The following is a 465,323-nucleotide window of genomic DNA, read 5'->3' on the forward strand; positions in this document are numbered from 1 at the left end:
AACAATTCTAAACTGATTCTTTAAAATTAAGTGAACTTCTTAGTGTTTTTGAACTTCAGGAAGTCTTATATTCTTGAATCAAAGCTACTCAAAATAAACATTTCGGAGCTGAAATTCCCCAACTTCTTTCTAAGAGTGTCATCTTCAAGGGTTCATGAATCTATAATTTGAACCTTGAATTCCATGAAAATAATTTGCTGCAATTGAAGGGTCGCCTGCAATTTTCTAGTGGTGACGTGAGGGCGAAGCATCCTTGACTTCTCCCATCCAAAGATACATTTGTAAAATTACTGATATTGGATACTTATTTCAAAATGGATCATTTAGGTGTTGATGGTGCCTTAACTCACTTGCGTGGACAATTCTGGATCATCAAAAGTAGACAATTTGTAAAAAAAGATACTCAGTGACTGTCTCATATGTAGACGTTTTAAGGCAAAGACTGGAGAGCAAGTGGTAGCTTCACTACCTCCTGTCAGAATTCTGGAACATTCACCATTTGATGTATCTGGTGTAGACTGGACCTATTTTTGTAAATGACTCTTATGATAAGTGTTATTTCATAATATTTACCTGTGCTGTAGTAAGAGCTGTTCATTTAAAAAGGTAAATTCTGAATTTAGTAAATGATGGAAATATATTAATAACCCTGAAGTTTAAAATGCATTTGCCTGCAAAGGTATTGTTTGGAGATGTATTGTTGAGAGGAGTTATTGGTGGTGAGGGTTTTTGGAGAGACAGATACGTACAATTGAAACTTTTTTAAAGAAAATTATTGGCAAATCAAGTCTTTGTTTTAAGGAATCAGAAACCATTTTTTTTTTAGAAATAGAAGCTATTATTAATTCTAGGCCCATCACGTATTTGTATAATGAACCTTCCGAACCTTCACCACTCAGTCCTTCTCATTTTCTAATTGGGAAAAGATTAGCATCTTTACCTGTAACACAATCTAAAATTGAGGAATTAAATGTAAATAGAAATTTTTTTAACAAAAATGATTAAATATAAACAATTTTGAATCATTTCTGGAATAGGTGGAGAAAGGAATACTTGCTTAATTTGAGATCAGCTTATATCTCTCCAGAGCCTGGTAAGATTTGTTCATTTAAGGTAGATGATGTCGTTTTAATCAATGATGGGCGTCATCCCAGGAATATGTGGATGATAGGAAGAATTTTGGAATTCTGTCCACGACGAGATGGACAAGTTCGTTCTCTTCTCATCGAAATTCCCAAGGGAAACATAAAACGATCTGTTCAACTTGTTTGCAATTTAGAGAAAAATCCTTAAATAAATATATTCAATTCGTTACGCGAGATGTTCTCTAAGTGAAGCTTGACAGAATATAAAAAGTGAATTAAAACCTCAGTATCTATTATTCGTTATTTTCTAAAAAAGAAATAACTAATAAAAAGAAACTAATAAAAAAAGGGGACAAAATATTTCGATTTTGAGTTATTTTATTAACAGTATCACACAATTATTTAAAATAGAAAATTGTTTCACAGTCGAGACAAAAAATGCACTTCTCTTTTCAAAATCTGATATATTCTATGATGGTTAAAAAGAAATTATTATTTTTGAATTGCAGAAAATTAAAATTCTTTTAATTTTTTGAAGAAATTGCAGTTACTACAGAATGGTATCAACTTTAAATCTTATACTGATTTTTATAATATAATACAAACATTTTCAAAAGGTTAATGAAATAAGTAACAATATCATAGAAAAAAATATAAAACAAGTAAAACATAAAAACGCTTTAATGAATTGAATTAATTTAAAATACTTTATAAAGATCATGAAAATAAAATTTGTAAAGGATCTTATATATTCGGATAAAAGTGGTCCTTTCCGAACTACTTCTGAAATCAGAGATTCCTAGCATTCCAGCTTTATTCAAGGCAATAGATCTTCTCCGAATGTTCTGCTTTTATTAAATGAATCGAGAGAAACAGATCGAACCTGTTGAGTTGAAGGATTTGGCAGGCGATTCATTGGAAACTCTTTCCATTCTAACCTAATGGAAACCGAGATTCCAACAAGTCACGGATTCTTGATTCCACAATGATGCACTTTGAGAAACTCGCACATTTCTCAGTGCTTAGAATTCCGTAACTTACGAAGGAATTTCTCTTGATATTTTATTATAAAACTATCTAGACTTCTGAAAAGACTTATATTCCTGTAATGCTACTTGTTATTATAAATAGTTATGACAGTTGCTTCCTTTATAGCTAATGAAATATATAGACGGTATGGAACAAAACACAGGGAAGTACATTTATAGAAAATATTGTTAGGGAATACAATGAAGTGAAATATATAAAGCTACAGCATACAGCAGTTTTACTAGTTATAGCTGAATGCTATAGTGTTATAAAGTAATTTCTGTTATAGTGTTATAAAATAAACTGTTATTAAAGATAAAAGAAGCAAAATAAAAAGAAAAGTAACAGCCTCAGGAGTTAATTCACTTTTGAAATTGTGAATCCAATACCATTTTATGGATTTTGCATTTATTAAAAATGATTTATATATACTTAACTCATGTCAAATGAGACGCACAATTTTTATTTCGGAATCCACCGCATATCTTCGAAAGGTCAGAATGGTGTGATGTCGAGATGTATTACAAGGATATATACAGTTAGACGTTAGATACCATTTTAGTTTGCTATATGACTGCGAGTTAAAGTGAAAGTATCCATTGAAGTATGCCAATATCACATGTATACATTAGTTTGCTAGTCAAGTTAAATCAATTTTAATTATCTGCACAAAAGGTACCTTTCAATAATTAATTTAATCTAACTGCAAATCTTCCTTTCAACAATCATTTGCAATTAGATGTTAAATGCATTTACATTTATTTTGTGATAATTATGAAAAAGAAACTCCGTCCATTAAAATTTTCCTAAACGTATAGTTTTCATCACAAAAATTGAATTAATTTCAATGCATAAGCTAATAATTTTGAATATTGCAATAATTTATTTGATCCAAGTGTGAAATTTTCTTTGATTCCAAACGAATATTTAAATCTTGATGAAATCAATTGTTCTTGACATTTAAAAATAACTTAATGAGAAACTTTATCATTCCTTTTCTCTATTTTTCAACTTAAAAATTCCTCGAAAAGTAATAATTTGGCATGAATAAAACGTATTTTAAATTCGGTAATGGCAAAGTTGAGGGAAATTGTTTTTGTCATAAAATTACTTTTCTTACATTAAAATGATTACTAGTATATTGTAGACACAAGCAATTACTTGGAAAGAAAGGATAATCGAAATTCAAGATGAAAATAGTATATGCGTTTTTTCTATAAAGGATTTATTGTATTTATGATAAACTCAATGTTTTCATTTAATGTAATGCATTTGTTAAAAAAAGAAATCGTTTATTTTAATGTCTTCAGAAAAAAAAATCTCGTGACAGTAAGCAATAATCGTCTGCCATGAGATCATTAAAATATGCTTTGGGAATTAAATTTTTTTATTAGCTAAAAATGGAATTTAACTTATTTTTATGAACGGATTATGATAAAAATAATTTCAAAAGTAAGATTATTTTATTTTAAGAAAAAGGAAAAAAGAAAAAGAAATAAAAACATAATACGAAAAAAAAAGAGTATTTGAGTATTTTTTAATAAACATTGGCAACCAAAATTGTTTTCAGTCTTCTAAGAATTCGTTTACGTCTCACATAAATGAAAAAATTCACCTTGACGAAATTAAAAAATAAGTAAATAAAGATCTTGATTTAAGTTTTAATAAGTCTATGATAAAAAATTTTTCTCATAAATTGTACTTTTTTTTTGACAAAGCTCAATTTATGAATCAATAATTTTTAGGCAACTGAATCGCAAGATCATTTGAATTTCTGGAAAAATACACAGTGATTAGATCTCAGTGCTCCAAAAATATATGGATCTATAATAAAATTAGCTAAAATATATGAATAGGCATTCAGCTTCAAATAAAAAAGATGCAGTTAACAGCAGATGCTTTAAGTTAAACATTTCTCATAGTAATTCTTACTTTTTTTCTCTTGTACACTGGGTCTCTTATATACTGGGTTAATATTCATTTCATATAATATTCTATGTTCAATTTTTACAGTTATTTTGCATACTTTTTATTCTATTTTGAACAGTTATACGTCGTTATTTTCAGCTTTTTGTTCTCAAATTTAATAATGATGAAGATAAAAGGAAATATTATTACATATTATAGACTATCATACGTATTTGACACCAATTCCGGAATTTCTTAAGAGCAGTGAATGTGCGAAACTTATATATAAATTTGAATAAGATTGTAAATAATTCACTCTATAGTTTAGTGGATTACAGCTTTATTTTGTACTAGTCACCTTTTTTTGTCAATCTTAATCTTGTTAACCTTGTGAAATGTTATGCGTTTATAAATTAATCATCATTTTTCAGCACTGTATCATGATTTCGAAAGAGTTATGTTTAGTAATTAAATAAATGACACTAATATAAATACCAACTATTTAAAATGATATTTTTATCTCACTTTTTTAAATACAGAATGAATGCATTATTATTAAGATAGTCTAAATATTAAGGAAAAAGTACCCTGATGAATCAATGTATATTTTTCATAAATTTTCCATTTTTATTATAGAAATCCTATAGATGTAAAAATGTAAATTGTTAACTTTCTTTGAAATACCATTATAATCAATTTTGCTTAGGCAGACCGAATTTTTAACCATTATATTGTCAAAATAATGAATTCTTTCCAAATTAGCAATTTTAATTCTTCTCTTCCTATAATATTCTAAGCATCTCATAAAACTTTATTATCTATTAGCCGCCTTTGGTGATCAGCCGGTTCGACAGTATTAATGCTCGCTAAAGAGTTCGATTAACATTTTATACAACTTTGTCTCATAATAGGTATTTCAGCAAAATACTTTTAAGTTGGAAATTTTGTTAATCATATAATTCCCTTATATTATTATGTGGCCCTTAAGCCGTTCTGTTCATTGTACTACGCATTCCCTCTAATTTTCAATCAGCTCCCGTAAAATTCAAGTTTTAATTTAAGTAGAAATTATGAAATTGTAATTAATATAAAGATATTTTTACTGAAACCAAGCATGTCTTTTAAAATAAATGAATAAATATGAGAGCTGAAAGCAGAGTCGTTCGGCATTCAAATCTTATGTGCACTACAAAATAAATTTCATAATTTACAATATCTCAAAGAATTATTCAACAAAAATTTAACGGATTAAATGATGTTAATAATAAGATTTTATTTTTTCCAAATATACTTCAAAATTTATGAATAAATTTTAGACAGTCCTTTAGTCTTAAGTAATCATCTTCTTCAAAATATTCTTAAAATTCAACTTTTAAATAAATAAACAAACGTTTCTATCTTCTACGATAAAATCTCGCCGATTTATTAATTTTGAACAATTAACAGTTTTATCTAGGTCAATCAATCTTGAGAAATTTTGGGGGATGATTGGCTTCTTTGAGACGGTCGATGAAGAAATTTAAAATTTCCGTTTTTATAAGATATTGATATTCAAATTTCCATAAATAGGTCAGCTTTAGTGATTGATTTAGTTGATTCGAGTGCAACTCTTTTTATTTACGATATTAGCATAACAAAAATATTTTATTAAATATGATTCACAGGGCAGATAATATATGTAAAATTTTAAAATTTTAAATTCATAAGCATTTATTGACTCAATTTACAAAAAAATATAATTACTTATTTTATTTAGACCATTTTGTTAACAAAGTATGCCAAAGATTTACCAATTAACTGTTAGGCTCCGATTAGATTGGATATCCTGTATAGATACACCATGTTGTAATAAATGAAACTATTTTATTGAATTAATAATATAGATATTGCAAAAGAATACAGAAGTAGTTACATTTTAGAAGCACCACATTTCATATTTATTTCATTTCATAAAGACAAGTGCTGAAAATTACACTTTTATATGTTTAATTTGCAATAATAGTTAACATATTTTTTAATTTAAGCTTTTGTCAATTTGTTTGTCAAATTGTTTGATTGAGCTTTTGGTAACGCGTTGATAAAAATTAATTTTTCTCATTAACGTGCAACGTGCTGGTGCAGCCTAAATTTTAATTTTATTTTGTGCGAAATAAATTGCTAAAAAATATAATTAAACTATTTTTAAAAAATTCATTAAGAATAAAAATTTAATTTGTGGGTTAAAACAGTAGTGTTATTGAAAAAAATAATTTTTTAACTTCAATATGATGTAAAAATAAAATTTGTGCTGTAATATTTTTGGAAGTTATAGCGAAAAAACGCCAAAATTTAAATTAATTTTTAATTGATTAAAATTTTAATTAGAAATTTTAAAAATCGCTCCGAGGTGCACATTTCCGACCCCTAAGGTATACATATGCCAAATTTGGTAGCTGTAAGTCAAACGATCTGGTCTGTAGAGCGCCAACACACACACACATTGAGTTTTATTATAAGTATAGATTTAACCATTGTACAAAACTGTGATTTTTTTTTAAATTTTTCAAAACAGTTTATATTTTTATTAAAATATTTTTCTTAAAATTAGTACAATGAAAGTTTAAAATATTCAGAAATTTTCATCTTATTCAGTCTGTTTAATATCAGGAATATTAATTACAAAAAAAATCTATGAAAAATTACAATAATAGTCTGCAGATGGAGTAAAATATCTTGTGTTGTGACTTATGGCGCTTTATAAGCTCGCTAACAGTTATGTAAAAAATATTTATTATAATAATTGCTATTATAACAATATCCGACATAAAACAATATTTGAAAGGTGTACTATCTATGAAAGATAAAAATGTATGAAAGATATATGTTTTCTTTTTTCTCAAATAAATCGGTCATTTATAAGTAAGGGCTTGAGATAAACTTTTATAATTATGGAATTTCTGTTATTTAATTTGATATTCTTGTTTCAGATGCGACTGAAATTTGGAACAGAAAAAAAGAAGCATTATTTTAAAATCAGAACAAAAGAAAGAATAGTTTACCATCAGTTGTAAGTAGCTCTAGTTATTTCTCATAACGAAAAGTGCATTTTATATTCTTGTTTAACTTTCAATGTAATATTTTATGAATTTATTTATGTTTAGTAGAAAATGCCATCGTTTATAATATTTTTTGTTAGTCCCTAACTCGGATATTTTTTCAATTCACAATGCATCGAAATCCTGAGATTTACTTTTATGAAATTCAGCCTTCCTCATCGTTTAAAACGTGCTGGAAAATTTGCGCGGGAAAAAAAGTTAAATGCCTTCATAAACGAACAGAAACATTTCGAGAAATTATGGTGTGATTATTGGAGGGTGGGGGTGGAAGATTAAAAATTGACTAACTAGCTATTACCCGCGACTTCGTTCGAGTGGAAATTTTGATGTAAATGTATGAGAACTGACGGCCTAATCAAAATGTAAAATGTTATCAAACCGTATCATTATGGTGCTGTTGAAAAAAGAGTCTGATATGGTATAATCAAGAAACTTGTGACTCATTAAGAAAGATCTACGGGAAAATTTCAAAATTTATTTTTATTCTAATACCATAATGTATAGAACATTAAATGACTTATTATTTTCCGACAGCATATGCAAGTTTTGGGCACTTGAAACACGTGAACAACCAACATATAATTGACCGTGTGAGAAATATAGTAACATGACCGTGTGAGCACAAATTAATGTGTGCCACTTTCAAGGTTTGGTCGTGGGATTTGTTGATCGTCACTGTAAAAGACAATTTTAAGGGAAATTGCAACCTCTTGAAACAAAATGGCAAGATGTTTGAAATAACAGATATGCGGGGAATTAAAATGCTGTCTCCTTTAGCAGCTCTTGCAATAATGGTAACTTTTATAATATTACTGCCAAGCTCTGTAATACGAAGCCTGATGCCATTGCACAGTCTGGGGGCATCAAGATTTCGCATCAGCAGAACTGGAACGCCAATTTTAAGCTCCAGCTTATGCGAAATTACACCTGTTCTGAGGAGTTGAAATCATCTGAGGAGAAATCATCTGAACAGGTTCCAAACTTGTTCTGAAATCATCTGAGGAGTTGAGAAAATCAAGGAAGTACTATCGTCATCAGCCATTACAATAGCAATGGATGTGTATAGTTTTGAATTTCCGACGATCATGTCAAAAAAAATTTTTTTTTTGTTTATTTTATTGACTCCTTCGTTCTTTAGCGACAGCACTGCCCTCTCACACAACCACTCTTCATTATTTGTATTAACCTCCAAATTGGGAAAAACTTGCATGAAAAGTTCATCTTCTGTAGCTACTGAATTGGAAAATTCTTCTGAAAATATAATTCTCTTCTGCATCCGTTCTAGACGACCCTCTCTAATTTGCAGAATCTTATTCGCAAAGACATATGATTCATGGTCGTACAGTTGCACGCGCATGTTGCACTTAAGTTGGAGCTTTTCAATCCTAGACCACAGAGACGAAGCCTTGAGACATGCGTTTATTTCATCTGTCGGTGTGGCCCTCTCAACAACTTGCAGTGTCTGTCTAATATCGCCTGCGAACGAAACGATAACGCCACCCATCATCGCCTAGTTGCCGCGGATGTTCTGCAGGCTGCTGTTTAACGCCTCTAATGCATGCTTGTGCGGCATTGTGCGCTCGTCCCATACTATTAACTTGCACTGCTGCAAAATGTCGCTATTTTTGGTGATATTGTATGTTGGGGTATCTTTGCTTGCAAGATTAAGCGGCAATTTGAAAATGGAATGTATAGTCCGTCCACTGTTAAGCAAAGTTGCAGCAATGTCCGAGGAAGCTACAGCTGTCCTTTCGGAGTTGGGAAGCAGAGATTCAGCACAAACGTCTTACCAATACCCCCTGGTGTGTCAAGAAAAAATAATGCCTCCTCTCCACTATTACTCGGTACAGTATCGTTTCATAGACTTGACGCTGCTTAGGAAGTAATCGTAGTGTCATTTCATTGACCTGCACTTCTAAGACCCCGGGTCGTATTTAAGCTCCTTCACAACTTCGCTTGATAATTCCCCTCTTTGCTGAGGTGTGGGTAGACCGAAATCAGCAAGACATTTTCCAGATATGGAAATAATTTTATCCTCAATCAATACCAAAGCTCCGTTAATGATTAGGTCATTGTGAATGCCATCCAGCCTATGCACGATGTCTTCTGATAAAGCGTCCTTATATTTATCTCACAGATGGAGGGGGTTTGATAGTCCGTAAGTGCTCACTAAAATTGCAAACAGGTCTTCAAGCTACTTTCATAGCCAGAGCTTTATTACTCCTCTTCGAGAGATTAGATTTGCGTTTTCTGGGCATTTCGAAAAACTGTCAAATAATAACAAATAAAAAAAATTCGAACTAACCTAAAAAACGATGTATTTAAAACTATAAGCATATACGAAAAATATATAGCTAACATAAATACAATTTAATTACAAAAGCACACAACTAACCTAAAAACAATTTAATTACAAAAGCACACAACTAACCTAAAAACAATTTAATTACAAAAGCACACAACTAACCTAAAAACAATTTATTTACATTGTGTACCTGAAATAAAACAAAACCGAAAACCAAGTCCGTATTTCTTTAAAATCAAGTCAAGTCTATTTTATTTATCGATCGAGATTAAGATAACTTAACAGTATAATACACATAATTTTTGAACTTTTAATTAAAATAAAAATACAGTTTCAAAAATCAGAATACACAGCACTTGCGTGAATTTTCAACGCCAGTTGGCGTAACGCAAATGAGTGAATTTTCTACGTCAGTTGGCGTAACGCAAATGCGTGAATTTTCTACGCCAGTTGGGGTAACGCAATGCAGATTAGTACCCCCTTTATTCTGATTTATTTTAATTTAAGAGTACTTCAGAACAAATAAGAAAGATCGATTAATTTACAATGTTTAATTTTAAATGCATCAAACTAAAAAAAATAAACAAAATCGTTTGAAATAATCGGTCGAAAACGTGTTAAGCCTCGCCCCATTAGCGTGGGCATAGAAAACAACTAGAGCCTTACTCATTTGGCAATGGGGAAATGAAGACTTTTGGCGAGAAAGTTAGTTTTTAATTAATAAAAAATTAACCACACAATTAACCGGAAGAAATAGTAGCCTATGTCCTATTCCAGACTATACTCTATCTCTCAGCTAAATTTCATCCAATTCTGTTCAGCCGTTCTGGCGTGATTGACTAACAAACATCCATCCAAACTTTCACATTTATAATAGTAGTATAGATGTTTCATATGATAAATTTTATGAAGAAAGATTGTAAAAGATACAAGGAATTATATGCAGAAATTCATTTTTGATTACATAATTTAGTTGGAAAACAATAATTGAGTTTTACATTCGAAGTAAATTTCTGAGAATATTATACATACTTTTATTTAATAAAATTTAAATGTTTCATGAAAAAATATTACTTGTTTCTTAGGTAATTCCATTAGTGTGCCGGAAACAAATTTATTGAAAATATTACCTAAAACTTAATTACCTTTCTCATAGCCTGGTAAATATACAGAATTATAAATATAAAGTAATATCAAAAATTGATTTACGCTGGATATTGTTTATAATGAATATTATTAATAAGAACAAACTACTATAAAATATTATTAAATAATCTTTACTTTGAAACATATGCTTCTTTTTTGTTTTCATTTTTTTTTATCTATATAAGTGGTTTTCTACTATTTGCACTTTCTTCCGGATTAAACGAACATTCGTGCCCCTTGAGAAGCTTAAATGAAGGATAATATTGTATTTGCTTTGAAAAGAATTATCTATTATTAGTAAAGGATTCTTGGTAATATTTAGAAAGACTTCAATCCTTTGTATCTATACTAGTGACATCATAATTTTGTATTCCGACAATGTGTGCCCTTCTAATAAGAAAATTCTTGTAATATTTTTGTGTTTAATATATAATTCTATATTTATTAAGGCTAGATATTATCCAGGAGTGACAATATGTGTAATACTTACCGAAACTCCGCGAAATTTGAGTCTCCGGTCCGTGATGCGCTAGGGATTCATCAGAGCAAATAACAAAGAATATTATTATTGTTCCATCTTCTTATGATTCGGAATCTGTGAATCGGAAAATTCCAGATTGCTCATTTCTGGAAGAAAAATAATCGAATATGAAAGAAAACGAAATAATAACAAGCTCCAATAATTCCTTTTCTGGATGCTTTGCATTGTTGTCAATACAGATATTGTTTATTATTCTAGTAAACATAATCGAAAATTGCGCATTAAACATTCAATAAAGTTTTGAACAAAAATAATGTCTAATATAAAAACCTAGATTCGTTTATTTTATTGCTGTTTATGGATTACAAAGAAAGGAAGAGGGAAATGTATTTATTGAGATAGTTATTGTAATTTCTTCCGGCATTGCTTAGTACTTTCTAAGAGCGACTTTTTGAATATTTATGTTTCTAATTTTAAATGGTGTGTAAGCTGATTTGTTAAATGGCAATGTTTAATAGCCCGTGTTTGCCACAGCCTAGACATAGATATATAAGCTTTTGCGCCATAAAGCAGAACGAAGCAAGTAAGGGAACTGATTAAATGATAGAAAATGTTTCTTTTGCTTTTAGAATATGGCGCTCGGACGGACGCGTTGCGAAATGTCAACCATTGCAATTTTGCTTTTCCTGCGGGGGAAAAAATAACTACCATTTTGATATTTGTGTCGTAAGTCTATTTTTCTGTCCATAGCCATAAATCATTTAGCTTTATCCAGCAAGATATAAGATCTGTATTTATTTATTTGTGTGTGTGTGTGTGTGTGTGTGTGTGTGTGTGTGTGTGTGTGTGTGTGTGTGTGTGTGTGTGTGTGTGTGTGTGTGTGTGTGTGTGTGTGTGTGTGTGTGTGCGTGCTGATCTTTAATACGCACATGGAAACATAATTTTTTTATGCTTTCGAAATTTAAAATTGGTTCAATATATATTTTTCAAAAAATTTTATACTTATTTATAAATAAACATATATTTAGCACCCATTCAAGGAAAATATTTTGCATATTTATAAATCTTAATGTTTATTTATATCCATTAGAAATTTAAAAATTTCTAAAGAAGATGAAAAAAAAGAGAAATCTAATTTTTTTTTTGGAAATCGAAAAATTAAAAAATTTGGAATTAAAAAATTTAGAATCTTTTTAGACTTAATCCCTTTAAACTCTCATTTTGAAGACCTATTTTGGAAAAACCATTATAACTTTAAACCGTAGTCAAATAACTGGAACAGCTCTTAGTCAACATTCGTTGTTAGATAACATAGGAATAACTGAGATTACTAAACTATTCAATTATTATTTACTTTCATAAAATATAAGAATGTATTTTAAAGTTCTCAGATATGGGCTAACCATGATAAGGAATTTAAACTCTGAGAATATTTTTCTACTGAGTGCCGTCTGTATATACGGACTACTCATGATTTATGCCTATATTAATTTGAAATCTCGATGTCCAATCAGAATTATAATTAGAGAAAGTTGGAAACAATCTCCGAATTTCCCTGCAGGTCATTTGACCCCTAGTATCTCCAAGCACATCTAAACAGCATTTGGAAAACATCTTGAAGAATAATTAACACGCATATATATAATTTTTTTTACCTTTTAGAGAAGATCTTAGCAGTGATAAATAATTACTGGTAAGATCGTTTCGGACACTTTTCAGATTTTTTAATTTTCAGACACTTTTGAAACTTTTTAATGAATTCAATGCAAGAAAATATAGCTGCATAATGCAATAAATTTTTATCGTACCTTTTATGTGAAAATATAAAAAAAGTCGAGAGAAGAAAATGACTTTTATTATAATTTTGCATTTAGTTAAACAAAAAGGAAGCTAATCTCCGAATTTATTAAAAAGCGTCTCGTGCCTTCTTTCGAATTCATTTGATGACAAATTAAAACATTTCCGAAATAATGCTAAACGGTTCCTTAAATGAAAATCTTAATGCTTCATGCCGAAATTATAAACTTTCTAATTTTACTTTTATTATATAAATAGCTCATTTTTCAAAAATCTTATCAGAATAGTGCATTATCTTATCTTTCTTAGAAATTGAATTGTTTTCAGTGCTTCTGAAACTCAGTTTTAATGAAAGTTGTTAGGATTAGAATTTTATTATGTACTAAACTAGAATTAGATTTTTCTAACAAGCTTTGAAATGTAGCCTTTTATTTAGTACTGTAAGGAAAGAAATTTACTTTCGAAATCTAATTTAAACTATAATATGAAGTTGAAATTAACTTTATCAGAATAAATAGATAATCATTCACTCAATCTCAGCAAGCTATAAAAGAAACAGGAATGTCCTTTTATTACAGAATTTCTCTCGATTTTCCTTTTTTTGAAAACATAGCATGTTAGTAGTTTTAAGAAGGGTATATGGATAGAAATATAGTGCAAGCTTTTAAAATATTCTAAATGCTTTGTATTCAGCTTTAATCTCAATTAAATAAATTTATGATTAACTCAATGGATTTTTTAATCATTATGACATTTTATAGCATTGGAATTAGGAAGTGGTTAACGATTCAAGAGCCTTATTTGGCTGTGCTCCGTCAAACACATCTAAATACATTTAAGCAACTAAATTATTATTGGGAAATGCAAGAGAAACCCTGTAAAAATATTAATGAAATACGATTTAATGGCTATCATTCATACAAATCAAAATATAATATTAAAAATTTTAAATTGAATTTTTAGATAAAAATTTTTAAAAATTAAAACTCAGGGAAAAACTATTGTTGAGCATGGCAATTTAGATTCTGTGATTCTGCAAGTAATTGCTAGTTGTTGTCAAGACTTTGAAATAGGAATTGCAAAACCCTCAAGTTTATCCACACGAAGGATTTTATTGCAAACCACTGAGAGTATAATTAACTTCCAAGATAGATAGGAGCAAGTCTGGAGGTTTGGAGGTAGTGTTCTGTTGCAAAAATCTGTTGGTATGATATTTCCCACAACTTCAGATACTAATAGCTGATAGAATCTTGTAATTTTTTTTGTTTATTTTATTATTTGATATCGTTATATCACTGAGAATTAATTCATTGTTTGATTCATGTGGTTAAATAAGTAGTTTTATTATAAGTAGTTCTTCCTAACCGAAAGAATTTCTAAAGATGTATATTTGTTTTTAGAACCATTTTTATTGTGCTTTTAATTTATTCTAATAAAACTGGAAACTCATCAAAAGTTTGTGCTTTTTCTTACTCGCTTTAATTAATATGTTTCTCATCAGATTTAATTGCAGAAGAATTTTCAGACGGTTTTCTAAAATAAATGATGAAAAATATGTTGTTCATGAATAGAATTGAATTATTAATTATTATCATTACCATTATTGTTATTATTATTATTAGTTTCGTAACAGTTATGAAGAAAAGATAATTACTTTTTTATATTTTTGAAAGAATCGGGAGAAATGTATGGCTTATTAATTATTATTTGAAATTAATATTGAGTACATATAGAGCTAATATAATAATATGTAGTTATTGGATGTTATGTTTAATGCAACTACTTTTTCAACTGACAGAGAAAATTACTAAAAATTTAACATGTATGAACATAAAAGATAAGTAATACTTAGGGAGAAGGTACGCATATACTTATAATAGTGGAGCTGAACAAATACTTCTGTTACAGAAAAATGATCAGCAATTTATATAGATGAATATTTGTGCTGTTACAATTTTTCTCAGTTTGTAATTTATATTGACTGCACAGAAACCGGCAAATTAATGCAGGGGCCAATTAAAGGGAATCACCACAAATGCGTCCACAGAAATTAATTTCTTAATGCTCGGTATATCTGTTAGTCATTTATTTAATAAATCCATCAGTTGTCTTTGAGAAAAAAAATTTTCATGCCTTGGAAAAACATTTTTGCCGACCATTCATTATTATAATAAATAAAGCTGGTTTTCCTTTGGTTTTTTTAAAGTTCCTGATAAATATTCATCGATAAATATTCATCCTGATAAATCATCGAGTCTGCTTTTAAAATTATACGATAGTTTCTTTCAAGTTAATTTCATTTTAAAGTAACTGAATCATCCTTTTTCCATTTAATTTCTGTGATAATTTTAATATCGATTAACTAGAAATAGCCTGACAGTAATGAAGTTTAAACATTCTGAATAATAAAATATTGATTAGGAGACAGTGTAAATGTTCACTTGCGAGATAATATGATGTAAGATAGCAACCCTAACAGGAATAATGTGTTGTCGCCGCTTAAATAAGTGTCAACAGACCAAGGTATGTATGATATTATTTTTTCGTATCCCCACACATATTTGACGTTGAAAATGACATAAATCTACTAATGTTTCATCATCATGATGCCTTCTAAGATCGCACCCAGAGCATGTATATCCCTATTGTCCACCCCCCCCCCCTTCCCACCTGCCCAGTCGCTATTCCACTGCTTGTATACAAAAGTTCCGAACTTCAGTGTTGAAGAGTATTTATCTCTACAAATAATATTTGAATTCAGTTATTTCAATTTTTAAAATTAAATATAATAGAAAGAGGCTGAATTTTTTTTCTGAGGACGACTTATCCTCTTTGTTTCCCTGATGTGTCGAGGCTTCGAAACAAATGAGAAATTATGATTAAAATGACAGTAAAAAGAATTTTAAAAACTAAACATAATGGTATTTAAAAGAAAACATTCACTCTTTCTGTTAACAATTGAAGTTCCTTTAGGTGGTGTTTGATATATTGTGACGAAAAGTAAGAACAAAGCTTTTTTTAATGCAGTGTTTTTATTTTTTATTTTTATATTGGATCCAAAATTATAGAGGTGTGTTAATGTTTGCTGAAAATTATTTTCATGGTTAGAATATGACTATGTGGAAATATTTTAAAGTTCGTAAATATACATTTTTCTTTCATTTTATTTTAGTCGTCATGTTCTACCTGGATTAGTTATTTTCTAAGTAAAGTGGACATTTTTGCACCAGGTTTAGCAAAATTTTGCTTAGAATAATCTGCTTTGAAAACTTACTTAATGCTGACATCCAGCTAAAATAAAAAAATTCTTATTATAAAATTAAATGCTTTGCTATATATATATATATATATATATATATATATATATATATAATATAAAAATTGCGATCAAATTTATAAAAAAAGATAAATTTAAATGATAAAAAAGAAAGTGGACTGAATTTTCTCTCCAATTCCATTACAGACAACTTTTTCGATTAAGTAGATAAAATCTAAATCAAGTCAGCATCTTTTGCAAATTTTCTTTATTCGAAACTTAATCAGAAATTTTCTTACCCAGCAACATTTCTTTCGATTACTGGTAGCACAGGATGGATCAAATTCTAGTGTTCCGCATGAAAACTTTGTCATAACTTTTTTTTTTTATCATTACCATTTTTTTCCTTACTTCCATTTCTTCCCGCTGTGTATAGCTCGCACTAAACGCGTTCACTGACTCTAACCCTATATCCAGTATCGGAGGGGATTACCGAAAAAAAGACGCAGTGTCGTTTTCTTCATTTGCCATATCAAAGAACAGTTCGGACAACGGCACTTTCGTGTTGTTGGAAGTGGGGGAAAAGAAAAAAAAAAGAAAGAAAAGAAACTCAATGAGAATAACGGGGGGAGAAGATGAAGAAAAAAGTTTTGTTTGCCGAAAAGGAATCTCGGCTCCTTGCGATATGACGTCAGGAGAGGGTGCGAGAGAGCGTGGGGGAGATGAGAGTGTGAGGCTGGCTAGCGGGAGAGCACTGTAGAGTCAGTCGAACACCAGCCAGCATCACGGCCGGGGTAATGGAGCTGAACCGCCTGATGGTGCACGTGCTGCCCTTGGTGGCCGCACTCTTGTTGGTGGAGCGGCACGTGACGGGAGAGGAGTCGGCGGCGGCCCCGGTGCCCAGCGGAGGGTGAGTGACCAGTCCGAATCTCAAAATACACCATAACCTAATTAACATCATGATTTATTGTTTCACATCAAGGGCCATGAGAATTGTCACATTTGTTCCTCAACAATATAATTTTAATGCAATATGTATCTTAATAATAATGTGATCACTCAGTGATCATCATTAATACTAAATTTTAATTAAAAGTCATGCTATAGATATATTGTAAAGAAATTAGCTTTTATAACCGACTATATAGTTCAAATGCCCCCTTTTCGCAGATTAGGTCAGCTTCAAAATTTTTAGAGACACTTTCCAAAAATTTCTAGGACAGATTCCAGTATTAATTATAAAAGCCACACAGTTTCCCATTATTTAACAATATTTGGAATAATTTAACTATATCGTACAGAAGTTATCAACTACTTTTAACTTAAGTAGCTGCATATTCTCTTTAAAAATTTAAATGATAACCGTTTTTGTGTTTTTATTATTTGTAGTGAAGGTTTTTCGATGTATGATAGGTCAACTTATATAGAAAATTTTTGCGGTACTTTCACAGTTCAGGCTTTCAGTAATGTTTATGAATGCTATTTTGAATAAAATCTGAAAGCAATATTAAGACGAAATTAAAGGGAATGAAAAATTCTTAACATTTTGATTGGCTGCATAGTTTCTCAAAATATTATGTAATAAATTGAGTGTGCTTTAATAAGGTTGAAAATTTTTTATGTTTAGCTGTTTCTAGCATATTTCTAGTTTAGCTGTTTATGTTAGCCTATCTGTTTTATAGTTTCCATTAAATTTTATAAATTTTAAATTTCGTGTGTTTTTATCGTTTATTATTATAAATCCATATTAATTTTCGTTATTAAATCAAATTTATAAATTACATTATGGGAGTTTTTTTTTTTTTTTTTTTTTTTTTTTTTTTAATTACATGCAACAACTGCGGATCGAGCCTGTTACGAATTATGTGCGACTGTTTGTTGAAAATGATTTGCGATACTTATTTCAAAAACTTTTTGTCGTGTTTTCCGAAAGTTTTATATTCTTCAAATGTAATTACTAGGAAAATTGGTGTTTTTAGACATTAAGTTAAAATTTGAATCTAAACTATGTATATGGCTCTATTTGCTTAAAAAATCATTTCCATGTTTTCTGAAATGCGAACATCCCAAAATATTAATCGAATATAATCACAAAACTTTATTTAATTAAATTTCATTTAATTATTAATGCTAAGTTAAAAAAAACCACACAATGTGGTTTTTATAGAGAAATTAAAAGTTAGATACATCTTTATTATATATATTTCGATTTTAGCATTTTTAAAATCCAACAGAAATGTGTTATTATATGGTATTAAACTTTTGCATATGTCTCTTGTTTAAAAAGTTTTCGTGAACTTTTGCAACTTTTTCTAGCACAATGGACTAGCTCTAACTCTCTTTTTCTCTGTAACTTCTCATATACTAAGTTATTGTGTGTTTTTGTTTTTTCTATAAACATATCTGTCCTGTCTGTTAGGAATGTTACTATTGTGTTTAACATTCCCCTAATATTGTTCTAAAGGGGGGGGGATATTACTATAAATTTAATTATGATATCAAATTTAGAAATTTCATTACAGCTTATAGAAAAAATTAATTTTAACAACTATATTTTCCTGTTTGAAGATTGCGAATCAACATGTTAATTTGATTTTTAAATTAATTTTATATCATTTATTATTCCATAAAAATTGTACTTCCGAAAAGAAATTAATCGTTTAGCTGCAATACTGTGTTTTTTCTATTATTCAAAGTCTAAAGCAAGAAACTTTTTAAGAATTTATAAGGATATTTTTCCTTATAAATCATTTACATTTTGAATATTTTCTTTTCCTTTTCCTGAATACCAAATGTGCCTCAAATGGAAGAAATTTCAGTGAATAGAGAAAAAAAGTTAACGAATCTATTAAATGTCATGAAGTAAAAAAAAATTAATTAAATGTTGTGTTATTAATTGAAAATTAAATTAACATATATTACACTTTTTATGATATTAATTTTTATTTCTTGAATCTCAACTATAATAATCTTATCCAATTCGAACTTTGCTATTGAAGTCACATAAACTCACATACCATTCCATTTATTTGAAAATAATGAATTTTTTTAATGTTGCTTATTATTTTCGAAAGCATGGTAATTAATTATTTTTGTAAACCGTTCTTCGCTTTCCGGTGTGTGTTATTTTTTAGTAATATATTTATAGAAAAAACAGAATACTTCCAATCGTGCTGAATTCAAATTATGCTGAAAGGCCAATTTTTGTCTGACCTTTTTTCCTTTAAAAAAATGTTTATTTTCGTGCAGATTATGGGATTTGATGATTCGTCATTTAAGCTTTGATGATGTTATCATGAAAGAAATCGCGCAGCCGACCTTCGAAATCAATGAGTTTATCTTTCGACTTCCGCTTCTGATTACTCTTTATAAATTTCAAAATTCTTTCTGTCACTGAAAATGAGAGGTTATTTGCGATAGCGTTATATGGAGATAAATATATAAAATCGTTGTATTTGTTTCAGTTGGAATATTAAGCATGTTGCGATTAATTTGGAACGATGCGAGTCTGTCGGTTGATCGATTTTTTTATGTGCATTTTACATTAAATTTAAAACATTTTTAATAACGCTAATCAAAATATCGATAGTACTTCATAATTTGTTCATAAAAATTATTTTACTTTTAATAATTTTAAAGGAATTTACTTTAAAATTTTATATTTAATGTTCTGGAAGTAAAATTTTCAAATGAGACAAACTCTATGGAAATATCACATTGAATTTCAAAATAGTTCTTCCTTTGAAATTGGACATAATTTTATGAGATTTTAAATTGGCTAATCATTATTAAATAATAATGTTCATTTTTATAATTTTATACAATGTTCTAATGAGGAAAGATTTTACAAATTATTTTTGTTTGCTTGTTTACAAATTACTTTTTGATAGGTCTTTAAAATAAATACATACATCATTTTGCTTTAATTGTTTATTATTAAAATATTTATTTATTTCTGTTGAAATTATGATATATTAAATAAATTAAGTATATACATAAAATTAAAATTAAATAAATCTATATAAATGAAAAATCTTTGGTTGCTACGCTAAGAATAGATTACTTTTCTGTGCTGTCTGTATTCGTTAATCGATGTATTTATTAATTGCCAGAAGCGATCAGCGGATTCACCAGGAATATTGGTTATATTTGTTTTCAGCAAAATCGTTTAGATAATACTTCATATCTAAGATTCAGCCAAATTGATTGAAATTAAAGTTGTGTTAGTCTTACTTTGTATATTGTGTGCATGAACTTTTTTAATTGATACAATCCCATAACATCATAATGCTGTTAAAAATATAAACATCCGATTCATCTGTTACTATATTTCACGATACTATTACTCCACTTTTTTAATACGTCACGTAAATTACATAGATATTAAACAGAATCCTTCTTATTTGAGTTTCAGTTTAGAAAAAAAAACGTGCGATCAGATAGCTGATGAAAAATGAAAACGATTTGAACTTTAGACAACAATGTAATCAATTGTTGAAAATTAGGCATATTTAAAAAAAAATTGCAAAAATTTTGCAGGTATTCGTACGATGATTAAACTGGTATAATTAAAAAGACAACTTTTAAAATTTTGAAACAGAATAAAATTCATTTTTATGCTATAACATTCTTAGAAGTTATCGTAAAATAATGCTGGCATTTCGCTTAATTTTTAATTAATTAAAATTCTAATAAATTAAAAACATTGCTCTGAGATGCACATTTCCAGCTTCCAAGGAATATATGTGCCAAATTTGACAGCTGTAGATTAAAAAAAAGGTTTGTCTTATGGAAGGTTAAAACGCATACGCACAAACGATTGTTCTTCTTCTAATTAAATATGACTATTAAATAATAATAATACAAGCTTTAAAATTGCGTTCAACATATATTGTCTGGCACTCATCCATCATATTAGTCGAATAGAAGATGAAAGGCCATCGAGCCTAGGAGCTTCTCAAAAACCCCACATCATAGGCATTGATCGTTCTTCTTTATTATCAGTACTGATTGATAATGTAGCTGCAAATGCATAGAATCAGTTTTTTTATAATTATTTAAGTCTTTGAAAATGTCTTTCATATGTACATTATATTATGTATAATTTCTTCTATTTATTTTTAGCTTCATTTTCACGTCAAATTAAAAAATTTCTATGAACTCTAAATTAGTTAGAAAATAAAAACGCATTTTTGTTTCTTTAAAAAAAGTAAAGACCAAACAAAAGAGGAAAAAATGTATGGTAGAAAAATATGGATTTAGTATAATTATTTACTTTTTGAAGAAATATATTACGTGTCAAACTACAGAAATCTTTGAGAAACGTAAGCGTGTTACTCTAATTAGTTTTCTAAGCTTGAGATATGCTGCAAAAATAACTAAGAAAGGATCAATTGGGAACAAACTTCGAAAAGTTTGCGTTCTAGTGCAATTTTCAGTTGATTATTTTAACAAAGAGCAAACTGGAAACAGTTATTTGGTAAATCAATATGAACTGAACAGAGAATACAACAAAACTAAATCTATAATACAAACTCTTGTCACGAAAAGGGTGTTTTGAATTATAAATACTTAATAACAGTTGTTTCTTGAGAGCCACGTTTGAGTCCTGATTATTAACTAAGAATAACTTTAATAACTTTCTATTCCGAACGAAAATTTCTATATTGTATTATTATTCCTGCACAATAGATTTGTTTTGAAAATAAAATCATTCTTTGTGAAGATAGGATTCACAAAATATTTTTGCATTTCGCAGCGTTCGTTCGATACATATGATATGTAATTCAATTTGCATTCATTAAATTTTAATATTTATTTATTCGGGACGAAACACATTTTAAGATTCCTTACACTTATCTAGAATAATTATTAGAAGCCATATGCTGTTTAGAATAACATGTGTTCCACTACTCCTTATTAGAATGCTAAGTATGAGGTAATTTTCTGAAAATGGGATTCTAATTCACTTTTGCTCTGAATTTGTTAAGAAGAATGCTTGCTTTTACTATAATTAATTTTTACTAAAACTGTTTTTCTAGTGTTTTTTTTCTTACAATGAATTAAGTTAAATTCAATTGTTTATCACATACTAGAAATTAAAATGCATATAAAGACATAAAATTACTGAACATAAAAGGTACTGAACTAAAGTTTAATTAATTTCTTGATCATTGAAAAATGCTAGCATTATTATTACACTGTCCATTTGCCTAATAATAATATCAGTATCTATAGTTGAAACATTTTACATATCAAGTACCTACAATTTAAAATTCTTAGCGTAATTTCAATTGTCGCTTAAATTGCGTGACCATTTTCAAAGTCCTCTCTTTATTGCTTAGAAAAAACGAGATTATCATTGCAATTATTTGTATTTATAGTAATTAAATATTTGTTTAGAAAATATACGAATTTTCATTACCACATCGAGTCTTAGTGTCAAATATATGTATTATTTCTTATTTTACCTAAATAAATTGGGCATTAGTCATAAATGGAGTAAAAGTTATATAAAGAATAGGTCTTCAGTTTTAACTTTTGGTTGATTTAAATAAATTTTGTGGGAGGATTTGCATATGTAGTTAGATAGAAAATCAGTAACAACATGGGAAGCATAAAGATACAACAGGCTATTCAACTTGCATTTGAAGTAAGAATTTTTTTTTCTTTTACTAATTTTGAAGGGTAGAGCAGCATTATTGCGTTGAAAGGATATCTATGTTTCCCCTTACTTTTAAGGAAAACAAAGTTAAATAAAATATCAAGATGTTCGAGTAAATCATTACTCTATTAAAACTTTTTTTGAAATCTTTGGGACATGCCACCTATAGTTTCAATATCGATATCCCTATGAATAGCAGAATGTTTCAATATGCTGTGGAGCACTGATAATAATCTAAGCACCCTATTTTGTATTTCATGTTTTTCATAGATGTATTTAGTTATATATCTGAAAAAGAGATTTCAAAATTAAATGCATATTAATAAAACTGCTGCATATTGTTCTCGTATTATTCGTAGAATATTTAATGCATATTTATTTAAAAAAAAAAAGTGCTTGAATTCCTTGAGATTGAAAATTTCAAATAATTGTTCTTCCTGGTTTTTGGAATTTATATTAAGAAATTGAGATAAAAAGTTAATATTTACATTTTGAATCTTGAAAACCTTAAAGATTGAATTAACTTTATACTATGATATATGGATAAGACATAGCATAAAGTATTTATCAACTTCATATTTCGTTATTTATTCTAATTACAGAAATTTGAACTCTTTGATGAATGTTTCCAATTAAAACTGAGAGAAACGTTGGATTTCCTTTTGGTTTTAATTGATTTTCTGAAATTATTCCACCAGACGTAGCCAGGATCAAATCCCAGACAGATGAAGCCCCATATTAAAACAGGCTGTTCATTTGCCTAATAATAATAATTTTCCATTATGTGTGTGAAAATGGCTTTCGGCATGGCAGTGCGGCTCTGGTAACGCAATAAACTCATTACTTCTCCCCACGATATCAAGCGCCCTTAGTAATACATATCTCCTTAAATGAGATGTGCCACTAGGCCAATATTGGATGTCAGCATGGCTTCAGGGTAAAATGTGGAATCGATTATACCAGTTTCGAACGATGAATATCTTCGCGCACAAAATTCAAATCTCTCATGAAATCGATACATGAACTTCTATTAGGATTTCTCCGAGTTGCCTGCAGCAATAGAAAGGACAACAACAGATGAGAGGTCCTAACTCCAGCTATCGGAATAAGCTTCTTGAGTGAAATGTCAATGCTGCATTGACAGAAGTATCGATTTCGACTGAAAAGTATTAGAAAAAACTTGTGATAAAAACATGCAATATTTTATTGGAGAAGAAGAAATGATCCTTCATGACAGTATGTTTTTCGAAAGAAAAACAAAATAACATCAAGTACTAATAGTAAGAAACAGTGTGTACAGAATTTGTTTTCTCTTTGTAAAAATTGATTTTTAAAATTCTCCATTTGACAAATGCTAGACAGGCAATGGAAGTTTGTCAGCTTTATGCTGAATAAAATTTGTTCCATTAGGTTTTATCCCTGCTTCTTTCTTCCTTTCTTTCTTTCTTTCTTTTTTTTTTTTGTTAATTTTTAACACTGTTTACTCTGCTCTTTCTTTTATTTCATTTTTTCTGTTTGATCTCTATTTACTTTCCTTTTTAATTTTTTGTTTTTTCCTTTTCGCTACTTTTGTTTGAAACTAACTATTCAATTTTACATGGTGATACTATTTTTATAAAAATTTCAAGGCTTGAAATAGAAGATGAAATTTTTTGATATTTCATATCGATAATCTATGGAGTACAACAAATATTTGCATTATAGAATGCTCATTTCATCAATAAGAAAATTTTGTTACAATTTGAAGTATCTCTGAATGTTACTAACATATCATTGCGTTCTTAGCATTAAAAAGTTTAATTCCAAAAATATTCGATCTGATTACTGAAATGCAAGCCCCACTTAATTTGAATCTTTTAATATCAGTTATTTTCAAAAGAATAATTGTAAGAAATGCCAAGAAATAAATTTACTCTATTGCAATAAATCACGTCTCAAAATTATTAAAGTTTTAAATTTTTAATGGAGAAAAATATAGTCTATTTTTGCAATCTTCTGATGTTGGAGCATGTAATATTATTTTTTCTTATTTAATTTCTAAAAATTCGTTATTTTAATATTTTTTTAGGAATTATTAAAATTAAAAATTTAAAAAAAAATATTTAAGAAATCAGTGTCATATTATTTATGAAATGCTCAATATTTATGAAAAAAATTTAAATTGTTCCTCTTAATACTTGTTTAATCTTTTCACTTCATCTGATAAAATGCAGGTGATAAATTATGTTATTATTTTTGTTTTTAGAAAGAAATTTTTGTTTAAATAGCGCTTCACTTAAACAAAGGCAAGATGGTCATAATATAACTTTCTCGGTTTGGGAACTCTGCAGATCAAACTAATGAATGGAATGAAATCAAATTTTATATACAGATTTTAGAACGCAAAAGAAAATAAATTTAAAAAAAAACTTTTTGAAATTGCTATTGCTAGTATCTTGTATCCAGAGAAAAAAAATTGTACGTAAACCAGGGAGCGCTAATGCTGATTATTAAAAGGTTGTTATTCTATTTTTTGTGAATTTCAAACTGTATGTCATTCATTTCTGCACGTTCATTTTTTTATCACTCGAATAGTGATAAAATTTTGCTTAATAGTCATCAATGTTTTCATTGTAAATCAGTGTGTTCATTGTGACTCATTTCCATTCTTACACTACAAAAATCTCTCCTAAATGTCTTTTTGTCAATGTTTTATCCTTTATTCATTTTTTTTTCCCGCTTTCCAAAATCTATGCATGAAATTCGGTTTAATTCCGTTCATTATTTTTTGCTGAAATGTCTCCATACAAACATTTGGAGGCACTGCAGCAAAAGAAATATATGGGCATTAATCAATCAAAACTTAATTGATTAATGACCATATATTTATTTCATTAATGTCTTTCTTTTCCCTTTTTGTTACGGAAATTCCTTTTCCAACTTATAGCTGTAAGTTTTTAATACAGTTTTTTCTTCTAGAAATATTTTCATGAGCTTTAGTCCATGAGAATACATCTGTTATTCTTTTTAAAATATATTTAAATTTTCTTAATTTTTTATATTCTAATTGATCGATTATTGAATTTTTTTTTCTTATCTTAGAAACTTGAAGCGCAGTTAGCAAAATAATATCGTACAGATTTTAAATTTAAATATTGCATGAAATCATCCAATAAAACCACTGGAAGCCAAATTTAGAAATCTTTACTCTAAAATCGTAAAATATAAAATATTCAAAGGGGCATTCAGAAATCCTACCAGTAAGGAAAGAAGGAATATTTTATTTCTGATTTCTTTTTTTAAAAATATAAGAACTTAAATATTTATGCATAACACTTTTCCCAATATAATCTCTCATTTGATAATTTTCTGCCCAGTTTTTTCATATAAAAATTAAATCCAATTTTTTTGCATCTAACTTGGAATTAAATAGTATTTGTTTAATATTTAGAGATGGAAAAATAAAATTTTTTTGGGTGTCTTTTCTTACCTAATTTAATATTTGGAAAAATAATAGTTTTAAAAGTAATATTTACTTATAAAATCGAAATTTGGAAATTTATTTATATTTTCATCGTTTATTAACATTCCCACCCGCATGAAATAAATGATTTTAAAAGTTAAACGGTGGAGCAAAAAGAAAAGAAACGAAACAATTGCAAACGTCTTGAATCCAACGTGCTTTAAGCTAAAATAACATGATTTCATTGGTCCACTGAAAGAGGACATTTTATTAACGAATTAAAAACAAACCATGTTGAAGAATACTCTTACATCGTAAGTGATTTTTTTCTTAAAAGCTATTACCTGTTTAAGTCACTTATTTTTTTACAACATATTCTCTTCTTCCTATATTTTGTATTTTCTTACACAGTTATTGACATTTTAAGTTCAATAATTTTTTTAAAAAAATATTTCTTTCTGTATATAATGTCAAGAATATTGTTATTTTGATTGATTGCAGCTGTCATCAATTTTTTTGTAGATTTTTCAGGGATTTTTTGGTAATATCATTTGAAACACTTTATTATCCCACTCAGTATAGATAGGATATAAAAAATATTACAGTATTGCAACTTTTTTCTAAATTTTTCAAGTAATTAAAGGAAGAATTGTATTAACAAGAGGCGAGAATGTAAATCTCGGGACCACTTGCATTGGTAGTATGCTCTGGACAACAAAAAGAGCGGTAAATACTGTTATAATACTGTTTAAAAATCCTAATACTCTCAGTAAATACTCTCTCGACTACGAAAAATATGCATAGAAATGTAACAAGAAATCTTGTTGTGAATGAGGAAAAGTTGGTTTAAATATGTCATACAAGAGATGCAAGAATTGAAATGTTTTGCAAAAGCCTATTAAAATTTAAATCCAATGGAAGTAATATGCAATGAACAAGGGTAATAGACTCACCTGCAAATAGGTACTTATAAATTTGGGAAAGTTGATAGCTTTATATATCTGAACTCTGAGATTAACATTAATAAAAAATATCACACCTGAAGTATATAGGAGAATTAAAGCTACCAATAGGTGCTTTCACGGATTAAAGAAATATTTAAAATCAAAATTAATTAAAAGAAGAACAAAGTTATTAGTTTATAAATGTCTAATCAGATCTATACTCACATACTCTTCAGAAACCTGGACAATGGCACAAAAAGATAACAATGCCCTTGGTAACTTTGAGCGGCAAATACTAAGAGCTATTTTTAGTGGAATACAAGTTGATGGCGTTTGGCACAGATGCTCAAATTTAGAACTTTATCGTGTCTACAAGGAATTCGACGTCGTGAAATACATAAAAATCCAAAAGATTAAATGGGCTCACCACATTATTAGAATGAATAGGGAGCGTACAACGCAGAAAATATTCCTGGTCAAGCCCACTGGAACAAGAACTAGGGGCCGACAAAACCTAATATGGGTTGATTGCCTGGAAGGGGACATCGCCACTTTAAGAGTGATTAACTGGAAGACCGTGGCCAATAAAAGATAGGCTTTGAAGAAAATTCTTGAGAAGACCAAGGGCTGTCGTGCCACTGAGGAAGGAAGTAATATATCCAGTTCCAACACGCGAATTTAAAAAAAAATTGTTAATTACAAAAAATGTAAGCTGCTTGTAATTTTAAATATAAAAATACACATGCATAGCGTACTAATCTAGCATGACCACTTTCTAGAGAAAAAAAATGGAAATAAGGCGTTTAGGAGTTCCCTGTTGTCATGATTTGTTTAGAAAAGGTAACTATTGTGTCAATTCAAAAAATCAATTATAATCTTGCGATTGCGGTGGAAATATTTTTTACATATTTAGTTAGGGGTTTTACAAGTTGAAAATTGTGAATTGTGCTGCAATACGGACAAAGAAATACCATCTACAAAATTTCAATTTGTCACAAATTTTGCTCAAAGAAACACATTATTAAGAAATATGCAATTTTTAAAGTATAATTGCTGGCATTAAATTCTAACGACGTATTGTTTATTTCTTTAGGCTTAAAATAGTAGATTTTTCTCTGTATAAAAATTCGTCGCGTGATTTGTTTTGCTAAGCTCGAAAAGAATTTTTATCGATTTCAAGTACGAAGATGTTTGTAAATGAACTTCTTAACCAAATGTGATATCCGATTCCATCCTTTATTGCATTTGGTGTATTAATCGATCTATTTGAACTATCCAAAACTTGAATCGATTAGCTTAATAACATTTTAATCTAATGTAGCTTGACCTACTTTAAAGGAACAGCTGTTAATGGAACTTATTTTCCCAAACAGAACAAAAACGAATTTAAAAAAAAAACGGATAAATTCCAGAATTTTTCTTTGGCTAGACAATTTAAAATTATTTATTGTCTTTCATTCTAATAATTTAAAATGAAAATATTTAATCATTTTTTTTCAATTTATATTTTGACCGATCATTTATTTATTTTTGTTATTCAGTTTTGGAACAACAGGAATTAATCTTTTTCTCTTTAAATCATTTATTTGAAACTCATTTCAAGTGTTAATTTTCTTTTCGCATGTTATTTATTTCTCTTTTAATGAATTATTAATGTGATTAGATTCATTTTTATATATTATATTAATTCAACAAATAAATTTTGAAATATTTAGAAATTAATCGCGAAGTACTGTTTCCTGTTTTCTGGTATTTTTTATTCATTTCTAAAATCAATGAAAGACTGAATAAATACTAGCTTATCCTAAACTTTCAAAATCACTAACTTATTTTATGCACATAGTGGTGGGACTTGGAATTTTATTCCCATACTTTTATCTATGTTAGAAAATGTTTTATTAAAGTTTTTAATCTTTCAAAATTATACTGCTATAGTTTGTCTTTAGAAGCATAGAAAACATTTCCATTAGAAACACAGCACCTTTAATGAATTCGTACAGTAAAATCAATGAATTAATGCGGGTTTCAAACAATTTTAATGCAACTGATTTTTTTTTTCTTTAGCATATATTATATGATGAAATATTTTTTTTAAAAAATTACTTTTTCAAATTAGAATTTGCTTCAGAAATCTTAATTGCGATAATTGGAAGTATTAAAATGCATTAGACTTGAAAATTAATATCATCTTAAGCATTAGTTTTTCTTTTTAAATTATTCAAAATGATGTCAGCCGACAGGGATCATAGTTTCTTATCAAACATCAGGAGTTTTTTTTATTCAATAGAAAGGCTTTATTTTCTATTCTAAGAATCTGCTTAACGAAAGGACTGATGCAGTGAACTTAATTACGCAGTTCGAAAATGATTTCATGAAATATTACAATATGAAAATGAATAATAGTGATGAATTTAATATGAATTTCCTTATAAAGTTCAAAAGTTTTTGAAATATTGAATTTATTTCATTAGTGATCTCATTTTGACAGAATTTTTTTGTTCTCTCAGTTTAATCCTACGCATCTCGTGATTTTATTTATTTATTTACTTATTTGGAACAAGACTTCAATCAGAGATTTTCCGAGCATGAGCTTCGAACTTCTCTATTAGAGAACAATATCAGTGTTAACAATTTGATACTCAAAAGAAAACATACGTTAGGGATTAAATTACACTATTATCAATTATTAAAACACATTGTCCTATTTTGTTAGTTGTTAAATCACATATTGCAAAAAAACGTTTATTTTTTATTGCTGCAAACTTTACTAACTTTGAGTTGATTTATTGCTATTATTTGAATTTAATATACATTATGAATATGAATTTATAGTACAGGAGATTGGTAATGTATTTACATTTTGTCGCTTTTCTTAACATTTTCCGTAATCTCTTTTTACCCCTCTCATTTGGGGGTGATTAAAATTTAAAAAAATATCCACTAATATCAATAACATGCTGACATATATAACACAAAAAATTAACATGTTAATATAAAAATAAGAACATACAATATAGCATTTAAAATGAAAATTCAACTGTCAGAACTGTAGTTGTTCTATGTAAACATCTAACAGTTAAATGAACAAGAATTAACGACAAAAATTTTCAATTCTAAGAGAAGAATTAAACAATGACTTCTATATCTGAAGGATCTCGATGTTCAGAGCCTGAAAACCATTACTTTTCACACCAAGTCATATATTTATCTGTTACATTAAAATTTTTAATATATGCTTTTTAGTAGAGAATTGGGATAGTTTATTCTCTGTTGAACACGTAAAACCAGTTTAGAGTTTTTTAAGAAAAATAAATATATTTTTCAAATATCTCGGTACCTTTGCTCTGTGCTGCGGAAACCGCCAGTGGGATTTCACGACCCATCATACTCCCTACTTTAATCGACAACTCTCACTCAGATAAGTTCCTTTTGAAGTTAAGAGTTCTATTTTTATTTTTTTCTATCCCTTGTGAGTATGTGCCTACATGATCTCCTCATTCAACACATAAAACGCGATAAGCGCGACCGGCGTACGAATTTTTCCGTTTTCAGTGTGCGTCAGCTACTGGGGTGGTTATTTTTCTGAGTTTTCGCAGGAACTTCAGAATGGCTTTTCATTTACATTGCGGTGGCACATTTCGACGTTCCGCTTCAGTATATTTTGTTTTTTTCTTTCTTCAGTCGATGCTCAATGAGATTAGAAGTAGAGGACATAAATAAAATGCGTAAACATATTTAGATTTTAAAAATTGCTGCGTTGAAAGAATGGAGCTCTAATGATGAATTCTTGGGAAAGTAATTTTTTCCTTAACGGGAGCTTCTGAATATTTCCGCTTTGCTTTGAACTGCGAATTGTTGTTTGAAGCTAGGTAATTAAGTGGAAAGGGAAAGCGCTCTTAAGGTGTCTTCCGTTAAGGTGTTGCAAAAGTGGGAATTGCTGTCTTCTTAAATGGGAGAATCAGCGAACCTTAAAGAAGCAAACAGCCGATTCATTTTAAAGAAAAGAAGAAAGTAAAAGTTACCTGATATTTTTAGGTTAAATAATTGCTTGAAATTCAAAAGTTGCAATTGTCACATGATTAAGGTACAAACGTATGTGATGTAAAAAAAAAAAAGTGCCTCTTGATTTTTTTTAAATACACGTGTTTACTGTTTGCAACATATTTATTCTGCCAATTGCATTAAAAATGCAAATCAATGGTAAAATGAATGTCTCAATTCTAAAACTAACTTTCGAATTTCTGATATCATCTTTGTTTATATTCTACAAACTAATGAAATTTGATTCAAAACTGATCTTAAGCAATTGCGAGTAACTGTATATAGAGAAGACTTCTTTTCTTTTATTAATTTGAATAAAATATGTTAAATTTTTATTTAACCTTGCAGTCTGTTACATTAGGAGAGTAAAGACAATATTTGTTCTGCAAAGTAAATTATATTATTTCATCACGATGCTAATACAGAAAATAAATACTTTTTTTTAACCAATGACGATGAGAAAGAAGTACGCTTGAATACGTGGCAGAATTAAAAGAATTAGCCGCGTAAATTCATTAAGTCATCAAAATTGTTTCTAGCGCTTGATTAGATTATTAAAGTGATCTGATTCATTTGCCCTTTTAACACCATTTGAGTTTTAAAAAATTAATAAAAACATCTCTGCTGTATTTGATATCACTTTCGTGTTCTTTACGATGAAGATAGCTATCTTATAAAGCGATATTTCGATTATAGTTTCACTTTTCGCCCTTTTCTATCCGTTTTCATCGTGTGGCAGATAAATTATACTGTTGCAACTTTACTTATTTATTGAATCTAGAAATTTGTATAAAATGCTTAAAATTATTATTTTAAAGTGTATTATATGAAAGGGTACATAATAGTAGCTATAATAATAAATAAATAAAAATGGTATGTAATAGTAGTGGAAATTAACATAATAAATTATTTTCTACTTTCATCATTTTCAGAAATATTTATTTCATTATTAAGTAGAGAATTCAGTAACAAATTTGAGTTTGAAACTAGTCTCTAGGAAGCTTTATTTTAATATGCATAGAATAATAAAATTATTATTAATAAGTTTCCTCGTGTCTTTTTAATTTAAATTTATAAATTCTGGATATAATTCCTTAAAAATGTAATCTTTAAAAATTTCTATTAATAGCTGAGTTTCTTGTGGAAGCCATTTTCAAAGTTCTGCTAAAAACCACATTTCTTTCACCGTATTTAGATCACTTAAAGAATTATGACGTCCAGTAGTGTTGTTTGTAATAAAAAATCATAACTATGTCTTTTATCTAAATAATGGTAATAGTTAAATTATATCTAACATTTTTGACAAAGACGCAACTAGTTTCAGTGCCTGTCTAAAACAATAATTATTTTTCGCTGCATTAAAAAACAAAAAAAATCATATTAGAAACAGAAGGCGCGTGAAGAATGGTTTGCAGCTTCAAGTTTTGTTTGGAATTCAAATTTATCTATTTAAATTCAATATGTACGCTACTCCTGCACTGTTTATAGACATAAAAATTGCATTTGTTTAAACTGAAAAGCCACAGTGTAAACGCAAATAAAAATGCTTACATAAACATATCACGAATTTTATCTAAACTAAAATTACGTAAATGTGAAATTTCCTCTCTGATGAGTTCAGGTATCGCAATTTAAAATAATTCGTACCGTTCTGAAAATTTTCCTAAATAGTTCAATTTCATTTTCTCCTTGAAATATAACAGTAATATAATCCATTCCTACAGGAAAAAGCATTTAAACACATTCTGATTTGCATCTATTATCATAAGCAAATAACAACTATACGGTCGAGTTAAATACCCTAAATATTTGTACGAGGTGCGGCAGAAAAATCTAACCGAAAGGAATTTAAAACCCTACTTTCTCGGCCGCTAAAGATATTTATTCGTGAGACATTTATAATGTAAATGTTTCTCATGTGAAAATATCTGCCAATTTAAAACTTTCAAGACCTTTTGAAATGGTAATGGCCCTTTAGATAGCCTGAGCGAATACCCCTTGTGACTACACATTTTAATGAGTTCTGGTATAGATAGTAATTATAGTCGAGGAAAACAGACACAGTTGTCTCTTCGTTCTAACTCGAGTAAAAAGAATGTTATTCTGTTCCCGAATCCGGGCCCCCAAACGGCGTCGGTTCGTCGGAGAAACTGTCAATTGCCACTTAATGCTGAATTCTTGTTCTTTTCACCCATTGATTCTAACAGCGGGAAAACGGCGAGATGGAGGGTGGTAGGGTGAGATGATTACTTTATACTATCTTAATGAATTAAATAACACAGAATACTAAGACTCTATTAAATAAGTAAGTTATATTTTTTATATCATTTGCTGAGATGCAGATGATATGTAAAAGTGCCACCATTCATGTAAAAGGTTTCACTCCCCTTTATGATTATTTTATAGAAATTCTGACTCTTTTAGCTGTCAGAAAAATTCATGAAATGTAGATTGAAAGAAATATTTTCCTGTAAAAAAATTTCCATACTAAAGACATCAATTTTTTCATTAGTATCACCGAAGAAAATAAGTTTCTCTTTATTTCTGATATTTATTCTTATTAATGTATTGTTTTATTTATTTTTATTATTATCATTCTGACCTAAAATATAATAATTTATAGTTGATGATGTCGTGTCCGCGTTACCACGGAAAGGGGGTGCAGTAGCTTCTGAGGGTAAAGACCCCTGAGCACCCAAGGGCCGAAGTCTGACTTCTAGCTCATACGAAGACGAAACTCACACATTCGCTTGCACAACCCCTTTTTACAGGGGGGCACATTCACACACCTCACAGATAGAGCACAGATGAAGAACAACCATGTCCGAACCGGGATTCGAACCCGGGACGCAAGGACGCCGGCAATAATTTATAGTAATAAGTTAAACAAATATATATAGTATTCCATTATAAAAAAAATATCAGGACCAAAGCATTACAATGGGATGCATAATTTTTTATATTTTGCAAAGTTATCGTAACAATTTTCCATTTGATAAGTGCTAATAAAATGAGATCTTATAACATGAAGAATGTAATGTATACTAGATTAGCAAAATGTAATTCTACTCATATTTCCTGTCCGGATTATTTAATAGACAATGTAGGCAGCTACCTGAAGGGCTTGCAACTCAAAGAAGAGCAAAGTCTAAATTTTTTTCTTGTGGCGTTTTCAATACGACTTAATTTTGTACTTTCATTTGATTTACGAGGTAAATGTACTCGAATGCATTCAAATTAGAATTCAGTATCATTTAAATTTCAGAATATTACTTTTAGGATACTTTTTCCAAGTCTTTAAAATACGCTTGACCATTTTTTTTTTAAATTGTCTGATTGATTTAGAAATGAATAGCACTTTGAGGTACGAAGTAATCTAAATATTGTTGAACAATATTATCAATACTGTTTTGAAAGTAATTGAGCATTTAGAATGTTATAAGATATTTTGTTTTTTAAAGATATTTACTGCAGTTTCATTTCAAATTAATTTTAATTATTTTTATACACAAGATACTGAAATAAACTCTCTTAAATTTAATCCGCAATTAAATGTTTATTTTAGTTTGGTGCAATATTTATTTCAGGCAAACTACTTATATTGATAATAAATTAAAATTTCTAAATATTCGATTTCAAGCACAAGTAACGAGACAAGGGAACTTCAAACTTATATTGAGCAGAAATTCCCTCAAAGTTCAATTTGACCTTATTCGCACCTTACTTTTGAAAGAAAAAAAAAACACTCTTAATAATTATGACACTCTTTCTGTGAGTTTTCGTTTAATAGAACATTTATTCTTAGATGTATTCATTTCTGAAACTTTGACCATGTAAATATTGTAGTCATCCGCTCATGGATGTTCTTAAAAATCATGGGAAAATGAAACACAAGTTTTCATGAAAAAATGAAATTATATGGCTTGAAATAAAGTAACTAGAGCAGAATTCCCGAAATAATTTAGCAAACTGGAAGATAACTAAAGATATCGAAAAATATTACTGAGACCTCATTCAGTGTTATTTTATATGCGATTTTTTTTAAAAATATATATAATGTTTGTATACATTCAACACAAAAGGTAAGTCAACCATCTAACTCTCCGACCCACCACGAAGGCACACGGATTTAAACCATGAAACTGAATGACCGGACCGCCGCAACAGCAACATTGGCGGGAACTGTGGTTGAGTCCTAAGGTCCGTCACCGGCCACGGTACAACCCTCCCCGAAGAAAGTACGTCCCGTCATCGACGGGGTGTGTCAGATCGCCCACCTATTAGTGTACCCTCCAGGGTGGCGAGATCCAACCACCATGCCGGAAGCATCTCATCCTCATTTCGAGGTACCCCCCGGGGGTCTCAACACAAATGGTAAAAGAATTGATGACCAAAAGCACGATGAATCAAGTACAAAAACAGTTCGTTTAAAAATTAAAAATAAAAATATTGATATACTCATTGCAAAAGTTGAAATAATTACCATGTTGATAGCTATAATATTATTTTTATTCTTTTATCACTTTATGATAAGCTATTTTGTTGTAAGAGCAGAGATGATTGCATATGTATTAGATTATCTGCGTAATTGGCAATTTACCCAACCGATTTTTTTTCTCTGAACTTATTTTTAAACAAATTATATGCTTTTGAAGTATCTCAATGTTTTTCATTTTTTTACTCTATAAATTTCTAATTCTAAAGGAGGGGCGAGTGAACCAGATTATGAGTATGATCTATACTACTATTATAAATGTGAAAATTTGGATGGATGTTTGTTAGTCAATCACGCCAGAACTGTTGAACAGAATTGGATGAAATTTAGCTGAGAGATAGATTATAGTCTGGAATAGGACATAGGCTACTATTTATTCCGTTTAATTGAGTGGTTAATTGTTTATTAATTACAAACTAACTTTCCAGCCAAAAATCTTCAAATGAGTAAAGCTGCAGGCTTTTTTTTTTCCCCATGCCAATGAGATTAGGCTTAACATGATCTTGACTACTATTTCAAACGATTCTGTTTATTTTTCTTAGTATTCGATACATTTAAAATTAAACATTGTTAATGAATCGACATTTCGGATTCATTCTGAAGTAATTTTGAATTAAAATAAAACAGAATAAAGGAAATTAAAAATTTATAATCTATATTGCGTTACCCCAACTGGCGTAGAAAATTCATACATTTGTGTTGTCCCAATTGGCGTTGAAAATTCCCGCATGCGCAGGAGTAACAAAAGATAAAGCCATTGAGGCTATCAATTAAAATCTATTTCCACGCGTACGAAGTCACAGGTAAAAGCTAGTAATTTTATAAATATGAAATCCTTACATGATATTATTACAAAATGTTTTAATTAGCAATGCATTTGAATTTTCAGTAGAAAAATTTTCCAATATTTATCATTTTCACAAAATGAAATCAACTCCTTTGAGTATACAGTGGCTTATCAATAAGATTATTTGTTGAATAAAATTCTACATACTGAAGTTTCCTGAAAGATCAATAGAAGTTGTGTTTTATTACTTTTTGAATGAAACTGAAATTTAGCTGAATTGCAATGGTTGTTATCTGAGTAAAGAATGAAGGCTGAATTAATTGCTTTTCAGCCATCAAAAATCCGCTGCATTTATCGATAAGACATTCAGAACTTTCTCTTTTAAAAAAAGGTGTGTGGGGGGGGGGGAGTGTAGAATCTCATTAGATTCTCCTTTTCAACTAAATTGTCAGCTCTCCATTACTCCTCCTTATAAATAAATGGGAAAACTCTTTGAAAGAAGTTCTGCTTCGTCTTTTACTACTAGCGACAAGATGTCTCGAATACCGGTGTCAAAGAAACTAAAAAACTCAAATTCCAGTGTATCTTAAAAATACTAGATATATATATATCTTTTTACGTGTTCGCGAAAGGAATAGAAAATATTGGATAATTCCGTCCTTCCAAATATGTGAGACGGAATCTCCTTTTCTTTCTGTTCGAGAATACCTACTTCATGACTGGGAATTCTCAACGGGCTACTTGATGGAGAAACAGTTCCCCTATGATAGCACGGTATGGCGGTTATGAACAATTTGAAAGATATTTCAACTGAATTCTCTAATTTATTTATGTTAAACAAAAACGTGTGGTTATATGGACGAAGGAAGTAGTTAAGCGATAGTTGAATCTCTCATTTTTTATTTTTATTTTGAAGCTGTTGAATGTTTTGTGTTTTGTAGTAAGCAACAGCTATAAATAATGTACCGTATTTTTTTATCATTATATTATTTTCTTTTAGCATAATAATGACTGTGCCACCATATTTTTAATAACAGACGTATTGTAGAGGAACAGAGAATGTTTTTTTTTTGAAATTACAAAAGAATTATTTTGTAATATACAGGACAATAAACTGCAGTGTTTGCGAACGTTCAGATATTAATAAAGTTCTTCCTTCGGGGCTATTGCACTGAGACAAAACTATATTAAAGTTTCTTATTTGTTTTAAATTCTGTTCGTCCTGTACTATTCTATTAACAGGCATCATTGAAAAACTTGGCAAATCAAATAGGATTAGCGTTTGGCAACAGCTTCTAAGTGAAATTCTATTTTCTTTCTCGATTCATGATACATTGCTTCGGCAAAAATCCTCACGGAGAAGTGAGGATTTTAAATGTACATTAAATGTACATTTCGATATTCATTTTTATGTGACCATCATTGCACTTTTTAAAAAAATATAATATTCAAAAATAAATGTTAATGAATTTGACAATTACTTAATGTTTATTACTGTTATTATTTACCTTTGCTTTCCTATTGTTCATTTTTTGAGACGATATTTCTATGATTAAGATATTTTCATACTCATGAAGCATTCGTAAATTGTAAATGGGAAAAAAAGAAATTTCTTTTCCAACCGTAGTGATATTTACATAGTATTCAAGGATTTCTTTATCCCTTAAAAAATTGTTCTGTAGATTTTACAATATACTTATACAAATATGTTTTAATATAACTTCTTAATACATATTTGACGCATTCCTAACATTATATTATATTATTTCAGCATTTTGTTGTTTGGATAAACGATTATTTAAAATCGGTAATTTTGTTTTAGATCTCTTTTTTTATGTTTTTATTGTTAAAAAACTGTCGTTTCATTGGTCATTGATGAAAAAATGATAAATTCTGTCTCTCATGATTAATTTTTTAATCATTACTTTCTTAACCTTAGGTCATTATAAGAAAAGCGGTAATAAGATAATTACATCTTCTCCACAATGAAAGCATTTTCAAAATTATTTGATTCTTAAAAAAATTTCACTGCTTGATTACATTAATTTTGCAACAAATTAACTTTTTAGTGATTTTAATTCGTACACTATTCAAATTTTTCAGAAACATTCTTAAAGCATTTCTTCTGTGATTTTTTAGTTTCAATGCAATGAGGAATAAAATTTAAATTATGTCATTTTTAACATTGTTAAAGTCGTAGAACAGTATAGTTTTCTCTCAAAAGTAAAATAAATCGCTAAGTTTTAATATACTGTTTTTAGATATGTTTAATTATTATTAATTTTTGATGTTTAGATAAACAATTGTCATTTAAAATCGGTAATTCTTTTAGATTTCTTTTTATTTTTTTGAATTAGCTACCAAATATTCAGTTAACAAATATTGAATTACATTTAGCCTGAGAGTTGAATCACAAAGTAAAGATTATTAAAAATTCTTTCAAATTTTTTATAGGATTAAAATGAATGATGAGAATTATTCATCCATTAAATATATTTTCAGTTTTTTTAAACTTGTAAGTTTAGAAATTGTGATATTATATATACTGTTCTCTAGAGTATCCTAAATTATTAAATTCGAATAAAATATTAACAAACGGTATAATGAGTCTTTAATAGATTGCTTATTAACATTTAATTTTTCGATTATTTAACAATAATTAATTTAAGCCTGAATTGAAAAGGCCAAACATATCACTGTTTATTTAAAAGTTACATTCTGTATGACCGCTTTCAGCCTTATGAATACTGTCAAGGCCTTTAGCTCAGATCCATCTTAATAACAGCTTACATGTTGCTGTTTTTATAAATAGCCTTACACATACGTAGCGTTTCTCTTCTGATTACAGTAATGTGATGCCGGACTGGTACGGATTAAAGCAAGCTAATTATATAATTGTTTTGCTTGTTTAACGTTCATTTAAGCTCTTTTCAGTTTTGATGCTTGTTTATTTCTTGTTATTTATGAAAAAAAAAACTTGACAAAACAGTAATTTGATACCGAAAGAATCTCTTTGATGACATCAGCATCGTAAAGATGTTTACTAATATTTAGGTCCTTGACTAGTATTCAAGTGTTCCACAAGGTTAGATTACTTGTTTAGCTAACGATGTTCTCTCGCGTCTCAAAAATAAAGCTGCTTTGTAAAAGCAGAAGATTCTCAGCTCCTTCTGAAACGTTTCGCTGCGAAATAATTGTTACTTTTTATTGTTATAAGTTCAATTAAATTAACTTTATAAGTTAAATTAAATTTTAAAAAAATAAAAATGATTAAAAATATCTTTTAAATTTATTACCCTGTTCTATAATAAAGAAATCAACAAACTATAATAACTAGAAGCATTCATTAACGGTAATACGAAGTAGTTAATAAAAATCTTGAACCGTGATTTTGCTTCCTTCAGTTTGCATCAAAAATATTGTAAACAATTTATTAATTAAATTGGATAGCCTCAATTTATTTCTTCGTCATTTAGTGCCTATCGATGTAGTATCTTTACGACAATTAATTACTCAATTGAAAAATTGTTTTGCCATTGCCATCAATATTTATACATCCAATAAAAGGCTTCATTTATACATCTCTGTTAACCAAAACCAACATAAAGAAAAATATTTTCCCAAGAAATCGCATTTATGAATTTTAATTATTTACCTTGTTTTTGTTTTTTGTCATTTCTTCGTTAATAAATTGTTTACAGTGCTTTATATTTACCAATTTACGATTCTTTATTAAATGCTTATTCAGATTTTGTTATAGAACGTCGGACAATTAAAAATTTCTTTTAGAGGCAGATTTATATATTTTGCGATCGTAGGCAATGCACATTGTGAATGTAATTATGTGTATTGCCTCTTTTAATAAGATGATCGATGCAATTTTACAATTCCGCACATTTTTAACATGTTTATAATTTAGTTTAGATTAATCTGTTTTATCTTATTAATTTTATGAAATATTTGTCTTTATCTGTTATGATTCCAGACTTCCCATCATCGATGTTTGTATACAGTACAGGGTGTTCATTAATTATTGTCGGGGTTTCCGTACCTCATAACCTTCGAATAAAAAATATTACGCAAAAACAGATTACGTATTCTTAAATTCCAACTCAAAGAATTTTATTAATGATATTAAAGTGTAAAGCTTGCACAATTTGCACTTTGTAAGCATTCAGCTGAAGGCGATTATGTATTCGTAAATTACAACTCAAATAATTTTATTAATGATATTAAAAAGATTAATGAATTTGCACATGGCTGCCCTTCGTGGCTCGTAACACATCGAGACGAAATTCGATTTCCCTCCAAGTGTTCTCAAGCATTTGTGGGGTAACATTTTGAATCGCAGTAACAATTCTGCGCTTCAGTTCATCAAGGGAGGACACAGGGGTCTTGTACACAATGTTCTTGACAAACCCCCATAGAAAGAAGTCCAGCGGTGTTATATCTTGTGATCTCGGAGGCCATGGGATTGGTCCACCTCTTCCCATTGTTGCCATGTAAAATTCTTTGAGTTGTAATTTACGAATACATAATCGCCTTCAGCTGAATGCCTACAAAGTGCAAATTGTGCAAGCTTTACACTTTAATATCATTAATAAAATTCTTTGAGTTGGAATTGAAGAATACGTAATCGGTTTTTGCGTAATATTTTTTATTCGAAAGTTATGAGGTACGGAAACCCCGACAATAATTAATGAACACTATATTATAGAAGCGGATTTCGATGTTTATGAATATTCTAATAATTAAATTAACACAATAAAACTTATAGTAACCTAATCAGTCATACTTGATTAAGTATTACTGTTGTCCTAACATTTTATCATTCTCAGATTTTGCATTTTTTAGAAATTGATTTATTTGGCAATTAGGAAAATAAAGCCCCCATTGAGCCTTGCACTTCTTGGCAAATATTTAGTCTGCTTGTTGGAAATCCACCAATTCTTTTAATATAATTTTCAAAACCACTAGTATTCTTTTTATTGCTTTGCATTTGCTAATATTTAAGCCATAGATATTTCCTTAATTTTTCTTGAAATATTTGAGCTGTTTTAGGCAAATGAAAAATACTTTGGAGAACAGAGCTGTACTAATGCATTTAATTCTTACAATTGCTTTTGTGAAGCTTATCCGTACACATTATCTTTGATGCATGACAACCTTGGGAAAAATTAAACATGCGATCATTTGGCCAATTTTAAGTATTAGCTTCATCTCAAGAGGTCTCTATATCTGTCTCCGTTGTCAAGATGAAATAAACCTAACAATCCCTTAAATTAACTAGCAGGGTTCTCTTAATGAAAGAAGCATTAAAATTTCGATGACATGATTACTTACACTTGTAAATTTTTAATAAACATAAAAAATGTAGTTATTTTTTTACAAAGACACGAATTAAAATGTTCATGAAAAGTTTTTTTAAATTTTTAACCGTAGTACTAAATATTTTGTGGTTGATATCAGAATTCGTTCACTTTCTATTACAATCAATTTATTCATATACAAACAGATGGGTTTTTTTTTCAAATGTATTTTTTTATTTTCTCTAAAATATATTTAAATCTAAATGATATTTGATAGAAACAATTCTACTTAAAAATCATCAAATTAAACTGAAATAATGAAACGAATGTAAACGTGGTAAGGTCATCGAGCAAGTAATTACTAAAGTTTTTTTAGTTATTCTGTAATTTCGAAAAAGATTTTAACACATTTAAAATTTTTATAATAAAAATGTAAATTTTGTATTATTAATTAAATAAATTGGGATTTTTTAATAATAGTATATATAATTTTTTATAATACGTTCCTAGATTTCAGATTATATGTAACTATATCCTTTCATTTTCATATAGTAAGAAAGCTATAATCGCCCCCAAATAGTTGATTGTAATTTTTTCCAATTATTCTTTAATTTATAGCTTTTTTGTTGTTATTGTTGTTTTTTGCTAAGAAAATTACAGGTTTAAAAAATTTATAGAAATATATTAATACAATTTCCATTTTTCTATTCAAATTTGTGAATAATAATTTCATCCAAATTTATTTCGTTGAATATCATACAATTGTAAACTTTCCTGTATGTAACAGTCACTCTACATTATAGAATCTCGCTGCTACAAGTATGATTAATTATGGCAGCTCTGATAAAAATAAAAATAAAAATAAAAAGATGAATTATATATATATAGTTTGATGCAAAATACTAAAAAAAAGATATGCTATTCACATTTATGAATAATATAAAAAAACTCACATATAATACTAACATATAAAAAAGAAAGAATCAATGTGCATTATTGAATAAATCTAGAATTTTTCTGTAAAGTAGAAACAAAGTTTACTGTCACAAAGCTCAAAACATATCCCTGAGCTTTTTGTATCTCCTCGTACATGAATGAATACATGAGTAGGTGTAAAAAAAATGGATAAAATGTGTTTCTCTTGTTGATAAGAAAATTGGATTTATAAATACTGGAGAACAAAAAAGAAAGGATGAAAAATAATATGTACGAAGCGCCTTAGGAAAGCTTTTTTCCCCCGAATTTCTTTATATTTATCCGCTCTTCTTTTAATTGTTGAAGAAACAATGTAGCTTTGATACCATGTGAAGAAAAAAAGAAGCAAAAAATTGTAGATATTGGTTATCTACTTAGAAATTTAATGTTATTAGGTTTGCTTATGCTTTCTACTAGTTTTTTCTTTCATTCTTTTGCGAGTTTTAAGAGTTTAATTATAAAAAAAATTGTTTATTTAAAAAAAGTGGTTAATATAAAAGTTCCATTTCTCCTCTTATATTAAAGGTTTCTCTCAGATAAAATTTCAAATATAAATAGAACCAAGCAATTATCTATAGGATGTAACATAATGCATCTTAGCTAAAAAACACAATTCTTTCTTATTACATTTTATTTAGAATTATGTTATTTTTTTTCAAGCATTTAATATAAATTCTTAAATTTCTTTATAATGAGTTAACGTTTTATTTTGTTTCTAATGCTTATGTATTGTCGCTTATTTAGTGTTTGATTTTGTTAATTTAATACATATTTTGCTACAGATTTAACCCAGGTATTTTTTAATAAAATAAATTATACCATTAAAATAATTAAATTTTAAAAAACTAAATTTGTAGGATAATTATTTTACTTATTGTGCAGAAAAAAAGGACAGTTAAACAAACATTAGGTTTTGCAGTATAAATTACAAAAGCAAAGTTATACGACACTGCATGCATTCTTTCAGTAGAATGCATACATAGAAATTGAACATTGTAAGACAGCTTGTTTTTCCTCCGGTTGATAAACGTTCAAAATACATGTTGTCATACACTTCTCAGTTATACTGAAAAGGAAATTTTGTGCTTAAAAATATTTATCTATTTTCTCTATGTAACAAATATAGGTTTGGTGATTTTTTATAAGTAACTTCATGCTACTGCAAAATTATATAATAGAAAATTATCCTAAATATCCTGTATTAACCGCTATTACATTCCTGTCTTTAACATTTTCCTCCGTTTATAATATTTTTTACTGTTCCATTCCAGTTCAGATTTAATGATATTTAATAAAAGAGATTTTATATGATTTACGTCCTGTTAAGTCATACTTTATTCCTCTGGTCCTTGAAAAGTGTAAAAGTAGAATAATAAATGTATACGATTTATTTATAATTAAAAATATATAAATTGTTATATAATTTTTATTTTATTTCTCAAGTTTTTGTTATAGTGAAGTACGAAAATGTGAGGAAATTGTCATATTAATTTAAATCTTACTAATTTAAATTCCAATAAGCATTAAACAGTTTATTGTCTTCCATTTTATATTATATGCTCATTGACATTGAAGAAAAATAGAGATTATGTTTTATTTAAGTGAAATAAATGAAATACTTCGTTTGAAATTCTGCTATTATCTCTATCAGTGTTATTAAATAATTCTATAAAAAAACCCACCATGAACAAGGTTGTAATAAGATTTAAAGGTTTTTTTTCTGTTGTTAGTTTAACAACTGATAAGTAGTTCTTCCTTGTTAGTTGAAAATAAATAGCTACCAGAAAGTCTTAGACAGTCTTATTTTAGATTGAATTTAAAAGAATGCTGAAATGTTAAGAAAGCATTCATTTAAACTAATTACATTAAAATAGAAAAGTATTGTGGAAGGACGCTGGCTTAAAATGAGTAAGATAATTCTTATATTATTATTTCAAATGTACATTAAAATTTAAAAAATTCGGAGGTTTTGAAAGAATGAAAAGAATGTCAGATAAATTTTATGTGTTCGTTGAATTATAGTTATGGTCGTTGGTTTTATTGGCTGGGTTTTTCCTTTTCTTGAAACAGAGAATATATATCTGGCTTTTACAATGAGCAATAAAAAAATTGTCTCATTCTTTAAAAAATAATGTTTTGTTATCATTCCTTTTTCTCGCTGTTTTTCTTCTTATTTTGCACATTCCCTTTCAAATAAATGAGTCACATTTATCAGATTGGAATTTTCGTCACATTTTTACTTTACCAGATATTAGGTGAAAGGATATATATGCATTTTTTTTTTCCTAAAGCGTCATTGCGACAAACTGCTCAACTTCAATAATTCAAAAAAAAAATTCTTTTATATCTTAAATAAAATAAGCTCCTAAATATATATAAAAGCAATTTTTTTCCTTACAATAAGCAAAACTTACTGTAATCTTTTCAGGAGCCATCATTTGTTGAGCGAATGAGTAATATAATTTTATTTGTTGTATTCCTCAAATCCAAGATATCATCGGAAATGCTGTTGTTGATATTTTATTCTGTATGATATTTTTATATTTAGTTTCTTTCAAATTTCTCTCTCGCCATTTCAGATTTCAAATTTGAGATATTCAGTATTAATCTGCCTTTTTTGCAAGTAAAGATAGGTTTTTTTTTCCATATATTTGCGTCCCTTCCAGAGAAGAAAAAAGGAAAGCAAAAGCTATTTAGCTATAAATTAACGTTACGTTTGGAAGCAATGGGAAGTTGTTTTGAGACAGATTTCGTAATTTTGAACCCTAATCAGATGACGAACATTTAACGAAATTCGCTACCACAACCTCACGCCTGATATTCCTATATTCGGACCATCTATCTAGTTAGATGGCCCCTTCTTTGCTATCTCTTAACTATAGTAGAAAAGGGGTCATCTAATAAGATATATGGTTTGGTGCAATTACATATTATCTGTAACACAATGGCAAGTAATGCGAAATCAAAGTTTTAAAATAGCACCACCACCCCTTCTCCAAACTTCCACCTCTACACCTAAGGGAAGACGTTTGGTCTACGACTTCAGATTGCACCGCATCGGGTTCAAATCAGGATTCCTCTAATAAATAAAATTAGTAACCATAAGACATGGTTAACTTATTATGTTGTCTACATATAAAGTCTAACAACTACTTAATTACATCTAAAGCTTCCCAAACTCATTTACATTAATTTACTTGCTATCTAAATTTGAAAAAAAAACTTATTTCGAGTTACTAAACTCATTTACCTTCCTATCAATAACTACAACTTTTCAAAAGTTGCAATCAATTTTTCAAACTTTCCAGGTTCTGAAGTAAACTTTTCACTAAACCTCTCAGATAACAATAAAATAAAAAAAAAAGATATCCTGTTACTCTCACAAAATCGATAAATAGCTCCAATCATTTCTTATGCACCACCCAATTGTATTTATTCAGTGCGGAAGCGAATCTAGTCAATTAAAGTGCGATAACACATCGTTTGCAACAGCCGAACAACGTATATGTAGGCGCTCGTTAACATTTTGGAGGGTCCCTTTGACGACCGCTCCAGAATCCATTCACTTTTCGTGTAACTACCTCGCCAAGTAGAGAAAAGAAGGTTTCGAGTATCAAGAAGTCAACCCTTCTTTTTCTTTCGAGAGCGACACTTTAGTTCCTTTCCACCCTGCCTCCACCCCCTTTCCAACGACAAGTCTCTTCGTGTTAATGTCACCGGCTGTTTGGCCGGACGTCTCCAAGGAACCCCAGATGAATGGGTATCGATCTAATGGCGACAGTGGATAAAAGATACCGCGATAGAAAAACAAATTGGGGTTCCTTTCAAAACTTCGACTCGAGTCTCGATCTTGTTGCAATTCAGGAACCACTCTTTTTGTTCCGGCAAAGCATGCTGGTGAAAGTGTCGGGTTTATTTTTGGGTAATGCGGTAAACATAAAATTTTCTTATTTGCTAGACCAAGTATTGTGATTTTCCCTTACAGCTTTTGTAAAATCTTGGAAGGAAGCAAAAGAATTTCTAAATTTCAGACAGTATTTGGAAATTTTATGATACTGAAGTCTTTGTGAAAGGGATGCAAATATATTGCTTTTATGCTACACACAGAGGGTCATACTCAATCAGTCAGAATCTGTCGCACCCAATAGGTATTTTCTTCTTATAGTTTTATTTCGAGACGAAAATAATTGCAGACAAAATTAAATAGAATGTTTTCCTTTTGTGATCTGCTATAATTACTTGTATAAAAGTAAAATATAAAAAAAATAGGAACTTCAAAGATATGAAACGAAGTTAAGGTAAAATATGAAATGAAACCCAGCGGAATTATTTTGCAATAGCACAGTCTAGTTAAGTTAACATGATTCAATTAATCTACCTATTAATAACAGCTGTAGATGTAAATAATGTTTTCGAAAAGTTTGATACTCCATCAGCATGAAGCCGTCTATTTACTACACTAAACCAGATTTTTCAAATTGTGAGTCATTACACAGTCAAAACAAAAAATATCGCTCCGTCTTTTAACAAATTTTTCAAAATCTGTAAGTAAAAATAATTGAGAAAATGACTTGGATATAAAATATTTTCTTAAAATTTTCTGTATAATTATTTAAGTAATATTTTTTTTTATTTTTACATTATATTATTTTTACATTTATTATTACAAATATTTTATCAGTAAGCTGAAAAAAATTTCAAAGATCTGGCAACTTCCTTTTTTAAAACATCCACATTTTATTCAGTTGAAAATATCCTTCTATCAATAGGCTTAAAGTAGAAAACATTTTAACACACCTATGTTAGTATAATGAGAAGTAGAATTCACTACATACGATTAAGAAATTTTTAAAAACATTTTAAAGATTTTTTTAAATGAAAAATATAGAAGTAAAAAAAAAAAATTAAGAAATATGCTGTAATAGAAATATTCGAAGTCAACTAAAATTTTAATCACATTTAGGATAATGTTTTTATTTGATATGAATATTTCCAAATTTTCTTTTTATACTATGAATTTTTACTCAATTTCTTTACAGTATTACTTTAAGCATCTCACCTTTTATGATTTCACTTTGAAATTCATATTCTTAATAAGAAAAAAAAATCTTTTCTGCTTTTTAGTACATAGTTAAAAGCGAAATTGAAAGAAGTTTTTTATATATTTTAATTTTTATATGTTTTGAAATTTATTATTATGCAATCTTGTATTCATTTCTTCTTTAACATCTAGGAGAACCTTTCGAGTGACATAAAAATATAATCAAAATTAATTGATTATCTGATAATTATACTGAAAATACTAAAATATTATTTATTATCGGAAAGACACAGCTGTACAAAATGACAGAGCACTGAATATCAGAAAATGAGTGAAAAATCGATAGAAAAATTCAATCATTACGCACATGAAACAAGGCAAGTTAAATGAAAGCGTGTAAAAAGTAAGAAATTGATTATTTTATGATATATTGCTGAAGGATAGAAACAATAATAATTATTTTTGTATGAAGAAATACTTTTTTTAGCATACTTACTTAATACTTAATATAACTCCAAATACTTAATATATAATTTAATACTTAATATAACTCCAAATGGAGGGACAGACTCATTTCATAAAGCAAGAAAGTTGGAGATTTTTCTTGGACATTTTAATATCGCCATTAGATAAGATGTACTATAATGATATATTGATATGATAATATTGTACCCAGATCATAATATTACTAAATAATTGTTGAAAAACTATTTAGCAATATTATTATTTTAAAAACTATATATTCTTTCAATAATATATAGATAACCAGATGTTTTTTCTTTCATGTTAATTATATTTAGTTGTTGTATTACCGTTGTTATTTATACACATTTGAATCATTAATGATTAGGGATTTTATTAAAATATATATTAATATTCTTTTTACTAATTAGTATTATTTTGCTCGTCAGTACTATGGTTTATGGGTATTTCATTTAAAATTTATCTTATTTTAATATAGAATTAAAATATGAAAATATAAAAAAATGTCTTTACTTTATGAGTGAAAATATGCTTCAGTAATTCAGACAAAAAAATGACAAGAAAACTATTCTATTGTTAAAAATATTTTTCTACTACTTCAATGAAAATAAATTCCTTTCTGAATCGTGAATATTTTCAACTTTCTTTTTATCTTTCACTAAAAATGCAGTTTCCCTCAAAATATCAAATCGTATATTGTATTAGACATAATGATAGTTATTGGAAGAATGAGAGATAGTTAAAGTATGAGCTATTTTTAAAGTTCACTTACAATTTATTTTTTTGTGATTTTTGTTGAACTGGAAATTCCGTGACAGAAGTGATTGTCAGAGTATAAACTAACCAAATGTCTTTTCAGATAAGATTTTGTAACAATTCCCGAAGAAAAAAATCCCAGTTTGGCATGTGAAACGAAAAAAAAAAACATTTCTGAATCACGTTATATTGCTTCTTTATTTCTGATTACTGTCTTTTGCTGTTTGAACAAATATTAGAAACTTGAATTCATAAATTCAAGATTTTAGAATAATTTTATTATAAATAAATGTGAAGTTTTTTTTTTTCTTACTATGTTTTTCTCCTAAGCTGAATCATGATTTTTTCTTTTTGTTCTTTGTGTCTCTCTTATGGCTTAGAATCTTTCCTTTCAAAATAGCTCTCTAATAAATAAAATTAAAATAATTCTAAGATTTGAAAATTTCGAATTTTTTTATATAATTAAGAAATGTTTAAGATTTGAAGATGTTGAATTTAATTTCTTTCATAATACACTTATTTTGATTTTGCTTTAAAATGAAATAACTGTACTTAAATTTGAAATGTCAAATTTGGTTTATTTTTTACTGGTTTTGTGATTTGTTAATCGGAAAACTATTAAGAGTATGCAAGCAATGCTTCCTGCAATTATTATATGCTGAAACTCTTCTTTGGCGTTTATTAATACATTTAATAAATGTTTACTTTAAGTTATTAGACATTATCATTTCATTTTTATTAAAATTTCAAAAATAAATTACTTTAAATAGTCATCAAGAAAAGGGATGCTATTTTTTTAAAGCATGGGAATCATTTTTTTTTTATAATAGCAAGTTACGATACATTTTAAAAAAATTTAAGATGACAATTTGAACAGTTTTTATTAAAAATGATAACAAATTGTAAAATAGACGGTCATAAATTAATACGTTATTCTTGATACTTTTAATGCTCCTGAAGTTTAAAAAAGAAGAATTAACTATAAAATATATTTATTAATATCCAATATGATCTCAACTGATTATATTAGAATCCATTTCTTTTGGAATCATTCTTTAATATGATTCAGATATAAATATTTATGAAAACGTTAATGATCGAAGAAATGCCAGAAGGCATCTCTTCCATTCAACAAAATGCAGGCAAACTATTCTTGTAGCTAATAAGATTCTGAGAGCTAGAATAATATAGTTTACGCCACACAGTATCCTTCCAATGATAAAGGGAACGGGACATTAGAAAATATTTTATAAAAAATATCCATTCTGTAATTAACAATACTGAGGTAATACAAAATATATAAAATGCAATAATACATACAAATATGCTCATACAATATATATATATATATAAAAGAAGAACTTCAATCTTACATAGTTTTAGAAGGAATGTGCAAAATTAAGCGTTTTCATCCGTGAGAAAAATAAAAACTCGTCCCATTTCAAAGTTAAAGTTACTGGGAAGACGGAGGTCAAGCATTTAGGAAATTGTTTTTAAAGCGTAGCCAATTTGAAATTGATATATATATTTGAATAATTGAAAATTATCTTTAATTTAGAAGTTAGCTCCTTAAAAAATTAACGGGGTTGCCATCACGCGCAACTCTAATGATTGTAGAAGTTTTAATTTCGGTTTGTGGTTTATGGAGAGGAGGCTCGAAATTTGAATTTCCCTTTTTTGAATCAAAATCTTCCGAAAAACTATGCTAAATAACAACATATTTATACAAACAACTTTTATAGCTGCTTCCAATCATAAGATGTGAAATTTTCATTAATTACTTTTAGCTGTAGCTAACTAAAATTCAATCAATTAAAAGAAATAATAAGTACCGTGTATTAATTGGTTTTTGCGCATATTTTATTAATTGATAGAAGAAAATAGTGTGATGAAATTTTACTTTACATTGTAACTGTGTTCCTTTTGAGATAAAAAAAAAGTAGTGCTCATATAGCCATCCAAAGCTTTACAAGAACATGTTTATCAAACTATAAAGTTTTGGGCATACTATTTGGATTTTAGAAATCTAATTTAACAGGAACTAGGGTTCCAATGTTTTCGTAATTCCAAAATTCATATTCATGAACTTTTGTGACAGTAAAGACGTTTAAATAAGAAGTTTAAATGGATACTAAACATCTGAATGAAATTAATTTGACCAGAACTATTAGATGTTTTGATATTGGTAAATAGTCATATGAATATTAATTTTTGAAATTGAATATTTATTCTCATTCTTGTGATATTTATGAATGCCAATATAGTGACTCCATAATAGTTTCCATATCACTTTTGATAACTCCATATTCCCTCTGATTTTTGAAACGAATTTGTTTTGTCTACATCCATTATTTGCGGCAGATTTGTAGTTTGCAGGTGTTGTAATGATTAAGCTAATTAAGCATTTATTCTAATGATGACATTTTTGTTTTATATTGAAAAATATGTGCTTGTTCTCATTTTCGTTTCAATAGCTGTCTTTCAGGCTCTTTGAATTTAATTTTAATCACAATGCTTAATAATCGTCTGTAGTAAAAGAATTTTGAGAGACACAATTGATTTTTATTAAAACTAAATAAAACACTAAAGTAAAATAAACATAACAAATAATATTTATTCGCGCTTTCGAGGTATAATTAACTTTTCTATTTTGATTGTTATTTCTGGTATACTTCGAAAGGCACTTCAAAATGCCGTCAGTAATTTTTTATGAAATTGTCTTATTAATTTCATGCATTCATTTTTCGAATTAATAAAACATTCAGCCGCTAATTTGGCGTTCTCTTTCTTCGATTTCGTGTTCACCGATGAGCCATGCCATACGTGCGCGACCTTCCTAAAATAACCATGAACTGTAACCACCTAAAATATTTCTTCTAAATATTAATAAAATCATTTATCTGTTTATCAACTTTTATCAATTTAAGAAAACTATTTGAAAACTATAACAAAAAACATTTTCAAATTTCGTGACAACTAATCTGTTGCAAATACATTTCTACACATTCTCAACATTACATATATTTCTATGTATGTGTAAGTATCACTCAGAACAATAAAAATGTTTTAAAGTGTTTCAATTGATTTCGTTGATTTTACTAACAATAAATTAATGATTACTGCCTTTTTACAGTACTTGCAAACATTCGCTGGCCATCATTTACTTACCTAGAATAAATAACATTTCCTCGACGGAATAATTTGTTTATCTATGCAATTAATTACTGTAATCTTCATTCAATACTCTGAGTAATATCAGCAATTGAGATTAGACCAATGGACTTTCCTGTCGGAAAACCTTTGAGCTTGCGCCAGGATCTCATCGACGGAATCAGTGAGACTCATTAACCGAAGTTGAAAACTCGGTGCTTATCGCACTCATTGCAGAATTCAAGCTTGACTGTCATCACTTATCGTTATTCAGTGCCAAACAGAAAAGAAAGAAGTAAAGAAGAAAAACGACAACTTCAGCGAATTATCTAAGCTTAAGAGGTCTAATCGCGAAAGCATCTCGTCCGAAAGTGATAGAATTTACGTCTGATTTTGAGCGATGACCGCTCGATAAGGAGTCAAATTAAAATAAAAATGGCTTCCGAGAAATGCCATCGTATTCAACGTTATTTCTCTTAAGAATTCTGTTAAGCTGATAAATATGAAACATTAGTTACCTACTGTGGAAATTTCAGACATATCGATTTGTTCTCATAAGCAGTTTGTGAAGAAATTTTAGGAGGTTTATTAAAAGTGATTTCTCAGCTATTTAGTTTAATGATAAATGATGTGCAGTGGTGTTTTCATTTTTATGGGATCGTTAACTTTTAATACAAAACTGATTGTTTAGATAAGTTACTTTTTCTTCTAAATTAGAAATTGTGTAACTTTTTCTTATATATTTTTTTCTCATTTTTGAATGCAACATTAGTTTTCTTTATTCTAATAAATAATTCTCCACACGTTGTATTATTTACAGTTGATATTAATTTTTACATCTGTTCCTTTTTCATCTTTAAACCATTTTTCAAAAATATGTCATTTATTTTCTTATCCTTCTTATGTTTGAAATTTTAGAAATTGCTCTACTTCTCTTATGGAAACGTCATTTGTAAATTTTGGATGTAAGCCTCTCTTTTTATTTGAAGCCGTCCTAAGCATAGAAATTGATTTTATAAAATAAAGTAGAATAACGTTTTATTAATTGTAATTATATAACAATAGGAAAAGAAAAGAAATAAAACAAATTTCTATAGTGGAAAATATTTGTTAAGGATTGCGACAAAAGTTATATTTTGTGGATAACAAGAATTATTGCTTGTAATTTTAAATAAATAATTTTTTTTCAACAATTAGAAAAGTACTTCGGATAAAACTGATTTGATATTGTTAACCAGTGGTCTTTAAAGTTGTAATGTAGGGCCAACAGTGTGCTTAAATACAAAATATATTTAATTATATAAATTAAGTATGCAATTTGATTTACGTTCGAAGGATTCTATGGTCGCATTTTTGCCAGCATTAATTTTGCTTTTGTGATTACAATTACTAATTAATTCTTAATCAACATGCAGTGTCAAAGATTTACTGTAAGATCATTTTATCAATTTTAGTTATTATTTTAGAATACCATCTGATTTTTCTTGAGAATTTAAACTTTCTTTGGCATTTCCAGACTAATAAAATATAATGCAAATGAAATATTTTTAAAGCTATTGAAAAAATTATGAATATAAATTTACTAATGGAAAGCTTATTTCGTAGAGAATTTAAAAAAAAAGAGCCAGAGAAATTTCGCTATATTTTTTTCACTAAAACTAAAATATCCAATGATAAATTATATTATCCTTTTTTTTTAGGAATATCTATTCAGATATGGTGAAATTTAGATTCATATGCTATATTAATAAAGGAATTTCTCTGAAAATATTTCATTTAATTGTTTTTCTCATAATAAAATACGTTTCTTCCTTCTGTAGTTAAATCTTTCCATCCTTTGCATTACTTAGTTTCCTGGCTTTCTACTTTCAGGCCGTTATTATATCCTTACTCAAGCACTCTTCATCATTATTCTAGATTTATGAATTCATAAACAGAATATCTTAATAAATATTCCGAAAATAAATGCTAAAGTTTTATCGTAGAAATACTTTTTATTAAGTTTTCTGGCTTATCTTGGTTTTTCCAATTACGGTTCATTTGCGCTAACTCGCTGGAAGGTAGAAATCAAGTAAAAAAATAAATAAAAGAGAGAAAGGAAAGAAACTACTCTCTTGTATAAGTAGATTTAGCATTCTAATTTCTATACCCATTCTTGGATAATATTATATTTTGTGGTTTCAGAATGGAACTAAACAGGAAAACTCATTAAAAATGTATACAACAGACTATTGAAAAGGCTCGTATTATTTACTTGTCGCTCGATAATGCATTCCAGGATTTTCATTACCTGAAGCACTTTGAAAACGCAGAAAAGGAGGATAATTTTTTCCCCAATTTTTTGCATCGACATAGTTTTATGAAAAATACAAGGAGAAAAGCAGACAAGAAGACATGAAAATGCTGTGTTTTTAAATCAATCCCAAGCCTTCACATTTATTCATTGATTCTCAATCTGTGTCTCACTGAAACACTCCGTTCCATTTTTTTAAACACACGGTAATTCCTGTTGAGAAATAGAATATATTATGTGTGTTTTCGAAAGATGAAGGAAGGGAAAAATTGATTTCCGGCCCAGGTCTTTGTCGTTCTTGAAGTCGAAAATTGGAATCTGAAGAATAAATGCTATTGCTTTATGTGTCAGAATTTCAGAAGTAAATAGGGAGAAAAGCAATCGAAAAGCAGATAAAGAATTTATTTACTCACTTCGGGAATATTTTTTAAATATTACATGATGTCCACCATTTGTGCTACAGTTGAATTTTTTAAAGTGTCTGCTTTGATTTTCACTATTATTTGAAAAGTGACTGATGATTTAGATACAAAAATTTTATTGAAATTGGTATATAAAATCGATAAATGGTTGAGATTTCTCTTTTCATGCAATCATGAAAAATAAATAATTCTTGAATTTTCAGAAATTCTTATGCCAGGGAATATTGCTGAGCTTCAGATCAGAATTGCATTGCTGTAAAAGTAAAATAAATTAGAAAAATTTCAATTTTGAATCATAAACTTTGAGTACTTAAAAATTCTTTTTATATTAGTATGAATGAATCGTGTTTCTTTTAAAGTATTCTTTGAAACTAAAAATACGAATTTACAGATATAATATATTATTTAAGTTTCCATTTATTTTGCTTATGAATAAGTATTTTGAAAGAGTGTACCCAACAAATATTATTTATTTATTTGAATTTGAAAAGAAATAGATAGAAACACAAAATATTTCTTGCTTGCTTTAAATCATTTACGTGTTTTAATTACTTATTTATAATATTCTCGTTTATAATAACACATTTAGCTTCAATAAACAGATTTGTAATTTAGCTGAAGGTAGGTGATCAATTTAAAAACTGCATTTTAAATTATAACTTACAAAAATCATTCATTCCTCCACTGTTAAAAGTAAACTAATTTTGAAGTTTGAGGGTAAATATATATCGAATGTCGATTTGAAGGATTGGTCACTGACTACATGAATTCGAAATCCTTAACCTCCAAACCTAACAATGTTAATCAAAATACCGAAAGATTGCAGTTGCATAGAAAAAAATGAGTTAATAAATACTAATTTTTTTATCATTTATATCGTAATTTGATTTGACCTCTGTCAATCAAATTTATATGAAAATTATTCTAGCGTATGACTTTAAAATACATAAAATGATATAAATTATAAGTAAAGTCTTGAAAAATAAGAAAGCATCATTAAAATGGGCTAAAAATATATTGGAAAATCTAAATCTATACTTATAATAAAGCTCAATGTGTGTGTGTGTTGGCGCTCTACAGGCCAGACCGTTTGATCTACAGCTACCAAATTTAGTACATGTATACCTTGGAAGTCGGGAATGAGCACTTGGGGTCCTTTTTGTTAGAATTTTAATTATTAACTAAAAACTAACTTTCCTGCAAAAAATCTTTATTTCCCCACCACCAAATGAGAAAGGCTGCAGCTTTCCCCCCCCCCCCCACATTAACGAGGATAGGCTTAACATGCTTTCGACCGATTATTTCAAACGATTCTGTTTATTTTCGTAATGTTGAATGCATTTAAAATTAAACATTATTAATTAATCAATTTTTCGTATTCATTCTGAAGTACTTTTGATTTAAAATAAAACAGAATAAAGGAAATTAAAAATTTCAATTCTGCGTAGCGTTATCCCAACTGGCGTAGAAAATTCAAGCAATTGCGATACCATAACTGGCGTTGAAAAATCAAGCATGCTCATTGTCTTCTGATTGTTGAACAACAGATTGAACAGCATATTTGATGTTTTGTTTTATTTCAGATACAAATTGTTGTAGGTTACTTGTGTGCTTTTGTAATTAAATTGTATTTATGTTAGTTATGTATTTTTCGTTTATGTTAATAGTTTTGAGTAGTTTTTTTTTTCACGCTAACGAAGCAAGTTGAACATGTTTTAGACTGATTATTTCAAACGATTCAGTTTATTTTCTTAATGTTGGGTGCATTTAAAATTAAACGTTGTTAATTAATCGATCGGTTCATGATGAATCTGAGAAAATTTTGTTGACAAATTCTTGAGGCATTACATAAATTAAGAAAGATATTTTTTAGTGCCCATAAGGTTTAAATGCTCATCGACTTTGCTTCCAGTGCTCATATTAAAAAAAAATGCTTTGTTTCTGTAAAAAATGTTATTATATTAATTGCAGTTTAATCATTTCCACTTTAATTTAAAGCATACATTCTACGGGAGCTAACAGAAAATTAGAGAGATACATATTACGTTATGGCTGAAGGCCTTTATAAGATTATGAGTGAATTCTATGGCTATCAAAATTTGAAGATTTAAAATATCTTGGTGAAGAATCTATTAAAATAGGAGTTACATAAAATATTTAATTATTAAAATTTTAACGAGTATTAAGATGGGCGAACCGGCTGGTCGCCAAAGGCGGCTAGTGTGAAATAAACCATTTTTCAGTATGACAATTACAGAAATTTGTATAAAATTACTATATGCAATAATTATAAATTAATCAAGGATCTATTAATAAAAATGTAATTTTTAACAAATTTTTAATGTCATAATTCATGCAAAAAATGCAACAGCAGGAATAAAAGCATTATCTCTGTTGAACACTTTAATTCGTTATAAAATTCCAAATTTGGATAGGATATTCCTTGATACTATCATTAATTTTTATAATATATTTTAATTTATTAAGTATTAAAATTTTGTATAAAAAGATTGATTAAATTATTTTCCGTTTCGGAAAATAATTTAATCAGTTTGCGTTCTGATCTTATCTACATATGATGCATTACAAAATTGAGAATGAGACATCTGTAAGCGACACCAGACAAATTTAACCAATATTTTGTCTTCGGTAACAAAGATTTTTTTATTAAGGAATGTGAAATATTTTGTTTTGTCTTGCTGCTATATTTTTAAAAAACGCCAGCCTGAGAATAAGCAATGGATGTTGTTCAGAGTATTAAATTGAGGAAGTTGAAATCTTGAGTTTGGAGGAAGTGTTTGTAAATTAAATGATAAAACAAAAAGACTGCAATTTATCTGCAAAGGTATACATATAATTGCATTATACATATTACAAAGATATACATATAAATTCCGTATAAATGCTTGATTTTTGTATCCCAAATATTATGCTATTTCTAAGATTAATTATAATTGAAACGACTTTTTCGATTACGATTAATTAGTTAAAAATATTTATACATTAAATTGAAAAATAAGCGATGTTGAATTATTTAATTAATACTTATTATTAATTAAAGTAAAGATTATATATATATATATATATATATATATATATATATATATATATATATATATATATATATATATATATATATATATATATATATATATATATAATTTGAATCTCTTCAGTGCCTTTTGTGTCTTCAGTGACTATTTGAAAATCAAACGAAACGTTTTTATAACTTTGAAACTGTGACAAAACCCTAATGATAAAGATCTGTATAATCAGTTAGACTTTGTCGTTGAAAGGTCTATGTTACTTTCTATGCAATTTATGTTATATGAAATTTAGCTAAGCAAAGACGGAATAAATTTCTGTTTATTGTATTTTTAAACGAGTATCCTAGCATGTTAAAGTAATACAAAATAACCTACTATAGTATATTTAATAATAGTATCTTTGGTTTGAATGGGTAAGTTAAAAAGCCGAAAGTAACTTATTTGTTTAACAAACAGCATCTGGAAATTGTTACAAGTCAAATATAATTAATAAAAATCTTCTTGAGGTCATGTGGTTTGTTGCATGCTTTTGAGCCAGAAACTCCATATTTCTTTTACAAAAAATTTTTAATACTGCATTTCTCTGATTTTTATTCTCCCTCTTTTTTCTTTTTTTTAAAGAAAAATGTGATTGATACTCATACGCATTGAAAATAGTGTTTCTTCTGATATTCATGTTTTAACACTTACGACAAGGCATGCAAAAACCGAATACAATAGTATTTTCAATAACTCAATGGATTTAGTTTAGTTATATTAGAGTCCCGTTTTAAATCAACATTAGTGCTATTTTGGGAAAGACCTCGTAATTTTGAACCGCGGTCATATGACGTGGACGACATCTGAGCTGGCACCCTCCCCCTCTCCAAACTTCCACACCACGTCAGTGGGAGGACATAACTCTGTGAGTAAAACAGATAAAGGAAATGAAAAAATAGCATAAATAATAGTGTTCATGAAATTATCTTTGAATTTCATATTTTTTGAAATATTTATCTTACAAGAAAGTTAGAAGAAGGAATTCCAAACTTATTCACAAAAAAAAGAGACAATACATTGCGAAGATTTCACAAACATTTAGAAATGATAAGTGCTATGCAAATGAAGCAATGTAATAGCAAAAACAATAAAAAATATGAACCTAGAAACAAATATAATCATAAAACATTATTTAAAAATTCACTTTTAAAAAGCCAACTGGCATTTGCTTTGTTATTCCTAAAGGTACAGATGATTTCAGTTTTTCGTCCGAAATTGGAATCTCAGAGATGTGTATTTACTACCTAAAAAGTAACTATCTATCTAATTTGTTATCTTTAGGCTCTCAATAATTTTTGTACAATTTTATGTACAAGCTTATAAGCATTATCATATTCAAAAATTTCAAAAGTCGTCATATTTATTGCTAATTTTGCGATACTTCTTCACTCTGTATTTTATTTGCATTCAGTTATTTTTTTAATATCGATGTTAAAATTTTTAATCGACGATAGAGATAGTAATGAAAATAAAGCATTCGATAATTAATTAAAAACAAAACAATTATGTAAGACAAAAGAAATACTTTGATTAAAAATCGATGATAATCTTGAGCAAAGACAAACATATTTATAATAAATTATTCGACAGTTAAGAATAAATATTCAAAACCTTCATAGGCCGAAATAAATCATACAATATAATGAACTATACAGACAATAAATCACGATTCGATTTTCAACTTGTTTTATGCTGTTTCATCAATATATATTCGTAGCAATACTGAATAAAAAAAATTTGCAGTATTATTAATAAATCTTCCCAAGCTTTTCATTCGATAACATTAAATATTTTCCACAAGATCGTCGTGATAAAAAAATGTCCGACACTGAGTAGCCGTTTAAATAGCAATGTACTCGGACATGTGTCGTGTCTGTCTATCCTTTTCTAAGAATTGAGTCGGCTTAATCTGTCCGGAGGCCGTAAATTTCCCCGGAGACCGAGGATTAGGCCCACGAGTTAATTCAATGATCACATGTCGTTTATCATTTTCGATGGCACGAGCGACGTGATTCATTTCGACAGAGGCCTGAAGTCCTTTTTCCTTCAAGGCTAAGAAGTCTTCGGAGGACGGCATCTGCAGTATTTTTCCCTGTTAATTGAGGACAGTGTTTCCTGCACTATATAAACTGCAAATAACAAAAAAATTATATGAGAACTTTTCAATATTTAGATTTAATGTAAATGTAATAATTAGCGTTTCTTTCTAATCTCATTTTTAATATATTTTCTCATCAAAATAATCGTGGAATTCTTAAAATTGAGTGATATGGTGAATATATCAGATATTTGTGTAATCCAATTTTCTATTCATGTTGAAAAGATTAATTAATGTCCTTAAATCAAAAATTAAGAGAGTTTGTACAAATTAAGCCAATAAAGCCAAGAACTTGCTTTATGCTAAAAAAGTAATGAAGAAAAAAACAAAACACACTTGATGAATGTATTTTAATCATAAAATAAACGAAATTATCCCTGAAGCAAAGAGACAATACGTGTTTTGTCTAGAAAATACGTGTTTTGTCGTGTTTTGTCTTTTTTCAATACTAGTGACAATACGTGTTTTGTCTTTTTTTAATACTAGTGACAATACATGTTTTGTCTTTTTTTAATACTAGTGACAATACATGTTTTGTCTTTTTTTTAATAATAGTGAATAAAGCGTATGTCTGCAATGTACTGGAAGACATTATTTCAATATTTCCATAATATTATTACAATATTTCCATAATACAAATCCTTATCAAGTACATTACGGAATCTGTAAAAGGGTTGACCCTCTCCCGGGCTATACTTTCTAATATATGTAAACGTAATAATTCACAAAAATAGACTTCAATAAATGAAACTGAATATGTGATCTTGTGATTATAATTGTAGTTGTATATCAGATTTTTAACAAGTTCAAATACAATCGAATATATCTAAAATATCTATACTCGATTTTCGTGTTCTAGTGTTTTAAACGCATGCCAGCGATTAATCGCCAATGGTCACATGGCTGATGCAATAAAAATGCTAGATTAACGCCAAAGATTTATATTTCATAATCATTGTTCTCCAGCGTTATGCAAGGAACTCATTGCTTTACCCATTGCCCACCATTTTAAACGGTGAAAGGAATTTATTTTCTTGAAGAAGTATTGAAACCATCAAAAAAATTGGCAAGCTATTATAAATATATTTAGTTTTTAATATATATTCAAAATATTCCACTGCATTTCTACAGTTCCTTTACTTTTTCAAACAACTTTAGGTCGATTAAATTTTGGAAATTTAAAAACACTTTTCAACATCTAAGCACATTAACAAGAAATGGATAAATTATTTCTCAGAACACGGAAATAAAATATTTTTAGTTTATTTTCACTTTCTCGTATGCAAAGAGAAAGTATTGTGATCATACAAAAATTCAAACTCCAGATTATGACAGATCTCCAGGTTTTAGACCTCTCTGAGTTCGAAAACACATTTTTGGCAGTATGTCTGTCTGTCTATGACAAAGATAATTTAGAAACGCTTTGAGCTAGATGAATGAAATTTAGTACATGTTTTTATACCAAATTTGTAAATTTCTATTAAATTTTGGGCAAAATCCATTCAGAAAAGTCTGTCTATCCGGCTGTTCGAATGTAAGTTACACTATAACCACAAAACTAAGAGAGCTAGGTGAATAAAATTACAATTCATAGATTTAATATCTATAATGTAGACACTATCAATTTTTCAACCAGATTCAATCGGGTGTTGACCATCTGTCAGTCTGTGTGTTCGGATGCATGTAAACATGATAATTCAAAAATGCAATGATTTCAATATATCAAATCTGCTATGTGATTTTGTAACTATATTCATAGTTCAAATTTTGATTCCAATCAATTTGGAAGAATAAATCGGAAATACAGATTTTTGCGAATACTATTAACCACATGCCAAGGATTAATCGCCAAAAAACTCGCCAAGTGTCACACGATAGATTCAATAAAAATGCTGGATTCACGCCTATTGTATTCCATAATTATTTTACACCAATTCCATAACGTGCCACTACCGCTGGTTTAGAGAGGATGTAAGAAAGTTTTTGAGAGACCACTTCCGATGGTTTTAATTTTATGAAAGAACCATTACTTCACCATATGAAAGCTGAATAGATGTTTTTTTTAATTATTTGATATAAAATTAAAATTAATTGAGTTGGTGTCAAAACTCTACATTGCCGCTCCTGGACTAAGTTTCAAATTATTGCATAATTTTGCAGCTGATATATGAATAATTTTGACAAAACTTTCTATACAAATTCGAATATTCATCGATTAAGAATATAATAATTAAAAAGTTGAAAGTTTGTGAATTCATAAAACTTGGCGGAAAACAATAAATTTTCATCCATTTTTAAAAAATTTTTAAAACATATGTGTGTGAATAGGTGTCGTAAATGAATTTTATATTTTTATTTCCCTTTATTTAATTCTTCACCAGTTTGTTATAAAATCTTTAAAAATATTTTTTTCATGCTTATTCTAATACATATTTTTCTCTGAAAAATATTGCATTTTAATAAATTACTACTTCATTTTTATAATTTTGATATGAAACAATAAATAAAAATGAAAAATGGGGAATATAAGGCAGATGTTCTATTCTATTGCAGATGTTGCAGATGTATTATATTCTATTGCAGATGTTGCAGATGTATTATATTCTATTGCAGATGTATTCTCTTCTATTTGTTTTTGTTTTTTTTCCGTACAGGAACCGATAGTTTTCATTTATATTTTTATATATAAAGATCTTATATAGATAGAATATTTTTAAAAAATGAAGACTCTCATACATCCTAATGTTTCTAGACAAAGTTTATCAATATATGATGGCAACAAAATAAACAAACATCACTTTAACACCATTCTTTATTCTGACACAGGTCTTTGATTTCAAGCTGTGTTTTTTTTTTCAATGTCAAACACATTTTTTTAATCAATTTTCAAATAACTGCGTTCACTGTTCTGCGTTTTCTATTTTCTTTAAACTTTCTAACTATCTCTGTAACTATCAGAAGCATGTTATTGGAAGAAAATGTTTAGAACTGAACAATTCATTCTTTCTTTCTTTAGGTATCCGTTGATGGATTGCGCCACATAATCGATTCGATTTCTATTGTTTTATTCATTTTAAACCAGATGGGACTTACCCATCAATAAACAAAATAACAATATATATTTTGAAACAACTATTACAATTTTGAAGTTTTCCATGCAGTTTACATTTATATTATTTAGAAAAGCTTCTCGAGATAGGTAAGAGTTAAAAATTTCGATTTCTTTATTGAAAATAAAACTAAATTTTAACTGAGTAATTGTAAAAAACTACTAAAAGGAAGTCATTTTTACTTTTCAATACATTGTAAATATTAATTTTGAGTAAAATTTATTTTTCAAAGCGTTTTAAAATTTATATTTTTTATAATTTAAAAATCAAGGGAAAGACAATTTTCAATATTGAACTATGTTATTTGATACCAATTTCTGTGCTTTATTAGACTCGATTTTTAAATTGTCTGAGTGAAGAACAAAATTCAACTCAAATTACAGCGGTTAATTCAAAGTACATAAAGCGAATTTCATGTCCTAATCCATTCGTCTGTCAGGTTGGTAATTTTCAAAGATTTGAAATGCATTTAATATTTTATGCGCTCTTTTATTTATGCCTAACATTGTTTAGATTGATGAAGTAGGGTGTATCAAATATTCATAAATAAATCTATTCACATTTTGAAAGAAAAAAAAACATTAAAAGCGTACATACATAAAAGAAACAAAACTTCTTTCCAACATAGAAGTAAATTATGGAATAAGAAACAAATTGCACAAAAAGTTCTTTCCATGTATGATTACATTTACATACTTCTATAGAATATTATTTATAAAATAAAAATAAGCACAATGCGTATAAAATGATATTTTGAAATTTAATGCGAGGGAGTTTACTTTTGAAAAATCGGAAATAGATGGACTTTCATCTTATAATCCAAGTTTGTTTGTTTTTAAATTATTGTCTCATATTTTCATGGGGGAAAAAACCTTTGTTTTAAAAGTAATATCAATAATGACTTTCAAAAGACAATTTTCAGAAACTCTGGAAAGAAAGGAATGATATTTAGGGGTTTTTTTTCCTTTTTAGGATAGTTTTTATTTGGCTATGGAATACCACGTTCCATTTTATTTTCTTTAAATATAAAAAGAATTCCATCGTATTGCAGATCTTCTAAAAAATAAGTAAATGGTGAAATGATGTTTGATGTTATATATTTTTTCTGTGGAACAATACGATAGAAAAAATCATTTGGATGTCTTCCCAAGATTCGTTGAAAGAAATTGTATAAGCTGAATAGGGTTTTCTTTTCTTTAATACTGGAAAAAAATACAAATAATTTTTCAATGCGGAACTCGGACAATTTTCAGAATGTATATGGATATACATAGGAAAAGAATAACATTTATTATAACATAAAATGTAGATGTCCACATTTTTATACGATTATAGTTTTCAAAAATTATGTTTTTAATGCATTTTGTTACATTTGTTGGATTAAAGAATGAATAAACACAGCAATCAAGAATTGAGAAATTCAGGTAATATGTAGTTTTAAATTTTATGTTTATTATTATATGATGTTATGGGATTTTATATCCATATAATTATAATTCATCAAAAAAAAAATCCTGCCTACGAAAGGGCGCTTACAATTATTCAGAATTAGATATCGCACTGCATGATTATTAAGGCTTCAGGACTAGAAGGTCGTGGATTTAAGGTTGTAAAAGAACCGCCGAGTGCAAAGCTTCACCCCCCCCCTTTGATGTGATGTGGATGATTGGAAAAGAGAAATTTCAAATTTCAAGAGAAATTTCATCAAATGAGTACGATTCAAATATGTGAGGTCGGTCACTGAAAGGATAAAGTGCTGTTTTAAAATGGAACAAAATTTAAATTAATAAAAAACTTTTTTTGCATTAGCTACATAATTGTTTTATACAAAACCTACCATTATTACTTTTCAGTCTGGTTTGCAATTTGTTTATTAACAAATAGCTCAAAGCCAAAAATTTTTTAGGTTCATTACATTATTTTTTTATTAAATAAATTATTAAACATATTTGATCTTCGCATTGCAACGAAGTTTGGACTCATAGATTGAACTACGGTGGCATTAGCAGAAATATTTATTGGAATGAATTCTTGAATGTTTCATCTCGCCTTTTGAGTAGCTATTAATTACAATTGTTCATCTGTTATAAATATTTTCAAGCATCATATCGCTTAGTAAACAGCTTCATTTATCAAAATTTTCCTAGTTTTACCTTAGGTAAAAGATGTTTAATTTTTTAACCCAATTATAAATATTTCTGACTTTTTTTTCAATATAATTACAGCATGAGATGACATATCCAAACCATATATAGAAAAAATAAATAATAAATTTACGTTGCAAAAAATTCAATCTCTTCTTTCTCATCCAAAAATTGAAAAATCGAGGTAGGTCGTGTTGCTTGCTCAGTGATGGTATGTAAAACAGTTGATGAAACTATAATATTCACATTTAAATCGAAATATAAAGAGGCAATTAAACTGTCAGATATTATAAAAAAACCCAGCGAGGAATGGTTTCCTCAAATCTTTTTTACATACTCTCCTTTAGAGGTATGTAAGAAAGATTTGCATAAAATCTTTCACCATTGCATAAAATTTTCACCAATCTCTCTAAAATTCTCTTCTCACCATTGCATAAAATTGTAGACCGGTTCCAAATTTGGTGCAAATCTATTTTATAAATGGTATGCATTTGTACCAAAGATTATCTCTGTAGCTGTTTATATTTGTAGTTAGTATGTACACGTGTACTTAGAAAATCGGACAGGCAAATTTCTGCTGCATGGATTTTGATCAAAATTTTGTTGCTCTTATATATTTGGCGTAAAGACCACATAATAAATTTCGCCTTTTCAGGCCAAAGAATTTTTGAGCTATTGTGTTCGCAAACAGAGAAACAGACATAATTCTAAATATGTGTTTTTCAGGTTCAGTGAAGTATGAGACATGGAAATTTGCCAAAATCTCGAGTTCAAGAGTTTTTGACGATGTTAATATTTTTACTCTTTGTATATTTTGTATATGAGGAAGTAAAAATTCATATTATATATTTAATTTTTAGCCCAACTGATCTACTGTGTAAATATGGGAATAAATAGCAATTTCTTTAGGAAATAAAACTTTGTTTAATAATAATTAGAAGAAGTTAATTTGAATTAAACACCAAAGTGATGGTCCCTAGCTTCCAAATAACTTTTTCAGCATTTAAATGCTGATTAAGATTAATCCACATTAATGATCCACATTAGATTAATCCACATTAATGCCAACTATATATTCTATATACATATATAATTCAGTTTTAAGCATACACATATATAATTCAGTTTTAAGCATACACATATATAATTCACTTTTAAGCATACACATATATAATTCAGTTTTAAGCATACACATATATAATTCAGTTTTAAGCATACACATATATAATTCACTTTTAAGCATACACATATATAATTCACTTTTAAGCATACACATATATAATTCAATTTTAAGCATACACATATATAATTCAGTTAAGCAATTCAGTTTTTTTGTTTATATTGCTAAGTTCATTTATTTATTCCATCGAATCGTAAATTAATTTTTTCTGCCAAATTTTAACTGTCAATATTAAAATTGCTTTAAATTCCAAAAAGAATTTCGGTTATATAAGAGTGTAATGCAAGACATTATACAAAGTAAAAAAAAATATAAGAAATCATAACATTTTGAATGAAATTCCTTAGCAAGAAATATAAAATATTTATCTTCGAATTATTTAATTCTATTCTGCAGTTTGTTGTTCCAACATCTTGTTCAGGATAACACATGATACAAAGTAAGGTATACCATAATATATATATAAGGAAAAAAAAGTAGCTTCAACGTTAATCTGTTAATCTCTGGAGAACACTATAAAAATGAGCTATGAATTATAGTGCTTAACAAAACTTTTACTTTTTCAAAAGGAGAATACATTTTATTCTTTCTCAAATATAAATTCTCACACATTTTTAACATCAGTTTTTCATTGTTTATGTACATATTATAATACAATTCATCATTCAAAAGTGATTACGTTGAGAAACAAGTTCCTCTAGATTGAAAAGCAATATGTACTTTAAAATGATTTTATTCTTATATTTGTTCTCAGATCATCTCCCATTTAATTTATGCACTTCTTCATCTCTGAATATTTTGCCTTTCCTCTCGCTCTTCCTTCCCATTTTCTTTCTCTACGTAACAGGTGTTTTCGTTGCGTCGCATATTAAGCGATGGAATTTCTCTCAGAAACTCCGAGGCAATTTCCTTGCCGGCGCATAAGAAAATCACATTGCATACATATTGCTGGATTATTAAAAGCTTATTTGTTGTACCATTCGATAAGGAAAGATTAATTTTTCCAGCCTAAAGGGATTAATTATGGAAAACGAAGTCTCTTCACTTCACTTATTTTTTTTATTCTTTTGAAATTAATTGGAATTTAAATTTTGCATTAAGTTATTTACAAACGAACAGTTTCGTCGAATTGACTGAGTTTTCAAAATATGATTAAATTCGTATTGGAACCTTGTTTTTTTAAACATATCAATACGAATTTCTTTACTCAAAAGACATAGAAAAAAACTGAAATAATCAAACTTAAATATAGGTTATTATGAATGATAAATAAAACGCAATTTTCTGAATCCATATCAGATAAGAAAATTCTTTCCTACAGAAATAAAATTTATTATAAATTTTATATATGGGCCTCATGTACTTAAAAAACATTTAAATTAGGTATCTTAAATACATTTCCAACAGATTATATACTTAATAACCATATATAATTATATTTCAAAAAGGAATATTGCTCAAGAATATTTTTTTTACTTTTAACGAAGTAGTGTGATTCCTTATTAGCATATTAATCTTTTATTCAAAGGCTTGATCAATAATTTTCTACCAATTAGCAGACTAAGAAATCAAATTAAAAACCAAATTCTAAATCAGCATTGAGTAACTTTCGCATAATTAGACTTTATTTAAGACGTGAAAAGCCTAATTAATAATCCAAAAATATGATTTCAGATTTTGTAATATTTTTCCTAAAGGTTATGAGGAATCAATATTGTAGGCGAGTTCTCTACCTTTTGATTTGAGAAAGTTCAAACAATGAATCTTGTTGGTAGGAATAACTGTATCTAAATAAGACTTTCACTATAAGTTTTCCAAAATTACAAATTAGTAAAAAAACCTAAGAATAATTTACGTCTCGGTGATACAATTCATTATTATCTGTATTATTATCAAAGGGAATATTACACATACTCTATATAAACTTTATTTATATTCTTTGTGTTATAAAAGAATTCCAATATTTTTCAGTTAGTTTATAGTTTAAACTTATAAGGGGAGGTCATTAACATAAACAAAATTTAAATTCTATCCATAGCCTTAGTTTTCAGAAAATGATCATTACACTTGCATATGACCTTCCAAAATTTATAATTTTGTCAAAGATCCTTCTTGGTTCTTTTCATTATAAATCGTCATGCGACATTGTATAATGAGATGTAAAAGTAATTCTAAGCTAACGCAGACTAATTGTGTAATAATACAGTGCTATTGTTATTGTATAAATGTTGCAAGAATTGAAACCATATTATCGAATTTTTTGTGTAGAGATGATGGATTGATTTGTTTCATGACGTCACATTTCAAATCTAAATGAGGATGATTAGAGACAGCCGGATTTTTGAATTTTATACTTTAGTCAAATGATAACGATAACACTTGTAATGGCTGTAATTTATGAAAGTGTTTGCTTAAATAAAGGAAAGAATATTATGCTGATTATCAAATGCAAATTTGGTATTTTTAGAAATTTACTGCCGCAGGTTTACTTGGCAATTTTCAATTTACGCCAAGATCTATTTTTCATATGCCAAAATTTTGATAAGATCATAGTTTTCTACATAATGCATTTCACTTGAAGCGATTGATTGCAACGATTTCAACTGGCGATATTTCCTATTTTTGGCGATTAATAGCGGAACTCCGTAAAAATAAACAAAAATCGAAAATTATTTTTTAACTTTATTAAATAACGAATGGATAATTATTTCATGCTATTTCTCTTTCATTAAATATAATTTATTCAATTTCTCTTCTTATATCAGTTTATTTTACAGTAAGGATAAAAAATAAATACGATCTTTCAAACCAATGAAAAATGGTGTCTCATTCAAATCAGTTTTTCTCCCGTTTTAAAATCATTCTCCATTGAAGTAATTGCAAACGGCTCTTTCCAGAAGGCAGATATTTTAGAATTTCTCGGTTCGAAATCTCCAAACACTTTCACAACAAGCTAAATAGATCAGCTACAACTTTCTGGTCTCTTTCTTCCCTTCTTTCTACGAGACAGCTGATAGCGACGGAAAATCACATTTGCAACCTTCTATCGAGAAAGGAGATTTCTCACAACCAGCAAATTCCTGACTGGGTCTAAATCTATGTGAATTTTTCAGTCAGTCCTCTCCGGTTGGTATTGGCGATTCATCACGTGATCGCCCGCCGCTCTGGACGTCTTGTTGAACACTCTCAGGTAATAGCGTCACGTTCTCTGTAATGCAGTTTTGGAGCCAAAGTCAGTGGTTGGTTTGAGAGGGGGGGGGTGTAGAGGGAAGAAGTGAAAAGACGCTCTGTTTCTGGAATAATGGATGGATGGCAACGGTTAGAGTCAGGAGATCGACCTCCCGCTGAACGAAGAGATGTCTGAAATTGGATTACTAAGAGGTGGAATGGCTTCATTTTTCACAGTTCTCTTCCAACTTTTGCGCTTCATAAAAAATGGATGCAAGCAATACGGGATGAGGAATCGCAACTGTCTCGCGATTCGAAGGAATAATTTATTTTTACTGCGAAATGAAATTGATATTATCAACATTTTGAAATCTTCCCCGTATCCCTTTGGAAATGAGGTTGCCGGTATAAGACTGATTAATGTCGCTGATTTAGATCAAGGTATGAGTTCTTCGTTCCTTTTTCCTCGTCTTGTTCTGTATCAAAAGCACTTTATATGAATTGTATGACGGTTATACATCAGTTTTTGTTTCTGTCTTTTAAATAAATTGTGACACTTTCCGTCTGGTTTTATGAAACACATTTTCATATTTCATTGTTCATTTTCATCTTCTGGAAATAGACAATGTACATTCCTTTATATATCTAAAGATTTTTATCGGCTTCTAGAATTCACGGAATCCATATAGAAACGAAATTCGTTATTTGTTAAAATAATCTCTACGGAATTTATTGCGGAAGCTATCTAAAAAAATCATAAAAAAATGGTACAAACAAATATGATTCAGAAGTATGGATATGTGTTAACAATTTTTATAAAATATATTTCGAATTAAAGTAGTTTTTCAATGTATATTCAAAATGTTCCGCTTTCCTTTAGTTTCTCAAACAACTTTAAGTCAACTAAATTTTGGAAATTTAAAAACACATTTCAACATTTAAAACATTTACAAAAAATGAATAAATTATTTCACATAGCACGAAAGTAAAATATTTTGAATATATTTTTACTTTTTCTTAAATAAAGACAAAATATTATAATTATATGCAAATTTGAACTAAAGATTTTGACGAATCTTTACGCTTCAGACCTCTCCAAGTTCGAAATATATATATATATATATATATATTTGGAATTATATCTGTCTGTCTGTAATCACGATAAAAACAATTTGATTTGGAGTAGAGCTGGAGCATATATGATCTTTGTAGATTTCTTTCAAATTTTGAACTCAGTCCGTCCAGAGAAAGTGTCATTAATCCAAATACAAGTGAAATCAATAACTGTAAAACGAAGAGATTTAAATGAATAAGATTTGACACACATTTTGGTCTCACATGTTATGATAGTTTTTTTTTACCAAAATTTATAACATGGGAATTCATATTTCAATCTAAACTTTTTCTCTGATTTATAGAAAAAAATATTTTCGGAAAAATATGTTCTGTAAAGGAATCTTTCATTCTAAATGGTCCTAATTATTTTTAATCTTTTCCAATTTTTATGGGTTTTTTTATATATATATTTTACTTCAAGACGTTTCTTATTTTTTCTGTAATTTTTTCGAAGCGTTTTTCAGTAATGATTCTTCTCTTACTTTTATCCTTCCAAAAAAAAAACCCTTTCTTTTGTTATATTAAACCTTTCTGAAAGGACTTCTGCTTCTTTTAGTTGCGCAAAGATTGCCCTTGTAGTTTTTTTTTTTTTTTTTTTTTTTTTGAAAATGCGCTGTAATGAAGTGTTTGCCGACAGTGCTTTAACAATTCCCTCGGGTTATTTCTACTTTCAAGGAGATAAGAACTAAGATACTTTTCCACCTTTACTGTCCGAATTTCACGACTTCTTATCAAGTAATCACAAAAAGGGGTCTGGCTATAAAATGCACGCCCTAACACTGCAAGAGAAAGAGTTCTAAATACGCATTAACGAACGAAAACAAATTTGCATAAAACTCAACTAGTTGAGTCTGAATTTTCCTTCCTGTTCCTGATTCAATTTTCCTACTATGAAATTCGTAATCCAGTTAAACTTATTTTATGTCTCTCGGAGAGAAGTTTTATTTTATGTGGCAAAAGGTTTTTAGAAGAACTTCGTGCTGAGGTTGTCAGATTTCCGTGTTAAAACAAAAATGTATAATCTATTTGAAATCTCCGATAAAAATTTGATTTTCAAATTATGCTGATAATTTATAGATAGCAGAGAATTTAACCGAAATCGTTTTCTGCACTAAAATCTTTCACTAAAAAGATTTTAGTGAAAATAAAATTTTGAAAATGCTTTTATCATTTCACTAAATTTACTTTTAGACAATCTTCAAACTCATGAGGTAACTAGATGAGTTGAAACAAATCACATTGAACCTAAATTGACGTTTATTTTATTTTGTAACTAAGAAATCATATAATATTTTCTTGTGTATGTGAGCTCACATATCTTTTTCTTCGTCTGATTGAGATACTAGAATGCTAGTTTGAGAACAAAAGTAAAAATGCTAAGATGGGTAATCACAAATTGACTATATAGATCCGGCCTAAAGCACACGGATAAAACTGAATGACTGGAACCCTGCGACAACAACATTGGTGGAGACTGTGGTTGAGCCCTAAGGGCCATCACTGATTCCCTTTCCTGTAGGAAGCACGTCCCGCCATCGATAACCAACCTCCACCTTTTTCTGTACTCACTAGGGAGTCGAGAACCAACCACCATATCCGAAGCTTCTCATCCTCATTTTTGAGGTCCCCCCCCCAGCAGAGCACTAAGATGGGTGTGCCTTTTTTTTTTCCTTCATTATACTATATAGTTCTGAAGACAATTTGTTATCTGCAGTCATGAACTTCCACTTTATGTAAATGCAAAAGAAAAAAAATTGTCGTCAGATGATAATCCTGTTTATTTTTAATTCAAAAAGTCTTTATTTATAAGGAAATACTCATCTGATAACAAATATTTAATTGGCACTTTTCACAGTTCAGTCATTTATGAAATAGGTCATCAATAGGGGAAAAAACATTTTGATCTAAAAATGTTTTTCATAATGAATGTATTACAAAAATAACCTAAAAATGCAGTTTTCCAAAATTAGTTATTGCATTATCAGCATGGTATTTTATGATAAATTGCAATGAATCAAGTTTTCAAGTAACACTGTCAAAGTTAGATAGAGATTGCAGCAAGAATTCGAAATCCATAAAATAATATTTGGCTTCTTAGTGCATAAATGCTTCCAGTTACTAGTGATATTACCTCGGATTCAAATTTATTAAAATGATCGCGCATTTGATATTTTAGAAATCTATATTCTCATTTTTTGGGTTTTAAATCCATCATCATACGATAGTTTGATGGTTTGACTCATTTGGGAAAATTGGTTATATTAAGTTTTATTAATAAAGTTCTGACAACGCAAAATTTAATGCTTTTGATAACTACGATTTTTTAAATTAGATGGCACATCTTATTTTGAGCAATTATTACTTCAATTAATATTAGAGAGTAAAAGATACCTGAGATATTCAAATTTGTCCAAATAAGGTTTGTCTTTTAAATAAAATGCTACTTTGAATTAGATTTAAAGACGTGGAGTTTTTTTATTCTGTGCATAAATTAAAAACACGTCATTATAAACAAATTATTAAGCAAAAGTTTTTCAATTTATAAAATCTAACACTTCAACTTTGATTAATTACCTGGTAATTTTCAGTTTATATTAGACTACTTCTGTCTAAATTCAGCTATGAATTTACCTTAAATAATGATGAGCTGGTGCATTGGGAAAACTCAATTTGAGGGATGCCTGCAAAAATAGAAATTTGTCCATCATTCGAAATTTTCATCAACTAATACAGACTTTAAAACCGTAGTACTAATCTAATAAAATTACAGAATAATTAATATCTCTAAGGAAAAATTATCATTGTTTCATCAATAAAACATTCTTTCTTTTTTTGCTGAAGCCAAACATATTGTTTATAGACTAGTATACAGAAAACTGAATTGTTCAGTCCTATGTGCACAACAGAATATTTTTTTTATATAATTTATCCCATATCTTAAAGAATTATGTAATAAAAATTTCTTTGATTCATTATAAAATTCAGTTTTTAGTTTTATTGAAAAGAATTCAAATAACGTTAATAATAATATAATAATAATTTGTGTCAGTAAAATAAATGTGCCTCTGAAAAAAATTACGGAATTAAGTTTTATGCAATCCTTTGGTCTTACGTAATCATATTCAGTAAAATATTTTTGATACTCAACTTTGAAACTTTAAAAAAGAAAAAAGAAATTTTTATTCAGTGATCAAGTTTGACCAAGTTATGGAGTTTTAAATATCGTTATTTCAAAACAATAAATTGTTTCACAAGTTTAAGCTACTCAACTTAAAGGAAACTTTGGGCACTGATTCATGTATCTTCTTTACACAGTAAATGGAATGCTGTAAAATGGCATATTTTGATAAGATAGCAATGTTCAAATTTTCATAACTTTTTCGATTTTAGCTTCTTTTCTTGATTTAAAATATTAGTGTTTCAAAAATATTTTACTAAATTTATCTCATAGGGTCGAGGGTCTGTGCAAAAATATAAAATTCACACTTTATCAAAATATTTATTAATTCAAACTGCATAAAATAATATTCTTTAATTTATTTAGACTATTTTTCCTATTCGATGCATATACTTAATATTGTTTAAAAATTAGGCGTGGTCCTTGATTAAAGTGGATATCCTATATATATCGCAGTATGTTTTCCTTAAAATGAATTGAATTATTGAGTTAATATTACAGGCATTTTAAAAAATCACAGAAAACTTTTCCTAACATTTATTTTTTCAGAAAATATATTTAATGTTTATTTCATTTCTTACAGGCATTTGTTAAAAATTATACTTTCCCAGGTTTAGTTTACAATAAAAATTGACCTCTCTTTTAATTTGAGCTTTTTCTAACATGATGGCAACGCTTTGATTAATGTTAATCTTTTTCATCAAGTTAAACTTTATTTTGTGTGAAGTAAATTATTTTAAAATATGGTTAAAATATTTTTACATAATTTAATAAAAAGAATTAAATTTATATGTTTAAAAATTTGCGTAATCGAAAGAATAAGTTTTAGAATTTTAAGACCATGCAAAAATCCTTTTTTACTCTTATTTTACTTTATGTTATCACGGGGAAACGACAAAAATTCGTTTAATTTTTAATTAATTAAAATTTCTAATCACTCGCTCCGAGGAGCACATTTCCACCCTCCAAAATACATTTGTAACAAATTTGATAGCTCTACATCAAACGGTCTAACCTGAGTAGCGCCAACACACATGCATTCGACTTTTTTTATTAGTAAAAAGGATAAATATATATTTTATTTATTTGCTTCCATCACAGATTTACTAAAAACTAAGTAATTTTTATGTACAAATGGTTTAGTAACAGATCTTCCTCGATTCCATCCCTTTTAAAATCTTCTTTCCTGAGAATCGGTCACGTTCCAGCCTCTTTAACAAATGGCACTGATGGATGATATCGAAACGAGCAGTTTGGTTTCTTTCATACACGAAATTCGGGAACTTCTAAGGGGATTTGCGGTTCTTGATGAGAAATTGAAAGTCTTACGAAGAGTTGATGAATGTCCAATATAAATCTCTTCGAAGTTTAAGCTTTTTTTACATCATTTTTTCAAGCACTTTTGGTTCTTCTTTTGGTGGAATGGGTGGGTGATAAACGCATCTAATACTTAAGTCCAAAACTACTTGAATGAATACAGGCCGAAATAATTTTTTTTTTAATTCACGGATGAATTTTTTTCCCATCTTTCGTCTTCGTTCTTGTAGGAAGTCTGGAAGGCTAAAGGAAATAAGCCCTTTCAAGTTTTTTTTGTTAAAAAACGAGATAGTTAAATAGTAATTTAACTATTTTTAATCATTATGTTCTAATGATGGTCAGTTAATTAAATTTGTCAGCTGAATGGAGGAATTTCTTCTAAATGCAGAAATGGTATTTTAAGCTTATTTTACACAGGGTTTTTTCTGTTTATTTCCCATAATATTGCACCCAAACAAATATTTCTAATACAAAGTTTCATTTAATAATGCGGGCAATTCTATGAACATATTTCAACTTCTGAGGAGGTTAATTATTAAAAATTTTTAAATATTAAATTTTTATACAGCCCCCGTAATTGAAAAGTGTCATTTATTAAAATATTTATTTTACATTCATATATTTTCGTACAAAATTTCAGGTTTCTGTCTACCAAATTTGAGTAGATTCTACGTATCTCCTAACGTATTTCTAAATTCAAAAGGACTTATCATAAATTTAGAAGTAAACATGTATTTTAGAAATGTAAATTTATTCAGTACATAAATGCTATCATTAAGAAAAATCTGTCATGTAATACAGCATTCAATCATACTGACTAGAATGAAAGTTGCGACACACGAATGATGTTGTTCGTTTTAACAAGTCGATAATTGATTTTACGAAGAAGGGAAAAGAAACTCGTGAAATTGATTTTTTGAGATATTTCAAAAATGCAGTGCAGTTCCGAAAAACAAATAAAAAAAATTTCTTTGCTCGCAATTATGTACGTGATAATAATATTTCCTAAAAAAATATTGTTTTTCAGTAACGAATAGTTCAGTAACAGTTCTGAAATTAGGATAATTTATGATGCAAGTATTCTTAATGTAGCTGTACGCATTTGTAAATTTTGTTAGAAGAATGCAGCTTTATATATATATATCGAAAGCATTCATTTTGAAAATACTTTTCTAAACACTTTAATTAATGAACTATTTTATAATTTTTCTAAAATTTAATAAGAGTAATAAATGCATTATCATTTTTGATTTAATCTTTTTTATAATATATTGTGATATGTGTTTTATACCTGAAAAATAAAACAGAAAACTCTTGCTTATCAGAGGTTTCAAAAAGTAGTCTAAGTAAATACATTTGCTTTTTAATACCTTTGCAAATTTCAAATAAAAGAGCTTGAAACTGTGTTTGAATAATTGAATATAGGGAAATTATTTTACTAATTTACAGTTTTTCACAACAGGGGAAGTATAAAAAATTAATTTTTAAAATTTTTTACGATTAATTTCCACAAAATGCATAGTATATTCATACGATTGCCTACCTTATTTAATAAAACATGCGGGTGTAGAAAGGATGAAAAAAATTAAATAAATAAATGTTCATTTTCATTTTTTGGGACACCCTGTATAATAAATTATTAATAATATTTACTTAAATAATGTATATTCCTGTCTTTACTCTTAGACGTTATTTTCAGAATCCTCATTTTGTGGCAGTGAAATTAAAATTTCATTCAATAACTGATTGCACTGTTGATTCGGAATATATATTGGCTTAATGCATTTTAAATCTGTCGTGGATGTTAAGTCGTCCATTGATATTTTATACAAATGTTTTGTTTTGAAAACTAACTAATACTAATATTTTTGAAGACTAACTCAGAACCTCGTTAGTACGTTAGGGAATTCTCAAATGAGAAATTTCATCTTAGGTTTTGTTCATAACTTTTAACAAACGTATAACACTTTAAATTTTCTCTTAATAGCTCTGAAACGGGGTTAATCTATCAAACAGCTTTAAAATGGTTAGAATCGATATTACATGATACGAAACATTTGCATTAATTTCCTGTTGGAGCACTAAATTTATCCTTATTGAAAATTTACAGATTTTTTTAAACGAATTTATCTCATATACAGATTTGTTTACTTTCTCACACAGCACATAATTCGCAAGTATTGTATTTGAAATTCACATCCATGCACGCGTCGGGCAACACCTCTTTCCCAACCCCCCATCCATTTTAATCTCTTCATTCCTCGAGAATTGATGTCCAGGATTCTCACGGAGCGACACTGATGGATGGCATCAGAATGAGCAGTTCGGTTTTCTTCCCGACGTGAAATTTGGAAACTGCTGAGCGGATTTGCGGTGCTTGACATGGAGTGCATCGATGAGAAATTGAAGGTCTTACGGACAGCTGATGAATGTCAGAGATGAATTCTTATCGCGAAAAAATGGATAGACGAAATTTTTTCCCTTCATTTTTCTTTCAAACTTTGCAATTTTTGTAGGTTTAAAACATGTCTGAAAATAAAGGCGGCTCCGCTTTAAAGGAACATTGAAGGTTCCGGGAAATAATGTTTGGTTATGAGAAGAACCTATTTTCCGAGCTCGTCGAATCTCCATGCAAAGAATTTGTTAAACGGAAAAGAATGAAAAATCGAGAAAAAAAAGATGGAATTTATTATATTTTTTATTTGAATATATTCTACTTATATTTACCGGATAAAATTCGGCACGAAATTGCATCTACCGTTTGATTTACGCGGTGAAATTGATTTTTGTTTGCAAATTTGCTTTATGTGTCGGGTTATGAGTATATCTTCTTAAATTAATTTAGCTCGTTTAAAATCCTATGTATAATTATACACGAAATCACTTCGAAATATTGTTAGAAACAATAATGTAATATGAATAAAATCTCTGCAAAAACAGATTATAAACAATGGGATACTAAAATATATGATGTAGGCTGAAATACACAATGAAATGATCTAAATAAAAAGGGTTAATAAGTGGATGGAAATGTCATATTAGGAATGTAGAAAACAATAACCAAGTGGGTACAGTTTAATGTTTTGATATATTTAAACCCATCGACCCTCATATTTTTCATCTTAACTTTCTTTTGTAAAAAACTTTGAATCATTCTGCAGTTTCTCTTACACACTCAAAATGGCAGTGATGTTTCCAAATACTTGACAGGCTGTGCTCATAATTTATATAATGTGAATCAGAGTATAATCATTTTCATTTCCACTTGTGTTATAAAAATTAAATCGATTTCACATTTTTTTTTTTTTTTTTGACGAATTGCAAAAAATATGCCGTGTCTAACTGTCAATATTGAAAAGATCTTTCTAAAATTTCTTGAGATACATAATTTATATCTAGACATCGTTCAATTTCTAATTTTTTTTCGTTTTATTCCTTTTTCTGATTTTAGTCAGCAGTGATTTTCTAGAAAAAAATAGCTGTAAACTCATTCAGAAGCAAATACAGAAATGAAATCGACTAACTAAGCATAAAACATATGCAGGAGATTTGAATCCAAACATAATTATTCATTTTCATCAGAGAATTAAGGTGTTCATTCATTTTCATCATGCCAGTATATAACATTTTTCATATTTATAAAGGATGTGTTGAGGTTGTTTGTTATTATAATTTCATATATAATGATTATTATATTTCTTATTTATATATATGTGTGTGGGTTTGAGTGTTAATCTCAGAACCAATAATGATGAGAATTTTATCGTTATTTAAATATTGTTTATTTAAAAATTAAAGGGACTGGCACAACATTTAGGACGAGCACAACACTTAAAATAAGGAAAAAGTAAGGCTGGCTGTTTTTTACACAAATTAAAACATCACAACATCATAAAGCGTTCGTTTTCCGTACTGCATAAGTTCTTCCAACTCTCCCTTTAGTGGGGAAAAGCGAGCACTATCACGTCACTCCCATGCGTGTTGCCATCGATTGGTGCTAAATCTATCCCATATATATATATATATAGGTCAACTGATAGGTTAACCAACAGAATCTGGTCCATATATTTTCGAAATAACAAACAGGATACATATATCTATTAACTTAAAATGATTAATTAGCTTTGGATACTGTCTAAAGGTAAATTGTTAATGATATAATTTGTATTAATGTATGACTATTTGTAATTTTTTATTTTTAACCTTGATGCATTTGTGTCATACTTCGTGATGAATCAATCAGCAAATTAACCAATTTATTATTTCAGTTGAAAATTTGCTGGGGACATATCCTTATTTTTTAAAAGAATTCTTGAAAACTGGGATAGAATTTCTTATTTACTTGCATTAACAGACTCAGGGCGATTTGACAAATGTTTAATGCTTTTCAAACCATCGAATGCTAACTTGAGACTACTTTTTTTCATTTGAGACAAGACTCTTTAACTTTTTATAATTTTTTCATCTTTTTCTTCAAAAATAGCTGCATTAGAATAATTATTTCTTATTTTTAATTCTGTTATCGTAACTAAAGACAACCTCTTCATTTTCTTCATGGAGGGACATTTGTTTTTCATTAAGAATTTTTACTCATTTAGCTGTCAGAGCCTTCTTGAGTAAATTATTCTTACTTGAAACTATAATTATTTTAGCAGTATTCAAACTACTTCGTTAAGCAAAGTTTATTAATCTCCCAAGTACTTTTTTACTTTATCGTAAACAAAGTACATCAAGAGAAAATATTGTAAGCATAAAAAAACTCATACTCGAGATTTGTAGAATCTATGGATGCAATAATTAAAAACTCTATTTAAAAATTATTCACATATTTATGAAGTTTATATTTATCATCTTCAATTTAAATATCACTGATTGTTTTAACTATTCCACTATTCACCCTGGAAATTCTGTATACCCAATTTTTATCTGCTGATTTCGTAGCAACTACCAAAAATCTTATGTTATGTTTTTTTCTGAATACAAAAATCTTCCACGTAAGAATTCATCATTTTATCAATTTTTTAAACGATCTATCACTGTAATTCTAGAAAGAAGAAGAAGACTATAAAGACCTATTTATCAAATCTTGCGTTGTGCCTTAAAATTATTTCCATCTCCCCATTTAGTCTTTAAATTATCTAATAATTCTGTAAAATAATCTGTTCCTATTTATTAGTGTTTTCAAATTTTTCTAAATGAATTGCATTTTAAACTCTTGTTTAGAAACATAAATATATAAAATAAAAAGTTTTATTTGCTTTCCAATTAAAAAAAAAATTTACGTTATGCAAAGAGACAATAAAAGCTATTTCTAATTCTAAATATAGCGCCATCAAATCAGTGTTATATTTTTAAAAGTTAAGTGAGGAGATTCTTATTTCCCTGAGCGGTCATTAACGTTGCGTTAAATCGGTCACTTCCTACCAAAGAAAGTGCAGTTTTACATCTTTAAATTTAGTTTTTTAAAATTACTCTTTCTACAAATTTAGAAGAACTGGGGGCCTAAATCTTGATTTTAAAATCGACATAGTATCGGTTTAAAGGATGTTTATACCAAAAATTAGGTATAAATGAGGAATTTATGATTGTTAAATCTGTCGTTATTTGAAAATTTCTACATTTTTATATAATGTAGAAGTGAGGAGAAATTATGGTGTAATCGGACGATTAGTTATGGATTCTACGAGGCTCAAATGTATTCATTAACTATATACAAATTATTTGTGCTTTAATTATCATTTTATTACAAGTTAAAAATTTGGAAATAAAGAATCAAAGTTAATTTCTTTGCAGTCATGTATTTGCATTTTTTTTTTAATAATATAATAAACATTTTCCCTAACAAATTATCCTCACTTCATATGGGATGCTAGTTCAAATGTCTTCCCCATGATCTAGCACTGATATATAATAAAAGGACTATTGATAGCAAATCATTTTTAGTTTCCATAACATACTATAATATTACAAATAAAATCGATACTTCCTTTAATAATCGATATTTCTTCGAAGTTCGATTTTCGAAAGGTTCCCATTTACAAGTGGTACGAAATTCTTCGTGGTTGCTACTTTCTTCTCAGAATAAGTACGTCGAAGTGATGGAAGTGCCAGAGTTCTGAAATTACCATAACCTACAAAGAGAGGTAAGGAACTCCGAGTTTCCCCAATTTACATCAGAAAGTGAGAGAGTGTTTCCGCTACTGACAAGATCAAAAACCAGTTCAAAGCGGCAGCCTGTCTCTCACGTTTCCCTGCAAACGGAGAGAAATTTTGTTGTATACTCCCAACGGGCTGCTAGTGAGTCCAAAATTATGAGGTTCCCGTTGGAAAATGAAATGCGCCAATGATTCTTTCGGGTGCAAATTTTAATTAGTGTTTGAAGCTTATTTACCGAGCTTCGGTAAACTTCTAACGCCACTTTTAATTAGGGCATTAAATATTTATAACGCCTGCAAAGCTCGTCAAATGGCCCAGAGGTTTGAAACTCTACATGTAGTAAAGAATCGCGTCATGATCATGTCAAAATATGAGAGGAATTATGAAATCTTTGGCTCGGAATGAAAACCATTTGGTTCTTAAAAAGACCAAAGGGTACTGAATCGGCGTGGAAGGCCTTGAGTTAGACTTACTTATTTTTTGGAATTTTGATAATTCATGGTAATAAATTTCTTTTGCTTCCTAATGGACCAAATACCATATAATAAATTAATATTTTCATGATAAAAATTTAAGGAGACGTCGATTTAATGTTTTAAAATATAAAATTTATCTGCCAGGAATAATATCTTCCTCTTTGCTCCCTTAGGTTTGTTTAGGCTTCTATAACAATTCTACAAATTTGTATATATATATATATATATATATAGTAAAAATAATTAAAGTCATAAATGAAAAAAAATTACAAAGGTTAACTGCTGATGCTTCATACTACAATTCGTTTTTAAAATAATAGCACAAAATTGTATAAAATTAAGAAGTTAATTTAATAAATATTGTAATGATTAAGGATTTGTTATAACAACAATTATCTTCTATCTAAATTTAATTATTTGCATTATAAGAAATATTATAATTCAATAGGTACAAATAGAAGATAAATTATTTACATGTATATGAAGTATTTTTTTTCTCTCCTTGTTTAAATATAGCTAAATTACCATAAGTTTTTAAACATTTAATTTACAGGTATTTTTGGTAAATGAATTAATATGATTATTAAATGATAAGATTTCAGTAGTATTCAACTAATAATAAATTGAAAAAGAAAATTAAATAGCAAGTTATATGATTACTATTAAGTTGGTTAGTTTTTGTATGTATTTTTCATTTAGAAAGTTAGACGAAATAAAATAAAGGAAATGTCTCACGGTATTGGCTGTTCACTCAGAAAGTAAGGCAAAATAAGTTAATAAATAAAAATGATAACATGTATAAAGAAATTTTAAAATTAATCAAAATTTGACCAAAAGTGCATTTTTATATTTTTGAAATATTTTTCTATATTGAAGAAATATAGAATTTTAATACTCTAGACAAATTCACTTCAAAATTTGACTGATATAGACTGAAAAGTTGACAGAATAATTATGCCATGCAGTTGCAAAAGTGCTCATCTTCAAAAAAGATAATTTTGGAGAAAAAATGAATTTTCTGTAAGATTTGACTAAAATGATATTTTTTCTAAAAAAACTGTATTCTAACCTAAAAAAAACCCTATATATTTGAAATATTTCGGCATGGTGCGTCGACATGCAATTTATGCTGGCGAAATATGAAGAGGTACAAATGAATTAAAATTCTTTAAGAAATGGAGATGGTCTCTTTTACAGTTCTACCACACAATTTTAAATCTATAAATAAAGGAAAAAGGAGAAAAAGTAAATTTCCTGTTTATATGAAATGAGTACGGCAAAGCAATGTGAAGTTAATGTTCCAAATAGAATAGAATTAGATTTCAATAAAATAACTACTAATAGTTCTGACTATTGCTCAGAATCAGTTCAATCTGAGAAATAATAATACAGAATGAAAATCTCAAATCTCTCTCTATATAAATTTTGTTCATTTGAACCTTTTAGAATACCACACGCCTTGACGGATCAAACAAAATTTGACCAGTATGTGCCTTAAAAAATGAGGAATTACCTGCGGAGTTAAAGAAATCCATTCCATTCACATCCATTTCACCTACCCTATAGAGAAATGAAATGGATGTGGAAGGATTTTTCGCTTTTTCGTCAAAACTTTGAAACATATTATTTATTGCAAAACATTATTATTAAATATCTTAAAATTTAAAACATTAGTTTTCCATTGACTTATATTACATTTCTGTACGACTATTTCTCAAATTTTAACCATTTTTTAAAAAATTAATTTGAACACAATGTGCAACAATTCTTTTTTGTTATCAGTTGAGATATGAAACTTAATTAATTGCTTAATTTATATATCATTTGCGTGTGTTTGTTAATGATAAAGTTAATTTTTCTTTTCTTTTTTTTTTCTTTTTTTTTTTTTTAATCTTTACATCTTTTTATTTTTTGGTATTTTTTAAATACATAAAGAAACAGTGTAAAATAAAATGAAATAATTCACTTGCATTTAAAATTATTATAATTTCTTTTATTGTTTATTTTCTCATACTGAGTAGTTTCAAATTTTTAGTTCCTCATTTGACATATCAAATGCCTTTTTATGATTGCCTTCTTAGTTTGAGCTCAATGAATAAGATTTTATTTCCCTAAATGAATTTATTAACTTATATTAGATTATTTTATTTTATCAAACTTACTTTAAAGTTTTTAAATCGTACTTTAATATACTTTTTCATAATTATTGTTTGCCAGCGGCATAAGGTTAATAATACAAAAATGCATTTATTAAAGGGTAGGTGAAAAAGTTACAGAGAGATAATTTCCTTTAGTTTTAAAAACATGCCAATGGATATTTTCTTCTAACTTTGATAAGGTAAAAAATTTTGGCGTCTTTTTAAAAATTGTATTATCTAGGTATTTTTTTCCTGTTGATTGTTACTTTCATATGATCAGGGCTCGAAATTTAAATATTAAACTGTGAATTTTTCATAAAACATTAAAGAATATTTGAATACATCACAATTCCTAAAGTAGTATAAGTATAAAACATTGTAGATTATAAATTCTGCCCAAAACCAAACATAATTCTATAATAAATAAATAAATATAAAGAAAAATGTTTTCAAAAATATATTTATTTTTATACGCGTTCACAGTCCGTTGAACGCATTTTGCATCTTACATTTGGAAAGTTATTTTTTTTAACATATTTGTATTTTGTAATTATTGGAATTCTGTTTTAACCCTTTAAAGGGCCAATTTTTTTTAGTCATATTATATTAAAATACTTTTAGGCTTGAAATTAGAATAAGAAAAGGGATTCATTTAGCTTATTAGATAAATTTAATTTGATTAATTAATTAATTTGGTTAATTAATAATTAAGTAACAAATCAAGAAGCATCATTTTGTCTGAGATAAAGAACTGAAGCATCTAAGTTTCTGACTTACTAAAAAAATTTGTCAGAACTTATGGCAACCTACATAATTTCATACAAAGATTGATAAATTTGGTGGGAGGCATACTTCCCACTGCCCTATAAAGGGTTAAATAGCAGTTAATATGAAGAAATTTACATGTATTATTGTATAAATAGTTAAATCAAACAAGTATTAAGTATTTAAGACCAAAGAACTTTTCTTGTTACCTTTTCTTCTCTCTTATAATGAGAATAATATTGTATATTTATGTATATTCTTTAGTATTAATTAATGACTATTCAAATTAGGACTAAGACTAATTATTTAAACAAGGGGTTGTATATAAGCATTCGAAATCTGTCTGACGCATTTGCATTTTGCTTTTATGCATTACATTGTTTATATACATTTTTCTTTTTCGCATATAGATAGAGATAACAAATAAACGAAGGCGGAGCTGCATGTAAAGCGGGTAGTAATTTTAATTAATCAAACCCTTACAATTCAATTATCTAGTCGTCTTAAGTTAAATTATTTCCTCCATGCTCGATTTTTGAAAAATTTCCATCCATATACAATGGTGCATTTTTCTCATTCAACAAAATACTTTCAAGTAACGAAACCTATTCAAAATAAGATTTTATCTTAACAAACAAAGATCGGCATGAGACTCTGAGTTTCCCTAATTTACATCCAAAAGAGAGCTTTCTAAAATCAAACAAAGAGTTCAAAGTGACATTTTACCAATACAAATACAAGAGAAATTTTGATGTAGATTTCCGACAGGCAGTGAGTGTATCCAAAATTATGATCTTTTCCGTTTGAAAATGAAATGCACTGATACTTCTTTTGGATGAAAATTTTAATTAGTGTTTGAGGTTTATTTACCCAGCTTAGGTAAACTTCCGACGCCATTTTCAATTAGGGCAATTTCAATTAAATATTTATAACGCATGCAGAGTTCATCAGATGGCCCAAAACTTGTCTTGTCTTCGAAAACTTGTCTTGTAATAAAAGAGTCACGATGAAGTAAGAGACAAATTATGAAATCTTTGGCTTGAAATGAAAATCAATTTCCTCCCACAACTCACAAACTAAATGAGAATCTCGATATTCTCGGTTCAGGAATCTTGATTATGTCGTGAATTCGGACCTGTTTCAATAATTAATGGATAAAAAATTCCGTTTTTCGTAATTCATAAGGTAGCACATGATATTGAATTTGTTAATTTTTTTCGTGATGTAAAAAGCCTAGTAGGTACAGAGTGAATTTTTACTATTCAAAACTATGCAGTATGTTGTTATAAGTCTGAACTAGCTTAATTTGTTACCAAATCAAAAGTTTTTCGATTTCTCTGCCATCGACAGAGAATTTAGGTTCTTTTGGAGATAACTTTAAAAAGTAACCCACCTTGCCAAAGCTCCCAAGTTTACGAGTGTCCGTCAAGTAAAAACTACTTCTACAAGATGAGCAGATTTTCAAATCACGTCTATGCATATTTAACAGAATAATGCCTAAGTGTACAACAACGGATTGTTTTAGTACTTCTTGTTCATTGAATCTTCAATCACTAAACGTTTTTAAAATCGGAAAAACCGGACCACTGAAGTATTCTCAGAATGAAATCACATTACAAAAACATAAAATATGTTAAGATATTTCTAAAAAAATTTGAATTATTGATAAATTTAATGAAGCCCATCATCCGTTCAGAACGTCCACTTGTTTCGATGCTTTTACATCAAACTTCAAAAATATTTGCAGTAAAACAAATAAAATTAAGCAGTAAAGAACTACATAAAAGAAAAAGTGATGTAAAAACATAATTAGCATGCCATAGACAGATTCAAGTGATGATCTTGAAAACATTTTTCAGTATTGATTTCATAATGCTTTTTACACTTATGCATGCTCTGGAATCATCTACATCTGGAAGGTCCAAGTAGCCAAGAATTTCAAAGATTCTTTGAAAGGATTTTCTCTGACATTCTTGAAAATGGATTACCGTAAATAATACTATTTAGAGTGCCTTGTTTAAGTAAGGCAATTCGCTTGCTTGCAAACTGGTTTGGGTGGTGAGAAAAATAATCTATATGAAGTGAATATCTGACTCATGGAGAAATCGCCAATGCAACTATTTATATACTGTTGCGGGAAATTTCAATAAACAAATCTTGTTCCGATCAATGCATTCCATCTGTTTTATTATTTATTTATCAGCCTCTTTTACGTGAATTTAACCCATGATCTAGGAATTGTCACCGTACCGTTAATGCCATCTTTCTTCGTTGTTTCCTCAATCAGAGAATCAACCAGATTATTTCCCTGCATAAGCCTTGATCCCGAGGATCCAAGTTCTATCATTTTAGTGATTCTGGAGACATAAGTCAGGACCTACAATCCAAAAAAACTGTTTGTTTTCATTCAGCTTTTGTATGTTCGATTGCTTTTAAGAGGGCGAAGACTTCCGTTTGATGCACGCTTCGATATTTAATCATACGTTTAAATATCGAAGTGAAATTAAAATTTCCCCAATATATCAGACCAACACCATAGCTAATCTTGTTATTAATTTTGAAAATCTCCTCAATATATCAGACCAAAACCATAGCTAATGTTGTTATTAATTTGGGAGTCATCCATAAAAAAAATGTTAAACCATCAAGTTGTTTAGAAATATTTTTTTTCTTCGCTAATTTTTCGAAGAAGTAGAAAGGTTTTTTTCGAGGAGAAACTTTCCTTTTAATAATTTGAATAAAATTCAAATAAGATGGAGTCTTTATTTTATCTACTTTCTAGTTGTTTTCTTTAACAAACAGATCAAATAATCAAACTTTGTTTTCATTTAACAAATCTATTTGAAAAAATATTTAATATCTTTCAGAGAACAGTAAAATAAGTTTTGGTTGTATGAACATGAAGATTCAAGCGATAATGCTCTTTCAATTCTTTGAATTTGAAAGAGCGTTTGTCGTAGTTCGACAACCTTTGAAAATCAAATTTCAACTCCAAATAAAATATTTTTTCCGTCGCTCTAAAATAAAATCTTAAGTTTTGCTTAAGATTGTTGTTTGTTGTTTTGTTTAAGATTTGTTGTTTTAAGTCTGACTATTATAATTTGTTAATTAGACTCTTTTTTTAATGATATAAGACTTCTAGATGTTAAGATGCTAATAGTTCTTCGAATACCAAACCAAGGTATTTTTATTCTTTGAAACATTTAAAATTTGCATGATTTAGTTTAGGGTGGAAAATATACGCAATATCATTTTTAAATAGTTCGATAATAAATTTGGACTTTTCTAAATTAATTTTTGGACGTGAGAATTTTTTGAGGTTTCAAAAGAAACTTGTTGCATGACTATATCACATCTCATGACAAATATCCCAGTTTTAGAGATTGTATTATCCGAAATTTCTGCAATAATGTGTTTAAATTAGCAAATTTGTATTAAAAAACGGAACAATCGAACAAAATGAATTAATACAAAATGGCAAACGTGTCTCTTACTTTATTACATATAAAAATATATATGTTTTTAAAAGAAATTTTAATGCGATCACTTAATAAAATTGGGCTATGTCCCATAATAAAGTGTATCAAGTTCCACAAGTATGAGCCAAACTTTTTCAGCAGTCTAACTGGGTATAGTTCCACGTGTTTTCATGTTAAGTAATTACTATATTTACTCATATCTAATATGTCTATTATAAGTTATAAAAGGAATATTACTTATATGTATTTTAATAAAATAAATCGCCTTAAAAAAAACTTACTCAAGGTATGAAAGTATCTTAATTTTCAAATAGCTGTTAGAAATACTGAGTGTGCCCAGAGAGAATGAGTTCTCTAATAGAAAACGAAAAAAAGTTCATGGCAACAACGAGTCACTGCGAAGCGATAGAAATTTCCGAAGTAAATTTCTGATAGGTTGCGAAAAGTTGTCCAGAATTATGAGTTTCCCGTTGTGTAAAATGAAATGCAACTATGCTACTTCTTGGTGAAATTTTAAATTAATGCTTGAAGTTTATTTACACAGTTTCGGTAAACTTCCTACGCTACTTTTAATTAGGACATTAAATATTTATAATACCTTCATCGCTCGTTAACGGCCCAGAAGCTCGGAAACATTTTTTGTAACAAACAAGTCGCTTCGTATGCACATTGAAGTTGATGAAGAATTATGATACCTTTGACCCGCAAGAAAAATAAATTTCCTGCCAAAACCTTCGAACTAGATTAGAATCTTAATGTTCTATTTTATAAGCTCAGTTAGTAATGTTTTAAGATTTATTTTAGCTTTTAGTGGGATATAAAACTAAATTGTTTCTTATGGTTTTAATTGTTTCTAAACAAAGATTTTTAGATATTTTTCATCAAAAAGCGTGGAATGGTGTTTTTCATATAATTTTCGATTTAATATGATTACTATTTAGTAAAAATTAGTTTTGATTAAAGTGTTAACCTTTAATTACATCACCAGAACTGTCAGCATACTTAATGTAACAGACTTGGATGAATTATAATCAGTTTTAAATAATCTCGTTGTAGGAATTATGAACCCATTTTATTCAGAAAAAGCATTAATTAAAAAGAAAATTTAACTGAGTACTTGTTTGCAATTTATTTGAGTCCTTAATTTTTCTTTTTATTCTTCATGCTATACGAATGTGAAGTAAGTTCTCTTAGAAAGACCTTCAAGATATATTTCTTGTAACTAAATATAAAATATTATATTAATGAAAATTATATATTCCTTGTTGATCTACATTCACTGATATGAAAGAAACATTATTTTAAAGCTAAAGTATTATAAATAGGAAGTAAGTATTAATTTGCATCTTAAAAAGTATGTTTATGAGATCAGTATCTTAGATTTCTTTTAGTACTTTATCTTCGAACGTCTTTTATTTAATTTTAACTTTCTTTAAAGCAAAGCTTTAAATTCGAAGAATTCGAAAATTCAAATTTATTTTGAAAGATAATTTTAATTTAGTTTTAAGAAGAGTGCAATATTTTGCTAGTATAATTTTCCATAAAAAGTCAATAATTTTCATCTGATAGTTGGATTGAAAAGAAATTATCACTTAATTTCATACTCCTTGAGAGAGTTGTGTCTGAACCTATCCCGGGGGGGGGGGAGGCGAGCTGCGCCTATTATATTTGCCTTATTAATGAGAATAATTTCAATGCATTGACTTCCCTTCCCTTTCCTTTCTTTTTGTGGCAACTTCTTACTGTCAAGTTTTAAAACTTCCATTACAAAATATAGTTACTCTGTCTTGTTTGCGAACTAATTGGCTGATTCTAATCACTAATGATATCAGTTTTCTTAAAAATACTGAAAGTTTTATGATAATTAACATTAAAAGTGCGATGCGCATAAAAATGTGCTTGAAGGGGTTTTAAAATTTAATTAATACCCTTGTATTTATTTTGATATTTTCATATTTATTATTGTGGATTTTATCCAAATATAAAAGTTTCAAATGATTTTAATATGTGATTTGCTATGCGGAAATAGTTTCTTAAATATTCCTTTCGAATAATTTAAATTTGAATTCTTTAGTTTCAAGGAATTTTAATTAAAAGGCACTTAAAAATACTTCGATATTTTATTCATTTTAATGAAAAGTGTTTTAAATACTTTTGTGACATTCCGATTTGTAATTAATAGTTTAGGTACAAAATTAAATTTAAATCCTTTACATTCTTCATTGTGCCATGTTTGTTACAAATATTTAGTGAAAAGACTGCCTTTACAGTTTTCAAGATTCCTCTTAATTATGTTCTTTATTTAATTCACACTAATTTTGAAGTGTTTCAATTATTATTCTTAGGAGAATGCCATAAAACGCTCTCGGCTCGCAAGACGTGTATTACATTGATGTTATCATTTATAGATGAAGTAAAAATGGCTTGGTTATCGGAATAACCTCATCCAATTTTATCGATCACAATAATATGTCACGTTTCCATGGCAGCACATATACATACTTCTATCCTGCTGTTACAGAAAGCTATTATTTTCTAGAAAATTAACTTCGTTTGTCTCACAAAATAAAAGAGATTGTCTCTTTTCTAAAGAACAGTTTGATTCACTTTCGATGTAGAAATAAATGCTGTAATACCCTCAGTATTAACGCTTTTTATTATATACCAGATATGACATTCAAGCAAAATTATAGTGCATCTATTAAATAATTTAATTTTAAATAATGATTTACGAACACGGACTTAATTATTTAAATTTGAATTGCATCTAGTGTAACTCGAGAATGATTAATAATGGTCAATATTGTTATTATACTTTAATTTATTGAGTAACATCACCTTTAATATAATGACAAATATTTGGGAGGCTACATTATCTTAGAGATTAATTAATTAATTAGATAATAGCCCTGTTTTAAAGCTGCACAAGGCTCATTGAGGTGGGACATCACAGTTTGAAACCACGGTCTGGTGACAAGGATGATACGCCAGACTGCACCTTAACAGCCTAATTTCTAAGCTAAGAGATTAGTGTGTTAAAGAGGTACCTAATATGCGAACATTTGACGAAGGATTTAATGAACACCAGATTAATATGAGCGACAAATCTTCCCAAGAATCGGACTTGATTATATATCCTCCAACCCGACACCAACATCTCAGAACGTAAAAAAAAAAAATCAAAAGGTTTTTGTTTTTTTAAGGAAAACTTTTTTTTGCAAAAGAATATCTGAAAAAAAAAGAAAAATTGTAAAACAATCTTTGATTTAAATTATAAAACACGCAAAGTAAAATTTATTGTAATGTAAATAATGTTATTTAAATAAAAAAAAATATTTTCACTGAATTCCTTGCCTTTTTCAAATCAGAAATATTAAAAATTCTATAAATCATACTCAACGCAGAGTGTGAATGTCGCAATGTTTCTTTCTCAATGTATTCAATAATAATTTCATCAATGCATTGCTTCTTTTTTTATATTCTGTTATCTTACGTGTGTATAGATATGTATCCTGTATTTAAATAGGTTTTGGATTAACTATAATCTGTTTTTCGCTTGTTTTCCAACTAAACCAATTTTTGTATAAATGAATACCTTTTTATGAATCCCGAGATTAGTTTCTGTTTTGAAATTATTCTGAAAAAAAAAAAAAACTTTTCAGACACATTTTTATGGTTCAGAGATATTCTATAATATTTCTTTCAAAAAAGGTAAACATTTCACTATTATATTTTAAAATATTTTACTTCACCTATATATAAATACATACAGGCAAGAAAATGTATAAAAGGTATCAGCAAATAGACAACATAAAAAGTTATCAATCGATAACGAATATTTTAATTTTCATTTTCTCAGTTTTCACGTACTATTTTAATTACATAAAGGTCCCGTTTTGATACAATTCGAAAAATATTTTGGAAAGGATCTGGAAATTGCAAACTGTTGCCAGATGATAAATAAATGCAACACCTAATCACAAGTACATATATCCTTGCGATACCAGCTATTGGCTATCTTCCTTTTGACTACTGACCACGACCTCCGTAAAAGAGGGTCGTGTACTGACTTATAGTGAGCCATGCCCATCCATTCTGTAGAATTTGATTGAAACAAGCATCCATCCTGCAAACCTCCTGCATCGCAAATCTTATAGCCAGGTCAGCGAGATCTATGAAATGGTTTTATACTAATAATACCTTTTTAATATTGTCTTTTTCATAGATTAAACTGGTGTTTTACTTATTATAAAATCTGTCAGAAATTACTCAACAAAAAGGAAGACTCAACATAAGAATGCCACAAATATATGAAACTTTCAATACGAATGTGTCAGATTCATTCCTGCATTAACTTGCGACCTCGCTCTTGCTTTGTTTTCTTTCAGATTACAAATATATATTGCTTTATATTTTTTAAGCAGGACCTTTTGATTATTTTTTTGTAATTAGCATAATAATAAGTTAAACAAATAACCAATCGGTTGTAATGTAGTATAGCCAACTGTTGTCATGTTACAGAATCTAAGTAGATATTCCTTTAGAACATTCTTTGCTTAAATTGAAGTTCAGCTGGTTACCAGCTTCAAATTCATGTTCATTTTTTGTTCATGCGAATCTGTAGGAAAAGGCTTATACAAACACGTTTCTTTAAATTGTATGAATTCGTTAATCATATACAAGAAAACTGCTGAATTCTTATAGAATTATTTGAGTAAGCATATATTTAAAACTAATAAAAGAATTATTTTTTAGAATTTTTAATCGAAATTCCTTTGCATCAGTTTTGATCAATATAAATTGTGATTGTTTTCATTCAGTTTGTATTTTTTTAAACTAGTAAAACAAATTCTTTCCACTTTACGTTTATTTTTTATCCTCAAAAAAAAAACTTTCTGACGTTTTTCTTATAGTTTTTGCCTCTATAAGATCAATTTATAGTTCTCCACAGATCAAGACTCTCTACAGACAATAAAGTTTTTCGAAGTTGCTTTATAAGCTATTCTCCCTGAAGTTTTCCTCGTCGTATTTTTCCAATTTTAGATTTGTTGCCTCTCTGGGTTCCAATTTACCTTACTTTGCCGAGTCATTTTTCCCAACTCTCTTAAATTATAATATTCAGTAGGAGATTTTAAAAAATACGAGTTTTCTTGGAATTGGATTTTTTTTCGCATTTTATTAAGTTTCTTAAATTTACACTACGGTAAGATAACTCACGTATCAGCTGCATTATGCAAATATTTGCGACTCTGAAAAACTATTTCGAAAATGCATATCTGCCAAAATAATTTACTACTGTGGAGTTATGAAAACGTCACGAAATATTATTATCCTTAAGACGTGCAAAAAATGAAGAATAAAAAAAAACGTCAATAAAAAAAGCAAAACTTTATTTTGCTCGAAGGAAAGAAGTATCGTCTTAGCTGTTCCAGTAAATTTGAAATATGTAAACAATCTCACTTAATGAAATAAAATTAGCACAAATAAATAAAAGCAGCACATACTTTTTATTTTGGAATTTTTTCAGAGTAAATAAGTACTTCGTTTTCATAAAAAAAAAGTTTTACAAAAGAATCTTTTTTTAGAATCATAAATGCATTCTCGTTTAACTTTCTTATAATAACATTCCTTTTTCTCTTTTACGTCAAAGATTAAATATTGACTATAATGGGGTTTTTTAATATGAAGTGGTTTTGTTTCTTCGATTGTTAAAGTCAGAAATAACTTAAAGAAACTCCAAAAAAATGATGATATAAATGCAAGCAATTTCGATATTGTTTCTGGAAAAAAAGTTATTGATGTGATATTTCCGGAAAAGCGAAATAATTAAAAGAATATGTTGGATAAAAATGGTAACATTCAACCTTTTATAAAATCTGGCAATTAAAATATCTAAATATGATATGAAATTGTGCTTCTTAATAAAGGTTATTAGAATGATTGTATGTTCATATTGTATTTTTTCTTGAATCCCAAAGCATTTATTAAATTATAATTTTGAAGTAAAATACTTTTTAAAAGTGAGAAAATATATAAACATAAATAGGAAATTATTTAAGTGTTTGATGGAAATGTAATAAATATTAAAGTTCTTAATTCATTTCGACAAAAAAAAAATAATAATAAAGATGCACTAACAGATAAAATAAAAAAAAAAATAATAAACATCATGCAATTGAACAGATTTTTGCACGAAACTTGACAATATCTCTATTTTCCCATAGCTCGCATTTTTGTAAAATGCAGAATTGTCAATTTTTGAGAAAAAAAAATTATTTAAATAAGAACATATTGAATATTTTATACGATTGGGAAAGGAAAATTTGTACAAGAATTTTAGTACGGTAAATGCAAATTTCATAAAATAAATCATTTGGTTGCGTTATCACCCCTAATTAAAATGCAAGCTTCACCTAGATTTCCCATTCTGGGTATCAGACAGTTCAAGAGTGCTAATGGTAATAAAGTGTTGTTGTGGTAAATCACATTGAAGTTCATAAATTGAAATCCATAGAAAATGTCCGTTGGATTTGCAATAATTCAAGTCGGTATCCTGATGCATTATACACATGTTCTATTAGATTTGGCTTCGAATAATATATGAGTCTCTCTATCCTCTGGATTCCTTCATCTTCAAGATACTCGTCTTTGGTTTAGCACTATGGGAAGATTATTGTCATAAATTATAAGAAACGTATTATTAAATTTATTCCAAACACCTTATTACAGGCATAAAGAACCTCATTTCTGCATACACTGAAGTGACAAAAGACATGGAATACCTTCTAATAAGGTATCGTACTTCTTTTTGCCGAGCTAAGTGTAGTAACATGCCGTGGCAACCAGTCATTGGAAATCCCATACAAAAGTACTGAACTCTATAGACGTCTATAAATGTGAAAGTATTGCCGGTGCAGGATTTTGTGTACGAATTGACATCTCGATTGTGTCCCATATATGTTCAATGATATTTATGTAAGGAGATCTAAGTGGCCAAATCATTCACTGGAATAGTCCAGAATATTCTTCAAACCAGTAACGAATAAATGTGGCTTTGTGACATGGCGCATTGCCATCCTTAAAACTCCAATCTCCAAGTAGTTCAACATAACTATTTCTAGCAATAATTGGTTCATTTGGATCAGAGGAGGCTGTCCATTCCATGTAAAAATGACCACAACATTATGGAGTTACCACCAGTTTCCACAGTGTGTTGTTCCCAACTTGGTAGATGGCTTCGTAGTATCTTCTCCACACTAAAACGCTACCATCAGCTCTTATCAACCGAAATCGTGAATAATTTTACCAAACCATGGTTTTACACTTGTCTATAATCCCACCAATATGGTCAAGAGACCAGGGGAGACGCTACCGGTGATGTCGTGTTTTTAGTAAAGGCACTAGCACAAGTCTTCTTCTCCCAAGCCCATTAAAGCCAAATTTCACAGAATTGTCCTAACAGATACATCCGTCGTACTTTTATGTAATGTTGTTTGTCTGTTAACTCTGACAATTTTTCGCACATGTCACTGGTCTCGCTCATTAAGTGAAGGCGGTCAATCACTGTGTTGCCTCTGGTAGGAAATTGTGCCTTAAATTAAGTATTCTCGGTACACTTTGAACACTGGGGATCTTGGAATGCTGAATCCTCTAACAATTATCGAAATGGAATTCCCCATGCGTCTAGTTCCAACTTCCATTTCGGTTCAATGTTAATTCCTTTGATGCTACCATAATCACATCATTTATATATTTTGTGCACAATATAATTGCTGTCTGTATATTTGCATATTGTTATCCCATGACTTTTATCACCTCCGTGTATTTCAATTTCAGAGTAGCATTGACAAAAACATGTAGATCACTGTGGCCATTCAAAATAATGCTAACCCAAATCTTCAACATGACTTTATGCAAAATGAAAATTTGGGCATATTACCCCTTCCAAATAATATCATCCTTTTTTGATCCGTTGCGTCCCCCACCCCAAACTGCAACGCATCTAAAGTAATACTTCAAACAAAAATTCATCAGTGTAAAGAATCCGATTCCAATTCGTGGTATTTCAATCAGAATGGTATCTAAACCATTTCAATTAGATTGGCCACCAGTCACATTTTGCCATCCGATTTTGTGGGAGACAAATAAAGTTGTCTGTCTTAAGAAGTTTGTGATTCATAGTATATTTAATTTTTCAAGTTTTTGTAGATGCAGCAAACTCTTACATTACGAGCTGATGTCAATTCTGTTTGTAGCCGTTGCCAAATAATAGTACCGAGAGTTTTCTGTGATGTGTTTTTGACTTTTATTCATGTCTGCATGCGTCATATACATTTTGTAGAGACGGTTTTATCTACTTTTAGGTTTTCATAGAATTATATTTGTGCGTTTTCTGCTTCCATTTTTACAAAACATGGAGATTCATCAAAATATCTAGATAAACTGTTTTTGATAGTTACAGGTTATATCTTTTTCCATATTTTCGTACTCAAGAAACAAAATAATACTTTAAAATTAGAAGATTTTGTGTTTAATTTATGCAATTTGGTAAGAATCTGTTAATGAATAACTGTTAGATTGTGAATTCATGATTCATTTGCATATTAATAAGATATTATATAATTTTTTCAATAAAATATACTCAAATGTATTTTTAATGAATTATTACGTCGTAATGACTTAAAATCCGTTATGCGTAATCCAATTCCATTATGCAATTTCTATCAACAAAATCTTAGATTCATACTTTAAAGATTCATTTTGAAATCATAATACTATTTTTCATAAAATATTTTTATTTCCTCTAAATTCTTTTTTAGAATAACTAATAAACTAATCTTATCATCTTATCCTATTTGAATTTTATTCACCATTATACAGCTGACTAAATAATAATCTTGCTTCATTGGAAATACGTTTCTTTCCTTTTCTCCAATAAAATGCTTAAGCGTCTCGGATTCAACTGCTCCAGATCAATTACTTTGAAATTCTAAATTCTTCCCTCGACTTGGAGGTTTGTGAAAATAATTTATTAAGGAAGCAGATTCATTTGTCTTTGGGGAGCGCTTATTTCAACTGTGGTTTTTGTCAACGAAAAAATATTTCCTTCCTTAAGCTCTTTTGAATTAGTTACTCAGGAGCATTTAGATATTATAACGTTCCCTTATTTAGTCCCCAACCTGATGCATTATTCATAAAAGAATCTCTCTCTTACGAATCCATTCGTATTTTTTTTCTTATGTTTGTTTCCGGAACTCGGATACAAACTTCCAAGCCTGGAACAAAGGATAAATTAAACGTTAAAGTAACATGCAAATGAAAGTGCAATTATACCGTAACAAAAATCAATGCTGCTTCTTAACTTTATATGACAATAAATGAAGTGAGCGTTCAAATTGCATTGTCTCGCAGGCATCTTAGTCGTTCATAGGAAAACCAATAACCTTTCCTGTTTAGTGCTTATTTTATTTCCGTTTCAGGAAGGAGATGAATTTAATTCATTCAGTTATTTCTAATAGCCAGTAAATGAGAATCAGAAGATAAAAGATTCGGTAAAATCTCCGATATGAATGATCACTTGTTTTAATTTTAGCATTTTCTTGATGATAAAACTTGCATCACTTTCCTTTTTTTATGCCATATATATTTTAGGATAAACAATTATAACATTATGTAATGTTTCTGACTCTTTATGTGGGTTTATCCATTATTTTTCTTCATAGAAAATTTGTTATTCTTTAACAAATGGTTGATTTCCGGCTAAGTAGCATAGATAGCTGCCTAAAGGAATTAAAATATAGGAGGGGCAGCAGGCAACTCATTTTTTTACAAAAAATGTTATTTCCCTATTTGCTAAAATAAATTAACAAATCTGTAAAAAATAGAAATTCAATAAATTGCAAAATATTAGGATAATTCTAACACTGTCATAATATGAGTATATCGGTATTATATCTGTGTTATTACTCTTATTTAATTAACAATGTATTATAAATAACAAGCGTCTGCCTACATGATACACATTCAAGTCACATTAAATATATGGATGCCAGTTAATTATAAATTATAATAAACAAAAAACATATATTTTCATAAAATTGTAAAAAAATAAGGTAAAATAAGTCATTAAAGATCCATTGAGTCAAAAATATATTAAAATATGTATTAAATTAACTAGTTTGTTAAACGAGGAATTCATAATGTGCCCTGCAAAATGTTTCAATGCACCATTATTTCAAATTAAAGCTATATTATGCTCACATAACATAGAAAACATATGAGAACAATTATGCTCTTGTGGTGTGTACCAGTTTAATTTTGATATCCATTGAGCCTTCCGGAAAGAGGAAAAAAAGGAAATAATCTCCCATCTCAATATGCACGATTAGAGGTTTGATAATCTACTCGGTTATGTTTAACATATGACTATAGTGAACGCTAAATGACTGCAATAACATTCATATGTCGTGAAATGAGTTCCTTTCCCCGTATAATTTATTTTCTTCATTTCATGGCTAATCTTTGAAAATCCAAAACGTGTGAAGAATATTACGCTTTAAAAGTATTTTGCGTATTTGAAATGGAATATATCACTGGGATAGTAATAATTGTTTTTAGTAATTGCAGTTATTAATTACTCTGAGAAACAATAAGTTAACTATTACACTATTTAGAAACAATAAGGTTTTTTTTCCAGTTGCCTTCATTGAACCCCTCAGCCGAAGCATATGATATATCATTTTTCTATGATATAAAAATATATATAATACAAAGAATGTATGTATATGCAAAACATGAAATCCTAAAGTGAGGGATAGGGGCTTGAGACACACTAAATCTGACATCGTGTACAAAAACATTCTTCAGCTAGAACGGTGCGGGGACTTGGAGGAAAGAACACCTCGAGTATCAACTAGTCATCTCTTCATGTCTCTAGTATTCAACATTACGAGGTCCATCCCAAAATAGAACTCTTTTGGTTTCAAAAACGGAATGTTATTGTAATTAAATTACTCTAAACTCTAGTAAATAAATATTTATATTTATTATTTTTCAGTTCCTTGCATTTGTTAACAGAAAATGATAAATAAATATTTTAAAATTTAAAAAGGTTTCCCCAACTCTCTTCTTTTTTTTATTCATGTAATTGATAAAAATGGTTGACATCATGGAGTTGCGAAATTCGTGTCCATATCAAAAATGATGCTGAATAATTTTCTTTATATATATATATATATATATATAACCAATCTAAAGTAAGAAAAAGTTTGAAAACGAAACTAAAATGAAAACGAAACAAAACAGTTTCGAAATCGCAACTAAAATTTATTATCTATTTAAACTAAAACCAAAAAGGAACTTCATAGTATTTAGAGAGCGCAATTGCAGCTACTTCTAAAACACAGATGAATTTATACAAAAGTATTAGAATCAAGTTAATAGGAAAAACAAAATCAAATAAAAATTAAACCAAAAAAATTATTAAAAAATATTAAAAAAGAATCCGGCCTGAAGATTTATTAACTTTTTGCATAGTTTAATTTATTTATTAAAATGAAAATATATCTCCTAAACGCCAAAAACAAGGAATTCTCGAAAAAGTAAAATCAGGAAAAATGATCTGAAAATTCTTAAATTTTTTAGGCAATACACCAAAAAACCTATTGAACCCCCCACCACCACCAAAAAAAAACTATTAAAAATATTTTATTTAAAAATTTTGCAAAAATCTTCAGGCCGGATTCTTTTTTAATATTTTTTAATAATTTTTTTGGTTTAATTTTTATTTGATTTTGTTTTTCCTATTAACTTGATTCTAATACTTTTGTATATATATATATATATATATATATATATATATATATATATATATATATATATATATATATATATATATATATATATATATATATATATATATATATATTACAGAAACTTTTTTATCAGCATAGGATAGGATGAAATAACAGATTTGAAATCTATTTTATATTTTTCGACAGAAATAGTAAAAAAAAAATAATTGCTTATCTTCTAATTCATCTAATAGTTTTCTTGTACTGATGATAAAATATTATGGTAATCTTTCTATGTACGAATTTTAAAAATTCGTAATTTTCTCAATAGTAATTGTTTTTCTTTTTTAGAAGTCTATCTTAGTTTTATTTAATAAATTCTATGATGCTTTACAATTATATAAAAAGTATAAAAATTCGATGTGGATGCTATGCCTCTAATTGAAAAGCATTGTTTCACTCTTCTAAAAAAATTTGTGAAAGAAAAGTAATTAACTGATTAAGCGATATGCTTTCAATTCTTGCATTCTCGAAAAAGTTACTGCGAAGAATTTACTTTTCTTCATATTTATATTTTTATATGTCCTCGAAAAACTTCTTTTTGGATCATTAAACATAACTATGCAATCATTAATAAAAGCCTAAATGTGTGATGTTAAAAAAGACTCGACTTTTTTTATTGTGGAAAAACTTTCAATTCCTTTATCTAATATTTGCTCTTGTTTCTGCTGAGAGTAACAAAATTCTCTAGTTTCAGCATATTTTACTTATCGTTTTTGTCGCTAAGTGCTTCATATTTCATTAACTGTAAAAAAATGTATCGAAAACCTACAAAAACATAGTTTGTACATTCACTGTATTTGTTACTATCTATCACTTGCTTAAGGCCATAAAAATTGAGTTTCAGATATACATTAATTCATGATTTAGTTGTAACAGCATTTCTTGTGTGATGATATGTTACGAGAAAAAAAACTTGTACAAAAATGTAGGATTTTTATAAAGACCTTTCTTTAAACTTATCTATTATATTATATGTGAAAACAAAAAGTATTATAATCGACTAATTAAATCTGACACCGTTTTTTATGAATCTGAACATTTTAGACCTTCTCGATTTTGGAAAAACTATTTATGAAATCATACATATCTATTGGTTGGCAGCTAATTTGATCCATAAACACTATAGCTTATTAGGTAACAATCTACACAGATGGAATTTGGTATGTAGTATTTACATGAGAATGATAAGCTGTTATCTAATTTTGAAATAAATTTGTCTACTAGAAGTCTGTATGTTCATTTTAAATGTCAACCTAAATCCTAATTAAACCTTAGTGTTAGTACAATCAATCAAAAACAGAACAAACAAGAAAAATTAAATTTAGTTCATGATCTTAGTGCCAAAATTCCAGATACATTTCAAATTTTAAATCCAATCGATCCATAAGAAGAGGTCCAAAGTGAATCCGATTATATTTACTATTTAATGAATATAAACACAAAAAGTGTCGTATTCCATAAGCATACGGATATGTCCAGGGGAGAAAGCTGTTGCCAGTTTATGAAAAACAAAATAAGAAAAAATGCGCTTAAGAACGAAAAGTCGCTCACTTAAATCAATTCTAACTCCTCGCAGTTATTCATTGATTCCCGATCTTTGTCTCACTGAAAGAATTCTTCTCTATTTTTTGAAAGTGCGATAATTTCTTTCTGGAAATAGTGTATATTGTATATATTTTTGAAGAGTGAAGGAAGAGAAAAATTGACTTCCAACGCAGCTGCGCTCGAAGTCGAAAATTGGAATCCAAAGAATGAATTCTATTGCTCTTTGTGTCAGAACTTCAAAAGTAAATAGAGAGAAATGTAATCGCAAAACGGATAAAGAATTTATTTTATTGACTGCAAGCATGTTTCTTAAATATTATATGAGTTCCCCCCCCCCATTGTTGTTTAAAATGAATCTTTTAAATACTTTCTTAAAGATTCACGGTTGTTGTTGTTTTCAAATATGTATGATAATTGAAGTATAAAAATAAGTAAGAAATAAAAATATTTATTTACATTTAATAAATATAGATAAACCCTTTTTAAAATGATTGTTGAGTTCCTAAAATAGATTTGCCAACGATATAGATTTGTTATACGATATACAAAGGATTTTTTTTTTCGAAGGTTAGGTCAAAAAAAAAATATTTATTTGGCAATTTCTCGAAATGCTTTACTTATCTTTACTTATAAATTTTTGTTTTGGTGTGTTCGCTCTGCAGGCTGGACCATTTGATTTAGAACTACCAAACTTGGCACATGTTTGATTTGGAGGATGAGAATTACACCAAGAAGCGTTTTTTTTATTTTAATTAGAATTTTAATGAAATTAAAAATTAAACAATATTTTTCCGTTTTTCAGCGTTAATTGCCGAGAATATTAGAACACAAAAATAATTTTTCCATCATCTCAAATTCAAAAAATAGAATTTAATTATTTTGACTTCCAACGCAGCTGCGCTCGAAGTCAAAAATTGAAATCCGAAGAATGAATTCTATTGCTCTTTGTGTCAGAACCTCAAAAGTAAAGAGAGAGTGCTTTTTAATCATACCTATTATTTTGCCAGATAAATTATTCTCAAAAATTAATCAAAATTAAAAAAAATATCTTTAGCACATTTTGTAGCAATTTATTGCATATAAAATCAAAATAAAACTTCAATGAATATGAGAACGGTGACGGAAAAAAAATTAGTTTTTAATAACATGTTTTCTATGCTAAAAGTTCTAATAAAAAAATTAAATTAACTCTCATAACAACGAAACGTAAAAAAAGTATGTTTCAAACATTATCATTAACATTATATCAAACATTACAACTAAACGTAAAAAAATATATATTTGATATATAAGAGTATCAAACGTTATCATGCTGTGCTATTTGGAATTGAGCTTATATATATTTTTCTTTTTTTAAAGAAAGTATTTATTTAACTTCTTTGTTTTCAATTGTTCTTTCGTTCACTTCGTTTTTTTATTTTAAACTATCTACATTTTTAGAGAAATTTATCATTCTTAGACCTTATCGGAGTAAAATTGTACTAACATTCCATGTTGTACCGAAATTACTGGCAGTATTAACATTAATCATTCTTTAGAATGTTAAACTGTTAATACAATGTAGTTTTCCAATCCCTTTTTGCTAATTTTTAAATATCATTAATTATAAAACATAGTCTTTTCCCCCCTTTAACCTATTTTCATAGTTATTAGACTTCACATTATTGTTGCGTTGAATTTTCTTGAAAGAGATATCATCCTCTTCAGCCCATCACGGCTGAAAATTAAGATAACTTTCTCAAAAATATTGAAATTGATTGTGCACACATGTATTTGTTTCAGTGCCTTGATGATGAAAGAAAAAAATGCATTGCGATCGGTGTGCAAATTCAATGATAACTACTATTGTAATTTATCATGTTAATGCATCATTTGACAAGATACAACCTTGAATTGAACCTTCAGCGTATTACTAATAAGACATCAAGCCGACACATCTTCCACGGATCAGCATGACGTTTGATCTCCAAAAGACAGGTTTAACTCATAGCGTAATCATACGCTCGATGGATTTTCGATAATATCGGACATCAAACCTTCATCCTCTCGTCTCAGAGATGAGAATCTCTCATGAGATCATCGCCATCCGCCGATTATTGAATTTTTAAATTTTTATAATATAAGCACCAGGTATTAATTTATAAAAGGATGATATATCCTTTGGTAATACGATAAAAAATATAAAGGACATTATTTTAGACGTTACTAATAAAAAACGAATTGAAAATAGTTGCCAAATAGTAATGTTATAGTGCTGATTAATGAAATATTTTTAAGAAAGAAAACCATATTTTGTGGCAGAAAATAAATATAAGGAAGGTGTTTTTTAAGAAATAGACTTCTATTGAGAACAAAAAAATCTTATTTAATTAATTATAAAATGTTATAAATAATATTTATTTTTGCATTTATACATAGTGGAAATGACTACTTTCTTTAACGGCAAAAATTGCTTATAAATTTGCATTTTCATTAAATATAAAGTATAAATTTAAAGTATATTTTCTTAAGTTCACAGTTCATAATTTAAATAGTAAACGTATAAAATTATTTCGTAATAATTTTTAAAAAATTATTTAAAAATTTCCAAATTTAAAATATTACAAATGATTATTTAAAAGTTATGTACATTCAACGCTTTCTGTTTTGCAATATAAATTACTGTACATTTTTAAAAATTTGTACGCATTATGTTTCTGAAATTAATTTTATCGTTTTAACTTAAAAGAATTTATAAAAATTATAAATGAAATACAGGTTAAAACTTTAGAATTTCATATAATAAAACATAATGTATCGATTATTGAATTTTCATGATAGACAAGAAATTTTTAACTTGAACAAAGTTTTATCGAAATCAATTGATATTTTTAAAGCATTCCTTAAGTTAAACGGCTGTTAAAATCATATTTTTCTCAGCACTCATCTAATGTATGCCCTACGAGCATGGCTCTGCTTTAGCCAGCATTCCAGTTCATTATAAAAATTGGGGAAATTTCAATGGCTTCTGACTTCCTTAGTATGGTTTTAGAAACATTTAAATAAAATCTCCTATTCCTTTGTTGCGTAGGAGATTACATATAATATTTTAGTTGTCCTGTTGGCAGCACCTGTTTAAAATTAGTTTGTTTTTTAGAAAAATTAGGAGATGTCGGTTGATACCTTCCGGTCTAACTTAATACTTATAAATTAACATTATAATTCGGGTTCGTATTCGAAGTTAATTAAGTTTAATTTGACTAAATTAAGTTTAATTAAGTTTAGTTTGACTTACCCGAGTATTTTTTGGCACCAAATGTTAATTTGCTGAACTGGTCTTATAAATTTTTCCATGAAATTCTTAGTTAAAATCTTCTTTGCCAATCTACCTTCTTCTTTTAATTTTTAAACTTTATTGTTTAATAAAAAGAAGGAACATTTTTAAATGTAAAGTTTCAATATGTATTTCAAAAATTACAGTACATATTTTCAAAAATTACATACATTTTGTATTAAATGTAATGTAAAAAGAAGATTTTGTTGAATTTACGAGGAGTGTTTTGGATGTCGCAATCTACGGAAACTTCTCCATTATTACAATTGATTCAAAGTTACTGAAACTACTTTGCCTTTTCTTTTCTTTTCTTTTTTCTCTTCTCTTTCAAAACACTGGCATATATTACAAAGACAATCATCCTACCAATCTTACAAATGGGCCAAAATATATTTTACAATTTAGAACGAGACTCGTCCCTTTTCCCGTTGTCCTCATGGTAAATTCAAAGAAATGGCCACCGGAGACCAGAGAAACATCTGAAGTCTCCAGCCGAGATTAATGTTCCAGATTGTTGACAGAAAACAAAGGTGGAAGGACTCGTCTCCGAAGAGCCTTTCTGCTCGGGACGGAATGTCCTCCTGATTGAACAAGGGCGGGGATCAGGAATCGATTGCAGACCCCTTTCGTGACGTGGATCAGAGGTATTTACTCCGGGGGATAATTGAAAAAAACGAATTTTTCTTCCTGCTTCGTCCCCAAGCATCCAATTTCCGTTCACCATAGGTACTTGCGGTGGAGGGTTCTCAGCATTTATATGAGACTTATTTTGCTTTTCGCGTGATGTTTTTTTTTACATCGAGATTTTTTTTATGCGGCTCTATTTTAAGTCCTTTATTATTTGATAATGCATATTATTTTTGATCATATATTAATGTCAGAATTGAACGGTGATATGCAGTTCTTTAAGTCAGAGGAAATGAAAAATAAGTCATTTTTCTTTAATCATTTTATTTCCTCTTTTTGAACGTCTCTTTCATTTAAATGATTTTATATTAAAAAATAATAATTCCATTTTCAATTTTTTTTTTTTCATTTTTTTTTTTTTTTTTTTTTTTACTTTATCTATTCAACTTTTTTTCAAAGAATACTGCAATTATTTGACTTTTCTGTTTCCTAAATTACATAGTATATCATTTAGCTTAATAGGATTTCTAATTAAAACAAAGTCTTTTAAATCTCTTACTTTTATATGTTTATTATATAGTTTATTATATATTTATTATATACTCTTATATGACAATATACCCAAAATTAATTAAACATTACCTTTTTATGTGCAGCATAGTCAGCCATCTAACTCTCCGACCCGCCACGAAGGCACACGGATTTAAACCATAAAAACTAAATGACCGGACCGCCGCAACAGCAACATTGGCGGGAACTGTGGTTGAGTCATAAGGGCCGTCACCGGCCACAGTACAACCCTCCCCGAAGGAAGTACGTCCCGTCATCGATGGGAGGAGTCAAATCCCCTACGTATTAGTGTACCCTCCAGGGTGGTGAGATCCAACCACCATGCCGGAAGCATCTCATCCTCCTTTCGAGGTACTCCCCCCCCGGGGGGGGGGTATGTGCAGCATAATAGATCATTCATTTTGGGAATTAATTCTCTAAAAAAATAATTGATATTCATTCTTTTTTTTCGGGGGGGGGACCTTTAACTGTTGCAATTTAGGATAGTTATATTACATTATTAGTTTAGGATAATTTAAAACTAATAGAACTTTTATTGTTCGTGGCTTTCATTAGAGAAATGAAAAGCAGATACAATTTTAACTCGTTTACGTATTGGGCATACGAGATTAGCCCCTTTCTGCTCGCAATGTGATTGCCAAATGTCTGTCTAGCGTGTACCCCCAAAATGCTCAAATTTCAGTGCTCAATGTCGCCAATTTTTTCAAAAGCCTTGCATTCCATTATCTTCTTTACTTGACAAAACACCTAATGTTAAACTTTTTGTATTTTTAAAATCCATTATTTAACGTTTTAGTACACCTTTTTACATTGATGATCTTATCTTTTCAGATTAATGCAATTTGAACTTTTGTTTAGAGCAGCATAATCAATTTGAACTTTTGTTTAGAGCAGCATAATCAATATCGTCACTCTTACACCTACAAAAAATCTAATCCAATCTTTTTTTATATAAATCTAAATGAAATAACTATGAAATATTTTTCATTTCAAGTACAAATGCAAAATTTTAATAATGCTTTAACGGGAAATGAATTTCAGGTTCAAACAAATAAAATTTTTAAAAATCATCTTTCTATACCAGATTATTCTTATGATGTGTACTTGCTCAAACATTTCCTCTAAGAATGAGAGCAAACTTCAGCTCACAAACTTTTGCTTCTCACTGTACAAAATTTATCCAGCATGCATCAGTACGAACTTTTTACTGTCATCGAATATATTAATCAGCCATCATAAAAACATTTTATAATAATTAATATTAGTTTTAGAATAATTAATGTTTAGATAATTATTTTTTTAAATATTAGTAGAAGCTTTTAAAGTGTCTAATTGTCGATTTTATTAAATTTAAATACATTTCATGAAACGACTTTTGCATTGTAATATTTAACGAGGGTCTGCAGTTTGAGTTAAGATACATATTCCTCGTGGTTTGTCTTTTTAAGTAAAAATCTTTCTTTTTTATTGTCACAAGAGAATTATTTAATTAGTTTTTATGGCAATGTAATTGCCGCTCTAATATATATTGTCACCATTTTAGACGAAGATTTAAGAGTTCTACCCCCTCTTGCATCCTCAAACTTAAAATATAAATGGTCATTTTATATTAAATTAATCAAGATTAGTATCGTTTTAATTCATATATGTTTTCTAAAATTTCCTTTGATTGTATCGTATTTTGCTTTATAATTATAGCCCCAAATGGATTCAAAATTAAATGAGTAGATCATAAATAATATTAGTCGAAAAGAACCATGGGAAATTTCGTTGTTTCATTAAATTTTCCAAATTTTAATTATTTTTAATGTAATTTATATTTGTCATTATTAAACTATCTTCGTTTATTATTTTTATTTTCATGCATATTTATAGACTCATTTGAGTATATAAAAACGTTTCTCATAGAAACATTTATCCTCAAATTTTATTTCAAAACCGAAAGTTTAAAAGTCTTTATTTTGCTTAACATAATTTCATTTCAGTTTCTTCATTGTTTTCGTGTTTTTTATACTTCATTTAATTAACAATTAATGATCATACTTCATTGATATTTGAGTTCTTTTCTCAAATCAATAACTTATCGTGGTGACTATGTTCAATTCAGTGAAGAACATTTTATACTTCTTTTAATCAACAATTACTGATCATACTTCATTGATATTTGAGTTCTTTTTTCAAATCAATAACTCATCGTGGTTACTATGTTCAATTCAGTGAAGAACATTTTATACTTCATTTAATCAACAATTAATGATCATACTTCATTGATATTTGAGTTCTTTTCTCAAATCAATAACTCAACGTGGTTACTATGTTCAATTCAGTGAAGAACATTTTATACTTCTTTTAATTAACAATTAATGATCATACTTCATTGATATTTGAGTTCTTCTCTCAAATCAATAACTCATCGTGGTGACTATGTTCAATTCAGTGAAGAACATTTTATACTTCATTTAATCAACAATTAATGATCATACTTCATTGATATTTGAGTTCTTCTCTCAAATCAATAACTCATCGTGGTGACTATGTTCAATTCAGTGAAGAACATTTTATACTTCTTTTAATTAACAATTAATGATCATACTTCATTGATATTTGGGTTCTTTTCTCAAATCAATAACTCACCGTGGTTACTATGTTCAATTCAGTGAAGAACATTTTATACTTCTTTTAATTAACAATTAATGATCATACTTCATTGATATTTGAGTTCTTCTCTCAAATCAATAACTCATCGTGGTGACTATGTTCAATTCAGTGAAGAACATTTTATACTTCATTTAATCAACAATTAATGATCATACTTCATTGATATTTGAGTTCTTCTCTCAAATCAATAACTCATCGTGGTGACTATGTTCAATTCAGTGAAGAACATTTTATACTTCTTTTAATTAACAATTAATGATCATACTTCATTGATATTTGAGTTCTTCTCTCAAATCAATAACTCAACGTGGTTACTATGTTCAATTCAGTGAAGAGCATTTTATACTTCTTTTAATTAACAATTAATGATCATACTTCATTGATATTTGAGTTCTTCTCTCAAATCAATAACTCATCGTGGTGACTATGTTCAATTCATTGAAGAACATTTTATTACGAAGCGCAAATTGTCTGAAATGAGGAATGATACCAGACTTTCAAGAATCATCCCATTCTGTATTTTTATTGTCCTAGGTCTCAGTTCCAGAGAGTTATTAGCCTCGATTTACCTTCATTTTCATTCTGGCCTCCGCTGACAGAACTAATCCACGAGCCTCAGAAAGCAGTTATATCAAATGAAGTATTTTAGTCGTCCCATTACGTTCAGCAATTAGTAACCAGATCTCGTTAACTGCCCCCGTGATGAAGCCTCTGACTCCTACTGGTGATTTTCTCCTCGATTACTCTTCCTTTTGTTTACCCTCTTTTATCTTCTGCTGACTCAGACTGATAGATGTAATTTTTCGGAGTATTTCAGGAGTATTTATTGCCCCGTTAGTCATGAAAACCGCCCCTGGAGAGGTTATCTATTCACTTTCCTAAGCTAACATTGATGCATTTCTGTAAGCATTAGATTTATCAATGAATCAAAATTATCTCTTCCCATAGATTAAGATTTACTCAGTGTTTATTTAAGAAAATACATTAATTTAACTCTTTCGCTCTTTAATGCTAATAGATAACTGCAGCAACTGTTGTCCATGATTAGAAGTGTTGGCATTAAGGACCCGAGTTCATTTTCCACGATGAGAAAAAGGTTTTATAGCAATTAATGATTAAATGAAATAGTTTTTGACAATCTCAAATGTGATTATTTATCAAATAATTCAAGGGAAATGAAACATACAGTGTTTTAAATATTTAATTGGAACTTTATCCTTTGTATGTCCTTTTTTAAAACATTAAAACCAAATACTAATAGATATTTTTATTGCTTTTTCCACTTCATAAACCTGCTATGATTAATCACTCTTAGTTTTGTTTCGAAAAATAAAGGGTGTCCTAAAATTAACGCAAGATTTGAATTTTCCTCCATTCGTACAGTAAAGTATCGGCGACCCTATTAAAAAATCCATTTGAAGCTGATAGCTTAGGATTAGTAAAAATAGAGCTTTACACAATAGAACAACGTGTTAACGCAAAATTTGAATTAAATAAAAAGCACATTTTTTTCTCTTTAAATTGTTATATTTTTATGGAATCGTAAAATACACAGGATAGGGTTATGTATGGAATAACACATAGGGAAAATGACCTCCACGACTTTGCTGGCACAAACGCACTGTTTTGTCGAAATTTTCCCATAACCATTTAGTATAAATGTGGCTGAATTTCGTTGATGCAGTTGAATTTCTTCCTTCAATGCACGCGTGCTCGTGGGCTTGTTGGCATAGACATTTGACTTCAAAATAACCTCATAAAAAGAAATCCAATGGTGTTAATTCACTCGACTTAGGGGGCCAATTCTCAAATTTTCGAACTCTGATCCCCTGATTGTCATTATTTTTGAAATATTGTTTAACAATGCAAATACGTTGCTCTATCGTGTAAGGCACAATTTATACTAACCCTAAACTGACAGCTGTCAAATGGTTTTTTTAATAGGGTTGCCAACACTTTCACTTTACTGCATGAATGGCGGCAAATTCAAATTTTGTGCTAATTTTGGGACACTCTTTATTATTCCTTTGTGGTATCATAACTTATCTTATTTTTCTTTTCCGATTATCCGTTTCATATATTTATTTTAATTTCGAGTCTATTCAGATATTTATCTGTGTGTAATCGTTGTTACTATTGACCCGTACATATTCATTGAGTAACACATCGTCATTTATTTTTGTGCAACTAATAGCTACTTAATTAAATACTAGTTACATTTTCATCTTGCAGCAAGAAACAATTTTAATAAAGAAATTTTATTCACATGACTTACAATTAACAATATATCTACATTGCTTATTTTCATTTATATGCAACAAATAACAGTTCTTTTGTTTAAAAAAATTCAAAGTTCATTTTAAATAATTGCTGTTGTAACTAACTGCATACAAAATTTAAAAGTTTGATCACTTGAAATCGTTCTTAAGAGGACAATTAAAGTTTCAGCAAATCAGAGGAAGAATATATATATTTTTTAATTCTTAGATCATTAGATGAAACTAAAATTATTTTTGTAGTAGAAACTGGACTCCCTAATTAGAAAAGAATAATATAATTCTAATATCGCATTTAAATTTTCTGCATTTTTTTGTGAAAAAAATGCTTTTAACAAAAAATTGAAATAATAAAAAAAAATGAATATTTTCTTTATTTTAAAATCAAAATAAACACAAATTAGTTGTAGAGATTTATTTTAATTATGGGCAAATATTTCGTAGTAAATCTTTTTTTTTTTTTTTTTTTTTTGCTCTTTTAAAAACGATCAACTTCACGATAATGAAAAAATAAACGCTGTTTTTTTGAATTATTTCTGTAATTACGGTGATTTTTTTCAAATACTGTCAAATTCAATTGGGGATTAACTTGAATGAATAAAAGGAACATCTCTAATTCCTCTTCTATCAAAAAGAATAGTTTTATCATGATAAAATTACTGAAAATAAAAAAGGAGAACCTCGGCTATGTTTAGTAATTTACGGTTGCCTTGAGCTTGATGAAGGAACATAGTCGTTTCATTAGACAGATCTCAAAGAAAACATGAATATCTGCTTTGAAATTAAAATGCAGAAAAATAATAAAGAAAGTGATTGTGTTTGTTTTCCTTGCCTCTTATTTCCATGAAAGCTGCTCCACTGAGTAATCACCTTAAGCTCTAATCGAAATGTCACTGTCGCAGAGATGTAATGCGACAAATGTAATTATCGATTTGCGTAACTCAAAAGAAGCTGAAGAAATATAAAAACAATTATATCATTAAAAGAGAAATGCAGTACGGAAAAAAATGTACTTATTTTAATCAAGGAGAAATGAATGCTTATGTTTCAATTATGTCATTCCATGTTTTTCTCGAAATGGGCAGATTAAGTTAAGTGCAGTTAATAACAGTTGTTAGATTCTTTCTTTAAAAGCTTTTAATGATGCTCCAAATGTTTCTAAGAATCATGGTGGAATGAAGTATTATTACATAGATGTTTCATTACGAAAATGATACTTAAAAGTTCGATAAATGAGTTCCTATCTACTAAAAAAAAATCGTCTTCCACTATGCAAATTTTTTCGTTGCTGGATATTAATTGCTTTTCATCAGAAATCGACTTTCGAAACTCGTATCTGTGAGATAAGTCGGGAAAATATATCTATTCGCGATTTTTTAAATGAAATCATTCTTTATATGAAAATGATGAAAGTATCAAAGTATTTAAAATGTAATCAGTATTCTTAACTGTTAGAGATTAGCTATTTATACAGGCCGAAATCAGTTAACCTTTTGAGCAGCAATTTATTTTCAGCCAGCAGAAAATTTAATTTTCTTATTTTTAAAAGAAGGGATTTACATAGAAATTTATAAGGGTGAGGGAATTCGTAAAAATTCTTTTTTTATAAAAAGCATCAGTGCTCATTAATTTCTGACGACAGCAGCTCGTCATTGTCATTTTGCCTCAAGAAAGTTCATGGCGAACTGGGCTCGTCATTTTAGTTCAAGAGGTTCATACTTCTTCATTGAGCTTTGCATGTCGGAATCTATTGTGCCTCCTATACATTTGGAAGAAGTAATAGTATCTCTTCACAGTATGAGATGACATCATAATGACATTAGAGGGCATTGATGATTAACTTGCCTATGACATTCATGCCTATGAGTGCCTATGACATTCATACCTATGAGTGCCTATGACATTCATGTATTGAATCAAATATTTTGAAAAATATTTTCAAAACTGATTTATTTCATTGCAGCTAAATTTCCAAATTGTTTGAGATTTAAAAAATTCAGATTTCTTGGCACAAACTGTTACTTTAACTTAAATCCTTTAATTGGAATTGTCAAATTAATCATTTTCCCAGCTAATTGAACCCCGGGGGGGGGCACTTCGAAATGAGGATGAGATGCTTCTGGCATGGTGGTTGGATCTCGCCACCCTGGAGGGTACACAAATAGGGGGGGGGGGAGATCTGACTCCTCCCATCGATGACGGGACGTACTTCCTTCGGGGAGGGTTGTACCGTGACCGGTGATGGCCTTTAGGACTGAACCACAGTTCCCGCCAGTGTTGTTGTTGCGGCGGTCCGATCATTCAGCCTTATGGTTTAAATCCGTGTGCCTTCATGGCGGATCGGAGAGTCAGTTGGTTGACTTCCCAGCTAATTGGCCATTACATCATTATTTCTTAATCTTCTTTCATTTTCAATCTATGTTTGTTCTACTTAAGTTATCAGTGCTTCTTTTTTCAATTTGATGTTTATTATTGTAATCACTTTTAAATATGGTGCCTTACTTTGCTGCACTTTATGATATTGTCTAAAAAAAGAATTATTCAGTTTAAAAATTTGATATATTTTGTTACATGAAAAAATAAAAATAAATATTGTTAATATAAAAATTATAATTTTTTCTTATAACTTTTTTTTAAGTCTTTAACAGTGCATAAACTTCTTTTACACTTGCTGATAAAATTAAATTTACGGCATCTGAAAATTTTGTCCGTGTGATAAAGTTTGGGAAAAAGTTCCGTCTTCCGAATTTCCTAAATATCTGTTTGAAAATGCAAATAAATATTATTCTGTAGTTTTATTCGTAAATTTTGTTTATTTACCCTCACTGGCTTCACGTAACTTTCCAAAATGTTGTATGTCGCATATTGATTTTATGTATTAGATTAAACTCGTCTTTCAAACATAGAATTTGTGACCAATAATTTTCGATAACTTTCAGATGATGAAGACAATACTTAAACTGATCCTGTGCTCGTTAAATTTTCGCCCCACTTTAATATGAAGCTACATTAATAATTTAATATATACTTTTTCTGTATCTAAGGTAAATTTCATTAGAACGAAGACTTGAATCACTCGCTTCAGAAATCTGTATTTTCTGCACTAACATCATAGCTTTAGAAATATATATGTATATCAATAGTATTTTTTTCCATGTCACAAAACTTTGAGTTTTCTTGACGTAATAATTCATTATTTTCAACAGTTTAAAGGTTATAATATGAACCAAATAACATTTAGAAAAGAATTGCGAACAATTAATTACATTAATGTTTGAAGTCACATGGTAGCTATTGAGAACAGACTTGACAATCTTAAAGTGATATCATAAGAAATGGTTTGCACTCTATTCACTCCCATGGAGGGCACTTCGTAATTGAAGATGAGAAGCTTCCAGCAGGGTGGTTGGTTCTCGTCACCCTTATGTGTACACAGAAAAGTGGAGGGAGCGGGCGTCTGGTCCTCCCATCGATGACGGGACGTACTTCTTTAGGGAAGGGTTATGCCTTGGCTGGTGATGGCCCTTAGGAGTCAACCACAGTTCCCACCAGTATTGCGGTCCGGTCATTCAGGTTTTCTGTGTGCCTTTCGACGAGTCTGAGAGTCTGTTTGTGGTTGTACTGTATTCATTTAATTCACTATTCTTACGTGAGTTACTTGATCCTGGAACATTTTAACTCTATCAAACCAGCAATCACCCCTATTCAAAAGAATGTGCCAACAACTTACTTCCGTCCTAGATAATGAACTAAAAACCCAGGTGAGAGCTAATTAAATTACGTTACATTTTCTTTTAAAAACTAACTTTATCTTGCGTCGTTAAATATTTTTTGAATGTCATCGACAGCACTAAGAATTGAAATATGATTATAAATCTAAGTAAATGTTAATTATCTTTTAATTAATCAAAAAAGTAATTAATAACTTTTAAATTTCATAGCCTTAATTCCTAACTCTTACATCTATCAATTTATCTTCTAATATAAGAAATTTCCGTTATCCTTCTTGTATTGTCTCCTTAATTAACATGAGATAAATGCTTCAGATCATAAAAGGTTGGTCACACAGCCATTGTTCACTGTTTCTGGCCACGTCAGTCTTCCACAGTAATTAACTGAAAAACGTAGACTTGGAAGATGGCGATGTCATTATTTGCTGAGTTTTCGAGACGAGAATAATCAGCACTGAAAAGAAGATTGTTTCGTTTTTCTTGTTCTTAATAAATGGCGATGACAATGTATCCTCATCCTTTTCATTGTCTGGGAGAAAATCGCTTCGCTGCTTATCCCAGATGTAAATCCAAGAATCCTGAATGGTAATGAAGTGTCGTATCTTCTGCTGGAATAGTATGCAACGCGCCTTGCTTACAGTTATCTCCAATTCTTCCGAATAAAATTGGTTTTTGTTTTTAAACAAGAGGGCTTTAATGAATGTCTCTTCTGTTTTGTTCTCGCTATCTATTTTTTCGTATCTTAAAGACACTTTGTTTTAGGGTAGCGTTTTCATTGGTTCAAAGCTTGTTTCGAAAGGGAAGGAAGAAATATTATTTACTTCCAGTTAATAAGATGATTAATAAAACAAATCTTAAATTTTAAAGCAGTGCATGTAATATTTGATGACGAAAGCTTTTATTTACTTTTATAAACTCAACATATTTATATAAATTTTTCATAAATATAATTCCAAACATTTTGGAATATCAATTTGTTAAATAATGACATCTTTTAGAAGATTTTTACCAATAACTGTTCTTATGCAGATCTTAATAGTTTCTACAATTATCTTAAAAGTTTCTATGATTTAAAGTCATCAAAAAATAAAATCATAATCACTCTGAATTGAAATTAATACTGAACATTTTGGTTTTTTTTTTGTTATAATTATGATATTTTTTAAATTAAACTGACTCAGATACGTTATGCGATTATAAAATGCTTGAATAAACAGTGACAAACATTTTCTCTGTAAATCATTCTCATTCTTTTCTTCTGTAAATGTTTAGAATAATGCGCGTTAATTTAAAAATAAAACCTTTGATCTCTCCTTATTTTTTAAAGAAAAATTTCGTTTTTTTTTTAAAATTATTGTAAAGATCGAAGTTAAATTTTCTTCTGATAAGAAGTTTTCATACAACTCTGAAATTTAGGAAGGAATTTTTAGTTAATTTAATTCATTTTTACACGAATGCTTCATAAAAAATAATCAGATATAATTTTCTTTTTATTTTGTTTTATTTCCGCTAAAAATCAATTATTTATTAAATGTTATATTTTTTATAAGGTTACAAATTTCTTTCATGCGTTTGCTTTACATTTTATAAAAATTTCCAAATCTTCATATTAATGAATAAACAACTCAAGATAACTTATTATTTTTTCCAAATGTGTAATTTTCTTCTTACTTTCTAATTATTTCCCAATTTTGTTCCTAAATAAGTGTCTATTTAGAGAACTTTTGAAATGTTATGCTTGACTGTTACAAAATAAAAATAAAAGAGTCCCGTGGGATTTCAATCGAAAAGGAAGAGAGTCAGCCTTATAGAAAATTAATAATGACACACTACATAATAACTTTATCCGCAAGCTTTAAATCTGTTCCCCTGATATTTAAGACAAAAATAAAGTGAGATCTTCAAGCATTAAAAATAACGACAAAAGATATGAAGATCTGTCACTGATGACTCTCGCATATTAAATTAAATGACCCTTATATTTTTAACTTGATCTGAAGGGAAAACATTCTTGTCCTACTTATAAATCATCATCTCTTTAATTGCTGCCCGAAATCCGTCACCGTTTCTTAAAGAAAACTTTAAAAAACTGCATTTAAAGGATTTGAGACAAATTGTTAAATGGCGTGCCTAAGTCACTATCCGGAGATATTATTTATTTTTCTCTCTTCTCTTTTTTTCACAGAAACAACTACTTACCTCAGAAGTCTAAATGATTCATATTTTTACCTTCATTTATATCCAGATGATCTGCTAATATAAAAAGAAATTATAAATAAATTAATAATGTACAATTTATAATTTTAATTCAAAATAAACGCTTCCATTAAATGAATTATGTTTTATCAAAAAAATAAAATTTAATGAAATATTATGACATTAAAAGATTGAGATTTAATTGCAAATGGCTATTTTATAAATGAAATCTTACTTTAAAGTAATATGAAAGTCCTTTTTCTTCGTTTCTACAATTTATTCAGATGTAAATTTTAGTTCCTAAAATTTAGTTTAAAATTAGCATTTAAATGAATTCCTGTTTCTAAAAATTATTTATAATAGTGCTAATGCCATCTGCTTAAAATTTATTTAAAATAAATAATCTTTATTTTGAACACCAAGATAGAAGGAATTAATATTTCTATAGATTTCATGCATTTCACTATTGCATTATGTTGAATAAAACTAGTAACTGGTAAATATGGAAGAAGGATTCTTTCGAAAAATATATTAAACAAACAAGATTTTCGAAACAATATGTTAAATGAAATTAGGTAGCAAATAGGATAATAAATTAAAGGAAATTGTTTTAACTCCTCTTGGGGAGAGTATTATTTTTGTCTCTCTTATATATCAATGTCTCTGTAATTAATTTCATTTATCTTCAAGTAAAACTTCATCTAAGCGGTCTAAACGGAATGTAAAATGTCAACTTCTGAAGGTAAATGGAGATATTAATTCATATGATTAGTAATCGTCGTTTCTTTTTAAAAATCGTGTTTAGAACAAAGGAAGCATATTAAATGATGAAAGTAATTTAATTTATTTCTATTACATAAGCAAACTTTGAGAGGATAAAATAAATATCTATGGGAAACAATTTAAATATCGTATTTTCTATAGCATGACCTTTCTATTTGAATTTTAGAAAACATCTTATAAATATACGGCTTTGGTTTATGAATTTAAAAAATATCAATTTGAATAGTGAAATTAATTTTTCTTTTAGAAAAATTATTTTTAAAAAAAATAAAATGTCAATTTGGAAAGTAAAAATTTAAATTTTTTAATTTTTAATTTTTAGTGTAAATGTAATAATTTATATAGATTTTAGTTTTTTTCCGTTAGAAAAATGAATAACTTATTAAAATTCATTATTTCTGACATAGCAAGTTTTTCAGCTCTTTTTCAAACTCTGTAACATATTTGTGTATTTTATTTTCATCCTTTCATTCTTTCTAATGAAATAAAATTTCCATCTAATTTTATTATGCAACTTAAATATTAATTTTTTATTTCATTTCTGATTATATTTTGTGAAATCGATCTGTTTTTAACTGTAAAACATCACATGAATTTGACCAATTTAAGAGTCTCAGTTAGATGGAAATACTTCAATTGATTACTCAAATCTTTAAAATGGATAAAATTAATTAAATATGAAATTACATAAAATTAATTAAATATGAAATTCCTTTTTACTTTGTCTTTGAATTTTATTCTCAAAAGATTTCGATTTTAGTAACTGGATTCTTTTGAATCAACATTTAAATGAATTTACATAAATTGAATCATTTCTATAATTGTTAGAGGCATTAAAGGAAATTTCGTTTAACGTAACTTATTTACAAGTGCATTCAAATTTTCTTCAAAACTCATCTATCCCTAATAACGCACGATGCTGAATATCATGAAGGCAAATATTAAAACTGCAATTTTCCTGGTGAAATTCTTCAAATTCTTCTAAATAAGAGCAACAAATGAATGCATTTTGAGAGGAAGATTATTTCGAAATCGATTTCAAAATAAGGGTTTATACGAAATCAAATAGGAAAAAGAATTGGAAAACCCCATTTCTGATAATAACTGCTTCAGAATGCAAATGATAAGAAAATGGGAAAACATGCAAAGTAATGACAGGCGAGAAAGATTCAACTTACTTGAATATTTACAGTTAATGTTTCAGAAATCAATTCATATCTTCATGAATGAAGTTTTCTTGTGAGTATATATGTGTTAATGCAGGTTTTATGTAGTGAAACTGAATCATAATGCAGTTATTTAAGGCGAAATGCATAATTTTCTTTTTCATTTTCTTCGGGGTTCAAATGCTTTTGAGTTATTTAAGGTATCGGATTTGAAAGCTGTACGAAATTGAAACGCTTAGGTTTAACTAATTTATCACGATTCGTATTTAATTAAAATTCTTAAACAGTTCTTAAAAAGCCTTGTTTGACGAATTCTTAATCTGTTATTTTTCAAATTAAGCAAAAATTATATTAAATCTGGAAACAGTTTTGATATATTAATATATTTCCGAAGCAAACATCTTGGAATTTTAAAAAGAGAATTGTCTAGATATTTTTTCGATTTGCTGTTGGAAAATGAAATATTTTTAGATTTGTTATTGTTTTTGAAAAAAAATTAATATGTAGAAAATTTCAGTTTTTGAAGGTTATTTGATTCTGAGTATGAAAACGAAAAGTTTCTTTTATTTATTTAGATGAATGATTAATGCAGTATTTTAACATTATATGTTGAAATCTTAACCTGATGTTCAAAATTTATAAAATAATTGGTTGTAATACTTTTCAACTGGATAAATGATATTTTAGCATTATTTTTTGTTAAGACACTTTTTTTTTATTTTATTCCATAATCATATCTCTATATTACTCTTAATCAAAATGTGACTTGACTCTCCTATTAAAAAATTTTCATAATATTTATACGCTATTCATAATATGAATTCTCAGTACCTTACTAAATATTTTATTTTATTATTCAATATTAGTAAGAAACTATTTATGATGTATATTAATTATCCCTTTTATTTTATACGAATACAAAAAATATGAAATGTTTTATGGTCTCTTTTGTTGTTTTAATATTCCCTTCTAAAATGAAGAATTTGCATAACATGATAAAACTTCTTTGTCTTATTCAAAATATTCAGTTGAAAGTATGTTTGACTGGTATGAACTCAAACATCATTGTAATATTTATTATCTAATTGTTCAGTAGCATACTTAATTTCACAAGAATGTATAATGCAGTAAAAAAATGACAGAAATGCAACTTTTATGAAGCTAAAATTCTTATATTCAATGACAAATTATACTTTTTTGGCATTTTAGTAGTCAAAATGGGCAGTGGATATTTAATCTAATAATAATAAAATTAAATGGTACTACATGTGTGTCTGCGCGAGTATTCTTCTGGTGCTTAAAATTTACTATTCCTATAAAAAGGTAGACATTTAATATTTAATTTCGTCTTTGAAGAAAATTACGAGCAAATTAAATAATATATCCGAAACTGAAAGTATTTTTTTCCTATGAGTATTAAAGCAGAATGATTTAAAAAATATTGCAAAAGAGAAATAGTTTACTTGGGAAAAGGGAAAATAAAAAAAGTAAAGAAGTAAGAAGAGTGTCAATATATAATATGCTAGCAGTGAAGAGGGTTGCTAAGCCCTTTGCCCCCCCCCCAAAAAAAATATCTAAACCCTCTTTTTTTTTACATTTTATTATTATTGGTGATGTTAAGCATAGCAGCGATCGCTATTTAGAGTTCCTCAGACTTTTAATTTCCCTTTCATATTTTCTCGAAAGATGTTAGTCTTTGACACTGAAACGCTAAAACATTGATTACTAAATGCTTTTCATCCTTAATTCAATAAGAGCAAGAATTCTCAGTAAGGGTAAGTCCTCAAATTTGGGGGTTTTTTTGTTTGTGTTTTTGCAGATATATATTCCTCTTCTCCTACGAAAGTCACCACAAAATCATGTATTAGGTAAATTTTCTCCATAAAAAAATTTAGAACAAAAAGGCTTTTGCTATTCTTTTTCTTATTAAGCATTAAATTCATATTCAGAATAAAAAGTTTAAAATTATGACAAAATGAAATTTTCTTTTTCTTACTCTTTAAAACTTTTTAACTCCCAATAGGTTTAACATTCTCATAACCAAATCATTGCATTAATGCGTCAATAAGAGGACTTAAATTGCAAATTTACATCTTAATATCATCTTCTCGATATGTATTTAACATAAAGACGCATTTCATTTTGAATTGACTGAATTTGCTGTAAGTGGTGAATAATTTTCTAATAATATTTTTCGTTGAAATATATTGTGTTCGATTTATTACAAAGCTAATGTTAACAAGAAATGATAATGTTATGTTCTCAAAAAGCGCATTTATCAAATCTTGAGGATTATTTTTATATTCCTTCATTTTCATACGTTCTGCAACTATTATTTGCCGCCATTTATTTTCCCCTAGTATTATTAAATTCGTATAAATTATTAAATTTATCACTTCAGTTCTCTTGTTGTTGTTTGGAGACTTCATAATTATCAAAATAAGTGAAAGCAATGCTTAACAATTAAAATGTATTTGTATAATTTTTTTAACTTTATTCATCTTTTCCTTTAAGGCTTGTTTTATGTTTGTAAAGGTAGAATTTGATAGTCGGTCTTTCATTTATCTTCTTATGCACTAAAAATCAAAAATTTTGTATTCTTCTGTATTACATGTTTAGAAAATGTAATGTTATTATAGGTATTTCATATTTTCAAAATGTTGTCATCAGTCGATTAATATAATTAAAATTTAATTGCATCTCCGTGGCGCCACCTATTAGTGAATTTGAGAAAAAATGATTTTATGAATTTCAAAAGACTAAGAAATATAAAATAGGGATCTAAAAAGTAAGGAATGATTCATTTTCTTAATCTGCTTTTAGTGAGAAAATAAAAGAGCACTTTTAAAAAAACATATTTAAATTATTTTAGAAACGATTTTATCATAATTTTAAAATACTGAGCTCTTTTTGGCTGGATAATTTTAAAATTCATTCTACTCTTTTGAACTCTTTTGTACGAAATAATAACACTAAAGGAATCGACATTTTCATTTAAGTAGTATTTATTCTATCATTTGCTTTGCATCTTTCTTTAAAATTCAGTTCTTATTTAATTTTAAAAAGTTTCCAATTTGTTTTCTCACTTCAAAGGACGATAAGCTCCTACCTAATCTCTGGTAAACGGAGTTGTCTGGAGAACACAGAGAAGTTAACGTTTGAATTTCAAAATAATCACATCAAAGACTTCCATTTTTATGAAAGAAAATTATTTAAAACTTTTCTAGTTAATTTCACGTTTTTAAACTTTTTTAAATTTTACTTTATTTTCCAGCATTCGCAAATTATCCTTTCAATTATCTTACCGAGTCGTTAGTTGTGATAAATTTGAGCATGAGACTAGTAAAGTTTCGAAAAATATTTATGTTCCAATCGAAGGCACGTCACCGCAGTGGTGTTTTTCTGTATTTCTTCAATGAAATAGATTCTATTTATAAATTATTTTTGTTGTGTTTTCGTTCATTTCGTATCTTAGTACTGAATATTTTGTTTTGAAACATAATTGCATCTAAAAGAATCAGTTGTTGTATTCGAAAAATGAATTATTCCCACGACCAATATTTTTAATGCGTCATTGGATAAATTCTGCTTTTTATGAAACATAAATACATATATATATATATACATATGTGTGTTGTAGAATTTTTCGTGTTTCCTCTTAGTTAAAAGTATGGGCCATTGCTATAATTTTGTGATTACTGGGTGCTTTTTTTGTTTTGAATTTAATTTCTGGGTGATTTTTGCTATCTGATGAGCCGGCAGTGAATTATTTGAATCCAAAATTTTAATATACTTAATGGCTATACCGGAGTAGAAATTTAAGCTTTAATTCTAGCCGGTTATTCTAACTCTAGAGAAGTAGAATGGAAATATACATTGGTAGATATACAATTTTCCATTGTTCTATATTAAATATTAGTTATTACTAATTTTGATTGTAACAATGGATTGTCTTCATTGTTTTACTAAGGTCCATAAGATAAAAAAAAAAAATTCCTCTCGGTAAGCTGGTAGGCAAAAGTAGATTCCTTTACATCTGAGTTACTATCTGGCAACATAAATTATTGATGTTAGAAACAGACAAAATTAGGCCTTGAAAATCACTTTTCCGCTCCTAACTTCTAAGATATTGTAGTCGTCGAAAAATTATACAAAATTATACAAAAATACAAAAGCTATTCTTCTTAATGAGGCGGTAATTTGGTTAGTTGGATTTATTTTTCTATCTTCAATATTAAGCAAGTCATAGCGAAATGAAAAGAACGCACCACCACCATTCACCACTACCATTTACACTCGCTTTGAGTTAGGTGGGCTATTTAAGAACTCGTCCGATATTTTTACATTCCTAACAACATATACCAAACCAGTTAAATCCAAACAAATATATATATATATATATAACACCTTTTGAACGAAGGGTGGTTTTTTCTTCTAGGGATCATGATTGATGAAAAAAGTAAAGAAATTTTCCCGAAGTTTTATCATGAGAAACATTGCAGTAGATAGTCTTCTTATAGGAATTAACCTAAAAATGGATGTTGTTTTAATTGCGATTAGAAAAACTTCAAATATAAACCTTCAAAAATTTTGTTTATTTATTTTAAACCTTGTTTTAACATTTATTATAAACCATTCTGATTTTTTGTGTTTTTTTAAAAATATACATATTTTTATACTGTTATGTCTTAATCATTCTAATTTTAAAAAAGAAATATTCAAATGGATTGGTTGTGATATTTTGTGACTTGAACACAGATTAATATTATCTGTGGGAAAACCAAAACACGATGAGGAGAATGCAGTTTAAAGATTTGGATGATTCCAAATACAAGATCTCTTTAGATAGGCATAAAATAAAGTTACATAAAAACTAACGATATAACGAAGAATTCTTGAGAACTTGCAATCACATATAAGCATTCTGTGCTTGAGATCTTATCCGAAAGAAGGATTTCAGTTCCTTAATGATATGAATAAACATAAAAACGTAAATGCCTCGCAAACTGCAACCATCGTCATTGCGTCTTCTAGGTCTGCTTGATAAGAATGTGATAAATTTTCTCTTATAACTAGTTGTAAAAAGAACATCCAATCGAAAAGATGTCTTTATTGCTCTATAAACTGATATTAAGTTAGATAAAGAAAACTGGTTGACTTCATGAGTACCATTGAGTTTTCAGTTACACTAAATCACATTTTTTAAGGTTGGATTGCTTGTAAACCTGACAATTTCATCAAAATTATTATATAGACTGAAGTGTTATCTATATATTTATCTATGAATGTTTCAAATGGATTCAAGGCTGACAATTCTCAACTAATCTAACTCAACGAATCTAAAATAGTTCAAGTGACTATATTTATTCTTTTTTTAAAAAGTAATATTATTAAATAAAAGAAGGAATATGCAAACTTGCAGTTTTAAAAAAAAAATATGAAGAAGCATAGGAAGTTGAGAAAGTAATATTATCATTAATTTATAATGCAACTCTATCGGTAACTTTTTATTGCAAAATTTTAACTTTCCCTTATAAGTAAATAGTACCAGGGAGATCGAGTAGTATGTTATCATTCTGTGGCAACTATGACAGTACCACAAAAATTTACGAGATAGCGCTATGTGACATTGCCAGCATACGAGCAGATAGAAAAAGGCTCTAATAATTAGTTATAAAAAAATTCTGTGTGTGTAAAATCCCGCTTTTTTTTTAGGAAAGACACCTATGTAGATAAATTTAAAAATCAAGACATTATCTAAACATAAAATTTGATCAAATTCATTAGAGCCGTTTCCGAGATACACGAAATATATTATATATATATACAAGAATTGCTCGTTTAAAGTGATTAGATTTGATATGTTATCGATCAGGTTGTATTTTTATAAATGTTGATTTCTGACACGACTTTTTTATTTATTTCCTCCTTCTTATCCTTCGTTTCATTGTCTTTACGCTCAAAAATTTCTCTAGAAAATAATTTTCAAACTTAGAAACTTAGAAAAAAATATCTAAGCAAGTTATCAGTTCACAATACTTCAATAGTTTATTTATCTTGATGATTAAGCAAACAAAATTCTTAAGCACGATAAACGATAAAACTAAGTTATCGGTTACGAAGTATTATTTTCTTTAACAAACGATTTCTATTCCCTTAAGAGATGCTTAACATCCACAAACGTCAAAAATAATTACTGACTACCCATTTTTAAAAGCTTTCCGGTTCATCTTCCATCTGCTTTCTCAAAAATGCCTTTAGTAATGTGTTCATCTGTGTACAACTTAGATTACACATCGTTCTAGGATTAACTGAAACAATGAAAATCTGTAGCATCGTTGCCACTCGAGATCTCGAAATACTACAAATGCCTGGAAGCCTCTTCCTCAGAGGAATACTCACTTGCTCATTCCACCAAAAGGACGTCTCCTTCCTCGCTCGCTTCGTCTTTCTCAACAATTTAACGAATTCTTCGTTTAGGAATGCATCTCTTTCGCTAATGGAAACTGCATTCTCTTGTCTTCTTGCATAAATAAATGTTTGCTTGAGATTTGAATGCGTGACTGATCTCCGAGTGATACAGATCCGGATCAATGAGGCGATTCGCTTGCCATATTTGTTACTTAGTTATCTCCTTCCTTTAACCTTGCTTCGATTCGCTAATAAATGAAAGGAACGCCTTGAAAAGACAGCAGGCAGATGCAAATGCCCAGGAGCTGGACAGGACGAGAGCTGAGCCTTTTTATTTATGTATGCCCTTACCTTTCCGATATGCGCCTTATCATCATTTCGTTAAGTTTCTCCTCGTGCGCCTGTTTATAATTTAAAGAGACTCTTCTGTTTGGTTGGGAGACGCATCCTACATTCCTTAATGTCTTTTGAGTGCGCGTGAGTGTGTGTGGAGTAATGTATGATTTTACCTTGCATTAATGATTTTACGCGAGGCGATTGCAGATTATTAAAGGGAACTATGAAAGTACTTAAGAGATAATGGATCAGTTGCAAAAGACACACACAATCTTCGCATTTTCAGTATTTATTGATGTTAGAGTGTTATGCGTTAGTCCAGCTTCGTCAGACATTTTGATTTGTAATTGAAGTGGGCACGTTACCTTTCATTACTGCCTGCTGAGAAATAATTATCTGGATATATTAGATTTTAAATTATATTCCAAAATCTCCATACTATGTTGTATTCGGAAATCTTATTAATGCATCAAATTTTTGATGCAAGTAATTCAAGCTGTTTGTTTAGTGGCATTCTGTGCTTTTCGATATTAATTTAAATCAGTGTGTTTAATTAGTTCCCCATTATTTTTTATGGATATTAAAATTTTTAATGTACAAGTCTTTCAATGGAAGTGGCATATGACTCAATGGAAATATCTGTATATGTGATATCAGTATGAGAATATCTAAACAACATATTAATGAAATAATCCAAACAAAATTATTGAATATAAGCGATAACAACATTCCTTTAAAAATATAAGAACATTTTTTGTAACCAATCAAAGCAGATTTACATTGAGTTGTTGTTGCACTTTTCATTTTAATTAATTATAATAGTTAAAGTATTTATTATACTTATGGTTAGATTTTTTAATATAAAATGGACTGTGTAAACTAATATGATAAGAATCAGCTTAAATGAAATAAGAAATGTTGCTGTCAATTTAGTTTTTAAGTACAACAAACTGGTGACTCAAAAGATGAATGAAAATAAGATTTAAACATATTTGCGTATTGTTATACATATTTTTATGAGAAAAATTAAAATTGGTAACGTGAAGCCATTAAAAATGTGAACACTTCTAGACGATAGAAGCATTGGTACTAAGATTTTTGTTAAAGCATTTTTATCTCAAAAAAGTTCAACCTATGTAAACATCTCAGGCAAAAATTTAAGGAATCGAGTTTTATTCAGAAAATAAATGAATAATACTTAATTGCATCAATTTGTGCTTAAACCATAGCTTGTATCATTTGGAAGCTGATACCAACTTAGTGATAGATAACATCGACATTGACCTCTCCAACACTATAATGGTGCACAGTAACACAGCAATGGTGCACCGCTCCAACGCATTTAATGAGTGCACAGCATTTCATTTGAGGATACAACTTGTGATATTATTATCGATGACGTTAAGGAAGGCGAATTTCTTGAGTAAATGAATTATGAGACGTTAAATACTTATTCTGAGGATAAGTATTTAAATACCTTTACAAGATACAAATAACCTTTGTAAAAAGAACGGAATAGTTGCCGTCTTAATAGACGGCGGTATCACACAACTTTAGCTTGAGTGTGAATTTGAGCAAGTGATCTGACACCAGGTCCCAAAATAATCCACAATTCAACTTTTATCACTGTGCTACACTGACCTTTGGACACAATCGAGTTGATAACAATTCTTCGCGGCACCTTAACACTGGATGTATAATATTTCTTAACTGTGCTCATTCGAGAAATCATCGACTGTACATTGCTAGTCATCCTAAATATTATGAAGGTATGCTTTAAATCAATGATGGCTTTTTTTTTATCTTGACCTACTGTAATCCGCAGTCTTGTCAGGATTTATGGATGAATAACTCCATAATCTTCGTCTTTCGCTCAAGGTGGACAAGGGAATAACGACGTAGTCAGGCATTAACCTGTGATATCAACTTTTTCTTGCTTTAGAAGGGTTTAGAGGTAATCATTTACCTCACATGTTGAAGATTCTTCATATTAGAATATTCCTTACCAAAGAGTATTATTTTAAGATTAGCATTGAAAATTATTTGTTCTGGATAAACGCCTTTGTTTATGTTTTGAACTTACTGAAGATGCTGTCACACGAAAGAGCATCACAAGCTTTGCGATCGTGATCAAGTGTCCTCCTTTAATGTCTAGTTTGCAAGTCATTTTGAAATTTACTGGTAATACATGTCAAAGGTTTTCAGGACACGTTTGATATTCCTCTTTGTATTTCACTTTTTTTCTGTTCTCATATGCAAAGTGCAAGGTAGATAAGTGCACTTACGATGAAGGCTTGCTATGAATATTAATTTTGTAATATTTTATCGGGGTTGATTAGCAAGGCCCTTCTATCTAATTCCATTAATGAGAGATGCTAACAGTCATGGACTACCATGCTTCACATTGAGTCCATGTAATGAATCTCCTGTCCTTCAAATTTTGCTTGCACACAGAACAAAGTAAAAAAGAAATATAATGTTAATTTCAAACGTTTTTCAAATGATTTATGTAATTCTTCTCTATTCTTCCGTTTCTCAAATACATTTATTTTTATTATAATTCAAGTAATTGCCTATTTAATAATCTTCTTTATTTAGAATAAATAAAATATTTCACCGATGAAAAGGTATAACTCGATTTTGTTACGCTTTCTTCAAAAACACGACTCGTTTAGTTATTTAAATATTCACGACATATTCATATGGTCTGTGACTTTACATACTTAAACATAATTTTCAGACCGTTTTTGGAGCAGAATATATGATGCTTTTCCCCCCGCTCTTCTACTGAATATCCTCTCGTTAAAATGATGTACATGCATTATTCACTTCTTAAATATGTATGGAAATTTTTGAAAATTGCATTTTTTATATTTGTGGAATTGCATTTTTATTTTTATTTCAAATTTACGGTAATGTTATATAAATTATATTTCAAAACACTGCAGATATAACTTTAACACTCGAGTACTCTGAAGCAAGAAATAAAATATTTTTCTGTGTTATTTTTACTGTGCTGTACTTCAAAATTCTAACATTCAACAAAATATTTTTCCTTGACTGCTTTACTTACAATTACGAAGCTATTTACACTCTCTTCTTCTGTTTCAAATAAAAACCAAGCCTTTTTTTTTTCGAAACAATTTAAGTTCTGTTGACAATACTTGTTGCATAAAGTATGTACTTGCAGGCAGAGATCTTTTATAAATCTTTATCAAATTTCCTTGAAGGGTTTCTTTCAGGGCTTGTTATGCCACGAAGAAGAAAAAAACTCTGAAAAGTTTATAGAATCTCATAACATTCATAAAATGTTAATTTTGAAGTAAACTATTAAATTTCAATCGTTTCATCTCATAAAAGAATTTCTCTTGGAAATGTAGGTATCTAAATTAATACAAAGGAAAATCTTCTGTATCAGATATCAGAAATATTGTAAAACTTTATTCATATTACAACGAAAATATACAACATTGTAAAGGACGTGTTAAATAAAATCATTTTACTATATTTATAAAAAAAAATTATTTTGTGTAATAAGATGTTTTTTTATAAACGCAATCTGTTTAATTGAGAAAAAAATTGAAATGATTTAGCTATTAACTAATTATATTCAAAATTTATGAAATCTCTTTAAAGTTTTCTCTGTATTTCTTCGCAGAATTGATCTTCTGTTAAATGTTTTATAGTTATTAAAATATAAATCTTTGTTCTTTACCATCTACATTTTTATGTTCTTTGCTGCGACTATCTGATAGTGAGAAAATTCTAGTCTTATTAGTACATGTGACTTAAAGGCCTCTAATGAATAAGGTGAAGGCTATAACTTAAATTTTAAATTCCCTAATAGTCTAGTATTAAATATTTATGATGTTCCTCTTTTGGATTAGTGATTATTCGTATTTATATTCATATTGTTGATTTATATCACTTAGATTTTTCATTATTGTTATTTTACAAATCAAATTTATCATTTAGAAAAAGGCTGAAAAGTTTCTTTATTATAAATATGGATAGTTTGCGTTTTTTTAGTAGTTACTAAAGAACATTTTCATATAAATCATAATTTTCGCACAGAAATAAATTTTGAAAAAATGATTCATGTGGGTGGTTTGGATCCTTTATAATTATTTTCAAACTTTTGCAAGTGCAAATTTTATTTTCGGAAACGACAGCAATCTCTGTACCTTTTTTACGTTTCAAAATTTTCTTCACTCATTAGGTATCTAAAAAGCGCGAATGCACCTAGAAGTTTTTTTTGTTATCCATTACAAAGATAGAAAAAAAATACAGTCAGACATTCTTTATTTATTTATATGTGAATTATTTCTTTAATTAAAATTAAAAGATCGATTAAATCCGAATTTGCATTTTAATAGATTCATGTTTTAAGTTAGGATAAATTTTGTTCCATATTTAGTATAATTTAATCTGGAACCAATTAAGGGAAGCTGGTATAGTACTTCTGTAGCACTCAATGCTAAAGTGTTCGATTTGGTTTATAAAAAAACAAGGCAAAATTCGAGCTTGTACTGTAATTCTTCTCCCCAATGCTTATGTTCTATAAATGGCATTCGATAATGCTACACCCTGCCTAATTTCTAATTTTCTAAAATCATTGTATAGTTTTAAATAATCATTGAAACCATGTTAAATGGAATGGGATTTTAATTCAAAATTAATTTCAAACAGTTACTCGTGCGGATAAAAAATATTCTTGCATTTAAAACAGTTTTAGTTGAAATTTCTTTTCTGAATTGAGCACATTTTATTTGACTTTTAAAAGAGTTTAATAAAGTTAATTTAATGAACCTTTAAAATTAATGAATATTAATGAAAATATTATGAATATTGCTACAAAGTTGTTAATCATTAAATTTCTATGAGTACTAAAGATAGCATAACGTTTTAGGCTTCACTGAGTGCATAAATTTGAATATTTCGCCAAAGCAGTCAGAAATTTAATTAACTTGTCAAATTTAATATGCTTAGTGAACTACCAAAATCATCTGTCGATTGTCTACAAAATAACTAAAGTAATGTTTCTTCTCTAAAATGGACTTTAATAGTGCATGAACAATGATTGCTTCATTTACGTGTAAATCAAGGGATTGGGAATGTTTATACATCAATAATAATTGATTTCATTTTCGCAAAAATGTCAAAAGAATGTTATTTTATTTCAAATATTTTTTCGCAAAAAAACTTTTGGATCCATTAAAATTTTGCTTATCTTTGAGAACATTTATATTCAATATTCCTTTAAACTCAACTGGAATTTGTAAGAATAATAATAATAATAATAAAAAAAACGTTTAGTAAATTTAGAAAAAAAAATGATTTTCGTAACGAAGAATAGATACATATGTAATAATACTACTCAAAGATATATTCATATTACTGCAAATCATTACTTCGCCTGATTGTTTAACTGAAGAACTGACAACGATGTTTTGATGAATCTGTTGAAAGAGGGAAACACGTATAATAAAAGAAAAAGAGGAAGATTATAGAGACTTTTACATGTTTTTTTAATACTTCCTACTTCTAATATTAGCCTGTAGTCAATAAATTCAATTTGAATAATAGTTTTCTTGTTCTTAAATTTACTAATATTTCTTATTCATACGCTGAAGAGCCCGAATAATAGTTCTTATTCGTAAATCAGTGTTGGGAAAAACGCACTTCATTTTACAGATACAAATATCATCACAAGATATTATCAGTCGATACGTATATTATAATGTGCTATTGTCAGAATTCAAGGGTCCGTACGCCAGTGAGACGTTGAAGTTTAATCTCTTGAGCTGCGAATTTATTTGAAATTCTAATTAATGCAATAATTTATTTTGGGCATGTACTGGTTTTTCATCTATGTAAAAATGAAAAGATATTCCAGATATTTAAGTGTGTTTAAGAAGTTTTTGTTTCTTTAATTAATTTCTCCTTTAAATTAAATAATTATTAAATATTCTGGAATTCATTAAATAAATCTTGTACATCATTTCAATGCGAAAGGGAGTGTTCCTGCTGTTATCACGTCTTTGTTATCCTTCCTCGATTCAGAATTACAAATTTCATCTCCCACTATTGGCATTCCTATTTCTTTGAAACTGAATATTAATCTGATAAAAACCAATGAAAGCAGTGCCGTTTGGTATAATGCGCTCTATAAACGCACTCTAAAATTGACCGTTTTGTTTGGATTTTATGAATGTTACTCCAAAACAATGTACTTTCGATGCATACGGAGTTACAAGGTATTCAAATGCATCAATTGCAGCTAAATATTTTAATATTTTTTATTGTGGTCAGTTTTATGACTTTTTACCTGATTTGTAGTAGCTCGCTTTTTCTTCCCTGCAATTTGGTATAAATTTTGTAATCCATTAAACCGCGCTGAGCTAGAGACTTTAAACTTTAGACGTAATGTAAAACTGTTGAAAATGCAGTATTTAACTTACTTTTTCATCTGCCTACTTGTTTGCCTGTTCGATACTAATTTTGCCATCGATTAAAAACTTTCATTACCGACAGATAACACCAAACGAAGTCATTAACTCATAGGGAGCTTAATTTAAAACCAGTCTTAAAATTTTGTACAAAAAAATTTTAAAAAGAGTAAATAATTATTTAAATGTAAGCAATTTTAATATACCACATTTCTAAAACAAGCTAAAAACATGAAATAATTACTCTTTTCTCTCTTATAATTGTGAAATTTTTAAAATTCGTACTTACAAATTTTCAGGATGAACTGTAATGGGAAAGGAGAAAATACTTTATTCTTTTATTCCATTTTTTTAAAGTTATATATTCAAAAACTTTTATTAAAATAATTATTTTTTTAACTTTTCTTCGTAGCTTTGCGTTTTTTTATTACTATATTAATGAGATCTTTCATTATTTTATGCCTCATAATTCTTACATGAGCTGCTGGATAAAGCACATTATTTGCTAGTACTTAAGCCCGACATAATTTCTTGCAATCTGATTATTTGCTACATTGGATAACTGGATTTTCAGAGGATAGACGCAGGATACGTAGGATTTCATATAATCCCATAATCGGATGATTCGAACAGGCACTGGTCAAATTGGGCTGGATTTATTGATAATCATATGTTTACTCATGTATAAAACAGAGAAATGTTACGCCATATTATTTTACGTTCATTATATATATATATTTTTAATTTATATACAAAAATGTTATTTTTTTCTCACTTCTCATGGAATCCGCAGTAGCCTCATGATAGAGTTTTAAGTTTTGAGGTGAGAGGTCCATGATTTGAAACTTAGATCCTTCGATCTATGTGAATTTATCCTATCGCGCATAAAACGATTTCACACTGGTATTGGATGAAAAGTTTGAAAATGGATTATCTATCCTTTTGTCGATATAACCATCATAAAATTTTGAAATTCGTTCCCAAAATTACATTCTGTAACTTCAAAATAGCAAATTAATCTAAAAAAATTAATCAGAAATCATATTACGGTACAGTTCCGTAGTAGAAATATCGTAGTTTCCATTTTTAAGTTCGAGATACATCCTTCAGAAGATACAGAGTATATGTCATATATCAAACAGCTTTAATTGACATTTGAAGAAATAGACCTACTTAGTATCATGTTCGTCGTGAATCTTGATTCAGTTGATACAAGAAGCTCTTCATCTGTATTTCACTTCAGCTTAAAAGTAAGACATATACGCAGTGTGTCCCAAAAAAGTGGGACAAGCATTCATGCTCTTGACTATTACAATTAGTCATTTAATATTGCAATTACAATTCTTTGATTCAGCTAGTAAAACTTCCATTTGCAGTTTCATGAAATAAGATGTATCACTGTATGAAAGTACATTGGCTTCTGTAGAGGAAAATAATTAAAAAAAAATTAACCTTTTATACGGCCTATAACAAAAAATTGTCAATGAATAAAATGATTTTTCTTGCTGTCATCTATAACGATACAACGTTCCATGCTTTTATCTGTAAAATTTACTATTGAAAGGCAAATTTATTGACTTAAACCATTTTTCCATACTTCTTATTGGTGTTTGACCGAGACTTTCGTTAAAAACTTCAAGTATAATATGCACATTACGAAAGGTTATAAAAGGACAGAATTAAATAATAATGACTTTATTTCTGACTATTAATTTTTTAATAGTCAGAAAACAGTAAAGTGCTTAAACACTTGTTCAAAATGAACTCCTTAGATGTTTTTAGGTATATTATTTTGACAATACTTAAGTATATGCGATCGAACTCATCATTAGTGACTTGATGATAGTATTTTTGAATTCTTCAGAAAATATTTATAAAGCGTATACTGCTAAAAGCTAATTCATTTCTTAATTTAGATATAATACCAATCAAAATTTATTAATATATATCGACCATCATTCAACATTCTATTGTTTAAAATGAAACTAGCCAACGTGATTTTAAATGTATCACACCACTCATCTTTTATTACAGAGAACACTTGATTATTTCTTAAACATAAAAACAAGCATATCTCTGCAAAATTTTTTGACAGAAATATGAAACTTTGTGAAGATGAGCATAAAAACAACATTTTACTTCCTGGCGTTTTTTAATTATTAGAGACTATACAAATTTAATTTTTTTGTCAATAACTTCCAAAGTGTTTCATATAATTGACCACCTTCTTTAAGGAAAATTTGTCATTTGAACTATACGTTTAATACAATATTTAGGAAAATGAAAGCTATTTTTCAATTTTTGGGGCATCCTGTATATGCCTATGATAGTATATAATTTTTATAAAATTCAGCTTTTCTAAATTCTTGTTAACAGCTTTAGCTTACATACGTATAAATAAAATTCTGAGTATATTAATTATCTTTTAATTAATTCTATTCCAATTATAGAATAATTAAATACCGTTTATGGTATAATGTACTAATTTCACCATTTTTTTACCTATTATTCAGATTTGAATGTCTAACTATTTACAGATCTCAACGAAAAAAGGTGTTGCATTCATAAATTTCATTTAGTAATGTTCAAGATTATTAAATGAAAGCTGGTTCTGCGCTGGTTCTTTATAAGCGGAGATTTTATTCCATGGTTCTTCACAACTAATCATATAAAGAATAAAATAAATAATTCATTCACACACTTTCATTTGATTACATGAACATATTTTCCATTAGCTAAATGGAAACAAAACTTTAGGAAAAAAACTCTTTGAACTTGTATCTATGATAAGCTTTAAAAACGTATTTGTCTAAATTAAAATCTATTCAGCCAGCATAATTAGTCCTTTGATACGCGAAGAATGTCAAAAAACCCTTCCAGCTAAGTTCAAATAACTTTTACGTAATTACAAAGTCTTTATTTCAAATCCGATCTTTATTTTTAGTTTTTTTCCCCCAACTTCTTAATTATAAGATTCGTTTCTTCAATTTTTGAATAAGTCATATTCATAGAAAATTAATTTGGAGATGCACAAATTATGTTCATAATGAATAGCATAAAAGTCCTATTCGAAATTAGTTGGCTATCTTTTGTAAGAGATTTGAAATAAATATACAAACTTTAAAAGAAAAATGTTTAGGTTTTCAAAGAAAACAATAATAAACTCAGTTAAATTTAGACTTGGTTAATGCTTCTTTTTCATGCTAGCATTTTCTGAAAGCATTTTTTTAAAACTTTTGTGCTCGAATAATCTGAATGGAAATTTCGAATTCCAGGCAATTTTATAGTCTCTAACTAGTTGGATTATTTATAATTTTGGAAATAAATAAAAAGCTTGTGTTTTCACATTCTGATAGGGACAATGCATTTGAATTTTTATACAGAAGAGAAGAGAATTTTAAGAGAATTCTTTTATTTATTTATTTTTGCTTTTGTTCGGTTATTTTTGTCGAAGATTTCTTTTCATATAACCTCCATTGTGATTCTGAAAACCACTTTTGCCGGGATAATCTCTTATCAAAACTTAACTTTGTTCTGCTGTTTTTTAGCAATTAATTAGAAAATGTTAAGTTCTTCATTCTTGTCATTGTCGGTTGTAGAACAAAGACAAAGAATCGAGAAATGGCTTTTCGATAGCTGCTTGAAACCGTGGCTTTTATTTTGTTTGTTTGTTCTCTAGAAAAATTTGTAAGTGCGTTTACTTCCGATATAATGATTAAAAACCTTGTTGATTTAAAAATATTTAGTATAATGATTACGAATACTCACGTATTTAATATTTATTGGTGGAATAGATTCTCTATATCAAACTGCATTGTGTGGCCAATGTATTTCAGACTTCCCTTTCTTTCTATCAAAGGAGAAAAATTTCAAAAGTTACAACTTGAACATCTCAACTTAATAATAATTAAATGTCTTAAAACAGTCAAAAGTCGCTATTTTAATTAACCTTATTACATAATTCCGAGTAAATGATCCATTATAATTTTTCTACAAAACACTTTGGTGATGTGCGTGCTACCCATATCATGTGACTATTAATAAAATGCCTCTTCATGTCAGGAAAAAAAGAAAATGTTTTAAAAGCAGATTTTTATAGTAATAAAATAAAAGTTTATTAAGAATATTGATTCTAAAATTAAAAAAAAAAATGTTATTATACAAGGAAATTTGACCTTAGAAATATATTTATTAAATTGCTATTGTTGGATTTTTAAAAGGAATACTAGATAAATTACTATTGGGAACCATTTTCAAATACTGCTTATAAACAACCAATATTAACAAACGAAAGCCATTTCGAGTACTGAGTTGAATCACTAATTAAACTCTCATTAATCTATAATTGTATCTTTACTGAACTATTCTCGGCTCACACCTGTAATAACTTCAGCTATAATCTGCCTTTTCCAATAATCGAATTCTCTTGAACTTAATTTGTAAATTCCGGATTACTGTTGTTCAGGATATATAAAAAACCCTATTCCACTTCATTGAATTTCACACTAACTTATTTACCAAAGAATAAAAGCTCGTTTGAGCTTCTATTGAGAAACTTCAGAGCTCGAATCTTTGCCTCGGCTAAGAAAGCGATTATATGTGTTCAATACCACTTAAATGTTTATGTCTCCAGAGGGGGTTAGATCGAGGTGATGAATCGGGCCGTCCATTATCCTGGGCTTTTAATGGAGCCATTACGGATTTCGATTTGTAATTCTGGAGGATAACTAGTATTTGAGGAACCTACAATTAATAGTACAGATTCGGAGCACCCCGCATGGCAGAAGCAGTTAATTACCATGTCCGATTGGAAGACGGGGTTTGCGAAATGAGAAGATTCTGCGTTGGCTTTCAAGTCGAACAAACACTTTGAAATGTTTCAAGAGGGACAGAGTCAATAAGTATGTTTATTACACTTTTCAGATCTGAATTGGCCATTAAAAAGAAAAACCGCGATGTAATGACACTTTTATACATTTTGTTTTTGATTCTTCTCTCCTTTTCTTTTTTAAATAGACTTCTTACTTCCTCTTCAAGAAATTATTGCAGCATAAAATTCAGGGAAATTAAATTAAAAAGTTATAGTCGTATTTCAGAGCGGGTGATATTGTGTAGAATGAAAAAAAAATCGTAACGATACCATGTGATTAAATGGCAAAGGTATGAAAACGACTGTAAGAAATGTACAGGCAATTACAATAGGTGAAAACGAAGCAATCTAAAATTTGAGGCAAATCGGAAAAGATATTAATAAAAGCCTTCTCTTTCCTTTATTCTTTTAATCATTTATTTCTTACTCTTTTATAGAAAAAATAAAGAATTTTGGCATTCTGCCAATCGAGACTCTTACACCCATTGATGAAATAAAATCAAGAGCTTTATTTCAGTAGTTTATTTCCATTCTTTGAATGCATAAGTATTTATGAATATACCGCGTTTATGTATAAACTAGCAGTACCCGCATAACGTTGCCCGTGGCATAACATACAAGAGGAAAAATTAGCTTTAAACCTTAGTCTAGTCTCCACCAGATATGACACGAGCATGCCATGCAACGTCAAACAGACATAAAAAGATATTTATAAATTCTCAAAAATAACTACAAAATAATTTTTGATAGCACACGTTCAGAAACATTTAGGGCTAAGCTTTGATATACAGTCATTTGGCGCCTTGCGAGGTTGGCAATTTTTCGGTGGCGCTTTGTTTGGGGTTACATTGCCGTCATTTTTTTTTATGTTACTTATTTCAATCTTTCCTCTTCATTTCCTTTGATTTTTTTTCCTGCTTCACATACTCTTTCTTCTTACTTTCATAATTTTAGATTAAATTTTTTTTCGTGCATTCCATTTTACTGCAGGATTTAGTTTAGGTATATTAACATCCCGTTTTAGAGCAACACTCAAGCTATTTTGGGATAGACCTCGTAATTTTGAACCGTGATCGGATGACGAGGACTACACCTGAGTTGGCACTTCCTCTCAAACTTCCACACCACACCTACGGGAGGACGTTTGGCCCCCTATGAATTTAATGTTCACCAGACCCACTTACACGACGGTTCTTCGATGGAATCGGGTCTCGAATCTGAAGCGTTCCGGTTCTGGTTCTTACCACCAGGCCACCGCGGCCGTAAGCATAGAGGAAGAAATACTTCAAACGATTTTGAACTATGGAGGGAAAATGATAGCCTATCCAAGTTTATCTTATTTATCTCTGTCCTCAACCATTGGTCCTTTCCATAATATTATCTTCACCATAATTAATTAATTTTTAATTTCTTCATCAATTATTCATTTGATATCTCACGACTTATCAATATCTATTGCTCCCACTGAGGGGAGGGACATCTCAGAAATGAGAATGAGAAACTTCCGGTATGGTGATTGGTTCTCTCCACCCTGTTGGGTAGATAAATGATGGAAGTTGGCTACTTCGCATCGATGACAGAACATGCTTCCCATGGGAAAGGTTGTACCGTGACCGGTGATGCCCCTTAGGACTTAACCATAGTTCTAGCCAAAGTCGCTATCTCAATCAGATTTAATCCGAATGTCTTTATTAGGCGGGGCTGAGTAACCAGTGCCGTTATTGGTATCTACAGCTTTTCACTTAAATAATCTAATATTTTCACGTTTGAATAGACATTTCTGAAGATATGTTTTTTTATTGACATAAGATTCATAATTTTCTAATAAATGTAATAAGTCATTAAGGTTTTCATTGAAAAGAATATGTGATATCAATTACTTAATACATTCATGATATATACATACATATCACATTATTTTTACACTCAATGAGCTAACAAATGTGAAAGTATTAGGTCCTAGAATAATTATTATTTCATTTTTCAATGTGAATTTGTGAACTGTAATATTTCTTATTTGAATTATTCATTATCATCTTCCCATAAATATGAATTAATAGCAGTGAAACATTTTACTGCTAAAGCTATGTACTGTATTATTTTCCCTCGTAACTTGAAAGAATTATTTGCAGATACTGAATTATTAATAAATTTTAAGCTTTTGTAATTTTAATCATCAGACTTTATGCATTATTGATGCTAATGCATTAAATTCAAGGAACATTAGTTCCAAATTAATATTTAAACTCTGGATGATTTCCTAAGAATCTAATTAATCATGTTAATCCATACAAAATTTCCTATTATGGTCTCAATTCTCAAACAGAATAAAATTCTTTTACATACATTTATTTATCTAAACCATTAGAAAACAATATGAAGAGCGTCGTCTTCACAATAATATCGATTAAAATGATGAATTTTTCTTAATATTTATCGATATTTGCAGTGAATGAAATAAACAGCAACGTAAAATTCAAATGTCGTTCTTTCTTTCTTTGGTTCTGCTGTAACTGCACTGCAGATACTATCTCCATCTCAGAGGTATCTACATAATAATATCTATATAATGTCATGTGGCCATTATAAATTATACAAATGTGCTTTATATTTGTTTGAATTAACTTTTCATTTAATCTTTCTTGAAAATAAATGACAGCAGATTCAATAAAAGCAAAACTGCTCTGTACATACTATCTCCATTTTAATCAGTATTATTTTAAGAGCTTTTGTTGGGAAAAAGAAAATATATTCTCTCTTTAAAATTCCTTTCATTGAAGTCACTACTTTTCACCCCTTTAGAACCCCCACAGCTAGCATGCTTAAAATTCCAACAGTGTATTGAAACGAGAATGAATAGCTGAGCATCGAGGCTAAAATGAAGATTCAATCGTCATCGTATGCAAAGATCGTTTCCTAAGATTTCAGACAATCAGTCTTACTGTTGCTCTAGTAATTTTATCTGGAAGAAGCATTTTCTTTTTCCGGTCATTTGAAAAGATTCTCTCTCCAGGAAGAATACTTATTTCTTAGAATAAATATTTTCTTGGACTGTTTGTAAAACCCGTTGCGGCACTCCCATGAAAAATGCCCAATCTTTCCCTTCTCCGTCTACCGGGGAGATCAAAAGACTTTTCTTGTGTTTTGGTCACGAAAGTGCCTCTAAGTTGTTCCAAGTTTGAGGCGTTTTGTTCCTTGAAACTTGACTTGATTTATGCCGATTGTTTTGCTCGAGGCATCCGTTGCTTCTTTATATAAAAAGTGCACGTAGATTCAATGTTTTTAGCGTTGCTGGCTTTTTGTTTTGGGGATAAGAAAATCGTTTCTAGCAGTTTGAATGCAAATAAAATTCGCATTATGTTAAATATCAGTATAAGGTTATTCAAAAAAGAAATATGTGATGATCTCCTTATGTTTATAATGGAAATAAGCATAAACTCATATATTTCCAACAAGATTTTCCCCTGATTGTTTTTCTATACTTTAATAACTACAAAATTTGCAATAGAAATAAATTTTTAAGTTTATAAGTTTTATAAGTTTTTAAATTAACAATTCCTTAATGCCTTTTCATCAATGAAATCGGCGGGAGTGATCTTTCCAAAACTTCCTCGCATATTATTTAATAAAATTGTTATACCAGAAACGACTTGCCTGGCATTGGCGTGCAATAGTAACGAAATATTAACCTTTAGCGGGAATTTTGAATCTTTGCTGAATCTGTCGTTTCACCCTTGGCGAGTTACTTGGCGATTAAGTTCTGGCATGCGGTTACTAACATCTGAAAATGGAATCAGATTCTCGGATGTTAGATTAGGAATCAGAATTCAGGAATTTTAGATTCGTTTTTCCCAATATATTGAAACAAAAATTTATTAAAAAGTTGCACTTGTTGTCATAAAATCCCATACCAAATTTAATATAAATCATTATGTTTTTGACTTATCGAGTTACATATTTCTAACTACAGAACCACAGATGGTCAATATTTTTTTGAATTTGACTCAAAATTTCATATATGTCTACTCTATAATTTTTAAATGTGTGTACCGAATTTTATCCATCTAGTTCCTTTCGTTTTGTAGTTATCACGTTACCTTATATTCGAACAGCTAGACTGACAGACTTTTTCTGGACGGATTTTGCTCAAAATTTGATTGAAATCTACAAATTTGGCTTAAAGACCATATACCAAATTTCATCCATCTAGCGCAAAGCGATTGTAAGTTATCTTTGTCACAGACAGACGGACATTTTCTAAAAATGTGTTTTTCGAACTCGTAATGGCGTAAAAAGTAGAGATTCGTCAAAATTTTGAGTTCAAATATTTTTACGATTGTTTTACTTTCTCTATACTTCATATACGAGAAAGTAAAAAGAAACTTTCTTTAAATAAAAGATTTCATTAAAGTGCTGAAAACTACAGAACAGCAGAATACAATTTAACATGAGACTGTCGCATTTTATTGAAAAAGTGAAAAGAATTAGATGAATCTACTATTTATATATTGGACCAAAGAATGTCTTGTAAAATGTTAATAAAGTGATAATAACCATCAAGCTTGAATTGACTGTGCTTAAATGCAAAATGGCGACGTCTGTAGAAATGCAAAGCATAGGACCTAATACATAAGAAATGTTTCTTACTTTTTTAATTTCTTATTGCACACCAAACAGAATACAAATTTAGAATTTCTTATGAAAGACGACAATTCTCAAAAACGATTAAGCGCAATTATCTTCTCATATTCTGAATTTGTTTAATGGCTTGGCGCCATTAAACAATATAATTAAAAATGACTACCACATTCACTAAGGGCAATATAAAGATAATTCAGTGGGATCTATACCGCGTAATTTGACACTGACAAACATTCGGTAGCAAGATATCGACTCGGATGCCTTTACTTGAAGCAACATATCATCAATTTCTCTTAGGATAGCGAGAAATTTTTTTTAATGAGTTTCATTTACAATTATAAGACTTGATGGTTGGCATAACTTATTTACACAAATCCCAATAAAATCAGAAATCAATATTGTCAATAAAGTATTATAGAAGATAGTGGTTGTTCCTTTATATAGTTAGAATTGTTCTTCTGACTAGACTGAGTTTTCTAATCTAGTTCTAATCGATTAACCCTTTCTAAGGCAGTGGGAAGTATGCTTCGCACCAAATTTATCAATCTTTGTATGAAATTATGTAGGTTGGCATAAGTTCTGACAAATTTTTTTAGAAAGACAGAAATTTAGATGCTTCAGTTCTTTATCTGACACAAAATGATGTGTCTTGGTTCGTCACTTAATTATTAATTAATCAAATTAAATTTATTTAATAAGCTAAATGAAACCCTTTTCTTATTCTAATTTCAAGCCTAAAAATATTTTAACATAATAAGACTAGAAAAAAATGGCCCTTTAAAGGGTTAAATAATTCATATAAATATCATTCAATCTATATTAATAAACCATTAATAAAATATTTGATATGTTTTTATAAAAATATCAATCTGTTTCCAATCCTTTTATAGATTAGGCTTATTCGAATGAAGATGAAATATTTTATAGCCATAATTCTCTTCGTTTCAGGGCCATATTATTCGGCACTCGTTTCAGGAGCGTTCTGTATAACTTCAACACATGAATTGGATTTTTAGGTCTTTTAACTTTAATCCTGTTGAGAGTATTTAGGTTATGATCGAAATAGTTATTCGTAAACTCTATCTGTCATCTCACACGACTGCAGAATGTTGATCGGTTATCAAGACAATATGATTAATTCATTTCTCTTGACTACTTTGACAGATTAATTGCCTCCATGCAATGCTGAACTGCTATTCGTCAATTAGGCTCGCATTATATTATCCTATTCATTATGATTGTATGGTTCAGATTAAAATTCAGCGCGAAACTAAAGAAAAAAAGTACATGTTTCAAGAAATGATTAACGAAAATTACTTTTGATTAACGAAATTTTACTGATTTCTTCATTAACGAAAATTTACTTTTATGTAAAAACTTAAAAAGATTGAATCAATCTTCTATTTTCTTGGGCTCATATTATTTCGAATTAAATCAAAAGAAATAAAAAAAGTGGTTCCAATATTTAGAATACATTTCCTATGATTTTACATTGCACTTCTTTCATATCAGTTTAACCCTTTAAAGGGCCATTTTTTTCTAGTCATATTATGTTAAAAATATTTTAGGCTTGAAATTAGAATAAGAAAAGGGATTCATTTAGCTTATTAGATAAATTTAATTTGATTAATTAATTAATTTGGTAAATTAATAATTAAGTAACAAATCAAGAAACATCATTTTGTGTGAGATAAAGAACTGAAGCATCTAAGTTTTTGACTTACTAAAAAAATTTGTCAGAACTTATGCCAACCTACATAATTTCATACAAAGATTGATAAATTTGGTGGGAAGCATACTTCCCAAGGCCCTAGAAAGGGTTAAAGGTCTTTGTAGAAGAATTTAATTTTCAAAATAATGTACGCCATCACTATTTATTAGATCTATAATATCAGCTTGATTCTCTGTAACATGTAGTCGAGTATAATCGACATGGAAAAAGTACAGTCTTTTGCGTTATGCCGAGTTTATTCGTCAGGAGTAATAAGTAGTGAGAATTTGCAGTTTGAATAACAATTTTAGTAAAATCTTAAACATATTTGTAAATTTCAAAAAATTTTGCGACCAAGTCGAAATAAAAGAACAAATAAAAGGTTATTAAGCTTTGTACTATGCTTTACTCTATACTATTTTCTAACAGAAAAATAAAATAGTAAATTAATTTTTTATATTTCTTTTCATTCATAAGCAAAAAATGTATGTTAGTTTAAGGAAATAAATAAATATGATTACTGAAATAAAAAAAACAGAAGACATTACAACATAATTTCATATTACACATACTCTGTGTTTGACGCGTATACTCGTCATCGCTACATTTTTGCGACACAGTTTATACGCATTTATCGAAGAGGTCGAAATGGTTAACTGATTAAAGAAGAAAGCCATCTGCTATTATTAAAAACGATTGAAAATGTTATTCAGAAATTGCTAATGCTATCGCTAGTTTAATGCTTCTTTATGAACTGAACTCGTTATTTTAACAATGTGGATAGTTGTCCACAAATTTGTCACTTGCACAGTTTTCAACTCGTGCAATTTTACTAGAATAATGGCACTTCAAGCTAATCTCTAGAGAAACAGTTGGGTTAAAATTGCTCAACCGCTATACAGAGTGGTCTCAGTACTCATCTAAATAATTTAGTAATGTAATTAAACATTTAATAATAGTTTTCTTACATTACTAAAACACATATTTTGTGGGAAAGCAAATTAATCACATTTATATTCAAATTTTGGCTGGTATCTTCGTTTTCCCAAACTTATTTAAATATTAAGAAATTAAAAAATGGATAGTTAGTATCGCATTGCCAATAAATCCTATGCATTGAAGAAGCATGAATTAGTTAATCTCATCAGTATATTAATAGACTAAGACATCGTATTGATACTCACATTATTCAAGAATATGTAAACATTTTCGACATAAAACATTTTTCTTCGTAAGTGAGAAATATTAGATACTAGCTTTTACCAGCGACTTCGTACGCGTGGAAATAGATTGGAATTTATAGCATCCATGGCTTTATCTTCTGTTACTCCTGCGCATGCGTGAATTTTTAACGCCAATTGGGGAGGCACAAATGTATGAATTTTCTACGTCAGTTGGAGTAACGCAATATAGATTATAAATTTTTAATTTCCTTTATTCTGTTTTTTTTAATTCAAAAGTACTTCAGAATGAATCCGAAAGATCGATTAATTAACAATGTTTAATTTTAAATGTATCGAACACTAAGAAAACAAACAGAATCGTTTGAAATAACAGTCAAAATCATGTTAAGCCTAATCTCATTGGCATGGGGAAAAAAATAAAACTTTATTCATTTGGCGATTTTTGGCGAGAAAGTTAGTTTTTAATTAATAAACAATTCACCACTCAATTAAACGGAATAAATAGTAGCCTATGTCCTATTCCAGACTATAATCTATCTCTCAGCTAAATATCATCCAATTCTGTTCAGCCGTTCTGACGTGATTGACTAACAAACATCCATCCATCCATCCAAACTTTCACATTTATAATAGTAGTATAGATGTTGATTGCGTGATCCAAAGAACCGAAGATAAAAAAAAATAACATTTTAATATTCTTCTAAATTGAATTCTAGTTTCTTTACTATAATTTTATTAGATACTATTTATTAAATATATAGCTAATACAGTACCTATATTTAACCTTTTTTATCTAAAAATGATATTTTAAGTGAAATTTATTTTACCATTCGCCTTTTCTAATAAAATCAAAAAAGAAGAGTTCGTCTTCAAAATGAGTGTGCATCTTTTAGTTTAAAAATACTTTTGATATTAATAAGCTCTATTAATTAACAAATAGTTTATTAACTTTTCTTGATAAAATTATATCGCTGCATCAAAAGCAGATCATTCTGAAACTAACCAAACACATCAACCTCGCATATAAAAGATCCTAAGACCAAGCTCCCTGTTCTTGAATTCACTTTCTCGTGCTATGTTTGTTTAGTTTATAATTCAGAAGTTTGTAGAACATTTTCTCATGGTTGCTGTAGATAGTAAAAGCTTCAAGAATATACGCCCACATGTGTAAATTCAATAACCTTCAAGCTCTGAAATATTCTGTTACTTGCCGAAGTGAGCGTTCTACCTGCATCGTGCAATGAAGTGAGTTGTTTGTTGTATATCTAGGTATTTCTCTTTTGACTTTATAATATACCGTTACGATAAGAATTTTTAGTTTTTCATATGCCAAGTATACAAAGAGAGAGTATTGCAATCGTATAAAAAATTCGAAATCAAGGTTTATAGAATTTCAAATTTGATAAACTGAATGAAATGAACTATCGAAAGAAATGTGAAAAATATATTTTTGGAATTCTGTATGTGCATGTTATAAATCAAAAACGCTTTGAGCTAGATGTATGAAATTTGGTCTCTACTTCAAACTCGTAAATTTCTATCATATAGTGAACGAAATTAATTCAGAGGAAGTCTGTCTCTATTATCTGATATAAGTTATCACGATAATTACAAAACGAAGAGAGCTAGATGAATTAGATTTGGTACACAACTTTAGCATCTAAAGTGAAGATATTTAGGAAATTTGGAATCAACAACTTCAAGGGGGGGGGGGTGATCGTCGGTTGATCTGTACTTTCATAAGCATGTGAATACAATACCTTAAAAACGCAGTGACTTAAATATATGAAATTTGGTAAGTGATTTTGTGTCTACAGTTGTATTTTTGAGTCAAATTTTGGTTGTAATCACTCTGAAAAAAAAATGAATAATTGGTTCCCGGATACTTATGCGTTAACTTCATCCCTTAAATTAAGTGCTACAAAAAAAAACCACCAGCGATCGCAACTCTTTCGTAATTATTGATCGTCGATAGCAATTGTTAATAACGCACGTACATTTGTTAGAGAGCGCGCGAGAAAGTTTCCTTCTGTTTTTCTGAAAGACCACTCCCGTTTGTGTTTACTGAAGAAAAGGTTCGCCAATAAAAAGGATTGGAACGCTGCTCGTTATCGCGAAATTAACTATCGCACAATTGAAACTAGAAAGGCTTATTGCGGTAGAAACATGTTTTCTATAAATATATAAAATAATTTTTCATGCAAAGAATCGTATTCAAATTTAGATTTACGAAAACTCAACAGCAACCTATGTTCAAATAATAGCAACCTATTGTGAATATATATTCAAACTGCCCTAATAAAATTCATTCGAACACATATTTTATAATTTTGCGTAAACAGTTGTTGAGTTATAACTATTAAAAATTAAAATTAAAATTATAACTATTGAAAATAAATTTAAAGGAGCGTTTTTATTTTATCAATATATTTCAAGATAAATGAATCCCCTAACAGAAATTTTTATTTTTAATTAAAATATTTGACAAAAAAAGCAATAACCATGCATTTTTATAAATATAGAAGCATAATTTATTAATTTATAATTTTTTTTTGCCTGAAATTGTTTGAAAAACTGAATTTATTTTGTTTGAAATTTTTAATGTCAAACAAAGGAATTAGACTAAAATATCACTACTCCAAATTTCATCTATTTCCATCATATATGTTTATAATATATATCAATAATCATAAGTATTCACAACAGCAGAATTTCCGCTTTTTTTAGGGGGGGGGGAGGAGGAGAGGGACCTAACTTTATTAAAGGATTCACTAGCTAGGAAAAAAGTCGTTAAAATGGAACAGAAAATAAAGAGAGTCTTCCAGTGTTACTTCAGATTTAGATTTTTTTTTTTTTTTAGATAAAAATCAATAAAAATATCGATACATGTTACATATTCCACTCCGCTTACATTTCAGCAGAAATTATGCTTGAATTTCTAAAAAGATAAACGTAAGATGTTAATAGGTATAGAAATTTATTATGAGACTTTCAATTAATGACAAAAAATACAGAAACAAAATTATGTATGAAGTCCAGATTTTCATAACGTTGAACAAAGCATTACTGTACGAAATTAAACAGAAGTTCTAGCATGTGGTTGATGCAATGTCACTAGATTTTGAGAATATTGTTTTTAAAATGTTAAAAAAAATCATTAGATTAAATATCGCTACCTAATACTCTTTCTAGTATAAAAATATTAAGTATTAATTTTTTTAATTACAAAATTCTTTAAAATTATTTAAAGTTTCATTTGATGGAAATTTGAACATGCTTTACGTTATTTTTATTTCATTTAAAAAGGAATATTTCTGAAAGCATATAACTTTTATTTTTAAATTTAAGATTGTTAAATTTTATATTAACTCCTGAGCTCATCTAAAAATTTCGATATTTTTATACTATTTATTTCGAGAATGTTATTTAACAATTATTATTTCGTAAATAAATATAAAAAAGCATATATAAGCATAAGATAAAGCATAGATAAAGCAGTTGCAGAGAATGTTATTTAACAATTATTATTTCGTAAATAAATATCAAAAAGCATAGATAAAAGAGCATAGATAAGCATAAGATAAAGCATAGATAAAGTAGTTGCAGAGAATGTTATTCAACAATTATTATTTCGTAAATAAATATTAAAAAAGCATATAAAAAGCATAGATAAAGTAGTTGCAGAGAATGTTATTTAACAATTATTATTTCGTAAATAAATATAAAAAAGGCATATATAAAAAAGCATAAGATAGAACATAGATAAAGCATAGATAAAGCATAAAGCATAGATAAAAGCATATATTTAGAATTCACTTTTACTTATGTTTTTATTATTCCTAACGATAAACCTTAAAAAGCAACGTGATCCGTTATTAAAATAAAATTGTTGTTAATATTCAAATAATCCCTAAAACTTTTTTCTTCTATATCTCTGGTTGTTTTGAGTAGAATTGACGACACTATTTTATCTGGATTATTGATGATGCAGAATGATTTGAAAAGATGAAAAATTGGCGGATGCATTTGGAAAATTTGAAAGCGATACCAATATAAATATGTAAAAGAAACCTCTTACTCAGATGCACTCTACATATTTTTAAAGAGAACATAATTCCTAGTTGAATATCAAATTTTCCATGAATTTATATTTTATAGGTTATAAGCAGCAAAAAAAAAAGGTCAGATACTTTTTTAGGAACTCTACTTAGCATTTTCAGTAGTCTGCCATAACTATTGATTCCGAAGGTCAAGAAACCCTTTAATTAGCAGACAATGCACTAGAGACTAATTAATGTGAAATCCGCTGATTTTTGAATGTTTAGAGGATGTTTTTGTATTTCTAATAAGGATAATTTTGCAATTTCTCAATTTTATTTTCTTGTGTAGTTGCAAAGATTTGCGGAATCAACTTGACATTTAATTTTCAAAAATTATTACATGCAGTTGTCAAAAATATGTATATACTTAATTAAGAAGACTTTTAATTTTACAAAAATAATGCAATGCTTCTTTTTGCAAATGCAATTTGAGCAATTTTTAATTGAAAATTTAAATATTTCATAATATTATCTTTATTAGTTTGAAACTGATAATTAGTCTCTCCGTGACTCCTCTTGTCAATAGTCCTTATTTACGATTTACTTTGACTCGAAAACAATCGTAAAAAAAGAATTCTTAAATGTCAGTAAGCGAAAAAGATAAAGATATTTTGAAAATAACAGTTCTGAATTTTAATGATTTCAATATCATCTAAGCAATAAAATTATTTTAAATGACGATGTTTAAAGCTCGTTTGCTTTCTTTTTTTACTTGCAAAAGATTGATTATTTAGAAAAGGAAATCTGTTCCAAGTTCCTCTTTTTATTGCTTTTCTTTTTTCAAAACATATGTCCCCCATTATCTTTTGAGTTTCGCTATTCAAAAAATATATTAAAGACTTTTTTTATGAACCATTAAAAATTCACTGCATTTCATTTTCAAGATGCGTCCACAGTACCTAGAGTCAAGCTTCAAAAAATATTAATTTAAAAACTCGATCGCATTTAAACAAATAACAAACAGGATATTATTAATATTTCTGTAAAAATTAATTAAAAACTACTCTTTAATGAAAACTATGTAATAATTAAAGGATCGCTCATTGCATAAGAGTACTATTAATACTACATTAAAGACGTAGAATTTAAAATCTGTAATTAAGAGGTAGATGCATCCATAATTAAATAGTTGTAACAATAACGTCACTTTAGGTGGATATCAAGATCTAAATCTTACGCTGTGATTTCGAAGTATTACAACCATGTGTCAAAGAAAATTTATTTCAAAATGAGGTCTGCAAACTCTCAAATCAGACACCCATGCTCATATTTCAGGTTTAGTGCCTCATTTAAATGGCTTAAAAGTTTAACAATCGTGTATGTGAATCTCGAAGGGCTATGTAGATGGAGTGGAAAGATTGGAGTGCAGTTTGTATATGGAGTGGAAAGATTGGGAGTGCAATTTGTAGATGGAGTGGAAAGATTTGGATTGGATGTATGTGTGAATCTATTGTCGGGGTGTTTGTTCTTAAGGAGTTGATTTTACAGCCAATCTTATTTAAAACCCATCACTCCCAAGAATTTAATTTTCAGATATTCGTGTATATATACTTACACTAGCAGTACCCGATCAACGTTTCCCGTGGCATAACATCTAAGAGAAAAAATTAGCTTTAGACTTAAGTCTAGCCTCCACCCGATATGACATGGAAATGCCATGCAGGATCAAAAAGATAATTAGAAATCATCAAAAATAACTACAAAATAATTTTTTATAGCACACATTCAAAAACATTTAGGGCTAAGCTATATATACAATTATTTGGCGCCTTGCGAGGTTGGCAATTTTTCGGCGTCACTTTTGCTACCGTTACCCAATTGCTGCCGTTCTCGCCACATTCGGTCATTTCGCTAAAATTTGGCGATAAATTATATTCTGGCGAAAATGACTGTATATCAAAGTTGTTCTTGAAGCTGAACAATATGGACAGACTATAGACATTGTTTCTATTAAAACCGAGGCATCATTTCTGTAATACACACATCTAACAATATCTAAGATTCTTTTTCCTTTATCGACACGTGTCAAAGAAATCAGTATCAAAATCTCATTGTAAAATCACTGAAGGGAAGAATTTCTGTCTCTTTTGTGCTTTTATCGCGATTTGAACGGACATCAGTTTTATCATCTCTTCTTGTACATAAAATGCCTCCCGTAGGGAAATACATTGAAGATGATATATTCGGAAAGTTTTTCTCTTCAGCTGCACATCTGCTAAAATATGTTTGCATTATATATATATATATATAAAATATGATATTTTAAAATTTAGTTAAACCCTAATTAATTTCCAAAGTTTTATCTTAGCCCATTTTAACTTCATTCTAAAATATTCTCTTTCTTCCCTTATTAAAATTTGTCGATCTAACACTTTCCTTTAAAAGATTCCTGTAATTCCTTTACCTAAATCGACACGTATAAAGAAATCTCTATCACAGTAATCATGGGGTTAAATTTTTTATTAGATATTCCTCTTTTCTCTCTTCTGTCGTTCTATGTTGATATGCCTAGTCGCTTCTGCTTGTACATAAATTATGCCTCTCAGGATGGAATAAAAGAGAAGTTTAAGTGTCTTCTCTCTCTTCGGCCTTTGCTTTAAAAAGTCGTGTGTGTGTGTGTGTGTGCGTGCGTGCGTGCGTGCGTGCGTGCGTGCGTGCGTGCGTGCGTGCGTGCGTGCGTGAGTGTTGTGTGTGCGTGTGTGTTTGAGTAAGTGAGTGAGTGAGTGATACTTTTAATCAATATGATTTTAAATTCAGTATCGTATCAATATTTTTAATGGTGTTTGCAAATTAATCTAAAGAGATGAAAAATAAATTAGTCATCTTTTGAGTAAAAATTTGAATGAAATTCCTTGAGAATTATTCAAAAATGTTATTGATATAAAAAGTATTTGCTATTTTTCATCAAATGTTAACTTCTGCAATGTAAGAGACCACATGAAGAATATATTAAGAAGTTTATGAAGAATAGTTTATCTTTTTAAGTTGTATCAAATTTTCTGTCCAAATCTTTTAAAAAATCTTGTTCACAAAATAAACAACTGGTTTAAAAAGGCTTTTCTTCTTACTTTATGTGAAAGGTTTTTTTTCCATAACTAGGATGCTTTTTGGATTATATCCAACAAAAGTTTCGCATTGTAGTGATATATATCTTTTATTTTGATATCATCATTTCGTTTCGTATATGTCTTGTTGGCTTTTTTCCCTTAAATAAGCTCTCATGGTTTAAAGCATTTCAACAAAATAGTTCCGAAACGTGTTCAGATAGCATATTTTCAAACCGGATGAACAGTTTAAAGCTTTGTGTGTTTTTCGATATATTTTTGTTGTTGTTTCGAAATATTTTTGTAGTTCTCAAAGAAACTTTCACAACTTCCATAAAAAAAAATAAAAAAAAAAATCTGCTTTATTCTCCAGTAGCTTATACTTATAGTTCAAATGTATCACAGAAGTTTAGAAAATGTCTCATATTACTGAAACGTTTTGTCTCTGAGGAGCTTCTCGCGTCACTACTTGAAATGGGGTAATGGTGGCCTTGCAAAGTGTTCGATGGTAAATTCTTTTATCACTGGATACTTTGCAAGATTTCGTCTATCTTCGCCTAAGAAGACAAGAGAAAAAAATTTAGAAAAAAAAATGTCTACTTAGGAATTTTTATAAAACTGTTTTTCCAATAAAAGTACTTTTCTGCATTATTAATGCACAAAATTTTTGTTTGTAATTGGTTTGGTTGCTATAATTCTGTCTGAAGTTTTTATTTGAAATTTCAAGTAACTTCTAAGCTAAATCCAATTGTGCGAAATGATACTTATGACATTGATCACATATTTACCGTGTTACTCATATATTTTCTAATTCTTATATAAATTTTTATTCATAAATCTATTTATTCTGTTAAATATATCTATTAAACACTAACGAAATTCATTAATTACAAATATTCTTTTTTATTTAGAAGAAGCTCATTATTTACATATTCGATTATAATACTTGTATAATCGAATATAATAGTATTCGAATATACATAGTGTTGTATTGATATGTTAGAAAAAGTGATTTTTAATGATATTAATGATAAGTGATCCTCAAAGTGTTAATTAAAATTATAAACCGTAACAAACAAATTATATATCTGTGTAATTTACAAAGTTACATTTTCTTGGACTTTTCTTTCGTACTATATATAATTTATTAAATATAGAATTACTAAATATCTAATTAATATTTGATAATTTAAAACATATAAGCAATGCCATTATAATGACCTAACGTAATGGTTTTAAAGAAATTGATAACTCCGCTTAGATAAAAATGCTTTTCATTACATTGACATATTATGATTTTTTTATTTTGAAATACTTCCTTGTTAATTCTCATATTAAATTAATTCGGTTTGATGTTTTAATTTCTAAGAGTAACATTCTAAAAGCATAAAGTCAAACTTTGTAGAAATTCTTTTCAAAATTAAATATTTGCGACATCCCTGTTTTTTTTTTTTTTTTTTTTTTTTTTTCCCCAATCGGTTTTCTAATTAACTTAATCTGACATTTTAATTTTTCACTATAAAATGTCTGAAACACGAAACTGAAACTTTTCTTCTTGGAAATCTACTTTAAGAAATTATGCTCATATGTATTTAAATTTACTTATCAAAGTGGAAATTCATCGAATCAACAAGAAAAAAGTCTTCCATGCGCGTGTTTCAAGAATCTTTCTTCTTTAAACAGTTGGGTGTACATGAAGCTTCTTTATTCTTTTTATTACTTTCTGATGAACAAAGTAAACAAGAAGTAAGAATGTTTAACCCTTAACTGGGGAGGTTAAATTTTAGGACGTAACTGGGGAGGTGCGGTCTACGAGACCGCATTTCATTTACACTCAAATAAAATTTTCTAATGAATGTATTAGTATGCAAAACTGACAATATATTTTGCAGATATTTTACTTGAAATATAGATATGTTTTAGAAATTTTTCTAAATATATTATCATTGAAAAAAGTAAATGCTTTAGAACATACTGTTTCTTCTCAAATTACATGTTATAATGAATAATATTCTTGAAAAAACATATTACTTTTTACTTTCTAAATCATATCAAGTATATCAAGGTATATATATATAATCAGTATATCAAGGTATATAGAAGGCAATATAATATAAAATTCAACAATTATATGAAAAATAAAAAAATTGACAATGGGTAAAATTGGCCCTTTTTTACCGCCTTGAGTGACTTTCATAGCACGGTTTTCTAAGACATTTTAAACATACAGGTTAATAACTAGTATAAAAATCAACCTATAAATTCTGTATATATATATATATATATATATCTTGGTATATTAATATATTTTATAATTTTTTCAAAATACATTATCACTAGAAAAATTAATTATGTTTGAATGTACATATCAAAATCAGTTGAATGCGAACTTTCATCGAAAAACTCTTCTGTACAATTATCCTTATCACTAAAATCAATTTCTGCTTCATTTAAAAGTGTCTGGAGCATTGCTTCATAATAGGATCAGTAAACTGGATGATATTTCTGGGACCAAGTTTTAGCGCCATCTGCTAAGCCTTGTTTATCACTGGGACACTAACAGGGAGATGCGGTCTTAGAGACCGCTGCTCGAAGAAATAACTGAATTATTTAAAAAAGCATCTGCTGAAATCGGTTGAAAAAGTGCACGTGTATTGAAGGTCACAAAACAGGAAGCTACAGGGTCAATCCATTCAATTGAGCTAAAAATAGAATAGGGGTGACAGGAAATCCATCGCTAGCGGTCTCACAGACCGCACGTCCCCAGTTAAGGATTAAAAATTATATATCGAGGTATCTTCAACCCCGGATTTATTTATTTATTTTAAATTACACCAATTGCCTAAAATGTATTTATATAGAAATGACAAAACAAAAGCTCAAAGAACTAGATGAATGATATTTTTCACATGGTCTTTTCATTCAAATTAGAGATATGTAACAAATTTTAATCCATAACTATCAAAGAACAGACTGTCTGTCTGTTCTTATATAACTGAACTTGATAACTTAAAACCATAATAACCTCCATAAATGAAATTTGTTTTATGGTCTTTTCACCAAAATTGTTGAGATACGTTAAATTTTGAACTAAAATAGTCAAACATAAGAAGTGTTATACTATATGCACTCTATGCTCATCATTGGCCATGTTGTAAAAGTAAACGAAAATTTTATGGAAGAGCCCGTTTCAATTATTTCTTTAAAAGATTTTATAAAAATGTTATAAAATGGTAAAATTTTACCGTTAAACGTGTACGTTGGATTTCATTCGGTAGTCATTAGAAATTCTATTTTTCTGGTTAGTTTTCTATTATTTTTCTAGTTAGTTAGTTTCTCTGTATGTCTGGTTTTCTAATCTTATTCCATGTTACATTACATTTTGTTATTTATGTAATTTATATGGAGTTATAAAAAACAATTTTACGTATTATAATAAAAATATTTTCCAGCACTTAACCGTTTTAAGAACCTATAAGCATGATTTTGGCTTTAAGTCTATTTAGGTCAAATTGATAACAGCTTGTTTGCGCTTTATTTCCGAATTGCTTCATTTTCACATAATTAATCTTTATTATTACTACTTCTCTGTCATACATCTTGCTCTGAAACATTATATATATATAAAATATTAAAAAACAGCTTTATTAAATCCAAATAATTTTCTACTTAATGCAAATTAATTCATTTTCTAGCATGATTATAGCTTTAACTCTCTCTCAAATTAATATCAGGTTGTTCGTGCTTTATTTTTTAGTTGCTTCATTTTCACAGAAATAATCTTTATTACTACTTCTCTGTCATACATATTGTTTTGAAACGTAGGCAAAATATAAAAACTCTGCATAATTAATATAATGCAAAATATTAAAAATCTGCATTTTTGAATCCAAATAATTTTCTACTTAATGCAAATTAATTTTTTTTCTAACCTTACTAATAAACTTGACAATAACATTCTATTTTAATAAAAGCTCAAATTCAAAAGCCATTTGTTTAAATCACTTCCCTTAAAATATTTTTTTTTTAAAAAACTATTGCTATCTCTGCTGCAGAGCATCCAATTTGATGTAAAAGGTTGAAGTTCTTTAATAAAATGTAAATTTCACCGGAAGCTGAGTTATAAAATACATTTTAAAACGTATTCCATCGACGCGCGAGAAAAAAAAAAATCTTATCTTCTTGCTTAAAAGCCGGAAGAGTTAAACATGACTCCTGCACTGCTTGTTGAATGAAATTTATTTTAACTACACTAACGAAAAAGTTCGATAAGGACATGCGATGAGATCAGTTTTTGTTATGGTGCTCGCAGATTTGAAGATTAAAGTTTCCTTTTCCAGATTTCAAAAGCGTGTGAGCTGAGAGTTAAATTAAACGCTTTATTTTTACGCTCTTCATTCTGTTGGAATGCACGTTCTGCATTGAAGATAAAGTGGCTTTTTCCTCGCTTTAAAAAGCGAGAAAATTTTTGTGTGCAAAATGCTTCTTATCAAAAAGAATTTTTTCCGAGGAAAATTCGCCGATGAAAAGAATAAAAATTTATGAACTCATGCATTATGCAATTGAGTCTGAGTTTGAGAAACCATCTAATTGGGCCGCCGAACGCAACAGTTTTTTTAATTGTAGAAAATAAAAATTTCGTAAACTTGTTTCTTGTATGAAGAGATAAGACATACTAGATTGTTTTAACTTAGAATATTATTTATGGATGAGTAGAACGGCCATAAAAATGCTACGCAAAATGTTTAACATCCCTATTTTATAGATTCGGAAATTCTGCTTTAGCAAAATGGGTTGGTTACGAAAAAATGCAAATGAATTCATTCAACTTTTCATTTTAAAAGAACTAAATGGTGGCATGTATGATAAAAGCTTATTAATAATAAAATGTAAACTATCAAGTCAGATGAAATTAATTATTAGAGCTATTAACAAAAGCAAATTTACAAAGAATACTAGCAATAATTTTCAACAATAGCAATAAAATAACTGTAGTTAAACAAGAATTATATTATTAGTATAAAAAGGTATATTAGAATTTTTTCAAATACCTGTTCTTATTTTTTAAGACGTACACCCTCTTAATTCCTTAATTATGTTATAGAAGTATCTAGATTTGCAACTTTAAGAAATTTCGCTAAGTCTTTCTGGGTTTTTTTTTTTTTTTTGTACAATATCACTTAATATTGCACTCATAATTGCATTTAATGCATAAATATTTCTTTTATTTTCACATCTGTTATAGAAATTTAATCATTGATTAATATCACTCACGCTGTTTCAAAATGTATTAAAATTTATTTTGTAAATTTCAAAAAAAAAAAAAAAAAGTTTCCGTATGTCCCTTTCAAATCTACCAAAGTCTATTAAAAAATTTCAAAATAAAAAAGAACATTTTTTCCTTTATTTATATAATTTAAACATTTTACTCACGTATTGTTAGAAATTCGGGTTAAAAAATATGCAAGACCTGGATGGAAAGTTCCGCGAATGAATCATTCATTTTCTTTGTTCCGGCAAAAAAGCTGCATAATTTACCTGATTAATTTTTAATTATGCTGTTTTATTCGGACAGATGGCGCCAAAAAAAAATTCTTCAAAGTCTCTTGTGCCGGTAAAGTCACAAACTTTCGCCGATACGTTTTGATGAAATATGGGAAAAGTTATAAAGAATATTCTTCAGCAAAACTTTTTTTTTAGAAATTTCAGACTTTTTATATAATAAATTCATTCCACTGGTATCAGATCTTTTAAATTAGACATTTAAGTTAACTTAACGTAGTTTAAAGTAACTTGATCAATAAAAAAAAGCCCGTTCTATATATTCGAACATTTTAAAGGTAATCAAAAACTCGCTTAAGAATATTATTTATATTAAAAAAGATGCCCATTTATATAAACTATTGTGGAGTGATGAAAAATTGAATGAATTTCAAAAATGTACATTGCAACGTCTTTACTTGTAACTCATATTGCACTATATATTGATATACGTATTATTCTAAAAAAATTATTGAAAATAAGTGAAATATATGAAATCGTTACTGAGCCCAAATTATCTGAATATTTAATCTTACCTTATTAAATATTTTTATTATCTGAATATTTAATCTTGATTATTAGTTTCGTTAACAAGTTTCTCAGTGTTTGAAAAACAAACAATTAACCAAAAAACTAAACTGAATTTGAGGATAGTCTAGAAATGAGTACTAAAACAATTCAAAGACAGTGGTGAAAATTTAATTGTAGTATTTATAATTAATTTTTCTCTTTCATGAGACATTTACCTAAAAGAATGCAATTAGTTTTAACTTAGTAAACAATTATAAATTTATACCACACTACAGGAAGTTGAACATTTTACATTTCCATTATAATTCTTTAAACTTTAAGTGATAATAAATTTTATCTTTAGAAATTGATTGTCGAAGAGGTTTAGCGTCAAGGGTATCAAAATGTTTTTAATAAATCGATAAATCCCAGCAATTATAATTTCTGTCACAGGCTGCATCATCAGCTATTGGATGAGATAATCTATACACTTCGTCGGCATTCTTTCTTAATATTTAACACTTTAATGCTTATAAGCTGGTATGTTATCTATAAATTGTGAAACTCGTTATGGGGAAAAAAGTTCAAAATGCTATAAACCAAGAACTACAAGATTTGTCACGTAGTTGCTAACTATGAAAGATAGTTTCATAACTTATTATTAAGCTTTTAAAAAGAAACTAATCAAAAATTTAAAATCTTTCCTCGACAACTTCAATACATTCTATGACATGAAAATCATTTTGATATCGTTTTAAAAATTCAAAAAATAAGCTTTTCATTATAATGCTAATTTTTTCCACATAATTATTTCCTCTGATTTTAATAAATTTGAATATTACTTGTAAGTATAAAATAATAATTTTCATTATTTCAGTGATTAGATTTATTCGCATGTATGTTAGTTGCCACGATATTAAATACATTTGATATGTACACATGTTTTAGCTGCTATATAAATAGTAGCAAATTTTAACAATAAAATAAGTATAAATATTATGATGATTCGAACTCGATTCTTATCTTCTCTATTTTTTATTTTATTTTATTTATTTCATTTTTTAGTAAATTCTGCCTTTTTATTTTAATGTAATGTAAGCAGTTCAAAAAGGGCAAATCATTCTTAAATCGAGACTTATTCAAACAACAGCTGAAATAAATACACGAAAAATATAAAGAAAGATATCAATGTGCCAACTTAATATTCCATACTTTGACAGATATGTTGAAACTGCACATGCAAAATGATCGTTTGATGATCATTGTGTGTAAAACTAATAGAATTTTTAATTCGTTAATATTCAATGTTTTGTATGATTAATTTTAAAATAAAAAATGAGCAAATATACTTGATATCCTTCATTTATGATCCAACCAGTCATGATTTTCAATATACGGTCAACGAGATTGTAATTATTTCTTGCTTCCATTTTAGAATTTGAATCGCTCATATTTTGCTTCGAAATTTACAACATTATATTTACAACGTTAAACCATTTTCCATTTTCGAACTTTTAAAAGTTCTCTTTCCTTCATAGGCTTTTCTTGTTTCAAAATTAATTGGCCGCATAAAGTAAAATTTCATCCACTCATCGTTCCCTATAAATCTTAAACTTTTCTTCTGTTAAAATGCGAATTTTATTGCGAGCCCCATTCAATGCAAACAGCTTTAAAATATCCGTAAAATAAATAAATAAATAAGTGGAATACATATACGTTGATGTGGAAAGTTTCAAAAAGTGGATTTTATGTCTGGAATACGGCGTTCTTCTTTAGCCTTAACTACCGCTAGTGGCCGTCTTTTCACAGTAATGGTCGTAAAAACCATAAATGTACCTAATTTTATCTCGACGTATGTAAAGTAATGGAATGATGGCAACTAAAGAAAAGAAAAAAGAAGCTTCAGGAGCTTTGATCCGGCGCCATTTCGAAATGTCTTCCGAAAAATGCCGTCAATCCGAGCGATTACCTACGAGGCCAATATTATGTTACAGTTCTGCGGAACTCATTTCAACAAAGCATTTCGGAACTGCAATTTCTTTCATACGAGAGGCCCGCTATAAATCAGTCTTGGAGGAAAAAATCTCCGTTTCTTCAGATTCCGAAAGCTCGCATTCTCTCCCTCTTTACGGGTTTTTTTTTTTTTTTTTTAACTATTATCATTGTTTTACTTTTTTGTTGTTGTTGTTCTTTCGCCTAAGTGTTGAAGGAAGGACTAGAATAAAAGTTTCGTTTAGATTAGGGTTGAGAGACAGATTAAGGGAAGAAGATTCGTTTAAAAATTAGGATTGGACAGCTATATCAACCTGATTTTTTGTATTTGGTTTACAAAACAAATGCACACTAAAAGTACTTATAAAGAGTGTCCCAAAATTAACGCAAGATTTGAATTTGCCGACATTCGCGCAGTAAAGTGTTTTCAACCCTATTAAAAAATAACCATGGGACAGCTGATAGTATAGGGTTAGCAAAAACGGAATGTTACAAAATAGAACAACGTGTTAACGCAAGATTTGAATTAAATAAAAAGAATATTTATTGAATCTTAAAGTGCACAGGATAGGGTTACGTATGGAATAAAACGTAAGACAAATGGCCTCCACGGTTTTGCTGGCACATATGCACTCTTTTGTTGAAATTTTCTTGACCATTTTGCATAAATGGGGCAGAATTTCGTTGATGCAGCGTAGAATTACCTCCTTCAATGCATGCGTGCTTGTGGACTCATTGGCATAGAACTTAGATTGATTTCAAATAATCCCATGAAAGGAAATCCAATAGTGTTAAATCATACGATCTAAGGGGCCAAATTTTCGAAATATGGACTCCAGACTTTCTTTATTTTTGAAATATTTTTCAACAATGAAAACACGTTGTTCTATTGTGTAACGTTCCATTTTTATTAATCCTGAACAATCAGCTGTCAAATGATTTTTTAATAGAGTTGCCAACACTTTACTTCACGAATGGTGGCAAATTCAAATCTTGCGTTAATTTTGGGGCATCCTTTATAATAATAATAATAATCTCCTTAACATCATTCGTTTGCAATGAAATGAGACTTTATCAATCTGACACAAAGGTGGGTATAGCGCAATTCGCTGCCATGCCTTAGAGACATTATTAGCATGCGCGAGGTTATTCTTTTTAAATAAATATGTTTTATTACTGTCCTTTTTCCCCATATTTACATATCACATTAAAATCCTTCCTTTTCCTATTTTAATTATGCAACAAAATTTTTCCTTTCCTTTTACTCCTTTCACTATCAAATCCAAGGTCACCATCACATTATCATCAGTACCTTTTACACAGAAAATTCCAATTCAGAATTATATACTTATAAGTATCAGGTACTAGTCTCGGCGCAATTATGAGAACTAATGCCCACTAAGTGATTCTTTTCGCTCTTACAGGAAAAGAATTGGTTACTACCTGTATCAAGTACAATCGAATATCTTTAACAACCTGCACCTACTACAACAGAAATTTGGTATCATCCCAACTCTATTAAATATGCAGCCAAGGAATCTTATATTACTGCTGTTAAATTCTAAAAATTGACGAGTTATGTGAATAGGAGACGTAGATAACAGGAGGCAAGAGTGTGTTGCCCTCTTGCAACAATTAGAGGGACAATCTGAAAATAAAACACTAGTGTGTTTAGGCCGGTTTTTTAAGTTAACTATGATGAATAAGCAAAGAAAATAATAGCCAGAGGAATATTAAATTAATACCAAGGCAAAATATGAAATTAATATTCGGGGGCCGTTTACTTTATCTACGTTGCTAATACAAATCTGTGTTATACGAAACTTATTCGTAAGTGGAGTTAGAAAATATACCGAGATAAATTATAATTTCTTGCGTAAATCTTCACTAAAATTATATGACACATTAATGTGAACTGATTATTGTTTTCTTCTTCGTTTCTAACTAAACAAACGTTTTCTTTTTCTTTTGTTTCCCTAAATATTTCTACTTTCAGAAAGTTTTTCAGCATTATCTTTGCTTTTATTCTTTAAATTTTGTAGTAAATTCTGTTATTCAACTGAACAACAGAATTGGTAATTTATATTTCGAGCTGAAAATTTGTATGGCGTAACTCGAACGTGTTACATAACACTTTTATTGCAATGTATGTCATCAAATTTCCCTTCTTCAAAAGAGTCATTTCAACTTTTAATGGTTATTTTATGGCATATTGTTTGAAGATTTCCCTAATTTTTAATGTTATATTTTGTTTTTAAAAGGGTTATGAAATTACGTATTTTCGTATTATTACGTAACGTATTATTTGGAGATTTCCTAATTCTGGAACCGTTTTATACGACTATTTCTTGCAATTTACGAAAGAACAAAAGCGAAATTTGTTATAAAAATATTTTATTTTCCGGGTTTCTAGTTATTTCTAATGTAAACAAAAAAGTCAACTCGAATTCCATTCAAAAAAATTCACCAACCATTTGTTGCTTCCCAAGGCTAGGCTACAGTCTGAAACAAATGTTGCTGCATTCATAACATAGGACGATGGATTTTTACAACTCATTAAAGACGTGCATTCATTCGCCTATCACTCAATTCGTGCTTCATTATTTTTATCATTGACTTAATATAAAACCAGCATTCTGTCTTGATGAGGCTTTTAAAAAAAGGCAATATTTACTGCCTTCGTATGCAAATCTCATATAATTCAGCCATTTTGCTGCCTTCATTGTATGTCATATATTATGAGATTGTTCCAAGTACTTTTTGAGGAAATAGATACTTTTGATATACTTACCTTGCTCGGAGGGACACATCAAATATGGAGATATGAAATCGTTAAATAAATAAGTTAGTTCTCGTTTCCAAGGTAGTTGCAATAATGTTGGTATAGTTCAGCCATTTTGCTGCCTTCATTGTATGTCATATATTATGAGATTGTCCCAAGTATTTTTTGTGGAAATAGATACTTTTGATATACTTACCTTGATCGTAGGAACACATCAAATATGGAGATATGAAATCGTTAAATAAATAAGTTAGTTCTCGTTTCCAAGGTAGTTGCAATAATGTTGGTATAGTTCAGCCATTTTGCTGCCTTCATTGTATGTCATATATTATGAGATTGTTCCAAGTACTTTTTGAGGAAATAGATACTTTTGATATACTTACCTTGCTCGGAGGGACACATCAAATATGGAGATATGAAATCGTTAAATAAATAAGTTAGTTCTCGTTTCCAAGGTAGTTGCAATAATGTTGGTATAGTTCAGCCATTTTGCTGCCTTCATTGTATGTCATATATTATGAGATTGTCCGAAGTACTTTTTGTGGAAATAGATACTTTTGATATACTTACCTTGCTCGGAGGACACATCAAATATGGAGATATGAAATCGTTAAATAAATAAGTTAGTTCTCGTTTCCAAGGTAGTTGCAATAATGTTGGTATAGTTCAGCCATTTTGCTGCCTTCATTGTATGTCATATATTATGAGATTGTCCCAAGTACTTTTTGTGCAAATAGATACTTTTGATATACTTACCTTGCTCGGAGGGACACATCAAATATGGAGATATGAAATCGTTAAATAAATAAGTTAGTTCTCGTTTCCAAGGTAGTTGCAATAATGTTGGTATAGTTCAGCCATTTTGCTGCCTTCATTGTATGTCATATATTATGAGATTGTCCCAAGTACTTTTTGTGGAAATAGATACTTTTGATATACTTACCTTGCTCGGAGGGACACATCAAATATGGAGATATGAAATCGTTAAATAAATAAGTTAGTTCTCGTTTCCAAGGTAGTTGCAATAATGTTGGTATAGTTCAGCCATTTTGCTGCCTTCATTGTATGTCATATATTATGAGATTGTCCCAAGTACTTTTTGTGCAAATAGATACTTTTGATATACTTACCTTGCTCGGAGGGACACATCAAATATGGAGATATGAAATCGTTAAATAAATAAGTTAGTTCTCGTTTCCAAGGTAGTTGCAATAATGTTGGTATAGTTCAGCCATTTTGCTGCCTTCATTGTATGTCATATATTATGAGATTGTCCCAAGTACTTTTTGTGGAAATAGATACTTTTGATATACTTACCTTGCTCGGAGGGACACATCAAATATGGAGATATGAAATCGTTAAATAAATAAGTTCGTTCTCGTTCCCAAGGTGATTGCAATAATGTTGGTATAGTTATGATGACCACATCTCTGATCGCTAAATGTATCTTCTTTTGGAGGAGAAACATGGGCAAGTGATAGCCATAATAAAACTGACCACATTTTGATTGCTAATTGACCAAGTTTACTTTATACCTGATTACATTTTAATTGTCTACTAACCACAGTTTAACTTTATACTGACCACTGTTTTTTCTTGTTGTCCTATGCCGTTCGTTCAGTGTTGACAGGGCGCTAAGGAAGGAATTCTTTTATATTTTCCTTTGGAAGATATTGTTATTAAATTCTCATTCGAACAAATCTCAAGAATAATGGCTTTTTCTTGATGCTCTAACAAACTCATTGTTACAACCATACCGCTCCATAATACTTTAAGTCCAATCACCAGTTTGTCTTAAAGAGTGGTTGATAGAAATTGGCCTATTCTGATTGTGTTGCTATTAATCATTTAATTTATTTTCTTATGTATCACACGTGTGAGGAATTATTGTATTGTTAAACTTATACGTTAAAATTGAGACAGTCATATATTATTCGATTTCAAATGAATGTGATCTCCAATGCTTTGTGACTTCTTCAGTAAAAACTTTTACAGATTCTCGAAGAAAAAAAAAGACTAATTCCGAAAAACAAAAAATAAATCAAATAAAAATAAAAATAAAAAATTGAAGGATTGAATGGTTAAATTCAAACTGGGAAAAAAGGGAAGTCACTTCGATGAGTTACAAGTTACAATTACTAGAACGATTTTATACAACATTTAAGAGTTGGAGCGTTCTTTTTTTATATATACGAGACCCTTTATAAAGCAATCTTATATACGAAAAAAATGGAAGAGGAAATAATCTAGGTTTCTTTGGATTGCAAGGGCTTAAATATTTTTCTTGCTTTTTCCCTACCTCTTTTTATTTTATATATTTCCTCTGACCTTTACTCTTCCATCTAATGTTGAGATAGCAAGAAAGGAAAAAAAACGTTTAAAAATATTACCGTGAAATCTTAAGATTAAGTCATATATTTCTACTGCAAACTAAGGATAACTGAAACGCCTATTGAAAAAAAAATAGTTTCCTCCAGCCGGTTCTCATGTTTTTCTTTACGGTCAAGGCAATCGATTTCATGGTTTTTGTAGGGGAAAAAAATGTGAAAATGAAATTTTCTAGTGAGAAATTAAATTTTCTCTTTTTAACGAATGTTGTGGATATTTCTGGGAATTGAAGAAAAGTTTTCGAATGGTTTGCGGATATGTGAACATTTTTCCGATTTTATTTACCTGAAATTAGATATCTAAAACCATATGTGTACTTGCATTAAAATTCTTTCTGTTTTTGCAGAGAATTGTGTATGTTTGGTTTGGACGTGTATCACATATGAAATTTAGAGAAATTGAAAAAAAAACTATCTTTGATAAATGACAAATTTTTTTTTAAGTATCCTTTTTTTAGTTAGTAAGGAGGGAAATAGAATTTGTTGCCTTTCCCGGCTGAAAAACGTTTTATTACATTATTAGAAAGAGTTACAGTTTCCGCAAGTAAGTAGATTAGTCAGGAAATATCCATTTTTTATTTGTTTGTCCCCCCCCCGTCTTATTCAGAAATGCATGGCAATATAAAGCTTTAAAAGTTTTTTAAAGTTCTTATTAAAATCAAAAATGAATTATTTCTCTACTTTGGGATACTTCTAATTATTGTTCGTTAAATAAAAATACAGTAGATATCTATTTTATATCCTATTATTATTTTGTTGTCTTTCATAACCATCTAGTTCGTTGGAAATATTAGTCTTTAATTTCAATTAAATCTCTTATATTTACCTTAATCACGATTCCCTTAAAACGGAATTCCCTTACCCTTGTCATATTCTTTCTTTGCATGAACCTTCCTAATGGAATAAATTCTTATGACATGATAGTGTCATTAAAAAAGTAATTTACCGCTCACTCTTTCTTCAAATTACTCATTGTCTTTCGTGGTAATATGATATCATTTCTTGGTTTTACTTGTAAACTGTACAGATTATAAGAAGAATCTTCCTTCCATAACTACCAATAAAGAAAGAAATGCACGCTATAAAATATTTGATAAAATAATGGAAGATCTTAACTCATTACACAATAAAATATGTTTGAGTTTCATTGCAACAATGTAGTTGTAAAATAATTTGAAAAATACGCGATTTTTTTTTGAAATTATTAAAATTTAACAACTTAATTACCATAACTAAAAAAACATTTTTTTATATATTTAAGAATGGTGTAGAAATTGTGTTGTGCAGTGATATTTCCATGAGTAAAATTTCAAAATATCGCTTAATTTTTAATCAGTTCAAATTTGGTGGTTCTCGGTCAGATTTATAGAATGCCAACAAGTATGCACTTTCATTCTCCTTTATAGTTAGTAGAGATTATAGTTTTTAAAATTATTAGAGCCACGCTTATATTCGGATGGGAAATTATAAACATGATTAAAAGGAGTGGTTAACTAGTAAGAATATTAACTTTCTATTTGTTAAAGGAGGACTTGTGGCCTGATGCATCCAATTATACAGCTCATTTTTCTCCTGAACTATTTCAGTGTTTAAAAGACAAATTCAACCTAATTCTCCACTTACACGACAGAATCAATGAATACTTTTCACTACAAAGATATTTCTGTTTAAAACTTTTTTTCAATTAATAATAAATCAAATAAACGGCTTTTGAAAATTGGTCGAAAACTTCATTACTTTAAGTCCATTATGCCCAATATTTTTTACATCAATTAAATGAAAAGTACTTAAATAACATTTCCTGCTTGTTGTTTAATTTATTTTTTTGTGGCAATAGGAAAATATTACCCATTTCTTCTATTCTGGCTTGTTTTTAACTCTTAAATAAAATGTCACAGAAAACGTTAGCATTTTCAATAAAATCGCTGTTATAAATCAAATAATGATTCGCTTTTGAAAGCAATATGATTTATTTCTTCATTTCAAAATCACAAAACTGATGTTAATCGATATTTTGAAATCTATCCTGAATGATGACTGCGTGACACAACTTTGTCTAACGTACCCAAGAAACATGCCCACCATCCTTCAAATACACATTTATGTGCTTATATATATTTTACTCTTTTTCACATGACGATGTTTCCTAGAGTCTGTGTACATACTTCCTTCAACAGAAAGATATATACTTATAAAGAACCCATGAAACCCAGAAAGTCCGAAGGTCCCTGAAGAATTTTCTTTTGACATTTTACTTTTACTTTTCTGTTACTTTTGGGACTGTTGGGGCATTTTTTTCCTTTACCTGTGACACTATTTTATGAAATTCTTAGCCTTCAGCCACCTGCGGACAAGACATTTTTTGTTGCTTCAGTTTCGGCAATACATCTTCTTCAAAATTCGAAGTATGTTATCCCTCGGTGGAATATTTCATAAGCTCTACATCGTGGTAGGAGGTTCAAGCAGCTGACACCGAAGATATCTTTCTTTCTTTTTTATTGTGCCATCTGATATCGTGAAAATGCCATTTTTCTTTTGAGGCATATCTTGCATAGATCATAATGTTAGGCTATAAACCTGCTATCTTATAATCTGGTTCTTATTTAATCTTATAAAACAAATTCCAAGGAAACAGGTTGTAGTCAAAAATGATTAATTCTAAAAAAGTTTCAAGTTTATATCTGCTTTTGTTTTATTATTATTTTATATATGTACTTCCTTTTTTAAAATACATAAATCATTTTTCTTATTTATTTTTGTGCTTGTTTTTTCTTAAAATACAAATTGAACTTTTTCGTATGAAAACATGCTTGAATGTGTTTTAACAAATAAATGTGTAATTTGTTATTACTTTATTATTATACTAGTAGCCTCAGACTACCAGATAGTTCGCTGAGAAAATTAGTTACATTTGATTTCAGATAAGTCGTTTAGGTATAACTTCGTGCCCAGGATTCGGCCATATTGTCCGACGTTAAAGTTGTGTTATTTTAGTTTTCTTATTTAAATTCTGTTTATTATGTACATGGACGTTTCTGACAGAGATCAGTCTTATAACATCATAGTGCTATTAGAAGCATTAATGTCTGGTTCATATACTTTCCGATTTTCGTGGTACTCTAAGCTTATTTTTTTTTCTGGTCTTGAAAACTTCGTAGTTATTAAACATAATCATTATTTTCTACTTTTCAACAATGGAAGATAATCATGCTTTTAAACATTTGATTCAACAGTGAAAACAAGTTAAATCTCAGTTAAACAATAGAGTCCGTCATTGAAAATTATGCAAAATAAATTTTAAAAAATGTTAATATTCAGTAAACATTCTCACGATTTTTAAATTAGTATGATTAAAAAGATTATTTCTTAAATTTTAAAACTATATAAAATTTATCTCAGTTAAACAATAGAGTCCGTCATTGAAAATTATGCAAAATAAATTTTTAAAAATGTTGATATTCAGTAAACATTCTCACGATTTTTAAATTAGTATGATTAAAAATATTATTTCTTAAATTTTAAAACTATATAAAATTTATTTTTGTGTAATAGTATTTTCTAAAATTATCTCGAAAAAACACCGAACTTCTGTTTATTTTTCAATTAACTAAAATTTCAAAAAAAAATCACTCTGAGTTGCACTTTCTCAATCCACCAAGGTATATGTATGCGCCAAATTTGATAACTGTTAGCCCAAACGGTCTGGCTAGCAGAGTCCATCACACACGCACACGTATAGCTCTATTATTAGTTGAGATTTATGGAATAATATTGTCGGAAAATTTTATTTAATAATCACCTTTAAAGCATATTTGGATAAAATTAACTCATCATATATGAAATATTGTTGTATAGAGTTAATGATTCTGCCATATTGAAAACTAAGTCTTTATTTTTAAGAAATAAGAGAGTCTGATGCTTGTTACTAAACTCGGCTTCATTCCGAACAGTTTTCATTGGATTCTATACAAATAGAAACATTTTGTGAAAGTTTGTAGAAATAAGATTCTAAGTTATTGATAAGAATGACATCATGCCCAAACTATGGTACCGTAATGACAATGCCTTGACTTTGTGACTACCAAATATCTTGTTCAAAATTCATTTATCTGATGTTGTGTGTGAAACTTTTTATCCTTGGTGTGCTGAAAAAGTTTGAAAAGCGAGTGTTGTTTCAGAAATTATTTTTGTCATCTAACCAAATCTGGAATAAAATTACAAAGCACCTTCTTCTTCTTTGTAATTTAATTCTGTTTAATTGGGCTTCTATTTATGTAGCACGAACACTGTTAAATAAATAATAATCTAATTTGAAATCACTCTTTAATAAAGTAGAAAAATAATAATAACAATATTTCTCTATCTGGCCTCTCCCTCTCTCTTTCTCTTCTCGCCCGTACCTATACCTTCTTGTATGTAGGCTTCAATTAGATGGTTTTACTTGGGGCATAGGCATTATTAGCTGTCTGGTATTGAGCATGAAACGCCTGCCATTGGTGACATGTGGAAGTTTGGGGGTGGGAGATAATGATTCAGGTACCGTCCTCGTCATTTGACCAAAATATAAAACTGTCAGCCCTATTCCAAAATAGTGTCGGCAGTCAATATAACCTAATTAAGCTACACTTCAGTCAGAAATCTCCTCATTTATCATTTAATATTTGCTCCTCACTTAATTACAAATAAAATAATATCAAATGTAGAAACAATATGAATATAACAAACTTTTTTTAAAGAAAAATTAAATATTCATGTAGCAAATCTATAAAATGCAAAAATTTGGCTCAAAAAGATTAAATGACTATAAAGATTGTTTTATTTCGCTTCAAATAGCAAGATAATTAATATTAAAATACATTTTTTTTTTCATATAAATAATTGTTATAATTCTGATTGAAAAGGATGGACTATAGGATCGATATAAAATTTATCGTTCATGAAACCTTAGTTAGTCATGAATTTGCTTGATAAAACTTTTAAATGATATAAAAATGATTTTATTTAATTTTTGTACAAAAAAGATGATTTTTTATTAATAATGTGTTGCTCTTTGAAAACTTAAGAGAATTTGTGTGTGTGTGTGTGTGTGTGTGTGTGTGTGTGTGTGTGTGTGTGTGTGTGTGTGTGTGTGTGTGTGTGTGTGTGTGTGTGTGTGTGTGTGTGTGTGTGTGTGTGTTTGGCTTGGTTTGGTTTGTTTGATGGTTTTCCTTAATTTTTATTGTTTGACTTTTTTTTATTACTAAGTTATATCACAAGAACAATTAGACACCGAGCTTTCCATTTGAATGTAAATTTTCATTTTTTATGTGCTGCTTATAATTCTGAAATATAAAATGCTTCAAATGGATTCAGTTTGAAATCAGTGTTATGGATCTCATATTTCATTATAATTATACTTCGTTGAAAAAAGTTTTTTGAAATTTTGAAGGTCTTGAGTTTTATTCATCGAAAAAGGCTGAATACCTGATAATAGGACATAAAGAAATTATCTTGAACGTTTAGGATGAATAATTAATTTCGAGTGATTTTTTTTAATACTGGCGATACAAAATGAATATTTATTAGTTTATTGAATCTGCATTTTCTAAGAGATTTTACCTGACATCATAATTTTAATCTTGAAAAAACAGCATCATTTTTTGTTGTTTTTCAATTTTGAGATGTGTCTTTAAGAGGTGTCATTTAAGAATTTTAACAATGTCTTCTTCTTAAGTCTTTTACCATATCATATTTAATATTCACCTTTCTGAATAATATGAGCGATGTTTCACAGTGTATTTCACAATGATCTACATATTCCGAAAATTAATTAATTTGCCTTTTTTCTTCTGTGATAGCAATAAAAAAATAGAAGAATGAAATGTTTTTTCTACTAGGATCATTCAGCAATTTATTCAAGCATTCCTTTTCGATAGATTTACTTGAATCTTCTTTACAAAACTCCTACAAAGAACTTTCTATGAAATTTACAAAATTGTATTTAAAATAGAATTGTATTTTGTTTTCAAAATTGCTGGAAATTTAAATAATAGTTATGAAAGAATAATTTTGCGTTCTGTTTATTTATTTAGCCCTTTTTCTAACATACATATATCTTCAATATAAAAAAAAAACTAAAAATGTACAGATCTGCACTGCTTATTTCCAAAATGTTCTGATTTTATCAGATATTATTATTAAATTATTATATTCAATTTCCCATACACTATTTAGAAAGGCAGTTTTTTTCCCTTCCTACCAGCTTAATATTAGTTAAACTTTATTTTTTTAATGTTTAATAGTTAAAAAGACATTGGAAATATTGGATTTACTTTAATATAATGCTTAAAGGGTGAATTCAAAATCTTTTTATTAACTTTTTAAATCATCTTTTCTTTTTATAGGAAAAGAAACAATGTTTGAGATAAAGTATTTATAACTTTAAAACAATATTCTACTCATTGTTAGCAAAATTCAGACTACTGCATTTAGAAACAAAAGATATCAAACAGTTTTATTCCTGCTTGAAACTAAATTTTCTGAAACTGTTAAATATCTTATTCTCAGTAAAGAAGAAAATGTTTAAATACATCATCTCTCAATGGTTAATATTTCAGAATCTCTCACTCTGCTGTAAGAATTTTTCTGAAATAAGTCGAATTAAGTTATTGTTAAAAATTATTTGAATAAGCAGTTTATTTTTTAATGTTTGTTTTCATTCGACTATGGTTTTTGTTTCTCGTTTCTTCTTCTTTGCATTTTTTTACCCTTAGATTCTATGAAAATAGTAATAGTTTTGATCGCGATAAATTAAGGTAGTGCTTTTTAAAACGGTTAATTCTTTTATTTATATAATTATATGTTTTTTCAAATTTATTTATAAACTTTTCCACCGAAATTTTCAAATACTTATGGCGTGCAGTGTCTTTGTTTTAAACAATTTGCTATTATCCGTTTCGTTATTGCTTTTGTATTAGATTCTATAAATAAAAGAAAACTGCAATTACGATCGTAGTATTTTTAACGGAATATTTCTTAATTTAACTGCTGCCCTAATTATCCAGAGTTATCTTGGGCTCATATATACTGCAATTAATTAATATCCCTAGTAAACTCGGGCTTTGCAGAATTTTTCAGTATGATTTGTTTTATCACATTTTTACTCAGCCTAGAGTTTCAGAAGAAAAAAAAACATTCTGCTTTGATTGGCAGTTTTTTTTAATTTTGGGGGGAGTTTTGCCATTAAATGGAAAGACTGAGTATATCTTTTGCTCGATTGTAGATACGATGAGTACTGGATAAGTAAGGATAGTTATGTTGAAAAAGAGTAAAAAACTGGCGAATTAAAAAGTTTACTTAAAGCTTGTATGGTCTGTTTTTTCCAGTTCTTTAAATTTAAAATTGGACTTTAAAAAAAATATGATGATTTTTTCCCAATCTTTATAAAAAAAAATTGGTGAGGGAAACGGTTAAAGTTAACCTAAGCAGGCTCTTCTATGTTGATAAATTTTTTTTTCTCGTATATGATTACACTAAATTAAGAATATTAGTGTCTTAACTTTATAAAACATTACATTAATATTAAATCCTTCATTATAAACCAATGGTGATCATATGATTCATATTTTATCATTGGATTTGCCTAAACAGAAGGAATTTACGTTTATTTCTATTCCTTTCCAGCCCAAATGTTTGTAATCGAGGAACCAAGGCTACTTGCTGCCCAGGTTGGACTCGAAGAAGCGGATACAATGGACTGTGCATTGTTCGTAAGTGTAAACTATGATCTTATTTTCTATTTATTTTAAATATGTAAAATATAACATTTCCGACGCGTGCTTTGTCCGGATAATGTTAAATCATGCAAAAGCTTTTTGGCAACAATATTTAATTTATGAAGTATTACATGAAAAAAAAATAATTTTTTGGGTCTTCATGTCAAAATTTGAATATTAAATTATAAATTACTAAAAAGAAAAAAAATTAACGAATAAGTTTTAAGCGAATGAATTGCGCTTTTGTGTTCATTTAATTTAAACTGCTTTCATTGTGACTATTACGCGCAGATTTAGATGATTTACTGCTATTTTAATGAAGTACTATTTAAACTGCTTTCATTGTGATTACAGAGGTTTAACTTTTTTATACAGTGTTTAGTTAAGCCATGCTTTGTAATTAACAGCTCTTTCATGGTCGATTCAAATATAATTTTGATGATTTTTGTAATTGGCCAGATTTGCACGCCTGTGTGGATAATCTGCCTTCCTTTTTATAGCAGTCCTTTCCTATTTAAAGCATTTTTTAATTATAATATAATAACATAATTTTAATTATTTATAAATTGCCAAATTTGCATCTCTGGGCAGAGAATCTGCCTTTTTTTTCGTAGGTTAGTGGTTGGATTATAGGATAGGATAGCATCCCCTTCCATATTTTTTCAACGCATTAGAAATATTAAAATTTTTATCCAACACTGCTCTTGTTGTTTCTTGCAGGTTTATAACTTGGTGGTCGTAGCAATTCGTTGCAAAGTCCTGAATTGTTTTGAAGAGTAAAATTCAAGTTAATTTAGTGTACTCAAAAACAGTCTTACTTTAGCATCAATAAGTAGGATATATATATATATATATATATATATATATATATATATATATATATATATATATATATATATATATATATATATATATATATATATTATTAATCTTTTAGAACTATAGTTTGGTAAACCGTACATCAAATTTGGTTGATTATTTCAAGAAGGTAGGTTGCTCTTTCAAATAATAAATTTCTTAATTTAATACATGGCTTCGAATCTTTGGAGGGAGTAGTCTTTGATATGTTTAGCAAAGAATAATTTTGAATCTTGGAACAATCCTAAATAATTATAACATTTACCCGAGGAATAAAAGCCGACTATTTGTAGCTAGAGTGATGGCGGCCATATAATTTTCCAGTGAACAAGACGCGCGCAAATTTAGAAGGTTTACTGCTATTTTAATGAAGTGCTATTTAATAACAGGAGTTTGGCAATTCTCTTTCAGACATTAAATAAATCACTTTAAACAGGAATATAATTTATACTTACGACAACTTTTATGAATTGTTATTAATATGATAGTTTATTTCGATATTACATAAATCTTTCTTGATTATCAGATGAAATTAAATATTTCAATCGCTTAAGAGTAGTGTAGAAACTTAAAAGCACCTACAGTTAAATTTAATGCTTTATTGTCAAATTAAATTATTTATATATGACAATATTTATTTGTGTTTGCTTTATAAAATTTATTTAACTTCACTAAATTAAATGATTAATAATATCTAAAATTAATTATATCTTATATTATTTTGTGTCTTAAAATTTTTTTAACAATTATTACATTTAGGGCTGTCGTATGAAATGGACCAGTTGAATTGTAACTCAGAAATGTCTTTTACCCAAAGGCATCTAAATATTTTCTTTACTTAGTTTAATTTTAATTTTAAATCAAAACGCCTATTTAATATTGTCTTTAAATATTTCGAAAGTAAAAAATATGTCTGTGGACTGTAATTAGACATCCTTCAATTTGGTAATATTATAATAGCATATAAATTAGCTTAAAAAATGGTAGAGGGTTACTCTCTTTGCTTGCTCCCTTGCCAGGTTCTAAGTATCATACTGTTGTTCTTTTGGGTTAATGACGTTTTTGCTTGTAACATGAAATTATGACGACATTATAGAGTGAAAGTATCGTCCCATAACTAAGTTCGTTTAATTCGAAAACTTCTCAATAGATAAAAACACTTTAACAACACCATTTCGTTCATTCCTATTAAATCTTTTTATGAATAATCATTTAACAGTTTCGTTTGTCCTAACTTCTTATTTTTGACTATTTCGATTTGTAATCGAAGTAGCACGATTTAAACATGTTTTGTTTAAATGAAATAGCTCAAGCGAAAATTTCTTTTTTTCAATTGACGATTAAATGGTAGTATTTTAGATTTATATGTGCTTTCAGTCGCTTTGTCTTTCATTAAGGAAAACGCAGAATTAAAAAAAACCGTTGTCTTAGATCTTTTGCCGATTTAAAAATATAAGCAATCCATTCTTATTGCCGAATGACGTTTTAAAAATTTAATTCAACTTTGAGTCCATATAAGCGTTTTATATTGTAGATAAATACATTTCTACAAATGTAGTCAGTGAGAAAATCCTAAACTATGCATACTATAGAAATTATTTAATTGTTTATATGTGATTAGAATAATTCTTTTGTTTTATTCTTATATTATGAATTAAAATGTATATTTTTATCAATTAAAAATTAATGAATGTTTTATTATATGAATTTAAATATAAATTTACTTTCGTATTTTTGTATGAAATGAGCACATTGGAAAATAGAAAAAATTAATACAACCATTAAAATTAACCATGTTTACTAGTAGAATGGCAGAAAATGATCTTCATAATCCTATTTTGAAAATCCATCGATTTCCTAATTGTAAGGCAATAACCTAAAAAAAAACAATAATTTTCTTTTCTCTTTGATAATTTTATGAAGTACTAGCCTCTTTTGGCGACCAATTTGTTCGGATTCACACAATTTTAGTTAAATCTTTAGTACTTAATTTGCATTAAAGCTTCCTTGCCTAAGTTTTTTTAATCATCCAATTTTGAAACCTACACTATTTTAGGAACTTTACAACAATCTGCTCATAGTGCTTGCTATTCGACTTCTTAATTTTCTGTCATCTCGGATAAAATTTGTACCTTAATTTTTTTTAAATATTTCATTTCGCCTAATCCAATAAGATGCTTGCTAAGTCGAAGAAATTATTAATGAAATAATATAAACACAATAAGATAAAAAGCGCAAAAAATGTGAAAAGAGAGCAAAAAATAATTCTTTCCTAAAATTTTATAAATTTTGCAGAATTTATTTTACGTGATATTTCAGAAGATTAGTCTATAAGACTTTTTCTGATTTAATAAAAAAAATAATCAGTATATTACAATAAAGTGCAAAAAAAAGGCAATGGCATAAAAGTACTTAAAATTCTGCAAACTTTTTTTGCAGCAAGAGCAAATTAAAAAAAATAAAATCACTATTGCTTACTTTTGCTAACATTAGCTGAATAAACGTCATAAAGTTGAGAAATTAAATGAAACGTCACCATAATATTTAAAAATTTTATTTAAAACAAATTCAACATTTTCAGTGTGGAAAAATAAGCCGAATCATCATGAAAGAATGCCAAGATGAAACGTTATATTGTAGTAATATATGTTGCTATAAAGTACCAAAACATATATAGACACATATTCATCTTTATTAATAATAAAGATGGGCTTTGGCACTCAAATTCCTATTCATGGCTCTGATGGGTCACCATATTGTTGAAACAAATCCATCATCCACATAACAATAATGTCCAAATTTTATAAGATGGTTTTGGGTCAGTCATTAAAACTTAAAAATTGGAAACACAGTTACTCTGTTGATTTTTTGTTTGTTTCTTTGCATAGGCAAATTTTCCAAAATTTCATTTTTATAGTTTACCATAGAAAGAGTCTTATTATTTAATACTAACCATTAACTTTATCAAGATGTTTAGCAAATTTATATGATATCAATTTATTAATCTTTTCCACGAATTGGTATCATCCAATAACTATAACCTTTCAGTACTTAAATTCTAAAATGTGTCGAAAATAATTTAATTTTTTCATTAAAAGAACTATGAAAAATAATTCTAGAATATATAAACACAGTGCTAGGGAGGAATTTATCCGTCCTAATTTAAGTAATTTTTCGCGGTACTCTTTCTAATTCTCATTATTTCTGTTACTTTTAAATTCATTTAAAGGCTTTGAAGTTGAATAGTCTGGATTCTGTTTGAAATCATCCGCTTTTATATTTGATTTTCAAAATTCAAACCCGAGTAAAATTCACATATAAAGTAAGATTAATACAATAAATTTTGTCATCCCCTTAAAAGAAAAGGAAAAAACTTTTTCATTCTGTCAAATTCATCACTTTAACTGACTTCAATTATACTAAATTTGTAAAAAGCAAGATAAAAGTTTCAGAAGTTAAAAAAAATAAATTGAATAAAGTGCAATTACGTTAAAAAAAAGTACAACGCCATTACTCCAATAAAACCAAACAGAAAGCAAAAATCTACCCCCACTTAAAATAATGATCGATTCAAATTCGTGGCGACGAAGAAATGTTTACGAACAATGTAAACCGTCTGAGGAAAAGGTTAATAAAAAGCCTCTCAAATCTTCTGAAATGTCAAGCTGCCGTAAGAAACAACCGACAATCTGGATTTAAAAGTAGTTTGTGTAATAGAAGGAGAGAACGCAATGGGAAAAAATTAGATTTTTTTTTCTCTCTCTCTCTCACTCTTTATACTAATATTTTGTTTTATCTTCTTCCGTGAAAGGGAAGGAAAAAAGTTCGAAAAGTCATCTTATACTCGCCAGAACCGACAACGTAAGGACTTCATATAAAAAAGTTAATAAACATATGCAGGGTGAAAAAAAGACCACGATAGCGGAAAAGAAAGCGTATTTTGGACACTCTCTCCATTCCTTTTTGGAACCTTTTTTTCTACTTTCTTTTTCCTTCTCTTTATGCTGAATTTTATGCTTTTATTTTGATTTATTTATTTTCTTATCTCTTTGCTCTCGTACAACTCATAAAAATATAAAAAACATTCTTGTATCCTTCGTCTCGCTGATATTTTTACCGCTATTCTAAGGCAGGATAGGAAAAAAAATTCGTCTGTAAAGGGCTTTGCAAGTAGCTACGGGGCAGAGAGACCTAAAATATGGAAAGAGAAAATTCTCACGAGTATTATTAAGGAACTGTTGAGGGTAGTGAAGTAGACAAAAGTGCACATACTGTTGTTTTCCCTCCAGAAATTCTATCTTATTTTATATGGCATAATTCAGAAAATGTATTCTTGTTTAAGTGTTTGGTTCTTTTTTTCTGTGGAAAAATTCTAGATGGAATTCATAAATTCGAAAAGTAAAAAATAAAGAAGCTATTTCCAATAAGTGTTCAGATTAATGAAATTAAAAAGAATTCGTAAAAATGATTAAAAAGACAGAATTAAACATGTTTGATTTCTAACAGATGCATTAAATAGTAAGCATCGAAATGTGAAATTATCAGACGCATTAATGTAATGTTTTTTAATGGGTTAAACTTTCAAAATCTTGGTGATAATTTCTTCTTCAAAATACAAAAAAAAAAAACAGCACATTTTTTTTATTATATGAGAACATGATGTTGTTTTGGTTAGGGGGTGTTGAAGCTCGAAATCGCGTAGGCATTGAATAAAGCATAAATGGCAATTTTCATCATCATTTTTTACTCGCATATATATTTTTTTTACCTGCTTTTACCAGTATTGCATTATTATTACGTATGCTTCTTTAAAAGTAGGTGCGTTTTTAAAAGGTTAACGTAGAACTATGACATCATAGCTGTTATTTCATCTCAAAATCGGTCGAGCTCCAAAACTTAGTTTGCCAGCTAGAAAAATTGAAAATGAAAGTTTAAAAAAATTTATATATATATATATATATATAGGGATAGAGACCGATAGAAAAGTCTCGTGATTGTTTGAAATCGGTTTAAACTGATTAATGACTTAAATTAATTAATACAAATAATGACTTAAAAAATAATAATGTTCTCACATGATAACTTGAAATTTCCGATCGTAGATTTCATTAAAAAAAATTTTTCAAACATATTTTAGCAAACCTATATTAAAAAAACTGAAAATAATATTATAATTAATTTTAAATTAAAATGTTTTGTTTAATTAATAATTGTGTAGATTTTGTTTTAAAAAAGTTTGTTACTTCAAAACAAAAATGGAATAAGTTACCTCATTTTGTTAAATAATTGTTTAATTAATTAACAAATTAAGTGTTAATAAGTATATCAAAACATATATGGTTTTTAAATAAATCGTCAGAACTATTATGAACGTATCTCTAGATAAATAAGACCTCTAATAGATATATTTATTAGATAGTTATTCCTTCAAAATGCAAAAAATTTTTATTAACATCTTTAATCTGTCCTATTTGATGGTGAGTTTTAATCTATGAAATTTTTGACAACATATAGGAAAGTTTTTGAGTTTTTTTTTCTATTTATTCTTTTTTTAATTATAAATATTTCAAATAAAAATAAGTCTTCTTTATAAAAATAATGAAAAAATTTAGTGTCTTTAGGATACTTCTGTTTTGCTTAGTTGGGATAAAACTAAGAATAACTTATTAAAAATGGATTTATTGTTGCTATTTATGTAAGTTGCCGAATTATTTTCTATAGCATATTACTTTTACAAAGAGCTGTTCTGTAAAATTTTAAATTTCAAATTGAAAGAAAAATTAACTTAGCAAGGATATCGAGCACTAGTAACTACTTGTTTTTCATTTCTTTCTGCATTGCCTCGCACAATTTTAATTTAAAATAAGAGTGATTGTATTACTACAAATTACCTTATTTCATTAAAAATATTGATATCCGTGATGGAAAAAATTTTGGAACAGTAATTAATTAATAATGTCAATTAACTAAGTTAATCAATCTGCCGATTGGAACAAAACTTTCCCTGCAATAATTTCCATCGATACCATTTTTGTAAAGGTGTGAAAATAAATAACAAAGTTATAGTGATGTTCCTTTTTTTTTTTTTTTTGATAACAGTACATACGTTATTTCTCTCAGTACATATATCAAATTGTTATGAACGTAAAAAATATGTCACATAATTCGACTCTCAATACTCAGTTCGAACTCTTCCTCTTTTATCACTTTTCAATTTAAAATGGAAATCTGTGGGAAATGCTTACTAATTTTCATTCTGAAATTTCATTGCTGACATATGATTTTAGGTAGATTCCTATAAGAAGACTATCTATTATAATGGTTCTCATGACACGACTTTGGGAAAATTTCTGCAGATCTTCAGGGATCATGGTCTCTAGAATCCAAAATCATAGATGGGTCATCTAGAGGTCGAAGGGGGTGGAAATGGTGGGAAGTGGACATTTTCATTTCTCTATAACTTTCTTAATATTGAAGATAGAAAATAAATGAAATTAGCTAAATTAGTCCCTCATTAACACAAATAACTTTTGTATTTAAGGTTTTTTAATAACTGTAATATTCTAGAAGTTAGCGGCTAAAAAGTAATTTTTCAAGCCCTAATTTTGCCTGAAATTAGAGTCATGAAATAGATGAAAAGGAATCTATCTTTGCCTTCCAGCTTGCCGAGAGTAATCTTTTTATTTTTTATTTTTTTTTATTTACATCAGATAATTGAATTTCAGTATAGAAAAGTAGAAAATGCTATGAAAATAATACATAATAATATGCTTTCGAATTATCTGCAGAGATAACAAAATTTCTTTGTGAAAAAAATTTTTAATCGAATTTTCAAGATTTTTTTGCGTGTGTGTTTGTGTATGAATGAAATTTTAAATGCTTAGCTTCCAAATTGTCTTCATTTGCATTTCAAAAGCTTAAATCATCATTGATATAAGGACTGAAATAGCTTAAACGAAGAATCCTTATCTTCTTCCAAATCGAGCCTCGGGGTTAAATTTATTTACTTGCTGGTGGCATGTGGAAAATTTGGCGATTCAAACAAAATAAATGAGCGAAGCGAATTAAAAGAAATCGATTGTAAATATCCTTTTCACTTTCCCAGAAGTGAAGCAGTTCCCTAGATTGGAAATACCGGTGCTATTTGAGAACAAACCTCGATACAGATAGTTAACTAAAGAAAGCCAAAGTCGCCAAATTACTTCTCGGTCGAGATAACGGAGAACAAAGAAAGAATCGAATCGCTGGTTTCAATGGCTTAAGTGCCAATTGGAACAATAAATAAAAATAAAAACTCTTTGATGGATTGCATCTTCGCTTTTGTATTTTCTTGCTTTATCTTATTGCTCATTAAATTGCTATCTCTAAGTTAAGAGGTTCATTTTTGATTATAACTTTCAAATGTAATCTAAATATCTTGGCAATATAATTGACAAATCTGAACCAAGATTTGAACAAAAAAAATTGTATTGCATGAGGCAAACTTTCACATATTTTAAATTTATATGAGGTGCCAGGAGTCGTATACAGACAAGTTTCAATAAATGGCCAAAACGTTGCTCCAGATCTTTATCAATTAATTATTGAGGATAAAACTTTTCGCATACTGTTGTTTTATTAATTTTTGTTTAGTTCTAATTTTAAAGTAATATCTTTCAGTTATAAATGCTATTAGAAAACTTTATTTTAAAAGAAAAGTATAAGATTTGGGGTCGTAAAATTCTTCTATTTATTAATTTTTATCTGATGCAAAAAAAGGAATTAATATGTTTTTATCCTTTTTCACAATTGATTTAGAATTTTATTTTAAACGATTTTTTTCTGAATACGAGAGCAATAATTTTTAAAAGTAATTTAAATTCCTGTTTCAAAAATTTTGACTTTTTTTTCAATGCTAAGGAATATTAATTAAAACAATTTCCGTTCTGTTTTTTTTTTATCAAAAACGAAACAAAATTTTGTTTTTAATAATTGATTATGCTGATTATTTTTTAAATCATTAGTGTAACTTCTCTTGCTTTCATTTGTTTGTTAAACATGATTTAAAATATTACATTGCTTTTAATACTTGTATGTACAGTCTCGAAAAAAAGGAGCCACGTAGCTTTATTCTGGCATAGTCCGTTATATAATCATAAAAAAATGTATCATTCGAAAAGAATTAAAATATTCTTAAAGATTTTTGAAATAAAAATTTCATACATTTAAATAAGAATGAATTTCAAAATTTCCATTGCCAACGCCCATTTTCTCATTGGATTTCAAAATTATGTCAAAAGTTTTCCATTGAAATCTAATTTAATTATTTTCTATCTAATCGTTTCGAAATTATGATTTAACAAAATTTTAATTTTTTTAATGTTAAAATAAATATTTGGACTTTTATTTGTATCTTAAAAAATAATTTAATTACTGATTCTAAACTCATTTTGATATGGAAATATAAGGTATTCAAGACATTTTGCACACCTATTGATTGATTTTTTTTAAAATTGACTCTATTCAATGTCATCTGTAGCTTTGTACAAGAAACGGTACCAAACTCGGTACGGAGACTAATAATGACGTGGGAATCTGGATGCCTTGAAAAAAAAATTAACTTAAAAAAATCGACAATAGAAGGCAATATTAAAAGTGTTATAAAAAAGAAGAAATAATAATAGCACATACAAAATTATTGTGAAGTGTTAATCTTGTATTGCACTGATTAAGGTAATAGCGCTTCACCAATAATACGTGTTTTTGTAATGTGAGTTACATATTCGCTTGAGGTGGTAATATTTTTAGGAGCTGTATATGAGTTTTTATAGCCCAAATTACTCCTGTTGCATATAAAAGCATAGATTTGCATTTTGCTTTGATAACCGTCTTTCATGCTGATTCTCGGTTTAGTAAGCTACAAAGCACCATAAGTACCCCTATCGGCAGTTTTCGGGAAATAATTTTTTTAACGGAATCCTTCTTTCCATGTCATCATTAGTCTCCAGACCGAGTTTGTTGCCATTTTGGTTGTTAGATTCAGCTACAGGTGGTTTTGAATAGTATTAGTTTTTTAAAAAATCACCCGTTGCTGATCATTAAAAAATCATTTTTAATATGGAAAATAAAATTTCAAAATTAAAAGTCTATTTTTTAAATTGGCAACACATTTAAATTTAGACCATAAATAGAAACACAAAGCCATTTTTATGGAAGCATACAAAATTTCAGCTCATTCCTTCGAATACTCTTTTTATAACATTACGTTTTATATATTGCCTCTATACGACGCATGTACGAGAGCATTCACAAATTCTGACTTCAAAACATTTTCAGATAACCCATTTAGTATTCATTTTTGAGTACAAAATGTGTCTTGCATTTATTCATTACGCATGTGAAAGCGAAGAATTTCAAACAATTTTATTAATTCACAACTATTTATTAATTTTTGAATTTATCACTATTTTTGTCAGTATAAAAATACACGTTTTAAATTCATATTTAAATGAAGGGCAGAAGCAGATCAAATAACATTTTAAAACAATAAATTTCAATTTACTTGAGTGTCGAAAGGTATAAATTTCTTGGAAAATATACTTTTGTATGATTTTTTGCTGATAAACAAAGATATTTTATAACGAAAAAAAAATTACACAGAATTTCAAATGAAATTTATTTTTAAATTATTATTTTTTAGATACTTACAAATAAGACAAGAGATTATAAGTGACTCTTTTATAAAATATTTGTGATCTTTATTTTATTTGACATCAGTTATTTGAACAATCATGATTTGTCTAATAATTCTGTTTAAGAGCATTAAATCGTTGTTTCTTATATGCTTTTGAAAATAATTTTAAACATTTAAGAATGAATGAAAAAGTTAAGCATACATCTTTTTTGTCAAACTCTTAAATATAATTATTTTATTTTTGATAAATTACATTTAAATTATTATTACAATTTGTAACTCTTTTTTATTGATTTTATTACTCCATTTAATATATTTGTTTGATAAATGGCAATTAATTTTTAAACAATGGAAATTTAATTTTTGTTGTGTTTGATCAAAAAAATCGTAATATAAATTTGCGGTTATGAAACATATATTTCTCAAAAACATTTATGAAATAATTATTTCTCAAAATTAAATATATAAGGCCATTTCATGCTCTTTAAATACTAAATGGCATCTTGTATAGCCAGGAAAGTAACATATATCTATAGTAAAGTGGCTGAGCTAAATTTATTGTCACGGGCTACAGCGCCTCTATCGACGAAATAAAAAAACTACAACAATAAAAATGGAGATTACTAAAAATGCCGATTAGAAAAACATGCTCTATATCAAAATAAAAACACCGGAAAAGGTTTCGTAAAAATATCTGTAAATTTGGTGGAGATATTTGCGATTAAAATTAGGAACTTTCCGTGGCTTGGGTTCGTTTTAAAAATGTGGATGCGACCATACAACAAAACTTTCCGTTTTGGTGTTTCCACCGTAATGATAATTAATGCTCAAATGCAATTTAAACAAAACTCTCAATCTCTTGGATATTTCTTTGTAGAAAAGAATCAAATTTCTGCCCGAAATTTTCACTGTTATTTTGTCATACAGGAAGTAACAATCGATTTTAACGTATAGATTGTAATACAGATCCTATTGTTGTAAATATTTTGTCATACAGGAAGTAACAATCGATTTTAACGTATAGATTGTAATACAGATCTTATTGTTGTAAATATTTTGTCATACAGGAAGTAACAATCGATTTTAACGTATAGATTGTAATACAGATCCTATTGTTGTAAATATTTTGTCATAAAGGAAGTAACAGTCGATTTTAACGTATAGATTGTAATACAGATCCTATTGTTGTAAATATTTTGTCATAAAGGAAGTAACAGTCGATTTTAACGTATAGATTGTAATACAGATCCTATTATAAATATTTTGTCATACAGGAAGTAACAATCGATTTTAACGTATAGATTGTAATACAGATATTATTGTTGTAAATATTTTGCCATACAGGAAGTAACAATCGATTTTAACGTATAGATTGTAATACAGATATTATTGTTGTAAATATTTTGCCATACAGGAAGTAACAATCGATTTTAACGTATAGATTGTAATACAGATATTATTGTTGTAAATATTTTGCCATACAGGAAGTAACAATCGATTTTAACGTATAGATTGTAATACAGATCCTATTGTAGTATCACGGAAAAAAGAAATACTATTACCAACGTCCAAAGAATATCTATATCTTACACATCCGAATATGGAAACAACTCCATAACAAAAAATATCAAATATATCCCGAGGTAATCATGGTATATAAAATAATGTTTGTATTCTGAGTAATTTTTCAATGGGGAATCCATTGATGGCATCAAAAAAAAAGAGTGCCGCCGCAGGAAATTTCAAAGTTTATACAATTTTTAATATGTAGGTAATCTCCTACGAATATTTTATTCACGTCTTTTAGTATATGTTATTAGTTTTAAAATGTCATTTTTAGTTTTTGTATATGCTGATTGACTGCAGAATTAAGCTGAATGGCTCGTTTTTTCCTCCTACATAATTTTTCTTCACAAAAATGGAAATTGAAATGAAATGATTAGTTTTTTTTACGCAAATCTTATTCAAAACTTGTAAAAATTTATTTCTGAATTCTTTTTTCCGTAGGATTTATTTATTGATTTTTTCCGCTTTCATATGAAATAATAGAATTTACAATTCTATAATTTCTTTTTTTTATGTAAATTAACGCAAACGAAATTATTGTCGATTTTAAATATGCCATTGAAATAAGCGCTTGCGTTATTTTAAACCTCTAACTCGTAACTGAAATGATAATTACCTATTTCATTTCCTTGTGCTTCAAATACTGCATTTTCTTATTGTTTCAGATCTCCTGTTGTTTGATATCCCAAGTTAATAACCAACTATTAGTTTTTTTGCGTAATTACTGCTTCCTTAATCTTTATTTATTCTTCTAGAAAAAAGTTACTTTTTCGTCTAAGTGCAAATGGACATTCCATGTTAGCCATTTTCTTTTTGCTGCTACTTCCAACTCACAGTCTACTTGATGTTTTTAGAAATTCACCTTATTTCCGTTACAAATTTTTTCACTATGTTTAGAAATTTTTCTCTTAATTCATAAATTCTTGAAATATTACAACCCGTCAGCGTCTTCTACTATAATTCATTATATTTTGCATTTTTTATCAATTGTTTTTACTTGATAAAGTTTTAAGGTTCATATATTTTCTGTAAATTGTGCGCAGCCTGATGAAAAAATCGTTCAAACTGCTTTTCTAGGTCAGATTTTGGGACCTAAAGCTACCAGATTTGGACATAAATTCTTCTTTAATAATATATATTCACTCATAAATAGCTTTTCAAAATTTTACTTAGATTTAAAATCGTTTTTTGAAACAAACACCTTTTTTTCATTTAAAAGAAATGTTTGTTTGTTTTTCTTTTTAAAAATTTTAGGAAGTTTCATTACACAAAATCCATTTTTAATCACTTAAAAATTCAGAAAATGAGTACTTCAGTGATGATAATTTTATTTCAGCCCAACTTTTCCTCTATCTTTAATAAATTATGGCTAATGCAGCATATTTTTACTATTCATTAGATAGTGATATGCTCGTAGAGAGTTTACTTTTGTACTCGAGTTTCATCGTATTAATTCAAAAAAAAAAATGAATCTATGCTTCAAAAATATTTTATTTTCAAGGTCAAACCTTTTGTTTGCATATTTGAAATTTAATGAAAGTGTCTAGCATTCTGTGTTATTTTGTTACATTTTTGTGAATTTTTTAAGCTGATTAAGAAAGAACGACAAAATTGTATCATAAAAAATGGAGCAGTAAATAATACTTCTTAACGTGATAAAATTTTTAGATTGTCATTCTTTCTGTAAAATGTGTGATGCAAACACCTTTATGCACAAAACGCAATGATTGATACAACCAAGTCAACCAAAGATAAAGATCGTAGCAGGCGTAAAAACTTACTATTTTGCAATGTTTCAGACTTACAAGTCCGGATTTCTTTCTTTTTCTTTAAGCTGGAAGATGTGACAATCTAAATTAGCTGTTTTCTTGTTTACAATATCTCATATATGATTTTCACATATTAACTGATGAAAGTTGTAGTAAAAAAACTCATGCACATTGGTATATTGCTTAATTGTGCTACAAATAATATTTATATATTATTTGTAGCAAACTTATATATAATACAATTTTATTTGTAGCAAATTAATTATTGATAGTAGCAAACTTAAGATATAATAAAATTTTGCCAAATATAAACATTGAGAAACCAAGCAAGCATGTTTAAATAAACAAATAAAAAATATAAATTTATATTGTGGTGATTTGGCGATGAGCGAGGATAGAACCTGGGACCTTGTGGTTCACACTCCAATAACATGACCACGATATAAAAGCTATTGCTCGGATATCGTATCTGTTAACTGGCTTATAAGCTTTCACCGGGACCTTGTGGTTCGCAGTTCAGTAACATAACCACAATACAAAAGCAGTTGCTCGGGTAGCGTATCTGTTAACTGGCTTATACGCTTTCACCACAATATTTTTTAAAAATTTCGATCCTATAAATGGGGGAAATCGATTTTGAAAGCTTTGAAATCCGATTGTTTGAGGAAAGATAGTGCTAAATCGCTACTAATAATAAAGATGCGTGCCTGTGTGTATGTTTTATTTACATTTAAAAAATAAAATATAAAGTTTGTGATACACTCAGATTAAAACTAATCGTTAAAATCGGATTAAAATAAATGGTGATCTAATAACAGAAAAAAAAATGCCTTGCCAAATACAAATTTAAATAAAGATGGCTGAATAGAAGAAAAGAAAAATCATAACACATTATTCATATTCGAATTCATAAACATTTCCTGGTTTGTTCGCATTCATTTATAGCATGCATAAAAGAAGCCGTCAAATCTGAAGTTGGCCAGAGGCCAAAAGAGTGTACCGAGTATTTTTATTCTAGTAGAAATGCAATTCATAAATTTCTTTTTTATTTATATAATTGTACTGTACAAACTATAAAATGTAGTTGGTCAATTTTTTTAAAAAAATTGTTTTTATAGAAAGGGCGTTATTTAATAGTGAGAACAGTATTTGTTTTTAGATAGACAATGAGAAAAGAAAATAACGTTTGAAATTTACAGAATCTTTCTATTTTTATCAATAAAAATATGCTCACATATATAAATAGGAAATTCTTGAGAAATTATGATATTTTTATGACAAAATATAATACCAACATTGAAATGTTATTATTGCGTTAACTTTTTACTTTTTCATATAGTACAGAGGAAGGATAGTACTCGGCAAAAAAATCCGAATTCCAGATTTTAACGACTCTCCACGTTTCAGACAATTCTGAGTTCGAAAAATACATTTTTGGCAAATGTCCATTTGTCTGTAACAAAGAAAACGCTTTAAGCTAGACGATTGGAATTTGGTATACTGTCTTTACACCAAATTGGCAGATTTCTATCCCATTTGGAGTAAATTCTGCTCAGAGAAAGTTCAAGTTAACATGATAATTACAAAATAAAAAGAGCAAGATAGGTAAAATTCTGTAAACAGATTTAGCATCTGTGATGTGTTCACCTGCCAAATTTTGAACAAAATCCAACCACGGGTCTGTATTTTCAGAAACAAGAAAACGCGATAACTCAAAAACGCACTGAGTTAAATATATCAAATTTAGTATGGGATTTTGTGATTATAAGTGCAGTTTTGTGTCAAATTTTTATTTCAGTCGATTGTAAAAAACGTGTTTAAAGCATAAATTCATTTTTTTGGTACTATTAACGCGTAGTGAAAGCTTATAAGCCAGTTAACAGCTACGCTACAAGAGCAATTGCTTTTGCATCGTGGTCATGTTACTCAGCTGCGAACCACAAGGTCCCAGGTTCTATCCTCGCTCATTAAAATTTGCAAAAAACGTATGAAAGTGATTAATCGCCAAATAACTCGCCAATACGATGGATTCAATCAAAATACTAAATTCACGTCAAAAGTTAATATTTCGTAATTTTTGTACGCCAGTGCCACGTAAGGCGTTTTCTAGCATGACAAGTTTATTAAAGAGTATGCGAGAATGTTATGGAGAGACCACTCGCGCTAGTTTAACAATTATATTTTATAACATTCTTAATTGTGAAGTCCTATAAAAAGCCAAATTTGAAATTCTCTTCATGTGTTGAAGAAGGGAGACTTCAAAGATAAGACTGTTCTTACACGATACTAGTCACTTTTTGCTGTAACTTTTATATTCAGAAGCTATTGCATCTGTTAACCCTTTAAAGGGTCATTTTTTCTATTCATATTATGTTAAAATATTTTTAGGCTTGAAATTAGAATAAGAAAAGGGATTCATTTAGCTTATTAGAAAAATTTAATTTGATTCATTAATTAATTTGGTTAATTAATAATTAAGTAACAAATCAAGACACACCGTTTTGTCTGAGATAAAGAACTGACGCATCTAAGTTTCTGGCTTACTAAAAAAATTTGTCCGAACCTATGCCAACCTACATAATTTCATACAAAGATTGATAAATTTGGTGGGAAGCATACTTCCCATGGCCTTAGAAAGGGTTAAAATGTTACTGAAATTATATCCAAAGACAAGATAGTGGTTTTATATCTCTTAAGACAATATCATTTTCTGGTAATTACGTGAGGTCTTAAGATTATATTTGGCGTCGATGCACATCATTTTAGGCTTTCAGGAGTGAGCACATGATGCAGCAAGATAACACCTAATAGCTCCTTAGTTCATCTTCTGTTGTCATGATATAATATTGGCATAGAAACATCTAATAGTCTCTTATTTTATCTCTGATTATTGAGCTAATGCAGCACTTACGTTGCACAATAATCGTATGGAGACATCAATCCTCTATCAGCTAATGGGTATTCTTCGGCTTCTAAGAAATTCATTTTATTTAGACCTTTCAAAGCTATTTTTAAAAAATAGCAATAATGAATTTATGTATTAAGTTGTGTACGTACACACTAGAAGATTTTTTTTTTTTAGTTTTAACTTTAAAATTCCAGTTTTCCCACAGTATGTCATTAATATATGTTTAAACTCATTTCAGTGAGAAAAAATCATATTACACTAATTATTAATTAATTAAATAATATTTAATGAGTTAAGTAGCATATTTTTTGAAACGTGATATCTTAAATTCTAATTTGTACAGACACACAATTTTAGTTGGAAATTATGCCTAATATTAGTCTTCATGTTGTCTGCCTCAATCGAGTTATAAAAATGTATAGGTTTTTTTTAACAATTTTTTTCATCAACGATGAATAGAAAAAGTGAGAATTTTTCTGTAATTTTAACTTTTAAATAACTATTAAAAATTTATATATATATATATATATATATATATATATATATATATATATATATATATATATATATCTTTGATTGAGGCACAAAACATCCGCTATTTCATAAAGATTATTTTGATATATAAATAATTGTATTTGGTTCATTTCTTGTTGAGTTATGATTGTTTGAATGAAGCAACATAGTGGGAAAATATCATTTTTCAAAAAATGAGTTTTAAAAAAACCGTAACTAGAGTTTTTAATGAAAGCACCTCAAGAAAAATAATTATAACTCGAGAAATATTTCGAATATTGTCAACATCTTGGTATCGTTTGAAAGCTAAAGGATCAGGGAACATTATTAAGCAATAAAAAAATATTCGATATTTTGAACGATTTTCGAAGTTTCAAGTGTGTACATACACCTTAAACCTTTATGAGCAATTCCTTTAAAAATACTAATACTGCTTTCTTTCTGGCATTTTGCTAAATTAAGGATTTTCGGAGTTTATGAGGATGATTTAAATACCACATTTATATTTAGGTTTGAAATTATTGACATTGTTCTTCTAGCTTTTCTGAATAATTTCCAAGATCTAATTATTTTGCCATTCTATTTAAACACATCAGTTATCTATTTTCTTTTCTTTTGTGATGTCTATTACCCATTCTTTTTCAAATCTTTTCGGAAGCTTAAATTCGTAAATCCATTTCTGTGTTTTTTATTAAAATATTGTGAAAATAAAAGAATGCTTTGTTGATAGGTATTATGAGATGAAGCACGTGATTTTATATTCTACAATTTTGCATATACTGAATACTTTACATTATTTATTCAATATTCATCAATATATATTCACAATTACATCAATATTCATTTCCTAGCATCCCCAACAAAGAGACAATTTGGATTATTTTTTAACTTTTTTTATGGTGATGTTACTAAGTCATATCTATAATTATAAAGATTTTTAAAAATTTATTTTTAAATAATATACATTTTTTTAACTTTATAAATGGTTTTCAGCATATTATATTTTTAATTATTTTAATTGTTCCGACTTTTTGACATTATTTTTCTAACTATATTTTCTTTCTTCAAGTTTAGATAACCACTAAATTTTTATTCTTCGTGTTCGAAATAAATTCTTTTCCTTCATAACTTGCTTGATGCATCGGTAGCTAGAATTCTGATTGAACAAATAGATGCTGTTCTTTTATAACTTGCTTGATGCATCTGTAACTAGAATTCTGATTGAACAAATAGATGTTGTTCCTTTATAACTTGCTTGATGCATCTGTAACTAGAATTCTGATTGAACAAATAGATGCTGTTCCTTTATAACTTGCTTGATACATCTGTAGCTAGAACTCTGATTGAACAAATAGATGCTGTTCTTTTATAACTTGCTTGATGCATCTGTAACTAGAATTCTGATTGAACAAATAGATGCTGTCCTTTTATAACTTGCTTGATGCATCTGTAACTAGAATTCTGATTGAACAAATAGATGCTGTTCTTTTATAACTTGCTTGATGCATCTGTAACTAGAATTCTGATTGAACAAATAGATGCTGTTCCTTTATAACTTGCTTGATGCATCTGTAACTAGAATTCTGATTGAACAAATAGATGCTGTTCCTTTATAACTTGCTTGATACATCTGTAGCTAGAACTCTGATTGAACAAAAGACGCAACAATATTTCCAGAATGATTAATTATTTCAAAGCTCCTACAGTCGAAGCAAAGCAACTTCCATTTAAAAAAAATTTGTAATTAATGAGAAAAAAAATTCCTGGGACTTTTTATAAACTTAGCTATATAATAGTTGTAAACACATCAGATATCTTTAAAGAGATATCTCAATAGTTTACGTTCAAAAAACCGTCGATTATGAAACATTTACATTATTTTTTGATCTTCTCACGATAGTATTAATAAGCCGGCATACTATCTTGAGTTGCAACATACATTATGTAAGACCACTCGGAGCATTGTATGCACTAGATCATTACATCTAAAGTTACAAAATTCGATAGGTAGTTATTTCTTGAAGAGTAGTTGCTCATTTTTTTTAAAAAAAGCTAAATTTAATTAAATTTATAATTTAAAATTAATCATTTACATTTGCGTTGAAAATATTTATTAAATTTTCTTTAAAAATTTTAGTATTTAATTGAAGAAAAATTCTTTTTGTATCTTTATAAAATTCGAAAAAATAAGCCTTTCTTGGTATCAATTTTACCATCATATAATTTTTTATCGCATTTTAATAAACTTTTAAAAACATTTTGCAGTTCTTTGTATTTTTTTGTCATTGGATTTATTTTCATATGCGTTATGATGGCATTAAATATATTTTTGTAAATACTTTTTCACTGCTATATTTATCGCCATTTATATATGAAATGCTGAAGTATGTGGCATAGAAGTCGCTCTTATAAATTTTGTCAAACGGCAATTGTCAAATATAAAGAAACCACGAATTTCAGATTACTTCATTTTACCAAGGATATGATCTCCAACCTGAGAAAGAACTCCACTCAAATAGACTCAAACAATTATTACAGGAGCAAATATCTAGCTTTGGTCTAAAATTTCCCAGGCATGAGTACCATCACTAAATGGATTAAAAGTAGAGTTCAAAGTAAACTTATTGCACGTGTAATTTGTAAAAATATCTACATGTCTTCTGCATAAATTCAATCTTTCCGATAACTTCTTGTACATGAAGAACAACGAAAACAAGGACATTTCCCACATCCTGTAAAAATGCTCTTAAGTTTGCTGTCTACAGAGTTGTGCTCTGGTAAAAACTTAAAATCGAAAAACCAAACATTTCTTTTGATTTTCTTTTATCCCAAGGTCTCGTAAACAAATATCATCTAAGCATCTACATTGAAGCCGTCAAGTATTTGGATATTTAATGACAGTAACTTTTTAGCATCCAAGTCTTTGTCGCTATATCCATCACTATTTATATTCATGACTACACTAATGAATAATTTCAGGCTACATTTCATTAAATGTTTCTGACTCATTATTAAAAATGCTCTGGAAATGGGTTCACCATATTAAAAAAAATTCCATTCAATCAGAGGAGACAAAATGTAAAAGAATGATATAATAAAATTGGGTGTCAAATAGAAATTTTAATCGAACCTCGAAAATAGGCTTAATCGTTGCGTCTTGCTTGAAAATTGATTTTCATATCTTCCACAACTATTATCTTGTAAAGGATTTCTTTTTATTATCTTAAAAGTCAAAATTACCTTTTCAATGATATCAATCTCACTTTTGTACATTTTTTCTGCTTTTTCGCTAAGCAAAACGAAATCGTACCAATTTTACATCAATTTTTAACTATGAGCCAAAAGCCCGTGATCTTAAATGGCTATAAGAAATTGTAACAGAAGGATTGCAAAAAAAAAAAAAAAAAAAAAAAAAGGTTGTTAGAGTTATATTGGCTAAAAGTAGCCCGAAAAGAATTCGGAATTTAACTTTGAAAACCGGTCGAACCCATTTTTTTTTTTTTTTTTTTTTTGTCTTCATATAATAAATATGATTGTGGGTATGTGAACAGTTTCTGATTGTTAAATAACAAGGTTTATTAAAATTCCACCTTATCATTTAATGAGACTGAAAAATATGAAATATATAAAATATGAAATATATGAAAATATTTTATAGAGCCAGTCTACTACAAATTACTTCTTGGGCAAATTAAAATTTGTATATGTTACCGTTAAGATATATAATTCAGAATTTCTAATTATGTCATGAAATAACTGATCATGCTTTGCCAGTTATTTTACAGTTAGCCAGTTATTTATATTAAATTTTCAGGGCTTGAATAAATTTTCTGTTTGCATTTGTAAACTCTGATTGAATGAAGTTCTCTGTGACCCGGTGAACTCTTTTTTTGAGTATTTATTTCTAATAATTTTTTGCAGCTCTATTAATTAAATAAGAGAAATGTTAGATTAACTGAAGATGTAAAAGTGTCCAATAAAGTTGTCTAAAGAGTTCGTAAGATGTGTGGCGGATTGAAATGAGCGAGGATAGAACCTGGGACCTTGTGGTTCGCAGCCAAGTAACATGACAACAATACAAAAGCAATTGCCCACAAGGCCCCAGGTTCTATTTTCGCTCTTAACAAATCGCCACATTGGTGATCTCGGACGATGAACCTTCAACCTTCGTACAGCTGTTGTGGCGCCATCTACCCACAGCAAACCAAAGTCGTCATATTCACTTGACGCAGCAGCACAAAGTCGTCAGACTGATTTGACGCAGCAACACAAAAAAGGCCACATCAACACAAAAAAAGGCCACATCAACACAAAAAAAGACCGCAGCAACACAAAGCCGTCAAACTCACTTGGCGCAACAGCACCACTCACCCACACACCCTCGCCATAACGCTTGGCACTACTCAAATAGGTGCAGGCGCATTAGACTCAACAGCTAAAAGATCACCACTCAACAGCCATATCGTTCGTCTCACCTCCGACTCACTGGAGGGAGAGTCTGTGGTGAAAGCTTATAAGCCAGTTAACAGCTACGCTACACGAGCAATTGATTTTGTATTGTGGTCATGTTACTTAGATGCGAATCATAAGGTTCCAGGTTCTATCCTCTCTCATCTCAAGCCGCCACATTTGGTTTATTGAGATTGAACAATTGTAATAGTAGCGAGCAAAAATTAGAACGAGAACAACTCTTATTTCCCTAAATTATATATAACAAATATTCTAATGCTTATGAATTTATTAATGCATTAGCTTCTATTTAATGTTTTTATAGGTTAAAATATAATGCTCAGTTTTCACTTTTGAACAACTAATTTTATATTTAAATATAGGTTGTTAATTTAAAACCTGTGTATAATGCAAGTTGAAATTAAAGTGTTTCAAATATTGTTGCCAAAATTGGAAAGCAATAATCCTGCAGATTTGAAACTCATTTGCGGCTTTAATCAGTTCATCATTTGATTTTTATCCTCAGACAAAGAAATTAGGCTGCCTTCAACAAATCATTTATTACAATTCTAATTATATCGAGTCTGTCCAAGCAGATTTTTTACGCATTTTCATTGTAACGAGACTGATTTAAAATTTCAAGCTTTCAGAAAACTGCTACAATTTTACAGCAATTAAGATTCGAGATGTGATGGAAAAAGTCTTCACATTCTATTCATTTAATTAAAAAAAGTCCATTCTCAAAGCTGGAAATGGTTTTAAAAGATGTGTACTGTTAAATTTATATGATTTCTTTTATTTTACTATATATATATATATATATATATATCTTATCACTTCAGATTTAAAACGTGTGCTTCCGTTCTCATTTAACGAAAATCCAATTACTTTCACTACATCAGTAAGTTACATTTGATACTTTCATTTAATTATTTTAGGATTTATCTCTACCTTGAAAAAAACTACTAACGGTGTCAGCTCTCGGAAACTAATACTAATGCATCAAAATCTCAGAATTATACTTCACGAAACGCTAATTATGCTCATTAACGCTAGAAACAGTATCTGCTTTTTATTTAACTTCGGGCGGAAGATAACTTTCAACGAGTTTGTTTCATTTGATTAAATGTTATTAGAAACTCAGTGCCACATTTTTCCTTATTATTCAAAATTAAGTGAACATTTAAATACATTAATGTGTTATCTGAGCTGTATTTTCATACATTTATTCGTCTCAGTAATAAAAAAAAATGCCAAATGCTTTCGTATTATCTTCAACATTTATAAGGTTACTGGTTTTTTTATGTTTTTGAATTATTAAATATAATTTATTTTTATGGTACTTGTGGCTTGTAACGACAACCAAAAAGCGTCAAAAAAAATTATGCAAATTTGACGATTTTAATCTTTAAATTATATAGCATGTAATTATATTACTTGATATTTGACTCTATTTTTGTAATTAATATTTTTTAATAAATAATATTTTTTCTTGGCGCTTTTTGGTCACCATTAAAACCGAATCGTACCATTTTTATAAATATTATTGCTATGATTAAATACAAAATGGCATTTCTTATTCATCAATGCTTTAGTAGCGTGCAGAATAATCGGATGATATAACATTTTGTTGAAAAATGTTTAAAATATATCGAGGAATTTTTAAATTCTGTGCAGAACAAAATTAGATAAACCAATAGCTATTTTCTTCAAAAACTTTGTCACATCGTTCTGATATAGCCATCTTCTGTTAGTTCCGTATTCAATTGTTCATCATCCTTATCAGCATACAATTTATTTTCTTGCCTTATCGCTTATGCTTAAATTGCATGTTTCAGTATACGCTGACGTAATTTCCATTGTTTTGACTTTGTGAGTTGTCTGCTGAACATGGAAGATTTAATCACAGATAAACTAAAATGATTAACAGAAAGATGATTCATTTTCGTATTCATATATTCATCCGGGTTTTAATTATTACTAGTGTTGCATTTCTGTTTAATCTAATAACTGCTTGTTCCTTTAATTCTCTATAAATAGCTGATTTCAAATGATCCATTTGTAATTCATTAATCTTAATGATTCACGCATTATTTAATTACATTGTTCCTAAGTCAGACACATTGATTAGCAATTCAATAACATAAATGGGTGTGGATATCTATAATAAGTACTGTTTATATATAAAATAATGTAACAGGAAATAATTTTTTAATTTAGATTTTTCATCGAATCTGCAACATTTAACTTCTTGTGTGCAAGTCCACCAACCCGCCGCCACTGAATGAAATAGTTTCAACATACATTTAACTGTTGGGGAGGGAAAGTTAATGAAGAAAACTATTGTTGATGTAGCATCTTTTTTTTTTTTTTTTTTTTTTTTTGGCATTCTAAATTAGTTACCTTTGTTTGACTAATTATCGAAATCAACATTTATTGTTTGTCTATAATAAAGATCAGTCCTAAATGCAAATCTTGAAATACATTAAAACTTATACTCTTGCTTTTAAAATATTTGATACCAAGAAAGATTTAGACATAAACGTTAGGGGTGATCATTTTGAAAAATATGCCATATATATTTAATGAATGAAAAGGTAAAGACTCTTGTGTTCAAAATGTATTTTAGCGTCGCCTAAATAACACACTATTGCCATGTCTGTCCCGAAACTAACGATTTATTTTACACCATTCAGTTTAAATTTGGATACAGTAATATTTAATTTATGAAGTCTGGGGGAAATCTGACTCATTTCATCATTGTTTAGCTATGAAATTCACGAGTGTCAATAGATAATTTTTCCATTTCACAATTTAAACAAACTCTTATTCTATAAGTAAACGTGAGGTAGATCTAAGTTTCTAAATAATTGAATAAGTGAATTAAAAGGATTAAAATGCTTTTATTATCCATTTTAAAATTCTGAGGGAACTCTAAGTAAATCTTGTGTTTTTGTAACACTTAACAAAACACATTAAATGTTTCTAATATGTGAATCCTCAAAAGGATAAAAACTGATCCGCTTAAATAAACCATTTTCAGTTGAAGCGTAGCTTTTATTTATAGGTAGGGATTTTAAAATATCTGTTATGCAAAGCAATACGAGTAAATCATGCTAAAGCGGATATTTTTAAAGTCATAAAGTTTATTTACATACATTTTAATTATAATTTAGTGCCTAGAAATTGAAGGGTCTTAGCAATAAAATATCACACTTTTTTCAAGCTAATTATTTGCTAATGAATAATAATTCGTTTCTACAGAACTTGTTTGACAATGAATACCCTTTCAGAATAGAATTTTCAAAATATAGTAAATAATTTGGCGGCATGGTGTAAGAAAATTTGTCATAAAAATATCAAGTGTCAAAACTGCATGAATCAGTTATCTGAAATGAATAATTTAATAAATTATATTTCTTAGCAATATAGCAGCACTTATCGTTTTACTGGTTTGAATTTTTATATCTAATTTTCCAATATATTGACATTTTGTCAATAAGGTGTGTGTAAGGTTAATTCTTTTAAAACAACTCTGAAGAATGTCAGCAAATTTAGGAAAATAAAAATGAAGTCATTAACGCGGAAAGCGACATTCTTAATTTATTCATTTGACATGTAGGGTTAACTAACTAGCAGTTTAAAGCAAGTTGGATTTATTTTGAACCATAGTCAAATGATGACGCTGGTAAAGCTGATAATAGAATTTATAATGAATTATATTATAAATTCCATTTCCTGGCAATGTAACAAACATAACACTTTTCGTTTCACTGGTTCGAATTTTTATATCTGATTTTCCAATTTATTGGCATTTTGTCAATAAGGTGTATGTGAGGTCAATTCTTCAAAAAGAACTCTGAAAAATGCCAGCAAATTTAGAAAAATAAAAATTAAATCATTAACGTGGAAAGTGACATTCTTAATCCATTCATTTGACTTGCAATTTGAAGCCATGATTAATTTACTTAGTTATACCACTGTGTCGAATGACGATGATAATAACACCGAAATAGACACTAAACTTCTGCTTTCTACAATGGACCGCGGTGGCCTAGTGGTAAGGTCTCGACTTCGGAATCGGAGGGTTTCCGTTTCGTGACCCAATTCCACCGAAGAACCGTCATATAAGCGTGTCTGATGCACGCTAAATCCGTCGGGACCAAAGTCCTCCCGCTGGTGTGGTGTGGAAGTTCGGAGAGGGGGGTGCCAGAAGAGGTGTAGTCCTCGTCATTTGACCGTGGTTCAAAATTACGAGGTTCGTCCCAAAATGGCCCTAGTGTGGTTTTAAAACGGGACATTAGTATAGCTAAACTAACCTGCTTTCGACATGATAAAAACGTTAGAACTTTTGACCCACAACGACATATTAAGCATATACTTACCCCATACAGTTCTTTGTATTATTTACTCTCTAACTTGTATAACTCATTAGGTTGTAACTCCTTAACTCTATTTGTTAGACTTTCTTAATAGACAGTAACTTAATAAGCAGAATCTCCGAACCAAATTAATAAGCATTTTATTTATTTATCATATAATAGTTCACCATTATGACCTTTTGGTAAAATGTATCTACAGTTCTCATAAATCAACCGTACTTATAATTTTCTCTTCTATTATTTATAGAAAATCCAACACAATATTTCAAAAATGCAAACATTTTACTGTCCGAAGCTTTATAGTTTTATAATAATATCCATCCTATCTTTCGTAATCTTTAAAAGAAGATATTGTTTATTCTTTTTCAATATGCATGTGTGAAACATCCGGGAGCTTTTTTCCGTTGTAAAATAAAACACGCCGGACCACTCCAATCCCTTTTCGCATAAACTATTCTAAATATAAAACAGATCCAGTATGGGTATTCCAGCTACAGTTACGTTGAATTGAATGTCATATGGATACGACGGACATAGAAGGAATTTCTCGAAAATGTATTTTATTCTTTGCCTTGAATCTGTTTTGTTTCTGTCGTCTTTTCTTAAAATCTCTCGATGAGTCGCGATACTCTCTAAAATCGAGAAAGCGTGATATTGATACATTTATTTTCCATATATATTTGCTTTTAGTTTCGAATACGTGTTATTGAATCTCACTTTCAACCGTATTTTAAGAAAGTGCCAATGCATTTTATGTTAAATACTTGAAATAACGTTTTCCAAATCTTTTTCATTCTTTATATTTCTTCTTTCGAAATGTAATAATTCCCGGAGCTCCCGAAATGTGCTGAAACTTTATTTTTATGCTGTAATAGAATCAATAAAAATAGAAAATATACAGTTTATGTTCGAAACAAATGCCGATAGATATTTGTTTCGAACAAGAACATTCATTTGAACAAGACTTTCTATTATTTGAACAAACTTCTATACAACAACGAAAGTGGTCTCCCTAAAACTTTCTCGCATATTCCTTAATAAAAAAAATGCTATCCTCCCGCATCTCCCCGCATAAAAATTACGTACAAAGTCTTGAACGGCATGAGATGCAGGTTTTTATTTAGTGAGTTTTGCACATCAGCGTTTTGTGCTTTGCTGTGTGTAGAAAAAAAATCGAGTATGCATTTTGGATCCTTTTATCCCCGGTTGATTGAAACCAAAATTAGGCACAGAACTGCAATGTTACAACAAGATCCCATACCAGATTTCGTTTATTTAATTTATTGTAATTTTCAGTTATTGCAGTTATTTACATGCATGCAAATGTACAGATTTACAAATGGTCAATCCTTTGACTAATTTAGTTCTAAATTTGTTGCAAGTGTACACTTTACATTTGGCGGTTCAAAAATTAGCAGTGCTGCAAGAAATATTTATTAAGAGTTAGCAATTTTTTATATTTAAAAAAATTTTATCTATAAGTAGTCTCAAATTCTTAATTCCAAAGCTAGACATGAACTTTGTTGAATTTCGTGCTTGTGAATTAACCAATATAAGATAAGAATTTCTTGTAATTTCGTCAATAGAAAATTATGTAAATGTTGATGATGTCGTGTCCGCGTTACCACGGAGAGGGGGTACAGTGGCTTCTGAGGGTAAAGACCCCTGAGCACCCGAGGGCAGAAGTCTGACTTCTAGCTCATATGAAGATGACACTCACACATTCGCTTGCACAACCCCTTTTTTACAGGGGGGCAGATTTACACACCTCACAGATAGAACACAGATGAAGATCAACCATGCCCGAACCGGGACTCAAACCCGGAACATCCAGATCACGGGGAAGATGTGGTACCCCTATGCAAGGACTCCGGCTACGTAAATGTTGAAGTCCTAATTTAAAGGATAAAAACATCAATCCCTCCTACCCTTGCACACTTCCATCTTTGTCCAGTCAATGGAGAATGCTGGTCCGAAAAGGAACATCAAATGAAATGTGTGATAAACATTCAGCATCTTTCACCGTTTTTTACAAATAATATTAAAAATAATTGATATCTCCTGATACAAATTTTCATTTGAATAACTGTTTATCCTCGAATCTATTTTTCAAGTGGTCTAACAAATTACAAGGAATTTTTAATGAACTAGATCTGTTTCTTTCGGAGCAACAAGAATCAAAACTGAAGCTCGTAAAAAGCTAATGAGGGAAAAAAATTCAAGAATGAATGTGAAATTAGGAAGTGAAAGAAAAAGGAATAAGTAAGTCGCCGAAACAAACTGGCTACGGTCTTTCTGCAACTCCATTGCCTCTAAAATCTTTTGGTCTTTAGATAAATCACTAAATTATCGGCAATTTGAATACTTTAGGAGCTGGTCACCAAATAACCTCTCACCTGCGTTTCTTTTGATTGTTGATTAATTTCTTTATTTATTTTTAATCTTTTATTTCTTTTTCCCATCCTCGCTGATAATCGAATCCTCCGAGTGAAAAAAAAGTAACATCGAACTCTCAGAGTAGAAAAATGAACAAATTCGATTTTTAAAAATAAAAATGTAACTATTAAAAATAATTTCAAATGTGCGACAACTCCGCAATCCTAGTGGACGAGCTGCTATTATTTATTATTATTTATGCTGAAAATGTGTAGCAAGTTTTATAATTATCATCTTCACTTGCACTCGCACATACAGACAGACAGACAAACTCTCTGTGAATGAATTTCGTTAAAACTTTGATGGGAACCTAGAAAAAAATCAATAAATTTGATTCAAAGAGCTCATACCAAATTTCATCTATCTAGCTCAAAGTATTTTCGAATTGCCTTGTTTTCATAGGGAGAAAGACGTATCTGGACTTAGGAATGTTTAAAACAGAAAGGAAATTTTTGATGGTTACAATACTTTGCATATATCGTACACTAGAAATTAAATATGGATTAAAAAAAGTTAAAATTTGCAAATTAATTTCTATATTGAAATGTCAACTTAAAATATGAATCAAATTTATAATTATAGTGGACTGAATCTTTTCTTGGATATTTTCCGAAGATTCCATCGTTGAGTCGATCATTTAATTCAATCATTTATTACTTTAAAATATTTAATTTATTCTTATACGCATTACCCAAAGCATAAAAAACAATTTCTCACAGCTTCAAATTGTTATCAGTTCCCTAACACTTTTTTCTATCCATTTCTGGTTCTCCAAATGTCCACATGATCGAATCTTTGCAGTAAAGTCTGAGTTTTACTGCAAAGTATGAGGGGGGGGGGATATGCGTGATCGAAGTTTAAAGGCATCTCGTTCAGTCTTTCCTGAGGAATTTGGAAAATGCACGATTCCGATGGCGTTTGGATATTTTAGATCGCGTAATGTATCTCCTAAATCATGGATTTTGACCGAGAAAAGAGGGAAATATTTGGTTTTCTTTCTAGCTAAAGAAAAAAAAGATATGTTGTACTCTTCGATTGCACTTGGAGTAGCATATGCCTTATCCATTATCGCATGCTTGATTACACAATCGAAAATAAAAGAGAAATTATTTACAAGATCATCTCAACTCAATATAAGGTAGCTTTTCAAATATAAGTTTGCTTTTTTAATACCTTCTGTGGGCACGGCGTTTATAGTTTTGCATTCAGAGGATAATTATTTGATTTCAAAAAAATTATATCGCATATAACAAAGAGGATAATTTCATCATTTTGTCATATAAATTTATAGGCCACAAATTCTGTTGGATTCTGAAGTTTTATTAAATAGCTGCCGATTTCGACAAGACATTTCTATCATTTTATGCATTATAACTAAAATGAAATTTAGACAAATTGCAAATGTACACATCCACCGAGCTAATCACTAAATTTTGCTCTATTTGGAAACGAAGTATCAAAAACTTCGATCAAAAGAATCCGATTCATAGCATACATACTGAAAACTATATCTGTTATAGAATATATTAAACATTGTTGAGTATCAAACGTGTTTATGCGTAAAGATAAAGGGAAGATAAAGGGACTTATTTACAAAATATATTTACAAGAAGAATTTTAATAATATCAAATTCCATCTATCTGAATATCCTTAATACGCGAAAAGCGCGTTGCCATTTCGTTCTGTGGAATTTCAGCGAATCACATTTTTCAACAGCATCCATTATTAAAATTCTTCATAGTAAAATTTTTCTTATTTTGAGAGAAAGAGATATTTGAATGCGAAGAAAAATTGCAAATGCAGAATAGAAAGTTTATGATTAAAATAACTTTCATTCATTAAAAATGCACTTTTCCCATTTGCAATTTGTTACGTATCAATTTTATCACAACTATTCTTGTTTTCTCTTTGAAAATACGATATGCTAATGTAAGTACAGATTCACTAGTAGTACTTTATTGATTTATTACGGAATAGATTTTGCTGTAGAACCCAAGTTTTTCAAAATTCAGTAATGGAAAAAGTAATAAAACTATCTATTTATTCTTTATACTTGTGTTTTTCTACACCCCCTCCCCGTTAGGATAGTTCGCCTGCATTTCTTTAAATTAAGAATGATTTATAACAATAAAATAAAAAAAGTTAAATATCAAATTTAAAAAAATCCATAAATATATACAATGCCAATGGAGTTTTTTTATATAATATTTTTGGAAATTTCAGTCTCTCTACTATATTTATTTCGAGTTCTGATGCTACCAAAACGATGCTTTTCAGAAAAATAACATCAAGAATTCAAAATTAAAAGCAGAAATTCTTAATTATCTGTGGAATTGGATAGCGTGGTAACCGCATATAAGTGGATTTGCTGGTAATCTAATGCATGACTGAAAAAGGGCACAAATAAACTGAAAAATGCTTTTGGATATTTTTTATATGCGGTAGAGAATCTGTACACACAACTATGTCTTATGTATTATCTAAATTTACAAGTTTGTACTTTTTTATCAAAGCTAGGTCATTTGATTTTGTTTCTTTGTGTTAAAACGCTACTTTTTACTTTTTCGTATATGTAGTATAGAGAAAGTATGATAATCGTCAAAAAAATTCGAACTCGAGATTTTGACGGATTTCCGCTTTTTAGATCTTCCTGAGCTCGAGAAACACATATCTGGACAATTTCCGCCTGACTGTGATAAAGATAACTCAAGAACTCTTTGAGCTAGATGGTTCGAATTTGGTATTATCAAATTGGGATGTCTTTAAATCCAATTCATGGATTTCTATCAGATTTTGAGCAAATCCGTTAGTTGGAAATCTGTCTGTCTGGCTGGCTGTTCGAATATAAGTTAACACGATAATTGCAAATTGGAGAGAGCTAGACGGATAAAATGCGGTACGAAGAATTAACATCAATAATCTTTACACCTATCGAGTTTTGCAACCAAATCCAACAAGAGATTGATTGTCTGTCGGTGTCTATACTTTTAGAAACATGTAAACGCAATAACACAAAAACGGAATTATTTAAATACATCAGATTTAGTTTTGTGATTTTGTGACTACAAGTGTAATTTTGGGTAAAATTTTTATCTCATCCAAAACTAAAACACAAATTCATCTTCAAATAATTCGATTTTCGATGTTTTGAATTGAAAATTAGGGATTAATCGCGAAAAAAACTCACCAAGGATGATACGATAGATTTAGTAAAGATGCTAAATTCACTCCAAAGATTAATATTTCATAATTTCTGCAGGCCAATGCTATGCAAGTTGTTCTCTTCTCGATATAACACTTTAATTGAAAGAAATCTTAGGGAAACACCACTTCCGCTGATTTTATCTACAATCTTAGCAAAATTTTGGGATGAATAACGTTGCATAACTGATAGCTTACTATGTTCTTAGGATACATGAAGCTATATCATTATATGTTGAGTTCTTGAATCTTAATATGAATTACGTCTCTTCGTATAAAAAAATGGCAGATTTGGTGCTCAAATTTTTACATTACGTCAGTCAGTGATTCATATTTGCAGTTAATCATTTTTTCCAATTAATTTTGAATAATATGATAATTAATGAGCAATATTATATTCTAATTATATTTTTGTATCAAAAAATTTTTTGATTAATAAATTAATGTTTTTAACTGTTATTGTTTTAATTAAATTATTTTAGTTTTAAAATTAAGCATAAAATTTACTACATCCCTTAACTGCCTCGATTTAATTAAAGTTTAATTACGTGGCACCTTATTTTTTTGAGTATATTGCCGTCTTATCTAAGAGTGAATTAACTTTTATATCCGAAGATATTTAAAAATGTCATTTAATCTTACTGGTATCTTCGCAATACGCTTATTTTTTCTGACGATATTCAAAAGAACACGAAGAGCGTAGCCTTAATCGCAAGCAATAAACAAACGCCAGATGGCAGAAATTAAAAATCGTTGATTATTTATTAAAATTGTTAGGTTGATTTAATCAATTAAAAAAATTTGATACTTTTTCTTAGAGTTACTCTGCATTGAAAGTTATCTAACAATGCATAAATAAAATTGAAAAATTGATAGCGAAGAGCAAAGTCTCAACAACAAGCAATAGATGCCAGCTCAAGAAAGAAATTAAAAATCTTTAATTATTAACTAAATTAAGTAAGTTAATTATTTTTTTAAAAATCCTTTTTTTTGTAGTTATTCTAAATGAAGCTGATCTAATAATGCATAAATAACGTTAAAAAATTGATAATGCAATAGTTCTGCCAATAAAAGGTTAATCAATTGAAATGTTTATAGCTTTCATGTAATTTTACTGCGGAATCACAGAATAATTTCATTTTGGTTTACAAGTTTAAAAATACAGTGATTCGTTACATATTTAATGTACTGATCCGACGGAAAAATTTATTATTAAATTAAAATTATTTTTAATTTATTTTCCTGTTCATTATTTTCATTCATTTATATATTTTTAAAATATATAAATGAATGAAAAATTTTATTACTATTAAATAAATACTTCATGTATTTATTTATTTTTCATGAAGAATAAAAAATTGTGCAGATAAAATTTATGTGACTCTTATTTCTGTTATAAGTAACACGAATGAATCAAATTTTCTGTTCAGAAGGAAAAACGGTTATCTAAAAGACAGAAAATTAACTACCGAAATCTGTCTATTCATGATTGGTCAGCTTTCAGTTGTGAAGTTAGTAGCGTAGGATATCAATCAGGAGCTAAAAAAGAAAGGGAAAAGAGAGCCCTGCAGGAACTCTGCAGATGACCGATGGTGGACCAGTACTAGATGGCTGGTTGACAGGTAAAGCATTAAAGCAAAACTTCTTAGGCTTTTTCTCTTCGTGGTCCCTTACTTCTTTGGAAAAATTTTCTTTACTAATCCTTGCTCGAAATTTTTTTACCTCTAAATAATATGAAAACAAATAATATAGTAAATGTCATTAATGAAAAATAAACAGAAAATTTTCTAATATAATAAATCGGTATAATTTAGCAAATTTCTTTTAATGCTTTGGTTTTCTTAGATATTTTATTTTATGGTATACTAAGTATAATAAAGTAGATATTGTAATAGTCAAAAGAATCGAACTCGATTCTGATGAAAGTTTCAAACTTCTCGGTGTCCGAAAAATACATATTAATCTAATTATTTCTACTTATCTGTGAACACTATAACTCAAAAAACACTTTGAGCTAGATGAATGAAATGTAGCATGTTGTCTTTACGCCAACATGGTACATTTTTTAAAAACATTTTGAATGAAATCCATTCTAGGAAGTTTGTCTGTCTGTCAGTCTGTGTTCAAGTGAGCGCTATAACAACCAACGGAAAAACTAGTTGGATGAAAGTTAGTACACAGTTTAAGCATCTAAATTGTTGATAGGTATCAAATTTTGAACCAAATTCAGCAGAGAGTTGACTGGCTGTCACTTAGTTCATTCGTATGCCTATAAAGGCCCAGTATTTATACACTGAAGCCACTATTTCCTTCAAAAATATTCAGAATCTATTTAACAATACATATCATATATGGATATTCACATTGCAATTGAACTGTAATTGAAATATTCTTTAGATATACCTGCTATAACCTTTACATTTGGGCACACCAGAAAAACGGAAAAACTATCAATTCCAGAAATATGTAGTTTTTTTCACAAATTTGATAAAAATTTATTTTTTAATATAAAAATATCTTAATTATATATATATAAATAAAAGTATAGTATTATTAATTAAAAATATATTAATTTAATATAATTATTTTAATATAAATCTTTTTTCCCTCGATATTTGTAAATGGAAAGCATTTATTAGTAAAAAGAGAAACCGATAATTAATTTAATTTAATAGCAATTTAATAATAGTTTTTTTTTTACTCGTTCATGATTTTTGTAGCAAGAGATCGATTTGTGAAAGGAATTTTGAGATTTCTTTATTCTAACTTTAACCAAACCCGTTGTAGACAGAATAGAAAGACAAAAAGCAGTCAGAATTTATGCAGTTTTTGAAGGGAGTTTTACTAAGTAAATACTATCCTGCAAATTCAACTTCAACATAAAATATTCCTAGTGGTAAATTTTCTTTTAACTAACATACATTTCTCAGTTCTATTTGACAATTTAAATTCATTTAAAACTTGTTCTGAAATTCTTTGCCAAAAAATTATTCTTCCCTTGTAAAATCGCTTTAAAATCCCTTGAGATTTCTAAATTTTTATTACCAAAATTAAATAACTTCAAATTATTTTCGCGTCATTGCATTTTTTTTCCAGCCAAGTCCACAATGAATTGTCAAAATTACAGTTAAAAAAAGCCTCTCCCATCCTCTTAATACTTACGTATGCATGAAAAAAATCCGGAACAACTATTTTTAAACGAGATTCTAAAATATACCTTTGACTTGATGAATTATTCATTTTAAGGTTATTTAAACAATTTTATTCTGTTAAAGAAGTAAAACTGATGAATAAAATCACTTTTTTCATCCATATATGACACATAAATTCACATGCCATTCAGATAACGTTATTAAAGTTTTCTTTTAGCATGCAATTAATGGTCCTTAGTGGAAATCTCTTTGCTCGACATCTTTTTTCCTCCTATAAGACGTTAATCAACATTCAAATAAAAAAAATAATAAACAATGGTCAAGACAAAAAAGAGTTGATTGAAAAACTCTGACATCTTTCTTTTTTAAGTTTTTTTTAATCAAAGGTGTTTTGCATCTTTTATAACATGAATCACACTCATTTAAAAGCCCGTAATTTCTGTTCCGTTAATTGTCAGTTGAAAAATTAAATTATCTCTAAAAGGAGCAACACAAAAGATTTTTTTTTAAATAATTTAGAAGGTAAAAATATATTTTGATGAAAAACATTCATCATTGTATGGATAGTTACTGTTATAAGACTATCATTCGACATTCATAGCTAACTAATTGCCATAATATTTCCACAATTTTATAAAGTTAAAACATTGAATAGTATTCTGTAGCTATTACGAGTAACTTACATTTCTAATATAAAGAATATCAAGTTTCTTTAATGCAGTATTATATTTCTTATTTTATTATTTTAAGTGTATTACGATTTTTCCATGTTTTTGAACATTAAACCTCAACATGTGACTAAAAAAATTTGCACATTTTTTAACAACATTACAGATATTTTTGCCACATTATATAATTACGTTATGTCTTTTTATTTAACGATGTCAAAAAATCGAGAATCAGTGCTCGCTAAATGTGATTCTGCTTTATTACCATGTATTGTCCCACTGGGGGAGGGGCATCTCATAATTGAGGATGAGAAACTTTCAGCATGGTGGTTGGTTCTCGTCACCTCTGCGGGTGCTCGAATGGCTGGGGGTTTGGCTCCCCCATCCATGAAGGAACATACTTCCTTAAGGAAGGGTTGTACCGTGACCGGTGATGGCCCTTAGGTCTCAACCATAGTTCCCGCCAGTGTTGCTATTTCGGCGGTCCAGTCATTCAAGTTTTCCCGAGTGCCTTCCGCGGGTCAGAGTAGCCAGTTTGTGATTATTACCATGTATTAAAATTTAGTAGAAATTTATATGCCATAACTCAAACAAAAAAGTCACTACTATAAAAAGAATTCTTTATTTCAGTCTTATAGTAAAAAAGTTTTACATTGCAGCTGCGTTACTCTGCTTCTGAAACATTTCTGAAGAACGATATTTTAGAACGTAAATAAGGAGAACGTGTATATAAGTAGGCTGCAGAGTTAAAAAAGTAAACCATTTTTGTATTATTTTGTAATTTTATAATGAGTGCAATTTAAAAATAATCGTACAGTTGTTGTCTTTGTTATTAGTGATACAGCCAACTAACTATCTGTTTCATTTTTCTCACGTGTTTTTCAGTTTATCGTACTGAAAGGCATAATTGCCTTGCATATTTTGTATATTCCAATTTTTATTGCTTTAGTGCTGAACTCAAATTCTTTAATCTGTTTTCTCTATTGTTAATCACGTTTAACAATGAAAATCAGATTTGAGTGCAAGAGGACCCAGTAAACAATTTTGTTTCAAATAAATTTCTTTCATTTCATTTGCCCCTAGTAAATCAGTGAAAAGAAATATGATCCGTCAGATTCCTTAGTGATTCCATTTCTTGATTTGATTCAACGACAAATTTCCGTTTGGGAGTGAGTTGGATAATGGAATATGAGCATATTCTGTTTCATCCTATTGATTCCTTTGATTCGTTAACATTGAATGTTTCGCATTTTGAAACTTCTGAAACAATCTCCATATCATTCGTTATGAATATTGTTAACTATAACCATTTCTATGCTTAAATAATGAGTTCATTTACATATGGGATAATGTAATATAATATCTCACTTATTCTGCTAAAATATCTATTCTAAAATAAAGTGAAATGTAAATTATTTTTACTGCAACCTAATTTCATATACTAAAACTTGACGCTTGTTTACAATATTCTTTGAAATAGATGCTGTTATTATAAATTCGTTATATTAAAATAATAGATGGATTTTCTGTAGTTCAATGAATGAGTATTGATACTTGTTTATTTTTACGGGCTCCGCGATAATTAGCGAAAGGAGGCAAACCATCGCTAATTTGGCGATATTCAAATCAGCGTTGGCGATTTTGGAATAATTTGAAAAATCAAGTAAAGTGAAATCTCGTTTGCATAATTCGTTCTCGAATCTTACTTGTAATGCGAAACACTTGATAAGCGAATAAGTTTTTTTTTTCCATAGATATCCATGTAGAATAGGACATTGCGTTCCATTAAGAAAAAGAAAAAAAAATTCTCAAACAAATTTATAATGAAGTAATTTGTTATTTATAGTGGAGGGATTTTTTAAAAGAAAATTGTCTAAAGGCATCTTTGGTTACGCTTCAAAATTTAGCGAAAAGTTAGACACAGCATTAAAGTTGAATGAATTTGTAGAGCGTACAGTTATTGCTTTTCAGAATGGTGCTTTTCAACATAAGCTAAAATAATTTTTTATGCCTTCATCATCTCCATTATTTCATTGGAAGACTATTGCTCTGTTGATTCTATTTCTTCTTCTTCTAATCAAATTTCCTCAGTAGCCTTTTACTGTGACACAGAATATAGCCCTATAAACTCTTCAGTAATTCTGACTATGTTCTTCCACCAGTTTTTAAATCGATGTTATCCACTAATAACTTCATTTTCTTGAGCAGAGACAAAAATCTCTTCGATTTGGGGTCAAAAGGCACTTACTCAAAATCTTCGAAGTCTCGTTCAACAATGCTATCTTACTGAAACTTCTTCCATTTATATAAAAGTTCTCTTCAAACAAGCACTCAACGCAGACAGATACAAGTTAATCCAGCATGTGACGTCGAGGTTTCTCCTCGCTACTCGTTCTGCGAAACATAGCTCGTTAAGTGGGTCACTTTTCTACATTTAATTTTGCTCGTTACACCTCGCATAAGAATTACTCGTTATACGAAGTGCTCATTGAGCGAGATATGTCTATAAACCAATGAATGCAACCATCTTTTCATCATATGTATAAACTTGGCACAATTTGAAAATCGCCAAGTAAACTTGGCTGTAAAAGTAAACAAGTACCAGAGCATTTATTTGCAGATGCAGATGAATCTTCTAAAACCGTTAACGCTATAGACGAATTATCTTCAAGTAGTTATATCTTCTGAGCAGAAAACAGTTAATGAGCGTTCCACTACCTATAAGCTGTCAGTGTATATTCCTTCTGTGTTTTAAGCAAAAGCAAAAATCTGTATTGGGTGCCTCAAAATTTAATGTAAAAATTATGATAGAATGCGGAAAGCATGAAAACAGGCCGTAATATCTTAAGAATGTATAACAAGAAAAGTCATCCAGATAAATTAGAGAACACACGAAGATACAGAAATGGCTAACTAATAATGAGTGAATATCTTCATTAGGTGATACTATATTTGAAAAGAACATACATATTTATGTCCTCCTTGATGTTCCAAATTTACATAAATTTCTGTACAAATTTGCAAATATTTTTGTGGTATGGTGCGGGTATCAGATATCTGTGCGGGCTTCAGATCATTTCGCATACAATTGTATTCTTGCCTTTCCGTTGCTATTAATTCCTCCATACACAAGCTTTCAACATTAGCTAACTTTTGCATATCTGAACGGAGTCAGAAATAACTGATATGCGCTGACGAAAAGTACCCCCTATATCATTCTGTTGGTGTTTCCGATCACACTTTCCTGTAATTTAAGCTTAGGTTTTTTTTTTTTTTGTTTTTTTTGTATTTAACAGTTTATGCATTGAATTTTGAATCAGCCTGTATATGTACAAAATGAAAAGGTATCCATTATGTAGAGAATAAATAATGGATACCTTTTCATTTGTTCAGTATAATTTTGCTGCATCTCTTCATCAAAATCTAAATATATAAGTTTGAAAATAGTTAACATTATGTCAAATCTCTTAAAATAATTGTCATTAATGTACAAATACATTGAAATGTTTACTTGAAAACTAACATTTGATGGGTTGAAATAGATTTAATTTTAAATCCAATTTCACATAATCTTTAATAAAATCTTCAAATGCTTTACAAGAAACAAAAGATTATAAATAGAAAAAAGTAATGTGATAATTCATAACATTTTCAAAAATTGATTGGTGATTTAAATTGTACTTTTTATATTGCATAGTATATTATGACGACTGTATTGTTATATTTTAGTTAGTTAATATTGAATTAGGGATATTATTGAGGAATTCTATTATTTATTGTAGCGATATGCCGCAGTTCATGTGGAGATGGCCGCTGCATTCGACCGAATCTATGCTTTTGCACTAATAGACAAGTGAGGCCGTCTTGCGATGGTCCTGGTCTTCCTGGAGGAGGAGGATTAGTACCTGGTAAAGATCCTGGTGGCATTGGACCTGGGGGTATTGGACCCGGAGGCATTGGACCTGGAGGTATAGGACCTGGTGGCATAGGACCTGGGAATGTCGTCGGCCCTGGGCAACCTCAGCAACCTACAAGTGAGTATCTTAGAATTTTTTTTTAATTTTCCAACGATTGGTAATTTGCGCTGATAAAAAAATGATTTTCATCTATTGAATCTAGTTTTTCTTTTTCACATGAAATCCAAATTTCAAAGTTTTCTATATCTAAAAACTAAGTGACGTTCCAATATTATCTGAGAAGAATGGTGCCAGAAAGGAAAAAGAATCTAATTTTGCAAACAGTGTTAGTATTGTGATGTAAATAACCGATTTCTTAAAAAGAATCAAGTATTAAATCATTATCTTTTAAATGTAAAAGAATGTTAATTCCGTGATGTACTAATACTTTAACCTCCATATTAGATGGCACATCCTATTTTGGATAGCTGTTGTTATTTCAATCCATGTAAGAATGTAAGAGATTAATGTGATTCTTAAAAATCTCCGATTTCTCTCTTTTAATCCAACTGCTATTTTGACTTAATTAGAGATTTAAATATGACGAATTGTATAATTCGATGTAAGCCATTGAATATGAAAGCATTCCAATGATGCATGTATTCGAGTATTGTAATTATTATTAAATTCATTTGAATGGTCTTTATTCAGTTGTTACAATTATTAAAAACAGACTTTATTATTTAGACTGATCTTCATTCTATTTCAGTATGTCATTCTCCATAGTAATTCGTAATACTTTGCTATATGTCATTCTCCATAGAATATTCAGCAATAAAAATATCTTTATTAGGTGGAAAAAATTGAACAATTTCATTTCTTGTTCAGCAATGTCCATGTTTTTCTGCTGCTGTTATATTCCTAGGCAGTCAATTTGGTTAATATTGTTCGGATTTCAACAGATGACAAAACTCAAGTCATTGGAAGAAAAAAACACAAAAAAATGATTAGAAAAACGTCTTTAGATAGAAATTAGCCTTAAAAATAGAGAATTCAGAAAGTATTCGGAATGCTTCATTTAAAATACACCTATAATATATATTCTCTACAAATTTTTATCAAATATTTTATGACTCTCATACATATTTCGCAACAATCAGGAATTCATTTATTTTGCCATCTGAAAATAATTTTTTCAATAAAATAAGAATTTTCATTCTGCTCATTTTCCAAAAAGATTAATGCCATTGAGTAAAAGGCTTGCATTAAATTTGGTTTTCACAGGGAAATTTCTGTTACAAAACATTTAAAATATTGAAAAAAGCTTTTAAAGATTGGTGACTTGAAGACTTAACTATTCACCAAAAAACAACAGTATTTGATTAGTATCAAAAGTTAAAGATGGTGGACTATTCTTCGTAAATGATCCGCGATCTGGTATCTGGTGATGGCCATTTAACAATAAAAGAACATTATTAAGCAAGCTTCTGTATCATTTGGTTCTTGTAGAGCAATTTTAAAACATTATTTAGAGTAGTGACTCATCGCTTCTCGAATTTATGTCAAGAACTTCGAATTTGCTCCAAAAACAATAATGCGTTGAAATGGTCCGAGAAATGCTTCCTCAAAACGATTGCTTTCTAAAACGCATTATTGCTCTTGTAGAAAGATGGATTTATGCTTTTGATGCTGAAATCGCTCAACAATCAAGGAAATGGCGCATGAATGGTAAGATCGAAAAGACTATGTCAAAGTCGATCTAAAATCATTGTAATATTGACTGTTTTCTTTTATTGTCTTGGTATTTTGTACATTATAAATTCCTACAACTGATCAAACAGTAAACAAAGTTTGTTATTTGAGTTAGTTTGAGCCATTTTCGCGAAACAATTCATCATAAACGACCTGAAGTATGGGGAAAAACTCATGGATTTGAATCATGATGATGCACCTTATCACGGTAGCGTTTTAATCAAACGTTTGATAAATACGGGTCTACAATCTCTTATTTACCTGATATGGCACCATGTGACTTTTTCTTATTCATACGGCTGAAATTGCCTCTTCGTGTTTATAGTTTGGAATCGATTAATTTTATAAAACGAAATGTGCTACGAACTCTGAAGGGTTTTCGAAAAAACAATTTGAAAGCGAGTTTTGATTATTGAATAAAGCGTTGTGATAAGTGCATTACAGTCGGAAAGATTACTTTGAAGGAAATACGATAAAGTGATGTCTTTACACCATCGTTCCAAGTATCACAGCAGTATAAATATCAGTTCAGGGTCAATTCTGTCAATTTCATTCTGTTGAAAATTTTGTTAAATTGAAAACTTCATTAAATAGAAATTCGCTGAATGTAGATACTACTGTCTAAACATATGGACGTTTCATGTAATTTATACATGTTTTGACATTCATAAATTAATTTTCCAAATTTAGTTTCCACAGCTTTCATTAATCGAAATTCTTCATGAAGAGGTTTGATCCGATTAAAATTGCTCTGGAACAAGGCTGAGATGATTGCAATCCACGGGTCCGAAATAAATCTCAGGGGAAACACCAGAAAATATAACACTCTTTTCATGATGTGGGCTTTACTTGGATGACATTTGTGGATCGATATCTCTTGGGACGGGCAGTCCTTTCAAGTGGTTGATAACCCATTTTGTAATCCGAAATGAACCTTAAATGACGTTATTCTATTCATTATTCATGTCTTTCTCTAGTGATTTAAAATTTAGGAGGAACTACATAGTTTTGATGTATTATGAGAATAATTCTTTAGATTTATCTCTGATCTGCTCGTGGTACACCAAATGAACAGTTTTGAATCCCATTACGTGACTTTATTTTATTTGTAAGAAAGAAACTTTTTTTATTTGTAATTCTATTTTCCATAATATTTTATTTGAAAATTTTAAATAAATGTATTACGGGAAATTTGTATTGATATAAAGATATGTAAAGGGATAACATTTAGAGTTACTTTTTTCTAAAAAAATGCATTTATGCATGCTCTAATAATGCAATTTGTGAAACCTTTGGACTTACAACAAGCAAATTATTTTGCAACGAAGTATCGGAAAAAGATACAAAGAATGCCTTATTCAATAAATGACATAAAGATGATTGACGATAATGTAGCCTCTCTTATTTCAAATTGAAATTGTGATAGTTGAAGTAATGTTGAAAAACTGAAAGATTATTAATGTTAAATATACTCTTTAATTTTTTTAAAGAATTTTTGTTTTCTCCTGTGATCTTTTACTTTGAAATTTAAAATTTCATTGGACAATTTTTGTGAAGAAGTGACGATAATTTCACCACTTTTTTGTTTTTCTTCGAAATTAAATCCACTCCTATTGCGTTTCAAGTTTCCTTGCAATTGTTATAAAAACAAATACTCAAATGCATTAATTATATAAATAGAACTTATTGAAAAAAATTTGAATATAAATGTAAATAATTGCAAATAAATAAAAAGAATGTCCTAGACGCTTTTAAGGATTCATATAGTCAAAAGATTTTTAACCACCATCAAAACAAACAGTTAGATAAGATAAAAAAAGAATTTAGACGAAAGTTCTTGAATTTTAAAGGAATGCCTATATGTCTAACTAAGTAAATTAGTAGCAAAAAATTATTAGAATCTTAATGTTTTGAGAAAATTCATCCCATATTGTTTATTAAAAGCATTAAAAGTCTTCTCATATTCGATAGTTAATTATAACTACGTTTCTACAGTTCAAAAACTGCATGAAAAAAATTTTAGCGAGATCGAAATAAGAATAATACTCTGAAAGATGAACAAACATTGAGTTCTTTGTCCGGAAGAACTGAATTCATCTGAACATTTTATTTAAAGTCTTTTTAGCTTTCGCTTCAAACCAATACATCCCTTTTTGATAAACTTTTAGACTAACGTCGAAACCTCCAAACGACCGTATTAACAGCAATGGCGTTATTAGTTTCAAATACCTTAGTTTAAGTTGGTCATTTTTTCCATAATTTTAACAAGAAAGAAATACAGTTACATTTCTTCTCAAATTAAGCATTAAAATTTTGCATTTTATTAAACTGAATCATCAGATTCATATTGTATTTAAAATCTTTTTTATGCAAATTCATTAAAAAGTTACAGTTAAGAATGTTATAACGAAAATTATTTTCTTCGTTGTAAAAATGTCATATGCCAAACTTTTGGAAGCTACCCGAATCAGAGCACGAAATACTTTTTTTATCTGCTGCTATTGAATAATATTCAAATTCTACCTACAGCGTGTCTATTTTAATTTCTGTTTAGAATCTTATATAAAAGTAATAAAATTGATGCTCGAATAAATATTTAATAAATAATGCAATAAATAATAATTTAATAAATATATTTTAAAACTTCTAATATCTGAAATAATTTATTTACGCTCATTGATTGTCAACTTCGAAATCGAAGCGAACTTAAAAAGCTAGTAAAACTACAACAAAGTAGCCACTCATGAAAAAAATTTATAAAATTTAAAAAAAATTAAATATTGAAAAAAAACCCAAAAAATACATTTACGTATAAAATAAATATCATTCTTAAAAACAATTTAATGAGATATCAATAGCACAAAAGGCCTTTTGATATTTATTGTTTAAACTTCCTTCCAAAATTCTGTATAAAAGGGTGCGAATTTCATTAAGAATCTTTGGAACAAAGCTGAATTAAAACTTACAACATGAGCATTTCTTCAAATTCCAAACCTTCAAATGAAGAATATTGGCTTAATTTATATTAATTTTCTTTAATGGAATTTTAAAGACAGTTCATTAATTTCAAGTGATTCATTATTTTTTGATTGCCATCTAACGAGAATTTAATTCTGTACAAATCGTTTGGAGAATGTATTTTCAGCTGAAAAACTTTTTAATAAAACTATAAGTTTAAAAAACTAAATAAAATTTATTCTAAGATACTGAGCTGAATTATTTTTTCAGAACATTGTTATTTTTTAAAATTTTTTGTCAGTTTTAATTACTTTTGATGATACGACCTCAGAATTATACGATGTAATCAAATTATCGTAAAATTCTTTTACAAGAAAAAGAAAGCTCCTATGCTCATTTAACAAATTAATTTTGAATTGAATGCAATTATTTAGGGAACGCAATGAACAGCAAAGAGAAAATTTCGCTTAATTTTCCATCTCATGTTATAGTGTTTCAGTCTTTATTACAGCTTTTTATTCTGTATGAATATTTTTTTTTAATTTCCTTGGTGAATTAATTATGAATGATTAAAAAAAATATATTTGTTCCGCTTTTGTAACAATTTTTTGATACCATGGCTTATGTGAAAGATATGGAATCTTTACAACATAAATGACTTTGAAAAGAGAAGAAAATTAACTAGGAAAAATTTATTTTCCTTGTACTGTGAACGAGAGGGGGGCTTAATTTCTCTTATATTGTGAATGGGAGGAAAATTTATTTCTCTCTTACTGTAAACGGGGAAAAGAGTTAATTGCTTTTGTATAGTGAAAAAGGAAAAAAAAAATGTCTCATAATAAAACTCAAATACATCTTTATAAAATAATTCTATTCTTAATATTTTTGTATTTGTCTTAAAAATGAAATTTAAACGGGTTTTTTTCTACTTTATATTATTTTTTTATTTTCTGGGTTTTTAGCTCAGATAGCGTTACAGTCGTAACAAATTTAATTTGTCATTTGACTACGCATTGTCTTACACTTCACGGGGGGGGGGGGTATTGCTTTTGTTAGGTAGCCCTGAATAAATAAAAAATAAAATTGGCCTTGCGCATTTGGCATAAGTTGATGCAATTGTCTACATTTCATCAATAAAATTAATACAAATTCCCACTTGTTGGCTATGATTGAGAAGTTTTGAAATTTATTTCAAAACTGCTGCACAGGCAATTAATTTATCTTTAAAAATGCAATACATGCTTATTATCTAAATTTCGACTTTAATCATTAACAGACGTTTTTCGAATCTTATTCCCATGTTTTTCAAAACTCTGTACTTCGAAAAGCAATTGCTGAAATTATATAAATAACAGAAATTGTGATTTGGGCTTCATGCATTCATGCTTTAAATTACTGCAAACTTTTTAAATTGCCATTTTTATTGCTCATAGTTCAAAATCTCATCTCAAATATCTCTTAGCTGTCAAAATAATTTATAACATGAATAAGATCGCATTCATGTTAAATATTTACTGTACCTTCTTAAAATTCAAATTTTTGCACTACTCATTGTTTGAAAAACAAAATCACTCGTATATTCTTAGTACATTTTGGCTTATGCTATGTATTTTTGTTTATTACTATGGATGCGAGAATATTTGCCAGCTTAAATAAGTTTAGACATACAAATGATTACCGCCTTCGAAGACTAATTAATTGTATTCTCCTTCAAAACTAAGATGAGAATATTTACAGCATTTCTTAACGAGACACATTGTAAGGTTAAATGAAAAGGACATGCAAATTTGATTAGAAAAAATGAAATGGAAATTTTCAGAACTTCTTCATAAATATTCTCGTAAGATAAATAAATACATCTTATTTAAAGAAAATATTTCATATATTTCCAATGTTCGAAATAAACTGCACTGTTGACTTTGAGCGCGAAGAGTTGAAATTCATATTTATTGATACGTTTACTCATCTCATTAGTCCCAAAATGAACGATCAATACCCCTTTTGACCCTATTGTGAGAAGTTAGAATGTTTCTTGAAATATTCTGTAAATTTAAATCATGAATTTGATTTTTTTTTCTTGTGGTATTCTGAAAGTTATTTAATTTTCAGCTTTCATTTAATTTAATCATAAAGTCTGTGCAATCAAATATATTCATAATAAAAAAAATTAATTTTTAAAATAATTTTGACACATTTTTCTATTAACATTCCTAATTAATTACCATTAGAAAGTTTTATATTGTAATATTTTATATACTAAAAAATGCGATATTATATAATTTAAAATAATGTTCGAATCCTATTAATAAATATTATTTAGACTGTGAATTGCTTTTAAATTTCAGTTGTGCATTTTTAATATGAAATGTACTAAAGCCAACCTTTTAGAAAATGATTTGAAATTAAATATTTTGTTATTCCATTTTATCGAAATTTGCTACTTAGAACTACTTGTATAAAGATCAGGCCAATTAAAGATTATTAGCCAGTTAAAAAAATATTTGGTTTTGGAAATTCCTAAAGGAAAAGGGGTCTAGAGATTTTAGCTGCCTTAAGTCCTCTAAAAGGCTTAATTCAGCACTGTCAACAGCTCATGTGATATCGTCCGTTAATTTCGACATTCAGCATCGATATGACATAAATATTCATAACATAATAATTAATAAATAACATAAATAATAAATCAGAATGCTCTTTGTTTATTGTGCAAATATAATCTAATATATAAAAATGTATTTTTGTTTATCCGTGTTTCATGTGTTGCTGATTGCGATAAAACTTTGCCAACTCATTGCTTGCACCTTCACGAAAATTATAGGCATAGTACAATTATTATATCTAATATATAAAAAATGAATTATTGTTTGTTCGTATTTTATGCGTGCATCTGATTATGATAAAACTTTGCCAACTTATTGCTTGCACTTGCACTAAGGTTATAGACATAGTACAATTATTATATCTAATATATAAAAAATGAATTGTTGTTTGTTCGTATTTTATGCGTTCATCCGATTGCGATAAAACTTTGCCAACTTATTGCTTGCACTTGCACTAAGGTTATAGACATAGTACAATTATTATATCTAATATATAAAAATGAATTGTTGTTTGTGCGTATTTTATGCGTGCATCTGATTATGATAAAACTTTGCCAACTTATTGCTTGCACTTGCACTAAGGTTATAGACATAGTACAATTATTATATCTAATATATAAAAAATGAATTGTTGTTTGTTCGTATTTTATGCGTTCATCCGATTGCGATAAAACTTTGCCAACTTATTGCTTGCACTTGCACTAAGGTTATAGACATAGTACAATTATTATATCTAATATATAAAAATGAATTATTGTTTGTTCGTATTTTATGCGTGCATCTGATTATGATAAAACTTTGCCAACTTATTGCTTGCACTTGCACTAAGGTTATAGACATAGTACAATTATTATATCTAATATATAAAAAATGAATTGTTGTTTGTTCGTATTTTATGCGTTCATCCGATTGCGATAAAACTTTGCCAACTTATTGCTTGCACTTGCACTAAGGTTATAGACATAGTACAATTATTATATCTAATATATAAAAATGAATTATTGTTTGTTCGTATTTTATGCGTGCATCTGATTATGATAAAACTTTGCCAACTTATTGCTTGCACTTGCACGAAGGTTATAGACATAGTACAATTATTATATCTAATATATAAAAAATGAATTGTTGTTTGTTCGTATTTTATGCGTTCATCCGATTGCGATAAAACTTTGCCAACTTATTGCTTGCACTTGCACTAAGGTTATAGACATAGTACAATTATTATATCTAATATATAAAAATGAATTGTTGTTTGTGCGTATTTTATGCGTTCATCTGATTGCGATAAAACTTTGCCAACTTATTGCTTGCACTTGCACGAAGGTTATAGACATAGTATAATTATTAGCATTTATTTTGAACACAATAAAATTTACAAACAAATCGTTTCATACGTTTCTATTGCTGAACTTTGTTTTAAAATTGTCAATTGATAATGTTTACAACAATTTACATTTGACTTTCTGTTATTTCTCATTAAACAAGATAGCTATTTCAAATTTCAAACGATATTTCCAAAATTATTTCTTCTGAGGCAGCAACGCGCCGGGTACCAACTATTTTCCAATAAAATTTTCTTTTGTTGTGATAATATACAATTTATTGAAGCCGATTGACATGACTAAATTAGGACAATTAGCATTCTGATGTATTCTGATGATAATTAGGTGCGAGAACAAGTATTACGATTTGAAAGCAGCTCGTTGCCAAAATCTGCTAGTAAAATATTTTTTTAAGGAAATACATCTCAATTTCTTTTCCTAATTGTAGAGTTTTATAATGGAAACAAAATGCTCTTTTCTAACAAGATTTACTATTTAAATAAGGAGTGGCTGTTCTTGGTAATTTCATAACCGCTGCTTTAAATAATTTGAATAAAATTTTATTATACAGTTGGCTATGTTTGGTACTTATTTTCTTCCTCTAAACTACAGTCTTTTACATTTATTGGGTTAGGTGAAACATAAAATAATTGAGAAACCTCTTTTGCATAATTCGAATAAAATTCTATAATTCAGTTGAAGCACTTAAAATTAGATTTTGAAGATATTCAGTGTATAAACCAGAAACAAATTAATTTTTTTTCTACTCCCAAAGTATCCCTTTGCGTCCAGGAGGCAAAGCGTAAAAGATTTATGGGGAGCATCAGATAACTGGCAGATAAATTTTTTTCGGAGTACCCTAAATTCCCTTTATACACCACCAAACACAATTTAAATAAAAGTCTTCCAGCACGTCCCTACTGTGAAGAACGGCACCATTCTAAATGCATAGGAACTTGGGGACAAATATTTGAAATTCATGAGATGGCGGTCGACTCAAAGAGAAACCGTGTCTTCCCAGTGTGCGTGTGTGTCTTTCCTTTTTTAAATATATTTTAGCTTAAAAAAAAGACTTCTTGGAGTAGCCTAACTTTTCAAGATGCAACAGCTGGACGAGACTGCTCGACCGAGATTGCACACTGGAGACAACGAAATTGAAAAAAAATAAAATTTGAATACTGCGCATAGTTTCCATGGCAGTTTTACTGAATTTTTATTTTTATTTTTATTTTCAAATATAAGAAGTTGTACTGAATATTGCAGCATCAAAAATTTAAGAGAGGACCTCATACATGATGCTGGTAGCTTATTTGTTATTCATATATTATTAAATGGGGAAAATATATGCATGTTTATTAAATACCTTTTTAATTGATAACCTTTTAACATTGAACTTTCAATAAAATGAGTGGATTTTTCTAAATGGCAGAATAGTTTGCTACGAAATGGAACTATAGGAGGATTTGTTATTTTGCACATCAAGACATTATAATGACAGAATTTTCGAAATATTAAATACATAAAATAAATAAGTCGAGTAAAAAATTAAACAGGGTAAAATGTATTATAGTAGAAAGTATTCTAAACATTTTCCTGATTATGAAAATAATTTTACATCAGAAAGAGACTATAGGATGATTCGTTATTTTACACATCAAGACATACTAATGACAGATTTTTCGGAATATTCACTATGTAAAATTAATAAGTCAAGCGTGAAAAATTATACAGGGTAGAATTTGTAATAATGGAAGGTATTCTAACCATTTTCTTCAATTTTTGAAATGTTAGTTTTTGGATCTAGCTTTATCTGGACCAAGGCTTCTTAAGCTGTGTGTCAAAACCTGTGATGGCTTGTAACTTTCATATCTCCTTTTTTAACATTTTTCAGTGCTTGAACTCTATTAACTTACTTATAAAAGTATTGTGTGTTCTAATTGTTTCCCAACTCTTTCATTATTTTTCTCGTAAGCGAAATGAAAATGTTGTGATTGTCAAAATTTAGATCTCGAATTTTAATGAACCTCCACATTTCAGCCATTCCTGAATCAGAAAATGCATTTTTATAATTCTATATGTCCATATGCTTTGAACTTGATAATAAACGCTTTCAGTTAGAGAGATGATATTTGGTATTTGAACTTGGCACCAATTTTGTAATTGTTTATCAAAAAGAAAGTCTGTCTGTTCGAGTATCTAAATTATAATTTAACACGATAGTAACAAAACAATGAGAGCTAAATATAAAAAATTTCATGCATGTGTTTAACATCTAAATTATTGATATGGATCAAATTTGGAGCCAAATCCGTGAAGCGGTTGATTGTATATCAATCTATACTTTTGCATGGATATAAATGTAATAATTTAAAAACGTAGTAGCTTAAGGAAATTAAATTTGGTTCACAGTTTTATCATATAAAATGTAAATATTTATTAAATTTTGAACCATTTCTGTCAATGGGTTGATAGTCTGTCGATCTATATTTTAAAAACGCTACAAACGTGATTACCCAAAAATGCACTGATTTAAATATTTGAAATTTATTATGTGATTTTATGACTACAATTTTAATTTTCTCTCAAATTTTGATATCAATCGATCGTAGAAAAAGCGTTCAAAACACACATTCGGTTGTCTGGTACGTGTGTATTAACCGCACCCCAGCAATTAATTGCCAAAGATCGTATGCTAATGGGATCTTTCTCATTCTCTAACAGGCTCCTTCGCTAGTTGCATATAGTTAATAATAGTTAATATAGTTAATAATAGTTCGCTAGTTGCATATAGTTACACAAGTACATTTATAAGAGAGTAAGCTTGAAAGCAAAACTATTCCCGTTTTTTTAATGATTATTTAAAGCTGATTTTTGGTTTCCTATTTTGTTAAATTTGTATCTAATTCTTTCTCAGTTGATAGTTCCATGTCTACTCGTTTTCAACCACGAGTGTGAAAACCTAAAATCTTGTTGCTTCAGAACTTGATTATTATAAAAACAATTCCACCATTTTAATTTCTTTTCTCAAATACTCACATTTTTTCTTCTTAGTGTCCACTCACAAATATTTCTTAAATAGAATAAGAAAAAATAATCACACCAGATTTTCCCATTTACAATCGCGGAAAAATGACAAAAACACAGACATCTCAAACTGATCAAGAGAGATCTGAATCACTAAAAATGAGAATGTGACGCGGCGGCTTATTTACAGTAGTGGAGTTTGTATGCAAAATTAATTTATAAAAGAATCTTTTTTAATTTAAAGCACTTCCTTAACTTTTTTCTGCATTATTAAAATTCACTTCTTATTGATCAATGCATGATATATTTTCCTACATTACAATTTAGAATACTCGGATTTTTTTGTATTATGTCAAAAAAAAAAGCCGTGAGTAAAACTCTGTTTTAAAATATAATCTTTCTGCATCGATTATTTTTTTTTGGTCCAACTTTCATAATGAATTTATTTTGGAGTTTAACAAGCTTTGAAAATTTCAAATAGATTATCAAAATTTGTTATTATAAAATTTGATATTACACTTTATATTTCAACAGATTTTCATAATTTCATCTGATACGTATCCTTACTTATCTGGTGAAGAACAAACTATTCTTTGAAACTTACGTCTTAACGATACTTATCTGAAAATAACAATCAAGGATTGAAAATACAGGATATGTTAAAAAATGGGGAGATGTTGCTTTCTTTCAGAGAATTAATTAGTGCGGCGAACATGTCCCAAATGACAACAGCTGGTATCTCTGGAATAACATTGTCGTATGATTAATTACTGACTTAAGAAAATGGATGCATTAAAGCATGCATATATTCTCCTTTACTGGAAGGAATTCAAATGCAGTAAAGCTTCCATTTCAAAACGGAATACCTACAATATATATATATATATATATATATATATATATATATATATATATATATATATATATATATATATATATATATATATATATATACCAGAGAACGCCTAACAGGAAATTGGTATTCAGTAGTTACGAAATATTAACTTTTGCTGTGAATTAGCATTTTTACTGAATCTATCGTTCATCCTTGGCCAGTTTGGCGATTAATCCCTGGCATGTATTAGTAGTATTGAAAATTCGAATTTGTGTTTTAGACACGTTTTTCTCAACAGTTTAGAGCAAAAATTTGGCACAAAACTGCACTTGTTGTCACAAAATTCCATATGAAATTTGATATATTTCGGCCACTGGGTTTTTGAATTATCTCGGTTATATACTTCTAAACGTACAGACCGACAGACAGTCAATCCCTTGTTTGATTTGGCTCAAAATTTAACTAGTGTTAAATCTGTTTACCGATTTTTATTGGTCTAGCTCTCTTAATTTCGTAATTATTGTGTTAAATTATATTCGAACAGCCGAACAGATTTTATTCAAAATTTGATAGAAATCCGCAAATTTGGTGTAAAGACCGTATACCAAATTTCCTCCGTCTAGATCAAAGCATTTTTGAGTTATCCTTGAAATGGGTTTTTCGAACTCAGGGAGATCTAAAATGTGGAGATTTGTCAAAATCACAAGCTCGTTTTTTTTTTTTTTTTTTTTTTTGACGATTATTATACTTCCTCTATACTACAGATACGAGAAAGGAGAAAGTTTTTATAGCTATTTATTGGTACGCCAAAGACACGATAAACAGATGGAAGTGGGAAATTCACTGAGGTTTCGACAGCAACAGCCAAAAGGTAAGCAGATAAAAATAGCGAGTGAATGGAAATTCGAAACCGAAAGGGAGAATTGTCAACTTATACATATTCGAGAAGTGTCTGGAGCAAAATTCTTACACTGTATGAACGAACTCTCTCTGTTTTCCACATAAAAGACTTTTGCTCTCTGAATTTCTTTCACTGAATTATTTATTAGAAATTTAGTTTTAAAGATATATAATCCGACATGTTGTTGACGCAGAGAATTCTGCGAATTTTTCATTTTGACATAATTTTCGTAAATGAAGATTAATGATATACAGTCAATCACTGATAATGTATCTAGTAGTCGTAAGATTTCAAATGAAATAAAAAACTGGCGAAATTGATGCTGTCGTTGGGAATGGAAAAGTCTGTCGTAATTAGTGGCGGTTGCCAATTAAATAGTCTGGGCAACTGTCTATAGCCATTAGGCTGAGAAGGGGCTACAAATAGATCAATAAAAACCTTATTTTCCCAATTTTCAAAAAATATAAATTCTATGAAGGATGGAACATCGAAATAATAGTACTTTATTAAACACAACTGATCAGGTTTCTATACATTTTATGTTCATTTAATTATTAAAATATTTATAAAACCGAAAATCATGGTACAAACGTGAATGCTGGCAGTCAAAAGTTACAGTAGATAAATAAAAACAGATATATATTCACAAAGAAAGTTAAACAAAAAAACATTAAAATAAATAAATCATTGACATGTAAAAAAATGTGCTGAAACGCGAAATTAAATTGACCATTTTATTAAAAGAAAGGCTCCATAATATGCATTCATTAGAACAACAAAATACCTAAATAACCCACTGCTGGTCGTAGTTATTTTTCCCACACAGACGTATAGTTAAGTTGCATTTTTGAATATTCTCTCAAAGATAGATGATAGAGGACCACTCATGACTTATTTAAATCGTGAGCTTTCATATAAAATAAAAATTGATGAAATCAGTCGAATTAGGACTGGGAAATTGGTTCTTTAGTTTTGCTCGTTATCTTAAATATATAATATAGACAGATAACACTAAATATATCCTTTATGCAGAAGTTGATTTACCAAGGGCCAAAAAATAATGAATATTTGTCATCCATATGCTGACTTTTGGAAGGGTGATTTTTTTACTATTTGCGAAATTTTCTGAAAAGAAAATTGATGAGCAGTTCTCTTATCATGATATGATAAATTTGCACAACATTTCAAGAAAATATTAAATAACACTTCAACGCCTCATAATAGAATTAAAAGGGAATAAATCATTAAATTTGGGTTATCTGAGATAGAAAAAAATAATTAACAAATATGAAGTCCAACTCTCCATGCTCATAGGCAATATTGTGAATTTCAGTAAGAGTAGAATAATTTTCTTCTTGGTATATTTATTATGAATTAGTCTTAAAAAAATATTGAAAAATTTTGTTCATTGATATATTCCCCATTTTGATTTTTTTATCAATTTTCTGATGTTTTAAAAAACTTTATAGTATTATCACTCATTAGGTTTAATTTTATTTTCCCGGTACTAGATTCTCACACGAAATAAGCTGTATCAATACATTTTAAGTAACGGAGGAACAAAGGTTTAACTCAAATTAACTTCATAAATCGTAAATATATATAAAGAACAATCATATACTAAAGAAATGAAACAATCATAGAATTAATAGGAATAGTGCAAAATTTTAAAATCAATGTTTTGTGAGTATAGTTTAAAGAAAATAATGCTTGCTTGTTTAATGCAAATCGATAATGAAATCTAGTTTGGCATGCTTTAAACATCTTGGAAAAATAACTATTAACCATTTTCTTTTGCTGTTGTTGTTATCTATCAAAACTATTAAAGTCCTTAGACCAAATTTTATTTTAAAAACAAAATTAGGTGCGTGCTTTGCATTTTTGACATGTTCATTGAATTATAGATCTCATGCTGAAGAAACCTAAAATAAAAGACCTTTTATGCATAATGATTTTGATATATTTGGTAACAAAACAGAATTAAATTAATTACAATAATGTAAGTTCCCTTTTGTTTTCTTTCGCGTCTCTATGGAAACCAAATCCTGCATGACTTCTTTTTTCAACCCTTTAAAATAATTAAACACAGATAAGTGATTTTTACACCGATAGCAATAAGTGGTTGATATGATGAAGTTTCCAACTTCATCATTTCAGAAAACGATTAGATTGTGTGTTATTTTTATTAACCATATTCACAGAGAGAAAATAGTTTTATTACATATTATTTTTAGTTTTACTTTATCATTACGTGTGATAGTTGTTGTTGTTGTTTCTGTTATTCCTTTCGATTTACTTTTATTTTAATCGTGTTTTTATTCTTATAATAGATTTCGTTAGAACCAACTTCTGTGGTACATCAAACAATATTAATCACTTGCTTGGCATTTTCTCGCAGTATGTTTCTTTTTAACTTTGTTTTCCATATTTTTTGAACATCTGAATTCCTTGCTAGGGTATAATAAAATTTTACTCTAAATATTTTTATTTAAATATTATTTTATTTTCGGATAAATATGCAAATTTGTGCCATCCATTTGCCCAAGTTCATTCGCGGGCGCTGTTTAGCTAGATTACAAAAACATGTGGAAAATTGGGTATTTGTTTACTATTACAGTCTTTGCGATAAATCGCCAAAAAAATGCAAACCAACGCCAATTATCTGGATGAAATTTTGGCATCTTATGTGTAATGGAGCTTCGTGATCTTTGCATAATCTAAAAATTGCCAAATAAATTCGGAAATGCAACCATCTGGTTATTTTATGTATATCTATCCGCCTTTGGTGACCATCTGGTTTATCAAGAGTAATGTTCTCTAAAAGTTTCAGTTAAATGTTTATGTACCTTGGGAGCTTAATAGCTTCTTCTGCAAAATATTTTTAAAGTTCAAATTTTGATAGTCACATAGCTCATATTATTATGGAAGACTTACGATATTCTGTTCATTGTACCATATATATATCTAATTTGTTGTCGCCTGCTGTAAGATTTAAATTTGAATTTGAAATAAAAAACATAAAATTTTAATAAATACGAAAAATATTCTGTTGAAACAAAGCATATTTTTCTAAAAATATGACAACAGAAAATCGAATCTTTCAGCATTGCAATTTTATGTGTCACAAAGAAATATTTTTTTATAATTAATGCATTTCAAAAAATTATTCAATAAAAATTTCTCGAATTCATCATAAATTTCCGTTTTACTTTCAAAGAGATTTAAATGCGGTGAATATGTTATTTCAATCAATAAATGTGCTTCAGAAAACAATTCTAAATTCTAAATTTTACGCAGTCCTTCGCCCATATGAACCATATTCAGTAGAATAATCTTAAAAATTTAACATTTTAATCTTCTCCTTTCAAGCTTGACCAAATTATAAAGCTTTGAATATCTGAAATCATCATGAAATCGTTATTTTAGAAATTACATGTTGGTCCCTATTTAGAGTGGATGTCTTGTATATATATAAAACTATGTATACCTTAAATAAAATTGAATTATTTAATTAATAATAAAGCTATTTTAAAACGCCATAGTAAACTTTTTAATGAAAAAAAAACCTACAGCAAATTTTACCAATCAATATTAAAGTATTTTCTTATTTATCTTTGTCGCCAAGACCAAAACTTTCTAATATACTCTAATAAAGGTGTCATCCTAGAGAACGCTTTACATCGTATTGGCGTACAGTAGATAAGAAATATTAACCTTTGGCTTGAAGTTAGTAATTTTACTGAATCTATCGTATGATCCTTGGCGACTTTTGTGGCGATTAATCCGTGGCATGCTGTTTATTGTACGGGCCGCGGTGGCCTGGTGGTAAGGTCTCGGCTTCGGAACCGGAGGGTTTCAGGTTCGTGACTCGATTCCACCGAAGAACCGTCGTGTAAGGGGGTCTGTTGCACGTTAAATCCGTCATGACTAAACGTCCTCCTGCTGGTGTGGTGTGGAGAGGGGGGTGACAGCTCAGGTATCGTCCTCATCATCTGACCGCGATTTAAAATCAAGAGGTCCGTCCCAAAATAGCCCTAGTGTTGCTTTAAAATGGGACGTTAATATAACTAAACCAAACCTAAAGCCGTTTATAGTACTCGAAAATCGAATTTGTGTGTTAGACGCGTGTTTCTCACCCAATAAATACAAAACTACATATGTAGTTATAAAATCCCATACCAAATTTTATATATTTAAGCCAATGCGTTTTTCAGTTGTCTCATTTACATATTTCTGAAAGAACAGACCGATAGAACGTCAATTACCTGCTGGATTTGATACAAAATTTCGTAGTTATCTACGCTATAGATGTGTATACCGACTTTTATCTAGTTTTCTTTGTATTCTTATCGTGTTAATATGTTTTCGGACAACCGGATAAACAGATTTCTGAGTGGGGTTTGCTAAAAATTTGATGGAAATCTACCAATTTGATGTAAAGACCGTGTACCAATTTTCATCCGTCTAGCTGAAATATTTTTTGATTTATCTTTGTGAGATTCATAGAGACATTTTTCAAAATTGTGTTTTTTGTACCCAGGAAGGTCTAAAACTTGACGATTTGTCAAGATTTCGAGTTCGAATTTTTTCGACGAATACAATACTTTTATCTATTCTTCATATATGAAAAAATAGTTCGTTAATATCAAGCAATAAAAAATAATTATAAGTGTAAAAAAATAACTATAATAAAATAAATAACTAAAAAATAACTGTTGTATCTGAGATTTTTCGAAAATACCTATTAATTCTTTCTATCTATCATTTTATCTCCTGAGTTCGGAAGAAAGGAAGTATTTGGGGAATCTCCTTTCAGTCGAAACAGACAATAGATCAGCAATTTCTATCGTCTGTTTTGGGTACAATTAATTAAATACAAAAGAGAAAATATTGCACTAATGTCCATTTCATTAGGACATAATTGAACAAAGAGAACGGAATTTTCTGATTAAAGCAGTAGAGCATGCCTGTCTCTTAATGCCCTGATACCGGAAACCTCGTAATATCTTACCTTTTGTGCAATAAGATATAAAATAAAAAACATTAAAGAAAAATATTCCATAACTGAAACATATATAACTCTTTCAGCTTCTATACAGTAACTTTCTTCACCGAAATAAAATCTTTTAAGTGAGACTCAATTTTTCATTTTAAAAATTTACGGTATCCACTCCTTATTGTTGAGGGTATGCTTTAACTGAAACTTTAAATGAAATATAAAAGAGTGATTATAAATTAGAATTTTCCTTTATATTACACTAGAACACCATATTATGTCATTATTATTGCTTCATCTTTACTTATTATAATATTAAGTAATTTGCCTATCTTATTAGTATTACTTATCACAATTAAGAATGTTAAGTAACTTTCCATTAGTCTCTCTTTAAATGTAAACCAATTATTACCTGCACTTTTTTTTTTCATTCTAAAAAAATTCACTTCAACGAACTGTTTTTCAGTCATTCTTGAGCTTACTGTAGATAAAAGTACAATTTTAACGGCAATCAGAACAATTTTAACGGCAATCAGAAAGTGCCAAGAAAAAATGTCGCCAAATTATAAAAATATACTCAAGTGCATTATTATTTATTATGAAAAATTTTGAACGCTATATAATTTGGCGATTGAAATCGCCATATTGGCGAAATTTTTTCTTGGCTCTTTTTGGTCGCCGTTACAATCGACAAGTACCAAGAAAAAATACTGCTTCAATTATCATCAGAAATACATTGTGTTTTAAATGCATATCGCGTTGAAAAGTTAATAGTAAATTATTAGTTTAACATTTTTTTCACAATAACATATTCATTATTCTAAACGCATTTGGCATTGACTAAATAGATAATAGTTACTGGGAGCTTTTGAATGATGTGAATTCAATCTGTAGTATGAATTGCAGTAATCCTTCATCCATGTAAATATGTCCAAAAGTTCTGTATGTCTTGATTAATTTCTCTCATTTCAATAAACATCCTCCATTACCTGCATTAATTAATGCAACCAAAGTCATCTGAAACGAATTGATGTCTTTACAAATGATTTCACGATGATTCAATCGTGCTTTTCAACCATGGCGATTTAATTAGAAAACTGGTTTATCATAGTCCACTGAATTCGATTTCAGCGTGATGCCCGTTGAAGAGATACCATGTTTTGTCTTCAATATTCACAATGTCTCTCTGTTCTCTGCCTCATTGAATTCTTTCAATAAGTATAAATTGCTTTAAGCAATTTAATTATGATTTAGAATACTCTGCTTTCTAAGAAAAAACATGCGGGTAATTTGCAGTTTTTGTTGTTATTGATAATTTAGGTTTAGCGTATTTTATATCTTCAAATATTAAAGTATTGCTTTTAATTAAGTAAATGATTTCGGTTTACTTTAGCGATTGAAAATTCTGAGTAAGTAACAATTATTATCTTGAATGTTATTGAAAAAAGGAATAAAATTGCAGTTAAAAGTGTACTGGAAAGTGGTGATATGATCACTAATATCATTCAAATGTTCGTCCAAATAAATTCATTTAGAATAAATATTTAACTAATGAAACAATTTACATATTAAATTTTAGACTTTTAGAAAAAAAAAATTTTAATTGAACTAAGCAAAAAGTTTAAATTAATTTATTTTATAATTTAACTTCAACATTTAATTTTATTAAATTATTTTTCCGATACTCCTTGCGTTTATTTGCATAAATTTAATTACTGCGTTTTAAAAAATAAAAAACCATTTCGTTTAGCGTTAAATATCAGTTGAATACATTGTCGTAATTAGGGTTGCGTGTATTTGTTGTGACTCCAATTATTGGGAAGTTTTAGAAAAGTAATTTTATTTACATTTTTACTAAAGAAATTAAACATATGATTACTACGCGCTTCACCGATGCAGTGTGTGAGAGCGTTCCGAAGACAAAGACAGAGAATAGCTTTTTTAGAAGCATACCCGGATGATAAGCGGCGCGGTAATTACGTCACACGCAGCTGCGACGAAGACTGATATATCTGGTGTCTGATATGATTTATGAGAGATATATATGATTTATAATAGGTATATATAATAGGCAATATCTACTGAAGCTTTAACCCTACAGTGCATCGTGTAACTATTTGGCTACACGTTTTTATTTCCATTTATAAGCTTCACATGACTATACCAAATGGCAACAGCGAGTGTTTGGAAATTCTTTTGTAAATGCTTTTTGATAAACATTTGTAGAAAAAAAAGCGATATTTAGTAATAATGGTACCAGAATTAGATTTAAATTGGGACCAAGATTTAAATTGGACCAACAACCATCTTGAAAAAAATACCAAGATGGTTGTTGTATGAACAATTCTATTATTAGAAATACTGTCGAAATATTTTTTACATTGTAAAAAATATATTGGTAAAAAGGCTCTTTTATTTTTATTACAGAATTGTTGTAAAGTAATTTATGGTACTGAGATATTGTTGAACGGACAGTGTAGTCTTTGGGACTCTAATTTTTTTTTTTTTTTTAATTTCACAAAAAAATAATTTAAAAAATTTTTATTAGTTTTTCTGTACTATACGAACCATTCGAAACACATGTTGTTGTTTTTTTTGTTGTTGTTGTTTGTTTGTTTGTTTTTTTTTTGTAAAAAAAATGAATGAATGAATAAAGTTATGCATTCTAGGATTAAAAGAATAAGTTATACTGAATTAATGGTATAAACCGTTAGCATACGAATTAAAGTTCTTAAAATGAAAAATTGTATACTTGTTAATTAAGTGTTACTTCATTTTCTTGCATTCCTTAATAAACAGTTCTGGCGTTATTTCAGGAAATAAACCTATTAGTGTTTTATATTACACCTTGAACAAATATTTAAGATACAGAATAGAAAGAATGACTCTTGAAAAGATATTAGTGCCATGCCGATGCTAGCATTTTGAATTCTTTTTTAATGCCTTATCTACCAACTGCGTTTTCGTTAGATACACAGTGCTAAAACCTCGCTGCAGATTGCCACGTAAACACGTCTCAACTTTGTTTATCATTTTGAAATAAGTGTTTGGAAATTTTTAATTAGAATGTAAGCAATTCTTGCTTCTTATGAAGGAAATTATATTGTAATAATAAAATGAAACATTAATTATAAATTTTGTTAACCCTTCAGAATTCGAAATCCAGATTTATTAATTTTTGAAGAATTCAGTCGTTACTAATTTTTAAATAATTAATACTTTGGTGGGAGGAATGCGATAGCTTGACAGAAAAATTTCCATTTCTATTACTGAATTCTCACATAAAGTAAATCCACTTTTTAACTTTGTTGTGAAAAACAAGGATGAAATAACCTTTTACTATACTTTATAATATCATTGACTTCAGTGTTTTCATTGATCAAAGAACATTGGACTCATGCTCATGTGATACAAGTGAAATGCATTATAACGACTGCGAAAATTGCACTCACTTTTATCGGTCTATTAAAAGATATATTTTTTATTTTTCTACATCTGTTTTTAATATAATATTCATCATTATAAATATTATGAAATCATGAAGATAACTTTCTCAAAATCATGTAATGATAACCCCACATAAATATAATACAAATTTCATTTTATTTATCAATTAACAAATATTTAAATTGTGAAAGTATTAAAATAGTATTTTGTCATCGAGAACACACAAGTATACAAGACTTCAAAACTCTAGCACAACAGAAAGTGCCTGGATTTGGTGCATCTGTATATTTTAGAGAATGGAAATGTGCACCTCGGAGCGGGCTTTTTCTTTTCTTTTTGAAAATTTATTTAGGATTTTAATTAATTAAAAATTAAACGAATTTTTATATTTTTCCTTATGACTTTTGAAAATGTTACCATACAAAAATTAATTTTGCATTGTTTCAAAATTTTACAACTTTTTTTAATAATAGAAATTTAATAATATTTCGAATTTTCACTGCATTTTTACAGTTTCTTAAAAATATTTTTTGCAGAATTCCTAACAATAGATTACGTTGTTGATCTGAAATTCAAACGATTTTCCCTGTTTCGTCAAATATTGAATCACGTTATTTTCTTCCATTGTTAAAAGTTAAAGAAGAAAGATTTTGCTTTAATATTTGTGTAACTTACGAAAGGTATGAAAAAGTGATGTTACAAAGTTTATAAGCTAGATGATCCACACATTTGTATTTTTAATAACACCATGATGTCATGGAACTGGTCTCCATAAGAAGTTACATGAACACAATGAACGGAACATATGTAAGACAGTAAAAGCAATGCATCTTCAGTATCTAGCAGCTTCAGGGTATCATGGATATGAAGTTATCTAAACGATTTAACGGTAATTAAAGATAACCAATATCTCCGGCAAACCAGTTGATCGCCAAAGACGATTTGTGTTAAATAGCACTTATAGTACTTTAAATAGTACTTACTTAATGCAAAATAAATAGTACTTATAGTACTTTAAATCAATTGTCTCTTATTTGGGAAGGTAATTTTGTACTTGCTCAATATCCAAAGCTGTCGGATAATCATTTATTACTTTAAAGCAGTGTGAGAAGTAAAGGAGAAAACTATCCAATGTCCTCTTATTAGTAAATTAATTCTTTTAATCCGAGTTTGAAGGATTAAAAAAAGTAAAAAAATTTAGGTACTACGTCCGCTGTTAAGTAAAACACACTACAAGCAGAATTGGTCTTCGCTCAATTTTGACATATAGCACTTTTTACTTTATCGCATATGAAGAGAAAATATTGTAATCACCTAAAAATTCGAACTCTTGATTTTGACGGGTCTTCAGGTTTCAAACCTCAATGATTCTTAAAATATCATTTTTGAAGTTATGTATATCTGCGAACATACTAACTGAAATTCGCTTTCTAGCTAGATGGTGTGTGTGTGTGTGCGTGCGTGCGTGCGTGCGTGCGTGCGTGCGTGCGTGCGTGCGTGCGTGCGTGCGTGCGTGCGAGAGACAGAGAGAGATTTGATTTGATTTGAACGAAAGGTGGTTTGGGACTATGATCGATCAAGATCCCAATGTTGTGTCATGAGAGCCATTACATTAAATAATCTGCATGTAAGGAATCTGCCTAAAATCAGTCTTAAAACTCTTATCTTTACAAACATTTGAAATTAAATAAAAATGTGTACAAATATTTTTTTACCTAAAAAGAAGAGATTTGTTTAAAAGTTCGAGATGGGATTTTTTTACACTTGCAGTACTTCTATTTTTCGCACAGAAAAAGTAAAAACGGAAATACGGCCTTATTCTACGTATATACAGATTTAGTCTCTGTTATTATTTTCTTTTCTTATTTTCCAGTTTTCATAGTAAGTTGATATGCATCGCGTAACGCTGGGAAAAAAACAATATAATCAGCTTTAGTTTATCCTTTTCATTTCAATTTTCAAATAACGAAGTTTCTTTAATCTCTTAGAGCTCTCGGGAATTCTGAAACATCCCCATAGCTATTTCGATCCATTTTACTTCATGATAGTACACATTTCCGCATTACTCAAAGAAATGATCCCATAGATCTTATTTCTCCCTTCAATTTTCTTTGCCCTGACTTGGAAATAATCAAACTTGGCTCTTGAAAAATGCGCGAGCAATTTCATTTTTGAGTGCATAAAATTTATATGGAAGCATGGATCGTTCCTGATGCAACAAGATTGATATTGATAGTGGCATAGTGCAGCTCATAAAATGGATAGACGTTGCTCGTAGCACTTCTTTGTGGTATAAATTTCGGATATTTGTTTGCGGTGATGTGGTGGGTGCGGTAATGCTTCTTTGGCATTTTCGACTGCTTTTACTTAGTTGGATTGATCTTGCTTTTTTTTAGAAACATATGGTAAAATACATTTGTGGTAAATGAGAACAAGAAAAACAGAAAACTGTTGTATACATGTGCATAAGGATAATATTTCGTTACTGATTTATTTTTATTTAGATTTTCAGAGTCCCAAAGAGTGCATGATATAGACTCCTACAATTAAGTTCTATATCCATTTTATGATTGATGCTACAAGGCACTGTTGATGATCAGCTGTTATCAAACATTTTATTAATATTATATTAGGCAGTCAATTTTGATGAATTGCATGATATATATTATTTCAAAATAACTTTACTTGCACAATAAACATAGAGTATTCTAATTATGTTTAGTTGTGCTTACAAAATGTCAAAATTAATTAAATTTGACGGAATCAATCCAGATATTGAGACTGGCAATTTTGAGAAGTTTATTTGACTTTATGTTTTGATATTTCTTTCGAAGATGAAGAACGTTTGAAATTATTCGACCACTCACGTACATGCGCATTTATGGAATATCTGTGAGCCGTAAACTTTCATATGGAACAAAAATTGAAGTAATCAGACAAGTGATTACAGCTCTAGGACTGATCGTTTCAATTTTTTTAGATATATAGATGTTAAGGCACCTTAAGATTCTGGAGTTTACAAATAACAAAATTGAATAATAAATTTTAATTTTTTATTGATTTTTGTTTTATTAAAAGTCTATTCATTTCGAGTGCCGTATCTTTTGATTGAAGGTGTTGCATTTCCAAAAACTCTTCATCGGTTTTAATGTAACAAGAAAAGACGATATCTCCTTTTTTTTTTTTTTCAGTATTCCTACTGTCTTTATCATCAATTGACAAAATAACCTCAATCAAATGTTTTATTCTGAGCATTTTAGACGCAATTCATTGAACCAGCACATGCTATGGCTGTGCCAATTTTCGATTTCTCGAAAAAAATCTGTTTTTTGATGCCAGTTTTTGAAAAATATCGATATATCGAAATCATGATCATGAATGATAGTTCACGATAAATCACGATAAAATAAATCGGTATTCATCATTAATTTGCGTTTTCGATTTCGTTTTGATTATTGGTTATTGTTAATTTTTGTTCCTCTTCATTTTTTTTCACCTTCATACAGAATTTTTGTTAATATTTCTATAAATACTGTCATATTCTAATATATATAAAAGTACTTGTTTTAAGCATGTTAATTTTGGAAAAAATTGTTTTCTCTTCTCTAACTGAATGATACCATTATGGAAAAATAATTGCGGTTATCAGAAAGTTGTAGGCTGTCCTTTGTTTAATCGCTAAATATTCATCTTCAGAAATAAAAGCAAAAAGTATTCATTCAGATTAAATTCACAATTTTATTCGCAGCTTATTTTTCATACTGAAGCGTACTCGCATAAAAGAAAAGAAATTCCGTTATATTTCCGCTTTTGCCTAGCGGCTCGCGATAAATCGCGATACAATAAATCGATATTCACAACTAATTTACGTTTCCGATTTCGTTTTGGTTACCGGTTAGTGCTTATTTTTGCTGCTCTTCATTCTTATTGAATTTCATACAGAATTTTTGGTGATATTTCTATAAATACTGTCATATTCTAATATATAAAAACGCTTATTTTAAAGGTAATGTTATAAATTGTAACATACAGAGATTACTTTCGTATTTACACACTTTTTTAAAGGGGTTTTAACAGAATTATTTTCTAACTACATTTATTCAAAAGAAAAAAAAATATTTTTACTATATTAATTTATACTGCCTTTTATTTGGAGTCGTTCTGATCAATCAGTATGTTAGGAGATGCTATTTTTAACTTATAATTGCTATAAATAAATAATGATATCAGGATATATCGAAAAATATCGATATGTGTTGGACGATATATCGCGATTATGAATTTCCGTCATCACCCAGCCCTAGCACATGCAGTGTTTGTGTTCAAATGTTTAGTCATTTTCATCAAGAACTTTTGTATTTCAATTTCACACTTTTAAATCATTTCCCAAAAATCTAGCTTTTCTTCAGCAGTTTTTTTTATTATTATTATTATTTTTATTTTTATTCTGTTTTCACCTGCTTTCAAGTTAAGGAATTCAGGAACACGCCGATATCTAAAGGTTGCATAAAACTTCTGCAATTAGCATGTAAAAGCATGACTTATTTATTAAAGAACTTATTATTAACAAGATATACTATGTATGATAATTTAATGTTAATTGGTTTAGTTATATTAATGTCTCATTTTGAAACAACATTACGTCTATTTGGGACTAATCTCATAATTTTGAGTCGCAGTCAGACGACGAGAACATCACTTGAGTTAACACATCTCTCTCTAAGCTTTCACACTAATTTAATATTTTCAAGGTATACTATAATGAGCAACATTTTCATTTCATTGCCCAATTTTTTTAAGCAATCTGCATTAGTTTCATCTAAGTTAGTTAAGTTTTAGCATCAGTAAAGTTCCTTCGTTAGTTAATTTTTCAATGAAAAGCTGTGCCATCTTTAATATGCTATCATTGAACATATAGTATAATGTCGTTATAATACTTAATTTCTTAATGATTACTTCTTTGGTTTTTGTTTTGGAGACATTTTGAGAACCATTTAGAAACATGAATCGCACTTAAGCTCACAATATTTTACTTGATTTCTGTATCAGTGCAAAAGTATTTCATTCTTCGGCAATTTCACTGAAAAAGACAGAAGGCAACATTTTTTTAGAAGAGGGTTGCCGAGATTTAGTGATAATTGTGTATTACTTAGTCTTAATTGTAAACATTTATCTTGAAATATGGCAATAAACAATCCAAGGCATCGTTAACAATAAAGATCAAATCTTTTATCACAAGCAGTAAGGTGTAATAACCTTCTGGATTCGAAATACATGCAATAGAGCAATACAATAACATACGTGCGCTGCTTGCCAGGATCTCGTTCATTCGACCATCGTTTACTCTATGTAAGATTTAAAAAATCTCGAGCTATATGTTATAATGACCTATCCTTTGGCAAACCTGATGTATGGATAAAAGGAATACAGATTTACTTATTTGAGCTTGAAAAAACCGATCATATTGTATAAAATACATGCGACGCTACGCAGATTTTAATATTATTATTATTTGATTGCTTGTATCTGTGTTTTGTTTTGTTAAGTTTTTTTACTAACATTGAAATGAATTGGAATGGAAAGAGGAACGAGGGCAAAGCAACATACAAATGGGATATGCATTAAAGCAGTTTCTTTATATTAAGAATTTTAGACAGATAATCAAATAAAAATTGTCAGTCAAATAAATAGAGCTATTATAGAATTAAAAGTACTTTAAACTTTACTTAAAGTTAAAAGAACTTCCATTCATCTTTACCATTAACCAAATAATATTTATCCAGTTCTACTTTTTGTTTAAATATTTAATACATTGATTGATTAGGAATGAACAAGAGCCAATTCCGTTGAGTTGCACCGATTTCAGGTGGTGAAAATAAAAACGTATCGACTTTGGTATCCTATTCATTCAAATAAATAAGGAAAATGCATTCCGAAAACTATTTCGTAATGATTGACAATTTTGAAATCGCCATCTTAGGGTAAAAAGAATAAATAGCCTTCATATTTCTATAAAGAATTCGAAAATCGCAAAATACTTTCTTTTCTTATTCCTTATTCCCTATTTTTGCTTACCTGTTTTTATTTTGTGTGTGTGTGTGTGTGTGTGTGTGTGTGTGTGTGTGTGTGTGTGTGTGTGTGTGTGTGTGTGTGTGTGTGTGTGTGTGTGTGTGTGTGTGTGTGTGTGTGTGTGTGTGTGTGTGTGTGTGTGTTTTGTCATGTGCATTTGTATAGTTATGTGTCTTCAGAGTTCTTGCTACAACCATATATCTATCTAATTTTGTAACCAAGCAAAGCAATTCAGATTCATGTACCCAATATAGATCATTTTTCTTATTTTAAACAAATTTTGACGCTGGTAGGCAAGCGAGAACTAAGAAGCATCATTGCTCTCAGGGGTTGTGATTTGTTTTCCACTTCAACTCCACGACACTGTTTAAATAACCTTAAGATTTTACCACACGGAGTGGTGTTTCGTTATGTTATATTTAGATCTCAAAATGTTATAGATACTATTTCTGATGAGTATTTTCATAAGATTTAAAAAAAATTAAGAAATTAATACTTCCTGTTTAAAAAAAGTCAAAAATATGGGTCTCTCAAAATTGTATCTAATTAAAACCATGTCGATAAAAAATAATTTTACATAACTCATATTAATATGCTTTCTTAACAGATTATGAAAGAGCATACTTGTGAAATAACTCTACCCCCTCCCCCCTCCAAAAAAAACAGAGAAATGACGTTCAAAAAAAAATTCTCCCTTCTAAGGTATTCTTCTTCACAGCTTCTTCATGCAAATGAGAAACTTCAATTAATTATCGAAATTTAATTAAATCTGACCAGAGGTTTGGAATGTAATGAATAAAACTTCTTGAGAAAGCTGATTAAAGCAAAAAATTTTAATTTGATGACCTCATATTTTGTTACGAAGCTTTAGAATCTTTAGAAGAGTTTTAGCGAAAGAACCGGACGAAGTTATGTGTCATGGGATATTAATAAATTTCGAAATACTTATTGGTTTGCTTTAAGTAAGTTTTTTTTTTAATGCAAAAATCGTTTTTGACAATACAAAGCCGTATGAGATTCTACTTTTTTTTTTCCTTTAGCATAACGTTTTTTAATATGGCATTCTTTTTTTTAATTGCCTGCTAGATGATTGAAATTGAATGCATAGTTATGTCATTAAAATTCTAAATCCATGTCAAACTTTCGACCCTAAACCTCAAAGATTTGCGTATCGATTTATCTATATATTTGTAAGAGTATACAAAAGCGATAACGCAGAAATCCAATAATTTAGACAAATGAAATTTGGTAAGTAGTCTTGGCACCAAAAAGTGTATTTCAGTCAAATTTTGACCCTAATCGGTGGTAAGCAAAACACCCTACTCCATGCTGGGTTTTCTCCTGTGTACTGCGAAGCACTTATTGTATATGAGGCAATTGATGGGAGAACTTCCCGTTGGCTTTAATTTTATAACTAAAAAATCTTATACAAATGATTGAATTTGTTTTTTTAACTGGAATATAGTTAACTATTTAAGGACTAAATTATTTCTAACTGTCATATATACATACATTAAGTACAACAAACTAGGGGCCGCGGTGGCCTGATGGTAAGGCTTCGGCTTCGGAACCGGAGGGTTTCAGGTTCAAGACCCGATTCCACCGAAGAATCGTCGTTTAAGCTAGTATTGTGCACGTTAAATCCGTCGGGACTAAACGTCCTTCCGCTCGTGTGGTGTAGAAGTTTTGAGAGGAGTTGCCAGCTCAAGTGTCGTACTCGTTATCTGACCGCGGTTCAAAATTACGAGATCCGTCCCAAAATATCCCTAGTGTTGCTTTAAAACTAATATAACTAGAAAAAAAGTAAGACAAATTTACTGGGGTTTTATCCTTAAGTAGCTAACTTGGAGCCTCCTTTTACAGAATGGCTACATAATTATTGGGGCATCACTCCTTTTAAAGAGACATAAACCAAAGATAAAAATTATTAAAAGCAAGTTTGTTGTTTCTTATCGTGATCGAAGTTACAGAAAGAGAAGAAAACAAAATAATTAGATTTCGATATTTATATATCAACTGTTTCTTTAATACATTTTTGCTCTATCGTTCTAATCGATTTCGTTCGCAATTTGTGGAAAACGAAATTAAAAATTTGCCCCAAAATAATTTTTTTCCTATTTCCAAAACATTCCGTATCATATATACTAATACAAATTTTATTTAATTGTGATTAAATTAGAATGTTCAAGAAATTAAAATTGTTAATATCATTCTTTATATAATCATAGATACAATTAATCATTTTAAAAAACGAAAATTTATATTCATGTACATTGCCTTCTTTTTTTTATTTTACGTTTGAAAACATCAAAAAGTTACCACTTATTAATAAACATTTTATTAAGCTAATTGCGAAATAGATGAGATATTTTTTCAAAAATTAAATTTTCAAATTAATGTTATGTGATATTTTCATTTGCGAAATTTTTTGGTTGCTTAGAGTTACAAAAAAAACCTCTTGAATCCTAACATTAATTTCTGTTGCAAAATAAGAAATACAAATTTTTATAACACAATCAGGGTCAATTAACAAATTTCTGAGCACTAAATCAGAATACTTAATTCTTCTTTCTCTCCATTTCTCAAAAATGCTTTCTTTTTTTTTATTTTTAGTTTAATATATGATAGATGCAAAAAGCATCGATTAAAATGGCTATAAAATAAATTTGTATTTGCATTAATTATTAGATATTTTAGAATTTTATTTTAATTCTTGTCATTTTATGTCAAAGTTACATGAAACCACATTTAATTATTCTTGCCTAAACAAGCCATAATTTCCGTAGGCTTCGTCTTGCTATAAAAATTTTCATTACCTTCGTGTAAATTCTTAAATACTCTCATCAATTGTTCTTGTTCAGGACTTCAAGCACCTGAGAGATCTAAATTGTATGTTTAAGTGGCAGAATTTTTTTTTAATATCTATTATCAGGAAATATGTCGAATTCAAGTAATATTAGAATACTGGTTACTTGGAATTGCCGCTGTTGAGTCAAATCTAAAACTTTTCTAAACACTCACGGTTTACGCTGCCTATATAAAAGAAGGCATAAAGAGTGAATATTTTTTTTTATCTGTGACTGGACAAGACAGTACAGACAAACTGTAAAAGTGGACAACATTAATATTCCATTTAATTTATTTAACTGTAATATGTAAGTAATTATTAATAGTATATATTAATATGTAAGTAAATTTTAAAAACATTAAAGGACTTTTTCAAGGTAAGATTGAAAATTCTGTAGTGATAAGAAAGCATGACTTTCTTATTTCTTCAATACATACGTCCTTTTAATACGCCATGATCTACATTGGCTCTATTGAAAATTTAGACCTTATTATAAACTTCGAAACCTGAACCTAAACTAGATTCCAGTGTAATTAAAATTTCATTATATTCACGTTGTATGAATTTTTTTTCTAAACATTGCATGTACAAGTGCATTTTTCATTTTATTAGAATACTTTCTTTGCATCTCATGTTTGATAATTTCTGAAAGGGATATCGAATTTTTTTAAAGTTATGAAGACATGATTAGATTCGTAGAGAGTAAAATGAATATATTAAAAAAATTATACCTTGTTCCAAATGTTGCCTATGCGTTGCCAGAAATTATTTACATTTATGATTAAAAAATATTATTCTTCAACCCATTACTTATTTATTTTTTTTCTTTCTGACTTAAAGGGCATTGTGAAAATAATTAACGGCAAGCTCTCAGTTAATCATCCTATGATTAGAAAATTAATTTTGAGCAATATTTCTAAATCTTCTTATTTTATCCGCTACTGCTTTTTATTTCAATATAAAACTACACTATTCTTGATCCAGTTCTACTAATGAATTAAGCGCTGGGATGAATGTTAATGAAAAATATGATACATTTTTATTTTTTATTAGAAAATATTAATTAGGTTTTTAAAGGTGGGGGGGGGGAATCATATATCCTTAAAACGGAAAATGTTTATCTACAAAATTATTTAATAATGTAAGGGGGGTTTGTCCCCTTCTTTTTCTTTCTCGTATACGAAATATAGAGAAAGTTCAGAAATCGCCAAAGAAATTCGAAAAATCCCGAGTTCCAATTTTTTCGAATTTCTTTGACGATTTCTGTACTCCATGAGTTCGAAAAACTCATTTTTAAAAAATGTTCGTCTGTTTGCCTGTGACAAAGTTAACTCAAAAAACGCTTTGAGCTAGAAAAATGGAATTTGATATACATGCTTAAAACCAAATTTGCAGATTTATATCAAATTTTGAGCAAAATCCGTTCAGATGAAGTCGGTCTGTCCGGCTGTTCTTAAATGAATCAGCACGCTAACCTCAAAACAGAGAGAGCTAGATAGATAAAATTTGGTGCACAGATTTAATTACTTTAGTATAGACATTTACCAAATTTTGAGCGAAATCCAGGTAAAGGTGGACCGTTTGTCAGTCTGTACTTTCAGAAGTATATAAACACGATAGATAAAAAACGCAGTGACTTAAATATATTAAATTTGATACGTTATTTTCTGATTTTGACTGTAGTTTTATGTCAAGTTTTTATTTCAATCGGTTGGGAAGAACGCTTCTGAAATGCAAATTCGATCTTTGGATATTTTTGACAGCATGCTGGGAATTAATCGCCAGAATACTCGCCAAAGATCTCATAATGGATAAACTCCATTAAAAAATTTACTTTTAAAGCATTGTCAAATTCAGGAGCACTGAAACTTGTATCATTAAAAAGACATTTTTTTTTCCTTGTATACGAAATATATTAAGGGAAAATATTGTAATCGTCAAAAAAATTGAGACTCGAGATTTTGATTGAATCTTCAGATTGATTGAATCTTTCAGACCTCCTTGAGTCCCGAAATGTGTTTTTCTGAATTTTGTCTGTCTGTCGTTGAAAACGGTAACTCAAAAGCTCTTTGAATTAAACAGAGGAAAATTGATATGTGGTTTTTACACCTAAGTTGTATATTTCTATCAAATTTTGAAGGAAATCTATTCACACAAAGTTTGTCTGTCTTAGTACAAGGAAACACAATAACTACAGAACGTCAATGGCTAGATAGACAAATTTGTTACACAATTTTAACATCTAAAGTTTAGATACGAATCCAATTTTGATCAGATATGTCAAAGTCTGTCGGACGACAGGATATCTGTCGGTGTGTACATTCACATTTATAAAAGCGCAATAATGAAACGATTTAGATAAATGAAATTTGGTATATAATTTTGTTACTAATATTGCAGTTTCGTAACAAATTTGTATTTTAAAATGTCTTCAAAAAACAAATTATTCAACTTTTTTTTCAACCATAAGTTCAAAAATCTCATGTATAGGGGAGGGGATCTGAAAATAAAAGTCTTAGTATTTGTGGTGTTCATGTCCTTAACCAAATCCCTAATTTTTATGCGAAAGGGAAAGCGGATAACACCTTTATTTAGAAATATGCGAGAAAATTTCGTGTGGAAGACCATTCGCAGAGCCGATTAATTTTAAAGATAAATATATGTTAAGAAAGATAATAAAGATGAATTACGCATACTTTTTTAAAAAAAATTTAATATTAATTCATTTTTTTAAATATTGTAATATGATTTTAAAAATTCTATATGTGTTTAATAAATTGCTCGTTTTGCTATAAACAAAGGATTTTACCTTATTTGTCTGAAGTAATGGAAAAAGTTTGAGTATTTGTGAGATACCCGATCGTACTTCATTTTACCTGATGTGAAAACCAGAAATAATATTATCATCTCATATACAAATTTGAGAACATTTTCAATTTTAAAAATTTAAAATGCATAAGTTCCAATCTGACTATGTGTTATTCTTACTGACAATATCTGGTCTTTATTTTATATTTCCAAAACTTAACGGAAAATAAGTATATTTTTTTTTTATCTCATAATGCAATTTCGTTGAGTAAACTTTGAAACTTGAGAATTTTTCAGTAAGAATATTTTTTACGGTATCATATAAATTAGTGGAAATCAGGGACTTAATAATAAAAAAAAAGCCTTGACGTTAGGATTGCTGCACATAGGATTCGAGCTTTGATTTTCTACAAGTTCCACTATATATTCCGACCTGTCACTTGTTAGATGTGATGTTCTGGATAAAACGTCTTTACGGCTGATGCAGCACGTATTCACGTTTAATTGTATATCCAATTCCATTCTTAATTCTCATCCAATGCACTAAGTCCTTTTAATGTTGAAAACAAAGTTTTAAAACAAGTGTCTTATCAGAGAACAATGGTGACACTAGTGAGGACATTGCGACCTCCTTTTAAGGATGCGCCCTCCCCTCTCCATCAGGGTAAAAAATATCTTCTAGAGGAAATTTTCTTTGATGGAAAAATTCTCACTGTTTGCAACTTAGTTTTATTTAATCATAGACTTACGAGATTTACAGTATATGTATGAATGACTGAATTTCCGACGTATTAAAATATAAATACTCACTACTTAGTAAAGTAATACTAATTTAAATTTCATTATATCATTTTTTAATATTTGTTTTAGGGTTCAGATTGTCTGAAAAGATTTTTATTTTATTCCCGTTCACCAAAGCTCATTCTGCTCAAGCTCATTAATTTCTAATAGTACAATTTAAAGATCTGTATTGTTTTAAATGTAAGAAACCTATTTGCCATTCGGGAAAGCTAAAAATATTAGCCAGTGCGCTGCTGATTTAGATTTCCGTCTTTCTCAAAATGGTAGCTAACAATTCTTCCTTCTTTTAATTGGATTCTGGAATTTTGGCTTGCTTCTTTTCTTCGTTTGCTTTTTATAGATTTGTGGCCTTCGTATAAATTTAAATGAATCGCTTATTTAAATCATGCAATAAGGTTTTACACACACACACACCCGGGTTTTCCTTAAAGATTCGAAAACGAAGTTTATTGCTCACGGTGAAAGTATGGTGGCTGTGATAAGAAAATACTTCAACTTTATCTTCATAACAAATAAACAAAATCAAGTTTCGTTTTAGCGGAATGTTTGAAAAATTTGATGTCAGCACTGATCTTTCAGTATGTGAAAATTTAAAATGCTTATTTAAGCTGCTTAAACCTACTAAGTTTTACTTCAGAAATCTGTTTTTTATTGCAATTATCCGATTTTCTTCCTTGTATATTGAAAAATGTTTTATTCACATGTAATAGAAACATTCTTTTCTGTTTCTTTTCAACGTTCACTCTTTTTATTAACTCCAAAAATTGTAACATATTTATAATAGTAACAATCTTGACATGTTACAGTTTTACTCTAAACACGTTTCAGTTGTAGGAGTTTACAAAAATGTTAATCATTTTCGACAGAATATACAAAAATAAGAAAATATTCCCGTGCTATTTATAATTTATTTTATAAGCATCATCATTTTTAGCTTCTGATCGATTTTTTTTCCAGTTATCTTTGCACCACCTTGGGGTATGTTTTTTGTTTCTCAAAAAAAAAACCACTATTTATGCGAACTGACTGGGGGACTAATTATATTTTTTCCTCTTTTTTTTTTTTTTTTTTTTTTTTACATTAGGAATTTTGAAGCATCATTATCATTAATTGTTTGACACTTTTAGTTTCATGCAGGAGCTGAAAAAAATAATGAAAATAGACAAAATGGGTTTAGTTTATTACTTTTTCCCATAAATTTCAGTCATTTTTCAAAATTGTGTTACTATTAAAATACCTTTTCTAAACTTTTTATTAACAGAAATTGATGTATGTATAATTTATTGATATATATTAATGTATATGTGTATATAATGATATATATATAAAATATAAAATTGTAGTTTATCTGATCATGACTTACATTGATTAAAAATTCTGGAAAACATCCTAATTGTCAAATGTGTATGTATACTTTCTTGTAAATGAACATTTTGATCATTTCAAAATAATAAAAATGTCCATTCATATAAATTATAGTATTCACCTGCCACCTAAACAAATATATTGTTTAAAAAATGATAACTTGTTTTTAAATATCATTTCAAAAGAATTTTATTCTATTAAGTACTTTAAGGATGTCTTTTACCTGCAATATACATGACTATTAATTCTAAGAGAGTGAAAATTTTAATTTGAAATTGGTTCACTTAGATTTTTTTAAAGAAACAACCAAACTGAATTGAAAGTATACTGTTTTTTTTGTTTTGTTTTGTTTTTTTTTATTTAAGAATATTATAATAACACACTGAAATTTCAACTGTAAAATAGCAAGAAAAAAACAATTCGTTTGCAATTCTAAAAATCATTGTAAATTATTTTAACTTAATTGCCTAAAATACTATGTTTTGATTATATACAGAATATTTATTCTTTAATTTGAATATAACTTACATGCTATAAAATTAAATAAAATAATATTTCATACAATTGTGAAAAAAAAAAAAAAAAACTGCCTAATATGATGATTATGTAGTGAGGAAATGTTTTTGAAAAATTATTTTTAAAAAATTCCTCAATTTTAGGTCTTTGCCAAGAACCTTGTCTCAATGGTGGTCGCTGCATTGGACCTGATCGATGTGCCTGTGTTTATGGTTTTACTGGCAGAAGATGTGAAAGAGGTAATAAAGCAACTTTAAAGATGATTACATCATAAGAAATTCTACCTTAATTAGTTATTTTTAATTTGTATGCACTGAAAAGGTAGAATTTAACATCAAATATCATAAAATAGTTCAATAATGAAATATTCATATTTAAAATATTTCAATGAAGGATATGAACTGGATTAAATTTTGTGTTTAAAATGTATATATGATATTTATGTTTGTGTCTTATTTCAAATTACAATTATAATTCATTTTTTTCCCTACAATGTCTTCTTTTACTTAAGGTTTGCAAAATTCTAAATTGGTGGGACTGATACATTCACCTTTTTTCAACAGCCAATTCAAAGTTCCAGCTTTTAAATTATATTTAGCATTTGATTACCACCACTGACTTACCAAATCAGCGGTGGTAGTCAAGAATAGTTATAAATTAATACATGAATCATTGACTGATACTTGACCAATTGGTCCTCTGGTCTACTTTTACCTTTTTTTTTTTTTTTGACATTTTTGAATATTTTCCTTTTTTTTTAAATCAATTATTTAGATAAAGAAATTTTACAAATGTCTGTCTTTCCTTTCAACCCTTAAGAAATATCTTTTGCAACTCTGTTAATTTCTGATCTTTGAGCATATTATATGAAGTATTCCTACACCAGTTTATCTTAAATGCTGCTTTTAATATTAGCAAGTCCGATTTTATTTAGTACATTTATATCATTATTTTTAGCAATACCTTTAAACGTGTTTCTATTCTCCAGATTATCGTACTGGGCCTTGTTTTCGAAAAGTGCAGAACCAATTTTGTGCTGGCCAGCTGACTGGTGTTGTGTGTACTAGGCAATTATGCTGTGCTACTGTTGGTGTTGCCTGGGGTCATCCTTGTGAACAATGCCCTGCTAAACTTGATTGTGAAAGAGGCTTTATTACAAATATACAATCCAGAAGTTGCCAAGGTGCATAATTTTAAGTCATTTTTAAGTATTGAATGTGTATAAAAAGTTCTGTAAAAGTATGTTCAATAATATTTTTTAAAGAAAAAATAGGAATATAGCTAATTGCATGAAAAATTTTTCAAAAATGTTACTATTTGTTCTAACAATAATTATTTCTGGATTATAATTATCTAACTTGCCTACTTGACAGCTTTTTATATCCAAAATAATTTATTCCCTTTATTAACATTGTATCATATTTTATTTTATAACTTTTTCTTTAATTTTTAAATATTTTCAGTGGCCATACGACAGCTTAAATTCTATAAATCTACTTATATCTTTGAAAGAATAAAGAATTGTTAAAAAAAATTTTAATTGAAAAAATTAGTGATATTTTTTTTAATGAAAATAATTTGATTATAAATTATTTCTTCGATACCATTAATTTTTACTTCTTTTCATATTATACTATTGTCTTCAAATTTTGTAAATTATCTTTTAATAAATATCTTCTCAGTATATTATTTTATATGATTTATTTGGCCTTTGATAATTTACTTAATAATCCTGTAAGCTGATAGTTCCCTGTATAAAGTTTTATGTGTTTGTTTTTTTAATTCATTTCATTTCAATCTTCCTAATTTATTTAGAAAGTAATTTTAAAAAATAAAATTAATAATAAATTAAATAATAGATAATAAAAATAAATAATAGAAATTAATAATAAAAAAAATTCACAAACATGCATAGAAATTTCTTTCCTTAGCTACCAAGATGTTTAATTTGCGTCTTTGTTAGAAATAATTATGAAGGCTTATTAATCTTTATTAAAAAGCAATTTTTTTCATAGATGTTGATGAATGTGAAGCTATACCAGGAATTTGTGAAAATGGAAAATGTATTAATTCTATTGGTTCGTTTCGATGTGAATGTGATGCAGGATATTTGTATAATGAAGAAGTTGGTTCATGTGAAGGTAAAGTATGCAGCGTTTTGAACTTACAACAATTGAATATTTACCTTTTTCTTTCAAGTTGCATGAAAAGCACTTTCTTTGAAAAAATCAATCAAATCTTTGTATTTAAATTTGTATTAATGTACAAATATAAATAAATTGTACAGAAAAAAAGAAATTCCTATAAAAGAAATTATTTAATAATTTTTTAATTATTCTTTAATAATTTTTTCTTTCTTTTCATTTTTCTTAATGAAGTAAATAAACTCTAAACTAAAAACCTATATCAGTTTTTGCCTTAATTTTGAATATATTTTGTCAGATCATATTTTGAAAATTTGAATGTGAAAAATTTGTTATAAAATCTTCAAATGATTCTATAGAGCATTAAATAGGTAATAGGTTCAAATTATTCTATAGCATTAATAGGTTTGTCTATTTATTTTTCAGATGTTAATGAATGTGAAAAGCATTCTGACTTATGTACACATGGCAGATGTATCAATACAGAAGGTAGTTTCAATTGTCTTTGTGATTATGGCTATGTTCCTGCTCAAAATCAGCAAGCATGTCTTGGTAAGAATAATGAAATGAAATAAATATTCCTGAGAATTATATATATGAAAAAAATATGTGCTAAAATTTTTTTAACTAATATAGTGTTAGTGTATTTAAGTTATATTATAAATATTTATAAATAATATAAATATTATAATTATATAATATAAATATTTAAAAACTTTATGAGTAAATATGTAAATGGTTAAAGAATAAATAGTATTGCATTTTGTATTCATTTATGTACATGTAATATATTTTGTATCTTTTTTTCCAATGTGAATTTTTTCCAATAAATTATAACTTAATGTGTGAAAAATGGTGTTGAATTTTAACTTATTTCTGGAATAAATGTTCATTTTATTTTTTAATTTGCAGATACCCGTCAAGAAAACTGTTACATAGATCTAATTAATGGCCAGTGCAAAAATCCTTTATCTGTTCGTTTGTCAAAGGTTGAATGCTGCTGTGGTGAAAATATGGGCAAAGGATGGGGAGCACAACCTTGCCAAGCTTGTCCTCTACCAGGATCTAGTAAATCATTTTTTTCTTTTTCTGTATAATTATTTTGTTTCTGATTTCAAGACTTATTTTGTACTGAAAGTATATTTATTTCTGTAGATATATATGCATGTTCATGTTTTACTAATATATGAATTTATTATTTTTCTATAAAAATCTCAAGCAAAGTAGGAAAAAAATTTATTTGATTTGATTAATAACTTTCAATTTTTTTGCATTGTTCAAAGAGAAATGTTTATCGGTGATAATGAATAGAAATTTATTGAATCTAATGATATATTTTCAAGCTATATTTTCCTTTAAGATAAAAATGTAGGAAAAAAAAATAAGAATGCAAAAATTTCTGTAAAAAGAAAAGTTTTTTTTTTCTTTTCTTTTTTTACTACTTATTGCAAATATAGATTAGAAAAAAATTTTGAATTACATATCCTTTCCTTGTCAATACAAAGATTTAATATTAAAAATAGATTTAAGAAGTCTCTTTATTGCTTATATTATCAATAGAATTAATTCAAAATTAATTGTAAAGCTTAACTGGGCATCAGTCTTCTTCACCATGGATTCTTCACCAGAAACTTGTTCAAAATAACGAAATGTTGTAAAACGAAATATTTTACACTCTACCTAGGCTACTAGTCCATAGAATACCTGAATTCCAAATATTATTTAAATGCTTAAAGTTATTTCATTAATACTGTTCCTAGTATAATCTCTTTTGCTGTATATTATATATGTGTACACAATAAAAGTTTTATTACATATTATTTATATTATAATTGCATTTATTCATGTAGAACTGTACAGTCAGCTATGTACTGCTGGTGTTTTACTTGACATCAACGAATGTGATTTGCGACGAGATCTTTGTGAAAATGGGAAATGTATCAACACACCATCTTCATACCGTTGTGAATGTGACAAAGGATTCAGATCTACAAATAATGATAAAAAATGTCTTGGTAAGGGATTTTTATTAATTATTAGATTAATAAAAATTTATTTAATTTACTTTAATAAAATTAATTAGTCTATAAATATCAAAATGTAACAGAATCACTTAATTAGCCTAACTTGCAAAATTTACGCACTTAACTAGTCAAATGATATTTGATATTGAGAATGCAGTAAAATTTTCCTCATTTAGAACACTTACAAGGAAGTGTTTACAAATGTTTTTCAGTTGTGGTATTGTCAAAAATCTATATTAATGATATATTGCTATGCAGTATATTTAATATACTATCTAACTACTATCTTTGTAATGTTAATATATTATTAATATATAATTATACTGCCTTCTTAAAAACTAATTGTGCATCAGAATGAGTTTTCAAAATATATATGTTATCTCATGTAAGTTTATATCGAAATTGATCATTAAAGATTTTGCAAACTATTGCATTTTTAGATATTGACGAATGCCAAAATGCTACCTTGTGTCAAGGTGGAAGATGTATAAATTCTGTGGGAAGTTTTACTTGTATTTGTCCAACTGGCTATGATTTGACATCGGATGGGACAAAATGCACAGGTTTGTGAGCAGAAATTTTTATTTTATAATTTTTTTTGTGCAAAAATTAGCTATAGAAAAGTAAATAAAAATTCTGTAATATTTTTTTTTCTATAAACTAATATCGTATGATATAGAATAATTATTTTATATATGTTTTTTTTTTCAGTTTTGTACCTCTTTTTTTACATACATAAAATTTATGAGGATTTTTTTTTTTTCCCATTTTTAATAATTTATCCTTACAATCTTCTCTAAAAAACAGACTGAAAAAAGTGCCTGCAGTTTTTAAGTCTTTTTTTTTTTTTTTTGAGCAATGAAGTTTGCACTCATTAAAGCAAGCACTCATTTTTTACAAGTGTGATATGGATATATAAAGCTATTTAGTTCTATATAGTTTACATTATTTTACCTTTAATATTATTTTTAAAATATTGTTGTTCGAAATCTGCATGATAGAAATCCCTGAAAACGCTAATGGAATACAGTTTTAAAAATTGTAAGTCATAAATCTAACAAAGCAAAATAACAAAAGATTGAATAAATTTTGACATTTTAAAAATATTTTCTTTTAATTCAATTTTTAATTTTTTCAATTTACCTTTAGAAACCATGAAGAAAACTGTATATTTATTTTATTCTATTCTATAGATCAAGATGAATGTTCCATAACAGGCATGTGTGCAAATGGCATCTGTGTGAATGGAGCTGGTTCTTTCACCTGCAGGTGCAAACCTGGTTTTACTCTTTCTCCAACTAGACAATCTTGCATTGGTAAGGAGTAGATACATATGGTTATTTTTCTTTCTTCTAATGTTTTATTATTATTATTATTATCATTACTTTGAATATAAATGTCTGGATTTTATGTTTCAAAGTTGTTGTCTTTTTAATAACAATTAATTAAAAAATTACATATGCTTTTATTTTATTCAATTTGCTTATAAAAATACTTAGTTTAATCCTTTGATATAACTTGAGAACTCTTACTAAATTTATATTGAATATGTGTTTAAAAAATTTCTAGAAATCTTTTATTTACAATTAAATGAAATTTTTTTTTATAATACTGAGAATTTTGAGCTGATTCTGTTGAATAAGAAATGTAGGTTTTAAAGCAGTAACAACTAGAAATCTATCATCTAGTAATAATTTAAAGTGTATTATAATTGATAAAGCAACAAAATTTGGTATAATTTAATCCATGAATCTTTGACCTGTCTTGTATTGAGCATGGCAATTCTATATGGAATAAGAAGATTAATCCCTAATTAAGAGAAAGAAGCTACAAAAGATAATACTATATTGAAATGACTTTTGAAATTATAGATTGAAGTATAAATGTGTTACCATTTCATCTTTGCGCTTCTAGAATTTTTTTTACTATTTTCCTCATTTGAATTAAATCTTAATTAATAACTCAAAATTTTTAATTCCATCTTTAAATGATTACACTGAATATTCTACATCTTTTTTATTAAATTTTATGTGTACAAATAATTTATAGTTCTGCTAGAAATGCATCTTATTTTGATAAATCATTTGAAAATCTTGAAACATTTTATTAATACTTTGCTAATTAAAATATGTTTTACATCTATCTGCATTAGTACTAAATGCAATGAAAATTCCATTTAGATATTGATGAATGTAAAGAAAATGGGCGTATTTGCTTAAAAGGAAGATGTGTGAATATACCTGGGTCATACAAGTGTGAATGCCAAAATGGTTTTGTTTTGTCACCTGATGGAGACTACTGTTTAGGTAATGCATCGTATTTAAAATCTGTGTGCTTTAAATTATCCTGTAAGCTTACTATGAATTAAAGTCTTTAAGAATTTTATTTCAACTATAAAATATGATATTTGAGAGTATATAAACTATAACTTTTAAATACAAGAAAAATTTATGACAATATTGAAATATTTTAATTGACAAAAATTGAAAGGATTATGTAGTATAGAAGCATACATTTTACTTTAACTGCCTCTGATCAATAGTTGTAAAAAATTCAAGTGATTAATATATACTGAGATATCTCTTGAAATTTATTTTAATATTAATTATAGGCATTTGTTCACCACATTAATATAATATTGTATATGGTTAAGATATCAAGACTTGTCCGTATAAATAGAAACTTTCAATAAATGAGACAGCAATTACCACACAAAATATAAAACTTAATGATTATCTACAACTTTTGATTTTGTGTAGGATTACTGTGTCCAGCAAGAACATATAGGTACTGTGAGAGTGATAAATCCTGGAGACAAAGATGTCTTCAAACACAGTCAATATTAAGTAGATAGGAGTAGTCAATGGAAAGAAGTATGTAGTGAAAAGTCCAGGGGGAGATCCCAGATTGGTTAGAAAGTATTTGCATCTTGGTAGTAGTTTTATCACACTGAGAATTGCCCTTTTTTTGTGTGATTTAACTGATAACTCGTTTAAATAAGACTATTTTAAATGTGTATGCAGAATAATTATCTTTTCCAAATGAGAAAAATAGGATTTTTTATCTTATAATTCCATGGCAAGGTGAGAGGTAATTCAAAAGGTTTGAGAAATTTTCTACAAAATTACAAAGGATCACTTTAAGATCTTATCTCATAAATACATTAAAATTTTCCTTTAGTAAAATATTATGATTTTATTTTGCCGCATCACAACTGTAGTTTTAATTTTTTTCATTAAAAATATTTGAAGAAAATAAAAACTTGGCTGTTTCATGTTAATCTATAAATAAATTCAGGAAGATATTTTTTTAATGTAATATTCCAGCCGTTTTAATCGTTTTATAATTTTCAGCTCTCATACAAAAAAAATCAAAATAAGAAAAATATATACTTATTATTTTTTAATAGTAACAATTCAAATGCTTTATAAATATAATGAATTGAAGTAATTCCTTTTTTTATTCCTTCCAACTTGACTTTAAACGTAGTGGCTCTCTTATTAGTATGTGCATCTCATTCAATAGTATTTGAACTTATTAATAAGCTTTTAGAACTTCTGCAGATTTAAATCTACTCTCTGTAAGAATCCTTTTATAGAATTATTGTGCTAATTCGGCTACTATACAAATAATAGTTCATTCAGTATTATTATATCTGCACTCTGATGTTTGACTGTAGAATATATTTTATTAATTTTGGTCTATTTCACAAAGAAAAACTGTTTTTGACTATCATTATGTTATTTAAAAAAATGATAAGTATTGCAGCAACTTGTATTTTTAAATGAGATATTTTAATTCTTTATTTATTTGAAATTTTAAAAATTTATTACTGTCATTTTAAAATTATTTTTTAGATAATTAACACATAACTTTTTTAATAGATAGAAATGAATGTGAAGAAAAGGGAATGTGCCTACATGGAACATGTGTTAATGGGGATGGAAGTTTTAAATGTATATGCGATCCTGGATATAAATTATCACCTGATGGACATTTTTGCATTGGTAAGATAACTATTACTGAATACTGTTTGTCAGTAATGAAGTAGAAATTTATAAATCCTTAATTATGATTGCTTTGGCATATATAAAACTTTGAATTATTCTTCTTTTGTAATACTTCTGAGAAAAGGAATAATAGATATTTGTTTCATTTTGCTTTTTAGATTTTTTATCATACTTGAATAACTATTTAAAATGTGATATTGATTAATTATTCTTATTGGGTCATAATTTTTGAATAATACACTTCTAGTACAATATGTATTACTTTCTATTCAAAAATCAACGTATATTTTTAAACATAAATATAAATTGTATTATATTCATTTTTATATATTGAGTTTAATCATTTTATTTTATTCGCTGTTATAGATATCAATGAATGCTTAGAAACACCTGATGCATGTGTTAATGGAAAATGTGATAATACAGATGGAAGCTTCCGGTGCACTTGTGCAGATGGATTAACAATGAGTCCTAATGGAAGAGTTTGTCAAGGTGTGTGCCACAATTAAGATACTATAGTTTTTTACAATTTTGTAGCATTAAATTACTTTAAGTTCAGTATATTTTTTTTTTCTAAAAGAAAGACTATTCACATTTTTTTAGTTATTACTTTATGTATAAAATCATTCATATGTTTCTTATTTTTTGCAAAAAATTTTGTAATTATGCTAGAAAATTTCAGTTGTTTTTTTCAGAAAAATATTCAGAATTTAATGAAAAAAATAAGCTTTGTTTCATTAAGATCTCTGAAATATTTTATAATATTGTATCTAAAAAAAATATTAATCATTTGATGTGAATTTGCTATAAAAATAGGGCAATTTATAATATCTATTTTCTGTCTAATTTATATATATATATATATATATATATATATATATATAACAAAAATTTATTAGTTTTTCTTTTTATTGATTCTAAAATTGAAATAAAGAATAGATGAAAAATTGAATTATAAATATCACTTGTATTATTCAACATAGCTTTTCAGTTCTCTCTCTCTCTGTGTGATCAAATATGTAAGTCAGAAATATCAATAAATTATTGTTCTTCCACTCCCATCCCCTTAAAAGAATTATTTACTGTAAATACTTTCTTCCTATGAAGGCTTCTAAAACTATTAGTTGGATCCATTCTGACATTCTGTATCTTTTTTTTAAAAAAAGTCTAATTTAAAGTCATTATTTATCATTGAAAAAAAAAAATTTTTTTTTTCAGATACTCGAAGAGATTACTGTTTCTCAACTTACAGAAATGGCGAGTGTAGTAATCCATCTTCTATGAGTGTGACAAAATCAGCTTGTTGTTGCGCTAATAGAGGATCCATGACACCTGCTTGGGGCATACAATGTGTTCCTTGTCCTGCTTTAGGATCAAAAGAATTTCTAGATCTTTGTCCTAAAGGGCCAGGTTCAGGTCAAGTTGATGGTAAGTGTTTGTTTTAATAATTCATTCCTTAAAATCTTTTTTTTAATAAGTACAAACACCAAATCATTTATTTTTATACATACTTATGCATACTATACAATCTTTTATCTGGGGCTGTTACTTTTGTTATATTAATATTTATACAACTTAATGTAAGTAGTTTCACTCAAATCTATTACTGAACTTTTTAATTCTTGAATTTATCAGTTTTAATCAGGCATTTCAATTTTGCTTACAGACATTAATGAGTGTATAGTTTTCCCCAACATCTGTCCAAATGGAGCTTGTGAAAATCTAAAGGGAAGTTATAGATGCATATGCAATCGTGGTTATCAAGTAGATGCAACTGGAAAAGTTTGTTCAGGTGAACTTAATACAATTTATTTTGATGGAGAATTTTTTTTTGAAGCATTTGTAATTTTATTTTTAAAAATGCTCATTTTGCATTTGTGGAATGTTTTTTTTTTTTTTTTTTTTTTGAATATTTCCATTTTAATATATTTTCTTTCGAAATATATTCTAATATTAGATATTAAAATCTATTAGTAAAACAACATTTCTAAAAAATGACCTTATTAAAAAGGGTTTTAATTTCTTTTATTTAATATGGCTTATTCAACTTATATATATCATGAAGTTAAAAATGGAAAATTAAAATTTTCAAATCATGAAATTATATGTTAAATATTTATTTAATTAAACATATAGACTCTATAATGCTATTAGAGATCAATTATCAATTTATATATTTTAATTTCATTACTAAGGTTTTGTGATTTCTGAAAAAATTAAGCAAATTGCATTTGGTTGTACAGTAGTTTTATCATTTAAAATTGAATCTTTAAAAAAGTAGTATTAGAATTTTTTATATTGTTTTATAAAAATAGATATATTTCTTAAAATTTCTACATTACACAACTGCTTCCATGTATTATTCAATAAATGCTAATTTTTCCTTCCTTATCTGAGTATTAAAGCATTTTTTTATTTATTCTTTTCACTTATTTCTGAGAGAAAAAAAGGTAATAATTTATAAATTCAAAATAAATTTAGTTTTTGCTAAGTGAGAGGGGTTTTTTCCCCCTCTCTTTGATGTGTTGTGAAGAATATTTATCAAGATATTTTACTTTAATTTATTTAAGAGAAAAATGGCATTTTGTCATGAAATGCTTAAATTTATTTAAATATACATAGTGAAAAATTTTATTTTCAAATTCATAATTTATATTACTTTTCAGATATAAATGAATGTGCTGTCAACCTCTTACTTTGTGACAATGGGCAGTGTAGAAATACACCTGGCAGCTTTCAATGTACTTGTCCAACTGGATATAGACATAATGTTCTGACCAATACATGTGATGGTAGGTAAACAGTATCTGCTATATCTCTGAAGAATATTGAAATGCCCTCAAACAGCAAATGGTAGCTTGCTAAAAATTATTTTAGAAATTTCTGCTGATTGCTTTCAGTTTTCAATTTTTATTTCAATCGTTGAATTTGTTTTCAACTTATTCTGAAAAATAGAATATCAACTGGTTAACGAATATGAATTTTTGTCTTTATGTGATTTTAATAAAATCAGAAATGAAATTTCATATGACAAATATTATCAAATATCGTTTTAAAATCTTTTGAGAAAAATATAGAAATAATGCTTTCAAATTGATAATAATACAATTAATTCACATAGTTCTGATTTAAATGTAATTTTAATATTTATTTTGGTGTAAAAAACTAATTGATATCTTAAAGACTTATTTTGTTTAACTTTCATTCAATCAACAAATACAAGATCTGTTTCGAAAAAAATCTAGAGAATACAATTTTTATACAAATTAAGAGTAAATAATCTTTGTGCTAATTAATCTCTAAATCGATAAATTGATATTAAATTATTTACAAAAACATCAGAAATGAGGAATTTACATATTCAATGAATAATTAAAAAGCTATGTATTTAAACATATTTAAATGCATATGCTTGTGAAGATTTTCTAACTTATATTATTCTCAATGATGTGCTAAATAAATTTTTATTATTGTGCTCATTTAAAAAAAAAATTTTTTTTTAGTTCCTACTTACTGAAACTTATATTACTAGGCTTGAAATTATACATATAAAGAAAAGAATCTAAATTGTTACAAAATGAAATTATTATATTAAATTCTCTCTTTTTTATAAATATAAATTCCTTGTTAATACTCCTGAGTTTTTTTTAGCAATCTTAGATAAATATTTTGTTTTATGAATCAGATATTGATGAATGTAAAGAAAAAGGTGCAGAAATATGCATTGGTGGAACATGCTACAATACTCTTGGGAGCTATCGATGTGAATGTGAAACGGGCTCTGCCTTGGATGCATCAAGGAATATATGTATTGGTAAGCATGCTGGTAGCAAATTCGTTTTTTAAAATGTATTAAAATTCCATTTTTAAAATGTTCCTATGTCACATGTGTTATGGTTCTTTAAAACCTAATCAGAAATTTCATCAATATTAGTTTCATTTCAAAATATCCGCCTGTGTCTAATTTTACTTTCTTGTGTACAAAGTATAAACAAATATTGTATTTATTCAGACTGAAGATTTTGACGAATCTTTATGTTTTAGACCTTTCCGAGATTGAAAAACATATTATTGGCATTATGTCTTGTCTATATTTGACAAAGATAACTCAAAAGCGTTTTTAACTGAATTGATGAAATTTGATATATGGTGTTTACTTCACATTTGTAGATTTTTTTTATCAAATTTTGAGCAAAATCTAGTCAGAGAAAGTTTGTTTTGCTTGTCTGAATATAAATTAGCATCATAATTACAAAATAAAGGAAACTAGATGTATAAAATTTTGTACACAGATTTAACATCTCAAGTATAAATAACTATAAAATTTAGAGTCATATCCATCAAGGGATTGACTTTATGTCAGTTTGTACTTTCACAAGAAATTTAAACACAATATCTCAAAAATACAATGACAAATATATGACATTTGGTACGGGATTTTGTGACTATGAATGTAATTATGTGCCTAATCTTGATTTTATTAGATTGAAAACAAGGCACCTGAAACACAAATTAGATTTTCCAATATCTATTGCTAAATATCAAGGATAAATCAATAAAAAAAATCACTTAGGATTACAATACAGATTCAGTAAAAAGGTTAAATTCATGCCAGAGATCAATATTTTGTAATTATAGTTCACCAATGTGAAGGCATTCATAGCCTTATTTAGTGTATAATGTTATATGAGGTAAAGGGAATAACACCTTTATTAGAAAATATAGTTTTCTAATAAACTTATATAATAACAGTTTAAATAGACTTCAATTTTCCTGAAATATTATTTTGATGCAATATTTAAATAAATTATTCTGCAACACTCTCCACTTCTTCTTTGCTTTTAAACTATTTATTTTTTCAGCACATTATTACCTTATATAAAATTGGTTTCATACATTTACTTTGCTAAATGCACCACACTTTGAAAGTGATCATTTAAAAAAATTAAGAAATCAATAGCTCTATTTTTATATATTAGTACTTTAGTAATGCAAAATAAAAATGTGTCTGCATAAATATAGTGCAATCACTGTAAATATATAAAGTTATATTATATTCGTTGTAATAAAGTATGTACCAACTGTTGATATAAAAAGCTTCTATATAACAGCATCAAATTTTTCCAACGTAACATAAATTAATAATCTTCCCAAAATATGCAAGTTACTATATATCTTATTTAATTTTTTGTTTGTTTTTATTTGACTTTGGGGAGGGGGTTATTTAATAAAGTGGGATAGAATTAGAAAACCTTATTTATTCTGATTCCCCTTTGTTGTGATATATATTTAAAAAAATAGTTTAAATAAAATAAATATTATTAGTTCCAGCAAAAAGTATTTACTTTTAAATTTGCATAATTCTGTCATTATTTATTCCCAAATTCTATTTGAAAATTATTAATTATTCAATTTGAAATACACTAACTTTTTATGCTTTTTGCGGACATCTTAATATAGTTGCCTTTCATTATTTTTTTATTTATTTAGTGTTGTGTTCATCATTGCATGTAGATTAATGGAAAAAATTATTAGCACATTTTTCCTTTTTTTTTTTCTAAAATTTCTTATCAACTTTAATTATTTGATTAAAATTCAAGTGAGAGTACTCATGACTGTGAGGAATTATCCTGAATTTTATTTTGATATAACGATTATTTTATCATCTTTTATATGTACGGTTCTCTACTGATTTTATTGATGTAAGATTATAAATGTTTTTTGAATTACTTATAAATGCCTTTCTTATAACGTAAAATGTGTATTATTCAAGCAGCAATTATGTATCACACTGTAATTATTAATGTACAAAAAGTTTACAAAATAGATATTTATTTTTAAATAAAGGTTATTTTTATGTAATATAATCTATATATTTCATATCCTTTTCCTTGTTTTCTTCTAAAAAATAAAAAAACTTTTGTGTTTTTGAATTATGAACAGAATTGCTCACCATATGTGAGTATTATAGACTTTTTTTTCATAAATACACATTTAAAACCATTCGGAATTAAGTCAATAAGTTCAGTTTCTGTGATATTTTTACCAACTCTCAATGCAAAATATTCCACACCAAAATATAAGAGTCTTCTACTATCTATGGGTGTTTTATCAATTCATACTGAAAAATGTGCATATAAATAAATAATATTACTCTCAACCCAATACATACTGTAGTGAGCAACTATTTATGGGCATTTTTCAATTTACTTTTAAATTTTAAAATTTATTAAAAAAAATTTTTTGGTTATTTGATGAACAGATTTGTTCAGTTGATCTTTTATTGTATGAAATGTTATTCTGCCTATATTATATGACTTTTTCTGCTAATTATAGAATTATAAAAATGATTAAAATAACTTTTAAAAGTTTGTTTATAACATTTATTTTTTGCTGAAATGAACATAGTTAAAAAAAAAATACAAAAGTTTAGCTATTACACTTATTTTTCAGTAAAAAATAAAGAAAAGAAAATTTTAAGTAATGGTAATTTTTTTTTCATTCATTGCATTTTGAATCTTTAATAATATGTTTTATACTTAGAAGCTGTATAAAATTTATTTATCTTTACTTACATATTATGTTTAATTAAGTTCTCCATTTTAAGACAACCGAAGAGGTTCTTGTTGGATGACCATCAACCCTAATGGACAGTGTGAAAATGATATAAAAACTCCAATGTTGAAATCTGAATGTTGTGGTTCCATTGGAAAAGCATGGGGTAGTCCTTGCCAACGTTGTTCAGTATTAGGCGAGTTGCTTTCTTATTTTTCATTCAGGTTTTTTTTTTTCTTCCAGAATTTTTCTATCAATTATTTTAAAATAAATCTTGTATTTCATTTCTTCATAATTATTTTCTTTTTTTGTAAACATATATTTATGCTACTGATCAATCTTCTTATTTTCTTTCTAAATCTATTTCTAACAGAATTAATATATCGATGTTTTTGTGCTTATGTATGGAAAGTAGATATTATTTTATAGTTTCTAATTTTGTAAATATTTTTTTAGAGAACCGATGTCCGAAAGGCTATGCCATGTTAGATGGTTCAACATGCACAGGTACTACGTTAACAAATTTTCAGATTTGTTTTCATTAATTGCAATTTTTAGAAAAATTCAAATTTTTACTGTGTTATTAAATAATTCTTTATTTTCAGATATTAATGAATGTGAGGTTTTTCCAAATATATGCCAAGGTGGTGGTTTGTGTGTCAACACCGATGGTTCATATCAATGTAACTGCCCACCTGGTTTAACTTTAGATCATACTGGGACAAACTGTTATGGTAAGAGAATATTTGTTAATATTCATTTGGAATAATACATTTTTTATTTAAAATATATTGCTATTACTGTTTCTTTGTTTAACTAAATTGTCATAAATAAATAAATACTTCAGTTTGCCACTTTTAAAGGTTGGATATTGTTATTGAAGCTCTTATACAGAAATTAAAAATTAGTCTTTGAAATTCAAATTATTAAATATGCCACTTCGAAATTTTCATCATTAGATATTATGCTTCTTTTTATTTGTTCTTATTACATTTGTTTTCTAATGAATTAATAATACCTAAGTATATAATAGGGAAGAGGTTTTATTTATTATTCAATTAATTACAATATACAAAAATTGCCCTCAAGTGCGTACTTCTACCTTCCAAAATATATGTGACAAATTTGACTCTAGATTAAATTGGCCTTCGACACATAGTGTGTGTCTTGTCTTATCACTTGATAAATACAATTTTTCTACATTTTTTCCTTTTCCATTTTTTTTTTTTTTTTTTTTTTGTCCAAAGCTGCTTTATAGCCTACTCCACTTTGTAGTAAGTAAATAAGTTAACTACACAATTATATTATTATCGGGTCATCACATATTTTTGCTGAGAAATACAAACATTAGTAGTTGTTTTAGAAAGCTTATGTATATAGATCAACTCTACTTTCTATTTAATTCCCCTCCTAATTGAAATATCTACTATATGATTAATATCTATTATTCCTATATATTCTACTATTATCTGAAATATTTACTATATGTCAATTTTTATTTCAATGTTTCTGTTCATTTTCTTTCATTTAATATAATGAAAAAATAAACTTTTTATTTCTTTGTTAGGATTTTTTTAAATTCATTTATCGAATATGTGAAGTTTTATATTTTTATCAATTTCCAAAAGTAATGCATTTATGATCATGAATTTTTAAATTATGGTTAAATTTTGCCTATGATTTCTAGATTTGAGAGAAGAAGTGTGCTATTTGCAATATGATAAAGGCCGCTGCTTAAGACCTTTCGATGGGCTGTACAAAAAGATGCTTTGTTGCTGTTCACTTGGTGCTGCATGGGGGCATGTATGTGAACCATGTCCTCGTCCTGGAACAGGTATATTATTTCTCATCTTTTTTCATTATTTCAGTTTATTTTTTAAATAATATATTAAAATTTATGATTCTAAACTTAACAATATTTATTAACTTAACAGAATCCTTTACTGTATACATATGAATTATATTGTATGGTGAACTATATCTAAATTGTATTGATTGTGTGTATGTCATTTTAATATAAAGCTTATGTTTGAATTTAGAATAGACAAATGGTGAGCTTGAATAACTAAGACGGTTTCTTTGGGAGGGAAATTTGTCTTAATATTAACTACATTATGAACTATTTTTATTACTTCATTATATTATTAAGAAGTTATCAAAAAATAACTATTTTAATATTTTTGTAGTAATTTTTTGAAATAGTATATTTCAGTGTTTTCCTTTTTACTTAGAGGCTTTCAATGAGCTCTGTGTTAAAGGATTTGGATACTATTATGATAAACCTGGATCTCTGATAGGTATTGTATTTGCATATTTTTTATTTTTTATTGTTGTGGCAAATCTATATTTTGTTTTGACTTTTGAATTATACATGTAAGTGGTTTTTAATGCATTTTAAAAAATTTGAAATAATGCTTTTTAAAATAACAGTTATGAGTATGATTCAATTTTTATTTTGTAGCTTTTTCCTAAAAAATGGGATAGGTGTTCTCATTAACAGCAGATAATTTTCATTGCAGGGTTATTAGAAACTATTTTAACTTGCCTGTAGTCAGAGGCAGACTGGGCAAGTTGCCAACTTGGCCTATGGCAAATGAGTGTGTTGCACTTAAGACAATATGGGGCCCTAAAATGTGCAAGTTGTCTGAAGTGACCCCTTGCTCTTAAGACTTAATGGGCTCCAGATCGTATTATGAGAAACTGATATAGTGGCAGAGGGAATTTTGATGAACATTGACAAAATAAAAATCTTTGTGGACAGTTTATTTTACACATATATATAAAATAAAATCCAAATTGTTATTAGAAGTAGATGTTATTTATACAAAGTTTTGTATCAAGTCTTGGAAATCTGAAAATGGGTTGGAGATTATATTGCAAGCTTAGTAATAGAGCTGACAGATCAATTTGATGAGATTTTTCCTGAATGGCTTGCATAGTTTTAATTTAAATTTTATAATTTTATGCAGGTGAAGGAAGAATAACATTTTTATTAGAATATGTGAGAAAGTTTCAGGAAGATCACCCTGCTGGTTACATTTTCTTACTAGCTGATACATTCGATGTTAATGGGGGATGAAAATATTTTTGTTTTATATTTAAAAAATATTAATTGTATAATTGTCACAAACCATTCATTTAATTTTTTTCTTATTCTTTCAAATCAGTAGGCAAAATTTTATGAACTTATAGTGTAACAAAAATAGGGGCTTTAAAGTAATATGTAAAAGTAGGAGCTTTTAAAGAATATATTTGTATTCTTTGTGCATTTGGAATAATTTATTACATGATAGTAAGTGATATTACATCGAGGAATACGGCAGCATCCCATTCTGCCAATAATATTTTTTATTTTATGTGAAATTAACTATTGACATTTTAAAAGAATCTATATATATATTACCTTTCTCAAATGAAAGTTGATTGTTAATAATAATTTGGTGTTATCTGGTGCCACTTATGGAAGAAAACTGACTGAGGAAAGAAAAAAAATGTAATACTGGAAGAAGAATTTGAAATGATGATTTTAACTTATTTGAATTAAATATGAAGGTTTTAGATATAGAAAAAGTAACTTATCTTTAATCATCCATGATTTATTTTTCAATAAATCTTTAAATTTTGATCAATTATATCGAAGATATTAGATTGAAGATCTGATACCTTAGATACCTTACCTTACCTTACCTTACCTTAGATCTTAGATTATATAAATCTAAGGGAATAAGGTTGATTGTGATTAACTGAATATGATAGATTTGAAGAGCTCCAGTTTGTCTAAATCAAAATTTGTTTTGGTGGTTAATAATAGTTTGAGATTTACAAAAATCAAATAAATGCTATACTATCTTATCCTATCACTTAAGTAAACCTGATTAAGCAACATAAATGTCAGAGAAAAATAAGTTATATAGGAAATTGAACATTCTACTTGAAGTGAGAGAAGTATCTTCTACTATTAAATTAAACTATAAATTTTTGCTCTTTTAAAAGTACAGTTCTAAATCTTAGATATTTTCTGTCTCTTGGCACATAATATTCAATCATTTCTGTTTTTATAAATATTCATTTCTCAAATTCTCCTGAGAAATTTGAGGAGAATAGAATAATTATACTGTTTAATTCATTAGATATGACTGTTCATAAGCAATATTCTATGAGCTAGAATATTTTGTATTGAAATAACATAAGAAAAATAGCACTTTGGGATAATGGAGAACAAGTGATAAAACAAATTCTGAGGCAACAAAATAATAGTATTTTTTCATTTCAAATTTATTCTTTACAAATCAGTTTCTTAATGTGACAGGAAGCTAAAACAAGTGTTCCTAATTATCTCATTTTATGGGGTTATTGAATGAGAACATACAGGAGTAATTTTGAATGTTATTGTAACTGATACTGGTGATGAGAACAAATTAATTTGGGAAAAAAGGTGCTGTTTAATGAAATCCCCAGAACATATCAGTCTATTTTCTATCTCATATGATTATTTCAAATCGTAAGAAAATGACAAAATAGGCATAAATAGTTCCCCGCGAGCCTTTTTATAAAGGAATAATTTCAATTCTTTTTTCTCCTTTTTTCCAAATATTGTGTAGATATATGTGTGTATAAATAAATTAATATAATTTATTTATACACACATATAATATAAATTATATGTGTGTATAAATTATATTATACAATTAATATAAATAAATTAATAAATTTTTGATTATGGATTAGTATTTTCCTCCTTTTTTTTTTAGTAAGATAGCTTTATTTTAAGTATTCTATTTTTAAATGTGTACATTAATGAAATTAATTTATATTAACTTTTCTTACTGTGCATAATGTTAGAATTATTATTAAAAAATTTTCTCCTCTACAAGCTTAGCTTTTTTTAAATAATTTACAATTTTAAATGTATTATTTAATACATTTGTACAGGTATTAAATGTACATTAACTATATATGCCACACATCAATACATCTCTGAATTGATATATGACATATATGATTAATGAATAATATGTATCAATAAGCATAGTAACATGAACATAGTTATAGTAACATGAAAACTGTTTTAAAATTTATATTATTTTAATAAATAAATCTAAGGTAATTATTAATGTTTTGAATTTATTAAATGAAAGATTGCTGCTCTATATTCCATGATTTATTGAATTAGTAGAACTATGTTATTTAACTATATTTAATTATTCACTGTGTAAAGTTGCAAAAAATTTAAATATTTGTATAAATATATATTTCTACAATATGTTTATTTTTATACTTACACTTGTTGAAGGCTGTTGTAAATCTGTATTTTAAAAAAAAATTTTACTATCTTATTTTTCAGAAATGAAATTTTAAATATCATGAAATTAAAATGATTCCATTTAGATTTGAATATAAATGCCTGGTATTTTATTTAAATAAAGACATACCTTTTATATGATAGATATGTTTAACTAATTATTAATCTTTTAATATCTAGATATTAATGAGTGTGTACAGTTTCCTACTATCTGCCAGAATGGAAAATGTAGAAATACTGCTGGTAGTTTCAGTTGCCAATGCAATCAAGGCTTTGCAACAGATTCTGATGGATTAAATTGTACAGGTAATTGATTGAAATATCATATTAGTAAGGAAGGAATTAAAAACCAGTTATTTTCCACCTCTGAATTTATTAATATTCAAAAAAAATATTTTATTAAAAATTATTTTTAATTAGAAACATTATTTTAAAAACTTGTTCTTTCATTCTTTATATTTCCTGATTAACAGTTTAATGAAAAGAAAAAGAAAAAAATAATAAAACAAAGCAGGAAAATGTTTACAAAATACATAGCAAAGAACAGCTCACCATAGAGTCCCCAGAAGCATTCAAATTTGATTACTCCATATTGAGGTTTTGAATTTTATTTTAACTTGAAATTTTCGCTGATGAGACTTATTTCATCAATTCTTCCCTCCCAAACAAAGCCTTAACTACAATTTCCTTTTTTTTTTAAAGCTATTTTATGATTTTTGTTTTGTTTTCATATTTCTCTGACAAAACAAATCTTGTTTAATACATTTTTTTTAGTTAAAAGTCTTTCATTGGAAAAAATACATGAATTATTTTGTAAAAGGTCATTTACATAATTGCAATTAAAAACATTGGGTTATTTTAAGGTACATTTGCTTTGATTTTTTAATTGTATTTCATTTCTTTTCTTTTAAAAATTATTTCTTAATTTTGAGTTGATCAACTGCTTCTCCTCTCAGTTATATGATATAAATGGAAACTGCTGACATCATTAGTGAAAATGTTAGATAATAGGGAAAGAAACAGATGATAAATTCTTTTAATTGAAAAGGCCAAATTCATCTTATTAAACAAGATCTTTTATGATGTATATATTCCAAATTAAAAAGAGAAAATACATAACCAACAAGCTATTTATCTAGATCTATCCTATAAATATATATATAATTGTATTAAAGCAGTCTATAAACTCCAAACTTTTCAGAATTTAAAAAAAATTGCTATAGTAAATTGTATCCCTTCGATCGATATTTTCTCATGAAAAGTGTCATATCCATATTTCAGTTTCTTCTTGCTACTGAGTGTATACAAACAATAACAGGGGTGTTGTAACTTAACTACATTGTGAATTGATGTGAAGCCCTTGAGCATAACTTTTGCCATTTCTAATTAATTCTGAATAATTTAGTAACAAGACTAATAATTAATTTGACTAGAATAATAATTAATTTAAATAAATAATTTTAATTATCTTTTGGACTTTTTGTGCATTTAGTAAAATTTACTTACTATGCAAAATTTCTATGAAGAATTATTGCTTTTCTTTATTTCAGACATAAATGAATGTTCAGTGGCACTTGGTGTTTGTGCAAATGGTATATGCAGAAATACTCCAGGATCTTTCCGTTGTGACTGTGATGAAGGCTATGAGGATGTGCAAATGATGCAAACATGTGATGGTTTGTATGCATTATTTATAACTGTATTATAACTAAATAATTATATTTTTAAATGCTTAAATACAATTTCATCTTTATGAATATATAGAGAGATGTATTTTTGTTTGTATAATTTTTAAACATCTGTACTCTTCAAAAAAAATTAATTAATACATATATATTTGTTTCATCAAACCATTCAATATCAGTCTTTTGTTACTGTTTAAATTTATAGTTTAAAAAAAAATGTTTTTTTTTTTTTTTTTTTTTTTACTTTAACTGCAGAGTAAGGTTTCCATTTCTCTTTTATTACATATTTTATGCTCTTTTTAATATACACAAATCGTGATTTATTTTTTAAATATTGCTTTTCAAAATTAGAAGCTAGTCCAAAGTTAGAAACATTCGAACCAAAGACATGACTATATTTATTTACTTTTTAATTAGTTACTTACTCATCCAGTTGTAATAATTTACTTAATTATTTAATTTTTTTTTTTTTTTTTTTTTTTGCTATTATAGATATTGACGAATGTAGCAGAATAAGAGGGCTTTGCAGAGGTGGTTTGTGCCGCAATACTCCTGGTTCTTTTAGATGTGATTGTCCTCCAGGCCATGAATTAACACCTGATGGAAGAGCTTGTAAAGGTAATTTGATAGTAATAATTTCCACAGCTATCCAGACGGAGATGATTATATTTCTATAAAATAGATTTTGTAAACTAAATTATGTTGTTTATTTGAAATAAGAAATTTTATTGATAAGATTATTGCATGCAACATTTTTTTTTCCTTTTATGATTAATCTCTTATCATAAAAGGAAAAAAAGATGTGACATGTCTTTGTTTTATTATGCCTTTTTGTGCTTTCTCCAATTTATAATGAATAACTATATATTTTTTAATAAAAAACGTTTTAATTATTAATTTATGAATCTTTTTCAATGATTTTACTATAAGATTATAATAATTTTCAAATATGGTGACATAAGATTTAAGTCAATCTTTTTATTCAAAATGTTTTACTCAGAAATCAATTTAAAAACACTCATCAAGGGTTTGTCAACATTTAAAAGTCATACAGATTTGTTTATATCATTTTAAATACTTTGTCAAGATTATCATTTATATATTTCTGTATTGGAAAATGTTTTGGAATCAAGGCCTTTCTTAATTTATATTAAATTTGACTTAAATAATGATAGCTAGATTGTAAAATAAGCTTTGCCAATGAAAAATAGAAATTTTTGCTATCAGAATCAGAAAATGGTATGTTAAGAAAATGAAAATATTAATTTTGTAATGCTTTACAATATAAACACTCATAAGAAGTATGGTACTTACCCTCTCTTTAACTACATTAATGAAACATTATTCTCCTTACTACTTAATATAATACTTCCTAAGATTTCTCTCACAAAAGTAATATTATTCTTGCAGATGTTGATGAATGTAGTAGAACCAGTGGTATTTGTTCTCATGGAGTTTGTGAAAATATGATGGGATCTTATCAGTGTACTTGTAATGATGGATACAAACAAACTTATCAACATACCAGCTGTGAAGGTACGATTTTAAATGTATTTAATATAACTGTGATTTTCTTGTATGCTATTTTTTTTCTTTATAGCCAATTGAATTTAAATTCAAATCTAATTTATATGTTGCATTAGTATAAACTATTCTTTTATTAGTATATAATATTCAATTATGTTTTTAATTTTTGTAAAAAATAATTTGTATGAAAATGAATTTGTTTCCAAAGTTTTAATTCTAAATATGTTGTGCATTTGGACTTAGAGTTAAAAAAAAAAAATCTGCATCTGTTGATTGATATTTTAAGGCTAATTTATTTGAATTGTTATATTAGTAAAATTTGTTATATTGTTATATTAGTAAAAATGTTTAGTTGGGTTCAAAAAAATTTTATCTCCCCTTCTTCTGTCTCCCCGCTAAAGAACATCCGCTGCTTGTTTTTCTTCCAGGTGGTATTTTTTTAGGGAAAAAAATATTACATTTCTGTTAATTTTTCTTATATGGGATTTTTTTTTTTTTTTTTTTTTGAAAATTGCCATTTTTTTTTTACAAAAAATATATTGAAAATAATTTTTATCCAAAAATATATATGTATGTATTTTAAAGCTATACTAAATATATGTATTTTAAAGTAAATACAATATTAAATCCAACTGCAATTCCATCAGTTTTTAAAATTATTTCCAGGGCTATGGTAACACTTCCCTTTATTTCTTAAAAACTGAATAATGTTCATCAAAATTTATTTAAATAAAGTAATCAGGAGATATAATGAGCAGTGTTTAAAAAAATGTCTTTCATGATTTAATCAATTGATCTTAACAATTTTTGTTATTGTAAGCAAAAGGTTAATATTTGGCAGTTCCTTTCTGTGATTAACTTTTTAAACAAATTTTTATTTGAGAAAAGGCTTTGGGAAACATTATTAATTTTAAATTCTATTTTATTTTAGATATTGATGAGTGTGCTTCAAATAATGGAGGTTGTCAGTCTAAATGCATCAATGTCCCAGGGAGTTACAGATGCGATTGTGAGGATGGATATAAATTAATGCCTGATGGAGCAACATGTGAAGGTATATATTTTTCCTTTTAATGTAAAATGTTATTTAGAAAGGTTGTATCATTTTTATAAATAATATATTTTTTCATAATAAAATTTGAGATTTCATCGATTTACTTTTCTTTTAAAATCAGATATTGATGAGTGTAAAGATATTCCCAATATTTGCAGTGGTGGAAAGTGTACCAATTATGCTGGAACACACACTTGCCACTGCACTGGTGGATTGGTGCCATCTACTGATGGAAAATCATGCAATGGTAATTTTTGTTCTATTTTAGATTTAGAAAAAAAACTTTAAAAAATAAAACTTTTTTCATTTCTTTTACCTATGATTGTTCCATATATTTTGTTTATTATAGAAAATAGTAACTTTTTTTTATTAATTAGATATTGATGAATGTGCTCTGAACTCAAATGTTTGCCTAAATGGACGCTGTGAAAACAATCTTGGTTCCTATGCTTGCCAGTGCGAATTTGGATATTCTGTCAAAGAAGGTGAAGTTGGATGTACAGGCAAGTAAAAATTTATTGATATCTTCTACTTTGCATAGTGTCCTGTCAGCTTATTTATATAATGCCTTGTTTACTTAATGAGCACCAAGTGTAACTTTCATAAGATGAAAATAGTCCAAGGGACTCAGTAACAAAATAATGCTTTATTCTACAAGAAACACAGGTAACTGAACAACTGACAAGTAATCATAATCACAAGTAGCCACAAGAATCGTACTACAATTAACAGCAACCCACAAACAGAAAATTGGTAATAAACAACGGTAACAGCACAAAACACTCGAACAGAACTTGCAGGAGAGACGCTTCACTCAACTACTTCACTCTTTCAAATTACTTGCTTCTCTCATTGCCTACTCGCCTGAACTGAACTTAATTGTCAGTTCACTACTGATTAGACTGCTTCTGGATTTTTATAGTTTTCTTGACAGGAAAAGATTTTTATAGAAAAATAGTCATAGTTCGATTCCTGATGGACATATCACCAGGATCCTTGTAGATTCTGGAATTTTAGTTTTGTCACCAAGGCTGGTGTCATTGACTCGACATACATTCCACATCTATCAGAGCTATCTGTAAAACTATCTTTCACACCAGCAAACTTATTGCTCTGTGAAGCAATATTACAATTTCATAACATTGTAAACTTATCCACATTCTTGTGTAATCTTTTTAATAATTTTTTATCTTTTAAATTTTATATGATCCTTCTTTTTCTGGAATAGATGACAATGAATGTGAAATGGGTTTAAGCGAATGTGATGAGCATGCAGAATGCATCAATACCTTAGGATCTTATGAATGTACTTGTCTTAATGGCTTCAGAGGAGATGGATTTGAATGCAGAGGTATTGTTATTGTTGATATAAGTATATATGAAATATTCTACTGTTTTCCAAATATATAATTTACTTTATGTTTTAGTTTACACCTTTTTTTATTCAGATGTTAATTCAAAGTTTCTTCTTTCAGATATAAATGAGTGCCTTAGAGACAATGGTGGCTGTGATCCTGATGCTGCATGTGTTAATACAATGGGTTCTTTCCAATGTATCTGTGACAATGGCTTTACTGGTGATGGATTTACTTGCAGAGGTAAACATGCCTTATTCACATTGAGAATCATGAAACTTTTATTCTATCGTTTTCATTCAAGTTTGTTTTTAGAATTAAATGATAATAAAAATAGCAGAATGTGTCTTGGTTTTAGATCTGTTTCAGAGCTATTTATATGCAACTAACGATTGATTTATTCTTTTTAACTGTGGGTGAATTTTATGATTTTTTTTTAATTATACTATTGGTTTTCCATATATCATCTTATTTTTAAATGTGAAACTTCCTTGTGAATAAGCTCTTTTTGATTCCAAATATTTCATTAATTAAAATAATTATGTGTACATATATTGTTTTTAAAAATTTAATATGCAAAATTTTTGTTTAGATGTTGACGAATGTACTATGAATCCCACTTTATGTGAAAATGGTCAATGTCTTAATTATGGAGGAAGCTATCGATGTGAATGTGATATGGGCTTTGAACCAGAGGAAGGTGAAAAAACATGCGTTGGTGAGTTTTAATATGTTAAAATTCTTTAATATATGTTTTTCAATACTAATCATTATAATTATTTTGTTATCTCACAATTTTGGATATTCCAATTAAATGCCAAGCAATAATTCCAATAATTTTCTTTGCAGATGTGGATGAATGTGCCCTTTTTCAAAATAATTGTGCTTTTGGAAGGTGTGAAAATGTATTTGGAATGTTCCGATGCATTTGTAATACTGGTTATCAGTTAGATTCAACTGGGGGAAACTGTACAGGTTGTTATTTTATCGATTAGTTCGATCGATTACTTTTGTAATTATGTGGGCCAAATTTAATTGAATATAATTATATTTTGAAATAAACTGATTATGATTAAATCAAAGTAAAATTAATATGTCTTTATATCTTATTTTTTACTGTACTTGAAGAGTTATACATTTACAAAATTTACTTAAAGTAATGCATCAATGTCTTTTTAGATATAAATGAATGTGATAATCTTCAAATATGTCAATATGGTACATGTATCAACACTCCTGGTTCATATGTATGTGAATGCCCTCCTAATTATACATTAGCTCCAAACGGAGCTGGATGTGTAGGTAAGATTTTAATATTTAGATTATTTTTTTTCCTGTGAACAAACTTTATCAGATTTTTAATTAATAACTGTTTAAATTTTGAATTGCATTTTTTGTACTCTAATTGAAAATCATAATTGTAAAAAAGCGTGTGCTTTTTTTTAAATTTTTAAATACTTATTTGTTATTTTATTTCAGATGTGAGAGAAGGGCAGTGCTTTCTTGATGTAGTTTCAGCTCATCGTGGCCGTGGCATTTGTAATACTGAGTTAGGAGAAAGGCTGACTAAAGCAACTTGTTGTTGCTCAGTTGGGAAAGGATGGGGTCCAACATGTGAAGTGTGTCCTGTGGAAAATTCAAGTAAGAATGCATTCTGAAACTTTTAAATCAATCAGAGATTTTCCATCAAGATTTTGGTGTATTTTGTACATATGGAAAGCAAAAATTTGTAATTTTGCATCTTTTAAAGTAAAGGCATCATCTTGAAAAATGACTTAAAACAAATTCTTTTGTATATTGAAGATGTGATCCAAAATTAATAATTTTTTTCCAGCTGATTATCGAAATCTTTGTCCTGGAGGAAAAGGCTTCAGACCAAATCAAATTACAGTTGTGTTAGAAGGTGAGAATATTGCCTTTTTAAATATAATTTTTGTCTGTTGTAAAAAGAAAATCTTAAACAGTTGCTTTTTATGCATATATATTCTGATATGTTTTAGTCATATTTCAGAAGATTTATGATTATATTTACTTCAACAAATTATAGAATGATAATTTTGTTACAGTTATCAATAAATGTGCATAAAACTTAAGTTCTTTTTTTTTCTGCAAAAAAATACTAAATGCTATAATATGAAATTTTCATCATTTTTTTTTAGCATAATGCTTTAAGTATTCTAAAAGTTCTGAATTAATTGCAGTAAATATAAAAACTTTTTGCATATTCTATGTCATAAAAAAAACACTTAATGCATACTGTCATTATATGCTTTACAGATAATATTGGAATCGTGAAATTTATTGTTTCTGGAAAATAAATTATTCAATCCTAAAATGGGTTCTATGTCATTGCTACTGTAAATATTTTTTTTATGCAGGGATAACTATATTTTATTTTTATAGATATTGATGAATGCAGAGATCTGAATAATGTATGTGATGGTGGAAGATGTTCTAACACATTTGGTAGTTTCATGTGTATCTGCCCTGATGGTTATACTTTAGATTCAAGCCACAGGAAATGTATAGGTAAAATCTGATTTACTTTTACTTCAAAATTTATGCAAAATAAATATGTAGGATTGTATTTTCTCCTTTTAATTTAGTATTTTATTGTGATAAGTTAACCTTTCAGTTTATATTAATGATAATTTAGCTTTTTTTTAAATTTATTTTTTGTTCTTGGTTTGTTTTTGGAACATTCCTTGAAAAGTAACTAGTACATTTTCTATTTTTCATCTGGTCTTTTGATTTTAGATATAAATGAATGTGCTCTGAGACCTGACATCTGTGGTGCTGGTACATGTATTAATTCTGAAGGTTCTTACACTTGTATTTGTCCTCCTGATTATGTATTAGGTCCTAGTCGTACATGTATTGGTATGTATATGTTTGTTTAAGTGATCTATTTTAATCGTATCTTTTTAAAATCTGATGAGTAATAATACACTGATAAGATTGTTAGCTATGTTAGCAAAATTAACTATATCAAAAATTTTCACTCATCTTCCATCTCTGCAACTTTTTTTTTACGTTATTCATTCATTATTAACGTCTGTTCTTTTTTAAATTTTAAATAGCAGAATTTATATTTTCCATTTAATATCTTTTAATTATTATTTTTATGAAACATTTATCATTTCTATATTAATTAGAAATTCGCTGAAACGTAAAAATCATGGGTAACAAACTAAATTTCAAATGTTAATTTTATTTTTAGATATGAGGCGTGCTAACTGCTTTAGACAAGCTTATACATCTGCAACTTATCCCTTCAAACTGGTCTGTGAACATCCCATGAGGACTAATGAGACAAAAGTTATGTGCTGTTGTTCAATTGGTCGTGCATGGGGTGACCCCTGTGAACCATGTCCAATTCAAAATTCTGGTAATTTCTTCAATTTAAGCAATACTTCAATATTATATATATATATATATATATATATATATATATATATATATATATATATATATATATATATATATATATATATATAATATTGTATTAGCAATTTTAATTTTTAGAAGTTTATCATAATTAGATATTTTTAGCTATTAGATGCAATTTATGTTATATTTAATTCTATTATTTAGTATAGTCCTCAAAAATTAAATTAATTGAACCATTTTTTTTTAATTTTTTTATTTTTTGCATTGTTCTTTATTGTTATATTAACTTTGTAGAACTGAAATTGAATACAATTTAAACTACTGAATACAGTTTGCCTTTTATCTGTGTAAATATATTCAGTTTTACTAAAGTCTGGCATAATTCATTTGTAATATTTCATTGTATTTTTTCCATTAATTCATTTGTAATATTTCCATTTAATTGAATGAGAAACCTTAAAAGATAGAGTGAGAGAAAAAAATATTAATTTCTTAAATTAAATCAGTGGAATAATATATTTGTTATTCTAGCTTCATTATTTTTATGAAAATTATTTATTTCCAATTGTTATTTTATTGTTTGTCAAAATCCAATAGAAAAATTATATTTTAAATTATTGTTAAATTATTACAACATATTTTAAATAATGTTGTAATTCATCTTTCCAAGATTACCTTTTTTGATTAATAGCAAAAATAATGTTAAAAAAATTATTCTGTCTAAAAATGGCAATAATCAAATTTAAGCATCCTATTCAACAAAAAGATTATCATTGTAAAATAAGTGGATTTTTGAGTATTTAAACTCTTATTTAAAAAAAAAAAGCTTCCAATAATTCTTTGCTCAAAACAAGAGGAACTACTATCTTATACAATAAGGTTTAATTTTATACATTTGTTTTACATAAAATCATGATTTTCAAAGATTGTGAATAGATTATGAACTGTAAGATATTTAAGAAGACAAAAACTATTACAAGATCGACGCATTCCTACAAAAGTTATTCTTGTAAAATAAGCAATACTTATTTTAAATAATATTGAATATTTATGCTTTTGCAGAGGAGTACGAAAAATTATGTAGCATGTCACCAGGCACTGTTATTGATCCAGTTACTGGCGAACCTAAAGGTAAAAATCTTATGTATTATTAGAATTTTCATTGATTTTTCATTTATATGATATAAGAATATTTGGAACGATTTTGCAAAAATAAGATAAAATAAAGTGAATAATATATATTAATATTTGAAAACTAAATTGGATTGCGCATCAAAAATTTTCATAATTTTCTCTGTAATTTTTTTTCTGGTAGCTCAATTATTTGCTGTTTTGCAACATATATTTTTAAGCATTTATATCTTTATGTTAAATAATTTAAATCAATCTCACTGTAATGTAACAGTTAAATTGGAACATTTAACTCAAAAAATTAATTTTATATGTGAATTGCATAAATAAAAGTTAGAAACATTAATGGCATTCATGTTTTTTTCTTGCTTCCATCTACTTAAGGCTATATTTTTGATGGTAAGTTATTTATTGATATCATTAATATTGTAATATTTAAGAAGTTATCTTTTTGATTGTTGAAAAAAACGTCAATCTTTTATTTATCTATTTATTTCATATTCTACATATAGGAAGTTGGAAAAGTTTATTAATATTTGATGCTTTCAGAAATTAGTTTGATTAAATACTTTTCTCAGAATCTGAGAAATTATATTGTTCTTCGGCATTAAAAAATATTCAACATTTTTTTTCTGCGTTTGCATGAGCCATTTTGTGATGATATTTTTTTCATCTCATATTAGAATATTTATATTTTTAAATATACTGAAATATAAATTTTACATTTGTTTCCAATAATTTTTAGATATGGATGAATGTAAAACTGGTGTCTGTGAAAATGGATATTGTACTAATACAATAGGGAGTTTTATATGTGAGTGCTATAGTGGCTATAGGTACAACGCTCTTATAAACAAATGTGAAGGTAATCATATTTCGCTGCTTCCTTTCTTTTTATTTACAAATTCTTTGCTGTAAAATTTATAAGAATAATAAATTCAAAAGAAAATTGAAATCTATTATTTATGACTTAACTTGATGGATATTTATATAGTTCAAAAGTTACTATTGTTTTAAGTTAAAGTCTTAATAATTTTTTGTAAAAAAATTACTAGTTTTTAAATTGTTATTAATTAGGACTTAAAAACTCTAACTCATCAATGATTCATTACAAAATATTTGCCCAATGGAATAAGATTCTGAAAGGCTGTAATAAACTAATATGATGCAAAATTTTTTTTTTAATTAATCAAATTCCTTTTTTAGTTTTGTGAAACATTAATAGGCATGATTAAAAATTCTCTGACATTGCTGCAATGCATGCACTAACAGTTTGATCTAGTAGGCAAAAACGAATTAAATTTGGCATTCCTTTGTGAGTTGCCATTATTGATATCAAAATTTTCATTATTCGACAAAAAATTAGCAAAATAATGATTTAGTTATAGTTGTAGTAAATATTGGGAAAAATAAAAGCTTGGAAGTAATTTTGAGAAACTTTGCTTTTTGTCTATTTTACTTAATGTGAACAGCTTTTCAGAATGTTTGAAAATAAAGCCCATTTTGGTCTTTGTTTATAAGGAAAATAAAATTCAACCAAAAATTAATTTATCAATTTAGTAGAAATAATATAAATGTGTGCATATTTAATTAATTAATTTTTTTATCTTAAATATGTTCTTATATCTGAATTGGAAATTGAATAGATTGAATTATTAATTCAATTTGTCAATATTAATTTGCAACTTTTCAAATAATTGTTATAATTAAAATAATTTTTCTTCAAAATGTGCATATATCCTGATTCAACGTTAATTAATGTTTTTTCCTTTAGATATAAATGAATGCATAGAAACATCTGGCGTTTGTGAAGGCAGTGCAACATGTGTAAATACCCTTGGAAGTTTTGAGTGCAGATGCCCAGATGGTTATAAATTATCTCCCAGCAAGCGTGATTGTCTAGGTATAAAAAAAAATTGTGTTATTGCTTTCAAAACTCTCTCTCTCTCTCTCTTTTTTTTTTTTTTTTTTTTGTAATTTTAAATCATAAGTAGAATAAATTTTTTAAAAACAATCCTGTATCACAAAGTTTGTGATACAGGAATTCTTATAATTTAATATTTATATGTTAAGAAATGCATAAACAAGAAAATATTGTGCATACACAAAGATATAAATTTACATTGAAATCTTAGACTTTGAACAATGAAATAAGTAGTAAAATTTGAAGTGTAAACTAAAATAATGCGAGCACTAATTAATTAAAATAATATGAGCCTGACTTTCCTTTAGCCCTTGCTGAGCATCGTCTCCTTATGTGATGTTAGTGTTTAGGCTCCATTGTAGCATTATTTGGAAGGAGAAATTTTATAAATTTGAGAAAATTTTTAGTCTTAAAATTGTCTGAATTTTTTGTATAATGATAGCAGTAAATACACATGTAATGCAAATTTATCTGTATATAAAATTATACAAGTTTGAGTAAATATATCTTATATTCTTTTTTTTTTCTTTAATATTTGAATGCTCAGATAGTTTTTAAAAAATTATATTCTACAAAATGGTAAATTACCTTATAGAAATGTTTATTTAAACAGAAATGTAATTGGAATGTTTACATTTTCTGTGTTTTTGAAATGCTTTATAGTATTGTTGCTTTAATTTAATTTAATTGCATTAGAAATAGATCAGCTGTTTTGTATGAAGTACTTCCATAATATAAGTTACTGATGGGAAGCTGAAGTATTTGTTTAATATGTAAGTTACTGATAAAAAGATGTGTTCTCTTTCAGATGTTAATGAATGTTCTAAAACTGGTATGTGTGATAATGGAGTTTGCAAAAATTTGGATGGAAGTTTCAGGTGCACATGTAACAATGGCTATTATTTATCACCAGATGCAGAGCATTGCATAGGTAAAATATTTTTTTTAATTTATAAAATTAAATGCATTATTTAAAAATTTTTATCTTGTATGCAGTATATTCCAATTATCCCAAAAACAACAGTTAGAAAAAACATTTGATTATTAAAGTATATTTCAATAAGCGAGAAAAGTTATTAATTATAAATTATGTATTTGTTATTAAATTTAAAATTTTGGAAGGTCTGTAAATTACTGAAATTTGTTCAAATTTTACCAATCTTCAGAATGCTAGACTTAAGTGCAATGTTTTAAAAAGAAAATTTCATGCAAGAAATCTTTATTTTTAAAAAAAATCGTGGTTTTAGATCAATGTTTTACAAAAAGAAAAAAAAATTAAATTCATTGGCCTTTATTCTCATATGCTTTGTACCTACAAAACTCTGAATAAATTTCTTAATAATGCATTTCTTAAAAATCATAGAAAGAGCACTCTATAGTCTTCTTGTATTATAGATGCACTATGTTCTTTTATATGTCAAAAAATTAATTACATAATATTCTGCAATTTTCAAAAACTGTATAACAGAAATAAAAGTTTCTGTGAACTGTGAAGGGCAAATGAGAATAATTTGCTCAAATCCATTTATGATTATTCTTATTAAGATTTTTAGCTTAAAATTTAAATGAATTTGTTCCGTACTATTAACAAAATATTCTGTCTAAAAAAGGGATTAGATGTGAGGTTTTCTGAAATTAGGTTATATAATGTGTTTATATTTTTTTAATTGATTCTCCTCCATTTATTACTATACTTTCTCTTCTGACTGTTGTCAAAACAATTCTAAAAATTTAGCATTTCATTCATTTGTAGATATTGATGAATGTAAACGTAGTCCAGGGATATGTGCTGATGGAACTTGTACAAATACAGAAGGCTCATATAAATGTCATTGTAACCCTGGCTTCCAGTTATCACCTAATGGTGATTGTTTTGGTATGAAAATTTTAATTTTGTTTTTTCTTTAATGTAAAAATAGCTTGATAAAGAATATTTTTTTTTTAAATTTTTGTTATAAAAATATTTATTTAATTAATTTATCATATTAAATATCATAGTCAACCAATTGACTATTATATTTCACTTCATTATTATTTCTTTTAATATAATGTAATGGCTCTTTATAATTATGTTTAATGATTGTTCATAAATGTTCTCAAAATAATTACTGACTATTAAAAAAATTTCAATAAAAAAATGCTCTTTCCTTACTCCCATGAGAGAAAAGAAATACTAAATTAATGAAATTTGGAAAGACATATTTCAATAAATAGAAAATAGCTATTCAATAAATAGAAAACTCATTTCTTCATATATTACTAAAAAGGGATATTTAAAATATAAATACAAATCGATTGAATTGATGCAAAATAGCGTAAAATACAATGAAATAAGAATTTTTAATCATCAGTGAAACAATTAAGAAAACGATGTTGAAATATCTAATTAATATTAGCTCAAATTGAGACATCAAATTTTGCCTTATAATAGTTTGTATCGTTAAAAAATAACTTTAATGTTAAAATAAAACTTACATTATCAAGACAAAAAAAAAACAATTGTTGGTAAATTCTTAGAAGAAAACTATCTTTTAATGCACACAAAGATAATAATTAAAATCTTTGTTTGGTTCAATATATTCATACTATTCTACTATTATAGTGTTGTAAAAATGAATACCAAAATCAATTTTCAGTTTAATGTCTAAATATTAAATAGATTAAATATTTCTCACTTACACTTAACAGGAAAAATCATAATATTTAAAATATTTTTCTATATTTTTGAAAAATATATTTAGGTTCTCTCATTTTTATCTGTTTAGATATTGATGAATGTAGAAATCAGTATGGAATCTGTCAAAATGGCCGATGCAGAAATACAATAGGCAGTTACACATGCCAGTGCCAAGTTGGATATGTTTTAAGTCCTGATGGCCGTAGTTGTATAGGTATTTTTGATGCATATTTTAACTAACGTTTATATATTATTTTAATTTTTGTGCTTAAGATGAATCATAACGAATGCTTATTACTCTTTTTACTGTATGTATTTATAGTTTGTTAGTGTAGGAATGAATCACTGATGTATCAATTCCTATCTTTTCATATATTTTATATATTTCTTTCTATTCATATGATTGCAGATACTAATGAATGCTCTGAAGATAATATGTGCACAAATGGAATTTGTCGAAATTCTGAAGGATCTTTTGTGTGTACTTGCAATGAAGGCTATCAGTTGACCCCCAACAAAAAGTACTGTGAAGGTAATTTATATTTCTTATTTGTTCTTTGAAATACAGGAATGCTTTTATAAAAAATATGCATCAGCCATTTGCGACTTTTCAGATATTTGTTTTTGAAAAGACAAAATATTAATCTAATTTTTTCATTCTATTTCATGCTTAAATTTTTATCATATACTTTTTTGTTTAAGAATGCAAATTGGAAAGGAAATCACAATACATTTTTAATTCACATGTTCAGCCTGTGGTATTGGAAACTCAAACATATAAAATTCATTTCATTATTTTTTATAAGTATTTATAAGTAGTAATCAAACAATATATATATATATATAAGACATGATAAAGTAATAAAAGTTCAAATTCTTTTTAATATAATATAAAGATCTTTATATTATAATATAATGATATTCAGCAATTATAGGTCATAATTGGTAGGTTACCTTAAATCCATCTTTATTATTCAGCATACTTTTTCTCAAAGCTTAATCAGATAGTTGGATATGTGGGGAGGGGGATCCACATGCTAGAGATGCTCATCCTAAGCATAGAGAGAAAAGAATTAATGTTCAATAATGTTTAATGGTATAAATGGAACAGCAAAAATGAAGGAAGATATTTACATTAAGAGAAAATGCTAGAATATTTTGTGGACAATATAATATAGAAAGTTTTAGGAGAAAATAAAAATTTGTCTTCAAAAAAAATATTTTAGATTTATCGAATCTGATTATACTGTTTGATTGGTTGATTGTCTTGTTATAGCACAAAAACCAGTGTTGGTCAAACGGCATTAAATGCAGGTTAATTTAAAATACAAATTTTTAAAAAAATATATTAATATAAAAAAAATTTTAAAAAAAGGATTGAATGCATTAAAAATTAAATATTATATGTGAAACAAATGTTATGAATTAATAAGAAATTTTGACATCATAAGATTTGTATAGCACCTTTCTCAAATCAGGAAAAGCATACCTGAAATATTTTATTCTTGTCTGTATGTTGCCATATAATGGGTGAGTTTTGCTTTAGAATACTGCCTATGTCTTAAAAAGGAATAAAGGTTTCAATGTTAGAGCTAGGTGTTTGCTGCAATTGCATATATAATACAGTTGTTTTAAGACACAAATCGGTTATGTTTCCTCTGCAAGAAAAAGAAAATGAGATTAATGTAGATATATATTTCACAAAATTTTTGATGAATCAATTTTAGAGTATTTTAATTGTTTTAAATTTTATTTCTATCTTTCTTCTTTATTACTTCATTTTAAATATATTGAAGAAAATAAGTTCACAGTATTAACAAGTATTTAAAAGCCAACAACATTACAATATTCGATGAGACATATTACTGACTAATGAAAATATTTCTTTTTAAGTTGAAGGTATTAGCTGAAGTAAAATTAAGCATTACCATTTTCATATGTAAGAAGAAGCTTACTTTTTGTACAAGCTTCAGGTCTTATAGTCAATATGCATTATTAAAATATGTTTATATGTTATTATGAAACCTATTTTTTTTTTCTGTTAATATCTTAGATATTGATGAATGTCGAACTATTCCTGAAATCTGTGATGGAGGATTATGCAAAAATACTGTTGGGAGCTTCACCTGTGTATGTGCTAAAGGATACAGATTATCATTTGATGGGAAAACATGTGTTGGTAAGTATTTATACTTTTATTATTATTGAAGTTAATTTAAATAAATAGCATGTTCTGTAAACTTTTGGTTCAGTAATCAATAATTTCCATGAAAGAAATGTATATAAAACATTTTAAGGAGCCATTCAGCTTTATATATTGCCACTTACAGATTCAAATTAAACTTTAATGTAAAATTCCTTATTTTTGCATTTACCCAGACATTTCAATTTACATTAAAAACTTGTAAATTGAAAGTTGTAAAATCTTTGAAATTGTGATTAGTTGTTAATTGCAATCTGATATAATAATTAATTTGATTTAAATAAAACCTTGAACATCTTGTATGATGTTTAATTTTCATTTAAATCATTTGTCTGGTATTAAAATATCACTGTAACACTCAACATGATTAAATCAAATACCTCTTGAAGTTGTATTATAAATATTTAATTTGCTTTAAAATAAACTTATTGAAAAAATAATCTTCTATTATTAGATACTCGGCAAAACCTTTGTTTCCAAACATATGATAATGGTGCATGTAGGAATCCGAAGCTATTTAACATGACAAGGAAAGAATGTTGTTGTATGAAAGGGTCTGCTGCTTGGGGCTCAGATACCTGTGAGCCATGTCCAGATCAAAGAGGAGGTTAGTCATATCTTTATTTTGCTTTTGAGTAGTTTCAGTGTACTTATATTTGAGCTAAACAGCATTTTTGTACTATACTAATCCTCTTTTGCAAAATTTATTGAATTTGAATGTAAGTAATAAAATCATTTGTACTTTTATTTTAAGCTCAAATTTTAAAAGAATATATTTTAAATAATTTTTCCAATAGCTATAATTTCTGCACAGATATATTAAAAAAAAATTCAGGTTGAAATATAATGTGCTATGTAGAAATATTGCGAAACATAACATTTTTTTTATGCCATATACCCAAAATTCCTCAAAATAAAGATTACTGAATAAAATTTTGCATCTTTCATTTAACTTTTGATATAAGTAGGCAGTTTTAAACTGTTTCAAAAATATTTGCGCTAATCTTTTTCCATTTGATCAATACCTGTATTTCTTTTATTTTCGTATCTTGTTAAATAATTCTTTAAAAACCATTTACAAATTTTTATTGTGCAATAAATAATCTTCAATAAATTGTACTTAATTATAATCTTCAATATTCTTTTTATTGTATAATTTTAAAATTAGATGTTCACCTTCATTGCTCTTTCTACTTCATTTACTTTTAGATGCTTTCAAGAAACTCTGCCCAGATGGTCATGGTTATGTTATTGTAGACGGAATAATGGAAGGTATTGTAAATCATGTTTTATTTAAAGTAAAATTTCTGCATTAAAATAAAATATAATTTTAATATTTTAACCTTTTATTCTTCATAATTTTATATTTTTCAATTATAAATATGTTATTCTTTTATGTGTATGTTTTAAGCATTGCTATTAATGGCATTATTTTCATTGTTTGTTTTTAAAGCAAAAACATTGTTCTGGTGAAATCAATTTATTTTATTTGCATGAAATATCTTGCATTTTGATGAGATACTAATCATTCAGTCTTTTATGGCTTAAAAATTTTGAATTAATTAGCAAAAGATAAATGGAGATTTATCAGGTAGCATGTTTATGTTTTTCAAGTGAAAATTGGCAGATATTTGGAATCTTTGACATAAAAAGGAAAGAATTTTAGAGTAAACTACACTTTAGAATTTAGAATTAGTCAAGTGCCATTTCAATTGAAATTGATTAATTCAAATTAAATCGATAAATGCATCTTTATTTGTAGATAGAGTATTAAACAGTAATAATTAATTTTTTACATAGTACTTACTTTTTAATCACTTGTGAGACAGATTTTGAATATTGCTTTTATGATTAAGGTATATATTTGCAAGAATAAACTATATTGATTTTCCAAATGTTAATTAATGTTTCCAAATGTTCCAAATTCTAATAATCATTTGTTTTATAGATATCAATGAATGCATGATGGATTCCACACTATGTGAAAATGGTATTTGTATTAATATGGATGGAAACTATCGTTGTGAATGCCAGGAAGGTTTTAAACTTGATCCATCTGGTACAAAATGCATTGGTAAGTTATCTCCAGTCAATGAGTTAGAAAATTTCAATTTTCAAAGGGGGGGGGGCATATTTTGAAAGGAAACAAAATAAGATATTAAAAATTTTTATTTTATTATTAATTTTTTATAAAAAAAATCTTATTTATAAATTTCTATTAATATTCAGTAGTAATAAATGAGAAAAATACCTAAACAGTTCAGAAAATTATAAATGTTCATTAAAAAAAAGTATTTATATAAACCATGGATTCATTCTTTTAATTCATCATTTGTAATTTATTTTTAAATATAACATTATTAAGCTTCCAATAAAGAGCGTTTACTAATTAAAATTGCTTGATACACAGTTAATTTTAGAATTTTTTTTTAATATATGAAGAAGAAAATCTTCTTGTTATAATTGAGTCTCTGTATATTTTAAAAATAATTTTTATTGCTGTTATTTTTATTTAAGATGTGGATGAATGCAGGGAAAGATCTTCAGTTTGTGGTAATGGAACTTGTACAAATGTAATTGGAGGATTTGAATGTGATTGCCGAGATGGATTTACATCAGGTCCTAGAGAAACTTGTGAAGGTAATTTATAAGGAATCCTACTCCTTTATATATAAGAAATTAATCAAAAATACAAACATTATGAAATTTCAATGAAAAAATTATTTTTGAATCAAATTAAAAAAAATTTAAAAGATGCAAATGTATTTATAGAGCACTAATGCTGCTACTACTAAAACACAGATGAACTTAACTAAATTAGTAAAAATATTAAGTTAATATAAACAAAAAGAATCAAAAAAAGAAAAAGAAATTATGAATCCAGCCTGAAGACTTTCTCAAGGATCACTCTCAGGCAGGGATTAAAGAAGGGATTTTTTTTTCTGTGAGGGGTCTGATTTTCGTCCAAAAATATTGACCCTTCATGATCTGAAAATGGAGCATTTAACATAAATTTGAATCCATTAAATCTATTTTCAAAGCTATTATTAAATGCTTGTATTTAACTTTTCATGTTTCTAAGAATGGAATTTGGCAATTGATAAATCATTCACTTTTTCAAGGAAAGAGCTCTGAAATTTTGTACAGTTATTAATTCCCAATGGCAATAGAATATGATAATAAATTTAGAGCTCTTATTTTTCAATTAATATATTAATTTTGATTAGAAAATTATTTCTGACATATGGTGGCATATAGAAATTAATTTAATTACATCAACTATTGGGATATTGATGTGATGCAGTTATCACAAACCTTCCCATAGGAGGCATGTTCCTTCATCGGCAGGTGATGACTCTAAACCATACCATTACTATATCCTCTAAGATGACTTTTTGTACTGTAAATTCATTTTTTTTATTTCCATGTTAACCATACAGATATTAAATAGCTACATATCTTTTGTCTTGGATTTTACCTATTACATTTTCAGAAAAAATGCTCAACAATTTAATTACTATAATTAAAACGATTTTTTTACATTTTAAAATGATGCAAAAATAAGTTTTGTGCAATATTTTCAGGTGTTATTTTGCAAAAATTTCGAAATCTTAGTTATTAATTAATTAAAATTCCTTGAAAGAAAGGCTCAGAGGTGTACATTCCCACTTTCCAAAATATAATTATGCCAAATTTTTTTAGCTGTATTTCAAAAAATCTGGTCTGTAAGATGATTGAACACACTCACACACATTCTCTTTTATTATTAATAGATATTGTAATAATGTAGTTTTATCCATTTTGATGCTTACTAATGAATATGTTGATAATGTTAAAACATTGAAACTCAACTGTCTTATTAAAAATTTATTTTTGATAAACACTGTTTGAAGGAATATAGAGAAGTCATTTAATTGTTTTTATTGGTTCTTTATCTAAATGCCTTTAATTATACTTATAGTGTGTTGACAGAAACATGCTAGACTAAAACAGTACAATGTTTTATTTTATTTCATTGAACTTAATAACTAATATTAGATATTCTTTTGTACATTTATGAAATACGTTATGAAAACTAGTACATAAATAAATTTGTAATTTTTATAATTTTTCAATAATAATATCTTTTAAATCTCTTCTTTGCCATTTGTCTAAAATTTATTATTAGCTTTTAAATATAAATCTTTCCTTCAATTTATTAACCTTCAAATCTACCTAATTGACATTTATATTTCAGATATTGATGAATGTGACGAAATGGCTTCCATGTGTGCTTTCAGATGTCAAAACCTTCCTGGTACTTTTAAATGTACTTGTCCTTATGGATATGCTCTTGCGGCTGATGGAAGACACTGTGAAGGTATGTAGTATGTTTTTCTTCTTCTTTGTTAGAAGTTTCTGTCACTAAGAAGCTGATTCATTCTTGTATGTCTCCCCTTGCAGATCTTGATGAATGTCAAACACCTGCAAATGATTGTAGATTTGCTTGCAAGAATCTTGTGGGATCTTTCATGTGCATCTGTCCTGATGGCTACAGACAAGTTGGAATGGTAGATGATTGCATAGGTTAGTCTAAATTTTCAGTTTTCATAAATTGAAAATATTTTTGAATTCGTAATGATTTTGTAATTATTAATACCTATAGCGATTGCTATGTTGAATTATTAATACCTATAGCGATTGCTTAAAATCAAAATGACTTCATCAATAAAGACCATCAGTCAAATTTATGTTTTACTTCACAATTATTATATAGGTTTTTCTTAATTTCTTAAGTCATCCCTCCATTTGCCAAAAAACAAAGCTAACTTTATTAAAATTAGATATATGCTTGTGTGCATACGACTTTTGCATTTAAATTTTATAGCATAAAAAGAAAAAAATAATAATAATTACCAATTAAATATCCCCATTTGTAATTAAAACTTCTTATAAGTTAAAAAAAACATGCAATCATATCGGATTTCTTCTATACTTTGATAATAAATTCTAAATCATCTTTTACTTTTAAATGTCATGAATAAATTTTTCTCTGTAAAAAAAATCTAGAAACTTGTATATGTTATCTGTTGTTATCATAAGATCAGTCAGACATTCAAAAAGTTAAAAGTGCCACAAGAATTTTTTTTTTCTCTCTTCCCTTGTTTGTCTCTATTTGAACTGATGTTGGCTGAATTATTCATCTGACAGATGTTGATGAATGTCGAACACTTCCTGGAGTTTGTGCAAATGGACGTTGTATCAACACTAGAGGATCTTATCGTTGTGAATGTATCCCAGGTTATCAACCATCAAGAACTGGAAAAGAATGCATTGGTAATTTTTATAAATATTCTTTTACTAATAATGTCTTTTCTGGCAAATTACTTGAAGCATATAACCTATTAAAAATTCTGCATCTTATGTTGAATAAATACTTTAATAATTAGTCTCTGGGGCTGTAAATGCCTTACTCTTCTCTAAACAAAAAAGATTCAAAAAAGCAAATGCTTCTTGTCATTTGTCTTTTTTTTTTTTTTTTTTGAAGGAAATATTTTGAATAAATTATTAACTTTTTTTCTTAATAAAGAAAATAAACCTATTTTGGAGTGCATATTTTTCCTGCTCTTCAGCTTTAGTTTATAATTTGAATAAAAATTCATATGAATTGTGAAATAATCTTCTGGATGACTTGCTTAAACATATTTCTTAAAACAATCCAGATTGAATAAATTTTGAATTTTTAATATTATTAAAAAAATGAGTGTATAAGCATTCTTTTAAGTATGAGTGTATAAGCATAAGCTACATATAAGCATTTCTTTTAATATATTTCTATATTTTTTGAAGAGAAGATATATTGTGGTCCTTAAGTGATACCTTTTTTTTTACATTGCTGGATTTTGATCTGATAATCCCTCATTGTGGATAACAAAATATCTGTAATGAAACTTTACATATTTCTTATGAATGCAAAAAATAGTTCAGTATTACATTAATTTTTTTTATTAATTCTAAAGCTGTGATAGTAAACATTATTTTATTTATACTTTTCCAGATGTCCGTTCTGGTAACTGCTACAAACTCCCATCATGTCCCCGAGATTCTCAAGATGTAACAGAAATGACTAAAGTGGATTGTTGTTGTGGTATGGGAGCTGCATGGGGACCTAGATGTGAGATGTGCCCTCTCAGAGGCAGTCGTAAGTTGTTTTTATAGGGAAGGATGTTGTAGGCATGATTAGTAACATTTAGAGTTTTTTTTTTCAGCAAATTAAATTCTCAAGTAATTTGATTATATATCTACATTATAAAATATCCCATATTGAACCGTTGTCCTATTTATAGAACATTTGAATTAAATGTGAATAAAATATAAGAAATAATTAAAATATGCATAAAACTTTTTGTAAATTATTATAAATAGATTAAATTTAATAAATTAGTGGGGAAATGGAATTTAAAAAATAATTAATTAAAAGAAATCGCTTTAAATTCACTCCTAAAATAATATCAAAGTTTTAATCCCTTAAATAATAATAAAATTATTATTATTCTTAAACAAGCATATATAGTTTTTAGTAGATCATCAGTGTTCTTCAAAACATTAAAAATATCCATGAAATAAATAAATATTACAGACATTTGAAATGTATTTTCCAACTATCCTATAAATAGGATAACGGTCCGATACCCATCTTTTTTTTTCAAATCGCCCATACTTCTAGATCGCATTTCTTGAATTCAGGGAACAATGTATCTTTTTATCTTTTCAAAATAGTGGACAGGGATCAACAGAAAGTAGGAAAAAGTAGAATTTATTGCTTGGTATCAGTCCCATTTGTCAAACAAATTCTTTAGTGTATACTATTGCACATATACTTGTGAAACTTATTTTTAGTGCTTTATTGTCATTCCATTAGTTCAGTTATTGCTTTATTGTAGTTTTTGTTGTTGTAAAATGGTCAGGGACTATCTAACAGCGGAGGAAGCTATTGAATTTATAAATTCTTTATGCGATGAAAAATTTGGTGACAATTATTCCACCGGAACTAGATGTGGTCAGTGACGAAGAAGAAATAGACAGTTCTTTCACAAATTGTAATGTAGATGAAAAATGTGGTGATCCTGAAATTCGAGATACTGCTGGAATTATAGAATTTTTGTGAAATATCTGTGCAGAAATTAGATTTGACACAAAACTACATAAATGGAAAAAAAAATTTTGAACCAAAATTTTTGTTTTCATCATGTTTTTTTTTCTTTTCGAGATCATCAGCATATTGCAGGTACGATATTTGGTAAAAATCCCGTTGAACTTTTTCACATGATGGGTAACGATATGGTATCGCATAAAATACATAAACTAATCAATATACAGCGTAGAAGAAAGATCATTATTTTGAAGTCAACGAAGATGATATCGAAAAGTTTATAGGCAATCTTTTTTACAAACACACACATTTTATCACGTGAAAAAATTTATTGAGAAATGCCTGAGACACTGGCACAACCTTCAGTAAATATAGCAATGTTCAGGAAATAATACAGTGACATACAAAATCACCTACATTTGAATGGCAATTCGACCATCAACAAAGAGGTTCGTAATTACAAAATTCTTACACTTTCAGAAAAACATAAGAACTGCAATAATAGGGAATATTTTCAGAAAAAATATCAATCGATTAAAGAATGTTAACACTATTTTTGAAACACAGTTGTAAGATGCACCTAAAATATAAACCTGTGAAATTTTGATACAATTTATGGATGTTGACATCTTATAATGGATATCCCTTCATTATTATTCCATATCAAAGTACTCAAGTAATTTTATGGAGCCTCTTTTTCTGCGTGTTGTGATATCTTTGCCCTCTGTTATGAAAAATCCTAAGTTTCACAGGATATATATGGATAACTTTCTTTACTTCACATAGGTAACATTAACATTACTCAGGTCAGTAACAATAAGTTACCTTGGTGAAACAATTCCGAGGAATAACATTATACAAAGAGATATGCTGCAGAATAATAAAGAACTTCGTCTCCTGTGAGCATTTATTAGTAAAAAAAAAAAATAGATGGTCGTCAAAGGCGATATTAATTAAAATCTTATTAGGGAAAAAAACTATTACAATTTCAAAAATATGTCATGTTAAACCATGTAGAGATTGTTTTTCGGATTTCCATTTATAAAATCTTTTTTTGTAAGGTAAGTCAAACTTTGTAATTTTTAGTAGTATATTGGACTATTTATAGGACAGTCTGTATTTCAAATAAAATATTAAAAAATATTTAAAACTTTTGCTTTATATATATATAAGACTCTTGCACTGATCATGTCTTTAGAAATTCACGTTTTTCCTGTGTTTTTATGAGTGGTCCAATATGGGATATATTGGTTTGTAATTCAGAGTCCGTAAAAAGACCTTAAATATCAAAATCCCTTCGGGACTCCTGTAAAAGCTGTAATTTTTGTTTCAAGGCCCTAAAAATAGCTCTTCTTTTTCCTTTTCCCCCCCCCCCCCCCCCCTATTCTAAGGTTTTAATTTTACTGTTGCTTGAGCTCCCAAAACGAAATTGTAAACTGATTTATGTACGGTGAAAAATCGTAAATATCGAGGCGAATTGTAACCGGCATAAAGTTTGTAATGATTACTAAATACACAGAGAATAATGAAGTAGTCTAGTTAAAACTTTTGAGTAGGAGGTGTCCGTTGTGTTCTGAGATGGATGCTCAATAGCCATGATGAAGCACAATTGGCTTTAAAATGAAAGTTTGTTGGCAAGTTTTAGAAATCATGAATAGTATTTTCAAATGTTAAAAATTTAATTATGATAACAAGTCAGTTCTCGCCACTCTTTCCAAGATAAGCTTTGGATTCACTGGAGATAAAATTTTAAAACATTTAATATATCTAAAAAAGATATTTTTGATTTAAAATTACAATGTAAAAAATTTATTTTGAAAATGCTAAGAAAATCGTGAATTATATTTTGTTATATTAATCCAAAAAAATTGGCTTCAAATAGTTTGTACATTTTTCAATTTTCAATAACAGTCATGTCACATTTAATGAAAATACAGAGTATAAAAGAAAATTAATAATGGGATTATATATTAATTGAGATTAATTCTTTTCTAAGTTAAGTAGTAATAAAAAATTCTCCAAAATTTCTGTGATGGAATCCATCAGAAACAATCAATATTTTTTTTAATAAACAATTTGTTTATAATGACTTTAATTAAATTAGCTAACATATTTTGAGCTGTTTCTAACTTTTGTAATCTTGTTTAAATTGTATAATGTTTGTTGCAATAAGTATATATTTCAATATGAGTACTTTTTTCTTTTCTTTTAGAAGCTTATGCTGATCTTTGTCCTCATGGTGAAGGGTTTGACAAAGAGGGAAGAGGTAATGTTATGAAAATTTATACAGTCTTTTATTAGTGGAAAGATACTTTTTTATTTATTTGATTTCTAATATATTATTAGATTTATGTTGCAGATCTAAAAGTAGTAAGTCATAGTAAAAAAAACTAACTATTCTTGTTAAAATTAAATTAATCACTACAAATTATGCTTGCAGTTCTTCAAATGGGTTATCATTATCTGTGAAATATATTTGGACTTAGTTCATTGCTAATCATTTGATAAGTTATGAATTAACTAACCTCTGATTTTTTTTCTTGTGATAGATTTATAATTATAGAAATCCGAAATTTATGAACAAATTAAACTCCAATGCTTTATACAAAAAATTAATCACAAGGCTGTTTAAAATCTTGCTTTTTAAAATATTTAAAAAAAAAAAAAAAAAAAAAAAACATCATGGTGAATTGTTAAACAATATTTTCAGATTACAGAAATATGATTTCAACTCTTTGCACAAATTTTTAATCTTTTGTCCTTATTTTTTCTCTAAAAATAATTAGAAAGTCTAAATATATTTATAATATGAGTGATAACTAAGGAAGAAGCATTAAAATGTCACAAGGGGATAATCTTCTGTGCATCAACAATGATTTTCAATTCATTATACTTAAACTATATCAATTAGGACCATAAATCAAGGATAGTTGAGAAACAGCATGATTGTTCTTCTCTTGCAGTGTACTCCCAAAAAATGCACTTGATATATACTAATTTTTAAATTCCAATATTAAAGCAGAGCATAAAATACAAAATTGTAAAACAAACTTTTTAAATGCAATAATTTTAATTGTGACTTTTAGAATGAGGGACCTATCTATTTGTTTCAGATTTTGCATTAAAATAAAATATTTTACTTGAAAAATTGCATTTACTTATTCAGTTTTTTTTTTCTCTCTCTCTTCATAGATGTGGATGAATGTGCTTTAATGCCTCATCTTTGCTTTAATGGACGATGCATTAATACTATGGGCTCATATCGTTGCATTTGTAACAAAGGATATAAACCAGACCACTCAGGAACTACCTGTATTGGTAAGAATTCTTATAACTTGAATTTGAGATTTTTATTTAGTAATTTAACCATAGCTGCATGGTTTCATGTGTTATCAAAGAAATTTATTCAATATTTAATATCTATGAGTACTTGAATATTTGTATTTCATAATTTTACACAATAAAAAAATACAAGAATATTGTTAGTATTGTGTTGTTTATGATTTCAAGAGCTTTTCAGATTACCACCTTGTACTATTTGAAGATAATTCCCCCCCCCCCAGATTTTGTAAGTTTAAATAATGCATTAATGAATATATATATATATATATATATCTTGGTGTTTATTTATACAAGTTAGGCATCATTAATTCAATACACAATTAAACTAATGTTTTTTGTTTATATTTAAGGGGTAGCTTTTATTGAAATGGAATTTGACGGAATACCTTATAACTTTAAAATTATATTTTCATTTGGCATTTTTGCTTAGCTTTTGTATTTCTCCAATTTTTAAACTTAATCAGACTGTAGATGACATTCCAAATGAATACTATCTAACACAAAAAAATTCTAGAAATTCTACTTTTAAATCATCTAATCTCATCTAATTATTTTTATTCATGCAAGGAAATGTCGAATCATGGAATGTTAAAGAGTTCTACATAGGTCTGACTTTAAAGTGTAGTTAAAAAAACTCAGCATAAGGATTTTCACTTGTAATATTAATAATTAAAAATATTTTATTAATAAATAAATCCAAAAATGATGTTTATATGAAATTACATTTTTAAGAGTTTTCTTTTATCTTCTCATGATCTAGTGGGAGGAGGGAAATGTTTGTTAAGTATTTATTGAAGAAAATGGATATTAACTCCAATTATAATTGGATAATTCTTACAGAAATTAATATACTCATTAACAACATTTCCACCATGAAAAATAAGTTATATTTGTCCCTAAGAAGGCTAAATGTTCCTCTTTCACATTTTTTTAGATCTGAATGAATGTGAGCATATTCCTCCACCTTGCAAATTTACATGTGAAAACACAGAAGGCAGCTTTAGATGTTCTTGCCCAGAGGGATATGTACTTGGAATCGATCGCATTACATGCATAGGTATTTATGATTTGATTATATGTTATTTGTTTTCTTTATTCAAGCTGACTTTTAGCTTCTTATATTTCTTTCTTGGAATACTTTTAGATGTTGATGAATGTAAAATAGGACGTCACCACTGCCAGAATCAATGCGTAAACACTATTGGAAGCTATAAGTGCTCATGTCAGAAGGGTTACTCTCCAGATGGTGGTCGATGCAGAGGTAAAGAAAATTAAATAATGTATAAAGTAATTAAGTCAAACTAAAATTATTCTTTTTGGAACAACAAAAAACAGTTGGTATTGATTTGACATATTTTAGAAATATAACAGAAAAATGTTGAATCGGTATAAAAAAATGAAAAATTTGCTACTAATAAAGCTTTGAATACCAACCAAGCTGTTTAATAAAAAATGAAAATTCATTATTTGAATCTTTGACTAATTAGTTGCTGTCCTTTAGATATAATTTACTGCTGTTACTTTGTTTTATAGATTCTAAATCATAGATTAGAAATAACAAACAATATAAAATTTCTAAATAAAACAAAATGAAGCAATTTTATTAACAAAATAAAAATTTATTCAACAGAATGGCCCGGAAAAAAATTTGAGTTCCCTTTTCCTTCTTAACTAAGAATTTTTTAAGCATGTTAATCTTACAAATCTGAAATATAATAAACAAAAAATTTATTCAAACTAAAAAATGCTAATACACTTTATCATTTAGATGTCAATGAATGCACAGATGAACCCAATTTGTGTAGTCCTGTGGGTACTTGCATGAATATGCCAGGAAGTTTCAAATGTATCTGTCCCAGAGGATATAGCTTGGATCCCTCAGGAAAATTTTGTGTTGGTAAGTACAATCTAAGATAATTTAATTTGTCATATGATAGCATTTATATTTTTGTTAAATATTAAATAATCCTTGAGAATAATCTTATGAATAACTTTAATGATTCAAGAATTTTTTTGCTTTGTAATTTATTAATAAATATTGTGATTACCAATAATTAGTTTCTAAAAATTATAATTATGATTTATTTCTATGGTATCTGTTTTTCTTCCATAGACACTGATGAATGTCTCGATGATTCTCGCTGCCCACATGGTTGTGAAAATCTGATAGGAAGTTATCGCTGTGGTTGTCCTGATGGGTACCAGCAACATTATTATTGGAATCAGTGTGTAGGTAATTACAAACTACATATTTATTAAATATTAAACTCTGATTTTTAGTATACGATTGAATGACTTTAATGCATCATTCTTTTTTCTGTAGAGGCTTACTATTTTTACATTTGCAGATGAAAATGAATGTGCTAGCGGTGGAACTTGTGGATCAGCATCTTGTGAAAATACTATTGGAAGTTATTCTTGTAGCTGTCCACCAGGATATATATTTGAGCCCAATCTCCTTGTTTGCATAGGTAAAATTTTCCTAGAAAAAGTTAGTGGCTCTTATAAAAAAGGATTGGGTTAAGTTCTGAAAGTGCCTTTAAGCAATGTTAATTTGGGGGTCTTGTTTTCCCATTCTAACTTCCAAAACTATGTATTTTATCTCTGTGAAAGCAGTTTTTAAATAATACATATTATGATACAGTAAAATAACAAAACATTTAATTCAGGAATGTTATGCAGATAGTTAATTTTTTATAAGAAGATATGGAAGTATTAAATTAACGAAATTTGCTATGAGTGTTGATTTGTGAATCAGTCAACCAACTGAAAATAGATAGTCTAATCAGCAAGCAACTCTCAAAAAATAAATAAGAAGAGTAATTTTCTGAAATTTAAACAATATATGAATTTAATTTGAATGTGTCCATGACCTTAATAAATCGAATGAAGACACAAAAATAGGTAGCCTTGAAAATACTGAAAAAATTATATATAATGGTGTTGAGATCTCCAAAATTACTAGCCAACCTGGATAGTTGTCTGTTTGATAATTGGGACTGAAAGTAAAACAATGCAAGACAGTTATTCTCATAACAAAACAAAATGGATAAATGTGTCACTCATGCTTCTGTTCTTAGAAGATACATGCCTATCAGTTCTATTGATATAATCGTATCGGGCACCAGTGGATGGTAATCAGCAAGTTCTATGTCAGATGTTTGCTTTTGGCATGATAAGACTAATTGCATGATTATTTTTTTTATTTGTACTATGTTTTACATTTTTTGTCTATGAAATAGCTAAAAAAACTCGCAAGTGCCACCGAAATAATTATAATTAGTATTTATTAATAAATAAATACAGAAACAATCTACTATAAAAACTTTACTCCGCCTAAATGCTAGATATTCATTGTATTTTTTTTCCAATTTTTGATCGTTTAAACTATTCATTTATCTATGGCCATACAGATTTGATGGGATAATACTTTTTTTAAAATAGAAACTGGAACAGGAGGCTGCCAGAACGCTCCATGCAGTTTTGGTTGTTCACCTACAGGCCCCCTTGGTTATTCCTGTGGCTGTCCAGATGGATATCAGAGACTAGGACAAGGGTAAATATTTATAGCCAAATTCATCTATTCATTGCATCATAATATTTCAGTTTCAGCTAGATAATACTTTTCATGGACATCAAACATTTCTAAAAAAATTACCTTAGTTCTTTCACTACAATATAACTATTAAATTAATTAAATGCTATAAAATTATTTTGGTGCAGATTCCAACATTTCACATTATTCTTTGATTTTCTATTTAATTTCAGACACTGTCTATCAACAATTCCATCAATACCATTTGGTCTCCCAGGACAGTACGGGGATAATTTGGATAATAATTTATCACTTTTGGGTAATCTTCATGTACCTTCTGAAGGCAGTTACAATACTCCAGGAGAAAAAATTATTTCAACTGAAGGCTGTTACTCTTGTAAATTGAACAGCAACAATCGACAGAAGCGTGATGTATCTAGAACAAGAAGGCATGAAAATGATATCAAAAGGCAGCCAAGTCCAGGAAGACTTGGCCATCATGGTATAAGAAGATTGGATAAAAAGATTATGAACAGATTGGTAAGTTTATGTATCTACCTATATTTTTGTAGGTATCATGAAATTTTGCCTAATGTTATAAGTGAAGATTTGTAAACAAACAAAATGCTATGTTTCTAATGAATTTCCTGGAAATATACTATATTCATTACTCAAATCTTCCAGGTGCCTAATTTAATTACATCTGATACTACTTGCCTTCATTGACTAGCTGGAAATGATATATTAGTGTGCTTATCAATTTTTTTTTTATGCATAATGATATTCATTCAATTCATCGAACTATTTATTTGAATCATACTGCATAAGACAATTATTTACCTATTTTGTTTAATGTATAAATGAATCTCCCTAATAGATCCAATCATGTGACATCACATCTGCATTATGCAGCAGTAACTTATTTCTGACTAGCTGAGTAGGTATCTTGTTATGCGTGGCATGATGAATGGCAGCAGTCAAAAAGCAAAATAACATAAAATAAAATTGTTAAAATGAATTAAATAGCATAATATTGATTTTGTACTTTTTTTCATGACAGTGATATCTCCTAATGAACAGCAGACAATAAAAATTAAATCCAATATCTGAAAATGAGGATGCTCTAAAAAGAGAGTGACAATGAAATTAAAACACTATTAGAATAGAAATTGCTTGAAAAGTTCTTTGTTTTCTAATTTGGTTCCTTGCCAAATCAAAAACTCCCCTGAAAATCTCTGAATTTATCAGAAAAGCAATTAATTAAAAGTCTAAGAACAGTTAAAATACTTTTATTGTTTTAGTTGAGAGAAACAAAGACAAAATTTGAATGCTGGAAATTAAATTAAATAAATAATGTCAGAAAAGCACAATAATTTAAAATTAACTATCGTTTATTCTCTTTGATGGTTCACAGATCATTTTTGTTTCCTGTTATCACTAGAATTTGCAAGAAATCATCTAAAAAGTATTGCATAAAAATTTTTTGATATTAGATTTTAAAATTCTGACTTTGAGATGTAATATGCAACTACTTGTGAACGAAATTTGGATACACTTTCTATATGTAAAATGAACAGTTTATTCCAATGTGAAAATAAATAATTATATGAAGTTATAAAAGAGTATTTTACATATTTCATAAGTTTGTAATACTTATAATGTTTTCACTCAAATTATTAATTTTTTATGTTTTAGGGAGAAAAAACTATTGTTTCAAATTAATTAACATCTTTTAGGTCAAATATTCTGAAGACCTATTTGGGATGGCTACCCAAATCATTTAAGTAAAAAAAAAATTGCTGTTATGTTAATTTTCCCATGACAAATTGACTGGATTAAAAATTAAGTATTAAGAAAATCATAATAATAGGATGAATTTTTACAATTATATTAATTGGAAAAGGGACATTAATAACATTTTTGTAGAATTTTCGAATTCTAAATATAAATTCATTTGAAGCTTAATCATTTGTCTTTAATAGTAAGTAGTACTTAAAAAATTGGTGAGTAATATCTAGAACAAAAGAATGTAATGTAAAAAAGAATCTTTTTAACTTTTTTTATTTCCTCCAGCAACATGCATCACCCCTGAAACGTGTACATCATGCCACTAAGCTATCAAACAGCACAAAGTCACAATTATGGAAATCAGGCCTTCATACAACAGTTTTTGTCCCTCTCAGTCAATTGAACAATGGAATTGATGTGTTAAAAATACAACCAGCTTTGAAATATTTAATGAACAATGAAAAATTTGAAATTGTGGATGGAAATAAGCAGAATTTATTTAAAATTTCTGCAAGGTAAGTAATGTTTTTAGTTCAAAATTGATAGTTTCTTATTGCATTCATTTTTTATAACTAAGTAGAATTGAAAATTTTATGATTTTTTGTTTGTTTCTTTGTTTGATATTATCAGTCTAAATTAGGAAATAAAAATAATTTCAAAATTCAGAAATAAATTACTTTTGATTTTAATTTTATTCTTTCTAAATATTATTTGTATAAAAAAAAATACTTACATGCATCATCCCCACAGGAGAGGAGTGGCTGTATTACATACAAGAGAAAAAATCAAACAACCAGGACTTCACATCCTGAAAATCCTAGGAACTGTACAAAATACAAGTCTCGCTACACCTGTTGAAGAACCATTTCACTTAACAGTCCATTTAGTAGTGAAGTGATGACAGATCTGTATTTGTTTATTATATGTTGCGTTTGATATCAAGTTAGATATAAATACATCAAATATGAACCTCAGTTTGAGACGGATTTTTATAAAGCGCCTTTAACTTAATTTGCAACTTCAAAAAAAAAAAAAAAATTGTCTTTCCCTATTTAATGAAAATATTTTTATGATATTTTGCTATGAACTGTCTATAAAAGTTGTCCTTGTATAGATGCAAAAGATTTATTCCCAGCAGTGTCTTAGAAAATTTCCAGTTGTTAACTTCTCTCATAATTAATATTAATTCAATTTTTATATTGCATATAAATGTCAAGCAATGTTATTTATTTGGTGGAGATACACCTAACATTCAAAATGAAATTGTTTCGGCTGATTCTTTTACCGTATAACCCATTCTTGAGATGTCACTGAAACTATGCTGTGTGATAAATGGTTCATAAAAAATGTTTAAAAAAATTGCTAAATTTCTTTTTAGATTTCATAAAAGTATGCACTGAAAATCAGCTTTTCTTATTCCTTAAATTAAAATTATAATTTATTGAATACTTACATTTTATCCAGACCCAAACAAGTATTCCAAATATTCTGTGATATTCTGAGGTATAATGCATATGAACTGTGGTGAAAATGTTCATGTACATTAAGTGAATATTTTATATCTATTGTTGTCTAAGCGCCAAAGAAATATCAGTCATGCAAAAAGTTAATCAATGAAAATTTTTAACATATCCTGCTTGAAGAACTGAAAAGAGCTCTACAATTCGGCATTGCAATTCTACATGTATCATAATTAACTCCATAAGCAAGCTATGCTGGCTCAGCAATAATTTCATTATAATCATTTCATCATCATTTTTTTGTAAGCTTTTCATGTGAAAAAGTGTACAGTTTTTTGTAAAATGAGTAATTTTTAATAAAGTTATTTATAATCATATGTTTTTCCTTTTTCAATTTGCATAGCACTTTTTTTTTTTTGAGGAAAAATTTGCAAATAGAAATTTACAAACTTAATAATTATTCCAAATATGGATTTACTTACAGGTAAGGTACAAAATAAAACGAAAACCAGTGGAAAAGTACGCCACATTTCATATCTACTCTGGAGTAATGACACCTGGGGAGATAAAAGGGGAATCTTTAGGATTCTCAGCCAGTTGAATGGATATACATGGAAATATTTATTTAATAAGAAAAAAAATGTTAAAGTTTACATACAGTACACAAAAAAATAATGAAAAAGGGAGTGTTTGGTGGGAAGTATGAGAGCAAAAATTTTGATGAAGTTAATATTTTTAATATTTCTTGGAGAAGGAATTGCTTGAGGAAGGAGACAAAACTTTATTCAGGGTTTGGATCTGAGGAGATCAATTCTTCTTTATCTTGCAGAAATTGCACAAGATTTCTTATTTTGATTTTGGACATTTTGTTTCCCATAACGTTGATCCACCAGATTCATTTGAGGTCGTGGGTGGGTTTGTTAAGAAGAAAAGATGTGTGAGGGTGGCAACTAGTGACATAATGAAGTAGATTGCCCACTTCAATGTAGTCACAGTGATTCAATCCTTTAACATGAAACCATTTGAAGTATGATGGGAAAGGGCCATGGCTGATTGCAAAGATTATATCTAGCATGTTCCAAGATGCTGGGTTCAAAAAGACTTTGGGGATAATTTGATGTTTCTACTAGTTGAGCCATTATCCTATTCTTCTTGCCATCACTATAGGCTCAATTTATTTAATATAATTTTAAGATGGCTTCTCGGAATGGGATATTGAAAGGGGGTACCTGTAGAAATGGCTTATTTAGTTAAGGAATTTGCAGCTTCGTTGTCATTATGGCCAACATGTGCTTTAATCCATCCTAACTCAATAGAAGGATGGCAGAATAGAATGGCTTGAATATCCTGAACAATTGGGCTTGAAGAGGAAAATGAGCAGATCGTTTTTAAACTGGACTCACTGTCGCTCCAAATCTTAGTATTATGGTCGAATTCGCTAGTCCATTCACATGCTTCCTTAATGACCAACTCAGCATGAAAGACAAAATTCTTTTCATTCAAATTGCCGAGCCACTGAAGAGTAAATTGGTCGTTTTGGAAGACACAAAAGGCAAAATCGGGGGGTTTTTTCCTTCGATATTAGACCCATCTGTAAAAATATCAGTCTTGTTTGTAGGTTGGATTTCTTGTGTGACAGAAATTCTGTCTTCAAGAAGGAAGTCTGAAGGAAAGATTTTCGTAGGGAAGCATTTGATCTCAAAGTTCTCGGGATGGAATGTTAAATTCTGGAAATGGCAAGGCAATTGAAGACGACTTGCTCTAACATAAGTTGCTTCTGCTTCCACTTTAATGTGAAGAGGAAGAATTCCTTCGATGATTTGGAGTGTTGCCGTAGATGTTGTGAGTAATGCGCCAGAAATACTGAGGAGAAATTTCTTCTGCATAGAGTTTAGGATTCTTTATTGTCGAGATGAGAGAGGATAAGCTCAAGCTGATGCTCCATAAAGGATCATTCTCTCGGCAATGATAAAGTAAAGATGGGGCCTGAATTATTTTTTCAATCCTCATGTGGAGCCAGCAATTCTTTCGATATAAAAGAGTCACCTTTGTTTTGATGTTGATAAGGTGTGGGATCCAATTATTCATGGTAACACCGAGATATTTTAAAGATCGTTGACATTTGATTGTCACATTATTCCATTTAATTGTTGGTCCATTAACTAATTTGCTAATCAAGATATTGCATGTTTTTTTCTTCAGAAATTTGAAGGTGGTATTTTTCGGTTCAGCGCTCGATGATTGAGAGCTGGGTCTTGATTGAGTCCTGGGCGGCTGATTTCAATTTCGCTCCCAGTGATTCATCTACAACAAAAACAAAGTCATCTACAAATGCCTAGAGATGAATGATTTTCCGAAAGAATTTTTGCAACTAAATACTAAAAAATTGGCCCAGACCAGGAGACTTGCGCGCAACCTTTGTGTTGTGACTAGGTGGCAGTGCCTTGTGATGTTTCAAAAAGGACTTCTCTATTTTTAAGGATATCTTAGTTTTTGAATTTAAATTAAGTTTATTGAGGCTGTTACGAATGGGAAAGTATTCATAAGGTCCCACAAAGTGCTCTTATCACTGTTTGAAATCATGATTTTTTTCGGTTAATTGCTGGATTGTATGACCTATGGACTTTCTGTCCCTAAAGCCACATTGGTTTGGGATGAAGCAGGTCATTTACTCTAAGGTGATGAGTAAGTCTCTGCAAGAGGAGTTTTTCAAGAGTTTGCCAATGGTGGGAAGAAAAGAGATGGGGCGATAAGAACTGATGTTTGTTTTGTCTTTACCCATCTTGTATAAGGATAAGCACTTTGTCTGGATGCGCCCATAGCGTTGGTACTTGAGGCACCTCTCACCAAATATTCTTAAATGAAGTGCGTTTTCTAATTTATGAGAACCTTATGCAAAGTTTTGATATACTTCGGCATTCTTGGAATTACAAAGTGACTGCAGTCCCCTCTTCTCTTAATTCTAAATCGAAGTTTCAGAAAATCTTTGCGAAATTCGATGGCGATCTCCAGTATTTTCAACGCCTTAGCATCTGCCAGTCCATTTGGGATATCATATATAATGCAATTCTGAAATCTGGTTGATGGTGTTTTTTTTTCTTTTCTTTTTTTGCATTCGACAGTTTCAGCTAGCTTCTGATTTTCTTGAATCATCTGGATTAATTTCTGCGCTCCGGGTAATCGACTACGATCTCTTTGTTCCTGACAGGCCCGACTGCTTTGATAGCCATTTTGTTGTTGTTGTTTGTATAGTTTCTCCAACCAGCTTTTTAACATTTTCTTTGTTAAAAAGGTGGCCATCAGACATTCTTTCGAGAACAACAGTCTGCTTGTATGATGACTGTGGCTTCAGCATATGTTTTTGTTCGTGTCGCTTCTTTTCTTGTCTCTTCAGCATCTCTTCCCTCCTTTTTTCGTAGAAGGTTACGTAAGTCCCCAAGGAGGGCAAAGTCCTTTACCCTTTTATCATCATTTAGTCTTAACTTATGGTTTGCTTTTTTCCCCTTCAAAAGTACCGAATGTTCAGCAAAAAGAAAGTCTCTTTTGTAAACCGCAGTATTTTTCACTGCTTCGGTAGCCCCTTTTTGCTGTTTTCTGTTATGGGTTTGTCCGCCAGCTGCGAGTTAACTGGATTGGGATACTGGACTTTGGTAGAAACAGAATTTTTACCAATCATAATTGCAACTCTCTCCAGAAAAATAGAGTCCTTGAGAAGAAAAAATTAAATGCTGTAGAAGAACAGACGATTTACAGTAGAAAAAAAAAAGAAAGAAAAAACGGGGCAGAGGCCTCCTAATTCTGAGAAAAGTGTGCTAAAAAAGTTCGTAATTGTACGTTCTGGATAATTTGGAATTTAAAAAAAGGGAAGAGGGAGACAGAAAAAGGGATATTTCTCTTTTGCTACAATATTTACAGGGTCCTAGCAATGGTCTTAAAGTATCCAAAACTTAAATAAAAGGAATAAGTTTGTGCTAAGTTGCTCATATTACCAGACATTTGTAAACGGTTTGTTCATCTGTTGGGTCAGCACCCAAATGCATCTTTAAATTATATTCTACCCTTCCTTTAAATTTTTTTTTTTTAAAAAAAAACCCTTTTTTAAAAGGAAAATAATTTAAATTTAAGCTAGGAATGACTTTCCTAAATGAGTACGATTCTCGGAGGAGGATAACAATCGAGGGGTAAGAAGTAAGGGGATTTAAGGAAAACGGGCATTATCTGCCAGTAAATTATGTTAGGTAACCCGGACTTAAAATGTATAAGAAAATTTTGAGAATATAACAAGATTATGTCACAGGATTACTAGTAAAGGTATAGAGAAAAAATATTAAAAATAATGCAAGGAGAATGTTATTCGTTAATAATAATAATCTTTTAATTAATCTAAGTAACTTGAACTTAAAATGTTCTTGAAATATTGAGAATGCATCGAGTTTATGCCATTGGAATATGGCATAACCTCGTTACCAGTAACCAGTAAATTAACAAAATTTTTCTGCACCAGTAACGGTGCAGAAAAAGAATAAAAAATACAGAATATTAAAAATAATTATGAGAAGGCCCCATGAAACTGAGAAATTAAAGATTGTAAAATTGAGAGGAAAAATAAAAAGAAAGAAAAAAAAAGGAGGGGGATATTAAAAAATTGAAAAGTCACTCATGCACTAACTATTAATAAAGAAAATGACAGAAGAGAAGGCAAGAGTTTTATGTATTTACAATCTCGGAATAATAGTTTACAAATAATTATAGACTGCAACCTGCTTGAATATATGAGTTTCAAGTAAATCGAATTAAGTACCCAAATGGTTAAACTGTGCGCTTGCATAAGGAGTTGGGAAAGGAAAATTACTGCCTGCTTGCACCTTCTCAATTGTCCAAAAGTTAGACAAAGAATGATAATAAAATTATAGTAGAGAGAAGAAAATCAACTTTAAAAAACTATCAACTAAACAAAGAGAAAAACACATAGTTTCCGTAAGAATACTATATATATATATATATATATATATATATATGAGTATATAAACAAGACTGACAGAAATATATTTGCACCTAATTAAAAGTCTCCATTTTTAAGATGTGACATTTTGGAGCAACAAAACAAACAAACTGCACATTATTTCAGAAATATACAAAATATTTACTTGAAGGAAATATTAAAATGCTCAGAGAACATAAATAAGTAAAAATAAAGGATATAAAATAATAGTTGAAGTATATTAACAATGTATATATGATATTGAGCAAATGCTCTGTTTACTCACGAGGGAGGCGGGAATGGGGGGAAAGTTAGACAATGGTTGCATGAGTAGCAATTTTTTTAAAAAATTATATAAAATTAACAAAATTTTCAAGGATAATTATCTGGGCATGATTTTATTGGATATCGTACATAGTTTTATTCATCTTTCAGATTTTTAAAAAAGTCATAATAGTTTTTTTAGTTATAGAAAGCGAAACAGAAATAATTCAATAACTATAGTTGTTTTTCTCGGTAGACTTTCAGAAAAAAAAATTGTTGCAGGGGAACTACAAAGAGCAAATGAACATATTGCATACCAAAATACTCTTGAATGTACCCTCTATGTGTGTAAAAAATGATGAAAAATAATGATTAATTAAGACGATGTGGGGGGATAGTGAAAGTTAGAAAAGTGACTATGCAGTTGAGTTTGCATTTCAGCATTATTAAAAAATTGCTGAAAAGTCTCAAAGGAAAAAACTTTGTACATTAGTACACATAAATTAGCACACTATTATCCAGCAGTATTAGGAGTCATTTATCCTGGCCGTTCAATGTTTTTCTTAGCCTGACATCATCAAGGGAGGCATCTCATGGGTTTGAATGGAAAAATATAAAAAAATGTTCAAAACACAACAAAGTTTCACTATAGAATTCACTTCTGCAATTAATATTTTATAGAACGCTTGCACTTATGAAGAAGTGTTTGCTAAGAATGAAGCAAATAAATCACAAACACATAAAAAGTTACGGCTACTTACCGGAGCTTGCTCTTGTATGTCCTTCCTCTTAGACAGACTGACCTTTAGTCATAAATCAGAAAAAAAAATCATGTTCCAGGTCTCCAAGCCAGATTATTTATATTTTTAGTTCTTGCCATTTTTTTATTTACATTGATGCTATTACCTCACGCATACTTGCATCATTAACTACTCAGCATTTAAGAAGCTTTTTTAAAAAACTAAATATTAAGATTTGTCTATTATCATATAAAATCAAAGTATCATTTATAATAAATATATGCGCTCAAACTTTCAACTGCTCAAATTATTTGCAATGTTTTCTTAATTATAATTAGATATAAATATCTATAAACAATATTTAAGTACTACTTTAAAATGCAAAAAAGAGTGTATATTAAATATGCTGATGAAGTATATTTGAATTTCAAGTGAAATAAACACGAGAATAATTGTATCAAAGTATACAAATAAGTTATTTCAATAATGTACATTACTTCTTTAATGAAAAAATATGCTTTATTATCTTTAATATTAGAACAATGTTTTTATAATCATCTTGGATTGTTATTTTATGAAAGAATTTAAACACTTTTCAGAATGTATTAAAAACAAACAGCTGCACATATATCAAAACAAAACATTTCTATCAAATCAAACTTTTAACAAATGAGAATAAAACTTGTGAAATGTGATGAAAATGCCCAAAAGTTGGCCCCAATAAAAGTCATTTTAGTAAGGCAAAACAAAAATAAACAATCTTTATGCACCCTTGTTATCACAGTGAGATCAACATTTTCTGTAAGGATCTTACTTTAATATCAACTTTTAGAATGCAAGTCAAACAGACCTTTAAATCCAATTCTAAAATCATAATTTTAATTTAAAAATTACACTTCATGCTATACAGATTTTTAAAAAAAATCTGTAAAATGCTTTGAAAAAAACAACAAATGTAATCCACTGAAATAATAAAGTTGCAAACTTAACATAAAGTACACAAAACAATTTTTTAACTATGTTTGCTAGAAGCCATAAATTTTTAAAATTTATAACAAACAAGAAGTGTTGAAATTTTGCAACTAAAACAAATCAAATCCTTTCAAAAATTCCTGCTTAGCATCTTTCAAAAATATACATGTAAATGCAAGAACATTTTACATTCGTTTTCCTAAATGCTGTAGAAACTACAATATAAAAATTTTTTATGAAAATTTCAAACAAAAAAAATAATAAATGCATCTTGAAAAATTATATCCATACAAATTTTTCATTTTAATTTTCGTCAAAAGCATTGCATGTGCGTCTTAAGAAAAACTCCTTAAATCTATTTATATTACTCGCATATAAAACAGTTTCATAATAAAATGCTTTAATGCATAAAAATAAATTATTTCCCAAAAATATAATAAATTTATTATTTTGACTTGCATTCCTAAAACAAATACAAAATATGACACAGGAATGTATAAATAAGTTATCATCTACATAGTATACATATTTGTATGTTAGTCAACACCATTCTAAAACTAGCTAAAAAAAATCTTGAAATAGTTAAATTGATTGTTTCAGTACCATCTGCTTACCAAGAGAACAGTTACAGACAGTCTGCTTCTATTTGTTATAAATGAAATCGTGCAAAGCTATCTTTCAAAAATAAAACTTCAAAGGAAGTTATTGGACATATTCATGGAAAGAGAGGCACTAAATGAATAGAAATATACCTTATTATATATTTTGTTTCTGAAACAATCATATGCAGATTTCAAATTTGAGATGTTCTTCTGATAAACCATTAAAATGAAGTTAGCACTGTTTGAGAAAGATGAAGCTCCCAATTTTTGAAATTTGTTTTAAGTATTTACTATTAAAATATTTAAAATAACATGCATTAGCAAAAAAAATCCTTAAAGATACTAAAATTATAAATATTTATGTACCACAAAAATATTTTAATTGATTAAAATAAATCATTACTTTTGTTTTCAATTCACCTCACTTATTGGGTATGCAAATTACAAAAAAGTAAGTAGAAATAAAAGACGTTTGTTCATTGCACAAAATTATTCTAAGTACTTTGAGATAAATAGATTTAAATAAACAGAAATGGATACATTTGTTCTTGAAGCATTTTTAAAGTATACCAAGAGTATTCAATAACAAAATTAAAATAGAATGAATAATTTTTAGTACTATAGATCAAAACATGGAGTTATTAATAACAAATATAAAAACTTTCAATATAATTACAAATATACCTAGTCAAATTCACCAAAATTATGATAAAACTCATATATTCCACTTCCATATTGTGTTATTTTCATATTACAAATTTGAAGCATTTTTAAAGTATACCAAGAGTATTCAATAACAAAATTAAAATAGAATGAATAATTTTTAGTACTATAGATCAAAACATGGAGCTATTAATAACAAATATAAAAACTTTCAATATAATTACAAATATACCTAGTCAAATTCACCAAAATTATGATAAAACTCATATATTTGATTTCAATATTGTGTTATTTTCATATTACAAATTTTCAAAATTAAGTCCAATTTCATGGAAAGTATCTATCACTTTAAATAACAGTTTCAAGGTCCATCTGTAAATATTATAAAACAGAAATTTGTAAATCGTCCTAAAGGTGATCATCTGCTACATAATCACTTGAGGCTCAGTGACTGACTCCGATATTGCTTTATGTGGGAGAACCTTTCCACCATTTACATACATTTCATCCTTGACTATCACATCCTCTCCTAAAACAGAAGTATTCTCCATCCGTACCTATATTCACAAATAATAGCAATTAGCTGGAAAAGTCTACTTCTAATTTTTGTTAAAAAACTAATTACTAAGATTATAATTTTCTTTTTAATTTTAGTAATTTTATAATATTTTTCATTGTTTTAATGAAGTGCCAATTATTTGCACTATAAGCTACAAATCTTTTATCTTGGGTTTCTCTTCCATTGTCAATAAACAAGTTATAAAAGTTTGGTTTAATTTCTCCATGTTATGTAAATTTCTCTTTAAAACAAGTTTTTTTAATTAAAAAAATTGTTAATTATAATTGAAGCTTCATCTAAAAAATTATCTATGATAAGAAAATTTTATAGTTCATCCAATGGCAAACTGTTGCTCTTTCCTGCAATTTAAATGGATTATAAAAAAATTTTACAGAATCAGTAATCAAAAATTATTAAAGGCATTACATAAATTATGAATAATATTAAACAGTGATGCAAAACTTTGATGCTGAATCATTCTACTTAACTATTTTTAACTACTTTTTTATGAACATGTTTCCATTCAGCAAACAAGTTTAGGATTATTTGAAATTATTTCATCTAATGAAATGGCAGAGAATTAACAAAATGCATAGCATATTAAAAAGAACAAATATAAAGCTTGTAAAATAATATAAAAGTCTATCAAAATTTGAAGTTTAAATATATTTGCTGGAAGTGCCATTAAGACTGAACAATGGATAAGACCTAAATGAAATTTTTGGCAACATTTCTAATGAATCAACTGATGGCCAAAACTATAGAAACTAGTAGAAATATAAGCAAAGAGTTTAGTTTAAATATATGTCAGGAAGCAGCTAAATAACTATAGAGTAAAAACTGAAATAGAGAAGCATTTGAATAAGCCTTATGTAGTTGAGATATGGTTGAGCTTAGTCCTAAAAATTTCTGTGGTTGTATTAAAGAAGCAGAGTTTACTTTGTATACCTTTGAAATCAATAGAATAAAGTAGTTTGTAACATATAGTTCAAAAGCAATAAAGACATAGTAACCAGGGGGAAAAAAAACATACACCTTTGAAAAAAGCCAGTGTCTTATTCTCTAACTTTTTTTGATTACTTAAGAATAGTTTGAATATTATGTTTTAAATTATGTTTTAAATATGATGTTTAAAACAACATGCAAACAAAACTGCCATATCCTCAAAACAATGAACAATGTCACAAACTTATTAAAATAAGAGAAAAAAAACTAATTCTTGGTTATTAAAGCAATATCCATTTTTAAATTTAGAGCTAAAGATTTTTCCATTCCTCCAATAATTAGAATCTCATTAGAATAGAGAAAATGCTCTTAAAATGAAGACATCATTAATTTTATCAAATCATTATTTCATTTTTTAATTAAATTATTTTTAATTAAAATATTTAATAATCAAAATGGTCATGAATAATAAATTGTCATAAATTTTTCATAATAAGAGGTAAACTACAACATTTGTAAACATCACATTCTCATCTCAAAATATTATTAAAAGCTACCTTAGAAACAGCTATAAATTTAAATGCCTTCTGTTAGACCTAAAATTATAAAGATAATGAAGGGGATAAAGATCATGAATCTATAACACATCATTTGACAATTTAAAAAATTATAACTAATCAGAAACTTTAAATCTAAAGTTTTAGATTTAAATAATCTCATATTCATATATGACAGGATGAAAAGTAAAAACATAAACTCACCCACTGACCAACTACAGACTTCCATCCAATTATACAAGATTCAATCCATGAATGTGATTTTATATGACAGCCTTTCAAAAGTGTACATTTTCTAAGACACACTCCATCTTCAATCACAACATCAGGACCAATCACAACATTAGGGCCAATACGACAATTTTTGCCTACCTTTGCAGATGGATCCTATAATATTAACACATGAAAATGAATTCTTTAAGCTATGTAACACTGTATACTATTTCAAAAATAAGGTCTACTTTATAAGAAAAAGAAATGTGATTGAAATAGACAGACACAATATCACCGATATATCACGGAATTACCACCTTATTTCGGTACATGTGCAGGCATTGTCAAAGGTTATATAAATATATTAGCAAACATATTGTGAGCTTCATCTACCATGTTGCTTTTGCCAATTATTTTGAGCAATAGAGGAAATGTAGCTTTCTCCCTTTATATATCTATACTTATAATAAAGCTCAATGTGTGTGTGTGTGTGTGTGCGCGTGCGTGTGTGTGTGTGTGTGTGCGTGTGTGTGTGTGTTTGTTGGCGCTCTACAGGCCAGACCATTCAACCTACAGCTACCAAATTTGGCACGTGTATACCTTGGAGGCCAGAAATGTGCACCTAGGGGTTATTTTTTCGAATTTTTAATTAGAATTTTATTTATTTAAAAATTAAGCGAAATTTTGGCATGTTTCTGCTATAACTTACGAAAATATTACCGCACAAAAAAGATTTTTACATGAAGTTAAAGATCAAAAATTTATCTTTTAAATGATACCAATGTTTTAACCTTAAAATTAAATTTCTATTTTTAATGAATTTTTAAATAAATATTTTAACTATATTTTTCAACAATTTTTTTCGTACAAAATAAAAATAAAATTTAAGCTGCACGAGCACGTTTCGCATTCATGGGAAAAAATTAGCTTTTTTCAAAGTGTTGCCATCACATTGATTAAAGCTCCAACTAAAAATAAATTAAATCTTTTTGGAAATGAAATCTGCAAAAATATAATTTTCGGCACGTGTCTATAGGAAATGAAACAAATATGAAATATTATTTTTTCTAAAAAATAAATTCAAGAAAAATTATTTTATGATCTTTTACACTCTCTATATTATTAATCCAATAAATCAGTTTTATTTTAAGGCAACTTTTGTTCAATATGAACAGGATATCCATTCAAATCAGGGTCACACAGCTAATTTGTAAACCTTTAGTAAGACACAGATCTGCTAAAATGGTCTAAATAGAAAATGATTATATTTTATGTAACTTGATTCAATAAATGCTCTAATAAATAACGAATTTTTGATTTTACATAAAGCTTCTGCTGTGGAAATCACGTTTCACAAAATGTTCTTGAAACACTAATATTTTAAATAAAAAGAGTTGATTTCAAATCAACTAAATCAATCATTTAAACTGACTGATTTATGAAAATTTGAATATCACTATTCGATAAAAAAAGGATAATTTTAGATTTTCCATCGATCGTTTCAAAGAAAATACGCCAATCAGTGAACAGGTTTCTCAAGATTAATTGGCCTAAGATTATGAAAATGTTGAGTTTTTCTAAATTTTTAACATTTAAAACTTCATAAATAAGTCTTAGTTGATCGTGGAAAATAGAAACATTCATTCATTTATTTAAAATTGGGTGTGTCCAGAATATTTCTCAGAATATGATACCTTACTGCATTAAATTTAGACTTCATAATTTTTGAAATATATTTATAGGCCGGAACAAAGTATTATTATTGATTTCATTTCAATCCTTTTGAAAGCAAAACTAAAAACTGAATTTTATGTTGAATCTGAGAAATTTTTGTTGAATTATTGTTTGAGATATTACATAAATTATGAAAAATACTTTGTAGTTCACATAAGACTTAAATACCGAGCGATTTTGTTCGCAATACTCGTATTCAATAATAATAATAATAAATAAATAACAATAAAAATGATAAATAAAATAAAAAGCTTGGTTTTATTAAAAAGTATCTTTATATTAATTGCAATTTCATCATTTCCACTTTAAATTAAAGTTGAAGTTTTACCGGAAATGACAACAAATTAGGAAAATATATACAGTAAATTGAATGAAACGATCTAAACAATAGTATAAGTTTGGTATGACTATCAAAATTTGAAGATTAAAAATGTTTTGTTTGAGAATATATTAAGAGACCAGTTACTTAAAATATTTAATTGAAAATTGTAGCGAGCGGTAATACTGGCGAACCGTCTGGTCGCCAAAGGCGGCTAGTAAAAGTAATAATTCAAAGTAATATAATAGATAGAATTTGAAATTTAAATGCTTTTAATATAGAGTAAATAAAAAGCGCTATATGATTTGTTAGAACATTTTGATATTTACAGCCTCCAGTTTACTAAGTGGTTTTCAAATTACACTAAGCTCTGTTTTACATAAGATGCCAAGATGTTTGTATTACATTTGCAGTTGTTGAGGATTTATCCCAGACAACTTCAGTTGATGTTTTTTTTTTTTTTTTTTTTTAATTTTTCAGTGATTAATTGAGAGGGCTGCAAATATCAATAAATACCAAATTATCATTATTTCATCTTATAATAATATCATATACGAGTATATTCATAATTTTAAAAAAACAATTAGCCAAACTGCAAAGGACAAGTGGTTCTGAATGATTATTATTTAAACACTCTCCACTACATTATACATATTCAGAGTAAAGCAGTAATCTTTTACAGGACCAAAGCAAATTTCAGTGATAGTCTAGGAAGTTTTCTATTGGGAAATATTTGGGATTTCAACCACTCATCCACAGAAATCTGACTTAGTCTATAAGAACAAATTTGATGGGTGATTATTTAGAATAGCACATAAAAAGGATCAGACTCTAGTAATTTGTTGGAGAAGGGGACTCTGTACAAGTCGTCTACAAATTTGAAAAATTATATCACTAATTTTTCATAACTCAGTTTTATTTTGAATAAAATTTAATATTATTTTTTAATTAATATGAATAAATTTTTCTAAATGTTAAAATTTGCACAAAATTATTCAAATTAACATTCTTACTAATAAAACGTTCCCAAGGGTATATTCAGCATGATGGAGTTTGTGTGGTTCTTTCAGTTTCATGTGGTGAAGATAATAGCACATTCCAGTCAAAAAATCTTTTGGTTGACCAACATCCATCCAAAATCCTTGCAGTTCATATGCATACAACTGTTTACACTCTACCATTTCAGGAAAAATTTCTTTTTCAATAGATGTAGGTTTAAGCTGAAAACATGAATTCAATTATTTCAATTATTAAAAAGAGTAAAAAAAAATCATTAGACATATAAATATTTAGTTATTAGTATCTTTACTACTATTAAGATCATTCAGATAAAGAGGAATAAAGTTACGGAAAAGTCATGATTCAACAGAATTAAATAGCTGAAACTATATGATCAATGAACAGCATGTCTTCACAAAATTGTAATGAAATAAATACAGTTTTAAAAAAAATGTAAACAAATATTTAATTTCTATTACATTCTAAACATTTACCTGGATATAAAATTATGCATTATAAAAGATGGTCAGATTAAACATGAAAACAGACAAAAAATGATCTCTATATTGATCTCTAAAACAGGATGGCTACAGAAATAATTTTTTAAAAAATCCTGATTCTTTCCCTGATTAAACTTACAACAATTTCCTGACTTAGGCTACTAATTATATTAGTTTCCTGGCTTTCTCCTGACTCAGAATATATATATACAATATATATTACTAAAATCCTTTTTATGAATTATTCAATATGATATATATATATATATTGTTACAAATCTGTAATGCTGCTTTCCAGCACAGTTAGTTCAATCACTGGAAAGACCATTTTATTATCAGCTTTGTTGGATGCTGATCGGGTGCTGAGTCAGTGATCCCACAGCTTGGCGACAAACTTGGTGACAGAATAGATAATACTGGAATCTTCCAGAATTTTAGAGATTGAGTTAATAAGAAGCAAGATATCCCTGATTATTCCCAGAAGCTTTTCTGTATGCCTAAATTTGCACTTTCACTTGCTCTGAGTGAAGGAATCATAAGTTGGCAAGCCAAGCAAATTCTTTTAAAAGATACCTAAATACCCTTTCCTAAATTGAAACATGTAAAGAAATCTCTATCAGAATCTCACACTATATAATTATTGTTATAAATATTTCTGTCGCTTTTTCGCTTTTCTGCTCTTTTATTGCTTTTGGGTGGACGCCAGTTCGTACATGCTTCTTGTAGATAAATTATACCTCCCAAGATGGAATAAAGCAAAGTTTTAAAATTGTAAACATGTTTTCTCTATTTGGCCATGAAATTGCTAAAAAATATGTGTTTACATCTATATATATATGTATATATATTTCATATTGAACCATACCATATTTGGTGTATATTTGGTGGTACAAGTATACATCATATTTGGTATATATACATATACACCAATATTTATATATGGTATATTTCATATACCATATGTATATATATATTTGGTTATTAAATTTAATTTTTAAAAAATGAAATGAATATCTGAAAAAGTTTATTAAAACAATACATTGTATTTCTTTCTATTATACAAAAACATTTATGTAAATATTGTGTTTTATTCACTTTTTAATGAGCAGATAACTTGCACTAACCCAGCAAATATGAGGTTCAGCCAATATTGTTTTAAATATTTAATAAAGATTATAGTAAGCATTTTTATTGCAATTGATGGTAAAATGGTGACAAAAAAAAAAAAAAAAAAAAAAAAAAGCTTTAATAAACACCAAATGAGTTTAAAACAATATTATTTGTTAATTCTATATTTAGACCATTGCTTCTAACAACATTAATGAATAGTTTTCTGATTTGAGTTAAAGAAAATTTTCATTTCTCAGCCAGCAATCATCTGAATATCTAGGAAATGCATCTGTTAACCCTACAGTGTTTTTTTAAAATAATAATGATGTATCCAGCAATAGTACATGAAGAAAAATGGGAAGACAAACTGAACGAGAATCTGTCAATGTGAAAAGAAAAGCTGATCATGAGGCAACTATGTTGACAGCAAAACATGAAAAATTGAATCAATATGAATGAATATGAATTGAATCAATGAATAGATATTGGAAATATCTATATTATATAGGGAATATTGGAAATATGAGCAAAAAATGTTTTCATTGTGGGCTTTGAGTTTTGAATCAGAAATAGGTCGATCAGCAACTATATGTTGTCATTACGGAAAGATTAAGCTTCCAACTTTGAATGAATGACCAGTAGAGTTTTAAAACTCGCTCTATCCTCTGCTCTGTGAATTTTCACACTTGGAAACTAAGGAATATCCTACATGATCGAGACAAACATCCTACCGTATCCCTGTACAGTATCAAATATCTACAGTACTGGACAATGTTACTCAGTTCTGTAACAAGAATTGATCTGCAGGAAGAGTAAAATAAAATGACTTTTAATTTAGAAACCTACAGAAAAGCCGAAAAGATGATTAAAAAATCATTTTTGCCTTCGCAAAATTTGTTTAAATATTAATTTTCCTAAAAGCAAGATATCATTTTTCTTAGTTAAAACTCCAATGAGTTATTTTGTCAAATCATCTAGTGATTACCAATAAACCATCAAGTCTAAAATGAAGTGAATCATTTCATTTCTTCTTTTCAGATGTGATATACTAAATATGAGTTGCTTGGTAAATTATAAAAGAAAAAATAGAAAAGGGGAAAAAATCTTACCTCTATGCGATTTAAAACAGATGGATTCAATATATATAATCCAGCATTGATACGATTGGAAACAAATTCTTGAGGTTTTTCAACAAACCGATCAACTTTCCCATGCTCATCATACACTACAACACCATATTTTGAAGGTTCCTCAACTCGTGTCACCTGCAAAAGAAACAAACCTTTTAATTTAGCAACTGAAGGAGGAGATGGGGATATGCAAACATATTCAATTCTTCATTTATACCTGAAATAACACTTACTACAATGGTGCCTTCTTGCCCATGATGTTTGTGAAAAGTAATCATATCTTTGAATGGGAAATCACAAACTATATCACTATTCAATACAAAAAATGGTTCATCTCCTTCTAATTCCTTTCTGGCCAATGCCAAAGGTCCAGCTGTGCCCAGAGGTTCAAATTCTTGTGATATACTAATCTTTATACCTAACTGTAACAAAAAAAAAGTTTAACATAATAAATCAATAAAAAATTAGTTATTATTAATTTAAAATACAAAATAAATTGTTATCAAAAATTTCTAAAACTTTTATTTTTATTGTACAAATTTTAAAATGCAGAAAGTAGATAGATTCATACAACTCTATTTTATTAACCAAAAATTTATTTATATTTTTTATGAAAGTTCCCTTTATTTAAAAGAAAACTATCTTCTTTTGCTTTTTTAATAGAAAGAATTTGAAATTTTTTTATAGAATAAATCATGAATTTATTTTCAGAATCCAAATGCTTTAATAAGAATTTTTAACATTATTTCTAAGTGTTAAATTTATCCAAGACACATGTAGCTAAGGAATGACAAAAACACGCATTGCTATAAAAATGAAGTAGAAAAGGAATAACACATTGGCAGAAGCCTGATAATGTAAAGAAAGAAAATGAAAAATTACTTTTTAAAATACAACATAAGTGATACTAAAAAGTTAAACTAATTCAGCATTCAGGCTAGACTGTACCTAAATTAATGCTAATTTTGAAGCTACATAAAGGCTGTTTTTTAACAGACCTTATAATTTAGAACCAGGGTCAAATGAAAAGGATACATAACATGACATTTCAAAACTTCCATATCAATGAAAAGATTTAATGAATTTAATGTTCATCATCTGTTTAAAAAGTCCACAGAAAAAAAAAGAAAAAAAAAGTCCACAGAAAAAGTCAGGTCTCAAAACTGCAACTTTAATGTTCTAAAGCTGAAACTCAACAGTAGGCCACCACAACAAGCCAAATTCTTTCAGATAATCACAACAAAAAAATAGAATAACTTGATGTGAAATGAGTTCACACATAATAATTAACAGGGAAAAACATTTACGATATGCACGTAAAAAAAAGGAAGTCTACTAATTTTTATGAGCATACTTTACAAGAATTGCATTGTAAACCTGATGTTTACAAACTACCATCAATAAGATACTCATAAAGTATAACATTTATATTGTAAATAATGAAACAGTTTTCTTCTATCACAAAACCTAACAAATTAACCATGGATTGTCACTTGTTAACTTGTGATGTACAGCTGCATTCCTTAATTTTTGCTTAACTTAAAATGGAAGGATAAGTTAAATAAAATACAATAATGAAAGTATTTGCTAATAAAATGTTATTGAAAGAAAAATAAATTATCAAAATATTTATTCATAAAACTGTACACAGTAAAATCCTCCATAAAAAAGTAGGATTTTGTGAATTTCGTTAGTGTTAATAAACCATAAAATATTTTAAATGCAAAAAAAAAAAAAAGCCTTACACAATCAAATGTCAAGAATTACCAAAAAAAACATACATATAGTAACTAACCTTTGCTTCATCTTGTTTTATTTCTCGTTCTAGCATTTCAGCTCTATAACTTACAGCCAAGATAACATGATTCACTCCAGCCTAAATTAAGTAAAGAATGAGATAAAGGAACAGAAAATAAATATAGCTTATAATAAAGCTTCAGCAAATATGTAACTTTCTGCTTGACAGATAAAAATAGCACACAAATTAAACAGTTTTAGCATTATGAATATATATATAAATATATACAGTAGCTAATATAAAAATGACTAAACAGCAACAATATATAAAAAAGTTTCTGAATAATTTTAAATAAGTTAGCCATGTACAGTAGTTGCGCATAATAAGGTCACCACAGAATTTAAGAATTTTTATGACATTAGTTGATAGATAACAAGAACCGAAATAACTACAACTAAATTTTTATCACATAAAAGGAGAATATATATAAATTATTATAAATTCTATAATTTATTTATCAATATTTTCTAGAATTTATTTCAAAAGAAACTATTAAAAAATTCATTAATTGTTGTTTATTGACAATTATTACTTGACAGTTCACTTACATATTGTTCATAATCGTATTGTATTTTAAAAACTTGTTGAACTATGAAAATATCAAGTACTTGCCTCATTTTGGCATTGTTTAGATAATTTTTTTCAAAACATTCATTCCAACTGAAATCATCAGCATTTACAGCCTGGTCCTGCTTATATAACAGTATCACAAAGTCCCACATCTACCATTGTTACCACTACTAAATTGTTTTCATCAATGGATATCCATTCATTATACATTTTTTTTCAGAGAATTTAATGAATGCTTTTCATCAAATGTTTCACAGAAGTCGACAAAAAAAAATATCTGTTTATTTTAGATCATATTTAATTCCAAGAGCTTGTTAAGGGATACACCATTTCCAGAAGAATTATTTTTATACTAATTTTGTCATTTATCTTCATTGCATTTAAAACTCTCTAATATTTTGGCATGCATTTCATGTCAGCAGTGTGCTTTTAAAGCAAGAATTATTCCTTGATTACAAAGACATTAAAAACGTCCATTGATAGGTAAAAATATTACATTGATGTATTTTAAAGGCACATTAAAAACATGGATGATGCAGGTGGCTATCAGAAGCATAATTTTGTGATTTAGTTGGCTGTCTTATTTCAGAAGTCAGTTGTTGAATAGGGCAATATCATGTCATTCAATCAGAAGTGTTTGCAAAAATATCGACCGGAAGACGTCTCCCCCCTCCCCTGGTTTTTTATTTTCACTCACAACTAAAAAAATTTTTATCTATAATCATGCAGATACAACATAGTATAATCACATGCTCCTTTGAAGTTTTAAGACCTTTGGTATTTACACCTTCAAAAAGATATACAAGCCTTGGTATGGCTCTGCACTATAGTCCACTACCATCTACCATTAAGCACATCTTTTAAGTCATAAGACACACTGAGTTTCAGTCACTCTTTTTTTTTTTATCCAATGGTTCACTAGCTGACTTATGTCTTCCATTAATTTGTTTGAAAATGGCATTTTCTCAAATGTTGAAACCAGCCATCTGTAGCAACAAATTCCTTTCGGCCCATTTCATAATTCGTCAAAATTTTACTAAGAGACTGTGAAATTTTCAACTTTGCCACCGTGTTACATCAACTCATTTTAAGTAAACTTTCATACTTGGTAAGACATTCAATTTTGACTTTAACACTCAAAACAGGGTGGTTTCTTTCTTTTTTTTTTCTTTTTTTTTGTTGTTGTTGTTGTTTCATTCTTATTTAAATGTAAGCAACAATGGTTTATGGCTATTCACAGACAACCTGGCAGAGAAGATGTCCATTTAAACCAGTACTTTGAACCTCATCCCTGCCCATGGAATGGATTGCCTTCAAAGTCGAGGAAGTGACAGATCCCCATTCTGAAATGCTCTGCATACTGCATGATAATAATAGCTAAAGATTTCTGTTCCTCTCACGCGAAGAGTGAAATTCCCTGAATGACAAATAATAATCATTAAGGCCAAGAGAAAATGAAGCATCAGTGATTCTCTATTTTAAAGCTGATAACATTAAACAATGTAGTGATCACACTAAATGAATACCTTTATATACACTTGAACTGAATCAAACCAGACATTTTTTTATAATGTAAAGCAAATCATAATATTAATCACAATCATATTAAGATTATTTGTCAGCACTGATCGCCAGGAACATATTTGAATTGGCCAATATGAGAGACATTTTCTTTTTTCAAAACAAACAACAGATTCCAAGAAAAATCAATCAGCATAGATGAAACGTTATTGAGAAGAGAAAATATACTCTCAGATATATATTAATCAAATATTGTTTCAAAATATTTTAGTAACCTTTTCAACTTTTAAGAATGGAAAAACATAAGAAGAAAAGAAACTTTAAAGCTATTACTGAAATCTAATCTTATTTTTAATACACAGAAATATAAGAATTTTACAAACAGAGAATAAAGAATTTGATTTCAAGACGTTCACACAAGTTGTTTAGCTCATTTTACTTTAAATAAGAGAAAATAAATCACCTAAGTTATTTAGCTCATTCTACTTTTGATACCATGAATAAAAGTTATATTATACTTTAAAAATTACCTTATATTGAGTGCATTTTATATATATATAAAATGCACTCAATATATATATATATATATATCTTTAATATATATATATATATATATATATATATATATATATATATATATATCTTTAACAAGTACACTTATCAAGTAAATAAACCATTTAATAAAAATATACATCAATTTGAGAACTGTTGACCAATAAAAATATATATAAATCTCTTACTAATTAAATACTTTGAAAGGTTACTAGAATTATTAAACAAATCCATGTTTACAGAGCAAATGCTTTTGTCATATTTGTTTTAAATCTACTTAATCTAAGTAATAGCTAATTAAAATCTAAAAAATTCTCTTCCTAAAGCATCACAATATAAATCAGAGAATCCATAATCATTAGAAGCAGAGAAAACTAACTTCCACAAGTGCTTCTACTTGATGCAACATCATTGGCTTGTTACAAAATTCAACTAAAGGTTTTGGGCGACTCAGAGTAAGAGGGCGCAACCTTGTTCCATAACCACCAACTAAAATCAGAGCCTTCATTTTTTTTCCTTTCTTTTAAATCTAAAATCTGTAAATAAACTCAGCATAAGAAAAATATCAATGGATATATAAGCAATATTTCACAAGACATAAGAATTTAATGAAAGATAAAATCCTATATATTTCTAACCTTGATTCCCAATATATTGATTTGTTTATTAAAGTATGTATAGTTTATTTTTAAATTAAACACTAAAAAAAATAATCAATAAATAAACTTACAAACATTGGAAATATTTACAAAAAAAAAAAAAAAAAAAAAAGGACTGTGATTGGTTTGATAGAAACTAATATAATACTTCAGTTCCATATACAGTGGCTCAAAAAATTGAGAGTACACCTTACTTTTCCTTCCAACTTTCAATATAAATAACACATTCCTGGGAAGTGCAAACATGATTTTATTTTTACACATAACAAATGATTTAATTTAGAGTAAAAATAAAGAAAAATCAACGAAAAATTTCTAAATTGAAAATTTTCAGAAGCATTTTAAATAAACATACACAGAATTTTGCCTCATAAAATTGAGAATACACCAATGAAATTTTTGCAATATCACACATAGAAATAAAGTGTCACTATTAAATTGCATGTCTTTTGGCTCTTATAATGGCCTCTAAATGTCATGGTACAGATTTGACCCATTTTTGGTGGTATTTGAAAATATTTTACCCCATTCTTCTTGCACCATTTGTTTTAAATGGGTTTTGTTTCTAATTTTGTGTTTTTGAACCCCTTTTTCGGGTATGGCCCACGAATATTCAATGGCATTGATGTCGGGGTACTGTGGTGGTGTGTGTAACTGCTATTTACAATTAAAAAGACACTATATTTTGAAGTTAACGTGTATTCTGTTTGGGGTCGTTGTCTTACTGGAAAATAAAATTTCCATCTAAACCCAAATTTTTAGCACTTTCCTTTAGATTGCTGCGAAGTATATCCAAGTAAACCGTATCATTTATAATGCCATCTATAAAAATTAAATTTCCTACCCCGGATGAAGCCATGTAACCTCAAATCATCACGGAGTCACCATCATGTTTAACTGTAGGACGTAAATTTTTTGGATACAAAGCAGTATTAGGCTTTCTCCATACAGTAAGATGGTTGTCACTGCCAAAAATGTTGAGGTTATTTTCATTACTAAATATAGATTTTCTTCCAAAGGTTATTGGTCTACAATTGATGAGTTTTTGCAAACTTCAAATGCTTTTTCTGAATTTGCAAGCTGGTGAACAGCTTCTCTCTAACAATGCTACTTTTATATCCAGCTTGTTTAATGGCATTTAGCACAGTTTAAGCACTTACACTTCTGCCTATGATTTGAAAAGTTTCTGCAACAAGTTGGATGAACCATATGGTAGCAGCAATCTAAAGGAAAGTGTTAAAAATTTGGGTTTAAATGGAAATTCCATTTCCCAGCAGAACAACGACCCCAAATAGAATACACGTAACATCAAAACATGATGTAAATATTCATTGTAAACAACAGTTACACACACCACCACAGTACCCTGACATCAATGCCATTGAATATTCGTCGGGGATACTCGAAAAAGTGGTTCAAAAATACAAAATTAGAAACAAAACCCATTTAAAACAAGTGGTGCAAGAAGAATGGGGTAAAATATCTTCAGATACCACCAAAAATGGGTCGAATCGGTACCATGACGTTTAGAGGCCATTATAAGAGCCAAAAGACATGCAATTTAATAGTGACACTTTATTTCTATGTGTGATATTGCAAAAATTTCATTGGTGTATTCTCAATTTTTTGAGGCAAAATTCTGCGTATGTTTATTTAAAATGCTTCTAAAACTTTTCAATTTAGAAGTTTTTCGTTGATTTTTCTTTATTTTTACTCTAAATTAAACCATTTGTTATGTGTAAAAATAAAAACAAGTTTTCACTTCCCGTTAATGTGTTATTTATATTGAAAGTCGCATTTATCAAGTAAACGTAAGGTGTACTCTCAATTTTTTGAGCCACTGTACATATTTAGAATGATACGTTACAAAATTATACAAGCTAAGAAAAAATGTTGGTTGAAGAATCCTATTGTTAAGAATGAAAAATAGTTGAAAAAGGTTAATTTCAATACTTTCAAAGAGGGACTCCTAAAATTTCAATAATTCAAGCCATATTTTAGAAACCAAATTTATAATTGAATTTATCCAGTAAGTTCCAAAAGTTGTTTTATGCCCCTCAAAAAATCTCTTGTAAAAGTAGAAGCATTTATTATTAAATACAATTTCACAAAAATTATAATACAGCTTGATGAAGATTTTAAGTTTACATAAAATTTTGCAGACTATGTAAAGATGCATATGCAAATAATATTTTTATAACGTGTTGAAATATAAATATATACATTCAAGAACTTAATGCAATTTACAGTTTTAAAAAAACCTGCTTTAAACAATGACCAGGATAAGAATTTAAGGTAATGTATTGATCGATTTTTATAATACTTTTAGATAAACAATTTCGTGAATCTTTCTAAAAAATGCAATTGCGTTTTAGTTCAGTATATTCCATTTATTATGTACTTAAATTTTAAAAAATTTTCTTAAAAATGCAATTGTTTTTGAGTCCAACAAATTCTATTATCAATGTTTTTCATTAAATTTCGTCAGTTAGTTAAACAAATGATGAAAAAAAAGATAAAGATATTTTATTTAAAATCATTCGCTAAATAATTATTAAAATTCTTACTTTAAGCAAAATACACCTGAAACTGAAAGATATTACGGATATTCAAACGCACAATAGCACCAAAAAGTAACTGCTATAAACAGTCATCAAAGAACACACAAAATAAATTTATTTAAAAACCAGCTCATCAATTCACCCAAACCGGTGACAGCGTGTCATATCAGCTAAGAAAATCTTCATTCGTTTGATAAAAATGAATACGAAAAAAAAATGTTATAGTCATTTGATTCGAGTCAAGAAAATTTTTAAACGTAAAATTTCTCTGAATTTCACTTTTCAAAATATTTGTTCAATAGTTAAACATATAGAACTTTGAAACAATCCTCATTCTAATTTCAAATGTAAACACGGACCGACATTTAAACTTTGAGATAACTCTTTCTTCTGATTGGATCGAAAAAGCAAGCTAAGTATTTCCAAGTGTTGTGGCAACATGCAGTAAACGAATGAACTATTTACTTGTACCCACACTAGCTTTATCATTCTCTCAATAGGTTGCGATAAAACGATCACGTGATAATCCAATTTATGCATCCCGCTCTTCCGATGGATAGATATCCAGCGTGGATATGATGACGAGAAAGTTTCGTTTTCAACTGTTTTTTTCTTTCCCAGAAATGGAGATTGATTTTTGTGGTGGTGTAATAAATAGTTCTACTCCAAATATCTTTATTATACTTAATTAAACTCCGTTTCTGCTGAAAGGGGAGAATAAAATTATATGGAAATAATGAATAAAAAAGCTTTTACCAGTGGAAAGGAAACTTATGTAAAGGAAAATATTTTTATATATATATATCTGAAATTTGGAGATCAAAACAAAAAGTATAAAAGCGTTGTGGAAGTTGCATTGGGTAGGATAAAACCTGAGACCTTGTGGTTCGCAGCCGAGTAACAAGACCACCAGACAAAAGTAATTACTTGTGTCCCATATCTGTTAGCTGGCTTATAAGCTTTCACCACAGCGTCATTTGCACATAAATACGGTTTAAGTAAATTGTAATGATATTTGTGCTGTATTTTGATTATTATACAGTGAATGCTTTGAATGTATTATTATTATTTCCTATGATATTCATAACTGTTTATAGCTTTCTCTTAATACGTTCTGCGTCTCAGATTTTCATTTCGGTCTCCAGATTATTGGTAAAAAAAATTATTTTACTATTTTAATAATTTTTCAATGTTTTAACTCCTAAAAGTGTTTTCTTCTTTTATTTTCACACTAATTCAGTTTTTATTATCACTTTTCATTATATCCATAATAAATTTTTAAAAAGTGCAAAACACCTCAATCTTAACTGAGAATCAAAAGACGACTGACTCATTGGTATTGTATGCAAAGCATAATTCCAAATTAGTCCATAATCTTTAAACTTCCATTTGTTCTTCAAATAGTTATATAAAATTTCTCTGTGTAGAAAACAATGAATATTCTAATTATATCACAATATATGTATTGAAATTCCATTAGGAATCTGAATTTCCTGTTTCGCGTTTGAAAAGTTTCTTATTCTTTAGATAAATATTTTAATTATTATTTTTTCATTATATTTTTAAATTTTTACTTTTGAAAATTTTTATCAAAAACTTGGATATTGAAACAAAGCAGTGAGATTTTAAGAGAAAAAAATACTTTTCAGTAAATTGGAAATTATTATAATTTCCCAATTATAAATTATTATAATTGGAAATAATTATAATAAATAATATTAATTTTGCACATTATTATAAATTTCATTGAATTCCAAGAATTTATATTTTATGACTGTATTGTTTGATTTTTCTGTAATTTTGTGAAAATTAAAATACAACACTTGAAATTCATACTACAGATGAACATTGTGAAACAAGGACGAAAAACGTATAGTAAAGAAAATGAATAGATAGGGAATGGAGGAAAAAAGGTTTTATTCCCAAAATGATATTTCCGTTTATTTTATTCTTATAGAATTCCATATAGGTAGCTGGATTCGAACGAAACTTGAAGCATATATTTTTTAACTTCATACGATTAACTGCGTTTTAAAGAATTTCTATGAACCTCTAAATGGAATGAAATAGGTGTGAAAGATTTTACGTTCATTCATCATAATTTTAGAAGATCACCACAAAATTATTTTTACATCATCTTAAAATTCAAAACATTCGCTTTTTACTAATATCAATTATATTCACATACAATTTTGATGTTTAGTCATTTCTTTTAGTTTGGATAATATGTATATCAATTACATTTTTTTTTGTCGAGATATTAAATTTAATCCGTTGCTTAATCTATCTTTCGCACAATTTTGCTAATGTTCTAAATTCTTATTCGCGCGCAATAATACAACACTCTTTCAAAACTGTTCTACTGTTGCAATTTCTTTAAACTCTTGTTGTAGTTGAAGTAAATTTTATCTCATATTTTTGCACTTTTAAAACTTTAATCTGCCTATTTGGCCTTTTTTTAAAGTCATCTATTATTATTTTCTGTTACTTTTTCTTCACCTTGTGTTCCCTATAGCAGATTTTATTTTACTTCATACATTTATTAATTTTTATTGTATTACTAGCCGCCTTTGGCGACCAGCCGGTTCGCCAATCTTAATGTTCGTTAAAATTTTAATAATTAAATATTTTATGCAATTCCAACTTTAATAGATTCTTCAGCAAAATATTTTAAAACTTCAAATTTTGATAGTCATATAATTCACTCATAATATTATAAAGGCCTTCAGTCATAACGTGATATGTATCTCTCTAATTTTCTGTTACCCCTCATAGAATTTATGCTTTAAATTAAAGTGTAAAGGATTAATCTGCAATTAATATAATAATATTTTTTACTGAAACAAAGCATTTTTTTTAATAATATGATTACTGATAATAGAGTCACTGAGCGTTTAAACTTTATGGGCACTAAAGAATATCTTTCTTAATTTATATAATATGTCAAGAATTTGTCAACAAAGTTTTCTCAGATTCATCATGAACGGATCGATTCATTAACAATGTTTCATTTTAAATGCATCAAACACTAAGAAAATAAAATGAATCGTTTAAAATAATCGGTCGAAAACAGGTTTAAAAAAACTACTTAAAAAACGATGTACTTAAAACTATAAGCATATATCAAAAAATATATAACTAACATAAATACAATTTTATTACAAAAGCATGTAATTAGCCTAAAAATAATTTAAATCATTGAAAGCAGGTTAAAAAAAACTTCTTAAAAAACAATGTACTTAAAACTATAAGCATATACAAAAAATATATAACTAACATAAACACAATTTACTTACAAAAGCATACAACTAACCTAAAAGTAATTTAAATCGTCCGTTGAGAATGGTTGCCATGCCAACAATCAGAACACAGTGCGCATGCGTGAATTTTCTTCACCTTTTACGGTAACGCAAATGCGTGAATTTTTCTACTCCAGTTGGGGTAACGCTATGCAGATTATACATTTTTAATTTCCTTTATACTGTGTTATTTTAATTCAAAAGTACTTCAGAATGAATCTGAAACATGGATTAATTAACAATGTTTAATTTTAAATGCATAAAACATTAAGAAAATAAACAGAATCGTTTGAAATAATCCGCCGAAAAATCTTAACCCTAGCCTCATTACTGTTGGGAGAAAAAAAGAACTAAAGCCTAAATCATTTGGCGTTGGGGAAAATGGAAGATTATTTTGGCGGAAAAGTTGGCGGTGGGGAAAATGGAAGATTTTTTTGGCGGGAAAGTTAGTTTTTAATTAATAATTAAAATTCTAATTAAAATTTCAAAAAAAGGGACCCCAGGTGCACATTCCCGACCTCTAAGGTATACATGTACCAAATTTGGTAGCTGTATGTCAAATGACCTGGACTGTAGAGCGCCAACACACTCACACACACATTGAGCTTTATTATAAGTACTAGCCGCCTTTGGCGACCAGCCGGTTCGCCAATCTTAATGTTCGTTAAAATTTTAATAATTAAATATTTTGTACAATTTCTACTTTAATAGCTTCTTCATCAAAATATTTTAAAACTTCAAATTTTGATTGTCATATAATTCATTCATAATATTATAAAGGCCTTCAGTCATAACGTAATATGTATCTCTCATTTTCTGTTAGCACCCGTAGAATTTATGCTTTAAATTAAAGTGGAAAGAATTAATCTTCAATTAATATAATAATATTTTTTACTGAAACAAAGCATTTTTTTTATAATCTGATTACTGAAAATAGAGTCACTCAGCGTTTAAACTTTATGGGCACTAAAGAATATCTTTTTTAATTTATGTAATATCTCAAGAGTTGGTCAACAAAATTTTCTTAGATTCATTATGAGCAGACCGATTCATTAACAATGTTTAAATTTAAATGCATCAAACACTAAGAAAATAAAACGAATCGTTTAAAAAAAACGGTTGAAAACAGGTTTTAAAAAAACTACTTAAAAAACGATGTACTTAAAACTATAAGCATATGCAAAAAATATATAACTAACATAAATACAATTTACTTACAAAAGCATGCAACTAACCCAAAAATAATTTAAATCATCCATTGATAACGTTGTCATGGCAACAATCAGAACAGAATGCGCATGCGTGAATTTTCTTCGCCGGTTACGTAACGCAAATACGTGATTTTTTCTACGCCAGTTAGGGTAACGCTATGCGGATTAGAAATTTTAAATTTCCTTTATTCTGTTTTATTTTAATTCAAAAGTACTTCAGAATGAATCTGAAAGATTGATTCATTAACAATGTTTAATTTTAAATGCATCAAACATTAAGAAAATGAACAGAACCGATTGAAATAATCCGCCGAAAAATTTTAACCCTAGCCTCATTACTGTTGGGAAAAAAAAAAACTTGAAGCCTTTCTCGTTTGGTGCTGGGGATAATGGAAGATTTTTTTTGGCGGAAAAGTTGGCGGTGGGGAAAATGGAAGATTTTTTTGGCGGGAAAGTTAGTTTTTAATTAATAATTAAAATTCTAATTAAAAATTCGAAAAAAAGAAACCCCAGGTGCACATTCCCAACCTCCAAGGTATACATGTACCAAATTTGGTAGCTGTATGTCAAACGGTCTGGCCTGTAGAGCGCCAACACACACACACACACACACACACACACACACACACACACACACACACACACACACACACACACACACACACATTGAGCTTTATTATAAGTATAGATATAGATATATGTTTATTATAAGTATAGATATAGATATATGTAAGATTTTAAATTTATCTCCCTTTCTAGATGATAAAGGTATATTGAGGGTAGGAGGAAGATTGGAAAATTCCCATATTCATATTCAGGGAAACATCCCATAATATTACCCTCAAAGGGTAAATTAACTGAAATTATTGTAAGATATTATCATGAAAAGTATTTTCATTTAGGACCCCAGCATTTACTTTTTCAGGTAAGACAAAAATATTGGCCTATTCATGGGAGAAATGTATGTAGAAAAATTGTGCATAATTGTGTTATTTGCTTTAAAAAAAATCCTAAAGAGTATTCCCAAAAAATGGGCAATTTGCCAAAGGAAAGAATAATTCCAGATAAAGTTTTTAATTCAACGGGAATAGATTTATGTGGTCCGTTTTTTATCAAAAATAAATATTAAAGGAAGGGTCCTGAAATTAAAGTGTATGTTTGTATATTTATTTGTTTGGTAACAAAGGCTATACACCTTGAGATAATCAATGATTTAACATCTGAAGCTCTAATAGCTACGTTAAAAAGATTTATTTCCAGAAGGGGTAAATGTCGTAAGATTTTTTTCGATAATGGGTCTAACATGGTAGGGGCTAATAGAGATTTAAGATATTTATATAAATTAATTAAAGGTAAAAATGAGTCTTTATATGCCTTTTTTGCAGAAGAAAATATTGAGTGGTCCTTTATTCCTCCTAGAAGTACAAATTAGGGAGGACTGTGGGAGGCAAATATTAAATCCTTTAAGTACCATTTCAAACGCGTAGCAGGAAACTCAAAATTTACTTATGAAGAACTGCTAACGATGACTACCCAAATAGAGGCGATTCTAAATTCCCGCCCTATTACGCCACTTTCAACTGATGTTGATGATTTAGAAGTGCTAACTCCAGCACATTTTTTAATAGGGAGGCCAATAACAGCGATAGTTGAGCCATCTCTAACAGATCTTGAGTTAAAGCGCCTTAATGTTTGGCAAAGAATTACTAAGTCAGTCCAAACAATTTGGAAGAGATGGAGTCTTTCATACCTAAATAGTTTACAGCAAAGAAAAAAACGGACAGTTAATAAAGAAAATCTAAAAATAGGAGACATGGTCTTAATCAGGGAAGAAAATCTCTCTCCCTGTAAATGGTTAATGGGATGTGTAATATCGCTTTTTCCTGGAAAGGATAATAAAGTGAAAGTGGTTGATATTAAAACTAGTAAGGGTATTTACAAAAGATCCATAAACAAATTGAGTGTATTGCCTATTGAAAATTAAATATTTTATAAAATTATTACATTGTTCAGTATATTTAGCTTGTATTACTTATTACATTCAAATTGCACTTATTTACCATTTCATCATTGTGATTGATTTGCTTTGTTGTTATGTTATTTGCACACATACTTAACTAGCTTTGAATATTAACTGAAAAATATTTTAGAAATGTATAATTTCTGCGCAAAATAATTGTATATATGTATTATATAGTTATGTAGTGTTTTGTTTATTTGTGTTAAATGTGTGAAAAATTGTAAGTTCTTGCATGTCAACATAGCAAGGCCGGGCGGGATGTTGGCGCATGCGCGCTCCCAACCGGTCATGTGATCACGAGTGTAAACAAGGGGAAACCCGGGGAGACGCCGTCAGGATTTCGGCAATAACTGACGTGGGTAATCACGGTGCTAAAGTATGAATCGAAACCCACAATAACAAAATTTACTGTCATCTATATTAATGTTTGTGTTGTCTTGTGTGATGTCAATAAATAATTTAGAAAAAGACAACACTAGTCCGTCGTTATTTTATTTAATGGAATCTGGATTTTAAGCCAGACCAATATATTCTATGGCAATAATCTTGAGATCATACGTTTCAAAAGTGTCTTTAGATATTTTCTTTTAGCTTTGTATTCTCTAATGCAGATTTTTGGCCTTTTCTTAACTTAGTAATATCTGGAATTAATCCATGCTTTTGCCTGTCAACCATTATAGCCATACCATCAGGCTCAAAATCTAAGTTCGGCCTTTGAATTAAATTTTATGGAAAATTTTAACATGAAGGCTTTTTTTTAAAAAATAGAACGGGTACGATGCATTTTATTCTGCGAAAATAATATACTTGGATATTAGCTTAATTTGCAATTCACAGTATTCTGTTTTTAGTTGCAGGTAGGCGTTTAAATGTCAATGAGCGTTACTATATTATGTATTAAAACAAGGGACAATTATCAAAAACCAAACAACTTTTAAATTATTTAAACTATTAAGCTCTTAAAATAAAATTTTATCTTACGAAAAGTCAGTATGGATCCAGGAAATTAATGCTTTTCCAATAGTCAATTAAATGCTGTCAATTCCAAAGTAGGAGATCCTAGCAATCTTTATGTATATACGCCAATTTGAGATTAATTGGAATCCGAAATTGAAGGCAGCCTGGATACTTTGAGAGGAAATCAATCGATTCTGACATTGGATTTGAAATGTTCGACATCAGATCGTCGTTTATCCGAAATCTGTTGATTTATAATTAATTCCGTTTGAGAATCTTACAACTTCTTAAGGGGCTCAATATAAAAATTTTCGAGATTGAAAGTATATGTGTAAAATAAGCAAAAGATAAACGCGGAGGAAGCCATCGGCATAGTAACTTCTATAAATTTAGAAACGTCTGATAATTTCCTTAAGCATAAAAGTTATTCACATAAAAAGTTATATCAGTCTTACCCAAGCTCTTGTTGAAGAAAACTATTTCATGTTCTTTGTTTCCAATTATCTGGGAAACTTCCTATTCCTTCAATACTAGCATCCATATTCATGAAGTTTTATCTAGTCTGAGGATAGGTTTTTTGTATTTTTCTATGCAATTAAAATTTGATTCAGCTCCAGTTAAATTATGTAGAAGACTTGCTATTGCTGAGAAATTTCTTATAAAACGGTGAAAATGGGTTCCCAAATAAACTAGAGAGAACGGATACTGTTTCTGGCAGAGGACAATCAATTTTATTTAAATTTAGTTTTAATTTTTCTTGGATAAGTTAATTCTTTCTACCGATATAATGTGCTCAAGAAAAGTAACTTCTTTCGGAAGAATCTGCTCTTCTATGGGCTTAATATAAAGTTAACTTTTTGTAGCCACTGAAATAGTACTTAACGAATAGTATTTAGATCTCTTCAAATGTCCCTCCTATTATCATGTCATATATAGATATATATTAAACAGGTCTCAGATGGAAGTCCACGTAATATTGTCTCCATTAGACTTTCAAATGTATGAATACTTTAAATTAGCTAAATGCTTACCCGGTGGTGAAGTTATTTCCAGATCGGATCTCAATTTGTCGAAATTAATTTTTCAAACCTGATCTCGGGAACGATTGGCTTCCATTCAAAGCATCCTGGATGAATTTTATTCAAGGTGGAGTATAATTGTCCTTATTCGTAATGTTATTTAATTTTCTGCTGTTTATCTTTCTTCTTTACAGCCACAATAAACCGAACGAAGTCCTAAAAGTTTCTTATTTTTCCACTGCCCACCATTTCTTAAACCAGGTGCTCCGTTCTTTCTTTCTTAACAAAATTAACTTCTTGGATATTGCTCAATAAGAGGAAGATGGCCTATATCAATTTTATTTTGTGTTACATTATAGCAGCTGACATCAGCAATCAAAATGTTTAGCCACACTTCAAAGTAGCGATACCCCTGAAGTCCAGAAACTTCGTTCGATTAAACTAAATATATACAGCTCTATTTCGCTCATCCCGGCTGGATATTATGAATGATTCTTCAATACTCTCCATTTACCTTACCTCCTCATTTCCGATTTATAACTGATTGTCATTTAACTTATCTCACATTTTCCCTTCGAGACAAGCATATAAAGAAACCGAACATGCGAGCTGTTACCAATTGATTTGCACATTCGACCTGATTTTGCGTCCGCATAAGATTTATATATATAAATAATAATATACAAACATGTATGTATTTAATTATGGATTAACTGCGAATATGCACTGCTTCTTTGTACAATTCTTGATGCTTAAAATTTACGAAACAAATATATTTTCCAAATAAAGGTATTCTAATTAATTCTAAAACAAATAAATAATGCCTGCAATTAAATTATATTCTCTTTCAGGTTTATAAAAATATTAGGTATGTCCAGAAGTTAACAATGAAGTATAATTTACCCTTTTGCATAAAACTACTAAAAAAAGGGAAAATTTTCAACTCACTTTTGTGTGATAAAATTCAATAGTATTTTTTATAAATTAAAAGATTTACTAGATGTTTAATTTTACTTAACTATATATTTGATTTCAAGATCCTTCTGATTTTTTCTGAAGTAATTTTAACCGATTTTTGCTTATACTCCAGTTACAATGTTTCAAATATAATATATAATGACAGCTATATATAAAAAAATTAAATAAACTAATAATTTACATTATTTTCCATAATGTAATAATTTCGGTACTTGGAATTTGTTTCAGAAATAGATAATCATATAAACTTTGTTAAAAATTGATTTTGTTTGAAAAGCATTCAAAACAAATATTAGCTCATAAGCAACCAATTATACTCTGTTCCACCCTAACTTGGCAGTATTGTAAAAGGTAGAAAATGTGACGCTCCGCGTTGGGAAAGAGTTCCCCATCAATTCCGACTTTAAAATAGTTAAAATGCGCAGAAATTTATCAAATAATATCATAAATTACAGAAATCCTTTTTTTATCAGTATGTATTTAAAATTATTCTCAAGTTAGAAGTGCTTATCTGTTAAGTATTTTGTAAATGAAGCTAAAAGATTGACATAATGAATTCCACTTTGGCTAGAACCGGTCTTCAAGGTCAAATATTTGGCGCTTTTCTTTTACGTCTCCGCCAACTCAGCTTCATTCAGTTCGCAACCGTTATAATCTTTCGTACTTTTTTATTCTCGCTTTTTTACCAGCTGATATTTTTGATACTATTAATCATATTAGTAGTTATTAGTTTTGATTGTTGAATATTTATTCGATTCGTTTTTTTTATTCACTTCTAAATGTCTGAAAAAGAGAAAGTGTTATCACCGACTACGCTGTGCACACCTTCAAGACGAGTGAAACCAACAAAAAGTGCAGCATGCAGAAACATATTAAACGTTTATTCTCGACTCCGAGAAAACCTTCAAGATTCTATCAATCAAATCGTCGATAAAGTTTCGCACCTTACAGGTGTTTCGCAATGAACAGTTTTCCTTTTGAAAAAAGAAATAAAGGCATCCAGTCCTTTAAGTACCCCTGGAAAGAAACGACCAGGCATGTAAACATTCAGGTCTTGTAAAATATGATGATTTTACATTATCCTGTATTTGACGAAAAATATATGCATATTTTCGTAGAAATGAGATCCCAACATTAGATAAAGTTTTAAAAGATGTGAACGATTATACAGATATCTTTTCGAAAAACATTAGCCGAACTACGCTTTACCGAATATTGAAAGATGTAGGGTTTTCTTTTGAGAAACGATGAAACGAAATGTAAAATAATGTATCGATAATATTGAAAAAATAATGAAAATAAGGAAACAATTAATTCTCCGATAAAGTGATAATATAATAAAGTAAATAAATATTTACTATTTGGCGAAAAATTTGCGAGATAAAGTTTCGCCAGCGATCTGCATTTCTAGTAACTTTGTACTTTAAAGTAACCCAGTTCCCCTGACAGCGACTGTGATTCGGCATGCCTAGAATATACACTACTGCCAAGTTAGGGTGAAACAGAGTATAGTAATTTAAAATAATCGACTTTACAGCTGGAATTTTTAGCTCAGAAGCATACAAGCAAAAGTTAAATTGACATCTGGTAAAGGAAACGTAATAAAGTTCATGTTAATGCAAATTTGATTTCAAATTGAAAATATGAGGGTGTAAAAAATAGTGGAAATAACAATCATTATTATGCATTTTTGTGTGCAAAGTGAAGTTTCAACTCAAGTAGTTATAGAAATAACTTTGTTCAGCCTGCCATATTTCGGGGGAGATGTAATTATAAGTGGAAAACGCAAGAAATATTGCTATGATAAAAGAAATCCTTAAAATCACCTGAAATATTTTCTCAACAGTAATTCACTAAAAGAAAAAAAAACCTGTGAGAAGCTTATTAGGGAATATAACTCTGCTTCAGCTTCCAATTTACTATTATAAGCAGAAAACACTTGTATTGATTATTAGTAAGGATAATCATGACAGCATTCTACCCTGCTACTCAGTACTAACATTGTATTATGCATTAACAGAGTGCGTAGTGAGAAATTGCTGAAAAAATTAAGTACTTTTAGGCACCTTACAAAAAAAAAGCATCTTTGTACATATATGCATATGCAAACCTACATATAAGAATGTTTTTGTTTTATAATAATGCTTAGTTTTTATTGAAAATTTTTTAAAACATTTTAAATACTAAAAGCTAAGAATATTTATTTCTGCATTTGTACAATATCTTTTTAATACAAATTTGTAATACTTTCTATTGTAAAACAATTTATTTTGGCAAAAAATTAAAAAAATCTATCAACAATAAAAAAATTAAGTCAACTACTAACAATAAAGATATGTTATCTTTCTCAATTTTTTTTTTCAATATTAAGAAATTACCAGCTATTTAGATGGATACACCATTCTTGAAAATAGAGATGTAGAATTAATTGTAAAAAAACAAGACAAAAATTTTGTATTTGATTTTTATATAAACAGCGACAATAAATTAGTTTCGACATGGCTACGATGGAAAATGTAAAGTTCTCCCTGCACTAATTCTGTATTTTTAGTTATTTTATTTGCAGTCGTTTACAAGTTTTAAAAAGTACAGAGCAATAGACTGTTAATTACTTATTGGATTTGACTCAACATCTGGCAGGTGTGTAAATTGTAGAAGTTAATTCTGTGTATTGAATTTTATCCAATTCTCCTCGTTTTGTAGTTATCGTGCTAAATTATATTCGAACAGCTGGGCAGACAGACTTCCTCTGACCAGATTTTGCTTGAAATATGAATATATCTACAAATTTATTATAAAGACTATTTACCAAATTTCATTCGTCTAGATCAATTCGTTTTTCAATTATATTTGCCACAGACAGAAATTTTCCAAAAGTGTGTTTGTCTTAACAAGGTCTAAAACATGGAGATTCGTGAAAATCTCGAGTTTGAAGTTTTTGATGATATATTTTATATAATATATACAAGAAAGTAAAAATTACAGAAAAATGTGGTTTCATATTTTGCATAAAAATGAAAATGCTTTACAAATTTTTAGTTTCCATAAATAAACCAATTCATGAAGTTGACTCGTCAAGTGAACAATCTTATTCAATGAACTACTTTAAAAATTGTCTATTTTAATTTTTAAATTAGAGCAAAGAAAGCATTCTTTTAATTGCAACATTAATACGTTCAACGTGACAAAGATTCGATAAAACAAGGACATTATTCTGAATTTCATTACAATAAAAATCATTTGTTGCATATTGTGTCTAAAAGTTATTTTCCAAACTAAAATGTATTTATTCAATTTAAATTGATGAAAAGCCACCATTTTTCACCCTAATTCCTTCCTTATTTTGTTTTTCTTTCTTGATACAAGCAATAAACAAACCTTTACGAACACAATTCCAATTTATTGAATACAATGTTTTGGTAAAGCAAAATAAAAGTTTTCTTTGCACTTCTCGAAAACAGTAAGCACTCTTTTTAAAACCAAAATTAAGCTCTTTTAAGGTGTTTAAAAATGGCTTTCAAATTTAATCACTTTTTATTACATTACAAACCTTGGTTGATCAATATTTATTTTACATACAAATAATCAATTTATTGTGTAACAAAGCTCAATATGCAAAATAATTTTATGACAAAAATGGATTTAAAACTTAGACAGAGATACATAACTAGAAATATATTAGTTAATAAATATTTACAACTTTATTTAAATGGGAGAGGGAGGGATAATATGGCATAACAACTTCAGTAAAACAAAGTAATAAAATTCCATTTCATTTACATATCTAAAGATCATTTTTCAATTCTATTACATTACAAATCATTTTGAACCAAATACATTACTCGATATATTTAGTACAAAATAATCAAGTAAAGCAAGGATTTGCAAGATAATCATTCTAATTCATTATATACAAGAAATATATATATATATTTTTTAAATACAAATACTGGATATTAGTTTTGAAACCATATGAAATACAAGTTCACAATACACAAAATAAATAAAAAGTAGCTGACATCTTAATATTTTATTACAATTTAAATGCTTTATATTTTGATCATTTAATGAAGATTTACTATTTACACTCAATTTCTAAACTTTGGCCAGTATCAACTTCAATAACATCTTTTTGACAAAGCATTTGCTTACTCGTATTTTTGCCTTCTCTGCACTTTTTAATCACTAGGTTAACAGTCTTCATAGCTAAATTTTATACAAACATGTTCTTATGTCTTACCAAGGAAATACTACTATGAGTTCTATAAATATTCTTGTCTCATTTCTAAACTATTTCATACCAACATATTCTTTTTTTCCATCACTAAACAGCCTGCAGTTATCTTTTACAATTTATATAAGGAATTACTATCCTTTAGCCTAAGTGGCATATTTAATGAGACGATATATAGCATGTGCTTAGTACAGCAATGCAGTTCTTTCAATGCAGCAAGTATGTTATTTAACATTCAATTATATATGCAGTGGAGACTAAGACTTGGTAAACCAAAGTATTGAGACATAATTTTCACAAAAGCAGCCAAGACTGAAAATCTCAGGCAACCGAGCAATTTCTTAACAATCAAGCATTCTTTTTAAAAACCCTTTACTTAATCTTTAATAATGTTGTCCTTGATCAACTTAATCCAGGAAGAGCTCTAATGATGAAGGAAGAAAACCATTACCTTTGTCTCCATCCTAATCATTAATGCTCAGGATTGCATTAAATAACCTTTTCCTTCCTTTGCAGTTTACCATTTTTAACAGGTCTACATTTCCAATTAATAAAATACTGTTTGTTTCAGTATTCCAAGACAATCACTTTGACAATTCATTAGACTCATTAAGGGGAGAAGCTGAAGGATGAGCGCATTTCCGGAATTCGTTATTCAATGACTCGCCTTGTTAATATACCATTTTTTTTTGTTCAATTTTACTCCCTACATATATTTGAGTATCTAGTTATTTCTGCCTTATTTTAATTCAATCCATGAGTAATCTTCAGTTTATTTTATTGTTAAATGTAAATATCACCTCTAGCTCCTTTTTTGACGAATTAAACCCATCCTAATGCATGCACAAGAATCGAGGGTTTAGAATCTGTCAAATAATATCAGCTGTCATATTTTTACTTCATTACATATAACTGGCAATTCCATTCCAACTAAAAATTACATGTGAACAAGAGTATATATTTCCAGTATCTTAATGTTGATAGTAAAATTTCTTCACTCGGTCAATATAAGTTAACTTAATTCATATATAATGTACCAAAATAATGAAGGTTTAATATAAATAAACAGAATTTCGAACATGAAGTCTTGTATGTTCAAAACCCTCTACCAAATTAAAAGCACATCACACCCATGTGCTTTTAGGCTATCATCAATAAAATAAAGTTTACATTAAGCTAGTTGCAATCTATCCAGCAAGACACCAGCCAGATATAAGATTCCAGCAAGACACACAGAAACTGTACACTAGTAAATTCTTGTTTTGATGGGACAATTATTGTCCACTCTTTCAGCACATGTGACATACTGGAATCGTAACACACGGAGGGCAAACCCACCTTAATACATGAAATTATTACTAGCAAGTCATCTTTAATCATACCTTACTAATAACAAGAAAATTCTGAGTAAATAGAAGCCACTGTCACTTGATTACACTTCTTCATTTGCACTTCTGGTACACTATGGAAACTGACTTTTGGAGAATGCCTTCATCTAAATTGGGTCAGTCTCTAAAAATCAATCACCAAGTTATATACCATTAGTAAAGTTGCATGTCATACACGTCCATTAATCTGTTTTCCTAAGAAAAATTCATAAAATCATAGGCCAAGTTCACAAACTTAATATCTTGTATTAAAAACCTAGAAGGACCAATTTAAAATCCCCAAAACAATAATTCTCATCCAATTTTTTGTCTTCACTAACATTCAGTAGCAGAACTGACAAATATTCAGAGAAAAATTAATACCATATAAAATATACAAGATTTTGATTTTCATGAATAAAATCATTTCCAGCACTAACTTTAGTTTTTAAAGAAAAAAATCAAAACACTTTCAAAGGAAACAGCAATTAACTGAATTTTGTATTTATTCAGAATAAATAGTGTTACATATCCGACTACCTTGATCAACAGTAAAATCATTTCAGAATAGTGCATACTTCAGATAGGAGCGAAAGACATTTAGATCTATTGTCAACATGGATAGTCAGCTGAACTATAATATCATCATAAGTATACACTACACAGACATCAAATATTAATTTATATTGTATACAAATTTGTACCTTCATTTTTTTTAAACTAGTAGACAATTTTCTATAACAGAAAAGATAGCCATTTAATAAACACTGGAATAGTAAGTTGGAGTTAAGACCGATAATTATACATCCTACTAGAAACTTTTTTGTACATCATATTCACTATATCATCACAATATTCAGAAACACGGACCAAAGTGAAAGTATTAATCATCTGTAAATTTATGTAGAATTTTAAAAAAAAGGGAATAACATACCAAAAATCAATTGCATATAAAATCTATATGGCATTTAACACATCAGAAATATTTTGTCTTCACTTGCATTCAGTAGCAGAACTGACAATGTCATTCATCATTAAATAGTTAATGCCCATAAATTCATAACAAGTAGTTACAAAGTGAAAGTAAAGCTCAGATAATAGATTTTCATCAGAGATCAGGTGAAGAAATTCATTAAAAAGTCATCATAGCAAATAATGGCGAAACATCAAGCCAAATGATATTGTAAAAAAAATGTTAAAGATAAATCAGTATTCAGACATTAATTTTCATCATAATCAGACATATGCTTGTTTAATCATCATTAAACTGAAGATTTCTAAGTCCTTGTATTTCAGACTCAGCTCAAAAAGAAATTAAATCACTAGGTTCATACGAACGAGACTTTCTATTCATCACCGTCTAAAATATTGTGCTAATATATTTTGAGAACACTAACAACTGTTTGCTCAGACTTAGGTACAAAAGCAACACAGCAAAGGAAAAAATCGCAGAGCAATTATGTAATTGCATTTTCATTACTTCAGATAGGAGCGAAAGACAAAGTAGGAAGTCAGCATAGATTATCAGCTGAACTATAATATCATCATTAGTACATATGAAAGGGTACATATATAATATAGGAAACAAAAGTAGTCAAATCAGATAGAGCTAATTTTTAAAAAATCACAGTAACTTCAGTAATTTGTATTTCATCATATAAGCCTACTTGTTATTAAAATCTTCCAAAATATTGTCGATTCAACATTAGTGGGATATATTTATTGTGAAATATATCCTGTGGGGTCAATCTTTTCATATAGCACCTAATCTTTTAGACGAGCTCAAAATGAGCTTTCCACTTACCAAGATAGGTGCATATTCGGTTCTAAACAATCGCAATTATTCATATAAAAGTTACAAAAAAAACTATAAAGAAATACAATTTACAAAAAAGGCAACTAATTACTAGATGTAAAATATTAATTTTATAACAGGACATTATACTTCAGATAGGAGCGAAAGACATTAAAATGAAATCAGCATGGTTTACTCAGCTGAACTATGTTATCATCACGAGTATAATGATAATCTAACTTTAATAAGAGACCATGAAAAGCAATATTTCGAATAAGTTTCAGACATGTTTTCTTGGTGGTACTTTTTTTTCATCATTTTACAATCAAGAGTAGCAAATGCAGTCATCATAAAACTAAAATAAACCTTGGTAAAAATTTGCTGGGAAAAAATCCTGAACGAAATTACTTACTAAAACAAAGGCCATTAGTCACATTAGGAAATAGCAACGTGCGATTCAATTTAAAATAAATTCAATTATTTTTACAATTCAGAAAAAGAAAAAAAAATCGGACATGCCTTTCTATCATAAATGAATATGATTTTGAGCCGTCATCAAATTCAGATCACTACCTTCAGATAACGAAATGTCTCTCATGTAATATTTCAGAAGACCGTCGTTGTTATCATCATAAGAAAAATTGCTAAAACCAAGTTAGAACGATTGCCGAATCACCGAGGCATAGGATAAAACACTTTTACAATCTTTTAAGAAAATAATCATTCCACAGTAAATAAATTGAAACATTCATCAATTAGGAAAAAAAATCTTAACAGATTTAGCAGTTAGTGTCAAGATTCAAAAAGATTATGAACATACGTTAAATGAATAAGATACAAGAGTCGATGCGATAGAACTTATTTAAAAGATATTTATTTTTGCAGAATCAGTTAATAAAATTATCTGACTGCTGTAAAACTAAGTTAAAATATAAAGTTAACATTATAAGTTAAAAAAATCGAGAAAATCATGATGAAAAAAGCAACTTATGCCTAACGCTCGTGTTGAGCACAAGTTCCATCTCATTTCCAAGATTGTTCAACTTACCTCAGCAAACCCCAGAAGTAAATGAACGATCCTGCTAAAATTTTTACACTTCTCTGTAGAACGCATAATAATTTTAACTGTGAATTTAACTGAAGTATGCCATTCGTCGAAAGGAGATCATACGGCTCCCCTTGACCAATCAGAATGACGATAAGGTGAGAGGAATAAAATCTTGCATATATTCGAAATATTAGCAGACTAAAAACAAGATACTGAATGTAAAAAAGGAATTTAGCTTAAAAAAATTGAAATCAGCTATATCAAATTTTAAGTTATCATGTGAGAAAAAAAAATTTTTTGAGTCACGTGGTATCAATCCGACAGAAAAACTCATGACTCATATTTCGCAATCACTAACAAAAAAAAAAAAAAAAGAGATGATTTCTGATCATCTCAAAATCAATAGAGTTTTAAAAATTTGTTCTAAAGGCCTTTTTTTTTTCTTTGAAAAACCAGTTTAAATTGGTTTTAAACAATCATGTGACTATCAGATTACACATGCGTCGATATATAGAAAACGATGGATTGTAATTTTTTCCTCCCATCTCAAAACCATCCGAACTCCTCACCTTTATCTCAAAGCTAAATTTTTTTTAAAATTTTATTTATTTATTTATTTTTACGAAAATCTTGTTTAAATCGGTTTGGAATGATCACGTGACTATTGCACAGCACAATAGTCAACTTTTTTCATTTCAAAATCTTTCGAGCTCCAAAACTCTTTTTGCCAACTAGAAAAATTTCTAATTGAAAAAACAATTATATATATGTAACTTTTGATACCTCCTCTGGCTGTTTCGTGTTGATTCCCATTTTTTTCTTTGCGCTTCTTCGGACAATAATTTCATACTACGCTGCACTTTATTAGCCAGACAGTAGAATCGGGTACATGACGGACATTCACGCTACGTTGTAACTTTTTGTTGGTGATAATTCATCAAATGTGACAACCATCTTATTCTTATTTCTTATAACTCTAAAAGCCAAAAATTAATGCCTCAACAGCGATAAATTGCCATTTTTCTGCCCGCGCATTTTGGGGCTTCAAAAACCTCAAACCAAATCAACATTAAATTCTCACATAATAATTAATCAATGATTTGTTCAGCATCAAACCAGGAATTGCAAAGAATATGTTAAAAATAACAGAACTATTTAGCTAAAAAAAAAACAAAAGAAAAAAAAAAAAACAGTATTTATGTGATTGAGAAAATATTCGAAGATCATTATCTAAATAATGGCTTGTTAGCAAATCATCAATTAAAACAAAAAAAATTAATTAAAAAAAACAGAAAATTTAATTTTAAAATCTTAAGAAAACCACCTTTTAAATTATTGGGATAAATTACTTTTCCTAGTATTTTTAAAGAATATATTTCCTCGAAAAAAAAGGATAGAAAAAAAAAACTGAAAACCGAAATTTATTAATTACTCTGATCTATAAAAAAAGTTACACGATTGATGCACTATTTATTATTAATACTATTCTTTTTTCTGGTGATAACTATTTTATGAATACTGGAAGGAATGGACAAAAGCATATCTTATTATCAATCCCTTTAATTTTCTTGGGCATTATTTCTTGATGCGGGCTGAGTTTTAATACGACTGAGTTTTAATAATGATGTGTCTTGCTTCCTTTCAGAAATGTGACACACATGTTCGAAAATTTGATGTTGTAATATTGACTAAAAGCAATAAGATATTCTATCTTTAAACATGTTTTAACAGTGATATCAGGTTTTTATGCCTTAGACTTTTGAGGATTCAACTATCAACGTGTATAAAGTAAATTTCGGAATTTGTTGAAAGAAGGAATATAGAGAGAAATATTCATCAATAGAGAGAAAATCGCAAAAATTTTTTATTGAAGAGTATTTCTCATTCAAGATATTTTTTGTCCGACATATCATCAACAGGAAGGGCAGCTCGTGCCCTTTTTTATAATTTTGAACCTTCTTTTTTTTTTTTTTTTTGTTGCAATTTTTGGTGTGCTTTTACACCATTGAACCCAACTTGTACTTCATATATAAATATATTAATCGTGAATGAATAGCAGAGTTGGAAATAAAAGATGAAATAGAATGTGAATCAAGATAGGGAATGAATTAGTGTGGACCTAAAAAGAATTATAGCATCTTCTGCAAACAGATTGAAAAATTAAGTACAAAGGATTTTTCACTGCGAAAACTACAATAAATTAATATAGAAAGGTGGAGAAACGATGCCAAATTTTAAGTTATAAAATAAATACTTTATAAGAAAAATGTAAAAAGATCAAAGTAAATCTGATTTCATTCACCTTGGAGGCTTATGATTCAAATTCGCAATATCGCATTCGGGTTCGCAAATATCCTGCACGTGAAAGTCCCAATAGCATGAAGAATATAAAAAATTTTTCAATAAGTTTCTCTGATTTAATAAAAATAAAGTTCAGGATGTAATGTAAAATATCAAGATAAAAGAGTAATGCTATAAAAGTCGTTTTAAAAGTAAGAGCATTAAAATTTATCATTGCTTACTTCTAAAGTTTAAATTTTAGCTGTCATTACCACAGTATTCAAAATATCTTATTAAGAACGTCTCTTATATTGTAACATACTCAATATGAAAAATGCCTGAATCTTCAATCTGATTACCAACAATGAAAAAAAAAGCCAGGGTGAAATATTAATGGCAATGAACTTGTTGAATTCTAGTTCAGCAATGAAATATATTGTTCTAAAATACGCTTAAAATAATTATAAAAATTTAATTAAAATATAAAAAATATTCGACAAAAAAATCTGATATTATTGAAAATATATGATTTTTTTTAAATTTTCAAATGATGTAAAAGTAATTTTGTGTGGTGCAAGGTTTTCGGAAATTATAGCGAACAAACACCAGCATTTAACTTAATTTTTAATTAACGGAAAATTCTAAAAATTTCTCTGACCTGCATATATCCACAATCCAAAAAATATATGGATGAGGTTTGGTAACTTTAGATCAAACGGTCTATTTCATATAGTACCAACACACATTTTCACAGGTACACACACACATTCATCTTTATTACCTACTTTTATACATAATATTATTATTAAATACCTTTGGATAAAGTCACCTTTGGCAAACAACTGATTCGCCGAGAATATTGGTTATCTTTTATTTCAGTTAAATTGCTTAGATATAACTTCGTATCCATGATACCTTGAAATTGCCAGACATTCAACTCAGTGTTAGTTTAATCATCTTACATATGCTCCGCTCATTGCGTGTACATGAAAGTTTAGGCCGGGATAGCCTGGTTGGTAGAGCGTTGGATTCGCGTCCCTAAAGGTGGGTTCACACGAGGCTTTTTATTGCGCGCAATCGTTGTCTCTCTACTGTTGTCCCTCTATTGTCCCCGTGTGAACAGTTGAGACAACGTTGATGGGACAATGGCTAATAGTTGTCCCGACGGGACAACCATTTGCCATTGTCCCGTTGCAGTCACGTGATTTTCCTGAAGTAGGCGTGACCTTCTATTGCGCGCAATAATAAGCCTCGTCTGAACCCACCTTAAGGTTGTGAGTTCAAACCCCGCCGGCCAAATATTTCCCGCGTGCTTGGTGGCTGGCGCGCGTATAAGTCTGTCGTTGTCACAAAGTCCTCCATGTCGAGAGTAACACCACTGGGGGTACTGGATCAGGCGTGATCGGTCTCTGATTCAGTTCTAAATTACGGTCTATGGATGAGCGAATGAAATCCGCCCCGTAAAAAGGGTTGTGACGTGTGTAGTAGCAAAGTCGTTCTCTTGGCCCTAGTTGGCGCTACTGAAAAAACGAGAGACTCTCCCCCTCCGGCTGAAAATCGCTGTCTTCGTAACAGTGGGCTTGTCCATGGCAAGTGCCATAAGAAACAACAACATATGAAAGTTTCTTATGGAGATCAGCTCTATGACATCAGTTTCAGTTTCATCATCATAATAAAAACATAATTACTGGTAATTATTGTCCAGATAACGCAATTAAAGGTGGGCTAGATTTCTTGTTTTATTTAAAGAATTACCAGAAAAACCCTGTTTGTCAAGCATATTATTCAATAAATTTAGCTTGAACTTATTATAGTAAAGTGTGTATCATATTTAAAAATTTCATTAAAAAATAATGAAAAAATATTCCTCTCTGCAAGCTAGAAAGGAGTAGATACCTTAAGTTACTATTTTCAAATTCCTTTCAATCCTTAGAAAAAAACGATGAAATACTACTTATTGAAGCAATCACATATAATGATTTTATTTCTATCGCATAATTCAATATTTATTGCAAAATAAAAAAAATTAAGATAACAAATATAAAAAAGAATATACAAACTTTTCAATCATATACAAAGTTTATATTATTGAAAAGCTTTAAAGTTTTTAAGTAAAGATAAAAGTTTTATCCCCTCCCAAAAAAAATAGAAACATAAATTACTAACGCCAAAAATTATAAAGTTAGAGGTTGAAAATCATTTTTTAGCCAATAACTTCTAGACAGAAAAATTTTTAATGCAAAAATTGATCATCTTAAAAAGACGGAAATTCTTGAAAGATGAAAATTCCAATTCATAAGGAAGTTATAGGATATATATAGATATATCCCTCCCTCTCTCTCTCTCTGTATATATATATATATATATATATATATATATATATATATATATATATATATATATATATATATATATATATTAGTGTGTGTGTGAGAGAGAGAGAGAGAGAGAGAAAGAGAGAGAGAGGGAGAAAAATATACAGGGTTAGCAAGAAATAAGTTACTCCTTTCAGAGGGCTCTAAAATGCGTTCTATTGGTCCAAATAAGACAAAATTTGAATTAGATTATTCAAATGATGCGCTTTACATTTATTAATTTAAAAAAAATTAGTACAAAAATTCACCATTAGATGGTGCTGTTACACAAATGGCATATATTGAAAATGTGAAACATAATTTGCGTTACAGCGCATGTCTATTACCAGCGCATATCTATTTTTCTTTGGAAAAAAGAAGGCGGATTCTGCACGAACATTAGTTTCTTCTCTCCTCGTCATGCCTACGCAAGAAAAACTGGTGAAATTGTCCTTCCAGAACTAACAAAACTCCGGTTCACTCTAAAAGAATTTCGTCGTATAAAGCAGATACGAAGAGGTCCAATGTCTCCAGGTGCCCTACGCAAGATGACGCATAAATTTGAATAAACTGGGCAACGTGGCATTCTTCCAGCTAGAGAATTCAAATCCCGTCTTCAGGCGTCGAAAATTCTGCGACCGCGCTCTTTGAAGTAAGCAGTCAGTCGCCGCATAATAGTGTGAGTTTGCCAATTGTTTCCCGTGTTCTGGATATGCTATATTCAACTGTACGAAAAATCGTAAGGCAGATTTTACATTTTTATCCATGCAAAATCAAGTCTGTGCACCTGTCGCAGGACGGGGTACTTAGAGGTCCACAAAACTTTTGCACTTCAGTTCCTTTCTCGAATGGTGGTTGACAAAACTTAGCCATGGAACATTCTGTGGAGTGATGAGGCCCACTTTTGCCTCAATGGGCAAGTTAACACCCACAACTGTCGAATTTGGGCAAAGTAAAACCCTCATGTTATCTAGGAACAACCCTTGCATCCTGAAAAAGTGATAATATGATGTGGTTTTATAGCTACCTTTATCATTGGATGGTATTTCTTTGAAGAGATAACTTCAAATGGAATCCAAACCTGTTACGTCACAGGACAACAGTACCATGATATGTTGAGGTATTTTGTAATCCCAACTCTTCTACAGCGTGGATGCCTTCAAGACATCATTTTTATGCAGGATGGTGCACCACCTCATATCAATCAACGTGTAAGGCGATTGTTTATACAGCATTTCACAGAAGCACGAGTTAATTTTCCTTTATATTTTATAATAATAAATAAAATTATAAATTTATCTTCATCAAGAAAGTTCTCATATTAGTTGGAAGTTTCTGTTTTTCACATTTTGGTTAAAATGCATTGTAATATGAAAGAAACCGTGTAAGGCTTTTAAAATATTACATGCTACATATTTAAGTTTAAAGATATTTTACTGAAGTAGTTTTTAACTTTATCAATACTGAAAATCTCCAAACATCCATTTAATGAAACTACGGCGAACGTCGGAGACGCCTAGTTATCATTGTGAATTTTTCTCTTCCTTTCGTTAAATGTATTTGATTGGATATCCCAGGTGTGTGCTTGCTTCATTAGAGGTGCTAGCCGAGATGAACTTAGGGGAAGTTTTTTGGGAACTCTGTAAAGATGTCTGAATGTACATTTGCTTAATAGCCATTTACTAAGCGGGACCCTCTTTCGTGCATAAGCTCTTTAGAAACACCGGCTATCATTACATGTTTTTTTACTGTGGGGAGGGGTAGAAAATATGTACTATCTTTGAAGGAGAAACTCAGGAGCTCCAGCAGTTCGAGGTACCTGAACTCAAATGATATTAGAATTGAAAAGGTTAAGAGCAAGTTATGTAAAATATTTAAATGAAAATTTTTGTATCCATTTATCTTAGCAAACCAGCTGATCGGACAAAGATGACTAGCATTTCATGAAACAATGAAAACGGTTTAAACTAGTATGCAACTGGAATCTATTACTGAAACTTAAGAAGCAAAAAATATTTTTTACTTAAGTTTCTGTTTTTTTGTCAGAACTCCGAAAAAAATTGTGCTGGCAATTAAATTCATTCATTATTAAAAAGACAATTTTTTACATTTTAAAAGGGTGCAAAAATAAATTTCGCGCAACTCTATTTTGGGGAGCTGCGGCGGAAAAAGCGCCAAAATCTCGCTTACTTTTTAATTAACAAAAAAAATTCTAACTGCAGTCTCAAAAAGAAAAAAAAATCTGCCGATAGATGCATAATTGCATCCTTCATAATGTATAAATATCGAATTTGATAACTTTAGATCAAATGGTATTTCTTACAGAGCTCTAACACAAGGATTCGTTATTCACAGAGAGAACAGTGAAGCATTTATATTTGTATTAAGTTTGGCAATAATGAACTAAACGCAATGAAATAAAGAGGTACCTGACCAATTATACTTGGAAGGGAGTTAATATTACTCTACACCCTTTTAATCCGTATAAATTATGTATATAAATCTTTTACTTTTTTCCCAATCAAATCCCCTAAACAGCTGCATTAGTCAAAAATCCGCCGCTGTTGACAACCATCTAAGGTCTACGAAAAAAGAAAATGACAACGAAAGCTTGTGACAGAATATCTAAGATCAATTGGGAAAGAGCTTCAAATTTTGGAGAAATAGTCTCTAATCAGAATAGCATTTTGATTACCAGGTGGATGGGAGGGCGTTGAGTCGTCGTTATTTGCACAAAATATTCAACAACATTGTTGAAATATACGCGATACTTTTCGATATTCAGAATATCGAATATTAAGGAAATACCGTACAATATGTTATGCTAATAGGGGACAGTAAAGTTTATTAGAAGCTATCAACATCAAATTGAAATAATTTTTTTTATAACATTTTATTTTAATCTGCATTATTTTGAATCAATTTGTAAAGAAACTGCATTCTATATTAAGATCTTTAGCCCTTGACTCTAATTATTGGGTTGGCAACTAAGTAATTGCGGATTTCACTCATAGTCAGTTGAATTTTTAGGTTTGTAGACGTAGTACAAATGTAAAACACATTTTGTTATTTGATAGTTGGCAATTCAGCTGTCAATCAGAAAAAAAAGTTTTTTGATCGGTTGCGTAGTTTTCATTTGGCGTTCGTTGAAAAATGGAAAATCAAAAGGAACATTTTCGTCATATTTTGCTTTTTTATTTCCGCAAAGGGAAAAACGCATCGCGAGCTCATAAAAAGTTATGTGCTGTTTATGGTGACGAAGCCTTAAAAAAACGGCAGTGTCAAAATTGGTTTGCCAAATTTCGTTCTGGTGATTTTTCACTCAAAGATGAAAAACGCTCTGGTCGTCCAGTTGAAGTTGATGACGACCTAATCAAAGCAATAATCGATTCGGATCGTCACAGTACAACACGTGAGATTGCAGAGAAGCTTCATGTATCACATACATGCATTGAAAATCACTTAAAACAACTTGGCTATGTTCAAAAACTCGATACATGGGTTCCTCACGAACTGAAAGAAACGCATTTAACGCAACGTCTTAACAGCTGCGATTTGCTAAAGAAACGTAATAAAAATGATCCATTTTTAAAACGACTGATAACTGGCGATGAAAAATGGGTTGTTTACAACAATATCAAGCGGAAAAGATCGTGGAGCAGGCCAGGTGAACCAACTCAAACAACATCAAAAGCTGATATTCATCAAAAGAAGGTTTTGTTATCAGTTTGGTGGGATTACAAAGGAATTGTCTACTTTGAACTCTTACCACCCAACTGAACGATCAATTCTGATGTCTACATTGAACAACTAACGAAATTAGACAATGCAGTTGAAGAAAAGCGGTCCGAATTGACAAATCGAAAAGGTGTTGTATTCCATCATGACAATGCAAGGCCACATACATCTTTCGTCACTCGGCAAAAATTATTGGAGCTTGGTTGGGATGTTTTGCCACATCCACCATATAGTCCTGACTTTGCACCATCTGATTACTTTTTGTTTCGATCTTTACAAAACTCCTTGAATGGTAAAAATTTCAATAATGATGACGATGCCAAATCGTACCTGATTCAGTTTTTTGCTAATAAATACCAGAAGTTTAATGAACGTGGGATTATGATGCTGCCTGAAAGATGACAAAAGGTCATTGATCAAAATGGGCAATACATTACAGAATAAAGTTATTTAGTTCCATGAAAAAATTGTCTTTGATTTTCTAAAAAAAATTCGCAATTACTTAGTTGCCAACCCAATAAAATTCTCAAGTATTTTATACCCAAATACATAAGCCTTTTTACTTTTCATACCTATCATATAAGTTGGATATTTCTATATAGCACGCAATTGCATCTTTACGTCATATTTTAAATATTGATTGTTTATTCATCAATAATTATAGGGCGGAATCCTCTGATCAAATGGCATTTTGCTAATCATCCTTACTCTGTTGTAAACATTCTTACTCTGTTATAAACATTCACCAGCATTATGGATTAAAAAAACATTAAAAAATACAGATAAATAACAAATTATAAAGACTGTCACTGAATACAATGATTGGTAATAGTATATTTATTCTATCCAGAGTGATTGTTAACAAATGCAACAGAAGAACAACAAGAAAAGTCTGTCAGTAATTTATTTCAATATATACTTAAAATCAAAGTCTCATTTTCATAAACCATGTCCACTTACAATGCAGCATGACAAAAGAAAAGCAAATTTTGTAATTTGTAATTCCATAACCACTTTTTAAAACCTAAAACAAATGCAGTATAATTACAGGACAAATACAAAAACAATGAACTGGTTTGAAAAATATACAATGCCAGAAACTTTATAAACTTATAACTTGATATTTTGGCACACATTAATGGTTAGGATTTTTACTCCTTAAATTTATCATAATACTTATTTCTGTGTTTTAAAAAACAAATAAAAAAATTCCTATTTAAATTATTTCTTTTAAATTAAGCATTTTCAACATCTTTCACTGTTAATTCTTGTTCTCCTTTAATATAAAAATAACAATATGCAATTTATCTTTCAGCAGTTAAATCCAAGTTAAAACTAATCTTTAACTGGGAACTTTGAAATAACTTGATTGACAATTTGAATTGAAACGTATCACACAATGCTCAATACTTGGCACAGTTTTATAAGCAACACTACAATGGTATCCTTTTTCAAGTCATAAGAATATATACTTTTTTTTTTTAAATAATCATTCCCTTAAATGCCAATGACCACACAATTTACAAGAGGCCAATGTTACATTTTTTTTTTTATTAAAGGCAATGGCACAATGTTTAGAAGATATCATGGGCAGAATGAAAAGTGAAAAGAAACAAGCATAGATCTACACAAATTAAATGAAAATAGCTTTTAAAAAATCTCTCAGAAAAATCTTTTTTTAGTCAAATGATTGAACTTTAGCTAAAAATACATCATTTGATTATTTGTTTGCTTATTTTTTCAAGCAATTTTTACACTATCTTGAGATACATATCATACATGACCTTCTATTCATTTTCAAATCTGACAACTTTGCTTCATTTTATATATTAACAATCTTTAATCTAGGTATACTTTATTTGAAAATACAAAAGCAATTTTTAGGAAAGCAGACATATAATAAATTTTACTGATTTTATTAGTACAGAAAATATATGTCTAATCAGTATTTTAACTGAAAAATTAAAGAAAGAATTTAAATACAATAATTTCAATTAAATAAAAGGCCACAAACTGTATATATGAAAAGAAAGTTTTGAATAATTTTATTAATTATAAGTATAAAATATTGTATTTTGGACAAATTGCTGTTTTCTTCTAAGAATAACAACTAATTTGTATTATATGCACAGTGTTTGGAACGAAATACCTAGTAAATCAATAAAACAACAACTGCAAGTTCAAGAATTAGTATCTTTCCATTTATGTTTGAATTCTCTTTCCAAGACATATGTGCCTTAGTAATAAGGGTCAACAATCGCAAGAAAAATAATTTCAACCTCAATCTGCATTATTTCATTTTTTAAACATTTTAAAAACATTCCTTTTAATTACCAATTATTCAAGAGAAATCTAAAGATTGTTTACCAAAAACTTTAATCTCAATGCCCATCAATTTAGCAACATTTTTACAAATTCATTTGAATAAGTAGAAAAAAATAAAATAAAATTGAAGTAACAACAGTATATTTTAATTAAAAAACAAATTTACAATAAATTTACAAAAAAAAAAAAAAAAAGCAATCTGCATGATGGCAAAGTACAAAATCATTTTTAAGCAAAAACGAAAGTTATAATGCATTATATTAAGAATATAATTCAAAATATCTCATTAGAAAATATGCTAAAAACTTAAAACATTTTTCTGTCATTGTTTGATTTTAGAATTCTGAGAACTTGAAAAATTTAACTCTCTTTCCCACCAAATAATCCTTCTAAAAATTTCCATTTGAAAATTATATAATTAATCTGATGGAACAATATACATATATATATAATACATAATCAAATGATTGCATGAAATCCATCTAAATTCAAGCAATTTTCTGTCGTAAACCTACACAGAGATATAATGGTACCCTTAATAAGCACAAAAATAATGCATTTAATGCATAACATATTTACAACAAAGCAATTGTCAATAGAATTTTTTAAAAAACAATATGATATGAAAAAAAAAAAAAAAAACAATACTGAAATTTGGAACAATATTAACATTTTAAATAATAATATATGATTTATGTAATATAAAATAGAAATAACACATTCATAAAATTATTAGAAATTTTAACAGTACAGAAGTATAATAATACTTTCATTGTCAAATATCAATTTTCAGCAGCTTCAATTCTTTTAAGAATAAGAAACTATTTTCAATAATCTAAATATAAAAATTTATCAGGTAGAGTTAAAGAATAATGAGTTAGAATATTGCACTTTATTAAACCATATATATTTGGAAAACATTTTCTTCAAATTAAAAAAGAATACTTCTTTTCCTAAGCTTAAACAATAGACAGTTTTTATAATGTTTGAAAACTGGATAATAAATTTTTTTTTCGAGTACCGTGATTATAAAATAGAGAAAAACGATTAATAGAAATACAGTTTTTAAAAGTTCAAATTCAATATCCATAGAAATTTCTTTAATAGCTACGTAATAATAATAATAATAAAATGAAGCTAAAGTAATATTGTAGGTACTATAAATTTCTGTTTGGCCATTTTTATGAAAATTAAGTATATAAAATAATCCAAGATCAGTACACGAATTTTAAGGTATAAAAATATTTTTTATATCTCTATCAAGTTCTTTTCATTCTGCTATGATACATTGTTAATATTCTTACACCTTAATATATCACTTAAATCAGTAAGTTAAATTTTGAACTTAAGCAAGAGAAAGAATAAAAAAATGTAGAATCAAAAATCACAAGTGAATTGCTATTGAACAACTTCAACAGGGAATGAACATCTTTGTTCAGATTTCAATACACTGATACAACATGATAAAACAAGTAAAATTGTGCAACATCAAGTATTAGGCTTACCGCATCACAGAGTAATCAACAATAGGAAAAAACAGATCTAAACTTTGCACAGTTTTCGTACATAGCTTTTTACATTATAGTAATACAACTTGCTTTAAATGATGAATTCTAATATTAAAGAATTACACTTTCATAATTGATTTATTTCAAAATTTTACACAAGAATCTATTTTAAACAGTTGAGTTATATTTAATATATATATTTAAGAACTCAAATTTAACATCTATATACTATATATCATCTCAAACAGCATTTAAGACAACAGCTTAAAATTTTAATAAAAAATAAAGATGTTTTGTGCATAGCAGTGTTATTTATTTTGTGATGAAAAATTATCAACAATAGAATAAAAAACTAAATGTGACAATCGATCACTTTCCTTTTTAAGAAACTCTGCCCATTTAAAAAATAACAAATACTATTCATCTTTACCAAAAGAAATCTAGAAATTATGTACATTATTTGTTACAGTAAAAATTGGTTTCAGCTTTTTTTCTGGCCATAATACATGGAAGAAGTTGTTTCACAAATTAACCCTCCAAGTTGCCAAAATTTTCCCATTCTTCACTCTTTATATAATAATAAATATCAATATGCTTTAAACAACTAAGTCTTATTTGTAATTTACAAGCAAATATCGCAGCAAAAAAGTTTTCTAAATTATAAAATTTCAATTATTTAAAAAAAAAAGATTTATCCATTTTGCAAAGTGACTATCCATTTGGAGGGTTAATGCATTTAGTAACAGTCCTACAAATAAAATGAAAAAATATTTTCATTGTAACATTTATGAGTAAAAGGCGAAAGATTAGCATGATATTTGGTACAAAATCTATTTTTAGGATGACAAACATTATGTAGGATTGAATTTGTTTCTGGTACAAGTTATAGTTCTAACAATAAGCTGACATTATCTGACAATAAGCTGGCATTATAGTCTCATTATCTGACATGAATGTGGACAATTTATATTGGATGAATGAAAATGTTTGATAATAAGAATAAGGCAAGAAAGAGCATTTTTCATGCAAAATATCCAAAACTATGCTTAAAATTTAATATCTCTCATGATATACAGCATTTCAAGATGCAAAGAAAATTATATAAGCAAAAATTTTTCACTTATGCCCATTTTAGTAAAAATAATTGCATTAAAACACATTAATAAAGATAATTTTTTTTATTAAAAAATGTCTAATCGTAACCCTTCTTACTGCTATACCTTGTCAAAAGTATCATGCCTATTAATGAAGTTTTCTTTTACTGTTTAGTGCATTTCAAGGTTGCTCCAAAAACATTTAGTCCATCATTTGAATACTATTGAAATTATTATTTACTAGAAAACTAGAGAACTGCTTTGATTTATGATTTTAATTCAAAATATGTGTAGAGGAATGTCAGATAATGAGACTCAACAACATACATCATCTGAAAAAATATAACAAGTGGCTTAAGAACAAATTTAAAAATAAATGAGTTTCACATACAGGGTATTTCATAACTTTTTACATGAAATTTAAAGAGTAAGAAAATACACTCAGGGTTTTTTTCTATACTTTTCTATCACTCTATTTCATTATTTTAGATCCCAGAAACTTAGTCTAATTAGCAAATAAAGCAATATTATCCAGTATTTCACTCTTTAAATTTCATCTACAAATTTTAAGGTTATTTGTCCTTTAATACACACAAAAAGTTTCAAAACACCCTGCACATAAAACACAAACCATTTATAAGTAGAATTTGTAACTAGCTAAAATATAAGCTTAATGCTTTTTCTCTTTACTTAGTTTTGAATGCATTAAAAGAAAACTACTTCTTCATAAGGCAATAAGTTGATTTTTGTTTAGCTAAAACCTAACAAGTTCTTGTTTCATTCGATGAAACTCTGAAGGTATCTATAAAATATTCAATGAAAGTATGCATATGAGATGAAAGTGAAGTTTTACTTATTGCAAAATATATTAGTCATAACTACAGGCAAAATATTGATGTCTTGTATATCAAAAGCCATAAAAAGTATTCATAGTCAAGATTCTCATAAAAAGCAAATATGCATATCTATACATGGTATTTCCAAATTGTTTTTTTTATATAAAAAAATGGATTTTAATGTATCAAATAAAAAAAAATTGTAATTTAAGTACCATTTATCCATTCTCTTTAATCAGTTAACAGCAAAATTCTTTTTTAAAAGTCCCTCAAGTCTCCCATTTTTAAAGTCAAGCGATGGCACATAGACATGTTGAATGCAATGCAAATGATAGCATACTAAAATTTTCAAATTACACACTGATTGTGCTAAAATGAAATGTGAAGTATACATATTGATCACACTTAACTGATTAAAAATAAAGTATAAACATAAAAAAAATGTGTATGATCAATTCTTTAAAGAAGACAGTTTTATATATTTAAATAATTCTATGCAATTAGAATAACCAATACTATTATTATATTAAAATATAACATAAATTGAAGAATAATTTCAGAAAATATAAATTTTAGAAAAAATTGGCATAATTTGCCACTGGAAACAGAAAAACTTTTATACACTTTATATTTCACATCGATTTCATTAAAATAAAGAATGGATCAAGATTAAATAGATACTTGCTTTTCACTAGGCTTTACATAAAATGATTTTACTTTCATCCTTCAATTTGCTGTAGATTTGGAATGTTTTAAACTTAAATTTTTTTTTCTATGCAAGAAATTTATGCTTGTGAATTTAAAAGAGGCATTTTCTGTTCACTGTATATCACCCTCCTAAAGAGTAAACTCCTCCAAAAGTGATTAGGCATGGTTTTCTGAAATGTATGCAAAATTTCCTGTTTATACTATGTCAGATTTTAAGATTGTATATATATAATAGTAAATTGGTATATGAAAAAAAAAAGAAAAAAAACTTACAAATTCAATGATTATAATACTACTATTATTCAATGATTATAATAAACTATTTTGCACTGAACACAAAACACTCAAATATATGCACAATAATAAAGCTAAGAAAATAAGATAAAAATTAAAACTGTTTCAGAATGACTTCTTAATTTCATTTCTGAATCTAATCTTATACAATGCAGCAGTGGGAATGCTTTTGCTCTATTGCACAATGATATTTTTCAATATAAGTTAAAAATTTTATACATTCTAAGTAATTTTGGATAATCTGAATATTAAAAATGAATGTTTTTTCTCTGTATACATAAAAATAAAAAATAACTTAGTTTATTTATAAAAAGTAAACAGAGTTAAATTTTTTACTGTTCTTTTAGTCCTTATCTCATTTATTAAGATTTACTCAACTGTGGTTAAACATTTAAAAAAAATTACGTTAACGTAAGGGCCTGTAAGTATTTATAAATTTTGTTTTCATATTAATTCATGAAAACTTGTGAAAGCACATTTTTAAATTAATAATTTTATTTATTATTTACATATTCATATTTTTAATATTCAAATTTCATGCCTATAAAAAATTATAGCAGAAAAATGCCACAAACATTATTTTTCATGTCCCTGAAATGAAGATAGCATTGTTTTTTGACAATAACATCTATTTTTCATAAAAACAGAAAGAATATGCTTTGTTATTGAGCATGTGCAGCAGTTAAAAATTTACTACTGTTTCGAATCGTAGTTCTGTTTAAGAAGAATCTTAATTTTATAAACAAAAGCATACATCATTTTTTTTTCTGTATTCTCTCCTCTTAAAAATTGTAGAATTGATGAATTCAGGTATTATTAGTAAATTTAAATGGTGCTGCTACAGATCCACAATGCTTATGAATGAGCCATCTTTAGATATATCATCCATTATCTTTATAAAAATAATGATATAATTAAATTTATTCTTATTTTTTCATTCTATCTTTTTCTATTAACCAAAGTTATGTTCTAAAAATGATCCATAAGAACTTAATATATACTCTGTCAACAAAATTTTGTATTGGATAGAAGACAAATAGGCAATTAACAAAAAGACATGTTCAAGCAAGAAGTATATCAGAATACTTATCCAGAGGAGACTTAAAGAAACCTGCCTTTACATCTGAATGTTTGAATTTCTTTTAAAACTTTTACATGTGTTATACAGTAGAACAGAAACTTTTGCACATCTGTTATTCACAAATTATTACATTGCCTACATACCCTTATATGTTCCTGATTTATTTATTTGATTTTATAAACTAAGATTGTAATTAGGATTAATTGATTTCTAAAATTAAAACTGTAAAATATTATAAGGGCAAGTTTTCTTTGTCTGTGAAAGGTAGTTATTTTTATTTTTTTATTTATTTTTTTAATTGAGATCAGATACATATTTTGAATAGGTTCACAACAGATTTAAGCAAAATGTTCTACAGGGGTGTTTGTGGGACCCCAAAAAATCCCCGGAAACTTTTACGGACTTACTACCGACATTTTGGAGTTTCGAGAAGGGGGGGGGGAGAAATGAAAAATTACGATTATGAAGTATTGAATGACCTAATTATAAAAGTTCAATTAATTACTTTTTTTGCAAAATTAATAACCATTAATTTTGCAAAATTAAGACCTTTGAACCCAGGTCACGTGATCGCACATCTGGTCGAACGAAGTCTCTCCCTTTTTTTTCTGCCGCGCCTACTTGCCGAAAAGAATCCAGAAGAGAATGTCCGAGAACCGGGGGAATGAGTCATAACTCGCAATAAGGAAAGAACAAAAAAGAAGTTTCTTCCCCCTTTTCACGCATTATCACTGCCTTTGGAGAAAGAAAGGAAAAGTTTTCACCACACACACTGACCTTGCGTTTTCTGCTTTCAAAGCAAACAAAATTACCCAGATCAAAATAAATAATTCATTATTATTCCTACTTCCTTTTGAACGACGATCCCCGGAATTTCCGGGTATCGAAGTTCAAAATCCCCGGAATTCCGGGGTTTCCCCGGAGCACAAACACCCCTGGTTCTATGATGAAATAAATGGATAAATATCAAAACTCATTATCAATTTGATAACAGTTTTATCAGACATTTCACAGAATCATAATTTCCAAAATTAAGCATGGAGTATGCTAAGTATGATAAACAAACCTATTATATGAGTATCTATTCTAATGTGTTTAAGGTAGATGGCAGAAAACTTAAAAATATTGCTTAAACTAATTTGATTATATATATATATATATATATAATCATTGAGATCAGTTTTGAATTCAATGCAATTTGGAAGAACTCAGCAACTTCTATGTACGGATAAAAGAATTTTTAGACATAAAATAATTAATGTTATGTTAAAAATATATATAATATCATTTATATATCTTACTTGATAATGATCTATAGAATAGGTGCTAGATGCATTTCAGTGAAAGTGATAAAAAATTTAGAGATTTAAATATCCGATTTAAAAAAAAAGATTTAAAATTATCTACAACATGTATTACCTACTAAAGAATATAATGAAGTTTTATTTAAAGTATCACTAATTTAATTGAAAAATAGATTTTCTCTGCATTCTGAAACATCACAATTAAAAATTTCTATACTTTGATTTTTACAATTATATTTCACAAATGAAATAAGCAGATTTTGCTTATGCATATTCATGAATTATTCATCGCACTTTTTATTAAAGCAGATATTTAATGCAACTTAAAATTAGATTTCACATACAACACAAAACACTTTTGGTAAGAAGTTAGTTATGATAAAGAGTTAATGATATGAAGCATGAATACATATGAGAATAAAGATTTTCTATGAACATATTTACATAATATATATATGTATATATAGGAAAGCAAGGATTCAAAAAGCACACCCTAATCAATTTTAAGCTGTTAAAAACAAATAATTAAACTTTTAGTTGCAATATCCAACAAGTGCTTTCGAATTCAACAATTTGTATTTTCTTCCTTTTCTTGGGGCAGATTGTCTGGAGCAGACCACCGTCGTTTCCGCTTTCGTCCAAGGAATGGTGTCTCACTTTTAGCTCTTAACAATTTCTCAACTGTTTGATCAGACTGTTTTCCAGACACATCAACAGTTGTAGGAAGGGTTAATGCTTGGGACACTTCTTTGGCTTCATTAGTTTCAACTGTCTTAGAGGTCAAGACATTTTGATTTTTATCACCTGTTGCAGAGTTTGTAGTTGGCACACTTAAATTGGTTGTTTTCTTATCTCCATCGTTATTCACAGAAGTTCGAGGTTTATCTGTAAGTGAAATACAAGTATCACCAACTTTTAATTTATGGCATGTCAGACCATAACGCTGAGCTGAACGCTCTGGAGAACAAGAGGACCAGCCTTGCTTGTAAACAAAGAATGGGTGCTCTAATGGGGCTTCTACAGTAATCTGTTAAAAGAATGAAATGTATTGAGAATATAAAATAGCATTTATCCAAATAATTAAATAGAGGCACAATTAAAACACACAGTGAAAAATACTCATATCCTCAAAATTATAATATCTTAAAATTAATGAACCTTGAAAATAATCTAGAGTAAAACTGTAGTATAATCTACAGTTAATACTACTTACTTTTTCCTTTGCCTATGAATTATTTTGATCCAGTATATGCAAATTAATTCCTTAATTAATGTTTAAAAAGTGCATAGATAATTTATTGATAAAAAACAACAACTTTTATTATCATAAGAAGCAAAGTACTTATTTCAAAACTTCAGTAAATATATTTAGTGATGGGAAAAAAGAAAGAAACTCATTAATTTATACTATCAAACAATTTCATTGCAGATGAATCAATGTTTCTGATTTCAAAAATCAACTCGCAATGAAACATAGAATATTGGTTTAAAATCATATTAGATATTACTTGAGAATAGATTTTATTATTTTTAACTAAGTGAATGTTTGAGCTCCATTTGAAATAAAAAATTTAATTTTTCTATATTAAAGCAGTGGCAGCACTTTGATTCTTATTTATTTGATATGCTTTAGGCCAGCATATATATCACATATTTTGAGGAATTGGATATTAAATCTGTTTTATCTGAACCTAAAGTAAAAATTTAATTAAACCTTCATGATCGGGGAGGGAAATCTGTTAGCGTAACAGCAATTTTCACAAAACTTGATACTGGCTAGAATTGTAGACTAAATGGAAATTATAACCTCTACTAATAATAAGGAGAATATGTGTTAGTATAATTGTGTGCTAGTTGCTCTACAGGACTGGCCATTTGACCTAGGTATATATATACTCAAATTTAGCACTGACATACTTCAGGGGTTGGAAACATGCACTTTAGAGGAATCAAAATAAAATTAATTTTAATCAATAAAAAAAGAAGAGTTTTTGGCATTTTTCTAAGATAACTTTAGAAAACTAATTTTAACATAAGTTTAAAGACCTAAAAATTAATTATTTAATTATTCTAATTTAATTGGCAAACATTTTTTTTTTTACTGTATTTTAGCAATTTTTTAAATTTTTAACAATAGATTTTAATATTGTGCTGAAATTCAAACCATTACTATTGTTCCAAATATTTAATCATGTAATTTTCTTCAAGTCTTGAAAGCTAGAGAAGGGTTCCATTTAATATTTTTGTAATTTATATGAGAAATAAGAAAATGAAGCTACAATACTGAGAATGTTAGTCAATAGATGAATAGAGTATTGGTATTTAAAAGAAATATGTCTTGGAATAAAATTCCATAAGGAAAGTTCATTTTCATAATAAACAGATCAAAACAAGGGCTATTTGAGTGCAAGTAAAATAAAATGCTCCAACATATGTCACAATTATGTGATATATTATACTTCTTATGAGAATTGCAGACATCACAGTTATACATAAGAAGTATATATTAAAAACAACAAATATTCCTTGTGAAACAGGTTGACTGCTAAAGGCATCATGCATTTGGGTGCCGTTTTGAAAATATAGATGTATCAAAAGTAATAATTATAACTTTTGTAAACATTAATCAAATACACGTTTATTACTAATAGAACAAGTATTCAACAACATAAGATAGTAATCTCCTGATTATTTATGGAATTGGTGCAGTAAAACCATTGATAAGCAAATTCTGTGGATAATCCACAAAATGACCAGAAAAAGACAAAGCACAACACAAAAACTTTGAAAATATTTTTTTTCTTTTTTTGAATTTATACAGTAAAGGGCCTATACATGCAATTTTAGGCAATAAACAATAATTTTTTACTTGCAAGTTATTGGTTTATTCTTCTTTAGGGAAAAAAGTTTGTTTAAACAACTCTTTTATTCTGTGACCGTTATATTTTTAACTAAATTCTGAGATCAAGTACGAAGAACAACGAAGAATTTAATTTAATTTATGTGCATTTTTCTTAGCAGGAAAAAATTGAAACAACCAACATATATTTTCAGGAGCTTATTTTTTGCCAAGTCTTCTACAATAAACAAAAATATAATAAATAAATAAAAAAAAAACTAATATAAAAGGCATTGGAATGAATTTCATGGTTTAAAATTAGCAACCAAAGGAAGAAATTTAATTATAAAATTAATAAGCTATGTTTATTAATTCAGGATTTACGACTCCTATGATAATACCATTAAACAATTTTAACTTTGCAAGGATGCAAGAGTTTTCATAGATTTAACATGCGTCATTCACATTTACTCACGGAATAGATAAGCAATTAAAAAAGGATTTATAAGAAATAAATTTAAAAAATACCTGAATATTATCCTGACCAACTTGGAAACCCAATTTAGCAGCTCCAGTAGACGGCATTTTCTCGATACTTGTTACAGTACTGGTATCAATCCTCAGAGTAGGACTTAACATTCCACACTCAATGAAGTCTTCTGTTGTCATATTCTCAACTTGCTTCAACTGATTATTTGCTAACTGTATGATGGCACCTTTCATGAAAGACTGGGGGTATTTTAGTTGAGCAGCTGTTGGAGAAGCTGGAGGGGCAGGGGATGGAGATCCCGAGGACACAGAGGAACAATGGTTAGGAAATGTGCTGCTAGGACTTGCACCACTGGATGCAATTCTGTTGGAAGTTTCTGTCAAAGATGATGCAGAACTTGAGAAAGAACGATATCCAGAAGAAGGAATAGATCTTGCTTGTTTAGGAGATGGTTCACGGTGGGTGCGAATTGGTGGTGCAGACAAAGGAGCATCAGAAATAATTGATGGAGGTGGGTCAACAATATTAATGCTTGGAGGCCTCAATATCCTGTGCTTAAGGCTCCCTTCTTTCCCAGTAGGCATTCTATATCCCATATGGGAAGGGGATGTTCTTTGTTGACTGGTTTCCTTTAAAAGTGTGAAGTCATGCACAGCATTATTGTGAGCTGTGTCTATCACTGGACTACAACTTGATGATCCTAGCATAGAATCATTTGATGCAAAAGATTTTCTTTGGGAAGTATCATCGGTCATCTGTGTTAAGACAGGAGAGAGTTGGATTCTCACATGACCAGAATCTCTTTCTTGAGGTGAATGGACAACCATTCCTTCAGGAGATCTACTGAGAAGAATGCTTCGACCTTGCTGAAAAAGTCTACTGTGAGAGACAGAAGTGGAATTGCTGAGATTGGAAGGACTTGAGGCCAAAGGTGGTTGTTGTAAATATCCAGGAGAGCAAGGAAGTTGTGAATGTGTTGAACCAATTGCCTGCACACCAACAAGAGACGGTGATGGATAATTGTCTACCTAAAAATATGTAAAAATTCAAAGCTTAATTTGTATATAAACAGATAAAATATGTTTAATGCAATTTGCAAGGACTCATTTTTCTATAACTATACAAAGAGAAATCTATCATTGAAAAATAGACTTTTTTATTGTTTTTTCAATTTTAAGAACAATTTTACGAGTTCTTGGGCACTAATAAGTCGAAATGTTAAAATAATTTTAGTATTTTACAAATTTTGAAATATATGATATATAAAATGAATATTAATTAAAAGTTAAAGCTAACAGATCTAATGCATAGTAAAAATAATAAATCACTAGAAATTGCTTATGCATTTTATACTATTAGCTTTAAAATTCATTTGTACAATATAAAATATTATTTAATTTTTCCAAAAAAGAATGAATTTTTGAAGATTCAACAAAATAAATATGCAAGATTCTTACAAGTAAAGATGAAGTGTAAGAAGAGATTTTGTTCAAAATGATTAAAAAAAAATATTGCCTTGTGAGATTTATAAAGGCAATCCAATTGCTAAAAACTAAAATAATTCACAATAAGGAATGCTTTAAGTTAAGATAAAATGGATAAAATCCAGAAAAAAGACATTGCAGTCATCAACAAGGAAAGGTTATAAGCCCAAAAGTATACTGCTAATGATTAAGATAGTTTATTGAGATAAAGAGAGTAAAAAATAAGGAATTTTAGTGTTTGCTATAAATGAAGCTTAGTTTTCATCTTATCAGGAATATTTAAAGTCAAAATTAAAAGTATATATGTTTATTTCATAAGCCAGAAAGTGCATATTCATGCCACACAATTCATGCTCTATAGATAAAAATAATAATAATAATTTTTTTAATTAGATGATTTTAAAAAATCAATCATTTATACAAAATGAAAAATAGTTTCAAATTTTAAAAAAAACTGAATTTATGCATGCATTCAAGACATAATTTGAACATATAGTGAGACAATGTTCAAAAGATTAATTCTTCTTTCAGTTTATATTTTACAATATAAACTGAAATCCCTTTTTCAAATTTAAATTTAGTCCATATTTGTAGTTATATCCACCTATGAATTCTTGTAACAGCAGAAAGTTTTGCCCATTCCGCATAAAAGAAAGAGTTTAAGATTCCATCAAAAATTTTTTTATCAGTACAAATACATATTTTAATGTTAAACAAAATGTATTTTAATGTAGTTGTTCCTGAATTTTAACATACTAGTATGTACAGAATAAATATATGGGAAGTTGCAATTCAACACATTAACTGTATATATTTAATTATACTTATGTAACTTGCAAATGGAATGAATAAAAATAAACTTGATTGCTTTTAATATTTTATAAAAATGTACTTATGAGCAGTAAAAATGCTGAAAGCCCCATGAAGCTACAGGATCTAAACAAAAGCAAATTTACTTCACTTTTAAACTTTTTTAATTCAGAAGGGGAAAGAAAAAAACATCACAAAGCACTCTAAAATTATGCTTATATTAAAGCTACTACACTTATATTAAAGCATATTTTCAGCTATTTCAATTTACGAAAAAAAAAAAAAAACCTAATTGATTTAAAAAGATGCACATGGATAATAAGCTAAAACTAACTTTAAAATCTTAGAATAATTTATTAAATCCAATTAAATCTAGCCAGAAAATTCAAAAAGACATATGGTCCATATTTATTCCACAAGGGAAGTTAAATCGAAGATCAATATTGTAATGAAAATTTGGTAACATGAATTAAATATTTTCAAGTCAAGCACCTCATAAGTAAGCAAATAAAGCTGTATTAGTAACCTAATAGTCTCAGGCTTACAAACTAAATTTGTATCTATAAAAGTGTTTCAGATAGAACATCATATATTGTTTCAGTAATTACAAATATATTAAAAAATTTTCTAAACATTGTATACATGTGGTTATAGTCAGAAAAATATTTCGGAAAAATTTTGTCGTGTAATTCAGGAAATTAAAAATACAGTAAAATAGTGCTTTAAATTAAGTTAATATACTACCTGCAGATAAGACCGTTGAGCTTCTACAGGTACAGTAGTAGTTGTAGCAACAGGCACAGCTGCTGAAAAAGTCATAGGAGAAGAATAGGTAGCCTGGAAAAAATTTGAATATGGTGTATTTCTAGGAGCTTGACTGTAGTACAGTGTTGCATTTGTTCCTCCAATAGGAAGTGAAACAGGCTGCACATGGCGAGGGCGTTCAGCTTGATACTGTGGTGGCACAAACATTCTAACACTATTGACATCTATGTTTCTGGTGAGAACAGCAGATGGTGAAACAATAGTTCCAGAATTGGACAGAAATAATGGAAAAGAATTATTTCCAACATTGTGAGGATTAGAAGAAGCTGTGTTATTCACTACATTTGGGTTTTGAGATGAGACATGTCGATTCACTGCTCCTTTTGTCACAGCAGAAGCAATTTCTGAGAGCCAGTTGAGTTGTTCAGCACGATGGTTAGAGCTGCCAGTCATGACGTAATTTTCTGTACCATTCATGGGCACGTCCAATGAGCTGCATTGGAAGTGAATAACGAAAATCAATGTTTAAAATTTTGATATAATAATTCTTCTTCTTCCAACAGGTTGCATAGTAATTAATTCAAATTTTAAATAAACTAGTAAAAAAAAAATAGACTAAAAAAACCTATGAAAAAGACTTGGCAGTTGAAGACTTTGAATTCAGTTTGTGAGAAATGAAATAAGATTGAATAGCATTTCAGTAGATGCAAATAGATTTGCAATTAATTTTTGGTGGACTTGGTCTGTTTCTTTAATAAAATTCTTCTGTGGTGGAGAACTAGAATTATAAGAATAATTATACATTAGAATTCATAACATTTAAGAATTTTAAATATTAATAGATCTTAAAATATTAAATTTCAAGAACCTAAGCAGCTTTAAAGGAATTAAAATTTATTTCATATTATATATATCAGGAAATATAAATGAGACTGATAAAATAATTCATACTTTCAATATTAAGAATATTAATTTTAAATGAATGTATCAACCACTTTATTGCATAATTCCTAATAAAGTTTTCATTTATTATAACATATCTTTAATTATATTATTTGCAAACAATGCATTAAAGATGTAATTTCATTTTAAATAAATTGCAAAGAAAATTCATGAGAAAAAGAATTCATTATACAAATGGTGACTATAATTGGTAGATATCTAAATAAACCCTATGATGACAAAAAGTTCATACAGAAGTTTTATTACAGAAATACAAGTAAGTGGAAAATAAATTTTCTACAATAAATTCATTAAAAGTAAAAGCATCTTGTTATATATGTTTTCAGAATTTAACATTTGAAAAGCAAACTTATGAGAAAAATTTTGTTTTATAAAATAAGACACCAAAAACAGTACTGATTTAAAACATATATAAAAAAAGAAGCTAATCTAATTAAAAATAAAATTGTTATATCATTGTACCAAAAGTTACAATATGAATGATTCAAACCATAACTAAGCAAATGCAATGGATTAGTGGCAGATATATGTATTTTACAATCCTATACAGTTCACATTCTGAGGTCCCTCTTTTAAAAAGATAGTCAACATAATTTCATATTTCAACAAGTTAATACTTTATCTTATATACATTAACTTTCTGAATATGCATTTATTTTTATTTATCTATTAGATTTCTCTGCAATCCAGTATTCACATCTGTGTGCAATAAAATTAAAGTGGATTTTCGGCTAAATAAATAGGGAATATATAAAAAACTGACAAATTATTATATTTGATAACATATTAATATTATCCTAATATTTAATAATTCCTAGAACTTGTACTTTTTAACCAACTTATTTATTTGGCAACTGGGAAAATAAATGTTTTTATCCACTACTGAATGCATCAACATAGACAAAAGCAGAAACAGGCATTAAAATAATGTAAATAAATAGCTATACATAATGAAAGAGTCTAGATATAAAGCTAATTTAAGTCCAATTAAGACCAGATGCAGAAACACGAAAAATATTTGGAAAAGTTCTTGAATATTTACTATTTTGCTTCACATGGAAAGTTCTAAAGTCATAAGCTATACTAGTAGGATTTTCTTTTTGCTGGCTTAAAATTTTAAAAGCAATGAATAGAATAACAGACATTTCTCTTAATGTGTTTAAGAAAAATAAAGCAAGATGTATATTGATATCAAACATTTTAAATGATAAAATGAATTAATAAGTAAGGAAAACATCAACTGAGTTATATATATATAATTATGTAAAAGAAAATTATGAAATGAATGTTTCTAAAACAGCATGATGCAATTCTCTAACTTATCATTGCAAAAAAAAAAGGGGGGGGGGGAGAATTTTTGTTTTTATAGTTAATGATAAAAAAAGTCCTATATGAATACAATAAAAAACTGTGAAGAGACATCAACACCCAATTCATTTAATATGTGACAATAAAGACACAAAGTCACTGCAATGAAAATCCTTCTGGACATTAATTTTTTAACCCATTATAAGTTAAAACATTTAGTAAACAATACAAGTGATAAATGATATAAAGACAATTTCGTAAACTATATAAATAATGCTTAATACATGCCTATTTTTGAGACCATGAAATTTATTCAGTAAATTCAATTAATTTTGGCAACTCAAATTTTAACTAACAATGCATTGAAAAATCAAAAAAACTGTGCATCAAGGAAACATTAATTTGCAAATAATGTCTGCAGATAAAAATGTTTCTATAATTAAAAAAAATAACAAAGCAAATCATTATTCAGTGCAAAAGTTGATGCAAAATGTGCGAAAGAGTACAAATTATTAATGCATAATATATATGAAAAAAAAACCATGTTTTAATTATTTTGTAAATTGTTGCAATGAATTAGAATTAGCAAAATACTTGCAATGCTTACATGCAAATTGACAAACAAACGAAAGTAATGCATTAAACAAATTAAGAAATGATAAATTAAATATTAAGATAGTAAATGGATTTTAGCAATTATGCATAATCTTCAGTTCAGAGAGTAAAAATTAATTAATTTTAAAAGAAAATATTTCATATACTGTCACTACTGAAATGCTATATTTTCAACAGACAATTAAAATGCATACAAGTAAACAAACAAAAGCAATAATCTATAAAATAACTTCTCAAATATATTTATTAGAGATTTGCACTGTGATTAATGATGCAAATTTAATGGCTTTTAAGAGCATGTCCAACAGTTTAAAAAGTGAAACTAAGCAAGAATTAAAAATGCACACGTGGGGGGAGATAAACGGGGAAGCTTGTTTTGGGACGAAAGAATGCACAAATTTGCGTACACCACAACATTGAGATAACAATAAAAAATAATGTATATTACCGATTCCAGGCATCGGTTACACTGCACAAAGCTTTAGACAAAAATCTGTTAAGCCCTGTAGAGAATGCAATAAAAATATGACAGATTCTGCTAAAGCTAATTGAGAGATTGTCATGAGTAGCGCATAGCAACATCTCCCAGGTCATGCACGCACAAGTCAGCAGCGGTTAAAACGCTTTTAAAATAGTAGCCTTCGGGCGTTGTTGCAGACGGGTCTTCTCGTTCCTTGGCAAATGTCCCATTGTAGTACTACTTCATCTACGCCAGAGATCCGGGGAAAAAGAAAAGCGTGCTTTCCCCGCCGCTACAACCATAATCCAATAACCCGGTTGCTGCAACATTTTTTCCTTCGCTTTCGACTGGGATATAAAAATAAAACAACAAAACAAAAATTCCTTGCCCACTACACTGTATCACTATCTCAAAATATTTCAAATTACAAATGCCAAGACAAGCGCATCGTAGTGCCATCTGTTATTAACTACATCAATAACAAACATTAACAATATATCCCATTTTTTTGTAAGTTTCGTTATCTCCTAAGAAAGCGTAACGGCACTCATGTTCATTTCTGAAGTTTCATTAGACAGAAAATTTTCAAAAGTAGGAATAAATTACTTGTTTCATTTAATTTTCTTCAGAGAAGCAAGTTAAATAAAGCAATTGACTATTTTAAAAATTTAGAATAAATATGTATTAATATTGCAACAAAATAACTTTGAAAACGTCTTTTAAGTGATGCATATTTCTGTTGTTATTAATTGAAAACATAGAAAGAGGAATAAAATCCAATATTATGATTATTAGTATAAATCTTTTAAGGATAGGATATTAAATTATATCCTTATTAATACGAAATTACAAATGATTTTTGGCAAATTACACCAACGGTCCTTTTTTCTATATCTTGATAATGAGAACTAATTTTTACTGAACGAATAATCTTTAAACCAGATATATTATTAAAACAATAAGCTATTTCGGTAACCAAAAGGTTCCTATATAAAATAATTCAACCTTTCAAGTGCAAGGGGAAAAAAATTTTTAAAAGAAGTTTTTTTTTAGACCTTTTGCCAGTTACAATGTTTCCCTGCATCAGAATGCCAGAGCGAAATAATTCTGATACTGACTAAAACTGGACAGAAAAAGAGACAACAGCTTTTAAATTTTCAGGCAAGATTTTAAGAAAAAAGGGGAGGGGGACGAATGCTTTAATAATTTTTTTATTAATAACTACGCTGCGTGCTACATATATAGAATTCTTATATATTTCTCTAATTTTTAATTTCTCTAAACCCTGCGAATATTAATGTAATAAGAGGGAAATAAAATAATCATTTCAGATTAATATTATTTGAGGGGGGAAAATTATGTTAAAATGTTCTAGCTAGCTTCTAATAATACTCCGATTATTTCAGTTGAATTTAGCTAGCAGATCTGTTTCTAGTTGTTCTAATTTTTTGGCCGGTAATCAATAATTATCGTTTCATTTTTTTTTTCTAACATGTTAAGGGTAATCTTTTTGCATTCCTCTTTTGAGTTATGTAAAAGTTTTGTTCTTACAAAATTTTAATTCAAAATAAGCTTTTTTTTTTTTAAACTTTCAGATTTTGAATTTTTGAAAATTTTTTAGTCGCTTAATTTATTTATGGTTTAGATCATTTCCTTGTATGAGTACCTCGAGAACGAAGATTAAAAGCTGTCGTACAAATAAGCTATTCCTTTTGGCGATGGAATAAAGATGGTTTGGCTGAATAATGGTCTTATCGCTGATGCCAAGACGTACTTTGAAAAGTTCCATGCATGATGGGGAACTGATCTGCATAATTCTCAGTGATCATGTTTTTTAGCTCTCTGATCATTTGGATTCAAAGTGTTTCCAATAAGGCGGATAGAGAGATTTTTTATGATTACTATTTACGAGCTGATTTCGAATAAATTTCATTTTTCGTAAAGATATGAATAATGATTATTTTCTGAGAGGAAGAAAATAAATACATGTTGAAAAATATAAAAGGTATAATGCTTTCTATAATCATGACATTTAGTTACTTATTACATACTATTAAAGCGTTTTCAAATGACCCCAAAATTTTTTTATTCTCAAAATCTTTTTCAAGAAGTGTTTATAATATGCGACTAAAATGCGTTTATTTTATGCAGCATTATATATATATATATATATATATATATATATATATATATTATAGAGCCAGAATAATTAAATAGATATATTTCTAATTGCCATTTGAAATAGGGTAATAAAATATTCAATTATAGAATCAAAAAGAACAAAAACAATTTACATAAAATTAAAATACTTAGCTGCGAGAAACAAAGCATGCATTCTCATTTTAAATTTATATTTGAAATAAATTGTTATTTTTTAAATATCATATTTTCAATTTAAAGAATTTTTTAATTATTTTAAGAAAAATTATAATATTTTTTTATCAAATTTAGTTTGATAAAACAATATTTTAATTTCAATGATTTTATAATTACTTATTAAATTTCATTTATTTATCTGGCATCAAATAAACCAAATGCCAATCTAATTTTGTTTAAAATACGAAAACTTTCGAATATGAACTAAATCGCATCATCGCAACTGCTTTGTAACTGTTAAATGACTGAAACTTCATCTGGAAATAGGGGATAACAGCCATTGTAGCTATAAATCCCAATATCCTACGAAAACTTTCATAATTTTTTAACTCTTCACTATACTACAAATTTTCTGGTTTATCTTTAGAACCAAATTCCTTAAGGTGCTGTTTAATTTCCTGTTTCATTTTTCCCCCCTTCCCTTTTTAAGCCAATACTTTATTATTCATATTTTGAGTTTGCTCAGACACTTTCAAAAGCATTTAGACACGTGGAATTTAAAAAAAAAATTATAACATTTCTTTTGAAAACATAAGATTCAACAATTAACTGTAAGGTCCGAATGGCAATTTTTCCCTTCGTTTTATGTTGAAATCAAATTTCTATTTTGAATTTGAATCTGAATTTGTAGTAAAGCTATTAAACGAAAAATAATTTTTTTGGTTATCTCTAAATGCTAGTATTTATTTATTTTATTTCAAATAAGTTATATAATATCTGTAAACACATTTTCAATAATAATTTACTTTAAATGTACCGCTATAAAAAAAGGGACAAAAAATAATCGTTGAATTTTTTTATAGCATTTTGATCAAACCTTTCAAAAATTTATTTTCGGATTTACTTCACTTTTTTTTTATCGTTTTCCATAATGAAAATTATTACCACAAAGTTTCAGACGCAAAAGGAACAAATATCAAATATTAATTACAAATCAGAGATATAGTATATGTTACGAACAATTTTAATTTTTTTGTAAACTATTTTGAGCAGGTAAAAAAAAAAAAAAAAAAAAAAAAGCCACGAGAACAGATTTATTTGTCTTTGGGAGAAGCGTGCGAATATCGCGAGCTGGTACGACGAATTACTAATCTCGTCCTTGGCAAGGACGAATATTTTATATTCAAAATTCCTCATGACTGACCTTCAAAACTTTACCTTTAAAAGCACATCACGCAGATTTTGAACATTCGCATAACGGATTTTTATGAATCAGAAAAACAGAAATAGATTTCATGAGAAGAGGAAACACATTTTTTTAAATGTATAATTACCTTGAAACTTACCAAGAATTTCGCATAAAGATATAGATACATGTATAGAAAACGTTTAAACGTTTTTTTTTATTGCCTAAATTATGAGCTAGAATAGGAATGATTTCGAATGTTATAATGAGGGAAGATAATATTTTATTTATAAAAGGGCAAACGATAAATTATATTTTACGCTTAGTATATACATTTCATAACAAGAGTTTCAGTGAAAAAAAATATATATATTCTTATACTTTTACAGTTTGATAAATGGCAGCATAGGAATAATTATTCGAAATTGGACGATCAAATAGTTTCAAAGTTATGAATCAATCTGGCGGATTTAGGCAGCTTGGAGCACTAATAATGCATATTATGAAGCTGCTCTTTTAAAAATTGGACAATAATAGTTCCATACCTACTACAAATTTTTAACGTTAAGTAACAAAGTAATGATTTATTTTAATTTAATTTTTTTTTATAGTCACTTTGTGAAAAAAAACTGTTCTTTTTTTTAATGTTTCTTAAATACATATATTAAGGGGGGGAAAACGACAAAATTATAAAACTCCTAAAAAAAGCTCATAATGATTATTTTATAATTTCTTTCAAAATTCTTATGATAATTTAGAAAGAAATAATTATATTCAAACAAATGAAACATTAAAATTTATTATTTTGCAGTATTCACTTTTAGAAATATAATATAAGCATTTAAATGAATAATTAATATTTCAACGTATTATACATAATTAATTAATTATGTTTTAAAATATAAATAATTATTTTAATAACTCAATGTAAATATGCAATGCAGTTATACAATTTCATAATTCATAAAATCTTTTGCAAATTTATTTGGCAACTAGGCTAATAATTTTCCCTTTTTATTCCAAATGCTTAGGGAAAATAATTCACTCGATGTGGAAATTTTGGTGATAACGAAAATTAATTTTATATGCAAAAATTTTCCTTATTTCACAATCCATTATCAACATCAACACATTTTATTTACATTAAGTTGTAAAAAACCCATTTTCATGCTTTATGTCATTTCATATAAAACTTCGTAAGCTGTAAATAAAACTTATATCGTATAAATGCAGGCACTTTTAATTTTATCTTTCAAATTGCTGAAATACGCATTTTATTATCATGTATCAATTTTGATTCACCATTCAATTAAATGGTGCCACTTTCGCTTCTACTTTATTGCGTAAAAATTGCGTTTGAATCATCAAATTATTGTGTTTCTATTTCCTTTCTATTCAGCTGCATTTTTGAGTTAAATCATTGTTATTTATGCAAAAGTTTAGTTTCACATTTGATGAATTTTTTTAAAGGAACAATATGAGCATATTGAGATTAAAATGAGAAATTTATGTTTATGATTTTGAGAAAAGCAAATTTCTCAGAAAATTTTTTAATTTCAAAGATTGAAAAAAGTAAATTAAAAGCCGTCAGGCTTCAAAATTAGTTAGCTAAATACATCTGTTACCTTTTTAAACTTCTGAACGATATTGCATTCTATTAATTTTCAATTTGCTCTCTATGTTGTCAAAGCAGAAATCACTAATAATTCAGGTTTTCCCAAATACAGTAGTTCCACTAAATTTATCTGTCAGTAAAATATTGTTATCTTAGGTATTGTCTGAATAGATTCTTGGCAATAGAAATAAAACTACCGAAAAAAAAATCCCATTTGTTTCTTAAATCTTTAAGACATTCCATAGTGCATTCACGTGTTACGCTTTATTTAAATTGAAATCTGATGTTTTAATGTTGTTAAGAGAAAACCTAGAACAACAAAAAAAACTGCGTGACTTCCATATCTCAAAGGTTATTTAGATGAGCACCAAGAATCATTCATTAATCTATACGATCCTCATCAAAATTTGCCTTCTTTAAAATACTTCTCAAAATTGTTCCTAAGTTCCGTAACTCAATTAAGAATTCAATAATCCGGAAATTATTAATAAGATTCTTTGTTCAAAATTCATAAGATAATTAATTTCAACTGGACCTTTGTGAAATTTGAATACATTTCTACCCCCTCCCCCTAAAAAAACCCCTAGGGAAACATTTTTTTAAAATAAAGAATTTCTAATGCACTGGCTTGTTATTTTCTAAAACACAGTTAAACTTGGTTTGATCTTTGGTCTTTCCCTAGTTTATTTTTTTAAGAAACTATATATACAGGGTGGTAAAAAAAAAAAAAAACTTCCCCTATATATGAAATCTTAGCGGCCTATCCTCTCAACCAATCGAACCAAAATTTCAGACATGGTTGTTTGAAGGTATGCGCTCGAGATTGTGATGATTCTAAACAATGCAGAACTCACGGTTACGGTTATAGTGAAAGAATTTTGAAATTTTCGAATGGCAACACCCACTTTTTCCTTGCGCAAATTGATCAGCGTATTGAAAAACCACAAATGGTGTTGGAACGATTAGCGTGTGACGAAAATTGCCGCCGTAAAGCATTTGCAAAGAAAACATTATAAAGGACTAATGACAACACAGAGAAAATTGCCTTTTTAATGATAATACTTTATTAAACGTGCGAATTTTTCTTATATTTTAACAATTAAAAAAATAATTTTTCCCTAATTTTCAACAATAGATCACATTATTATTCAGAAATTCAAACCGTTTTCATTGCTTCATCAAATATTTAATTGTGTGATTTTCTTCTATTGTTGAAAGTTAAATAAGGAGGTTTCTGTTTAATAGCTGTGTATTTACAAGTAAATTCAAAATATCGTGAAATTTAGAAGACAAATGAACATTTTTTTTAGATGACAGATGATTTTTTTACGATTTTAATACCGCTATGATGTTATGGCACTGTCTCCATTAGAAAGGTTCATGTTTGCGATGAATAACACTTAAGTAAGATAATTAAAACAGCATGTCCGTTAATATCAAGCAATGTGGCGGAATCAGGGATATGACTTTATATCTAAACAATTTAACTGAATTGAAATATAACATATATCCCGGCGAGCCAGACGGTCGCTAAAGACGACTTGTTATATAGATGAATGCAGGGCCGGCATCTGGGGAGGGGGGTGCGGCGGATGCTATGCACCGGTGCCCCACGACTGAGGGGGCCCCCAACATGATCAAGAGCTAAAATAATGTTCTGAACGGTAATAGTGGGATGGAAAGAAAGAAGTTTGAAATTTAACTGGAACAATAGATGGGTTTTGAAATATACGAGGTTTATAGATATATTATAATTTAGTGCAAGTGTGTAACATATTGCAAACATAAAATACGGTTATTTATCTCATCCACTAGGTAAATTGCATATATTACTTTGATAATTCATACTATAAAATGCTTAATATTGTTAGATTTAATCATGTCCATGCCAAGGAAGTGTCTCTGTGTGTCAAGACTCGGTTTCAAAAAAGAAAATTAACAGAAAAAAAAAGCTAAATTTCAAAAAGTCTCGAGTACATCTGTTTTCTTGCTACAAAGTAATTCTGGCAATGAAATTGCTTCGAATTCAGAAATTACAATTCAATCTTCAATTGGAGAAGAACATTCCACACAAAGTATCATAACAAACGCTTATATTGCTTATTTTCTGCATCGACAAAAAAATGGAAAATTCTACAAAAACATTTAAACATTACTCTTAAACCATTATGCGACACTCATTGGGATGCCAAAATAGATACAGTTAAAGCAGTGTATACACAGTTTGAACAAACTTGTAATGCCCTAGAAGAATTTATTGATGCAAATAACAATAATACAGAGGTATCCGAAGCTAAAAGTCTGTTGGAATCAATTCAAGAAATGACATTTATTTTATGTTCAATAGTATGGTTTACAATACTATCAAAAATTAGCACTATCCATAAACTATTTCAAGTAAAAACAATTGTTCTCGACTGGGCTTTTAATTTAGTCAATAAAATTAAAATTGAAATCCAAAGTTTAAGAACAAATTTAAGAACAAAATTGAATCCACTTTTAGCCGAAGTAAAAGTGATAGCACGTAATTTGAATCTTTCAGAACATTTTCATGAAAAACGAATTCGAAAAAAAAGAAGAAAATTATATTTCAAAACAGCAGAAGATGAAATTATAGGAAACTTGGTTGAGGAATTTAGATGTTATTTTTAACTCTGTAACTGATACTGTTATTTTGCAGATAGAATATAGATGTAAAAGTATTTCAAATTAATCACTGATATAAAAAATTTAGAAAAACATGAATTAGAAAATTGTTCCAAAAACTATGTAACGTTTTATAATAACTATGTAGGTGAAAACTTAATCCAAATCATTGTTTTGCTACGGGATTTAATTTTGAATGAAAGTGATGTAAATAACATTCAACACATATTGCAATATATATTAATTAATAATTATAATGATTTATTTCCAAATGTATCAACCGTGTTAAAACTTTTCTTTACATTGGCAGTTAATATAATAAATGCTGAGCGCTCGTGCAGCAAATTAAAATTAATAATGATTTGTCTTCGGTCAAGGATGTTTGCATAACGCTTAAATGCATTTGATATATTAAGCATCGAAAAAGAAATTGCAAAAAAATTGTAATTTTCCTGAAATAATTAATAGAAGAAACAAAATCACGCATTAAATAAACATGGAATAGTAATGTGTGTTGGTATTTGTATTTTTTTCTTTACTTAGCAAAAAAATTTAGGGCCCCAAATGGTTTCTTGCACCTAGCCCCCTTCATAGAGAAGGCCAGCTCTGGATGAATGTGTGTGTGCTTGCTCGTAGTGCTCTATAGGACAGTTCATTTGACTAATTTGGCACATTTGGTTTAGAAATTAATCAAATAATTTAGAAATTAATCCTGTATAAATATACATAAGAAATGTATTAATTGAAATTAATTTTTTATCTTCGAATTTAAGAAGGAATTTCAAGAAGTCTTCCTAATTAAAAAATAATTGTTTAACCACTTAGCATAATTTTTTTTTCGGAATGCTTGTAATACAAGCCTTGCCAACAAAAGAAACCCTAATGAAATTTATTTTAAGTATCTATTTTCAAACATGATTGCAATGGATGAAACGCAATGTTTATGGATCATATATCTTAAACGATTGTTAACCTGGTTAAACAGGTTTAAATGATTATTAACCAGGTTAACCAGATTTAAACGATGGCAAACCAGGGTGCCTCATCGATCTATATTCCCTCTACATGCTACGAAAGTACACACGTTACCTGCATTTTGTAAATACAGGTAACATGCAAGAGCAAGCTACAACGACAAGTATTCCTTAAATGAGAGGTATTGTTAGACGAGAGAGATTGAGGGTAATGGTTGCGTAGAAAAATGGAGCAACAAGATATTAATAATAGTTCAGAGTATGAAAATTTTTGACGATGTTCCGGCAGATGACTTTATTTGAATAAATATAAATTTTGGCAATTAATGTAAAGTAAATAACTTATTATTTTATATGAATAAATATAAAACGTGCATGAAAAATAATATAGTTCCTGAAAAGGCCTAATGTATTCTTTAATGCAATAATTTATATAAGATTGGGTCTTATTTTGGGGAAAATATAGTATGTATTAAAAACTTTAGACCTATTTGTAAAATTTCTTGATTGAGAAATAAATTAGCATGTGGACCAGGTCAATTGCTCTCTGTCAAAATACATGTGAAGATTTTCATATAGAAAATCTTGTAAACTATTTTTACATCTTTCGGCCTTTTTTTCCCCCTTCTACTCAGTGTTAATTTCTAGGAGGAGTTTTAGTATTCTGTCCAAAGAAGTCAATTTACATTCATATGATCTAAGTCAAATGCGAACGTCAATTTAATTTTAGAATCTATTGAGCGTTATAATAGCGCAAGCTAAAAAAACGTAAGGTATCAATTCAGCATAAGACAAAGCGGAATGAGATGCTACATGACATGAGCATTTTCATTTTCCGTTAGTAATACATGTACTAATTTCAATTTATTCAATATTTCACTTTTTGTATATTACTAATTTTCTCTTTTTTCCATTGGGTTGAGATGAATCGTACTTGTAAAAACTCTGTAACGTTTTCTTCACAAAATTTATTTATTTAAAAATTCATAAGAAATTGCCAACTTCTTTTAACAAATCCAATCACAAAGAATTTCAAAGATGTCGGGATTGAATCTGTAGCAAAATTTATAGGATTTTTTTCATACAGAGCCTAAGAAATTTTCTCAGATTGAACAGTCAACTTTTGAAAATTCTTCCCCGTTTTTTCAAACACACAAAAAATATTGCTTTTCTCAGACGTTAATTTTATCTAAATGTTATTTTAAAATTTTGATATATCAATTTTTTTTAATTGCTTTGGGTTTTGCTTTCCATATTTATTATTATTATTTCCATATTTATTATTATTTCCATATTTATTATTCAAATATGCTGAAAATAAAATTGTGGCAATAACTTGCCCATTTTTGCCTCCCTATTATGAATCTCCTTATTTCTTTCTTATTTATCAATGATTAATTTAATTAAACTCCGCACTTTCCCATAATTTTTGATACAAGCAGGAACTACCTATGTTTGAGTTATCAGAGGAAGAGAGCGAAAAATGGTTCTTGCCTTTTTCATTAACAATACAATCCATTTTGAACGAAGTGAATTTGCTTTACTGTAAATTTAATAAAAAATTCAGCAATATAAAGTACATTTAATTTTTTATTATTATTTTTTCCCTTGAATTACTGTAATCCAACAGCTCATTTTTTTTGCCCACAACCTATCTATGAAGCAGTCTGAAAACGGAACAATTTCTCAGATTCTTTTAAGAATATTTTCTGTTGTCTCTGGCAGGGAAAACCCGAAAAGAAATCTTACACTTATCCAAGCACTTATTCGCCAAAGAATGCTGGAAAACAGTAGGTACGAATGTTTCGAGAAAACAGTCAAGTCGAAAGAATGAAAAGCGAAATTTTCTGGGCATTCGTATCCGTGCAGGAATTTCGTGGAATTTTTTTAGCAGAACAAAACAATGACTAATAAGCTGTGTCGTGTGCTAAGTAAGTCGGCGAGGAATGAATCACCCCCGTTCCGGAAAGGAATGAGAGGTCCAGCCCGTGATTATTGCCTCATCTCTAGCAATCGAATCATCACGCGTGAGGATTATTCATACCATCTGGCACTTAGTTTTTTGCGGTTGCGGTTTCACGCTTTCCTGATTTTGACTAGGATTGTTTACTTTTTTTTGTTCCCCCCCCCTCTTAGTATTTTTTGAAGTGTCCATCAAATCTATTTACTTTATTCTGGCAGAAGACTTTGTTTCAAATGGCCTTGTGTTTTGTTGTAAAAGCAGTTATTGCCAAACAGAAAGCAGTTATATTCTCAGTGGAGTTTATCTCAGCCTAATTCTAGGGTTTAAGTAATCACATTTATAATCAATAGTTAGCAATTTTTATAGTTGCTCATATATGATTAACTCGACAAGGTTATGCTATTAGTTCTATAAAGAAAAATCTTAGAACAATTAGATCTGTTAAAATAAATGTATAAATTTAAGTTTTGCATTAATTATAAATTAAAACTTAATCTTATATTATCATCGTCGTCGTCGTTTAACTAATCTGATATGTTTAGAAAGAAGCAGATTGATTGAGATTGAGTAACCACTAGGGAAAAATTAATAACATCGGATTTTCAAGTAAGAGATTACCTAAGAGACAGGGCAATTCATTAATTAAGTAATACTAATAATAAGCATTTCTTGATAATTGCGTTCAAGTGTCCCTGATCTAGATTTCTTTATTTGAATAAAATTCGAAACTAAAATACAAGTGGAAAACGCAGAAATAAACAATTTTTATTAGTTGATCTATTATAGGGCAATTGAGTAGACAATAGCATTATTTTATAATTGGATTAACGGATATCTATTCAAATAAGTTCAACTTATTTGGAAATTAAAATAATTCTCTTATAAAAGAAATTTCTGCTATCAAAGGAATGTTTTTTGTTATGATTCTTTGAAAATTAATGAATTTGTTGGGTATGATACTTACTAAAATCAATCTCCTTCTGTGACCCAAACTTTACTGGTAGATATACTAACATGGATTATTCCAACTAAAATAATCCAATCCTGTCGATGACATGACAAATATGTATTAAAAGTTGACAACGAAATGATATATTCAGGTTGTAATATTTCGTGAAAAACGCTCTGAGTATTTCATCGGCACATGAACTTATGAATTAAGGAAAAATGAATTAAATAAGGTGTAGAAAAAGATGCCTACATTCATAGATTTGGTATGAAAAATATATCAATATAAAGAATGAGATTCCCTTTTTAACTAGAAAATTGCTTTCAGAGTCATATATATTCATTCAAATGGACCGCTTCTAACGGCTTCCGAATGAGAAGAAAAATATTATTAAAACTATATACAATAAGAAAAACAGTAAATATTTTACTCAATTTACAACTTACTGTTTTCGCACTTACCATCTATCTGAATAAGATCTTTAGAGCATTCCCGGTATTCGGAGCTGTTCTGAATACAGCTGCTATTAGTATACTAACTGTCAAATGAAAAAAAAAAAAAAAAAAAAAAAAAAAAAAAATAGCCGGAACAAAGAACCGAGTCTTGAAATTCTACCTATGAAGAAGGAAATCCTGCACGGGGATGAGACGTCAGGAACAAAAGAATGCTTTATTTTCTGACGCAGAACAGAACATTGTTGTTAGAACAGAAATTACTTTGAACTGAAGAAACGGCCTCAGAATACTCAAGGCCATCGTCTGTTTTGACTGTAGCACTCGCAGCAAGTTGGCTCTTAAGAGCAGTTCTTCGTGCTTTGGGACAAATGAAAATCTTAAGGAATTAAATCAAATTTCTTATTAAAAATTCTGTTTTTTTTTAAAATTTTTTAAAAAACAATTTTGTGAAAAAGCCAGTGAACCGATTTGTATGTATGAGTTAATACAATTTGTTGTGCTATCGAATTAACAAAGGCTAATTCTTTTCTTTGATAGAAAACAGACTTTTCCGACATATATTTTTTAAATAAATCGTAAGAAAAGGTAGTGAAACTATTTGTTTTGTGAAAGGAAATTTTAACACTTGTTATATTAATGGACATGCTAAAGGATAAAAAGAACAATCGAAATCACTTAGAAGTCAAAACAGAAACTAAAGCTATCTTGTAAGAGAAATTATTTTCCATCTCTCCCTTCATAATAGCTTAAGTTAATATGCTTAAAATTTTATTTAACAAACATTTAAATGCAAATGCATGTCAGTCTAAATGTTGTTTTTTTTTCACAAGAAATATTGGAAAATAAAACATTTTCTCCAAAATAAATAAAGAAAACTTTCTTATTTCTCCAATTAAAAAAAAAATCAAAGTTAACTATGACTTAATACAGCGCGATTCATTCTCTTTTCAATAAAAAAAATAATACACATCATTATTATTATTTCCTGAAGATAAATTTTAAGCATTCTTGAATAAATACTGACAAAAGAAAGCGAACTGGATAAGGTGAGAATAAACTCTGTTATATCTTCGAAACTTCAAAACAAATAAACTAAACTATACAGTTTATAATAAAACCTTCGATATAAAATAAAATCTGAAATAAAACTAGAACGCATTCTAACCAGACTTATCACATTTGTAAAGCATATATTCAACGTAAAAAAAAAAAAAAAAAAAAAAAAAAAAAAAATCAAATCTTAAAATTTACACTACAAAAAGAGATCATTTGAAAAAGAATTACTATTCTATCTGCTTTAAATTAAGCATTTTACGACCTTAGGTATTGGGTATTATAATTATTTATTTACGAACGCAAAACTATATCATTTATTTATAATGATTCCTAATTGCGAGGTATCTACATTTGTATACAATTATTTTAAACAGAGGTCTATGTTTATAAATACTGTAATAACTAAATGAAAAGATGGGAACCTGACCAATTATAGTTGATAAAATGTTAATATTATTTTAATATTTCTAAAATTCTAAAAATTTCTATTTTTTTGAAAATTTATTTATTTGACAACAAGTTAGTAACTTCTTTTAATCAACTTGCATACAGCTCCCTTTCTGCAAGGACCTTAGACAGCTGCCTAGTTGGAAATTTACAGCTGCCTGTTTTCCATTTTTTTGCACGTGATTAAAATTTAATTTAATTATGAATAAAAAGTTGCCAATCTCAGTTTCGTAATCTTAACATAATAGAGTTTTTTTTTTTGAAAATGAAATGCTAATATGTTGGTAAAATGTAGGATTCCACATGTTACGATGATAAGAAATTATTAAGAGCCAAGGTCAGAATGATACATTGTTCTTATTACGAAATTCAATTCAAACATTAAATTCCAATTCCAATTCAAATATTACACGCATTATCATGCCAAATAGAAAAATGGCTTTATATAAATATAATTCGCTTACATAATAATGAGCAGAACATAAGCGTTTGAAATAAAGCGTTCAACTAGTTTTGAGTTCTAAAGTAATAGCAAACTTTGTTATTTTTAATACACAACAGTAAAAAGGTATACGATGAATACGAAAAGAATAAAAACTTAAATTATGATGTTTATGTACAAGAGCAATAAAAATATATTTCTTGCTGGAACGTGATGTTTAGGAGATCAGTGCAATATTAATAAAATGTTCAGTTTCATTCTAGAATTTTAAAGAAAGATTTTTATCTTTTAATTACTTATGTGAAGTACTTTTGAAAATCACATCCTTCGAAAACATGTAAAGATAATATATCGGAATGTCTATTGGATCATTCATTGACTATATATTCATTGACTTTAATTATCAATAAAGATTTTCTCTCGTTTAATTTACTCATTAAACAATCAATCATATAAATTTATTCATCAATTCATGGATTCATAAATTCATATAAATTTGGATCGTGTGATCCAACTTTATATGAAATCATTCTTAAATTATATCTTGAACCTACAAATTGAAAGCTAAAAGAAGATAAAAGAAGAAAGAAAAAGACCGATCAACAAGCTTTCTTTCCAGATACAAACCGCGTTTGAAATCTCTTAATGGCAAACGATTTCTGTTTACAAACTTTACAATTTCTGAAATTTACAGATATAAACCGAGAACGTGATGTTTCTTTCTAATTAGGTTTTGCTGCTAAAAATATACTAGATCTTTTAGCTGCTTCCTGAATCTTACTTTTCTTTAGAATTTTTTTTTTTTAATATAAAAGAACCAAACTCGCACGATTTTATATGGATTACTTCATATTGCATTTAACTCTGTTCGTATAAATACATAATTTATTCAAATGAAGAAAATGATTAAATAAAGTAAATTATTTATTAGAATTATTAACGAATTTATTATAAGAATATTAGATAGTCGTTACATGAAATATCCATTTTTCTTAGATACTTTCGATTTGCATCCAAGAGAGAGGTTATCATTTCATGAAATGGTAATAAACAGTTGACATGCATGTAATTTATGATAAAATATGCGATCATAGGTATATATATTTCACATAAGTCATTAACTTTACTTTTCTGCCATTATGGAGATTTTATTCCCAAAGGAAATGCTCTATAATTTTATTATTTTTCCTTGGTTATTAATGAAAATGATACAAAGTATTCTCATGTTAAAAATGAAGCTCTACAGTTCTTTAAGCAATAAAGTTATTCGGAAAATGAAGTTTTCATGCATTATGCAAGGACATAATCGCACGGAAGTTTATTTTTCGAAGGAAAACGCCTTTTTCTTCTCGAAATCGATAAAAATGGATAAAATTTCTATGAGCAACCTTCTTGGCAAAATTCTCATAAAAAATAATAATAAGCATTAGATATATAGCATTAAGCATCATACGTATACATTATTGATTTTACTTAATATTGCTTTCTTTCGCCAAACGATATTTTAGAGCAATTGAGTGGTTTTCGTGACTACGAAAAAATACAGTAACCATTGGTTGTTAGATTTGAGATAAGAGAAAAATTTATGTTTACGAACAACATTTAGCTTTTGGTTCTAATATTAATATCAGAGACCACAATTTAAATTTTCTATTAAAAAAAAGTAATTTTACAGCTTGTCACATTTGCTTAATAATGCAATTAGTTTTTGAAAAGACAAGTTTTCTAAATTAGCTTGAAAAAAAGAGAAAAGAAAACTATGAAATAAAAAAGTGAAAAATACCAAGTGAGATACAAAAAAAAAAACAAACAAAAAAAACAAAAAAAAAAACTGTACGTTATTGGATTCGAGGATTTGCAAATGAAATCATAAAGTCGATTTAGTTTCTGTACTTAAAAATTTGGAAATGAATATCAGGAATTTTTGTATCTGAGTTCGATAGCACATAAGTAAATATCTACAACCAAAATTCAAAAAAGTTAAATGCTGTCGTGTAATTCTTTCAGTTCCACATTTTCTTGAATTCCTTCAAGATCTGTTTTTTATTTCATGTACAGATTTTCCGGCATCATTTTCATAACATTCTAAAACTCAAATATTTCAAAAATATAAATTAAGACACATGACTTTTTTTTCTAATTTTTTTTATATGCTTTTATTATTACTGGAATAAAGGATGATATTTTATTTGTTTCGAATAAGGTAAAATAGATTCCCATCTAATAAGCGTGGAATAAAGGGATGCACATTCCCACCTTCCAAAGTATATTTGTGCCAAATCTGATAGATCTAGGTCTAATGGTATTTCCTATACAGCGCTATCACGAGCGCACACACACATACACACACACTCATCTTTATTATTAGTTAAGATAATTAAGCCGTATAATTTCTAAAGTTATCGTTTTTCTTGTTTCTTATAAATGTGAAACCTATATTACATATCTTTAACTCTCACAAAAGCAACAATTATACTTTTTTGAATGAGGACTCATGAGTCTTAGCATTGATTTATGGCTCTTTTTCTTTGATCATCAAAGCCATGAATGAAATCTCAGCTTTTAAAAGCAGTTTTATGAGCAGTTATAGTTATTAGCTGCACTTTCGAAATATATCATCCAACGGTTAAAATGGATTCATAGCAAAACATTTCCTTAAAATCACATAAAAAAATGCTGAGTTGGTTTTGATGACCAATGATTTACGTTTTAAGTTTATATGAAAGAAGTTTATGAGAACTTGAATATATCACATGATTTCTAAAGCAAAATAATAAAAAAAGGATTTTTTTAAAAAAAATCCCAGAAGTGAATCAATATAATGAAAATGCAAAAAGCATCAAATAAAATTTTTTAATATGTATAATGAAGGCATTCTTTTTGAGAATATTAATTTAACGAAATAAAACTTTCTTCACATGATGCGACATGGGAATTCTTATATAATTAATATAGTAACTTAATAACTTTTGAACTATTTTTTATAATAACCTTTGGACTACAATTTTCATTGTAGTTCAAAAGTTCTTTTTTATTCAGTTGATTCCAAACTTGTTATCATCACGCTAAATGAGCCTAAGACTTAAGAATTTCGCTTTTCTCCTCTCCACTTTCTTTTTTCCCCATTTGCATTTCTAAACATGCTCTTCGCTTAGGAACGAGACTTGCAACAATTTTTGTATCTTTTTCATTGACGCTGGAAGGAAATTAATTGCTTTTCTCAACGGTTAAAATTTAAGAAGAAAAAAATTATCCTCGACTCGTCAAGTTAACTAAATAAAAACCGACTATCCCAAGCATAAAAAAATGCTGCCCGACGAGCATGACTGCATTGTTTCGCTATGTCAAAGCTCACTCTCTCGAAATAGAAAATTCGCTCGATTACTTTTCTCAGGTAGAATAGGTCCCGCCCTCTTTTCGCCGTCACAACAATCCTGAACTGTACTTGTACTTTTTTAAAGGAGAAGGATCGATCTACGTGAGCGCCCGCTGTCTCTCTCTTGTATGAATGGGCGAAGCGCGTATTGATCGCGGGAGCTCTGCAATTCACAACTTCTGAATCGGTCGGATCATTAAAAGTCTCTTCCATTGCTGACGCTGGCGCCAACCCAAAACAACAAAAGGATGCGAGCGAATGCTAAAAGAGTATGAAAATATTTTGGCACTAGAGAAATTTAGGTTATACCGATTAATGAATTTGGGAATGAGAGAGTTTTGTCCAGCATCATCCCTCCCTCCCCCTTTCTTTCATCTGCTTAAATAGCACGCAAAAAAAAAAAAAAAAACATCAACATCTTTACTTATGCTTAGAAATGTTCATTTTTCAACTTGGAACAATTTCCAACAATGGTCCTTTCACTCATTTTGAAGCTGATAAGTTTTCATACATAAATGGAGGGAGGGCTGTGTTAATTTTGATTAAAACATCATATAAAATCAAATCAGAACGAGTTAATGAATGCAGAAATCCAAAAGATAATAAAATTATTTCATTGTATACTGATGGCATCACCAAAAGGTTTTTTTTATATACATACCATTGACCTTATTTCCAAAAGAATATCGTGACAATTTAGTGAAAAAAATAAAAAAAAAAAGTATGTATATGCTTTTTGTGAGTGAAAACCAACCTCTCAACAGCCTTTAAACTCGCGTTTTTTTTTCATAGAAGATGAGACTGTTTTAGAGGCGAAATTGTTAGCCTCCTTGAATAGAATAACACTGAATTTTTCTAATTTTATTACAGTGCTTTGAATTCTAAATCAATATTCACCATTCTAATTTTCTGGAGAGACTTAAAATTTTTAAAAATTAAATTTACCTAGAGTTTTTGAATAAGGTCTTGAAATAAACATGAAAGATTTAAAAAAATTGGAGAAATGAAAGGGGCTATTCTTCCGTCAACTTTTGCGTATATTGACAAAGTATAGAGTGATTTTTGTTTAGTACTGTAGTACACTGGACAGTACGATTCGAAACAGTATTTCTTTCCATTGAGTGTTAGTAGGCAGAAATTCGACATAGATCTACAATTTTGGAGTACACAAAATCATGTATTAAATTCATCCTCCACCTGTTGTATTTTTGAATCCTCACGTTTAAACAACTCCAATAGATAGATTAAAAGACAATTAACCATTTGAAGGATTAAGTCTAAAATTTGATACAATGTTTAGTTAACTATATGCCGTATTTCACCCATCTAAAGCACTGCGTTTTTCAGTTATTGTATTTAGACAAATTTCCCATTCGTTAAAAATTCGATACAGATTTATATTATTGACGTAAAGACTGCTCACCAAATTTCATCTGTCTCGTTTGTTGCGTTTAATAATTATTCACAGAGAGGCACATATGATTTCCAAAATGTTTTTTTTTGTTTGTTTAAAAGAAAACATATATTCGTTTTGGTTAAAACATACAGATTAATCAAAACCTCGAAATCGAATTAATTGATGATTTCGGTACTTTCTTTTTATCTATTTTATTTATGATAAAGTAAAAAAAGAAGCCCTAATAGAACTTGTTTATTTGAATATGCACACTTGTATGGAAAAGACAACAGGCGAGGTATATGAAAATAACAACAGGCAATAAATTTGTGAAGAATAATAATACAAAAGAGAAACAAAGAATAACTTAATACTTATTTTCTTGAAATCGTAGCTTCTCTCGCTCACTTTCTACATGCTTTTCTTATTTTGTATACTTAGTACAAGAAAGAAACTGTATTTTCTTTCCTTCAAAGTCAAAATGACTCGATTTCGCGTTCAAGAAAAGAAAATCGAAATGTTCAAAATAGAGAAGATAAATTCTTTAATAGATACCCCGTCTTTTAATTATATAATTCGCACTTAATCTGTGTAAGAAGACTAGAATAAAGCTACTCACAGAAGTGTTTACTCATTAGATTCTACTGCTCACTATAGATCTTCGGTTGGTTCGGTTAATAACTTCAGTGTTCCCGTCCGTAGTTGAAGCAGAAAAGAATATGATGACGATATATTGACACTAGGTGCCTGACCTTCAAGAATTTCCGGTATTTGAGGGGGGGGGGCATGACGGGATAAATGAATCACAATCAGTTCAATCCACAGGTAAAATTGAAAGAATAGAAACATCTATCAACCCAAACAGCTTGAAAAATAAAATGGGGAAGGTAAAGATACCGAAAGCGATTTCCTGTCTATTGAAGCGTTAACCACAGTGTCGAGCTATCTGGGTTCTACATTAGTTGATGTGTTGAAAAGTAGTAATAGTAGATTTCTATGATGATAATCTTTATGATCATCTAGATGGTTAACAGTCAATAAAATGTTTCTTTCCTTCTTTTTTAGCTTCTCGTATACGAAGTATAAAGGAAATATTACAATCGTGAAAATATTCGAACTCGAGATTTGGAAGAATCGTGAGTTCGGAAAACACATTTTTGGAAAATGTCCGTCAGTCTGTCTGCGACAAAGATGACTCAGAAATGCTGTGAGTGAGACAGATGAAATTTGGTATACGGTCTTCAGATCAAATTTGTAGGCATCTTAAAATTTCACAGGACGTCTGTCTGTCCGGTTGTCGGAATAAAAGTTAACACGGCGACTACAAAAGGAAGAGAATTAGAGAGATAAAATTTGGTACATAGATTTAAAATCTATATTGTAGACATCTATCAAATTTTGAGCAAAATCCAACAAAGCATCGATCGTCTGTCGGTCTGTACATTCAGAAACATGTAAACGCGCTAACTCAAAAACGCAATGATTTAAATATATGAAATTTGGTAACGGATTTTGCGTTTACAAGTGTAGCCCTGCGTAAAATTTCTGTTTCAATCAGTAGGAAAAAGTTAATCTGAAACAAAAATTCGATTTTCGAATACTATTAATCGTATGCCAGGAAATAATCGCGAAAAGAAACCTCGCCAAGGATCACGATAGATTCAGTAAAAATACTAAATTCACACCAAAATTTTATATTTCATAATTATTGTACGCCAATGCCAGGCAAGGTATTCTGTGGGATAACACCTTCATAAGAGAGTATACGAGAAAGTTTACTCCCGCTGGTTATCTCTCATTTCTCCCCCCCCCCCCTTTATAATCTCCTACTCGTCCATTAATGAACCAGATTGTATTAGTTAAAACTCTGTCGTAATACATAATAAATAACATATGCTAACTATCAGATTTTCATTTTCTTGCAGATGTATTTTATACCTTCAAAAGTAAAATATTTTTCCATAGATTTTTAAATTAATAATTTTATAATATGATGACGAGCATATGTGGTTTTTTTTTACTTTGTTTTTGTCTTCTACTTACATATTTCACTTCATTTCTGCGGATATTATAATTTTTTTCTTTTAGATATTATAATTAAAACATTATTGTAAAAATTCTATTTTTTACAAAATTTAATATTTGAAAATTTTTTGACATTTAGATTTTTTTTTTGTGATGAATTTTTAAATATTTTTCTTGTCTGTAAATTTAGATTCATTTTCTGAATATCTCGTGTCCCTAAAGGCAGCAAGCGATTAATCTATAAACATACGGCATGACCACCGCACGGCACCAGATGATAAAAATTTGGCCCTAATTTATGAATTAAAAATGTATTAGTGAATTAACTTAAGTATTTTTTATACATTCCCTTTCAAAGAGTTAAACCGTTGCATAATATCTGTCATTAATGGCAAGTAAATGTATTTTATGGTTCTTAAAAAACACTTTGATTTTTCCAACATTGTAAAAAAAACAGCAAATAATCGATAAAAATATTTATTTTGAATTTCAAAATCCAAAGTTATTTACTTTTGCTTAAAAGTTTCCATCCTAATGTATGCTTTAATTTCTGTTATTCATTAATAAAATATCTTACAATTACAAGAAAAAATTTTTTGAAGAATTGTCCAAGCAAATTTTCCCAGTCATAATCTCCTAAACGTCTTCTTCCAAGTTATCACGTCTTAAGCTGAAAGATCTTGCTGTGACTTTGTAACAAAAGTCTATTTTGTCCATTTTAATACTTAACACCTTAATGCCACACCCCGGCGAAACTACCTTGATTTCCACGAAAGCTATCTGATCTAATGATAATTAAAATGACTTGAACAAGTCCTACCGGCGCCAAACAAAAGAATCCAGATTAGATATGCAGATGGCATAGAGTTAATTGATAGCTTTATACTAAAAGTAATTCAATAAATAGATAAAAGGAAAAAAAAATCCATTCTTTTAACTATCTAATACAATCAGTTTGAAATTTTAGATGAGTTCAAAAAATTGTTGATAGAATTGCAAGTGACACACATTACTAGCGTACGTTTAGTGATATTCAGTACACACGCATTTTCAATGCCGTCGGCCACGATAAGAATTTAGACATGTCTAATATCAGCGAAACGGATATGATATCGGAAAAGAGGCTGAAATGAGAGGTTACTCAAAAGATAACTTTGTAAATGATTGGTGTCCTAAATATGTTCCACGAGAAACGTCAGGGTTAATATTACAGTAGTAAAAACAACAGAAATATGTGTGAATAGATTTAACATTCAGAGATAAATACACACAGAAAATTTGAACATTTATTAATTATATTATGTTATCTAAATTATGGTCTAATATAATTTAACTAAATGAATAAGTAGCGTCATTTTTCAATTCGACTTACGGTGTTAATAATATTTTAAAATTAATGTTCATAATGTTTGACTTTAATATTACGTTTATCAAAAAAAAAAAAAAAAAGAATGCAATTTTCGTGTAAATTCAGATAAAGGTAGATGAATAATTTTCTAATAAATATTTATTGTATAAAGTTAGTATTAAAGTTATGAATGAATCAGATAATCACGACCAAAAAAAAATGCACTTAAAATTTTATATTTATAACATGAACATTATAATCATTACAAAAGAGAGCGAAGAGAAAAAAAAAATACTTAAGAACAATTCAGTTTCTGTTTTAAAACCAGTGGCAGTGGTCTCTCCAAAACCTTCTCGCATACGCTCCAATTATCTCGTCATGCCAGAGAACGTTTTGAATGGCACTGGTGTACAATAGTTGCGAAATATTAACTTTTGGCGTGGATTTAGCTGACTGAATCTATCAGATATTCCTTGGCGAGTTATTTGGTAATTAGCCCAGGCATGCGCTAATTGTATCCAAAAATCGAATATGTGTTATCGTTTTTAGGGACCGATTGAAACCAAAATTTGACATAAAATTGCAAAAGTATTCACAAAATCCTATACTAAATTTGATATATTTGTCATTGCGTTTTCGAATTCTCGCATTTACATGGTCTAAAAGCACAGATCGCCAGTCAGTCAACCTATACTCAGATTTAGCTCAAAATATGGCTGGAATCTACACTATAACTATTAAATCTGTGTACCGTATTTTATCTATCTAGCTATCTATGTTATGTAGTTATCGTGAACTTATATTCGAACAAAGGAACAAACGGACTTTCTTCGAACAAATTTTACTCAAAATTTGATAGAAATCTGCAAATTTGGTAAAAAGACCTATACCAAATTTGAACCGTCTAACTCAAAGCGTTTTTGAGTTGACGAATCACAGAGAGACAGATGAACATTTAACAAAAAATTGTTTTTCGAATACAGGGAGGTCTAAAACGCGGACATTCGTCAAAATTTTGAATTCGAATTTTTTTGATGAAACGCGAACATTTGATTTACGCGAAAGTTAAAATCATAAAGGCTATGTAAATTAAAGAATTACAGGCAAATGAATAAGGCTTAAAAGAAGAAGAATAATATCGAAAATGTAATATGAAATAATTTTATTTATTCTTTTAAATATTCAGATATTCATCTAATTTATTAAGTTAAGCCCAAGAAATTTTGACAATTCATAGAACATCTGTCAGTTTTTGGATAAAGGAAAGGCAAAAGATTGTTTTGTATATCAATCCATAACAATAATGATTCATATTGTTAATATTCAGCCGATATTATTGAATGTAATTAATTTAATCAGCCTATATTATTGAAAAGTAGTTAAATATATAGGTTAAAATACGAGGTAACTGCTAATTAAAAGAAAGTATGTTGCTAAATGTTTAATAATCATTGAATAAGTATGCGCATTATTTTTTCCTGGTCGTGGATTTATTTCTTCAAAACCTTCGTGAAAGTTCGTTAAAATATAAAAAATTTTAATGTTGCAAATATTTTAAAGTCCATTGCTCAGTCCATTTTTTTCTTGTTATTCAATGGTTAACATTTGTTTCATTGGTGAATTAGTGAAAATGCAACTCAAATAAACCAAAGTTTTTAAACTGTGTATCTATTTATTGAGGAAAAGTGGACTGAGGACCCGAATCGCAATTTATACCATTGGAGTTCATAATTAAGATTTTGTTGATTTTAATATTAAGTTGCCTGAAGTCAAGTTAAATCGGTTAGTAACAAGATTTAAGGCAGCAGAATTCTTATGCATGGACAGGTTAAAGTTACAGTGTTGTGAGTTAGTTAAAAATAATTTTAAAATTGTAAGTAATGCAAAAATTCAATACGGGTTAAATTGGGATAAAAAAAAACTCCCAAAATTATAAGTTACAACATTTTTTTTTGTGATAAATTAATTCCGTGAAAACAAAGAAAATGTGTCTTACACAACTGTAACCTTAGCTTGTTCTTACATTTTTCATCTAATATTAAATGCCAAACAATGCTAAATGAAATATCAAAGAAACAAATTTGGTGAAAGCAAATAGCCACTACAGGATCCACATAGCAGAACAAGAAAGTAAGGAATGTTTTCCATGATACGCATAATCCTCGTTCTACTTTACTTTTCAAATCGCAGCACTTTGTAGAGTCATGGATTTAGTTATTTTGCACCTCAAGCCATGACCATCGTGTATTACGTAAGCAGTGCACATTATGAGGTTCTTCTTTTAGCATTGGGTCAATTTATTTTCACATTTTAATGCCTTTTTATCAACATATTAATGAGGCATTTTAGCCAATCTTTTTATTTTTAATAACTTAATTAAAAACGTGCTTTTATTTATTTATTTTTTTCGATGTATATTGTACAAAAAAAAATAAAAAAGAATAAAACTCCTGGAAATTAACCATAATTATTAGTTAATGATTTCTTTACTTACAGACATAAACATTTACGAGTGATTCTTTTGAAAGATTATGAGGAAATAATAGATTTCAAATAAATATAAAATCCAAAATTATTATTTTAGAGGACTCGTTAATTGAAATATAATATAAACAGTTAATTAAAGATTAATATTCCATTATAAAAAGCAATTACTTATATTTTAATTAGTGATTTCATAATTCAATATACACTTCTTTAGTACTAATATTTTATTAATAAAAAAACTTTGTATTTCTTAAATTTTATTTATTTGGCAGCTAAGTTGAATTTTTTAATTGATTTTTCTGCGGTTCTATTTCAGTTCAGTAGCCTTAGGCAGCTGCCTAGTCTGCCTAAATGGAAATCCGTCACTGGTATTCTGATTTAGCAAGATTGAACGAATGTGGAAAAGGTTTCAATTTAAGCAGGATTTTTCATTTTAATACGTTCAAATCATTGTAGATATGCATATTCAAGGTTTTGCATAACTTGAAATGCATTTATATTTGTATCGCAGTAAAATAGTAGTAGTAATAAAAAGAGGAAAAAAGAAGATAAGAGGTAGGATAACTGTGTTGAAAAATACAATATATTTCCTTCTTTTTTTTATAGACTAGATTGAGCCGACGGTTAGTGTTTAATTTCATTACGGGAAGTAAAGGTTATTCCGAATTAAAAAAAAAAATTAAACATGTATATAAGTCAGGTGCACGTTAGATTTGACGTTCTCTCGTTAGCGAAGCTCATAAATTTGGTGGAAAAATAACTAGCTGAGATAATTCGCCATATGACCACTTTAAAATGATAAAGCTTGTCCCCAAACAGCTTTCATGTTGCTGCAAAATGGGACATTAACTACATCAATCCATTAAAAAAAAACATCATTCTGAATATAATCTTGGTGGATATAATCCTGATGAAATAACATATTTATTTAAAAATATTGTTTTATATAATCTGTTTTTTTTATGGATTATTTGATTTATTCTATACTTTTTAAAAAGTGAAATGCGGACTCGAATTGCAGAGATACAAGCTATATACTACATTATCACAGAAGAACAAGGATTTAAGTGCATATAGAATAAAAGATAGATACTTTCAAAAATCTGTAATAAAAGAACATGAAATCAAAGATATGTGGCTTGAAAGTGAACTTTAACTTTCCACCTTTGCGATCCTGGGAAAACTGGATAATAAAATTAAATGTGAAACATTACTTAATGCTAAATAATTATAAAAAAATTCAATTAAAAATACCTAGCAAAAATTAGAAAAAGACGTGACAAATTGGGAAAAAACAAGTCAAGACGCATTTTATAAATCTATTTTTGTTTACAAATATTGAAGAGCATGGGGAAAAAAAGAGTTATAAAATTTACCTAGATTTCAGAAGAATTTTAAACGATCGCACTGACTGCCGTCATCTACAAAATAAAAAAAATAAAAAAATCTCTGTATAAAGTAACTTTACTAAGTCTATAAAATGCGGCAGGGAGCGAAATCTAATGAAACAGGGAATCAACCGAAAAGTCGCCAGGTCTTTTTGGCGCCTTTTCCTTGTAAGGCCATTTTCTTTTTCATCCATTCGGAATCTCTCGGGTCGTTCATACGAGCGCATCGATCGACCGAAACAAGCGCTTGCGTCATCGCAGGCTAGCCAGCCTTCATTGATTGGGTTCGAGGAAAAGATTACAACTCTTCTTCAAGATAATAATGAGAAGAGACACATCACATTTTTTTCGTTGCACTCATCTTTCACGCAGGAAACAATAGGCAAACTTTATTTACTTTTTTCCCTTCTGTTTAACGAATGTAGTGCTTTTGTAACGCATGTTTTTTAAATATGGCGATTTTTTATGCGAAGGAAAACAAGCTCGAAGGATACAAAGAATAGTGACAAGAAACTTTTACGCTGGTGTACTTCATAAAAGTCTTCTTTTATTATTTTATTTATTTATTTTTATTTTTCTACTTTCTATCAGAAGAGCGCACGTAAGTTTTGAAATTCAGAAACAGAAATACTGGGCTTAAAATTCAGTCTTTTTTACATTTTTATTGTGCATGTTTCATTTAATGGGGAGTGTACATTCTTCATTTTTCAAATAAACGGCGAGAAATATGATGAGATTAAAACTGTGCTAATTGAAAGATCGCAATAAAATTTAGGTTTCGGAAAATTCTTAATCATAATTTTACGAAAATATAAGATTTAGTGAAAAACGAAATGCTATATAAAAATTTTCGTATTTCGATTCGAAGTTTAAAATATTGTGCATTTTTCATTTAATGGGAACGTACATTCTTCATTTTTCTAACAGCCGGGGAAAAACGTGATAAAATTAAAACTGTGTTAATTAAAAATTCGTAATAAAATTTAGGTTTCCGAAGATTCTTAAACATAATTTTACAAACATATAAGATTTGGCGCAAAACGAAATGCTGCGTAAAAACTTTGATTTCGAGTCGAAGTTTAAAATATTGTGCATGTTTCATGAAGTGTATATTCTTCCTTTTTCCAATATACTTGGCGAAGTGAGATAAAATTCAAACTGTGCTTATTGAAAAATTGTAATAGAATTTAGGTTTAGGAAAATTCTTAAACGTCATTTTACGAACAGATTTCAAGAAAAAAGAAGTGCTACGTAAAACTTTCCATATTTCGATTCGAAGCTTAAAATATTGTGCATCTTTCATTTAATGGGAGAGTATATTCTCCATTTTTCTAATAGACGGTAAGAAGTGAGATAAACTGTTCTAGTTGAATAAAACAAACTGTGCTAATTGAAAAATCGTAATAAAATTTAGGTTTGGAAAAATTCTTAAACATAATTTTACGAATATATAAGATTTAGTGAAAAACGAAATGTTACGTAAAAGTTTTCATATTTCGATTCGAAATTTAAATTATTGTGCATGTTTCATTTGATGGGAGTGCATAATAGAGAGTATTTTCTTCGTTTTTCTTAATACACGGTGAGAAATGTGACGAACTTCAATATGTGCGAATCGAGAAATCTTAATAAAATTAAGGATTCCGAAATTTCTTAAACATAATTTTTCAAACATATAAGAATGGTAAAAAATGAAATGCTACGTAAATTTTTTCATATTACGATCTGAAACTATAAATGACGTGGCTGGGGAGAGGAGATCTTACAATTTTGAGAAGCGACGGAAGATATGAATAAAATTATTCAAGGAAACAAGCTCATTAAATGTTACAATCACAAGGGCAGCACGATTATGCATATGCCATTTAATATCTAATTGCACATTGTTTAAAACTTGCTACTGCGGCATCACATCCGCTTAGCAAATTTCCAAAATTCAATTGGCACAGCGCATTTGATGAGTATCACGTGAGCATGAATGGGTTGTATTAAAGCATTAAAATTCTACCTTTTTTTTTAATTCAATATGTGCAACACGTTCTGCTTGCAAGTTACAGCAAATCTGTTGGGTGAAGGTGGGTGGTTCCACATCTAAATTTTTGTTAGATGACGTTTAAGCCGTAATTACACACTTATGATTTCTATACCACACCATTTAACCGACTTTTTGAGAATATCTAATCCTAGAGAAGAGACACGGCAAATATTCAATTCTCGGAGTCGAATATTTTGCCAAGACACTACAGCTCGGAATATTTACGGTGAAACACAAATTTTATATAAATGAGCAAGCACACACTCTGACATAGCATAATGTGAAATTTTCTATATAGTACTACAAATACAATAAGGACACAACAATATTCTGCCATTACAGATGTAATATATTTTTTTAAAAAATTTACAATTTAAGCTTGATTTTTTAAAAAAATGCTAAAGATTCTAAACACAAACAATTATATACATTACAACATAGATATATATATTTACATAACAACATAGATATATACATTTACATTACGATATTACAACATAGATAACATACATTTACAACTTAGCATTAAAGCATAATATAGTATTTATAGCATGGCATTCCGCATTTAATATAAAAACTAGTTTTGTTGAGGTAAAAACGATAATTGATTGATTTATAGAGAAAATTCATTGAAATTCAGGGGCGTAAATTAATAAATATTTATCAGCCAAGTTTGGAAGCAATCGAAATAATTTGCATGTTTGCAAATACTTATCAATATGATTAGCTGTTCACACCTACAAACAGAGCAAATTTTCCTATCAGCTTCAGAGTCATTCAGAGAAAATTTGGGTCAAATTTGAAAGCAGTCATTCGGGATAAGTTTTCCCCTCGGTTTAAAAATGGTGATATCAGAGAAAAGATAGGAAGAGTCATGAAAGAAAGCTAATTTTAACTTTAGGACTTGTTGTTTTTCGCTCTGTTTCAGTCGAAAGAAAAATGCTTAATTTAAATTAACTGTCCTTTTTTATTTTCTCGTATGCGAACTATAGAAAAAATATTGTAATCGTCAAAAAAATTTTCAGAAACTGGTAATTTTGAGAAATCTCCAGGTTTTAGACCTCACTGAGTTTGAGAAACACAATTTTGGAAAATGTCAGTCTGTCTATCAGTGAAACGATAACTCAAAAACGATTTGAACAAGACATTTGAAATTTGATATAGTATTTACAACAAATTTACAGATTTTTATCAAATTTTGAGTAAAATCTATTCAGAGGAAGTCCGCCTGTTCGAATATAAGTTAAAACGATAATTACAAAACGAAGAAAGCTAGGCAGACAAGATTCGTACACAGACTTAACATCTATAGTATAGATAGCTGTCAAATTTTGAGCCTAATCCAACTATGGATTGACTACATGTCGGTCTGTTCTTTCAGAAATAAGTTAACGCGATGATTCAAAAACGCAGTAGCTCAAATATATCAGAATTTGTGACTACAAGTATAATTTTGGGTCAAATTTTTGTTTCAATCAGTTGAGAAAAACTTGTCTAAAACACACAAGTTCGATTTTTGGATATTATTAATGCATGCCAAAGTGCTCGCCAAGTATCACACAATAGATTCAGTAAAAATGCTAAATTCACGCCAAAAGTTAATATTTCGTAACTATTGTAAGCCAATGCCATGTAATGCGTTCTCAGGCATGGCACATTTATTAGAGAGTATGCGAAAAAGCTTTGACAGAACCACTTTCGTTAGTTATTTTCTTGTATATGAACTATAGAGAAAATATTGTAATTGTCAGAAAAAAAAAAGAAAAAAAAATCTGCACTCGTGATTTTGATGAATCGCCGCGTTTCAAGTCCGAAAAACACATTTTTAAAATTATGCCTGTATGTCTGCCATTGAACATGATCATTCAAAAAAGCTTCGCTAGAAGAATAATATTTGGTAGGTGGAAAAAAATGTGTACATTTTTATGAAATCCCTTCACCAAGAAATCTGTCTGTCCATCTGTCCGAGTACAAGGATGCTCGATAACTACAAATCATAAAGAGCTAGATAGATAAAATTTGGTAATCAGGTTTGGCATCTAAAATATAGATTCTTATGAAATCTTGAACCAGGTTTATTGAAGGATTGATAATGTGTTGGCTTGTGCATTCGCATGCATGTAAAAGCGATAACTCATAAACGCATGTCTTAAATCAATGAAATTTGGCATGTGATCTTGTGACTACAATTGTTCGGCGACAAATTTAGGTTTCAAAAGGTCGCAAAGAAGGTGTCCAAAATACATATTTATATATTATTACGTGATTTAGTAAAAAAGTGAAATTAACGACGCAAATCTATATTTCGTAATTATTTTTCGCTAATACAATGCAAGGCATTCGTGCGCGCTGGTGTGGTGTGCTGTGGAGAGGGGGGTGCCAGCTCCGATGTCGTCCTCGTCATCTGACCGCGGTTCAAAATGACGAGGTCCGTCCCAAAATAGCCCTAGTGTTGCTTTACAACGGGACGTTAATATAACTAAACTAAATTAAGCAAGGCATTCGTGGCCTTATCCAAAGTCCATAATTTTATGCGGAGAAGAGGATAAAACCTTTATTACGAGAATATGCAAGAAAATTTCGGGTGACCTCTCCCGCTGGCTACTTTTTCATATACACGAATTATACAAACAAAAATAAATGTTAAAAAACTCGAATTCAACATTTAGTTGCATCTTCAACCATCAGACCGTTTATAGTCCGAATAAAGTTATTCTTGGAATGATGTCTGTCAGACTATAAATTCAATAGCTCATAAACACTTTAAGTTAAATGAATGAAATTTGATATGCTGCCTTACAACAAAAGTTTTGTTATCTATGAAATTTTGGGCAAAATTTGTCGCAGTAAGTCGGTTTGCCTATAAGCAAATGAACTTATTAACTCAAAAATGCAACAAATTAAATGGATAAAATTCGGCATATGATTATTTTCTTTAACAAGAAATGCAGATTTTTTTTAAATCAATTTTTCGTCTAATCTGTCATTGGAACTCATGTGAAGGTATTAACTGAGAAACGCAAGAAACTAGATTGACGAACTTTAGTATATCATCTTAAGGCAAAACTGTTGATTCTTTTTTAATTTTGGATTAAATCGTTCAAAAGGTATATCACGACTATCTGTTCGTTTGTCCGTTCCAATGTATGTGGATATGACGATTCTAATAAAAACACCACAGGCAAGCTAAATGAAATTTCGTTTACTTTAATGTCAAAATTTTAGAATTGCAATATATTTTGGGTCCAGTTAATTAAAAGGGAAAAGTCTAAAATCTTTTTTGACTCTTTTCACTATACAACGAAACTAAATACAAAACACGACCTATTGCTAATTTACACGAGAAAGTCGAAGGGATAAGACAACCACTATTGTTTTTATAGTCCATAAGCACTTGAACACTGTTTATTCCACCTGTGTAAACTTCCGAATTAAATACACTTCACATATTCACATAGATTTCTAAATATTCCTAATAATATAAATCCCGAAATCATTTTCATCTTATAGGCAGATAATGAAGAAAATTGAATCTTACCTGATGATATTTTGAGTGTTATGGATATTTCTTTTTCTGCCTATTGTGCCAGAAAAGAGACTCATATCGCGTTTAAGAAATTTATCCATAAAGTACGAAACAACACTGAGCGAATTCTTGATTTAACTTTATCAAGTTTCATTACTATTTAGATAAGGTAGTTTATTAGGACTCGTGATTTTATTTCCTTATTTTCCCAGATTAGATCAAATTGATCAAATTGTTAGATTAACCATTTTTCAGATTTACCAGTAAGTGTTACACTGCACCGAATTATCACATTTAAAAACTTATAAATTAAGTAATTTTGAGACACTATAATTTCATTTAAAAATTATTTTGAATTATCAATATTATAAATGTACATTTGAGCTTGAAACAGAAAAAAATTATTAATTAGTAACAAACAAAAGGTGTCATCTAATTAAGTAGCAGAGAAAACTGCATAGTTAAGATAGTTGCATTCCATTTCGATTCATTCCATTGATAGTTGCATCTCATTCGAAAGGGTTTATCATTTAAAACTATAGTAAAACGATAAGGACGATATCTGAGTTGGTACTTCACACCACGCTTCCACTATATGATTATGAGTATTCTCCATTTATAATGATAAATCGATATAACGTACAAGGTTATGTGAGCATCACACCCTTGCACACACACACACACACACACACACACACACACACACACACACACACACACACACACACACACACACACACACACACACACACACACACACACACACACACACACACACACACACACACACACACACACACACACACACACACACACACACACACACACACACACACACACACTTTGTTGCAAAAGAAAAAAGGATGTTAAGAAATATTTATATTTGGACTTTCCAGGCTAATAAAATATGTTTAATATGTCTCAACAAAAGTTTTCAAAGAAATAGTGTATTATATTATTAATCATGAAAATCTAAAGTAAATATCGATAAATTTCGATATCAAATAATATCGATAATTAAAGTAAATATCGATAAATTTAAATAAGGAACTCCACGTTTTAGACCTCCCTTTTTTGTAACAATGAACATTAAAAACAATAAGAAACGAAGAGGGAAAAAATTTAGTTTCTTCAAAAACTAGTATTAATATTTCAAAAGGTTACAAAAAAATTATGAAATTTCTAAAGAAGTAAGATATTTGTTTGAATTTCAAATTAAGATTAAGATATTAAAATTTGGAACCTCATTAAATACTGCTAATATATACAAATTATAACCAACGACGCCGAAAGAACCAGATAAATCAGAATCTGATATCATTAACTCGTATTACAAACTGAAATTTGGTTTCGTTATTATATGAATGGAAATTTGTCTTATAAAAAGAGAGTGACAGAAGCTATTCAAGGAAACAATCTAACGATGATCACAAACTTAAAGTAAAAAAAAAAAAAAATGCATAATTTTGACAGTTTAAAAGATAAATGAATTATTTTGATGCAACTTTTTTCTGCTGTTCAAATTACTTTTTATTGAATATTGATCAATTTAGTTTTACATTTTTAATTTAATAATTTATTTTATGTTATTTTCTTTATTTTAATATTTTCGTAAAAATGGGTTTGTTTTTATTTATTTATTATGATTTAAGACTGTGTAGCTTGTACTGCTTGTACTGTTCATTTTCGGATTCGGAAACCTTCTGCCCTTTTGCGCATGCGTCAGAAGGCTTTTATTTTGTTTAAAAAGAAGTGAGAAAAAAATGTAAGAAGGGGATGTTTGCATTTTGCAACAAGGTGAAACAACTCAGATTATTCGCGGAATTAGAAGACGTAATAACAACTCATCTTTCTGCGTACCACCCCTTAACTAAGTACAATCGTCTAAAAGTACTAGTATCGGTAGCAAATGAAATAAACAGTATACATCACTTAAGCAGACTGTCGGTGTTTATACATACTATAATAATTAGGTGAACACAATGCAATTTATCAGAACTCGATCAATTTTACTTAATTAAGTGTTGATATTTTCTTAATATCATATAAGTAATAGAATTTGTATATATTTAGCAATTAAGCTAATAATATAATTTTGATCAATCTGCCTACGGTTCCTTCTTAGTCTTAGGCTACCTAATTAGACATCCATCATTGTTTCGAAAACTCAAATTCATTATCACGCTTCCAAATGAAAATTCTTATAAGCTTCACATCTTTATTTTGCATAAATGCATGCATAAATACTTTTCATATGCGCTCAAACTACAGATAAGATACAATTTCAGTCATATAACTGAAAAATTATGAGACTGAAACTTGTACTGACGGAATTTCTATTAAAGAATTTTCGAAACAAAATAACATTTACTTGTATAAATAATTTGTTTTTAAGGTATCAATCATAATAATTTTAGGTCATCATAACGAGAAATAAGGCGATCAATGGTGAAAAAATTCAACTCAATTTTCACTTAATACAATTCATCCTCTATAATTACTTACACATATCTAGATTTCCGACGAAATTCACACACACACACACAAGCACAATTTGCTAGATCACGTCCTAAATACGAGATATGAGTGACGTTGGTGTTATACTATATAGTTCATTTGATCATTTCTAAAAAATAATTGTTTTATTTACAATTAATTATATAAAATGATAAATTATTTATAGGAAAAAATAATTATAGCAGACAAAAAAAAAATAAATAAAATGGAATGATAGAAAGATGAATTATATAAAAGAAAATTAGTTAAAGCTGTTTAACCTTGATTACCATAGGAGAAAACAGAGGATTATCAAATATAACAGAAATTTCACTTACGCTATAGCTATTCGAATTTCTTATATCAAAAATCTCTTCATGCACGGACCATGCGAAAGTTCACGCAGCTGCAAACCACTTGGAGCTGCAGGCCGATGTCCGTAGTTTAAAATATTCAAGTAGTGGTTTTTATCATATGACATAACCCAATGATTTCCTGGAGAACGAACGTACGTAATAGCACAGTTGGTTAGCAACAGACTAATTCTTTTTACGATTCAAGTCTCCGTTCCGCTTTGGACGTCAAGGTTGGGAAAGACCTTCAATAGCTCGTCATTTATCAGAAAGGCTTCGGCAAACCCTGATAGCGCGATGACGTTTATCATTCTTGCGTTGTCGGCACTTAAAGAGGCGGAAAAAAAAAAGGAAAAGCAAAACCGATAAGATTTGATTACTTTACCACGTGTTCGAAGTTACCTCTTTCTTTTTCCCCCCTCCTCTTTTGTATCCTTTTATTAGGAAAACAAAAACCACGCTTAATTTATTTTGCATGTTTCAGAGCTCCTTGAATAAGTCATAGAGTCAATTTTCCATCTGTGAAATTATACGCATAAATGGGAAAGTAAAAGAAAAAGAAAGTTTTTGTGAAGACCTGTAACGTTCCAATGATTTCTGCATAGAGAGTTGATCGGGATGAAATTTAAAACTTTTATTTTAAACTGAATTTAAGAAGAATGGATCTCGAAACGAGTTAGAAAATATTCTTCCTTTACAATATGAAATTTTAATATTAAGCGACTTGCTGATATTTTAACAAAAAAAAAAAAAAAGAAAACTTTGTTTAATCAATCAAATTAGAAATTGATTTACATTATAACTCCTCGAGCTAGAAAGTTGTTCAATTATCTTGTCCGAAATTAGAATTTCGATATATACAAATCTATTATTTATTCAAAATTTTTGCAAAAATAAAATGAAACTACACAATGAATTTCACGTATATTGTATTTTAAGGCCAATTATTAAATATACTTATGATATGTTGCATTCTTTAGGTCCCATAGTACAAAACACGTGTTGCTATTAATATTTAACCTTTTCTTTCCAAAATTTCTTTTGCTGATAGCAAAATATTTTTGAATAGCAAATGAATATGAATTTCTTTTGAATAGCAAATGATAATGAATGCAACCAATTTTCATTGTTTTTTTTACACATTGATGGTGAGTAAAAAAAAAAACATTTTTAACTAAACCTTAAAAAAAACTTTTTTTTTTCATTTATAGATATACCTTTCTTTTGAGAAACGAGAAAACGAAACCGAGTGGCATTTATTTTTTCGCATTTAATAAGCAATTTGTATATTTTGTCAATATCTTAACTAAATTTTCTCAAATTTGAATTTCCATTTTTTTTTCAACTTGGGAGAAAATAGCGAACTAGACAGTTAAATTTAGATGTTGGGAGCTATTGGAAAATAAATCTTTCGCACAGTGGTTCTCAATTTAGTTTTTCTAGAACGAATCAATAATGAAAACTTTTAATTAATCGACTTTTATCTCGGTAATCAAATAATATAGCAGAAGCTAAATTTCACGAAAAAAATGTGGAAGATATATTTCATGGTTTTTATTAATATTTTACAAAAAACATATAACTCCAAATAAACACAAATTTTTTTTGTTTATCTCTTTTATTTTCCAGGACAGTAATTGTATTTGATATTTAAAATGCAATGCTATAGTAGCAAATACTGAAAAGAATAACGTGGTGATTAAATGTACGTTTTGTTTCATAACTTTTTAAGCCAATTTATTTCCTCAAAAATATTCTGAACTATCCTTAAATAAATATCGTTCCTTATCAAAAATATTTCTTGCCCATTTGCAGGATTCCTATTCCTCATAAAAAGTAGCAAAGTAAACTAAGCATAATTTTTATGAAAAAATTAACAAAATATGCTTATTTACAGAAATTTAGAAAACATTAAAACAAGAATAAAATAGATAAAAAACTTTAAAAGAAATTTTGAGTTTATAATAATTTAGATCACGTACAGATAATAAGCTGCAAATGGTTGAATACATTTCAATATTTGAACTCAGAAATTCATAATATTTCTTAATCTATATCTATACTTATAATAAAGCTCAATGTGTGTGTGTGTGTGTGTGTGTGTTGGCGCTCTACAGGCCAGACCGTTTGACATACAGCTACCAAATTTGGTACATGTATACCTTGGAGGTTGGGAATGTGCACCTGGGGTTTCTTTTTTCGAATTTTTAATTAGAATTTTAATTATTAATTAAAAACTAACTTTCCCGCCAAAAAAATCTTCCATTTTCCCCACCGCCAACTTTTCCGCCAAAAAAATCTTCCATTATCCCCAGCGCCAAGCGAGAAATGCTTCCGTTTCTTTTTTCTCCCAACAGTAATGAGGCCAGGGTTAAAATTTTTCGGCGGATTATTTCAATCGGTTCTGTTTATTTTCTTAATGTTTGATGCATTTAAAATTAAACATTGTTAATGAATCAATCTTTCAGATTCATTCTGAAGTACTTTTGAATTAAAATAAAACAGAATAAAGGAAATTAAAAATTTCTAATCCGCATAGTGTTACCCCAACTGGCGTAGAAAAAATCACGTATTTGCGTTACGTAACCGGCGAAGAAAATTCACGCATGCGCATTCTGTTCTGATTGTTGCCATGACAACGTTATCAATGGATGATTTAAATTATTTTTGGGTTAGTTGCATGCTTTTGTAAGCAAATTGTATTTATGTTAGTTATATATTTTTTGTATATGCTTATAGTTTTAAGTACATCGTTTTTTAAGTAAATTTTTTTAAAACCTGTTTTCAACCGTTTATTTTAAACGATTCGTTTTATTTTCTTAGTGTTTGATGCATTTAAATTTAAACATTGTTAATGAATCGATCTGCTCATAATGAATCTAAGAAAATTTTGTTGACCAACTCTTGAGATATTACATAAATTAAAAAAGAAATTCTTTAGTGCTCATAAAGTTTAAACGCTAAGTGACTCTATTTTCAGTAATCAGATTATAAAAAAATGCTTTGTTTCAGTAAGAAATATTATTATATTAATTGAAGATAAATTCTTTCCACTTTAATTTAAAGCATAAATTCTACGGGTGCTAACAGAAAATGAGAGAGATACATATTACGTTATGACTGAAAGCCTTTATAATATTATGAATGAATTATATGATAATCAAAATTTGAAGTTTTAAAATATTTTGATGAAGAAGCTATTAAAGTAGAAATTGCATAAAATATTTAATTATTAAAATTTTAACGAACATTAAGATTGGCGAACCGGCTGGTCGCCAAAGGCGGCTAGTAATAAAATAAATTACTATCATTGCTTGATTAGTTAAAAATTCAGAATAAGTCGGGATTCTATAAGCGATACACTCATATTCATAATTTATAAATACACGTTAACCTTAAGAAAGTTGATTCACAAACACAAGGTCTAATTAAAGTGCACCGAATTTCATCCCAGGTAGCTTCAGATATTAGCGGGAGGGTGTTAAAACAGGCACAGTAGTCATAAACTAAACCGATCCCAGCTCGGGGTATCTGTGTCTTTAACATTCATATAAATAATAGGAAAAGATCACGTGGATTATTTAATTATAAAACTCATAAGGATAATAAGGCAACTCTTATTTCACACTAAAATTATGATAGTTCCGCCAATGTTAAAAAAAAAGCACGTGGTTGTTAATTAATAAATCTATCTTCTTGAAACTATTAATAGAACTTTTGAATTCACTTGCGATTTTTATTTTCGAATTTAAAATTTCTCAAATACCTTTTTTTTTATAGATAATGGGACCAGGGAAGGCCATTTAGCCACCATTCTAATTTCATTAATTTAACCAATTCTGGTGTGTTTTTTCACAAGTAAAAAAAAACATAACTTCACTATTTTCATGAACAAAACTTATACATTTTAGTTGAAATAATGCAAAAATAAACGAAAATGAATGCTTTTAAAAACGTTTTCTTAAATACCATCAAAAATTTAAACAAACAAAAACTTCGAAATCCTCATCGAAAAAGCCAATCAGATCGAGCAACAATAAGTGTTAAATAATAATAATAATTTTGGAGGAATAACAATATGAAAATAGCACAATCATTAGTGACTTTATTTCTCTATGGTTACTTTTACCAAACATTTTGTGATTCATACACAAATTATAAATGTTTCGAGAGAATTCTTCAAATATTATTGAACTGCGCTATAACCTTTCACAGATTCAATGATATAATGTACTTGTTCAATTCAATAATTACATGGAAAATGAGTAAACATACAAAATTAAAGTAAAAAAGATAAGAGACAAACAAACACATATTGCATTCACAGGTAAGTTAATTGGATTAATTTCCCTCGATATTAACATAGCTGAAAAATTTTCTTACTTTTCTTCTAAGATAATAGAAGTATAGTCCTTTTGTGTATAAATTTGAAGTAATGTTTGTAACGTAAAGTGGCCATATTAGCAACACTGACACACCATTCTAAATATAAGGTATACATAGAATGATCCTTACTCATTAAAATACAGCGAAATTATTCTGTGTATAGGAAATATTGGGAAGTAGAATTCCTAAGCAGCTGATGTGATGAAATGGTTTGTTAGAAAGGTTTTGGTTTCAGTTTAGAGTTGGTAGGCTTTAAAACTGAAACCCAATTCTACCCGAGATTCTCAACATATGTGGACTTGCACAATGTTATTTCTGATATTGGTTGTCAAATTTCCTCACATTGGTGTGTCGTGTAAACGTGGAAAGGAGAGTGTCATCTTCAGTGTTGTATCTTGCCATCCAACATAAAACAAACTTCTAAAGTTGATGCGATGGTGTTTGTTATTTTACAGCGTTATGAAAACTAAATGTTTCAGAAGCTAATACCTTTAAATCAAACCTAACTAATATTACATATTTTTTATTCAGAAATTAATTAATAAATAACTTATAACTCTTAAATAGATGAAATTTTATACGAAATTTTTTTGACCAATTTCGGAGGTGTCTGATCAATTCCATTCAACAGACAAGAAATTATAAATCCAATATACAAACACTAACCATAATAATTTGTAGAATCAACCATATATCAAATATAAGAATCGTACATGATCATTGAGATAAGGCGACAATAATATTATTTAGACTAGCACGTACTGACCTATTTCAAATTCCATTTTAAAATCTGAAATTTCTAAGACATTTTCAGAACTTTTGAACAATTACAGTTACACTTCAGTAAGAATAAGACTAATGTTTGAAATTCTATTAACAATGACTGGAATTAAATCTAAACATAAATTGTTAAGAAAATTTCAAAATGATGTTTGAAAAAAATCTGTTAACAATGACTTTGGAATTAAATCTAATTTCAAAGTTGTTAATTAGTTAATGCTATTTTACAAATCAAGGATAGTTATTCATTTGATAGCTATTTTTTTGATAAAATTTACTGATTAACTGAAAGCTGATATCAAACAAAATTTGAAATATCTGGAGTATGCGTTGGAGACATGATTCTACTAAAATTTTTGTGATAGAATGTTTGAGAATCACTGTAAAGTTATTAATACATTTGGTCTTGTACAGAATATTAATATTATTATATTAATTATATATATTATAATATTATATTTTTATTAATATATTATATTTTTAATATATTAATATAGAAACTTGAATATTTTAGAAATTTATAGAAACCTGTCATATTTTAAAAGGGTAAACTGCAATAATGCAAGCTGTCTTTAAAGAAAAATAAATACTTTTTTATTTTGAATTGGGAAGGTATTTTATTAAACTTTAAAATTTAAGAATTGCGATTGAATTATCCAGATTTTGAAAGATCTGTCCAAAAAAATAAATAAAGATTTTTACAAAGCTTAATAGTATAAATACATAGGGAAAATCTTTGACGAATATTGAAATTTAGATGGCAAAAAAAAAAAAAAAAATCATAGCAATGTAAAAAATAATAAAAACTGTTAGTTTACGCAACGAATCAGATTTTTCTTACGAATCTGTTTCACTGGAAACGATTAGATTGATTCCACCATTTAAAAAACAACATTTTTCTCTGAATTATTATAGAAAACAAAAAAAGAATTTAACAGATAAACATCAGTTATAAAAGGAAACGTTTAAATAATAAAATATAAACATTTCATATATCTTAAGGTATCCAACTAGGTTCGGAGGGGATTTTTTTAAACAAATAAATATTTAAATGTTTATGTGATATTTTTTAATAGTGTAAGGATAAGACGATAAATAAATGCAAAATTTATTGAATATATATGTAACTTTTGAAGACAAAGAATATTTTTGATGTAAATTTTAGCATTTATTTACAAAAACTAGGATTGTTCTAGAGGAAAAAATTGTTATGGTTTTTCATTTTTCTTTGCATCATTAAATGTTAATATATCTTAGAATGTAACTACCTATTATCTAAGAGTTTTATTCAAAAATAAAATTTCTATGTATAATATATGAAATTATCGGTTAAATTTTGAACTTTTTTCCAACAACATTTACATTAAACAATCGTAAATGCAATCTAAATCATTCAACATCAAATTCATAGTTTATTACATTCTACATTACATAACGAGTATTAATTATAAGTTTCACTAAGATATCTTGGTTATTTTTAAAGATATGACGATACTCGCACAGCAGAATTATGAAAGAATTCATTCTCCAGAAAATGCATTTATATTTTTTAGAAAGGTTTAGAAATCACTTACATGCCAGTATTTTACTATAACGTGTCTTTTAATTGACATAGAGACAAAATAAAGATATCACTGGAAACAGAAACGTACCTATTTTTTGAAACTGCAAATAATAATAATAATAAATAAATAAATATGCGAATTTTCATCCAAATTCATGTTTTCAATCTAGTTGTATACCTTAAACTATGGCAAATAATTTACATATATCATATATCTTTTAAATGAGCTCTTAAAGCTATAATCTGAAAATAATCCAAAAAATTGCTCGAACTAAAAGAACTTCAAATTCTAACACAGCATTGATATTCAATTTCAAGATTTCTGTTTCGGAATCATCACGGGAATATAGGTTCTCTATGCGATCTTACATAAGACCTGTTGTATAAGTGGGGTTAATTTACTTTTAAATATGTAAGCATGTTATAAATATTTCGAGAAGATAATCGTTCTCATTATTTAATTCTGCTTCGAAATATTCCACAAAATATAATCCTAGTGTAACTTTAAAATAGAACATCGATCTAAACAACCCAAATCAAACAAAGTTTTATTTAGACTAAGGGCATTTTCTATTCGGAAGGAAGAAAAAGACGAAACGATAACATTACGTATGGAAAGATTAAATGTTCCATCAAAAGTTATGGATTCTTAAGATGATTGTTTTTCATTGATAAGAATTCTTTTCTTCTAATTTAGAAGAAAATCATTGAACAAAGATGTGAGTTTCGAACAACAAACGATAACAACACATTCGCTTTTATCATTTCATCTAAAAATTCTAAATTACTCATTTCTGTAAGGCATGTTACAATAAACTTCATGCCTCCGCGATTTCACATGACAGACAACCAGCCAGCAAAATCTTCATCAATCATTCTTCCGATCTAATCAATAAAACAATATGAATGTCGTTTATACTATTAAACTTGGAATCGATTAATTGAATTTCTGCTTCTCTCATGTCTTCAGAGGATAAATTGTAACAGAACTAGGCCACTTTTAAAAGCAGAATTATTGAAATATACTACTTTAAACGCACGAAAACGCAAAAAAATCTTCCGTGACTAACCACAATTTTGAATTCTCTTTTTTTCACAAAGAAAGGCGTGTAATTTTTTGTAGTTAACCTTAGTTGTAGTTAGAAAGTGTGACGACTGCATGCATGCTAGAACAGATTAATGGTCTAGTGAGTGTAGTAGCCCTAGGAAATAACATTCTAACCACAACGATACAGTTGTAGAAATTTGTTTTAACGAAAAGAAAAGTACCACAAGTTAAGTATTTGGAATGCACGTTGAAGCGCTTCGCTCCAGAGATTTAGAAACTTACCAACAGATTAGCATTAGTAGTAAGATATCGAATCAAATCAACTGAAGCATAACAAATAGGCTATTGTATAATATGCACGAATGTTAGCATTCAAAGATGCTGAGCGAAAACATTTGAATCGAGAGTATATTTAGGTCTAATTGAGCTATTTAAAAGCTGAATGGAATCAATTCATGCTCACTTAACACACATCAAATGTGCTGCGTCGATTTAATTTTGGAATCCATGAAACTGGAATCTTTGCAAGAGGAAAAATATGTGATGAGAATGAGGCAGGTAAACTATGCTATGTGTAGCTTAATATTAGAGGACATTTGCTGTTACACGTGTTATGAGACTATCATGAAGTCATATGAATTGTTCCATTTTTTAAATATATCATAAGTATATTACTATCTTATAAGAAATACTTAAATCAGAGTAGTGGTTTGACGGTTTCTCGAAGAAGAGTGTTGTTCAAAATTTGAATAATTTACAATATCCACGACAAATAAAAATGAATATATGAGTGTTGGCGCTCTACAGGCCTTTTGACTTACAGCTACCAAATATGGGGCTTATGTGCCTTATAAGATGAGTATGTGTATCTTGGAATTATCTTCTTAAAATTTGAATTAAAACTTTAATTAAATAAAAATTAATTTTAAATTTAAAGTTTCTGCGCTATAATTTACGAAAATATTATTACACAAAAATGAATTTCACACTACTTTAAAATTAGAAAACATATCTATTTAATGATACCAATTTAATAGAACTGCAACATTTTCCTTATTTTTGGCAATTAAAATATATTTTTTTTGCCTAATTTCCATCATTTGATTATATTGTTGATCTGAAATTTACATTGTCTTCATGGTGTCATCAAACATTTGTGTGATTTTCTTTCACAGTTGAAAGTTAAAAAAGGAATACCTGTATAGTTTACAAGATGAACCAAAGACATAAACCGAAAAACTAAATCATTACCGAGAAATTGAATGATCCGCACATTTACGCTTTTACGTCAAGGTCTATCCTCCATTTGGAAAATTCCTATGCACAATGAATGGATCATATGTATAACAATTAAAATAGCACAGTTTCAATGCTGACAATTTCATAAAATCGGGGGCATGAAGTTTTATCAAAGCAATATAATCGAAAGTAAATATAACCTATATCCTCAGCGAATTAACTGTTCACCAAAGGCGAATAGCAAACAATATTGTAGTAAATATTATGAACCAAATTTCCCCATTCCCACTGAATGAGCTTTTAAACTTTTATTTTCACTTATATATAAGCAAACTGGTAAATATAATTTTCAAAATGTATTTTGCAGACTCAAGTAGATTTAAAATATAGTGATCTATTAAAATCTCGAGATCGAAATTTTTAACGATTACATTACTTTCTCTCCAAGCGCTTGAAAGTAATTCGGTACTTTTAATATAATATAGTAGAGTACTAAGAAAAAGATATCTTTCAACAATAACGTGGGTGAAGAGATAATTTTTGAAAATTTATAATTGACGACTTCTACTCTTTTTCCTATTTTTATTATGCCTCAAATTCTTTTGGCATCATTACCTAAGCATCTTTTACGTAACTATTTCACTCATAAATTTAAAACTACCATCATTCAATCCACATATAACACATGCTGTCTTATATTTTAATAGTTTCTCCTTGAATTTTAAATTATGTTTAAGGCAATTTATACAATTTTTGTAGGCTTGCAAATAAATATTCTTTATGTCTCTTTTCTCCACAATTCTGACAGATTTCTATGTTACGGAATCGTCCCTCAAATGTGGAGAAAAGAGGCATAAAGAACATTTATATTCAAATCTACCAAATTGTATAAACTGCCATAAACATAATTTAAAATAGAAGAAAAGCTGTGACATTAAACATTCAACTAAAGATTAAACTGTTGTAAGATCAAAGAAAAATAAATCTTTTTCCAACAATCACGTATTAATGACAGTTCTCATTTAAATCTTAACCATGCTCGCCGAGGAAATACTCAGTTTTCTGAAGATATTACTGAGTTCAAATATGATATTGTATCTAGAAATGTCTCACGCACTCAACACTCAATAATTACAGACTTAATAAGAAAATATAGAAAATATTTTCAAAAAAAAAATAATAATAAACTTCAAGCGTGATTTATTATTTCAAACTCAAATTCCAAATTTATTTTTGTCATTTTAACACAAATTTTGTTGTACTAAAAGCCAAAATTAAACAAGAGGAATTTGTTTCTACTACCATTTTTTCCTCGGAGTAGTAGTATAAATGCCTATTTACACTCATAAATTTAAATGAATTGAAATTGCTTGTTCTAATCTTAAAGAAGATAAAGTTCTTATCTGGAGTGATTTTAATTCAAAATCCCACCCCGTGTTTGGGGTCCAAATAGTACAGACCTTTAAAGAGAACTTGTTCTAGAATTGATTTTTCTATTTGAAATAGAAATTATTAATAATAATAATGATTCACTTCCTTCGTTCAACAGTAGTATTGGTTAAAAGATAGACTGATATCGTGGTTATATAAAAAAAAAAACTCTTAATGCTGAAAGACTCAGAAACTCGAAAGTTGATAACAGAATCACTTTCTCAGGTCATCAAATATTGAGATTCACTATTCGCAATGATAATTACTCTTCATACAAGAAAATTCCAAAATGGACATTAGCTTATGTTAATTATTTTATCTTTAAAATTAAATTACATGATTTTATTCAAAAAAAAAAAAACAAAGTTAAAAAAATATCTAGATATTTTTTAATTAATTGAAGACGGTATTATTAAAATTTGTGAAAGAAGTAAAAAGAAATTTCAGAACGACACAGTCAAAAATGCAATCTAATAGACAAATAAATTGGAAATCCAAAGGAGTAAAGACTTCTAAGTCTTCAGAGCATTTAGTAGACGATTCCAATTTACTTATAAACAGAATCTTAGAACAAAAGGAGACATTATCTTCAAGAAGGCCCTTGCAAATTATACCATAAAAATATCTGAATCCAAACAAAACTGTCTTAGAAAATTTCTAACAAATTTACTTCTGTTGACAGATTTTATAAATTTGTTAAAAACAATTGGCGGACTTTCATCGAGTTAAGAAGGAATCAGAAGAATTTGCAAAATCTTTGAAAGAAAGTCACGGAATTACATCAGAATATTATCTTCCAAGAAACAATAGCTAACTTTTAATTAAAACAATTTTCTCTTAACTTTATTTTCCTTTTGGCAAGAAGAAACAGAAAATAAATCATGGATGGTATTCATTCCAGCAAAGCTCCAGGACCAAATAGAATCGCTATATGTATTCTTAAAAAGCTTCTTTCCACTAGCCTAGAAAGCAAACAAAGTTTTTTGCTTCAATTTTTAATGACTGCCTTAGGAAAAACATCTTTTCAAATATTTGGCAAATTGCAAGAATAGGTCTAATCCTAAAAAATGGAAAATATTTTAGCGAATTTACTTCTTATCGTCCAGTTTGACTTACTTAGTAAAGTAAAATATTGAACCAAATTGCCTCTCAAAGGCTACTTTATGAACTTGAATCTACTAATAAACTTCATGCAAATTAATTTAGTCCCCTCAAAAATAAAAGCACAGTCATAACCCTAGATAAATTCTGCTCGTTTATTCAGTAGCTAAAATTACCAAAATTTTTACAACCATTGCCATTTTTTAGACATATGAAATGCTTCTAATTGGATGGAAAAATATCCTCCAATGTCTGTAGTCTGGGTTGTTTGCGATCTTGTTTTATTTGATGTTTTATTTATTTAATTATTCCGGCACAGCTTTTAGATTTTTTTGGTACAGATTATAATCGTTAAAATTTTTTATATGTTTCTGCTCATATTCTTGATTTATTTTCTAAAGGTGTTTTTTTTTTTTTTTTTTTTTTTTTTTTTTTTTACATCTTTGTCATGTCTAGATCTGCTTTGCATTTTCACTTTGTATTTACTTCATTTACTTATTACTCACTTTGTACAATGGGTTAACTTTGCACTTTAAATATTTGTAAGTTGTTTGATATTGCGGTACAGTATACTAGATTCTCCGTCCTTTGGGCTTTTTGATATTATTTTTAAGCTTATGTGTGTTACTGCTTTCTCTATGTAATTTTGAATTTAAGTCTCATTACTCCAAAATTGGATTGCATACTATTTAATTTAAAAAATTTATTTTAGTCAAATGAACTAAAATGTATATACCCTTAATTACCGCCCATATTCTGGCAATGATTGTAGGCCTTTCAATAAAAAATTAATGTTTATCTTCCCATCAACCTTCAAGGTCTTACACCCTTTAGGGTAGGCGGGTCATCGTGGAGCAGACCAAGATCAATGTCTTGAAAACGGCGGTATTTAAAATTATTTGTTAGGGCAGGGATAGCCGTAGGGCATTGGATTCGCGTCCCTTGGGTTGCGAATCCCGCCGGCCGAAGACTCTCTATGTGTGTGGTAGCTGGCGCACGTATAAATCTGTCGTGGTCACAAAGTCCTCCATATCGAGAGTAATACCACTGGGGGGTATTGGATCAGGGGCATCTCTCGTTCCCTGATTCAGGTCTAAATTACGATCTGTGGGTGAGTGAATGAAGCGCATGAATGAAGTCCGCCCCGTAAAAAGGGTTGTGAAGTATGTGTAGCTAAGTCGTATTCTTGGCCCTAGATGGCGCTACTGAAAAAACAAGAGACGCACCCTTGGCTTAAAATCACTAACTTCTAAAGTCAGTGGACTTGTCTATGACAAGTGCCGTTAGAAACAACAATAACATTATTTGTTAGCAATGATTTTTGACTTCCTATATTATAAAAAATTGTGATCCAGATAATAATATAGAATATCAATATAAAATGGAAGTTCCACGTGACTCTTCTTTGGAATTTATATTTTGGCTAGTTATTGCAGATAGATTCTTAAGGAATAAAATTAAAGAAAATTGCTAACTTACAATGTTTGCAGATGACATGATACTTATGCTAATGGACACAGCCTCTTACAGACTTACATAAAAAAAAAGAAGACTTCTCTTAAAATCATTAAAGAATGCGCAGAAAATTTCAATTTGGAAATAAATCCAAAGATATCAAAATTTATATTTCTTATGAAAAAGTCAAAACTCACAATCCTAGGATAAAACAAAACAATACAGTCATAAAATATACAAAAACATTGTAATATCTTGGATTTTGAAATACTTTGATGGAGATTAAATTGGATTTATCATCTAAATGAAGTGAAAGAGATAAAAACTACTAATCTTTAAAGAAAAATTTCAAGATTCTCTGAAGTAATTTGGGGTGCAAAACGTCAAATTCTCAAAGAAATTTATAACTAGGTTACGGAAAAAAGTATTTCTTATGGTACTGAAATTTGATCTGAAGATAAGACAAAAATAAGTAGTAAACAACTGCTTCAAATCCAAAGATCTTTGATGCCAATATCTTAAATTTATAGGGCAGAATCTTCAGGTTCGCTCTGTCAAACCCCTTTAATTAAATATAATTAATATATATACTAATATTATATATATTATATAATTAATCAGTACCTAAAATTGAAATATAAGTAGAAATGTACAAATACAAATTGGAAATATTTATTAAAAAGAAATTAACCAGGAGAATTAATTGGGAATTAACCTGGAGAATTGAAGAAAATTAAATCAGGAGAAATTGAAATTTAAATAAAGAAAATTTTCCCTTCCTGCGAAATTAGTTGCATTCCTTGGAAAATCAATTTTCCTTTTATATTTCTTCAAAGAAAATCTTTACAGATGGTACTCCATTAGCAAAGATCAAATTGGAAATGGAACGATTTTATCTGATGAACAAGAAAATGAATTTTGGTAATTTTTAATGAGATTAAATAAAGAAAAGGGCATTTTTATGGCAGAAGCTTTTGCAATAAAACATTAGGAATGATTGGACATTCAGAAGAACAAATTTAGATTTTCTCTGATTCAAAATCTGTTTTTAAGGTCCTTGATTCCTGTAAAGAATAATGCCTCAAATTAATCATTTAAAAGAGAAACTGAACATTAAACTGTGATGGGTGAAAACCCACATAGCGGTTAAAAGAAAAGAAGCTGCTAATTCTTTAGCAAAAGAAGGCGTTGCAAAATTAATACTGATTATCATTTTAAATATCCTAAAAAATTTTTTCACTCTTCTTTAACAAACAGATCCAAAACAGATAGGAGATGATATTGAAATCGAGAATTATTTTTGGGTTTATTTGTAATGTATGAACTATAATAGAGCCATGCTATGATGACTTTTATCTAAACCAGATTTTAACTTCCTACAGTTATTGCCCAGCTCACTAAAATCGTTTCTATGGTAAGCCCATAGAATGAAAATATGGTCAAGATAATGGAACTATTTTCCATTAGATCTGTGGGTGTCCTAACTATAGGACTGTTAGAAAAACGGTTTTTTCTAATAACTTTAATCTATTTGAAATAATTGGTTTGATGAATCAAGAAAGATCTAAATTAGGACTTTGAAAAATTGAACATTTCGAAGAAAAGTTTAAATTCTTGTCCTACTTCCTCCTCACCTCCAATTTAGTTTTCTTTTTCTTTTCTTTAGTTGATCTATATTGCTGATCACTATTAACTATCTTATCGTTACTATTTTTAATTTTTATTCTTGATATATTTTTAAAAATTTATAATTGTATTTTTCTTGTAAATATTTTTTTATACTTTCCCCTTTTCTTTTTATTTTCTTATTATTTATTTTTTACTTTATTCTAATTTTTTCTCTTTGTTTGCATTAATTTTTCTTCAAACATTTATCAAAATTCTTCTTTTTTTAAAAATGTTTTCTATTATTTAGAATTCTGTATTGTTTATATTTTTGTATAAGCCCTATTGATTGTATAAGATTTTGTAGGAGTATTTTCTCGTGCTTGTCATGAAATTTCTCGGCTGCTCAAAACAAAAACTTCGCATTTATAAAACATGACATGACAGTTAAGCGGTTAAAGAAGATTATTTAAATACAAATATACTCTTCTTAAAAGATCAAATATTTTATGAGTAACTGTTTTTAACAGACCTTGTTTGTGTTTTGTGTATGCTTTTGATATCACGCTAATATTTGCCATGTTATCTGGTCCACCAAGCCTTATCAAAGCTTTTCAAATAATGCACGACCTTGCTACATACCTAGCAAGAACAGTATTATACTTGTGGCACGCGCAAGAAAAAGAACTAACTTGCACACGACTCGACAGATTGCATCAGAAAATGGTTAGTCAGTTAGAACTAAACGGCCACACCGATAAGACCGTGAATGAAAACAGATAACGTTATCATATGTTCAAATATAGAAGTTTTCTATGAAAATAAACGAACGATCTCAAAAAATGTTTCTATATTTGTACTTGCAGATATTGTTATCGGCCTTTTCAGATTCTAAGTATTGTTGAAATTTTTATTGCGGTTACCCATGTTTTCATAATTCTGTTTCATTTACTGATCGTGCATAGATATCTGGATATTTGAGTACATTGAAAACTTCGGAGCAAATTTAAAAAAAAAAAGGGGGGGGGTTGAATTTCTAATACCAAATATTGTATCATAATCATGATTTTAGGTTTGATTCGTCAGTTTATAATTTATTACTTTCTAGTATATGAAACGTACCAAGAAAAAGCATTGGCGTATTTAAAGAAAATTCGAACTTGAGATTTGGACGAATTGAAATCGATCACTGAGTTCGAAAAATTTTGAAAAATTTACAAATTTGACATTTTTGGAATTACATTCGTTTGTCCGTGAATATGATAATTCAAAAACGCTTTGAGCTAGACGAATGGAATTTGAATATGATCTTTATACCAGATTTGCAATTTTTTAAAAATCAAATTTTGAACAAACTGTATTTAGAGAAAGCTTGACTATTCGGTTATCTGAATTTAAGAATACACAATAAGTTAAAAAAAAACGTAAAAATCTAGATAGATGAAATTTGGATCACAAGTTCAAAATGTAGATCTGTATCAAATTTGCAACCAAATCCGACAAGAGACTGACCAATTCCTATATGTATTTTTGCGTGAATATACAAGCAATAACACATAAACTCAATGATTTACATTAATGAAATTTGGTATGCAATCTTGTGGTTATAATTGCAGTTATATATCAGTCAGGCCTCAATAGGTCCGACAAAAAGGCAACCAAAATACTTATTCGATTTTCTGGTACTCGGATATTAGTCATATGCTAGTAAAAAAAAAGTCTCCAAAAAATTCGGAAGATCGATCCTTTAAAAATCGCACGCTTGATTCAATAAAAACGCTAGAATCATTGTCAAAAAATAAATATTTCGTAACTATTGTCAACTAATATCATATCGTTAATACACAAGTACTTGTTTTAATTTTTCACTACATTACGAATTACACATCTCTCATGCATGGTATTCTGAGAATAAAGAAACTGAAAGCTCGTTGCGTTTATGGCCTTGCCCAAGACCCAGAATTTTATTCAGGAGATGGGATAAACTTTTCTTTAGAAAGCATGCGAGAAACTTTCGGAGAGACCACTCTTGTCGTTTTTAAAAATGAGCTCTTTATTATAAAACAACCATGATATACAAACAAAGAACGTATTTAATATAATTGCACTGCGTGAGTGTATCAATGTAATTAACTATACGTCCAGTAATTAAAACAAGGTAAAGTATTGTGTAAAATCTATTGAAAAATATCTTTAAAAATTATTAAAATCGGAGAAAGAATTGTACGGACATACGATCCATATCATTGAAAATTTTAAATTTTGAATTTTATATTGATTTAAAAACAGGTTTTTTTGAATTAATATTCTCCCAAATTACTGAAATAAAAGGATAAATTAATTTTTTAAATTAAGATCTAATTGAGTTTTTGAAAAACCTTATATTTATGAACCTTACTATCCAACAAGTAATTATGTGCCAAATTTGGTAAATCGAATTCGGACGGTCTTTTCTGTAGAACAATTTAAAAGTTTGTTTTGTAATGTTGTTTCCAGTTTACAAATAATATGCCAGCCTATAAACATTATAAGTTAAAACGATAAAAAATTTTGATGTTTAGTTCATAACCATGAAATGGTATTTCTTTTCTTAATGTAGTAATAAAATAATTAAAAATTGGAAAATAATTAAAATAATAATATAAATTGATTTAAGATATGGGTATAAGGAAACATAAAATTTACATACAGAAATTATGTGTATATATAAATTACAAGTAGGAATTCTTTGTTTAACAATTATTTATACCACAAAATGTATCTCGGAGATTGAATAAGAAAGTTCTTGCATTAAAGATCTTCTGTTTGAGAAAAAATGTCAAAACTTCTTTTGCCTTTGTTGATATTTTCTAGAAATTAATTTAAAGAAAATCTATTCTTTAAAAAGTGTAATAAGAAGAAGAATTGAGCGCATTTCTATAATTAGGAGTCAATTCAAATCACAAATTTGAGATATATATAATCTCATAAGACTTTTTCAGAAAAAATTCATACAACACATTGGTAAGTTGTTACATTATGAGTAGTCTATTGCTGAACGTGCGAAGTTAGTATAGTTTGGACCAATTACTCTTAGGTGCAGTTTACAATAATTAACCTGCAATATATAAATTGGTTCTTGTTCCTACTTACATGATTGCATTCAATTCTACATAGAGAAAAATACACACAGTTTCAAAATAACTTTAAAAATGAAAATGATAAGTATATTCATTTCCTGCATATTTAAAATAAATAACAAAATCAAACAAACACTTCCCATTCTCAGTCAGTGGTCTGATTTCTCTAATTTTGTTCTCTTTTTTGTTTTATTAAGAACTAGATTGATTTAATCAATTTTCTTCGTCCATTTATTTCCTCACTTTGCAGATATAATTTCCCAATAAGAATGCTCTATTTGTTTACTATGCAAAAATAATTTAAAGTAGCACTTTCTTTTTTTCAATAAGAATGTAGTTTATTACAGTGCGTTGAAGTAACCAAATTAATATTATTATATTAAGTTTTAATAAAGCCATGATGATCAAATTATAAGATAAATACATCTTACAAAGTAAAAAAAAAAGTATTATTTTGAATTCCAATAATAGTGCCTTCTGATAGGTAAGCTGTGCTTGCAAATTGGAGAAATAAATTTTGACAAATATTGCCGAAATTGTTCAGTTGTTAGTATTGAGGATTCTGTCAAAGACTTAATTTGCATTATCTTTTAAAAATGAAGGGAGAAAATGACCATTGTTGATGAATATAAGATTCATAAACTTTTGTATGAAAAGAATATTCGAAATCGGTGCAATGGTTGTAACTAAGGATCTCTTTTCGAGGCTTTTTCTCACAGAAAATATACATTGAAGTAGTGTCTTTGAGATTACACTAAAAAATGGAGGAATGTTTTGCAGCAATAGAAAGATTTCCTTTATAAATAAAAATTAGCAAAATCGGATCGGGGGGGGGATCTGGTTGCTTGATTGTCAATTATTTGACATATTCACGATAGAGAATTTGACCAAGCCAAAGTGAACAGCTGATCGAAAAAGACGCATGATAGTTTTTGATTTCGTGAACCTAAGTTGCGACATTAAATCAATTTCAAAAATGCTTTTGGTACATTTCAAACATATATATAATATAAAACAGATATAAACAGATATTTTGATGTTACGAATTAAAAAAAATGCCGTATATGTGTGTTTAAAAGGGATGAGAAATGTATTGAACTGGTTTGGTTAATTTCTTATTTTCAGTCTACAGCAACTAAATAACACACAACAGCAGATAAATAATTTTGAGTTAAAATAAAGTTTCTGTAGAACACAGGCGCGATGAAGTTTAAGATTCTTCATTATGAAATATTCACTTGCTTAATCAATTCAGAACTTTTAAGTAAATAAAATCAATGTGATTCTGTAAAAAAAAAACCCAATAGAATCCCTTTATATATATTGTTTAAGAATAAGTTAACTTATGGAATATGTTATGTAAAATAATTTAAAGAGAAATTCTAAAACTCTCTGTAAGAAAGACATTTTAAAGCTCATTTTCTTGTATTGAAAATAAAGTTTCTAACCCTTTTTTTTCAGTAGCTTACTATTAATGGAAATTTTTATTTAGATATTCTAAAAATTTGTTTGCCTCCCTTGGTTTGGTTGAAGAACAGATAGCGACCAAGCTGTTCATCAAGAGGTGTTGATGCAACCTCCTAGAACTTTTACCTACAGAGGTACACAAAAGATCAAGGATATTTACCATTATTTTAGCAAACACTGACGAACTCAGTGAGAGAATATTTCAAACCATCCAAATGTGAATGTGTGGAATAAATTTGGATACCGAATATAAATCGTTCAAGCTCATCGTAGTAATCCCACTGAATAGTTATGGATTTACATTTATAATTTTATAAAACTATTTTTAATCAGCTAAGATGAAAGGTGAACTACATTAAAGCCCTAATTTTGAAACCATTTAAAAATTATTTTGATGATGAGCCTCAAAATTTTGAAATGTGGTCAGGTGAAGAGATCTGAGAAGATCTGCTATTCAAATATCCCGCCTAAACGAGGATTCCTCAACAAATGGTTTAATATGCACCAAGGAAACCATTCCAAAATCATCCAATTCAGATTTAGCCAAAGGTTTAATCATCTAGTGTTTAAATGGTTTTAAATCACTAGTTGCTTTTATTTTTTGACACTTTCTATCACATTTATGAAGCACATTATAGCAGTCTTACTTTAAATTAAACATCAGCTATTTTCAACGACTGCAGTTAGCTGCAGTTCACATCAAAAGTATAGTTAACTTTGCCAATTAATTTTGATAAAGAACATCCTATACAAAAAAAGAACAGTTTAAAAATCTATTTGCATAATGATAAGCAGTATTCGAACGTGTTATCTGTTCACGCAAAGTGGCGAAACGAATTGATGAAATCTAAATAGATATTGAGGCTGCGGGATTTTATTTTGCGATATATTTCGAAATTAGAGGGTGGATAGAGGACAGACGACCATTTTAGAGTCATGCGTTTTCATGGGAAATAAAAACTGGCAAACAGATACAATAGTCGTGGCTAGAAGACTATCAATTTTTCTTTCCTTCCGATCGAATAGTGTTTTTGAGATGTCTCGAGAAACATGGAGAGTGGTGGAGGACAAATAACTATTAATAACACATCTAAAAGTCAAAACCTTCGTATAAAATAAAAATCTCCGAAATAGGAAAGTAGTTGCCCAAAGCAACAGAAGTCCCCTTATTTTTAAATAGAAAGATTACATTCATAAAAATAGAATAATTTAAAGAATTTTTACGAAATTTATAAAGTTAATAATTTAAGTAATCTTTTGAAAATGTATTTTAATTATCAGATTACATTATTTAGCTTAATCATGATCTGATAATTCGCATCACAGAAATGCAGACGAAATTTGCAAAGGAAATTATTAAATAGATTGCTTCTATTAATCTATATAATGAATTACTTAACGCATTTTAAACTAAGAACAGTAATTTGTAATAATTTATTTAATTCTATTGTCTTTCTTTCAGTCATAATTACACGCTATTCTTAAAATATGTTGCATTAGCATTTATTATCAACAAATTATTAAAAATAAAACTTCTCTAATTACCAAAATGCTGGACATCAGATTCTTTTAATCCGTAATATTGATATGGAGCTAGGTAAATTCGCTAATGTGACAAAATAACGCTCACAATTGTGAGAAAAGAATTTTAACTAAACTAATATTTACAAAAAAAAAAAAAAAAAAAAAAAAAGAGTTCTGAAAAAAATTTGTTTCAAGTATCGTTTGCGTTTTTTACATAAAATTATTAAGTTGAGAGGTTTAAATTAAATCGTGTACGCGACAAATTAAAAAAATAATTTCGCAATGATTTTCAATAGTTTCATAATAGTGTAATAAATTATATAAGTATTTAAGCAAGTATGCCTCTTATTTTTAGGTCCCAAATCTTCGGTGCCGAATGTCATCTATCAAGTTCGGAGTGTTTTTGAATTATAATGTTCAGATACAAACAAGAAAATAGAGAAGGAAAAAGACTTAATTCTAAAGTTTTTTCGAACTAAAGAGGGTGTAAGACATGGAAATCATTAATATCTAGAGGTTAAAGATATCGAAAATTATAATATTTTTTTTTAAATGTAACCCGCATACCAGAAAATTAAAAAAAAAACAATCATCAATGTAATTCAAATGGGAACTGTAAAAGTAAAAAGCATTAAATTGTTCTGGAATTATAATTGTGTTAATTCTGAGTGCAAACAATTGACAAGAGAGAACACATACAAATTTCATTATGTTTTTGCGCTAGTTTCTCATATCAGAATTGCAAGAATAATAACCAGACGAGGTTTCTCGAGTCTTTTTTCGTAACTTCTTCTTTCTAAAGAAGATTATTTTAAATGCAAATTCTTAACAAGAAAACGATGCCGAAATATTCTTTCGAATCTTCTTTCACAAAAAAATTCCAGACATTCAAACCAACAACAACCTATAGTTTTTTTTTATAATAACAATATCATTATATTTTTAAGAACTTATCAGATTATTGCTACGAAAAATAATTATGCTTTGGCTGATTCTTTAATGTTTGAAAGTTTGCTTTTATCAGTCGTGCTTCAAGCTGATTTAACTGGAATTTTAATGCACTTTTGAAACATCACCACTTGTGGCATGAAAGCTTTTGATTTTTTAATTTTTGTTTTATCAGTACAATTGTTTCAATTTTATCAATCAGTTGTTCCTAATTAATGAAGTCGATTGACATTCAGTTACAATGCATTTAAAGTCACAGACCAAAGAAAATTCACGACTGAGTATATTGGCGTGTAACAAAAGTATGCAGTGGATTTCATTACTTATTTGTTATAACAATATATCAATTAATGAAAGTGGATCTTTATATGGAAATTGGAATTTGAATTTCCTTGAATAATCTATAAAAACATTTTAATTAATTCGCTTTCAGTTTGACAAATCAGCAGATATAGCTAAAATGAAAACTACAAGAATGAAATATGAACAATTTTTTTCATGAATTTTAACCAAAAATTAACTCAAGAAAAAATTATTATTAAAAATTAAAATTTTGTTTGCTTAAAAATTTATTTTCTTATAAAATTGAAATAAGATTTCACTACTATCGCGACTTTAACAAATATTCATATCATTAACACGAGATGTAATTTAAAACATATAGATTTAAATAAAATAATTTCAAAATTCTAAGAAGTTTATAATATTAAATGAAACAACTCAACTTTCTATTGAGAAAATTTTTGTAACGAAAAAGAAGATTTGTCGTTTTACGTGAACGAAAACAGTGCGAAATAAAAAAAAAAATGATTTGGATGTCAAGGTCTGTGTGGTCGTGATTTATTTTAACTAACCTGTCTTATTATAATTTGAACGAAATAACTACATTTCTAATTTAGCATAATATTTGCACAAAATTCGATTCCTGGGATCCAAATGCTTATCTTTATTTCAAAGATAAGTTATCGTTTAAGAAAAAACAACTAGGCATTAAATAAAATTGCATAAAAAAAGTTTATAATAAACTTCATTTAACTAGTTCTGATGATTGCAGCCATCTTGTGATTTCATCATCAATAAAGTAAAGAAAAAACAAAAGAAGTAACCTAATGTTTGTATGGATTAGAAACAAGAAATTGCCGCAACTTGTGGCAATAAAATTCTGGGGTAAACCAAACTCATACTGGTAATTTAATGGGGTTTTTTTGTAGGAAATATGATCAAGAATCTAAATCTGAACAATATAAACTGGTTAAAATAAATGAAATTATATCTGCATTATCAAATAATATTAAATCTGAAGTTATGGAACTAATGTGTAATCATCATAGGCGATCAAAATGATGTTAGTTGAGAAGAAATTCATTTGCGAATTTCAACAAATTTGATTATTTTTTCCTTATACTTAGTATTTTTCTTTCTTTTCTCATATCTCGCTGAGAATTTTTTTGAATCATGAAAGTCTGATGGCAGATTGACAATCTTGCGATAGATTGATTTCATCTGAAGTTATCCATATAAAGTCTGCTGCATATTAAATTTGTACTGTTTAAATGTCTTTTAGCCGCTATGGTGTTTCAGTTTGGAAATGCCGGTGATACTAGTTAAAGTGCTGTAAAAGTCAAAATTATGAAGCCCATCCCACAATAGCCTTCACGTACTTCAAGTCAAAACATTAACCTTACAAGATGAAACAAACTTGAATTTATTTGATCATTTTCGATAAAACTATTCTAATCCATACAGTTTTATCTTTGAATCACCCATAAGCAATTAATTAAAGACCATAAGAAACATTTGAGTGGAGATATCTATATTTATTACTTACAAAGTTAATTTCAGTTTCAAGAATCATTTCCGATATTACTAGAATATAAGAAAGGTAATCGATGGTTCAAAGATTTCAATGTTTTTTGTGCAATATTTTTTAGTCAATTTTGCATTTTTTTAAAAAGAAGTATCTTTACGTTCATTAAATTACTGGATTAATACATTGTAATCAGCATTTTTCTTAAGTTAAAACATAGGCCATTAACTTGCCCTTGATTCTAAACTCTAAATATCTGTTTATTTTGTTAATGACCAATCATCTTCCAAATGTAAATGAAATATTCGAAAAATAGAGATATTTCTTGATTTTAAAATCAGGTTTATATTCCAGAATATCTTTTAGTTAAAAATACGGAATCAACCTTATGAATTTTTTCATGTAATTAACATGTAAAAACAGAATAATCGAAATAATTAAACAAAGATTATTTACACATATGCATTTTGGATCATAATTATTTCTATGATAGTATTATACAAAATTCATTATTATATATCCAATTGATTTTATATTACTAAAAACGAGATGTAGTTATGGAATTTGGACGATTTTATAGATTTTAGATTCACAATTAAAAAGAATAAACCAATGACAATTTTATAGATTTTGAATTCACTACTAAAAAAGTGTACTTTAACATGAGTAGTTTGGCTTCCTTTTGGAATCAGTTTGCAATCCATAGTACAATAAATTACGCAGAATTAGAAAAAAATCATTAGACCAATTGAGGAAGGGAGACCATATGTCTTTTTGTACAACTATGTGCAATTTTTAACAAGAAATATGAAATATTTATACAGTGATTTGATGGTGCTGGCATAAAAATAATGATCACTTTGTAGTGAAATGAAATTTCAGGGACAGAGTGAAGGCGTATTGCTGCTAAAAATATTACTTTCGTTATCAAAGAAATTTATAATTTATTTTCAATGTAATCGAATATATGAATGGCATCGGACACAAATGTGAGTGGCATAATATTTTTATGTAATATATTATATGAAGATGATTATTTAATAATCATCTTCATCTAATATAATACATAAAATATAATCATCTAATATAATAATTAATACAGTAATATAATAATCTAATATAATAGATAATACAATAAAATAATCATATAATATAATACAAAATCCTCTTAATAGATGTTTAACAATAAAAAAATCTGGAACCACTCAAAATACGAGAGTCTATCTATTATAAGAATCAACTATTAATACGGTATCTTTTCACCCTTGTATTATATTTCCCTATTTCTACGATTATAAATTGGTAAAACAATTTATATAATAATTGATATCTCCGACAAAAAGTGTTTTAAAATGAAATGCCATTTAATTATTCAGGCATGTTAAAATCTTTTCACTTCTAACCAAACGATATTCTACAAGTATGGTAATATATAATGTCTATAAAAAAATCTAGTAAACCTCTAGTAAACAAGAAAAATAAAATACCAATATATTCCTCTTTTTGCGCAACAAAGCTAAGCTGCATCTATTGACTAATTCTATTGACATATTTGTGTTGTTGTATGTTGCGCGCTGCGTTATATTAAAAATTATTTCACTAACCATTATTGTTATTTCACAACTGTTATATCACATCTGTGTACAAAATTTCCTGTCCCCTCTCCCTCCCGATTTTCTTAATAAGAATGAATAGAAAATCGGAAAAGGAACTATTATTTAGATAAGCAAATAAATTTTCTCACTTAAGTTTGTTTATTTCTACAAAGAAGTCTGTCCGAAGATTTTTTCCCCCAATATTTCGAACTTCTGAAGCTCATTTATTTGACATCATGAGATAAATAATCATATACAAATCATATTCGATCGGAATTACTAAAAGTGCGTTTAATAGTTGAAAATAAAAATATTTGTATTTGTGCATGCACTAAAATAAAAATATTTAAGCCTTCTGAAACATATTTATATATAGACGGAAACAAACTTTCTCGAAATCAAGAGATAAATCACTGACAAATTTTTGAAGCGCAAATCTTAATTAAAATTTAAGTTTATTAAAAATTAAGCAAGATTTTGGCGACGTGATGTAATTTTTGAGGTTTATTGGCGGAAGGACCATATTTGGCCATGATGCGATAACAAGGTTTTAGCATTTTCTCATGATTTCTTAAGAAAACATTATTTCACAAAAAATTATTTTTATATCTTAAAGTTAAAAAATTATCCTTTTAATGACACCAAATTAACTATTGTAAGAATTTGCTTCTCATTTTAATAATTTTTTAAAGATTTTTGTTTAGATATGCAGCTTTACATTATATTACATAATGAAAATTAAGCTAAATTTTACTGTTTCATCAAATATTTTAGTCACATTTCTCTCCACTTTTAAAGTTATCGTTAAACAAAATCTGCGTTCTTTGATATATTAAATACATTAAATATGAAATAAATTTACAGTTACCTGTAATTTGATGTTTTACAGTTTTTAAAACATGTTTCTGAATTTCAGCTTTTCGAATAATGTGAATTTTATTTAGTTTGATAGGTTCTGTTTAGCGAAATATTTTTTCATGCCAACTTTGAACTGATACTTTTTATAAAATAATAAAGAGATTTTGCTTTGCTTCCTAAATACAAATTTTAAGTCTCATTTTAATTTCGCAATTATAATAATTCGGATTTCTTTTCTTTTAGACATTTGATACGAAAATTAAAAAAAAACCCAACTTTTACTCTTTAAATAAGTTATTATTTTGAAACTTTTAACAGCAAGTTCTTTTTATTATGATTTTTTAAAACAAATTTCCAAGGTAATTTTTTTCTGCATATTTAGTTTTTTAAGATATTTTGTTTAGTTTTCAGAACATTATATTATTCTACCATTCAATATAGTAACGACACAGCCAATTTGCAATTTTTCTAACTTGTAAGTTTTTATTGTTAAATTAAACCAAAAACATTTCACTCAAAACATTTCATATTAAAATGCTTATTTCGAAAGCAAACAAAGGACATCTTCGTATAAAGTTCAACTTTCAATAAATTATATAAATTTTAGCTATATATATTAAGTTACAGGTTTATTAAATAACAAAATTGTAATTTTAAATATTTATGCATTTTATATTAATAGTTTAAAAGATATTAAAATCAATATTCTAGATGAGCAAGCTGATGATTAAAAGTAGTTATTAACCTAGTGAAATGATGTAATCAATACTACACATTTTATAACACAACTTCCTTATACAATAACATAATTTTTTAGTAGCAAAATATCCGCTCTCAAGACATTCGTGATATTTAAAAAAAACCCATAATATGCTAGATTAATGTGTAATAATAAACCGTGTTTCAAATAAACAAAATTATATAAAGAAAAATAATCCAAACAGGAATTTAAAAGATTTATTAAAATATGGAGGTATCAAGAAAATGGGTGTGCATCTTGCCTAGTTTAATGAAAAAAGTAAAAGTAAATAGTTGATATATTTTGATTGCTTTGCTTTAGTCAGTGTGATGTCGGAATAAAGTCATTTAAACAAATCAGAAAGCGAAAGAATAAAGGGAGCTTAAAAGAGAGCCAGATGCAATTCACCCAAAAAGAATTGGAAGCCACAGATCAGAGGTGAGTTGTACATAGTCGCTGTAGAATTGCAGCCTTTCTAACTTTTGTCAGGTTATAAATTAAATCATTAATTTATTTAATTTTTGCATGATATCTGAATACATCAAAATCTAGTACCACTAATCTTCAAAGGAAACAATTGGTCATTCTTCACTTCACTTAAGAAACCATCTTAAGAAATACTACTGCGTTTTAATTCAGTTCAGAATCCTGCTGCTGCGCTCGTGCTGCATTAAAGCACGTTCGTTTGTGAAAGGGAGAAAGTACTATAGCAAATAACAGCAAAGGCGTTAGAGTTTAATCTCGTTTCAACAGCAGAGACTGCGCCATTACAAGCTGTACTGTACTTTCTGAAGCTGTATATGAAGTTATCCATAGTTTTTTTTTACGGCACTTCTGCTTTTTATGTTTTGAGATTACTGATGCAGTAATTTGTCACAGTTATGCTATAATAATATTAATAGAAAATAATATTCTCCATGTGTGTAGTTATTTTAATTTTTCACTGTCAAGTTTTTTTATTATTCAATCACAACTGAGTAATCTTTATTTTTTAAAATAATTTATTATTATTTAAAAAATATTCAAAATTTTATTTTATTAACAAATATATTTTATAGAAATATTTATTTTATAAAATTATTTTTTACAATAAATTAAATTTTCAAATTTAATTAAGTAATGCAAAATTTAAATTATGTCAACAAACAGCACTGCCCAATGTTATACAGATTACAGCATCTTCACCGTGGCAATACACTAGTCGTCACTATAGGAGTATAATAAAGTATGTGATTCCGCGCTTCGAAACCCTTTTCTAGAGACAGAAACTGCATGCAATTCATGCATTGTATTGCATTCATTACATGATGATTAGATGAAAGTTATAAACAAGCAATAATGCAAGATGAAGTTCGATTTTAATACTGACTTCATAAAATAAAGTCAGAGTATAAATGACATTCTTTCCAATAATTCCTTTGCCCGGCTCGAGCATCAGGGCTTCAAATAATTTGTCCGATACCGATACTAGATTCATGCTATGTATTTCGCTAACAGCATATTACCTCCAAATAGCAGGAAAGTACAGAATTTGTATAAAAAATGATTCGCTGTTTTTAGTTCTTAAAGTTCGATTCACCGCAAATTCCGTTTCGCTGTTTATTTTGATAACAAATGAATTATCACTTAGAAGGAACGCGCAGCTTGAATTAATATTGCATTCGTTCTTGAAAGATGATATTTGGAGGAGGTGAAGAGATGGTCTGTTACAGTATCCCTATCAATGACCGCAATATTTTCATACATTTAGAAAGATATTTCTAACAAGTGTTACAAGAGGCAATGGAATTTTCGTGATCTATAGAACTGCAGGGTTAATCGAGCTTGATTAGTGAACGATTTCTTTAATGGCGAAGGAATAATTTGATGGACTGGTCAAACTGTTTCCGAAATATAGATCGAATTGAACATGGTTGGAACTTTTATGTTTCTGGTTGTCTGCTACAAATGTCCGCACAAATGGTCAAGGAGTTGGAAAATACTCGTTTGGAAGAATAGAGCATACCCTAATCCCTTAAAGTATCGTCATAGACTTCATGTCTTACAAACCGGGACTCGAACCCAGGACGCCCAGATCACGGGGAAGACGCTCTACCCCTATGCCAGGACGCCGGCTCCCTCATAACTTATTATATCTTGTGGATTAGATATTCAAAATCTCAAAATCCTTAAATTATTTTGAGAAGTATAATTCAAAATCCAATTCGGGATTTTCAAACTTATTGATTTTACCACAGGTCATTAATAAAATTTCATTTTATGATTTTAATAAATTTACGATACAATAAAATAATTAAAACCGGTCCAAAAGAAAAATAATGTTTAATACTGAAAATTCCACATCATATACTTCACCAACATACGAAATTAAAAAAAAAATCCAATCATTTGCAACGTTTGAATTCAGGAATTTATGACATTCCACAGTTGAATTCCATACTCGCGTGATTTCCTAAAAGACGATTAAAAAAAAAAAAAAAAAAAAACCAATGAAAACCTATTTTAATCTACCCATTAACAAATGATAATTCCACTGACGCATTCTGCGAAGATAGACTACTCACCTTTTGACACTTCCCCTCCACAAACGTCAGTCGGACGTGCGTTGGAAGAGATCGTTTCGAACGCAAACGGGTGTCAACAATGCATCCACGCGCTCTGTGATTCCGGACCAGTACCAGAGCACGTTGCCCAGATCTTTTCAGCTGCTTTCTGAATGCGGCAGACACCCGTACACCACCGGCGAGAGGTTTTGGGGTTGTCGCGCCAGCCGCATGTCGCCAAGAGGCGAAAAAGGGTAGCGATGAGTTGGGGTGGTTTTCGTGTCGATAAAGCACGTTGTTGCTGAGGTGACAAAATATTTTTTCGATTTCAATCCTAAACTGCCAGATTATTTGTTTTTAATAAAAGTTGTTATGCAAATGATGTTAAAAAAAGTAAAAATCAAACAAACGAATTTCTTTTTTTTTTATTGATTATTAATTTCTATGCTTAAGATTTTCCTTTTTTCAAATAGAAATCTAATAAGTAAATAATTTTTTAAACAATTATAAAATTGAAAAAAAAAATGCTAAATGTGTAAGAATTTATATATATATAATAGAACAGATAAATATTTATGTAGAATATACTTCGATAAAAACACTTGTTTTTTAGAAAGAATAAGCAGGAAAGAACCAAGATAGAAGTTGCCCATATAATGATTTAAGACATATATAAAGATTGAAGAGATTTAAGATCCATATAATGATTTAAGATACCGATTAAATAATACTTTTTGGTTAAAATAATGTAACTGGATCTATCATGGCTTTTGTGATGTGAAAATTTGAAAAGGATCAAGAAATTTTGAAAAAAATGCAAAATATGTAAGAAAAATATATATGAATAGTATAAAGCAGTGAAATATTTATGTAAAATCTTCTTCTACATAAATACTTGTTTTTTCGAAAGAATAAGCGGGTAGGAATAGTGATGGAAATTGTCTATATAATGATTTAAGTGGTTAATGATTAAGATATAATGATTTAATGATTATGATTAATAATAAATAATACTTTTTTATTGTCAGAATGCAACTGGATCTGTTATGGCTGTTGTGATGTGAAAATTTAAAAAGGATAAAAAAAATGCAAAATATGTAAGAATGTAGTACAGAGCTGAGAGTATTTATGTAGAATGTACTTGCATATAAATATTTTTGTTTTTCGAAAGAATAAGCGGGCAAGAATCGTGATGAAAGTTATCCATATAATGATCTAAGAAGTTACAGATTAAGAAATATTTTTCGGTTATCAGAATGCATCTGTTACAGCTGTTGTGATGTGAAAATCTGAAAAGGATAAACAAATTTTGAAAAAATGTAAGAATGTATGTATAGTATAGAGCAGTGAAATATTTATGTTGAATGAACTTTCACATAAATATTTGCTTTTTTTTTTAAAGAATAAGCATGTAAGAATCTTGGTAGAAGTTGCCCATAAAATGATTTATTACCGATTAAGTAATATTTTTTAGTTATCAGAATGTAACTGAATCTGTCATGGCTGTTGTGATGCGGAAATTTGAAGAAAACAATTCAAATGCTGCTTTCATTAACTGACCACATTTCAAAATCATGAGTTCTGTCTCAAATGACTCTTCGTGTAGCTTCTGAACGGAACTTTTATCTTGTTAAATTAAGGAGCCTTTCTTCAATAAACTAAGATTGGGAAAATTTTTAATATTCAATCAATTCTCGTTTTTTCTTAAATCTACGGTATGACACTAATTATATATAAATTTTCCGAGAAGAAACAAATAACACTTTGCGAAAAATGAACGTCACAAATTAAATTATATCCTAATTTCGGATGCACAGTATGGTAAGAATCTTATTTCAAGATAATGACTGAAACTGCCTTTTCAGAAGAACCGCTTTAACAAAGTGAAAATATTTCTTGAGCTTAGATTCTATTCTTTATAAGAGAAAATTTTAACTTTTAATAAAGTAATTTTCACACGAAGCATTATTCCTTTCAGATTTAAATTATTTTTTTCTTAGTTAAAATAATTTTCTACTCAATTTTTTTATAATAAATATGTATAAAATTCTAAGAATAAAGTAGGATCGGTAATTAAAACTCATGTTGTACTAATGATGGAATTTTGCCGATAAAATAGAAACAGATATCACATTTTTTCATACGAACGTCACCAAAGTTATGACATTATTTTTCAAAAATATGTCTGAAATTATTAAGTAATTCCTTTGTAATGATCAAATCTGATTTAATCTGGAATTTCCAAACGCTGACTCCAGCTTTCGACTTGCTTGCATATCAACGTCAAGAAGGACATATTTACAACGAAAATGTTTCACAATTCTGAGGTATCATTATTTAATTATCCAAATTCTTTATGATTCCAGAGTTATACTTCCATCTTTCTGTTACAATTGTTCTCTTCTTAAATTTTTAAAAATCTGTATTGCTTTTTTATACTGATTAAATCATAATTACTACAAAATAAGACCTCTCATAATCATGATTTGTAATTTGTTGATTTAATCCTAATTTGTTACATTGTTTTCGGTTTTAGTTCAGAATAATATCAACATTTTTCCATTTCTCATTGAATGCTCCATTTAGGGATAGCAAGTTAAAAGATGAACCAGTAAATTTCTCTTTTCTCTATAGTATACAGGTTTCGTTACTTAAAACCATTTGAAATAGAGTTATTTTCCTGTGAATGAAGCCTCCTTTATGGTGAATGGCGGTTGGTTGTTTTCGTAGTTGGATTTATTATCAATTAATTGTTTTTACCGAAATTTTTCTACAATTATCATATAAATTATTATGATTAAAACAATAAGACACTAGACTGAATAAATATATTGGCACGATAATATTTATAGGCTAGAATGATATATGTAAATTGCGACATTGGAGATGTAAGATAAATGATAAAATAATTATTCTAAACTTTTTATAGGCCAGACCACTTGACTTAAAGCAACACAATTTGGCATTTAGTTAAATCTTAGGTAATAAATGCTCATTAAAATAGAGATTTTCAAAATTTTAATAATATTTTTAATTAAAAAATAATAAATATTTTAATGTTCTCTTTAATAATGTAGGAATATATAATTATAAAAAATTAATTTTTTTATCAGTTTGAAATTCAAAAAATAATATTTTCAATAATTTTAATTTTAATTTCCGTATAATTTTTCTCTAATATTAATAAGTTTTCAAAAATATTTTTAAGTGTATTTTGCAAGAATACTTTTCATTGTTTTCGTTATTGTATTTATACAAGTGCAAATTGCAAAAACATTAAATACATATTTTTGTATGCACTTTATCGCTTCTATATAATTAAAAGTAAATTTCAAAAATAAAATAAAGATAGATGAATCAAGCCTAAAACATATTATTTTGCGAAGTTTCGGATAGCAAGCACTAATAACAGTGACTGATGATAAGGTTACGGTTATGAATATAGGCAAGAGACAAAAAATATTTTTATCACGAGCAAAGAAAATAAGTAATAACTCATTTAAGTGAAAGTGAAAGTATAGAATGAAACAATTAGCATAATTTCTGGAAGTAAAAAAATATAAATATTTCCTGTCAGGCGATTTCAGTTTTTATTTCAACTTTTAAGTTCATTGTGATGTAACCGAGTGATTTATAGTTAAACTCATTATCACTTTCAAATTTTGTAACTGTTCTTAATTTTTTGAGACTTTCTTAATGAAAATAGTAACCTATCGTGTAATGATAATTGCTTTTCTAAGAAATATTATAATTTTTCCTGTATTTTCCTTTGTTCGCCTCCCAAAGTTTTAACCTACCTAGAACAAGCAATTCTTTTCTCCCTTTTTTATCGGACCTTTTAATCCTCAACAGAACAGCTCCATCAGTGATGTATTAAAAAAAAAATTCAATTTCGGTTTTACATTAATGTGGCCAATTATTTAAATAGTTTGAAGTAAATTCTGGATTTCAATTATTTTGTTATGAAAACTATAGAGATTAGTCTTCATTAAATAAACTAACTTTTTATACGATTGAAATTTTATGGCCCCTAAAAATCACCAATAGTATCTCAATATTTTCTTAAATGACTTAAGGAAGGTCGTTAAAAGCATTTAGAATGATTATACTCATCTTTAGTTAAGTAATAAAAAACTAAACTCCTATTTGTGGTCTATTAATTCATTCAATGTTTGTCTATGACAAGGAGATAAACAATTCACTCCCACAATTTGTTATACCATCTATTCGAATACTATTTATAGCTAATCATCCAACATGTAATTTTTTTTTATTGAATAAAATATTTTATCGTTTGAAATGTCAGTGCCTTTTAATCCCTGTGCTGTAAAACGGTTTACTCTGTAGAAGCTATAGTGCTGCAAAGAAAGTGCGTTGCGGCATTTTGAACCAAATGCCTGATGAACAGATAATATTAACTATAATGAATACTTTAATCTTAATTTATTACAATATTTAATATAGGTGGAATCCATATAACAAGAAATAATAAATAAACAAAATGTCTTAGATCTAAATAGGCATAGAACAAGTAACTATTCTGTAATAATAAAATTGCGTCCATTGAAAATGGACCAGTTTAATCGAATAATAAATATCCATCTTAAAACTGGTCTAGACTAGATAATTCTTCTAGACGGCGAATTTTAATATTCCTGAGATGAAACTTTAAAGCATGTCTGCTTTTAATCCTGTGATGACTTTGTTTTATGACTTTTCTTAATCATCGTCCTATAAATCTTTTCCTGAATCAAGAACTTAAATTTCCTGTATCAGTTTTAAAACTAACAATCATATAGTAGAGACATTTGTTTGTATGATTGATTGACCAATGTTTCGCAAAGAATTTTTTTCCTAAGGTACTAGATGAGAATAGATGCTGCATAATCTGGTTATTTATGACGTTTAGTATTATTCAGTTTGAAAGAAAAATGTTTTTCATTTTTGTTCAGATTAAGAGATGGCATTTACAGCTATTATAAATGCAGGATGCATTGCTCGAAAATCAGTCTTGCGTAAAATTTCAAAAATAAACAAAGCTGGCACAAAGGGAACTGTTTAAATAATGATTCGAATAAACAATCTTGCGCTCAATATTTATTCAATTTTAGTAAAACTAAATAAAATTATCAATATTAGCTGATCCCGAGTAAAACATTTACGCTTTATTTACTCTTCGGAATTAAAACATATGCAATAAAGTATCACTTATATGTCTCTAAGAAGTATGTATGTATGATGTAAAGAAGATATGTTAGAAAAAAATAGTGTAAGAAGTTATTCTTCCTTCCGATAAACACACATTTGAAAAAGAAATTTAATTTATTTGTCGAAACAAGAATAGAAAAAAAATTCCAGTATGAATCCGATTCATAATATTGTATTTAATACTCACAGACAACCAACACGTCAAACGACGATATATGTCTCTAAGAAGTATGTATGTATGATGTAAAGAAGATATGTTAGAAAAAAATAGTGTAAGAAGTTATAAAATTAAATGCTTACTTGAATGTACATAAATAAGTAATGTAGATTAATGATCAAGACATCTATTAAAAATATGATATTTTTAATGTATATAAAGCGAATAAATAATTAATGTATAATTAGTATTTAAGACATCTATTAAAAGCATAGATATTCTTAATGTATATAAAGCGAATAAATAAGTAACGTACAATTAGTGTTCAAGACATTAATTAAAAGTATAATATGAATAATTGCTATGTAGTAATGTATTATTACTGATTTTAAAAAATTGCAAAATCATTATTTTTTAAATGATTTTTTATTAAGTAATTGAAGTTGTTTATTTCATTGTTGAAAATTTACGTCTTATCATTAACCGTTTTTTCACATTAAATTTTTTGAGAGTCTTATAAATAGTGCTTTACTTTATATATTTTTAGACAATTACAACAATGGTTATAACATAATTATGAATTCCAGCATTGCATATAATTAAAATTTCCCCATGTACACAAAAGTTATTGGTTATGGATTGAAATGTTTAAAAATATATATACGGAATAAAAAAAATACACCATTATCAATCATGGAAATATAGTTGTTGATGATGATGTCGTGTCCGTGTTACCACAGAAAGGGGTTGCAGTAGCTTCTGAGGGCAAAGATCCCTGAACACCTAAGGTCAGAAGTCTGACTTCTAGCTCATATGAAGATGAAACTCACACATTCGCTTGCACACCCCCTTTTTACAGGGGGGGGGGGCACATTCACACACCTCACAGATAGAACACAGATGAAGAACAACCATGCCTGAACCGAGATTCTAACCCGGGACGCACAGATCACGGGGAAGATGCGCTACCCCTATGCAAGGCCGCCGGCGGAAATACAGTAATCTTCTTTAATTAGAAATTACTAAAATTTCTCTCTATATACAATTGCATGTTTTATATTTTGGAGGAAAAAACAGTCACAGATTCAATACTCTTGACACACATACATACACACACATACAAAAAAGTACCTGTGGTTGATTTTGTTGAATATAAGTAATTTTTTTTTTTTTTTTTCATTTTGACTCTTGACTTTATACTTTATTTTAACTTGAAAAATTTAATCCAAGGGAATGTCTACGCTTGATTATAAAAAGCATAATTTAGAATCAAGTAGACCAAACGGAATTCTAAGTATAAGAATAGATTTATTAATTTTGCACTCAAATGTTTATTCTTTCAATAATATTATTCCACAAATTATTAACTTTAAATCCTTACTATCACACACATCTTCAGAATGATCTAAATTTCGAAGCAATATTATGATAGCTTTTAAGTTTATCTGTACAATATTTAATTATACAGCATTTTGCGCCTTTCTTATATGTGTTCAGTTCATTTTTTTTTCCAACTAAGCGTATGAAAAAATTTGCTTAGCTCAGTCATATTACCACAACTGTATTTCATAATATTTACTTCAATTTTTGAACAAATAAGCTTTGCTTTTTACTGAACTACTCTGTTTTGACACTGGTCTGAACATCTAGTTCAGTTAAGACTATTTATTTCAATTAGAATTGATTTTCTTGGAATCATTTTATCTAAGATTTCATTTGCACACTGTTCTATTCTAATACATTTAAAAAATATTATAAATTTTTCGTCATAACCTCATTTTGAGTGTATGTGTGTCCGAGAAAAGTTCTATTATACCAGAATGCATATAAAAGCAAGTTATGTTTTCGAAGTATGCCAAATAGAAGAACGTTATTGGTTTTGTATTGAAAACAAACTAATCGTTGCGTAAAAGAGAATTTAACTTCTTTTTTGCTATTACATAAAAAACAATTTTTTGTAAAAATTATGGTTTGGGGGAGATTTTGTTCACTTGAATTTAAAATACTTTTTTAAAAATGCATACAAAGTGCATAGTAAAAAAAAAAAATGAAGGAAAAAAAAATTGCAAATACTTTTTTTTTTTTTTTTTTTTTTTTGGTAAACATTTGCAGAGGATTCTGTTCTCATGTTTTGCGAAACTAAAGCTTGTTTTCGGTCTGTAACAGGATATGGAATTCTGTAACAGGATACACACAGTTCGGTGTATTATTTCCCGTTGTGAATATAGTTCTATGACATTTATAATATCATTGTTTCCGAATTACTAAAGTGTATCGATTATGTATTTCATCATTTTTCTCTGAAACTATATAGAAAATTATTAATATAAAACTTACAATTTAGATTACAGTTATTATCACCCTCATGAGCGTAAATGATATCAACATATAACTGAAATTGAATTAAGCCTAAATTTTAAAATTTGTTAGTTAATCATTAAAAAATGCTGAGCAATGAATTATCCAAAATTATTCAGTCTTTCAGCTTAATCAATCTTTGATGTTTCCAAATTCGTGATCAAACTGTTATTAAACATGTATAGTTAGATATTTTCAATATTTGAATTCTGCTTCGGAATATATTATTTAACTTTTTTGATTTTAGCGTCATTCAATATAAAAAATTTTCGTTACTTTTTCTACAGTTGGTGTGCAGTATTAGAAATTTCTAACAGTCAATTTTAATCAATAGAATTTTTCTATTAAATACGATAATTTAAATCTAAGTAATTTTAAAACTTAATTATTCAATTGTATCCTTGATATTTGACTGATTTCAGGTTTTTGATATTTTTTTCGCCAAATATAGCCTTTTTTTCATCTTTAAAATTGCGAACTGTTACTAAGTTAATACTCCTTCCCTGAGGTTTAAATATTTCTTTACTTTTTCAAATTTAAGGAGTCATTTTATTTGAAATTATAAAATATTGATTATAGTGGGGAAAAGTGAAAAATCATTATTAATGCTTAAAATATTTCACTTGTCTTACAGTTCTAACCACTGTGCATTCATTTCATATAAAAGAAAATTACAATTCATCTACAGTTTGATTGATAAAAATGTTCAAGTTCCATTTACTGAAAAATTAATTTTCATTTTTCGAAACTTAGATATTTAAATTTCATGAAGTGGGGGCTTAAAATTTAGAACATATTAGAGTTTTTTCCTGAACATTAAATGAAAAAAAGTAAAAATAAAAAGTAAAGACGAATTATTTAATCACTAATTCCTTTTTTAAAAAAAACATTGCAAAGAGCAAGTATATGTAGGTAATAAAAAAAGTTTAATACCAAATTCAGAAACATTCTATAGCACTTTTATTAATGAAATGCTTATTCATCAAATTATTAAAAAGATATTTGAAAATTTCGTAGCAATCACAAAATGTGGAATAGTTAAATGTGTTTTATTGCATATTTAAGATTCTTTTAAGAATTACCGAAACAGAATTCAACTATGTGTAATCTATTAGTTACTGAGAGAAGTTTTTCTTCTTTGCTGTTGTATATTTAATCATCTTTTTAAAATCTAATTTTACACATTTTAATTTTATGAGATTTAAATTTGAGAACCATTTGTTTTTATCCTTTAACAATTCAGTGTACAAATAGAATATCTAAAAATAATACACAACTTATTGTTTACTAAAAGATTGGTGTAAAAATGCCAATGTTTTCCGAAATAATGGAAAAAGGAAATGGAAAGATTATACTTATAAAATACGGATCAAAACAAGTACAAATATCTTGCAATAAAATGCATTAACTTATTTGCATGAAAAATTCGTTATTTAAAGCTCATAAAGATATTATGATTAGGTATATTACTCTAATAATCCGTTGTAAATCAGATAATAACGGATAAATAACAATTGAAGAAGCTTTTGAATGAAGTGACAACGTATCTTGTTTTCAGGAGTAGGAAAGCCATGACTTCAAAATTTAATTGACAAAAGAAAAAAAAAATGCGCAACTTATCACAAAACGAGAGTAGCAAATGAACATGAATGTTTCTGCAACAGTTTTAATATCTCATTAAAAACACAATTATAATACTATTACAAAAATGTTCCATGTCCTATCTTTGATGTCATTTAGGTATACAGGATGTCCACTAAAGTCATTCCACCTCACATTAGCTTGAGAACGACGATAATTATTGTCACAAACTTGGCGTGTGGATATAGTAAAGTGATCATGCGCTACACAGTGAGGTTAGTTACAGCGCCATCTGGTGGCTAACAGCATGTTGGCGTTCATATCTCCAAAACAGTACAATATACAGGAAAGAAGTCAATTAAAAAAAACTGAAGAGCACCTTCGATTTAATACGAAAAGATATCTTGAGTGCAACAATGCTAAGAACAGAACATATAAAATGTATATCCCTTTGTTTGATCGCAATTTCCAACACATTTATGCAAGAAAAGTGCTTAGAAATAAATAGAAAAAATAATTTTCATCAAATACTTCTGTTTTCGTAGTTCGAAATACTCTTTGCCAGCCAGCCAGTCGAGGTTTATTTTCAAAAGATGTTCTTTTCTCCTATTGTTATTTGTAATGCCATTACGTTTCATGTTTGGAAAATCTCGACCAAACAAATGCTCATTTTACATGTTTGTATAATTGCGTTCAAACACTTTTTCATACTAAATTGAAGAGTTCCACAAATTTAGTTCCATTCAAAGTCCTTCACAGTTTAGCATAGTCACTTTATTATACTTATACACCAAGTTTGTGGTAATAATCGTCTCCGTTCTCAAGTTAATGTATCGTAGAAAGACTTTGGTACTCTGCATAGTATAAAAAACATCCTGTAATTTTTTATTTCTATTTGTCTGTTATTTCTTGTTGATTACATTTTTGACCAGTTTAATAACACATGAAAAGCATAATATGAATACTTTTGTCGAAGTCTATCTTCATCAATTCATTTTAGCTGATCTAATTTGGTAATTGATAACTCCTACTATCGCCCATTAACTTCTTCATCGTCCGTAACGCATCTAACTCGTTCAAGTGAAATTTCTGCAGGACGGCCGTAACGCACTTCAAATATTTTAAAACTTTTAAACGTTTAAAATGCTTTGTTATTGTTTACTTGTTTGAGTTTTTATTTTTGTTTGTTCTAATGCGAAAAAACAGAGAACCGCCGGGGGGAAATTTTCGCTGATAAGAGAGGACGGCGAAAGGGTTAATATAAAGATCACCTATTGAATTTTCGAGAAAGAAAAATCAAAAGATATAAAAATATCAGCTAATATACTTGTTTTAATTTGATAAATCACTCGATTAAAATTATAGGCAATCTTTTTCAATTTTTACCATTTTTCACAATCTTAAAAATTTAATAAAAAATGTTTATTTCTATGAATTGATAAAATTTTAATTCTAAGTGCAATATATCAACTATTAATATAAGTACCAAAATATTTTTTTTAAAAAAAATATGAATAATTACTTTGGATGAGATTCTAAAATATTCATCAACCTTAACACCTCATTGGATGATATCAAATGGGGGAGGGGGACAGAATAATCTCTTGTTTAGGTTGCATTTCAAAATTCTAATAATGTCATTCGTATTCATTTAAATTATTTCAACAAAATCATCCCATTGAATATGAGTAGACACCGGTAACTCCACTACTTATGCAAATTAGAGGATTAGCCTTAATCGCATGTTTTTGAATTCGTATGTGCATCACAAACAAAGTTAAACTCCATAGAGTGTATTCATGCTGATTTTAATCCTCCATGCAGATGTATTTATGAATATATATTTCAGGCATATTTTTATCACTTTTGCGTCCTCTAGATATATTCAGTATTCAGTAAACATTCAGTTGTTAAAGAAAACTTTAGGTTTATCTAATTTTACTTCCTGATTGTTAATTATGAAATAAAACTATATGAGATAGTTCATAGAATTCTTTATTTTAAACAAGGTAGCTAATACAATTCTTTGAAAGTGAAAGAACAAATTGTTTTAATTAAATTAAATTATTTCAAATTACTCTGATTATGTTATTTATTTTCCCATTTGTAAATCCATGCTGCAATTATATTAGTTTTCACTATGCATTTGTTGCGGCATAATTTATAAATATTTCATTTAAAAGTAACTGACGAGTAGTTCAATAATTATAAATATTATTTTGTAAATAGTTGTTGTTTCAGATTGGCAACAGTGATATGTTTTTGGAACTTTTGAGTTTGTTGTTAAAAACAATACTAGAATTTGTAAGAAAATAAATTGATGTTAATTTGGTAATATTATTTATAATGTAATGAGATTTCGTTTTATAGTAAGTTTGTCTGAATTTCAATTTTGTTGACACATAAACGCCACACATTTATGATAACTCATAGTTTTTAATATATTAAATTTAGAACTAAAGAAATTAAACATCTTATACTGCTGTATTAAAATAAGAGAATGAATATATATCCATTTCACTTCTATATACCGGGTGTTCCAAAAGTAATCGATGGAATTTGAAAATCAATTAAAAAAAAGAAAAATAGAATGCAATAGTAATTTATCGCTTGCGGTCTTATGATTGGGATATCAAGTAATTTTATCTCACCAAATTGCTAATTTGGTTAAAATTGCAACCGTCAGGTGGCGCTGTAAAATACAAAAATAAAAACCAGTATGAAAATGTTGCAACGACAGTTCCAAAAAATTGAACATTGAAGTTTTCAACGTAACTCCCATTTGCGACAACAACGTGGCGTAGTTTGAGACAAAAATGAGGTACGGAATGGAGATTTCAAGCATTTTAACTATACATGTTGCATGTCACCTGTAGCGCCATTTGTCGATGGAAATGTTAACTAAATTTGGAATCTGATGGGATAAAATTCACTACTTACCCAAGTGGAAGACCTCAAAAGATACATTTCTATCGCATTCCGTTTATTTTTTATTAACTTTCAAAATTTATCAGTCATTTTTGGAACACCCGGTATTTGTAACTGAACTGGCTTCCTAATGTGAAGCCACATGCAAAATGTTATCCCTACATGACAATCATTCATTAATTTGTTCTATAAGCGATTGTCACTGTAATGATTTTGAAGTACTTACTAAAGCAAAACAATATTGGCATTTATGATGCGAGACAGATTTAAATTTGCAAAATAGTATTCAAAAGATCTTTAACACGCAGCCTAATATAGGGAAAAAATACTAATGATTCTTATATATCAAAAATCAGCTGACTCTGAATGAAAATCGAATCCAAGAACTCTCATATCGGTAGCTCCGCGCCATAACCAGTGTGCAGTCTATGTTGGCATAAAGTTCTTTATAAGAATACCATTGCAGACATTAAATTTCGCGAAATTATATTTATTTAGAACCATATTTTTTTCAAAGAACAATGTATTTATGCAACGTTGCAAACAATGACAGCAGTAGCTTGTGACACAGTTTCATATCGACAAAGAATATCACAATTTCATTATTCTATTCCAATGAAAATTTCTCGTATATGTTGATGTGCATATAAAATCTGTATCCATAGGTGAAATGACATATGGTGTACAAGTTCGAATGATAAAGTACAAGATTAGGGGTATATTTGTCATCATACATCATCAAAGAAAGGAGATCTGTATTCTATTGGTGGGCCGTATCTTCTAAACTGTACATTAGAATCAACCCAAAAGTAGGATTTTTACGTTAATGGTGGATTTGAGAAAATTTTAACAAAAGATTTAGGATAAATCAATCGCTTTCTTTTTTTTTTTCGAAAGCCACCATGCATATTTAATCTTATTGCTTTTTTAAAAATTAATTCCTTAGCTAAAGACTTCTAAGCTAAGCTCCTGAGAACAAACCGATGGGAAATCATTTTCATCTAAGGCTTCAGTGCAGCTGTTATGGAAATTATTTGCATTCTAAGATAACTTTTAAATTTACATATTCAGTCTTCAAAGAAGAGTCATTTCTTCTGAAAGCAATTTATCATCAATGATAAGAGAGTGATAAATGGAAAAAAGAAAACTGAAAAAGCTAACTGCTTCATTGAGTCGTGTCATTTTCCAGGCTGTTTCAGTAGCCTCTAAGAGCAAGATATGAGAAACGTTCGTTATTGATTTTTCATTGTTTAAAAACTTTTCAATAATTCGTAATTCATCTTTTTCAAAAATCAACAGCACTTTAAAAAAATTTTTAAACTTTACGAGAAATATGTTTAATATATTTTTTTTAACTAAAATATAATTCGTTGTCCCAAAAGAATTAATAAATAATATGTAATTTCCACATTTATTTGTTCCTGTTCCAAGAAAAAATACCCAAACTTGAATTTGCTTCTCAATAATTACCAAAATTTTGTCCGAATTCGTAATCAGATAAGATAAAATTATTAAGCAAAGAAATTTATTAGTTAAATAAAGTCAAATCATAAAGGCTGTTCGCTTTAATTACATCTAAATATAATGGTTTAAACAGAGAAAACGTCACGATTATTAAAAAATTCAGTTGCAATAAAGAGAAAAATTAGACAAGCTTATTTGCGCCTTAATAAAAATACCTGAAAAACAAAGTTTTTTTTTTTTTTTTTTTTTTTTTTTTTTGGAAAATTGTGTTTTATTTGAGAAAATATTTAGATACGACTAATTACATATAATCTTAACTACATATGAACTGGTCATTTAAAAAAATCATGAATGCATTTCATTTAACATGTTATTCAAAACAATCTGTTATATTAAAGTTTCATTTTATAGTTTATCTATCATTATTTATAATTTTGAACTTACACTCAGTTTGAATCATGGCGAAATCGGGTACGGGTTGGCGCTATACGTTGCTGTCAGCATTAGAGCAAATAGAAAATGGCTCTAATATTTAATTCAAAAAAATATTTTCTTTGTGTAAAATCTCGTTTTTTCGAGAAAGACACCTATATAGATAAACTTAAAAAACAAAAATATTAAATATAATTACATCAGTAAAAAATAAAGCAAAAAGCGTGACTCGAACGAAGGACTTGCAACACACGAGTCATTCATGTTATTTTGACCACTATACTGCACTGCTCATACTTCGAAGTGGAATATACTCATTCTAATAGTCACAAAAATGTTTTTTGTTTGTGAAAACTTTGTTTTTTCAGAAAAAAGACTCCTATATAAATAAGCTTAAAAAGCAAATCTAAATATAAAATTTAATCCAAAGGATTAGAAAAGTTTCTGAAACACACACACACACACGCACGCACGCACGCACGCACGCACGCACGCACGCACGCACACACACACACACACACACACACACTTTTGGTTTAAGTAGAATGCAGGTTCGAAGCTGTGAAGAGACTTGGTATTTTTAATTTCGTTTTAATATCCATTTTGGGAAAGCATAATTATTAACAAGAAGACGCAGCGCGGAACAAACACATAAGTAAGAAAAGGGGCGAACAAATGATTACTAGTCTTATAAAACATAGGATTTCTGGCCAGGCGCCAATTCAATACACGTGGTGACCTTTGACACCTTTTCAAGGGCAACCGAAGATATCACTTTCTCTTGATACGTAGTACTGATGGCGCATTATTTTTACAGAGGAATTAATTAAACCGAAAGTGGAATTGGGTCACGAAATAAGAGAATATCTCAGAATGAAGTTACGATGGGCAAAATTACAATAAAATCTTGGTTTGGTCCCGACGGATTTAACATGCACCAGACCAATTACACGGCGGTTCTTTGGTGGAATCGTGTCTCGAACCTGAAACCCTCTGGCTCTGAAACAAAGATCTTGTCACTAGGTTACCATGGCCCTGGGCAAAGAAGTTTCCAGTTTCCTTCGTTAATATAGCTGAAATTTATAAATTATGAAGTGTAATATTTTCTGGACACGCCTTTACTTGTGGATACTTTTAACCCCTACCCCAAGTACAATATCTTATATACGAAAATTTTACTTTTATTTTGAGAATTTTAAGTTTCAGCATTCGTTAAAGTGGAACAACTTACTTTCATAATTTATAGCGATTGCCTGAAATATTCTTATTACATTTATCAACAAGGAGAGTAAGTGAATGCCAAGTTAAGTTTAGGAACACTATTAAAGAAATCGTCTACAAAATTCTCTTCAGTAATATATCCCAACATAACTGTTTGAATAAAATAAAAGACACATTTAGAATTTTTTGTTATGAGAAACATATTTATCAGACGTTTTAAATATATTCAAAATAAAGGAAATTTATATTTTAAATAACTACATGTTTTGAGAGCTTATGATCAAGAATTCTAAGCATAAAAGCTTCCATTAGCCTTTAAAAGATCATAGCAAATTTTTAAATGTTTTTAAATACTTTGTTTATCCTAGTCCCTTTACTTTGAAAAGTTCTTTGATATATATAATTAAGTAAAGGTTATATTTCGTTTTATATTTATTTCGAGTTAAAATATCTCAAAGTAAATTTACGTTAAGAATGATTTGTTTTGAATAAACAAATTATTCCATTTAAACTCTTCTTCGTCATATGAACTTCATTGAAACTTTAAAACTCCTTTAAAAGTGTCATTACTAATTAAAAATTTAAAGAAGATAAATCAATCATACAATATACTCAAAATGCTTCATAATCAAATATACATTTGAGGAAGAAAGAAAGAAAAAGAAAAACGTTTCAAGACAGTTTTAACTTCCTAAAAAATAACTTCCTACCAAATCTAAAAATATAAAATTTGAAAAAAATTCTCACAAATTTTGCTGAAATAAAACTAAGAAAAATTTACTCGCATTTTAATTTATAGAGTAGAGAAATAATTTTAACTCTTCAATACAATTTTTTTATAAATTAAATCAGTAATATAATGCTGATTATTTGCAAACACTTTTATTTAACTCGATTTGTTTCAAATCCGCAGGAATGAAATACTGTAATCAATTTTTCCCTCACATTCTAATTTCTTTATGTTTTTAAACTTCTTATTTCTGCATTCTCGATAACAATACATTATTTCCATGTTTTCACAACTTTGCAAACAAACAATCGTTTATTTCAATTTAATTTTGATTCACTTGAAGGAGAATTTGAGAAAAAATAATAGATTTCAATATTCCATTATCTCTATCATAATGAATTATAAATTAAAGATTAAAAAGTAAAAAATTAACTAAAAGCAAATATATCTTTTGCAGTAATGTAGTGAAAGAGTGTTTCTAAAAATTGTTTTCATTAAATTTATTTGAAGTATTTTATATGTATATCAGCATAATAATCTGAAAATGTAAACGTTCTATAAAACAACTCAACAGATTTTTTTTTTTAAATATGTGCGTTTTTATTCTCGACCAATAATAATTTTATATGCACTTCACATTTCTTTTTATATATATTTCCTGTATGTTTCCACTCGAATCCAAGAAAAATATTATTTGAATTTTAGTTTTTGTATTCATTTACTTGAATCAATGAAAATTTCAGATACATTTAGTTCTTTGCTTTTGTAAATATTGCAGAAATAAGTAAAAAGCAGCCTTTTCATCAAACTGACATTGTGGAATAGCAAATTTCTAAAAAATTAAGTTGCTCTGAAAAAAGATTTTTTTGGAATAATTATTTTCAGTGTTGAATAACGAAAAATTCAAAATTGCAAAATCACATAGCTACTGTAATAAGTCAATAGCTTGAAAAATAGGTAATATTTTCAGAATACCTTGATTATTTTTATGAATTTCAATCAAACAGGCGCAACATTCGGCAGAAACTGTGTTCAATCATTAACTAAGTTATGTGGAAGTAAAAGACTAAAGTTAGAAAGGAAAACACTGCTGATTTCTCTACTCTTTTGTCGTTCGTTGACCTGTTAATATAAAACCGAAAAGAATAAAACGTGAAATCATAACAGATCATTGAGACTTGTAAAACATATCAGAAGCACACACACACACAAAATGTTTTTAAAATCGTCTAAATAATTAGTTAGCTAACTAAATGTAATCTTTAATCCACACAAAAAGTTGGTTCCACTTGATTTTTTCCCAAAGATTCCAACAGATTAGAAAAGCACAAAAAATTGTCATGATTATATTTGACGAGAATCTGCCCCCAAATAATTCAACCTTGGCAATTATACATTAATCTTAAGTCTAGTCAAAAAATTTTAAAAGCATTATTAGTGGTAAAATAATTTTAAAAGTATAATGAGAGAAATATATGAAAGGATTATAAAATTAGATGAAAATTGATAGAAAAAATCAGTAACACATCATTTAGTAACAACAACAACAAAGCCCACGAAAAATCGGCCATTTTGCAATTACAGAATCAAAGTTACAAAGGGATATTAAAACAACGCTAATAAACCAATGAATACGATGTCGAATAAGTAAATAGAAAAGGAAAAAAATAAATAAAACGTACTTTGTTTACATGATTCAGATAATGATCGTTCAAAATTACTCTGAAAAAAGTATTGCTTTAAAAGTCTAATAATCGTTGCGTGTGTATCTTACTATTACAATTACTGCAAAATAAAAAAAAAAATAGAAGGGAAGGGGACCATTTCCGATTTTGCATTATAAATGCCGAAAAAGTGTGAACTTTTGACTACAAAAATGATAGAAGGATTAAAAATAACCAGATAATATTATAGTTAACATTTGCTCGACAATTAGGAAGCATTCTTAAAAATTAATATTAAAAATAAATTTTTGATTCGTTTTAAAATATTAAACATTGCTAAGAAAAAACAATCAAAAAATATTTTAATACGCTCCAAAGAATTTTTGTATGCAATTAGACAACATATATCCTCAGTCTATTCCCTTGTACGTATAGAGACAGGCGCAACTATGCGACAGAAGCAAATCATTTTTTACTTTTACTTTTGAGTATATGTAGCATACTCAAAAGTAATCGGCAAAACATTAGAACTCGAGATTTTTGATGAATCTCCACGTTTTAAACCTTCCTGTGTTCGAGAAAGACATTTTTAGAAAATGGCCGTCTGTCTGTCTGTGACAAAGATAACACAAAAATGCTGCGAGCTAGATGGTTGAAATCCGATATATGACTTTTACGCCAAATTTGCGTTCAAAGGAAGTCCATCTGTTCGAATATATGTTAAAACGATAATTACAAAGCGAAGAGAGCTAGATGGATAAAATTCGGTACACACATTTGACATCCATTGTGTAGACATTTGTCAAATTTTGAGCCAAATCTAACAACGCGCTGACTGTCTGTGGGTCTGTGCTTTCAAGAACATGTAAAACGCGATAACTCAAAAATGCAATGACTTAAATATATGAAATTTGGTATAAGGTTTTGTGATTGCAAGTGCAATTTTACGTCAAAATTTTGTTTCAATCGGTTCATAAAAACGTGTTTAAAACATGATTTTTGATGCTATTAACATTTGTCAGAGAATAACCACTCCCGCTAAGTTTAATCAAATAGACAATTCATACTTTTAACTGTAGAAAAATCCGTTTCAAAAAATTATTACAAATTTTAAAAAGTCATTGTTTTAAAAGATGTAAGCATTTAGATGTAGGAAAAATTTACAATATTTTTTCTTTTGAAAAGACTGACAGTCAGACAGAGAGAGAAAGAGAAACCTACAAAAAATAATTTCATGTCAGAATACAACTACTGTTTTGACTAAAAAAGATTAATTAAAAGGTAAACTATCAATATTTTTAATTAAATCTTAGCATTTTTTTAAAAAGCCATTTCCTTAGAAAATAAATCATGATAATTAAAGTTAAAAAAAATGAAAAAAATTACTCTTTTGAAATGAAGAAGTTAATTTCGAAAAGCTAAAAAGAATTTTTTTAAATTCCGTTTTGTTTTGTTAACTAATTAGTTTTCCAATACGTTGTATGAATAGTTGATAAGTAAATAGAAATTCATGCGACTAAAATACGGATTATTGCACAAATGAAGGAAAAATATCCAGGTTAATTAGTAAAATGATATTAATTAAAATGTAAAATAATTCAATACCGCAATAAAAATAAAAATGTATTAGTGACTGAATGATGCATCATTTTTTTGTGTGTTTCCTGTATTTTGCACAAATTGATAAAATTCGAAAATTCTAGGCAAGTTTTTTTGGCAAATATTTTTTCTCTGTATATATATTATATATGTAATGATATCTCTAAATCTAAATTAAATCCTAATTAATTTCCTAATTTTTATCTTAATTTAACCCATATTAACTTCATTCTAAAATGTTCTCTTATCTCTGATCCAATTCCATCTTTTATATTTAATAAATCTTACAAAAGATCTGTAAAAATGTTTAAATCAGCTGCTCTCACGTTCTGAGTAAAGGGACAAAAATCTGACGATTTAAGCAAATTCGTTTAAAAGATACCTATTTTCCCCTTACCTAAATCGACAAGTGTAAAGAAATTCCTATCCGAATCTCATGGTATATAATCAACGGGAAAAATATTTCTGAGGCTCTTTTCTCTTTTTACTCTTATGTTGTGATGTAGATTGACGTACCTCGTCGCTTCTTGCTTGTATATAAATTATGCCTCCCGTGATGGAATAAAGCGAAGTTTTAAAATTAGAAAAGTGTCCCTCTCTTAAGCCACGAACTACTCAAAAATATGCGTTTTGCATATATATACATACAGGGTGGTAATAATTAAACTTCCCCTATAAACAGTATCTTACAACGCAAACGGGTGAACGTATTGCAACGAAATTTGGTATATAGACAATACACGAGATGCGCCCAGGGAATTTCGAAGAAAAAAACGTTGCAGAATGTGCACAAGAGGGCGTCTTTTCCAGAAAAAACATTAAATTTAACACAATAAACGACCAAAACAGAATACAAAAACAATATTAAAAATCGAAAAACAAGAATTATAAGTAATAAAATGCAAAACCGGGAAAAGTTGTCAGTTCTAGGAAAAAAAAATATCGAGATTTGCACGCTTGTGAAGAAGAGGAAGCTTTATGCAAATCAGGTTAGGGTAGAAACGTTTTCAGACGTTGTTATGTTTTATGTTCGTGCGATTTTTGGTTATGGGGTCACTTAAAAAGTCTGGTGTATCATGCAGGTGTTGCGACGTTGAATGACTTAAAGACTCCATAACGCTTCATGTGCGAAGCATCACAACTGTTCAGTTACAATCTGCTGTTGAACACATTGTCCATCGACTTGAAATTTTGCAGGTGAATGAGAGTAGTCACGTGGAGCACCTTTCCCTACATCGTTCTAGACACGATTAACAACTGCTCCTCTAGCGCAGTTTCGACCTAATCTGTTCTTTTTTCTGCAATTTGAACTGTTATTTTTTCCTTACCTTTAATTAATGTGGTTCGATGACAAGATGATCAAAAACTAGTCAATAAAAGTTAATATTGTTTCTATATTCATTTTGGTCATTTATTGTGTTAAATTTAATGTTTTTTTCGGAAAAGGCACCTTCTAATGGACATTTTGAAACTAATATATTTTTTTTTCCGAAATTCCGTGAGCGCATTTTGTGTATAGTCTATACACCAAATTTCGTAGCAATCTGTTCACCAGTTTGCGTTGTAGGTACTGTTTAAAGGGGAAGTTATAATTATAACCAACCTGTATATATATATATGTGTGTGTGTGTGTGTGTGTGTGTGTAAGGGCGCTGATGATGATGAGAATGAAAAAATGTACTGAAGGGAAGAGAGTGGAAGAGTTGAACGGCGGGAGAGACGGTGCATGGAGAGAGAGAGGATTGATGTTTGGAGCTCGATAATGTTCTTGTATTAAATTTCGTTATATTGTTCTTGCATGTTATGTTCGTCCTAAGTGAATGTCAATTAAATGTTGTTAAAAAATTAAATTTGGTGTCATACTAATTATTCTAGTTTACATTTGCTAATGAAAAGGACAGTCTTTGCCTTACTTATTTTTCCAGATGAGAAATCGAAATTGAGAAAGCTCGACAGCGAAGACAATATATATATATATATATATATATATATATATATATATATATATATATATATATATATATATATATATATATATATATATATATATATATATATATATATATATAGTTCCACCTTATTTATTTAATTAATTCAACGCGATTTCTAAAATGCTGACATCGACAAGTTCCCACACTCAGAGTGAAGGGATAAAAATTTGTCGGTCAAAGGCATTTTTTTAAAAAAATCCTTATAATTACCTTACCTAAATCGACACGAAATTCCTATCAAAATCTCACAGTATATAATCATGGCGATAAATATTTCATTACCTTTTTCTCTTTTCGCTCTTGTGTCGTTCTGTGTGATGTGTCTCGTCGCCTCTGCTAGTACATAGATCATGCCTCCCGGAATGGAATAAAAGCGAATTAAAAATTCGAAAGTGTCTTCTCTGCCTTTGGCCACGATTCTGCTTAATTATATATATATATTAATAAAAAAATAAAGTTAATATAAACAAAAAGAATTAAAGAAAGAACTATAGGCTCATACAAAAAAGCATGCAAACAGTTAAAAAACAATACAGTTTTCTTCGATTTCATCAAATTAGCGTGTCACGTCACGACATTGTTTTATCTTACTTTTTTGCAAGCACGGTAAATACATCCATCTGCTTCATTGCGAATATCAAACAGATCACCTGAGCGTGAATTCAAGCCAACCTTGTGATATCTGCATACTAGAATGCGAATGAATCAAAGAAAATTAGTAAATGAATCACTGAATCGGATAAAAGTTCCTCTTTTACTTGAATACTATGTAACTAATTTAATGCCGGTATCTCGTTTAATCTACTTTAAACCACTCGCTCGAATGAGTCCGTATCTACCAGAGTAGAAAAATTCCCCTTCTCTTAAGTAACCCTCGATTTCACGATTCCTAACACGCGGATGATCGCGGTGGAAGCGCTCAAATATAAACAGACATGGGGAGTTCTACGGTCTGAGAAAGATGTCAAAACAGGATTGTCATGTTTATTGAAGTGGAAAAATTGTGTGGTTTTGTCATTTTGATCCTATTACGATAAGATGTGTGTCACAAAAATAAACATTTGCTACTGTTTGTTAAATATAATTATCAGCGAAAGTGTGTTTCCTGTCTGGTTGTTAATTGTTTTGAATTTTAAAATGGCTGTTCCGTATAAATGTCGCTGTTCCCTATCACATAGGAAATAATTTTAAAAACTGGTGAATTCAATAAGAATGTACTATAAATAAAATAATATAAAGCACGATGCAGTTTCCTAGGATTACAAAATCTGTTTGTCAAAGTAAACATTTATTATTTTCTTCTTCTTCATCTCAATTTTCATCACTTCCAGTGTTTTTCTCTTTCTCATATACAATGTATAAAATGTAGTAATAGTCAAAAATTTCGAGATTTTGACGAATCTCCACGTTTTAGAACACCCTGAGTTCGAAAAACACATTTTTAGAAAATGGTCGTTTGTCTGTCTGTGACAAAGATAATTCAAAAATGCTTTGAGCTAGACGGTTAAAACTTGGTATGCGGTCTTTACATTTAAATTTTCAGATATCTATCAAATTTTGAGTAAAATCTCTACAGAGGAAGTCCATTTGTTCAACGTTTGAATATAAGTTAACAAGACATTGACAAAACGAAGAGAGCTAGATAGATAAAATGTAGTACACAGATTAAACAAATATAGTGCAGACATCTATCGAATTTTGAGCCAAATCCAATAAGGAATGGGCCGTCTGTCGGTCTGTACTTTCAGAAACATATCAATGCGATAGCTCAAAAAATGATTTAAATATATCTCATTTAGTATGGGATTTTGCAACTAAAAGAGCAATTTTGTCACATTTTTGTCTCAATCGGTTGAGAAAAACGTATCTAAAACACAAATTCGGTTTTTGGATACTATTAACACATGCTAGGGATGAATAGCCAAATATACTCGCCAAAGATGACTTGAAAGATTCAATCAAAATGCCAAATTCTCGCCAAAAGTTAATATTTCGTAACTACTACCCGCCATTGCCATGGCGTTCTCTGGGAAAATACCTTTATGAGAGAGTATACGAGAAAGTTTTGGGGCGACCAGTCGCGCTGCTTTTAATCGTTTTTCGTATACAAATTGCTCAAAACATAAAATATTAAATCTAAAAAATTGATAAATAAATAAAAATTCTGCTTGTCTGCAAGTCTTCCTATATCCAAAAAATACATTTTGAATTAAACCTGTCTATCGGTCAATCTGTGAACAGACCGAATTTGGGGCGTGATCTTTTTACCGAAATTCCTGCAATTCTCCTGATGGAAATACATCTATCCGTCAACGTGCATATTAGTGCAATAAATTGAAAACACAACAAGCTAGACAGATGAAATTTGAGATATATTTTGATGACCAGAATTGTAAATTCACATCAAATTTTGAATCATATCAAATTTTGAACCACTTTTTTGAACCAACCATACCAAATTTTGAACCACTTAATGTAGGTGAGAGTGCTGTACTTTTTCCCAAATTTCAATATTAATTTTTTTATTGGCTTCATAAATTTAATTCATCAGTAAATTCACACTCTATTGTTTATTTTGAACCTAACTGTGCTTAGTTTGTGTCACTCACGTATTTAAATAAAACCCAAAATTTAAATTTTCAATTTTAATTCAAACCTTAAATTTTCAATTTTAAGATTTTAATTTTTTAAAAAAATTTACATGGTGGTCAAAAGTACAACATGGTATTGTATCTTCGATCTGCACTTATTATAAAAACAAAACATAAATGTGGAAATGAATTTTATTCACATAAAATTATAAGATAGTTATTTTAGATTCAACCTCAAATTTGTATACATAAAAAGGAGTTATTTACAAGAATTCGTATTTTTACAAAGTTCGTTCATTTTAAAATATATTCATTATGTTACTTACTTTTTACATTATGTTAATTACCTTTCTATATTTTTTTAAGTTTTGGGGCCATTATTTTGATTTCATTGTCTTTAAGGCTGTTTTTGTGGACAGCTGACTGACAGCGAAAATTTTTGATATCTTCACTTATTCCTATTCTTCTCTGAGCCTTAAGAAAAGGCCTCAGGTTAAATTACTGAGAAGACCAATAAAACATATGTAAATTGATAAAAGTTTGGTTTAGAAATTCTGTTGATGGACCAAAAACGGCTGAACCATATTTGAGATATGAATCCACTCTTTAGTTACAGAATATCATCATTAAAAAACATTCTTATTATGGGAAACGAAATCTACAAACTACAGCCTTCAATGATATTATTTGGAGTCAGATTTAATAATTCAATTTAGATCCTCCATGCATATTATTATGTTTATCTCTTTTACTTAGTGTTAACATGCAATTGTTCATATCAAAGTTATAATAAGCCTGATGAGCCAGATGCATTTGACGATTGTTACGAGGATGAGAGGTCTTCATAATCACATCATTTTTTATAGTCTCAATAGGAATAGTTACATGGATTTCGTAGTCGTCAATCAAATCGTCGTAAAATATTCTCAAAATTCATTAAAAGAAAAGTTTTTAAATTAAACGCCCACATCCATTTACTAACGTCTAACATAACAATTTAACGCCCACGTCTGCTTGGACCGTTTCCCTAAAAAGTTTAGCGGTTCTAGAGAAAAACAAGGAGGACATAAAAGCGTAAATGGGACAGATAGGATCTGATTCCAGATTATTGTTGGAATCTGCAAAGAGCAATAATATTCAATCAAGATGCCAAGCAAAAACAATAACAACATAGGAGTGGATCGGACAACATCGAAGTAATAACTTTTCCCATTGTCGTTAAGCTACAGTTGATTGATATGAATGTTGCTTCATTTTTTAATTAATTAAAAAGTTTTAAATAATTTAGAAAGAAACGAGCGTTTAGTTTAATACCTATATAATAAGCTCAATTTGATGTTAACTTATATAATACTACCATTATAGGAACATGAGTTGAAGACCCCCAAATTAAGTCATAATTGTTTACAGCATAGACATTTATAAAATAAGTTTTAAAAATAATTCCCTGCGTCAAAATGTTTGTTGACCTGTGTTATTACTTTTATCTTTTTAGTGACAACTATTTTTGAGGCTCTTCGATACAAGAATATTCAAGATAGACTTCCTACATAACTAAACATCAAGTCACTGGCGTTGCAAGAATCATTGGTTCCAGGCTCATATTCTTATCTTTTCGCTGCTCGTCATATTTGTTTCTACATATGAAAAGTAAAGCAGTAATATTTATCTTTTAGAACTTCTCCCAGATGATCTGCTTTCATGGCAGATTATGACAGAATTAGTGTTTGGATTACAACGTATTTTCTAATTTTTTTCCTATAAACCCCTGTGATTTCTTTTTCTTGAATCAAATAAAGCTCTTAATCAATTGAGGAATCATATGCTGCATTGATACATGTTTGCTTGGGTACATTTCGTGATACGTTGGCGATTCTATTCGATCGTGGTTAGAACGTTCTGACTGAATGTTCCTTGCTGAATGACAAAATATTCTACATAGAATTTAATGTGAAACAAAATCCTTTACGAACTTTCTTATCCATCAGTTCAGCCCCTTTTTACCTTGAGAATTGTACATTCTATATTTTCATGGTGCAGATTATGATAAATACTCTTTTTATAGAGACTTTGAATTACTGACACGACTTTTCTCACATTATTAGATTCTAAAAATGCAATGAATACTTTTCTGAAAATGATATTCTAGCTTTTTCATTATCATCAAGGTACTTCATACTTTTCTGAAAATGATATTCTAGCTTTTTCATTATCATCGAATTTCCATCTAACCATTCAGAGCTCAAGCTATAATCATTAAATTCTCCGCGCAAAATTCATTTTGGAATCCATTGCGCATCGTGCTGGAAAGAGATGTGACGTCATAAGAAAGGATACAGTCGAAAACTGCATTCCACGAGATAATTAGTGATCTGCAAAATGTTGATACACAGAAATTTTTTGAAGATTTGAGAATATTATTGTTACTGTATGGACAAAAAAAGCAGTGGGAAATATTGTTGTCTATTTAAATACAATAGCCACTTTTAACCTTCGGCTAAATCGTCGGAATATTGGTAATGTTTAATTCCAATTAAATATCTTATGTATGATATTCGAGATTTCCTCAACAAAGAATTTTTAAGCATCAAATTGTGAACAGATATAAAGATTAATTTAATAGCCTTGCACTTATTCTGTTTATTGTGTACATGAACCATCCTAACGAAGTCGAGTCCCATGATACCGGAGTGGCATTAAAACTTATTTCCTGGTAATCCATTTCAAAGTATACGTTGTCCTTTCACGGTAATATAATTTCACTTTTTAATACCTTATGCGAACTGAGCAGAAAAATCACATTTTTTTTCTTCCTTAGATTTCAAAAATGGAAGCAAATAAAGCAATTAAATATTTTGTCAAACAATAGAAGTGGTCTGAATTTCTCTGCAACAATGAAATGTATTGTTGAAAATTAGGTAAAAAAATATTCTTAAAAATTTGCCAAAATTCGGGAAGAAGTTGTACGACAATTAAATGGGCATCTTTGAAAAGGTAATTTTAGAAATTTTAAAATGGTGTGAAAATGAGTTCTGTGCAACAATATTTTCAGAAATTATAGCGAAAAAACATAAAAATCTCATTTAATTTTTAATTAATTAAAACTGTAACTATATAAAATTACCCAGAGATGCACATCCTTTTGACCCTCCAAAGAATATCTGTACCAGAGTTACAGTTCTAGATCAAATGGACAGTTCAGTAGAACGCCAACAGAACACACACATTTTTTTTAGTAGAGATTCAAATTGGAATCAATTCGCGTCATTTCAGAACACATAACAAACTACCAATGCATATCACTTACCATTTAATTGACACTGTCTCTTAGTTTGGGCACCAAGTTCTTTTTTCTTTCAGTATGATATGAAGTGGATTTTTTCAAAATTGCATTAATGTGATGCATTTTATAAGTATCGAACGAATTTTCGACCACTTTGAGATACATGGTTTTCTTCTAAAAGAAAATTTTACACCAAGGTATAATTGTACCTTTAAGTTTATCAATCCGCAGATGAGCGTTGTGTGTGCTTCATAGTATAATAAAACAAGTACTTGTGTACTTAATGCTTGCCATTGGTGAACAATAATTAAGCAAGAACCTATTAGAAAGCAGTCTTTGGCGATATTAATCGCTGGCATACGGTTATTACAGAAGCACCACGAAGCCAAATGTATATTTTGGCGTATTATTTTTTTTTTGACCGACTGGATTCAAAATTTGACACAGAACTATGCCTATAATCAGAAGATCACATATCAAGTCTCATTTATTTAAGGCATTGTGCTTTTGAGTTATAGCATACGAAAATGCAGTAGACAGAGGGGCAATTCACATATTTGGTTTAAATTTAAACAGGTCTTCATTTTAGATGCTAAACCGGTCTAGCAAATATTATAGACCTAGCTTTTTGCAATTATTGAGTTCACTCGTACTCGAACAGCCAGGCACCCTGTGAGTGGATTTCGTTAAAAATTGGATAAAAATCTACAAATTTGGCTGTAATTCCAATATCAAATTTCTGCCGTCTGTCTCAAAGTATTTTTAAGTTATCGTGTTCACAGACAGACGGACACAATTTCGACCAGCGGGAGTGATGTCCCTAAAATTTTCTCGAACATATTCTAATGAACTTGTCATGCCAGAGAACGCCTTACATGACACTGGCGTACAATAGTTATGAAATATTAACTTCTGGCGTAAATTTAGCGTTTTCACAGAATCTCTAATGTCATCCTTGGCGAGTTTTTTGGTGATCATTCCCTGGAAAGTGGTCAATAGTATCTGACAATCGACTTAGTGCTTCAAACACGTTTTTCTCAATCGATTGAAACAAAGATTTGACACAAAACTGCACTTGTAGTCACAAAATCCCTTACCAATTTGATATATTTCATTGCGTTTTTGCATAATCACGTTTATATGCTTTTGAAAGTACAGACCGACAGACGGTTAACCCATTGTTGGTTTCGGTACAAAATTTGACACGTGTCTACATTATACATGTTAAATCTGTGTACCGAATTTTATCTATATAGCTCTCTTCGTTTTGTAAATATCGTATTAACTTATATTCGAACAGACGGTCTTCCTTTGAATAGATTTTACTCAAAATTTGATAAATATCTGCAAATTTGGGTATAAAGAATGTATACCGAATTTCAACTCTTTAGCTGAAAGACTTTTGAGTTATCTTTATCACAGACAGACAGACAAATGAAACAAGTGTTTTTCGGAATCAGGGATGTTAAAACCTCGAGTTCGAATTTTTTGACGATTATTATACTTTCTCTACACTAAATATACGTGAAAGTAAAAATGCATTTTTCGGATTCAGGGTGTTCTAAAATGTGGAGATTCGTCAAAATCTAAAGTTTGAATTTTTGTAAGATTACAGTTTTTACTCATTATATATTTCATATACGAAGAAGTCAGATAATGAAAAGCAAATCATAGATACTCAGAGAAGTTGTAGAAATGGAAAATGCCAATATCGATTAAACGTTTTTGCAAGGTTTTGTGGTGAATAGATTATAAGCCAGTTAACAAATAGGCTGCAGGAGCAATTGCCTTTGTATCATGGTCATGTTACTGAACTGCGAACCACAAGGTCGCAGGTTCTATCCTCGCTCATTCCAATCCGCTCACGTTTCGCCCCAACATCACTAAAGAAGTCAAGATAAAGATAGTAGAGTTTTGCTTATTTATTTTACTAAAAAATTTAAGAGACACATCTGTGAATTGCTTTATTTATGGGAACAAGAGATCTCGCGACAAAGTCTTGAAGAAATGACAGTGCAAGATTTCTGTGGACATTCACTGAAGATTTAAATTTGCCCAAATATCGAAGTTTCGAAATCGATATACTTGCACTGTCGCTATCATCATTTCATCAAATGATTCATTCATCCATCAGATGAATGATTCATACATTCTATATTTGACTCTAAAAATTCTTGAATAATGTATATCTTAATGGAAGTTTGCAAATTAAATTATATCATGTCATTTTCAGAAATTTAAATAAAAGTGATGCGCATACGATATGCAATTTTTATACAGCAAATTAACAATGAATTAAATTTTCATTTTTTTTTTTTTTTTTTTTTTTTAACCCTCCGCCGCATTTTTTTATTTTTAAGATTTCATGACTTGTTCTAGATTCGTAAATACGAAAAAATATTCATAGCTTAACGCACTTTTAATACTATGCTTTCTTAAAGTAGCATAGATGAAAAGAGGAAGAAAAATTAAGGTTTTCAGAATGGATAATAAACTATTGAAAAGGAAGAATTTATTATTATTTTCTTTTCTATCCTTCGTCGGCTTTTTTCATCACGTTACGCTTCAAGATTGTAATAAATTTCGATTACATAAT

The 465,323-nt window shown here is 28.4% G+C and overlaps 3 protein-coding genes and 3 non-coding genes across 9 annotated transcripts; 1 reads left to right on the plus strand and 5 right to left on the minus strand.

Annotated features, from left to right (window-relative positions):
* The first annotated feature begins 16,835 nt into the window (after positions 1-16,835).
* LOC129962517 (fibrillin-2-like) lies at positions 16,836-303,074 on the plus strand. Of its 2 annotated transcripts, XM_056076268.1 has the most exons (67): positions 16,836-17,012; positions 172,656-172,741; positions 212,106-212,357; positions 248,605-248,700; positions 249,450-249,644; positions 250,477-250,602; positions 251,032-251,157; positions 251,518-251,673; positions 252,456-252,620; positions 253,070-253,192; positions 253,823-253,945; positions 254,810-254,935; positions 256,514-256,636; positions 257,006-257,131; positions 257,858-258,067; positions 258,306-258,431; positions 259,306-259,431; positions 260,325-260,453; positions 263,247-263,390; positions 263,651-263,701; positions 263,800-263,928; positions 264,882-265,028; positions 265,426-265,491; positions 268,677-268,802; positions 270,047-270,172; positions 270,674-270,799; positions 271,592-271,717; positions 272,640-272,762; positions 272,884-273,009; positions 273,140-273,265; positions 273,991-274,113; positions 274,238-274,360; positions 274,710-274,835; positions 274,967-275,092; positions 275,297-275,419; positions 275,597-275,758; positions 275,952-276,020; positions 276,521-276,646; positions 276,875-276,997; positions 277,338-277,505; positions 278,570-278,638; positions 279,384-279,503; positions 280,413-280,541; positions 281,371-281,493; positions 282,316-282,438; positions 283,328-283,453; positions 283,649-283,771; positions 285,293-285,418; positions 285,897-286,049; positions 286,652-286,714; positions 287,391-287,516; positions 287,960-288,082; positions 289,680-289,802; positions 289,886-290,008; positions 290,633-290,758; positions 291,480-291,623; positions 294,787-294,840; positions 295,767-295,892; positions 296,851-296,973; positions 297,061-297,177; positions 297,685-297,813; positions 298,030-298,149; positions 298,265-298,387; positions 299,361-299,472; positions 299,685-299,991; positions 301,525-301,754; positions 301,990-303,074. In XM_056076268.1, the coding sequence occupies exons 1-67, from the start codon at positions 16,900-16,902 to the stop codon at positions 302,135-302,137; spliced, it is 8,721 nt and encodes a 2,906-aa protein (XP_055932243.1). In that variant the 5' UTR covers positions 16,836-16,899; the 3' UTR covers positions 302,138-303,074. The 2 variants fall into 2 exon arrangements, with proteins under 2 accessions (XP_055932243.1, XP_055932244.1); XM_056076269.1 differs by lacking the exons at positions 16,836-17,012; positions 172,656-172,741; positions 212,106-212,357; ... (6 more) ...; positions 253,070-253,192; positions 253,823-253,945 and having other exon boundaries at positions 254,817-254,935; positions 256,518-256,636.
* A 7,954-nt stretch (positions 303,075-311,028) lies between these two features.
* LOC129964029 (mannose-1-phosphate guanyltransferase beta-A-like) lies at positions 311,029-327,024 on the minus strand. The gene is made up of 8 exons (XM_056078693.1): positions 326,655-327,024; positions 323,808-323,964; positions 320,783-320,863; positions 319,221-319,409; positions 318,967-319,122; positions 316,262-316,468; positions 313,187-313,369; positions 311,029-311,478 (listed from the first exon to the last, which is right to left on the minus strand). The coding sequence occupies exons 2-8, from the start codon at positions 323,934-323,936 to the stop codon at positions 311,347-311,349; spliced, it is 1,077 nt and encodes a 358-aa protein (XP_055934668.1). The 5' UTR covers positions 323,937-323,964; positions 326,655-327,024; the 3' UTR covers positions 311,029-311,346.
* A 15,280-nt stretch (positions 327,025-342,304) lies between these two features.
* On the minus strand, positions 342,305-342,391 carry LOC129964370 (small nucleolar RNA snR60/Z15/Z230/Z193/J17). Its single transcript, XR_008784150.1, has one exon. It is a non-coding gene; the product is annotated as a small nucleolar RNA snR60/Z15/Z230/Z193/J17 (small nucleolar RNA).
* An 815-nt stretch (positions 342,392-343,206) lies between these two features.
* On the minus strand, positions 343,207-343,290 carry LOC129964372 (small nucleolar RNA snR60/Z15/Z230/Z193/J17). The gene has a single exon (XR_008784152.1). It is a non-coding gene; the product is annotated as a small nucleolar RNA snR60/Z15/Z230/Z193/J17 (small nucleolar RNA).
* A 381-nt stretch (positions 343,291-343,671) lies between these two features.
* On the minus strand, positions 343,672-343,757 carry LOC129964369 (small nucleolar RNA snR60/Z15/Z230/Z193/J17). The gene has a single exon (XR_008784149.1). It is a non-coding gene; the product is annotated as a small nucleolar RNA snR60/Z15/Z230/Z193/J17 (small nucleolar RNA).
* Positions 343,758-362,282: 18,525 nt separating this feature from the next.
* LOC129963102 (ataxin-1-like) lies at positions 362,283-435,679 on the minus strand. 3 transcript variants are annotated; one of them, XM_056077168.1, is made up of 4 exons: positions 435,542-435,679; positions 368,466-369,264; positions 365,466-366,455; positions 362,283-363,125 (listed from the first exon to the last, which is right to left on the minus strand). In XM_056077168.1, the coding sequence occupies exons 2-4, from the start codon at positions 368,961-368,963 to the stop codon at positions 362,664-362,666; spliced, it is 1,950 nt and encodes a 649-aa protein (XP_055933143.1). In that variant the 5' UTR covers positions 368,964-369,264; positions 435,542-435,679; the 3' UTR covers positions 362,283-362,663. The 3 variants fall into 3 exon arrangements, with proteins under 3 accessions (XP_055933143.1, XP_055933141.1, XP_055933142.1); XM_056077166.1 differs by lacking the exon at positions 435,542-435,679 and adding an exon at positions 371,821-372,149 and having other exon boundaries at positions 368,466-368,979; XM_056077167.1 differs by lacking the exon at positions 435,542-435,679 and adding an exon at positions 371,821-371,960.
* Between the last annotated feature and the right edge of the window lie 29,644 nt (positions 435,680-465,323).

Source organism: Argiope bruennichi, chromosome 3 (assembly GCF_947563725.1).
Source record: "Argiope bruennichi chromosome 3, qqArgBrue1.1, whole genome shotgun sequence".
Lineage (NCBI taxonomy): Eukaryota > Metazoa > Arthropoda > Arachnida > Araneae > Araneidae > Argiope > Argiope bruennichi.

Bases quoted from the DNA above. Each gene is read 5' to 3' on its own strand.
- LOC129962517 (XM_056076268.1), top strand. From the start codon at position 16,900: ATGGAGCTGAACCGCCTGATGGTGCACGTGCTGCCCTTGGTGGCCGCA. The intron at 276,998-277,337 runs GTATGTATATGT...TTTTATTTTTAG, and splicing joins TCCTAGTCGTACATGTATTG to ATATGAGGCGTGCTAACTGC. The intron at 287,517-287,959 runs GTAAGTTATCTC...TTTTTATTTAAG, and splicing joins ATCTGGTACAAAATGCATTG to ATGTGGATGAATGCAGGGAA.
- LOC129964029 (XM_056078693.1), bottom strand. From the start codon at position 323,936: ATGAAGGCTCTGATTTTAGTTGGTGGTTATGGAACAAGGTTGCGCCCT. The intron at 320,864-323,807 runs GTTAGTTTTCTC...TACTTAATTTAG, and splicing joins AAGTAGAAGCACTTGTGGAA to GCTGGAGTGAATCATGTTAT. The intron at 316,469-318,966 runs GTAAGATTTTTT...TCATGTTTTCAG, and splicing joins CTGTTTTAAATCGCATAGAG to CTTAAACCTACATCTATTGA.
- LOC129963102 (XM_056077166.1), bottom strand. From the start codon at position 371,966: ATGACCTGGGAGATGTTGCTATGCGCTACTCATGACAATCTCTCAATT. The intron at 366,456-368,465 runs GTAGTATATTAA...ACATATTTTTAG, and splicing joins CTCAACGGTCTTATCTGCAG to GTAGACAATTATCCATCACC. The intron at 363,126-365,465 runs GTATTTTTTAAA...TTCTTTTAACAG, and splicing joins TTGGTCAGGATAATATTCAG to ATTACTGTAGAAGCCCCATT.